This window comes from Zonotrichia leucophrys, chromosome 29, assembly GCF_028769735.1.
Source record: "Zonotrichia leucophrys gambelii isolate GWCS_2022_RI chromosome 29, RI_Zleu_2.0, whole genome shotgun sequence".
NCBI lineage: Eukaryota > Metazoa > Chordata > Aves > Passeriformes > Passerellidae > Zonotrichia > Zonotrichia leucophrys.
Window position 1 is genome coordinate 1,174,547 of NC_088198.1, and position 544,744 is coordinate 1,719,290.

A 544,744-nucleotide genomic window follows, 5' to 3' on the forward strand; every position below is an offset into this window, starting at 1 on the left:
ATCCCATGATTCCATGATTAATACCATGATTGATTCCATGATTAATACCATGATTAACTCCATGATTCCATGATTAATTCCATTATTAATTCTATTACTAATTCCATTATTCCATGACTAATCCCATGATTAATTCCATTATTAATTCCATGATTCCATGATTAATTCCATGATTAATACCATGATTAATTCCATTATTAATTCCATGATTAATTCCATGATTAATTCCATGATTAATCCCATGATTAATTCCATTATTAATTCCATGATTCCATGATTAATTCCACGATTATTCCCATCATAAATTCCATTATTAGCTCCACTCTTCCCTGCCCAGGTGCTGCCGCACGCACTCCTGGTGGGGGTGGTGGCTCAGCCCGGCCGTTGTCACCTCCAGGCCAGGTCACCGGGTGCCACATTCACCCTGACGGCCAGGGGGTCAGAGAACCCGGGAGCCGCGTGTGCACCTGGTGCTGGGCCCGGGGGGACCTTGGCGGTATTTTGGTCAGGTCAGTGCCTGGGCTTTGCTTTCTGGGAACCGCTTAATCAACAACACAATTATGCAACGGGTGCAAGAGCTCCGCGCTCACCCCTGCCCCAGATCCGGGGCTGCAGCGTGCCGGGGGGCACGAGATGAGAGGGGAGGGGATGGGATGCTCTTGGCGAGCTGGAGGTGCTCTGGGGTTCGTGAGGTGCTGCCCCGTGCACAAAAATCCAGGCAGGCTCAACAGGATTAATCCCATTGGGGAGACTCCACTCACAGCCTGGGTGGGTGTTCTGGAGAGTTTTATTCCATTTTTCCACACTTTGTCTCCTGTTTTCTGTCTGTTCCACAGTCCTAAAAGTGGTTCTGGGAGCTGGCAGGGATGGGGGAACACAGAACAGCTGCTCTTGCTGAGCTGGAGGTGCTCTGGGGTTCGTGGGGTGCTGCCCCGTGCACGGGAATCCAGGCAGCTCCAACAGGATTAATCCCATTGGGATTAATGTCACAGCCATGGTGGGTGTTCTGGAGAGTGTTCATCTGACAGATGAGAGAGTTCTCACCCATTTTTCCACGCTTTGTCTCCTGTTTTCTGTCTGTTCCACAGTCCTAAAAGTGGTTTTGGGAGCTGGCAGGGATGGGGGAACACAGAACAGCTGCTCTTGCTGAGCTGGAGGTGCTCTGGGGGTTCATGAGGTGCTGCCCCGTGCACGGGGATCCAGGCAGGCTCAACAGGATTAATCCCATTGGGGAGACTCCACTCACACCCTGGGTGGGTGTTCTGGAGAGTTCTATTCCATTTTTCCACACTTTGTCTCCTGTTTTCTGTCTGTTCCACAGTCCTAAAAGTGGTTCTGGGAGCTGGCAGGGATGGGGGAACACAGCACAGCAGGGATGGGATGCTCTTGGTGAGCTGGAGGTGCTCTGGGGTCCATGGGGTGCTGCTCCATGCAGAGGGATCCAGGCAGGTTCAATGGGGTTAATCCCTTTGGGGAGACCCCACTCACAGCCTGGAATGGAGGGTGAATGTTCTGGAAAGTGCCTCTTCTGTTTTGTCACATTTTGTCTCCTGTTTCTGCTGTGTCTCCTGTCTCCTGTGTGTTCCACAGCACCAAAACTTGTTCTGGGAGCTGGCAAGGCTGGGGAACTGCAGCCCAGCTGAGGATTGGGTGCTCTTAGCAAGCTGGAGGTGCTCTGGGGGTTCATGAGGTGCTGCCCCGTGCACGGGGATCCAGGCAGGCTCAACGGGATTAATCCCGTTGGGGAGACTCCACTCACAGCCAGGGTGGGTGCTCTGGAGAGTTCTATTCCATTTTTCCACACTTTGTCTCCTGTTTTCTGTGTGTTCCACAGTCCTAAAAGTGGTTCTGGGAGCTGGCAGGGATGGGGGAACACAGCACAGAAGGGATGGGATGCTCTTGCTGAGCTGGAGGTGCTCTGGGGTTCATGGGGTGCTGCTTTATGCACAGGGATCCAGGCAGGTTCAATGGGGTTAATCCCTTTGGGGAGACCCCGCTCACAGCCATGGTGGGTATTCTGGAGAGTGCTCATATGAGAGATGAAAGAGTTCTATTCCATTTTGCCACATTTTGTCTCCTGTTTTCTGTGTGTTCCACAGTCCTAAAAGTGGTTCTGGGAGCTGGCAGGGATGGGGGAACACAGAACAGCTGCTCTTGCTGAGCTGGAGGTGCTCTGGGGTTCGTGGGGTGCTGCCCCGTGCATGGGAATCCAGGCAGGTTCAACAGGATTAATCCCATTGGGGAGACCCAGCTCACAGCCAGGGTGGGTGTTCTGGAGAGTTCTATTCCATTTTTCCACACTTTGTCTCCTGTTTTCTGTCTGTTCCACAGCCTCAGTCCTGGTTCTGGGAGCTGGCAGAGATGGGGGAACACAGAACAGCTGCTCTTAGCAAGCTGGAGGTGCTCTGGGGTTCGTGAGGTGCTGCCCCATGCACGGGAATCCAGGCAGGCTCAAGGAATTAATCCCATTGGGGAGACTCCACTCACAGCCAGGGTGGGTGTTCTGGAGAGTGTTCATATGAGAGATGAGAGAGTTCTATTCCATTTTGCCACATTTTGTCTCCTGTTTTCTGTCTGTTCCACAGCCCCAGTCCTGGTTCTGGGAGCTGGCAGGGATGGGGGAACACAGCACAGCAGGGATGGGATGCTCTTGGTGAGCTGGAGGTGCTCTGGGGTTCGTGGGGTGCTGCCCCGTGCACGGGGATCCAGGCAGGCTCAACACAGTGAATCTCTCTGGGGAGACCCCACTCACAGCCAGGGTAGGTGTTCTGGACAGCGCCTCATCTGATTTCTCATACTTTGTCTCCTGTTTTCTGTGAGTTCCATAGCCCTAAAAATGGTTCTGGGAGCTGGCAGGGTTGGGGGAATACAGCACAGCAGGGAATGGGTTCTCTTACCAAGCTGGATGCGCTCTGGGGTTCATGGGATGCTGCTCCATGCACAGGGATCCAGGCAGGTTCAACAGGATCAATCCCATTGGGAATAATGTCACAGCCATGGTGGGTGTTCTGGAGAGTGTTCATCTGAGAGATGAGAGAGTTCTTATCCATTTTTCCACGCTTTGTCTCCTGTTTTCTGTCTGTTCCACAGTCCTAAAACTGGTTCTGGGAGCTGGCAGGGATGAGGGAACACAGCACAGCTGCTCTTGGTGAGCTGGAGGTGCTCTGGGGGTTCATGGGGTGCTGCCCCGTGCACAGGGATCCAGGCAGGTTCAACGGGATTAATCCCATTGGGGAGACCCAGCTCACAGCCAGGGTGGGTGCTCTGGAGAGTTCTATTCCATTTTTCCACACTTTGTCTCCTGTTTTCTGTCTGTTCCACAGTCCTAAAAGTGGTTCTGGGAGCTGGCAGAGATGGGGGAACACAGAACAGCAGGGATGGGATGCTCTTGGTGAGCTGGAGGTGCTCTGGGGTTCGTGGGGTGCTGCCCCGTGCACGGGGATCCAGGCAGGCTCAACAGGATTAATCCCTTTGGGGAGACCCCACTCACAGCCAGGGTGGGTGTTCTGGACAGCGCCTCATCTGATTTCTCATACTTTGTCTCCTGTTTTCTGTGAGTTCCATAGCCCTAAAAATGGTTCTGGGAGCTGGCAGGGTTGGGGGAATACAGCACAGCTGGGGATGGGTTCTCTTACCAAGCTGGAGGCGCTCTGGGGGTTCATGGGATGCTGCTCCATGCACAGGGATCCAGGCAGCTCCAACAGGATTAATCCCATTGGGGAGACCGAGCTCACAGCCAGGGTGGGTGCTCTGGAGAGTGTTCATATGAGAGATGAGAGAGTTCTATTCCATTTTTCCACACTTTGTCTCCTGTTTTCTGTCTGTTCCACAGCCCCAGTCCTGGTTCTGGGAGCTGGCAGAGATGGGGGAGTACAGAACAGCAGGGATGGGATGCTCTTGCTGAGCTGGAGGTGCTCTGGGGTTCGTGGGGTGCTGCCCCGTGCACGGGGATCCAGGCAGGTTCAACAGGATTAATCCCATTGGGGAGACCGAGCTCACAGCCTGGGTGGGTGTTCTGGAGAGTTCTCACCCATTTTTCCTCACTTTGTCTCCTGTTTCTGCTGCGCTGAGCCCCAGCCCTGGCTCTGGGGGCTGGCAGGGGTGAGGGAGCACAGCACGGCAGGGATGGGTGTGAGGGCACAAGGAGCCAACACGGATCAGGTGTGCAGACATCTGAGAGGAGGCCCAGACATTGGTGAGCATGCATCACAGAATCCTGAATGGTTTGGGTTGGAAGGGACCTTAAAACTCGTCCAGTTCCACCCCGGCCATGGACAAGGACACTTTCCACCATCCCAGCTTGCTCCAAGCACTGTCCAACGTGGCCTTGAGCACTTCAGGGGTGGGGGATCTTCTCTGAGCCCCCTCACCAACATCTCAATGGGGAGCTGCTCCCTCATATCCCAACTCCATCCCCTGTCAGTGGGCAGCCACCACCCCTGCTCCTGCCACTGCAGCTGCTTCAGGAGCTCTCTCTGCATGTGGCAGCACCTGTGTGCCCTGGAGATGCCACCTGCCCCATCACCCAGAGCTCCCAGGCCCTGTGGGATCTGTGCTCCAGGCCACCCTGTGCCCCCTGGCTCCTCTCTGTTGACATTCCTGGGCTATTCTGGGAGCTGCCAGCCAGCTGAGCCCTTTGCCCCTTGCTCTGGGCTTGCATCACCTCCTGTGGGTGCTTTTTCCCAGACTCTGTTTACATGGCACCTCTGGCTCGCCCATCCCAGGGGCTCTGTGTGGTCAGGACCTTGGAGCTGGTGCAGTGGGCACAGGACATGCTGGAGCCCTGGCCTGGCAGGGCTTCAAGTTCCCTGGCTTCTCTGCCAACACCCTGGTGGCACCTTGCATCACTTTGGTCAGGTTTCTGCCAGCCCCTGTCCTGCACATCCTGCTCCAGTGAGTCTGAGGAACATCTTCAGCTTGGTGTGAGGAACATCTTCAGCTTGGTGTGAGGAACATCTTCAGCTTGATGTGACACTGGCTGAGTCCTCAGGACACACAAATCCCCTTTTTTAGTTTATTTTATTTGGCTTCAAGTTCCCTGGCTTCTCTGCCAATCCCACCCTGGTGGCACCTTGCATCACTTTGGTCAGGTTTTCTGCCAGCCCCTGTCCTGCACATCCCGCTCCAAAGAGTCTGAGGAACATCTTCAGCTTGGTGTGAGGAACATCTTCAGCTTGATGTGACACTGGCTGAGTCCTCAGGACACACAAATCCCTATTTTATTTTATTTTATTTTATTTTATTTTATTTTATTTTATTTTATTTTATTTTATTTTATTTTATTTGGCTTCAAGTTCCCTGGCTTCTCTGCCAATCCCACCCTGGTGGCACCTCGCATCACTTTGGTCAGGATTCATCCAGCCCCTGCCCTGCCTCAGCCTGCACATCCCGCTCCAAAGAGTCTGAGGAACATCTTCAGCTTGATGTGAGGAACATCTTCAGCTTGATGTGACACTGGCTGAGTCCTCAGGTCCTCCTGAGTCCTCAGGACACACAAATCCCCTGTTTAATTTTATTTCATAAGGAGGAGGAGGAAACACGCCGCACACATTCACTGACCCTTCCCAGCTCTGCCCCGGGCTGAGGACGGACCAGGTGGTCCCAGGGGTGGGCTCAGACCCCCAAAACCTGCTGGGAGTGACCAAAGCCCAGAGATGTGACAGTGCCCTGATCCCTGCTGGGTCCTATAATGGGATTGTCACCTCCAGGGTGCCCGGGGGGCAGTGCCCAGGCTGGGGCAGCTCTGTGGCTTCCCTGCTCCATCTGGGGGCTCTGCCAATCCCCCTAAACCCTGGTGGCACCTTGCATCACTTTGGTCAGGATTTCTGCCAGCCCCTGCCCTGCACATCCCGCTCCAAAGAGTCTGAGGAACATCTTCAGCTTGGTGTGAGGAACATCTTCAGCTTGGTGTGAGGAACACCTTCAGCTTGGTGTGAGGAACATCTTCAGCTTGGTGTGACACTGGTTGAGCCCTCAGGTCCTCCTGAGTCCTCTGTCACAGAAATCCCCTTTTTTAGTTTATTTTATGAGGCTTCAAGTCCCCTGGCTTCTCTGCCAATCCCCCAACACCCTGGTGGCACCTTGCATCACTTTGGTCAGGATTTCTGCCAGCCCCTGCCCTGCACATCCCGCTCCAAAGAGTCTGAGGAACATCTTCAGCTTGGTGTGAGGAACATCTTCAGCTTGGTGTGACACTGGGTGGCTCGGGGGTGCCCAGGGGGCAGTGCCCAGGCTGGGGCAGCCCTGTGGCACCCACGGTTGGGCAGCCGAGCTGGGATGCCTCCGGCTGCCTCTGCTGGCCAGGATGTTCCCCAGCCCTCACTCCCGGAGGGTTTGGAGGATCCCGGTGCCCGTTGTGGGGCTGGTCAAGGTTTCTCTTCCCCTCGCCCACAGCCCTGCCCATCCCGCTGCGTGCCCACCCCCGTGTCCGATCCCACTCGTGTCCAACCCACCGGTGCCCCCGTGGGACCCCTCCCGCCGTTCCCGCCGCTCGGCGAGGCCCGGGAGCGGGCGGGGAGGCGGGGTTGGGGTGCTAATCCCGGTAATCCCCGACTTCGGGACGGGACGGGCAGGTGCGGCGGCCAATGGCGGGGGGCGGGGGGGCGGCGGCACCGCCCCCGGCCGCAGGTGCCCAAAGCCGGGCCCGCCGCACCGCTCCCGGTGCCGGTGCCGCTCCCGGTGCTGCTCCCGTCCCGTGAGCGCCGCTCCCGGTGCCCTTCCCGTTCCCGTCCCATCCACCCCGGACCCGTGAGGTCCGTGCCGCTCCCTCGGGTGCCGGTGCCGGTCCCGCCCCGTCGGTGCCGCTGCCGCTGCTCCTCCCGTGCCGTCCGGTGGGCGCGGATGGCTCCGCCGGGCCCGTGGCTGCTGCTGGCCGCGGTTCTGTGCGCGGCGGCGGCGGCGGTGCCCGAGCCCCGGTGCCCGTCGTGCCCGGCGGGCCCGGAGCGGTGGCTGCTGGAGGAGGTGGCCAAGAAGCAGCTGCTGGAGAAGCTGCGGCTCCGCGATCGCCCGCGGCTCGCCCACGCCGTGCCCCGCGCCGCCGTGACCCGCGCCCTGCGGCGGCTGCAGGCGGGAGGCGCCCGCCGGGGCCCCGGGGCTACCGGGAGCGAGGAGGAGGAGGAGGAGCAGAGCTACGAGATCATCAGCTTCGCGGAGACAGGTGGGTGCGCGGGCCCCGAGAGCCCGGTGGGCACCGGGGTGTGGGGTCCGTACCCTGGGGACCCCCGGGGACCCGCGGGCTGTGCGTGACTCGGGAGTCCCCAAACCCATCACGCACCGGTGACATCCCGGGAAGGAGACAGGGGGTGGTTCCTCTCCTGCTCCTGCTTCTCGGGATTTGTTTTGTCCCCCAAAAACATGAGGGGTGCCTGAGACTCTTGGGTTGGGAGCTGCAGGGTTAATTTGGGGGGCTGGAAGCGCTTTCCAGCCTCACCCCGTGCGGAGAAGGGCCGGGAGAGAGCAGGATCCCTCTCTGCACCCCTTCTGCCTGGGATTGGGGTGCAGGGAAGGGTGGAGGACAGACGAAACTGGAAGTTTTGACTCTCTGCATGGCCGGGGAGCATCCCTCAGCGCTCACCTCCTCCTCCCTTTCTCCCCCCAGATCTCACATCTCCCCCCAGTGTGGGGCTGCAATTCCAGTTCAGCCAAGCGCAGGAGCAGGACCTTCTCCTCCTGCAGGCTCAGCTCTGGCTCTACCTGCGAGTTCCCCGCTCCGGCCTCACCCTGAGGATCTTCCTGGCCTCCAAAGCCGCGGCTGGGGCTGGGGGCAACCGCACTCTGCTGGCGGAGAGGCGGCTGAGCACGGCGGGCAGCGCCTGGAGCTCCTTCCCCCTCCTGCCGGGGCTCCAGAGCTTCTTCTCCGCGCACAGCCGGACCCTGCGGCTGGAGCTGGACGGCAGCGATGGCACGGCCCAGCTCAACGCCAGCTGGTCCCACCAGCCCTTCCTGGTGGCCAAGGTGAAGGTGAGGGAGCCCGGGCACCGCGTGGCCAAGCGCAGCCTCCGCTGCAGCCAGAATTCCAACCTGTGCTGCCGCAAGGATTTCTACGTGGATTTCCGCGACATCGGTTGGAACGATTGGATCATCAAGCCCGAGGGCTACCAGATCAATTACTGCGTGGGCCAGTGCCCTCTGCACGTGGCTGGCAGCCCTGGCATGGCCTCTTCCTTCCACACAGCCGTCTTCAACCTGGTCAAAGCCAACAATGTCCAGGCCTCGGGGCATTCCTGCTGCGTGCCCACGCGGCGCCGCCCGCTCTCCGTGCTCTACTTCGACCGCAACAGCAACATCGTCAAGACTGACATCCCCGACATGATCGTGGATGCTTGTGGCTGTAGTTAGGGCTGGGGGAGATGTGGTGGGACCCCCCTTTTCTCCAGGATTGTGCTGCTGCTGGTGGGGAGGGAGCTGGAGAGCTCTGTGAGCCCTCGGTGGATCCCTTTGGAGAGGTTGGGAGGGTGAGGGGGAGCAGGGGGCTTTGGGGACGTGTGGGACAGAGCCAAGGCCACATCAGAGTGCCCAAAGCTGGGCTGTGGGTGCTGGTGACTCTGGACATCCCTGCTGCACTGTTCCCGAGCTGATCCCACATTCCTGGTGCTCACATTCCCCACCTGGGCCACGTTCAGTGTCCCACCAGGGGTTGGGACGTGGCTGCCTTGGGGGCAGAGGTGAGAGGCAGAAACTGGAGCTGCTTCCTCCACGTGGCAGGACCAGGCAGTCCTGGAACAAACCTTCCTGCACCCACTTCAGGCCTGGCCTTGGGGACAAACAGAACAGAGCACAAACAACAGGCCTGGGAGAGGAGGATGAAGGGCACGGCTTCATCAAGAACCCCAAAGCAGCAGTGACAGGACCAAGTTCTCTGATCCCTGGAGGGCACAGAGCTGTGAGGACCAAGCTTCCAGGCCCTGGGTGCTTCCCCTTTCCCTGCGTTTGTGCTTCCCTCCCCTGCTCCCTCCTCCATTCTGGTGCCTCCATCGAGGGAGGTTCAAACTTTGTGGCTCAAACTTGACCTTCAAGACCACACCCAAGGCACAGATTTGGTTTGTGCCACTGGTTTTGCAGCTATCCCTACTTTTCCAGTTCCCTGGTGCTCCATCCTCTCTGCTGAAGATCCCACTCTGCCTTCCCCTTCCTCACTTGGCCTCTGCTTTAATTTATTACACAACGTTTTGGTGCAGCTTCCCAAATAAACGGGTGGAAATGCGAGATCCAGGCTCTGGCTGCTTTTTCCTGGCACCCCCTGCGAGGATGGGGTGAGGGAGAGGCCAGAAGGGCCCAGATCCCTCAGGCACCGGGGCTGGGGTGGCACAGGAGCTGCCATGGCACTGCCATGTGGGGCTTGGAGGGTTCCTGGCGTGCTCACGAGGTTCTGCCTGCAAACGGGCAGGAATTTGATGCCCAGGAATCAAACAGAGGTGACCCCATCACAGCCAGAGAGAGCCCATCACAGCCAGAAGCTCTGGTGGGTGATGAGGAGTCTCCTGCAGGATTTGGGGTGGGATGTTCTGGAGCAGGAGATGCTCCTGACCATGTCCCACCTCCCCATAAACACCACCCAGGAACCCCAGACTCAGCCAGAGAGACCCGAGTCTCAGACAGAAGCTCTGGTGGGTGATGAGGAGTCTCCTGCAGAATTTGGGGTGGGATGCACTTGGAGCAGATACCTCTGACCATGTCCCACCACCCCAATCCCCCTAAACATCTCCCAGTGACCCCAGACTCAGCCAGAGAGACCCCAGTCTCAGATAGAAGCTCTGGTGGGTGATGAGGAGTCTCCTGCAGAATTTGGGGTGAGATGTTCCTGACCATGTCCCACCTCCCTAATCCCCCTGAACATCTCCCAGTGACCCCAGTCTCAGACAGAAGCTCTGGTGGGTTATGAGGAGTCTCCTGCAGGATTTGGGGTGGGATGCTCTTGGAGCAGATACCCCTGACCGTGTCTCACCTCCCCATAAACACCTTTCAGTGATCCCAGTCTCAGAAGATCTGGTGGATGATCAGGAATCTCCTGCAGGATTTGGGGTGGGATGCTCCTGACCATGTCCCACCTCCCATAAACCCCACCCAGTGACCCCAGACCCAGCCAGAAGCTGTGGTGGGTGATGGGGGGATCTCCTGCAGGATTTGGGGTGGGATGCTCCTGACCATGTCCCACCTCCTCAATCCCCCTAAACACCACCCAGTGACCCCAGTCCCAGCCAGAAGCTCTGGTGGATAATGAGGAGGATCTCCTGCAGGATTTGGGGTGGGATGCTCCTGACCATGTCCCACCACCCCAATCCCCCTAAACACCACCCAGAGACCCCAGACTCAGCCAGAAGCTCTGGTAGATGATTGGGGGATCTCCTGCAGGATTTGGGGTGGGATGCTCCTGGAGCACGAGATGCCCCTGACCATGTCCCACCACTCCAGTCCCCATAAACACCACCCAGTGACCCCGTCTCAGAAGCTCTGGTACATGGTGAGGACTCTCCTGCAGGATTTGGGATAAGATGCTCCTGACCATGTCCCACCTCCCCATAAACCCCACCCAGTGACCCCAGTCCCAGCCAGAAGCTCTGGTGGATAATGAGGAGGATCTCCTGCAGGATTTGGGGTGGGATGCTCCTGACCATGTCCCACCTCCCCATAAACACCTCTCAGTGATCCCAGTCTCAGAAGATCTGGTGGATGATCAGGAATCTCCTGTAGGATTTGGGGTGGGATGCTCCTGACCATGTCCCACCACCCCAATCCCCCATAACACCACCCAGTGACCCCAGTCCCAGCCAGAAGCTCTGGTAGATGATTGGGGGATCTCCTGCAGGATTTGGGGTGGGATGATCCTGACCATGTCCCACCTCCCCATAAACACCTCTCAGTGATCCCAGTCTCAGAAGATCTGGTGGATGATCAGGAATCTCCTGCAGGATTTGGGGTGGGATGCCCCTGACCATGTCCCACCTCCCCATAACACCTCCCAGTGACCCCAGTCCCAGCCAGAAGCTGTGGTGGGTGATGGGGGGATCTCCTGCAGGATTTGGGCTGGGATGCTGTGGAGCAGCAGGCAGTGCCCCCTTCCCACCCCTCTGCCATCCCACAGCCACGTCCCTGTTGTGCAAGCCCCGCTCAAAGCTCACTCTGGGGCTCTTTTATCTGAGGACAAACCTCCTCGATTTCCCAGCGCGGCCCTGCCAGCGAGCAAAGGGCGCCTTTCATCAGCCAGGGCATCCCTCTGACACCGGGGTCACTGCAGCCACCGCCGCGCTCCCAAAATATCCACAAATATCCCGGCAAAGGGGAAAAACCGCAGCAGCCGAGCCTGCAGTGCGTGTGCTGGGGGCACGTGCTGCCCTGCACACCTGGGCGCCGCCAGGGATGCGTGGGGTGGGGGAAAAATGCGGAATTTATGATTGGAAATATTAAAATTAGTGTTATATGTGTTGTGTTAGAAAGCGATGCTGTATTGATTCTCTTAAGGAGTGTGGTAAATATATTTTTAGGTTATAAAAAATGTTAAAATAGAAATTGTGCTGTGAAAAAATGTGTATTTTATGATTGGCTTTCGGCAAATATTCAGATTAGTATTATATGTGTTGTGTTAGAAACGTATGTTGTATTAATTCTCTTAAGTACTGTGTTAAATATTGTGAAAAATGTGTATTTTATGATTGGCTTTTTGCAGATATTCAGATGAATATTGTATGTGTTGTTTTAGAAACGTATGCTGCATTAATTCTCTTAAGTAGCATGTTAAATAGAGTTTTAGGTTATAAAAATGTTAAGAATGTGTATTTTATGATTGGCTTTTTGCAAATATTCAGATGAATATTGTATGTGTTGTGTTAGAAACGTATGTTGTACTAATTCTCTTAAGCACTGTGTTAAATATTGTGAAAAATGTGTATTTTATGATTGGCTTTTTGGAAATATTCAAATGAATATTATATGTGTTGTGTTAGAAACGTATGTTGTATTAATTCTCTTAAGTACTGTGTTAAATATTGTGAAAAATGTGTATTTTATGATTGGCTTTTTGGAAATGTTCAGATGAATATTGTATGTGTTGTTTTAGAAAGTTATGCTGTATTAATTCTCTTAAGTAATGTGTTAAATATTGTGAAAAATGTGTATTTTATGATTGGCTTTTCACAAATATTCAAATAAATATATATGTTGTGTTAGAAGGTGATGCTGTATTAATTCTCTTAAGTACTGTGTTAAATATATAATATGTTCATATATATAAATATAAACCCTATAGTTTTAGGTTATAAAAAATGTTAAAATAGAAACTATGCTGTGAAAAATGCATGTATTTTATGATTGGAAATATTCAGATTAATATTGTATGTGTTGTGTTAAAAACGTATTCTGTATTAATTCTCTTAAGTACTGTGTTAAATATAGTTTTAGGTTAAAAAAAATGTTAAAATAGAAACTATGCTGTGAAAAATGCATGTATTTTATGATTGAAATATTCAGATGAATACTGCATGTGTTGTGTTAGAAAGCGATGCTGTATTAATTCTCTTAAGCACTGTGTTAAACACAGTTTTAGGTTATAAAAAAATGTTCAAATAGAAACGATACAGTGAAAAATGCGTTTTATGATTGTAAAAATGTATTTTGTGATTGGAAATATTCAATTCAGCTGACTCACTGACACACTGACACGCTGTCCCCACGCCGAGCTGGCCACGGTGACAGCGGCAAATCCACGGTGACAGCGGCAAATCCACGGTGACAACGGCAAATCCCTCACCTGGGGATGATCTGGGTGCTCTGAGCTGATTTCACTTTCCCCACAGCAGAGGGGATTATTCCCGATGTGGGGGACGCGGCAGGGTCGGGGGGTGGTGGTGGCAGCGCTGCCCAGGTGCCGGTGGCACCCAGGGGTGGCACCCAAGGGTGGCAGAGGGGACCGGGGCGGTGTCACCGTGAGGGGAACGGGGCGGGCTCGGGGAGAGGCCCCGGGCCCCGAGCGGATTATCCGGGGTGACAGCGCCCCGGGTGAAGGTGCTGAGCGGATTATGGGGGTTACGGAACGGGCAGGGAGGCGGGGCCTCGGCTGCTCCACCCCAAACCTGTGCCCACCCTCACCTGTGCCCATCCAAACCTGTGCCCACCCTCACCTGTGCCCTCCACCCCTCTCACCTGTGCCCATCCAAACCTGTGCCCATTCCTCACCTGTGCCCACCCTCACCTGTGCCCACCCCTCACCTGTGCCCACCCCCACCTGTGCCCACCCCCACCTGTGCCCACTCCTTCACCTGTGCCCACCCTCAGCTGTGCCCACCCTCACCTGTGCCCACCCCTCACCTGTGCCCATCCAAACCTGTGCCCACCCTCACCTGTGCCCAGCCCTCACCTGTGCCCATCCAAACCTGTGCCCACCGCTTACCTGTGCCCAGCTCTCACCTGTGCCCATTCCTCATCTGTGCCCACCCCTCACCTGTGTCCACCCCTCACCTGCTCCACCCCTCACCTGTGCCCATCCTCACCTGTGCCCATTCCTCATCTGTGCCCACCCCTCACCTGTGCCCACCCTCACCTGTGCCCCCCACCCTTTCACCTGTGCCCAGCCCTCACCTGTGCCCTCCATCCCCTCACCTGTGCCCAGCTCTCATCTGTGCCCCCTCTCACCTGTGCCCATCCCTCACCTGTGCCCAGCCCTCATCTGTGCCCTCCACCCTTCACCTCCTCCACCCTCTCACCTGTGCCCCCCTCACCTGTGCCCTCCATCCCCTCACCTGTGCCCACCCCCACCTGTGCCCACCTGTGCCCCTCTCTCACCTGTGCCCCTGTCTCACCTGTGCCCAGCCCTCACCTGCTCCACCCCCTCAGCTGTGTCCACCCCTCACCTGTGCCCTCCACCCTCTCACCTGTGCTCACCACTTACCTGTGCCCAGCTCTCATCTGTGCCCCCTCTCACCTGTGCCCATTCCTCACCTGTGCCCATTCCTCATCTGTGCCCAGCCCTCACCTGCTCCACCCCCTCAGCTGTGCCCACCCCTCAGCTGTGCCCCCCACCCTTTCACCGGTGCCCAGCCCTCACCTGTGCCCTCCCTCACCTGTGCCCAGCTCTCACCTGTGCCCCCCCTCACCTGTGCCCACCCCTCACCTGTGCCCACCTGTGCCCCTCTCTCACCTGTGCCCCTCTCTCACCTGTGCCCAGCCCTCACCTGCTCCACCCCGTCAGCTGTGCCCACCCTCACCTGTGCCCTCCACCCCCTCACCTGTGCCTACCACTTACCTGTGCCCAGCCCTCACCTGTGCCCCCTCTCATCTGTGCCCATTCCTCACCTGTGCCCACCCTCACCTGTGCCCACCCTCCCCCGTCACGGCCCCGCCACCCCCGGCTCTCTCCCCGCTCACCGGCGGCCCCGGCTCGGGCAGCGCCTCCCGCCGCCACCAGGGGGCGCCGCCCTCCCGTGGCTGCCGCCGGTCCCGACCCCGACCCCGGCCCGGCACCGGCCGCGACCCCCGGGGCTGTGGGAGGGTCCCACGAACGCGCGTGGGGTGTGATCCCCCCTCCCCGCGTGTGCGGAACAGAGCGGGCGATGTTTATTTCAAATATTTATAATTTTTATAAATTAAAAATTATTTTATAACCTAATAGGGTTAGGGGATGGGAGGGTCCCACAAACGCGCGTGGGCTGCAGGGTGCGACCCTCCCAGCCAGGTGCGTGTGCGGAACACAGCGGGGGATGTTTATTTCATAGAAATATTTATCATTTTTATAAACTATAAATTATTTTATAACAGGGTTAGGAGATGGGAGGGGTCCCACGAGCGCGCGTGGGCTGCAGGGTGTGACACCCCCCCCCTTGCCGCGTGTGCAGAACAGAGTGGGCGATGTTTTATTTCATATAAATATTTATCATTTTATAAATGATAAATTATTTCATAACCGGGTCAGGGTCAGGGTTAGGGGATGGGAGGGTCCCACGAGCACGCGTGGGCCGCAGAGTCTGACGCCCCCCACGCGGGTGCGTTCCCCGCGTGTGCGGAACAGAGCGGGCGATGTTTATTTCAAATAAATATTTATCATCTTTATAAATTATAAATTATTTTATAATCGGGTCAGGGTCACGGTTAGGGGATGGGAAGGTGGCCACGCGTGGGTTGCGCCCACGCTCGCACACGCGTGTGTTCACGCTTACACTTTCACGCGTGATCCCTGACGCGAGCGGGCACTGCTGTGTGCTCACAGGGGTGCGCCCCCACGCGCGATCCTGCTGCCTGAACCCCGCGTGTGCCCCACGGACACGCGTGTCCCCCCCTCTGTGTGCCTGTGGGCCCCCGTGTGCGGGCGGACACGCGTGGGTGGGAGCGTGCGGGACCCGCTGCTCTCCCTATGGGCACGTGTGGGTGAGAATGTGCGGGACACTCTGATCGCCCCACGGACACGCGTGGGGTTCTGCCGGCCGGGAGCGTGCGGGATCCGCTGCCTCTCCCCACGGACACGTTATGGGTGAGAACGTGCGGGACCCACGGCTCGCCCCACGGACACGCGTGGGTGAGAACCTGCGGGTCCCTTCGCTCGCCCCGCGGACACGCGTGGGGTTCTGCCGGCCGTGGCCGTGCAGGACCCGCTGCTCTCCCTACGGACACGCGTGGGTGAGAACGTGCAGGACACGCTGCTCGCCCCACGGACACGCGTGGGGTTCCGGCGGCCGGCAGCGAGCGCGGGCCGGGCCCGTGCGTGTCCCGGATCCATCCCGGGTTTTCGGCGCCGCCGCTCCCGGCCGGGGTCTCCGTCCCGAGCGCGATCGGCGCCGCCGCCGCCGCCGGGATCCGCCGCACTTGGCGGAGCGGGACCCGCCGGGATCCGCCGCCCCCGCGGCGCTCCGGGACCTCACTGCGGGCGGGCGGGCCGGGGGAGCGCGGGGGGCGCCGTCCCGACCCGTCCCGTCCCGTCCCGCCCCATCCCGGCCGCCGCCGTTCCCCCCTGGATGCGCCGCTTCTCTCCCGGAGCGAACCGGGACAACGGAGGACGCGGAGCCCACGGAGCCTCCCCGGAGGTGAGAACCGTCGGGCGGCTCCGGGCCGCGGGATTCTCCCTGGATCCCTTTTCGGGCCGTCCCGTGGGTTCCGCATGGGGGAACCGGGAACTTTCAGCGGCGTGGGGGGCCCGGCCACGCGGGGCGGGCGGAGGGGATCGGCCCCACGCGTGCCCCGTCACGTCCCCGCGTGCTCCCGCCCACGTCCGCACGCTCCCGCCGCGCTGGGAGCGCTCCCGGTGGGTGGGAGAGATGGGCTCGGAGTGTGTGGGTGGGCTGGGAGCGGGGCAGCCGCGGAAAGCGAGAGGAACTGGGTCCTACTGGGTGTTACTGGGTCTTACTGGGAGTTACTGGGGGCTACTGGGTGTTACTGGGGGCTGCTGGGTGTTACTGGGTCCTACTGGGTGTTACTGGGTCTTACTGGGAGTTACTGGGGGCTACTGGGTGTTACTGGGGGCTGCTGGGTGTTACTGGATCCTACTGGGTGTTACTGGGGGCTACTGGGTCTTACTGGTTGTTACTGGGTGTTACTAGATCTTACTGGGGGCTACTGGGTGTTACTGGGTCCTACTGGATCTTACTGGGGGTTACTGGTTGTTACTGGTGTTACTGGGGGCTACCGGGTCTTACGAGGTCCTACTGGGTGTTACTGGGTCCTACTGGGGGCTACTGGGTGTTACTGGATCTTACTGGGGGCTGCTGGGTGTTACTGGTTGTTACTGGTTTTTACTGGGTCTTACTGGGAGCTACTGGGTCTTACTGGGGGCCACTGAGTCCTACTGGGTGTTACTGGGTGTTACTGGGGGCAGCTGGTTGTTACTGGTGTGTTACTGGGTGTTACTGGGTGTTACTGGTGTTACTGGGTCCTACTGGATCTTACTGGGTCTTACTGGGTGTTAATGGTTATCACTGGTTGTTACTGGGTGTCACTGGTTGTTACTGGTTGTTACTGGTGTTACTGGGTGTCAGTGGTTGTTACTGGTTGTTACTGGTCGTTACTGGTTGTTACTGGTGTCAGTGGTTGTTACTGGTTGTTACTGGTCGTTACTGGTTGTTACTGGTTGTTACTGGTGTTACTGGGTGTCAGTGGTTGTTACTGGTTGTTACTGGTGTTACTGGTGTCAATGGTTGTTACTGGTTGTTACTGGTTGTTACTGGTCGTTACTGGTGTTACTGGGTGTCAGTGGTTGTTACTGGGTGTCAGTGGTTGTTACTGGTTGTTACTGGTCGTTACTGGTTGTTACTGGTCGTTACTGGTGTCAATGGTTGTTACTGGTTGTTACTGGTGTTACTGGGTGTCAGTGGTTGTTACTGGTTGTTACTGGTCGTTACTGGTTGTTACTGGTGTCAGTGGTTGTTACTGGTTGTTACTGGTCGTTACTGGTTGTTACTGGTGTCAGTGGTTGTTACTGGGTGTCACTGGTTGTTACTGGTTGTCACTGGTTGTTACTGGGTGTCACTGGTTGTTACTGGTTGTTACTGGTCGTTACTGGTGTTACTGGGCTCTGCCCGGATTGGGGATGTTGAACTGCGAGCAGCGACCAAGTGAAAGTTTCTGTCCCGGCCGCGGTGACGCAGCAGCCTCAGGAGTGGCCTGAGGGGGCTGTGCCAGCTGTGCCAGCTGTGCCAGCTGTGCCACCCACCCTGGCAGCCCCCGGGCACCCTGAGCCTCACCTGGCATCGCCCGCGGTGCCCGCGGTGCCCCCGCAGCCGCCTCCTCGCGGGCCTGGAGCTGTGGCAGGGCCAGAGCGGTCCCGGTGGCCCTGGCACGGCTCCGGGGGGTTGGCACAGCCACAATGGGTGCTGCCAGGCCCCCTGGTGTCCTGCCAGGCCATACGGTGGCACTGGGCACTGCTGCCATCACCCCTGGTGTCCTGCCAGGCCGTGTGGTGGCATTCGGCGCTGCGGGGCCGTGCCTGTCCCCGGAGGATGGCGATGGAGAGGATGGGGAGGAAGGAGCTGAGCGATGGAATTTGGGGGACACCCAGCGCGGTGCTGGCAGTCCCTGGGAGGATGAGGAGGAAGGAGCCGAGGGATGGAATTTGGGGGACACCCAGCACAGCTCTGGGTGCAGCCTCTCCCGGGAGGATGAGGAGGATGGAGCCGAGCGATTCCTGTGGAATTTGGGGGACACCCAGCGCGGTGCTGGCAGTCCCTGGGAGGATGAGGAGGAAGGAGCTGAGCGATTCCTGTGGAATTTGGGGGACACCCAGCGTGGCTTTGGCAGCCGGAGTGCTGCAGCCTGTCCTGGGAGGATGAGGAGGATGGAGCCGAGCGATTCTTGTAGAATTTTGGGGACACCCAGCACAGCTCTGGGTGCAGCCTCTCCCGGGAGGATGAGGAGGAAGGAGCCGAGGGATGGAATTTGGGGGACACCCAGCGCGGTGCTGGCAGTCCCCGGGAGGATGAGGAGGATGGATCTGAGCGATTCCTGTGGAATTTGGGGACACCCAGAGCGGCTCTGGCAGTTCCAAGCGCTGCAGCCTCTCCCGGGAGGATGGTGAGGACAGAGAGAAGGCGGCTGAGGAATGGCTGTGACATTCCAGCGCTGACTTTGGGCACCGGGAAACTCCTGGACACTCCAGCCACATCTGCGGTCCTGCTCCCAGCCCTGGGAGCGATTTGGGGAGCTGGATTTTTGGATTTTGTGGGATCCCAAGCGATTGCAGCAGTTTCCTGCTGCTCTCCTGCCTGTGCCAAACCTGAGCCGATGGATGCGGGTGGGCACTGGGGTTTGGGGGAAGGGAGGAGGAAGCAGCTGGATGAAGTTTCTTCTGAAATTCAGACCTAGCAAAGCTTTCCAGTTTTCCTGCTGCGTCCAGCTGAGGCAGAGGCTGCCTCTGTGCAGCACAGGGGGGGAATCCTCATCTCCCCCATTCTCCAGAGTTTTTCCCATCACAAAACCAAGGGGTTTGGGGAGCCGGGCCCTCAGGGCTGGTGTGGTGGGAGGTGGTGGAATAAACTCCGTGCTGGAGCTGGCTGAGGCTGCGAGGATCTCCCTGGAGTTGGAGGAGAAGTTTCCATCCCGGAGTGAGTCAGCACGGACACCTTGTGACGCTCCAGCCGGGCGGGACAGGCTCGGGAGAGGCGGGCGGGGAGCTCCGGGTGGGACCCGCGCCTCGCTCTGCAGAACCTGCAGCGCTTTTAGGCAGGTTTAGATCGGATTTTAGGGGAAATTCCTTCGCTGGGAGGGTGATCGGGCACTGGCAGTGGTGGATTGGCCATCCCTGGAATGGTTCAAAGCTCGTGTGGATGTGGCACTTGGGGACATGGGTTGGTGGTTGCCGTGTCAGCGCTGGCTTTGGGTTGGGTTTGACAATCTGGGGGGGCTTTTCCAACCTTAATGACCCCGTGGTTCCAAGGGCAAGGGGGTGGAAGAGATGAGGGCTCTTCATCCAGTGCACCTGAGATAGTGTTGGGAACATCTTGTGCACCTGGGACACTGCTGGGGACACCTGGGACAATGTTGGGGACACCCTGTCCTTCACCTAGTGCTCCTGGGACACTGCTGGGGACACCTGGGACAATGTTGGGGACACCCTGTCCTTCACCCAGTGCTCCTGGGACAATGTTGGGAACATCCTGTGCACCTGGGATAATGTTGGGGACACCTGGGATAATGTTGGGGACACCCTGTCCTTCACCCAGTGCTCATGGGACACTTTTGGGGACCTGGGATAACGTTGGGGACATGCTGGGGACATCCTGTCCTTCACCCAGTGCTCATGGGACACTCTTGGGACACCCACTCCTTCACCCAGTGCTCTTGAGACAATGTTGGGGACATCCTGTGCACCTGGGACACTGCTGAGGACACCTGGGATAATGTTGGGGACACCTGGGATAATGTTGGGGACACCTGGGACAATGTTGGTGACACCTGGGACACTGCTGGGGACATCCTGCCCTTCACCCAGGGCACCTGGAATAATGTTGGGGGCCTGGGATAATGTTGGGGACACCCAGTGCTCCTGGACACTGTTGGGAACATCCTGTGCACCTGGGATAAGGTTGGGGAGACCCTGCCCTTCACCTGGAATAATGTTGGGGACCCCTGGGATAATATTTGGGGGCATCCTGTCCTTCACCCAGTGCACCTGGGACAATGTTGGGGACATTGGAATAATGCTGGGGACCTGGGATAATGTTGGGGACATGTTGGGGACATCCTGTCCATCACTCAATGCACCTGGGACAATGTTGGGAACATCCTGTGCTCCTGGGACACTGTTGGGAACACCTGGGATACTGTTGGGGACACCTGGGATAATGTTGGGGACACCCTGCCCTTCACCCAGTGCACCTGGGACACTGTTGAGAACATCCTGTGCACCTGGGACAATGCTGGGGACACCTGGGATAATGTTGGGGACACCTGGGATAATGCTGGGGACATCCTGTCCTTCACCCAGGGCACCTGGGACACTCTTGGGACACCCAGTCCTTCACCCAGTGCTCTTGAGACAATGTTGGGGACATCCTGTGCACCTGGGACACTGCTGAGGACACCTGGGACAATGCTGGGGACACCTGGGACACTGCTGGGGACATCCTGCCCTTCACCCAGGGCACTTGGAATAATGTTGGGGCCTGGGATAATGTTGGGGACACTCTGCCCTTCACCCAGTGCTCATGGGACACTGTTGGGAACATCCTGTGCACCTGGGATAAGGTTGGGGAGACCCTGCCCTTCACCTGGAATAATGTTGGGGACCCCTGGGATAATACTGGGGACATCCTGTCCTTCACCCAGTGCACCTGGGATAATGTTTGGGACATTGGAATAATGTTGGGGACATCTGGGATAACGTTGGGGACATGTTGGGGACATCTTGTCCTTCACCCAGTGCACCTGGGATAAGGCTGGGGACATCCAGTGCACCTGGGACACTGCTGAGGACACCTGGGATAATGTTGGGGACACCTGGGACAATGTTGGGGACACCCTGTCCTTCACCCAGTGCTCATGGGACACTGCTGGGGACACCTGGGACAATGTTGGGGACACCCCATCCTTCACCCAGTGCTCCTGGGACACTCTTGGGAACATCCTGTGCACCTGGGATAATGCTGGGGACATCCTGTCCTTCACCCAGGGCACCTGGGACACTCTTGGGACACCCAGTCCTTCACCCAGTGCTCTTGAGACAATGTTGGGGACACCCCATCCTTCACCCAGTGCTCTTGAGACAATGTTGGGGACATCCTGTGCACCTGGGACACTGCTGAGGACACCTGGGACAATGTTGGGGACATGGGGACACTGCTGGGGACACCCTGCCCTTCACCCAGTGCACCTGTGCACACTTCAGGAAGTGTTTGATGCCACTCCCAGGCAGATTTTTGGATTTTCTGGGATCCCCACCAAAATCCAGGTGGGATTTTTGTTGTCCCCTGTTCAGGGCCTGGGGTTGGGACATCCTGGCCCATCATGAGACCGAGGGTTCCCACAGGAACATCCCAATCCTTATGGTGCATCCAAACCCTTGGGAAGCTGCAGGACAAGGCAAGGTGAACAGCTGATTAAAATAAAATAAAATAAAATAAAATAAAATAAAATAAAATATAAAACAAAATTAAATTAAATTAAAATAACAAAATAAAAAATAAAAAATTAAATTAAATTAAATTTTAAAAATTAAAAATAGCATAACATCATGTAACATAAATTAAATTAAAATAACAAAATAAAAATAATAATTAAAATAAAATAAAATAAAATAAAATAAAATAAAATAAAATAAAATAAAATAAAATAACGGCCTCAGAGTGGGAACAGGTCACAAAATAGAGTCAGGTTTCAGCTCTGTTCCATCCAGAGTGAAGTTTGGGAGATGTTTCCAGGTGTTAGAACCCCGCTGTCCAACTCCTGGCCAGGATTTATGGAAGCAGAGCTCTGGCTGGTGGCCCTGGGGTGGCACAGGACATCCTGGAGGGGATGGAGTTGATGTGTGGGGACAGAGCAAATGTCCAGCCAAGGAACCAGAGAGACAAATGGATTCCAGCAGGCAAATCATGGCTGGGGATTTCGGGAACAGCCTGAGGACCCTCCCAGCAGGCAGAGGGGTCTCCTGCCCCAATAAAGTCCCCAAATCCCCCAGGGGTGCTCCGTGTCAAAGGTAATCCCACAGAATAACGGGATTCCTGTTGTGTATCCCATCCTTTGGCTGGTGCCAGAGCCCTTCTGGGGCCTGAGGATCCCCCTGCTCCATCCTTGGGGGAATCCTGCAGGATGGGGTTGTGGGGTTGTGGGGTAGGAACAGGCTCAGGGTCCTGCACATCCCCCTGATCCATCCTTGGGGGAATCCTGCAGGATGGGGTTGTGGGGTAGGAACAGGCTCTGCGTCCTGCACATCCCTCTGCTCTTGCAGGATGGGATTTTATTTTTGGGGTAGGAACAGACTCAGTGTTAGGTTCATCCTCCTGATCCCATCCTTGGGGAATCCTGCAGGATGGGGTAGGAACAGGTTCAGTGTGTCAGGCCCCTGCCCGCAGTGAGAGGATGGATTTTGCTCTTTGTCACCTCTGACCTTCCACCCCTCAGGATGTCCCCAGCCTGCCCAGCTGGGATGGGGACAATTCCTGATGCCACAGGGTGGGATTTTTGGGGCAGGAACAGGCTCAGTGTCCTGCAAATCCTCCTGCTCCCATCCTTGAAGGAATCCTGCAGGATGGGGCAGGAACAGGCTCAGTGTCAGGCTCATTCCCTGCTCCCATCCCTGAAGGAATCCTGCAGGATGGAATTTTTGGGCAAGGAACAGGCTCAGTGTCCTGCACATCCCCCTGATCCCATCCTTGAGGGAATCCTGCAGGATGGGGTTGTGGGGTTGTGGGGTAGGAACAGGCTCGGTGTCAGGCTCATCCCTGCCTGCAGTGAGAGGATGGATTTTGCTCTTTGTCACCTCTGACATTCCACCCCTCAGGATGTCCCCAACCTGCCTGGGATGGGGACAGTTCTTGATGCCACAGGATGGGATTTTTGGGGCAGGAACAGGTTCAGTGTCCTGCAAATCCTCCTGCTCCCATCCTTAGAGGAATCCTGCAGGATGGGGTTGTGGTGTAGGAACAGGCTCAGTGTCCTGCACATCCTCCTGCTCCTGCAGGATGGGATTTTTGGGGTAGGAGCAGGTTCAGTGTCAGGCCCCTGCCCGCAGTGAGAGGATGGATTTTGCTCTTTGTCACCTCTGACCTTCCACCCCTCAGGATGTCCAGGATGTCCCCAACCTGCCTGGGATGGGGACAGTTCTTGATGCCACAGGATGGGATTTTGGGGGCAGGAACAGGCTCAGTGTCCTGCAAATCCTCCTGCTCCCATCCTTGAGGGAATCCTGCAGGATGGGGCAGGAACAGGCTCAGTGTCAGGCTCCTTCTCTGCTCCCATCCTTGAGGGAATCCTGCAGGATGGGGTTGTGGGGTTGTGGGGTAGGAACAGGCTCAGTGTCCTGCAAATCCTCCTGCTCCATCCTTGGGGGAATCCTGCAGGATGAGGTTTTGGTGTAGGAACAGGCTCTGGATCCTCCTGCTCCTGCAGGATGGGATTTTTGGAGTAGGTACAGGCTCAGGGTCAGGCCCCTGCCTGCAGTGAGAGGATGGATTTTGCTCTTTGTCACCTCTGACCTTCCACCCCTCAGGATGTCCCCAACCTGCCTGGGATGGGGACAGTTCTTGATGCCACAGGATGGGATTTTGGGGGCAGGAACAGGCTCAGTGTCCTGCAAATCCTCCTGCTCCCATCCTTGAGGGAATTCTGAACAATGGGGCAGGAACAGGCTCAGTGTCCTGCAAATCCTCCTGCTCCCATCCTTGAGGGAATTCTGAACAATGGGGCAGGAACAGGCTCAGTGTCAGGCTCATTCCGTGCTCCCATCCCTGAAGGAATCCTGCAGGATGGAATTTTGGGGAAGGAACAGGCTGAGTGTCCTGCACATCCCCCTGATCCCATCCTTGAGGGAATCCTGCAGGATGGGGTTGTGGGGTTGTGGGGTAGGAACAGGCTCGGTGTCAGGCTCATCCCTGCCTGCAGTGACAGGATGGATTTTGCTGTTTGTCACCTCCGACCTTCCACCCCTCAGGATGTCCCCAGCCTGCCCAGCTGGGATGGGGACAATTCCTGATGCCACAGGGTGGGATTTTTGGGGAAGGAACAGGCTGTGTGTCCTGCACATCCCCCTGATCCCATCCTTGAGGGAATCCTGCAGGATGGGGTTGTGGGGTTATGGGGTTGTGGGGCAGGAACAGGCTCGGTGTCAGGCTCATCCCTGCCTGCAGTGAGAGGATGGATTTTGCTGTTTGTCACCTCTGACCTTCCACCCCTCAGGATGTCCAGGATATCCCCAGCTGGGATGGGGACAATTCTTGCTGCCACAGGAGGGGCTGTGGGGTAGGAACAGGCTCAGTGTCAGGCTCATTCCCTGCTCTCATCCTCAGGGGAATCCTGCAGGATGGGGTTGTGGGGTTGTGGGGTAGGAACAGGCTCGGTGTCCTGCACATCCTCTTGCTCCCGTCCTTGAAGGAATCCTGCAGGATGAGGTTGTGGAGTTGTGGGCAGGAACAAGCTCGGTGTCAGGCTCATCCCTGCCTGCAGTGAGAGGATGGATTTTGCTGTTTGTCACCTCTGACCTTCCACCCCTCAGGATGTCCCCAGCCTGCCCAGCTGGGATGGGGACAATTCCTGATGCCACAGGAGGGAGTGGAGCCTGCCAGGGGCTCCCACAGCCGGGAGTGACTCAGAGCTGGGCTTTTATGGGTCCCACATGTTCCCTGTTGCTGCTTCCCCTCCAGCGCCGGCGAGGAGGAGGAGGAAGAGGGGGAAGCATAAAAATTCCTTCCAGCAGCTGCTGCCATGTGTGCCCCCCCTCACCTCCACCCCAAAACCTTGCCCCCCACCCAGCCAGGCTTTAGGGGAGTGATTTTTTGGGGGGGTAGCAAGTGCTGGGGGCCAAAACAAACAACGAGGGTCTCCTGTTGGACCACCTATGGAGCCCCCCCAGCCCTGCCACGGCTTCCTGAGCAGCTCTGCTGTGCTGCAGGGATGGCAATCCCATTTTTCCAAGCTCTCCTCATGGGTTATCCCCGGCCTGGGTGTGCAGGACCAGTCTGGGGTCGGCTGTTGATGTTCTCTGCCCTGAGATGTGCAGGATGGTTCTGCTTCAGCAACAGAAGAACCAGCGTGGACTCTTCACTTTTTGGTCTTGAGGTTGTTTATTAATTCTTATCTATAAAATTTTCTTTCTGGCCAGCCGAGGTCTGCTCAGCAGGGCAGCCACAGGCACTCTGACCACCCTTAGGGTGGTGTTGTGTTTTTATACTACAAACTACATATATCATATTTACTTTTCATTCCCAATACCTATCACCTGTGTTAGACAGTGCACTTCTACTCTAAACCAATCCCAAAGTGCCACCATCGCCCAGAAAATGGAGAACAAGAAGAAGAAAGAAGAAGGACAGGACATGCCCACATTCCTCCATCTTGTCCCCATAACCCCCATACCAAAAACCCTAAAATCTACATTTTCACCCCATGATTATTTTGCTATTACACCATTCAAAGCTGTGTGAATTTCACATCCTCATGCCAAGCTGGCAATTCGTTAGAAGGATGAAAATCAGGCCACCAGGTGTTTGGGGCAGCGTGCCAGGGTCTCTGAGCCCCCCAACAGGGTCCTTGGCAGCTCTGGGCATCCAAAGGGATGTGCTGGGTTCCCACAGAGCAGCTCCTGCTCCTCTGAGCACACACGTGTGTGTGTGTGTGTGTGTGTGTGTTTGCACGCCCAGGGATGTGTCAGAGCGCGTGCCAGGCAGGGCTGGGTGGGTTTTGCCCCCCTGAGGTGGCACCGGGAGGGGTGGGTGGCACAAGGAGGGGTTTGTGGTGCTCCCCAAGGGAGGTGGAAACGGCAAAAAGCAATTTGGGGCTGGGTGGGGATGGGGATGGACAGGGCTGGGAGAGGGAGGATGGAGGGTGGGGTGTGCTAAATGTGTCCTGGCTGTGTGTCTGTCCTGGCAGCGCTGTGTCTGTGTGTCTGTCCGGGCTGTGTCTGTGTCTGTGTGTCTGTCCTGCCAGTGCTGTGTCTGTGTGTCTGTCCTGGCTGTGCTGTGTCTGTGTCTGTGTGTCTGTCCTGGCAGTGCTGTGTCTGTCCTTCTGTCCTGGCAGTGCTGGGTCTGTGTGTCTGTCCGGGCTGTGTCTGTGTGTCTGTCCTGGCTGTGCTGGGTCTGTGTGTCTGTCCTGGCTGTGCTGTGTCTGTCCGGGCTGTGCTGTGTCTGTGTGTCTGTCCTGGCTGTGTCTGTGTGTCTGTCCTGCCAGTCCCGTGTCTGTGTGTCTGTCCTGGCAGCGCTGTGTCTGTGTGTCTGTCCTGGCAGTGCTGTGTCTGTCCTTCTGTCCTGGCTGTGCTGTGTCTGTCCGGGCTGTGTCTGTGTCTGTGTGTCTGTCCTGGCTGTGCTGTGTCTGTCCTGGCTGTGCTGTGTGTCTGTGTGTCTGTCCTTCTGTCCTGGCTGTGTCTGTGTCTGTGTGTCTGTCCTGGCAGTGCTGTGTCTGTCCTTCTGTCCTGGCTGTGTCTGTGTCTGTCCTGACAGTGCTGTGTGTGCTCTTTTCCCTCCAGAGCAACACAGACATCCCCAGGGTGGAGTTTGGGATGTCCCAAGTCTGTCCTGCCAGTCCCGTGTCTGTGTGTCTGTCCTGGCTGTGTCTGTGTGTCTGTCCTGCCAGTCCCGTGTCTGTGTGTCTGTCCTGGCTGTGTCTGTGTGTCTGTGTCCACTCCTCTCCCCCCACACCAGCACTCTTCTCCCCTTTCCCCACCATCCAGCTCACCCTTCCTTTCCTCAGCTGATTTTTCCTTCCCGGAGCTTTTCGCGGCCCGGGACCACCTTGGCTGGAGCGCGGCAGCCCCGCCCGCCCGGGATCGTGACCCTGCGCCGCTCCCTTTGCGAGCCCCTGAACCCGAAGCGATTCCCTTTGTGGAGCCCTGCCCAGATTAGCTGAGCCTGCCCCACACTGAGGGGCTGGGCCGCTCCTAAAGCCCGGCCTAACTCTGGGGACAGCACAGGGGGGTCCCACACATCCCCTCTGCGCCCAGAAATTTGTGGGGTCACGGTGGGAGGTGGGAGGTGGGAGCAAAGAAACCCAAAATTTGAGGGGTGATGGGAGCAGAGAAACCCCAAAATCGCATTTGTGAGGTTTGGTCCCAGCCCAAGCTGAGCTCTTAAGGCTCAAAATTTGTTTTTTCCATGAGGGATCTGCAGCTCTGTGCAGCCCCATGGAGCCGGAGATCCCTTCTGAGCCCAGAAATTTGTGGGGTCAGGGTGGGAGGTGGGAGCAAAGAAACCCAAAAATTGAGGGGTGACGGCAGCAGAGAAATCCCAAAATCGCATTTTGAGGGGTTTGGAAGAAGCCGTTCCCAGCCCAACCTGAGCTTTTAGGGCTCAAAATTGGTATTTTCCATGAGGGATCTGCAGCTCAGTGCAGGTCCAGAGAGCTGGAGATCCCTTCTGAGCCTAGAAATTTGTGAGGTATGGGGAAGAAGCATTTCTCAGCCCAAGCTGAGCTTTCAGGGCTCAAAATTTGTATTTTTTAATGGGGATCTCCAGCTCTGAGCAGCTGCAAGGAGGATGGGAGGGGTTTAGGGTTGGGTTGGGTGGGTTTGGGGCTTTTGGGGTTTGCCCACACCAGCACAGACCCCAATTCTCCTGATAAAAGGCGCCCAGGGGTCTCCTGGGGTGTGGCCCTGTCCCACCACCCCACCCGTCCGTCTGTCTGTCTGTCTGTCTGCTCTCTCTGCTCTGTCTGTCCCTCACTCCCCCCTCCTCATTTTGGGGTGTCTCTGCTCCCACCTCCCATCGGTTTCTGGGTCTCTCTGCTCCCATTTCCCATCACTTTTGGGGTTTCTCTGCTCCCACCAAACCTCAATTTTTGGGTGTTTCTGCTCCCCCCCCAATGCTCAATTCTGGGGTTTCTCTGCTCCCATCACTCCAACTCTCGATTTTGGGGTCTCTCTGCTCCCATCTCCATCAGTTTTGGGGTTTCTCTGCTCCTACCTCCCCTCGGTTTTGGGGTTTCTCTCATCACCCCTCAATTTTGGGTTTCTCTTCTACCATCACTCCTCATTTTGGGGTTTCTCTGCTCCCACCAACCCTCAGTTTTAGGGTTTCTCTGCTCCCACCTCACATCAGTTTTGGGGTTTCTCTGTTCCCATCACCCCTTGATTTTTGGTGTCTCTGCTCCCACCAACCCTCAGTTTTAGGGTTTCTCTGCTCCCCACCTCACATCAGTTTTGGGGTCTCTCTGCTCTCACTTCCCTCAATTTTTGGATTTCTCTGCTCCCACCACTCCAACTGTGGATTTTGGGGTTTCTCTACTCCCATCACCCCTCAATTTTGGGTTTCTCTTCTACCATCACTCCTCATTTTGGGGTGTCTCTGCTCTCACCACCCCTCAATTCTGGGGTTTCTCTGCTCCCATCACTCCAACGCTCGATTTTGGGGTGTTTCTGCTCCAGTTTTGGGGTTTCTCTACTGCCACCACCCCTCAATTTTTCTATTTCTCTCCTCCCACCCCCCTTTGATTTTTGGGTTTCTCTGCTCCTACCTCCCATCACTTTTGGGGTGTCTCTGCTCCCACCACCCCTCGATTCTGGGGTTTCTCTGCTCTCACCAATGCTCAATTTTTGGGTTTCTCTGCTCCCACCTCCTGTCGGTTTTTGGATCTCTCTGCTCCCACCACCCCTCAATTTTGGGTTTCTCTACTCCCATCACTCCTCAATTTTTCTGTTTCTCTGCTCCCCCACCCCTTGATTCTGGGGTGTCTCTGCTCCAGTTTTGGGGTCTCTCTGCTCCCAGCACCCCTCAATTTTTCTGTTCCTCTGCTCCCACCCCCTCCCCTCAATTTTGGATTTCTCTCCTCCCACCTCTCTCAATTTTTGGGTTTCTCTGCTCCCACCTCCTATCACTTTTGGGGTGTCTCTGCTTTCACCACCCCTCGATTCTGGGGTGTCTCTGCTCCAGTTTGGGGGTTTCTCTCCTCCCATTCACCCTGAATTTTGGATTTCTCTCCTCCCACCCGCTTCGATTTTTGGGTTTCTCTCCTCCTAACCCCCCATCAATTATGTGTTTCTCTGTTCCCCCACTCCTGAATTCTAGGGTATGTCTGCTCCAGTTTTGGGGTCTCTTTGCTCCCACCACCCCTCGATTTTGGGGTGTCTCTGCTCCAGTTTTGGGGTCTCTCTGCTCCCTCAATTTTTCTGTTTCTCTCCTCCCCCCCCCTCCCCTCAATTTTGGATTTCTCTCCTCCCACCCCCCCATACCCACCCTCCCCTCACCCCAAACCCCCTCCCCTCACCCCAAATCCCCTCTCCCGCACTCAGCCCCACTCAACCACGTGTGTGTTCACCGAGCCCCCTCCCCGAGCCCCCCCGAGCCCCCCAGGCCCCCCACGCCGGGGGCTGTGCCTGTTCCTGATGGATCGTGCCACACACAGCTCGGCCTGGGGGGGCTAATCCAGCGCTGCCGCCGCATTCCTGCAGCTGGGGCTGTTAACCCTGCCGGGCCCGGGGGGCTCGGGGGGCTCGGGGGGCTCGGGGAGCCCCCCTGGGGGTGGGAGGGGTGGGAGAGGGGGGATGCACCCATTGGGGGGGTGGGAGAGGGGGGGGGCTGTAGGGTTGGGGGGTGGTCGAGGGGGCGTCTGTGCTGTACAGGGAGCTGTGGTGGGGGTCTGCAGTGTTGGGGAGTGCTTGAGTGGGGGTCTGCAGTGTTGGGGGGTGCCCCATCCTGGGGTGCTGGAGGGGGCGTCTGTCCTGTCCAGGGTGTGGTGGGGGTCTGTCCCATCTTGGGGTGCTCAAGGTGGGGGTCTGCACTATCATGGGGTGCTCTGGTGAGGGTCTGCCCCATTTTGGGGTGCTCGAGGAGGGGGTCTGTGCCGTCCAGGGTGCTGTGGTGGGGGTCTGCCCCATTGTGGGGTGCTCGAGGAAGGGTCTGTAGGAGCGGGGGATGCTCAAGGGGGGGGTCTGTGCCGTCCAGGGTGCTGTGGTGGGGGTCTGCCTCATCCTGGGGTGTTCAAGGTGGGGGTCTGCCCCATTTTGGGGTGCTCGAAGAGGGGTCTGTGCCATCCAGGATGTGGTGGGGGTCTGCAGGCTTTGGGGGTGCTCAAGGGGAGGGTCTGTCCCCTCCAGAGTGCTGCGATGGGGGTCTGCCCCATTTTGGGGTGCTGTGGTGGGGGTTTGTGCCATCCAGGGTGCTGTGGTGGGGGTCTGCCCCATTTTGGGGTGTTCAAGGCGGCGGTCTGTGCCATCTTGGGGTGCTGGGGAGGCAATTTCAGCCTCCTCCCTTTCCGGTGTCCCCGGTCTGTCCGTGCCCATGTCCGTCTGTCCCCCCCACCCCTCGCTGTCACCACCCCACAAACCCCCTCATTCCTATCCCCTTTTTCCCCTCTCCATCCCCTCCTCTCTCCCGGGTGTCCCGAGGAGGAGGAAACCGGAGCCAGATGCCAAAATCTCGCTGCGTTTGCAGGAAATCAAAGCCGAGGAGCCGTGAGGGGAATGGGGGGGGCGGCCATGCCTGACCCCCCCCCCCCCCCCGCCCCGTCCCGCTCCCAATTCCGCGTCTGGAGCCGTCCCCGCTCCTCTGGCCGCGCTCCTGGGTTGTTTTTGGCAGGGAAGCAGCAGGAATGTGTTTCGGTTTGAGTTTCTTGGCAAGGAGGAGGGAGGAGAGCGAGGGGAAGATTCATCCCCCCCCGCCTTTCCATCCCCGCCTGCGCCTGGCTCTCAAATTTATGCCCGAAGGCCTCGACTTGGGTGGGCCGAGGCGGTGTGAGGCCGGCGGGGGAGGCCGCGCCGCGGTGGGCGAGGCTCGGGATGGTTCCCAGCGCTTCCCGAAGGCTCCCAGAGCTTCCCAAAGGATCCCAGAGAGCCCCAAAGAGCTCCCAAAGAGCTCCCAAGCTCCCAAGAGCCCAAAGGATCCGAGACCAAAGAGCTCCCAAAGAGCTCCCAGCGCTTCCCGAAGGCTCCCAGAGCTTCCCAAAGGATCCCAGAGAGCTCCCAAAGAGCTCCCAGAGAGCCCCAAAGGATCCCATAGAGCCCCAAAGGATCCCGGAGAGCCCCAAAGAGCTCCCAGAGAGCTTCAAATGCTCCCAGAGAGGCCCGAAGGATCCCAAAGGCTCCCAGAGAGCCCCAAAGGCTTCCAGAGACCCCCAAAGGCTCCCAGAGAGCCCCAAAGGCTCCCAGAGAGCCCCAAAGAGCTCCCAGAGAGCCCCAAAGAGCTCCCAAAAGCTTCCCAAAGGCTTCCAGAGACCCCCAAAGGCTCCCAGAGAGCCCCAGCCCCATCCAGACCCGTCAAATTGGGTGGGGGGGGCACCGAGTTTTGGGGAGCCCCCGTGGAGCCCTGTGGGTCTGAGTGGGGGTTTTGGGGTGGGTTTGGGGTGATTTTGGGCCTTCCAAGAGCCCCAAAGGCTCCCAGAGAGCCCCAAAGAGCTCCCAGAGAGCCCCAGCCCCATCCAGACCCCTCAGATCAGGGGGGCACCGAGTTTTGGGGAGCCCCCGTGGAGCCCTGTGGGTCTGAGTGGGGGTTTTGGGGTGGGTTTGGGGTGATTTTGGGCCTTCCAGAGCTTCCCAAAGGCTCCCAGAGAGCCCCAGCCCCATCCAGACCCCTCCAATCAGGGGGACAAAGTGCTTTGGGGAGCCCCCATTGAGCCCTGTGGGTCTGAGAGGGGGTTTTGGGGTGGTTTTGGGGCTCCCAGAGAGCCCCAGACCCTCGGCTCTGGGGGGGCAATGGGTTTTAGGGAGCCCCCGTGGACCCTGTGGGGTTGGGGGGAGCATCCCGTGGGTCGGAGTGGGGGTTTTAGGGTGGTTTGGGGTGGTTTTAGGGTGGTTTGGGGTGGTTTGGGGGCTCCCACAGAGCCCCAGCCCCATCCAGACCCCTCAAATCAGGGGGGGCAAGGGGTTTTGGGGAGCCCCTGTGGACCCCTGTGGATATGAGTGGGGGTTTTGGGGTGGTTTTGGGGTGTGCTGGTGCTCTGGGGATGTGGGGGATTGGGGAAATGGCACCTGGCACCCACCTGGCACACTGGAAGTGGGGGCAGAGCCCCCCAGGGCTGGCACAGGAGGTGCTGGAAGGGATAAAAAAGGGGAGACACAGCCCTGGGGAGGGAAGTGGGGTGAAAATCCAGGCATGGTGTGAGCTGTGCTGTACCTGGGCACACCTGAGTGGGAGCCTGGAAATGTCCCAGCCCAGTTTGGAGCACCCTGGGCTGGAACAGGATGAGCTCTGAGCTCTCTCCTGTCCCAAGCTGTGATTTTTGTGTGAGCTCTGGGTGTGTTCTCTCACCTTTACCTGTCACACAGGTGTGTGAATCTCTGCTCCAGGGCTGATGCTCCCCAGGTGTCTCAGGTGATGCTTGTGAGGAGGAGGAGGAGGTGGAAATTTGCCCCCCTCACCTCCCAGGTGCACATTTGTTGGATTTTGCTCTTTTCTGACCCATAAATGAGGCAGCTGAGAGGTGTTTTGAAAGCTTTTATTCCATTTTCAGTTCCATGTGAAGGGTGAGGCAATACGGGTGTTATAATTCACACCATCACAATCAGAATCTATATCTTAATTACAATGTAATAATTATAAACTTTTAATTATTATTAAAGGTTTATCATGAATTAATTACAAACCTTTCTTGGCTTATAATGCATTTTCAAGCATTTGAAACTTATTTCTAGTTTTATTTCTCTTTTAGCAACGTTTGTCTCGTTCTGTGCCGTTTCAAAGTCAGGGTTTTTTTACCTTAAAATTTGTATATAAATGCAGATGACGTGAGGTTTTTGTCAGATTTTGAGAATTTTTCACCTAAACACGTGCACCTCTCTGCTGAGCTGGGTCAGTGTGGGTTTGTGTGTGAACACACACCTGAGCTGGGGGGCTGGGGTCACCCCAAAACCCCAAAAACTTTAGTGGAAGGATTTGCAAACCTCTTTAACCCAGGTGGGAGCTTTTCCCAGGGTTAATCTTCAAATTCTCCTGCCAGGCTCAATCCCAGGGGACAGATGAGAGGCCCTTTCTGTGCCCTCTGTGCCCTGTTTCCTCCTCATCTCTTTTTTCCCCTTTTCCCCCCATTTCCACCCCAAAACCCCAAAAACTTTAGTGGAAGGATTTGCAAACCTCTTTAACCCAGGTGGGAGCTTTTCCCAGGGTTAATCCTCAGATTCTCCTGCCAGGCTCAATCCCAGGTGAGATCCCCCTTCTCTACTCCCTGTTTCCTCCTCATCCCTTTTTCCCCCTTTTCCCCCCCATTTCCACCCCAAAACCCCACAAACTTTAGGAGAAGGGTTTGCAAACCTCTTTAACCCTGGCAGATGAGGAAAATTGGGAACTTTCCCTGAGGTTAATCCCCAAATTCTCCTGCCAGGCTCAATCCCAGGTGAGATCCCCTTCTCTCCTCCCTGTTTCCTCGTCATCCCTTTTTTTGTCTTTTTTCCCCCCATTTCCATCACCTTCCTGGGCTGAGGTCACCCAAAACCCCACAAACTTTAGGAGAAGGGTTTGCAAACCTCTTTAACCCAGGTGGGAGCTTTTCCCAGGGTTAATCCCCAAATTCTCCTGCCAGGCTCAATCCCAGGTGAGATCCCCTTTCTCCCTGTTTCCTCCTTATCTCTTTTTTCCCTTTTTCCCCCTATTTCCCCCACCTTCTTTGGCTGAGGTCAGCCCACAAACTTTAGGAGAAGGGTTTGCAAACCTCTTTAACCCTGGCAGGTGAGGGAAAGTGGGAGATTTTCCCGGGTTAATCCCCAAATTCCCCTTCATGTTTCCAGCCCAGGGGACAGGTGAGAGCCCCTTTCTCTGCCCCGTTTCCTCCTCATCCCTTTTTCCCCCTTTTCCCCCCCATTTCCCCCCACCCTCCCGGGCAGCCCCCTCCCCTGTGCGTGTCCCTCTGTCCCCCCCTGTCCATTCTTCCTGCCTGACACGCTCACAAAGCCCCTGGACGAGCTTTCAAAGGGGGAGCTCATGCGGAAGAATCGCTGCCCCCCGAGCCCCTCCCGGCTCCAAAGCCGACCCAGCGCTGTTCCCAGCGGGGTGAGGGGCTCCCCCTCCCCCAGACCCCCTTGTTTGGGGCGATTCCCCGCCGTTCTAAGGGGGAAGGAGCCCCTTGTTCCCAGCGCCACCCACCCAGTGTGGTGGCATCTCCTGTGAGGTGTCCGTGTCACCCTCGGGGGTTTGGGGACCAGGGGGGTGGGAGTAGATGGTCCAGGATGGTGGAAATGGGGTTGGGGGGCAAGAAAAGCACCAGGAGTGGGAATGGAGTGGGGGGACAGGATGGTTGAGGTGGATTTGGGGACAGCATGGTGGCCCCAGGTGGTGGCTTCTCCTGCAAGGTGTCCGTGTCACCCTCGGGGTTTTGGGGACCTGGGGAGTGGGAATGGATGGGCTCAGGATGGAAATGGAGTTGGGGAGCAGGACAAGGATAAGGGGGGTGGGAATGGAGTGGGGGGACAGGATGGTTGAGGTGAATTTGGGGACAGGATGGTGACCAGGGCGTTGGGGACAGAATGGTGGTCCTGGGTGAGGGCGGGACTGGCTTCTGTCCGTGTCACCCTCGGGGTTTTGGGGACCAGGGGGGTGGGAATGGACGGGCTCAGGATGGTGGAGATGGAAATGGGGTTGGGTGACAGAACTAGGACTGTGGGGGGGGGGCAGAATGGTGGCCCCAGGTGATGGCTTCTCCTGCATGGTGTCCCCATCACCCTCGGGGTTTTGGGGACCAGGGGGTGGGAGTGGATGGGCTCAGGATGGTGGAAATGGAGTTGGGGGGCAAGAAAAGCATCAGGAGTGGGAATGGAGTGGGGGGACAGGATGGTTGAGGTGGATTTGGGGACAAGATGGTGACTAGGGGGACCATTTGGGGACAAGATGGGGACAGAATGGTGGCCCTGAGTGAGGGCAGGACTCCTCCAGCGGTGGCTTCTGTCCGTGTCACCCTCATGATTTTGGGGACCAGGGGAGTGGGAACGGATGGGCTCAGGATGGTGGAAATGGATGGAAATGGAGTTGGAGGGCAGGAAAAGCACCAGGAGTGGGAATGGAGTAGGGGGACAGGATGGTTGAGGTGGTTTTTGGGACAGCGTGGTGGCCCCAAGGGGGACCATTTGGGGACAAGATGGGGACAGAATGGTGGCCCTGAGTGAGGGCAGGACTCCTCCAGCGGTGGCTTCTGTCCGTGTCACCCTCATGATTTTGGGGACCAGGGGACTGGGAACGGATGGGCTCAGGATGGTGGAAATGGATGGAAATGGAGTTGGAGGGCAGGAAAGCACCAGGAGTGGGAATGGAGTAGGGGGACAGGATGGTTGAGGTGGTTTTTGGGACAGCGATGGTGGCCCCAGGTGGTGGCTCCTCCTGCAAGGTGTCCGTGTCACCCTCGGGGATTTGGGGACCGGGGGGGGGAGTGGATGGGCTCAGGATGGTGGAAATGAAGTTGGGGGCCAAGAAAAGCATCAGGAGTGGGGGGACAGGATGGTTGAGGTGGATTGGGACAAAGGTGGCCTGGACTGCTATGTCATGTGACCTCAGTTGGACCAGGGGTGAGAATGAGGCTCAGTGGAATGGTGGGGGGACAAAGACAGAGTGGGGACAGGAGTTGAGGTGATTTGGGGACAGATGGTGGCCCCAGACTGGCTCCTGTCCGTGTCACCTCAGGGTTTTGGGGACCAGGGGGGTGGGAATAGGACGGGCTCAGGATGGTGGAGATGGATGGAAATGGGGTTGGGGGACAGGACTAGGACTGTGGTGGGGGCAGTGGGCCACGGGTTGGGGACAGAATGGTGGCCCCAGGTCACCAGGTGACCAGCCCCAGTGTCTCCTGCAAGGTGTCCCGTCACCCTTGGGGTTTTGGGGACCAGGGGAGTGGGAATGGATGGGCTCAGGATGGAAATGGAGTTGGGGGCAGGTACAAGGAAAGGGGTGGGAATGGAGTGGGGGGACAGGATGGTTTAGGTGGATTTGGACAGGATGGTGACCAGGTGATTGGGGACAGAATGGTGGCCCTGGGGGCGGACTGGCTCCTGTCCGTGTCACCCTCGGGGTTTTGGGGACCAGGGGGGTGGGAATGGACGGGCTCAGGATGGTGGAAATGGAGTTGGGGGGAAAAAAGCATCAGTGGATGGAGTGGGGGGACAGGATGGTTGAGGTGGATTTGGGGACAAGAATGGTGACTAGGGGACCATTTGGACAAGATGGGGACAGAATGGTGGCCCTGAGTGAGGGCAGGACTCCTCCAGCGGTGGCTCCTGTCCGTGTCACCCTCATGATTTTGGGGACCAGGGGACTGGGAACGGATGGGCTCAGGATGGTGGAAATGGATGGAAATTGAGTTGGGGGGCAGGAAAAGCACCAGGAGTGGGAATGGAGTAGGGGGACGGGATGGTTGAGGTGGATTTGGGGACAGCATGGTGGCCCCAGGTGGTGGCTCCTCCTGCAAGGTGTCCGTGTCACCCTCGGGGATTTGGGGACCAGGGGGGTGGGAGTAGATGGTCCAGGATGGTGGAAATAGAGTTGGGGGGCAAGAAAAGCACCAGGAGTGGGGGGACAGGATGGTTGGTGTGGATTTGGGGACAGCATGGTTGGTGTGGATTTGGGGACAGGATGGTTGGTGTGGATTTGGGGACACAAGGGTGGCCCTGGACTGGCTCCTGTCTGTGTGACCCTCAGGGTTTTGGGGACCAGGGGGGTGGGAATGGATGGGCTCAGGATGGTGGAGATGGAAATGGGGTTGGGTGACAGAACTAGGACTGTGGGGGGGGGACAGAATGGTGGCCCCAGGTGGTGGCTTCTCCTGCATGGTGTCCCCGTCACCCTCGGGGTTTTGGGACCAGGGGTGTGGGAATGGATGGGCTCAGGATGGTGGAAATGGAGTTGGGGGGTAAGAAAAGCATCAGGAGTGGGAATGGAGTGGGGGGACAGGATGGTTGAGGTGGATTTGGGGACACAAGGGTGGCCCTGGACTGGCTCCTGTCCGTGTCACCCTCGGGGTTTTGGGGACCAGGGGGTGGGAATGGATGGGCTCAGGATGGTGGAGATGGAGCTGGGGGGCAGGACAAAGACCAGGAGTGGGGGGACAGGATGGTTGAGGTGGATTTGGGGACACAATGGTGGCCCCAGACTGGCTCCTGTCCGTGTCACCCTCGGGTTTTGGGGACCGGGGGTGAGAATGGACGGGCTCAGGATGGTGGAGATGGATGGAAATGGGGTTGGGGGACAGAACTAGGACTGTGGGGGGGGGACAGAATGGTGGCCCCAGGTGGTGGCTTCTCCTGCATGGTGTCCCCGTCACCCTCGGGGTTTTGGGGACCAGGGGAGTGGGAACGGATGGGCTCAGGATGGTGGAAATGGATGGAAATTGAGTTGGGGGGCAGGAAAAGCACCAGGAGTGGGAATGGAGTAGGGGGACAGGATGGTTGAGGTGGATTTGGGGACAGCGTGGTGGCCCCAGGTGGTGGCTCCTCCTGCAAGGTGTCCGTGTCACCCTCGGGGATTTGGGGACCAGGGGGGTGGGAGTAGATGGTCCAGGATGGTGGAAATGAAGTTGGGGGGCAAGAAAAGCACCAGGAGTGGGGGGACAGGATGGTTGGGGTGGATTTGGGGACAGCATGGTTGGTGTGGATTTGGGGACAGGATGGGTGAGGTGGATTTGGGGACAGGATGGTTGGTGTGGATTTGGGGACAGGATGGTCGAGGTGGATTTGGGGACAGGATGGTTGGTGTGGATTTGGGGACAGGATGGTTGGTGTGGATTTGGGGACAGCATGGTTGGGGTGGATTTGGGGACAGGATGGTCGGGGTGGATTTGGGGACAGGATGGTCGAGGTGGATTTGGGGACAGCATGGTTGGTGTGGATTTGGGGACAGGATGGTTGAGGTGGATTTGGGGACAGCATGGTTGAGGTGGATTTGGGGACAGCGTGGCGGCCCCAGGTGGGGGCGGGACCCCACACGCAGCGATCGGGGCTGGGCTGGGCTCCCCCCGTGGCTGCGTGGGTGGGACAGGGCAGGGTGGGGACCCGCGGGCAGGGCAGGGCTGGGTGGGACCTGCGAATGCTGGGGAATCCCTGGGAAGGGAGGAGGGAGGGAGCCAGATCTTGTCCTTGGCCTGGGAATGGTTCTGGCTGTGCCTCACTTTTCCAATTCATGGAATCCCAGAATTCCAGAATTTGGGCTGGAAGGAACCTTAAAGTCACGTTCTGACCCCTCACCATAGGCAGGGACATCTTCCACTATCCCAGGTTGCTCCAAGCCCTTGGACACTTCCAGAATTCCAGGGGCACCCTGTGCCAGGCCATCCCCACCCTCACAGGGAGGAATTTCTTCCAAATATCCCCAAATCTCGCCGATTTTTTGTTTAAATCCAGGTCCCAGAAGGAACCTTAATGTCACTTGCCAACTCCTCAACACAGGCAGGGACACTCTCCACTATCCCAGGTTCCTCCAACCTGGCCTTGGACACTTCCAGGATTCCAGGGGCACCCTGTGCCAGGGCATCCCCACCCTCAGGGTAGGAATTTATCCTCCAAATATCCCCAAATCTCGCCGATTTTTGTTTAAATCCAAGTTCCAAAGGAACCTTAAAGTTGCATTCTGACATCTCGCCATAAGCAAGGACACCTTCCACTACCCCAGGTTGCTCCAGGCCCCTTCCAACCTGGCCTTGGACACTTCCAGGATTCCAGGGGCACCCTGTGCCACCCTCACAGAGAGGAATTTCTTCCAAATATCCCCAAATCTCGCCGATTTCAGTTCAAATCCAGGTTCCAAAGGAGCCTTAAAGGTCTCATTTTGACACCTTTCACTACCCCAGGTTGCTCTGAGCCCTGGCCTTGGGCACTTCCAGGACTCCAGGGACAGCCACAGCTTCTGAGGGCACCCTGTGCCAGGGCATCCCCACCCTCACAGGGAGGAATTTCTTCCCAAAATCTCCAAATTTCACTGATTTTTGTTTAAATCCAGTTCCAGAAGGAACCTGAAAGTGACATTCTGACCCCTCACCATAGGCAGGAGCACCTTGCACTTCCCCAGGTTGCTCCAAGCCCTGTTCAGCCTGGCCTTGGACACCTCCACAATTCCAGGGGCAGACACAGCTTCTGTGGGCATCCTTTTCCAGGGCATCCCCACCCTCCCAGGCAGGAATTTCCTCCCAAAATCCCCAAATCTCCCCAATTTAGTTTCAAATCCAGTTCCAAAGGAGCCTTAAAGTCACATTCCCACCCCTCACCATAAGCAGGGACACCTTGCACTGTCCCAGGTTGCTCCAAGCCCTGTCCAGCCTGGCCTTGGACACTTCCATCATTCCAGGGGCACCCTGTGCCAGGGCATGCCCAACCTCACAGAGAGGAATTTCTTCCCAAAATCTCCAAATTTCGCCGATTTTTGTTTAAATCCATTCCCGGCCATGGGGGTCCCGCGTACTCTGGCGCCCCCTGGCGGCCGAACCCAACCTCTCCCTCTCCCCCCCCCTCCAGGTCCCGGTGTCCCCCCCAGATCCCGGTGTCGCCCCCCGGGCCTCGCCACCCCCTCGATGTCCCCCTGAGCCATCCCCGGGCCCTATCGCGACATGTTCGACCCCTCGGGACCCCCGGCCGCCGGCTACAGCGAGCACTGCTGCCTGCACGCCCCGCACGGAACAGCCCCCGCACCCCCGGGACCACCAGGTGGGTCATGGGGGGGCTTCAGGATCCTCATAAACCCCCCCTGAGGTCAGGGGGGCTCCGGGGGTCTCTGTCCCACACCCCGCTCAGCTCTGTTCCCTCCTCCAGGGCTGGATTTCCCCGTGTGCCACCAGCCCGGGCACCGCGGGTATGGGCTGGCACCGGGAGCTGAACACGCCGGGGATGGTGAGTCTGGGGGTTTGGGGGGCTGTGGGGCAGGGGGGGTTCCCTAGAGGGGGTTGAACATCTCTGTGTTCCAAATCCAAAGTGAACTGGCGCTCCTGCAGCACCCCAACACCAGGTTTGTGTCCCTGAGGTGCCTCCAGCCCCCCTGGATCATATTGAGAGCTGTGCCCCCTGCTCTGCCCCCGGATTTGGGGCACCATGGGGCAGCGGGGATTCCCTGGAGGGGTTAAACATCTCTCAGTCCCAAATTTAAGGCGCACTCTGAGCATTCCTGCACCCTCCAAACACCGGGTTTGTGTCTTTGGGGTGCCTCCAGCCCCGCAGGATCACACTGAGGGCATTTCCCCCGCTCTGCCCCCTCAGGCTCCCGTTTCTCCACGCCCCGAGGCGCAGGGAAGCTGGGCAAGAAGCGAGCCCTGTCCATCTCCCCCCTGTCCGACTCCAGCATCGACCTGCAGACCGTGATCCGCACCTCGCCCAACTCCCTGGTGGCTTTCATCAACTCCCGCTGCGCCTCCTCCGGCGGCTCCTACGGTCACCTGTCCATCAGCACCATCAGGTGGGCACTGCCCTGGCACCCCTGGCACCCCCTGGGCTGGGAATCCACAAAATCAGAGGGTTTTGGGAAAGCTGCAGGATGTAGGCATCAGATACAGCAGAACTGGGAGTAGAGCTAAAGCAGCAGCCATGAGATTGGTCAGCAGGAAAAGTATTTAAACTATAGAAAAACAAAGGTAAATAGAATAATAGGGGAGGCATCCTCTGTTATTCTGTTTTTATATATATTATAGGAATAGATAAAATATATATATTATATTTATATATATATTATATTATATTTATATGTATTCTATATTATATATTATATTTATATATATATTATATTTATATGTATTCTATGTTATATATTATATATTTATATACTATAAATATAGATAAATATATAATTATATCTATATTTATGTATAGATATTCTAGATATTATATATATAAAATATATATTACACATATATATTATATCTATTATATGTATAATATATATATTATATATAATATGTAGGTAAATATATAATTATATATATTTATATAAAGATATTCTAGATATTATATTTATATAAAGTATATATTACATATTACATATATTATATATATTACATATATTATATATAATATATATTATATATATTACATATATAATATATATAGTATATATTATTTGTAATATATATTTTTATACATAGATAAATATATAATTATATATATTTATGTGTAGATATTCTAGATATTATATATATAAAATATATATTACACATATAATACATATCTATTATATATATAATAGATATTTTATATATATATAACATATAGGTAAATATATCATTATATCTATATTTAGGAGCAGGGTGGGGAAGGGATGGTTGGGATTCCAGATCTCCGTTCTTATCTCCTGATGGTGTCACCTGCTCTCCACAGCCCGTCCCTGGGGTACCAGAGCCCACCTGGGCAGCAGAAGGGCCAAGGGCACCTGTACCCGACACCCCCAGCGTGCAGCTCCCACGAGGTGCCCACACGTGGGGGGCTGCTGCAGCACCCACCTGCTCGAGGGGCACTGAAACACTGCCAGGTATGGGGGATCTGTGAGAGGAACCCTAAAACACTGCCAGGTATGGGGGATTTGTGAAATGGGGCACAGAAACACTTCCTGGTGTGGGGGAAATGTGAGAGAGGGGATCCCTGTGAGTAGGGTTCCATTTAATTTGGGATCCTTGTTATTGGGGTTCCATGTGAAAGGGGATCCCTGTGGGAGGGATCAGTGTGATTTGGGTTCCATGTAACTGGGGATCCGTGCAATTGAGAATCTCTGTGAGTGGGGTTCCATGGAATTGGGGTTCCATGGAATTGGGGATCTGTATGAGTGGGGTCCCATGTGAAAAGGGGATCCCTGTGAGTGGGGTTCCATGTAATTGGGGTTCCATGTAAGTGAGGATCTGTGAGTGGGGTTCCATGTGAAAGGGGATCCCTTTGATTGGGGTTCCATGTAATTGAGGATCTCTGTGAGTGGGGGTCTCTGTGAGTGAGTTTCCATGTGAAAAGGGGATCCCTGTGGGTGGGGTTCCATGTAATTGGGGTTCCATGTAATTGAGGATCCCTGTGAGTGGGGTTCCATGTGAAAGGGTTTCCATGGAATTGGGGTTCCATGTAAGTGGGGATCTGTGAGTGGGGCTCCATGTGAAAGGATGTTCCTGCGAGTGGGGTTCCATGTGAAAGGGGGTCCCTGTGATTGGGGCTCCATGTAATTGGGGTTCCATGTAATTAGGGATCTCTGTGAGTGGGGTTCCATGTGAAAGGGGATCCCTGTGAGTGGTGTTCCATGGAATTGGGAATCTGTATGAGTGGGGTCCCATGTGAAAAGGGGATCCCTGTGAGTGGGGCTCCATGTAATTGGGGTTCCATGTAATTGAGGATCTCTGTGAGTGGGGTTCCATGTGAAAGGGCATCCCCATGAGTGGGGTTCCCTGTGAGTGGGGATCCCTGTGATTTGGGTTCCATGTAAGTGAGCTGCATCCATGTGAGCTGTGCATCCCTGTCGTTCCTGTTCCCGTGCCCATCTCCTGCTGACTCCCTCCCTCTTCCCTGCCCTGGCAGCAGCTGAAGCTGGAGTGGAGCCTGAGCAGCCCCCTGAGTGCCAAATTCCCAGAGGAGCGATCTGAGGGTGACGTCTCCAGCCCAGCATCCACGGGCACCCAGGTACACCCCTGCCCATCAGATCCCCCCAAACTGCCGTGGGGTCACACCTGGGAGCGCTCACCTGCCCGTGCCCCCCAGGACCCCTTGCTGGGCATGCTGGATGTCCGGGAGGAGCTGGAGAAGGAGGATGGCAAAGCCGAGTGTGAGGCTGTGTATGAGACCAACTGCTACTGGGACGGCTGTGCCAAGGAGTTCGACACGCAGGAGCAGCTGGTGCACGTGAGTCAGGGGCTGCCAAGGTGTTGCCACCCCAAAATCTGCCCTCAGGCTGCTGGGCAGCATCCCCTGGATCAGCCTGGGATTCCTGCTCCCGGGTCCCAGCCACCCCTGGGGACTCACCATGGTGCTGGAGTTCCCTCCTGGTTCTCCTCAGTTCTCCTCAGCCATTGGTGCTTCCAGATCCCTCCTTTGCTGCAGCTTTCCTTCCTCCAACCCTCCCATATCCCCTGACCATCCTTTGGGCCACTTGGACCTCTCTTGGTCCTCCCAGAGTATCCCTCAAGCATCCCCTGCATTCTCTGCCTCCTCCAAACACCACCGGGGCTGTTCTCCCCCAAGCTCTGGTGTCTGCACCTGCCATCCCAGTCCCTCTATGTCCCTTTCTCCCACACCAGTCTGTCCATGCCCCTTTCTCCCATCCCATTCCTCTCTCAATCCCTCCAACCCCTTTTTCCCACCCCAGTCTTTCCTGTATCTCTTTCTCCCATCCCAATCCCTCCATCCCCTTTCTCCCATCCCAGTTTCTCCTGTATCCCTTTTCCCCATCCCAGTCTGTCCATCCCCTTTCTCCCATCTCAGTCTCTCCTCTGTCCGTTTCTCCCTCCCCAGTCTTTCCTGTATCTCTTTCTCCTCTCCCAGTCCCTCCATCTCCCTTTCCCCATCCCAATCTCTCCTGGATCCCTTTCTCCCATCCCAGTTTATCCTGTATTCCTTTCTCCTACCCCACTCTTCTCCCAATCCCTTCATCCCCTTTCTCCCATCCCAGTCTGTCCATATCCCTTTCCCACCCCAGTCTTTCCTGTATCTCTTTCTCCTCCCATCCCAGCATCCCTTCTCCCATCCAGTTCATGTCCTTTCTCCCATCCCAATCTCTCCTGTATCCCTTTCTCCTAGCTCCCAGTTTCTCCTTTCCCTTTCTCTCCCACTCCATTCCTCTCTCATCCCTTCAACCCTCTTTCTCCTCCCACCCAGTCTTTCCTGTATCTCTTTCTCCTCTCCCAGTCCCTCCATCTCCCTTTCCCCATCCCAGTCTTCCTGTCCTTTTCCTCTTCTCATCCCATCTCTCCATCCTGTCATCCCCTTTCTCCCATCTCAGTCTGCCCATGTCCCTTTCTCCCATCCCAGTCCCTCCATCCCCTTTCCCCCATCCCAGTTTGTGCATCCTTTCCCCCGTCCCTTTCTTTCCTCATCCTCATCCCTCCCCACCATTTCCTGTATCCCTTTCTCCCTATCCTATCCCATTTCTCCCATCTTCCCCTCTTCTCCCATCCCATTCATCCTTTTCTCCCAATCCCAAAGTCTTCCATATCCCTTTTCCCACTCCCAGTCTTCTCCTGTATCTCTTTCCTCTCTCCAATCCCCCCATCCTCTTTCCATCCCATCCCTATTCCCCCCATCCCAATCTCTCCTGTATCCCTTTCTCCCATCCCAGTTTATCCTGTATTCCTTTCTCCTACCCCACTCTTCTCCCAATCCCTTCATCCCCTTTCTCCCATCCCAGTCTGTCCATGTCCCTTTCCCACCCCAGTCTTTCCTGTATCCCTTTCTCCTCTCCCAATCCCTCCATCCCCTTTCTCCCATCCCAGTCTGTCAATGTCCCTTTCTCCCATCCCAGTCTCTCCTGTATCCCTTTCTCCCATCCCTATCCCAGTTTCTCCTCTGTCCCTTTCTCCCACCCCATTCCTCTCTCAATCCCTCCAACCCCTTTTTCCCACTCCAGTCTTTCCTGTATCTCTTTCTCCCATCCCAATCCCTCCATCCCCCTTCTCCCATCCCAGTCTCTCTTGTGTCCCTTTCTCCCACCCCACTCCTTTCCCAGTCCTTCCATCTCCTTTTTCCCGTCCCTGTCTCTCCTGTATCCCTTTCTCCCATCCCAATCCCCCATCCCCTTTCCCTCCTTCGTCCCCCATCCCTTGCCCACTTCCCCAGTGCCCCCAGTGACGCTGCCCTCCCTCCCCAGCACATCAACAACGAGCACATCCACGGCGAGAAGAAGGAGTTCGTGTGCCACTGGGCGGCGTGCTCGCGGGAGCAGAGGCCCTTCAAGGCTCAGTACATGCTGGTGGTGCACATGAGGCGCCACACGGGAGAGAAGCCTCACAAGTGCACGGTGAGAGGCCAAAAAACTGCCCCCAAAATCCTGGCTGGGCTGGGGGAGTGAGGGGTGTGTCAGTTTGGAAAGAGAGGTGGGTGATAAAGAAGGCAGGAGCATCCCCTGAAATAGAAAACAGAAACCCTCTTCCTCCAAATTATTATAAATTTTAAATTAAGGGGCTCTCAGGCAAAAAATATGGGAGCAGGAATAACAGTTTGTCTTGGTTTGAAAGTCAGGTGTCTGGTAATGAGAGCAGGAGCCTCCCCTGAAATGGAAAATATAAACCCCCTCCCTCCAAATTATTATAAATTTTAAATGAAGGGGCTTTCAGGCAAAAAATTTGGGAGCTGGAGCCTGGGTGGCAGAAGGGGGTGGCAGAAGGTGGGTACAGGTGTGGTGCTCATGGAATCCTGGAATGTTTTGAGTTAGAGGCACCTCAAAGTTCATCCCATCCCACCTTCCACTATCCCAGGCTGCTCCAAGCCCTGTCCAACCTGTCCTTGGACACTTCCAGGGATGGGGCAGCCTCAGCTTCTCTATGCCAGGGCCTGCCCACCCTCACAGGGAGAAATTTCTTCCCAAAATCCCATCTAAACCCACATGGCCCTAGAGTTATCCCATGCTTTGGAGTATGTTCCTGAATTGAATCAGGATGGGGAGCTGGGTGCTGCCGTCAATCCCAGTTTGGGGACCCTCTGAGGGGCTGCCATGGGGCAGAAGGAGGTGGCACAACCCCAGGGTGAAGGTGTGAGGGTGGCAGGTGTGTTGGGAGGTGAGATGTGTCACATGTGGGACGTGTCACCACTGCTCCCAGTCCTGGTGACGGCGTGTGACACGTCCCACCCTGCTCTGCTGCAGTTTGAGGGCTGCAACAAGGCCTATTCCCGCCTGGAGAACCTCAAGACCCACCTGCGCTCGCACACGGGGGAGAAACCCTACGTGTGTGAGCACGAGGGGTGCAACAAAGCCTTCTCCAACGCCTCCGACCGCGCCAAGCACCAGAACCGCACCCACTCCAACGAGGTACGGCCCCACCGTGTGCTCCTGGATCGTTGCTGCCCTCTGAGAGCTCCTCACACCCCTGGGCATTGCCCCAACTCCCTCTTTTCCTGCTTTAAATGTCTCCTTCGTCACCCTGGAATCCCTTTATCCTGCTCACTCCTTCCTCTGCTATCCTGAGCTCACCCCAGCGCCCACCGTGTGCCCTCCATGGGGACTCACCTGCTTTGATGCCAACCCCAGCTCTCTGCAGAGGTACGGCCCCACCGTGTGCTCCTGGGTCATTGCTGCCCTCTGAGAGCTCCTCACACCCCTGGGCATCACCCCAACTCCATCTTTTCCTGCTTTAAACATCTTCTTTGTCACCCTGGAACCCTTTATCCTGCTCCCTCCTTCCTCTGCCATCCTGAGCCCACCATGCACCCTCCAAGGTGGCTCAACCACTTTGATGCCAACCCCAGCTCTCTGCAGAGGTACGGCCCCACCGTGTGCTCCTGGGTCATTGCTGCCCTCTGAGAGCTCCTCACACCCCTGGGCATCGCCCCAACTCCCTCTTTTCCTGCTTTAAACATCTCCTTCGTCACCCTGGAATCCCTTTATCCTGCTCTCTCCTTCCTCTGCCATTCTGAGCTCACCCCAGTGCCCACTGTGTGCCCTCCAAGGTAACTCAACCACTTTGATGCCAACCCCAGCTCTCTGCAGAGGTACGGCCCCACCGTGTGCTCCCGGGTCATTGCTGCCCTCTGAGAGCTCCTCACACCCCTGGGCATCACCCCAACTCCCTCTTTTCCTGCTTTAAATGTCTCCTTAACCACCTGGGATCCCTTTATCCTGCTCCCTCCTTCCTCTGCCATCCTGAGCTCACCCCAGTGCCCACCGTGTGCCCTCCATGGGGACTCACCTGCTTTGATGCCATTCTCAGCTCTCTGCAGAGGGTGCCAAGGGGAGTTTGTTTTTGGGGAGGGGCCTCCTTCATCACCAGCATTCCCCCTGGGATCCCTTTACCCCACTCCTGGGGAGTTCCCTCTTTCCTCTGCCATCCTGAGCTCACCATGCGCCCTTCAAGATGGCTCAAATGCTTTGGTGCCACCCTCAGCTCTCTCCAGAGGGTGGCAGGGGGGGTTTATTTCTGGGGAAGGGGCTGCAGTTGGAGCTGACACCTCCCTTCTCCATGCCTGTCAGGTCCCTCTGGCATCCCTTTACCCCACTCCTGGGCAGTTCCTCCTTCCTGAGCTCATCCCAGTGCGCACCATGTGCCCTCCATAGGGCTTTGATGCCACCCTCAGCTCTCTCCAGAGGGTGCCAAGGGGGGTTTATTTTTGGGTTGGGGGCTGCAGTTGGAGCTGTCTCCCCCCCTCCTCCCTGCAGAAGCCCTACGTGTGCAAGATTCCCGGCTGCACCAAGCGCTACACCGACCCCAGCTCCCTGCGCAAACACGTCAAGACCGTGCACGGCCCCGACGCCCACGTCACCAAAAAGCACCGGGGGGACGTGGGGCCGGGCCGGGCACTGCCCACCCCCGGTGCCCCCCCAGACATGAAGCAGGAGAAGGAGGCAAACGGCCCCAGCGAGGCTCGGAAGGACGATGGGAAACTCCTGGTGCCCGAGCTGGCCTTGGTGAGTGAGGAGCTGCGGGGGTGGTGGAGGATGGAGGGAGGGTTTGGTGGTGGGGGACAGGAAAAACCAGCCCAAAGGTGTTCCTGGGGAGGCTTAGATATTGGGATATATAATATTAGGATATCTAATATTAGGATATTAGATATTGGATAATAGGGAAAATTTCTTTGTTGTCAGGCACTGGAATGGGCTGCCCTATGAAATCACCATCCCTTTTCGGTGCAGTGTCCAAAAATCTCTGGGATGTGGCATTTGGGGATGTGGTTTATTGCTGACCATGGCAGCGTTGGGTTAATAGTTGGACTCAGTGATCTCAGAGCCTTTTCCAACCTTCTTGGTGATGCCAAGTGTGTCCAAGTGTGTCCTAACCCAACATGGCAGCGTGTGGTGGTGTTTGCAGGGGTGCCAGGATGAGGGAAGAGATGAGAATCTTGACTCCATGTTTCAGAAGGCTGATTTATTATTTTATTTTATATCTATATTAAAAGAAAATTATATATTAAAACTTACTAAAGAATAGAAGAAAGGATTTCATCAGAAGGCTTGAAAGGAATAGAAATGAATGGTAATAAAATATTGTGACTGATCAGAGAGTCCGAGACAGCTGGACTGTGATTGGCCATTAATTAAAAACAACCACATGAGACCAATCACAGATGCACCTGTTGCATTCCACAGCAGCAGATAATCAATGTTTACATTTCGTTCCTGCGGCCTCTCAGCTTCTCAGGAGGAAAAATCCTAACGAAAAGATTTTTCATAAAATGTGTCTGTGACATTGGTGTTGGGTTTAGTTGGACTCAGTGATCTCAGAGGCTTTTCCAGCCTTCATGGTGATTCCAAGTGTGTCCTGGTGTTGGGATCTCCAGCTTATCAGAGTGACCCCAAGGAAAATTCCTAAGTCTCTTTTCCCAGCCCAGCACTTGAAGAAGGAGTCAGAACTCTTCATTTCTCAATCTCAAGGTTGTTTATTTTATCTTATCTTAAAATTCTTTCTCCTGCCCTGCTGAGGTCCATCCAGCAGGACAGTTCCAAGCACTCTGCCTGCCCCAGGGGCTGTGTTATCTCTTTATGCTAAAAACTACGTGTACAATATTTACACTTAATTCCCAATACCTATCAACCTATGTTAGACAGTGAGTTTCTACTCTAAACCAATCCCAAAGTGCCAACATCACTACAGAAAATGAATGGCAAGAAGAAGAAGAAGAAGGAGAAAGACTGGACACACCCAGTTCCCTCCATCTTGCTTCCTGAGCCCCCATTCTAAATCCCCAAAATTCTACATTTCCACCCTGTGATTAATTCACTGTCATTCTATTCAAACTCTTGTGGCTTGTAACTCCTCACACAAACTTGATAAATGTTTCCAGCCCTTGGGGTGGTGTTAGTTTTTTATACTAAAAACTACATGTACTTTATTTACATTTAATTTCCAATAACTATCACCTGTGTTAGACACTCTGTTTCTATTCTAAACCAACCCAAAAGTGCCACCATCACAGCAGGAGATGGAGGCCAAGAAGAAGAAGGAGAAAGGCTGGAGAGGCCCAAATTCCTCTATCTTGCCTCTTGAACCCCCATACCAAAAACCCCAAAATCTACTTTTCCCACCCCGTGATAACTTCACTATTATTCTACCTGAACTCTTGTGGCTTGCTGATCTTCACACAAGGTTGGTAATTTGCTCCATGGGTCATAATCAAACCCACAGGTGTTCTGGGCTTCTCAGCCCCCTGGCAGGGTCTTGGCCATCCTGGACAGCCCAAGGGATGTTCTGGGTTCCCACATCCTGGGTGTTTGACCCCCTTGCCATGCTCTGGTTCTCCCCAGAAGCCCCAGCCCAGCCCAGGCGGGCAATCCTCGTGCAGCAGCGACCACTCACCCCTGGGCAGCACCACCAACAACGACAGCGGCGTGGAGATGGCCGGGAACGCCGGCGGCAGCTACGAGGACCTGTCCACGCTGGAGGACGTGGTGCCCGGGGAGCCCATGGGCACCTCGGGGCTCATGGCCCTGCACAAACTGGAGAACCTTCGCATCGACAAGCTGAAGCAGCTGAGGAAACCGACGGCTTCCAAGGGGCTGAGCCTGCCCCCCATCCCTGGAGCCGGTGAGATTGGGGCGCCTCTCCCCCTGGGATGTGGGGCTGGCCCGTGGGAGGGGTGTGAGGACACCTGGGTGGCAGCCAGAGGTTGCCACACCTTGCTGGTGTTAGAATGTCTTGGTTTGGAAAGCCAGGTGCCTGCTAAGGAAGGCAGGAGCCTCCCCTAAAATGGAGAATGCAAACCCTCCCCACCCCTCTGAATTGCTGTAAATTTTAAATTAAGGGGCTCTCAGGCAACAAATATGGGAGTAGGGAATAACAGTTCTTTAATAGGGAAGAAAATAAAAGGATAAGATAAACAATGCAGTAACTAAAAACAGCACTGACAGAGTCAGAACCCAACCTGACACCCTGTGGGTCAGGGTGTTGGCAGCAGTCCCATTGGAATTGTGGCTCAGCCCTCCTGCAGTGTCAGGGGTGGTTCTGCTGGAGCAGGGATCCTGTAGAGAAGGATTTATTCTTCCTCTGAAGATCCAGGGGAAGAGGCAGCTGCTGCTCCTCTGGGGAATCCAGTGGAGAAGCCGTGCTGGTGTCTCAAAACCTCTGGATTATATCTGGGTAGGAATGTTTGAAACCTCAGATTGTATCCAGGTAGGAATGTTTGAAATCCCAGATTATATCCAGGTAGGAATGTTTGAAATCTCTAATTCTATCCAGGTAGGAATGTTTGAAATCTCAGATTATATCCAGGTAGGAATGTTAAAGATAATAATGAAAAACTCGTGACTCTTTCCAGAGCCTCAACAGCTTGGCCCTGGTTGGCTAATAAGTCAAAACAATTTACATGAAACCACATAAATTTCATGGCTTATGAAATGAACCAATGAAACAACCATTGATAATTGTTGGTAAACAATACCCAAACACATCCCAAAGCAGCAAAACACAGGAGAAGCAAATCAGAAAATTATTGTTTCCTTTCTTCTCTGAGCCTTCTCAGCTTCCCAGGAGAGGAATCCTGGGCAAAGAGGATTTTTCATAAAACATGATCGTGACAGAGAATTTTTCAGAAAACATGACTGTGAGGGAAAATTTTTCAGAAAACATGAGCGTGACAGAAAATTTTTCAGAGAACATGAGTGTGACGGAAATTTTTTCAGAAAACATGACCGTGACGGAAAATTTTTCAGAAAACACGGGTGTGATGGAAAATTTTTCAGAAAACATGAGCGTGACAGAAAATCTTTCAGAAAACATGGGTGTGATGGAAAATTTTTCAGAAAACATGAACGTGACAGACAATTTTTCAGAAAACATGACCGTGACAGAGAATTTTTCAGAAAACATGACTGTGACACTTCTCTCCCGCAGGCCTGCCCGGGGAGGTGCCACCGCCGGCCTCCCACCGCCGCATCGCCGAGCTGTCGGCGGCCGAGCTGGGCCTGGCGGCGCCGGGCGAGCGCCGCAGCAGCGGCACCAGCACCGTCAGCTCAGCCTACACCGTCAGCCGCCGCTCCTCGCTGGTGTCCCCGTACCTGTGCCCGGCCGGTGACGCCGCGGCCGTGCCCGTGCCCGCTGACGGTTACGGTGCCGCCTCTCCGGATGAGCCGCGGCGCTCCGGTGATACCGGGGGGCTGCCGGGGGTGGGTGACCTCACCCCGGCGCAGCGTTACCGCCTCAAGGCCAAGTACGCGGCGGCCACGGGCGGCCCCCCGCCCACCCCGCTGCCCAGCGTGGAGCAGGGGGCACCAGGTGGGCACGGTGGCACGCCCGGGGGTTACCCCGCGCACGCCGGGCCTCGCTGTGTCACCAATGGCTTGGTGAGGAGGAACAGCTCCAACGAGAACCCCGGCTACCCAGGCAGCGTGCCCGCTCAGCTGGTGCCCCGGCACGGCGTGCGACGGGCGAGTGACCCTGCCCGGACGGTGGCCAAGCCTCCGGCCATGCCCAGGGTGCAGAGGTTTAAGAGTGTGGGCAATGTGAGCGTGCCAGGCGCGGGCAGGACGGTGCTGCAGCCCTTGGGTGGGTCTGAGGCCAACCTGCAGCGCCATGGCTTCTCCCCACGCCCCCCCAGCATCACTGAGAACGTCTTCATGGAGAGCATGGGGGGCCCTGGCCCCGAATCCGGCCTGCTGGACATGGAGCAGTACCTGGGTTATCCTGAGGAAAGCTTCCCGTGCCAGGGCACCGGCGTGGAGCTCCAGGGTGGCATCTACGGCGCTCACCGGACCATGGTGGGGACACATGGGGACATGGAGGAGGCGCTGCTGCAGCAGCCTGAGTTCTCCCTCCCGCCGTGCCAGATGAACCAGCGCTTCCCCAATTTGCCTGCTGGGAACAACAGGGCTGTGCCAGAGCCCTGGGATGGACCCACCCAGGGCACACTGGGCATGAGCTCCAGGCAAGGTGTGGGTGCTCCCACCATGTCTGGGCCACACTGTGCCCATCAAAACATCGAGTACCCCCACCCCGGCGCCTGTGGGCAGCATCCCAAACTGGTGAGCTCATGCCAGGACCAAGAATTTTCGGGGGGGCATCGTTTTAACCGGCTCCAGATCAAATCCGAGCAGCGATACCCAGCGCCGAGCCCGGCACTGGCTCCCTGCCCCAGCACCAAGCTGGCCGGGCCCTCGGCCTCCCCCGCTGCCTTTGGGCACAGCATGGACATGGGGCACGGTGGGTACCCCCCTGTGGGACCCACACCGGGCGGGTACATGGGCATGGCCAGCCCGGGTGCCCGCCGAGCCCAGACCCCCACCCTGCAGAGCAAAGAGGTGATGGTCAGGAACTACGTGGAGGCACAGCAGGCGCTGATGTGGGGGGAGCAGCCGCCCCCCTGCAAGGGCAGCGTGGCTGGCGTGGGGCTGGGCAGCGAGCCCGGGCAGTGCCAGGCCGTGCCAGCCCCGCCGCCGTACCTCAGCCCCAGGTACTGCAGCTACCAACCCAAAGGGGATCACCTGCAGAGCCTGGCGGAGCCCCAGCACCTCCTGAGCCCGCCCTGCTTCAACCCCGAGATGATCCCACACCCTCCAGCTGGCCCCAAACCACCGGCGCACCAGCCTGCCCTGAGCTACCCGAGCAGCCTGGCACAGCCTGGGCATGGCTACGACGGGGTGGACGCCGGTGCCCGGCGCCTGCCACGCTTGCCCCCGGCCCGTGCCGTGCCCGAGGGAGCCGGGACCCTCCCCCTGTACTACCCAGGGCAGGGGGGCAAAGGTGGGCACAAGCTGCTGGGGCAGGGGGCAGCGAGCTGCGGGCACTACGGCCCCGAGGGACTCAAGGGCACCTCCTGTTACTACCTGGACTCTGGGGAGCAGGTGGCCAACAGCCTGGACTCGCTGGACCTGGAGAACACGCACCTTGACTTTGCTGCCATTGTGGAGGACGTGGAGACCCCCCCGGCGCTGCCCGGACCCCCCAGCCCGGCCGGGGGGCTCCTGATGCCCTCGCATGGGGGTGCCAACATGGCAGTGGGGGACATGAGCTCCATGCTGAGCACGCTGGCAGGGGAGAGCCACTTCCTCAACTCGCTGTCCTAACGGGGGGCACCTGCCCTCAGGTGGGGCCGGGGCTGGGGGTCCTTCTCACAGCCACGTTTGTGCCTGGGGGGAAACCGGGACCACCCCCCTTGGAGTCACCCTGGTTCAGGAGGGGTCCAGGACACAGCCCCGACCCTCCAGGAGACCTCTGGAGTGGGGAACTGGTTTTACTGGGCCCTTACTGGGGTGAGCCCCCCCCTCACCCACGCAGCCTTAACGCCGAAACCAAAGAGCCCCCACCCCATGGGCCGTCCCAGTGCCCCCCGCCCCAAATCCCAGTCTGGCAGGACTGCAAGCGCCCCCAGCCCCGCTCCAGAGGGGCAATTCCCCAAAGGTGGGGCGGGGGGTGCCTGTACATAGTGTCCATACCTGTCTGTCTGTCCGTCCGTCCCCCTGAACCTCCTTTCTGTGCGAGCACCAGCAGTGCCACCCCCTCCCCTCATTAAACCCTTTCTCAGGGGACTGTGACTGTGTGTTTGTCACCTCTGCCAGGTGTTTGTCACCCGTGCCAGGTGTTTGTCACCCCTGCCAGGGGCTCCCTGATCTCGTCCTTGGTCCCCTGTAGCCAAAACCGCTTCGCCACCCTCGGGCAGGGATCCCGAGTTGGTGTTGCCGTGACCCAGATTGCAATTAAGCGCTTCAAATAATGCAAACGGCTTAAAATGATGCTGTTAATGATGCACAAAAAAAAAAAAAAAGGGTTAAAATAATTCAGTTTTCGTGCGAAAAAATTGGCTAACATGACGTGATTAATAGTGGGGAAAAAAGGGTTAAAATAATGCGATTTTATATTGTTGTGTAATTAATGGTGCAAAGATTGCATGAAGTAGTGCAATGAATTGCGCCAAAATTTCATGAAATTATGCAAATTTGTATGATTTGCTATAACACAATAATGCAAAAAAAGTACTTAACGCAATTGACAATGCAAAAAATATTTTAAATGCAATAATGCTGCATTTGCTTAAAATACGGCAATTATGTGTGCAAGATTTGTTTAAATAACGCAGTTGTGCACAAATTGCTTAAAGTAATTCAATCAGTGGTGCAAAAAAATGCTGATAGTAATGAAATAGTGCAAAAATTTGCTTAAAATAACAAAACGAACAAGCAAATCTTTCATTAAAGCAATTTTGCATAATTTCGTTGAACTCAATTAATCATGCAAAAAAAAAAAAAGCCCTGAACGCAATTATAGAAATCAGGGTGTTTCCCCGCGCACCCAGAGCCTTGTCACGCTGTAATTAACCCGTAATTAACACGCAATTAACGCGGAATTAACCCGCGGCAGCGATGGGGCCGCGCCGGTGGCGCCCCCTGGTGGTGCCGGTAGGGAACGAGCGCGGCCGTGCCCGGCCCGGTCCTGCGATGCTCCGGGAGCACCGGGCGGAGATTCCGTGGGTCTGGAGCGGGTACCGGGCGTGTCCTTTGGTCCTCTGGAAATCGAGGGGTCCTGGGAAGCAGCGGGACCCCCGGGGATTCAGAGTTCAGGGATTGAGGCTCCTTCACCGAGGCGGTGACACCACAGGGGACAGCGCAGCCACCAACCCCGGTGTAACCGGTGCTTGTTGCAGTGATGGGAGGGAAGGTGAGACCCCCAGAGTGGCAGTTGTGACATGGAGAGGGGCTCTGGGGACGCAGATCCTCCCTCAGCCGGGTTCTGGTTCCTTTTGTGTCCCACTCCCCATGGCAGTGACACCACAGGGGACAGCGGAGCCGCCAATCCCGGTGTAACCGGTGCTTGTTGCAGTGATGGGAGGGAAGGTGAGACCCCCAGAGTGGCAGTTGTGGCATGGAGAGGGGCCCTGGGGACACAGATCCCCCCTCAGCTGGGCGCTGCTTTCTTTGTGTCCCACTCCCCGTGGCAGTGACACCACAGGGGACAGCGCTTGGGTGCCACCACCAACCCTGGTGTAACCGGTGCTTGTTGCAGTTGTGGGAGGGAAGGTGAGACCCCCAGAGTGGCAGCTGAGGCATGGAGAGGGGTCCTGGGACAAAACAGGACCCAGGGCACACACATCCCTCCTCAACCGGGCACTGCGTCCCTTTCTGTCCCCATGACAGTGACACCACAGGGGACAGCGGAGCCACCAACCCAGTGGCAGCCGGTGCTTGTTGCAGTGACAGGAGGGAAGGTGAGACCCCCAGAGTGGCAGCTGTGACATGGAGAGGGGCCCTGGGGACGCAGATCCCCCCTCAGCCGGGCTCTGCTTCCTTTGTGTCCCACTCCCCATGGCAGTGACACCACAGGGGACAGCGCTTCAATGTCACTGGAGCCGCCAACCCCGGTGTAACCGGTGCTTGTTGCAGTGACAGGAGGGAAGGTGAGACCCCCAGAGTGGCAGCTGAGGCATGGAGAGGGGTCCTGGGACAAAACAGGACCCAGGGCACACACATCCCTCCTCAACCGGGCACTGCGTCCCTTTCTGTCCCCATGACAGTGACACCACAGGGGACAGCGGAGCCACCAACCCCGGTGTAACCGGTGCTTGTTGCAGTGATGGGAGGGAAGGTGAGACCCCCAGAGTGGCAGTCGTGGCATGGAGAGGGGCTCTGGGACAGAATGAACCCAGGAGACACAGATCCCTCCTCAACCGGGCACTGCGTCCCTTTCTGTCCCCATGACAGTGACACCACAGGGGACAGCGCTTGGGTGCCACCACCAATCCCAGTGTAACCGGTGCTTGTTGCGGTGACAGGAGGGGAGGTGAGACCCCCAGAGTGGCAGTCGAGGCATGGAGAGGGGCCCTGGGGGCGCAGATTTCCTTTCTGTCCCACTCCCCATGACAATGACACCACAAGTGACAGTGCTCGGATGTCACCAGACCGCCAGCCCCGGGGACAGCAGTGCCAGCTGTGGTGGCAGGAGGGAGAAGCCGGGACCCCCTCGGCCTCAGGGCAGCGTGGGGAACGCTCGATATTGAATACAGCTGGGGGTGTGGTTGGGAGATCAATAAATAGGCAATAAATAGCGATAAATAGTGGGGGGACAAGGCACAGGGACACACTGCAAGGCACAGGGACACACCACGGCCCTGTCCCGTGGTGCTGACAGCAGGAACAGCAATTGGGGCGCTCGCAGCCCCCCCTGCTCTGCTCCTGCCCCCTCAGGACGCAGCAGGGTCTGACAAACCCCCCCGTGGGGTCGGGGCCAGCGCAGCCGCTCCTCTGTCACTTCCCCGCTCGCTCCTTGTGCGACTCCGTCACCACTTGCTGCAGGAGGAGAATTTGGGGTCAGCCCCAAGGCAGGGTTGGGGCTCCCAGGCAGGGCACCCCCGATTCTCACCTGCCCATCCCGGGTCTCGATGGTTTTGATGAGCACCATCCTCCGGGCCGGGCTCTCCGCAGGCTGCGGCTCCAGCACTGGGCACAGAGGGGGCATCAGCACCCTGTGCCCTCCCAGATGGCACAGGGACCCACCCAGGGGCTTTACCCCCAAGGAAAGACCCCCAGACATCGTGGGGGACCCCCAGCTTGTGGCTCACCTGAGCTCCTCATGCTGAAGGAGGTGGTGGGGTGCAGTGGGATGGTGATCCTGGGGGGGAGAGGAGGATGAGGAGGGGCTGGGACCCCTGGGCATTGCCAGGGACCCTTCCACACCCTCGAGTCTGTGACCCACACCCCAGATCAGCTGTGCCCAAGGGCTGGGGGCTGTGCCCATGGTCTGGGGGCTGTGCCCGTGGTTTGCCAGGCTGGGAGTTGTGCCCATGGGCTGCCAGGCTGGGGGCTGTGCCCATGGGCTGGGGGCTGTGCCCGTAGTTTGCCAGGCTGGGGGCTGTGCCCATGGGCTGGGGCTGTGCCCCTGGTTTGCCAGGCTGGGGGCTGTGCCCATGGGCTGGGGGCTGTGCCCATGGTCTGGCGGCTGTGCCCGTGGTTTGCCGGGCTGGGGGCTGTGCCCATGGGCTGGGGGCTGTGCCCGTGGTTTGCCAGGCTGGGGGCTGTGCCCATGGGCTGGGGGCTGTGCCCCTGGTTTGCCAGGCTGGGGGCTGTGCCAGTGGTTTGCCAGGCTGGGGGCTGTGCCCATGGGCAGCCAGGCTGGCACCCAGAGCAGAGCCTGAGGCAGCTCCCCCACCATCCCCTGGCCTTGCTTTTATCTCAGCTCCCATGGGAACCTCTTGTTTTCCTGTGGGAACGAGGCCTGGAGCTGCTGCCTCCCGGTAAAATCCCACAATAACCACGATGACTCAACACAGGGGACATGCCCCGGGGCAGCGGGCACAATCTGCTGCCCTCACCGGCTCTCCTCGCCCTCCAGCAGCTTTCTGTAGGTGGCAATCTCGATGTCCAGGGCCATCTTGACGTTCAGCAGGTCCTGGTACTCGCGCAGGTGCCGCGCCATCTCCTCCTTCATCTGCTGGATCTCCTGCTCCAGCCTCCCCACCACGTCCTGGTAGTTCCCGATCTCCTCGCCGAACTCATCCTCCATCTCCCGCATCTGCCGCTGCAGCGCCTCGTTCTGCAGGGACACAAAGGGCTGCAAAGGGCTCCAAGGGCCGGGCTCCGCTTTTTGCACGCCCCCCGAACCCTCCCCGGGCTCTCACCACGCCCTTCAGCCCGTCCACCTCGCAGGTCAGGCTCTGGATCTGCCGCCGGGACTCGTTCATCTCCTGCTTGGCCAAACGCAGCGCCTCGTGGTTGCGGTTTGCTGCATCCGAGAGATCGGCAAACTGCCCGGGCAGGGCGAGTCAGGGCTCTGCGAGGGCTCAGCCGCTCCTAAATCCCTCCGCAGCCCCGGGTACCTTTGATTTGTACCATTCCTCGGCTTCCTGCAGGTTTTTGACAGCGATGCTCTCGTACTGGGTGCGGATCTCCCGCAGCGCCGCCGTCAGCTCCGGTTTGCACATCTCCACCTCGGACAGCCCCGCCGGGCTCGGGCCGCTCACCTCCAGGTCCCGCAGCTCCTGCGGGGGCTCGGGGGCATCACAAGGACCTGATCTGTGCCCCCCTGCCCGCCCCATCCCGCCCCGGCCCCACCTCCTCGTGCAGCTTCTTGAGGAAGCCGATCTCGTCCATCAGCAGCTCCACCTTGCGCTCCAGCTCCAGGCGGGACAGCGTGGCGTGGTCCACGTCCTGCGGGAGAGGCGGGGGTGGATGAGCTGCAGGGCAGCGTGGAGGGGGTGAAACCATCCCAGAGCCCCAGCCCGGGGTGGTGGTGGGCACAGACTCAGCCCCCCAAACCCTGGTTTTGTACAGGGCTCATCCAGCATCACCCCAAACTCCAGCTGGAGACACCCAGGAGCTGTGGAGGGACCAGGCTGGGGTTACCGGTGTGCTCAGCCCTGGGGGTCCCATCCTGCCCAAACCCACTTTGGGGCTGAGCAGTGACACGGTGGGCACAGGCTCAGCCCCCCAAACCCCAGTTGTGCCCTGGCTCACACGGGGGTGACCCAGCATCACCCAGGAGCTGAGGATGGAGGTGTGGAGGGACCAGATTGGGGTTACCGGTGTGCTCAGCCCTGGGGGTACCACAAATACAGAGGATGCTCAGCCCTGGGGGTCCCATCCTGGCCCCCCTGCGCTGCTCGGTGCCATTCATGCACCTGCACCTCCCACGAGCCCAGAATTGGGATTATTCCCAGTGCCCACCATTCCCAGTGCCCTCCAGGCACGGATCACGGGTACTGCGGGGGGACACGGGCCCCTCACCCCCCTGACCTTGCGGAATAGCACCAGGCTCTTCTCGGCATCCTCACGCTTCTGCGTCTCGTCCTCCAGCCTGGGGACAGCAAGGGATGAGAGGGAGGCGGGGGCGGGGGTGCAGACCCCTCCTCCTGTTGCGCACACAGCGGGGGCGAACGGGGATGGAGCGGCCCCAGCGCTCGCAGCGATCCCGTCCCAGTGTCCCCACCCTTGTCCTGCCCCTCCCAGTGCCCCGCCCTTCCGCAGAGCCCGCATCTCCCAGTGCGTCCCAGTGCCCTCCGTGCACCCCGGGTGCCTGTCCCAGTATCCCTTCCCAGGGGTCGCCTTCCCCGGACATTCACCAGTCCCTCCCCCGACTTCCCCGGGGCTCCCCCATCCCCATCCCGCTGCATCCCCCTCTCCCCGTCCTGGTGCAAAATCTCATCCCATCACATTCCTCATGCCAGTCCGTCCCTGGCACATTCCCCAGTCTCCATCCCATAACTCACCCTGCCACACCCCCGGTTCCCATTGCGGTTCATCCCTCATCCCAGTTCATCCCTCATCCCAGTCCATCCCAGTTTATCCCTCTTGCAAATTCATCCCAGTCCATCCCTCATCCCGATTCATCCCTCATCCCAGTCCATCCCAGTTCATCTCTCTTGCAAATTCATCCCCCATCCCAGCCCATCCCTCATCCCAGTACATCTCTCATCCCAGTTCCTGCCCCATCCTAGTCCATCCCAGTTCCTCCCCTGGTCCCCGGCACATCCTCCCCTCCCCATCCCCTATCCCAGTCCCTCCCAGTAGATCCCTCATCCCAGTTTATCCCCCTCCATCCCAGTCCATCCCAGTCCATCCCCTGCTACCCACACACCCTCCCATCCCCATCCCTCATCCCCACCCATCCTCTCTCCCCATCCCGCTGCCTCCCCCGGTCCCTCCGCCGTCCCACCGCTGCCTCAGCGCCGCCAGGTCGGTGGCGAGCCCGTCCCGCTCGGCCTGGAGCCGGTCCCGGTCGCGGCCGAGGCGCTGCAGCCGCTCCCGCAGCCCCCGCAGCTCCCCCTGCACCAGCCCGGTGCGGGGCCCGCTGGCGGCGGTGGCGCGGCCCAGCGCGGCTCGGAGGGTCCCGTTCTGCCGTTCCAGCGCCCGCACCCGCTCCAGGAAAGCGGCGAAACGATCGTTCAGCGCCGCCAGCTCCTCCCGCTCCGCTCCCCGCGCTGCCGCCGCCGCCGCCAGCCGCTCCGGGGCCACGGGGAGCGGCGCTGACATCCCGGGGTCGCGGGCACGGCGGCTCATGGTGGCACCGGGAGGGCGCTGGCTGCCGGTAGCGGCCGTTTATAGCGGGCAGCGGCTCCGCCCCGCCCGGGGGGACCCGGGGGTACCGGACACAGAGAGAGGGGAGGGGTCTCCCGGCCGGAGGGAGGATCGGGGGCTGCGGATGTGCCCTCAAAGGGGCGGGGAAAGGGGCTGGGGGTGGTCGGGGACCCCCAGGGGATGAGGGGCAGGGGCTGCAGAATGTGGGGCTGCAGGAATTCCCATTCAGGGGGCTCGGGATGCCCAGAATCGGGATGAGGGGGGGGCGGGGCCTGGCAGGATGTGGGGACCTTCAGGGGTAATTCCCATCGGGGAGGCGCTCAGGTGGGACGCGAATCCATCGGGATGTTGGGTGGGCTGGCGGCATTCCCCTTCAGGGGGGCTCGGGGATGCCCCTCGGGATGAGGGACGGGGGCTGCAGGAGCAGGAATCCCCTTCAGGGGGCTCGGGGACCCCCAAGGGATGAGGGGTGGGGGCTGCAGAATGTGGGGCTGCAGGAATTCCCTTCACGGGGGCTCGGGAATCCCTCGGGATGAGGGGCGGGGGCTGCAGAAATTCCCATTCAGGGGGGCTCGGGAATCCCATCGGGATGAGGGGCGGGGGCTGCAGGAGCAGGAATCCCCTTCAGGGGGGCTCGTGAAGCCCCTCGGGATGAGGGCAGGGGCTGCAGGATGTGGGGCTGCAGGAATTCCCCTTCAGGGGGGCTCAGGGACCCCCAAAGGATGCAAGGTGAGGGGCTGGGGGCTGCGGGCAGAGGAACCAGCAGCACCAGGAGAAAGAGGACCCGAGGGTGCCCGGGAGACACAGGAACCCCCCCACGCTGGGTCAGAAGGAGAGAGACCCTTATGGGGTCCCCCCACAGGTAACATGGGGGTACAAACCCCGCAGCTGGCATGCAGAGCACCCCTTGAGCTGGGTTCCATTCTGCTCAGCATCCGGGGAGGGGGTGCCCCTCTCACCCACCGCCCTCCCTCTGTGTCGGGGCCGCCGTGACTCGGCGCTGCGGGAGCTGCCATGCGCGGGGCAGCGCTGGACAGCGAGCCCTGAAACCCCCCCGGAACCCCCCCGGAACCCCCCCGGAACGCCCCCTTTCCGGGCAGCCAGGGCGGCACTTACGGGAAGGAGTCGCTGCCCTGCCCAGCGGCTCCTCCAGGGGAGGGTCCCCCCCGCCCAGGACCCCTCCCCGCTCTGCAGAGCCGCACCGAGAGTGGCCCCGTGCCAGCAGCAGCAGCGTGACACCACATCCAGCCCGTCTGCAGCAGGCTCTGGGCAGGACTGGGGGCTCTCAGGGGTCACTTGGAGGGCCCCAGGACCAGCAGAAAGCTGAGGAGGACATGAGCCCCCCACCAGTGCCAGCTCATAGCACAAGGACCCCAACCCCACAGAACCCCCCAGGCTCTCCCCTGTGCCAGCTGGCAGCGGGGCCTGGCAGCCAGCCCAGCTGAGGCCCCCCCTCCCCTGGGATGTCCCCCCAGGTCACCACGAGGCGGATTGTCCCAGCACAATGAAGAGGCAGCACTGGGGAGAGGCATTTTAATGAACAGCACCACGGCGTTGAGACAAGGCGCTTCTATTCCTCTCCTTCGTCGTCGCCCTCCATGCTGTCGGCTCCCACCTCCTCATAATCCTTCTCCAGGGCTGCCATATCCTCACGGGCCTCCGAGAACTCGCCCTCCTCCATGCCCTCCCCCACGTACCAGTGCACAAAGGCCCTCTTGGCGTACATCAGGTCAAACTTGTGGTCCAGGCGGGCCCAGGCCTCGGCGATGGCCGTGGTGTTGCTCAGCATGCACACAGCCCTCTGCACCTTGGCCAGGTCGCCGCCGGGCACCACCGTGGGTGGCTGGTAGTTGATGCCAACCTTGAAACCAGTGGGACACCAGTCCACAAACTGGATGGTGCGCTTGGTCTTGATGGTGGCGATGGCGGCGTTGACATCCTTGGGCACCACGTCCCCGCGGTACAGCAGGCAGCACGCCATGTACTTGCCGTGCCGAGGGTCACACTTGACCATCTGGTTGGCCGGCTCAAAGCAGGCGTTGGTGATCTCAGCCACCGTCAGCTGCTCGTGATAAGCCTTCTCAGCAGAGATAACCGGGGCGTAGGTGGCCAGAGGGAAGTGGATGCGGGGGTAGGGCACCAGGTTGGTCTGGAATTCTGTCAGGTCGACGTTCAGGGCTCCGTCAAAGCGCAGAGAGGCTGTGATGGAGGACACAATCTGGCTGATGAGGCGGTTCAGGTTGGTGTAGGTCGGGCGCTCGATGTCCAGGTTGCGGCGGCAGATGTCGTAGATGGCCTCGTTGTCCACCATGAAGGCGCAGTCGGAGTGCTCCAGGGTGGTGTGGGTGGTCAGGATGGAGTTGTAGGGCTCCACCACGGCTGTGGACACTTGCGGGGCTGGGTAGATGGAGAACTCCAGCTTGGACTTCTTGCCGTAGTCGACAGAGAGGCGCTCCATGAGCAGGGAGGTGAAGCCAGAGCCGGTGCCACCGCCAAAGCTGTGGAACACCAGGAAGCCCTGCAGCCCTGTGCACTGGTCAGCCTGAGAGGTGGGAAGGAGAAAACAAGGCCAAACTGTCAGGAATTCTGAACTTCAGCTGCTACTGACTTGCCCTGGAAGGAAAATTTTCCTCCCAGGATCTCAGGACCTTCCCAGCAGGTCCAGGTGAAGGAACCCCGTCCTGCAGGGAGTTGGGGACACTCTGCAGAGACAAGGAGGGCCATGTGTGTTCCAGGCAACAGAAGCTGTTCCTCTCTTTGGCCTCATAAGGACATTGTTAGGGTGTCCCAGCACCACGGCGTGGTGGACAGGGCGTCCCTGACCTTCCATGTTGGACACTGACTCATGGTGGATCCCCCAGCTTTTGGGAGACACCCCAGCAGGTTCTGGAAGTCAACCACGGCTTCACCCCCTCTCTTTTTTTCCAAGAGGGTGCAGCAGGAGCAGGCTGTGATCCCACAAGAGCCCAGGGGCAGCCAGCTCAGCCTTTGATGTGCCAGGAGCTCCCCGAGCGGAGCCGCTGGCGCAGCAGGTCCGGCCGCCCCGGCGCCAGCCCCAGCGTGGGAACCAGGGGTTCAAAGAGCCTGGGCAGCCACACCAGTCAAACCAGTGCTGCACCAGCACCCAAAGCATCTCACCTGCCCCCCTGCCCTGGCCATGGGGCTTCCCACCCTTCTCCTCCTCTTGGCAAGGCTAGGATAGGTCCAGCAGGCCCCTCCTGGGACAACCCCACCCTCTGTCCCAAAGTGCTGGGAAGAACCTGCCCAGGGACACCTGGAGCTCCCCCCTGTCCCCACATCCACCACAGGGATGGACCAAGCTCAAGGTGCACATCTTGTCCTGGTGGGGTTGCAGAGCCCTGAATAAAGGGATTCAGGTCAAGGGGAAGGCAAGGGGCTGATCCTGATCACTGAGAGCATCCAGACCCCATAGGGAGCCAGGATGTGCTGCAGGCTGACACAACAAATCCATCCAGATCCTGGAGGCACAACAGGTCCCACCAGGAAGGTTTGAAGTCTCTCCTGGCACAACCCCACTCTCTGCCCCAAAGTGCTGATGGGCTGAGAAGGAGCTGCCCAGGCACACCCCAAGCTTCCCTTTGTCCCCACATCCCCCGCAGGGACAAACCCACCCCACGGGACCCCCCAGCGCCCCTACCAGCTTGCGGATGCGGTCGAGCACCAGGTCGATGATCTCCTTGCCGATGGTGTAGTGCCCGCGGGCGTAGTTGTTGGCCGCATCCTCCTTGCCCGTGATCAGCTGCTCGGGGTGGAAGAGCTGCCGGTACGTGCCCGTGCGCACCTCGTCTGCGGGGACAGCCCCGGGCCCCGTTAGCAGCCAGCGCCCGCCGCCAGCGCCCGCCCCGCCCCGCCCGCCCGCCGGCCGCCCCCCGCGCGCTCACCGATCACCGTGGGCTCCAGGTCCACGAACACGGCCCGGGGCACGTGCTTGCCGGCGCCCGTCTCGCTGAAGAAGGTGTTGAACGAGTCGTCCCCCCCGCCGATGGTCTTGTCGCTGGGCATCTGCCCGTCGGGCTGGATGCCGTGCTCCAGGCAGTACAGCTCCCAGCACGCATTGCCGATCTGCACGCCCGCTTGGCCCACGTGGATGGAGATGCACTCGCGCTGCGGGGGCACACGAATCCGGGTCACCCCTTCTGTCCCCCCTCAGCACCCACCGGGCTGGGAAGGGTCTCTCCTCAAGGCTGGATGGGGGCAGATCCTGCCCCAGTTGCTCCCGTTGTGCTCAGCTTTGGCGGTGCCATCCTGCTGCCCCTTCCCCAGGAGCTGAGACCCTGCACCAGTTGGTGCCCTTCACCCTACACACCCCACAGAGCCGCGAATTGGGGTTCCTCAGGGTTAATGCTGCTCCCCACTATTCCCAGTCTCCTATTGAGGACAGGGACACTGAACCCCCCTCTGCAGTGACAGGGACACCCCCACATCCCAGGGAACATCTCAGTGTGCTCAGCTCCGGGGATCCCATCCTGCCCAAACCCACTGAGGGACTGAGCAATAACGAGGTGGGCACAAGCTCAACCCCTCAAACCCTGGTTTGTGCAGGGCTGACCCAGCATCACCCCGAATTCCAGCTGGAGACACCCAGGAGCTGAGGAGGGACCAGACTGGGGTTATCAGTGTGCTCAGCTCTGGGGGTACCACGGACACAGAGGGTGCTCAGTTCTGGGGGTCCCATCCTGGCCCCCTGCACTGCTCGGTGCCATTCATGCACCAGCACCTCCCACGAGCCCAGAATTGGGATTATTCCCAGTGCCCACCATTCCCAGTGCCCTCCAGCCATGGATCACACACAGGGACAGTGACACTTCAGCCCCTTCCCCAGGGGGCTGCTCATCACTTCGGGGCGTTTTGGACCCCACGGAACGTGGAGCCGCTCCCTTCTCCAGCAGCCCTTGCACAACCCCGGCCTGTCCCGGTTCCTGAGCTCCCAGCTCCACCCGGGCCAGAGCAAACTCCGCTGACCGCGAGGACTTTCCCCGTGCCAGCCGCTCCCGGTTGCGTCCGGGCCACGCTGGAATCTGCCCCCCCCACGCCGTGACTCACACCCACGCGTGTCCCGGCCAGCACAGCCACGAGAGGGGGGCACAGGGGGTGCCCCCAACCCCCTCTCGGCCTGTTCCTCTCCTGTCGGGACAAGTTGAGTCCCCAGTGGGAGCCCAGGACTCGCAGTGCCACTCGGCGTGTCCCCACTCATTTAGCAGGGAATTGGGGTGAGTGGAACCCCCCCCGGGGCAGCGACCCCCGGTTTTGGGGGATAAACGCACCCCCAGCACGAGCCCGAGCTCGGCAGCCCCACGAGGCGTCCGGAACACGCGCGGGGCTCCCAACGCCTCCAGAGCTCGGCCCCACGTCCTGCAGGGGACTTGGGGGGCCCGGCACGCCCCCACCCCTCAGCCCCCCTTACTGCTCAGAGGGGTCCCGAACTCTCGGGGGTCTCACCCCGCACGGAGCCCCCCAGGACCCCCGAAGGCCCCCAACCCTCACCATGGCCGCTCGCTGCCCGAACCGTTACGGAGCCGTCGAGGAGGGAGGCGGGGGTTGCCCCGTAGGGCCCCCGAGTTTAACCCCAGGGGGCGTGGCCTGTGAGGGGGCGGGGACAGGGGGAGGAGCCAATGGGAGTTCGCCCCGCCCCTCCGAGCACGCGGCGCTCTGGACACGCCCCCTCCGCCCCGCCTCGATTCTGATTGGCCGGTTCGAATGTGGGTGGTGACGTCAGCTGAGCGGAATGCGGTGGGCGGGAGCCGCGGAGGGGGCGTGGCCTAATGTGGAAGTGGGCGTGGCTGTGGGCGGGGAGGAGGATTGGGGTCCCGAGGATTGGGGGGGCTGGGCGGGCAGACAGGGGGGAATTGGGGGGGTCAGAGGGGTCGGAAGGCGTTAGGGACGGCGGAATATTGGGGTGGGGGCATTACGAGGGCTTTAGAGGCGGGGCCTTTAGGGGGTGCTTTAGGGGCGGGGGCTTTAAGGGCAGCTTTAGGGGCGGGGGGCTTTAGGGCACTTTAGGGCGGGGCTTTGCGGTATTGGGGCAGGGCGCTTTAGAGGTGCCTAGGGTGGGGCTTTAGGGGACTTTAGGGTCGGGGGCTTTAGGGGCGGGTTTAGGGATGCTTTAGGTCGGGGGCTTTGCGGTATTGGGGCAGGGGGCTTTAGGGGCAGCTTTAGGGGCGGGGTCTTTAGGCAGTGCTTTAGAGGCGGGGGCTTTGCGGTATTGGGGCAGGGGGCTTTAGGAGGTGCCCTAGGGGCGGGGGACTTTAGGGTCGGGGGGCTTTGCGGTATTGGGGCGGGGGGCTCAGACGGCGGCACGATGGGTCCCTGAACCCCCCGCAGCGCCCCAGCCCCGCTGGGTTGGAGATCTCGGGGCTCCCAAATCCCTCCCCGCGGCCCCGTCCCCATCGCGGTGCCGTTCCCGTGGGAAGCCCCGCGGGCTCCCGGCGCGCCGGCTCCTGTGCCCGCCGCCGCCGCCGCCCTGCCCCGTGCCAGCCCCGGGGCTGCTCCCGGGGGAAGCCACGCGGGGCAGGTCCGGTGGGGCAGGACGGACGGGGCCGGGGGAACATCTCACACCCACCCCCGGGGGGCAGAGCCCTGTCCCGCCCTGCCTCCCCCGCTCCGGGGTGGTTTGGAGCGGGTTAGGAGTGGCCACAGAGGGGTTTGGGACAGCATAGGGACATTGGGGTTGGCACCGAGACGGAATTACAGAGCCCACGCTGCCCGGTGTCCTGCCAAACCCTGGGCGCCCCTCACAGCCTGGGCACCTCAGTGTCCCTGAGCACCCTCAGTGTCCCCCCCGAGTCACTCCCAGTGTCCCCTCACAGCCTGGGCACTTCAGTGTCCCCCCCACTCACTGAGCACCCTCAGTGTCCCCCCCGAGTCACTCCCAGTGTCCCCTCACAGCCTGGGCACCCTCAGTGTCTGTCCCCCCCACGCACTGAGCACCCTCAGTGTCCCTCTCGAGTCACTCCCAGTGCCCCCCCGCCCCCCAGTCCTCCATGTCCCCCCCAGTCACTCCCAGTGTCCCCCGTTCACTCCCAGTGCCCCCCCCAGTCACTCCCAGTGTCCCCCCTCCAGTCACTCCCAGTGTCCCCTCCCAGTCTGGGCACTTCAGTGTCCCCCCCCACTCACTGAGCACTCTCAGTGTCCCCTCCGGTCACTCCCAGTGTCCTCCCAGTGTCCCCCCAGTCACTTCCAGTGTCCCCTCCCAGCCTCAATGTCCCCCCCAGTCACTCCCAGTGTCCCCCCCCCGTCACTCCCAGTGTCCCCTCCCACTCTCAGTGCCCCCCCCCCAGTCACTCCCAGTGTCCCCTCCCAGCCTGGGCACCTCAGTGTCCCTCCCCTCCCCGAGCCCCGGTGTCCCCCCGCTCCCTGGGCACATCCCCGCAGCTGGCACACGCCCAGAGCCGGGGTGCCCCTTGTGTCCCCCCACTCGTGATCCTCCGGTGCCCTCCGAGCCCCCCCCACGCCGGTCCCGGTGCCCTGCTGGGGGTCAGGGGGTGCTTTGGGGGGACCCTTCCCAGAGCGGGGTCTGTCCCAGCTCACCCCCACCCCTCCGCCGCCCCGCTCCTTTCTTCGCGGCTTTGCCGCATTGCGGAACCGCCCCGCACGCAGGCGGTGCCGCAGCCCCCTCCCCACGGGCAGCGCGCCCGCAGCCCCCCGCACCCTACGGCTGATCCCTGCACCCCACAGCTGTTCCCTGCACCCCACGGCTGCTCCCTGCACCCCACGGCTGCTCCTCACCCCACGGCTGCTTCATCGCACCCCACGGCTGTCCCTCGCACCCCACGGCTGCTCCCTGCACCCCACAGCTGTCCACCACCCCACGGCTGCTCCCTGCACCCCACGGCTGCTCCCCTGCACCCCACGGCTGCTCCATCACACCCCACGGCTGCTCCCCGCACCCCACGGCTGCTCCCTCGCACCCCACGGCTGCTCCATCCACCTCCACGGAGCTCCATTGCACCCCACGGCTGCTCCCTGCACCCCACGGCTGCTCCTCTGCACCCCACGCTGCTCATCCACCCCACGGCTGTCTCCCCTGCACCCACGGCTGCTCCATTGCACCCCACGGCTGCTCCATCGCACCCCACGGCTGATCCCTGCACCCCACGGCTGCTCCCTGCACCCCACGGCTGCTCCATGCACCCCACGGCTGCTCCCTGCACCCCACGGCTGCTCCATCACACCCCACGGCTGCTCCATCACACCCCACGGATGCTCCCTGCACCCCACGGCTGTCCCTGCACCCCACGGCTGCTCCATCCACCCACGGCATGCTCCATTGCACCCCACGGCTGCTCCCTGCACCCCACGGCTGCTCCCCTCACCCCACGGCTGCTCCACCACTCCCAGCGCTGCCCTGCACCCACGGCTGCTCCATTGCACCCCCGCTGCTCCATCACACCCCAGGGCTGATCCCTGCACCCAGGCCGCTCCCCTGCACCCCACGCACTCCATGCACCCACGCTGCTCCTCGCACCCCACGGCATGATCGACACCCCACGGCTGCTCCCTGCACCCCACGGCTGCTCCTGCACCCCGGCTGCTCCCTGCACCCCACGGCTGCATCTGCCACCCCACGGCAGCTCCATCACACCCCACGGCTGATCCCCGCACCCCACAGCTGCTCCATCACACCCCACGGATGCTCCCCCTGCCCCTGGCAGTGCCCATCCCCGTCGGGACCGATTGTCCCTTTTGTTGTGGCTCCGGGAGGGGGCACCGGGACACGCAGGCTGCGAGAACATCGGTGCCACCTCCCTGCCTCCTCCCACAGGCAATGAATGCCCTGCTGCCCCCCAAGACCGCGGCTGGAGCGGTTTTCCCTGTGCCCTCCGGGTGGGGCAGGGGTGGGTGCCACCCCTCCGAGGGTTTCCAGCCCCTCTGTGCCACCCTGGGCCAGCCGGGGGGCAGAGGGACCCCTCCACCACAGCACCCCCCTCCTCCCCGAACTGCGCTGTCTCTCCATGTGAATGAATCTGTCACATCGATGGACGGACAGACAGACAGAGCTGGGTTCTGCGGGGAAAACAGGCTAAAAATAGCGGCAGCTTGTGTCTGGGTTGTCAGCCCCGAGCCACACAGCTCCTGATGGGGCTGAGACCCTTCGATCCCCGGGGACAGCCGTGTCCCAGCCGTGTGGGGTTCGAGGTCACCGATTTGGGATCCTCGGGAAGGGCCCAGACTGGGGGAGGGTGGGAATCTCAGCCGTGCCAAGGGCAGGAGTCCAGCAGTGGGAAATCAGCCCACACACGGTGAGATGCCAGCTCTGGGAGCCCCCGAGCCTCCCAGCCCCAGTGGGGACAGCCATGGGGACACTGTGCACACAGCGGTGGCCCCGGGGGGGTTCAGGGTCCGTCCCACCCAGTGGCACCACGGGGGTGGCCATGGAAGGGGGAGGACAGCAACCGTCACCAGGAGCCACCACGTTGCTACCAACAGTCAACAGAGCACGGAGAATGGAAGCACAGGAGGGGGGGGGATGGGAGCTGTGCCAGACCCCCCCCATGCTGGCACTCAGCAGGGCTGGGTACTGGGGGGGCACAGGGATGGTGACATCCATGGCAGGGTGGGCACTGAGGGACCCCAGGGCCTGGGGACCCCCACTTGGCAAGGCAGAGCGGTGGGGGTCCTGAGGATGGTGCCCCATCCTCAGGGTCAGGAACTGGGGGTCCCAAGATTGTGCCCCACCCTCAGGGTCAGGCCGTGGGGGTCCCAGGCACGGTGCCCCACCCTCAGAGTCAGGCACTGGGGGGTCCCAAAGATGGTGCCCCATGCTCAGGGTCAGGTCCTGTGGGTCCCAAGGATGGTGGGGTGAGGTACTGGGGGTTCCAAGGATGGTGCCCCACCCTTAGGGGGTCCCAAAGATGGTGGGGTCAGGAACTGGGGGTCCCAAAGATGGTGCCTCATGCTCAGGGTCAGGAACTGGGGGTCCCAAGATTGTGCCCCACCCTCAGGGTCAGGAACTGGGGGTCCCAAGGATGGTGCCTCATGCTCAGGGTCAGGAACTGGGGGTCCCAAGGATGGTGGGGTCAGGAACTGGGGGTCCCAAAGATGGTGCCCCATCCTCAGGGTCAGGAACTGGGGGTCCCAAGATTGTGCCCCACCCTCAGGGTCAGGAACTGGGGGTCCCAAGGATGGTGGGGTGAGGTACTGGGGGTTCCAGGGATGGTGCCCCACCCTCAGATTCAAGCTCTGAGGGTCCCAAGATTGTGCCCCAACCTCAGGGTCAGGCACTGGGAGTCCCAGGGACAGTGGGGTGAGGCAGTGGGGGTCCCAAAGACGGTACCCCACCCTTAGGATCGGGCACTGGGGGTCCCAAGGATGGTGCCCCATATTCAGGGTGAGGCACTGGGGGTCCCAGGGATGGTTCCCCACCCTTAGGGTCAGGCATTGGTGGTCTCAAGATTGTGTCCCACCCTTAGGATCAGGCTCTGGGGGTCCCAAGGACAGTGGGGGTCCCAGGAATGGTTTCCTCACCATGGTGATGAGGCCAGGGAGTGAGTGGTGAGAGTGGTGAGAACTCGGCCTTGTCTCCTGCCTGCAACCCCCCGCCCACCAGGCCCTAGGATGGATGTTGGGGAAGGGGGATGCGAGGGGGGGTCCCCACCCTGTCTCCTAGCAACCGGTCTCCTAGCAACCGCACCGGTTGCCTGGCAGCAGTCGGTGCAGGACATGTGGCCGTCCATACCCAAGGAGATGGGGGGGGGGGCTGGGGGGCACCAGGGGGGCTGCAGCACCCGGTGCCCCTCACCCTACACCCCACATCACCCACAGGGCTGAGCCACCCCTGCCCCATGGGGCACATCCCGCCCTCAGCCCGGGGCAACGGGGTGGGTGGGGTTTAGAGAGTGGTCCCCGAGGCAGGGGGGTGCTGTGAGCCCCCCAAAACCCCCGTTTGGGGACACGATGGGGACACCCTGACAGGCGCCACACTGGTGTTGAGCACTTGGGACTGTAAGAGAACAAAGGCAGGAGGCATTTCCCATGCAGGGATGGACCTACAGCGGGGTCAGGGCTGGGGGCTGAGCTGCTTTGGGGTCAGGGTGCCCCAAACCAGCCCCAAACCAGCCATTTGCAATGGGGACCAGCCTGGTGGCAGGCAAATCTCCTGGTTTTTGTCTACTCAGCAAAGCCGGGGCCATCCGCTCCTTTGTTCTGGTGGGCGATGCCCAAATCCCATCCCCTCTTTGTTTGTTTGCAGCTCTGCAGCCCCAGCAGAACCCCAAAACCAGGGTGCCCCAGGGGCATGGGGCTGGCACTGGGGACACTGGGCTGGCACTGGGGACACTGGGCTGGCTGTGGGGACACGAGGATGGTGGTGGGGACAACAGGGACATGGCAACTTTGGATCTGCCCAGAAATCTGCATAATTTGGGAAACACCAGGAAAAAAAAACAACAGGGATTTCTCAGCCTGGGGGGCATCCTGGCAGCTCCACCTGCAGCAGCTGAGGATGTGGGGATGGTGTGGGGTCACCCCTCTGCAGGGACCGAGCCCCCCAGCTCCCCCTGGTTTGGGGAACAAACCCCCCCAGCCTCTGTGGGCTTTGCAAGAACAAACTGGGGAGGGGGGGAACGCCCCCCCAGGAGTGGGAAACCGCAGGGCTGTGGGGCTGGTGGCTCGGGGGGGCTGCAGCAGATGGAAGGGTGGCCAAGGGACGCGTGTCCCGGTGTCCCAGCTGTGTCCCCAGCACCAGCTGCCGCACAGCAGCTGCTGCTCTTCCCGAGCCCCCCAGCCCTAAACTGCCCTGGGGGCTTTTGTCGCCTGTGTCCTCCCGCTGTCCCTCACCCCCTCCCGGCCCTGCTCGTCCCCAGCTGCCCGGGGGACGGCTCTTTGTCCCCCGGCTGGGCCCCGCGGCGCTGGTTCCCACTGCCCGAACAGACAAAGAGGCGCTGGGAGGGCTGGGCACGGCGCGGGGCCATGGCAGGGACACGGCTGAGAACCAGGGCACTGTGGCACGGCCAGGGATGGGGACAGTGCCCCTGGGCATGGGCACTGGGATGGGGACAGTGGCACTGAGGATGGGGACCAGGGCGTGGTTGGCTGGGAATGGGGGCCAGAGCGTGACAAGGAAGGGGAACAACGGGGACAGGGACCGGGGTGTGGCCGGGGATAACCGGGAGCTCGGCGGAGGGCTGCATCCCCGGGGATGGGGACCAGGGCGTGGTTCTACCCCGTGTCCCGGGAGCCCCGGCACCAAGAGACCCATTCCGGGCAGTGGGAGAGAACGGGAAAAATGGGAAGAACGGGGGCAAAAAGGGGCCGTGGGGGGATGGGGGACCGTGGGATGGGGACCCGAGCGTGACCGCTGGCTCAGCCAAGCCCGGGCACCGGGGCGTGGCAGGGACGGTGCCAAGGACACAGCCGGGGCCCCTCCGGCGGCGGGGCCGGGCCGTGGCCGCCGCAGCCCCCGGGCCCCCCCTCCCGCACCGCCCGGCCTTTGTCTGCGGCTGCGGGGGGGCATTACCTCATTGCGGGCCGCCAATGGGCGCCGCTGCCGCCCGCGCCGCCGCCCCCCCGGCCCCGCCGCCCGCCCCGCCCCGCCGCCGCTATAAAGCCCCGCAGCGAGCCCCGCGCTCCGCCGCGCCTCTTACATCGACCGCCTCAGCGTCGGGCTGTGAGACCGCCCCGGACCGACCGCCGCCATGGTGAGGGGGTGCGGGGAGGGGGGGTCGGGATTTTTGTCTCTAATGCCACGATCCCTGTTCCCTTGTCCCCCCGTTCCCGCCGGCCCCGTGGTTTTCCTTTCCCCGGTGCCAATCCCCACCCTCCCATCGTAGTCTCCGGTTTTCATCCCCCACCCCGGCCGGCCCCCGTCTTGCCGTTTTCTCTGGTTCCCAACCCCCTCCTGATCTCCATTCCCAAGGGCTTCTCGTCCGCCCTTCCTGGGATGAGCCCTCGGCGCCGGGACTCCCCCCGCACCGGGCGTGGCTCCCGTTACACCGAGTAAAATGTGTCGCCCGCCCGGGACCCAGCCCCGAGTGTAGCTCCTGTTAAACGGGCCTGGAAGGGTCTTCCTGCCTCCCCGGGACCCCCGAACCCGCAGCGGGCGTGGCTCCCGTTAAACCGGGCAGGATGAGACCTCCGGGACTTAGGACTAAGCTTCCATAGGGCGTGGCTCCCGTCAAACCGGGCAGGATGAGACCCCCGGGACTCGGCACTGAGCTTCCATAGGGCGTGGCTCCCGTTAAACCGGGCAGGATGAGACCCCCGGGACTCGGCACTGAGCTTCCATAGGGCGTGGCTCCCGTTAAACCGGGCTCGATGGATCCGTGGCGCTGATCCACGGTACCGCACCGGGCGTGGTTCTCATTAAACCGGGCAAGATGAGACCCCCGGGACCGAGCCCTGAGCCTGCACCGGGCGTGGCTCCCGTTAAACCGGGCAGGGTGAAACCCCGAGACGCGGTTAAACCCGACAGGATGGCTGCCGGTACCGAGCCCCGAGCCCGAAGCAGACGTGGCTCCCGTTAAACCGGGCAGGATGGGTCCCCGGAGCTAAGCCCGTACTGGGCGTGGCGCCGCATGAAAGGGGCAGAATCGGGACCCCATCTTTCGGTACCGAGCCACCGTCCGTCCCTGGGCGTGGCTCCCGTTAAACCGGGCAGGACCGACCCCCTTCCCCCCCCAGCCCCGGTGCTGAGCCCTCAGCCTGCGCTGGGCGTGGCCCCGATATAAAGAGGGAAAAAGCGTCCCTGGTGAGGGGTGGGCAGGGCGGAATGGGCCCCCCCAGTACTGAGCACCCCATCCCGCACCAGGAATCGAAGCACGGCAGGATGGGACCCCCCAGTCCCGCACTGGGCGTGGCATTGCTTCGATCGGGACCCGCGTGGGCAGGAGGAGCCCACGGTGCTGAGCCACGCTGGGGCTTTGCTGGGTCTCATCGGGGCAGGTTCTGAGCCACCCTCGAGCTTTGCTGGGTCCCATCAGGGCAGGGTGGGGCAGGATGGCAACCCCGGGGCTCCTGTCTCACCCTGGGCGCAGCCCCAGTCCCTCCGGGCAGGATGAGCCACAAGTGCTGAGCTCGCCATCCCCCACAGGCGGGGTGCCAGCAGTGATGGGCACAGGACAGGATGGCACCCCTGCACAGGGGGCACCCCCAGACCCAGAACAATGGGTGTGTCCGGGCAGGATCTGACCCCATCCAGCCATGGGAAGGGACCCCTCCCAGCGCAGTGAAAGCGCTGGGCTGGTGCCACAGCTGGGGAGGGGGACAAAAGGGGTGACCCGGATTCGTGTGCCCCCGCAGCGCGAGTGCATCTCCATCCACGTGGGCCAAGCGGGCGTGCAGATCGGCAATGCGTGCTGGGAGCTGTACTGCCTGGAGCACGGCATCCAGCCCGACGGGCAGATGCCCAGCGACAAGACCATCGGCGGGGGGGACGACTCGTTCAACACCTTCTTCAGCGAGACGGGCGCCGGCAAGCACGTGCCCCGGGCCGTGTTCGTGGACCTGGAGCCCACGGTGATCGGTGAGCGCGCGGGGGGCGGCCGGCGGGCGGGCGGGGCGGGGCGGGCGCTGGCGGCGGGCGCTGGCTGCTAACGGGGCCCGGGGCTGTCCCCGCAGACGAGGTGCGCACGGGCACGTACCGGCAGCTCTTCCACCCCGAGCAGCTGATCACGGGCAAGGAGGATGCGGCCAACAACTACGCCCGCGGGCACTACACCATCGGCAAGGAGATCATCGACCTGGTGCTCGACCGCATCCGCAAGCTGGTAGGGGCGCTGGGGGATGCAGGTGGCGGGCGAGGACAAAGCCTCCATTCTGTCTCGCTCTCCCTTGCAGACTCGCTGGGCTGGGTTTAGATTTAATTTATTAATTAATGTTAATCCTGTTGTGCAGTGGCTGCCATTGGCCGGCAGCGGGACGCGGCGCAGCTGGAGCTGGAGCGGCTCCACAGCGCCGCAGCCCCCGGGCGCTGCCGGTGCTGAGCTCGGCAATTCCCTCTTTGTTCCCACTTGGCTCCTGACGTGGCCCAGTCCAGCTGCGTGTGCTGGGGACGGGCAGCCCCAAACCGGTCCCTTCCAGAGTCATGTGGCCGTGACAGTTCACAGTCAAACTTGTCTCCTTTCTGCTGCTGAGCCCGTGGCAGTTCTGCCCTTTGAGGTGCCCCTGGGCACTGCCTCATCCCAGAGGCCAAGCAGCTTCCCTGGGTGATTCACCGTGAGTCAGTGGGTAACACATGGAGTCAGTGTGACCCTGTCCCTCATCCTGCTGACTCTGGCTCTGCTGCTGGAAAGCCCCCAAATGTCCTGGTGAGGCCACGGAGAGGAAGGAGTAAACATGGCCCTCTTTGTCTCTACAGAGTGTCCCCAACTCCCTGCAGGACAGGGTCCCTTTCCGTGGACCTGCTGGGAAGGTCCTGAGATCCTGGGAGGAAAATTTTCCTTCCAGGGCAAGTCAGTAGCAGCTGAAGTTCAGAATTCCTGACAGTCTGGCCTTGTTTTCCTCTTCCCACCTCTCAGGCTGACCAGTGCACAGGGCTGCAGGGCTTCCTGGTGTTCCACAGCTTTGGTGGTGGCACCGGCTCTGGCTTCACCTCCCTGCTCATGGAGCGCCTCTCTGTCGACTACGGCAAGAAGTCCAAGCTGGAGTTCTCCATCTACCCAGCCCCGCAAGTGTCCACAGCCGTGGTGGAGCCCTACAACTCCATCCTGACCACCCACACCACCCTGGAGCACTCCGACTGCGCCTTCATGGTGGACAACGAGGCCATCTACGACATCTGCCGCCGCAACCTGGACATCGAGCGCCCCACCTACACCAACCTCAACAGGTTGATAGGCCAGATTGTGTCCTCCATCACGGCCTCTCTGCGCTTTGATGGTGCCCTGAACGTCGACCTGACAGAATTCCAGACCAACCTGGTGCCCTACCCCCGCATCCACTTCCCTCTGGCCACCTACGCCCCGGTTATCTCTGCTGAGAAGGCTTATCACGAGCAGCTCTCGGTGGCTGAGATCACCAACGCCTGCTTTGAGCCGGCCAACCAGATGGTCAAGTGTGACCCTCGGCACGGCAAGTACATGGCGTGCTGCCTGCTGTACCGCGGGGACGTGGTGCCCAAGGATGTCAACGCCGCCATCGCCACCATCAAGACCAAGCGCACCATCCAGTTTGTGGACTGGTGCCCTACTGGTTTCAAGGTTGGCATCAACTACCAGCCACCCACGGTGGTGCCCGGGGGCGACCTGGCCAAGGTGCAGAGGGCTGTGTGCATGCTGAGCAACACCACGGCCATCGCCGAGGCCTGGGCCCGCCTGGACCACAAGTTTGACCTGATGTACGCCAAGAGGGCCTTTGTGCACTGGTACGTGGGGGAGGGCATGGAGGAGGGCGAGTTCTCGGAGGCCCGTGAGGATATGGCAGCCCTGGAGAAGGATTATGAGGAGGTGGGGGTGGATTCTGTGGAAGGGGAGGGAGAGGAGGAAGGGGAGGAATACTAAAGTCACGAGGGTGCTGCTGGAACAGGGAACATAAATTAGTTGAAGACCCCGCGGGGTCTGTAGCAGTGTGTGCGCCGCGCTCTGTCCTGTCAATGGTCTGTGCTTCAATGGAAAAAAAGTCTGTGATGGACCCACCCGTCCTCTCCTGTGGGTCTGAATAAAAAGCATTCCCTGTCTTACCCTGCCTCTGGTGTCTTCACTCCCTGTGGCAACGTCCCTGCCTGGCTTTGACGCTGTCCCCACCAGCACATGACACGGCCCTGCAGTCCCTGTCCTCACCCAGGGTCTCCACCCTGTCCCTGAGCGTGTGCTGGGGGTTTTGGGGTGCTGAGTCCTCCCAAACCCATGCTCCTTCCTCATCCTGGTGGGCTCAGTGTTGTGCCCCCACCCCAAAGGCTGGGGAAGGGGAGAGGGTTGGATATTTTAGTACCAGGAATCAAGTGAGTACATTGGGGGTCTTAACTCCTCAGGGTGGGCTGGAGATGCCTGAAGCTCCCCGCTGTTTAACAGAAGTCTTTGGTATCTCTGTTACCTCCTCATCCTGGGCAGGGGAGGGGCTGCATTGCCCTGGGGATGGGGAGGGGAAGCTCTGCCCACCATGGGTGGGAGTGCTGGGGATGAGGGTTCCTTTCATCCAGCCAATGTGTTTTTAGTTCCTCTGGCTCTTTCAGGGATGAGGAATTGGCCCTGTTGGTCCCAGCCACTGGGGGGGAGGGGAAAATGTCATTTCAGCCCCCTGGAATGGGGGGAACCTTTTCACCCTCCCTCTCTTTTTACCTCTTGAATGGGGGGAGCCTCTTCACCCTCCCTTTCCTCTCCTTTCACCCTGACCCTCACGGCTCCGCGCAGGGATAAATAATGAAGGGGAAGCTGAATGCAAGAGTGAAACTTGAGAGGGTGATGCAGCTGGGGAGGACCCCAGGGACCCTCATTTGTGTTCTGGGACCCTCATTTGTGTCCTGCAGCCCTCCCTCCTCTGCACTCTGAGCTCAGGCTAAGCCTTGATGAGCAGCACCACGGCCAAGCTCCTGAGTCCAGCAGCTCCCAGGAATTTGTGTTGTCAAACCAATTCCTTGATTCTAAGGACAGGCCTTGGGAAGTAATTTTTTTTCTGAAGGACAACCCAAGTGTGACAACGTGTTTGTTGTCGAGCTTTCAGAGGAAGATACAAATTGTAGCCTGGATACAAAAGACTAAAAAGCCAACATTTACAGTGTTAAAACCAGTGTTAAAATAGTGAGACCCCCGGGTTCAGCAGGAGAACTCTCAGGGATGGTGAACTCACAAATTTGGGATTCCTGGAGGGTGAACAGAGCTTGGGCTGATTCCCCAGGATTGGGAGCCCGACCCTTGGCCTGTTGAGAAGACACAAAGGCACTGATGTCAACACAACTCAAGGTGGATTTTTTACAGTTATTTACATCTGCACACGCTCTTCAAGTATGTGTGTGTGCAAGGGTGAATATTCTATAGCAATTGTCCCAGGAATGTAGATCTCAGATTCCTTCTTAAGTGCTTTAGATTCATAAATAAAATAGGCCTGTAAGAGTGTTACTGTTGTGCCTATAGTAAATTTTATATGAATATGTTGGTAAATTATTTAAATTAAGCTCTGGATTAAGTGCTCTTAAACCTTTAGGCTTAAACTGTTGGTCAAGCCCAGGGCTCAGTTTGGCAATGGGGCAGGGGGTCCACTCTTTCCCTTCTGACTCAGTGGGAAGATCTCAATTATTATTCCATTGTATCATTATTTTCCTATCTCCAGCCTCCCTTTAATTAATTTTTGGCCAAATGTAGTTTTACGCAGATCAATTTTAAATTTCAGCCCCATTTTCCTCTGTCGGCTTTCACTTCTGAGTCACAGAGGGAAGTCACCGGTGAATTTTGTGCACTTTCACTTTAACACTAAACCTGCTTTTGCTCGTTTTTTCAGCGACCCAAGACACTTCCTAACACCATTCCAGAGCTGACGTGATGCACGGGGAATTCGGGGGGGGTGGATGTGTGTGTGTAACAAACCCCCCCTCCACAGCACACCCATTCCACAAACAGAACCGGCACCAGCACTTCCAGCACCAAATCCCACCCGGGACCCCCAAACTGACACCGGGATGGGAGCGGCTTAAAGGGGGGGTGGGGGGGCAACCGGTTCTTTCCCGGTGGGACCGGAGCGGCCATGCGGACACGCGGGCAGCGAGGCAAATGGCGGGGAAGCCACGTCAGCGCTGCAATGCAGCTGCGGCGGATGCTGCAACCGAGCCAGCGCCGGTTGTTGGGCTCGGCTGCCCCGGTGACCCCGGGGAGGGGAGGGGATGCGGAGCCCCCTTTTCTCCCCCCCCCCGCAATCCAGCAGCGTGTGCTGCCGAAGTGGCCGCTGGGTTTTCCACAAAGCTCTTGGCAAAACAGGAAGGGGATTATTGGGTGCAAATAGCTCCGCGGATTAAGTGAGGGCTGGGGATGGCGCCCCCCCCATCCCATCCCATCCCCCCGGTGCTCTCCGTGGCACGGAGCTGCTCCATGTTGGGGGGGCACGGTGGGACGCCCCCCGTTTTATGGCACTCACGGTGGTGCCGCCGACATGGCCGAGACAAACCCCACCCTGAAAAACGGGGTCCATCCTCCCCCTCACCCCAAAATGTGCGAACCCTGCGGGGGGGCCCGGACCCCCCCAGGGGTACAGATGGGCCGGGGGGTGCTGAGTGGGGGGGCTGCTCAGGCTGCAGATGGTCTGGGAGGGACCCCCGGGGTGCAAATAATCCTGTGGGGGGTGGGGGGGACGGGGGGCGAGCGGTGCAGATGGGGCAGGGATAGGATGGGGGGGGGAGGGTCCGCCCGGAGAAGCCGATTAACAACGCGGGGACGGCGGGGAACGACACCGGGCGCGGCAGCACGTGCGGCCGCCGCTCCCCCCCACCCCCGCTCCATGTCGCAGTTTTCCTCCGCAGCGGAGCCGCACCGGGCGGGAGGGGCGGCGGAAGAGGGGGGGGGGGACGGGCGGGAACGGCTGTGCCCCCCCCATCCTACGCCCCAAACGCGTTATCGGGGGAGCAGAGCACCATAGGCGGGTCAGACCCCCCCGTACCCCGCTCTCCAAGCTGTGGGGGGGTGGAGGGGGCTGCACCCCACGGCGGGAGGGTCCCCATTGCTCCCCCCCCCAAAAAGCCCCGCAGCGCGGAGGGCGGAGGAGGCGGAGCGCGCCACTCGTCTCAGCCAATCAGCGATGTGATGGCATTGATAGATGGGTTTTGCGGCCAATAGGAGCGCGGGGCGGGGGCGCTCGGCCCGCCCCCCGGGCCGGTATATAGGGGGGCGCCCGGGGGCGGCGGTAGCTGGTACTTGCGTCGATTCCTTGCTTGTCGGGACGAGTAACCGAGCTGCAGCCATGGTGAGGGGAAGGGGCTGCAGAAACACGGGAGATGGGCCCGGGGAATGCAGGGGGAGAGGAGGAGCGTGGATGGGTCTGGGGGTGCGGGGGATTGGGGGAATGGGTGCGGAGGGGAGATGAGGAGAGGAGGGGGAAGGAGTGGCGCGGGGGAGGAGATTTCGGGGCAGGGGAATAAAGCAAAGGGGTAAAAGGGTGGGGGGCACCGTGTCGGGAAGTTGGGAGGGGATGGGGTGTACGGATGGGGACGTGGGTGGGTAGAGGAGGGGATGGGGGTGTTGAGCAGGGATGGAGAATGAGGTCCTTTATGGAGGGAGTATCTCTTGGGGGGGGTCACGGCGCTCTTGCGGTGGTCGCACGTGGTCTCCGGTAGCCCACCGCTGGGGGCGGGGCCAGCCCGACCGTTACCGTTCCCGCGCGCGGGAAGGCGCGCGGCGGGGGCACAGCCCCGCCCCTCGCCCTGGGCACAGCCCCGCCCCCCCCATACCCACCCTTCCCCCCTAAATCCATCCCAAACCCACCCCCCCACACAACCTCACTCTGCCCCGAAACACGAAATTCCATTTTTCCCCCCCACCCGAGCCGGTGATCCCCATCCCCCTCCATGGCTAATGGGGGTCACCCTCCGCTCCAGACCCCCCCAAACCACGGGCTCGCCCCGGCCCGGGCGGGAGGAACGCGGGGAGCAGGTGGGGAATGTGCAGGGAGCGGCCGGGAATGTGCGCGACCCTCCGGGGGTGACGCCACCGGCCCATCCCCGCCGATTCGGGTCAGCTGCTGCAGTCCCTGCCCCACTGCTGCTGCTGCGCTCAGCTTCCTCTTCCTCCTCCTCCTCCTCCCGACCTCGCCCTGCCCGGCTGGAAAATGTCCTCCCCGGGCGCCATTTGGGAGCAGATGGTGGCAGCTGCGGGGTGGTGGCATCCCCACAGGTGGCTGCGGTCTGTTCCCAAGCACGGATGTCACCCCACAGATCGTCCTCGGATCCTGGGTGGCCCCAGCAGAGCTCAGCCACTCGTTGGGGTGTCACTAGGGCACAAGTGGGGTTTGGGGGTGCTGAGCTTGAGGCCCTGTGAGATCTCTTCATCCCACCGAAGGCAGGGTCGTAGCTGCCGGAAGGGGCAAGATGGGATCCCCGGAGCTGAGCACACTGAGATGTTCCCTGAGATGTGGGGGTGTCCCTGTCCTCAATAGGAGACTGGGAATAGGGGGGAGCAGCATTAACCCTGAGGAACCCCAGTTCCCGGCTCTGTGGGGTGTGTAGGGTGAAGGGCACCAACTGGTGCAGGGTCTCAGCTCCTGGGGAAGGGGCAGCAGGATGGCACCGCCAAAGCTGAGCACAACGGGAGCAACTGGGGCAGGATCTGCCCCCATCCAGCCTTGAGGAGAGACCCTTCCCAGCCCGGTGGGTGCTGAGGGGGGACAGAAGGGGTGACCCGGATTCGTGTGCCCCCGCAGCGCGAGTGCATCTCCATCCACGTGGGCCAAGCGGGCGTGCAGATCGGCAATGCGTGCTGGGAGCTGTACTGCCTGGAGCACGGCATCCAGCCCGACGGGCAGATGCCCAGCGACAAGACCATCGGCGGGGGGGACGACTCGTTCAACACCTTCTTCAGCGAGACGGGCGCCGGCAAGCACGTGCCCCGGGCCGTGTTCGTGGACCTGGAGCCCACGGTGATCGGTGAGCGCGCGGGGGGCGGCCGGCGGGCGGGCGGGGCGGGGCGGGCGCTGGCGGCGGGCGCTGGCTGCTAACGGGGCCCGGGGCTGTCCCCGCAGACGAGGTGCGCACGGGCACGTACCGGCAGCTCTTCCACCCCGAGCAGCTGATCACGGGCAAGGAGGATGCGGCCAACAACTACGCCCGCGGGCACTACACCATCGGCAAGGAGATCATCGACCTGGTGCTCGACCGCATCCGCAAGCTGGTAGGGGCGCTGGGGGGTCCCGTGGGGTGGGTTTGTCCCTGCGGGGGATGTGGGGACAAAGGGAAGCTTGGGGTGCGCCTGGGCAGCTCCTTCTCAGCCCATCTGCACTTTGGGGCAGAGAGTGGGGTTGTGGCAGGAGAGACTTCAAACCTTCCTGGTGGGACCTGTTGTGCCTCCAGGATCTGGATGGATTTGTTGTGTCAGCCTGCAGCACATCCTGGCTCCCTATGGGGTCTGGATCTTCTAAGTGATCAGGATCAGCCCCTTGCCTTCCCCTTGACCTGAATCCCTTTATTCAAGGCTCTGCAACCCCACCAGCACAGGTTGTTCGCCTTGAGCTTGGCATGTTCCAGGGGTGTGATGGGGCTTGTGGGATTCTGTGTCATTTCAATCCCTGGAAAAACCTTATTTTACCCCTTTTTAAGGTCATGTGAGGTTTCTCCTTGATCTGGATGCTGATCCTGCTTGACCAACTGCTTATGAGCAGCTGTGCCGAGTATTTAACTCTTGCTGGGGCAGCTCTCGTGGATTGCCCCTTCCCCCAAGCAGATTGCCAGGGTCATAGGAGGCAGCAGCTGAAGGGAGGGGGCTGGAAGGGGGGGTCCCTTCTCCTGAGGGCAGGTCATGCTGGATCACAGGGTGCTGTGGCTGGAAGTGGAATGGACAGCGGTGCCCCAAAATTCTGAGATCCTTGTGGGAAATAATGTGTCTGCCTGGGCAAGTCAGCAACTTAAGCAACAGCTGAAGTTCAGAATTCCTGACAGTTTGGCCTTGTTTTCTTCTTCCCAACCTCTCAGGCTGACCAGTGCACAGGGCTGCAGGGCTTCCTGGTGTTCCACAGCTTTGGCGGTGGCACCGGCTCTGGCTTCACCTCCCTGCTCATGGAGCGCCTCTCTGTCGACTACGGCAAGAAGTCCAAGCTGGAGTTCTCCATCTACCCAGCCCCGCAGGTGTCCACAGCCGTGGTGGAGCCCTACAACTCCATCCTGACCACCCACACCACCCTGGAGCACTCCGACTGCGCCTTCATGGTGGACAACGAGGCCATCTACGACATCTGCCGCCGCAACCTGGACATCGAGCGCCCGACCTACACCAACCTGAACCGCCTCATCAGCCAGATCGTGTCCTCCATCACGGCCTCTCTGCGCTTTGATGGTGCCCTGAACGTCGACCTGACAGAATTCCAGACCAACCTGGTGCCCTACCCCCGCATCCACTTCCCTCTGGCCACCTACGCCCCGGTTATCTCTGCTGAGAAGGCTTATCACGAGCAGCTCTCGGTGGCTGAGATCACCAACGCCTGCTTTGAGCCGGCCAACCAGATGGTCAAGTGTGACCCTCGGCACGGCAAGTACATGGCGTGCTGCCTGCTGTACCGCGGGGACGTGGTGCCCAAGGATGTCAACGCCGCCATTGCCACCATCAAAACCAAGCGTAGCATCCAGTTTGTGGACTGGTGCCCTACTGGTTTCAAGGTTGGCATCAACTACCAGCCACCCACGGTGGTGCCCGGGGGCGACCTGGCCAAGGTGCAGAGGGCTGTGTGCATGCTGAGCAACACCACGGCCATCGCCGAGGCCTGGGCCCGCCTGGACCACAAGTTTGACCTGATGTACGCCAAGAGGGCCTTTGTGCACTGGTACGTGGGGGAGGGCATGGAGGAGGGCGAGTTCTCGGAGGCCCGTGAGGATATGGCAGCCCTGGAGAAGGATTATGAGGAGGTGGGGGTGGATTCTGTGGAAGGGGAGGGAGAGGAGGAAGGGGAGGAATACTAAATGCTGGGTTCCTTCTGTCGCTGTCGCATGTCCACGAAATGTCTGCTTCAAACACTTGAGCTTCCTTGTGCACTGCGTGGGGTTCGGCTCCGTGGGCTCAGCCCGGGATGTGCTGCCCTCTCGGATGTGATCATGCAGATTTTCCATGTGTCTGTGATTTTACCGTGTCTGTGAATAAAAGGCTTTAAGAGAAGCTACGCTGTGTCGGATACAAACCCTCTGTGTCAGTGCCCGCTCTCACCCGGGCCGGCTGGCCCCGTCCCATGGGAACAGACTGTCCCCATTGTCTGTGCCCAGTCAGGCAGCTGGCATGGTCCCGCTGTTACCCGAGCTGCCCAGCAGGGCTGGGGGGGTGATGCCCCCACATCGCTGGGTTCCACAGGGTGGGGCCTCACCCTGAGTGCTGCTGCGCTCCTTCACGTGCTGTTTATGAGCGGGGCCGTGCCCTTCCTGGTGCCCCCAGCGCTCGGCAGCCCAGCCCTGCCCCCCTCCGTGATTAACACACCCGGGATTATCCCCGGCCCGGGATTAACTCCATCCCTGCTCCTAATTCCGGTGGCTGCACAGGGGCCGCCGGCCCGTGGGAGCGGCGGCGGGCGGGCTCAGCCAATCAGCGCGCGGCGCGCCGCTCTTCAGCCAATGAGCTCCGCCTCATTCAGGCTCTTAGCTAATAGGCGGCAGGGGGCGGGGCCTGCCTGGCCGTTTATCCCGTGAGGGAGCGGATACTTTGTAGCGCGTAGGGGGCGTGGCCACGGGAGGGGCGGGGCCTCAACGGCGGCGCTGGGCTGGACCCGGCGGGCTCCGAGCGGCGTTACCGGAACGGTACCGGAGCGGCTGGAGCGGCGTGGCGGTACCGGCCTTGCCGCCCTGCCTCTGCCCGGCCCTGCCATGCTGGCCGCAGAATGGCCCCTGTGGAGCAGGACGCGCTGGCCGTGCGGGAGCAGCTCTTCCACGAGAGGGTCCGCGAGTGCCTCGTGAGTGCCCGGGGGCGGCGGGGAAAGGGATCGGTGTGGCGGGGAGAGATGGGAGGGTGGCTGGGAGCTCGCAGCTCTCCATGGGACCGTCGGGATCGCACGGCTGTGGCAGGGCTCCACACCCCGTGCTTATCGGGGCCAGAGCCGCCGCGGCCGCGTGTGCCCAGCAGATATCGAGGTGCCGGGGCTGGACCCTCCTGGGCTCCTGCCGCGACCCCTCTGCCGGTTCCAGCAGTCCCAGCCGCGCTCCCGTCGTGCTGGGAGGGCTGGGAGTGCTGTGGTGGTGTCAGAGCCGGGCCAGCCCCGTGCCAGGCTCCTGGCTCTGTCCTTGTCCCCAGGCCAGCAGGACCCTACAGAGCCCCTAAACCTCGGGCACAGCTGGGTTTGCTCCTCTGCTCCTCTGCTCAGGGATGGGGGTGACCTGGATGTCCCGGTCCTGGCATCTCCCAGGGGCCTTGGGGGTGCTGTGGACACTGCAGCCAAGGGGGCTGTGACCAGCAGTGCCAAGGCCACCTTGGCACAGCCACATTTGGTGCCTACAGGGCAGAGCTGGTGGCCCTGGAGCCCGCAGACCTCCATCTTGGGGTGCTACATCTCAGCCAGGAGCTCCTGGTTTGGCAGACAAAACTTACTCAGCCCAACTTCACTGAGTAGAGGAGGAGTTGGGGGTCCCCCCAGCAGGCAGGGCATTGGTTTGTGGGGTACAGCCCATGGCAGGAGGGAATCTGTGGCCTGAGACCCTTCACTGGGTGGGAGCAGGAGCAGAAGGACCTGCTGGGTGCTGCCCTTCTGGGAGCGCAGAGCTGGGCCAGCTTTGGGGGCTCCCTGGCACCCCACTGGCACATCCTGGGCACCCCCAGGCGGGCAGGAGGGAGGTGCCACAGCTGCTTCCCGCTGCACCTGTGCCAAGGTGGAGGATTCAGGCGACCTTTCCTCATCCTGCCGCGTTCCCAGAGGGATGAAAGGTCGCCGTGTTCCCTGAACATCGCCTGCGCTGGCCTGACCTCGGCGTTCCAGCGGGGGCAGCAGGGACACCGCAGATGTCCTTGGCTCCTGACTCAAGGCTGTCCTCGTGGCTCTGCCAGCAAGGCCAGGGCTGTGGGATCCAGCAGATCAGGGATGTCCCACGGGGTCACAGATCTGCCAGCACAGGCTGATCTTGGGCAGGTTTTCAGCTCCCTCACCCCGGTCTGGGTGCTGTGCCAGCTTGTGGGCACCCATGTGTGAGCCCTGGGTGCAGTGCCCATTGAACAGAGAGGTCTGAGCACACCAGTGGGGTGGAACCAGGAGTGGAAAAACAAATAGGGTGGAGCTGACAAGCCCCAGGGCTGGCAGCATCCCCTCAGGGCATGCCCACACTCCTGTGCCCACAGATCTGTGCCCTGCTCTTTGCCAGCCTCTACATCCTCTGCCACTTCATCATAACCCACTTTAAGAAGCACACGGATTTCACAGCAGGTAAGGGAGTGGGAGCTGCCAGAGCCAGGCAGCCCTTGACAGCCAAATTCATCCTCTGAGGGTTCTTCCTCTTCCTCATTGCTTTTGGCCTCTCCCAGCACCCCCAGTCCCGCCATTAATGTGACACCAATTGCTGCCCTAGGTGGGAGCAAAGCCAGAATTCCCAGGGAGGATTTCTGCAGCATTTGGAGAGGGGAGAACTTGGGCAGGGGGAGGCAGTGATGCTTTGGGCAGCCCTGCCTCTCCCCCAGCCCTTTGGTTTGGGATTTTGTCCCCACAGTTCACGATGACGAGGACGCTGCTGTCAACAGGATTGCGTGAGTTCCTTCTTGTCCCCTTCCTCATCCTCTTCCTCAGCCAGGACACCACGTCCTGTGTGCTGGGGGGTAAAAGTGGGCTGTGACAGCCAGAGGGACCCTGACCCAGAGGGATTCTTGTCCCTGTGGCAGGTTGGGGCTCTGTACCTTCACCCTGGCTGTGGCACTGGGTGCTGTCCTGCTCCTGCCCTTCTCCATCATCAGCAACGAGGTGCTGCTCTCCTTCCCCCAGAATTATTACATCCAGTGGCTGAACGGCTCCCTCATCCATGGTGGGTGACCCTGGGGTGTCCCCAAAATCTGTGGGCTTAGCATTGTCCTGCCTGGGAGCTCACCCCATGCTGTCCCCCCTCTTCCAGGCCTCTGGAATTTGGTTTTCCTCTTCTCCAACATGTCCCTGGTCTTCCTCATGCCCTTTGCCTACTTCTTCACCGAGTCAGAGGGGTTTGCAGGATCCAAGAAGGTGGGTGATCCTGCACTGGTCCCCCTCCCTGTCCCCCCTTTTGTGACTCCCTGCTAACCCAGCTCCTGCAGGGCATCATGGCCAGGGTGTACGAGACCTCGGTGGTGCTGCTGCTGCTGACCCTGCTGGTGCTGGGCATGGTCTGGGTGGCCTCTGCCATCGTGGGCAACGACGCTGCCAGTCGCCAGTCACTCTACGGTGGGTGAGCTGGGCTCTAGACCCTGGCACTGAGTGGAACAAGGGGTTTCTGGTGCCACTGGCCTGATCCTGCTGTCTCTGCAGATCTCTGGGAATATTACCTGCCCTACCTCTACTCCTGCATCTCGCTTTTTGGTGTCCTGCTGCTGCTGTGTAAGTTGTGTCCTCACGAGGCTCTGCTCCATCCAAATGGGGTCTGGAGGGGTCATGGCTCATGGCTGAAGCCTCCAGGATCCTTCTGAGGGTGTGGGGAGGGGTAGGATGGCGGGACACCTCCTGTTCAGCCTCTCCTCCCACCACAGTGTGCACCCCCTTTGGCCTCTCCACCATGTTCACGGTCACTGGGAAGCTGCTGGTGAAACCCCGGGTAAGGTGTCACCCCACCATCCCTCTGCCCCAGATTTGGGGGTGACTGCCCCCAGGGCTGCCATCCACACAGCCCAGCAGCCGCTCACAGGCTCCTCACCCACCCTTGCAGCTCCTGGAGGACCTGGATGAGCAGCTGAGCTGCACAAGGTTTGAGGAAGCCGCTGTGTCCCACAGGATCCGCTCTGGTGGGTGCTGCTGCTTGGCAAAGGGGGGCATGGGGTGCATTGGGGGACCCTCTACCCCATCTCACCCCCCCTGAGCCCCTTGGGTCTCTCCCCAGCAGGCAAAGCTTCCTGCTGGTTGAATCTGGACATGCAGATGCTGCGGGAGCAATTCTTTGCCATCCGGAGCAAGAGGAGGAAGTTGGGTGAGGAGCATGGCTGGGGTTAAGGGACACTGGGTGCCCTCCAGCCTGGCACTGGGAGAACTGGGCACTGGAAATACGTGGAGGGAGATGGGCTGGGGGCTGGCACCCCCCATCCTGCCCCCTCAATCTCCTGCTCTGTGCCCCTCTCTCACGTGGGCACCTCCTCCCCACAGAGCTGCGGCACCGGGCATCACCCTGGCAGAGGAACCTGGGCTACCCCCTGGCCATGCTGGGCCTCCTGGCACTCACAGTGAGTTCAGGGCTCTCAGGGCAGCTGGGGGTGTTGTCCCCATCCTCAGCACCACCCTCACTCCCTCCCTGCTCCTCCCAGGGCATCTCTGTGCTCATTGTCTGCTTCCACGTCCTGGAGCTGCTGCTGGACGATGCCGCCATGCCAAGGGGCATCCAGGTACCCACCTACAAGGAGCATCCCCCTACCCACCTGGGGGCATGGCACAGCTCAGGGCGGTGTCCCTGGCAGCTCTGGGGACCATTCCTCCCCAACCTGCTCCCTCCTCTTCCTGCAGGATGCGTCCTTGGGCCAGGTTTCCTTCTCCATCTTTGGTTCCTTTGGAGCTGCGCTGCAGGTCGTGCTCATTTTGTATCCTTCAGGCGGGCACTTGTGTCCCCAGCCATGTCCCCTGTGTCCCCAACATTATTGCCAGTGCCAGCCCATCCCCTGTTTTCCTCCTTAACACTCCTTGCAGCTACCTAATGCTCTCCTCTGTCGTGGGCTTCTACAGCTCCCCCCTGTTCACTCGGCTGCTGCCAGAGAGGCAGGACACCCCCCTCACCAAGGTGGGAGCAGCAGGGTGGGGCTGGGGGGCTCCTGTGAGGGTGCAAGACCCTTTCCCTACTCTGTGTGTCCCTCCCACATGGCAGGACAGTGCCAGGACCCCTCTGTGGGTCCCTGGCATCTGGAAAGTTCCTTCCCCAAACCTCTTCCTTCTCCCCAGATCATTGGGAACTGTGTCTCCTTGCTGGTGCTCAGCTCAGCCCTGCCTGTCTTCTCCAGGACACTGGGTGAGTTCCCAGAGGGATCAGGGTGATGCCTGCATGGGGGTGACCCCAAAATCGGGGTGCCCTGACCAATGTACCCTCACCTTGTGCAGGCATCACCCGTTTTGACCTCCTGGGGGATTTTGGCCGCTTCAACTGGTTGGGGAACTTCTACATTGTCTTCCTGTACAACATGGGCTTTGCTGGGCTCACCACGCTGTGCCTGGTCAAAAGGGTCTCCTGGGCAGTGCAGGCCGAGCTCATCCGTGCCTTTGGTGAGGACATGGGGACACAGGGGTGGCTGCTGGGGTGTCCCCTGTGCCCCAGCCTGGCTCTCACACTCTCCCCGTGTCCAGGTCTGCACAAGCTGCCGCTGCCCGTGACGCGCTGCAGGAGCCGCAGCAAGCCCTGCTAGGGCTGGGGGACAGCGGGGGACAGGGACGTGTCCCCCTCCTCTCTCCTCACTGTGGTGGCCACCAGGGTGGCTGCCAGCCCCAGAGCTGGCCCTGACAGCGCCTGGAGCCTCAGGGACATCAGAGCCCCTCAGGGAAAGCTGAGACACCTTTAGGGTTGCCCCCCCTGCTCTGTCTCAGCTCTTGTGCTGCTGAGCCTTGGCCTTGAGCCACGTCCCCAAGGGGTGTGGGGTCCCCCATGAGGGGCTGTGCTGGCTGCAGCCCCCCCACCCCACCCCCCATTTACATACCTCGTGCAACAATGGCTGGGACCCCCCCAGCCACCCCGACCTCCCCTGGCTGCTCCCTGGGGTCTGGTTGAGTTTGAAATGCTGCCCCACCTGTCCTGTGCCCAGAGCCACTCCACACCCCACCCCTGTGTCACTCTGGGGCTGCAGGGGGACACTGGTTGTCCCCTGCCCACCCTGAGGCCTTTGGGGGTCCCTAAGGGGGAGGCCTGGGGTGCAGGGGACAATCCCCCCTTCTCCAGCTCCTCACGTGTATGTTGGGTCTGTTACAACAGAAATTGTTTGGAGAAATAAATAGTGACTGTTTTTTATATAAAAATATTGGGGTTTTATTCCTCCCAAGGGCAGGGCTGAGTAGGAAAGGGGCAGGGGTGGGGTGTCCCTGCCTTAGGGGGGGGTCACAGTCCTGCCCCTCCTTATGGGCCCTGTGGGGACATAATTAACCCTCTTCCTGCTTGGGGTTAACGAGCTTCTTCCAGGCAGGGCTGCAAGCGAGGGCAACTCCTTGCCTGCTGACCTCGGGGGTGTTGGGGGGCTCCGGGAGGCTTTGGGGTACGGGCTGAGCTCCCCCACATGAGGGGCAAAGCAGAGGCTTCACCTCCTGGCACCGAGGGTCGTGCAGCCGGAACGGAAACTGCCCCGGGAACCGGGGGAACCGGGGGAACCGGCCCCCCACCCATCCTGCCCCGCCTGGGGCCGAGCCAGGCCGCCCCCCGCCCCTCCATGGCAGGGCTGGGGGGCCCAGGCCCCCCCTGGCCGCCCCCCCCGGGCTGGGGCCGAGCAGGAAGCGCAGGAAACCTGGTTTATATTGCAGGAAATGAGGCCATCGGTGCCCGCGATTTCCCCGCGACCTGCTCCCCTCCCAGTCACCCCGGGCTGGCACCGGGGCTGCGGGGGAGCTGGGAGGGGACCGGGACCCCCCCTCCGAGCCATTCCCGACCTTTCGCGACCCCGCTGCTGCCTCCTGTCCTCCCCGAGGCCCGCAGTGCCCTTGGGTGCTCCGCCGGTAGCGCTGGGGGCGCGGTCCCGGTGCCGGTCCGGGGGTGCCCATGGCACTGTCGGAGCCCGGTGCCAGTCCCGGAGCAGCCCAGCCCCGTTCTCGGCGGTACCCGGACCCCTGGCACAGCCCCGGTGCCGTTCCGGCGGTGTCCCGGTCCCGTTCCGGGAGTGCCCCGGTGCCGCTCCGGGGGTGCCCCGGTGCCGGGGCGCGGCGGGGCCGGCCGGGGCAGGGCAGCCCGGTGGGGGCGGCCCCGGGGGATGTGGCCGCCGCAGCCGCCGCTCCCGGGGGCCGGCTCCGAGGCGGGGCCCGACGGGGCTGCCCAGCGGCGGAGCCGAGCGGCCGCGGTGGGGGCAGCCCGGCCGGGGCGGCGCACGGTGCCGATCAGCACCCAAGGCAGCCGGTACCGGGGGCTGGGCCAGGAACGGGGACCGGGACCGTGGGTCGGACAGAACAGAGGGGACCGGGGTAGTGCCAGGGAGCGGGTCCCGGGAGCGGGGCTGTGCCAAGGGGACGGAGCAGGTGCGGACACCGGCGGCACTGCCTTAGAATAAGGAGGATCCTCGGTGCAAGGGAGAGCGGGAGGAGGGGAAGGACCGGGACGGGGAGTGAGGGGTCCCCGGTCCCAGCAGGCGGTGACAGGAGAGGTGCCAGCACCAGAATCGCAGCGTTCGGATGGGATAAGAGAGGGTTCCGGTACCGGAGAGCAGCGCAGGGACCGCGGAGAGGAGGCGGCACCAGAGCGCGGGATTTAGACGGGAACGGGGAGCAAGACCGGTGCCGGTCCCGGGGCAGCCTTAGGAACCGGTGCCAGTGCCAGGGCCGTGCCCGGAGCTGGATGCCCGTGCCCGGTACTGGGACTCCGTTCCGCGAGGGTTTTCCCTAAGGCTGGGGCTGTGTCGGGAACTTCCCGGGACCGGGGTGCAGGCGAGGGGGTGCTGACACCGTGGGCGCGCAACCGGCGGCGCTCCCAGTGGGTGGCGGCACCGGCGGGGGGGGTACGGGGGGGGTGGTCATTCGTCCCGAGCGGCCACGGATCCCGCAGCAGCGCCGGGACCGTGGGTGTGAGAAGGAAACGGCGCCGACCCGCCCCTGGCACCGCGACCAACTAAAAGCCCCGGGGCCACCGCACCGGGACCATGCCCGCCCCGGCCGCCCGTGCCCCCGGTGATTGAGCGGGAGCCGCGGAGGCAGCGGGGCCCGGCGGGCGGGATGCCCCGGTGGAGGCCGCTCGCCCTCGTCCTGCTCGGGCTCGCCGCCTCCCTGCTGGCCGCGCCGGTGCTGGGCTGCGGCCCCGGTCGGGGCCCGGTGGGGCGGCGGCGGCTGGGGCGGCGGCAGCTCTCGCCTCTGCTCTACAAGCAGTTCGTGCCCAACGTGCCCGAGCAGACGCTGGGGGCGAGCGGGAAGGCGGAGGGCAAAGTGCTGCGGGGCTCGGAGCGCTTCAGGGAGCTGGTGCCCAACTACAACCCCGACATCATCTTCAAGGACGAGGAGAACACGGGGGCGGACCGGCTCATGACCGAGGTGGGGGCTGCGCCCGGCCCGGCCCGGTCCGGCCTCGCTCCCGGGGGCGCGGGGGCGTGGGGGGCGGCGGGGGGGATGGGCGGGATCACAGCGAGCCTCGACGGGGCCCATGGACCTTTCTCAGCCGGCACCGACGCGCTCAGGGGCTCACGGAGCTTTCCCGGTCGCCGCCGATGCTCTCCAAGGCGCACCGATCATGCGGGGGCTCACGGATCCTCCCGGGCGGCACCGACACTCCCAGGGCGCAGGGTCTCTCCCGGTGCCGTACCCCGGTACCTCGCCCCGGTGCCCCGCTCCCTTCCATGGCAGCGGCGCGGCAGCACCGGAGCCCCGGGAGGAGGCGGGACCGTCGGGGATTAACGGGACGGGGCGGCACCGGGGGCACCGGCGGTACCGGCGGCTCCGCTCCCCCAGCGTCGCAAGGACAGCGCGGAGGGGGAGGCCCCGGTACCCCTCTCTCTGCTCGGGGGGGAACCGGGGCGGCGGGAGCCCGGGACGCGCCGCGAGCCCGCCGGGATGCTCACGGTTGCCATGGCGAGGGGCGGCCCCGCGGTCGCCATGGCGACGGGGGATGCTGAGAGTGGTCCAGGCGGCGCCGGCAGCTCCCGCGAGCCGGGACGGCGGAGGCGGCGGGGCCGGGGCGGCGGAGCCGCGGGCACGGAGCCGGCCCGGGCTGCGGGTGGCTGAAAGGGCCCTTTGTGGCCGCGGCGGCATTCCCGGGGCCTGAGGTCAGCTCCGGGCTGGAAGGCGCCTATTGTGGCCGGGCCGGGCCGGGCCGGGCCGAGCGCATTCCTGCCCCCCCTCCCGGCACGGCCGGGCCCGCGCCCCGCACTCCGCCCCCGCGGCCCCGCGCTCCCGGGAGCCGCTTTGTTGAACGGGGGAGGCGGGGGGGACACTGGGGCACTGAGGGACGCTGTGACATCAGCAAATGCGGGGGGGGACAGGGGCGGCTCCGACCCCTGCACCCCAATGCTGATGGGGAGAGGCACCCCGGAACCGCCCTGCTCTCCGTCAGCCCAGACTTGGGGCTGGTTCAGGGTCAGCTGCCCCCATCTCTGCCTCACAGCCCCCCCAGCAGGTTAATCAGTCACAGCGGTGGCCGCGGGGAAGGTGACACCGTCGCGGTGCCCGTCCCGCTCCCGTGCCCGTTGTGCCCGGCTGAGCAGAGCAGCTCCATCACGGGACCCCGTTAAAGTTCAACCCGCACCCAGCCACGGGGGCAGCTTGGCCGTGACCCTCTGTGCACCCCGGGTGGGGGCAGCCCCTTTGGGGACAGCCCTGGTGTCTGTCTGTCTGTCTGTCTGTCACGCCGAGGGTGACACCGGTGTCCCCACAGCGCTGCAAGGAGCGCGTGAACTCGCTGGCCATCGCCGTGATGAACATGTGGCCGGGGGTGAAGCTGAGGGTGACGGAGGGCTGGGATGAAGATGGGCACCACCTCCCCGACTCGCTGCACTACGAGGGCAGAGCTCTGGACATCACCACGTCCGACCGCGACCGCCACAAGTACGGCATGCTGGCACGGCTGGCCGTGGAGGCCGGCTTCGACTGGGTCTACTACGAGTCCAAGGCGCACATCCACGTCTCTGTCAAAGCAGGTACCAGCAGAAGGGGCTGCCAGCAGGGCAGGGGGCTGTGATTCCCATAAACATCCCAGCCCACAGCCCCTGCTGCTCCCCCTGGATGTCCTGGATCCGTGTGGGATTATTGCTCTGGTTGGTGTCAGCCCAAACTCAGCTCCTTCTGGCCCCCGAATTGGCAAAAACTTCATTTTCCCCTCCAAATTTTGGCCAGATGGAGACAAAATTGTGGTTCAGCTCCTGGTGAGGGGAACAGCAATGCAGCCCCACAGTCCCACAGTTGCTCCCACAGCCCCACAGCTGCTCCAGCCAGCAGTTGCCATCCAGCCCAGAAGTGCCAATTGACAGAAAGTGAAAATGGCCATAAATGTCACCGTTGGAGCCCGGAACAAAGGGCGTCAGTGCAGGGTGGACAAAGGGGCCCTGCAGCATTCAGGAGCTGCACGCAGGAAAAATCAAAATACCCCCTTTGTTCCTGGGGGAGCTTTGGGGGTCCGGCGCTCGCCGTTTCCCCTCTGGAGGTGGAGGTGACACCAAGAACTCTCTCCATCCTCCCAGATAACTCGCTGGCCGTCCGCACCGGTGGCTGCTTCCCCGGCCACGCCACGGTGACGCTGCAGAGCGGGGAGCACCGGGGCCTGGCCGAGCTGCGCCGCGGTGACCGGGTGCTGGGCGCCGAGCCGGGCGGGCGCCTGGTGCCCACCGAGGTGCTGCTCTTCCTGCACCGGGACCTGGGCCAGCGGGCCTCCTTCGTGGCCATCGAGACAGCCAGCCCAGCTCAGCGGCTGCTCCTCACCCCGTCCCACCTGGTGTTCACAGCTCGGGGAGAGGGGAACGGCTCCAGCGCCTTCCTGCCCATCTTCGCCCGCCGCGTGCGCCCGGGCGACGCCGTGCTGGCCCACGGGGCCGGCGGGCAGGGGCTGCGCCCCACCAGGGTGCTGAGGGTCTCTCGGGAGGATGGAGTGGGGGTTTTTGCCCCCCTCACCTCTCAGGGCACTTTGCTGGTTAACGGGGTGCTGGCATCCTGCTATGCGGTGCTGGAGAGCCACCGCTGGGCACACAGAGCTTTCGCCCCTCTGCGCCTCTTCCACGGGCTCCTCTCGCTGCTGCCTGCCCACCCCGAGGTGGGCAACGGGACCGTGCCCGAGGTGGGCATGCACTGGTACTCCCGCCTGCTCTACCGGCTGGCCGGGGGCGTGCTGGGCCACGAGGCTCTGCAGCTTTAGGGGTGCCTGCCCCCCATTTCTGGCAGGTGATGCCACACACACTGGATGCCACAGCCCTGGGCATGGGGAGGAGGGATAGGGGCACCCCCAGTGCTGTGGGGAGGGTGGGGTTCAGCACTGCCTGGGGTATGGGGTGGCCCCTGTGCTGTGTCCTAGAGCCCCCCATGGCTGGGGCTCCATGCCCAGACCCCGCTGGTATTTATTGCTTTATTAACCACTGCACTGGGGTGGGCTTGGTGCCACAGCCAGGCAGCACCAGACCCTGCCCAGGAGAGTCAAACCCAGCTGGGAGGATGCCAAAAACACCCCAAAACTTTATTAACCACTGGGGTGGGCTTGGTGCCTGTCCAACCCCAGCCAGGCAGCACCAGACCCTGCCCTGGGGGCCAAATCGAGCCAAAAACACCCCAAGACTGAGCAGTTGGCAGCAGTTCCTGCCTGTCCCCCTGCTCTGGGTCTGGCCCTGCCACCCACAGTGGGCACTGGGTGTCTGCCATGGGCACCCCGTGCCAGGTCCAACTCTAACCATGCTAACTGCTAACCCACCCTGCTTGAGAGTTTTATTTTTCTATTTATAAATGGTAATATAAATGTCCCCCATGCCTGCCTGCCCTGGCAGGGGGCAGCCTGCTTTTAACCTCTTCAGTTAAAAAAAAAAAAAAAAAAAAAAAAAAAAAATCAAAAGAAATACTACTATTTAATTGTTTGGGAAAATAAAGAAAGTTTATGGCCCTATTTCCTGTTGGAGCTGTGGTTGGGGTGTCTGGAGGGGCTGGAATTGATCATTCCAGGGGGTTGGGGGTCCCTGGGTCTGGGCTGGGGGTTTGAGATCCTGGGGCTCTGGGGGTCCCTGGTTCCTCTTGGACTTTCTGGCCCAACAGAAACAAAGAGTTATGGACAGTCCAGATACCTTTTTCTGGGCAAAATAAACCCGAAAAAGGACCCACATTAACAGAGGATTAACCCTTAAAAGCAACAGCCTGTTGCATATTCATACACCTCATACATGATGCACAAATTCCATCCAAACACAGGATTCTGTCTGGTCAGCATCAACTTCTTTCTCACAATCTTAACAGCATCTTCCTGCCTAAGCAAGGTGGGAAGAAGTTCTTCTCCTGATAATGGAGCAATAAATTCTCTTTCTCTGAAAGATTTCGGTGTCCTCTAGCTACTATCTCACTGCGAGTCTTTTCTTTAGAAAAAAATATACTACATAGCATAGTTTCTATTTTAACATTATAACCTAAAACTATATATAACGCACTACTTAAGAGAATTAATACAGCACAACTTTCTGACACAACACATATAATATTCATTTGAATATTTGCGAGAAGCCAAGGATAAAATCCGCATTTTTCACAAAACCTAACACTATATTTAATGCACTACTTAAGAGAATTAATATAGCAAAACTTTCTGACACAACACATATAATATTCATTTGAATATTTGCGAGAAGCCAATCATAAAATCTGCATTTTTCACATCCTATATAGCATAGTTTCTGTTTTAACATTATAACCTAAAACTATATATAACACACTACGTAAGAGAATTAATACAGCACAACTTTCTGACACAACATATATAATATTCATTTGAATATTGGCGAGAAGCCAAGGATAAAATCCGCATTTTTCACATAACCCAACACTATATTTAATGCACTACTTAAGAGAATTAATATAGCAAAACTTTCTGACACAACACATATAATATTCACTTGAATATTTGCGAGAAGCCAATCATAAAATCTGCATTTTTCACATCCTATATAGCATAGTTTCTATTTTAACATTATAACCTAAAACTATATATAACGCACTACGTAAGAGAATTAATACAGCACAACTTTCTGACACAACACATATAATATTCATTTGAATATTCGCGAGAAGCCAAGGATAAAATCCGCATTTTTCACACCCCCCTCCCCATTCCCGCTCAATTTCGCGACCACCACGTGGCCACGGCCCTTCCCTCCGTTTTTCATGAATGGAGAGCCCCTCCAGCTAAAGCGCATGCGCGGCCTCTTAGCCCCGCCCCTATCCGCTCTGCGCAGCCAATGGGAGCGGGCGGGCGGTGTTGTGGTCACGTGCGGCCGCCGGTGTAGTGGCGGTGGCCCCGCCCCCCCGCACGTTTATTGCGCTGTTTGCCGCGCCCGCCCGCGCTCTCCCGCCAAATTCTCATCCCCGGTTACCGAGCACCGGCTGGGTCCGTGCAGGGCGACTCGGCCTGGGGGTGTCCCGGGCTCCGGGAATCCGTTCCCGGAGTGTACGTGAGAGCGGGGATGCTCCACTGGGGATTACCGGCAACGGCGGGTGCACCGGAGGGGCTCAGCACGGCGGGAGCCCACCCCGGGTGGGGGTTTGGGGCTGTGTTCAGCCTCCCCGGGACCCCCTGGAGCCCCAACGGGAGGGGTTCCCGGTTCTCCATCCCCTCCCTCGGGTGATACCGGGAGCACCGAGCCCAGTGTTGTGTCCCCCCCCATCCGGTAAAACCTCCCTGGGCTGTGAGCCCACGGTGCAGAGCAGTAAATCCCGGCTGGATGAGGAGGGGGCTCTCTTCCTGATCCCCCTGTGGGACCCCGGGTGATGAGGGCAGACGTGTCCCCATTTTTGTGGGGGTGTCTTGTACCCCAAAACCTTGTGCTGGGGGCTGAGGTGCCCCTGGAGTGAAATGGAAGCTGGTCTGAGCCTTGAGGGGAGGATTTGGGGGGTCCCAGGCAGCCCCCCCTGAGCTGGTGCCCCCCTTGCAGCCTCCAAGGTGGTGGTGATGGGCGAGGAGGAGTTCTGTCTGCTGCTGGGGCAGTTTGGGGGCTCTGGGGTTGTTGTGGGGCAGTTTGGGGGTGTTGTGGGGCAGTTTGAGGGGTCTGGGGGGTGTTTTGGGGCTGCTGGGGCAGTTTGGGGGGTGTTGTGGGTCTGCTGGGGCAGTTTGGGGGGTGTTGTGGGGCAGTTTGGGGGCTCTGGGGTTGTTGTGGGGCAGTTTGGGGGGTCTGGGGGGTGTTGTGGGGCAGTTTGGGGGTGTTGTGGGGCAGTTTGGGGGGTCTGGGGGGTGTTGTGGGGCTGCTGGTCTCCCATCACTCCATCATCATCATCATCATCATCATGGCTCCATCCTGATCCACTTGGTGACATTCCCTGAGGGACCCCCGAGATTGGGGGACAGGGGGGACCCCTCTGGGTCACCTGGGACAGGGGGGACACCTCGGTGGTTTGAAGCCTCGATGTCCCTTTGTCCCCACGGCTTCCAGGTGAGCTGAGAGCTGGGGAGGGGGGGGGGGACACGGCCGGTGCTGCCCCTCCTGGGGAGGGGGTCCCAGGGTTTTCTGGGCCCTGCAGAGCTGAGGGGGCGTCTGGGTGGGTCTGGGGTCCCACCTGTGTGTCTGTGTGTCCCACTGGCACATCCTGTCTGTCCTGCCGTGTCCCCAGCTGGGAGGTGAGGACGGTGAAAGGAAGAAGCTGGTGGAGGTGTGAGGGGCACAGAGCCCACCTGGAGCCCCGATGCGATGCCACCGATGTCCCCTCACCTTCAGGTGACCACGGGGACCTTCATGAAGCTCGTGGGGAGCTGGATAAATCCTGTGGCAGATCCACCAGCGTGCTGTGACCCCTGGGGTGGGGACAGACCCCTCCCCAGGACCCTCCTTGTGGGGAGCCCCTCACTTTGCGCAGCCTGTGGGGCTCCCAGCGGGCTGGGGGCTCTCTGCTGTCCCCCCCACAGCCACAAGGACAGGTCGGGGCCGTTCCTGCTCGGGCAGCCAGGGCTCAATGCGGGTGTTGTTCCCCCGGACCCGTGGGAGTCGGGGCTGGAACAATTCAACTTTGTTTTGTCTCTAAACCCCTGAATTGGGGGGGTTGTTCCTTGCTGGGGGGGGGGGGGAAGGCTCCCTCCAACCCTGGATGCGCCCCCTCCTCATGGCACTGAGCACCCCAAGAGCCTCACTGGGATTTTGGGGGTTTTCCAGCCCTGTCCCCCCTCATTTCTATCCCTGAGAACTTTGTGAGTGTGTGGGGGGGCTCTGGCTGCGGTTCCCCTTGAGGCTTATCTCCACCCAGCCGGGCTAATTGGTGCTAATTACACAATTGTGGTGGTGAAGAGGAACGGGAGCTGCTTGGGGGGGGGCATGAAGTGTTTTTGGGGTGCTGGGACCAGGGTGGGGCTGCACCCCCTCAATTTTCCTCCCAGATCGCTGGGTCTGGGGTTTGGGCACGGGGAGGTCCTGGGTCTGACCCCCCCTACCCCTCCCCGGGGGGGTTCAGGGTCCAAACGGGCGGTACCGGCCCCGTGCACCCCTTGGGGTGGGGGAGAGCAGGACCGGCTGCTCCGGGGATACCGGAACCGGGCGTGCATGGTGCTGCAGGACCGGGGCTCAGCAGCAGCAGCACGTGGTGCCGGTGAGCGGGGACCGGGACCGGGCTCGGCGGCTGCTACCGGGGATTCCCGGACCGGTACAGGGATACCGGCAGTGGACACAACAGCTCTTCCGGATACACCGGGACCTGTCCCGTGGGCTCCTACGGGGAACCCTGATACCGGACACTGATAACGGAGACACCGGCCCGGGACACCGTGGGCGATCCCGAATGCCACCCTCCCTTCGCGATCCGGGAGTCCTCCCTCTATCCATCCACCCATCCATCCATCCATCCCCGGTGCCGGTGCCGGTGCGGTGGGCGGAGCCTGGCTCCTCTAGCCCCGCCCCCTCGGTGCCCACGTGCGCTCCCGCCCCGGCGCCGCCGGGGTTAAGCTCGGCGGAGGGATCTCCCCCCCCGCCCCGCCCGGCAGCGTGCGCTGCGGCCGCGCGCGCGCCGTCACACCCCCCGCGCCCCCCCCCGCCGCGGCCGCAGCGCCCGCCCGCCGCGCACCGTCTCCCTCCGCCCGCAGCCCCCGCCGCCCAAAGTAGTGCGGGAGCGGCGGCGCCCCCCGCTCCGCGGCTCCCCCTTAGGACCCAGCGCGGCGGCGGCCCCGGCGGGGCGGGCGGGGCGGGGCGGGGGCGGGCGGCGGGACCTACTTTCCTCTGGAAATGGCCGCGCCGGGGAGCACCGAACGCCCCGCGCCCCGAGGCCCGTCGGCGTAGGGCGGCCGCGGGGGTGAGCACCGGGCGGGGGGCGCGGGGGTGCAAACGGCCCCGCCGTGGGGCCCGCGCGGGCGGGACGGGCCCCGGCGGCCCCGGAAGGAGCGGCCCCGCGGTCGTGCGGGCTCCGGGCCGCGCCGCCTCCGCCGTGCCGCCGCTCCCGGTAAGGCCTGACCGGGGCCGGGCCCAGAGCGCGGCTCCCACGCCTTTGTGTCCGGTACCGGCGGGGCCCGGGCGGGTGTAGCGCAGCTACGGCCGGGCCCGTCGCTCGGGGCCCGGTGCCGGTGCCAGCGTAGGCCGCGGTGGGCCGGGGATCGGGGCCTGGCCGGTTCGACCCCCCGGTTGCACCGGGGAGCGGGGGAAGCGTGGCCCGGGAGCACCGGGGAGGGTGTGGGGGGGGTGGTGTCCCCGCGTGGTGTTTCGGCTCACCGGGGGGTGCGGGCCGGGCCTCCCCCCGGCCCCGGCGCCTTTCCCGGGAGGGCCCGAATCCCCCCGGCCCCGGAGACTTTCCGGGGAGGGCTCGAACAGCCCCGGGCCCACCGGGAACCGGGGCCAGGGAGGTGCTGGGTGGGACACGGCGCTTTCTACCCCGCGGCCGGGACCCTCCCGGGTTTTTGGGGGGTTGGCGCTGCCCCGGTGCGTCCCTCCCTCCCCGGTGCCCCGGACTCTGCGTTGGGCCCCCCCCGGTGCCCGCGGGTCCCCCCGTGCGTGCCCCGTGCTCCGGTTTGGGGTCCCCCTCGCTGCCCCCGCCGTGCTGGAGCCCTCCGGGGTTTTTGGGGTGCGCTTGAGGCAGCGGTGGGAGGGGGCGGCTGCGGGACCCCATCCCCGGTTTGTGGGTCGTGTTTTGGGGTGAGTCTCCCCCCGTTCCCATCCCGGGACTCTCTGTGCTGTGCGGGGTCGGTGCTGGGCCTGAGGAAATGGGGGCACAGGCAGGTGCTGGTGGTGGGGACCCCGTTTTTTGCTGCATCCCGAATTGCCATGAATATTCCCCACGTGGGGGTCCCAGCTTTGCTGGGAGGGTCCTGAGGGCTCCTCAGGGGTCTCGGTGACTCCATGGGGTGCTGGTGTGTGGTAGAGTCGGGGTCACTGCACCCCCTTAATCCAGGTCACTCAGGGGTTTGGTTGCCCCAGATCTGTTGGGGTGGCACTGGCTGGATTTGGGGAGGACCTGGTGGGCAGAGGGTGATGGGGGAGGCCAGGGGGTCTCCTGGACCCCTGTGGGGCAGGTGCCACCCTCTGCTCCTGGGGGACATTCCCAATGCCAGAGCCTATAAATTGTGTTTGGGGTCGCAGTGGGAAGATGCTGCCCTGTCCCTTGGCTAGAGGGAGGCTGCAGGGTGCCAGGGAAGGTGCCACCATCCCTGGTGCTGACGGGTGTCCCCCCCCACAGCTGTGGCCCCCCAGGAACGCCGGAGGCAGGATGGACGAACAGAAGGTGCCCAGCGAGGAGAAGGACGCAGCCGCGCCAGGTGAGCCGGGGACAGAGACCCTGCCAGGGTGGGCAGACTTTGGGCACCTGGCCCTGTTTGCCCTGTGGTGGTGACACCCCTGTCCCCACAGCCGATGGGGTCATGGCCTCGGAGGAGATGGGCAGCGCCGAGGGGGACCCCCTGAAACCCCCCGAAGGAGCCTCTGCAGGGCCAGAGCCGGACACCGCGGGCACGGAGGGACCTCCCGAGGCTGCCAGGTGAGGGTGGAGGGCTCAGGGGTGGTGTGGAGCTATGGATGGTGTCCTAAATGTCCCTGACACCCCCTGTTGTCCCCTCCCAGCCCGCTGGGCCGCCGCTGTGCCCTCTGCAACTGTGGGGACTGGAGCCTACACGGGCAGCGGGAGCTGCAGCGCTTCGAGCCAGTGCCCGACTGGCCCGAGCGGCTGGCGGGGCACGAACCCCCTGATGGGCCCGGCCCAGGGGCTCCCCCAGGGCCCAGCCAGCTCCCCCCAGAGCCAGAGCTGGCGGGTGACAGCCTGGCACAGATTGGCTTCTCCGAGGGGGTGACGCCAGCGCAGCTCTTTGAGCCAACGGGTGAGTGTGATCACGGCACGAGGGTCCTCACTCTGCCACCTGAGTGTGTCCATTCCGCCACCTGAGCGTCCCCATCCTGCCACCTGAGTGTCCCCAAGCTGTCCCTGACTCCCCCTCCCCACAGGGCACTGCTGGGTGCACCACTGGTGTGCGGCCTGGGCGGCCGGTGCGGGGCCGGACGTGGCCGGCGTGGCCAGAGCTGTTTTCTCAGGGATCTCACAGGTGAGCAGATCCCAAAGTGGGTTCAGGGGGATGGCAGGGTTTGCTGCACACTTGCTGACCCCCTGAACTCCTCTGCTCGCAGAAATGTGAACGCTGCGGGCGGGCAGGCGCCACCATCCCCTGCCGGGCGGCCGCCGGCTGCTCCCGCCTCTACCACTTCCCCTGCGCCGCCGCCAGCGGCTGCTTCCAGTCCATGAAGACCCTGCGGCTGCTCTGCCCCGAGCACGTGGCTGAGGCCGTGGATATGGGTGCGTGGGGCTGGGGACACCACCCTTGGGTGCTGGGAGCCTCCTGCCCTGCTCCCAGCAGGGTGGAACCCCACGAGCAGGTGGCCCTGACCCCCTTTTCTCGTGGCTGACAGAGGACGCGCGGTGCTCGGTGTGCAGCGGGCCGGGCGAGCTGCAGGACCTGGTGTTCTGCACCAGCTGCGGGCAGCACTTCCACGGGGCCTGCCTGAACATCTCCCTGACGCCTCGCAAGCGCTCGGGCTGGCAGTGCCCCCAGTGCAAAGTGTGCCAAACCTGCAGGTGAGCCCCCAGACCCGCGCTGGGGATAGGGGTGTGCACTCAAGGAGGGGTCCCGGCCTTCACTTGCTGCTGTGCCCTACAGGCAGCCCGGCCAGGACTCTGCCATGCTGGTGTGCGAGGCGTGTGACAAGGGCTACCACAGCTCCTGCACGGAGCCAGCCACCCAGGGCCTCCCCACCGGCCCCTGGAAGTGCAAGGTATGTCCTGCTCTCACTTGGGGTGCGCTGTGCCTGCCCCCCCTGCACCCCTGACACATCTCTGCTTCCCCTCAGAACTGCTGGGTCTGCTCAGACTGTGGCCAGCACCCCAGCTCCAGCTGCCAGTGGTCCCCGGGCTCGGAGGTGTGTGGGGACTGCCAGCAGCGCCGTGCCACGGCCGATGTCCCCACGGCGCCAGAACCTTCACCACAGCCTGACCCACCTGCCCAGATGTGAGTGGGGATGGGGGTGCTGCTTTGGAGGGGGCTCAGGCCCTCTGTGGGTGGGGGACAGGGTGGCCTGAGTGCTGTCCCCTCACCCAGGTCCCCCCATCCCAGGTCAGAGTCCCCTGTCCCCAGCGACTCGACGGATGCGCCCATGCCCCCGCCTGAGCTGGAGCCTGTGGGGTGTGATGAGGAGACACAGCCCCTCGTGGACCCCAAGGAGACACCCCCAGACCCCCAAGAGGCACCCCCAGACCCCAAGGAGGCTCCCCCAGGCAATGCTGAGTGTCCTCCTGGCGAGCTGGCCTCTGTGGAGGTGCCCCCCAGTGAAGAACCCCCCGAAGAACTTCCCTCAGATGAGCTGCCCCTCGATCAGCCGCCCCCCGACACGCAGCCCTCTGACATTCAGCCTCCTGAAGTGCAGCCCCCTGAGGAGCCCCTTCCTCTCCTGCTGCCCCCCGAGGAGCCCCCCTGTGAGGAGCTGCCCCTTGAGACCCCATCCCTTGCTGAGCTGCCCCCTGACAGACCCTCCCTCGAGGAGTTGCCCCCCAGTGAACCCCCCCACAACGAGCTGCCCCTCGATGTCCCTCCCCTTGCTGAGCTGCCCCCTGAGAAACCAGCGTTTGAAAAGTCGCCCCCCCATGAGCTGCCCCCCCCTGAAGTACTGCCCGTTGACAAATCACCCCCTGACGAGCTGCCCCCCAACGAGTCACCCCCCAAACCTCCTCCCCTTGAAGAGCCACCCCTCAGTGAGCCATCCCTGGATGAGCTGCCCCTCAACAAGCCACCCCCTGAGGAGCTGCCCCCCGAGGAGCTGCCCCCCAGTGAACCTCCCCCCATCGAGCTGCTCCCCAAGGACCCCCTTCCTGAAGCGCTGCCCCCCGAGAAGCTGAGCCCTGAAGAGCCCCCCCTTGTTGAGTTGGCCCCTGAAGAGCCGATCCCCAGCGAGCTGCCCCCCGAGGAGGACCTGAAACCACCAGGTAATCTGGGCACTTCTCACTGTCCTCTTTTCCCTCCTCTGGATATTTTTTGTGGCTTCTCCCAGCCCTGGCTTTGCCTGATTCCTCTATTCCTTCTCTTTTCATATGTTGATGCCCTGTTTGGGGTACTTTGGGACCTCTCAATGCCAGGCTGGGTGGCACAGGGGGGATGGAGGGGACCCCCACACTCCCTCACCTCATCCTTGTCCCCCAGGTCTCCTCCCCGAGGTGACAGTGGCAGAGGAGGCACCAGCCCTGGCTCCAGAGGTGCTCCCTGAGGAGGAGATGGAGCTGGAGCCAGAGCCCTCGCTGCCCCCTGAGATGACACCCCCACCCTCAGCTCCCCCAGGTGGGTCTGGGGAAACACCAGGGTTGGGACTGGGGAGGTGGGTGTCTCTGGGGGGCTGTGATATCTCACACTTCCTCCCCTCTCTACCCCCAGCTCTCCGTGCCATCTCGCCTGCACGGACCCCAGTGCCCTCCCCTGATGCCAAGGAGGACGAGGTGCTCGAGCCCCCCACGCCAGCCCTGCCTGAGCCCCCTGGCAGCCCTGGCATCGCCATGGACACCGACCCCCCTGGCTCCCCACCGCCACCCCTGGGCTCCCCTGCTGTCACCCTGGCCCCTGCCGAGCCCCCTGAGGATGAGGAGATGGAGATGGCCGGTGCTGAGGGGGAGTCCCCAGCCAGCCCCCCTGCCGATGCCCCCCAGGGCAGCCCAGCCCCCGAGCTGGGGCCCTTCCCAAGCCTGCCTGAGGAGGAGGAAGAGGAGGAAGAAGAAGCACCGAGGCTGGAGAGGGAGGGCACCAGTGGAAGCTCCCCACCACTCAGCGAGGAGGATGCCCTGGAAGAAGGCCGGGCTGGGGGGGAACCTGAAGTCAAGGGGTCTCCTTCGGGGTCCCCCCTGCTCCTGGAACCGGAGGAGCTGGGCCCTGAGACCCCCATGGAGGTGTGCCCCACCAACGAGAAGCTGCTGAGCCACGGGGACGAGGGGTGCCCCGAGCCCCCCGCGCTGCGCCCACGGCCCGACATCCTCAACGAGATCTCCAACCTGAGCCAGGGGGACACGAGCAGCAGCTTCCCCGGCTCGGAGCCGCTGCTGGGGTCCCCAGACCCTGAGGGTGGGGGGTCTCTGTCCCCTGAGCTGGGCCCAGCCTCGGCTGATGCCAGCCTGCAGAAGGAGGACGCCGGGTCACTGCCAATGGGCGCTGAGACCGATGACTCGCTGCTCTTTGAGCCAGCAGCCAAAGGGGACGGGGACAAGAGCCGGCGCCGCAGCTCCCCGGGGCGCTCCCGTGTCAAGCAGGTATAGGAGGATCCCCTCACCACAATTTTGGGGGGACCCCTCACCCTGAGCCCCCTCACTGGGCAGCAAGTAGGCGAGGGCTGAGTGTGTGGTGGGGTGGGATGGGGGCAGTGCCCCTCTGCTGCCCTGGCATGGGGGGTCCCACTGCTCCCAGTGCTGTAACTCCCCTCTCCCCTTGGCCACAGGGGCGCAGCAGCAGCTTCCCAGGGCGGAGACGCCCCCGAGGTGGCTCCCACGGGGGCCGGGGCCGAGGCCGGGCACGCCTGAAGTCGACAACCTCGTCTGTGGACACCTTAGCAGTAAGGCTGGGCTGGGGCAGGGAGGGTCCAGGGAATCCTTGAGCTGTTGAGAGTCTCCCCCATCCCCTTCTCTATCATCTCTCCCATGGAAAGACTTGAGGCCTTTATGTGGGGTGGGTTGGGTCTTATGGGGTCTCATGCCTGTGCCTTTGCTGAGTCTGGGGGCTTCACCACAAAAAATAGAGCAGATACAGAGCTTCCCCCTGGGGAGGGGTTCTGCTGGCCCTGCATCTTCCTGATGCCCTCACACTGCACAGAGAGGGTGTCCTCAGTGCTGAGTCTCCCTCTCTGTCCTCAGCTCGCCGACGTGGAGAGCTCGCCCAGCAAGGAGGAGGATGAGGACGATGATGACACCATGCAGAACACAGTCGTCCTCTTCTCCAACACTGACAAGTTTGTGCTCATGCAGGTAACCAGGGCATGGCAGGACGGACAGATGGACAGGGTGGGACAGACTCTGTCTCTCCTCTGCCAGCTGTGTCTCCTCACTCACAACCTCTACCCCCACTCAGGACATGTGCGTGGTGTGTGGCAGCTTCGGGCGTGGGGCCGAGGGGCACCTGCTCGCCTGCTCCCAGTGCTCCCAGTGCTACCACCCCTACTGTGTCAACAGCAAGGTGAGGAGGGGGCCCAGCACCCCCAGCCCCACCCCAGAACTGTGCTGTGCCCCCCAAGGACACACAAGGTCGTGCCTGGCACGTCTTGTGTGTTGAGCTGTGCTCTGGCCTGTCCGTGCCAAGCCCTGGGGTGTGGATGGGGGGTAGCCTGGGGACCCCCATGGCCATGCCCAGGGCTCACGTGGGTGCCCTCCCGTGTCCCCAGATCACCAAGGTGATGCTGCTGAAGGGCTGGCGCTGCGTGGAGTGCATCGTGTGCGAGGTGTGCGGCAAAGCCTCGGACCCCTCGCGCCTGCTGCTCTGCGACGACTGCGACATCAGCTACCACACCTACTGCCTGGACCCCCCGCTGCAGACCGTGCCCAAGGGCGGCTGGAAGTGCAAGTGGTGCGTGGGGGACACACAGGGCTGAAATTTGGGGGCTAAATTTGGGGTGCTGACCCTTTGGGCGCCTCTCTGCAGGTGCGTGTGCTGTGTGCAGTGTGGGGCTGCGTCTCCTGGCTTCCACTGCGAGTGGCAGAACAACTACACCCACTGTGCACCCTGTGCCAGCCTGGTTGTGTGCCCCTTCTGCCGTGAGAAATACGTGGAGGACGATCTGCTCATCCAGTGCCGGCACTGTGATCGGTGAGCACCGTGCCCTGGGCTCCAGGGGCTCGAATTTGGGGTCCTGCCAGAGAGGCTGTGGTGTGTTATGGTCCCCCATGCTCCCCACAGGTGGCTGCACGCCGCGTGTGACAGCCTCTTCACTGAGGAGGAGGTGGAGCAAGCTGCAGATGAAGGTTTTGACTGCAGTGCCTGCCAGCCCTACGTGGTCAAACCCGGTGAGTTCATGGGGTATTGGGGAACTCTGGGGGATCTGGGGGGCATTTGAGGGGTGTGGGGACTCACCTGCTCCTCTGCTTTCCTGCCACAGTGCCCGCTCCTTCTGCAGAGATGATCAAAGCCAAGGATCCAGGTATGTGCTGGGCTTCCCAGGGCTGTGCCATCCTCTGGCCACACACCCAGCGCTGCCATTTGTCCCCAACGCTGGCATTTGTCCCCTCAGAGCCCCAGTATTTCCGCTTCGAGGGCGTGTGGCTGACAGAGACGGGGATGGCCGTGCTGCGCAACCTGACCCTGTCACCCCTGCACAAGCGGCGGCAGCGCAAGGGCCGCCCGGGCACCCTCAACGGGGACGGGGGGCTGGAGGGGGGCGACCCCCTGGGCCCTGAGGACAAGAAGGACGGTGACCTGGACACCGATGAGCTGCTCAAAGCTGACGGTGGGTGTTCCTGCTGGCAGAGCTGGGGCACTGCAGCGTGGGTGCTCCTGCTGGGAGAGCCGGGGCGTTGCAGTGTTGGGGTGTCAGGGGGTCCCACTCATGTGCACCCCCCTGCAGTGGGTGTGGAGCACATGGAGTGTGAGATCAAGCTGGAGGCTCCGGCCAGCCCTGACCGCGACGTTGGAGCTGATGGGGACTCAGGGAAGGGGCTGGAGGACCCTGAGGAGTGCAAGAAGAGGAAGCGCAAACCATACCGGCCTGGTGAGTGTCCTGCAGTGTCCTGCAGGCTCTGAACCCTTCTGGGGTCTTCCATGACCCCACTGTGATCCCCACTGCTCCTCTGCCCCCCAGGCATCGGTGGGTTCATGGTGAGGCAGCGCAAGTCCCACACGCGGCTCAAGAAGGTCTCAGCAGTGCTGCCAGACGTGGGGCGTGAGGGGCTGAGCACCGAGGGACACCCTGAGGATGGTAGGGCCCAATGATTCCTTTTTCCCCCCTATTTTTCCCTCTCTTTTTTTTCCCCTGCCCCTTTTCCCCCCTCTTTCCCCCCCTTTTCCCTTTTTTCTTTTTCCCCCTTTTCTCCCCCCTTTTCCCCCCCTTTCCCTTTTTCTCCCCCCCTTTTCTCCCCCTTTTCTCCCTCCCCCTTTTCTCCCCCCTTTTCTCCCCCCTTTTCTCCCACCTTTTCCTCCCCCCCTTTTCCCCCCTTTCTTCTTCCCCCCTTTTCCCCTTTTCCCCCCTTTCCCTTTCCCTTTTCCCTTTCTCCCTTTCCCCCTTCCCTTCCCTTCCCTTCCCAAACCTTCCCTTCCCTTCCCTTCCCAAACCTTCCCTTCCCAAACCTTCCCAAACCTTCCCAAACCTTCCCTTCCCAAACCTTCCCAAACCTTCCCCTTTATTTCCCTTCCCTTTATTTCCCTTCCCCTTTATTTCCCATTCCCTTCTCACCCCCAGGGATGTGCAGTGCCCCTCCAGTGGCACAGGACCATCCCCAGACCCTTTTTGGGGGTGGTTTTCATTGCTGGGGGGCTCTTGCAGGGGCTCCTGGTGATGTCCCAGCCGAGGCTGGCCTGGATCCTGGCTCAGGAGAGGGGGACGAGAAGAAGAAGCGCCGGGGACGGAAGAAGAGCAAGTTGGAGGACATGTTCCCCCCGTACCTGCAGGTGGGATGGATGGAGGGGCTTGGAATAGATGAGGAGATGGATGGGGAGACCCCCACATGCTGACAGAACCCCCTCCCCAATTGCAGGAGGCGTTTTTTGGGAAGGCACTGATGGACCTGAGCCGCAAGGCGCTGCTGGCAGCAGGCGGGGTTGGGGACGGGGCCGCCCGCCCCGCCTTGGGCCAGGGTGCCCCAAGGCCCAAGGGGGACCCCAACCTCGCTGGGGCACTGCAGGGGGGCACCCCGGACAGGAGGGAGACCCCCACCCACCCCCGAGGTGAGTGTGGCCACGAGTGGGTCTGCAGCTTAGGATGGGGGGAGTTACAGGGGTTAGCGAGGGGTTGTTGTGGGTCCCTACTGGGGTTGGGGGATCCCTGGGCTTGTTGGGGCTTGTGGGAGTTGTCCCTGGGGTTATTGGAACTTGTTGGGGTCCCCAGGATGGATGAGGGGGTTGTTCAGGGTCCCTGGGCTTGTTGGGGGTTGTCCCTGAGGTTGTTGGGGGTCCCTGGGTTTGTTGGGGCTTGTTGGAGTCCTCAGGATGGCTGAGGGGGTTGTTCAGGGTCGCTGGGCTTGTTGGGGGTCTTGAGGGGATATCAGAGGTTGCTGGGGTTGTTTGGGCGTTGTTCCTGGGGTTGTTGTGGATCCCTGAGTTTTTTGGACCTTGTTGGGGTCCCCCAGGATGGCTTGAGGGTCCCTGGGGATATCAGATGTCTCTGGGGTTGTTGGGGTTTCTTGGGGGTTGTCCCTGAGGTTGCTGTGGGACCCCTGGCCTTGTTGGAAGTTGTTGGGGTCCCCAGGATGGCTGGGAATGGCTGAGGGGGTTGTTCAGGGTCCCTGGGGTTATTGGGGGTCTTGGGGGGATATCGGAGGTCGCTGGGATTGTTGGGGACCCCCACTGTGAGCAGTGCTGGGGGCTCTGAGGCTCGTTGGACAAGGCCGAGGGCTGTGAGGGGCGGCCATCACCGCTGAGGGAAGGCACTGGGGCTCGGGGGGGGATCCTGACCCTGCTCACTGAATCCTGGGCTACCCTGCAGGCGACGACAGCACTGACGGCAGCGCCGCCGCTCCCGATGACGATGGCAAGGACGACGCCAAGGCCGAGGAGCTGGGTGAGACCCCTGTGGGACCCTCAGAGCCGAGTCCTCCACGGGGCACAGGGCGCCCACAGCCACCGAGACCAAACTCTATGGTTGAGGGCTCCGCTCTAGGCGGGGCTGAGCTCTATGGTCAATCCCATGATGCCCGTGACCATAGAGTGGTGCTTAGAGCGCCCCCTTGTGGCGCGGCGCCGCTGGAGAACCGATGGACTCGTGTCCCTTGTTGGGTGGCAGGGGCTGCCCCATGGGGGTCCCCAAAACCCTGAGCCGGGGTTCCCCAGGGGGCTGAGGGCATTTCTTGATTCTTCCTCAGGAGCTGACGAGCCCAAGGATTCCCCAGACCGCGGGGACACCGAAAAACCGGCCACCCCAGGCGAGGGAGCACTGAGTTCTGACCTCGACAAGATCCCCACGGAAGGTGAGACCATCCTGTGCTCCCTCTTCTGCTGAAGGGGTCCCAGGACCGTGACCCCGAGGTTTCTCTGCTTCCCATCAGTGTGGTATTTGCACCCAGCTCTTCCTGCGTTTGTCTCTGCAGAGCTGCCCAAGATGGAGAGCAAGGACGTGCAGCAGCTCTTCAAGGACGTGCTGGGCTCAGCGGAGCGTGGGGAGCAGCCCCTCAACTGCGTGGCCGCGGGGATGGAGGCCGGGCAGGACCCCAGCCGAGCACAGCGGCCCTTCCTGCAAGGAGACCTGCAGCTCTCGGGGCAGGGTGGGTGGAATTGGCAGAGCCTTCATCATCCAGGAGGTCCCTGGAGTTGTGTGGTGAAGGGCAGGGATTGTTTCCAGCCTCAGGAAAACCAAACTCACTCACTCAATGGTGCCTGTGGTGTCTGAGAGCCCATGCTCCTGGGTATTCCCTGTTGCTCTGGGGGTGAATCTAGGGAAGAATTTGGGGGTTGTGCTGTCTGGGAGTTGTTTGGACCCCCAGGGTAGGCGCAGGTTTGTTCCCCAACTTGGTTTTCCCTGCAACCCCTCTTGTTTCCCTCACAGGGAGCGTTTCCCTGGGCTCACTCTCCGGATCTGTCTCCTTGGACTCGTACTCGGGGGTCTGCCAGTCCCCATTCCTCGATAACAGGTACTCAGAGGAGCTGGGGGTCCCCTCCTTGGAGGAACTGAACTGCAGGGTGCTCTGTGACCCACACTTCCTTACAACCTGACAACCTGTGATGCTTGTCTTCACTCAGGGAGCGGAGCGGCTTCTTCAGCCCAGACCACTGCGAGCCCGAGAGCCCCTGGGCCAGCAGCTCGGCCGCCACCACCCCCTCGACCCCCACGACACCCACGACGGAGGGCGAGGGCGACGGGCTGTCCTACAACCAGCGCAGTTTGCAGCGCTGGGAGAAGGACGAGGAGCTGGGTGAGCTCTCCACCATCTCCCCTGTCCTCTACGCCAACATGAACTTCCCCAACCTCAAGCAGGATTATCCAGGTAGGGCTCTGGGGGGGCTGCAGCCGCCCCGTTGGGGTGAGGGTTGGGGGGTATGGGAGGAGTGTGACTCCCCTGGTTCCTTTTTTGAGGGGAGATCCCAGCTGTTCTGCCACTGAAGTGTTCTTTAAAGTGGGTAGGGGGTCTTAACTCTGTCTCCTGGGTTGTCCCTTCACATGAGGGTGGGACAGTGGCCCACCAAGGATAGGAGTGAGCTCCTCAGGTCCGGGCTAACGTTGCTTTCCTCCCCTGTATCTGCTCGTACTGGACTCCCAGACTGGTCGAGCCGCTGCAAACAGATCATGAAGCTCTGGAGGAAAGTCCCTGCCACGGACAAAGCCCCATATTTGGTGAGTGCCAGGAGGTCAGTGGGGTGGTGGGGCCGGGGCACCCGGGGGGCTGCAAGTCAGCTGGCTTCGTGTCTTTGTTAGCAAAAGGCCAAAGATAACCGGGCGGCTCATCGCATCAACAAGGTGCAGAAGGTACGTGAGGCGCGGGGAGGTGCCCGGCGGCCCCGGCCCAGCTTTGGGGGACATTGCTGTGCCCACCCCAGCCCGTGCCCACCCCGTGGGGAGGGCTCCCACAGCGCTGACAGCCCGGCTCTCTCTGCAGCAGGCCGAGAGCCAGATCAACAAGCAGACCAAAGGGGAGGGACTGCGCAAGCCCGAGAGGCCCTCGCTGCACCTGCGGATCCCGGTGCCGCCGGGGGCACAGCCCGTCTACATCAGCAGCCCCCCAGCCACCGGCGAGGGCTTCCTGAAGCCCCCAGCGGGTGCTGGAGGGGGACCTGAGTCTCCCAGCGAGCTCTTCCTCAAGCTCCCGCCCCAGTCCCCTGCCCAAGTGCCTTCGCACGATCCCTACGGCGCGGCGCCCGCCTACGCGCTGGAGCCTCGCTTCCCCTCGCCCCTGGGCCAGAGCCCCACGTCGGGGGCTGCCTTCCAGCCCTTCCCTAGCCAGCCCCAGCCCCTCACAGCCCCCCGTGCTCCCCCTGACTTCCACCCCACCCCGCCTGGCACCCCTCGGCACCAACCTGGCACCCCTGACCCCTTCCTGAAGCCCCGGTGCCCCTCCTTGGACAACCTGTCGGTGCCAGGGAGTCCTGGGGCACGGCCCCCTGAGGCCCTGCTCTCTCCCCTGCCTTTTGGGGAGCAGAAGAAGGGTCTGGAGGTGAAGAAGGAGGATGGGGGAAGCCTGGGGGTCTGCTCACCTGGCTATGCTTCTGCCATGGGCTACGGGGACTCCCCAGGCGGCGCCCACCTCTCGGCTGCGGAGCTGAAGGCGGCCGACGTCTTCAAAGCCCCCATGACCCCTCGGGTCTCTCAGGTAGAGCCGCAGAGCCCGGGGCTGGGGCACCGGCCCCCCGACCCCCATCCCCTGGCCCCCTCGCCCCCAGGCCACCCTGATTTGTACCGTCAGTCTCCCTACCTGGACCCCTACTCGCAGCCCCCGCTGACGCCCCGGCTGCAGCCCCCCGAGGCCTGCTGCGCCCTCCCGCCCCGCTCCCTGCCCTCTGAGCCCTTCTCCCGCATCCCCGCCAGCCCCCAGTCCCAATCCAGCTCCCAGTCCCCCCTGACCCCCCGCCCTCTCTCCAACGAAGCCTTCTGCCAGTCCCCAGTCACCCCTCGCTTCCAATCGCCGGATCCCTACTCCCAGCCGCCCTCCCGGCCGCAGTCCCGGGATCCCTTCACCCCTCTGCACAAACCCCCCCGCCCACAGCTGCCGGAGCCGGGGTTCAAATCAGTGGGGGCAGCTGGCGGAGGTTTTGGGGGCACCCCAGCAGGTGACCCCCACGCCAAGGCAGCAGCAGGGCCACAGCCGCCCTTTGCCCGCTCGCCCGGCGCCAGCGTTTTCCCGGGCAGCCAGCCCCCCATGCGCTTCACCTTCCCCCCGGCCGTCTCAGAGCCACTCAAGGGCTCCCCATCCCACCAGCCCCACGGGATCAACAGCCATTACGGCTCTGGGAAGCCCCAGAGCTCGGCCTACGCCTCGTCCCCCAGCTTCCACCAGGCCAGCAGCCCGCTGGGCCCTGGCACCGCCGCCCCCGACTCCTACAGCCTCTCGCCCCTGCGGCCGCCATCGGTGCTGCCACCGCAGCCCCCGGCTCCCCCGCAGCAGCAGGACCCTTCTGGAACCTTCCTGCCCCGCGCTGCGCTGGGACTGACGGCCGACAAGAGGGAGGAGGTGGCTGCAGGGCTCTCAGCACCCCCAAACCGGGAGCTGGCGGAGCTGCCTGGTGCCCAGGATGGGGCGCTGGGCACCATGAGCCAGTCGGAGCTGGAGAAGCAGCGGCAGGTGAGGTCTCTCCTGGGATCTGGTTGAATCCATTTGGGTTTGGGAGAGAATGAAAGGGAAAAACTTGGGCTGTGAAGGCATCAGTGGGCACTCTCTGTGGTTTGTTTTGCTGGTTTTGGTTCTCTTGCCACTCTGGGCTCTAACACTGAGTTCTCAGCGTCAGCGGCTCTAGGAGCTGCTCATCCAGTTGCATCCATTTGGGTTTGGGAGAGAATGGAAGGGAAAAACTGGGGCTGTGAAGGCATCAATGGGCACTCTCTGTGTGGTTTGTTTTTGGTTTTGGTCGTGTTGCGACTCTGGGCTCTAAATCTGAATTCTTCTCAGCACCAGGGCTCGGGAGTGCTCATCCCAGAGTTAGCAGCCTTCGGTTGGGAGAGACATTGGAAGGGAAAAACCTGGGGATGGCCGAAGGCCGTTAATGGGCACTCTGTGTAGGGGTTGTGTGCTGAGTTGGAGCGGGTTTCAGCTCTGGGTCTAAATCGGGAATTGCTTCTAGCGCAGCGGACCCGGGAGTTGCTGATAAGGGGCCAGCAGGGGTCTGCAGAGGAACAGGATTGGCAGGAGGAAGGAGAGCGCGGTGCGCAGGCATGGGCTCATGTGCCTGGGCACCCGAGAGGGGCAGAGCTTTGGGGCATGGAGCCGGGGCATGGCCCCGTACCAGCCAGCAAGTGGTGTGGAGGGCTGTGGGCATGGCAGGGTGTGGCTGATGAGGGATGGGGGGAGCAAGAGGGGATGCAGCTGATGGAGGGGCAAAGCGGGGAATGTGGCTGATGGGGGGCACATGGGTGGGATGTGGCTGATGAGGGGCAGGGAGGATGCAGCTGGTGGAAGGGCATGGGGGTATGTGCCTGATGGAGGAGCACAGCAGAGAGATGTGGCTGATGGAGGGACACGGGAACAATGCAGCTGATGGAGGGGCATGGGAGGATGAAGCTGGTGGAGGGGCATGGCAGGGGAATATGGCTGAGAGGGGCATGGGGGATAATGTGGCTGATGGAGGGGCATGGTGGGCACTGGGTGGGGAAATGTGGCGATGGGATGGAGGGACTGGGAAGGCATGGCATGCTGATGGAGGGGCACAGGAGAGGGTGATGGGGCACAGGAAAATGCAGCTGATGAGGGGCATTGGGGATGTGGCTGATAGAGGGGCTTGGGGGGATGCAGTTGATGGAGGGGGTTGGCAGGGGGATGTGACTGATAGAGGGGCATGGAGGGATGCAGCTGAGGGAGGGGCATGGAGATGTGGCTGATGGAGGTGTAAAGAGGGATGACGTGGCTGATGGATGGGTGACTCTTTTCCTTCCTTTTTCCAGGACAAGGCTCTCCTCGGGACTCTGGCCACGGCAGCAGGCGCAGGGAAGCTGCCCGGCTCCGTCATGGTGCAGGCAGCCTTCACGCAGGACGAGCGGCTCTCCCGGCCCCCGCCGGCGGCCACGCCGGCCATGCTGGACATCAGCGGGCGGTGGGTGCCCCCTGGCAGTGCCACGGGCTCAGCATGCACGGGTGGGAGCCGGCAGACATCACCCACAGACCCCCAGCTCGTGGGGATCACTCTGGAGGGAGGGGATGGCTGTGGGATTTTGGGTGCTTGGCACAGTCTCAGAGGGATGGGACGTGGCGTGTCGGGGCTGTACCAAGCTGGTGCCAACACCACGGTGTCTTGCAGGGCGGCGGTGGGGCCCCCCCAGGCCTTCTACCCCCGTGGGGTGTTCCCATCACCATCCCCACAGCAGCAGCAGCAGCACCTGTGGCAGCAGCAGCAACAGCAACAAGCAGCAGTGGCGGCCTTGAGGCTCCCTGTCACCTCCCGCTTCGCCCCCCCGGCCGCTGGCACCCCCATGGGCACCCTGGGCACCCGCCTGCCCACCCCTGCCGAGGCCGTGCCCCCCTCGCCAGCTGCTCTGGGCGCTCCCTTCATCGAGCTCCGACACAACGTGCAGAAAGGACCTGGGGGTGTCGTGGGATCTCCCTTTGCCCCCCAGGCGCCCCGGCCTCGATTCTTCCTGCCCGGGGAGGAGGGCACCCCCCAGGCCCTGTGCACCCCAGTGATGCCCATGCAGGCGCTGCCATCCCAGAAGGTTCCAGCACCGCTGCCACCCGCGTCCCCACAGGGAGCCGAGATGGGCAACAGCCACCAGCAGCCCCACGCCAAGGTGGCACCTCCACTGCCAGCGCCCACCCTGGAGCTGCAGCAGCACATCCCTCCACGCCCCCTGTCCTCCGGTGCCAGCCTGCGCCCCGAGGGTGCCAAGGATGGCCCCGCTCCAGAGCCTGCGCCCACCCCTGGGAAAAGCCACCTGAGCCTGGAGGGGGCACGGCTGCCCTGCGAGGTGCCCGTGGAGCCTGACCTGGATGACGACTTTGGCTCCCACAAGGACTTGGAAGATGATGATGATTTGGCCAACCTTAGCCTGGATCCAGATGTGGCCAAAGGGGACGATGACCTGGACAACTTGGACAGCCTGGAGACAGCAGACCCCCACCTGGATGACCTGCTGAACGGGGATGAGTTCGACCTGCTGGCCTACACCGACCCCGAGCTGGACACTGGGGACAAGAAGGACATCTTCAACGAGCACCTGCGCCTCGTGGAGTCGGCCAACGAGAAGGCAGAGCGGGAGGCCCAGCTCAAGACAGAACCACCAGCGCCCACCTTGAAGCTCCCTGACACTGGGGACAGCAAAGATGTGACCCCATCTGCGGAGGATCAGGAGGTGCCCAAGGAAGGATTGGTGTCTGGGATGGGCTTGGGACTCTCTGCCTGCCCCACGGGCACTGTGCTGGCCCCTGACCCGACTTTCAAGGCGCAGGGTGCAGAGGCAAAGCCCGGCTCGCTGCCCACTGATGTCAAGCCCAAGCTGGAGGAAGGCTGCCTGAAGACCTCGCCCTGCCAGTTCACCACCGCTGGTCCCCCCATCAAGTCAGAAGCACTGCAGGGCACAGATAAAATCTCTGCCTCGCTGGGGCTGAGTGTCAAACCTGGCCAGACCCTCCTGAGCTCCAGCACCGGCCCCACTCGCCTTGGCATGACTCAGTTCTCCAACAGTGGCCACGCCGGTGTCCCCGTGCTGGAGAAGGACCCCTACACCGGCCCTGGCCGTGGGCTGGCAACTGCCCAGCTGGGTGGCCAGAGCAACCCCTTGCTGGAGAAGTTCGAGCTGGACAGTGGAGCTTTGGGGCTGGGCAGTGCCCGACACTCGCCAGCAGATGACCTGGACAAGATGGAGAGCTCGTTGGTGGCCAGCGAGCTGCCCCTGCTCATCGAGGACCTCCTGGAGCACGAGAAGAAGGAGCTGCAGAAGAAGCAGCAGATGTCAGCCCACCTGCCCCGTGGCACCCCGCACCTCCAAGCCCCGGGGCACCCCATGCTGCACACAGGGGCATCTGGGCAGCCTCCCGAGGGGCAGCCACCCCGTCTGGGCACCCCTCAGACTCCCCTCCAGCTGGGGCTGGTGGCCCGGCCACCTCTGCTGCCACCGCAGCCCCCCCGGCTCAACGCACCCCAGCAGGGCCCGGCTCTGGCCCCCCACATGGGCATGGGCTCTGGGCAGCCCCACGTGCTGTCGTCCCCCCACGGGGTGCAGGTGGCCCTGGGGCAGCCCCAGCAGAGCCAGCAGCAGGTGCTGGTGCAGAAGCCGATGGGCGGGGTGCAGCCCCCCAGCCTGGGCCTGAAGCCCCCCCAGCTCGTCATGCAGCAGCAGTTGGCCAACAGCTTCTTCCCAGACACAGGTAGGGGCTGGGGGGGATTTTTTTGTGGGAGCACGAGGCCCTTTTGGGTGTTGGGGCATAGGGCTGAACGTGCTGTGATCTCTGTCCCAGCAGACCTGGACAAGTTTGCAGCTGAGGACATCATGGACCCCATTGCCAAGGCCAAGATGGTGGCACTGAAGGGCATCAAGAAGGTGATGGCTCAGGGCAGCATTGGGGTGGCCCCAGGCATGAACAGGTAACAGACACGGGGATCTGGGGGGCACAGGGTGGGGCAGACAGGTTGCTTTGGCTCTGGCTCACAGCTCATCTCTGTGTGTGTCCCCCCCAAAGGCAACAGGTTTCCCTGCTGGCCCAGCGGCTCTCGGGGGGCCCGGCTGTCTCTGAGATGCAGAACCACTTACTGGCAGGGACTGGCCAGGTGAGTGGGGTCTACAGGTGTCTCTTGGGGCTGGCAGGCCAGAGCTGTTGGTTTTATATCTCTCTGAGGGGATGGAGTCTGTGGGGAGAGGGCAGAAATCCACAGCATCCAAACACTCCCTTTTCTTGCAGGAGCGGAGTGGCACAGACCCGACCCAGGCTCGCCCCAACCCACCCACCTTTGCACAGGGTGTCATCAGTGAGTACTGACATGGCAGGGCTGGTGTGGGACAGGGCTCACCCTGCCTTGGGGCTGGGGTCTCCAGTGACCTGGGGGTCCCCACTGACCTGGGGGTCCCCACTGACCCAGCGTCTCTGCTTACCCGGGGTCCCCACTGATCTGAGCCCTGTCCCCATCCCACAGACGAGGCTGACCAGCGCCAGTACGAGGAGTGGCTGTTCCACACGCAGCAGCTGCTGCAGATGCAGCTGAAGGTGCTGGAGGAGCAGATCGGGGCGCACCGCAAGTCCCGCAAGGCGCTCTGTGCCAAGCAGCGCACGGCCAAGAAAGCCGGCAGGGAGTTCCCCGAGGCCGATGCTGAGAAGCTGAAGCTGGTGACAGAGCAGCAGAGCAAGATCCAGAAGCAGCTGGACCAGGTAGGACCCTGCGTGTGGGTGGGCACCTTGTCCCTGGTGCAAATGGGATGTTCCCAGTGTTCCCAGTGCCAGCCTCGTTATTCCCAATTTTAACACTGTGCCATCCCCAGTGCAAACTGAGTGATGTCCTCAGAGTCAGTGTGCCATTTCTGGCTCTGCTGCCCTGCTGTCCCCAGCACTGATGCTGTGCCAGTCCTGGTATTAATTCCCTGCTGTTCCTGGAACTGACACTCTGCCATTCCTGGCATTGATGTCCCACTATTCCTGGGGCTAATGCCCTGCTGTTCTGGCACTAATGAACTGCCATTCCCAGCACTAATGCCCCACTGTCTGCAGCCCTGATGCCCCACTGTCCCCAGCATTTATCCTGTGCCATTCCTAGTGCTGATGCCCCACTGTCCCCAGCATTTATCCTGTGCCATTCCTAGTGCTGATGCCCCACTGTCCCCAGCATTTATCCTGTGCCATTCCTAGTGCTGATGCCTCACTATCCCTGGCAGTAAAGCTGTGCCATTTGTGGTGGTGGTCGTGGTGTGCCATTTCTAGCACTGTTTTTGTGCCATTCCTGATGCTATTGCTCCCCTATCCTGGGCATTAAATCTGTGCCATTCCTGCTGCTGATGCCCCACCATCCCCAGTGCTAAGGCTGTGTTGTTTGCCTGCCCTTGGCACTAATTCCATGCCATTCCTGGCACTGACACCCTGCCATTCCTGACACTGACACCCTGCCATCCCCACCAGGTGCGAAAGCAGCAGAAGGAGCACACCAACCTCATGGCTGAATACCGCAACAAGCAGCAGCAGCACCAGCACCAGGCCTCAGCAGTGATGGCCCTGAGCCCCTCGCAGAGCCCTCGCCTCATGTCCAAGCTCCCAGGACAGCTCCTGTCAGCCCACGGCGTGCAGCAGCCCGGGGGAGCCCTGGTGGGAGCACAGGGCCTGGGGCAGCAGCCAGGGCAGCCTGGGGGGCTGCGCCTGCCCCAGGGCGGCGTGTCCATGGCCGTGCAGCAGGGTCTGTCCTTCATGGGGCAGCAGCCTGTAGGGAATGCCCCCGGACCTGGATCCTCTGGCGCGTTTTTCAGCGGGAACCCGGCGCTGCGCGGGCTGGCGGCTGACAGCCGGCTGATGCAGGAGCGGCAGCTGCAGAGGATGCAGCTGGCACAGAAGCTGCAGCAGCAGAACATGCTGGGCCAGGTGTCGCTGCAGCAGCAGGCAGGTGTGATGGGACAGACGTCAATGCAACAGCCGGGTGTGATGGGACAGGTGTCGCTGCAGCAGCCGGGTGTGATGGGACAGGCGGCCATGCAGCAGCAGGGCGTGATGGGACAAGCATCAATGCAGCAGCCGGGTGTGATGGGACAGGCAGCCATGCAGCAATCAGGTGTGATGGGACAGGCAGCCATGCAGCAATCAGGTGTGATGGGACAGACGTCGCTGCAGCCATCAGGTGTCATGGCACAAGCGTCGATGCAGCAGCAGGGCGTGATGGGTCAAAGCTCCATGCAGCAGCCAGGTGTGATGGGACAGGCATCGCTGCAGCAGCCAGGTGTGATGGCACAGGCGTCCATGCAGCAGCCCGGCGTGATGGGACAGACATCGATGCAGCAACAGGGTGTGATGGGTCAGGCGTCCATGCAACAGCCAGGTTTGATAGGACAGGGCTCGATGCAGCCACAGAGCATCATGGCACAGACGTCCATGCAGCAATCAGGTGTGATGGGACAAACTTCAATGCAACAGGCAGGTGTGCTGGCCCAGACATCGCTGCAGCAGCCAGGCATGATGGGCCAGGCATCCATGCAGCAGCCAGGTGTGCTGGGCCAGGCCCCAGTGCAGCCAACAGCCGTGCCGGGCCAGCCTGGCCTGCTGGGCCAGCAGCAGCAGCAGCCCCCAGCCCCACAGCCCGGCGCAGGGGCTCAGCCCATGGTGCCGAAGCAGCCGGGGCTGTTGGGCAGCCAGCAGAGCCTCCTGGTGCAGCAGCTCTCACCCCAGCAGCAGCCAGGCGTGCTGGGCCACGGGCCAGGGCTGCAGCACCAGCCTGGCGTGCTGGGCCACCCCCCAGCCCAGCGCCAGGTCGTCCTGGCCCCCCACCAGCAGCGGGTGCTGGGCTCGCCCCAGCTGGCGCCGCAGACTCCGGGGATGCTGAGCCACCGGCTCGTGCTATCCCAGCAGCTGGGGCAGTCTCGGGCACTGCTGGCTCCACAGCAGCAGCAGCAGCAGAACTCAGCAGCGGCTGCCCAGCCAGCTCTCCTGGGGCTGGGCCAGGGGCAGCCCTCCTCCATGCAGCACTTTCCGCAGCACGGGGCGGGGGGCCAGGCCCCCTCTGTGCTGCACCTGAGTCAGGGAATGCAGCCGGCCCCGGCGGTCCTGGCTGCCAAGGAGCAGCCCGCGGGCATGGACGGCAGCGCCCTGCACGCTGAGGGCGGGGAGAGCGGGGGGCAGCTGCACGGGGAGCAGCAGGGAGCCCTGAACCCCCCGGGGCTGGGGGAGCCCCAGGCCCCCAAGCACCAGGCTGAGCTAGGGCAGGGCCAGCAGCTCCTCTTGAGCTCCCCACAGCCGGGTGTTATGCGGGCAGCCCCCGGGCAGCCAGGGGCCCTGCTGGCCCCATCGCTGCAGAGCCCTGGGGCCGTGCACCCCGAGCTGTCCCAGCAGCACGGGGACACGGCTGGGGTGGCAGAACAAGCCCTGGGCTGTGGGACAGGCCCAGCACAGGCCATGGTGCCGGCACCGCGGCCCCCAGAGCAGCCAGGCAAGGGGGTGGCAGGGGCCCTGCCAGGGCAGCCACAGCCCCCGCGGCTCCAGAGCCCCGTTCAGCACAAAGTAGGGCCAGCGTCGGGCACTGCCACTCTCCCCCCAGGTCTCCTGGGGCAGGTGCCAGGGCCGGTGATGGGGCAGATCCGGGCGCAGCTCCAGGGTGTCCTGGCCAAGAACCCGCAGCTGCGGCACCTGACGCCGCAGCAGCAGCAGCAGCTCCAGGCCCTCCTGGTGCAGCGGCACCAGCAGAGCCTGCTGCAGCAGAACCAGGCGCTACGGACCCCCGGCCCCTTCCCCGGGCAGGCCCCGGATTACAGCTTGCAGGCTACCCGCCAGCCCCCTCGTCCCATGGGGTCCCTTTTCCAGCCCCGGGCAGATGCCCCAGCGGAGGCACAGAGCGGCTCTGCCAGCGAGGCGGGGCGGGCACTGCCAGGGCAGCCTCCCCAGCAGCCCCTGGCTGAGCTGGTTCAGGCAGCTCTGGCTGCCCGTGGCCCCCAGCCCGGCCTCATCCGCCTCCCCACGCCACCAGCCCCCTCACCCCTGGGCTGTGCCCCCCAGCACCTGGCCAGCCCCGAGCAGAGCCCCCAAGAGCCAAAGAAGACATCACCGGGGGTCCCGGCCTTGGCCCCCAGCCCTGCAGCACCCACGGAGCCAGGGCTGGCTCCCACGCCAAGCGGGGCCCTCCCTGACCCAGCACACGGCCCCTGGGATGCCGAGGCACCTGGGGCGGACCCAGCTGACCCTGCTGAGACCCGCATCAACGGGGCTGTGCCAGAGGGGGCTCCTGCGGCAGGTGAAGCCCCCCAGGTGTTGGTGAAGCAGGAGCCCAAGGAAGAGGCGGCGGCAGTGGCACAGTGTGAGGTGGATGGAGATGAGACAGCAAAACCAGAGGCCAATGGGGACCCTGGGGACAGCCAAGCCAACAGCCTGCTGGCCCAGGGTGGGCGCTCCGAGGCTGGGCACCTGCTGCTGCAGAAGCTGCTGCGCGCCAAGAACGTGCAGCTCTCAGCTCAGAGCCCAGGCGAGCTCAACGGGCACATGGAGAACCGGAGCGCTGGGACAGAAGCACGGCCACAGTCGCTGCTGCTGGGCCGGGAGGTGAGCAGCAGAGGCTGGGCTGGGGGTGAGGTGGGTGAGGGGCTGCGCTGGCACTGCTCATGCCCCATTTTTCCTCCTCAGGACCCCTCCATTGCCAGGAAGCCAGCGCCCACCAAGCCGAAGCGGGTGCAGAAAGGCAACGAGCGGATGCCGGCGTCCCGCAAGAAGCTGCGCAAGGATGAGGGGCTGCGTCCTGGCGAGGCCCTCATGAAGCAGCTGAAGCAGGTACGGCCGTGTGTGACAGTGTTTGCAGGGGGTCTTGGACTGGGGAAGAGATGAGGATCTGGCTCCACGTTTTAGAAGGCTTGATGTATTATTTTGTGATATATATTACATTAAAACAATACCAAAAGAATAGAAGGTTTCATCAGAAGGCTAGCTAAGAATAGAATAGCAAAGAATGACAACAAAAGTTTGTGGCTCGGGCTCTGTGTCTGAGCCAGCTGGGCTGTGATTGGCCATTAATCACAAACATTTAACATGGACTAATCACAGATCCACCTGTTGCATTCTCCAGCAGCAGATAATCAACGTTTACATTTTGTCCTTGAGGCCTCTCTGCTTCTCAGGAGGAAAATTCCTAAGGAAACGATTTTTCATGAAAGATGTCTGTGACAGCTGTGGGCCAGGGTGTGGCAGGGGGCTTCCTTTGCCCTTGTCCCCTCCACTCACAGCTCTGTCCCCAGGAGCTGTCGCTGCTGCCCCTGACCGAGCCGACCATCATGGCCAACTTCAGCCTCTTCGCGCCCTTCGGCAGCAGCCCCATCAACGGGAAGAGCCAGCTGAGGGGCGCCTTCGGCAGCGCTGTGCTGGACAGCGTCCCTGACTACTACTCCCAGCTGCTCACCAAGGTGAGAGGGGGGTTGTCCCCCTTTTCTGGGGGTCCTGGACCATCCTGCTGTTCTCACCCCACCGTCTCCCCCCAGAACAACCTCAGCAACCCACCCACGCCACCCTCCTCGCTGCCCCCCACACCCCCTCCCTCCGTGCAGCAGAAGATGGTGAACGGTGTCACGGCCCCTGAAGAGCTGGGGGAGCAGCCCAAGGATGCCGACCCAGCCCGTGAGCCCCACGGCCAGAAAGGTGAGCCTGGCTGGCACAGGGGTGGCACGGAATCCGTGCTGCTGCCACCTGTCACTCCCCCTGGTGACACCCATGTCTTCTCTGCAGATGCACCAGCTGTGGAGGTGAAGAGCCTGGACCTGCTGGCAGCACTGCCCACCCCTCCACACAACCAGACCGAGGATGTCAGGTGAGAGACCCCACCACAAGTGCCATCAGCCCCTCCATGGGTGACACCAGGCCCTGTGGCCCCTGACACCTCCCTCCCCACAGGATGGAGAGCGACGACGAGAGCGACTCCCCCGACAGCATCGTCCCTGCTTCATCCCCCGAGAGTGTCCTGGGCGAGGAGCTGCTCCGCTTCCCCCTGCTCAGCGAGGCCAAGCCAGAGCTGGAGGAGCGTGTGCTGTCCCCCATCATCCCCATCATCCCCCGGGCCAGCATCCCAGGTGGGGTGGGCTGCAGGGGTGTGTGGATCAGGGCAGGAGGGGTCTGTGGTCTGTATGGACTGGGCAGGAGGGAGTTTGTGGGATGTGCAGCACAAGGAGGGAGTTTGGAGAAGGGATATGGATGGGGTAGGACAGAGTTCCTGGTCTACGGGGGATTAAGGGAGCTAGGGGAAGGGTCTTTGGGAAGTGTGGGATGTGAGGGAAAAGGATTTTCAGGGTGGTGGATTCCCTGCAGGGATCTGGGGCAGCTGGGTGGGCTCATGGGTGGCTGTTGGTCTGCACAGTTCTGACCCTGGCTCTGCTCCCCATGGCTCTGACCCCCCTCTCCCCACACCAGTGTTCCCCGACACAAAACCCTACGAGGTCGCAGAGCCCTTTGGGGCTCCTCCAGGCAAGGTGGGGGCAGCAGGCCCTGGAGCCCCATGGGAGAAGGGCAAGAGCAGCGAGGTGTCCGTCATGCTGACGGTGTCTGCAGCGGCTGCCAAGGTGAGTGAGGGGATTGGGGGATTCACAGACCTTTGGGGTCCCAGCAGTGACCTAACACAGTGACACCTGTGTCACCCCGGACCCATCCCGCCTTCCTCTCACCTAGAACCTCAATGGGGTGATGGTGGCCATGGCTGAGCTGCTGAGCATGAAGATCCCCAGCTCCTACGAGGTGCTGTTCCCCGACGGCCCTGTGCGAGCAGCTGTGGTGGAGGCCAAGAAGGTGGAGACTGATATGGCCGGTGAGTGTTCCCCTTGTCTCCATGGCCCCCCGTGTCCCCGGGCTGGGACCCCCATGATGGGCAGTCCATCCCTCTCGCAGGAATGCTCGGAGGGAAGGAGAAGGCTCTGGCTGGGAAGGTGCCGGACAGCAGCTCGGAGTGGCTGAAGCAGTTTGATGCAGTGCTGCCAGGGTACAGCCTCAAGGGCGAGCTGGACCTCCTGACGCTGCTCAGACAGGTCAGTGGCGTGCAGGGGTCCCCGCAGAGCTGGGAGAGGGGTTTTGGGGTACCCATGGGCTGTGGCAGGCTACAGGAGCAGGGACTCTTTGGTAGAGGTGCATGGTGGTCCCTGTAGGTCACTCCATGATTGCAGGGAGTTTCCTGGGGGGCCAGGTGGCCATGGGCTGGTGCTGGGTGTCCCAGGAAGGAGTCCGGGAGGTCCTTGCAGGACTGGGGGCATGTGGGACACTGTGGGGTCTGGGACCCCTCCCTGCAATGTTCAGAGACGTTGGGGGTCTCCATCCCTGCAATGCTCAGGGAGGTTGGGGGTCTCCATCCCTACAATGTTCAGGGAGGTTGAGGGTCTCCATCCTTGCAATGTTCAGGGAGGTTGGGGGTCTCCATCCCTGCAATGTTCAGGGAGGTTGGGGGTCTCCATCCCTGCAATGTTCAGGGAGGTTGGGGGTCTCCATGCCTGCAATGTTCAGGGAGGTTGGGGGTCTCCATCCCTGCAATGTTCAGGGAGGTTGGGGGTCTCCATGCCTACAATGTTCAGGGAGGTTGGGGGTCTCCATCTTTGCAATGTTCAGGGAGGTTGGGGGTCTCCATCCTTGCAATGCTCAGGGAGGTTGGGGGTCTCCATGCCTACAATGTTCAGAGAGGTTGAGGGTCTCCATGCCTACAATGCTCAGGGAGGTTGGGGGTCTCCATCCCTGCAATGTTCAGGGAGGTTGGGGGTCTCCATGCCTACAATGTTCAGGGAGGTTGGGGGTCTCCATCCCTAAAATGCTCAGGGAGGTTGGGGGTCTCCATCCCTGCAATGTTCAGGGAGGTTGGGGGTCTCCATGCCTACAATGTTCAGGGAGGTTGGGGGTCTCCATGCCTGCAACTCTCTGACCTATGCCCCCCTCCCCACACCACAGGAGAGCCCTGCTCCTGAGAAGACCCTTCACCACTGCTACGTCAACAACGTCTCCAACCTGGACGTGCGGCAGCTCTCTGTCCTGCCCCAGGAACCCTCGCCCCCGCTGTCCCCCTCCGTCCCCTCCCCATCCAGCCCCGCTGAGCCCACCAGGGTCCCCGACCCCGAGGCGTCCCACGAGGCAGCCCCAGCCCCGTTGTCACCACTGCCAGCGGCCCCCTCGCCAGCCCCCCAGGAGGAAGGAGCCACGGCCGTCCACTCCCCTCCCCGTTTCAAGCCGCGCTCGCGGCCTCTGGAGGACGGGGACGAGGCGAGGCCGCGGCTGAAGAAGTGGAAGGGGGTGCGCTGGAAACGGCTGCGCTTCCTCGTCACCATTCAGAAAGGGGGAGCCAAGCGCGACGGGGACAAGGAGATCGCCGAGTTCATCGACAAGCTGGGCACCACGCTGCGCCCCGAGAAGGTGCCGCAGGACATGCGCAAGTGCTGCTTCTGTCACGAGGAGGGCGACGGCGCCACGGACGGGCCGGCCCGCCTGCTCAACCTTGACCTCGACCTCTGGGTCCACCTGAACTGCGCCCTGTGGTCCACGGAGGTGTACGAGACTCAGGGAGGGGCCCTGATCAACGTGGAGGTGGCTCTGCACCGCGGGCTGCTCACCAAGTGCTCCCTGTGCCAGAAAACCGGCGCCACCAACAGCTGCAACCGCATCCGCTGCCCCAGCGTGTACCACTTCGCCTGCGCCATCCGCGCCAAGTGCATGTTCTTCAAGGACAAGACCATGCTGTGCCCCCTGCACAAGCTGAAGGGGCCCTGCGAGCAGGAGCTCAGCAGCTTCACCGTGTTCCGCCGCGTCTACATCGAGCGGGACGAGGTGAAGCAGATCGCCAGCATCATCCAGCGCGGCGAGCGGCTCCACATGTTCCGCGTGGGCGGCTTGGTCTTCCACGCCATCGGGCAGCTGCTGCCCCACCAGATGGCCGATTTCCACAGCGTCACAGCGCTCTACCCCGTGGGCTACGAGGCCACGCGCATCTACTGGAGCCTGCGGACCAACAACCGCCGCTGCTGCTACCGCTGCACCATCTGCGAGAACAACGGGCGCCCCGAGTTCGTTGTGCAGGTCATCGAGCAGGGCTTGGAGGATCTTGTCTTCTCTGACTCCTCGCCACAAGGTAAGGAGTTGGGATGTGCCGGTGTCCGACCTTTGTGCCAGTGGCTGAGCCACACCAGAGGGTGGGGTGGTGGGAAATGGCTTGAGGTGCCCATATTCAACCTGTGGCACTCTGTGCTATGCTCTGGTGACAACGTGGTGATTGGTTACTCGATGATCTTGGAGATCTTTCCCAGCCTCATTAATTTTGTGGTTCTCCCTTCCCTGAGTGCTTTGCTCTGGTGACAATGTGGTGATTGGTCACTTGGACTCAATGATTTGGAGATCTTTTCCAGCTTAATTAATTCTGTGGTTCTCCATTCCCTGAGTGCTCTGCTCTGGTGATGAGGTGGTGATTGGTCACTTGGACTCGATGATCTTGGAGATCTTTCCCAGCCTCATTAATTTTGTGGTTCTCCCTTCCCTGAGTGCTTTGCTGTGGTGGTGATTCGTCACTTGGACTCAATGATCTTGGAGATCTTTTCCAGCCTCATTAATTTTGTGGTTCTCCCTTCCCTGAGTGCTTTGCTCTGGTGGTGATTGGTCAGTTGGACTCAATGATCTTGGAGGTCTTTTCCAGCCTCATTAATTTTGTGGTTCTCCCTTCCCTGAGTGCTTTGCTCTGGTGGTGATTGGTCACTTGGACTCAATGATCTTGGAGATCTTTTCCAGCCTCATTAATTTTGTGGTTCTCCCTTCCCTGAGTGCTTTGCTCTGGTGGTGATTGGTCACTTGGACTCAATGATCTTGGAGATCTTTTCCAGCCTCATTAATTCTGTGGCTCTCCCTTCCCTTGGCAGCTGTGTGGAACCGGATCATCGAGCCAGTGGCGATGATGAGGAAGGAGGCCGACATGCTGCGACTCTTCCCCGAGTACCTGAAGGGCGAGGAGCTCTTCGGCCTCACGGTGCACGCGGTGCTGCGCATCGCCGAGTCGGTGGGTCCCGGGGTGGGCATGGAGCTCTCCCCTCCACACTGGGGGTCCATCCTGCTGCTGCCTCTTGACCCCCTCTCCATCTCCCCCTCTGCAGCTGCCGGGTGTGGAGAGCTGCCAGAATTACCTGTTCCGCTATGGGCGCCATCCTCTGATGGAGCTGCCCTTGATGATCAATCCCACTGGCTGTGCCCGCTCCGAGCCCAAGATCCTCACCCACTACAAGCGGTAAGTGAGGCTGGGAACCACCAGGAGAACTGGGATCCACCAACAGAGCTGGGATCTCTCATCTCTAACCCTTCTCATCCCCCTCTCCTCAAAGGCCCCACACCCTGAACAGCACAAGCATGTCCAAGGCCTACCAGAGCACGTTCACGGGCGAGACCAACACGCCCTACAGCAAACAGTTTGTGCACTCCAAGTCCTCCCAGTACCGGCGCCTGAAGACGGAGTGGAAGAACAACGTGTACCTGGCACGGTCCCGCATCCAGGGGCTGGGGCTCTACGCGGCCAAGGACATCGAGAAGCACACGATGGTCATCGAGTACATCGGCACCATCATCCGCAACGAGGTGGCCAACAGGCGGGAGAAGATCTATGAGGAGCAGGTGGGGCTCTGCTGGGGGTGCTGGGGGCTTGGGCGAGATGTGGAGGGACTTGGGTGGGACATTGTGGGCTCTGGTGGAACATGGAGAAGGACATGGGAGGAGTCAGATGGGATGTTTGGGCTCAGGTGGGATGAGAGTGGGAAATTGTGGTCTCTGGTAGAACATGGAGGGGCTCTGAGAAGGACATGGAGGAGTCGATGGAGTTAGCTCAGTGGGATAGAGAGGACTGGTGGACTTGTGAGGCTCTGGTGGAACATAGTAGAAGGACATGGGAGGAGTCAGATGGAATGTTGGGGGCTTGTGTGGGATGAGAGTGGACTTGGGTGGGACATTGTAGGCTCTGGTGGAACATGGAGGGGCTCTGAGAAGGACATGGGAGGAGTTGTGGTGGTGGGGGCTCATGGGGGGATGGGGGTTGGGCAGGGGGAGTGGGTGGGATGTTGAAGGGACATGGTGGGGATGGAGGGATGTGGGGGGATGTGGTGGAACATGGAGGGACGCTGAGGACATGGGAGGAGTCAGATGGGATTTGAGAGGACTTGAGTGAGACGTTGTGGGCTCTGTGGAAATGGAGGGCTCTGAGAATGACATGGAGGAGTTAGATGGTTGGGCAGGGGATGGGGAGGGTGGTGTTGAAGGACTGGTGGGATGGATTGTGGACTGGAGGAGTAGGACTGGAGATCGATGGATGAGGGGACTTGTGGACATGTGGGCTCTGGTGGAACATGGAGAAGGACATGGGAGGAGTCAGATGGGATGAGATTGGTGGGACTTGTGGCTCTGGGACATGGAGGATAGAGGGGATGGGTCGGGATAACTTGGGTGGGATGTTGTGAGCTCTGGTGGAACATGGAGGGACTGAGAAGGACATGGGAGGAGTCAGATGGGATGTGAGAGGACTTAGGTGAGATGTGGGCTCTGGTGGAACATGAAGAAGGGCATGGGAGGAGTCAGATGGGATGTTGGGGACTTGTGTGGGATGTGAGTGAATTTGGGGGCGATGTTGAAGGCTCTGGCAGGACATGTGGGGACTCAGGCCGTGGAGGGACTTGAGAGGGTTATCAAGGGTTCTGGTAGGGTCTGAGGTGAGATTTTGGGAGCTCTGGTAGGACATGAAGCCACTCGGGGGGGGTGTGGAGAACTCATATGGAATTTGAGGGTCTCCAGTGGAACATGGGATGGTGGAAATCAACTCAGGTGGGATGTGGGGACCTCAGTGCACCCCTGAACCCCCTCTTCTCCTCCACGGCAGAACCGCGGCATTTACATGTTCCGCATCAACAACGAGCACGTCATTGACGCCACGCTGACGGGGGGCCCGGCCAGGTGAGCACAGGGGGGGCTTTGGGGTGCTGGGATACCCCCAGAGGGAGCCACGACGTCCGTCTGTCCTGCCCCTGGCTCCGTGCTGACCATGATCATCCCCCAGGTACATCAACCACTCGTGTGCCCCGAACTGCGTGGCCGAAGTCGTGACCTTCGACAAGGAGGACAAGATCATCATCATCTCCAGCCGGCGCATCCCCAAGGGGGAGGAGGTCAGTGAGGGGCTCAGGGGGTCCTGGGGGACTCTGATGGTGTTCACAGGGGTGCTCGGATGAGGGAAGAGACGAGGATCTGACTCCATGTTTCAGAAGGCTTGATTTTTATTATTTATTATTTTATCATATATATTACATTAGAACTATACTGAAAGAATAGTATATTATTTTATCATATATATTACATTAGAACTATACTAAAAGATTTATTCTTTTATTTTTATCATATATATTACATTAAAACTATATTAAAAGAATAGAAGGAAGAGTTTGATCAGAAGGCTGGCTAAGAATAGAATAGCAAAGAGTGATAACAAAGGTTTGTGGCTCGGCTGTCTGTCCGAGCCAGCTCACTGTGATTGGCCATTAATTAAAAACAACCAACATGGGCCAATCACAGATCCACCTGTTGCATTCCACAGCAGCAGATAATCAATGTTTACAGAATCACAGAATTTCTAGGTTGGAAGAGACCTTTAAGATCATCGAGTCCAACCCATGTTCTAACACCTCAACTAGATCATGGCACCAAGGGCCACATCCAGTCTTTTTTTAAACACATCGAGGGATGGTGACTCCACCACCTCCCTGGGTAGATGATTCCAGTATTTCATCACTCTTTCTGTGAAAAACTTCCTCCTTAATTCTAGCCTGTATCTCCCTTGGTGCAGCTTGAGACTGTGTCCTCTTGTTCTGTCTGTTGTTTACATATTGTTCCTGAGGCTTCTCAGGAGAAAAAAATCTTAAAGAAAAGATTTTTTCATAAAAGATATCTGCCTCAGGGGACCCAGGGAGGGGGGCTGGACGTGGCAGGGCTGAGCTCTGTGCTTTGGCTGACTCCCCTCTCCCTCCCAGCTCACCTACGACTACCAGTTCGACTTCGAGGACGATCAGCACAAGATCCCCTGCCACTGTGGAGCTTGGAATTGCAGGAAGTGGATGAACTAACTGGGAAAAAAGGGGGCTGGGGGCTGCCACCCCCGCCTCAGAGACCTGGCCGAGCCCCCCAGGGCTGCAGGAGGTGCCAGGGGCGGCCGGGCACGGAGGGAGAGCGGCGGCTGCAGCGCTGCCGGCCCTGCCCGAGCGGGACGGACGGACAGACAGATGAACTGGCAACTCAGGGTTTTCTTTGCTTCGTCCTGCGAGGAGGAAAAAAAAGGAGTGGGGGGGCTCAGAAACGCCCCCTTCACCACCACCCCCTGCCTGCCTCCCTCATGGGAGAGCCGCGGATGGGGAAACAGCGCCGGGCCCAGCGTGGCCGGAGCGATTGTGCGGAGCCGGTCTGGATATAACGATTATTTTATTTTATTTTATTTTATTTTTTTGATTTTTCTTTTTTTTGTTTTTGTCCTTTTTTTTTTTTTTTAGAAACTAATAATATTTGCTCGCTAATTACCAAGGTAACACAGACTCCTTGAGCTCGACAATCCGGGCTCTGCCCTGCCCAGCGTGGTGGCGGCCAGAGCTCGCTCTCGGTTCCTTTTTGATCTCTTTTTTTTTGTTTTGTTTTGTTTTGTTTTTGTTTGTGCGTGTGGACGAGAACCCCGGAGCGGCGGCGGGATGCAGCCAAGACCCCGACAGACACAAGGAGCTTCTGCACCCAAACCTACCTCATTTTAAGTGTTAGATTTGTTTCTTTTTATTTGTTGTTGTTTTTAAATGTGAGCCCCCTCCCCTCCATCCCAACCTGCCTCCCAAAGTTTTGGGGGGGGGGGTGTCTTTCCCTCTCCCTCAGTGATTGTGGCTTCCTCGTGTCCCCCTCCTCCAGGACACCTTGAAGGGGGGACATGGGGACACCCCCTCCTTGTCCCCCCCCCTTAAGGAGGTCCCAGCCGTGTGACGTGCCAAGGTGTGAGGTGGGGATGGGGGAGAGGGTGAGGGGGGGGTCAAACCCACTCCCCCAGCTCTGGTGGGGGGGCTGGAGGGGCTGGGTGGGGACCCCTCCTCCCCACACGTGGCTGGGAGGGGTTGGATGGAGCCCCCCCCCCCCCTTGCTCACCCTTGGCCCTCCCAGCTGGGGCTGCACTGGGGAGGGGGGGGAAGGTTATTTATCTATTTATACCTTATATTGTATATACTAGACGGGGCTGGGAGGGGGGGGCTCTTTGTGCTCTGCTGGGCTGAGATTTGGGGTGCAGGGGCAAAAAAAAAAAAAAATTTAAAAAAGGTGTGGGGAGGGTTTTTTTTAAAACCCAAATCTCCGAGGTGTGAGGGTGGGGATGGATGGGGGGGGTCTCTCTCTGGAACCTCCTGCCAGGCAGGGGAGAGTGAAGCAGCGAGTGGGCATTAACACCCCCGACCCCCCCCCCTCAACCCCACCCACCACCCCGGGGGTCTCTGCCCGCCCCCTCCCCACTCCCGGGGGGCGCCGGGATCTCTTAACGCACAAACACGGCGCGGGGAAGGAAGGGGAGGGACCCCCCTGCTCCTCCTGCAAAATGGGGAGGGGGCGTCGGGTCTGATGATGGGGGTGGTGCCCCCCTCTCACCCCCCCACCCCCCCCCCCCACCCCCGGTGCAGTGTTGGGGGGGGGCCGGGGCCCGATTTTGAAAAGCTGCTTCCGCAAACTCGTCAAAGCTGCAAAAAAAAAAAAAAAAAAAATCAAAAAAAAAAAAAATCTGAAACAAAAAAAGTTTAAGGTAAAAATCTTTAAAAAAAAGAAAATTTTAAAAAAGTAAAAAAAAAAAAAATACCAGAGGAAAAGCGCGAGTGGGGGGGGATGAGAAAGTTTTAACAGAAAATATACGAGAAATTTAACTTTCAGAGCTGTACATAGGCCGGGGCGTGTAGAAATCCCGTTTTTACCAATACCGGAACCACTGGATGTTATTTTAAATAAAGCGCGTGAGAAGCCGAGGCCGCCTCATCCCTCGGGGGGGTCTGGGAGGGGACAGTGGTGACACCGGGGTCCATCGAGGGGACAGTGGTGACACCGGGGTCCATCGAGGGCAGCTCGGTCCTGCTCGGTCCTTGCTGTCCCCACGTGTCCCCCCAGCCGAGGTGTCTGTCCCAAAATCGGTGGCCCTGCCCTGGCTCACCCCGAGCTGTGTCCCCACCCTTGGGACCCTCGTGTGTGTCCCCCTCCCCCAGCCCCGGGGACCCCATGTCCGTGTGTCCCATCCCTTCCATGTCCGTGTGTCCCCACCCTCGGGGACCCCATGTCCGTGTGTCCGCACCCTCGGGGACCCCATGTCCGTGTGTCCCCACCCTCGGGGACCCCATGTCCGTGTGTCCCACCCCTTCCATGTCCGTGTGTCCCGGATACCCTATGTCTGTGTGTCCCACCGCCCTCCTGTCCCCGGGGACCCCATGTCCGTGTGTCCGCACCCTTAGGGACCCCATGTCCGTGTGTCCCCACCCTCGGGGACCCATGTCCGTGTGTCCCGGATCCCCCTATGTCTGTGTGTCCCACCGCCCTCCTGTCCCAGGGACCCCATGTCCGTGTGTCCGCACCCTCGGGGACCCCATGTCCGTGTGTCCCACCGCCCCGGGCCATCCCCGGTGTGTCCCGCCGTGTCCCCGAACCCCCGGGGGTCCCCAGAGGTGTGACCCGAATCCCCCCAAAACCATCCCCGCGACCCGGTGGCCGGGAGCCAGTGGGCGGCACCGGGACCAGGAACGGGGCGGGAGTGGTACCGGGAACCGGGCAGAAGCGGGACCGGGAATGGGGTGGAACCGGGACCGAGGGTGGTTCCAAGAACCGGGCGGAACCGGGAACCGAGCGGATCCGGGAATGGCAACGGGGCGGGAACAGGAACGGGGCCCGAGTGGTTCAGGGAACGGCGGTAGCGGGGCACGAACCGAGCAGAAATTGGGGCAGGAACCGGGCGGAAGCGGGACAGGGACCGTGACAGGAACCGGGCGGAAGCGGGACGGGGACCGGACGGAAGCGGGGCACGAACCGGACGGAAGTGGGACCGGGGACCGGACGGAAGCGGAGCAGGAACCGGGCGGAAGCGGGACAGCGAGCTGGCGGAAGCGGGGCACGAACCGTGACAGGAACCGGGCGGAAGCGGGACCGGGAACCGGCCGGAAGAGGGACCAGGACCGGACGGAAGCGGGACCGGGGACCGGGCGAGCGCGGGGCCGGAGCCGGGCGGCAGCGGGGCAGCGGCGCCTCGGGACCGAGCGGGACCCATGGAGGTTGTGGGGGGGACAGCGGGGCTGGGGGGGACACCGGGGTCGGGCACCGGCACCGCGGCCGCTCTGACCGACCCCGCCTGTCCGCAGGATCCCGGCCCCGAGCCTGACCCCGGCCCCGGCCCGGGCCCGGCCGCCGAGAGCCCGGCGGAGCTGGAAGGTGAAACCGGGGGGGTCCAGGCACCGGAGGGGACGCGGTGATTTGGGTGTCCCGGGGGCCGTTCCTGTCCTGGGGTCTGGGGGAGCCCCGAGCTGGAGGGTCGGGATTGGGACACCGGGGATATCCCGGAGTTTGGGGTGTCCCGGAGCCCTGAGCTGGGTGCTGTGGGATTTGGGGTGCCCCATGACCGGGGATATCCCGGAGTTTGGGGTGTCCCGGAACTGGGGGTCCGGGATTGGGACACCGGGAATATCCCGGAGTTCGGGGTGTCCCAGAGCTGGGTGTCCCGGATTTGGGGTGCTCCGTGACTGGGGATATCCCGGAGTTTGGGGTGTCCCGGAGCTGGGGGGCCGGGATTTGGGGTGACCGGGGATATCCCGGAGTTTGGGGTGTCCCGGATTTGGGGTGCTCCGTGACTGGGGGTATCCCGGAGTTTGGGGTGTCCCGGAACTGGGTGTCCGGGATTTGGGGTGACCGGGGATATCCCGGAGTTTGGGGTGTCCCGGAGCTGGGTGTCCCGGATTTGGGGTGCTCCGTGACTGGGGGTATCCCGGAGTTTGGGATGTCCCGGAGCTGGGGGTCCGGGATTGGGACACCGGGGATATCCCGGAGTTTGGGATGTCCCGGAGCTGGGTGTCCCGGATTTGGGGTGACCGGGGATATCCCGGAGTTCGGGGTGTCCCCGAGCTGGGTGTCTGGGATTTGGGGTGCCCCATGACCGGGGATATCCCGAAGTTTGGGGTGTCCCGGAGCCCTGAGCTGGTTGTCCCAGAAGTGGGAGTGAAATGGGATTTGGGGCATTCGAAGGTTTGGGGTGTCCTGGGACTTGAGGTGTCAGAGGATTTTGGGGTGTCCCGGAATTGGGAGTGAAACGGGACTTGGGGCACTGGAGGATTTGGGCTGTCAAAGGATTTTGGGGTACCCCGGAGCCCTCAGCTGGGTGTTGTGGGATTTGGGGTGCCCCATGACTGGAGTTAAGGGTGTCCCGGGATTGGGTGTCCGAAATTGGGAGTGAAACGGGATTTGGGGCATTTGAGGGTTTGGTGTGTCCCGGGATTTGGGGTTCCACAGGATTTGGGGTGTCTGGGGTTGGGGGTGTCCTGGGAATGGGGATGTCTCGGGATTTGGGGTGTCCCAGGATATTGGGGTGTCCCGAGATTTGGGGTTTCACAGGATTTTGGAGTGTCCTGGGAATGGGGGTGTCCCAGGTTTTGGGGTGTCCCAGGATTGGGGTGTCCTGGGATTGGGATGTCCCGGGTTTTGGGGTTCTCCAGGTTTTAGGGTGTCCCAGGATTTGGGGTGCCATAGGATTCGGGGTGTCTGGGATTGGGGCTGTCACAAGATTTGGGGTGTCCCGGGTTTTGGGGTTCCACAGAATTTGGGGTATCTGGGATTGGGGTGTCGCAGGATTTGGGGTGCCACAGGATTTTGGGGTGCCCCGGGATTGGGGTGTCAGAGGATTTTGGGTGTCCCAGAATTGTGTGTGTCACAGGATTCAAGTGTCTGGGGTTGGGGGTGTCCCAGGTTTTGGGGTGTCCTGGGATTTGGGGTGTCAGAGGATTTTGGGGTGTCTGGGATTGGGGATGTCCCGGGTTTTGGGGTTCTCCAGGTTTTGGGGTGTCCCGGGATTGGGGGTACCTTAAGATTCGGGGTGTCTGGGGTTGGGGGTGTCCCGGGACTGGGAATGTCCTGGATTTTGGGGTTCTCCAGGTTTTGGGGTGTCCAGGGTTTGGGGTGCCCCAGGTTTTGGGGTGTCTGGAATTGGGGTGTCCGGGGTTTTGGGGTGCCCCAGGTTTTGGGGTGTCTGGGATTGGGGTGTCCCGGGTTTTGGGATGTTCCAGGATTTGGGGTGTCAGAAGATTTTGGTGTGTCCTGGGATTGGGAGTGTCTGGGACTGGGGATGTCCCGGGTTTTGGGGTTCTCCAGGTGTTGGGGTGTCTGGGATTGGGGTGTTGGGGTTTTGGGGTGCCCCCGGTTTCGGGGTGCCCCCTGACGCTGCCCCCCCAGGGGACGCTCACCGCGGTGCCTACACCGCCTTCATGAAATCCCATCGCTGCTACGACCTCATCCCCACCAGCTCCAAACTCGTCGTCTTCGACACCTCCCTGCAGGTGTGCCAGGGCCGGGGGGCACTTTTGGGGCAAAGGGGGCACTTTTGGGACAGGGGGGCACTTTTAGCATCTGGGGGGGGACTTTTGGCATCGGGGGGAGGCACTTTTGGGGTTGGAGGGGCACTTTTGGGGCAAAGGGAGGCGCTCTTGGGGTCAGGGGGGCACTTTTGGTGTTGGAGAGGCACTTTTGGGGTTGTGGGGGCACATTTGGGGTCAGGGTGGCACTTTTGGGGTTGTGAGGGCACTTTTGGGGTTGTGAGGGCACTTTTGGGGTCAGGGGGGCACTTTTGGGGCAAAGGGAGGCGCTCTTGGGGTCAGGGGGGCACTTTTGGGGTTGTGAGGGCACTTTTGGGGCCAGGGGGGCATTTTTGGGGCCAAGAGGGCATTTTTGGGGTCAGGGGGGCACTTTTGGGGTTGTGAGGGCACTTTTGGGGCCAGGGGGGCATTTTTGGGGCCAAGGGGGCACTTTTGGGGACGAGAGGGCACTTTTGGGGCCAGGGAGGCAATTTTGGGGCCAAGGGGGAACTTTTGGGGCCGGGGGGGCACTTTTGGGGTGGGGGGGGCACTTATGGGGTCGGGGGAGCACTTTTGGGTTGGAGAGGCACTTTTGGGGCCAGGGAGGCAATTTTAGGGCCAAGGGGAGCACTTTTGTGGACGAGGGGGCACTTTTGGGGTCGGGGGGCACTTTTGGGGCCAAGAGGGCACTTTTGGGGTCAGGGGGGCACTTTTGGGGTTGTGGGGGCACTTTTGGGGCCAGGGAGGCAATTTTGGGGCCAAGGGGGCACTTTTGGGGCCAGGAGGGCACTTTTGGGTCCAGGGAGGCAATTTTGGGGTCAAGGGGGAAGTTTTGGGGCAAAGGGGGGCATTTTTGGGGCCGAGGGGGCACTTTTGGGGCAAAGGGAGGCAATTTTGGGGCCAAGGGGGCACTTTCGGGGCTCCCTGACCCCCGTGCCTGCAGGTGAAGAAAGCGTTCTTCGCGCTGGTCACCAACGGCGTCCGGGCGGCCCCGCTGTGGGACAGCAAAAAGCAAAGTTTTGTAGGTGAGCAAAGGGGTCTGGGGGGGTCTCTGGGGGTTTTGGGGGGCTGGCAGGACCCTGCTCACCCTGCCTGCCCCCCAGGAATGCTGACCATCACCGACTTCATCAACATCCTGCACCGCTACTACAAATCCCCCATGGTGAGGGCTGGGGGCTGTGGGGGGCTCGGGTTGGGTTTTGGCCGTCCCACCTGAGCTTCCTCCTCCTCCTCCTCACAGGTGCAGATCTACGAGCTGGAGGAACATAAAATAGAGACGTGGAGAGGTGAGGGGGGGTCACTGCTGCCCTTCCTGGGGTGTCCCACCCCCCCATGCCCTCACCCACCCCTCTCCCCACAGAGGTTTATCTGCAAGACTCCTTCAAGCCACTGGTGTGCATTTCCCCCAATGCCAGGTAGCCCGGGGGGCAGGGAGAGGGGCACAGGCGGCGGTGGCAGTGCCAGGGACACCCCAAATCCCCCCTGCCTTGCCCCCCACAGCCTGTTTGACGCCGTCTCCTCCCTGATCCGGAACAAGATCCACCGGCTGCCCGTCATCGACCCCGACTCGGGGAACACGCTCTACATCCTCACCCACAAACGCATCCTCAAGTTCCTCAAGCTCTTTGTGAGTCTCTGCCCCTTGGGGAGGGTGGGGGCACAGCAGGACCCTCGGTTTGGGATGTGCCAGGGTCGCACTGGGACCCCCAGGCCAGGCTGTGCCCGGTGCCCATGCCAGAATTACCCCAGGATGTTCATCCTGGGCTGTACCAGGGGCTGTGCCCTGAGCCTTCCAGCCCAGGCTGTGCCAGGGGCTGCCCTGAGACCCCCATCCTGGGCTGTGCCAGGCCCAGGTGCTGCCCTGAGACCCCCAGTCCAGGTGGTACAAAATGCCAGCCCAGGCTGTGCCAGGGACTGCCCTGAGACCCCCATCCTGGGCTGTGCCAGGCCTAGATACTACCCTGAGACTCCCAATCCAGGTGGTGCAAAATGCCAGCCCAGGCTGTGCCAGCTCCCTGTGCCAGGGCCACACTGGGACCCCCATCCTGGGCTGTGCCCGGTCCAGGTGCTACCCTGAGACCCCCATCCAGGTGGTACAAAGTGCCAACCCAGGCTGTGCCAGGCTCAGGTGCTGCCCTGAGACCCCCAGTCCAGGTGGTACAAAGTGCCAGCCCAGGCTGTGCCAGCTCCCTGTGCCAGGGGCTGCTCTGAGACCTCCATCCTGGGCTGTACCAAGTGCCAACTCAGGATGTGCCAGCTCCAGGTGCTACTCTGGGACTCCCAGTCCAGGTGGTACCAAGCTGAGCTGTGCCAGGGGGTGCCCTGAGACCCCCATCCTGCAATGTGCCAGGCTCAGGTGCTGCCCTGAGACTCCCAGTCCAGGTGGTACAAAATGCCAACCCAGGATGTGCCAGGGGCTGCTCTGAGACCTCCATCCTGGGCTGTGCCAGGTCCAGGTACTACTCTGGAACTCCCAGTCCAGGCTGTACCAAGTGCCAGTCCAGGCTGTGCCAGCTCCCTGTGCCAGGGTCACACTGGGACTTCCAGCACGGGCTGTGCTCAGTGCCCGTTCCAGGATTACCCAGGATGTTCACCCTGGGTTGTGCCAGGGGCTGCTCTGAGACCCCCATCCTGGGCTGTGCCAGGCTCAGGTGCTGCCCCGAGACCCCCAGTTCAGGTGGTACAAAATGCCAGCCCAGGCTGTGCCAGCTCCCTGTGCCAGGGCCACACTGGGACCCCCATCCTGGGCTGTGCCAGGCCCAGGTGCTGCCCTGAGACCCCCAGTCCAGGCTGTACCAAGTGCCAGCCCAGGCTGTGCCAGCTCCCTGTGCCAGGGGCTGCTCTGAGACCTCCATCCTGGGCTGTACCAAGTGCCAACTCAGGATGTGCCAGCTCCAGGTGCTACTCTGGGACTCCCAGTCCAGGTGGTACCAAGTGCCAAGCTGAGCTGTGCCAGGGGCTGCCCTGAGACCCCCATCCTGGGCTGTGCCAGGTTCAGGTGCTGCCCTGAGACCCCCAGTCCAGGTGGTACAAAGTGCCAACCCAGGCTGTGCCAGGGGCTGCTCTGAGACCCCCATCCTGGGCTGTGCCAGGTCCAGGTACTACTCTGGAACTCCCAGTCCAGGCTGTACCAAGTGCCAGCCCAGGCTGTGCCAGCTCCCTGTGCCAGGGTCACACTGGGACTTCCAGCCCGGGCTGTGCCCGGTGCCCATTCCAGGATTACTCCAGGATGTTCACCCTGGGTTGTGCCAGGGGCTGTGCCCTGAGACCTGAAGCCTGGGCTGTGCCAGGCTCAGGTGCTACCCTGAGACCCCCAGTTCAGGTGGTACAAAATGCCAACCCAGGATGTGCCAGGGGCTGCCTTGAGACTCCCATCCTGGGCTGTGCCAGGCCTAGATACTACCCTGAGACTCCCAATCCAGGTGGTGCAAAATGCCAGCCCAGGCTGTGCCAGCTCCCTGTGCCAGGGGCTGCCCTGAGACCCCCATCCTGCACTGTGCCAGGCCCAGGTGCTACCCTGAGACCCCCAGTCCAAGCAGTACCAAGTGCCAACCCAGGCTGTGCCAGGCTCAGGTGCTGCCCTGAGACTCCCAGTCCAGGTGGTACAAAATGCCAACCCAGGATGTGCCAGGTCCAGGTGCTGCCCTGAGACTCCCAGTCCAGGTGGTACAAAATGCCAACCCACGCTGTGCCAGCTCCCTGTGCCAGAGGCTGCCCTGAGCCCCCCATCCTGCACTGTGCCAGGCCCAGGTGCTACCCTGAGATTCCCAAGTGCCAGCCCAGGCTGTGCCAGCTCCCTGTGCCAGCGGCTGCCCTGACCCCCCCATCTAAGCCGTGCCAAAATCTGCCCCAGAACCTTTGGGGTTTCACTCTGAACCCCCCAGCCTGGGCTGTGCCAGGTCCCTGCACACCAGGTACCACCAGCCGTGGGTGGGCACAGCCCTGGCACCTCACCACACCCCTGCCTGGAGATCCCACAACCCCCCCATGCTCTGCCCCCCATTTTTTTGTCCTTTCCCCATCAATCCTGTGCTCAGCCCTGTCCCCTCCCTGTCCCCTCAGATCTCAGAGGTGCCCAAGCCCGAGTTCATGGCACGGACCCTGGAGGAGCTGCAGATTGGCACCTACAGGAACATCGCCGTGGTTGGCACCAGCACTCCCATCTACGTTGCCCTGGGCATCTTCGTGCAGCACCGAGTGTCTGCCCTGCCCGTGGTGGATGAGTCGGGTGAGGGTGGCCTGGCCTGGCCTGGTGTCCCCAAGTGTCCCCTCCTGGGCACCCTGGGCTTGGCTGAGCTGCTCCTCTTCCTCCCCAGGGCGTGTGGTGGATATCTACTCCAAATTCGATGTTATTGTGAGTGCTGGAAAATTCTGGAATGGGGGGAATTCTGGGTTGGGGGGAAAATCCTGGGCTGGATAGAAATCCTGGGCTGGAGGGAAATCCTGGGTTGGGGATAAAATTCTGGGGTGGGGGGGAAAATCCTGGAATGGGGGGAAATCCTGGAATGGGGGAAAATCCTGGAATGGGGAGAAATCCTGGGTAGGGGGAAAATTCTGGAATGGGGGGAAATCCTGGAATGGGGGGAAATCCTGGAATGGGGGGAAGGTCCTGGAATGGGGGGGCAAATCCTGGAATGGGAGGAAATTCTGGGCTGGGGGGAAAATCCTGGATTGGGGGGAAAATCCTGGAGTGGAAGGAAATTCTGGGCTGGGGGGAAAATTCTGGAATGGGGGGGAGGAAATCCTGGAATGGGGGAAAATCCTGGAATGGGGGGAAATCCTGGAATGGGGGGAAATCCTGAACTGGATGGAAAATCGTGGGCTGGGGGGGAAATTCTGTGCTGGGAGGAAATTATGGAATGGGGGAAAATCCTGGAATGGGGGGAAATCCTGGAATGGGGGGAAATCCTGGAATGGAAGGAAATTCTGGGCTGGGGGGAAAATCCTGAGCTGGGGAAAATCTTGGAATGGGGGGAAATCCTGGAATGGGGGGAAATCCTGAACTGGATGGAAAATCGTGGGCTGGGGTGGAAATTCTGTGCTGGGAGGAAATTCTGGAATGGGGGAAAATCCTGGAATGGGAGGAAATTCTGGGCTGGGGAGAAAATCCTGGGCTGGGGGAAAGGGGAGAAAATCCTGGAATGGGGGAAAATTCTGGAATGGGGGGAAATCCTGGATTTGGGGGGAAAATCCTGAGCTGGGGAAATCCTGGAATGGGGGGAAATTCTGGAATGGGGGAAATCCTGGAATGGGGGGAAATCCTGAGCTGGGGAAAATCTTGAAATAGGGGGAAATCCTCGGTAGGGGGAAAATTCTGGAATGGGGGGGAGGAAATCCTGGAATGAGGGGAAATCCTGGGTTTGGGGGGACACTGTGGGATGTTGGGGGCCTCCTAATGTGTCCCCAATGTTTGTCCCTGCCCCAGAACCTGGCAGCTGAGAAAACCTACAACAACCTGGACGTGACGGTGACGCGGGCGCTGCAGCACCGCTCCCACTACTTCGAGGGCGTCCTCAAGTGCTACAAGCACGAAACGCTGGAAACCATCATCAACCGCCTGGTGGAGGCTGAGGTAACAATCCCGGCCTGCTGGGGGGGTCTCTGAGGGAACACTGGGGGTCCCTGCACCCCCTCAGCCCCTCGCTGTGTCCCCGCTTTGCCCAGGTCCACCGGCTGGTGGTGGTGGATGAGAGCGATGTGGTGAAAGGGATCGTCTCCCTGTCGGACATCCTGCAAGCCCTGGTGCTGCCCCAGGGCCCCTGAGGCAGTTTTGGGGTGGGATTGGGGTTCAGTCCTCTCAATCCCCCCCAGATCTCTTCTCCTGTATCACTGTGCCCCCCCCCCCGGGCTGGTGGGGACCCCCGGGGGATGCCCCCACTCACCAGCAGCACCCAGCAATAACCCCCAGCCCTGGGGCAGCCCTTTCCCTGGGTGGGGGGCACCCCACAGCCCCCCCCATGCCGTGCCCTGCACCCCAAAGCCGTGTGGGGTGATGGGGGCAGCCCTTGGCCCCCCTTGGGGTCACCCTTAGCCATGCCAGGGCTGTTCTGTGTGGCCTCTGGTCCCTGTCACCCTGCACCCTCTCCCTGGGTTTGGTGACACCCACCCGGCCCAGGGACCCCCCCCACACCCTCGGGGGTCTCCCCCAGTGTCCCCCCACCTTCTCCCTGGGTTTGGTGACACCCACCCAACCCAGGGACCCCCAAAAAACCCCCGGGGGTCTCTCCCAGGTCCCCCCACACCTGCCACCTTCTCCCTGGGTTTGGTGAGACCCAGGGACCCCCCCACAAACCCTCGGGGGTCTCCCCCAATGTCCCCCCACCTTCTCCCTGGGTTTGGTGACACCCACCCGACCCAGGGACCCCCCCAAGCCCCCCGGGGGTCTCCCCAAGGTTCCCCCACACCCCGCACCCTCTCCCTGGGTTTGGTGAAGCCCACCCAACCCAGGGACCCCCAAAAAACCCCGGAGGTCTCCCCAAGGTCCCCCCACACCCGGCACCGCTTCGTGTGTGAGGACAAACCACGAATAAACACAGACCTGGCACCAGCCTGGCTCCGTGCAGGGCACGGGGGGCATTGACCCGGGCACGGGGGGTGTGTGGGGAGGGGGTGTGACCCCCCCCCTGTGGGAAGGGGGAATCTGCTGAGCTCACCCAGACCCTAAATCCCTGTTTGTTACGCCTGTGGCTTTTCTAAAAGGCCGGGATTGGGGATGGGACAGAGACGGGGACCCGGCAGGACATGGGGACCCTCTGGTGGGCACCGCGGTGAGCAGGGGGAGTCAGGCAGGGGCTGGGGGAGGTTGAGGGGGCTGAGCGGGATGTTGGGGTGCCCTGGGGGGGTCTCGGGCAGCCGGGACAGCGCCGTTCGCAGCCGGTGTCCGCAGGGGAGGTGCGAGGCCCGGCCGTGCTGAGCGAGGCACATTCCTGGCGGGGAGGGGACGGCCGGCCCGGGGAGCGCGTCCGTGCCAGTGCCGGGCTCCGGCAGAGCCAGGGGAGCGCCGGGCAGGTACCGGGGGGCCCGGGGGACTCGGGAGGGGGGCCGTGCCGGTTGCCATGCCGCCGCCGGAGGGTTGCTAAGCTCCGCTCGGAGCCCGCGTGGGCTGCAGCGCTCGGTGCCAAACCCGCCATCGCCTGCTTGTCGCAGGGGGGGAAGGGATCCCGCGGGGCGAGGGAAAGGGGGGGGGACACAAACACACACACGCGACACACCGACACCCCTGGGACGGCCGGTGGGGTCCCCGCCGTGCGCCGCTCCCCCCGGGGTCAGCGTGGCCCGAGGTGGCACCGGGCGGGACACGGGGGCACCGGGGGCACACGTGCGGCAGGTGGGTGCGTGCGGGCGGGCTGGTGGCACCGCCGAGGCTCCGCTGAGCGTCCCCCCGCCACCGTGGGGACCCCCCTGTCGGCCGGGGCAATGCTGGGGGGTCCGGAGCGGGGTGGTGCGGGGCGCCTGCGGATCTGCGAGCGGACCAAGCTGGTGCTGGTGGAGATCGACACGGTGGCGTGTTGCAGCCCGGGTGGTGCCGGCATGGCCGCGGGCTGCTGGCCCGAGCCGCCCTGGACCTACCGCCGCATCGCCGGGGAGTACGCGTGAGTGGGGACCGCCATTTGGGGCTGGGGGGGTCCGCCCTGCTCCCCTCCCCTGCTCCCCTCCCTCGCTGCCCTCACTCCCCTCTCTGTCTTGCAGGTACCTGGAGAAACGCTTTGTGGCCGAGCTGGCCCCCCCTTGGCCCCCAGTGCCCTCCAACCCCCCTTGTCGCCTGCAGGACTTCACAGCCCGGCCCCGGGTCCCCCCCACCCCCTGCCCCCCACCGCAGCTTGAGGGGCTGGGGGGCAGCAGCGGACCCTGGGGGGGTCACGCCGTGCCCACCCCTCGGCCCGCGGTGTCGGGGGACAAGCAGGGCCCCCCCACGTACGAGGTGCACATGCAGCGGGTGCAGGCGGCCCACGGCCGCCGAGGGGGACCCCCCCCTTACATCGCACCCCCCGCCTATGACGGTCCCCACCGCACCCTCCAGCTGCGACCCCCGCGGGGACCCCGCAGCCCCCCGGCGGCTCCTCCTCGGGCCCGGGGGGCTGTGCCGGGCGCCTGGAGCCACACTCTGCCCCGGGCGGCCACCGAGGCCAAGCACCGGTGGCCCCGTGCGACGCTGCCGTCCCCAGCAGGGCCTGGCACCGGCCCCCGGCACTGCCAGACGCTGCCACGGGCAGCAGCCGGCCGGGAGCGGGCACCGGGGCGCGGGAGGGGCCAGCGGGGAACGGGGGGCCACGTCCTCATCGATGCCACCCGCGTGGTGGTCCGTGCCCAGTACGTGCCACCCCCGCAGCGCCAGCAGGTCCGCTATGCCAGGGCATCCCCTCCTCGCAGCCCTTCGGTGCCCGCCGGGGTTGGCAGCGCTTCGGCAGCGCCCTCGCCGCCCCGGGAGCCCCCCGGCAGCCCCCGCAGCCCGTGGCACAGCCCGGGGGGCTGCAGGGGTGCCCGGGGGCGGCCCCCGCCGCGGCGGCCGGTGCTGTACGCGCAGGCATTGCGGGAAGCCGTGTCCCGCATCCGCCGGCACACGGCGCCCGACTCGGACTCGGATGCCGAGAGCAGCGTGGGGGGGTCCCGGCAGCGCCTCTGCCGAGACCCCCGAGCCTACAGCAGCAGCAGCAGCAGCCTGGAGAGCGCCGGAGCCCCCCCGGGCCCCGCCAGCCCCACCCCGGCCTGAGGGGCGGGGCTTGCCGGGGTGTGGCACCTTTAGGGCGGGGCTTGCCGGGGTGTGGTTCTCAGGCGCTCAGGGCTGGAGTTCCCACGGGCTGACCCCAATAAAAGCTCCGGGATCCCCTGCGCTGCCTCTGTCCCTGTTTGTGGGAGGTCGGGGTGGGGGGAGGGTGTCACCCCTTCAGGTCACTCCGTGCCCCCCAACAAGCACTCAGGTGTCCGGGCACGCCCCCGTGACATCCCCGGTGTCCCGTTACGGTGCCGGGGTCAGCCGAAGGTCCCGGGTGTCCCTGCGGCCACCACGGTGCGTCACAACACGGGCAGGACGTGCCAGCCCCCCCCGTGCCCCCCATAATGAGCAGGTGACACAGCAGGGCTGGCCCTGCGCCACCAGCAGCCCCACGTCACGGCCGGGGGGGGACCCCCCGTGAGTCACTGTCCCCCCCAAACAGCCGCCACCTCTCTTAGTCACGCTGCAGGAGGGGAGGGCAGCGAGGGAGGAGGATCCCCAGGAAACCGCACAAATATCGTGGCCAATTTGCGCGTTATTTAAAACCGGCTCCTCCCCCGCCCCCCCGGCGCGACCCTGTCATTATCGCGGTGACACCGGCGCGGAGGTCACGGCACGGGGCAGCCGCGGCGGCCGGGCCACCCCGGGAGGCTGGGGGGGCACCCCAAGGCCACGTCACCCCCCCCAGTGTGTCCCCCTGTGCTGGCACGTGGCCAGGGTGGCATCCAAGTGCCACACCTGGCTCTGGCCACAACGGCAATTGCAGCGCCCCGCGGTACAGGGGTGGTTCTACAGCCGGTATGGTGGCACCTGGCACGGCTTGGCATGGCCTGGCACGGAATAGGATGGTTGGCAAGGTGTGTGTGAGCCGCGGATTGTCACGGCACGATGCAGCCTGGCACAGCCTGGCATGGTTTGGAATGTGGCTTGGTATGACCCAGAACATCTTGGCATAGCTTGGTATAGCCTGGCACAGCAGCCTGGCACGGCTTGGCAAAGCCCAGAACAGAGCTCAACTCAGCAGCCTTGGCACGGCGTGGCATGGCCTGGCACGGAATAGGATGGTTGGCAAGGTGTGTGTGAGCCACGGATTGTCACGGCACGATGCAGTCTGGCACAGCCTGGCATGGTTTGGAACGTGGCTTGGTATGACCCAGAACACCTTGGCACAGCCTGGTATAGCCTGGCACAGTTTGGCATGGCCTGGCACAGCTTGGTATAGCCTGGCACAGCTTGGCACAGCAGCCTGGCATGGCTTGGCAAAGCCCAGAAGAGCCAAGCTCAGCTCAGCAACCTTGGCACAGCTTGGCATGGAGAGGAACAGCTCGGAACAGCTCAGTGCAGCCTGGCAGAGCCTGGCACAGCCTGATGCCACCTGGCATGGCTCAGCACAGCTCAGCACTGCTCGGCAAAGCCCAGAACGCTTGGCACAGCTGTGGCTCATCACAGCTGGGCACGACTTGGCACACCTTAGCACAGCCTGGCATGGCTCAGTTTGGCACAGCACAGCACGGCATGGCCAGCACCAGAACAGCTCTTTGCGACTTGGCACGGCTTGGCACAGGCTGGTACAGCCTGGCACGGCTCAACACAAACTACCACAGCTTGGCACGGCCCAGCACAGGCTGGCACAGCTTGGCACAGGCTGGTACAGCCTGCTACGGCTCAGCACAGCCTGGCACAGCCCAACACAGCCTGGTATAACCTGGCACGGCCCAGCACAGCCCGTCACGGCCCGGCGCGGTGCCCGGCGGGGTGCCCCAGACGCGGGGGCAGCGGCGCTGCCCTTCCCGTGGGATCAGCTCCTGCCCAAAGCCGCTCCCGCCGGGAAATTCACCTTCTAATTCGGGCTGCGCCGGCGCCAGCGCCTTCCCCCGGCACCCCCGGGGCACCGGAACGCGCCGCAGCCTCGGGGGTCCCCCCGGGGCCACCGGGGGCTCAGCCCGTGCGGGTGACAACGCCCGGGACCGGGGGGTCTCGCCCGGTACCGGAGCCCCCGGAGAGGGACGCGTGTGGCCGCCAGATGTCGCCGCGCAGCCGGTGAGCGATGGCACCGGGGGGCACCGGGGGGCACCGGGGGGCACGGGGGTCCTGCCTGCCCCCGGAGCGGTGCTGTGTCCCCAAAGAACCGTCAGCCACGTGTGACATCCGTGCCGGGCAGTGCGGTGTCACCGGGGCTGGCGATGTCCCCGCAGGGAGCTGTGACCCTCGTGTGTCACCGGTGACGGCGGTGTCCCCAGAGCGCTGTGCCAGCTCTGGCTGCGCTCCCAGAGAGCCGTGAGTGTCGTGGGTGCTGGTGGTGTCTGAGAGCTTTGTGTGTCACTTGTGACAGCGATGTCACCACAGGACTGTCCCCATGTGTGTGTCTGTGCTGCTGCTGCTGTCCCCAGACAGCCACAAGCCCTGTGTGTCACTGGTGGTGGCTGGCGTCCCCAGAGAGCCGTGTCTCATGTGTCACTGGTGTTGGCAATGTCCCAAAGGAGCCTTGTCCATGTATGTGCCAGTGCCGGCGGTGTCCCCAGCCAGCTGTGACCTTCGTGTGACAGCAGTGTCCCCAGAGATCTGTGTCCATGTGTGGCAGTGTCCCTGCAGAGCCGTGACCCTCATGTGAAACTGGCACTGGCCGTGCCATGTCCCAAAGGAGCCCTGTCCACGTATGTGCCAGTGCAGCAAGCTGTGACCCTCCTGTGTCACTCGCGACAATGGTGTCCTCAAAGATCTGTGTCCATGTGTGCTCTGCTGTTGGCAGTGTCCCCGCAGAGCTGTGACCCTCACGTGCAGCTGGCACCGGCCATGCCATGTCCCAAAGGAGCCCTGTCCACGTATGTGCCAGTGCAGCGAGCTGTGACCCTCCTGTGTCACTGGTGACACTCTGATGACAACGATGTCCCCAGAGATCTGTGTCCATGTGTGCTCTGCTGTTGGCACTGTCCCCACAGAGCCGTGACCCTCACATGCAGCTGGCACCGGCCATGCCATGTCCCAAAGGAGCCCTGTCATGTGTCACTGGTGTTGGCAATGTCCCAAAGGAGCCCTGTCCATGTATGTGCCAGTAATGGCGGAGTCCTCAGTGAGCTGTGACATTCGTGTGTCACTGGTGTCCCCAAAGATCCGTGTCCGTGTGTGCTGCTGTTGGCAGTGTCCCCACAGAACCATGACCCTCACGGGCAGCTGGCAATGTCCCAAAGGAGCCCTGCCCATGCATGTGCCAGTGCTGGTGGTGTCCCCAGCCAGCTGTGACATTTGTCACTGGTGACACTCTGGGACAATGGTGTCCCCAGAGATCTGTGTCCATGTGTGCTCTGCTGTTGGCAGTGTCCCCGCAGAGCTGTGACCCTCACGGGCAGCTGGCACCGGCCATGCCATGTCCCAAAGGAACCATGTCCACGTATGTGCCAGTGCAGCGAGCTGTGACATTTGTGTGTCACTGGTGACACTCTGGTGATAACGATGTCCCCAGAGATCCGTGTCCATGTGTGTGCTGCTGTTGGCACTGTCCCCACAGAACCATGACCCTCATGGGCAGCTGGCAATGTCTCAAAGGAGCCCTGCCCGTGTATGTGCCAGCGCTGGCGGTGTCCCCAGTGAGCTGTGATATTTATGTGTCACTGGTGACACTCTGGTGACAACGATGTCCCCAAAGATCCGTGTCCATGTGTGCACTGCTGTTGGCAGTGTCCCCACAGAGCCGTGACCCTCACATGCAGCTGGCACCGGCCGTGCCATGTCCCAAAGGAGCCCTGTCCACGTATGTGCCAGTGCAGCAAGCTGTGACCCTCCTGTGTCACTCGTGACAATGGTGTCCCCAGAGATCTGCGTCCATGTGTGCTTGCAGCTGGCACCGGCCATGCCATGTCCCAAAGGAGCCCTGTCATGTGTCACTGGTGTTGGCAATGTCCCAAAGGAGCCCTGTCCATGTATGTGCCAGTGCTGGCAGTGCCCCCAGCCAGCTGTGACATTTGTGTGTCACTGGTGGCAACGATGTCCCCAAAGATCCGTGTCCATGTGTGCACTGCTGTTGGCAGTGTCCCCACAGAGCCGTGACCCTCACGTGCAGCTGGCACCGGCCGTGCCACATCCCACGCGTGCCAGCAGCGCTGTCCGTGTCCCCGCAGCGCGGTGTCACCTGCTGACACCCTGACCGTCCCCACCCCACCGTCCCCGCCGCGTCCCCGTGTCCCTGCCCGCGGTGCCGCCTCTCCCAGGCCGCGCGAGGAGCCGGTGGGAAGGGTCCGCTGAATGCGGCATTGTTGCGCGGGGTTGGAGTCACAGATAATTACCTCAATTAGTTACAATGGCAGAGTAATAAATACAGGCTTAGCGGCTCCTTCCCCACTGCGGCTTCTCAGATTAATCCAGCCCGGGCGAGCGGAGCTGAAAGGATTGATGGACAATTCATTAAACCCGCCGAATGCCGCACAAGGCACCCGTGAAGGCCGGCGTTAGCCCCCGGCGGCTCCGCTTTGTCCCTAATTGTTCGTCTCGGGCATTGGTCACCTATCAGGGAGTGGGTGACGGCGACGGTCCCCCCGGGGCTGGCATGCCCGGGGATTAGAGGCCAGCGCTGCCACCGTTGCTGGGCGCGTTGGCCCCGCGCCGGAGGAATGCGGCGGATGGGAGGGGGCGGCCGGACAAGCCGGGAGCTGGCGGGACGTGGGTCCGCATCGACCGGAGGCGAGGGGAGCCGGGACGGGGCTGTGCCGCTGGTGATGGTGACAGGGGATGCGATGGGATGCGATGGGATGGGAGGGGATGGGGATGGTCCTGCAGGTGGGATGGGGCCAGGTGGGCACAGCTCTGTGTGTCTGTCCTGCACCTCTGGATGCTGTTCTGTCCTTCTGTCGTGCATTTCTGGAAATGGCAGACTCCTCCTGCCCCACACTTCTGGGCACTGTCCTGTCCTGTACCTCTGGGAATGCCACAATTCCTCTGTCCTGCACCTCTGGGCACTGTCCTGTCCTGTCCTGCACCTCTGGGAGTGACACAATTCCTCTGTCCTGCACCTCTGGGCACTGTCCTGTCCCTCTGTCTGGATTCTGGGAATGACACCGTCCCTCTGTCCCACACCTCTAGGCACAGCTCTGTTCTGCATCTCTCTGTGTCATCCTGTCCCTCTGCCCAGAAACTTTGGGCATTGTCCTGTCTTTCTGTCCTGCACGTTGGGGAATGTCACCACCCCACTGTCCTGCACCCCTGGGCATGGCTGTGTCCCTCTGTCCTGCACTCCTGGGCATGGCTGTGTCCCTCTGTCCTGCACCCCTGGGCATTGTCCTATCCCAGTGCCCCATATTTCTGGGAATGACACCTTTGTCCTGGCAGCCCTCCTGTCCCTCTGTCCTGCATTTCTGTGTGTCTCTCTGTCCCATGCCCCCAGCCAGAGCCCCCCTGCACCCCATCCCTGAACGGGGCTGTCCCATCCCTCAGCAGGCCCAGCTTGTGGCCACCATCCAGCTGTTACCCGGCTTCCCAGATGTGACAGCCTGCTGCAGGATGGCACCGCCCTCTCCCTGGCCCTCAGCTGGCCCACAGCAGCTATTTCCAGCACCCAGGAATATTTGTCCACGCCAGGGGAGGTCTGTGCCCCGTGCCCAGGGTGCCCCTGCCCACCTGAGGGTCGCGGCTGCCCGAGGTGCCCAGCAGGACACGCAGGAAAAGCTGAGTAACAGAGGTGACTTATAAGAATGTCATTATCTATATTCCTGACTCCTACCGCAGGAAAACAGGCTATTTTCATGCTGAAGCAGGAGCAGAATTTAGCAGGCAGATAACCCGGCAGGCGGGAGATGCTCGGAGGGTTATTTCGGGCTGTGTTCCTTTCCAGGCGTTTTCCTCGCCTTTTGGTATTTTATTCTCCACGCTGGGCTGTGTTTTGACCTTGGCGCGGGCAGCGGGGGCCCCCAGGGTGTTTTTCCCCCCCCTCCTTTGAGTCTCGAAACATCAACTTTTCCACTATCGGCTCCGCGGGATATTTCGGGTGGTGGCAGCGCCATCCCGCAGCCTTTGATGCGGTGCAGCCTCAGGGGCCCCGAGAGGTTCCCGGCTCTGGGGGGAGCCCGGGCTCTGGGGACCCCCGGGACACCGGGATGGGGGTCCCCCAAACACAGAGAAGGAGGTTTTGATGTCCCCAAGTGTGAAATAATGGTGCAAGGGGGATGTGTGGAGCCTGTGCCCGTCCCCGTGGGATGCCTGTCCCAAAAGGATGCCCTTCCCAAGGGTGCCCGCTCTGGGGATGTGCCCACCCCTTTGGGACTTATCCCAGAAAAAATCCCAGCTCAGGGCACGTCCTGAGAGCTGAATTCCCATCCTGGTTGGGTGCCCACTCCTGGACTGTCCCAAGAGGATGCCCATTCCAAAGGGATGCCCATTCTGATGGGATGCCCATTCCAAAGGGATGCCCATTCTGATGGGATGCCCATTCCAGAGGGATGCCCTTCCCAAGGATGCCCATTCTGGAGATGTGCCCACCCCTTTGGGATGCTTATCCCAGGGAAAAACCCATCTCAGGGCACGTCCTGAGTGCTGAATTCCCCATCCTGGTGTGGTGCCCACTCCAGTGGGAGGACTGTGCCAAGAGGATGCCCATTCCAAAGGGATGCCCATTCCAGAGGGATGCCTTTCCCAAGGGTGCCCATTTTGGGGATGTGCCCACCCCTTTGGGATGCTTATCAGGGAAAAATCCCATCTCAGGGCACGTCCTGAGTGCTGAATTCCCATCCTGGTGGGGTGCCCACTCCAGTGGGAGGATTGTCCCAAGAAGATGCCCATTCCAGAGGGATGCCCATTCCAGAGGGATGCCCATCCTGAGGGAAGCCTGCCCCGCAGAAATGCCCATCCCATGCCAGCAGAACACCTGCCAACCACGGAGCTGCACCCCCCCGCTTCGCCACATCATTTCTCTTGTGGTCACACACGGACGTAGGGCTGTTTGTGGGGCCAGTGGCCATCTCTGTCCCCTCTGGCCCCTGCCCCGGTAACCCCGGTGCCCTCCCCCGGCCCTGCTTTTCCCCCGGAGCCGAGGGGAGCCGTCAGCCCCGGCCGGTAGCGGTGATGGACGATGCTCATTCCCTGTCTGTCGTCTTGTACCTCCCGGGGCCGCTCCCAACTCCCGGCCTCGGCGGCACCAGCCCGACCGCCCCGGCAAATTCCAGCATCGGAGATGCTGCAGTCAAGGTGCCATGGTGATGGGCGCCGCAGCCCTGGGGATTGCACGGTCCCGGCCGGGAGCGGCGGCGGCGGCGGGAATGGCTGCGATGGAGACGGGCACAGCGGGAGAAGGAACGGGGTCTGCGGGGAGGGGATGGCAGAGAGTGGAGGGAAGGAGGAGAGAGATGGACAGACAGCAGCCAGACAGGCTGATGGACGTGGAATGGGGATGGAGAAGTGATGGATGGACAGATGGACAGCTCATCGCACAGTTTGGGATGCATTGGTGTCCCCCCTCCTTCCCCCAGCTCTCCCCAGACACAAATCAGGGCAGGACTGATAAAAATATATTCTTTATTCTTCTCTAAAGGCTATCAATGACACCTGTAACAAAGCATCATCATTATTAATTATTATTATCTTTCATTATAAAAAACAGGGCCTGGGGCCAGCGAAGCAGGGTGGGGGGGGCGGCAGCACCAAACCGTCCACAATAAATATTTTATTTACAGCAAGAAGTGACCCCGTGGAGCCGGGGAGTGGCCGGCAAGGTGCTTGACACTGAGCCCACCCATGGCAGGACGGGGGTCCCTAGGACACATCCACACCCCGCACCCATAGGTGCCTTCAATCCAGCCGGGCACCCGTCATGGGGGGTGGGTGGCGCTGACCCCCTCCGGGGCCGGGCCGGGCAGCTCACAGGCACTCGTGCAGCACCTGGGTGTTGGTGCAGTTGAGGCAGCTGACGTGGCAGCACCAGTGGAAGGTGCAGTTGCAGCGCTCGGTGACGCGCTGGGTGCGCGTGCGGTACCCGCGCCCGCAGCACAGCAGCTCGCACCCGTCCAGCCCTGGCGAGGAGCTGTTGCAGAACCTGCCAGCCGTGCCCGCCGTGCCCATCTTCCCGCTGTAGGTGCAGAAATTGGGCGATTTCTCGAAGTACACGAGGTCGTGGGGCGAGGGGGGTTTGTGGGCCGGGTTCTCGGGCTCCAGGTGATGCAGCTCCACCCGCGACGCGCGGTTGCTGCCCTTGTTGCCGTAGATGACGCGGGAAGCGCCGTCGAAGCGATCCTTCAGGACATCACCCACGGCACGGAAGGTGGGCAGCCGCATCCAGCAGGTGCGGACGGTGCAGGAGCCCGACATGCCGTGGCACTTGCACTCCTGGCGCATCTCCGAGAAGACAGTCTGGAAGGAAAGGGGAATTTGGGGCTTTGTGAGCAGCCTGGGACCCCCCTAGGGACCACCGTGCTCCTACACCCCTCATTTCTGCAGGGTCACATCACTCAGACATCACTTGTTCCCAAAGACAAGCACAAAACCCATCTCCAACTGTTCCTGACACACACATGGGAACAGGCAGAAGGTTTTGGTGGCCGTGCTCATCTCTGTGCCCACCCCAGTGCCCTCAGCAAGCCCCCGGTGCCCTCACCATGCGCCCGGCCTCGTTGTTGTGCAGGTTCATGAGGAAACGCAGGTCCCGGCCCTTCTCGCTGGAGTCCACAAACTCCCTCCCGAAGAGGCGGCCAAAGTCGATGTTGTCACTGCAGCCCCCCCAGTGCCAGTCGGGACCCCCGGGCCCACGGCGCCGGTAGTCACAGGTGCAGGACTCGATGGACCCCTCCGAGCACGACCGGGCCACCGAGTGTGTGACGCCAGCGCTGGTGATGGCAAAGATGAACGCTGTCTCCCGGCAGCCTGTGGAGGGAGCGGGGCCTCAGGGTGCTGCCAGGATGGGGAGGGGGCACCCACTGGCACCCCCAACCCTCCATCACAATGAGCTGGAGATGCCCCATAGACACCAGGGGTGCTTTGATGAGCATCCCAACTCGGGGGTGCATGGAGGAGGTCTGGGGGACCCCCGTGCTTCCCCTCCCACCAGCCTCACCCCTGTTGACGATTTTGCCGAAGATGTTGGGGCCCTGCGAGGTGGGGCAGTTCCAGCGGCGGTTGCGGAACTGCCACTTGCACTCCTTGATGGCGGTCTGGAGGCCGGAGCTGACGCTGTGCAGGATGCCGGGGTTCTGCCGGATCAGCTTGCGCTGCTTTCGGCTCAGCAGCTGCAGGCTGGGGTCCAGCACCAGCTGCACGTTCTTGGAGTCGGTCAGCAGGTTGGTGGACGAGGCCACGTTGATGATGCCCCTGTGGCACAGGTGGGCATGGTGACCCCAGCGCCTCCCTCCTCACCTCAGCCGCCCTGCAGGTTCCTCGCTGCCACCGCAGCATCCCCTGTAGGGATCCCAAAGGCGGCTCGCAGCCCCGTGTCCCCCCACACGCCCCATTCCTGCTGTTCCTGTCCCAGCCCCGCCCTCCCGCCTCACCACCCCGGTGCCGGTACCGGTGCCGGTGCCGGTGCTGTCCGACTCACCACCACCGCCCGCTGTTGTTCACTGCCAGCGTGTTGGAGAGGGAGGAGAGGGCCAGAGCCCAGAGTGCCCGGAGCGCCAGCCCCAGCGCGGCGGCGCGCATGGCTCCGGCCCCGGGAGCCCCGGCAGAGTGCGCGGGCGAGCGGCCGTCCCGGTATTTATGGTGCCGCAGAGCCCCCGGCCCGGCCGCTACATCCACGCGTGTTTCCGGACGCGCGGGGCGGCTCCGAGATCAGGACGGCCGCGGGGGGACGCGGGGAGCGCCGGGCGGGCGGGCCGGGCCGGCACCGCCGCCGCCACCGGGCTGCAGCCGGTGGCCGGGGCGCGGCGTCGGGGGTGCGGTGCCCAGCGCGCACCGACCGGGCCCCGGAGCGCGGCGTCGGGCGCTCCGTTCGCGGTGCCGCTTCTGGGGAGCCGGTGCTCGGCACTCTGTGCGTCGGTACCGCTGCTGTTTCTCGGCGGTCCGTGCGCGGTAGCCGGTGCCGGTGGTCGGTACCGGCAGCTCCCCGGGGAGCCGGCACGGCTGGACTCGGCTCGGCGCGGCGGGTGCACAGCGCTCAGCACCCGGGAGCATCTTCCAGCCCCTTCCCTCTTATAGGGGCGGCGCGGAGGGTCCCCGTGGGCCGGTCCCGCCGCGCGGGGCCTCCCCGCGTCCTCGCCCTAACAATGGGGAGCGGCGGAGCTGCGGCATCTCTTACGGGGCGGCGGGAGCGGCGGCGCCGGGGCTGTCCGTCACGGCCCGGATTAGCCCGGCGGGGTGGCTGCGCCCCGGCCCCGTGCCCAGAGCTCCCGGCTGCCGCCCCCCGCCTTCCCCGCCGTCCCGCGCACACGTTCTGCAGGCACCGGCACCGGCCCGCGACAGCTCCCGGTGCGAGGAAATGCCCACCCGGGATGGCCCCGGACGGCTCCGGGCGCACGGAGGGAGCGGGGAACGGGGATAGCCCGGGATGTCCCGGCACAGCCCGGGGTGCACAGGGACAGCAGTGACGGGATCTCCCGGGACAGTCCCGGGCGCACGGGGGAGGCAGAGCTCCGTGACAACCCAGAGCGCACGGGAAAGGCCGGGGACACCGTCCTGGGGCTTTCCGGGGACGCGACGTGCCGTGCCCAGGGACGGGGACCGTCGAGGCTGCCGGGCGCCCCTCCGGAGCCCCCGGAGCCCTGTCCCGTCCTACTCCGTGCCCGGTGGAACGGGGGCTACAGCCTCTTCCAGCCGCTGGAGCCCGGCTTGTCCCGGGCTGTCTCGGGCTGTCCCGGACCCCCGTGAACGGTGTGTACAACCCGCGTGGGCGCGGCACGGCCCCGCACGGCTCCCGCTGCCCCGGAGAGCCCGGTCTGGGCCGGTACCGGGTGTCGGAGGTAGGGATGGACCGGAGGGATTGAGGGAGGGCGGACAGAAGGAAGGGCAGGGGGTGCTCGGATGGCGGCGGCCGGACGTGCCCATGGCCAGAACCAGCCCCACGGGCACGCAGGGCCGGTGCTGGCCCGGTCTCGGTTGGGACACGACTGTCCCCGTCACTCCCCGCCCGGGCCGGTTGTGGGCGGGTGTGAAGTCCCCAGTGCGGGGCCCGACGGGCCGGGGGCCCTGAGCTGAGTCCCCCGTTGGGGCGGGAACCGGGGGGGGTAATCCCCCGGCCGCGGTTTCCCCGGACCAGTCATGCGGGGCCGGATTAGCCCCGCTGGCCCGTCACGGCCCGGGGCCGCCGCTCTCCAGTTTAATTCAAGGACGGACAAAGCCCCGGGACGGCGGCGGGGGTGGGGGGCTCGCACCGGCACCCACCCGCACCCCTTCCCCGGCCCGGGAGGAACCCAGGGCCGAGCCGGGGTCTGCTCCAGCGCGGCGCTCCCGCCTCCCCCGCCCCGGTTCCCGGCCGGGCCGGGCCGTGTCCACGCCCTCGGGCCTCCGCCCCGTCGGGGCTCCCGGGGCTGAGGTCAGCGGCCGCGGGGAGGCCCCGGGGCGCGGCTGGGAGGGCCCTGCCCGGGGCTGTGCCACCAGCGGCGCGGCGCAACCGCGGCCCTCGCCTCCCCCGCTCCATCCCGGGACTCTCCGGTCCTCGCACTCGCTGCCCGCTGCCCCGAGCCCCCGTTCCCCCCATCCCCTCTGTGCTGCAGCCCATGGCGGCCCGGTGCTCGGGATCCCCCCCAGTTCTGGGGTGCTGCTGGAACAGTTCCCGCAGCCGTCGGGGCGCCGGGTGCTGCTCGGCGCCCCCGGTACCTGCCTGGGAGCGGGGGGCATCCGTTCTGTCCCGTGGCGCCGAGCAGGGACGGACAAGCGGACAACGGGGACAGACGGACGTGGGAAGCACCGGCGGGTTCCCCGCGCCCCGTCCCGTCCCCTGCCCAGCCTGCGAACACCGGGGCAGCCTCGGTACCGACCATACCGGCACGGTGCGGGGGTGCTCAGCCTGTCCCCCCGTTACGGTGCGGGGGTCCCCGTCCCCCGTGAAGCACAGGGACCCCCCCAAACCGGGACGCTGCGTCCCCGGTGCTCACGGCGGGGGCGGAAGAGCCGGGACCCCGCTCTCCCCGTACCCCCTTCGGACTCGTCTCAGCCCCGCCGGTGCGGGTCCCGGTGCCGCCAGGACCGGGCTGATGGCGGGGTGGGGGGGGGGGACACACGGGGACCCCCCCTCAGTGTCCCCCCCCTCAGTGTCCCCCCCTCACTGCTGCAGCCGTTGCCATGGTAACGCCCGGTGCCTCTCGCCATTGCACCCCCCGCTCCCCCCCCCCTCTCCGCCGCTCCCCGCGCGCGCCCCCGGTCCCGGTGTGTTGGGGGGGAGGTTGCGGGAAGCGGAGCGGGGCGGCGGGAGGGGGGGCGGGGGGGGTTAACCGGGCGCTCTCGCGAGATCGGCGCGCTCGGGGCCTCCGCTTCCGGCGGCGGGAGCGGTGCAGAGTCAGCGGCGGCGGGGGCGGAACCGGCACCGGCACCGGCACCAGGTGCGGGGGGCCGCACGCCGCTCGGGGGTGCGGGGCGCGGGCATCGCCGGGGGGTGCGCGGGGATAACCGGGGGGGGGGGTCAGCACCGCACCGGCGCGGGGGGGCTGCAGCGAGTACCGGGGTGCCCGGTGCGGCGGGGGCGCGGAGCCCCGGTGGGTTGGGGTCGTACCGGGCGGCGCGGGGGGATGCGGTGCGGTGCGGCGGGGGCGGGGGGCGATGCGCAAGGGGGGGCGGCGCAGTGCGGGATGGAGAGGAGGGGGTTTGGGGGCGCGTTGTGATGGGGGGGTGGTGAAGAGGGGGAGCGGGGAATTGGGGGGTCCCGGGGGCGCGGGGGATGCGCACGGTGCGGGGGAAGGGGCGCGCTGCGGTTCGGGCTGGGGAGGGGGGGTGATGGGGCCTCCCCCTCCGGCGAGGTTGCGGTGATGGGGGCATCGTGCGGAGGCTGGGTCGGGTCCGGGGGGGCTCTGCTCTTCTCGAGGGGGGGACAGCTCTGCCTCAGTTTCCCTCAGTGCAGCGCCCTGGGCTGTCCTTCTGCAGGGTGCAGCGGGGGCCGGCTCAGCATCCCCCGAGCTGCACACACAGACACCCCCATACAGTCCACAACCCCCTCCCCACCCCCCTTCATGGGGTCCCCCAAACCCTGCCTCCCCCCAGGACACGAGGATCCCCGATTCCCCCCCTACTCCGAGCACCGGGGACCCCTCAGCTCCACCCCTGCAGATTTCAGGGCCTCCCCCAGCCTGCCCCATGCCCCCGCAGGATCCGGCCTCGGAGCCAGCGCCGCCGTCACCATGGGCAACATCTTCGGGAACCTGCTGAAGAGCCTGATCGGCAAGAAGGAGATGCGGATCCTCATGGTGGGGCTGGACGCTGCTGGCAAGACCACCATCCTCTACAAGCTCAAACTGGGCGAGATCGTCACCACCATCCCCACCATCGGTGGGTGGGCTTGAGGGGGGGGACGCCGAGCAGAGACCTCTCCCAATCTGGGCTCCTTTGAAGGGGCTGCCCCGTGCCTCAGTTTCCCTGCGCTGTTGCTCCTCGCAGGGTTCAGTGTGGAGACTGTGGAGTACAAGAACATCAGCTTCACCCTGTGGGATGTGGGTGGGCAGCACCAGAGGCCAGAATGGGGTGACCAGGGCATAGCACCCTGGAATTGGGTGACCAGAGCCAGCATCCTAGAATGGGGTGACCCAAGCCAGGGCCCAGAATGGGGTGACCAGAGCCAGCACCCCAGAATGGGGTGACCAGGGCTCCTTTGAAGGGGCTGGTGGCTGTCCCGTGCCTCAGTTTCCCTCCAGTGTCGCTCCCCACAGGGTTCAGGGTGGAGACAGTGGAGTACAAGAACATCAGCTTCACTGTGTGGGATGGGTGTGCAGGACCAGGACCCAGAATGGGGTGACCAGAGCCAGCACCCCAGAATGGGGTGACCAGAACCAGGGCCCAGAATGGGGTGACCAGAACCAGCACCCCAGAATGGGGTGACCAGAACCAGCACCATGGCCCAGAATGGGGGTGACCAGGGCTCCTTTGAAGGGGCTGGTGGCTGCCCCGTGCCTCAGTTTCCCTGCACTGTCTCTCCCCGCAGGGTTCAACGTGGAGACAGTGGAGTACAAGAACATCAGCTTCACCGTGTGGGATGTGGGTGGGCAGGACAAGATCCGGCCCCTCTGGAGGCATTACTTCCAGAACACCCAGGGTAGGTGGCTCAGGGGACAGCGTGGTGGGGACTCGGGGAGCAGCACAGGCAGCCCTGATGGTGCCCCCTGCTCTGGCCAGGGCTGATCTTCGTGGTGGACAGCAACGACCGGGAGCGGGTGAACGAGGCGCGGGAGGAGCTGATGCGGATGCTGGCGGAGGATGAGCTCAGGGACGCCGTCCTCCTCGTCTTCGCCAACAAGCAGGTGGGGCTGGGGGTGGGGAGAGCCTTGTGGTGGGGGGAGACGTCCCTGGGGTGTCAGGGCAGCTGGCTGGTGTGGGACGTGCTGTGGCATCAGGGCTGGTGTCAAAGAGGTGGTGGGACAGAGGCACGGCCATGCCTGTGGCACCAGGGATGGTGGTGGCCCTTGGAGTCATCCCTGTGGCACCAGGGATGGTGGTGATCCCCAGGGAATTCCAGTGGCATCACGGATTGTGGTGGCTCTTGGAGCCATCCCCATTGCACCAGGGAAGGTGGTGGCCTCAGGGGTCATTCCCATGACGCAGGGATGGTGGTGGCCCCCAGACCCATTCCTGTGGCACCAGGGATGGTGGTGGCTTTTGGAGCCATCCCCTGGCACCAGGGATGATGGTGGCCCTCCCTATGGCACCAGGGATGGTGGTGACCCCCAGGGAATTCCAGTGGCATCAGGGATGGTGATGGCCCTTGGAGCCATCCCTGTGACACCAGGGCTGGTGTTTAACCCAGCTCTGTCCATCCCTGCGGTGCCAGGGCTGGTGTTTAACCCAGCTCTGTCCATCCCTGGGTGCCAGGGCTTGTGTTTAACCCAGCTCTGTCCATCCCTGTGGTGCCAGGGCTGGTGTTTAACCCAGCTCTGTCCATCCCTGGGTGCCAGGGCTTGTGTTTAACCCAGCTCTGTCCATCCCTGCAGTGCCAGGGCTGGTGCCTCACATCCCCCTGGCACATTCCCCCTCCTCCCTGCAGCATCAGGGCTGCTGATGCTCCCCTGTGGCAGAGCTGTGCCCACTCCCATGGCATCAGAGCTGGTGCCAGCCCCCGTGGAGGGGCATGGAGGGCTGGCATCCATTCCTGTGACATCCCTTGTGCGCTGCAGGACCTGCCCAACGCCATGAACGCAGCGGAGATCACGGACAAGCTGGGGCTGCACTCCCTGCGCCACCGTAACTGGTACATCCAGGCCACCTGTGCCACCAGCGGCGACGGGCTCTACGAGGGCCTCGACTGGCTCGCCAACCAGCTCAAGAACAAGAAATGAGGGGGGGGTCCCCTCTGTGCCCCCCCCCCGGGCCATGCCAGGGCCCCCCCCGGCCGCCCCCTCCCCGCCCCGGTTGGGTTTTGCTTTCTTCTGGCACCGGTTGCTGTGGGGTTTTTTCGCCTTTTTTTGGGGTTCCCCTGGTTCCCCTCGGATCTCGTGTGTGCGTGCGTGGAATTAGAGCTCTATATAACGCCCGGGGGGGCAGGGGCAGAGCCCTGGCAGGGTGGGATGGGGGCTGGGGGAGGGTGGGGGCAGCCTCCTCAGCACTGCCCTGCCTTGGGGGGACCAGGGACACCCCGTCCCCATGCATGTCCCTCCTGCACCCCTCGCCTTCCTCTGGACCAAATGTGGGGGCAGCAGGGCCATGGGGAGGGGGGGATTTGGGATTCTACACCTCCCCCACCCTCCCAGCACCCCCTCCCAGCCCTGTTTGCCCCCCCTGGGCATTCCACACGTCCCCCCCATGTCACTTCGAGGCAGGTCTCCTTCCCGCAGCGTGGCCCTCGCAGAGGTGGCGGTGACACACAGAGCTGCCAGGACCTCTGTGGTCCCTTTTGGCCGTGCCCCCCACCTCACCCTGGCCACCTGCCCCCATCCTGTCCCCCCCCCCATGCCAGCATAGTGATTGTATGTCCCTGCCCCTCACGGACGGACAGTGTCCCCCCCCCAAACCCGTTCTGTGCCCCCCAGCCCTTCCCCAGCACCGTATTTATACCCCTGGTCTGTGCTTGGTGTGACGTGTCGCTGCGGCTCTGCCCTGTCCAGGGACGTGTGTTCTCAGCCCCCCAGCCCCCCCCCGAGCCTGAGACGGTGGGTGACCTCCCCTGACCCCCCCTGACCCCCCCCTTGGATATTAAACATGTTTTATGTAGCTCTGCCCCTCGGCTCTTCTTCCGTGGGGGTCCCGCCGAGGGGACGGTGATGGACAGCCCTGGGCTGGCTTTAATTAGAAAGAGCTTAACGGGGACCGGGGGGGGGTGGGGTGGGGCTGGCAGGGGGTGAGGGGGGGTGAGGGGGGCTCCCCCCCCTTCCCAGGCTCATCTTTAGGGGAATATTGGATGAAATGGTAAATCCCATTAGTGCTAATCCCAGCTGGGGCGTGGGGACGGTGCCAGCGCTGGGATGGGCGCGAGTGGGGCTTGGCCCCCCCTTCTCCTTGTTGTCACCCCCCCTGCGTGGGTTTAGGGGGGCTGAGTGGCATTTGGGGCCAGCACTGCCGTGCCATGCCCGTGTCCCCTCTGGATGGTGGCTGGGGGGGGAGTTTGGCCACGTCTGTGTCATTGGGGGGCTGTGGTGGGGGGTCCCTGGTGGCTGAGAGCTGCAGAGACAGGACTGGGGACCAGAATGGGGTGACCAGAACCAGAACTAGGGACCAGAATGGGGTGACCAGAACCAGAACTAGGGACCGGAATGGGGTGACCAGAGCCACAACCAGGGACCAGAATGGGGTGACCAGAACCAGGGACCAGAATGGGGTGACCAGAGCCAGGGACCAGAATGGGGTGACAAGAACCAGAACTAGGGACCAGAATGGGGTGACCAGGGCCCAGCACCCCAGAATGGGGTGACCAGAGCCACCACCAGGGACCAGAATGGGGTGACCAGAACCAGGGACCAGAATGGGGTGACCAGAACCAGAACCAGGGACCAGAATGAGGTGACAAGAACCAACACCAGGGCCTGGAATGGGGTGACTAGGGCCAGCACCCCAGAATGGGGTGACCAGAGCCACCACCAGGGACCAGAATGGGGTGACCAGAACCAGGGACCAGAATGGGGTGACCAGAATCAGAACTAGGGACTGGAATGGGGTGACAAGAAACAGCACCAGGGACCAGAATGGGGTGACCAGAACCAGCACCCCAGAATGGGGTGACCAGAGCCAGAACCAGGGACCAGAATGAGGTGACAAGAACCAACATCAGAGCCTGGAATGGGGTGACCAGAGCCAGCACCAGGTAGCAGAATGGGGGTGACCAGGGCTCCCCAGTGGGTTGGGGGCTGTGGAGGTGACATGGGCAGGTGACCTGAACCCCACAGTGGGTTGGGGACCATGGAGATGATCCCGGGGAGCCACACTGGGGCTCACCGGGGCTCTGGGAGCTGCACCGGGGGCTCAGTGCGGATCACCGGGGCTCCCCGGTGGGCGGGAGCAGCGGAGCCGGCCCCGATGCGTTCCCACCGGCTGCACCGAGGGCTTTGTGTGCCGAGGGCTGACCCGGCGGCCCTAATCCCATTAACGGCCCGGGCCCCGCCGCCAGCCCGGCTTCCCCACCTCTCGGCAACCGAGCCTGGTATGTGGGTGCGCCGGTGGGGCCGGCGTGCCGATGCCGTCGTCCGGGAGCTGCACCGGGCGTCAGCATCGCCACCGTCCCGGAGCGCCACCGGGGCCGGTGACAGCAATGAGGTGCCACCATCCCCGCGGGCACGGGGCGGGGGATCCCGGCTGCCCACCGTGTGCCCCACGGAGCGGGGGAATGTCCTGGGTGTCCCCACGGACGGGTTTGCTGGGGCCGGTTCCGTTCCACCGGGCTCCGGCCGGCCCGCGGGCTCGGTTTCCCTTGGAAGAGCGGCAGAGGTACCGGGAGAAGGAGAAGGAATGACCCGGAGCCGTGGGGCGCTGGAGAAGGGGTCGGGACCCGGGGAGCGGTCCTGGGCCCCGGTGGGTGCCGGTTCCCCGGGCTGTGCTGCCGCCTGCTGGCACCGGGGATGTTACCGGGGTGGGCTGCACCCAACCGGTGCTCGGGACGCGTTCCCCGGCCCGGACCCTCCGGTTGGACCCCTCGGTCTCTGACCCTCACCCGGAGCCGCCGCTGGGACGGTCCCGGGCTGGGGCGGACTCCGGGATCCCCACGGAGCACCGGGCACCGGAGCAGCGGCCGGTCCTGAGCATTCTTCCCCGCCGGGGAGGCGCCGGTGCCCGTCCCGGGGCCGGTCTCGGTGTGGGGGCGGTCCCGGGGGCGGGGCCCGAGGTGAGGGGGCGGTCCCGGTGCCGGTGTCCGTTCCTCCGCCGCCAGCCCGGCCATGCCGTTCCCCGCCGCTCTGCTCCTCTTGGCTCTGCTGCTGCCGCCGCCGCCGCTCTGCCGCGCCGCCGAGAGCGAAACCGAAAGCGGCGCCCGGGAGCTACGGCTGGAAACGATCGTGAGCCCCGGGGAAACGGGGGAACCGGGGGAACCGGGCACCGGGGAGCCACGCGGCCCCCTTGGGCAGGCTGAGACCGGGGCGGACCGGCAGGGACCGAGAGGGACCGGCGGGACACCGAGCACCGGCGGGAGGCTCGGGGGGCACCGGGGAGCCCGGCCTGGGCACGGGGCGGGGGAGGAGGCACCGGGAGGCCCGGGCTGCGGCGGGAGGAAGCCACGGGGCACCGGGAGGACCGGGCTGGCACGAGAGGGCACCGGGAGGACCGGGCTGGCACGGGAGGGCACCGGGAGGACCGGGCTGTGGCGGAGGAAGGCGGCGCACCCAGAACCGGGGGCCCGGTTGGGAGTTCGGCTCTCGGGGGGCTGCGGGGACCCCGAGGGGAGGGGGCTCGGTCCCGGTTCTCCGTGCCGGTTCTCCGTGAGCTCCCCGTTGCAGGTGGCCCCTCCCGAGGGCTGCACGGAGCTGTCGGCGCCGGGGGACACGGTGCACATCCACTACACGGTGAGCACGGGCGGCAGGAACACGTCAGCACTGCGCTCCCGGTGGGCGGGGCGGGGGGCACCGGCACCGGCAACGGCAACGGCATCGGGGCGGTACCGGGGTGGGAAATGGGGCAGTACCGGGGTGGTACCGGGGTGGTACCGGGGGTGGTACCGGGGAGGGAAATGGGGCAGTACCGGGGATGGTACCGGGGTGGTACCGGGGTGGTACCGGGGTGGGAAATGGGGCAGTACCGGGGTGGTACCGGGGATGGTACCGGGGCGGTACCGGGGCAGTACCGGGGTGGTACCGCGGTGGTACCGCGGTGGAACCGGAGTGAGCGGAGGGGTGGTACCGGGGTGGGTATGGGGGCTGGAGAAGTTGGAAGGTGCCATGGTGTCACTGAAAATGCCATGGGGACAGTGCCAGGATGGGCTCTGGGTGGCACCTGGGGTGGCACGGGGATGACATGGGCTGGGACAGGCCCAGGATGGGGTCTGGGTGGCACCCGGAGTGGCACGGGGATGACACTGGGGCTTGTATGGGCATGGCTGGCACTGGGATCAGCCCGAGGATTACCTTGGCATGGCCCTGGGACCAGAGTGACCTGGAGTGTACCAGGACTGGCATCAGCACAAGAGTGGCACAGGGATGGCACAGGGACTGGGATCAGCACAGGGATGGCACAGGGACTGGCGTCAGCACAGAGATGTTACAGGGGTGGCACAGGGATGGCACAGGGACTGGGATCAGCACAGGGATGGCACAGGGACTGGGATCAGCACAGGGATGGCACAGGGACTGGCGTCAGCACAGAGATGTTACAGGGGTGGCACAGGGATGGCACAGGGACTGGGATCAGCACAGGGATGGCACAGGGATGGCACAGGGACTGGGATCAGCCCCAGAGCAGCACTGGGACCACGCTGGCAGCCACACAGACCAAGTGCCAGCATGGCAGGGGTGCCCATGGCAGTGACCGTGGCCGTGTCCCCACAGGGCACCCTGGAGGATGGCCGCATCATCGACTCCTCCCTCGGCCGGGATCCCCTGCAGGTGGAGCTGGGCAAGCACCAGGTGATCCCTGGTGAGTGAGGGGCTCAGGGGCAGCGGGGCTGGGGGGCACCAGGGTCACCCCAAGCAGCCCCACTCACCCTCAGCCCGCTGTGCCACAGGTCTGGAGCAGAGCCTGCTGGACATGTGTGTGGGGTAAGTGCGGACGGGGGACACGGGGGTGGCAGTGTCCCCTCCCCAGTGTCCCCTCCCCAGTGTCCCCAGCACAGTTTGTGGCACCAGCACTGTTCCCGTGGCAGGGAGAAGCGCAGAGCCATCATCCCCCCTCACTTAGCCTATGGCAAACGGGGCTCCCCCCCAACCATCCCAGGTGAGTGCAGCCCTCAGGGGGGGTCTCTGTGGGGTCTCTGCGGGGTCTTTTTGGGGTCCCTGCTCAGGCTGTGTCCCCCTTGCAGGTGACGCCGTGCTGCGCTTCGAGGTGGAGCTGGTGGGGCTGTCCCGTGCCAGTTACTGGCAGAAGGTGCTGAACGAGGTGGTGCCACTGCTGTGCCTGGCACTGGTGCCAGCGCTGCTGGGGCTCATTGGCTTCCACCTCTACCGCAAGGCCAGCAGCCCCAGGCTGTCCAAGAAGAAGCAGAAGGAGGAGAAGAGGAACAAAGCCAAAAAGAAATAAAACCTTCCCCCCTTTTGGCATCTGTGGCTGCTCTTCCTGACACAGGGATGGGCATAGGGCAGTGGGAAGGGGCTGTGATGGGAAATGGGAATGGGCTGTGATGGGCACAGGGCAGTGGGAAGGGGCTGGGATGGGCACAGGGCAGTGGGAAGGGGCTGGGATGGGCACAGGGCAGTGGGAAGGGGCTGTGATAGGAAATGGGAAGGGGCTGTGATGGGCACAGGGCAGTGGGAAGGGGCTGGGATGGGCACAGGGCAGTGGGAAGGGGCTGTGATGGGCACAGGGCAGTGGGAAGGGGCTGGGATGGGCACAGGGCAGTGGGAAGGGGCTGGGATGGGAAATGGGAATGGGCTGGGATGGGCACAGGGCAGTGGGCAGGGGCTGTGATGGGCACAGGGCAGTGAGGAGGGGCTGGGATGGGCACAGGGCAGTGGGCAGGGGCTGGGATGGGCACAGGGCATGGGAATGGCTGGGATGGGAGCAGGCAGTGGGAAGGGGCTGGGATGGGCAGTGGGAAGGGGCTGGGATGGGCACAGGGCAGTGGGAAGGGGCTGGGATGGGCACAGGGCAGTGGGCAGGGGCTGTGCACCCCTCAGCTCCCTGCCTGCCCCAGGGCCTGGATGGGTCCTGTCAGGTTACAGACTCAATGAATCCCAAAAAATAACACCCTGGAGCACATTTTCAGGCAGTTTTGCTCTTTTAAGGCATATCCAGGAAATCCCTAAATCCTCAAACACCAGGCAGGGCTGCCAGGGAGCCTCAGCTGGGAAAGGGATCCTGGTGGTTGGTTGACCCCTCCCCAGAACCTCTTGGGGTGCACCATGCCCAAGAGCTTCCCCAAGTGTCCCTGAGGTGGCTCCCCCTGTCATTTCTGAGGCTTTTGCTTGGTGGCAAGGAGGGCCCAGGGCTTTGATGGGTCCTGTCAGGTTACAGACTCAATGAATCCCAAAAAATAACACCCTGGAGCACATTTTCAGGCAGTTTTGCTCTTTTAAGGCATATCCAGGAAATCCCTAAATCCCCAAACACCAGGCAGGGCTGCCAGGGAGCCTCAGCTGGGAAAGGGATCCTGGTGGTTGGTTGACCCCTCCCCAGAAGCTCTTGGGGTGCACCATGTCCAGTGTCCCAGAAATAACACCCTGGGGCACATTTTCAGGCAGTTTTGCTCTTTTAAGGCATATCCAAGAAGTGACAGTCCCTGAGTCCCCGAACACCAGGCAGCTCTGCCAGGGAGCCTCACCTGGAGCTGGTGGAGCCAAGAGAAGGGGTCCTGGTGGTTGAGCCCTCACCATGCCCAGTGTCCCTGAGCGTGGCTCCCCCCCTCATTTCTGGGGATGAGGTTTTTGCTCGGTGGCAAGGAGGGGATGGGGATCTTTGGGCACCTTCTGGTGGATTGTAGCCCCCGCCAGGTACTGCTGGAGGAGCCTCCTGAGCTCCTGGTTCCTGGCTGCCAAGGCTGCCCGTGCCTTCTCCAGCCCCTTCTCCTCCAGCTTGGCCTTGTTGAACCTCTGCCAGAACCTCTCCAGCCCAATGTAGTCCTTCATCACCTGTGGGGAGGCAGCAGGGTGATTTTGGGGTCTCCATCCTGCCCCAGGCACCAGCTGGGGGATCCCCAGAGCCGAATCACAGCCTGAGGATGGCGGTGGTGCCTCCTCACCCGTGCCAGGGGCTCGCTGGCCGTCTCCTCCAGGACCAGGCGGGCTTTTTGCTGCTCCAGCTCGCCCAGCGAGGAGGGGTAGAAGGGCAGCACCTTCTCCTCTTCTGTCTCCAGCCTTCGGCACAGCTCAGCCAGGCGCAGGAGGCGCTGAGCCTGGTGGGGACATCAGGATGGGCAGGTGGGGACGGACAGCAGGACACAGCGGGGACATCAGCGGTGCCCAACTCACCTTCTCCACCAGCTGCTGCAGCACCTTGAGGGTGGCAGCGCACTGGGAGCAGAGTGTCACCAGGTGGGTGTGAGCCGTGGCGCCGGCGCCGCTGATCTGAGAGCGGAGCTTCTGCAGTTTCTGCTGGGCGTCCTCCCGGTCGCCGCGGATGCGCTGGGTTTGCTCCTCGCTCCTGCGCAGGTGAGCCGCGATCTGGGCCCGGGTGGCCGTGACCATGTCCTGGGGAGAAACGGCGGGGAAATGTTCCCGGGGGAAATTCCTGCTTGGAAAGGGTGGCCCAGCTTTGGGATGGGCGAAAATTCCTTCTTGGAATGGGGGAAAATTCCTTCTTGGAATGGGGGAAAATTCCTTCTTGGAAGAGGTGGCCCAGCTTTGGGATGGGGGAAAATTCCTTCTTGGAATGGAGGAAAATTCTTCTGATGGAATTCTTCTTGAAGAGAGTGGGGCCCAGCTTTGATGGGGATTTTGGGGGAAAATTTCCTTTCTTCTTGGAATTCAGGGAAAATTCCTTCTTGGAATGAGGGAAAACTCCTTCTGGGAAAGTGGCCCAGCTTTGGGATGGCGGGGAAAATTCTTTCTTGGAATGGGGAAAATTCCTTCTTGGAAAGGTGCAGTTTGGAGGAATTCCTTCTTGGAAAGGAGGAATTCCTTCTTGGAATGGGGGAAAATTCCTTCTTGGAATGGGGGAAAATTCCTTCTTGGAATGGGGGAAAATTCTTCTTGGAATGGGGGAAAATTCCTTCTTGGAATGGGAAGTTCTTCTTGAAAGGAGAATTTTTTGGAACCCCAGCTTTGGAATGGGGGAAAATTTCTTCTTGGGAAAAAATTTTGAGGAGAAAACTATCCTTCTTGGGAAAGATGGCCCAGCTTTGGGATGGTGGAAATTCCTTCTTGGAAAGGAGGAATTCCTTCTTGGAATAGGGGAAAATTCCTTCTTGGAAAAGGTGGCCCAGCTTTGGGATGGGGGAAAATTCCTTCTTGGAAAGGAGGAATTCCTTCTTGGAATGGGGGAAAGTTCCTTCTTGGAAAGGAGAATTCCTTTTTGGAAAAGGTGGCCCAGCTTTGGGATGGGCTGTTCAGGGCACTGGTGGAGGCACCATCCCTGGAAGTGCTCAAACACCACGTGGATGTGGTTCAGCAGTGGCCCTGGCAGTGCTCAGAGAACAGTCGGACTTGATGGTCTCAGAGACTTTTCCAACCTCAATAATTCCACGACCCCATGGAAAAACGAGTGGGGAATGAGGGGTGACCCCACTCCCACAACCACCCAGCAGCCCTGCCAAAACCTGCAGCTTCTCCAGCTTCTTCGCCTGCGTGTTGATCTCGCTGGAAGTCCTCTCACACTTCTTCTTGAGCTCCTCCAGCTCCACCTTCTTCTTCTCGGTGGCCTGGGCGTAGTTCCTGCGTGCTGTCTGGATCTGGTCCCACAGCCCCTCGAGCCTGGCCCCCAGCTGCAGGCGGCTGTACTGCTGATCCTGCCAGCACTGGGGACACACGTGGTGAAAATTGCAATGCAAGGTGTTTTCAGTTACATCTGTATGGCAGATTATCTTTGTCAAGTGGGCAGTTTGCCTTCTCTCTCTCTTTGAGTGACCACATTCACACCTCCCTCTAGGGGGACATCTGATAACAGCTATGGGATGTCACTGCATGGCTGATAAGAACTGCAGCATCCCATTGGGAGATGTGAGCCCAGAGGGGGAGAAAATGTCGCAAACAAATTGCTTTCCTGGATTACAATCTGAAAAGATTTCAAACATTCCTGCCTGGATACAATCTGAGGTTTCAAACATTCCTACCCCAGATAATTATAAATCTGAGGTTTCAAACATTCCTACCTGGATACAATCTGAGGTTTCAAACATTCTCCTGGATACAATCTGAGATTTAAATTCATAAATCTGAGGTTTCAAACATTCTACCCAGATATAATCCAGAGGTTTTTGAGACACCAGCAGGCTTCTCCACTGGATTTCCCAGAGGAACAGCAGCTGCCTCTCTCCCCTGGATCTTCCATTTAGGAAGATCCATCCTTCTCTACAGGATCCCTGCTCCAGCAGAACCACCCCTGACACTGCAGGAGGGCTGAGCCACAATTCCAATGGGACTGCTGCCAACACCCTGACCCACAGGGTGTCAGGTTGGGTTCTGACTCTGTCAGTGTTGGTTTTAGTTCACTGCATTGTTTATGTTATCCTTTTATTTTCTTCCCTATTTAAAGACTGTTATTTCCTGCTCCCATATTTTTGGCCTGAGAGCCCCTTAATTTCAAATTTATAACAATTCAGAGGGGTGGGGAAGGTTTACATTCTCCATTTCAGGGGAGGCTCCTGCCTTCCTTAGCAGACTCCTGTCCTTCCAAACCAACAGGTTATCCCCAAAACCTCCTCTGCCATCCCTGCCAGCCCCTCCATGCCCCCTTGCCTTGTTTTTGATGTCGTCCCGGGCGCTCTGGAAGTTCAGCAAGGCCGCCTGCTCGCTCTTGGCGTGCTCCTCCTCCGTGGCCAGCTCCATCTGCTCCAGGACCCAGCTTTCCCAGTCCCGCTGCTCCAGCATGGCCTTCCTGTGGGGACACAAGGCAGGGCAAAAGGGGTTTCTTCCATTGTTGGGGAGGATGAAACAGGAAAGCCTTATAAATATGATTGATTTTGAGAATATGGAAATTATAAGCGAGATTGAAGTGAAAGCAAGTTTAGGTGAGCTGGGGGGTCACAGACAGACAGACAGACAGACACACAGAGAGCCAGGTGGAGTGCTGGGGGAGATGAAACAGGAAATATGATTGATTTTGAGAATATGGAAACTACAAGCAAGATTGAAATGAAAGCAAGCTTTGAGATCCCTCAGTTACTGAACAACTGGAAAACAATGGTGTGGCTGGCTGAAGGTGATCCCCTTTTGATGGAACAACACCCTCTGCTCGCAGACAGCTCCAGAGCAGACCCTGCCAGCTTGGCAGAAGGGGCACAAAGAGGAGTTTTTAGGGTTTAAAACTACTCCAAAGAGGAGTTTTTAGGGTTTCCAAAGAGTAGTTTTAAGGCCTGGCAGAAGGGGCCCAAGGAGGAGTTTTTAGGGTTTAAAATGTAGCACAGTATGGTGATGTAATGATTCTTATAGGCTGTATGGAAATGCTATAGGATTTGTATATTGTACTAGATTGGTTAGTGAGAATCAGAATATTCAACACAAAAGAAGATTTATTGTATTTGTAATGGGAACCTCGCTCTCTCATCCTCTTACTCTCTCACCCTCTCATCCTCTCTACCCCTCTCTCCTCTCAGTCCTGCTCCAGCTGTCCCTGGCAGCTCCCAGCAGCTCCCATTTGTCCCTTTGCAATAAACCCCAAATTTCACAACAAAAAGATTTTTAATGGGAACATCACTCTCTCATCCTCTTTACCTCTCTCCCCCTCTTTGAGCCAGTTCTGAGCTGTCCCTGGCAGCTCCCAGCAGCTCCCTGCACTTGGCCCTTTGCAATAAACCCCAAATTCCAAGCCCTGGCTTCAGAGATCTCTCGTGTCCGTCTGTCCTGACCTTCCTGCCTCCCTGACACTCTTACACTCCATGACAAAGACACTGCAGGCTTCCCCATGGCACCATTTCAGGACAGCCCATGGGTGCCACTGCTGCTCCATTCCCCTTCTCCTCCTGTGTTTTGTTGTGATTTCAGGGTTTACCTCAGAACCTCGGGTCCCTCCCTGATCATTCCCTGCCAGGTGTGTCAGACACCTCTCCTTTCCCCTCCCAGCACTGTCTGTCAGTCCTGGAATTCCAGAAGGGATTGGCAAAATTCCAAAGATGCTTTCCAACCCTGGGGGACATTGGGCCATCCAGGTGTCCTTTGTCCCTTTGTCCCTCCCCTCCTGTACCTGGTTGGTGGCTCCCTACCCCTTCCCTGCCCCTCTCCCCGGGGTTAAAAGGAACAGCAACCACAGGATTGGGGAGTTCTGTTGGAGCTGGTGCTGCATTCAGAGTGGGCCAGAACAAAGCTCTGGATCCAAACCCTCCATCAGAACCGACTCCTTTCCTTCACCATCACCTTAAAGCTTCTCTGCCAGAGGTAAACCTGAGGTAAACTCCATGAGAGGAAGCTCCATCCTGAGCTGCTGCAGGCCTGGACTTGTCTCCACGTGCCCAGCTGTCACAGATATATTTTATGAAAAATCCTTTCCTTAGAATTTTTTTCTCCTGAGAAGCTGAGAGGCCTCAGAAATGAAATATAAACAATAATTATCTGCTGCTGTGGAATGCAACAGGTGCATCTGTGATTGGTCTCATGTGGTTGTTTTTAATTAATGGCCAATCACAGCCCAGCTGTCTCAGACTCTCTGGTCAGTCACAAGATTTTATTCTCATTCCTTTCCTTTTCAAGCCTTGTGATGAATCCTTTCTCTATTTTTTTAGTATAGTTTCAACACATCATTCTCTTTTAACATCATATATATCATAAAATAATAAACCAGCCCTTCTGAAACATGGAGTCAAGATTCTCATCTCTTCTCTCATCCTGGGACCCCTGTGAGCCACCACCACACCCAGCTGCAACATCCAGCTGGCCAAAAGTGTCTGTGGGGTGAAAACACCAATACAATACCAGCTGTGGCCCGTAAAGTGTCTGTGGGGTGAAACACCACACATCCAGAGAGCCAAAAGTGTCTGTGGGGTGAAAACACCAAACATCCAGAGAGCCAAAAGTGTCTGTGGGGTGAAACACCACACATCCAGCTGGCCAAAAGTGTCTGTGGGGTATCCAGATAGCCAAAAGTGTCTGTGGGGTATCCAGGTAGCCAAAAGCGTCTGTGGGGTAACACCACATAATGCCAAAGTGTCTGTGGGGTATCCAGATAGCCAAAAGTGTCTGTGGGGTGAAAACACCAAACATCCAGCTGGCCAAAAGTGTCTGTGGGGTGAAAACACCAAACATCCAGATAGCCAAAAGTGTCTGTGGGGTGAAAACACCACATATCCAGATAGCCAAAAGTGTCTGTGGGGTATCCAGGTAGCCAAAAGTGTCTGTGGGGTGAAAACACCAATCAGTGCCAAACTGCCATCAAAGTGTCTGTGGGGTATCCAGATAGCCAAAAGTGTCTGTGGGGTGAAAACACCACACATCCAGATAGCCAAAAGTGTCTGTGGGGTGAAAACACCACATATCCAGAGAGCCAAAAGTGTCTGTGGGGTGAAAACACCACACATCCAGAGAGCCAAAAGTGTCTGTGGGGTGAAAACACCAACACAGCTGCTAATGTCGTGATCTAGAAGCCAAAAGTGTCTGTGGGGTGAAAACACCAACACAGGCCAAAAGGTTCACCCATAGCCAAAATGCTCTGGTGAACACCACAGTTGCTGCTATTTGGTTCAGCACCAAGGGCCAGACAAGCTCAGGCACGGCAATATTGATAATTATTCCAACACCCCTCGAATTTCCACACCTCTCAGCCTCAAACTCGGCCTTCAGGGCGCCCACCTGGGCACTAAAGCCCTGCTCCAGGTACTGCAGGCGGCGGCGCTGCAGGTTCAGCAGTTGGTCTGTGAGGTCCAGGTGGCTGCTCAGGGCTCGGTTCTGCTGCTCCTCCGCTTGCTTCAGCTCCGTCACCAGCGCCTGGGGAGGTTTGTGGGGAGACATTTTTTTGGGGGGGGGTCATTTGTGGCACCTGGCACCCCCCCTCTGTCACAGATATATTTTATGGAAAATTTTTTCCTTTGGGTTTTTCCTCCTGAGAAGCTGAGAGGTCTCAGAAATTAAATGTAAACAATGATTATCTGCTGCTGTGGAATGCAACAGGGGAATCTGTGATTGGTCTCATGTAGATTGTTTTTAATTAATGGCCAATCACAGTGAGCTGGCTCGGACTCTCTGGTCAGTCACAAGATTTTATTATCATTCCATTTTTTTCCTTTCCTTTCAAGCCTTCTGATGAAATCCTTTCTTCTATTTTTTTAGTAGAATATATATAATATATTTTCATACATATCTTATATTTATAATATATTTTTATATATATCTTATGGAAAAATATATGATAAATATAAGATATATTTATCTCATAATATATATATCATATATTTTAATATATATCTTATATTTTAATATATAATATCTATAATACTAATATAATATATAATAAAATAATAAATCAGCTATCCTTCTGATGAAATCCTTTTTTCTATTCTTTCAGTATAATATATACCATATATTTAAATAAATACCTTGTATTTATAATGTATTTATATATATTATATATATAAACATATTACAATATTTTATGATATTATGATATGATATTTTTATCATATATAAAATATATGATAAATATAACATATTTATCTCATAATATGTATCTCATATGGTTTTTTATATATCTTTTATTTTCAATATATGTGATATATATTATACTAAAAGAAAAACAATAATATAATATAATATAATATAATATAATATAATATAATATAATATAATAATATATAATATAATAATATATAATAATATATATATATATTAGCCTTCTGAAAATGGAGCCAAGATTTTCATCTCTTCCCTCGTCCTGGGACCCCTGTGAACACCCCCACACCCCTCCCCACCCTGCCAGCCCCAGAGCTGTGGGATTCATCTGCCCTCTGAACAGAGAGAAGCTGTGAGAAAAGCAAAGGATGTTCGTCGTTTCAAGTAAAAAAATCTGAGTTTCAGGAGAAGATAAAGAGCTTGGTGGATTTCTAAATAGTTATTAATTATTTTCTGTAATAGTTCTCTGTTTCAGGATTCTGCAAGTCTGTTTCAGAACCAGGAAGGATCACGAGTGCTCCAGATTGCAAGGCGAGTTGTATTTATTACCATCTCTATGGCAGCTGTCTTTTGTCAGTGGGCAGTTTTTCCTTATCTCTTCCACAATCACTCCTCCCTCAGGAGGGGACATCTGATAACAGCTATTGGATGTCACTGCATGGCTGATAAGAACTGCAGCATCCCATTGGGAGATGTGAGCCCAGAGGGAGGAGCCAAACATTCCTGTCTGGATACAATCTGAGATTTCAAACATTCCTACCTGGATACAATCTGAGATTTCAAACATCCTACCGAACAATCTGGATTTCAAACATTCTGACCGGATACAATCTGAGATTTCAAACATTCCTGCCTGGATAGAATCTGAGATTTCAAACATTCCTGCCTGGATATAATCTGAGATTTCAAACATTCCTGTCTGGATACAATCTGAGATTTCAAACATTCCTACCCAGATACAATCTGAGGTTTCAAACATTCCTACCCAGATATAATCCAGAGGTTTTGAGACACCAGCACGGCTTCTCCACTGGATTCCCCAGAGGAGCAGCAGCTGCCTCTTCCACTGGATCTTCAGAGGAAGAATAAATCCTTCTCTACAGGATCCCTGCTCCAGCAGAACCACCCCTGACACTGCAGGAGGGCTGAGCCACAATTCCAATGGGACTGCTGCCAACACCCTGACCCACAGGGTGTCAGGTTGGGTTCTGACTCTGTCAGTGTTGTTCTAGTTCATTGCATTGTTTATTTTATCCTTTTATTTTTATTCCCTATTAAAGAACTGTTATTTCCTGCTCCCATATTTTTGGCCTGAGAGCCCCTTAATTTCAAATTTATAACAATTCAGAGGGAGGGGGTTCCCATTTTCCATTTAGGGGAGGCTCCTGCCTTCCTTAGCACCCACTTGTCTTTCCAAACCAAGACAAACTGTTATTTCTGCTCCCATATTTTTTGCCTGACAGCCTCTTAATTTCAAATTTATAACAATTCAGAGGGAGAGGGTTTACATTCTCCATTTAGGGGAGGCTCCTGCCTTCTTTAGCACACACCTGTCTTTCCAAACCAAGACAACCAGGAATGTCACAGACCAACATCTCCAGGGACTGGACCTTCTCCTGAAACTCAGCTGTTTGGATTGAAACCATGAACATTCTTACAGCTTCTCCCCGTTCAGAGGGCCCGTGAAGAGCACCCAGAGTCACCTCAATGGTGCCATCCTTGCAGTCCATGACCCTGGAGAAGGTCTGGCTGAGGATCTCGATGTCCTGGCGCAGCTCTTTGTCCTTGGCCTTGCGTTGGGCTGAGCGCCAGAGCGTGCGGACCTTGTGGAGACCCCAGAGGCTGCTCTGCTCCTCCCGGCTCAGCTTCTCCTGTGGAGGGGGAATGGGAGGTGGGAAAGAGGCAGGAGTGGGTTTGGGGTGCCTCTGCTATCTGGGGGTGCAGCAGAACGGGCACAGCCCCAGCCCTGGTGGGGATGATGGGGAAATTTGCTGGGGAAAAGAGTTTGGGGGGCTTAAAGGGTGGAGTTTGGAGGGGATCAGGGGAGGCTGCAGTGGGGTCCCAGACCTGCATGAAGCGGGTGAGCAGCGCCCTCTTGACTTTGGCCTGCTCCTCCTCAACCAGCGCTTGTCTCTGCAGCAGCAGCAGCTCGGCCTCGGCCGACGTGGGGGCGCTGAGCTGGGACCTCGCCATGGCTGGAGGAGGGGACAGGCAGGAGGGGTTGGGGTGTGCGTGGTGACCCCTCCAGGGCCCCCACCACGGCCTGTTCCCCCTGCCCAGCCCCCTGCACTATAGGGTACCCCACACCCCATAACATTCTGCCTCCCTCCCCAGGCTCCCCCAGACCCATTTCCTTGCCCCTCCACTTCGGAGCATCCCCAGACCCCACCAACCCCTTCTGGCCCCCTCTCCCCTCCCAGGGACCGCCCAGACCTGTCCCCACCTCCCTCCCCAGGCCCCAGGGCCCATTTCCCTCTGCCCATCCCCACCTCCAGAGCCCTCCTAGCTCATCCCTATCTCCCTCCCACGCTCCCCCAGCACCCACCACCCCTTCCAATGGGGTCTCCCCCCCTTCCCAGTTTGGGGTCCCCCCGGTACCGGCCCCGGTCCCGGCCCGTCCCGCGCGTCCCTCCGGTCTCCCGGCAACGGCCGCTGAGGGGGCGGGGCTTCCGCGGCACTTCCGCCCTGACCCGCGCGGGCGCCCCCTGGCGGCCAAGAGCGCGCTCGCGCCCCCTCCTCACGGGGCGTGTCCCGCCCGTTCTGCCTCTCCGCTATTGGCCGGCCCTCCGGGATTCCCCGCGCTGATTGGCGGGCGGCAGCCGCCGTGGGCGGGCCCTGCAGGCGGCGGGGTATATAAGGGCGCTGCGGCGGCGGGGCGCAGGGCGGTGGGTGGGTGCGAGCACGGGGGAGGCGTGCGCGCCGCCGCCATGCGGGAGCGGAGGCCGGCACCGGCCGCCCCGGCCCGGTGCAAGCTGGTGCTGGTGGGTGACGTGCAGTGCGGCAAGACGGCCATGCTGCAGGTGCTGGCCAAGGATTGCTACCCTGAGGTGAGCCCGGAACGGCACCGGGGAACCGGCAGCGGGCGCCGGTAAAGCGGGACCGAGCGGGGCGCTGACGCTCTCGGTGCCGTTGCAGACGTACGTGCCCACCGTGTTTGAGAACTACACGGCGTGTCTGGCCAGCGAGGAGCAGCGGGTGGAACTGAGCCTCTGGGACACCTCCGGTACCGGGGGGAGACACGCACGGTGCATGTTTGGGGGGCTGGCGGGGGCTCCTCTACCGAGGGAGTGCGGCGGGGGCTGCCCCGGCCCTGATCGGGGAAGGTGCTTGGGGCTTTTGGGGGATCGCGGCTGGGATGCTGCAGTGAGCGGGGGGTCCCTGCAGTGGGGGTGTTTTGGCATCCCGAGGGTGTTTTGGGGACCTGCAGCACGGGAGGGGAGGGACTTTGGTGGCCTTGTTGGGGTCTCGGGGGTGTTTTGGGGGGCCGGGGGTGTTTTGGGGTCCCTGCGGCTGCGGAGGGCGCTTGGTGCCCGCACTTGGCGGGGGTTCAGTTTAGGGTCATACCCGTGGGTGTGGGGGCGCAGGCACTCCCCAGGGACCCACCCCACGGTCACAGGGGGGTCAGGGATTGGGGGAGTCCCAGGAAGCTGAACCCCTTCTTTGGGGGGGTCCGCAAACCGCTGAGCCCCCCCGAGTGGGTCCTGCCTGTGAATGGGGCGGATTTATGGGGACACCCCGCTGTTCCCCTTCCCTGGGCACCCCCAATTTTTGGCGGGGGGGTCGGGGCAGCCCTGCCCGGTGCTGCAGTGTCCCCCCCGGTGTGGAGGGGGGGGTCCCCGCCGGTCCCCGGTTGCCATGGCGATGCGCTGGCGCAGCCTCTTTGCTATTCCGTGCACGGAGCGTCTGGGCTGCCAAACCCCTCCGAGGCCTTTTGGGGGGGCCGGGGGGGTGTGGGGGGGACATCCCAGAGCCCCCCACCCCATTAACTCCCCCCCTCCCATTCCCGCACCCCCTCCCCGCACCGCGATCCCCGCAGTCCCCGGTGCGGTGCTGGCGGCTCCGTGTCCCCGGGGATCCCGGGGGGGGTGACAGCGTGTGACACCCCCTCCTCTGGCTCCCCCCCGACCCCGAGACCCCCTCGGTGCTCCCCAAAATGGGAGGGGGGGCGGAGGGGTTGTTACATAAACAGCGCGGGCTCCATTTCCCGCTGCCTGGCCAAGGCGCGATGCGACGCGGATGGGGCTGCGGGCACGGAGGTGGCGATTTGGGGGGGTTCCGGAGCTGCGCCCCTTTTGGGGAGCTCTGTCCCTTTTGGGGGGCTCCGGAGCCGTGTCCCTGTGTCCTTCTTGGGGTTCTCTAGAGCTGCGAGCCACCACCCTGAGCAGGAGGCGAGCTGTGTTTGTTTTGGGGGGCTCTGTGCCTTTTGGGGGTCTCTAGAGCTGTGTCCTCACCGTGGGCAGATTGGGTCTGTCCCTCTTGGGGGACCTAGAGCTGTGTGTCGTCTGTCCTTTTGGGGAGCTGTGTCTTTCTTGGGGGCTGTGTCCGTTTTGGGGGGCTCTGTGCCTTTTGGGGTCTCTAGAGCTGTGTCCCCACGCTGGGCAGGAATGGGGCTGTGTCTGTTTGGGGATCTCTAGAGCTTTGTGTCCGTCTGTCCCTTTTGAGGAGCTGGGTCCGTTTTGGGGATCTCTAGAGCGGTGTCCTCACCGTGGGTAGGAATCAGGCTGCGTCTGTTTTGGGGGGATCTGTCCCTTTTGGGGGGCTCCGGAGCCGTGTCCCTGTGTCCTTCTTGGGGTTCTCTAGAGCTGCGAGCCACCACCCTGAGCAGGAGGGGAGCTGTGTTTGTTTTGGGGGGCTCTGTGCCTTTTGGGGGTCTCTAGAGCTGTGTCCCCACCGTGGGCAGGATTGGGGTCTGTCCGTCTTGAGGGGCTCTAGAGCTGTGTGTCCATCTGTCCCTTTTGGGGAGCTGTGTCTTTTCTTGGGGGCTCTGTGCCTTTTGGGGAGCTGTGTCCGTTTTGGGGGGCTCTGTGCCTTTTGGGGTCTCTAGAGCTGTGTCCCCACCCCGGGCAGGAATGGGGCTGTGTCTGTTTGGGGATCTCTAGAGCTTTGTGTCCGTCTGTCCCTTTTGGGGAGCTGTGTCCGTTTTGGGGATCTCTAGAGCTGTGACCTCACCGTGGGTAGGAATCAGGCTGCGTCTGTTTTGGGGGATCTGTCCCTTTTGGGGGGCTCTGGAGCCGTGTCCCTGTGTCCTTCTTGGGGTTCTCTAGAGCTGCGAACCTCCACCCTGAGCAGGAGGGGAGCTGTGTTTGTTTTGGGGGGCTCTGTGCCTTTTGGGGGTCTCTATGCCTTTTGGGGGTCTCTAGAGCTGTGTCCCCACCGTGGGCAGGATTGGGGTCTGTCCGTCTTGAGGGGCTCTAGAGCTGTGTGTCCGTCTGTCCCTTTTGGGGAGCTGTGTCTTTTCTTGGGGGCTCTCTGCCTTTTGGGGAGCTGTGTCCGTTTTGGGGGTATCTAGAGCTGTGTCCCCACGCTGGGCAGGAATGGGGCTGTGTCTGTTTGGGGATCTCTAGTGCTGTGTATCCGTCTGTCCCTTTTGGGGAGCTGTGTCCGTTTTGGGGATCTCTAGAGCTGTGTCCTCACTGTGGGTAGGAATCAGGCTGTTTTGGGGGGGGCTCTGTCCCTTTTGGGGGGCTCTGGAGCTGTGTGTCCGTTTGTCCCTTTTGGGGAGCTGTGTCTTTTCTTGGGGGCTCTGTGCCTTTTGGGGAGCTGTGTCCGTTTTGGGGGACTTTGTCCTTCTTGGGGGACTCTAGAGCTGTGTGTCCATCTGTCCCTTTTCGGGAACTGTGTCTCTTTCAGGGGCTGTGTCCCTTTTGGGGGTCTCTAGAGCTGTGTGTCCGTCTGTCCCTTTTGGGGAGCTATCTCTTTTTTAGGGGGTTCTGTGCCTTTTGGGGAGCTGTGTCCGTTTTGTGGGGCCTTGTCCATTTTGGGGGTCTCTAGACCTGTGTCCCCACCCCAAGCAGGAATGGGGCTCTGTCCCTTTTGGGGGGCTCTGTCCCTTTAAGGGTCTCTAGAGCTGTTCCCTCACTTGGGACAGGAATGGGCCTGAGTCTGCTTTAGGGGCTCTGTCCCTTTTTGGGGGGCTCTATCCCTTCTGGGGGTCTCCAGAGCCATGCCCCCACCCCAAGCAGGAATGGGGCTGTGTCTCTTTTGGGGGGCTGTGTCTCTTTTGGGGGGCTGTGTCCCTTTTGGGCGTCTCTACAGCCGTGTCCCCAGCCCGAGCAGGAATGGGGCTCTGTCCCTTTTGGGGGGCTCTGTCCCTTTTGGGTCTCTAGAGCTGTGCCCCCACCCCAAGCAGGAATGGGGCTGTGTCCATTTTTGGGGCTGTGTCTCTTTTGGGGGTCTCTGTCCCTTTTGGGGTCTCTAGAGCTGTGCCCCCACCCTGGGCAGGAATGGGGCTGTGTCCATTTTGGGGGGGTCTCTGTCTTTTTGGGGGGCTCTGTCCCTTTTGGGGTCTCTAGAGTCATGCCCCCACCCCAAGCAGGAATGGGGCTGAGTCCATTTTAGGGTCTCTGTCTCTTTTGGGGGGGTCTCTGTCTCTTTTGGGGGGCTCTGTCCCTTTTGGGGTCTCTAGAGCTGTGCCCCCACCCTGGGCAGGAGTGGTGCTCTGTCCCTTTTGGGTGTGCTGTGTCTCTTTTGGGGGGCTCTGTCCCTCTCTATACCCTTACCCCCACCCCATTTCGGAAGGGGGGGGGCTCTGTCCCTTTCCCAGCCCCCCTTTCCCGTGTCCCGGGGCTGGGGGGGCTGATCGGTGTCCCCCCCTTTTCCCCAGGCTCCCCCTACTATGACAACGTGCGGCCCCTGTGCTACAGCGACTCGGACGCCGTCCTGCTCTGCTTCGATGTCAGCCGGCCCGAGACCCTCGACAGCGCCACCAAGAAGGTGGGGAGGGGGCTCAGACCCCGGGACCGTGTCCTCGGGAGGGTTGGGGGGCTCTGAGATGTGAGGACACCAGCCTGGGGAGTCCCTGTGGGGGTTTGGGGGGCTCAGAGATGTAGGGGCGCTGATGCTGAGGGGTTTGGGGGCTCACAAATGTGAGGACACTCACTCTGTGGGGTTTGGGGGCTCACAAATGTGGGGGCCCCGGCCTGAGAGCTCCCTGTGGCGTTTGGGGGGCTCAGAGATGCAGGGGCACTAGCCTGAAGGGTTCTCGGGGGGTTTAGGGGGCTCAGAGATGTGGGGACACCCATGCAGGGGGGTCCCTGTAGGGTTTGGGGGGGCTCAGAGATGCAGGGGCACTGATGCTGTGGGATTTAGGGGGCTCAGAGAGGCAGGGGCATCAGTCTGAAGGGTTCTCAGGGGGTTTAGGGGGCTCAGAGATGTGGGGACACCAGCCTGGAGGGTCCCTGTGAGGTCTGGGGGCTCAGGGATGTGGGGACACTGATTCTGAGGGGTTAGGGGGCTCTGAGATGTGGGGACACCAGCCTGGGGGTATCTCTGTGGGGTCTGAGGGGTTCCTGGTGGTATCTCTGTGGGGTTTTGTGGCTCAGGGACATGGGGACACTGTCCTGGGGTATCTCTGTAGGTTTTGGGGGGTTCCTGTCGATCTGGGGGTTCAGAGTTGTGAGGACACTGTCCTGGGGTATCTCTGTGGGGTTTGAGGGGTTTCTGGGGGTATCTCTGTGGGATTTGGGGGTTCCTGAGGGTGTGTCTGTGGGGTTTGGGGGCTCCTATGGGGTCTGGGGGGGTCCGAGATGTGAGGACACTGTCCTGAGGATATTTCTGTGGGGTTTGGGGGGTTCCTGAGGGTGTGTCTGTGTGTTTTGGGGGCTTCTGTGGGTTTGGGAGGTTCAGGGATGTAGGGACACTGTCCTGGGGTTCCTCTATGGGGTCTGGGGCGTTCCTGGGGGTATTTCTGTGGGTTTCCTGAGGGTATCTCTGTGGGATTTGGGGTTTTGGGGGCTCAGGGATGCATGGACACTGTTCTGGGGGTATTTCTGTGGGTTTGAGGGGTTCCTGGGGTATCTCTGTGGGATTTTGGAGGTTCCTGTGGGTATCTCTGTGGGGTTTGGGGGGCTCTTATGGGTCTGGGGGGTTCAGAGATGTGAGGACACTGTCCTGGGGGTATCTCTGTGGGTTTTGGGGGGTTCAGAGATGTGAGGACACTGTCCTGAGGATATTTCTGTGGGGTTTGGAGGCCTCCTGAGGGTATCTCTGTGGGGTTTGGGGGGCTCTTATGGGTCTGGGGGGTTCAGAGATGTGAGGACACTGTCCTGGGAGTATCTCTGTGGGGTTTGAGGGGTTTCTGGGGGTATCTCTGTGGGATTTGGGGGCTCAGGGATGCATGGACACTGTCCTGGAGGTATCTCTGTGGGGTCTGAGGGGTTCCTGGGGGTATCTCTGTGGGTTTTGGGGGGTTCCTATGGGGTCTGGGGGGTTCAGAGATGTGAGGACACTGTCCTGAGGATAATTCTGTGGGGTTTGGAGGCCTCCTGAGGGTATCTCTGCTGGATTTGGGGGGCTCCTGTGGGATTTGGGGGGCTCAGGGATGTAGGGACACTGTCCTGGGGGTTCCTCTATGGGGTCTGGGGCGTTCCTGGGGGTATTTCTGTGGGTTTCCTGAGGGTATCTCTGTGGGATTTGGGGGGGTTCCTGGGGGTATCTCTGTGGGGTTTGGGGGGCTCTTATGGGTCTGGGGGGTTCAGAGATGTGAGGACACTGTCCTGGGAGTATCTCTGTGGGGTTTGGGGGGTTCCTGTGGGTATCTCTGTGGGATTTGGGGGCTCAGGGATGCATGGACACTGTCCTGGGGGTATCTCTGTGGGTTTTGGGAGTTCCTATGGGGTCTGGGAGGTTCTGAGATGTGAGGACACTGTCCTGAGGATATTTCTGTGGGGTTTGGAGGCCTCCTGAGGTATCCCTGCTGGATTTGGGGGGCTCCTGTGGTGTTTGGGGGACTCAGAGATGTGAGGACACTGTCCTGGGGATATCTTTGTGGGGTTTGAGGGGTTCCTGGGGTATCTCTGTGGGGTTTTGGAGGTTCCTGTGGGTATCTCTGTGGAATTTGGTGGGCTCCTGTGGGTCTGGGGGGTTCCGAGATGTGAGGACACTGTCCTGAGGATATTTCTGTGGGGTTTGGAGGCCTCCTGAGGGTATTTCTGTGGGGTTTGGGGGCTCAGTGATGCATGCACACTGTCCTGAGGATAATTCTGTGGGGTTTGGGGGTTCCTGGGGGTATCTCTGTGGATTTGGGGGTTCCTGGGGGTATCTCTGTGGGGTTTGGGGGGTTCCTGAGGGTGTGTCTGTGGGGTTTGGGGGGCTTTTGTGGGGTTTGGGGGGTTCAGGGATGTGAGGACAATGTCCTGTGGGTACCTCTATGGGGTCTGAGGGGTTCCTGGGGGTATCTCTGTGGGGTTTGGGGGGTTCCTGGGGGTATCTCTGTGGGATTTGGGGGTTCCTGAGGGTATCTCTGTGGGTTTGGGGATTTCTGGGGGTATCTCTGTAGGATTTGGGGGTTCCTGGGGGTATCTCTGTGGGGTCTGGGGGGTTCCTGGGGGTATCTCTGTGGGGTTTGGGGGGTTCCTGGGGGTATCTCTGTGGGGTTTGGGGGTTCCTGGGGGTATCTCTGTGGGGTTTTGGGGTTCCTGGGGGTATCTCTGTGGGGTTTGGGGGGTTCCTGGGGGTATCTCTGTGGGGTTTGGGGGTTCCTGGGGGTATCTCTGTGGGGTTTGGGGGTTCCTGGGGGTATCTCTGTGGGCTCAGGGCTGGCACATGGAGACACCACCCCCATGGGGGTGACAGGGAGAGGCTTTTGGGGTGTCCCCTGTCCCTGAGAGGTGCCCTGCCCCCTCAGTGGAAGACAGAAATCCTGGATTATTGCCCCAACACCCGCGTGCTGCTCATCGGCTGCAAGACGGACCTGAGGACAGACCTGAGCACGCTGCTGGAGCTCTCGCACCAGAAACAGGCGCCCATCTCCTACGAGCAGGTCTGGGGGGGCCCCGAGGGTTTGGGGGGACCCCGATGGCTGTGGGGGGTGGGATTGGGGTGTCCCAGTGGTCAGGTTTTGGGGGGATCCTGGTGTTTGCACAGGGCTCAGTTTGGGGTGGTCCTGGTGGTTTTGGGGATGATTTTTGGGGTGTCCCAGTGGTCTGATATGGTTTTGGGGGATCCTGTTGTTTTTGGGGATGATTTTTGGGGTGTCCTGGTGGTCTGACATGGGGGTGGGTTTGGGGAGGTGCTGGTGTTTGCACAGGGCTCAGTTTGGGGTGTCCCAGTATGTCCCTGGTGTGCTTGTTGTGCCCCCATGGCTTTGGGGCTCACTTTGGGATACCCCAATGTGTTTTGGGGCTCAGTTTGGGCTGTCCCAGTGTGTTTGGGATAACCCAGTGGGTTTGGGGCTCAGTTTGAGTTTTCCCAATGACTTTGGGCTGTCCTGGTGGGTTTGAGTTGTCCCCATGGGTTTGTGGGGCTCACTTTGGGATATCCCAGTGGGTTTGGGGCTCAGTTTAGGATATCCAGGTGTGTTTGGGGCTATCCCAATGGATTTGGGATATCCCAATGATTTTGGGGTGCCCTGGTGTTTGTAGGGCTCACTTTGGGATATCCCAATGACTTTGGGCTGTCCTGATGGGTTTGGGGCTCAGTTTAGGATATCTCAATGACTTCAATCTATCCCGATTTTTGGGATATCCCAATGACTTTGATCTGTCCTGACTTTTGGGATACCCCAATGACTTTGATCTGTCCCGATTTTTGGGATATCCCAATGACTTTGATCTGTCCTGATTTTTGGGATACCCCAATGACTTTGATCTATCCCGATTTTTGGGATATCCCAATGACTTTGGGGCTGTCCCGATGAATTTGGGATATCTCGGTGCATTTGGGATATCCCAATGACTTTGATCTGTCCCGATTTTTGGGATATCCCAATGACTTCGATCTGTCCCGATTTTTGGGATATCCCAATGACTTCGATCTGTCCCGATTTTTGGGATATCCCAATGACTTTGATCTGTCCCCATGGGTTTGTGGGGCTCACTTTGGGATATCCCAATGACTTTGGACTGTCCCGGTGGGTTTGGGGCTCAGTTTAGGATATCCCAATGACTTTGATCTGTCCCAATTTTTGGGATATCCCAATGACTTTGGGGCTGTCCCGATGGATTTGGGATATCACAATGACTTAGGGCTGTCCTGGTGGGTTTGGGGCTCAGTTTAGGATATCTCAATTACTTTGATCTGTCCCGATTTTTGGGATATCCCAATGACTTTGATCTGTCCCGATTTTTGGGATATCCCAATGACTTTGGGCTGTCTCAATGGGTTTGGGGCTCAGTTTAGGATATCCCAATGACTTTGATCTATCCCGATTTTTGGGATATCCCAATGACTTTGATCTGCCCCAATTTTTGGGATATCCCAATGACTTTGGGGCTGTCCCAATGGATTTGGGATATCCCAATGACTTTGATCTGTCCCGATTTTTGGGATATCCCAATGACTTTGATCTGTCCCGATTTTTGGGATATCCCAATGACTTTGATCTGTCCCAGTGGATTTGGGATATCCCAATGACTTTGATCTGTCCCGATTTTTGGGATATCCCAATGACTTTGGGCTGTCTCAATGGGTTTGGGGCTCAGTTTGGGATATCCCAATGGGTTTGGGGCTCAGTTTGGGATATCCCAATGACTTTGGGGCTCAGTTTAGGATACCCCAATGACTTTGCCCTACCCCCCTGCCTGACTCCCCGCTCTTAGGGCTGCGCGGCCGCCCGGCAGTTGGGAGCCGAGGGTTACCTGGAGTGCTCGGCCTTCACCTCGGAGAAGAGCGTGCACAGCATCTTCCGCGCCGCGTCCGGGCTGTGCCTGAGCAGCGCCGCCCCGCAGCCTCCCCGCAGCCCCGGGCGCGGCCTCTCCAAGCGCCTCCTGCACCTCCCCAGCCGCTCCGAGCTCATCTCCTCCACCTTCAAGAAGGAAAAAGCGAAAAGCTGCTCCGTCATGTGAAGGGGGGAAGGGATTCCCACACACACACACACACACACACAAACACACACAGAGCCCCCTTTCCCGCTCCCACCCCAAATTTGGGAAGCCCCCCATGCCCCCCCCAAGTGCACGGAATGGGGTCTGGGGGGGGCTGGGGAGGGGTTGGGGTGCTGCCCTTGCCCTGAGAGGGGAGGGATTCACCCGGTTCCCAACCCTGAGGGGGTCCCTGGGGGGTTTGGGGTGCTCAGACCCTCAGAAACATCAGCTGGGATGATCCTGGTGGGGTTTGGGATGCACAGGATCCTGGGGACACCAACCCAGAGGGGTTTGGGGTGCTCAGACCCTCAGAAACATCAGCTGGGATGGTCCTGGTGGGGTTTGGGGTGCACAGGATCCTGGGGACACCAACCCAGGGGGGTCCCTGTGGGGTTTGGGGTGCTCAGAACCTCAAGGACATCAACCCTGAGGGGTTTGGGGTGCACAGGACCCTGAGGAAACCAACCCAGAGGGGTCCCTGGGGAGTTTGGGGCACACAGGACCCTGGGGACATCAGTCCTGGTGGTTTTGGGGCGCTCAGACCTTCAAGGGCATCACCCCAGTGGGGTTTGGGGTGCACAGACCTTCAGGGACATCACCTGGGATGGTCCTTGTGGGGTTTGGGGTGCACAGGACCCTATGGACACCCACCCAGAGGGGTCTCTGGGGGATTTGGGATGTTCAGGACCCTGGGGACACCAATCCAGGAGGGTTCCTGGGGCTGGGTGGGGTTTGGGAGGTCCCCCCCCAGCTCTAAAGGAGAGTTTGGGGTGCTGCCCTTGCCCTGGGAGGGGAGTTTGGGGAGGGCTTCACCCGGTTCCCAACCCTGAGGGGGTCCCTGGGGTGTTTGGGGTGCTCAGACCCTCAGGGACATCAATCCTGGGGGGTTTGGGGTGCTCAGGATCCTGAGGAAACCAACCCAGAAGGGTCCCTGTGGGGTTTGGGGTGCTCAGAACCTCAGGAACATCACCTGGGATGGTTCTTGTGGGGTTTGGAGTGTGCAGGATCCTGGGGACACCAACCCAGAAGGGTCCCTGTAGGGTTTGGGGTGCTCAGACCTTCAAGGACAGCAATCCAGAGAGGTCCCTGTGGGATTTGGGGTGCACAGACCCTCAGGGACAGCAATCCAGGGGGGGTCCCTGTGGGGCTGGGTAGGGTTTGGGAGGTCCCCCCCCAGCTCTAAAGGAGGGTTTGGGGTGCTGCCCTTGCCTGGCATTGTTGTCCTGGAGAGGGCATCACCCAGTTCCCAACCCTGAGGGGGTTCCTGGGGAGTTTGGGGTGCTCAGACCCTCGGGGACATCAACCTTGGGGGGTTTGGGGTGCTCAGGATCCTGAGGAAACCAAACCCAGAGGGTTTTGGGATGCTCAGACCTTCAAGGACATCAACCCAATTGGGTTTGGGGTGCACAGGATCCTGAGTAAACCAATCCAGAGAGGTCCCTGTGGGATTTGGGGTGCTCAGGAGCCTGGGGACATCAACCCTGGGGGTTTTGGGGTGCATAGGACCCTGGGGACATCACCTGGGATGGTCTTTGTGGTGTTTGGGGTGCACAGCACCCTGAGGACACCAATCCTGGAGGGTTTGGGGTGCTCAGACCCTCCGGGACATCACCTGGGATGGTCCCTGTGGGTTTTGGGGGACACAGGGACACCGTCCCGGGGATCCCTGGGGGGTTTGGGGTGCACATCATGGGACTCATCCATGGCCTCATCCTGTTCTCTCCCCCTTCCCCCCATCCCTCATCTGCTGCTTGGCCCTGGGGGACCCTGTGGGTTGGGGAGGGGGGAGGAGGGGCTGTTTTATGGACTATATTTTGGGGAGGGGGGATTTGGGGGGGTGTCTCTGTTCCATGTCAGTGTTATTAAAAAAAGCTTATTTATTATCAGAAATATAACACCTACCTATGTGCAGCCCTGCCTGGCCCTGTGCTTTGGGGCGGGATTTTGGGTTTTGGAGGCTTTTGGGATGTTTTGGTGTCACCGCTGATGGTGACATTGATGTGATCGGGGCGTCTTTTGGGGAGGGGGGGTGCCAAAAGAGTCCCCCCACTTATTCTGCCCCCACGTTCTGCCTGGGACCCCCCGATCTTGTGAATAGGAGGGTGAGGCTCCTGCAGGGACACTGATCTGGGGGTCCCTGGTGAGTTTGGGGTGCTTGAAGCTGCTGATCTGGAGGGGTCCCCGCGAGATTTGGGGTGTGCAGGGACATGGGGGACACTGACTCGGGAGGGTCTCTCCAGGCTTTGAGGTGCTCTAGGCCGTGGGGACCTCATTTGGGTGAGCAGGAGGTGCCTGCGGGCTGTGGGGGACTCAGGGACACGGGGACACCGTGCCGAGGGACTCTTTGCCGTGGGGAGGGGGGAGTTGCCGCGCGGCGGAAGGATCGCGGGGCGCGGCGGTACTGCGACCGCGCAGGGGCGCCGGGGGCGCGCGGGGGATGCCGGGAACTGTAGTCCAATGCCGCGAGGGCTGCCGGGAGCTGTAGTCCCGCGCCGTCCCGGTAAACCCCGCGGGCCCGGCAGACATGGCGGCGGAGCGGCGGCGCTGAACGCGGGGCTGCGGTGGTGAGCGGGAACCGGCGGCAGCGAGCCGGGGGCACTGCAGGGAGCGAGCGAGGGGCCTGGGGGCTGCACAGCCGTGGTGCCGCGGCACCGGGCAGAGCCCCGGTACTGGGTACCAGCGGCAGGGCCTGGCGCGCCGTTGCGCCGCGTCCCCCGGGCCTCACGGAGCCTTTCCGGGGTCCCTCAGGGCTCCCTGCATTCACTCCCGGGGGCTCCCTGTGCCCTCTCGGGGTCCCCCTTCCCTCTTCCTTCTCTCCTCGGGGCCTTCCAGCTCTTCCCGCGCTTTGCTGGGGTCCCTCTGTGCCCTTTCGGGGGTCCCCCAGTTCCCTCCCTCACTCCTGAGGGTTCCTTTGCGCTCTCTCTGGGTTCCCCACTCCTTCCTGAGGGTCCCTTTTCTCTCTCCCCCGTCCTGAGGGTCCCTTTTCTCTCTCCATCCTCCTGAGGGTCCCTTTGCGCTCTCCCCGGGTCCCCACTGCCTCCTGAGGGTCCCTTTTCTCTCTCCATCCTCCTGAGGGTTCCTTTTCTCTCTTCCCCCTCCTGAGGGTGTCTTTGTGCTCTCCCCGGGTCCCGCTCTCCCTCCTGAGGGTCCCTTTTCTCTCTCCATCCTCCTGAGGGTCCCTTTTCTCTCTCCCCCTTCCCTCCTGAGGGTCCCTTTTCTCTCTCCATCCTCCTGAGGGTCCCTTTTCTCTCCCCCTTCCCTCCTGAGGGTTCCTTTTCTCTCTCCATCCTCCTGAAGATCCCCTTTCCCTCATCCCGGTGTCCCCCAGCTCTCCCTGCTTCTTTTCGGCGTTTTTCCCTCCCCGGCTCCTTTGACATCTCCCCGTTCCCTCCTGATGCTCTCTCAGCCCTCCCCGCTCCTTCTTGGGGTCCCTGTGAATCTCACACCCCCTCTCTCTCCCTCCCTGCACCCCAATTTCCCTCCCGGTACCCCCCTGACCGTCCCGGTGTTTCGCTCCCCACAGATGGCCGGAGAAGTGGCGGACAAGAAGGATCGGGACGCATCCCCGGTGAAGGAGGAGAGGAAACGTTCCCGCTCTCCGGAACGGGACCGGGAACGGGACCGGGAGCGCAAGGGCTCCCCCCCGGCCAAGGAACGGAAGCGCCACCGATCCCGGGAGCGCCGGAGGAGCCGATCCCGATCCCGGTCCCGCTCCAAGTCCACAGAGAGGTGAGGCAGCTGTGATTTGAGAAGAGCTTTGATGCTTTGTCAGTGGGAAATAAAAAGTTGTGAGGGGAGGAGAAGTGCTGTGAAGGTTTTTTATTGATAATAAGTGTATATTTTTATATCAATAAATATAATTATATAAATTATAAAATTATTATATTAATAAATATATTGCTATTAATATATTTTTCTTTATACTCTTTTAAATGTGTGTAAAAATTGATAAGTATTTATTTGCTTTAAAGAGGGTATAAAGAAAAAATTATTAACAGTATTTATTTATTATAAAGATTTATTAACAGTATTTATTTAATTTAAAGAGAGTGTAAAGAAAAAATTATTAACAGTATTTATTTATTTTAAATTTTAAAATTTTGAACTTGCTCTGCCTTCTTCCTCACCCTGCCCCACAGCAGGATTGAGTGCCCTGGGGATTGGGCAGCACTGAGCCCACCACACTCACTGCTGCATTGGCCAGGAAATCTCAAAATAACCAAATCTCAGATTTATCCCTGTGGTTTGGAAGAGCTTTGATGGCTTTGTCAGTGGGAAATAAAAAGTTGTGAGAGGAGAAGAAATATTGTAAAGATTTTGTTGTGATTCTTAATACTCTTTCTTTTAGTTACTAAATTTTTCTTTATACCCTCTTTAAAAGGATATAAAGAAAAAATGATTAACCGTGTTTATTTATTATAAAGAGGGCATAAAGAAAAATTTATTAGCTGTATTTATTTGTTTTAAAGAGGATATAAAGAGGCTCCTTTTTAAAATTTTGAGTCTGCTCTCCCACAGGGATCGGCGGCACAAGGAGCGGGACCGGGAGCGCAGCAAGAAGGAGCGGGACAGGGACAAGGATGGGCACCGGAGGGACAAGGACCGTAAGCGGTCCAGGTGGGTCCTGTCACTTCTTTGGGGGGTTCCTGCTCTCCCCTAAATCCCCTGGAGGTTTGGGATCCCCCAGGGCTGTGCTTGGTGTCTTATTCCTGGTGCTGTTTCCCTTGGAAGTTTGTCCCCGGGCAGGGGGAAGGACTCCAAGTCTCGGAAGGATCGGGAGGCACGGAAAGCAGAGGAAGAGGAGGAAAATGCCCTGAAAAAGGAGAAGGTGAGGAGGGGGCGGATGGGGCTTGGATGGAAGGGGCTCCAGATCCTTGGGGAGGAGTTCCAGGGGATTCAAGTCCCCAGGAGTGATTCCAAGGGATCCAGGTTGCTGGGGAGTGGTTCCAGGGGATTCAGGACCCCAGGAGTGGTTCCAGGGGATCCAGGTCCCCAGGAGTGATTCCAAGGGAATCCAGGTCCCCAAGAGTTGGTTGCAGGGGGATCCAGGTCCCCAGGAGCGATTCCAAGGGGATTCAGGATCCCAGTAGTGGCTCCAGGGGGATCCAGGTCCCTGGGGACGGGATCCAGGGGATTCAAGTCCCCACAAGTGGTTCCAGGGGCATCTGCATCCCTGGGGTGTGGCTCCAGGTCCCTGGGGAGTGGCTCCAGGGGGGTCCAGGTACCTGGGGAGTGGTTCCAAAGGATTCAGGTCCCCAGGAGTGGCTCCAGGGGGATCCAGATCCCCAGGAGTAGCTCATGGGGGATTCAGGACCCAAGGAGTGGCTCCAAGGGATCTCAGTCTCTGAGGAGTGATTCCAAGGGATCCAGGTCCCCAGGAGTGATTCCAGGGGGATTCAGGACCCCAGGAGGGGCTCCAGAGGGGTCCAGGTCCCTGGGGAGGGGATCCAGGGGATTCAGGTCCCCAGGAGTGCCTCCAGGGGGGATCCAGGTTCCCAAGAATGGCTCCAGGGGGATTGAGGTACCTGGCGAGTGATTCCAAGGGATCCAGGTCCCCAGGAGTGGCTCCAGGACATTCAGGTCCCCAGGAGTGGTGCTGACATCTGACCTCACTTGCAGGCCCAGCCGCTGTCCTTGGAGGAGCTGCTGGCCAAGAAGAAGGCAGAAGAGGAGGCAGAAGCCAAGGTGGGAGAAGGAGCAGGAGCCTCTTCCCTCTGCTGGGGGTGTGGATGTTTGTGGGGACCCCAGGAGGGGACAGGGAGGGCTGAGAAACTTGGGGATGCAGAGGGAGCCCAGAAGGAAGCAGGGAGTGCCAGGGGACACCGGGAGGGATCGTGGGATGGAGCAGGGAGGGCTGGGGGACTTGGGAGGGCACATGGGGGGCCTGGTGGACCCCCAGGAGGGAGCAGAAGGGCCTTGGGAGGGAAGAGGGAAAGATGAGGGGCACAGAGGGGAGGGGACACAGGGAGGGAGCAGAGAGAGCCCTGGCAGGGAGTGGAGAGGTCTCAGGGATCCAGAGAGGGACAGGAGGGAAAGGGGAGGCCTGGGGGCCCCAGGAAGGATCAGAGAAGGCTGAGGGGACCCCCAGCAGCCCAGGGGGTGGCAGGCAGGCCCAATGTGACATTTCCTCTCTCCCATCCCAGCCCAAGTTCCTGTCCAAGGCAGAGAGGGAGGCCGAGGCCCTGCGGCGGCGGCAGCAGGAGGTGGAGGAGCGGCAGCGGCTGCTGGAGGAGGAGAGGAAGAAGAGGAAACAATTCCAGGAGATGGGCAGGAAGATGCTGGGTAAGGACTCATCCCTGGAGCCCCTCACCCAGCCCTGGGGGTGGGTGCTGGCTCTGAGCCCCTTCCCCTGCTCCCCAGAAGACCCCCAGGAGCGCGAGCGCCGGGAGCGCCGCGAGCGCATGGAGCGGGAAACCAACGGCACCGAGGATGAGGAGGGCAGGCAGAAGATCCGGGAGGAGAAGGACAAGAGCAAAGAGCTCCACGCCATCAAGGTGGGGTTGGGGGATGATCCAGGGGGGCTGGGGGGAAGGTGGAGGGGTCCCACTGAGCCTGGGGTCCTGCAGGAGCGGTACCTGGGCGGGGTGAAGAAGCGGCGGCGCACGCGGCACCTCAACGACCGCAAGTTCGTGTTCGAGTGGGATGCATCAGAGGACACCTCCATTGACTACAACCCCCTGTGAGTTCTGGGGTGCCCCGAGGGCTGGGGGTGTCCCTGTGGGGGGCAGGGCCTGCTCCTGATGCTCCCACCCTGCTCCAGGTACAAGGAGAGGCACCAGGTGCAGCTGCTGGGCCGTGGCTTCATCGCCGGCATCGACCTGAAGCAGCAGAAACGAGAGCAGTCGCGCTTCTACGGGGACCTGATGGAGAAGAGGAGGACGCTGGAGGAGAAGGAGCAGGAGGAGTGAGGTTTTGGGGAAGCTGGGAGGGTGCTGAGGGGTGTGTGGGGTCATGGCTGGCTTAGCTTGGTTGGGATGTGGAGCTGGGCTGCAGCAGGTCCTGCAGGTAATTGGCAGGAGGGTTCTAGAGGCACAGGATGAGCCTTATCCACTTTCTCCTTCCCCTTCCTCACTCCCTTTTGTTGTTCCTTTCCTTTCCCTGCCTTCATTCCCTTCCTTCGTCCCCCTCCCTCATCTGTCTGTCCTCATCCCCATTTCTCCTGTCACGTTTCCCTCTCCCATTTCCTTTATTCTCCTTTTCCTATCCTACTTTCCCCATTCCCTTTTCCCTCATCTCCTGTTTCCTATTACTTTCTCCCCATAATGCTTTCCTCTTTCCCCGTTCCCTTTTCTCTATCCCCTTTTCCCTTTCCCCTTTTCCCCATTCCCTTTTCCCCATTCCCTTTTCCCTCTCCCTTTCCTCATCCCCCTTTCCCTATCCCCTTTTCCTCATCCCTTTCCCCCATTCCCTTTTCCCTCTCCCCATCCCTCTCCGTTTCTCCATCCCTTTCCTTATCCCCTTTTCCCCATTCTCCTTTCCCGTTCCCTTTTCCTCATCCCCCTTTCCCCATCCCTCCCCTTTTCCTCATCCCTTTCCCTATCTTCCCCCCCTTTTCCCATCCCCTCCCTTTCCCTTCCCCTTTCCCTCTCCCTTTTCCCATCCCCTTCCTTTCCCCATCCCTCTTCCTTTCCCCATCCTCCCTTTTCCCTTCCATTCCATTCCCTTTTCCCTTCCATTCCCTTTCCCCCTCCCTTTCCCCCTCCTCCTTCTTCCCCCCATTCTCCCTTTCTCCCTCTCCCTTTCCCCATTCCCTTTCCCATCCCTTCCCCATTCCTATCCCCTTTTCCCTCTCATTCCCTTTCCCCATTCCCTTTCCCCTCCCTCATCTCCTTCCCCACCTCCCCTTTCCCACACCCCCTTCCCCCCGCAGCCGCTCACCTCGCAAGAAGCGGGCCAAGCTCGCGTGCCGACCGGCACTGCGCACTTCCCAGAAGAACTGGACAGATCACCGACCAGGGACTGCGCATCTTCCTAGATTACACATCACCACCAAGGGGGGCAAGATCCCAAATCCCATCCGCTCCTGGAAGGATTCCTCCCTGCCCCCCCACATCCTGGAGGTCATTGACAAGTGTGGATACAAGGTGAGGGGGAGCTGGGGAGGGGGGAAAAAGGGGCGGGCAGGGGGGTTTGGAGAGGGGGAACAGGGGAAGTTCTGCTGCCAACCTGCTCCCCCCTGCAGGAGCCCACCCCGATCCAGCGCCAGGCCATCCCCATCGGGCTGCAGAACCGCGACATCATCGGCGTGGCCGAGACCGGCAGCGGCAAAACGGCGGCGTTCCTGATCCCCCTGCTCGTGTGGATCACCACCCTGCCCAAAATCGACCGGTGGGGACAGGGACACTGCCCCTGGGACAGGGGGACTGGCAGGGGGACACTGCCCGTGGGACAGGGGGACACTGCCCCTGGGACAGGGGGACTGGCAGGGTGACACTGCCCATTGCATGGTGGGGAGTGGCAGAGTGGCACTGCCCATGGGACATGGGGACACTGCCCCTGGGACAGGGGGACTGGCAGGGTGACACTGCCTGTGGGACAGGGGGACTGGCAGGGTGACACTGCCCATTGCATGGTGGGGAGTGGCAGAGTGGCACTGCCCATGGGATATGGGGACACTGCCTGTGGGACAGGGAGAGTGGCAGGGTGACACTGCCCTGGGACAGGGGGACTGGCAGGGTGACACTGCCCGTGGGACAGGGGGAGTGGCAGGGTGACACTGCCTGTGGGACAGGGGGACTGGCAGGGGGACACTGCCTGTGGGACAGGGGGAGTGGCAGGGTGGCACTGCCCGTGGGACACAGGGAGTGGCAGGGTGGCACTGCCCATTGCATGGTGGGGAGTGGCAGAGTGGCACTGCCCATGGGACAAGGGGAGTGGCAGGGGGACACTGCACAGGGGTCAGGATAGGATGACACTGTGGAGGTGACAGGATGGGGTGACAGGGTGACACTGTCAGGGGATTGAGGCACGGTTACAGGGTGACATGGTGGATGGCATGGGGTGACACTGGAGGGCACACACATGGCACTGTGAGTGACACAACCATCTCCTGCCATCCTGCAGCATCGAGGAATCAGACCAGGGACCCTACGCCATCATCCTGGCCCCCACCCGTGAGCTGGCCCAGCAGATTGAGGAGGAAACCATCAAATTTGGGAAACCCCTGGGCATCCGCACCGTGGCCGTGATCGGCGGCATCTCCCGCGAGGACCAGGGCTTCCGGCTCCGCATGGGCTGCGAGGTCAGTGCTCAGGGGTCTCTGGTGTTTTGATGACCCCCAGGTGTTGGAAAATCTCTTTTTCCCAGCCCTGAGAGTGAAGAAGAAGCCAGTGTTCCTTGGCTTTCTTTCTCGAGGTTGTTTATTTTTTGTGATCTTGAACATTCTTTCTCCGACCTGCTGAGATCTGTCCAGCACGTTGGTTCATGGCTGGCTTGGCTTGGAAAGACAGGTGGGTGCTAAGGAAGGCAGGAGCTGGCCCTGGAATGGAAAATGTAAACTCCCTCCCCTCTGAATTGTTGTAAATTTGAAATTAAGGACTCTCAGGCAAAAAATATGGGAGCAGGAATAACAGTTTGTCTTGGTTTGGAAAGACAGGTGTGTGCTAAGGAAGGCAGGAGCCCCCTCTGAAATGGAAAATGTAAACCCCCTCCTTCTAAATTACTATAAATTTTAAATTAAGGGGCTCTCAGGCAAAAAATATGGGAGCAGGGAATAACAGTTCTTTAATAGGGAAGAAAATAAAAGGATAAAATAAACAATGCAGTAAACTAGAATAACACTGAGAGTCAGAACCCAACCTGACACCCTGTGGGTCAGGGTGTTGGCAGCAGTCCCATTGGAATTGTGGCTCAGCCCTCCTGCAGTGTCAGGGGTGGTTCTGCTGGAGCAGGGATCTGTAGAGAAGGGTGGAGTCTTCCTCAGAATGGAAGAAGAAGAATGGGGAAGAAGAGGCAGCTGCTGCTCCTCTGGGAAATCCAGTGGAGAAGCCGTGCTGGTATTCCAGAACCTCCAGATTATATCCAGGTAGGAATGTTTGAAATCCCAGACTGTGTCCAGGTAGGAATGTTTGAAATCTCAGATTATATCTGGGTAGGAATGTTTGAAATCTCAGATTATATCCAGGTAGGAATGTTTGAAATCTCAGATTATATCTGGGTAGGAATGTTTGAAATCTCAGATTATATCCAGGTCAGAATGTTTGAAATCTCAGATTATATCCAGGCAGGAATGTTTGAAATCCCAGATTGTATCCAGGTAGGAATGTTTGAAATCTCAGATTGTATCCAGGTAGGAATGTTTGAAATCTCAGATTGTATCCAGGTAGGAATGTTTGAAATCCCAGATTATATCCAGGTAGGAATGTTTGAAATCTCAGATTATATCTGGGTAGGAATGTTTGAAATCTCAGATTGTATCCAGGTAGGAATGTTTGAAATCTCAGATTATATCTGGGTAGGAATGTTGAAATCCAGATTGTATCCGGGTAGGAATGTTTGAAATCCCAGATTATATCTGGGTAGGAATGTTTGAAATCCCAGATTATATCCAGGTAGGAATGTTTGAAATCTCAGATTGTATCCAGGTAGGAATGTTTGAAATCTCAGATTATATCTGGGTAGGAATGTTTGAAATCTCAGATTGTATCTGGGTAGGAATGTTTGAAATCTCAGATTGTATCCAGGTAGGAATGTTTGAAATCCCAGATTATATCCAGGTAGGAATGTTTGAAATCTCAGATTATATCTGGGTAGGAATGTTTGAAATCTCAGATTCTATCCGGGCAGGAATGTTTGAAATCACAGATTATATCCGGTAGGAATGCTTGAAATCTCAGATTATTCCAGGTAGAAATGCTTGAAATCTCAGATTGTATCCGGGTAGGAATGTTTGAAATCCCAGATTATATCCAGGTAGGAATGTTTGAAATCTCAGATTATATCCAGGTAGGAATGTTTGAAATCTCAGATTGTATCCAGGTAGGAATGTTTGAAATCTCAGATTGTATCCAGGTAGGAATGTTTGAAATCTCAGATTATATCCGGGTAGGAATGTTTGAAATCTCAGATTATATCCGGGTAGGAATGTTTGAAATCTCAGATTATATCCGGGTAGGAATGTTTGAAATCTCAGATTATATCCGGGTAGGAATGTTTGAAATCCCAGATTATATCCAGGTAGGAATGTTTGAAATCTCAGATTATATCCAGGTAGGAATGTTTGAAATCTCAGATTATATCCAGGTAGGAATGTTTGGCTCCTCCCCCTGGGCTCACATCTCCCAATGGGATGCTGCAGTTCTTATCAGCCATGCAGTGACATCCAATAGCTGTTATCAGATGTCCCCTCCTGAGGGAGGAGTGATTGTGGAAGAGATAAGGAAAAACTGCCCACTGACAAAAGACAGATGGCAATAGAACACATCTTGCCTTGCAGTCTGGAACAATGGCACACTGAACACCTTGGGGTGGTGTTATCTTTTTATACTAAAACCATTATTTACAATAATTTTCCAATCCTATCACCTGTGTTAGACAGTTTGTCTCTACTCTAAACCAACCCAAAAGTGCCACCATCACAGCAGAAGATGGAGGCCAAGGAGAAGGAGAAGGAGAAAGACTGGACAAGCCTCCATCTTGCCTCCTGAACCCCCATTCTAAAAACCCCAAAATTCAACATTTTCAACCTGTGACAAATTCACTACCATTCTATTCAAACTCTTGTAGTTTGTAACTCCTCACACAAAATTGATAATTGTTTCCATGGGTGCTTGTCTGCCTTTATGATGGGATAATTAATGGAGCTGAATGACAGGAAAATCATCCTAATCCCATCTCCCGCTCCCAGTTTACTTTTCAAAATTGTTTTTTTAAAAAAATAAAATTGTTAAAACCAATTTTTTAACCCGTGGAAAAGACACACAGAGGTGTCTTTGTGGGTTCATTCTGACTTTATGGTGGGATGTTCCTGCTCCATGGGATCACCTTCCTGCCCCACTGGGGTTGTCAAAGACACACAGAGGTGTCTTTGTGGGTTCACTCCTATTTCATTGAGGGATGTTCCTGCTCCATGGTTCCTTGTCAGACACACAGAGGTGTCTTTGTGGGTTCACTCCTATTTCATTGAGGGATGTTCCTTCTCCATGGGATCATGTTCCTTGTCAAAAATGCACAGAGGTGTCTTTGTGGGTTCATTCTGACTTTATTGTGGGATGTTCCTGCTCCATGGGATCATGTTCCTTGTCACAGACACACAGAGGTGTCTTTGTGGGTTCACTCCTATTTCATTGAGGGATGTTCCTGCTCCATGGGATCATGTTCCTTGTCAAGGATGCACAGAGGTGTCTTTGTGGGTTCATTCCTATTTCATTGAGGGATGTTCCTTCTCCATGGGATCATGTTCCTTGTCAAAGATGCACAGAGTTGTGGGTTCATTCCTATTTCATTGTGGGATTTTCCTTCTCCATGGGATCACGTTCCTTGTCAAAGACACACAGAGGTGTCTTTGTGGGTTCACTCCTATTTCACTGAGGGATGTTCCTGCTCCATGGTTCCTTGTCACAGACACACAGAGGTGTCTTTGTGGGTTCATTCTGGCTTTATTGAGGGATGTTCCTTCTCCATGGGATCACGTTCCTTGTGAAAGACACCCAGAGGTGTCTTTGTGGGTTCATTCCTATTTCATTGTGGGATGTTCCTGCTCCATGGGATCATGTTCCCTGTCACAGACACACAGAGGTGTCTTTGTGGGTTCATTCTGACTTTACTGAGGGATGTTCCTTCTCCATGGGATCATGTTCCTTGTCACAGACACACAGAGGTGTCTTTGTGGGTTCATTCTGACTTTATTGTGGGATGTTCCTTCTCCATGGGATCATGTTCCTTGTCAAAGATGCACAGAGGTGTCTTTGTGGGTTCATTCCTATTTCATTGAGGGATGTTCCTTCTCCATGGGATCATGTTCCTTGTCAAAAATGCACAGAGGTGTCTTTGTGGGTTCATTCTGACTTTATTGTGGGATGTTCCTTCTCCATGGGATCATGTTCCTTGTCAAAGATGCACAGAGTTGTGGGTTCATTCCTATTTCATTGAGGGATTTTCCTTCTCCATGGGATCATGTTCCTTGTCAAAGACACACAGAGGTGTCTTTGTGGGTTCACTCCTATTTCATTGAGGGATGTTCCTGCTCCATGGGATCATGTTCCTTGTCAAGGATGCACAGAGGTGTCTTTGTGGGTTCATTCTGACTTTATTATATATCTGACTTCATCCCACATTATTGTGGGATGTTCCTGCTCCATGGGATCACGTTCCTGCCCCACTGGGGTTGTCAAAGATGCACAGAGGTGTCACTGTGGGTTCATTCCTCTTTCATTGAGGGATGTTCCTGCTCCATGGGATCACGTTCCTTGTCAAAGACACACAGAGGTGTCTTTGTGGGTTCACTCCTATTTCATTGAGGGATGTTCCTTCTCCATGGGATCACGTTCCTTGTCAAAGATGCACAGAGTTGTGGGTTCATTCCTATTTCATTGTGGGATGTTCCTTCTCCATGGGATCATGTTCCTTGTCAAAGACACACAGAGGTGTCTTTGTGGGTTCACTCCTATTTCATTGAGGGATGTTCCTTCTCCATGGGATCACGTTCCTTGTCAAAGATGCACAGAGTTGTGGGTTCACTCCTATTTCATTGAGGGATGTTCCTTCTCCATGGGATCACGTTCCTTGTCACAGACACACAGAGGTGTCCGATTCTGAGCCCAGGTCTTCTGAGACCTTGAAGCTCTCTGCTTCTAGGGCAGTCAGAGGAACTTCCTGACAAGTTGAGGGGTCTCAAGGGGGTCATCTCAGCCTTGAGCTGTTGCCACCAACCCTCCTGTGCCCCCAGATTGTCATTGCCACCCCTGGCCGGCTCATTGACGTGCTGGAGAACCGGTACCTGGTGCTGAGCCGCTGCACCTACGTGGTGCTGGACGAGGCCGACCGCATGATCGACATGGGCTTCGAGCCTGACGTGCAGAAGATCCTGGAGCACATGCCTGTCACCAACCAGAAACCCGACACCGACGAGGCCGAGGACCCTGAGAAGATGTTGGCCAACTTTGAGTCCGGGAAGCACAAGTACAGACAGGTGGGTGTGGGTAAAGGGGGTCTAGGAGGGTTCCTGTGGGGTGGGAGGGAGAATTTGGGGTTTTGGGGAAGGGGTTGAGGGGATGGGAGTCACGTTTCTGCTCTGTGGAGGAACGTTCTTGCCTCACAGAGGATGTTCCTGCCCCATGAGGGGTCATTCCTGCCCCACAAAGGGACATTTTTGCCTTGTGGGGGCAGTTCTGCTCCATGAGGGACAATCCTGCCCCACTGGGGTCATTCCTGCTCCATGGGGATGTTCCTGCTCCATAGGAGCACATTCCTGCCCCACTGGGGTCATTCCTCTTCACTGGGAGATGTTCCTGCCCCTCTGGGGTCATTCCTGCTCCATGGGGATGTTCCTGCTCCATATGGGGACATTCCTGCGCCATCAGAGGCATTCCTACCTCACTGCAGGATCATCCTGCTCCATGGGTGATGTTCCTCCTCCATAGGATCACACTCCTGCCCCACTGGGGTCATTCCTGTTTCACTGGGTGATGTTCCTGCTCGATGGGTGATGTTCCTGCTCCATGGGGTTGTTCCTACTTCATTGAGGGATGTTCCTGCTCCTTGAGATGTTCCCTGCCCCACCAGGATCATTCCTTCCTCTCTGGAGATGTTCCCTGCCCCACCAGGATCTTTCCTTCCTCACTGGGGATGTTCCTGCTCCTTAGGAGATGTTCCCTGCCCCACCAGGATCATTCCTTCCTCACTGGGGATGTTCCTGCTCCTTTGGGGATGTTCCCTGCCCCACCAGGATCATTCCTTCCTCACTGGGGATGTTCCTGCTCCTTTGGGGATGTTCCTGCTCCTTGAGGAGATGTTCCCTGCCCCACCAGGATCATTCCTTCCTCACTGGGGATGTTCCTGCTCCTTGGGGGATGTTCCCTGCCCCACCAGGATCATTCCTTCCTCTCTGGGGATGTTCCTGCTCCTTGAGGGGATGTTCCCTGCCCCACCAGGATCATTCCTTCCTCTCTGGGGATGTTCCCTGCCCCACCAGGACCATTCCTTCCTCATGGGAATGTTTCTGCTCCTTAGGAGATGTTCTCTGCCCCACCAGGATTCATTCCTTCCTCTCTGGAGATGTTCTTGCTCCTTGAGGAGACGTTCCCTGCCCCACCAGGATCATTCGTTCCTCTCTGGAGATGTTCCTGCTCCTTGAGGAGATGTTCCTGCTCCTTAGGAGATGTTCCCTGCCCCACCAGGATCATTCCTTCCTCTCTGGGGATGTTCCTGCTCCTTGAGGGGATGTTCTCTGCCCCACCAGGATCATTCCTTCCTCACTGGGGATGTTCCTGCTCCTTGAGGAGATGTTCCCTGCCCCACCAGGATCATTCCTTCCTCTCTGGAGATGTTCCCTGCCCCACCAGGATCATTCCTTCCTCTCTGGGGATGTTCCCTGCCCCATCAGGACCATTCCTTCCTCACTGGGGATGTTCCCTGCCCCACCAGGATCTTTCCTTCCTCTCTGGGGGCACGCTGCCCCCTGACAGGCTGTCCCTGTGCCCTTGCCTTGCAGACTGTCATGTTCACAGCCACCATGCCCCCGGCCGTGGAGCGCCTGGCCCGCAGTTACCTGCGGCGCCCGGCCGTGGTTTACATCGGCTCTGCTGGCAAACCCCACGAGAGGGTGGAGCAGAAGGTGTTCCTCATGTCTGAATCCGAGAAAAGGTGAGCAGCACGGATTTAGGGGTGGCCTGAGCCTTCAGCATCTCTTTGCCCAACTGTCTCCTCCTCCTCCTCCTTCTCTTTGTGCTCTTACAGGAAGAAGCTGTTGGCCATCCTGGAGCAAGGCTTCGACCCGCCCATCATCATCTTCGTCAACCAGAAGAAGGGCTGTGATGTGCTGGCCAAGTCCCTGGAGAAGATGGGGGTGAGGCTGGGCTGGGAAGGGGTCACCCTGAGCCCCGTCCCCTTCATCCCCACCTGGGGATGTGTGGGATTTTTCATCCCTCGGGGTCACCAAACGTGGTGGTGTTCAGAGGGGCCCCAGGATGAGGGAAGAGACAAGGATCTGACTCCATGTTTCAGAAGGCTGATTTATTATTTTATGATATATATTATATTAAAACTATGCTAAAGGAATAGAAGAAATTATTTCATCAGAAAGCTAGCTAAGAATAGAAAAAGAAGGAATGATAACAAAGGTCTGTGTCTCAGACAGAGAGTCCAAGCCAGCTGACTGTGGTTGGCCATTAATTAGAAACAACCACATGAGACCAATCACAGATTCCCCTGTTGCATCCCACAGCAGCAGATAATCAATGTTTGCATTTTGTTCCTGAGGCCTCTCAGCTTCTCAGGAGGAGAAATTCTAAGGAAAGGATTTTTCATCAAATATATCCATGACAGGGGGTCACCCTGAGCCCCGTCCCCTTCATCCCCACGTGGGGATGTGTGGAATTTTTCATCACTTGGGGTCACCAAATGTGGTGGTGTTTGGAGGGGTCTGAACAGCAGCAGATAATCATTGACTGTGATTGGCCATTAATTAGAAACAGCTAACATAGGCCAATCACAGATTCCCCTGTTGCATCCCACAGCAGCAGATAATCAATGTTGACATTTTGTTCCTGAGGCCTCTCAGCTTCTCAGGAGGAGAAATCCCAAGCAAAGGATTTTTCTCAAATACATCTGTGCCCCCATTGACTGCCCTGTTCCCACAGTACAATGCCTGCACCCTGCACGGTGGCAAGGGCCAGGAGCAGAGAGAATTCGCCCTCTCCAACCTCAAGGCTGGAGCCAAGGACATCCTGGTGGCCACGGACGTGGCCGGGCGTGGCATCGACATCCACGACGTCTCCATGGTGGTCAACTACGACATGGCCAAGAACATCGAGGGTGAGGCTTGGGGGGCACTCAGGGGGGCACTGGGGGCTCTGTGCCCATGCTGGGGGGCTTGGTCCTGGTGTTCCCTGCCCTGCAGGGGCTTTGGGGGTTGCTCAGCCCTGGTGCTGCCACACTGAAGAGGCTGTGACGTTGCCCAGCTTTGGTACTGGGTGTGCAGGGGGTGCCAGGCCCTGCTACTGCCCTCACCAAAGGGGGTGCAGAGGTGCCCAGGCCTGGTTCTTGGCATGGAGGGGGTGCCCAGGCCTGGTTCTTGGCATGGAGGGGCTGCCCAGGCCTGGTTCTTGGCATGGAGGGCGTGCCCAGGCCTGGTTCTTGGCATGGAGGGGGTGCCCAGGCCTGGTTCTTGGGATGGAAGGGGTGCCCAGCCCCAGTGCTGAGGTTATGGGGGATGCCCAGCTCCAGTGCTGAGGGTGTGGGGGTGCCAGCCCCAATGCTGTGGGTGTGGGGGATGCCCACCCCAGTGCTGAGAGTGTGGGGGTGCCCAGCCCTGGTGCTGAGGGTGTGGGGGATGCCCAGCCCCAGTGCTGAGGGTGTGGGGGATGCCCAGCCCTGGTGCTGAGGGTGTGGGGGATGCCCAGCCCCAATGCTGAGGGTGTGGGGGATGCCCACTCCTGGTGCTGAGGGTGTGGGGGGTGCCCAGCCCCAGTGCTGAGGGTGTAGGGGATGCCCAGCCCTGGTGCTGAGGGTGTGGGGGGTGCCCAGCCCCAGTGCTGAGGGTGTGGGGGATGCCCAGCCCCAGTGCTGAGGGTGTAGGGGATGCCCAGCTCCAGTGCTGAGGGTGTGGGGGTGCCCACCCCTGGTGCTGAGGGTGTGGGGGATGCCCAGCCCCAATGCTGAGGTTATGGGGGTGCCCAGCCCCAGTGCTGAGGGTGTGGGGGATGCCCAGCCCCAATGCTGAGGTTATGGGGGATGCCCACCCCTGGTGCTGAGGGTGTGGGGGATGCCCAGTGCTGAGGTTATGGGGGATGCCCAGCTCCAATGCTGAGGGTGTGGGGGATGCCCAGCTCCAGTGCTGACGTTATGGGGGGTGCCCAGCCCTGGTGATGAGGGTGTGGGGGGTGCCCACCCTTGGTGCTGAGGGTGTGGGGGGTGCCCACCCCTGGTGCTGAGGGTGTAGGGGATGCCCAGCTCCAATGCTGAGGGTGTGGGCGATGCCCAGCCCCAGTGCTGAGGTTATGGGGGTGCCCAGCCCTGTTTTTGGGATGGAGGGGGTGCCCAGCCCTGGTACTGGGAGTCCAGGGGGTGCCTGGTCCTGGTACTGGGGGGCACTGTAGGTGCCCAGCCTGGGTACTGGTGGTGTGTGGGGTGCCCAGCCCCAGTGCTGCCACACTGAGGGGTCTGTGGGGTGCCCAGCCCTGGCACTGGGAGTGCAGGGCATGCTGCAGGGAGTGCCCAGCCCTGGTGCTGGGAGGGCAGGAGGTGCCTGGCCCTGTTACTGGGGGCACTGTTGGTGCCCAGCATGGGTACTGGTGGTGTGGGTGGTACTTGGCCCTGGTTCTGGCACTTGTGGGGTGCCCATCCCCAGTGCTGCCACACTGAGGGGTCTGTGGGGTGCCCAGCCCGGGCACTGGGAGTGCAGGGAATGCCCAGCCCGGGCACTGGGAGTGCAGGGAATGCCCAGCCCTGGCACTGCCCGCACTTAACCCTTCATTTCCCATCTCCCAGATTACATCCACCGCATCGGGCGGACGGGCCGAGCGGGGAAGAGCGGCGTGGCCATCACCTTCCTCACCAAGGAGGACTCCACGGTGTTCTACGACCTCAAACAGGCCATCCTGGAGAGCCCCGTGTCCTCGTGCCCACCAGAGCTGGCAAACCACCCCGATGCCCAGCACAAGCCTGGCACCATCCTCACCAAGAAGCGGCGGGAGGAAACCATCTTTGCCTGAGGGTCCCTTTGTCACCCGTCTGGGCACAGCAGGGCCAGCAGGGCTGCCAGGACTGCTCTGGCTGTTGTTTTTGCCAGCTCCTTGTGCAACCCCGGGACTGCCCACCAGCAGAGATTGGGGTTGGCATTATCCCAAATTGTCCCCCCTGTTCTCCCAGTCCCCTTCCCAGTTTCCCCACGGATCGGAGGAGCTGCTGGAGGCTGTTTGGGGGCCGGTCCCTCCCTGCTGCCAGGGTGGGGCTGGGTTTTTCTGGCTGTCCTGGGAGCTGTCTGCACCTCATCCTTTGGGTTTTTGGGGTTTCTTTTTTTTTTGTAGCTGAAGCTCCAGGCTGCAGGAATAAACCGGCAGCGGCGTTACCGGTGTCACCTCCTCATCCTCTCCCTTCCCTGGGTGGCATTGCCAGCCCCTGGGTGCCACCTCCCATGGGGACAGAAGCCAGCAGTGCCCTAAAGGAGCATTTGGAGGTGCTCAGAGCCCCCCTCCCCAAATCAGCTTCCCCCACATTCCCCTCCGCAGACACGGACACCAGGCAGCTCTGAGCACTCGTGTGTGTTTCTGAAACCAATTACAGGGAAATCAGTGCTTTCTACAAAAGAAATTATAACAAATCTGTGGCCCCCACCCCATTGCCCCCCCCTTTTCCCACCAATAATGGCCGCGGGGGGGGCTCAGCCCACGCCAGGACCCCCATTGGAGGGCGGTGGGCGCCGTATTTACAGGACTGTGGTGACGTGCGGTGACAGCATGGGGACAATGGGGACAGGGCAGTGGGTGGTGCAAGCGTGGTGGAGCAGCCCCCAGAGCCCGGGCAGCCCCCGTGGGACCCTCCCCGTGCCGGGGGCGGGGCCGGGGTGACCGGGGGCGGGGGGGAATCGGTGCAGAGCGGTGAGAGCCGCTCCTCCCGGGGGTCCCATGCAGGGGTGGGCAGGGGGCAGGCCAGGTCCCGGGGGGGGGGGGGGGGGGGTGAGCAGGCACCTTCCCTTCCTTCCTCGGCTCTGTGCGGGCTGGGGGATGCTGCTACAAGCGCCCCCCCCTCTCCTTACCTCCCCTTTTTATCGGGGGGGGGCACCCACTGTCCGTGGCAGCTGCCCTGCGGAGAATGAGCCGACCTGTGATGGGTGGGGGGGACACTGAGGCACGGCCAAGGCGTGTGTCTGTCCCCAGGCTCCCCAAAACTTCCTCGGGGACTCCCAGGGCATCCTGACCCCCCCAACCTCGCTGTGCTTATGGCTGAAATCACGCCCGGGGTGGGGCCGGGCCAGAGGAAGCTGCCGGTGCTGAGTTCGATTGTCTGAGCACCCCCAGCGCGGGGCTGGGGCGAGGCGGGGAGCGCCCGGGGTTTGGTTCCCAGCCGTGCCCCCCACCCTTATGCCAGCCCTAATAGCTGTCCTTGGCCCAGGGCCGGCTGCGCTGCCAGTTCCTGTCGTGGTTGCGCTCGCCCGCGCGCTCCGGCGTGCCGGGGCCGCTGCCGTGGTGGTGCCGGTGGGGCTGGTACAGGTCGGGGTAGGGGTCCCCGTACTCCTCTTCCTCCTCCAGGTGCCGGGAGCTGCGCTGGGATGTGGCCCCCCAAGGCTGGGGCGAGGTGTCCCCCGCCTCGTCCGATGGCATCAGGCTGTCGTGCTCCAGCGGAGAGTGCTCGCCCCGCTCGCCCAGCAGCTGCTGGCTCTGCGGGCAGGGGGTGCACAGGTGGGGGCTGTGTGTGCCCCCCTGCCCTGGCACCCTGGGCTGGGTCCCCCCCCGACCCTGGCACCCTGGGCTGGGTCCCCATAGGAAGCAGGGAATGGGCTCTGTGCCCCCCCAGGCCCTGGCACCCTGGGCTGTGTGTCCATGGGAAGCAGGGAATGGGCTCTGTGCCCCCCTGCCCTGGCACCCTGGGCTGGGTGTCCATGTGGAACAGAGAGAGGGCTCTGTGTGCCCCCCAACCCTGGCATCCTGTGCTGGGTCCCCATAGGAAGCAGGGAATGGGCTCTGTGCTCCCCACCCGACCCTGGCACCCTGGGCTGGGTCCCCCCTCCTGACCCTGGCACCGTGGGCAGGATCCCCATGGGAAGCAGGGAATGGATTCTGTGCCCCCTCTGCCCTGGCACTCTGGGCTGGGTCCCCATGGGAAGGAGGGAATGGGCTCTGTGGCCCCCAAGGCCCTGGCACCCTGGGCTGGGTCCCCATAGGAAGCACGGAGGGGGCTGTGTGTGCCCCCCTGCCCTGGCACCCTGGGCTGGGTCCCCCCCCCGACCCTGGCACCCTGGGCTGGGTCCCCATCGGAAGCAGGGAATGGGCTCTGTGCCCCCCACCCGACCCTGGCACCCTGGGCTGGGTCCCCCCCCGACCCTGGCACCATGGGCAGGATCCCCATGGGAAGCAGGGAGGGCGCTGCGTGTGCCCCCCAGGCCCTGGCACCCTGTGCTGGGTGTCCATGGGAAGCAGGGAGAGGGCTCTGTGCCCCCACCCGACCCTGGCACCATGGGCAGGATCCCTGTGGGAAGCAGGGAGGGGGCTCGGTGCCCCCCAGGCCCTGGCACCCTGTGCTGGCTGTCCATGTGGAACAGAGGAGGGCTCTGTGTGCCCCCCACCCGACCCTGGCACCCTGGGCTGGGTCGTCCCCCCCCGACCCTGGCACCGTGGGCAGGATCCCCGTGGGAAGGAGGGAATGGGCTCTGTGCCCCCCCCAGGCCCTGGCACCGTGGGCTGGGTGTCCATAGGAAGCAGGGAGGGGGCTCTGTGCCCTCTGCCCTGGCACTCTGTGCTGGGTGTCCATGGGAAGCAGGGAGGGGGCTGTGTGTGCCCCCCAGGCCCTGGCACCCTGTGCTGGGTGTCCATGTGGAACAGAGAGAGGGCTCTGTGTGCCCCCCACCCCATCTTTGGAGCCCTGTGCCAACTGCCCGTAGGGAGCAGTGTGGGGGGGGCTGTGTGCCCCCAGTTCCAGTGGGGAGCAGGGAGGGGGGCATGGGGACAGTGTGGGGGCTCTGTGTCCCCCCAGCTGCCAGGGCGGTGCCATGGCGTTACCTGCAGGCCTGGCAGGCCGGTGGGCGAGGGCACAGCGTGGGGGGCGTGTGGTGGGTGATGCGTGGCACGCCAATAAACCTCCAGGTACTCAGCCAGGTGCTCACAGGCGTCCTCCAGCTGGTTCTCATCCAGGATCACATCAAAGAGCTCCTGGGGGGGCGGTGAGAGGGCTCAGGGAGGGTTTGGGGGTCCCCCCTGGCATCCCCAGGGTTGGGGGACAGTGGCTCACCGGGGGGCACTGCACCAGCTTGTCGGCTGCCATCATCTGCACGTTCAGGTGCTTCACCTGCGACTTCCCCCTGGACTTGATGAGCCTCTGCAGGACCTGGGGAGGGGACAGGGGGGTGACAGCACCGCGGGGGGGCAGCCAGGACCCCCCCAGAGCCGTGGTGCCCCCTCACCTTGGGGGAGGACACCTTGACGTAGACGATGATGGGTGCCAGGGAGGTCTTGGCCAGCTGGGCTGGGTGGTTGATGGTGTCAGCGTCCAGCACCACCAGCTGCAGGGACTTGGCCAGCTCGAAGATTCGCTCGATCTCGCTCTGCACCTCGGCTGGGGGGACACGGGGGGGGCGTGTGAGGCTGGGCTGGCCCTGGGAGGGGGTCCCTGCACCCCAAAGGGGGAGCCTGAACCCTCACCGATGCTGGAGCGGGTGGTGGAGCGCTCCAGGATGGCCTGCTTGCCCAGGTTGTTGAGGATGGAGCGCTTGGCCAGGGACAGGTCGGCTGTGATGTGGGTGATGGAGATCCTGAGGGGACACAGGGACACCGTGGGCACCTGGGGGGGGCCCGCAGGCCGGGCGAGGAGGGGGTTCAGGGCGGGGTGATGCTCTCACCTGCCATCGAATCTGTGCTTGAGGAAGTCGAAGAGCGCTTTCTGCATCATGTCGGTGACCTGCCGAGGGGCCGCCAGCGCGGTGAGCCGCGGCAGATGGCACCGGCGGGGAGGTGGCAGCCGCTCAGCACCGTGCCACCACCCCGGGCCGCGCCATCTGCCCTCTGCCGGCACACCGTGGCCAGGGAGGGGACAAGGGACACAGGCCACCACCCCGCATCCCCCCATCCGTACCTCATATCCCTTCAGCGAGGGCCCCACCAGCACCACGGGCCGCATGGAGGGGACCACGTCGTAGGGTGGGATGTGCTGCGTCTGCAGGGGGACACGGGCGGGTGTCAGTGCCCTGCGTCCCCACCCCCAGCCCGGGAGGGGGCATCGAGCCCATTCACAGCACCCCAGAGCCCTCCCAGCCCCACGGGCAGGGAAAAGAGGGGGGGTCTCTGCTCACAGCCACAGCCCCCTCCCCACCTGGGACTCACCTGCTTCTGCTTCTGCTTGGCTTGGGGAGAGAAGAGACAGAGGTTGGTGACAGTAAAGTGGGGACCCCCTCAGGACCCCCGCGATTCCCCTGGGCCGAGATTTGCCCTTACCTAAGGAGGGGGGAGGCGATCGCCGGCTCCCGCTGTCGCCGAGGCCCGAGGCATTGCCAGCTCTCCTGGGGAACGAGGCGGTGTGAGCGGGTGTTGGGGGTCCCAGAGCGGGGCCGGGGGTCCCGTCCCTACCTGGCTTTCTGCTCCTGCTTCAGCCTCATGGCTTCCAGGCGCTGGGGGCTGGGGATGAAGGCGATGTCCCCCCCCTCCTTCACTAGGCGCCCGATCCACCAATCATTGCTGTATTTCTGGGCGAGGACAGGGCAGAGGTGAGGGCAGGGGAGGTGCCTGGCGCCGAGCAGACCCCTCTGCACCCCAGCTGACCTCCTTGATGTGCAGGAAATCTTTGGCTTCGAAGTTGATGGCGGCTCCCTGCACCGGGCACTCCTCATCCAGCGCCCCGCAGTAGCTGACATTGGTGCGCACAGCGAAGGCGACCGGCTTGTGCTGGGGGATTTTGGGGGGGATCAGCACCCCTGGGCCCCGGCGGCAGCCCCGAGCCGTGCCCTGGGCGTCTCCCCATCCGTACCTTGGCCCTCTCGAGCTGCTGCTGAGCCTGGCTCTCCACCTCGCGCCGGGCGCCCTCACGGTCCTCTTCCAGGGACACGTCGGAGTCCAGGGAAGGGCGGCTGGTGTAGGAGTCCGCCGAGCCCTGGGGGAGCGGGGTCAGTGCCGGGGGGCTGCCAGGGGACCCCCACAACGAGGGACCAACCTCGGCAGGGGACCCTGCCGCCCCCCTCCAGCGCTGGCATCACCTCTGTGTCAGGTGGCATCACCCAGCACAGCTGCCCTGGGGTGAAGCCCCCATGTGCTGGGGGGGTCGCAGGGGAGACCCCCGCAGGTTCAGGGATGGGGAGAGGCCCCTTGTCAGGCTGAGATGTGAATCTTACCCCTGTCCCCTCCCAAACCGCCACCCTGGGGTGCTCAGCCCAGCACCCCCGGCTCCCCCTCCCCGCCGCTCCGGTATTTACCCACCGCCCGCTGCGCCGGGAACAGGCGCAGAAGCTGCGGTGAAATATTTATAGGTCCCTGAATGTGGCTGAGCCCCCCCCGAGGCCCCCGGGCCCTGCCGAGCTGAGCTCAGCGCCCCCCCCCCCCCCCTTAACCTGCACATCCCACCCCGCTCACACCGGGGGGAGCCCGGACCCCCCCTGCACCTCCCCCCCCCGGGCAAAATGGATCCCATCAGAGCCCCCCCCAACATGGCCTCCCCAGCACGGCCCCCCCAGCATCGTCACCGCGCCCCGAGCATCCCCCACCCACCCCCAGCATGCCCAGGGTGGCTCCGCAGCGTTCCGGGGCTGCCCCCCCAGCGCGACCCCCCCGTTATCCCCAGGGAATCCCCCGGTACAGCATCCCCAGCCCCCCCCTCACGCACGCCCCCCCCCCCCTCCAACGCAGCCCCCCCGGCCGTGGGGATCGGGGTTCTCTCCCCGCCCAGTCCCGGTCCCGGTGGTTGGGGGGGGACGGGAGCGATGGCGGCGGCGAGGAACAAAGGGCCGGGGGGCGGCACAGCCCCCCCCGCACCGGGCATGAGCCCCGCACCGGGCACGGCCCCCCCCCCGCGAGGCGCAGCCCCCTCGTGCGCCATCACCACCCCGGGGGGCGCAGAGCTCCCCCCCGGACCCACCGCGACCCCCCGCGCACGCTCCCCCCGGTACCGGAGCCGGTACCGGAGCCGGTACCTCGTTGAGCAGGAAGGTAGCGCTGGAGTCAGAAAACGACATAGACGGGGCGAGCCGAGCCGAGCCCCCCCCGCCCGCCCCGCTCCACCGGCACCGGCTCCGGTTCCGGCTGCGGCTCGGGCTCCGGCTGGCCCTGCCCGCTCCGCCGCCGCCGCCCCTCCCCGCCCCTCCCCGCCCCCGCCTCCCACCGCCCCCCCGGGGCTCACGGAGCCGCCCCCGCCGCTCAGCCCGGTGGGGGGAGTGGGTGGGTGGGTGCTGTTGGGGGTCGCCGTTCCCCCTTCCCGGTGCTGGCGGGAGGTTCCAGCCCCTCTCCGGTGGGGACAGCGAGGGGGGCTGCGCTGGCAACCGGGAGACCGGAGCGGTCCCGGTGAGGTGCACCCGGACCGGTCACCGGAGCAGCTCCCGGTGCCCCGGGAGGGGGGGGATAGTTTGCTAAGAGAGCTCCGGGTGAGAGCAGAGTCCCGGGGCAGCGGCGGAGGGGCTGTGCAGCCTGCTCGGGGTTCCGGGGCGGCGGCGGGGGGGTCCCGGTGGGTACCTCCATGCTCCGGTGCAGCGGCTCCGGTCCTGCCCCGAGCCGGCAGCAGCCCCGTCTGCAGGGCGAGCCCTGCGGCGGGGCCGGAGCCGCTCCCGCCCCCCCCGCCGCGCCCCCCCCCCCCCTCCCGCCCCCGTGAGGGGGGCAGCCACGGGTCCCGGGGGACCGGGCCGGCCCGCCCCGTTACCGAGCGGCGGGACCGGCCCGGGACAGCTCCCGGCCGGCCCGGGGATATGGGGGATACAGCGCTCGGCGGGGTGGGGGCTTCGGCCAGCGGCGGCACCGCCCGCGGACACCGGCGCCGGGCACCAGAATGGAGAACCGGCCCCGGTACCGGGCACATGGCGGGGCCCAGCCGGGCCCTCTCCGAGGTGCTGAAGGGGCCGCGCCGGGCGCTGGGCCGGGTCGCGGGGTCCCCGGGGGTACCGGGAGTACCGGAACAGCGGGCGCTGCCCCACCAGGGACTCGGGATGCTCCGGCCGCTCTGCGCCCCCGGGGCCGCCCCGACCGGAACCCCCCGCCCTCCGCGGAGCCTCCCCGGTACCCGCTCACCGCCGGCGGCCGGGGAGGGGGCGCAGCTCGGGGCCGGAGGACACCGAAGCACCGGCGGAGGGGCGGCGGGGAGCTCCGTGCCTCTCCCGGGCAGCGCGGGGAGCCGGCCCGGTGCCGCCGGTTGAGGGAGCGGCAGGGGAGCCCCGCGGCCGCTTCTCCAGCCCCGCCTGGCCCGGTCCCCTTCCGCTGCCTCAGTTTCCCGGGGCCGCCCCCCGCGCCGCAGTGCCGGTGCCCGCCGCCGGCCCGGCCCTGACGCAGCACTCGCTATTTTTAGCCGCGGGGAGCGGCTGTTGCGATGCTACCGGTGCCCGGTGCCGGCGCCCAGCCCCGGTCCCGGGGGAGCGGCGGGGCGGAGGCGGCCCCCGAGCTCCCTCCAGTGCGGAGGTTGGGGTGGGAGACGCTCGGCCGCTCCCCGCTCCCCACCCCGGCTCCGCGCGTTAATGCGGAGCCGCAGCAGCGGCGGACCCGGGGCTGCCGAGGCTGCCCCGCCCCGGTGCCGGTGCCGGTCTCGGTGCCCGTGTAGGTACCGGTGCCGGCCCGCTCACCTGCCTGCGGAGGATGCTGGAGGTGGTGTCGGACGAGGTGCTGCCGTCCGAGCGCTTGAAGCGGCTCTTGCGCTTCGGGAGCCTCCGGGGGCTCTGCGGCGAGAGCGGGCGGTGAGCACCGGGCTGCTCCGGGCGGCTCGGCCCCGCCGCGGAGCCATCACCGGCGGCCCCCGGCTCTGCGGGCGGAACCGAACCGGGCCGCACGGGGCCCGCCACGGCCGGGAAGGCTCCGGTGCGCTCACCTGGAAGGAGCCGGAAGCGTCAGGCTGCGCCGGGGCGGACATCCCCGGCGGCGCCCACCGGAGGAGCCGCGGGGATCCCGGCGGGGCAGCCCCACACCGGACCGCGGCGCTCGGCGGGGAAGGGCCGCGCCGCCGCCGCCACCGCCGCGCTCCGCATCACACGGGGCCGCCGGGGCGTCCCGGCCGTCCCCGCCCCCGCCCGCCCGCCCCCGCGCCCATCCCCGCGGCGGCCGCTCCGCGCCCCCGCAGCTGGGCAGCCACCGGGAGGCACCGGCAGCGGAGCCTGCCCACAACCCGCAGTGCTGCGGGCGCCGGCGGCGCCGTACCGGGCAACGGGAGCCCCCCGGGGGCCGCCGCAGCCCTGCCCACGCGTGTGCGGGGATGCGGGAGCCCCTCCGCCCGCATCCCACCGGGACGGCTCCCGCTGTCACCGTGCCCGTTCCACGGTTCTGTCTGCCGCCCCCACACCGGGGCATCCCCCCCGCTATGGGGTTACGCCCCCGGGGACTCCCGCGTGGGGCGGGCGGGGCCGTGGGGGGCTCGCAGCCCACGGGGGTTGGCCGGTCCCGGTGCTGCGGCATCTGGAGGGGCTGAACGGGACCGCGGGTGCACCGGGAGCCCCACGGAGCCCCGCACCCCCTCCCGCGCGTCGGGACTTCCGCGTGGGGCCGCAGGGACACGGCCCCGCCGGCGGCTCCTAATTAATGATTAATCAGCGCTCCCCGGGGCCCGGCGCCGCCGCCGCTGCGGGGGAGGGAAGGGAAGGGAAGGGAAGGGGAAAGGGAAGGGAAGGGAAGGGAAGGGAAGGGAAGGGGAAGGGAAGGGGAAGGGGGGATACGGGAGGTGCTGCCATGGGGGTGGGGGCAGGGCCGGTGCCACGGACACGAGTGGGGTACCGGGGATGGGGGGCCCCGTGCCAGGGTGGGCTTGAGGATGTGAGGAAATGGGGGGGGGGGCTGCAAGGAGGGTGTGTGTGCAAATAAGGGGGCTATGAGTGTGTAAGGGGTGTGTCAGGGTGTGTGCAAACAAGAGGGGCTGTGAGTGTGTAAAGAGGTGTGTCAGGGTGTGTGTGCAAACAAGGGGGGCTGTGAGTGTGTAAAGAGTGGGTCAGGGTGAGGGTGCGTGTAAGAGGGGCTGTGAGTGTGTAAAGGGGCTATAACGGGGGGCGTGCAAGGGCTGTGTGTGTGAAGGTGGGGCGGTGTGTGTAAGGGCTGTGTATGTGTAAAGGTGAGTGTGCAAGGGGTGGGTGTACGTGTGTGTGCAAGGCAGAGTGTGTGAAGTGTGTGGGGTGTGGGTGAGGGAGGTGCGTGTCCCTGTGTCTGTGTGTGTGCAAGGGATGCGTGTGCAAACTGCGTGTGTAAGGGCTGTGTGTGCGCACCCACACCTGCGTGCACACCTGCTGTGCCTAAGGGGTTGCACAGGTGTGTGAACACGGGGATTCGTGTGTTTGCACACACAAATCTCTATGTCTATATGGGAGTGCATAACGGGGCTGCCTGAGTGTGCAAGGGCGTGTAAATGTGCAAGGGCGTGTAAATGTGCAAGGGTGTGTAAATGCACAAGGAGGGCGTGTATGTGCAAAATCTGTGTGTGTAAGGGTTTGTGTGTGTGCGTGTGCAAGGGGATGCGTGCGTGTAGGTGTGTGCGCTGGCCGCGGGTGTGCAAAGAGATTCGTGTGCGTGAGCGTGCAACACGCGTGTGCCAGGGTGTGCAGTGCGTGTGCAAGGGGGCACCGGGATGTGTGCACGGGGAAGGCGCTGGGGGCACTGGGGTGGGTGTGTAAGGGACACACTCGGGGGGTTGTGCGGACCCCCGGCCCCGCTGTCCCCGCCGTGTCGGTGCGTGTGTCCGTGTCCGTGTCCGTGTGTCCGTGTGTCCGTGTCCGTGTGTCCGTGCGCGTGTGCGCAGCCCCGGGGGTGCGCGTCCGCCCCCGCCGCTCCGGGCCGTACCGGGCCGTTCCCGCCGCCGCCGCTGCGCCTTTAAGGCCGCCCGGCCGGGAGCGCCCGGGAGCGGATCCGGGCGGGGGGGGGGGGAGGGGGGGCGGGCACCGGCCGGGGCGGGCCGGGGCTGCGCGGCCGCGACCGGGACCGGGGCCGCCACCGCCGCCACCGGGGGCCCGGCCTGGGCGCGAGATGGGGCGGCGGGAACGCGGCGCGGCCGCCGTGTAGGAGCGGGCGGCGGCGGCGGGGCCGTGGCGGGGCGCGGGGCCCCGCGGCCGGCGGCGCCGGAGGCGGAGGTGAGCGGGGCCGCCCGGGCGCACCGGGAGCGGCGGGAGGGGCTGGGGGGGGTGGATCGGGGCGGCGGCGGCGGCGGGGATCGGCACCGGGACCGCGATCGGGACTGGGAACTGGAACTGGGATTAGGGCGGGGGGGCGACACCGGGCTGGGCCCCCGGGCGGCGGGAGCGGTGCGGCCCCCGGGGGGGTCCGGTGCGGCGGGAGCGGCCGGTGCGGCGGCCGGAGGGCGCTGGTGGGTCCCGGTGAACGGGCCGGGCTCGGCGGGGCTCCCGTGCCCGGAGCGGGGAGGGAGGGAGGGAGGGAGGGGAGGAGGGAGGCGGCCGCCGCCGCCGCCGCCACCGGGGCCGGCCCTTCCCGGTAGCCGTTCTCCGCCGCCGCTCGCCCGGAGCAGGGACCGGCTGCCACGTCCCGGCTGGTTCCCGGTGCCCCGGGGCGGCCGTGCCCGGTAAAACCCGTTGGCCGCCGTTCAAGACAAACAGGGCCGGGACGGCCGGGTCGGTCCCAGCTTTGTCGCAGGTCGCTGCACCGGGAAGGGCGGGCTCGGGGCGGCCTCGGCAGGGCCACGCACCGGGCACCGGGACAACGGGAACCCGACACCGGGAACCCAGCGCTGTGCACCGGGCACCCAGCACCGGGACATTGGGGCACCGGGAACCCAGCACGGGGCCCATGGGAGAGCTGGGATTTGGGCTCTGCATCCCCAGGATGGTGGTGGGGACATCAGAGCGCTCCACTCCTCGCACGGCTTTGCACCCCCGCGCACACCGGGGCTCCTGTTGGGGTGTCGGGGTGGGAGGACCAGGCCCTGACCCCTCCTCGGTGCCCACAGCATGTCGTGGTTCAGCGGCATCCTGGTGCCCAAGGTGGACGAGCGGAAGACGGCATGGGGGGAGCGCAACGGCAAGAAGGGCCCGCGGCCCCGGGGCGGCCTCTGCGGCCCCCGCTACATGAGCTGCCTGCAGGACCCTGAGATGGAGCGGGGCGCGGGACCCCCCCGGGGGCTGCGCTGCACTTGGCAGGAGGATCACTACGGCAAGAAGGGGCCCTCGGGCGAGCTGGGACTCAAATCCGTGGATGCGGGCTTGGAGGACGGCGAGGCCAAGGCGCCCAAGGCGGCGGCGGGACACGGCGGGCGGCCGTCGGCGGGCGAGTGCTGGCGGCGCCTGCTCCAGGTTTTCCGCTCCAAACGCTTCCAGTCGGCCAAACTGGAGCGGCTTTACCAGCGCTACTTCTTCCAGATGAACCAGAGCAGCCTGACGGTGCTGATGGGAGTGCTGGTGCTGGTTTGCGGGGTGATGCTGCTCTTCCTCTGCCTGCCCGGTGCCCCCCACGTGCCGGCGGCCGCCGCGCTGGCCGGGGCCACGGCGCTGTTCCTGCTCCTCATGGTGCTGTGCAGCCGCAGCGCTTTCCCCCAGGACTACATGTGGGTGGTGAGCTACGTGGTGCTGGGGCTGCTGGCCGGGGTGCAGGCGCTGGGCACGGTGGCCGTGGCTCCCCGAAGCGCTGCCGAGGGGGTTTGGTGGAGCGTTTTCTTCATCTACATCACCTACACGCTGCTGCCCGTGCGGATGAGGGCGGCGGTGCTGGCCGGGGTCCTGCTGTCCGCCCTGCACCTCGCCATCGCCTGGCACCGCAATGCCAGCGACCCTTTCCTCTGGAAACAGGTGAGGGACACCCCTGGCAGGGGCTGAGCCCCGCGGGGTCCCGCCCTGCTGCCATCCCTGAGTCCCGCTCTGCAAATCTGGGATTTTTTTATTTTATTTTATTTTTTTTTTTGCTGGAAAGTTCTAGATGTGGAGGGGCCTCTTGGGGGAGGTTCCATGCTGGGGTCTCGTTGTGGGGCGGGATGGGCTCCTCATGCCGGCACAGAGCCACCATTGTGGGCTGCACCCACAAAGCCCCCGTTGTGGGGCTGGCGGAAAGCCCCGAGGAGGGACGCGGCTCCGGGGCACCGGGGCAGGGGAGTGGCCGTCACCCGGAGGGGCTGGGACACTGCCAATGTCCCCAATGTCCCCAATGTCCCCTGTCCTGCCCCTCTGAGGGCTCCCGGAGGGGCGCTGCTCACACAGGGGGTGCAGAGGGGTCCCCCATCCCTGGGGGTGTGTGTTCTGCGTGGGGGAGAAATGGGGGAAAAACCCCAAAAATGGGCAAAAACGGAAATGTGGGAATGGAGGAGAGAGACTGCGGGGGATGGAGCGGGAGAAATGGGAAAAAACCCCAAAAATGGGCAAAAAATGGGGGAAAATTGGAAATATGGGAGATATGGGAATGGGGGAGAGAGACTGCGAGGGATAGAGGGGGAGAAATGAGGTGGAAAACTCAAAAAATGGGCAAAAATGGAAATATGGGAATGGGAGAGAGAGACTGCGAGGGATAGAGGGGGAGAAATGGGGTGAAAAAAACCCAAAATGGGCAAAAATGGAAATATGGGAATGGGAGAGAGAGACTGCGAGGGATAGAGGGGGAGAAATGGGTGAAAAAACCCCAAAATGGGCGAAAGTGGAAATATGGGAATGGGAGAGAGAGACTGCGAGGGATAGAGGGGGAGAAATGGGGTGAAAAAACCCCAAAAATGGGCAAAATTTGAAATATGGGAATGGGAGAGAGAGACTGTGAGGGATAGAGGGGGAGAAATGGGGTGAAAAAACCCCAAAATGGGCAAAAATGGAAATATGGGAATGGGAGAGAGAGACTGCGAGGGATAGAGGGGGAGAAATGGGGTGAAAAAAACCCAAAATGGGCAAAAGTGGAACTATGGGAATGGGAGAGAGAGACTGCGAAGGATAGAGGGGGAGAAATGGGGTGAAAAACCCCAAAAATGGGCAAAAATGGAAATATGGGAATGGGAGAGAGAGACTGCGAGGGATAGAGGGGGAGAAATGGGGTGGAAAACCCAAAAAATGGGCAAAAATGGAAATATGGGAATGAGAGAGAGAGACTGCGAGGGATAGAGGGAGAGAAATGGGGTAAAAAAAACCCAAAAATGGGCAACAATGGAAATATGGCAATGGGAGAGAGAGACTGCGAGGGATACAGGGGGAGAAATGGGGTGAAAAAACCCCAAAATGGGCAAAAATGGAAATATGGCAATGGGAGAGAGAGACTGCGAGGGATGGGGGGGGAGAAATGGGGTGGAAAACCCAAAAAAATGGGCAAAAATGGAAATATGGGAATGGGAGAGAGAGACTGCGAGGGATAGAGGGGGAGAAATGGGGTGAAAAAACCCCAAAATGGGCAAAAGTGGAACTATGGGAATGGGAGAGAGAGACTGCGAGGGATAGAGGGGGAGAAATGGGGTGGAAAACCCAAAAAATAGGCAAAAATGGAACTATGGGAATGGGAGAGAGAGCCGCAGCAGCTCCCCCTCCTTGAGCAGCGCCGCTCGTCCCCGTCACCCTCGCCCTGCCTGGCCGGGGCCGGGGCCTCGTGCTGTCCCCGCGGGGCACAGGGCGAGGAGCGCAGTGACACCCGAGGCCGGCGGGGTCACGGGAAGCGCCCCCGGGGAGGGTTCGCCCTTTCGGGGCAGGAGCGCTGCGGCTCCGGGGGGTGCGATGGGGCCGGGCAGGGGATGTGAGGCCTCTGCTCCTCGGTGTCCCAGTGTGCTGGAGCGCTATAAATAGCCCTGGCCCCGCTCCCGGGGGATGGGGACGGGGGGAAACCGCAGCTCCCTCCGCAGCCATCGCCGCTTTCTGGCTTCCTCTGCTTCCCGAGGGCGTCCCCATGACCCCCCTGCTCCAGGCTCCCATGCACCCCCGGCTCCTGTATCCTCAGATCCCCCCTGCTCTGCTTTTAACATCCCCACCTCCCCCTGCCCTGGCTTTCCAGGCCTTCCACATTCACCCTTTGCATGTCCTCTGTGTCCCCAAGTCCCCTCTGCCACCCTAACCTGTGTCCTCAGGCCCCTGTGATCCCCCTACCATGTGTCCCCTTTGCTCCACCTACCCTGTGTCCCCGTGTCCCCTTTGCCCCTCATCCTGTGTCCCCGGGGCCCTGCATCCTCTTTTCCCTGGTTTCTCACAGCCCCAAGTTCTTCATGTCCCTGCAGCCCCCCTGCCTTGTTTTCCCTTGTCCTTTGGTGCCCCACATCCCCCTGACCCTGTCCCCTGTGTCCCAAAACCCCCCTGTCCCCCTGCCTGGAGTCCCCATGCCCCCACACCCACTCCCTCCTCTTTGCAGCACTCCCAATACCAATGCCAAGGTTCTGTGCTGCAGAGGAGGGTGCCAGAGCTGCCTGGGGGTCCCTGAGTGGTCTCTGGCTGGCTGGGGGTCCCTGGGTGGTCTCACCGAGCCCATCTCCCCTCCCAGCTCAGCGCCAATGCCCTGATCTTCCTCTGCACCAACCCTTTGCCCCCATCCTGTGTCCCCAGGGCCCTGCATCCTCTTTTCCCTGGTTTCTCACAGCCCCCAGTCCTTCATGTCCCTGCAGCCCCCCTGCCTTGTTTTCCCTTGTCCTTTGGTGCCCCACACCCCCCTGACCCTGTCCCCTGTGTCCCAAAACCCCCCTGTCCCCCTGCCCTGAGTCCCCATGTTCCCATACCCACCCTTCCTCTCTTTGCAGCCCCCTCTCCTCCCCTTAGCAGCACCCCCAAACCAAAGCAGAGGAGGGTTCCAGAGCTGCCTGGGGGTCCTTGGGTGGTCTCACGGAGCCCACCTCCCCTTCCAGCTCAGTGCCAATGCCCTGATCTTCCTCTGCACCAACCCTTTGCCCCCATCCTGTGTCCCCAAGTCCCTCATGTCCCTGCAGCCCCCTTGCCTTGTTTTCCCTTGTCCTTTGGTGCCCCATATCCTCCTGACCCTGTCCCCTGTGTCCCAAAACCCCCCTGTCCCCCTGCCCTGAGTCCCCATGTTCCCATCCCCACCCTCCCTCTCTTTGCAGCCCCCTCTCCTCCCCTTAGCAGCACCCCCAAACCGAAGCAGAGGAGGGTTCCAGAGCTGCCTGGGGGTCCCTGGGTGGTCTCACCGAGCCCATCTCCCCCCCAGTTCAGCGTCAATGCCCTGATCTTCCTCTGCACCAACTGTGTCCCTTTGCCCCCCATCCTGTGTCCCCAAGTCCCTCATGTCCCTGCAGCCCCCTTGCCTTGTTTTCCCATGTCCTTTGGTGCCCCACATCCCCCTGACCCTGTCCCCTGTCTCCCCTATCCCTGTGCCCCAGGACCTCCCTGCTCTCTGCATCCCCCTGACCCTGTCCCCTGTGTCCCCCTGTCCCTGTCCTCTGTGTCCCCCTATCCCTGTGTCCCAGGACCCCCCTGTCCCCCTGCCCGGAGTCCCCATGTTCCCATACCCACTCCCTCCTCTGGTTCTGTGCTCCAGGGGAGGGTGGCACAGCTGGCTGGGGGTCTTGGGTGGTCTCTGGCTGGGGGTCCCTGGGTGGTCTCTGGCTGCCTGGGGGTCCCTCGGTGGTCTCACCAAGCCCACCTCCCCCCCCAGCTCAGTGCCAATGCCCTGATCTTCCTGTGCACCAACGTGGTGGGGGTCTGCACCCACTACCCGGCCGAGGTGTCGCAGCGCCAGGCCTTCCAGGAGACCCGAGGCTACATCCAGGCACGGCTGCACCTCCAGAGGGAGAACCGGCAGCAGGTGGGATGGATGGGGGGTCCCGGGGGTCCCCCGTGCTGAGCTGGGGGTGCAGCAGCACCCCCTGACCCTGCTGGTGGCATTGCTGTGGCTGCAGGAGCGGCTGCTGCTGTCGGTGCTGCCGCAGCACGTGGCCATGGAGATGAAGGAGGACATCAACACCAAGAAGGAGGACATGATGTTCCACAAGATCTACATCCAGAAGCACGACAACGTCAGGTACTGTGGGGACAGGGTGTGGGACAGCTTTGGGGGAGGCATCACCAGGGTGCCGTGGGGTGCTCGAGGGTGTCCTAGGGTGCTTGGAGGTGCCATGGGGTGCTTGAGGGTGCCGTGGGGTGCTCGAGGGTGTCCTAGGGTGCTTGGGGTGCCATGGGGTGCTTGAGGATGTCATAGGGTACTTGGAGGTGCCATGGAGGGTGGCATAGAGGGTGCCATGGGGTGCTTGAGGGTGTCATAGGGTACTTGGGGATGCCATGGAGGGTGGCATAAAGGGTGCCATGGGGTGCTTGAGGGTCGTAGGGTGCTCAAGGATCCATGGAGGGTGGCATAGAGGGTGCCATGGGGTGCTTGAGGGTGTCATAGGGTGCTCAGGGATGCCATGGAGGGTGGCATAAAGGGTGCCATGGGGTGCTTGAGGGTGTTGTGGGGTACTTGGGGATGCCATAGAGGGTGCCATGGGGTGCTTGGGGATGCCATGGGGTGCTTGGGGATGCCATGCAGGGTGCCATAGAGGGTGCCATGGGGTGCTTGAGGGTATCATAGTGTGCTTGGAGATGCCATGGGGTGCTTGAGGGTGCCATGGGGTGCTTGAGGGTGTCATAAGGTACTTGGGGGTGCCATGGAGGTGCCATAGAGGGTGCCATGGGGTGCTTGAGGGTGTCATAGTGTGCTTGGGGATGCCATGGGGTGCTTGGGGATGCCATGGGGTGCTTGAGGGTGTCGTAGGGTGCTTGGGGATGCCATGGAGGGTGCATAAAGGTGCCATGGGTGCTTGAGGGTGTCATAGTGTGCTTGGAAGTGCCATGGGGTGCTTGGGTGTCATAGGTACTGTGCATGGGTGCCAGGTGTTGAGGTGTCATAGTGTGGGATGCCATGGGGTGCTTGAGGGTGTCTGGGGCAGTGTGTGGGCCGTCCCCAGCCCGTGCTCTTCCTCCTGGCAGCATCCTCTTCGCGGACATTGAGGGTTTCACCAGCCTGGCCTCGCAGTGCACGGCGCAGGAGCTGGTGATGACGCTCAACGAGCTCTTTGCCCGCTTTGACAAGCTGGCTGCGGTGAGTGGAGGGGCTGGGGGACTTTGGGGGGCTCCTGGAGCCCTCCTAACGTGCTGGTGCCCCCCAGGAGAACCACTGCCTGCGCATCAAGATCCTGGGGGACTGCTACTACTGCGTGTCGGGGCTGCCCGAGGCGCGCGGGGACCACGCTCACTGCTGCGTGGAGATGGGCGTGGACATGATCGAGGCCATCTCGTGAGTGGGGCAGTGCCGGGGGCTGTGCCCGTGCCCTGGGCTGGCACAGCTCGGGGGGCTGCACCTGACCCTGCTGTGCCCATCCCCTGAGCTGGCATGTCCCCAGTGCCACCACAGCTTGGGGGGCTGCTCCTGACCCTGCTGTGCCCATCCCCTGAGCTGGCATGTCCCCAGTGCCACCACAGCTTGGGGGGCTGCACCTGACCCTGCTGTGCCCATCCCATAGGGTGCTTGGGGGTGCTATAGAGGGTGCCATGGAGTGCTTGAGGGTGCCATAGGGTGCTTGGGGGTGCTATAGAGGGTGCCATGGCTGCTTGAGGGTGCCATAGGGTGCTTCGGGGTGCCATAGAGGGTACCATGGGGTGCTTGAGGGGGGAATGGGCTGTTTGAGGGTGCCATGGGGTGTTTGAGGGTGCCATAGGGTGCTTGGGGTGCCACAGAGGGTGCCATGGAGGATGCCATAGGGTGCTTGGAGGTGCCATAGGGCACCCTGGGGTGTTTGAGGGCGCCATTGGCTGCTTGGGGTGCCATGGAGGGTGCCATGGGGTGCTTGGGAGTGCGATGGGGTGCTTGAGGATGCCATGGAAGATGCCATAGAGGGTGCTTGGCGGGGCCATGGAGGGTGCCATGCAGGGTGCCATGTGGTGCTTGAGGGTGCCATAGGGTGCCATGGGGTGTTTGAGGGTGCCATGGGGTGCTTGGGTGCACCATGAGGTGTCTGGTGCCAATGGGTGCTGTGGTGCCTGGCAATCCTGAAAAGCCAAAGGCTGCTTGGGGATGCCCCAAGGCACCTGGGGGTGCCACGCAGTGCCCAGGGGGTGACACGGTGCCGGTGCCATCCCCAGGCTGGTGCGAGAGGTGACGGGGGTGAACGTGAACATGCGCGTGGGCATCCACAGCGGGCGGGTTCACTGCGGCGTGCTGGGGCTGCGCAAGTGGCAGTTCGACGTCTGGTCCAACGATGTCACCCTGGCCAACCACATGGAAGCGGGCGGCAAAGCCGGGTGAGCCGGGCACGGGGGGCTGGGCTGGGGGCTGGGCAGGGGGTGCTGGGCAGGGAGGGCTCAGCATCTTCATCCTCCTCACCCCCAGGCGGATCCACATCACCTGGGCCACGCTGCAGTACCTGAACGGGGACTATGAGGTGGAGCCGGGCCACGGGGGCGAGCGCAACGCTTACCTCAAGGAGCACAACATCGAGACCTTCCTCATCGTGGGCTGCAGCCAGAAACGCGTCAGTTGGGGTGCTCTGAGGGGGCAGCGGGGGTTGGGAAAGCTGGGGTCACCCCCTCATGGCCGTGTCACCCTGCAGAAGGAGGAGAAAGCCATCCTGGCCAAGCTGCAGCGCACTCGCGCCAACTCCACCGAGGGGCTGGTGCCACGCTGGGTGCCCGAGCGCTCCTTCTCCCGCACCAAGGACTCCAAGGCCTTCCGGCAGATGGTGAGCAGCCCCGGGCAGGGCGTTGGCATGGGGGACCCTCAGCACGGTGCTATCAGCCCCTCGCTGCCCTTCCGGGGCTGTCGGTGGCTTCCCCAGCCCTGCCCGCAGCCCTCGTGGCTTCCTCTGCTGCCTGCAGGCCTCAGGGAGTTCCTGGGTGGCCCCTGGTGCTCAGCAGACCTTGGAGATCCTCCTTGTTCTCACCAGTCCTGGGCATCCTCAGGGGTGTTAGACATCCCCTCCTTCCTCCCTTTGCAGAGCCCTGGGACCCTCTTGTCCTTGCCAAAAACCACTGGGGACTTCTCCTGCCCCATTTACCCCTGGAACTCTGTCCCCCATCCTGGGTGACCCTGGGGGATGTCCCATGTCCTTGTCACTCGTGAGGGTTGCCCCCATCCGTGCCAGTGTCTCTGACACCTCCCTTGTGTCTCCCAGGGCATCGATGACTCCAGCAAGGACAAGTGAGTGTTCCCATGCTGGGCTGCTGGGGGGGTTGTGCCCAGCCCCTCCCTGGGGCAGAGCTGGGAGGGTCCTGACCCCGCCATTTCCCAGCCGTGGTGCCCAGGAGGCGCTGAACCCTGAGGATGAGGTGGACGAGTTCCTGAGCCGGGCCATCGACGCCCGCAGCATCGACCAGCTCCGCAAGGACCACGTCAAGAAGTTCCTGCTCACCTTCCAGACCCCCGAGCTGGAGAAGAAGGTTGGGGGGCCCTCTCTGTTCCCTTTGTTCTGGACCCACTGTTCTGTCTGTGTCTTGAAGTCCCCTCTGCCCTGATCCCATCAGCATCTTTGTCCTCCCTTCTCTCCTCCATCCCTTGGGGTCTTCTCTGTGCTGGTTTCGTGGTTCCTCCTCCACCTTCTCAGCCTCATTCCCTCCATTCCATCCCCTGGGGTCCCCCCTGTCCCCTCCCATCCTCTGGGGTCCTCTCATCCCCCACCATTCCATCTTCTGGGGTTCCTCCCTGTCCCCTCCCATCCTCTGGGGTCCCCTCCCTACATCCCATTCCCTGCATCCCTGGAGTCCCCATCCATCCCATGCCCCAGGGTGTCCTTGTCCCCCTTTTCTCCACCCTCTGGGGTCCCCCCATTTCCCTCCATCCCATTTCTTGCATCCCCTGGGGTTCCCCATTCCCCTCTATCCCATCCTTTGGGGTTGCCCCTGTCCCCCTCTATCCCAGTCCCCCTTCATCTGTATCCCTTGGGGTCCCCCCATTTCCCTCCATCCTGTCCCCCAGGTTCCCCCCATTCCCTGGTGTCCCCTCAGTCCCACCTCCACTCTTCTCCTGGGGTCCCCCGGAGGTTCTGGGGGGCTCAGCCGTGCCTGACAGGCCCCTTGGTGCCCCCCCAGCTCTTCCCCACCGCCCTGCAGCAGCTCTCCCGTGGCATCGTCCAGTCCCGTGCCCGCAGCACCGGCATCGCCGTCTTCACCATCCTCCTCGTCTTCATCGCTGCCTTCGTCAACATGGTAGGGTCCCGGGGGTCTGGGGGGGTTTTGGGGGGCTGTGGGGCACCAGCTCACCCTTCTGCCCCCCCAGTTCTCCTGCAGCCGCGTGGCCCTGCGGGACTGTGCTGCCCGTGAGCTCAACGTCACCCCCGGCTCCGTGGGGCCGTGCCAGCTCCGTGCCCTCAACTTCTCCCTGGGCACTGCCATGGGCTCCTGCCACGGGGATGGGCTGGCCTGTGACTTCCCCGAGGTGAGTGGGCACTGCCTGGCACAGGGCATGGCTCCCACAGGGGGCCCTGCTGGTGCCAAGTCCTCCCTGGGTGCTGGCAGAGGGTCCCCATGTGTGCAGTGTCCCCAAGGGTGCTGGCACAGGGTCCCAGAGGGTTCCGTGTCCCCCAGAGTGCTGGCACTGGGTGCCCATGGGTGCAGTGTCCTCAAACATGCTGGCACGGGGTCCCTGAGAACTCGGGGTGCTGGAATGGGGTCCCTGCAGGCACTGTGTCCCCAAGGGTGCTCGTGTGGGGTCCCCATGGGTGTAGTGTCCCCAAAAGCGCTGGTACAGGGTCTCTAACGATGCAGGATGCTGGCACAGGGTCTCTGTAGGCACTGTGTCCCCAAGGATGTTGGCACAGGGTCCCGGAGGGTTCCGTGTCCCCCAGAGCGCTGGCACTGGGTCCCCATGGGTGCAGTGTCCCCAAAAACGCTGGCACAGGGTCCTTGAGGACGCAGGGTGCTGGAATGGGGTCCCTGCAGGCACTGTGTCCCCAAGGGTGCTGGTGTGGGGTCCCCATGGGTGCAGTGCCACCAAACATGCTGGCACAGGGTCCCTGAGAACGCAGGGTGCTGGAACGGGGTCCCTGCAGGCACTGTGTCCCCAAGGATGCTGGCACAGGGTCCCAGAGGGTTCAGTGTCCCCCAGGGTGGTGGCACTGGGTCTCCATGGGTGCAGGGTGCCAGCACAGGGTGCCCACACACACGGGGTGCTGGGACAGGTTGCTCAGGTCCAAGGTCCTCAGTGGGTGCTGGCACTGAGCCCTTGAGGTTGCTGGGTGCTGGCACAGTGTCCCCAGGGGTGCAAGGTCCCTGTGGGCGTGGGGAGGTGCTGGCATTCCTGGGGTGCTGCAGGAGTTCAGGGGTGCTGCAGGGTTCCCAAGGGTGCCATCCAGTGTCCCCAGGGTGCTTCAGGGGTTCCTGGGATGCTGCCTGGGGTCCCTGGGGTGCTGCAGGAGTTCCTGGGGTCCCCAAGGTGCCATTCAGGGTTCCTGGGGTACCATCCATGGTTTCTGGGTGCCATCTGGGGTTCTTGGGGTGTTTCAGGAGTTCTGTGGTGCTGGCTGGTGTTTCCAGGGATGCCATGTGGGGTTCCCAGTGTGCTGCAAGGGTTACTGGGGTGCTGCAGAGTTCCCATGGGTCCGAGGTTCCCCATCCTGGGGTGCCATCTGGGGTTCCTGGGGTGCCATCTGGGGTTCCTGGGGTGCCACGTGGGGCTCCCAGTGTGCTGCAGAGGTTACTGGGGTGCCATCAGGGATTCCCAGGAATACCTGGAGTATTCTCAGGGGTGTCTGCCAGTTATTCCCAGGGTGCTGCCGGGGTTCCCAGGGTGCCATCCAGCATTCCAGAGGTGCTCCAGGGGTTCCTGGAATGCCAGTCTTGGTTCCTGGGGTGCCATCTGGGGCTCCCAGTGTGCTGTAGAGGTTTCTGGGGTGCCATCAGGGATTTCCAGAAGTGCCTGCCAGTATTCCCAGGGTGCTCCAGGGGTTGCCAGGGTGCCATCCAGCATTCCAGGGGTGCTCTCCAGAGTTCCTAGGGTTTTCCTGGAATGCCAGTCTTTGTTCCTGTGAACCAACCTTGGTTCCTGGGTGCTGCAAAGATCCCAGGGTACCATCTGGTGTTCCTGGGTACCATCTGGTGTTCCTGGGTGCCATGTGGTGGTTTTGGGGTGCTGCTGCATCCCACCATGTGCCCCCCAGTACTTCAGCTACAGCGTGGTGCTCAGCCTGCTGGCCTGCTCCGTCTTCCTGCACATCAGCAGCATCGGGAAGCTGCTGCTCATGGTGGCCATCGAGGCCACGTTCCTGCTGCTGGTGGAGGGGCCTCACGCAGCTCTCTTTGACAATGCCGACCTGCTGGTCCTGGCCAACGCCCTGTGAGTGTCCCCAGTCCCCCAGGGGTCCCCACACTGGGGCTGTGTCCCCACCCCACTGACACCTGGCTCCTGTCCCCACAGGCCGCCCTTCAACATGACCCAGGGAGAGTGGTGAGTGGGAAACTGGAGCCAGTGGGGTGGGCAGAAGCAGGAGGGTCCCTTGGGGGTCTGGGTACAGCCTTGGGGTCTCTGGTGTGGGTTCAGCTTTGGGGTCTGGGTGCAAATCTGGGGCTCCTTTGGGTGGGTGAGTGGGTCTTTGGGGTCTACCATGCAGATTTAGGGTCCATGAGATGGGAAGGTGAATGTTTGGGATCTTGGATGCAGCCTTGGGGTGCCTGAAGGGGGTGGTCTGGGTGCTGGTTTGGGGTTGGGTGAGTGGGAACTTTGGGGTCTGAGCACAGATTTGGTGTCCATGGAGTGGGTGGGTGGATCTTTGGGGTCAGGTGCATGTTTGGGGTTGGGTGAGTGGGAACTTTGGGCTCTGAATGCAGATTTGGCATCCCTGGAAGGGGTGGGTGGATCTTTGGGGTCTGAGTACATGTTTGGGGTCTCTTGGATGAGTGGGTGAATCTTTGGGGTTCTCCTGTGTGGGTGAGTGGGAACTTGGGGATCTGAGTGCAGATTTGTTGTCCATGGAATGGGTGGGTGGGCACGTTTGGGGTCTGGGTGCAGTTTGGGATCTCTGGGTGGGCAGGGACAGACCCCCCAGCCCACCTCAGGGCTCCTGGGGGTCCTGCAGCCCGGCAGAGGGGAAGGTGGCCCTGCGCTACGTGACCCCCGTGGTCCTGGCCGTGTTTGCCCTCGCGCTGTACCTGCACGCGCAGCAGGTCGAGTCCACCGCCCGCCTCGACTTCCTCTGGAAGCTCCAGGTAGGAGCAAGGTGTGGGGGGCTGGCAATGACCCTTTTCCTGCATCCTGAGACTGGGACTGACCCCCTCCCTGCACCCCAGGGCTGGGGTGACCATGGGGCTGGGAGCAACCCCTGGACTGGGGTGACCATGGGGCTGGGACCAAACCCAGCACTGCACCCCAAGAGTGGAGTGACCATGGGGCTGGTACCAACCCTTTTCCTGCACCCCACACTGGGGTGACCATGGGGCTGGGATCAACCCCCTTTCCACACCCCAGAATTGGGGTGACCATGGGGCTGGGACCAGCTCTTTCCCTGCACCCCAGGACTGGGGTGACCATGGGGCTGGGACCAACCCCAGAATTGGGGTGACCATGGGGCTGGGACCAACCCTTTCCCTGCACCCCAGGACTGGGGTGACCATGGGGCTGGGAGCAACCCCAAGAGTGGAGTGACCATAGGGCTGGTACCAACCCTTTTCCTGCACCCCACACTGGGGTGACCATGGGGCTGGGATCAACCCTTTTCCTGTAGCACCCCAGGAGTGGAGTGACCATGGGGCTGGAACCAACCCCCTCTCCACACCCTGATGCCAGGGGGGCTGTGGGGCTCCTGTGGCAGCTCCCACCTGGCTCTGTGCCCACAGGCAACGGGTGAGAAGGAGGAGATGGAGGAGCTCCAGGCCTACAACCGGCGGCTGCTGCACAACATCCTGCCCAAGGACGTGGCCGCGCACTTTCTGGCCCGGGAGCGGCGCAACGACGAGCTCTACTACCAGTCCTGCGAGTGCGTGGCCGTCATGTTCGCCTCCATCAGCAACTTCTCCGAGTTCTACGTGGAGCTGGAGGCCAACAACGAGGGGGTGGAGTGTCTGCGGCTGCTCAACGAGATCATCGCCGACTTCGATGAGGTGCTGGGGCGAGGGGGTGCATGGGGGTGAAGGGCACAGGGATGGGGTGCAAAATGGGGTTCATGGGGTGCTGGAGAGGCTGTGGAGCAGTGAGGATGAGGTACAGGATGTACTTCATCCCTGGAGAAGCCATGGAGCAGCTTTCATGGAGCCACAGGAGTGGGTGCAGGGTGTGCTGGAGAAGCTGTGGAGCAGCGTGGATGGAGTGCACAAGGATGAGGTGCAGGAAGATGGGGTGGTGGAGAGGCTGTGGAACACCAGGTTTGGGGACAGGGTGCAGGAGATGGTGGGCACAGGGTGCTGGAGAAGCTGTGGAGCACCATGGATGAGGTTGGGGTGCAGGAGTTTTAACAGCCACAGATTGCAGAAGAGGCTGTGGAGCACCATGGATGAGGTGCAAGATGGGATGCACAAGATATGGAGAGCCTGCAGAACACCATATTTGAGACAGGATGCAGGGGGTAGTGGAGAGGTTGTGGAGAACCATGGAGGAGGTTGGGGTGCAGGGGATGTGGTCATGGGGTGCTGGAGAAGCTGTGGAGCACCATGAATGAGGTGCAAGATGGGATGCACAAGATATGGAGAGCCTGCAGAGCACCATGTTTGTGACAGGGTGCAGGAGATGGTGTGTAGGGGGTGGGGGAGAGATTGTGGAGCACCATGGAGAAGGTTGGGGTGCAGGGGATGTGGTCATGGGGTGCTGGAGGGGTTGTGGAATGCCATGGAGGAGGTTGGGGTGCAGGGGATGTGGTCATGGGGTGCTGGAGAGGCTGTGGAGCAGCTTTGCTGGAGCCACAGTGCAGGAGGTGCTGGAAAAGCCATGAACAGCACTCACAGAGCCACAGGAGGGCGTGCAGGATTTGGGGTACCCATCACCCTGTCGAGGTGCTGTGGGGGTGAGCCCAGCCCGTCCCCCCAGATCATCAGCGAGCAGAAGTACCGGCAGCTGGAGAAGATCAAGACCATTGGCAGCACCTACATGGCGGCCTCGGGGCTCAACGCGGCCACGTACGACCGCGAGGGCCGGAGCCACATCGCGGCGCTGGCCGACTACGCCATGCACCTCATGGAGCAGATGAAGTACATCAACGAGCACTCCTTCAACAACTTCCAGATGAAGATTGGTGAGCCCTTGCACGCCCCTTGCACGCCCCTCTGCACCTCCAGCCATCCCACACTGTTGTTTATGGCTTTGTGCTGGTGGCTTTTGCACCCCTTTTTCCTCTCTCATCCCCTCCCTTTCCCAATCACCTTTTCTTTTTCCCTTTCATACCCCATTTTCCTCACACCCCTTTTCCTTTTATACCCCATTTTCTCCCCCTTCCTTTTTCACCCCTTTTTCCCACTCCCCCCTTTTCTCTTCTCCTGTCTTTATTTTACCTCTCTTCCCTTTCACCCCTTTCCCCACTCCACTTTCCTCACCCTTTCTTTCCCACCTTCCCTTTCCCCTCACCCCTTCTTTACCAATCTCGCTTTCCCCCTTTCCCCACCCAATTTTCCCCTCTCCCCCTCACATCCCCTTTTTCCCCTCCACATTCCTCTTCTCCCTGTCACTCTCTCCTTTTCCAATCTCACCCCCTACCCCTTCTTTTCGTCCCTCACTCCTTTTTTCCCCTCTCTTCCCCGAGTATTTGGGTTTTCCCTGACTCTCAACCCTGTCTCCCCCCAGGCCTGAACATGGGCCCAGTGGTCGCAGGGGTCATCGGGGCTCGCAAACCCCAATATGACATTTGGGGCAACACCGTCAACGTCTCGAGCCGCATGGACAGCACCGGGGTCCCCGACCGTATCCAGGTCAGTCAGGGCTGGGAGGGACACAGGACACCTGCCCAGAGACCCCCAAATCCCCCCCCTTACCCCTGTGTCCCCCTCTCCAGGTGACAACAGACCTGTACCAGGTGCTGGCGGCCAAGGGCTACGTGTTGGAGTGCCGGGGGCTGGTCAAGGTCAAGGGCAAGGGGGAGATGACCACCTACTTCCTCAATGCGGGCCCTGGGGGCAGTTAGGGGGGGGTCCCCGTGGTGTCCCCTCATGCTGGGGACTCCCCCAGGCAAAAAAAAAACAAAAAAAGGAAAAAAAATCCCCAAATATATTAAAAAAAAAAAAAAGGGAGAAATGGACACAAGGAGGTGGTTGGGGGGTGTGGGGAGGTAACCCTGTGCCCTCCCTCCGCGGGTGTTTTAGGGGGTGTTTCCCAGCCCTGCACCGGGGTGTTTTTTGTGGGTGGGGGTCATGGTAACCCCCCCAATCTCTTTGCTGAACCCCCCCATGTGCCAAAGAGGGGAGATGGGCCCCCCTCCCCCCCCAGAAAAGGGACTGCAGGGGGTTTTGGGGGTCCCCAGCCCCCTCCATGTGCCAAATTGAAGTGCCGCCTGCGGGGGTGGGGAGGCGCAGGCCCAGCATCTCCGCAGCCCCCTCACCCCCCGGGGGTCCCAGCTCCTTCTGGGGGGCTGTGGCGGGGAGGGGAGGGGGGAAAGACCCTCCCCCTTTTAAATGCAAAAAAAAAAAAACCCTAATGAAGTGACTTTTTTTTTTTTCTTTCTTTTATTTTTTTTTGGAAGCAGTTTTGGGGCGGGGAGGGGGGGAGTGGGGGAGCACTGGCCCCCTCATCCCAGCGCAGACCTGAGGTACTTTGTCCTTCGTGTGTACAGATAAATTATATATAAAACACTTTGGATACGAGCTGTGGCCTGGCCTGTGGGGCGTATGGAGGGGGGCTCGGGATCCCAGGGGGGGAAAACACCGGGAACCGGTGAGGAGGGGTCCCGGAGGGAGACACAGCCGAGTCCCGGTGTGAGGAGAGGCGGTGTCCCAGTAAAGGAACTTGTCTCACTGGGTAAAGGAAAGGGGGTGAAAAGTTGGTTGGGGGGGTACAGGCAACGTCTTGAGGCTGCGGGACCCCGGTAAAACCGGATCTTGGAGGAGTGTGGGGCTCCCGGTGCTCCCGGGAGTAGGGAGGGGAACATACCGGAGGGGTACACTGAGGGGGGGTTCGGGTTGGAGTGCCACACCGGGTGTCAGTGCGTGGAACGGGGAGGTGAGAAGCCGCTGGTGGGGCCACGGGGACCGCCCCGAGGTGCGGGAGTGTTGCGGGACCGCCCGAAACCGGAGCCCCTCACGGCGTGAGGGGAAGCGCGGGCGTCCCGGTAAGGGAAAGGGGGTGGAAAGTCGGTTGGGGGAGCAAAGGCAACGTGTTGGGGCTGCGGGAACCCGGTAAAACCGGATCTTGGAGGGGTGTGGGGCTCCCGGTGCTCCCGGGAGTAGGGGGGAAACATACCGGAGGGGTACACTGAGGTCCCGGTGAGGCGGGGGTCTCGGGTTGGATACACCGGTATCCCGGCAGTCCTCGGGTGTCAGTGCGTAGAAGGGGGAGGTGAGAAGCCGCTGGTGGAACCGCCTCGTGGTGCGTGACCGGCCGAAACCGGAGCCCCTCACGGCGTGAGGGGAGAGCGCGGGCGCCCCCTCAGCGGGCGGGGCGTGGCCTGTCCACGAGGAAGGCGTGTCCTCTCTTAGCCCCGCCCCCTTAACGTCCCTCCCTGCTTTGGAACGCTCGCGCCACCAACGGCTCCCCCCGCGGCCGCCCACCCGACGCTTGACGTCATCGCGCCGCCGCGCTGCGTGCGCACGCCGCGTCCCCCGCGCGGGCGCAGAGCCGCCATGGAGGCCTCGGCGGGCGGCGGCGGCGCCGGGCCCGGGCGGCGCTGGTATTTCAGCCGCGAGCAGCTGGAGCGGAGCCCATCCCGCCGCGCCGGCCTGGACCCCGACAAGGAGCTCTCGTACCGGCAGCAGGCGGCTAACCTGCTGCAGGACATGGGGCAGCGCCTCAACGTGTATCCGGCCGCGCTAGGCCGCGCTAGGCCGCGGGTGGGAGCGGGGCGGGGCGGGGAGAGCCGGGACGGGGGGAGAACCGGGAGGGAGTGAAGGGAGAGCCGGGACTCGGTACCGGGAGAGGCGGGAGGGCGTGCGGGGAGAGCTGAGTGTTATGGGGATCGAGGGGAGCCCGGTTCCAGCTCGGTGCTGCGGTGTTGGGAAGGCCCCGGCCGCTCTTGGGGCAGGGGGAGCCGGGACCGGGGAGAGACGGGAGGGAGTGAGGTGAGACCCGTGAGTCGGTACCGGGAGAGCGTGCAGGGAGAGCTGACTGTTGTGGGGATCGAGGGAAGGCCGGTTCCAGCTCGGTGCTGGGTGTCGGGAAGGCCCCGGCCGCTCTCGGGGCGGGGGGAGCCGGGACCGGGGAGAGCCGGGAGGGAGTGAGGGGAGAGCGGGGAGTCGGTACCGGGAGAGCGGGGAGGGCATGCAGGGAGAGCTGAGTGCTGTGGGGATCGGGGAGAGCCCTGTCAGGCTCGGTGTTGAGAAGGCCCGACGGCTCTCGGGGCGGGCAAAGCCGAGACGGGGAGAGCCGGGAGGGAGTGAGGGGAGAGCGGGGAGTCGGTACCGGGAGAGGCGGGAGAGCGTGCGGGGAGAGCTGAGTGTTGTTGGGATGGAGGAGAGCCCGGTCCCGGCTCGGTACTAGGATATCGGGAAGGCCCCGGCGGCTCTCGGGGCGGGGAGAGCCGGGATCGGGATGAACCGAGAGGGAGTGAGGGGAGAGCCGGGAGTCGGTACCGGAAGAGCGGGGAGGGCATGCAGGGAGAGCTGAGTGCTGTGGGGATCGGGGAGAGCCCTGTCCAGGCTCGGTGCTGCGGTGTTGAGAAGGCCCCGGCGGCTCTCGGGGCGGGCAAAGCCGAGACCGGGGAGAGCTGGGAGGGAGTGAGGGGAGAGCCGGGAGTCGGTACCGGGAGAGCGTGAGGGGAGAGCTGAGTGTTGTTGGGATGGAGGGGAGCCCGGTCCCGGCTCGGTGCTAGGATATCGGGAAGGCCCCGGCCGCTCTCGGGGCGGGGAGAGCCGGGATCGGGATGAACCGAGAGAGAGTGAGGGGAGAGCCGGGAGTCGGTACCGGGAGAGCTGAGTGTTGTGGGGATCGAGGGGAGCCCGGTCCCGGCTCGGTGCTGCGGTGTCGGGAAGGCCCCGGGCGGCTCTCGGGGCGGGCAAAGCCGCTTTTCCCGTTTTTGGCTCGGGAGATCGCGTTTGGGGCGCGGGGAAAGCTGTGCTGGAGAGGTTTGGGAAGGCTCAGGAAGAGGGAAGAGCTTGGAAAGGGAGCTCGGGTGCGCCGAGCCCAGTTTGGGATCCAGGAGGTTTTGGGAAGGGAAAACACAACCGGAGAGGGAGCAGGGACAGCCGAGCCCCTTTGGAGACCGCGGAAATTCCGTTCCAGGAGCAGGGAAAGCTGCGCTGGTGACTCGGGAAGGGCCGGCCCGGGAGTGGGGAGAGCCGAGCCCGTTTTGGGATTGAGGAAATCCGGTTGGAGGAGTGGGAAAAGCTGTACTGGGATGTTGGGAAAGCTCAGCCCATGAGTGCCTGGGAAAGCTGAGCTTGTTTGAGGACCAAGAAGATCCCAAAAGGGATTTTGGGAGCAGGGAGAGCTCTCCTGGGGTTTTGGGAGCTGGGATTGAGGAAATCTGGTTAGAGGAGTGGGAAAAGCTGTACTGGGGTGTTGGGAAAGGCAGCCCATGAGTGCCTGGGAAAGCTGAGCTTGTTTGAGGACCAAGTAATTCCTAAAAAGGATTTTGGGAGCAGGGAGAGCTCTCTTGGGGTTTTGGGAGCTGGGATTGAGGAAATCTGGTTAGAGGAGTGGGAAAAGCTGTACTGGGGTGTTGGGAAAGCTCAGCCCATGAGTGCCTGGGAAAGCTGAACTTATTTTAGGACAAAGTAATTCCTAAAAAGGATTTTGGGAGCAGGGAGAGCTCTCTTGGGGTTTTGAGAGCTGGGAGAGCTCTCTTGGGGTTTTGGGAAGGCTCAGTTTGGTTATGGGGAGCACTGAACCCGTTTTGGGATTGAGGAAATCTGGTTAGAGGAGTGGGAAAAGCTGTACTGGGATGTTGTGAAAGCTCAGCCCATGAGTGCCTGGGAAAGCTGAGCTTGTTTGAGGACCAAGAAGATCCTAAAAAGGATTTTGGGAGCAGGGAGAGCTCTCCTGGGGTTTTGGGAAGGCTCAGTTTGGTTATGGGGAGCACTGAGCCCGTTTTGGGGCTCAGGAGGATGTGTTAGGATGCAGGGAAGTGCCCTAGGAATGAGGGGAGGCTGTCCCATCTTGCTGTTGGTGTGTGGGGTCTGTTCCAGGGGCTCCCCCTGGGTGTTTTGGGGGGGTCTCTGTGCTTTTCCTTAACCCCATTTTCAGCTCCCAGCTCACCATCAACACAGCCATCGTGTACATGCATCGCTTCTACATGGTGCAATCCTTCACCCAGTTCCACAGGAATGTGAGTGAAAGCTGGGCTTTGGGGGGTGCTGGGAACCCCCAAATCCACTCCTGGCCAGGGGAACCCACCTTGGGAGGAGTTTTGGGAAGGCAGAGGGGACCCTTTTGTCCCTCCTGTTGGTGGCCAGATCCGAACAGCCTTAATTCCCCGCAGGAATATTGAGAATCCACCTGATTTATTTCTTTTCATCTTGAATTTCGTGACTTTTTAAGCAAACAGAGCATTTTCCTCCACAGTCTGTGGTGCCAGCAGCTCTTTTCCTGGCAGCCAAGGTGGAGGAGCAGCCAAGGAAGCTGGAGCACGTCATCAAGGTGGCACATGCCTGTCTGCACCCCCAGGAGCCTCTGCTGGACACCAAGAGTGAGGTGAGGATGGGGAGGAAGGCTTGGGATGTGCTGGGAGAGCTGCAGGAGTGGGGATGGCATTGGAATCTTGGGGTTCCTCCACCTTGCTGAGGTGCTCAGGGGCAGCTTCTCCATCCAAGAGAGATTTGGGTTTTCCCCCATCTGTGCACATCTGGATCCAGATGTGCTGTGTTCCAATGTCCCTGGAGTGCTGCAGAGGAGCTTCACTGGGGGAGAATGTCCCAGCACTTGTTTAATGTAAAAAACATAAAATATTCAAATATTAAAAATATTTTAATATTTTAAATATTTTTAAAGTATTTAAAAATTAAATTAAAAATTTAAAATTTTAAATAATAATTTAAAAATTTAAAAATATTGAAAATATTGCTGGTCCCTCATCTCTCCTGGAGCTGAGCAGTGAGTCCTGCTGGAAGGGGCAGCTTTTTCCATGGAAATTGCCAGAAAATTAAAAAAAAATAAGCAGGAAAAGCTGATTCCTGCACTGCTCCTGTGGGGGATCAGCACCCAAACTCTCTGATCCCTCTTTCTTAGAATCTTTCTTAGAATCTTTCTTAGAATCTCCAGATATTTTGGGTTGCAAGGACCTTAAATCCCATCCCATTCCACCCACCTGCCATGATCAGGGACATTTTCCAATATTTCATTTTGCTCTGAGCTCCATCCAGCCTTGCCCTGAACACTTTCAGTGAATCTCTTCCAGTCTCCCCATGCAGGGAAATTCCAATTTTTGCCTTGCAGAGAAAGGTGTTGGGAATGTGCAGGTTTGATCAGGAAATTCTCATTTTTCTCTTGGAGAGAAATGTGGGAATCTCTTAGGAATGTGCAGGGATAAAGAACATTTTTAACCTTGTGCAGGTTAAAAACCTTCCTGATCCCTCATTTTTCCACACAGCCCCTTTTAGCTGGAGCTGAGCAGTGAATCCTGCTGGAAGGGGCAGCTTTTTCCATGGAAATTGCCAGAAAATTTCAAACAAAAAAGCAGGAAAAACTGATTTTTTTCATTTTCCATCTTGCTCTGAGCTCCATCCAGCCTGCAGGGAATCTCTTCCAGTCTGCCCATGCAGGGAAATCCCAATTTTTGCCTTGCAGAGAAAGGTGTTGGGAATGTGCAGGTTTGATCAGGAAATTCTCATTTTTCTCTTGCAGAGAAGGGTGTTGGGAATGTGCAGGTTTGATCAGGAAATTCCCATTTTTCTCTTGGAGAGAAAGGTGTTGGGAATGTGCAGGTTTGATCAGGAAATTCCCATTTTTCTCTTGGAGAGAAATGTGGGAATCTCCTGATCCCTCATTTTTCCACACAGCCCCTTTTAGCTGGAGCTGAGCAGTGACTCCTGCTGGAAGGGGCAGCTTTTTCCATGGAAATTGCCAGAAAATTTCAAACAAAAACGCAGAAAAAACTGATTTTTTTCATTTTCCATCTTGCTCTGAGCTCCATCCAGCCTGCAGGGAATCTCTTCCAGTCTGCCCATGCAGGGAAATTCCAATTTTTGCCTTGCAGAGAAAGGTGTTGGGAATGTGCAGCTTGATCAGGAAATTCCCATTTTTCTCTTGGAGAGAAAGGTGTTGGGAATGTGCAGGTTTGATCAGGAAATTCTCATTTTTCTCTTGGAGAGAAATGTGGGAATCTCTTAGGAATGTGCAGGGATAAGGAACATTTTTAACCTTGTGCAGGTTAAAAACCTTCCTGATCCCTCATTTTTCCACACAGCCCCTTTTAGCTGGAGCTGAGCAGTGAGTCCTGCTGGAAGGGGCAGCTTTTTCCATGGAAATTGCCAGAAAATTTCAAACAAATAAGCAGGAAAAGCTGATTCCTGCACTGCTCATGTGGGGCATCAGCACCCAAACTCTCTGATCCCTCTTTCTTAGAATCTTTCTTAGAATCTCCAGATATTTTGGGTTGCAAGGACCTTAAATCCCATCCCATTCCACCCACCTGCCATGATCAGGGACATTTTCCAATATTTCATTTTGCTCTGAGCTCCATCCAGCCTTGCTCTGAATGCTTCCAGGGAATCTCTTCCAGTCTGCCCATGCAGGGAAATCCCAATTTTTGCCTTGCAGAGAAGGGTGTTGGGAATGTGCAGCTTGATCAGGAAATTCCCATTTTTCTCTTGGAGAGAAATGTGGGAATCTCTTAGGAATGTGCAGGGATAAGGAACATTTTTAACCTTGTGCAGGATAAAAACATTGGTTATCCCTTTTTTTCACACAGCCCCTTTTAGCTGGAGCTGAGCAGTGAGTCCTGCTGGAAGGGGCAGCTTTTTCCATGGAAATTGCCAGAAAATTTCAAACAAAAAAGCAGGAAAAACTGATTTTTTTCATTTTCCATCTTGCTCTGAGCTCCATCCAGCCTGCAGGGAATCTCTTCCAGTCTCCCCATGCAGGGAAATTCCAATTTTTGCCTTGCAGAGAAAGGTGTTAGGAATGTGCAGCTTGATCAGGAAATTCTCATTTTTCTCTTGGAGAGAAGAGTGTTGGGAATGTGCAGGGATAAGGAACATTTTTAACCTTGTGCAGGTTAAAAACCTTCCTGATCCCTCATTTTTCCACACAGCCCCTTTTAGCTGGAGCTGAGCAGTGAGTCCTGCTGGAAGGGGCAGCTTTTTCCATGGAAATTGCCAGAAAATTTCAAACAAAAAAAGCAGGAAAAACTGATTTTTTTTCATTTTCCATCTTGCTCTGAGCTCCATCCAGCCTGCAGGGAATCTCTTCCAGTCTGCCCATGCAGGGAAATCCCAATTTTTGCCTTGCAGAGAAGGGTGTTGGGAATGTGCAGGTTTGTTCAGTGCCTCTCCATGAGTAACCTGCCTGTCCTCTCAACCCCAGGCTTACCTGCAGCAAGCCCAGGACCTGGTCATTCTAGAGAGCATAATCCTACAGACCCTGGGTAAGTTCCTCTGAGCCAGGAGAATTCCACCACAAAACCTCTTTTTAATATCAATTTTTTACTGGAACCCGTGCCAGGCTCGTTGCTGAGAGATTTAAGTGTGGTTTGTCACTTTGTTGGGGTTTTTTTCCCTAAAAAAATCAGGATTTGTGCTGTTTGGACACTGGTTTTTTGTCCTGGGTTGTGCTTTCCTGTTTAATTATAGAATGATGGAATGGTTTGGGTTTGAGGGGATTTTGAAGTTTAAACATCCAATTCCAGGCCATAATACTCCAGTTCTATTGCAGGAAGCAGTTTGTACTGAGAAATGTCTTAAAAAATGGGTTAAAACTGAATATTTTGATCAAAGAATTACATGAGGGGAAAATCCCAGGAGTTGTTTCTGGGTGTAGGATTGTGACTGCTGGAGCTGCTGCCCTGTTTCTTTATCAAATGTACTGTTCAGAGTGGTGTTCACTAACAAATATTCTGTTTCAGGGGCAGTTTTTAGGTAGATTTTCCCTCCAAAAAACCAGAATTTGTTATTCCTGACTGGACTCAGTGTCCAACCTGTGGCTAAACCCAGCCCAATTCTGCAGCCTCTCAATTCTCCAGGGACCTTTTAAAAACCCCCAAATTCTCCCAGAACATTCTGCAGATCTGCTGTGCACATGCACCAGTTGGAATTCTATTTTTTTTTTTTTTTCCCCCTTTTTCAAACAGAATTCCCAAAGTGAGGAGGAAGCAGGAGCCAGGATTAAACTCAGTTGTCCTCAATGCTTTAGGCCCATTCAAAAGGAAAATAAATCTGCTTCCTCTCAGCTTTTTGGGTGAGAGAAATCCCTTGGAGCAGATGCCATTGTCTTTGCCTTCCTCCCAGCTGCTTCCAGAGGCTTTTTGTCTTGCTATTTTTAAAATTCTTTAATAATTGTTTTGTTTCCTGGGAGGTCTGGCAGCAGCAGAAACTTTCTGAGTTTGTAGCTGGATAAATTTAAAGCTTCTGGATAGAGGAAAAAATGGATTCCTGTATTCCTGCAGGGCTGTGGGAGGGAAGGGATGCAGGAAAAAAAACAAACCACAAATCCAGGTTCTGATGGATCTTTGTGTCCTTGCAGGCTTTGAGATCACCATTGACCATCCTCACACCCATGTGGTGAAGTGCACCCAGCTTGTCCGAGGTGAGAGGGAATTGGGAGGGAAATTTGGGGAAATTTCCGCTGAAAATTCCCAATTTTCCCAGATTTTCTTCTCAGGAGAGCTGATCCATCCCTCTGATTCTCAAAAAAATCCTTCACAGGGAGGGATTTCTTCACAATTTCTCATTTTATTCTCCATTTTCCAAGTGAAAAACCATTCCTGCCACTCCAGAGTCCCATTTCAGCTCTATTGGAACATGAAAAGCCACAACAGGGTCACCCCAGAGCTGAAAATTCCCAATTTTCCAGGCTGAAAATTCCCAATTTTCCCAGATTTTCTTCCCAGGAGAGCTGATCCATCCCTCTGATTCTCAAAGGGATCCCTCACAGGGAGGGATTTCTTCCCAATTTCCCATTTTATTCTCACATTTTCCAAGTGAAAAACCATTCCTGCCATTCAGCTCTCTTGGAACCTGAAAGCCACAACAGGGTCACCCCAGAGCCTTTTCCAGGCTGAAAATTCCCAATTTTCCCAGGAAAACTGATCCATCCCTCTGATTCTCAAAGGGATCCCTCACAGAGAGGGATTTCTTCCCAAATTCCCATTTTAATTTTATCTTTTCCAAGTGAAAAACCATTCCTGCCATTCAGCTCTATTGGAACCTGAAAGCCACAACAGGGTCACCCCAGAGCTGAAAATTCCCAATTTTCCAGGCTGAAAATTCCCAATTTTCCCATCTTTTCTCCCAGGAGAGCTGATCCATCCCTCTGATTCTAAAGGGATCCTTCAGAGGGAGGGATTTCTTCCCTTTTTCCCATTTTATTTTCCATTTTCCAAGTGAAAATCAATTCCTGCCATTCAGCTCTCTTGGAACCTGAAAAGCCACAACAGGGTCACCTCAGAGCTGAAAATTCCCAATTTTCCCAGGAAAACTGATCCATCCCTCTGATTCTCAATGGGATCCTTCAGAAGGAGGGATTTATTTCCAATTTCCCATTTTATTCTTATTTTTTCTAAGTGAAAAACCATTCCTGCCATTCAGAGTCCCACTTCAGCTCTATTGGAAACTGAAAAGCCACAACAGGGTCACCCCAGGCTGAAAATTCCCAATTCTCCAGGCTGAAAATTCCCAATTTTCCCAGATTTTCTTCTCAAGAGAGCTGATCCATCCCTCTGATTCTCAAAAAAATCCTTCACAGGGAGGGATTTCTTCCCAATTTCCCATTTTATTTTCCATTTTCCAAGTGAAAAACAATTCCTGCCATTCCAGAATCCCATTTCAGCTCTCTTGGAACCTGAAAGCCACAACAGGGTCACCTCAGAGCTGAAAATTCCCAATTTTCCCAGCTTTTCTTCCCAGGAGAGCTGATCCATTTTTCAAATGGAGGATTCTCAAAGGGATCCCTCACAGGGAGGGATTTCTTCCCAATTTCCCATTTTATTCTCACATTTTCCAAGTGAAAAACAATTCCTGCCACTCCATAGTCCCATTTCAGCTCTCTTGGAACCTGAAAAGCCACAACAGGGTCACCCCAGAGCTGAAAATTCCCAATTTTCCCAGGAAAACTGATCCATTCCTCTGATTCTCAAAGGGATCCCTCACAGGGAGGGATTTCTTCCCAATTTCCCATTTTAATTTTATCTTTTCCAAGTGAAAAACAATTCCTGCCACTCCAGAATCCCACTTCAGCTCTATTGGAAACTGAAAGCCACAACAGGGTCACCCCAGAGCTGAAAATTCCCAATTTTCCAGGCTGAAAATTCCCAATTCTCCAGGCTGAAAATTCCCAATTTTCCCATCTTTTCCTCCCAGGAGAGCTGCTCCATCCCTCTGATTCTCAAAATAAAGGCATTTTTAGATGATTCAGACATTTTTATTTGGTTTTTAGGCTCTTCTGAACCACACCAAGCTCTCAGTGAGCAGCAATTCCCCAAATCCTGCTCAATCTGTGGGTGGCCTTTGGTTCTTACACTAAAAAAACCATAAAAAATATTCAAATAACACCCTGATTGTTCTTATTTTTATTTTTTTTTTCTTGCAGCCAGCAAGGACTTGGCACAAACTTCCTATTTCATGGCTACAAACAGGTTATTATTTTATTATTTTATAATTTTATAATTGGTTGATCATTTTATCTTGCTGCTCCCAAGGCATTGCTCAGCTGGGAATCCCACAGGAAGAACCTTAAGGAAAAATTCCAACCATTTTTCCTGCCAGCTGCTGGGTAAAATGAGCTGGAAAATGAGGCAGATGGGATAATCAGGAGCTTCACTGCTTATTTAATAGGAAATTAGATGTGAAAGTTTGCAAAAAAAACCCCAAACAAATCAAAAAGATGGAGGGGGAAATGAGTATATAAATTTTTTCTTGCTTTTTTCTGGGTGTTGGAGAGTTTTCACTCAAGAAAGTGCTGTGGAAATTGGCCACAAATATGGTTTGTACCCCAAAAAAAAGCTGATCTGGGGCATAAATTAGGAAAAAAAATCAAGCACAGATTTTTTGTATGGGTTGTTTTAACCCTGAGTTTTCTCTGGAAAGAAAAATCTCTCCTAAGTTCTTAATTTAGGTTGTTTTGTCCCCTAAATTTTCCCTAGAAAGGAAAATCAGCCTTAAGTTCTTCTTGTTTTATCCTTCAATTTTCCCTGGAAATGAAAATCAGCCCCAGATTCTTTCTCTGCTTTGTTTTGTCCCTAAATTTTCACTGCCAGCTTGATTGCCAGGATTTTATTAGCATTATTACTAAATTTAATTATGAATTAAATTTTAATTTAATTAATTTAATTCCTAATTGAATTAATAAATAAAATTATTACTTTTATTAGGATTATTTCTAAATTGAATTTCCTGGATTATCATCTTCAGACAAATCATGGAGTTTGTGTTTGGAACAAACATGAAAAACACTGAATTTTTAGGAAATTCAGGGAAAAGTGATTTAGGTGCCAACACTCCCTGAATTTTCATTGCCAGCCTGATGCCATCACTTTAATTGGGATTATTTCTAAATTTCCTGGATTATCATCTTCAGACAAATCATGGAGTTTTTGTTTGGGACAAACATGAAAAACACTGAATTTTTAGGAAATTCAGGGAAAAGTGATTTAGGTGCCAACACTCCCTGAATTTTCATTGCCAGCCTGATGGCTTTACTTTAATTAGGATTATTTCCAAATTGAATTTATCATCTTCAGAAAAATGGAATTTATGTTTGGAACATGAAAAACACTGAATTTTATAGGAAATTACTCAGGGAAAAGTGATTTAGGTGCCAACACTCCCTGAATTTTCATTGCCAGCCTGATGGCATCACTTTAATTAGGATTATTTCTAAATTGAATTTATCATCTTCAGACAAATGGAATTTATGTTTGGAACATGAAAAACACTGAATTTTATAGGAAATTACTCAGGGAAAAGTGATTTAGGTGCCAACACTCCCTGAATTTTCATTGCCAGCCTGATGCCATCACTTTAATTGGGATTATTTCTAAATTTCCTGGATTATCATCTTCAGACAAATCATGGAGTTTATGTTTGGGACAAACATGAAAAACACTGAATTTTATAGGAAATTACTCAGGGAAAAGTGATTTAGGTGCCAGCATAGGTGAAACTGCAGGGCTGGAGATTCCTCCATAAATTTTCATTGCCAGCCTGATGCCATCACTTTAATTCGGATTATTTCTAAATTTAATTTCCTGGATTATCATCTTCAGACAAATCATGGAGTTTATGTTTGGAACAAACATGAAAAACACTGAATTTTATAGGAAATTCAGGGAAAAGTGATTTAGGTGCCAACACTCCCTGAATTTTCATTGCCAGCCTGATGCCATAACTTTAATTGGGATTATTTCCAAATTGAATTTATCATCTTCAGAAAAATGGAATTTATGTTTGGAACATGAAAAACACTGAATTTTATAGGAAATTACTCAGGGAAAAGTGATTTAGGTGCCAACACTCCCTGAATTTTCATTGCCAGCCTGATGCCATCACTTTAATTGGGATTATTTCTAAATTGAATTTATCATCTTCAGACAAATGGAATTTATGTTTGGAACAGACATGAAAAACACTGAATTTTTAGGAAATTCAGGGAAAAGTGATTTAGGTGCCAACACAGGTGAAACTGCAGGGCTGGAGATTCCTCCCTGAATTTTCATTGCCAGCCTGATGCCATCACTTTAATTGGGATTATTTCTAAATTTAATTTCCTGGATTATCATTTTCAGACAAATCATGGAGTTTATGTTTGGAGCAAACATGAAAAACACTGAATTTTATAGTAAATTATTCAGGGAAAAGTGATTTCAGTGCCAGCACTCCCTAAATTTTCATTGCCAGCCTGATGCCATCACTTTTAGAATTATTTCTAAATTTCCTGGATTATCATCTTCAGACAAATCATGGAGTTTATATTTGGGACAAACTGAAAAACACTGAATTTTATAGGAAATATCTCAGGGAAAGTGATTAGTGCAACACAGGTGAAACGCAGGGTGGAATTCCTCCATGAATTTTCATTGCCAGCCTGATGGCTTTACTTTAATTAGGATTATTTCCAAATTGAATTTATCATCTTCAGACAAATGGAATTTATGTTTGGAACATGAAAAACACTGAATTTTATAGGAAATTACTCAGGGAAAAGTGATTTAGGTGCCAACACTCCCTGAATTTTCACTGCCAGCCTGATGCCATCACTTTAATTAGGATTATTTCTAAATTTAATTCCTTGGATTATCATCTTCAGACAAATCATGGAGTTTATATTTGGGACAAACAGGAAAAACACTGAATTTTATAGGAAATTACTCAGGGAAAAGTGATTTAGGTGCCAACACTCCCTGAATTTTCATTGCCAGCCTGATGGCATCACTTTAATTGGGATTATTTCCAAATTGAATTTATCATCTTCAGAAAATGGAATTTATGTTGGAACAAATTGAAAAAACATGAATTTTTAGGAAATTCAGGAAAGTGATTTATGGTGCCAATCACCTCCTGAATTTTCATTGCCAGCCTGATGCCATCACTTTAATTGGGATTATTTCTAAATTGAATTTCCTGGATTATCATTTTCAGACAAATGGAGTTTATATTTGGGACAAACAGGAAAAACACTGAATTTTATAGGAAATTACTCAGGGAAAAGTGATTTAGGTGCCAACACTCGCTGAATTTTCATTGCCAGCCTGATGCCATCACTTTAATTAGGATTATTTCTAAATTTAATTTCCTGGATTATCAGCTCCAGACAAATCATGGAGTTTATATTTGGGACAAACATGAAAAACACTGAATTTTTGGGAAATTACTCAGGGAAAAGTGGTTTAGGTGCCAACACAGGTGAAACTGCAGGGTTGGAGATTCCTCCCTAAATTTTCATTGCCAGCCTGATGGCTTTACTTTAATTAGGATTATTTCTAAATTGAATTTATCATCTTCAGACAAATGGAGTTTATGTTTGGGACAAACAGGAAAAACACTGAATTTTATAGGAAATTACTCAGGGAAAAGTGATTTAGGTGCCAACACTCCCTGAATTTTCATTGCCAGCCTGATGGCTTTACTTTAATTAGGATTATTTCTAAATTGAATTATCATCTTCAGACAAATGGAATTTATGTTTGGAACATGAAAAACACTGAATTTTATAGGAAATTACTCAGGGAAAAGTGATTTAGGTGCCAACACAGGTGAAACTGCAGGCTGAATTCTCTCTGAATTTTCATTGCCAGCCTGATGCCATCACTTTTAGGATTATTTCTAGATTAATTCTGGATTATCATCTAAGAATAAATCATGGAGTTTATATTGGAACAAACATGAAAAACACTGAATTTTATAGGAAATTACTCAGGGAAAAGTGATTTCAGTGCCAACACTCCCTGAATTTTCATTGCCAGCCTGATGCCATCACTTTAATTGGGATTATTTCTAAATTTCCTGGATTATCATCTTCAGACAAATCATGGAGTTTGTGTTTGGAACAAACATGAAAAACACTGAATTTTTAGGAAATTCAGGGAAAAGTGATTTAGGTGCCAACACTCCCTGAATTTTCACTGCCAGCCTGATGGCATCACTTTAATTAGGATTATTTCTAAATTTAATTTCCTGGATTATCAGCTCCAGACAAATCATGGAGTTTATATTTGGGACAAACATGAAAAACACTGAATTTTTGGGAAATTCAGGGAAAAGTGATTTCACTGCCAGCCTGATGCCATCACTTTAATTGGGATTATTTCTAAATTGAATTTATCATCTTCAGACAAATGGAGTTTGTGTTTGGAACATGAAAAACTCTGAATTTTATAGGAAATTCAGGGAAAACTGATTTCATTGCCAGCCTGATGCCATCACTTTAATTAGGATTATTTCTAAATTTCCTGGATTATCATCTTCAGACAAATCATGGAGTTTATGTTTGGAACAAATGTGAAAAACACTGAATTTTTAGGAAATTCAGGGAAAAGTGATTTCGGTGCCAACACTCCCTGAATTTTCATTGCCAGCCTGATGGCATCACTTTAATTGGGATTATTTCTAAATTTCCTGGATTATCATCTTCAGACAAATCATGGAGTTTATGTTTGGGACAAACAGGAAAAACACTGAATTTTATAGGAAATTACTCAGGGAAAAGTGATTTAGGTGCCAACACTCCCTGAATTTTCATTGCCAGCCTGATGGCTTTACTTTAATTAGAATTATTTCTGAATTGAATTTATCATCTGCAGACAAATGGAATTTATGTTTGGAACATGAAAAACACTGAATTTTTAGGAAATTCAGGGAAAAGTGATTTAGGTGCCAACATAGGTGAAACTGCAGGGTTGGAGATTCCTCCCTAAATTTTCATTGCCAGCCTGATGCCATCACTTTAATTGGGATTATTTCTAAATTTAATTGGTTTCTGTGTTTTCTTAAGCTCTGTTGTCCTCATAATCCCTCAGTTCTTCTCCTGGTGCTGCCCAGCACTCATGGCCATGTGGAAAATCAATTTATTAATGAAAATATTTCATAGATCACCTGGTTCAGGTTGTTTTGACCATAAATTGTATTCCTAAAATTCCTTTGGGAAGGAACAAACCCTTCCTAAAGCTGCTCCTTGGGTGCCATCTGGGAGCTGGGCTTGGAATTTTTCTCCCCAAAGCAGAGGTGGGGCTGGCAAGGGTGACTTTTGTCCTTGGAGATGCCAAATTTCCTGTAGCAAAACAGGGATCAACAAGGAATGAGCAGAGATGGAGAAAATTCCAAATTTCCTGTAGCAAAACAGGGATCAACAAGGAAACCAATGGAGGAGATGCCAGATTTTTTTCTGTTGCAAACCAAGAATGAAAAGAGATGGAGAAAATTCCAAATTTCCTGTAGCAAAACGGGGATGAGCAAAAAATCAGGCAAATTTCTCTTCATGAGCAGAGGTGGGGCTGGTCCTCAGTGATTTTTCCCCCTTGGAGGAGATCCCAAATTTCCTGCATCAAAAGAGGGAAATTGGTGGAGGAGATCCCAAATTTCCTGTACTAAAACAGGGAAATTGGTGGAGGAGATCCCAAATTTCCTGTATCAAAAGAGGGAAACTGGTGGAGGAGATTCCAAATTTCCTGTAGTAAAACAAGGATGAGTTTCTCTGCAGAGCAGAGTTGGTGGGGTGGCCTCAGAGGTTGGTTGGGGTGACTGATTTTCTTTCTTTTGGAGGAGACCCCAAATTTCCTGTAGTAAAACAGGGAAATTGGTGGAGGAGATCCCAAATTTCCTGTATCAAAACAGGGAAATTGGTGGAGGAGATCCCAAATTTCCTGCATCAAAAGAGGGATAAACAGGGAAACTGGTGGAGGAGATCCCGAATTTCCTGTAACAAAACAGGGATGAGTTTCTCCTCAGAGCAGAGGTTGGTGGGGTGACCTCAGCATTGACTTACTTTCTTCCTGTAGTAAAACAGGGAAATTGGTGGAGGAGATCCCAAATTTCCTGCATCAAAAGAGGGAAATTGGTGGAGGAGATCCCAAATTTCCTGTACTAAAACAAGGAAATTGGTGGAGGAGATCCCAAATTTCCTGCAGTAAAACAAGGATGAGTTTCTCCTCAGAGCAGAGGTTGGTTGGGGTGACCTCAGCACTGATTTTCTTTTGGAGGAGATCTCAAATTTCCTGCATCAAAAGAGGGATAAAGAGGGAAATTGGTGGAGGAGATCCCAAATTTCCTGTAGTAAAACAAGGATGAGTTTCTCTGCAGATCCCCTCTCAGAAAATCTCCCAAATTACCTCTACACAAAACCTGGTGGAGAGAAGCAAAACCCAAACTCCCTGTTTGAAAACAGGGATGAGCAAAAAAAACAGACAAATTTCTCTTCATGAGCAGAGGTGGGGCTGGTCCCCAGTGACTTTTCCCCCTTGGAGGGGAATCCCAAATTTCCTGTATCAAAAGAGGGAAATTGGTGGAGGAGATCCCAAATTTCCTGCAGTAAAACAAGGATGAGTTTCTCCTCAGAGCAGAGGTTGGTTGGGGTGACCTCAGCACTGATTTTCTTTCTTTTGGAGGAGATGCCAAATTTCTTTCATGAAAAGAGAGATGAACAGGGAAATTTGGTGGAGGAGACCCCAAATTTCCTGCAGTAAAACAAGGATGAGTTTCTCTGCAGATCCCCTCAGAAAACCTCCCAAATTACCTCTACACAAAACCTGTTGGAGAGAAGCAAAACCCAAACTCCCTGTTTGAGCAAAAAAATCAGACAAATTTCTCTTCATGAGCAGAGGTGGGGCTGGATGCCAGTGATTTTTCCCCCTTGGAGGAGATCCCAAATTTCCTGCAGTAAAACAAGGATGAGTTTCTCCTCAGAGCAGAGTTGGTGGGGTGACCTCAGAGGTTGGTGGGGTGACTGATTTTCTTTCTTTTGGAGGAGATCCCAAATTTCCTGCAGTAAAACAAGGATGAGTTTCTCTGCAGATCCCCTCAGAAAACCTCCCAAATTACCTCTACACAAATCCTATTGGAGAGAAGCAAAACCCAAACTCCCTGTTTGCAAACAAGCCCCACCAAGCCGTGCTGGAGCAGGATGGAGCTCCCTGTCCCCCAGAGCTCCATCCCCCCAAAACCCCCGCGTGGCTCTGCAGCTCAGGCGTGTGGGAGTTGATGGATTTTTGTTTTCTCTCCCGGGGATGTCAGCCTGCACCTGACCACCTTCAGCCTGCAGTACACCCCTCCCGTTGTGGCCTGCGTCTGCATCCACCTGGCCTGTAAATGGTCCAACTGGGAGATCCCAGTCTCCACGGACGGCAAGCACTGGTGGGAGTACGTTGATGGCACTGTAACTCTGGAGCTCTTAGATGGTAAGTTTGGGAGAGAGGTGTTGGTTTTGGTTTTTTTTGGTTTTTTTGCCTCCCCCTATTACAGCGACCTTAGACGGTCACTGTGGTGAGAGAAGGACGAGAATCTTGTTTATTATATATGTTATATATATATTATATATATATAATATATATAATTATATATATATATATAATAATTATATATATATGAGTAAATCAGAAGGCTGATTTATTCATATAAGATATATAATACATTACAACTATACTAAAAGGAAGAAAAAGAGAGGTTACAGAGAGCAGCTATGAATAGAATAGAAGGCTGATTTATATGAATAGAAGGCTGATTTATTCATATAAGATATATAATACATTATAACTATACTAAAAGGAAGAAAAAGAGAGGTTACAGAGAGCAGCTATGCTAAGAATAGAATAGAAAGAATGAATAACAAAGTTCTTTGCCCAGGGAATCTGTCTCTGAGCTGCTCCTGTGATTGGCCTTTAATGGTACACAAGGAAGATGAGCCAATCACAGGGACACCTGCTACATTTCACAACAGCTGATAACAATTGTTTACATTCTTCTTCTGGGGCCCTTTGCTTCCCAGAAGAAGGAGAAATCTTAAAGAAAGGATTTCTATGAAGAAATGTCTGTGACATCCCCCCTCCATTTTCTTAAAAAAAAAATGATTTTGGCATCGTTGGTGCTGGGTCTGATGGTTGCAGCATCACCTCAGGGGCTCTGCAGGAGTTTCAGGGCTTGGTGAGGTTTTCCAGCAGCACAGAGGAAGGAGTTTGAAGGGGTCAGATTGTCAGGATGTCCCTCCTGGCGCAGCTCCATCCCACCAATAGCTCTGTCCGATTTTCGGCTGTTTGGATGGCCTGGAAAGGCCCGGGGTGGCCTTGGGGCAGCCGCGTTTCAAAGGAACAGAAGAGGCTTCAGTTCTTTTCTCGGTCTCTGTGTTTATTAATTGTTTATCTAAAAGATTTTCTCTCGGCCCGACAGAGCTCTGCTCAGCAGCCAGCCATGAGCACACTCACCTATCTTTATACCCATTGTTACGTGTACAATATTTATCATTTTTCCCCAATACCATTTATTCTTATTGCCCGGTGCACTTTTAGTAATGACCAATCCCAAAGTGCCACCATCACCAAAGAAGATGGAGGAGAAGAAGAAGAAGGACAGAAGAAGAAGAAGGACCAGAAGAAGAAGAAGAAGGACAGGACACGCCCCAATTCCTCCATCTTACTTCTCTAAGCCCCCCTGTACAGAAATCCTAAACCCTGTGTCTCACCCTCTAATTAACCAATCCCTTCACCATTCACCCCGGTGAAACCCTCCTGTCCTCATACAGGTGTCGTCTCCTGTGTGGGATCAAAGCCCAGCCACCAGACACTTCTGGAACATTCCAGGACTCCCGAGCCCCCCAAGGGTGGTCTCGGTGGCACCTCAGTCCTGAGGTGCTGAGGTCCCACACAGCTCCATGTGGCTGATGAGGGGGTTTGTCCTGCTGGACTGGGGCTGTTCTGAGCCTCCTGCTTGGTTTTGTGTCTCCTCTGCAGAACTGACTCATGAATTCCTGCAGATCCTTGAGAAAACTCCCAGCCGGCTGAAACGGATCCGCAACTGGCGGGTAAGAATTCCCACAGGCTGGGATTCCTTTGGGAATCAGCGTGCAGGACAGCAAGGGAGGGAGCTGGGTGTGGGATTGGGACACTGTGGGTGATGCTTGTGGAGCTCGAGTTCATCTGTTGTGAATTAACTTGTACAGAAATTGTACAGAAATTGTGTGTGGAATTGGGACACTGTGTGTGATGCTCGTGGTGCTCGAGTTCATCTGTTGTGATTTAACTTGTACAGAAATTGTGTGTGGAATTTGGATACTGTGTGTGATGCTCGTGGTGCTGAAGTTCATCTGTTGTGATTTAACTTGTACAGAAATTGTGTGTGGAATTTGTATACTGGGTGATGCTTGTGGTGCTCGAGTTCATCTGTTGTGAATTGTACAGAAATTGTGTGTGGAATTGGGATACTGTGTGTGATGCTCGTGGTGCTCAAGTTCATCTGTTGTGATTTAACTTGTACAGAAATTGTGTGTGGAATTGGGATATTGTGTGTGGTACTGAAGTTCATCAGTTGTGATTTAACTTATACAGAAATTGTACAGAAATTGTGTGTGGAATTGGGACACTGTGTGTGATGCTCGTGGTGCTCGAGTTCATCTGTTGTGAATTGTACAGAAATTGTGTGTGGAATTGGGATATTGTGTGTGGTGCTCAAGTTCATCTGTTGTGATAGAACTTGTACAGAAATTGTGTGTGGAATTTGGACACTGTGTGTGATGCTCATGGTGCTCAAGTTCATCTGTTTTGAATTAACCTGTACAGAAATAGTGTGTGAATTGGGATATTGTGTGTGGTGCTCGAGTTCATCTGTTGTGATTTAACTTGTACAGAAATTGTGTGTGGAATTGGGATACTGTGTGTGATGCTCGAGTTCATCTGTTGTGATTTAACTTGTACAGAATTTTGGTTTTCCAGCTGCATTAGCAGCCCTGCTCCCAGGGGTTGGGAATTTTTCCACAAGGAGGGATGGGAGCAGAGTGGATCTTGTAAAGAAGACCTTGCACTGTCCTGCTGAGCTGCTTGGATTACCCCAACCCCATCAACACCCCTGAGTAAACACCCACTGATCTGTTTCATTCCAGGCCTCTCAAGCAGCCAGGAAATCCAAAACCGACGAGCACGGCGATGACGAGAACCTGTCGGAGCAGACAATCCTCAACATGATCTCCAGGAACAACAGCTCGGACATGAACATCGCCGGCCTCATGAGCATGTCCACGTCCTCCACGGCCGCCGCGGGGCCGCCTCTCCCGGCCTCCACCGATTCCCCCGGCGAGCCGAGCGCCGCCGACCCATCCCAGGCCGATCATTGGCACCCCCCGGCCAAGCTGGACATCCACAGGACTAACGAGGCCACGTCAGGCTCTGAGCACCAGCAGCAGGATGGTGCTGCTGCTTCCTACCCCAAGCAGAGCACCAAGAACGCGCCCTCGGCCAAGGTGTCCCTCAAGGAGTACCGGGCCAAGCACGCCGAGGAATTGGCGGCGCAGAAGCGGCAGCTGGAGAATATGGAGGCAAACGTGCGCTCCCAATACGCCTACGCCGCTCAAAACCTCCTGGTGCAGCAGCAGAGGGAGAGGGAAGGGCAGCAGGACAGCAACCCCTCCCCAATCGTGCTGAAAATCCCCAGCGCGGGGCAGGAGAACCCAGGCGGCGCCGACAAGGCTGACAAAGCTCTCAAGATGAGGATCCCGGCGGTGGCGGGAGGCGGGGACAGGGACAGGCCCGTCCCCTCCAAGCAGGAGGACATCAAGATGCGGCTCAAGGTGCCGGCTCCCGGAGACAGACACAGCTCTGCCGATGAGAGCAGCAGCAGCAGCAGCGGCAAGAGCAGGGAGTACAAAGAGAAGCACAAGGGCCACTCATCCAACCACCACCACCACCACCACAACCACCACTCGCACAAACACTTGCACGCCCAGCTCGGCGCCGGCCCCAGCACCGCGCCCAAACGCCCGGGGGACTCCAAACACGGCGCCCAAGCCGGCGCTGCCGCCGCCCCCCACAAGGGCTACGGGCCCCTGGCACCCACCCGCAAAAGACCCCTGCCCGAGGAGCCCCCGGCCATGCCCCACGAGCACCAGCCCAAGGTGGGCAAAGTCTCCAAAGGGCCCGGAGTGCCGTTCCCGTACGCCCACCTGGCCGGGGCTGCCCACCTGGCCGGGCACAGCTCGGATTTAGCGCAGCCCAGCAAAGCTCGGGGCGCTCACAAATCGGACAAGGGGCCCTCGGGGGCCAACGGGCACAACGTCAGCCAGGCCAGTGACTATCAGGACACGGTGAACATGCTGCACTCGCTGCTGAGCGCTCAGGGCATGCAGCCCACGCAGCCCCCAGCCTTCGAGTTCCACTCGTACGAGCTCCTGAACCCCCGGGCTTCCAGCGGCTCCAGAGCTGCCAGCAACACGGACAAGCCCCGACCGCCCCCTCTGCCCTCGGAACCGCCCCCTCCGCTGCCTCCCCTCCCCAAATAACCCCTCCCCCTTTTTACTACTGAGTCCAGAGCCCGAGCCCGAACCCTGCGGGGCTTTTCTAAGGGCTTTTTGATCTCCACTGCCTCACGAAGAACTTATTTTATTATAATATAACTTTTATTATTGATATTTAGTTGTTAAAAGCTGTGAAAGGATAAGGAACCCTTTCTCTATTCCCCCCTTTTTTCCCCCATAGGCTCCCAGTTAGTGTTGGGCTTTGACCCCCCCATCTGGGGAACATGGGGGATATTTAAAATATGTCACAGAAAATTTAAGATGTTTTACAAATAATTTAAGCATTAACTTATATCTCAGTGGTTTGGTTCCTTTTAATTTCGAGGGGCTGTGGCAGAGCCTGGGGGGGACTTTTGGGGGAGGTTCCATTTGAGGCATTGGTGTTGAGTTTTTGGGGTGATGGAGGGATGGGAGCTGGGTTGTGTTTCCTTGCCCCTGCACCTGTTCTGCTTTGAGATTCTGTCTCCATCCCTTGCTCCCTTCCTGCAGATCCCTGGATTTCCTCTGGAAAAATCCAGGATTCCCACTGAGATGAGAAAGTGCCAGGCTGGTCCTGTAGGCACCATGCCCGGGGCAGCCCTTCAGGGAGTCAATTGGCACATGGCTGTGCCCAGCTGAGCTGGAAGCAGCTCCTGAAACCTCAGCCCAGGGCCAGGGGACCTGCCAGGGTTTGGGTTGAGTATTTGAGGAAAAAAGCCCTATTTCCTTTCTTTTTTAGACTTGACTTTTCTGACCTTCAATAAATGGGTGGTCTCTGGATGCTTTTGGGAAACTCTTGTTCCACGTCGAGCTTGATTTTAGGAGGAATTGCTGCTACCAAACCCCTTCAAGGATCTGGGCACCGATTTGGTCCAGTTTTGGGACCAATTCTTGGATTTCAGGCCCATCCCTTGCTTCCCTTCCCTCTTTTGGAGCCCCTCTTGGAGGCGGCTCTGTCGGTTCATGGCGGGCTCGGGAAACCGGGAGGGCACCGAGTGATGCCGGGGGTGCCCAGGGTGGTGCTGTGGGACCGAGCCCTGAGCATCTCCTGACCCGGAGCCAGAACACACACCCGGTCCCGCCTCGCTCCCCCTCCACCCCTGGTTTTGGGGCCGGTGTCCTGGCCCGGGATCTGCCCCGGGACCCCCTCCCTCCGGTTCCTGGCCCTAGATTCGCCCTGGTTCTATCCAGGGACCCCCCATCTCCCCCGGTGTCCTGGCTCGGGATCTGCCCCGGTCCTGTCCCTGGACCCCCTCTCCCCCAGGACCCGCCCAGCCCTGTCCCGGGATCCCCGGCCCGGTGTCCTGGCTCGGGACCCCTGCCCCTGTGATCTCCTCCCCCCCGTCCTGTCCCGGGACCCCCTCTCTCCCCTGGGTCCTGTCCCGGTCCCGTCCCGGTTCCCCCGCCCCGCTCCCGCCGCCCCCACGTGTCGCGTTCCCGCCGCGCCGCCCCCACGTGACCCTAGGAAGGCGTGGTCTCTCCCAGCGTGAGTGACGGTGAGCTGAGCCAATCACGCGCGAGAACGCCCCCGTGCTCGCCGCTGATTGGCGGACTGGCGGGCCAGTGAGGAGGCGGGGCGGGCGCACGGTGCGGCAGCGCGGAGGCCGCGGCGGCAGAGAGGTAAGATGGCGGCGGCGCCTCCTGCTCACAATGGGGCCCGGTGTGCCCCTCAGCGCGGCCCCTGAGTTCTCCTCCAGGGCTCGTCTGCCCTGCACCGTCCCGGGGGCGGCTTTCCTGTCGCTCTCCGCTCCGGTAGCGCTTCCTGGGCTCCCCTCAGGGGTGCCCCTCACGCTCGCCGCCCGCGGACAAAATGGCGGCGCTTGGGCGGCGGGAGCGCGCATGCGCGGGAGCGGGGCGGCAGAGCACGTGCGCGGGCGGGAGAGCGCCGGGACAGACCGGGACAGGCACCGGGAGAGAGACTGGGATGGACCGGGATATACCGGGATGGGCACCGGCAGAGAGACTGAGATGGACCGGGATAGATCACGAGGGGCACCGGGAGAGGGGCTGGGATGGACCGGGATAGATCAGGAGGGGCACCGGGAGAGGGGCTTGGATGGACCTGAACAGGCACCGGGATAGATCAGCTACCACCATCCTGGTGGTAGCTCAGGATGGGCAGCGGGAAAGAGGCTGAGATGGACCGGGATAGACACGGGGATAGATCCAGATTGGCACCGAAATACACCCGAGGACAGACCGGGATGCGCACTGGGGGATACCGGTACGGAGGCGGGAATAGAGCGGGGTGAGCACCGGAAAGGACCGGGATAGAGCGTGCTTGGGGCTGGGTGGGCAGCGGGGATGCCCCGGTACGGAGCCGTGCACGGCCAGGGGAATCGGAGCGGGACGAATCACCGGGACACGTCGGGATAGAGGCACTGGGAGCACCCAGGACATGCATTGGGGGTTCACTGGGAGAAGAGGATCCCCCAAGATCCATGCAGGGCTCAGAGCTCCCTCCAGCATTTTTGGGAGTTACCTCCATACCAGCAGCCTTATCTTCTGCTGAAGGGCTCAGATTGGATTGAAATTCTTCCCCGCTGGTACTTTTCATTGTATCAGCGTTTCATTCCCCTCCCTCCCCTTGCTCTGCAGCATGAACAGGATCCGCATTCACGTGTTACCGACCAGCCGGGGCCGCCTGACCCCGGTGCCGCGGCCTCAGGAGCCCCTGGCCTGCTCCTTCAGCCCCCGGCCCTGCTCGCAGCCCCGCCTGGAGGGGCAGGAGTTCTGCATCAAGCACATCCTCGAGGACAGGAACGCTCCCTTCAAACAGTGCAGCTACGTGTCCACCAAGAACGGGAAGCGTTGTCCCAATGCTGCTCCCAAACCTGAGAAGAAGGATGGGTGAGTGGCTTTTCCTCCTGCTTTTCCAGTCCCAAACTCTGCAGAATTAAAACAGGCAGGGGGAGGTTTTTTTTCTTTGCCTTCTCTTTTGAAGGAATGGCTGGAGTTGTGTTAGGGGAGATTTAGGCTGGATTTTGGGGAATCTTTCCCCCAGTTGAGCACTTGAGCAGCTCCTGAGGGCAGTGGTGACATTCACAGCCCTGCCAGAGCCCAAGGAGTGTTTGGGTAATGCACCCAGGAACGTGGAGGCATTTTGGGATGTCCCAGCAGTTGGACTTGGTGATCCTCGTGTGTCCCTTTCAGGATATTCCACGATTCTTCTCTTTCACCTGCTGCATTTGGATTACCTCTGAGAAGCATCTCTCTTTTTCCAAAATTAAAAAGCTGGAGAAAGCTTTTAATAATCCATGGAGTTATCTGGGGACTGTGGGCTGTGCCCTGAGCCAGCAGAAGGTGGCTGCAGTGCTCCAGGCCCTGCACTGCATCTGTGTGTGCAGAACCTCCCTCATGCCAGCACATCCCCAGATAATCCCCAGAGCAGCCACTCACATCCCTCTGGAGCTTTGGTTGTGCTGCTGCTGCTTCCCTTAGGCCTTTAAAATGCTCAAGGGGTGGAACAGTTATGAAATGATAGAGCACAGATTCCTGCCAAGAGCATTGCTTCAGGGATTTACTGGGATGTGGGCAGTGGGTGTCTCCACCCTCGTCCCTGTGCCATAAAATGTGAGAACATTTGGAAGCAGAAGAGCTCAAAAACTCCCTCACCTCCCTGGTTTTAACCAAAAGCTGGTTTTACTCCCTGCTGCTGGTGGCAGGGGTGATGTTCCCACAGTGGTGGGTGGCATCTCAGCATTCCCAGACTGGATCTGCAGCTCCCTGTGAGAGATTCCAGGTGCCAGGGCTGTTCCTTGCACTTCTGCCCTGCCCAGGTGAAACCCTGCATCCAGAGCTGCCTCCAGAGCTCAGGAAGCTTTTCCTGAACCCCCAGCTCAGGGAAAAACATGGAGCAATTGGAATGAGTTCAGAGATGAGCATGGAGCAACTCTCTTAGAAATAAAGGCTGAGAGAATTTAAATTGTTGTGGAGAAGAGAAGCTCAGAGATGACTAAAGAGCTGCAGGAAAGATGGAGAGATTATTTTCAAGGGATGGAATGCCAGGACAAAGGGGAATGGCTTCACACTGCCAGAGGGCAGGGCTAGGTGGGATATTTGGAACAAATTTCTCCCTGTGAGGCTGGGGAGGCCCTGGAATGGATTTCCCAGAGAAGCTGGGGCTGTCCCTGGATCCCTGAAAGTGTCCAAGGCCAGGTTGGACAGGGCTTGGAGCCACCTGGGATAGTGGAGGGTGTCCATGTCCCTGTCCATGGATGATCTTTACCTTCTAAAGCATCCTTTAGTCTGAAAATGCAGGAATGGGAAAGGTTTAGGAGCTATTCCAGCCTCGGTGGCTGCTCCTTTGGAATGGTTGTGCTCATTTAAATGCCTTAAAAAGAGGATTTTTTTTATCCCCCACCCCCATTTTCTGTGGCACGAGGAAAACAGGAAGATTTTAATCCCCAGATTATTGTGGCATCGTGGTGCATTTAAAGCAACAGAGCTCAGATCCTCAGGAGTGCCCTGAGGGCAGAGCAGAGCAGCAGATCCAGGGGAGCTGCTCCTGTGAGGGTCCCCTCAGTTTTGTCCCCCCCTTAGGGGGCTCATCCCTGAGGAAACCCCAAACTTTTCAGTGAAAAAATCCATGGAATCCCCACAGCATTTGGGGATTGATCCTGTGGAGGCTCCTGAGGCTGCTGAGCTCTGCTCTTGGAGGCAAACCTGCGCTGTGATTTGGTGTTTTGTAGCCACATTTCTCTCCACAGAGAAAAGCAAGGCACAATAATTCTTCCCAAGAATATTTCTGGGATTGACATTCTCTGAACCTCAGAGGAAGGAAACACAATTCTTAGCGTTTGCTGTGCCTGTGTTTGTGCAAATATGAATGCAATGGGGAGATTGTTTACCCAAAGTGATGGGGTTTTGTTTCCTTGGCCTGTCAGAGCCGTGTGTTTGTGTGGTGACAGTCACGAGTTTCAGAATGTTGAGATCTTGGCAGATTCAGTTTAGATGTGATGTAATATATTATAAAATATTATAGTGTAGAATATTAATATATAATATATATAGTGTACTATATATAGAATAACCTTATATATGTACTATATATAGTAAAATTATAGTATAGAATATTAATATATACCATATATAGTATACTATATAAAGTATAACCTTATATATAATATATATAGTATAGTATAATATATAGTATATACAGTGCTATATATAGTATATAGAATATATAGTATAGAATATTATAGTATACTATATATAGTATAACCCTATATATATTATAATAGTAGATTACAAAGTGATAGGTTTGTTATACTTGCTTAGTGTGTTATTGTACATAATATAGAATTTAGGATTATTATTAGTATAGAAATATTATAGTATATGTGTGTATATATAATATTTATATATAGTATACAGTTATAGATAATATATAGTATATAGTATATATAGTAAATTATAGAATATATATATAGTATATTATAATATGGTATATAATAACTATAATAATTATAATATAGTATAATAAAGTATATAATTAATTCGCTTCTGATATTATGAGTCCTATAATTCCTCCTTTGTTTAGATGTAATCAATATAGTAATAGAATATTTATAGTATACTAAATATTAATATATACTATATATAGTATGCTATATATAGTAGAACCCTATATATATAATATATAGTATAATTATAGTATAGTATAATATATAGTATATATAGTACTATATATATACACTGTATAGACTATAATAGTATAGAATATTATAGTATATGTATATATGTTATATATAGTATATATAGCATATATAGTATAGTATAATATAGTTTATACTATACTATAATATTATAATATAGTATAATAAAGTAATTAATTAATTAGCCTTCTGATAGCAATGGAGTCCTCATCATTCCTCCTTTGTTTAGATGTAATGCAATATAGTATAGAATATTATAGTATACTAAATATAATATATACTATATATAGTATGCTATATATAGTAGAACCCTATATATATAATATATAGTATAATTATAGTATAGTATAATGTATCTAGTACTATATATATACTATATAGAATATATATAGTATAGATTATTATAGTATATGTGTATATATACATTATATATAGTATATATAGCATATATTATAGTATATTATAATATAATATATTATATAGTATATCCTATACTAGAATATTATAATATAGTATAGTAATTAATTAGCCTTCTGATATCAATGGAGTTCTCCTCCATCATTCCCCATCATTCCTCCTTCGGGGCCTCCTCATTGCAGCTGTAGTGGTTGCTGATGGAGGAGGGATTCCAGCAGGCAGGGTCAGGCTGGGGAGCAGGGGAGGCTCAAATCAGCTTTTGGCTTCTTCCTACCCAAACTCCCCCACACAATCCTGCGCTGCTCTGTCCCACAGCACCTCGTTCTGCGCCGAGCACGCCCGGCGCAACGCGCTGGCACTGCAGGCTCAGGTGAAGAAATCCAACCCCGGGCCCGTGGGTGAGACCCTGCTGTGCCAGCTGAGCTCCTATGCCCGGGCAGAGCTGGGCAGCCAGAGCGCCGAGAGCAGCCGCAGCGAGGCCAGCCGCATCCTGGGTGAGCACCGAGCCCCTTGCCTTGGGATTTGGGCTTTTTGTTTTTTACACATCCTCTGGGGGTACCACTCGTTGGTTTCTCTGGGTCTGGATTGAAGGAATTTAAGCCAGTAATTCATGTTCCAGCTCAGGTGGTTTTTATTTCTTATCAGAAAAACAGTCTCACTACTGTGAGTTCAGCCACAAGGCACAAAACAGCCAACAGTCTCTTGTTCCAAGGTCTTTGAAGACTAAACTATCCAATTAAGAACTGACACCTGGATTATTTTCCCTTTTAATCCAATAACTGACCCCAAAGAACTGATCCCCTTTTGGCACCTGGATTATTTTCCCTTTTAACCCAATAACTGACCCCAAAGAACTGATCCCCTTTTGGCACCTGGATTATTTTCGCTTTTAACCTAAGAACTGATCCCCTTTTGACACCTAGATTATTTTCACTTTTAACCCAATAACTGACCACAAAGAACTGATCCCCTTTTGACACCTAGATTATTTTCACTTTTAACCTAATAACTGACCACAAAGAACTGATCCCCTTTTGGCACCTGGATTATTTTCTCTTTTAACCCAATAACTGGTCCCAAAGAACTGATCCCCTTTTGATACCTAGATTATTTTCCCTTTTAACCCAATAACTGACCCCAAAGAACTGATCCCCTTTTGGCACCTAGATTATTTTCACATTTAACCTAAGAACTGACCCCAAAGAACTGATCCCCTTTTGCCACCTGGATTATTTTCTCTTTTAACCTAAGAACTGATCCCCTTTTGGCACCTGGATTATTTTCCCTTTTAACCCAATAACTGATCCCAAAGAGCCCCCAGTGCTGACTGGAATTCTCTGGTTCCTGGGAGGGCTGAAGGATCATTCCCAGTGTGTTTTGCTTGTTCTGGTTGTTCCAAACTGTGATGTTTTCTGTAATTTCCTGCTCCATATCCCTCACTCAGAGTTTTGAGGTGGAGAATTCCCTCTTGGCATGAGGCAGAGCCTGCTGAGCTCCATGGGGCTGAGCTCCAGGGTGTCCCTGGCCATGCTGGGATGTGGGGCAGTCCTGTCACTCTGCTCTTGCAGACGAGGACAGCTGGAGTGACTGCGAGCAGGACCCTGTCACTGTGGAGCAGACGTGGCGTGGGGACCCCGACAGTGAAGCCGACAGCATCGACAGTGACCAGGAGGATCCCCTCAAGTAGGTTTGGGAATAGTTAAATTTATATTTTGGGAGGGCTCAGCCTGGAACCCAGACTCTTCAGAAAAAACCCCATGGGATCCCCAGATCCTTCAGGCATCGACCCTGAGGGACCCCCACACCCTTTGGGGGTTCATCCCTGAAGGATTCTCAGACTCTTCAGCAGAAAAAACCCAATAAATCCCCAGATCCTTGAGGGACCAACCCTGAGGGACCCTCACGCCCTCTGGGGGCTCATTCTTGAGGGTCCCCCAGACCCTTCAGGGATCAACCCTGAGGGACCCCCACACCCTTTGGGGGCTCATCCCTGAGGAAACCCCAAACTTTTCAGCAGAAAAAAACCATAGAATTCCCCACACCATTTGGGGATTTATCCTTGTGGGACCCTCAAACTTTAGAGCAGAAAAAAACCATGGAATCCCCAGACCTTTCGGGGATCAGTCTCCAAGATACCTTTGCAGCTTTTGGAGGTTCATCCCTGAGGAACCCCCAGACTCTTCAGCAGAAAAAAGCCCTGGGATCCCCAGACCCTTCAGGGATCAACCCTGAGGGACCCCCACACCCTTTGGGGGTTCATTCCTGAAGGATTCTCAGACTCTTCAGCAGAAAAAACCCAATAAATCCCCAGATCCTTGAGGGACCAACCCTGAGGGACCCTCACGCCCTCTGGGGGCTCATTCTTGAGGGTCCCCCAGACCCTTCAGGGATCAACCCTTAGGGACCCCACAGTCTTTGGGGGCTCATCCCTGAGGAAACCCCAAACTTTTCAGCAGAAAAAAAACATAGAATTCCCCACACCATTTGGGGATTTATCCTTGTGGGACCCTCAAACTTTAGAGCAGAAAAAAACCATGGAATCCCCAGACCTTAAGGGGATCAGTCTCCAAGATACCTTTGCAGCTTTTGGAGGTTCATCCCTGAGGAACCCCCAGACTCTTCTGCAGAAAAAAGCCCTGGGATCCCCAGACCCTTCAGGGATCAACCCTGAGGGACCCCCACACCCTTTGGGGGTTCGTTCCTGAAGGATTCTGAGACTCTTCAGCAGAAAAAACCCAATAAATCCCCAGATCCTTGAGGGACCAACCCTGAGGGACCCTCACGCCCTCTGGGGGCTCATTCTTGAGGGTCCCCCAGACCCTTCAGCAGCCCCAGACCCTTCAGGGATCAACCCTTAGGGACCCCCACACTCTTTGGGGGTTCATTCCTGAAGGATTCTCAGACTCTTCAGCAGAAAAAACCCAATAAATCCCCAGACCCTTCTGGGGTCAACCCTGAGGGACCCTCACGCCCTCTGGGGGCTCATTCTTGAGGGTCCCCCAGACCCTTCAGGGATCAACCCTTAGGGACCCCCACACTCTTTGGGGGCTCATCCCTGAGGAAACCTCAAACTTTTCAGCAGAAAAAAACCATAGAATTCCCCACACCATTTGGGGATTTATCCTTGTGGGACCCTCAAACTTTAGAGCAGAAAAAAACCATGGAATCCCCAGACCTTTCGGGGATCAGTCTCCAAGATACCTTTGCAGCTTTTGGGGGTTCATCCCTGAGGAACCCCCAGACTCTTCAGCAGAAAAAACCCCTGGGATCCCCAGACCCTTCAGGCATCAACCCTGAGGGACCCCCACACCCTTTGGGGGTTCATCCCTGAAGGATTCTCAGACTCCTCAGCAGAAAAAACCCAATAAATCCCCAGACCCTTCAGGGATCAACCCTGAGGGACCCTAACGCACTCTGGGGGCTGATTCTTGAGGGTCCCCCAGACCCTTCAGGGATCAACCCTTAGGGACCCCCACACTCTTTGGGGGCTCATTCTTGAGGAAACCTGAAACTTTTCAACAGAAAAAAACCATAGAATTCCCCACACCATTTGGGGATTTATCCTTGTGGGACCCTCAAACTTTAGAGCAGAAAAAAACCATGGAATCCCCAGACCTTTCGGGGATCAGTCTCCAAGATACCCTCGCAGCTTTTGGGGGTTCATCCCTGAGGAACCCCCAGACTCTTCAGCAGAAAAAGCCCCAGACCCTTCAGGGATCAGCCCCAAAGGACTCACACACCCTTTGGAGACTCTTCCATGAAGAACCCTCAGACTCTTCTGCAGAAAAAACCCCTGGGATCCCCAGACCCTTCAGGGATCAGCCCTGAGGGACCCCCACACCCTTTGGGGGGATCAGTCTCCAGGAAACCCCCAAACAGAGCCTGTTTCCCTGGGTTTTCCAGGCATGCTGGTGTGTACACAGCCGAGGAGGTGGCTCTGATCATGAGGGAGAAGCTGATCCGCCTCCAGTCCCTCTACATTGACCAGTTCAAGCGGCTCCAGCACCTCCTGAAGGAGAAGAAACGGCGCTTCCTGCACAGCAGGAAGGGAGAGCACGAGGCCATCGGTGAGCCCAGACCGCCTGCCTGGGGGTGGGCACAGAAATCTGCTAAAAATGGGGGATTTGGGCCTTTCTAGAGGCTGATTTCAGAGCAGGGTAAGGAGAGGGTTCCACACTCAGTGTTTTGTTGAGGAGATGGGGAAGTGGCTGGAGCACAAGGAGAAGGATCTGGAGAGCTGGGGAGGGGCTGAGCCTGGAGAAAAGGAGGCTCAGGTGGGACCATCTCAGTCTGTGACTCCCTGAGTCCTCCTCATCATTCCTCCTTTGTTGAGATGTAGTGTAATATAGTATAGAGTATATAGTATATATACTATATACTCTAGTATATAGTAGTAATGTAATATAGTATAGAATATATAGTAATGTAATTACTCTATATAGTAATAATATAGTATATATATACTATATATACACTATATATAGTGTATATATATACTATATATATAGTATATATATAATATAGTGTGTATATCTATAATATAGTAATGTAATATAGTATAGAATATATAGCATAGTGTATATATAGTACTGTATATAGAATATATATAGTATAGAATATTATATGGGATACTGTATATAGTGTACACTATATATAGGATACTATATATAGTATAACCCTATACATATATAATTATAGTATAATTATAGTACAGTATACTATAATTATATATAGTATATATAGTATATAGAATATATATAGTATAGAGTATCAGAATATATGTATATATTATATATATAGTATACTATATATAGTATAACCCTATACATATATAATTATAGTATAGTACCATATATATAGTATATAGAATAGTATAGAATATCTTAGTATATGTACATATATGTAATATATATACTATAATATAGAATATTGTAGTATATATAGTATACATATAATACTTGTATATTATAGTGTAATATAGTATGTGCTGTGATATCTGTACATACTATATATACTATACAATATATATAGTATAGATATACTATATATAGTATATCTATAGTATATATAGTACCATATATATAGTATAGAATAATAGTATATGTATATAATATAATATCATAATCTGTACTATATATAATATACATATACTATTATATTCTATACTATATATAATATATAGTATTGAATATCATAGTATATGTATATATATTATATATATGGTATAGAATATGATAGTAAATGTATATATATAGTATTTATATAGTATTTATATGGTATATAGTATACAGTATATAGTATAGTATATTATAGTATAATGTAGTGTATGCTATACTATAATACTATAATATATTGTAATATATCTGCTCCCACAGAACAATGCGACAAAAGGAAATGGCCTCAAACCGTGCCAGGGGAGGTTTGGGGTGGGCATCAAGAGGATTTCTGTATGGAAAAGGTGGTCAGGCCTTGGCAATGCCCAGGAAGGAGCTCAGTGCACAGCTGGACACTGCACTCAGCGCTCCGGTCTGGTGGGCAGGGTGGGGATCGGTCACAGGTTGGACTCTGATCCTGGAGAGCTCTTCCAGCCTGAGTGATTCCATGATTCTGAGCTGGTCCTGTGCCCAGAGATCCCTATCACTGCAGCTCCCAAGCTTGTGCATTTCTTTGCTCTTCAGAGCTTGCAGCGTTGGCAGGAAATGAGCTATAATGTTAATTCTGAGACAAAAGTGCTTATTTTGTACTGGGATTTCCTGTTTTTTCCTTTTACGAACAAAAAAATATTCATCCGTAAGGCCCTTGGTGTGTGGACAGGAGCTGGTTCCAGTAACACCAGTGCTGCTGTGCTGCCTCATTCCTCCTTAGCAGCTTTCCCTCTGCCTCTGCTGGCATTCTCTGTATGCAGAACGTGCTTTTGAAAGCAGGAATTCCCAGTTCAACAGAAGCAAAACCGAGTTGTGTAACTCATCCCAAGTATTGCAGAGCAAAGGACTCTTTTTCCAGCATCATCCTTTAATAGCTCATCCTGGAAAACGCCATAATTCAGCTCAGGCTCGAGTAAAAATAACCAGGAGTTTGGTACATACCAATTTTGCAGAACTCTTTTTAGCAAAGCAGGCAGAGAAAAGCAGATCCTGTAATTACACCAGGAATGCTGGCAGGAAGCTTCCAGAACTCACCCAGGAGTGACCTGGAATTTGACAAGTTTTTTATTCTGCTGAAATCACAATGCACAGGAGTGGCTTGAATTATTTTTAAAGGAGCTTTTAAAAATACTCTGTGGGTTCCTGGTGTTTCAGCAGAGGTCAGGATAAATTTTGGGATGGAACCTGCACTGCCAGGCTGTTGAAGATGGAGGGAGAGACCCACCTTTCTTGATCAGCATCTGACTCCGTTTATTCACTCCATCAATCACTTTTTATAACCTTGTTAATTAAGTTCATGCATATTGCAAACCCGAGCTCACAATAGGTCAGAGATAACACACCAACTCCTCCTTATGTTTCCAATACCAAGATTTGGGTTCTCAAAATTATTTTTGCTTTCCCAAAACAGCCAAAGATTGAATATCTACTTGTTATGAGAAAGCTGCCTGAGAACTCTGGTATGCAAGGTTCTCAAGGTCTTCATGTTTGTCACTTTTACTTGTAATTAAAAACAACCTGAGAACTTCTGCTGTTTACAGAAACAGGCTGTGAGAGTTTTAGGGTTTTTACTCCTCACAGCTGCCTTCTAAGCCATTTCTGAAAAAATCTCCAACACCAGGCGTCACCCAAAGCCGGTGGGTGAGGGATGGAGCCCTCAAACCCCACAAATCCAGGCCAGATTCCTGACTCTTCTTTGTCGACGGAAGGAGACCAGGACATCCAGTTGATCATCACAGGCCCAATTTTATTGATCAGCACAGCGGGTTAAATACAGTTCGTAATTAACTTCATGCATATTGCAAAAGTTGAGCTCAGGATTGGTTAGTTACATATCAGCAGTTACACCTACTTTTACATTCCTATGGTCCTACTTTTGATACTTTCTACATATTCTTGGGAGATATTCAGGACTAATCTCTACTCCCTTTCTCCATGTTGCAGCAAGGCCACTGATTGCAAGCTGCTGACATCTCCTTTCAGCTTGCTGACTGCTGATTTCTCAGCTTGACCAGTGGCAATATGTCAGCATGGCCTTTCTCAGCTAACCAACTATTAATAAAGCTCTCCACATTAAAGCTCTCCACACTTCCTTTATCCCTGCAGGCAGCAGCCTCCTGACGGGGCCAGAGGGGCTGATGGCCAAGGAGAGGGAGAACCTGAAGAGGCTCAAGTGCCTGCGGCGCTACCGGCAGCGCTACGGCGTGGAGGCGCTGCTGCACCGGCAGCTCCGCGAGCGCCGCGTCCTGGCCACCGACGGCGCCGCCCAGCAGGTCCGTGGGGACGCCCTGGAGGGGGCTCTGTGTTCTCCTGTCACCCCGGGAGTGACGCCAGATATTGCCCCATGGAACGGCCTTCCTGCCAGGGGGCTGCCCTGCTGGGGTTGGAGAAGCTCCTGGGGTTGGTAAGGGAGGTTCTGGGGTTGGAGAAGCTCCTGGGGTTGTTGTGGGAGCTCTTGGGTTTGGAGAAGCTCCTGGGGTTGTTAAGGGAGGTTCTGGGGTTGGAGAAGCTCCTGGGGTTGTTGTGGGAGCTTCTGGGTTTGTAGGAGCTCCTGGGGTTGTTGTAGGAGCTGTTGGGTTTGGAGAAGCTTTTGGGGTTGTTGAGGGGGCTCCTGGGTTTGTTGCAGGAGCTCTTGGGTTTGGAGAAGCTCCTGGGGTTGTTAAGGGAGGTTCTGGGGTTGGAGAAGCACCTGGGGTTGTTGTAGGAACTCCTGGGGTCGTTGCAGGACCTTCTGGATTTGTAGGAGCTCCTGGAGTTGTTGTGAGAGTTCCTGGGGTTGTTGTGGTAGTTCTTGGGTTTGGAGAAGCCCTTGGGGATGTTGTGGGAGCTCCTGGGGTTGTTGCAGGAGCTGTTGGGTTTGGAGAAGCACCTGGGATTGTTAAGGGAGGTCCTGGGGTTGTTGTGGGAGCTCCTGGGGTTGTTGTGGGAGCTATTGGGTTTGGAGAAGCTCCTGGATTTGGAAAAGCTCCTGGGGTTGTTGTAGGAGCTCTTGGGTTTGTAGGAACTCCTGGGGTTGTTGTAGGAGCTGTTGGGTTTGGAGAAGCTCCTGGGGTTGTTGTGGGAGCTCCTGGGGTTGTTGTAGGAGCTGTTGGGTTTGGAGAAGCTCCTGGGGATGTTGAGGGAGCTCCTGGGGTTGTTGAGGGAGCTCCTGGGTTTGTTGCAGGAGCTGTTGGGTTTGGAGAAGCTCCTGGGGTTGTTAAGGGAGGTCCTGGGGTTGTTGTGGGAGCTCCTGGGGATGTTGGGGAGCTGTTGGGTTTGGAGAAGCTCCTGGGGTTGTTAAGGGAGGTTCTGGGGTTGGAGAAGCTCCTGGGGTTGTTGTGGGAGCTCTCGGGTTTGGAGAAGCTCCTGGGGTTGTTGTAGGAGCTCTCGGGTTTGGAGAAGGATTGTTGAGGGAGCTCTTGGGTTTGTAGGAGCTCCTGGGGTTGGAGAAGCTCCTGGGGTTGTTAAGGGAGGTTCTGGGGTTGGAGAAGCTTTTGGGGTTGTTGTAGGAGCTCCTGGGGTTGTTGAGGGAGCTCCTGGGTTTGTAGGAGCTTTCCCCCAGGATCTGTGGGAGCTCCTGTCCTTCCTGCAAGGACAGCTCTCCTGCTGGGTTTGGAGAAGCTCCTGGGGTTGTTGAGGTTTGTGGGAGCCTCTGGATCTGTGGTAGCTCCTGTGTGTGCAGGAGCCCTCAGGTCTGTGGGAGCTCTTGGTGTCCAGCCTTGAACGCTGGGCTCAGCTTTGGGTCCTCACAGCAAGACAGACAGGGAGGGTCAAATCCAGAGAAGGGAAAGAGTCTGGAGACCAAGAAAGGTCTGGAAAACTCCTGAGGAGATGAAGGAGCTCATCTTGGAGAAAAGAGGGCTCAGGGTATTGGGAGGTTTGAGGATTTTTAGGAGCTCATGGGTTTGTTTGTCAAGGCTCTCAGGTTTTTGGGAGCTCCTGGCTCTGAGTGAGTCCATTCCAATGCCTAAAAGAGGCTTAAAAAAAAAAGGAGTGGGAGTTTTAAATAGACATCCAGCGACAGGACAAGAGGAAATGGTTTGAAACCAAGACATGAGAGGTTTAGATGGGATATTGGGAACAAATCCCTCCCTGTGAGGGAGGGGAGGCCCTGCAATGGATTTCCCAGACCAGCTCTGGCTGCCCCATCCCTCAGATGCTCAAGACCAGCTTGGAAATGACTTAAAGCAGCGTGGGACAGTGCAAAATGTCCTTGCTGTGGGAAAAGCAGCTTTAGGATCTGTCCCAACCCAAACCCTTGCACGGTTTCAGGCTCACACCACCCGCTCCAGCCAGCGCTGCTTGGCCTTTGTGGACGATGTCAGATGCTCCAACCCCTCCCTGCCGCTGACCAGGCACTGCCTCACACGTATCCTTTGATCCCAGCCTCTCCCTCAGGCTTTTCCAGCAGTTTTCCCCCTGGTTGTGCCTCTTTTCTGCCTCCCTGGCCCTGAATCAAGGCCCTCGGTTTGCTGTAGCCGTTGGTTTCAAGCAGGAGCCCACAGGAAATGTCTCCCCTGTCTGTTGGTGCTCCCCTGCCGTGCAGCAGCCAGTTCGTGTGGGAGAAACAATGTCTGAGCTTGTTCTGTATGGAAAATTCCTCCTGATGAGCTCAGAAATTCCTCCTGATGAATTCAGAAAATCCTCCTGGTGAGCTCAGAAATTCCTGATGAATTCAGAAATTCCTCCTGATGAATTCAGAAATTCCTGATGAATTCAGAATTCTCTCTCCCCTGTCTGTTGGTGCTCCCCTGCCGTGGATCAGCCAGTTCGTGTGGGAGAAACAATGTCTGAGCTTATTTTCTATGGAAGAAATTGCTCCTGATGAATTCAGAAATCCCTAATGAGCTCAGAAATTCCTCCTAATGAGCTCAGAAATCCCTGATAAATTCAGAATTCTGTCTCCCCTGTCTGTTGGTGCTCCCCTGCCGTGCAGCAGCCAGTTCGTGTGGGAGAAACAATGTCTGAGCTTGTTCTGTATGGAAAATTCCTCCTGATGAGCTCAGAAATCCCTGATGAGCTCAGAAATTCCTAATGAATTCAGAAATTCCTCCTGATGAATTCAGAAATCCCTGATGAATTCAGAAATTCCTCCTGATTAGCTCAGAAATCCCTGATGAGCTCAGAAATCTCTGAATTCAGAAATTCCTGATAAATTCAGAATTCTCTCTCCCCAGTCTGTTGGTGCTCCCCTGCCGTGGATCAGCCAGTTCGTGTGGGAGAAACAATGTCTGAGCTTGTTCTGTATGGAAAATTCCTCCTGATGAGCTCAGAAATCCCTGATGAATTCAGAAATCCCTAATGAGCTCAGAAATTCCTGATGAATTCAGAAATTCCTCCTGATGAATTCAGAAATCTCTAATGAGCTCAGAAATTCCTCCTAATGAGCTCAGAAATCTCTGAATTCAGAAATTCCTGATGAATTCAGAAATCCCTCCTGATGAATTCAGAAATTCCTGAACCTCCCCTGGCAAAGCTTGAGGCTCTTCCCTCTTGTCCTGTCCCTTGTTCCTTGGAAGCAGAGCCCCAATGTGGGATCAGGGATCCTCAATATGGGATCAAGGATCCCCCAGCTCAGGGATTTGTGGGAGCTGCTGGGTTTGTGTGAGCTCTTGGGGTTATCAGAGTTCTGGGTCTTTGGCAACTCTGGGTTTGTAGGAACTGCTGGGTCTGCAGGAGCTCCTGCTTTTTTGGGACCTATTGGGTCTTGAGGAGCTTTCAGATTTCTTGGGAAATTCTGGATTTTTGAGAGCCCTTGGGCTTTTTATTTCCCTGGAGTTCTCCTACTCCCCCAGCCCTGTGCAGGGAGTTGGAAGCTGCTTTTGTTTCTCTTTAACCACCCCAGACCTCAAAATAAAGCCAGGAGAAATCCCACAAAACAGCCAGAGAAGCTGCTGTGGGCAGCTGGTGCTCCTGGGAGGGAGAGAAGGGTTGGGTTTGTGAGAGCTCCTCAGTTTTTGGGATCCTTGGGTCTTGAGGAGCTTTCAGAATTCTTGGGAAATTCTGGATTTGTTTCTCTTTAACCATCCCAGACCTCAAAATAAAGCCAGGAGAAATCCCCCAAAACAGCCAGAGAAGCTGCTGCTGCTCCTGACAGGGAGGGAATTGCTGGGTTTGTGGGAACTCCTGGATCTGCAGGAGCTCCTGAGTTTTTGGGACCTTTTGGGTCTTGAGGAGCTTTCAGATTTCTTGGCAAATTCTGGATTTTTTAGAGCCCTTGGGTGTTTTTATTTTGTTGTTGTTTTTTTTTCCCTGGAGTTCTACTCCCCCAGCCCTGTGCAGGGAGCTGGAAGCTGCTTTTGTTTCTCTCTAACCACCCCAGACTTCAAAATAAAGCCAGGAGAAATCCCATAAAAAACCAGAGAAGCTGCTGTGGGCAGCTGGTGCTCCTGGGAGGGAGGAAGGGTTGGGTTTGTGAGAGCTCCTGAGTTTTTGGGACCTCTTGGGTCTTGAGGAGCTTTCAGATTTCTTGGGAAATTCTTCATTTTTTAGAGCCCTTGGGTGTTTTTATTTTTTTGTTGCTTTTTTTCCCCTGGAGTTCTCCTACTCCCCCAGCCCTGTGCAGGGAGCTGGAAGCTGCTTTTATTTCTCTCTAACCACCACAGACCTCAAAATAAAGCCAGGAGAAATCCCATAAAAAAACCAGAGAAGCTGCTGTGGGCAGCTGGTGCTCCTGGGAGGGAGGGAAGAGCTGGCTCTGACTCTCAGTGACACAAACAAGCTTTTCCTGATAACATCTGATAACATCTGGGGCTTTTCTGGAGCTCTGTTTGCTTCCAGGAGCTGGATTGTTGGTGCCAGGGCACTCAAGGGATGGGGGAAAGCTGGGAGGTTCCAGATGGAGCTTGGGATTTTTGTCCTCTTGGCAATCTGTGCTTTTGGCTACCATTAAAGCCAGTGCTGGAGCTGAAAATCTGCTTTTCCCACTCCCTGTTCCCTCACCACAGCTTCCCTTGGGTGTCCCAGGTCCTTTTCTCTTGGGCTGGGCTCTGATTTTGCTGCCAGCCCAAATTCTGGCTCCCCACAGCCTGGCAGGAAATGAATTCCTGAGAAATCCTTGGAGCAGGGAGGAGAGGAGGGAAGGGTGAATCTCAAACCCAGCCAGCTTTAAGAAACTGCCTTAAATTTGGTGTATTTTCCCCATTTTTTGTGGATTTGGGGGAATTTTTTTTCCCCCCTCCCACACTGGTGTGTGTGTGAGGAAATTGCAATTGGGATGATCCTGGTTGGAAGGGGATGGAAGAGGAAAAAGATGGGAGGAGGAGGAGGAAGGGGTTGGAATAAAAGGAAGGGGATGGAAGAGGAGGAAAAGGTTGGAAGAAAAGGGTGGGGATAAGAAAATGAGAAAAAGAAATGAAAGAATGGGAAAGGATGGGAAGAAAAGGTTGGAAGAAGTGAATGGGGATTGAAAAATAGGAAGGAGTTGGAAGAAAGGGATGGGGATCAGAAGAGGAGAAAGATGTGAGGAGGAGGAGGAAGGGATTGGAATAAAAGGATGAGGATCAGAAGGGGAGAAAGGGATGACAGAGAAGGAAAAGGTTGGAAGATAAGGGTGGGGATCAGAAAATGAGAAAAAGAAATGAAAGAAAAGGAAAGGATGGGAAGAAAAGGTTGGAAGAAGTGAATGGGGATTGAAAAAAAAGAGGAAGGGATTGGAAGAAAAGGATGGGGATCAGAAGAGGAGAAAGAGAAATGGAAGAGGAGGAAAGGGTTGGGAAGAAAAGGATGGGGATCAGAACAGGAGAAAAGAATGGAAAAAGAGGAAGGGATGGGAAGAAAAGATTGGAAGAACTGAATTTGGGTTGAAAACAGGAAGGGGTTGGAAGAAAATTATGAGGATCAGAAAAGGAGAAAGAAAGAGGGATGGAAGAGGAGGAAAGGGTTGGAAGAAGTGAATGGAGATTGAAAAAAAAGAGGAAGGGATTGGAAGAAAGGGATGGGGATCAGAAGAGGAGAAAGAGAAATGAAAGAAAAGGAAAGGATGGGAAGAAAAGGTTGGAAGAAGTGAATTTGGGTTGAAAAATAGGAAGGAGTTGGAAGAAAGGGATGGGGATGAGAAGAGGAGAAAGATGTGAGGAGGAGGAGGAGGAAGGGGTTGGAAGAAAAGGTTGGAAGAAGTGAATGGGGGTTGAAAAAAAATGAAAAGAGAAGGATGGGGATCAGAAAAGGAGAAAGGAAAGGGTTGGAAGAAAAGGATGGGGATCAGAAGAGAAGAAAGAGAAATGAGAGAAGGGGAAAGGATGGGAAGAAAAGGTTGGAAGAAGTGAATTTGGGTTGAAAAAGAGGAAGGGGTGGGAAGAAGAGAAATATTAAAAGAGGAGGAAAAGGAGGAGGGGAGTCAGAAGAGGAGGATGGGATCAGAATAGGGCTTGGAAGAGGAAGAAGAGGGTGGGTGTGGGAAGAGGAGGAAGGGTTGGGAGGTGATGGCTTTGATCTGTAGCTCCTTTGCTCTGGATCACTCTGCACGTGTGATGCAATTGAAGAGGAGTTTCTGTTTGCGATTAAAGGCAGGAAATCCCATTGACACCTCTGGCAGGAACAGCTTTTCCACTGGGAAGGAAAATGCAGTGAGAAAATAGAAATAACAGAACCCAAATGCTGGCTGGGGGAGAGGCTTTGTGTGTGCTGGGATCTCCCTGCCCGTGGGGCTGCAAACAAAAATTAATCCTCAGCCTTTGTGCCATCCAGCTGAGAATCCCTGAGTGCTTTCTGGGATCCAGCCCCCACAGAGGGGGATTATGGCTGTTGTCCCAGATTTCCATGGTGGAAATGATGTCACCCAAACCCTGAGCATTGGGGTGCAGCTCTGCATTCTTGATCTGGGTGAAATGAGGGTGGGTTTGGCAACATTTGTGGGGGAATTTCTGATCTGGGATAAATTGGGGTGGGTTTGGCAACATTTGTGGGGGAATTGGGAGCATTTCTCAGCATTTATCCCTCTGGATCCTCCAGTATGGGATCAAAAATTCCCCAGCTCAGGGACGAGCCCAAATATGGGATCAAGGATTCCCCAATAGGGGATCACCCCCAATAAGGATCAAGGATTCCCATTATGGAATACCCCCAAATACAGGATCAGGATTCCCAATATGGAATCACTCCCAGATATGGGATCAAGGATTCCCCAATATGAAATCAAGGATTCCCCAGTATGGGATCACCCCAGTATAGATAGGATCCTCAGCTCAGGGATGACCCCCAAATACAGGATCAAGGATTCCCAATTATGGAATCACTCCCAAATATGGGATCAAGGATTCCCCAATATGAAATCAAGGATTCCCCAGTATGGGATCAAAAATTCCCCAGCTCAGGGATGACCCCAAATATGGGATCAAGGATTCCCAATATGGGATCACCCCCAAATACAGATCAAGGCTTCCCAATTATGGAATCACTCCCAAATATGGGATCAAGGATCCCCAGCTCAGGGATGACTCCCAGTATGACACCAAGGATTTCCCAATAATGGGACCAAGGATTCCCCAATATAAGATGACCCCCAAATACAGGATCAAGGCTTCCCAATTATGGGATCGCCCCCAATATGGGATCAAAAATTCCCCAGCTCAGGGATGACCCCAAATATGGGATCAAGGACTCCCAATATGGGATCCTCATTTCCCAGGGATGTCTGCAAGCAAAAGTTAATCCTCAGCCTTTGTGCCATCCAGCTGAGAAACTGAGGCTTTATGGGATCCACCCCACAGATGGGGTTATGGTGATTGCCCAATTTCCAATGTGGAATGATGTCCCCAAACCCTAGCATTGGGGTAAGGTTTAACCTCTGCAATCCTGATCTAGGGATAAATTGGGTGGGTTTGGCACCATATGGGGAATTGGGGCATTTCTCAGCATTATCCTCGGATCCTCCAGTATGGGATTCAAGAATTCCCCAGTCGGGATGACCTCAAATATGGATCAAGGATTCCCCAATATGGGATCACCCCATGTAGGGATTAAGGATCCCTCAGCTCAGAATGACCCCCAAATACAGGATCAAGGATTCCCAATTATGGATCGCCCCCAATATGGGATCAAGGATTCCCCAATATGGGATCACCCCCAAATACAGGATCAAGGATTCCCAGTTATGGATCGCCCCCAATATGGGATCAAGGATTCCCCAATGTGAAATCAAGGATTCTCCAGTATGGGATCACCCCCAGTATGGGATTAAGGATCCCTCAGCTCAGAGATGACCCCCAAATACAGGATCAAAAATTCCCAATTATGGAATCACTCCCAAATATGGAATCAAGGATTCCCCAATATAAGATGACCCCCAAATACAGGATCAAAACTTCCCAATTATGGGATCACTCCCAAATATGGGATCAAAAATTCCCCAGCTCAGGGATGAGCCCAAATATGGGATCAAGGATTCCCCAATATGGGATCACCCCCAGTATGGGATTAAGGATCCCTCAGCTCAGGGATGACCCCCAAATACAGGATCAAGGATTCCCAATTATGGAATCACTCCCAAATATGGGATCAAGGATCCCCCAGCTCAGGGATGACTCCCAGTATGGGACCAAGGATTCCCCAGTATGGGATCAAAAATTCCCCAGCTCAGGGATGACCCCAAATATGGGATCAAGGATTCCCCAATAGGGGATCACCCCCAAATACAGGATCAAGGCTTCCCAATTATGGGATCGCCCCCAGTATGGGATCAAAAATTCCCCAGCTCAGGGATGACCCCAAATATGGGATCAAGGATTTCCAAGTTTGTGATTACCTCCAATAAGGTATCAAGGATCCCCCAGCTCAGGGATGAACTCCAATATGGGATCAAGGATTTCCCAATATGGGATGGCTTCTAATATGGGATCAAAAAATTCCCCAGCTCAGGGATGACCCCAAATATGGGATGAAAGATTTCCCAGCTCAGGGATGACCTCTAATATGGGATTAAGGATTCCCCAATATAGGATGAAGGATCCCCCAGCTCAGGGATGAGCTCTAATATGGGATTAGGGATTCCCCAATATTGGATCACCCCAATATGGGATTAGGGATTCCCCAATATGGGACCACCCCAGTATGGGATTAGGGATTCCCCAATATTGGACCACCCCAATATGTGATCAAGGATCCCCCAGCTCAAGGATGACACCTGATATGAGATTAAGAATTCCTTATATGGGATCAAGGATCCTCAAAGCTCAAGGATGACACCTGATATGAGATTAGGGATTCCCCAATATGGGACCACCCCAATATGAGATTAGGGATTCCCCAATATGGGATCACCCCAATATGGGATTAGGGATTCCCCAATATGGGATTAGGGATTCCCCAATATGGGATTAGGGATTCCCCAATATTGGATCACCCCAATATGGGATTAGGGATTCCCCAATGTGGGACCACCCCTGATATGGAATTAGGGATTCCCCAATATGGGACCATTCTCTGCTGTACCTCTGCTGCTTTCCTTGACCTCCTGTGCCCAGATATCTGCCAGGACACCAACCAGAGCCTGTTCAAGCCTTGCCAGGGCTCTGAGGAGGTTCCCTGCAACAAGCCGGTGCCCGTGAGCCTGTCGGAGGAGCCCTGCTGCCCCCTGCACCTGCGGCTGCCCCCCCAGATGTACGTGCCCGAGCAGGGGCTGGCAGTGCCCCAGGAGCTGGGGGCAGCGCCCTCGGAGCTGTACCTGAGTGCGGCCGAGCTGCAGCCCAGCGAGAGCCTGCCCCTGGAGTTCAGTGATGTGAGTGCACAGCTGGGAGGGCTCTCCTGGGCTGGGAGAGGAGCTTCTTGCAGCCTTTGCTTCCCATCCCTTCCTCCCCTTCTGTTTATCTTCCTCCTTTTCTGATCCCTGTCCTTTTCTTTCCATCCCTTCGTCCCCTTCCATTTCTCTTTCTCCTTTTCTGATCCCTGTCCTTTTCCTCCCATCCCTTCCTCTTCTTCCATTTCTCTTCCTCCTTTTCAATCCCAATTCTCTTCTTCCAACCTTTTCTTCCCATCCCTTCCTCCTCTAACATTTATCTTCCTCCTTTTCTGATCTCTGTCCTTTTCTTCCTCTTTTCCAACCCCCATTCACTTCTTCCAACCTTTTCTTCCCATCCCTTTGTCCTCTTCCATTTCTCTTCCTCCTTTTCTGATCCCTGTCCTTTTCTTCCCATCCCTTCCTCCTCTTCCATTTCTCTTTCTCCTTTTCTTCCCATCCCTTCCTGCTCTTCCATTTCTCTTTCTCCTCCTCTGATCCCCATCCTTTTCTTCCTCTTTTCCAACCCCCATTCACTTCTTCCAACTTTTTCCTCCCATCCCCTCCTCCTCTTCCACCTGAGAGCCCACCTGGGATGGGAGAGGAGCTTTTTCCAACCTTTTCTTCCCATCCCTTCCTCCTCTTCCATTTCTCTTTCTCCTTTTCTGATCCCCATCCTTTTCTTCCTCTTTTCCAACCCCCATTCACTTCTCCCAGCCTTTTCTTCCAACTTTTTCCTCCTCTTCCATTTCTCTCTCTCCTTTTCTTCCCACCCCTTCCTCTTTTTCAACCCCCATTCACTTCCAATCTTTTCTTCCCATCCCTTCCTCTTTTTCCATTTCTCTTCCTCCTTTTCTGATCCCTGTCCTTTTCTTCCCATCTTTTCATCCTCTTCCATTTATCTTTCTCCTTTTCTGATCCCTGTCCTTTTCTTCCACCCCTTCCTCCTTTTCAATCCCAATTCTCTTCTTCCAGCCTTTTCTTCCCAACCCTTTCCTCCTCTTCCATTCCTCTTTCTCCTCCTCTGATCCCCATCCTTTTCTTCCTCTTTTCCAACCCCCATTCACTTCTTCCAACCTTTTCCTCCTCTTCCATTTCTCTTCCTCCTTTTCTGATCCCTGTCCTTTTCTTCCCACCCCTTCCTCCTTTTCATTCCCAATTCTCTTCTTCCATCCTTTTCTTCTCATCCCTTCCTCTTTTTCAACCCCCATTCACTTCTTCCAACCTTTTCTTCCCAACCCTTTCCTCCTCTTCCATTCCTCTTTCTCCTCCTCTGATCCCCATCCTTTTCTTCCACTTTTTCAGCCTCCATTCACTTCTTCCAACCTTTTCTTCCAACCCTTTCTTCTTCCATTTTTTTTTCTCCTTTCCTGATCCCCATCCTTTTTTCCAACCCCTTCCTCTTTTTGAAGCCCCATTCACTTCTTCCAACTTTTTCCTCCCATCCCTTCCTCCTCTTCCACCTGAGAGCCCACCTGGGATGGGAGAGGAGCTTTTTCCAACCTTTTTTTCCCATCCCTTTGTCCTCTTCCATTTCTCTTTCTCCTCCTCTGATCCCCATCCTTTTCTTCCTCTTTTCCAACCCCCATTCACTTCTCCCAACCTTTTCTTCCAACCTTTTCCTCCTCTTCCATTTCTCTTTCTCCTTTTCTTCCCATCCCTTCCTCCTTTTCAACCCCCATTCACTTCCAATCTTTTCTTCCCATCCCTTCCTCTTCTTCCATTTCTCTTCCTCCTTTTCTGCTCCCCATCCTTTTCTTCCCACCCCTTCCTCTTTCCCAACTCCCATTCACTTCTTCCAACCTTTTCTTCCAACCTTTTCTTCCCATCCCTTTGTCCTCTTCCATTTCTCTTCCTCCTTTTCTGATCCCTGTCCTTTTCTTCCCACCCCTTCCTCCTTTTCAATCCCAATTCTCTTCTTCCAACCTTTTCTTCCCAACCCTTTCCTCCCCTTCCATTTCTCTTTCCTTCCCATCCCTTCCTGCTCTTCCATTTCTCTTTCTCCTTTTCTGATCCCCATCCTCTTCTTCCTGTTTTTCAACCCCCATTCACTTCTTCCAACCTTTTCTTCCAACCTTTTCCTCCTCTTCCACCTGAGATCCCACCTGGGATGGGAGAGGAGCTTTTTCCAACCTTTTCTTCCCATCCTTTCCTCCCTTTCCATTTCTCTTTCTCCTCCTCTGATCCCCATCCTTTTCTTCCTCTTTTCCAACCCCCATTCACTTCTTCCAACCTTTTTTTCCCATCCCTTCCTCCTCTTCCATTTCTCTTCCTCCTTTTCTGCTCCCCATCCTTTTCTTCCCACCCCTTCCTCTTTCCCAACTCCCATTCACTTCTTGCAACCTTTTCCTCCTCTTCCACCTGAGATCCCACCTGGGATGCTGCAGATCTGGGGTTCTGAGCCCAGGAGGAGCTGCTGGAGTGGGGCTGGGACAGCTCTGGGATCAGGCTGGGGATGTCCAGGCTGGAGAGGAGAAGGATCCAGGGACACCTCAGAGCCCCTTTGGGAACAAAGGATGGGGTGCCAGGATAAAGGGGAATGGATTCCAGTGCCAGAGGCAGGGTTAGATGGGATATTTTAAACAAATTTCTCCCTAGGGAGGCTCTGGAATGGATTTCCCAGAGAAGCTGGGGCTGCCCCTGGATCCCTGAAAATGTCCAAGATGAGGTTGGACAGGGCTTGGAGCCACCTGGGATAGTGGAAAATGTCCCTGTCCCTGTCCATGGATGATCTTTACATTCTAAATCCATCCTTTACTCAGCAAATGGAGAAATGGGAAAGGTTTAGGAGCTATTCCAGCCTTGGTGGCTGCTCCTTTGGAATGGTTGTGCTCATTTAAATGCCTTAAAAAGAGGATTTTTTTTTTTATCCCCCACCCCCATTTTCTGTGGCACGAGGAAAACAGGAAGATTTTAATCCCCAGATTATTGTGGCATCGTGGTGCATTTAAAGCAGCAGAGCTCAGATCCTCAGGAGTGCCCTGAGGGCAGAGCAGAGCAGCAGATCCAGGGGAGCTGCTCCTGTGAGGGTCCCCTCAGTGCTGTCCCCCCTTTAGGGGGCTCATCCCTGAGGAAACCCCAAACTTTTCAGTGAAAAAATCCATGGAATCCCCACAGCATTTGGGGATTTATCCTGTGGAGGCTCCTGAGGCTGCTGAGCTCTGCTCTTGGAGGCAAACCTTGGATCTCTGGTGGTGGAGGAGAGATTCCAGTGCCAGGAGAACAAGCAGGGTCAGGCTTGGGGCGGGCTCAGATCAGCCCCCAGCCCCTTTCTGTGCAGACAGGAGGTGAATTTTTGGGTTAGAAAGGAAAAGCAGGGCTGGTTTTGTCCCTTGGGAGGGTTCTGAGCTCTCTCTGGAGCTGCAGATCCATGGGAGCTGCCTGGGGGTGTCTGTGTTGTGTCTCAGCAGGCTGGGGAGGTGCCACTCCTGAGGCACGGGAATGTCACTGGGAATGTCACCGGGAATGTCACCGGGAATGTCACTGGGAATGTCACCGGGAATGTCACCGGGAATGTCACCCTGGTGTCAAAGCCCCTCTGGAGCGAAAACAAATCCCAGATTGTGCTGAATCCCAGCCTGTGCTGAATCCCAGCTTCTCACAAATCCCAGCTTCTCACAGATCCCAGGCTCTGCTGAATCCCAGCTCCTCCTGAATCCCAGTCTCTCCTAAATCCCAGCTTCTGCTGAATCCCAGCTTCTCCTGAATCCCAGCTCCTCCTGAATTCCAGCCTCTCACAAATCCCAGTTTCTCACAGATCCCAGCTTCTCCCAAATCCCAGGCTCTGCTGAATCCCAGTCTGTGCTGAATCCCAGTTCCTCCCAAATCCCAGCCTCTCTTGAATCCCAGCTCCTCCTGAATCCCAGCCTTTCCAAATCCCAGCTTCTCCCAAATCCCAGCCTCTGCTGAATCCCAGCCTGTGCTGAATCTCAGCTTCTGCCAAATCCCAGCTCCTCCTGAATTCCAGCCTCTCACAAATCCCAGCTTCTCCCAAATCCCAGGCTCTGCTGAATCCCAGTCTGTCCCAAATCCCAGCCTTTCCAATTCCTGGCTTCTCCCACATCCCAGCCTCTCCCAAATCCCAGTCTGTGCTGAATCCCAGCCTCTGCTGAATCCCGGTCTGTCCCAAATCCCAGCTTCTCCTGAATCCCAGCCTCTCTTGAATCCCAGTTCCTCCCGAATCCCAGTCTCTCCTGAATCCCAGCTTCTACCAAATCCCAGCTCCTCCTGAATCCCAGCTCCTCCTGAATTTCAGCCTCTTACAAATCCCAGCCTCTCTCAAATCCCAGCTTCTCCTGAATCCCAGCTCCTCCTGAATTTCCTCCTGGATGTCCCCAGGAGTGTGTGTGTGACATCCTGGAGAGCAGGGACTGGTGTGGGGATCCTCTGGAATGTGTGTGTGACATCCTAGGAGAGGGTGGGCATGTTCCAGGTGTCCCCAGGAATGTGTGTGACATCCTGGATATGGGGGATTGATCTGGGGGTCCCCAGGAATGTGTGTGACATCCTGGAGAGTGTGGGGGTGTCCCCAGTGTCCCCAGCAATGTGTGTGACATCCTGGAGAGCAGGGATGGCTCTGGGGGTCCCCAGAAAGGTGGGATTGGACCCTGCCAAAGCCATTCCAGGTGCTGGAGGGACACTTTGGGGACAGTAAAATCACGCTGGCCACCAGCTGGTGTGTGCCACAGCTTGTCCTCAGCAGTGCCAGCTGGGATCGTGGCATTGCAGGAGGAGGAGGAGGAGGAGGAGGAGAAGGAGGAGGAAGAGGAGGAGGAGGAGGAGGAGGAGGAGGAGGAGGAGAGGAGGAGGAGGAGGAGGAGGAGGAGGAGGAGGAGGAGGAGGAGAAGAAGGAGGAGAAGAGGAGAGAGGAGGAGAAGGAGAAGGAGAAGGAGAAGGAGAGAGGAGAAGAAGGAGGAGGAGGAGGAGGAGGAGGAGGAGGAGGAGGAGGAGGAGGAGGAGAAGGAGAAGGAGAAGGAGAAGGAGAAGGAGGTTTTTGGGGTGTGTTCCCGTCTGGGGCCCCCCTGGCATGGTGCCCACTCCTCCTCCTCCTCCTCCCTGCCTTCCTCCTCCCTTCCCTGCTGCTCCAGCCCCTCCTCAGCCCTGATGAGCTCTGTTTTCCCTGCAGGACCTGGACGTGGTGGGTGATGGGATGCAGTGCCCGCCTTCCCCTCTGCTCTTTGACCCCTCTGTGAGCCTGGACCCAGCCCTGAGGGACATGGCCGAGGCTCCCATCGACATCCTGGCCCTGGAGGAGCCTGACAGGGGCAGCTCCTGCTCCCCCCTCATCCCCACAGCCCAGGGGCCTGCCCAGGTATGCACTGACAGCGCTCTGGTGGTTAAAAAGGGAAAAAATCCAGAATTTCCCAAGAAATCTGAAAGCTCCTCAAGACCCAAGGATCCCCAAAACTCAGGAGCTCCCACAGACCCAACTCCTCTCTCCCTCCCAGGAGCACCAGCAGCTTCTCTGGTTTTTTTATGGGATTTCTCCTGGCTTTATTTTGAGGTCTGTGGTGGTTAGAGAGAAATAAAAGCAGCTTCCAGCTCCCTGCACAGGGCTGGGGGAGTAGGAGAACTCCAGGAAAAAAAAAAAAAAACAAAAACACCCAAGGGCTCTTAAAAATCCAGAATTTCCCAAGAAATCTGAAAGCTCCTCAAGACCCAAGAGGTCCCAAAAACTCAGGAGCTCCTGCAGATCCAGGAGTTCCCACAAACCCAGCGATTCCCTCCCTGTCAGGAGCACCAGCAGCTTCTCTGGCTGTTTTGGGGGATTTCTCCTGGCTTTATTTTGAGGTCTCTGGTGGTTAAAGAGAAACAAATCCAGAATTTGCCAAGAAATCTGAAAACTCCTCAAGACCCAAGAGGTCCCAAAAACTCAGGAGCTCCCACAGACCCAACCCTTCTCTCCCTCCCAGGAGCACCAGCTGCCCACAGCAGCTTCTCTGGCTGTTTTATGGGATTTCTCCTGGCTTTATTTTGAGGTCTGTGGTGGTTAAAGAGAAACAAAAGCAGCTTCCAGCTCCCTGCACAGGGCTGGGGGAGTAGGAGAACTCCAGGGAAATAAAAAGCCCAAGGGCTCTCAAAAATTCCGAATTTCCCAAGAAATCTGAAAGCTCCTCAAGACCCAAGAGGTCCCAAAAACTCAGGAGCTCCCACAGACCCAGGAGTTCCCACAAACCCAGAGTTGCCAAAGACCCAGAACTCTGATAACCCCAAGAGCTCACACAAACCCAGCAGCTCCCACAAATCCCTGAGCTGGGGGATCCTTGATCCCATATTGGGGGTCCTTGATCCCATATTGAGGGTCCTTGATCCCATATTGGGGGTCCTTGATCCCATATTGGGGGTCCTTGATCCCATATTGGGGATCATCCCTGAGCTGAGGAATCCTTAATCCCATATTTGAGGGTGATCCCATACTGGGGGATCCTTAATCCCATATTTGGGGGTGATCCCTGAGCTGGGGGGATCCTTGATTTCATATTTGAGGAATCCTTGATCCCATATTTGGGGTGATCCCATACTGGGGGATCCTTGATCCCATATTGGGGGTCCTTGATCCCATATTTGGGGTGATCCCATATTGGGGAATCCTTAATCCCATATTTAGGGGTTATCCCCAAGCTGGGGATCCTTGATCCCATATTGGGGGCCTTGTTCCCATATAGGGGAATCCTTAATCCCATATTTGGGGGTGATCCCTGAGCTGGGAGATCCTTGATTTCATATTTGGGGTTGTCCCCAAGCTGGGGGATCCTTGATTACATATTGGGGGTCCTTGATCCCATATTGGGGGTCATCCCTGAGCTGAGGAATCCTTAATCCCATATTAGAGGGTGATCCCATATTGGGGGGATCCTTAATCCCATATTTGGGGGTGATCCCTGAGCTGAGGGATCCTTGATTTCATATTGGGGGTCCTTGATCCCATATTTGAGGGTGATCCCATACTGGGAGTTCCTTGATCCCATATTGGGGGTCTTTGATCCCATATTTGGGGGTGATCCCTGAGGTGGGAGATCCTTGATCAGATATTTTGGGGTGATCCCATATTGGGGAATCCTTGATCCCCTACTGGGAGTTCCTTGATCCCATACTGGGAGCTCCTTCATCCCATATTGGGGAATCCTTGATCCCATATTTAGGGGTTATCCCCAAGCTGGGGGATCCTTGATCCCATATTGAGGGCTTGTTCCCATATAGGGGAATCCTTAATCCCATATTTGGGGGTGATCCCATACTGGGGGATCCTTGATTTCATATTTGGGGGTGATCCCTGAGCTGGGGGATCCTTGATTTCATATTTGGGGTTGTCCCCAAGCTGGGGGATCCTTGATCCCATATTGGGGGTCCTTGATCCCATATTAGGGATCATCCCTGAGCTGAGGAATCCTTAATCCCATATTTGAGGGTGATCCCATACTGGGGGATCCTTAATCCCATATTTGGGGGTGATCCCTGAGCTGGGGGATCCTTGATTTCATATTTGAGGAATCGTTGATCCCATATTTGAGGGTGATCCCATACTGGGAGCTCCTTCATCCCATATTGGGGGGTCTTTGATCCCATATTTGGGGGTGATCCCTGAGGTGGGAGATCCTTGATCAGATATTTTGGGGTGATCCCATATTGGGGAATCCTTGATCCCCTACTGGGAGTTCCTTGATCCCATATTGGGGGTCCTTTATCTCATATTGGGAAATCCTTGATCCCATATTGGGGAATCCTTAATCCCATATTTAGGGGTTATCCCCAAGCTGGGGGATCCTTGATCCCATATTGGGGGCCTTGTTCCCATATAGGGGAATCCTTAATCCCATATTTGAGGGTGATCCCATAATTGGGGGTCCTTGATCCTATATTTTGGGGTGATCCCATATTGGGGAATCCTTGATCCCATATTGGGGGGTCCTTGATCCCATATTGGGAAATCCTTGATCCCATATTGGGGAATCCTTGATCCTATATTTTGGGGTGATCCCATATTGGGGAATCCTTGATCCCATATTGGGGGGTCCTTGATCCCATATTTGGGGGTCCTTGATCCCATATTTGGGGGTGATCCCATAATTGGGAATCCTTGATCCCATATTTAGGGGTCATTCCTGAGCTGGGGGATCCTTGATCCCTTATTGAGGAATCCTTAATCCCATATTTGGGGGTGATCCCTGAGCTGGGAGATCCTTGATCCCATATTGGGGAATCCTTGATCCCATATTGGGGGGTCCTTGATCCCATATTGGGGAACCCTTAATCCCGTATTTGGGGGTGATCCCATATTAGGGAATCCTTTATCCCGTATTTGGGGGTGATCCCATAATGGTGGATCCTTAATCCCATATTTAGGGGTCATCCCTGAGCTGTGGATCCTTGATTTAATAAATTTTATGGGGTTTTTTCCTTCCCTCCTCTTCCTCCCACACAGCAGCTGGGTGTGCCCATGGTCTGGGTGGCATTAGGAGTGCCAGGCTGGGAGTGCCACCCTTGTCCTGGGCATGTCTGGGATGCTCTTGGAACCTCTTAATCCCAGTTGAGGGTTTTTGGGGGAGTTGTTTCCCAGCCCAGGGGTTCTCCTTTCTTCCTTGGAGTCTTAATTTTCACTGGGATAACTGAAATTTATTGACTGAAATTTGTTCCTCTCATCCTTTCTGGAGCCTGGGCCTTTTTTGGGGTGTCCCCACAGTGACAGGCGATGTCACCCAGTGTCCTGTCACGGTGTGAAGGCCAAGTTTTGGGGTGGGGAGGGGGTGTCACACCCCAGGCTCTGACTGAAGACCCCCAGTTTTTTCTGTAACTGTTGGTTTCAAACAAGAGCCCAGAGCAAAAACCCTCCCGGTCTGTTGGTGCTCCCACCCCGTGGAGTTCCCAATTCGTGTGGGAGTGACAGTGCCAGCCCCAGGCGTGTCCCAGCAGCCCCTGCCGTGTCCCTGAGCTGTCCCAGCAGTGTCCCCTTCCCTTGCAGCCCCAGCAGGAGCAGCAGCCGCAGGGAACGGCCTCGAGCAGCCCAGCCCGAGGAGCCAACGGGAGCCTGGAGCCGGGAGCTGTGGGCTGAGCCTGGTGTGGGACCCTCAGCGTGGGACCTGGGGGGCTGCAGAGCCTCCAGGAGGAGCTGCAGCTCCAGCTCTGCTGATTCTGCAGCCACAGAAACCCCAAAAACCCAGAAACCCCATCCAGACCTTCCCGTCCTCCATAGGGATGGAGCGGCCACAGGAGGGAAATCACCAAATTCTGGGGGACACCTGCAGGACCTGGGGTGTCACCGTGGGACTTGGGGGGGCTGGAGAGCTTCTCCAGTGCCAGGAGGAGCTGCAGCTCCAGTTCTGCTGATTCTGCAACCCCAGAAACCCCATCCAGACCTTCATGGCCTCCATGGAGATGGGGCGGCTAAAGGAGGGAAATCACCAAATTCTGGGGGACAGAAATCCCCAAATTCTGGGGGACCCTCATTGTGGGACTTGGTGGGGGGGGCTATAGACCTTCTCCAGTGCCAGGATGAGCTGCTCTGCTGATTCTGCAGCCACAGAAACCCCAAAAATCCCATCCAGACCTTCCTGTCCTCCGTGGGGATGGAGCGGCCACAGGAGGGAAATCACCAAATTCTGGGGGACACCTGCAGGACCTGGGGTGTCACCGTGGGACTTGGGGGGGCTTTGAGTCCTTCTCCAGTGCCAGGAGGAGCTGCAGCTCCAGCTCTGCTGATTCTGCAGCCACAGAAACCCCAAAAACCCCATCCAGACCTTCATGGCCTCCATGGAGATGGGGCGGCTACAGGAGGGAAATCCCCAAATTCTGGGGGACAGAAATCCCCAAATTCTGGGGGACCCTCACCGTGGGACTTGGGGGTCCTTGAGTCCTTCTCCAGTGCCAGGAGGAGCTGCAGCTCCAGCTCTGCTGATTCTGCAACCCCAGAAACCCCAAAAAACCCAGAAACCTCATCCAGACCTTCATGTCCTTGGTGGGGATGGAGCGGCCACAGGAGGGAAATCACCAAATGCTGGGGGACAGAAATCCCCAAATTCTGGAGTACCCTCACTGTGGGACTTGGGGGTCCTTCTCCAGTGCCAGGAGGAGCTGCAGCTCCAGCTCTGCTGATTCTGCAGCCACAGAAACCCCAAAAAGCCCAGAAACTTCATCCAGACCTTCCCGTCCTCCATGGGGATGGAGCGGCCACAGGAGGGAAATCACCAAATTCTGGGGCACAGAAATTCCCAAATTCTGGGGTACCCTCACCGTGGGACTTGGGGGTCCTTGAGTCCTTCTCCAGTGCCAGGAGGAGCTGCAGCTCCAGCTCTGCTGATTCTGCAACCCCAGAAACCCCAAAAAACCCAGAAACCTCATCCAGACCTTCATGTCCTTGGTGGGGATGGAGCGGCCACAGGAGGGAAATCACCAAATGCTGGGGGACAGAAATCACCAAATTCTGGGGGACCCTCTTGTGGGACTTCGGTGGGGCTATAGACCTTCTCCAATGCCAGGATGAGCTGCAGCTCCAGCTCTGCTGATTCTGCAGCCACAGAAACCCCAAAAATCCCATCCAGACCTTCCTGTCCTCCTTGGGGATGGAGCAGCCACAGGAGGGAAATCACCAAATTCTGGGGGACTTTGGAGGACCTAGGGTGTCACTGTGGGACTTGGGGGGGCTGGAGAGCTTCTCCAGTGCCAGGGAGAGCTCCAGCTCCAGCTCTGCTGATTCTGCAACCCCAGAAACCCCATGCAGACCTTCCCATCCTCCATAGGGATGGAGCGGCCACAGGAGGCTGGGGAGGGAAATCACCAAATTCTGGGGAACATAGGAGGACCTGGGGTGTCACCGTGGGACTTGGGGGTGCTGGAGAGCTTCTCCAGTGCCAGGAGGAGCTGCAGCTCCAGCTCTGCTGATTCTGCAACCCCAGAAACCCCAAAAAGCCCAGAAACTTCATCCAGACCTTCCTGTCCTTGGTGGGGATGGAGTGGCCACCACAGGAGGGAAATCACCAAATTCTGGGGGACAGAAATCACCAAATTCTGGGGGAACACCAGGGGAACCTGGGGGTCCTTGAGTCCTTCTCCAGTGCCAGGATGAGCTGTTCTGCTGATTCTGCAGCACCCCAGAAACCCCATCCAGACCTTCATGGCCTCCATGGAGATGGGGCGGCTACAGGAGGGAAATCACCAAATTCTGGGGGACAGAAATCCCCAAATTCTGGGGGTCTCTTCCACACCCCGAGGGGTTTTGCGGGAACAGAGGTTCTGTTCTGTAGGTGCCCCCCAACAATAAAGTGATGGAGGTGGGTGCTTGGTGTCCCTGTGTTGTGTGATGAGTCGGGGATTTGGGGTGCACTGAGGTGTGTTTGGGGTACCCTGGGGGGTGTTTTGGGGTGCCCTGGGGGGTATTTGGGGTGCCCTGGGGTGTTTAAGGTGCCCTGGGGGTGTTTGGGGTTCCCTGGGATTCTTTTGGGGTCCCCTGAGAGGTGTTTGGGGTGCCTTGGGGTGTTTTATGTTTGGGGTTCTCTGGAGTGTTTGGGGGTGTCCTGGGGGGTGGTTGGGATGCTCTGGGGGTGGTTGGGGATATTTGGGGTGTTTAGGGTGCCCTCGGGGCTATTTGGGGTGTCCTGGGAGGTGTTTGGGATGCTGTGGAGGATGTTTGGGGGTGCCCTGGGATGTTTGGGGTGCCATGGGGGATGTTTGGGGGTGCCCTGGGGCGTGTTTGGGGTGTTTGAGATTCCCTGGGGGGTGTTTGGGGTGTCCTGGGGGGTGTTTGGGATGCTCTGGGGGTGGTTGGGGATATTTGGGGTGTTTGGGGGTGTTTAGGGTGCCCTCGGCGGTATTTGGGGTGTCCTGGGGGGTGTTTGGGGGTGCCCTGGGATGTGAGTTTTGGGGTGCCCTGGCGGTGTTTGGGGTGCCATGGGGGATTTTTGGGGGTGTCCTGGGGATGTTTGGGGCTTTTGGAATGCCCTGGGCTCTCGGTGTGCCCGGTCCCGGTTCCAGCTGCCGCTCTGTCGGATCCCTTTGGGGTCCCCGTTTATTCCGATTCCGTTCGCTCGGGGGGGTTCGGGCCGGTCCGGTCCCATCCCGGTGCAGCCTCACGGGGGCGGGGGGGGCTCGGTACCGATTCCCACCGGGAGGGCTCCTTTCGGGGCGGCGGTACCGGCTCCGTTTCCGGCGGTCCCGGCTCCGTGTGGGGCGGTTCCGGTGATCACGGGAACGGGGGAGGGGGGCGATGCCCGGTGCGCGCGGATTGGCGGCGGCGGGGGCGCAGGGCGGGGCCGGCCCGGTGCAGCCATGACGTCACCGCCGCCGCCGCCGGTCCCGCCCCGGTGCCGGTGCCGGTGCCAGCCCCGGCCATGGCGCCCCGGCCCCGCCGGAGCCCCCGGTGAGTCTCCGGACCGGGGGGGGGATTCGGGGCCGCTCCTCGGTGGTACCGGAGCCGGAAGGGGTTGGGGAGGGGGGCATCCGTGGCCTCCGGTTACCGGGAGGGCGGGGGTGGATCCCGGGGGAGCGGCGGGGGTGGCCCGGTGGGTGGGTGGCGTTCCGCGTGTCCCCGGTGTGTCCTCGGCTGTCCCCGCTGTCCCCGGAGCATCCCGGCTGTCCCTGAGGTGTCCCCAGTGAATCCTGAGCGTCCCTGAGGTGTCCTCAGTGTCCCCACTGCACCTCGGCTGTCCCTGTGGTGTCCCCAGAGCATTCCGGTTGTCCCCAGGGTGTCCCCAGTGTCCCCACTGCACCCTGACTCTCCCTAGGGTGTCCCCACTGCACCCCGGCTGTCCCTGGGGTGTCCCCAGGGTGTCCCCAGTGTCCCCACTGCACCCTGACTCTCCCTAGGGTGTCCCCACTGCACCCCGGCTGTCCCTGGGGTGTCCCCGGAGCATCCTGACTGAGGTGTCTCCGGTGTCCCCAGTGAATCCTGACTGTCCCTGGGGTGTCCCCGAGCATTCCAGATGTGTCCAGGGTGTCCCCAGTGTCCCCAGTGCACCCCTGCTGTCCCTGCAGTGTCCCCAGTGTCCCCATGCATCCACACTGTCCCTGAGGTGTCCCCAGAGGATTCCCGTTGTCCCTAGGGTGTCCCCAGTGCTTCCTGAGTGTCCCTATGGTGTCCTCAAGGTCCCCGTAGCACCCTGACTCTCCCTGGGGCATTCCTGGTGTCCCTGCTGCACCCCGGCGGTCCCCAGGGTGTCCCCACTGTCCCCACTGTCCCCATTGCACCCTGGCTCTGCCTGGGGCATCCCTGGTGTCCCCAGTGCATCCTGGCTGTCCCTGCAGTGTCCCCAGTGTCCCCACTGCACCCTCACTGTCCCTGGGGTGTCCCCAGAGCATTCTGGCTGTCCCCAGGCTGTCCCCAGTGTCCCCACTGCACCCCGGCTGTCCCTGGGGCATTCCTGGTGTCCCCATTGCACCCCAGCTGTCCCTGAGGTGTCCTCATTGCACCCTGACTGGACCTGGGACATTCCTGGTGTCCCCAATGCATCCTGACTGTCCCTGAGGTGTCCCCAGTGCACCCTGACTCTCCCTGGGGCATTCCTGGTGTCCCTGCTGCACCCCGGCTGTCCCTGGGGTGTCCCCAGAGCATTCCGGCTGTTCTCAGGGTCACCAGTGAATCCTGACTGTCCCTGGGGTGTCCCCAGAACATTCCAGCTGTCCTCAGGTCCCAGTGCATCCTGACTGTCCCTGGGGTGTCCCCAGAACATTCCAGCTGTCCTCAGGTCCCCAGAGCATCCCGGCTGTCCCTGGGGTGTCCCCAGAGCATTCCGGATGTCCCCAGGGTGTCCTCAGTGTCCCCACTGCACCTTGGCTGTCCCTGGGGTGTCCCCAGAGCATTCCGGCTGTTCTCAGGGTCACCAGTGCATCCTGACTGTCCCTGGGGTGTCCTCACTGTCCCCAGTGCACCCCGGCTGTCCCTGGAGTGTCCCCACTGCATCCTGACTCTCCCTGGGGCATTCCTGACTGTCCCTGACATGTCCTCAGTGTCCCCATTGCACCCGGACTGTCCCTGGGGCATTCCTGGTGTCCCCAGTGCATCCTGACTGTCCCTGGGGTGTCCCCAGAACATTCCAGCTGTCCTCAGGGTCCCTAGTGGATCCTGACTGTCCCTGAGGTGTCCCTGGTGTCCCCAGAGCATCCCGGCTGTCCCTGGGGTGTCCCCAGAGCATTCTGGTTGTCCTCAGGGTCACCAGTGAATCCTGACTGTCCCTGGGGTGTCCCCAGTGTCCCCAGTGCACCCCGGCTGTCCCTGCAGTGTCCCCACTGCATCCTGACTCTCCCTGGGGCATTCCTGACTGTCCCTGCAGTGTCCCCAGTGTCCCCACTGCACCCAGACTGTCCCTGGGTGTCCCTCACTGCCTTTCATCCCACCCACCCGTCCCCACTGTCCCCAGTGCACCCCGGCTGTCCCAGCAGTGTCCCCAGTGCACCCCGGCTGTCCCCTGCGTGTCTCTGCTGTCCCCACCACATCCTGGCTGTTCCGTGCCGTGTCCCCACCGCATCCCCGGCTGTCCCCGCGTGTCCCTGCCCAGCTGTCCTCGATGTGTCCCCGCAGCCCGAGGCCATTTCTGTGCCACATCCCACTTGTCCCCGGTGTGTCCCGGCTGTCCCCAGGGTGTCCTTGCTGTCCCTGCTGCATCCTGGCTGGCCCTGGACTGTCCTCAGTGTGTCCTGGCTGTCCCCAGAACGGCTCAGTGGGGTTGGGGACACTCGGGGCTGTCACCTCATGTCCCTGGGTTGTCCCCAATGTGTCCTGGCTGTCCCCAGAACGGCTCAGTGGGGTTGGGGACACTCGGGGCTGTCACCTTATGTCCCTGGGTTGTCCCCAATGTGTCCTGGCTGCCCCCAAAACAGCTCAGTGGGGTTGGGGACACCTGGGGCTGTCACCCCCTGTCCCTGGGCTGTCCCTGGTGCATCCTGGCTGTCCCTGCACTGTCCCCAGTGTGTCCTGGCTGTCCCCAGAACGGCTCAGCAGGCTTGGGGACACTCGGAGCTGTCACCCTACCCCATCCTGGCTGCCCCTAGAAGAGCTTAGCGGGGTTGGGGACACTCGAGGCTGTCACCCCATGTCCCTGCACTGTCCCTGGTGCATCCTGGCTGTCCCTGGACTGTCCCCAGTGCGTCCTGGCTGTCCCCAGAATGGCTCAGCAGGGTTGGGGACACTCAGGGCTGTCACCTCTGTCCCTGCACTGTCCCTGGCGCATCCTGGCTGTCCCTGCACTGTCTGCAGTGTGTCCTCGCTGTCCCCAGGGTGTTCTGGCTGCCCCCAGAAGGGTTGGGGACACTCGAGGCTGTCACCCCATGTCCCTGGGCTGTCCCCAGTGTGTCCTGGCTGTCCCCAGAACGGCTTAGTGGGGTTGGGGACACTCGGGGCTGTCACCCCATGTCCCTGGGTTGTCCCCAGTGTGTCCTGGCTGTCCCCAGAACGGCTTAGTGGGGTTGGGGACACCTGGGGCTGTCACCCCCTGTCCCTGGGCTGTCCCTGGTGCATCCTGGCTGTCCCTGCACTGTCTGCAGTGTGTCCTGGCTGTCCCCAGAAGGGTTGGGGACACTCGAGGCTGTCACCTCTGTCCCTGGACTGTCCCCAGTGTGTCCTGGCTGTCCCCAGAACGGCTCAGCAGGGTTGGGGACACTCAGGGCTGTCACCTCTGTCCCTGCACTTTCTGCAGTGTGTCCTGGCTGTCCCCAGAAGGGTTGGGGACACTCGGGGCTGTCACCCCATGTCCCTGTGCTGTCCCCAGTGTGTCCTGGCTGTCCCCAGAAGGGTTGGGGACACTCGAGGCTGTCACCTCTGTCCCTGGACTGTCCCCAGTGTGTCCTGGCTGTCCCCAGAACGGCTCAGCAGGGTTGGGGACACTCAGGGCTGTCACCTCTGTCCCTGTGTTGTCCCCAGTGTGTCCTGGCTGTCCCCAGAAGGGTTGGGGACACTCGAGGCTGTCACCTCTGTCCCTGGACTGTCCCCAGTGTGTCCTGGCTGTCCCCAGAACGGCTCAGCAGGGTTGGGGACACTCAGGGCTGTCACCTCTGTCCCTGGCTCGCCATGGGGACCCTGGTGTGGGCCAGCCCAGGGCCAGCCCGCCACAGCCACGCTGGCACCGCCAGGGCTGCGCTTTGTCCCCACGGGGACGGAGTCACTGGCGAGGGGACACTGGGGAGGGGACCCGGGCTCGGGGTGGCCCTGGCAGTGCCCCAGCCGTGTCCCAGCCGTGTCCCCCTCCCCACAGGGACCCTCCCGCGCTGGGGGAGGGGCCGGCCTCGCTGTCCATCTGTCGGGGCCCCCCCGTCTGTCCCCGCCGGGGGCCTGGGGGGGCCGCGGGCTCCTCTTCCCCTGCAGACGGAGCCTCACTTCCCCCGTGACGCAGCCGGAGCCGCCGGCACCGGGGCCGCTTCCTGCTCGGGGGTGGCGGCCGAGGGGCCCTCGGGCACCTCGGGGACAATGGGGACCGCGGGGACCCGCGTGGGTTCGCGCCATGGGGACGGGGACAGCGCGGGCGCGGTGTGGCCGTGCCCCCCCAGACCTTCCCCTTGTCCCCCCATCACCCCCAGACGCTTTTCTTGTCCTTCCATCACCCCCAAATTCTCCTCTGGTCCCCTCCGCTCTCCCCCGTCCCGGGGAGCCCCCGTGGGGTCGGGGTGAAGCGGGGACGCGCGGCCCCGTGTGAACCCCAAAACCCCAAAAATCACCCTCGGGGGAGCGGGGGGCGGCGGCCACGACCGGGGGGTCCCGGCTCGGCTCCGCTCCCGCAGCCCCGGGGGGATTCCGAGGGGTCCCGGTGCACCGGGCAGTCCCTCCGGTGGGTGCGGGATGCCCGGTGGGGATCCCTCCGGTGATGCCCGGTACCGCGGGGGGCTTCCCGGTACCGCGGGGGGCTTCCCGGTGCTTCCCCTCCCGGGATGGTTCCCGCTGTGCCGGTGCCGTCACTGCCGGGGGGCTCCCCGAGGGGTCCCGGTGCACCGGGCAGTCCCTCGGTGGGTGCGGGATGCCCGGTGGGGATCCCTCCGTGCTCTGCCCGGTGTCACGGGGGGCTTCCCGGTGTTTCCCCTCCCGGGATCATTCCCGGTGCCGCCAATCCCGGGGTCTCATTGCCGGTTGCCCGGGGCCGGCGCTGGCAGAGCCGCGCACCGGGGGAGGCGGCGGCTCCATCCCGGCTCCTCCCCGGCCGCGGCCGGGAAGGCGGAGCCGCCGCCGCCGCCTCCCAACAATAGCGCGGCCGGGCCGGGCCGGGATGGAAGCGCCGCCGTCGCCGGGACCGGCCCCGGGGCCGCTCTGAGCCGCCGCTACCGGCGCTACCGGGAGCCCCGGGCGTGAGTACGGAGCGGGACCGGCGCTCAGCGGAGGGACGGGGGAAGCCCGGGTGGAACGGGGGGTGTGCGGCGCTGGCGGGGGGGGGGGGGGCCGTTTGAACGCCCCGGGTCCTGTGCACACCGGGGCCGCGCATCCCGGTGCTCCGGAACCGGGGGTGCTGCCTATCCCGGTAGCCCGGGGGTGCTGCACGTCCCGGTGCCCCGGGGCTTGTGTTGATTCCGGTCCCGGTGGTGCTGCACATCCTCGTGACTCGATCCCGGTCCTTGGGGCACAGCGGTGCCCCGGGGGTGATACCGGGGCCGGTGCTGCTGCACATCCCGGTGCCCCAGGGCTGCTCCCGGTGCCGGTACCGGGCGTGCCGTGCATCCCGGGGCCGATCATTCCCCCGTAGCAGCGGGAAGGAGGAGGGGGCAGCAGGAGGGGAGGGGAGGGGTCAGCACTCGGCCCTGGAGGCTCCATCCTCTTCCTCAGCCCGGTTCTCCCTGGCAGGTGACACCGCACCGCTTCGGGGCTGGGGACACCCAAAGCCAGGTAAGACCGGGCTGTACCGGGCCGGGCCGGGCCTGGGGGCGCCTCAGGCCGGGTGCCACCAGCCAGGGGCCAGCAGAGGGCCCGCGGTGATTCGTGTCCCCCGCAGCAGCAGCGATGTCGGAGAGCGTGGCCGAGGCGCCGGGAGAGACGGGCCCCAGCCATGAGCTGCTGCAGCGCCTGCGGGAGCTGGAGGTAGGCACGGATGGCACCAGCGGGACGTGGCACCGCTGGGCAGCCGTGCCAAGAGCCAGGCCAGTGCCACGGAGCCACCACAGCATGGACACCGTGGTCATGGGTGGCACTTGCCAGTTTTTGTGGCCCTCTGGGGCAGCCCCATCCTGCTGTGTGTGGCAGCAGGAGACAGAGAATCTGCTTGGTGGCACGGGGATGTGCCCTGAGTGTGCCCTGAGTGTGCCCTGAGCTGTGCCCTGAGTGTGCCCTGAGTGTGCCCTGAGTGTACCCTGAGTGTGCCCTGAGCTGTGCCCTGAGTGTGCCCTGAGTGTGCCCTGAGTGTGCCCCGAGCTGTGCCCTGAGTGTGCCCTGAGTGTTCCCTGAGTGTGCCCTGAGCTGTGCCCTGAGTGTGCCCTGAGTGTGCCCTGAGTGAGCCTTGAGTATGCCCTGAGTGTGCCCTGAGTGTGCCCTGAGTGTGCCCTGAGTGTGCCCTGAGTGTGCCCTGAGTGTGCCCTGAGTGTGCCCTGAGTGTACCCTGAGTGTGCCCTGAGTGTGCCCTGAGTGTGCCCTGAGTGTGCCCTGAGTGTGCCCGAGCTGTCCTCGCTCTGTTCTAGGCAGAGAACTCAGCCCTGGCCCAGGCCAATGAGAACCAGAGGGAGACGTACGAGCGCTGCCTGGATGAGGTACTGGAGAGCTCCCACACACTCAGGGCACCTGTGCCCACCTGTGCCCACCTGTGTGCTGGGCAGGACCCTCCCTGTGCCCTGTGCCCCCACCCAGACCTCCCCTCTCCTCCCCAGGTTGCCAACCATGTGGTGCAGGCGCTGCTCAACCAAAAGGTGGGTGCCAGGAGGGTGCCGGGATGGTGCAAGGATGGTGCCAGGATGGTGCCAGGAGGGTGCCAGGAGGGTGCCAGGGGGCTGGGAGGACACTGAGGGGTCCCGGGGGTCCTGGCTGACCCCCCGCCCCTGCCAGGACCTGCGTGAGGAGTGCATCAAGCTGAAGAAGCGCGTGTTCGAGCTGGAGCGGCAGAACCAGGTGCTGAGCGAGCTCTTCCAGCAGAAGCTGCAGCTCTCCACCGGCTCCCTCCCTCAGGTGTGCCTGGGGCTCTGTCAGGGCTGGGAGGGGGTGGGAATGGGGCAGAGCCCCCCCAAAGCTTAACCCAGCTTAACCCTCTCCTGTCCAGCTGCCGCTGCACCCGGTGCCAGCGCCCCCCGATGTGCCAGTGACCCCCCAGCCCAGCTCTGCTGAGCAAGAGCCCCCCCAGCTGCTCCCTGGCCTCTGTCTGTCCCTGCCTGAGGTGGGTACTGGTGTTCCCAGCCCCTTCCTGTCCCCGTGTCCCCCTCTCTGGGCAGTGTCACCCTTTTCTCTATTGGCTTTTCTCAGTGTGTGGTGTCACCAGGCCTGTGGCACACTGTGGCTTCCCAGGCCCAGTGTCCTGTCCCTGGATCTGTGGTGTCCCCATCCATGTGCCCATGGCACTTCCAACAGGGTCCCTGTCCCCGTGGTGTCACCTCTCCAGGTCCAGGGTGTCCACTTCCCCAAGCCCCTCCATCTGTGATGTCTCTGCCTCCAAAACCCATTGCCCCAGATGTCCCTGTCCCCATTATGTCCCCATAATGTCCTGTCCTGTCCCCCCACCTGGATCTGTGGTGTCCCCATCCATGTGCCTGTGACACTTCCAACAGGGTCCCTGTGGTCCCTGTGGTGTCACCTCTTCAGGTCCAGGGTGTCCACCTCCATCTGTGATGTCTCTGCCTCCAAGCCCCATTGCCCCACATGTCCCTGTCCCCATCAGGTCCCCATCCCAAAGCCTTCTGTGTCCCTCTCTGTGTTCCCAGAGCGTCCCCCTCTGGTACCAGGGCGCTCAGATGCCCACAGGGTGACGTTGCCCTGTCCCCACAGGTGCTGCCCCCAGTGCCATCGGCCAGCCCTGGCCTCAGCCCCGGTGCCCCTCCCCTGGACGCCCTGTCCCCATTCTTCAAAAAGAAAGCCCAAATCCTGGAGGTGCTGCGCAAGCTGGAGGAGTCAGACCCTCTGCTGGGACCCCCGCCCGCCTCCCCCGGCTCCCCCGAGCCCTGCTCAGCCCTGGCCTGGCCCCCCTGCCCTCTGCGGGCCCCGGGGGCTGCGGGGGGCTGGCGGGGCACCGAGGGCAGCCCCTGCTCCTCCCCCGAGGAAGCGGGGCCGCCTCGGGGCGCTCTGCTCAGCGCTTTGGCCGAGCGGCTGCTGCGGGGCGAGGGCGGCGGCTGCTGCCGGCGCAATAACGGGGAAGCGCCCGGGGGTCCCCCCCGGCAGCGGCGCGGGGAGCACCCCGCGTTCCTGGGACTCTACGCGGCGGGTGAGGAGAGCCCCGAGGGCGCCTTCACCCCGCTCTCCCCCGTCCCCAACCCGCTGCCCTCCCCCTCCAAGGTGCTCAAGGTGCCGCCCCCCCCCGCGGGGCTGCGCCTCAGCCCCCAGCTCGCCCACCCCTCCAAGATCCCGTGTCGCGGCGCCCACCCCGAGGCGTCGCCGGTGCTCAGCCGCCGCCCGTCCCCCGATGCCGCCCCAGAGCCCGCTCCCACCGAGCCCCCCGCCTTCCCCCGCACCTTCGAGGCGGTGGAGCAGCCCCCGGGACCCCCGGTACCGGCGGGGAGCGGGGAGCGAGCGGCGGCGTCCCCGCCCAGCTCCCGCCGTGGCACGGGGGGCTCGGCCCCCTGCCGCCGGCCCGGTAAGAAGCCCCCCGAGCCGGGTTACCTGCCCTTCAAGGAGCGCCTGGCAGCGCTGGGCAAGCTGCGAGGGGCTGAGGGCCGAGAAACGCCCGGTCCGGGCCGGCCCGAACGGGGCCATGGGGGCGAACTGCGCCCCCCACCCCGGGCGGGTTTGGGGGGCAGCCTGAAGCACCCCGAGCCAGCGCACGGCGCGGAGCCCCTGGCCCGCTGCTACTCCTCCGGTTCCATGGGAGACCCCGGTAAAGCGGGGGGCAAAACCCGCCCTGGAACCGGCAGGACCCCGTCCCGGACCCCCCCCGCGCCCCCCGCCAAAAGCTCCCGCAGCCCCCACGGCAGCCCCACCAAGCTGCCCACCAAGGCGGGCAAAGGCGCGGGGGCACCGCGGGGCGAGGAGCCCCCCGCGGGTGCCAAGGCGGGCGGGGGTCCCCACAAAACCCCCGCGGAGCCCGCGGAGCCCCCGGGGCCGGCGGCGAGCGGCGCGGGGCACTCGGCCATCGAGGAGAAGGTGATGAAGGGCATCGAGGAGAACGTGCTGAGGCTGCAGGGGCAGGAGAGGGCGCCGGGAGCGGAGGCCAAGGGCAAAGCAGCGGGGCTGGCGAGCTGGTTCGGGCTGCGGAGGAGCAAATTGCCCGCGCTGAGCCGGAGAGGGGACGGTGGGCGCGGGCGTGACTGGGCTGGGACCCCCGCACCCCTTCGCCGAGAGGTCAAGCTGGCCGCCCGCAAGCTGGAAGCCGAGAGTCTCAACATCTCGAAGCTGATGGAGAAGGCGGAGGATCTGCGCAAGGCGCTGCGGGAGGAGCACGCGTTCCTGCAGGGACTGGCGCTGGAGAAGGGGCGTCCCCGTGGGCCCCCTCGAGGCCCCGGTCCCCTCCCGGTCATGTACCAGGAGGTGACGGCCGAGACCTTCATGCAGCAGCTGCTGGACAGGTGAGCTCCCACCTGGGTGCCCTGGGGGTGGCATTAGGGTGGCAGGATCCCTCTGATCGCTGCCTCCCCGCAGGGTGGACGGCAAGGACGTCCCCTACGAGACCCGCCTGGAGCACAAACGGGAGCTTTGTGACCTCCGGAGGGTCCCCCCCGACGCCAAAGAAGCGCGGCTGTGCCGCCCGCCCCGCAACGGCATCGTGGGACACCTGCGGGAGCCCTCGGACAAGGTGAGGGGTCTCCCCGCCGCTCTGCTCCGCTCCGGGGGGACCCCGCAGCCCTTCAGCCTCTGCATCCCCGCAGGTGCCCGACGTGGCGCTCCGGGACGAGCTGCCGTCCGACGAGAGCCTGTCCGAGTCGGGGACCGGGCAGCATTTCGCCGGTGAGTGAGGGGGTGATGGGGGGCTCCGGGTGCAGTGGGAGCACCAGAATGGGTTCCTCGACTCCTCCATCCCTTTCTGTCACAGCCTGCGGGTCTCTGACGCGGACGCTGGACAGCGGGATCGGCACATTCCCACCCCCCGATTATGGGGGGGTCCCCGCTAAGAGCACCCCCAAACCGCGGGGCCGCCCCGAGCCGCTGCCCGGGGCCGTGCCGGCCGCTGTCACCAAAGTGCCGCGCAAGGCCCGGACGCTGGAACGGGAGGTCCCGAGCGCCGAGGAGCTGCTGGTACCGGGAAAGCACCGGAGCGCTCCGGGCTGCCGCCTCCCGGCGCCCCCCAACCCGCACGGGCACCGCGCCGCGCCCCAAGGTGGGTGAACCCCCCTGTGCCGGGGTGTGTGCCCACCCTCGGGGGGTCGTGGGGACCCCCGCAGGTCAGCGCTGTCCCCGTTGTCCCCGCAGACACCGGGGATGACGCCAGGAAACCGCGGCGGGTCCAGCAGAGCAAGAACTGGACCTTCCCCAACGCCAAAGGCTGCGGTGCTGCCGACCCCTTCGTGTGCCCACCCGGGGGGCTGGAGGGGCTGCATCGGCCTGGGCAGGTACGGGCAGCTTAGGGGACCCTGGGGTGCCCCAAAACCTTGGGGTGGGGTCCCCAGAACTCCAGAGTAAGGACAATGAAACTGTGGAGCAGGACCCCAAAACTTTGGGGTGGGATCCCCAAAACTCCGGAGTAAGGACAGTGAAACTGGAGCAGGACCCCAAAACTTTGGGTTGGGATCCCCAAAACTCCAGGGTAAGGACACTGAAACTGTGGAGCAGGACCCCAAAGCTTTGGGTTGGGATCCCCAAAACTCCACAGTAAGGACACTGAAACTGTGGAGCAGGACCCCAAAACCTTGGAGTAGGGTCCCTAAAACTCCAGGGTAAGGACACTGAAACTGTGGAGCAGGACCCCAAAACTTTGGGGTAGGGTTCCCAAAACTCCAGAGTAAGGACAGTGAAACTGGAGCAGGACCCCAAAACCTCGGCAGAGAGACCCCAGACCTTCCTGCCTTTGCTGTGGGGATGAAGCCACAGGGAGAGGATGTGGGGGGAACACTCCCCAGAATTCTGTGATCATGTTGCCCATGGTGGGGAGGATTTAAAGTGGCCCTGGATGTGGTGCAGAGTTCACTCCCCAGAATTCTGTGATCATGTTGCCCATGGTGGGGAGGATTTAAAGTGGCCCTGGATGTGGTGCAGAGTTCACTCCCCAGAATTCTGTGATCATGTTGCCCATGGTGGGGAGGATTTAAAGTGGCCCTGGGTGGGTGCAGAGTCCCGCACCACGGGGCAGTGACAGATGTGCTGCCATAACCAACCCCTCCTGCCCACGCTGTCCCTCCCCAGGCCCCCGTGTGCAGCCCGGGGGGACACCGAGGGGCATCCCCGGAGGTTCCCCCACCTCTGCCCCCCGCTCTGAGCGCCAGCAGCAGCCGGACCCCCAGCGCCTCGGACGTGGGGGACGAGGGCAGCACGGAGGCGCGGTCCCGGGATGGCGGGCACGGCCCCGCCGGGCTGGAACACTCCGAGTCCCTCAGCGATTCTCTCTACGACAGCCTCTCGTCCTGCGGCAGCCAGGGCTGAGCCTCCCCGGCCCCGCTGCCGCCTCTTGCAGCCCCATCCCCGCCGCTCCTGCTCCTGCCCCGAGGGTGCTGCCCGGGCTGGGAGTGTCCGGTGTCTGTCCGCTCCCTCTCCCGGCTCTGTCCGATGGTGCTATGGCCCTGTACAGCCCCTGCCGATGGGTTTTTAACTCAATAAAGCCACCCCTCCTAGCCCGGGTTATTTATACACGTGGTGGTGGTGCTGCTGTTGTGTCAGCGTTGTGATCCAGGGATGGATGGAAAGAGAGGGACAAGAGTTTGGAGTCTGAGCGATTTATTGAATCATCCCGGTGTACAAAGAGCGGAGGTGGCGGGACTGGGAGCGCTGGCAATGCCCCGTCCCCACGGCCCCCTCCCAGCACACCTTCATTTCTTGGCACTGGTGCTCAAGGGGAGGCTCCACCAATGAGTTTGGCTGGGGGGGGTCCCACCAAAGACCCCCCCCAAGGGCTGGTTTGGTCACCGGGGAAAGGTGACACCCCCAGGTGGGGCTGGGGACAAACCTCGGAGGAAAAAGGACACAATGGTGACCACTCCAAGGGTCACAAGGCTGGGGGAAAACCAAGGGGGAGCCAAACTCCAGCAGGATCCACAAATTGGCTGGTTTTTAATCAAAAAAAAAAAAAAAAAAAGCTGAACAAGAGAAAAAAACCCACGAGGGTGCAAAAGCTTCTGGCTGCTTCCTCGGCAGCAAAGCGCAGCCCCTTTAATGACAGAGAGGGACGGGAGGGGACATGGGGACACAGGGGTGGCTCTGCCTCGGCCCAGAGCCTCTTCACTTCTTCTCCTTCTTCTTGTTCTGCAAGAGGAGAGTGGCCACGGTCACCATGAGCTCTGTCCTTCTGTCCCTCTGTCCTGCCCTGCCCAGGGCCCCTCACCCACCTCGTTCATGCCCAGGATGATCAGGAGCTCCCGGAAGATGTTGACAAAATCCAGGAAGAGATCAACGCAGTGCCTGGCAAAGAGAGGGAGGGAGGGATGGGTGCTCAGGGAAGGCCACCCTGTCCCCTGTGTCACCCCCTGTGTCCCCAGCTGTACCCACCAGATGTAATCCTTGTCCCCGCTCTCCGCCTTCTCGATGATGAGCTGCGTGTCGAAGAGCACGAAGCCACACATGATCATCAGGGCCACGTACAGGTGGGCCTGTGAGGGGGTAAATTGGCATCACTTGGGGACTGTCCCCTCCTTGCTGGTGTCACCTGTCCGTCTGTCCGTCCTCAGCAGGCTGCACTCACCGTGAAGAGCCAGGTGGATCTCACAAAGGCGTTAATCACAGAGGAGAGAAGCAGCAGGGTGAGGCCGGAGAGCAGGAAACCTGGAAGGGTCAGGGAGTCAGGGACAAGTCTGGGGACACCCCCTCCCCAAAAAAGGGGGTCCCCAGCCCTCCCAGAGCCCCTCCAAAGCCCCTCTCACCTCCTAGGTACAGGTAGCTGCGGCGCCGGGCGTACAGGGCGCTCAGAGAGAAGCAGGCAAAGATGGTGGCAGTGCCCAGGAAGGCAGTGGGGATGATGCTGGGGGTGAAGAGAAGGGCTCAGAGGGTTTTGGGGGGCACCAAGGGGGTAAACAGGATCTGTGTGACAGCTGCAGGTGAGGGATGGGGGTTTTTTGGGGGGGTTCTTGTACCTGGGGTTGACAGAGATGCACATTTGCAGGAGGGGTCCCAGATTGATGCCTGGAAGGACAGAACTGGGTGGCACCAGAGCCATTCTGGGGGGCTTCATGCAGCCCCTCTGAAGGATTTGGGGGTCCTGTGGGATGTGGGGGGAGTCCCCAGTGCCCACCTACCTGTGAGGAAGGCGAAGCCAACCAGCATCCCCAGCCTCTTCTGCTCGGTCTCACGGTTGTGAGGGGTGGCTATGAGCCAAATCATCAGCCCCAGTGCCCCCAGGCCGGTCAGGAAGCCAAACTGGGACAGGGAGAGACAGGTGAGGGCTGGGCATTGCCTCACCTGGGTGCTGCAGGGCTGGGGGTGCCACTCTGAGCCCTGCAAAGCTCCCTCACCTGGAACAGGTGGGTCACCACGTTGATGTAGGCGCCCGCAGCTGCCACGAACATGCAGATGGCAAAGCTGCCATAGACCCTCTTCAGGTGCTCCTGGGTGGAGGCCGAGCTGTGGGTGAGGAGGAGGAGGGTGGTGAGGTGGGCAGGGAGGGCTGGCACAGCCCCCTGAGCCCCCTGCCCTGCCCCTGTGTCGCTCACATGTGGGAGAACTTGAAGAGGGCATCGAAGTTGATGCTGCGGTCAAAGACGTTCATGGTGCCAGGCTGGGATGGGCCCAGGGCCGCTCCACAGGGCTGCAAAACTGCCAGGGGGAGCAAAGGGGGGTCAGAAAGGAGCTGGAGCCCACCCAAAGCTCCCAAACCCCCCAAAGGAGCTGAGTGAGAGCCCAAAGCTCCCAAACCCCCCAAAGGAGCTGGAGCCCACCCAAAGCTCCCAAACCTCCTACACGAGCTGAGTGAGAGCCCACCAAGAGCTCCCAAACCTCCCCCAGGATCTGGAGCACACCCAGAGCTCCCAAAGCCCCCAAAGGAGCTGAGAGCCCACCCAAAGATCCCAAACTCCCTCAGGATCTGGAGCCCACCCAGAGCTCCCAAATCCCCCAAAGGAGCTGAGAGCCCACCCAAAGATCCCAAACCTCCCCCAGGATCTGGAGCCCACCCAGAGCTCCCAAATCCCCCAAAGGAGCTGAGAGCCCACCCAAAGATCCCAAACCTCCTCTAGGAACTGAGTGAGAGTCCATCCAAAGCTCCCAAACACCCCAAAGGAGCCGAGTGAGAGCCCAAAGATCCCAAACCTCCCTCAGGATCTGGAGGCCACACAGAGCTCCCAAAGCCCCCAAAAGGAGCTGAGAACTCACCCAAAGCTCCCAAATCCCTCAAAGGAGCTGAAAGCCCACCCAGAGCTCCCAAACCTTCCCCAGGATCTGGAGCTCAACCAAAGCTCCCAAACCCCCAAAAGGAGCTGAGTGAGAGCCCAGGAGCTGCTCTGGAGCCTTTTCTGTCCGGCTGGTGCAAGCCCAGCCGGCTGTTGCAGGACCAGGGCAGCCTCTGGGTTGTTGCAGGGCTGTTGCAGGGCCAGAGGAGCCCCTGGGTTGTTGCAGGGCTGTTGCAAGGCCAGCACAGCCCCGAGGGATTCGCAGCCGAGCTGCTCCGGGGCCAGGGGAGCTCCTGGAGGTGCCGCGGGAGCGCTGCCGGCAGCTGGAAACGCCTTTGTGCCAGGTGACATTAGTGCCCGTAATGACGTCCCCAGAGGTGGCTCCGGCAGCGGGAGGATCCCAGCAGGGCCTCCTCCTCCTCCTCCTCTTCCTCGCCCTCCTCCTCCTCGTCCCGGTCCGGCCGGCTGGGCCGGCTCTGTGCCCTGTGGCACCTGCCCGGCCGGTGGCACCGGCCAGGAGTCCCCAAGGGATGGAGGGGACAGAACAGAGCCCCAGGGGGAGCGGGGTGGGCGCTTCAAGGAGGCACCGAGGCGGAGAGGAGGCTCCGGGAGAGGAGGAGCCCATGGTGCCACAGCAGGGCACGGTGGCACCGGATGGCACCGGGTGGCACCGGGACAGTGGCACCGGAGCGCTGCCACCGCCGGGCGGGGGAAGCCCCAGGTCAAAGGGCGAGGAGCCGTGGGGACACTGTGTGTGTGAGAAAGCTGTGACAAAGCTGTGACACCCCCCCGGTGCCGGTGACCGCCGGTTCCACCGGGCAGGCCCCGAGCCGCCCTCCCCCCCCGCCCCCCCCAGCGCCGCTTTCGCTTTCGCTGCTGCCGCCCCTGGCCGGCTCCAAGCGACCTTTACCCCCCGCCCCGCCCCGCCCGGTGCTGCCCGTTCCTTCCCCCGCTCCCCCCCCGCTCCTCCCGTTACAACCGGGCCGAGACCCCCGGGGGGGCCCAACCCGTGCGCCCCCCCCCCCCCCGCAAACGGGGCCTGGTGGGGGCGGGACCACCCGGGCCGCTCGGGGCGGGCTCTGAGGGGGCTCTGAGGCTCGCTCGGGGTCTGCAGTCGCTCCGGGACCCCCGGGGATCCCCCGGGGCCGCCCCGGGCCCGCCCCGCCCGCGCCCCCCGCCCGCACCTGCGCCGCGTCCGCCGTCCGTGCCAGGCCGCGAGCTCTGCGCCACGCCCCTGCCGCTCATTGGCTGAACCCCCGCGGAGTCCCGCCTTCCGCCTCATTCTATTGGTTGTCGTCAACCCTAGGGGCGGGGCTCCCTCGAGCCGCCGTCACGGTCCGGGCCGCGCCCGAGCGCCGCCGTTGGAGGGGCAGGACCCTCCCCCGCGCGAGAGCGCGGCGCTGATTGGTCAGCGTGGGCGCGGCTCGACCAATGGGAGCGCGGCGCTCGCTGCCGGCCTTCGGGCGCCCCCTGGTGGCGGCGCCGCTCTGGAGGGCGCCCCCTGGTGGCGCTGCCGAGCACCGGCAGCGCTGGGGCGGGACCGGGCGGGGCGGGCGGGGCGGGAGCGGGAGCGGGAGGCGGCGGCAGCGCCGGACACGACGGGCTGAACCTCCCCCACCGCCCCCCGGTGCCTGGGCCGGGGATGGGGAACGTGGAGAGCGCGGACGGGGAGGCGCTGCCCCGGGGCCCGGGAACACCGGCGGCCCCGGGGGGAGCCGGACTGTTTGCCCCGGGAAAGATGCCGATGCCGGAGCCCTGCGAGCTGGAGGAGCGCTTCGCCCTGGTGCTGGTGAGAGGCCGACCCCCGCCGCGCTCCCCCAGTTCCCGGTGCTCACCCTCCGTTCCCGGTGTGCCCCCGGTGGTGCGCTTCGCCCGTTCGCTCCGTCGGTGTTCCCGCTGAGCCCCGTCCCGGTTCATCCCTCCCCGGGACTCCTCCCGATGCGCTCTCCCGGAGCAGTTGGCGGGCACCGGGCACCGCCGGGACGGCAGCGCCGCCCGGAGCCGCCAGGGGCGGGCGGGGAGCGCCGGTGCCCCCGGGGATGGGCAGCGACCGCGGGGAACTCCCCAGCCGGGACAGCCCCGGGGGTGACGCCACTCCCGGTGCCACCGCGGGGGCCCCTGAGGCCCGGGGACTTTGCAAACCGGGAAAGTCCGGTCGGGGCAGCGCGCGGGGCTGGCATTCCCCGCTGGCTGCGGGGGTTCCCGGTTTCCCGGTGCGTGAAGTGGTTCCCGGTGGGCGCGGGTGCCCTGCGCGGTCCCCGGTGCGCTGTCACAGCCGGGGCGGTGCCCACCCCGGTGCCACCGGGACCACCAACACTGCCGAGGGGTCCTACCGGCGCTTGGGTGGCCCCGGAGCCGTCCCGGTGGCCCCTCGGCGGCGCCGGCTTTGTTTGGGTGGCGGGGGGGACACCGGGGATTGGTGACACCGGTGCCCCCCCGGCTCCGCCATCCCGGTGGGAGCCGCCGCCAGCGGAAGCCGCAGCCGGGCAGGAAATGCCGAGTGTGGTCCCACGGGGCTCTGGAAGGCGAAATCGGGGGCACCGGGGGCACCGGGGGCACCGGCGTGGGCGCGTCCCGCCGGTAACGAGCGGCTCCCGCCCGTCCCGCATCCCACGCGGGGCCTGTGGCGGGGGGGACACGTCCCGGTGGGCGACACCGGTACCGGGAGGGGGTCACTTAGCGGGGTGGTGGCACCTGCCTCCCCCAGAATGCCCCCGCGGCCATCGGTGCCGTCCCGGCTGCTACCGGGGGCGGAAAATATTCATTCCATCATGTGATGGGAGCCCGGCGGTTCCCGGAGGCGAGGATCCGCCCCGGAGCCCCCCCAACCTCCGGTGCCGCCGTTTCCCGGTGGGATTCAAGGCATGGGGGGCTCCCGGTGGGGCGGACGGCGGAGGGGAAGCGCCCGGCCGGGAGCGGCCGCGTTCCCACCACAAAGGCAGGAAACGGAGCGGCGGGAACGGCGGCACGGGCGGGCGGCGGCGCTTCAGAGCCCCCCGCGGGCGCCCCTCGCCCCCCGGCGGGGTCTCCGGGCGTCCCTTCCGCCGCCGGTCCCGGCCCGGACCGGGAATAACCGCGGAGCTGTGCGGAGGGCACGGTGCCCCTCGGGGGGCAGTTTGGGGGGCACCGTGCTGGTGGTCAGTCTGTCCTGCTGGCAAGTGTGTCCTAGTGGTCAGTCTGTCCTGGTGGTGGTCAGTCTGTCCTGGTGGTGGTCAGTGTGTCCTGGTGGTCAGTCCCTTCTGGTGGTGGTCAGTCTGTCCTGCTGGCAAGTGTGTCCTGGTGGTCAGTCTGTCCTGGTGGTGGTCAGTGTGTCCTGGTGGTCAGTCTGTGCTGGTGGTCAGTCTGTGCTGGTGGTCAGTCCATGCTGCTGGTTAGCCTGTCCTGCTGGCCAGTCTGTCCTGGTGGTGGTCAGTGTGTCCTGGTGGTCAGTCTGTCCTGGTGGTCAGTCCCTTCTGATGGTCAGTCCCTTCTGGTGGTCAGTCTGTCCTGGTGGTCACTGTCCTGCTGGTCAGTCCCTGCTGATGGTCAGTCCTTTCTGGTGGTCAGTCTGTCCTGGTGGTCAGTCCCTGCTGGTTGTCAGTCTGTCCTGCTGGTCAGCCTGTGCTGTGGTCGGTCAGTCCCGTGGGACCCTTGCCCAGCGCTCCCGTGGCCTCCCCCGGGCTCGGTCCCGGTTTCCCGTGGGATCGGGATGAGCGGGGCAGGGCTGGCACGGACGGGAGGAGCAGCTCCTGATAACGGGGCTGCCCCGAGCGGCGTCACCGCCAGGGTGGCATCTCCCACCAGGGTGGCACCACCCAGAGCAATGCCATCTCCCACCAGGGTGGCATTTCCCACCAAAGTGGCATCTCCCACCAGGGTGACATCACCCACATGGGCTGGCATCTCTCCCTGCAGTGGCATTGCCCACCACGGCACTCCCAGGCTCTCTGGCATCCCTGGTGCCCACTGTGGCACCCCGTTTGTCCTGTGCCACGTCCCACTGGGGTCTTCCCAGTGACCCAGTGCCAGGCCTTGTGCCCAGTGTCCTGGGGAGCTGGCACCGGTGCCTGGCCCCATGTCTGGTGTCCTGGAGTGTTGGCACCGGTGCCAGGCTTTGTGTCCAGTGTCCTGGGGAGCTGGCACCGGTGCCTGGCCCCGTGCCCGGTCGGGAGCGGAGGCTGCGGTTGTGGCACGGAAGCAGCTGCAGACAGGAAGGATGCGTCAGGGATGGAGAGATTTGGTGCCGCTGGTGCTTGGCACGTGGCCCTGGTGGCACTGCTGTGCCCATGCCACATCTGTGCCCATGCCACATCTGTGCCCGCTGGTGCACCCTGGTGCCAGCCACTCTGGCTATGCCACAGCTCCGGGTGCCCTTAGAGGGGACCCTGTGGGTGCTTTTTGGGGCTGTGCCATGGGTCTTGGTGCCCCTTGGAGGGCACTGTGGGTGCTTTTTGGGGCTGTGCCATGGGTCCTGGTGCCCCTTGGAGGGCACTGTGGGTGCTTTTTGGGGCTGTGCCATGGGTCTTGGTGCCCCTTGGAGGGCACTGTGGGTGCTTTTTGGGGCCACCCAAGCTGTGCCATGGGTCTCGGTGCCCCTTGGGGGGCACTGTGGGTGCTGTGGGTGCTTTTTGTGGCTGTGCCATGGGTCTCGGTGCCCCTTGGTGGCTCTGTCCCCGTGTCCCTCAGGGTGACACCCACCTTGGTGCCAGCCACTCTGGCAATGCCACAGCTCAGGGTGCCCTTAGAGGGGACCCTGCTGAGCTGTGGGTGCTTTTTGTGGCTGTGCCATGGGTCTCGGTGCCCCTTGGAGGGCACTGTGGGTGCTGTGGGTGCTTTTTGTGGCTGTGCCATGGGTCTCGGTGCCCCTTGGGGGCACTGTCCCCGTGTCCCTCAGGGTGACACCCCCTCTGTGTCCCCAGAGCTCCATGAACCTGCCCCCGGACAAAGCCCGGCTGCTGCGCCAGTACGACAACGAGAAGAAATGGGACCTCATCTGTGACCAGGTGGGGCTGGGTGGCCCGTGGAGGGTCGGGGGAAGGGACAACGCCGCTGTCCCAATGTCACCAATGTCACCAACACCCTCCTGTCCCCTCCCAGGAGCGGTTCCAGGTGAAGAGCCCACCCCATGCCTACATCCAGAAGCTGCGCAGCTTCCTGGAGCCGGGTGTCACACGCAAGGTGAGGGGGCTTTGGGGGGCTTTGGGGGGCTTTGGGGGGCCTTGGGGGGTTTGGGGAATCTGGGGGGACACAGCTCAGCCTTGCTGTGCCCCCCAGAAGTTCAGGAGGAGGGTGCAGGAATCCACCAAGGTGCTGCGGGAGCTGGAGATCAGCCTGAGGACCAACCACATTGGGTGAGTGGGGGGTCCCGGGGAGGGGCTGGGGGATCCCGGGGAGGGTTTGTGGGGTCCCAGGGAGGGTTTGGGGGGTCCAGACTTTGCGGTTTGTGGGGTGCAGAGTTCCGGATGGCTTTGGAGCCCCGGGGGGACCGCGGGGTGCTGTCCCCAGCCCCGCACAGCTGCAGGGGAAGCCGGAGGCGCTGCAGGAACTGGGGCCGGTTCCTGCCCCGGCCCGCGGGCCGCTCCCGGGGGCGGATGCCGGGGCGGATGGGCCGGTGCTGACGCCCTGAACGAGGCAGCGCGGCCAAATCCCCGTCCGGCTCCTCCCGACAGACCGGAGGGGCTCGGTCCGTTCCATCCCCGACCGGCCCTGGGATGATGCGCAGGGACCGGGGGGGTTTTGGGGACATCACCGGAGGGTTCCCGGTGGCACCGGCGTGCCCGGGGCTGCTCGTGCACGTGCGGGCTGCTCCCCGCCGCCGGCCCCGCTCGTCCCTGCCCACGGAACCCAAAATAGCAGCAGCCGGAGACAGGAAACGGGCTGGGGCTCGGGGGCTGGAGCGGCGGCAGGAAAGGGGCGGCCCCGGCGGGCCCCGGGGCTCCGTGACGCGCGGAGCTGGGCTGGGCTGGGCTGGGGACCCCCGGTAATCCCACCCCCTGTACCCCCATCCCCTCCTTGTACCTCACAATTGCACCCCAAGACCCTCCCAAGGGTCGGGGTGAATCCCCCACCCCCTGTACTTCCACCCCTGTACCCCCACCCACTCCTTTTCCGCGGGCACAGCCCCTCACAAGAGCACCCCAACACCTTCCCAAAGATCGGGGTGAATCCCCCAGCCCGTGTACCCCCAATCCCTTCTTGGCGCCTCACAATTGCACCCCAAAACCCTCCCAAAGGTCAGGGCACCCCGAATCCCTCCTTTCCCGTGGGCACAGCACCTCACAAGTGCACCCCAACACCTTCCCAAGGGTCCAGATGAATCCCCCACCTCCTGTACCCCCACCTCCTTCTTGGCACCTCACAATTGCACCCCAAGACCCTCCCAAGGGTCGGGGTGAACGCCCACCCCGTGTACCCCCATCCTCTCCTTGCCCCTGGGCACAGCAATTCAAGAGTGCACCCCAAGACCCTCCCAAAGATCGGGGTGAATCCCCCATCCCGTGTACCCCCACTCCCTTCTTGGCACCTCACAATTGCACCCCAAAACCCTCCCAAAGATCGGGGTGAATCCCCACCCCCTGTACCCCCACTCCCTTCTTGGCACCTCACAATGCACCCCAACACCCTCCCAAGGGTCAGGGCACCCCGAATTCCCTCCTTTCCCCTCAGGGGTGGGTTTGGGGGTGCAGCCCCATCACCGAGCCCCGTTTCCCGCCCGCGCCGAGCCCTCCCTGCCCTGCGCTCCTCTGATAACGCCGGCACTGCTGATAACGGGGGGGCTGCGCCCACCAGGGCAGTGCCCGCAGCGTGCCCGTGCCAGGGCGGGGGTGCCCGTGGTGCCGGGGGTGTTCTGGGGGGGTCCCCGTGTTCTGGGGGGGTCCCCGTGTTGGAGAGGGTGTTCTGGGGTGGGTCTCTGTGTTCTGGGGGGTCTTTATGTTGGAGGGGGTTGTTCTGGGGGGTCCCCGTGTTCTGGGGGGTCTCCGTGTTCTGTGGGCTCCCCGTGTTTAAGGGGGCTGTTCTGGGGGTGTCCCCGTGTTGGAGAGGGTGTTCTGGGGTGGGTCTCTGTGTTCTGAGGGGTCTTTATGTTGGAGGGGGTTGTTCTGGGGGGGTCTCCGTGTGTTCTGGGGGGGTCCCCGTGATGGAGGGGGTTCTGCTGGGAGGAGGTCCCCGTGTTGGAGTTCTGGGGGGGGGTTCCCGTGTTGGAGGGAGTTGTGCTGGGGGGTCTCCGTGTTCTGGGGGGTTCCCGTGTTTACTGGGGGTGTTCTGGGGGGGTCCCCCTGTTGGAGGGAGTTGTGCTGGGGGGGGTCTCCGTGTTCTGGGGGGGTTCCCGTGTTTAAGGGGTTGTTCTGGGGGGGTCCCCATGTTGGAGGGGGATGTCCTGGGGGGGGTCTCCGTGTTCTGGGGGGGTCTCCGTGTTTATGTGGGTTGTTCTGGGGGGGATCCCCGTTTCCCGCGGGCTCTGATGGGTTCCTGGTGCCGCAGGTGGGTGCGGGAGTTCCTCAATGATGAGAACAAAGGGCTGGACGTGCTGGTGAATTACCTGTCCTTCGCCCAGTGCGCCGTCATGTGAGTGGGGTCGGGGGTCTCTGGGTGAGGGGAGGGGGGTCCAGGGAGTCCTTGGGGAGTCCTTGGGGGTCCAGGGAGTCCTTGGGGAGCCTGTGGCAGCTCCCTGATAGCGCTGGGTCCGTTATCAGCGCCGAGGCAGGGAGGGAGCCGCGGTTTGTGAGGGATGCGGGAATGTCAGACCCTGCCCGGCTGCTCTGGGAATTGCTGAGCCACCCTCGTGCCTCTGCCCACCCCGCAGTGCCCACCTGGCACCTACTGCAGTGCTTGCATCTGTGCTGGAGCCCTGTGCCTGCTGCCAGAGCTGTGTGCCCGCTGATAGTGCCCTGTGCCCCCTGCCAGAGCCCTGTGCCCCCTGCCAGGGCCATGTGCCCGCTGCCAGAGCTGCCAGAGCCCTGTGCCCCCCTTCAAAGCCCTGTGTCCACTGCCATATCCCTGTGCCCCCTGCCAGAGCTCTGTGCCCCCTGATAGAGCTGTGTGCCCCCCACCACAGCCCTGTGTCCCCTGCCAGAGCTGCCCGAGCCCTGTGCCCCCATTTAAAGCCCTGTGCCCCCCTCCAGAACTGTGTGCCCGCTGCCAGAGCCTTGTGCCCCCCTGCCAGAGCCTTGTGCCCGCTGCCAAAACACTGTGCCTGCTGTCAGAGCCATGAACTCCCTGCTGTAGCCCTGTGCCCGCTGCCAAAGCACTGTGCCCGCTGCCAGAGCCCTGTGCCCCTCACCACAGCCCTGTGCCACCCACCAGAGTCCTGTGCCCCCTGCCAGAGCCGTGTGCCCCCTACCAGGGCGCTGTGCCCCTCACCACAGCCCTGTGCCCCCCTCCAGAGCCGTGTGCCCCCCTTCAAAGCCCTGTGCCACCCACCAGAGCCCTGTGCCACCCTCGCTCCACGCGTGTGCCCCCTCCAGGTTGGATTTTGAGGGCCTGGAAGGAGGTGAGGACGGTGCCCTGGAGAAGCTGCGCTCCTGGAGCAGGTCCATCGAGGATCTGCAGCACCCCAGCGCCCTGCCCGCCCCCTTCAGCAGCAGCCTGGCACGCTCTGCCCGCCAGACCGCCCTACGGTACGTGCCCGGGGGCATGGCCCACTCTGGGGGCACGTCCTGCCATGGGGGTACGGCCTGTGCAGGGCTCTGGCTGCTTGCTGAGTGCTGTGCCAGTGTGCCATGCTGTGTGCCATGGTGTGTGCCAGTGTGCCATGGTGTGTGCCATGTCTGTGCCATGCTGTGTGCCATGGTGTGTGCCATGCTGTGTGCCATGTGCCATGGTGTGTGCCATGTCTGTGCCATGCTGTGTGCCATGGTGTGTGCCATGCTGTGTGCCTGTGTGCCATGCTGTGTGCCATGCTGTGTGCCAGTGTGCCATGCTGTGTGCCATGCTGTGTGCCATGTGCCATGCTGTGTGCCATGGTGCATGCCATGTCTGTGCCATGGTGTGTGCCATGGTGTGTGCCATGGTGTCTGCCATGGTGTGTGCCATGTGCCATGGTGTGTGCCATGTCTGTGCCATGGTGCGTGCGTGCCATGTCTGTGCCCTGCCATGGTGTCACTCCTCGCCCTGTCCCGTGCCAACTGCATGGCACAAACGCAGCGCTGTGCCTCGCCCTTGGTGTGGCACTCATGCCACAACCTATTCTGCCTCTCTGCCCGCGCAGCCCTGGCACTGCCATCTCCCCATCCCGCCTGCCCTGTGCCCCCGCGGCTCCGCTCCCCCTGCTCTGGCTGTGCCCCCGTGCCCCGGGGTAATGCGCCCCGTTTCTGCTTCCAGGGCCGGGGTGCCCCTCTCTGGCTGTGCTCTCTCTCTGTCCCCTCCGTGCCCACCTCGCTGCTCGGTAAGTACCAGGGCCAGCCCCGTGCCCGCCTCTGCTCCGGGTGTCCGGTGCCAGCCCCGTGCCCGCCTCTGCTCCCCGTGCCCGCCTCTGCTCTGCCTCTGCTCGCTCTGTCCCTGTCGCCCTCTGGCTGCCTTTGTCCCTCCCAAATCCCATCTGGCTGTCCCCACGCTGTCCCCACGCTGTCCCCACGCTGTCCCCCCCGTCGGAGGTGCCACCCCGCTCACCGTGTGCCCTGTCCCGCAGCTATGGCACGCTGCCCAGCCGCAGGGCGCTGAAGAACTCACGCCTGGTGAGCCAGAAGGATGATGTTCACCTGTGCATCATGTGTCTCCGGGCCATCATGAACTACCAGGTAGTGTCACCCCACGGTGGGGACACCGCTGTCACCGCTGCCACCACGGCTGACGCTGGTTTTGTGCTCTCCGTGCCCACAGTACGGCTTCAACCTGGTCATGTCTCACCCCCACGCCGTCAACGAGATCGCCCTGAGCCTCAACAACAAGAACCCCAGGTGAGGGAGGGTCTGGCAGGGTGGGACGGGGGTCCTGGAGCTGGCAGGGGGTGGCACTGATGGTGATGTGGCACTGATGGTGATGATGGTGACGCTGTGGCCAGGATGAAGGCGCTGGTGCTGGAGCTGTTGGCTGCTGTGTGCCTGGTGAGGGGCGGCCACGAGATCATCCTGGCGGCCTTTGACAACTTCAAGGAGGTAAAAGGGGAGTGGGAGCAGGGATGGGATGGGGGAAATGGAGGAAAAAGGACCAGGATGGGATGGGGGAATGGAGGAAGAAGGACCAGGTTGGGATGGGGGAATGGAGGAAGAAGGACCAGGATGGGATGGAGGGAATGGAGGAAAAAGGACCAGGTTGGGATGGGGGAATGGAGGAAAAAGGATCAGGTTGGGATGGGGGGAATGGAGGCACCAGAATCAGGCTGGGTCTGAGGAGCAGGACCTCAGGAATGGAGGAACTGGGGACTCCAGGAGCAATCTGGGATGAGGAAAACCCCAAGAGAAGGTTGGGATGGGGGCACCAGGGTCCCCAGGAGCAATCTGGGATGAGGGACACCCCAAGAGAAGGTTGGGGTGGGGACACCAGGGACCCAGAAGCAATCTGGGTCCCAAGAGAAGGTTGGGATGGGGCCACCAGGGACCCCAGGATCAGGCTGGGAAGGGGAATCTGGAGTGCAGGTGATGAAGGGATCATTCATGAGGAATGGGGGAGTCTGGGAGCACCAGGACCAGACTGGGATTAGGGAAGTGGAGCCCAGGAGATGAGGGGAGGGTCAGTGGCTGGGGGGGCCACGCCAGGTGAACCCCATTTCTGCCTGCCCAGGTGTGCAAGGAGAAACACCGATTCGAGCGGCTGATGGAATACTTCCGCAACGAGGACAGCAGCATCGACTTCATGGTGGGACACCCCGTCCTGGGCGAGGGGGAGGCTCTCTGGGGGGCCAGGAGGACTCCTGGTTATTGGAATTAAATACCAATAGAGCTGGATGGAACGTGCCTGGGTTTGTCCAGCCCTTGCTGCTTGACCAAAGGTGGCAGCTGTGGTGTTTCACCTCAGAGACACTTTTGGCTGGCTGGATATGGCAGCACAAGTGAGGGTGCCACCTCAGGGGTCTCTTCCTTGACTGATCCATCCCCAGGATGGAGCTGCCCCACGTTGGGCGCCAAATATTGGAATTAAATAATCCCAGTATAGCTGGATGGAACATGCCTGGGCTCATCTGGCCCTTGCTGCTTGACCAAGGGTGGCATCTGTGGTGGTTTCACCCCAGAGACACCTTTGGCTGGCTGGATATTGCAGCTGGGTGCTTGGGGCAAATCCAGGCTTGCAGGAGCTCAGGTTTACCTTGGTGGAGAAGCTTTAAGGCGATGGTGAAGGAAAGGAGTTGGTTCTGCTGGAGGGTTTGGATCCAGAGCTTTATTCTGGCCCACAGGCCTCTGAATGCAGCACCAGCTCCAACAGAACTCCCTGAACCCGTGGTTGCTGTTCCTTTTAACCCCAGGGAGAGGGGGAGGGAAGGGGTAGGGAGCCACCAACCAGGTACAGGAGGGGAAAGTCTCAAGGGACAAATGACACCTGGACAGCCCAATGTCCCCCAGGGCTGAGAGGCATCTTTTGAACTTCACCAATCACACAACACCCTTTCTGGAATGCCAAGATTGATGGACAGCACTCAGCAAGGGACAGGGGAGGGGAAGGGAGAGGTTGTTGGCACACCTGGGGAAAGAACCAGGATGGACAGGCTGTTCCATCACGCCACAACACCTGGTGACACCAGCCCTGCCTGCAGGTGGCCTGCATGCAGTTCATCAACATCGTGGTGCACTCGGTGGAGGACATGAACTTCCGCGTCCATCTCCAGTATGAGTTCACCAAACTGGGGCTGGAGGAGTTCCTGCAGGTATGGGGGGGGTCGAGGGTCAGGGGAACTGTGTTGGGGGGCCCCCCCATCCTTGATGGCGCCTTTGTGCCCATAGAAGTCGAGGCACACGGAGAGTGAGAAGCTGCAGGTGCAGATCCAGGCGTACCTGGACAACGTCTTCGATGTGGGGGGGCTGCTGGAGGATGCTGAGACCAAAAATGTGGCCCTGGAGAAGGTGGAGGAGCTGGAGGAGCACCTGTCCCATGTATGTGAGCACGGGGGGATGTGGGGCTGTTCCTTGCTGGGTCCCAGGGAGGTCAGAGGTGACAGCGGGGGTGTCCCCGAGCTGCTGTCACAGCCGTGTCCCTCTCCTCAGCTAACGGAGAAGCTGCTGGACCTGGAGAACGAGAACATGATGCGGGTGGCAGAGCTGGAGAAGCAGCTGCTGCAGCGAGAGAAGGAGCTGGAGGTGGTCAAGGTGTGCTGAGGGGGGCTGTAGGGGCTGTGGGGAGTGGGGAAGGGTCCCAATCCCCCCAGTCTGACCCTCGCCGTCCCCAGGAGACCTACGAGCACACGAGCCACCAGGTGCACACGCTGCGCAGGATGATCAAGGAGAAGGACGAGGCTTTCCGGCGGCACTACGGCTCCGAGCCGCCCCCGGTGCCCGGCGGGGCCGATCCGCCCCCTCCGCTGCCCGAGCCCTCGGAGGAGACCCTGCGACCCCCGGTCCTGCCCCCCGTGGAAGCCGCGCCCCCCCCGCCGCCCCCTCCGCCTCCCCCGCTGCCGCCCCCCGCGCCCCCGCTCCCAGGTGAGGATGAGGAGGAGAAGGAAGAGGAAGACCCCGGGGTACCCAAAGCTGGGGCAGCTCGGAGCTGGGTGTGCCCAGGGCTGGGAGGGGTCCCAGAAAGGGATGTCCGTGGTGCTGGTCTGGGTGGTCCCCAGAATTGGGGTCTCACCTCCCCTCCTCTGATGGCTCCACAGGGAAGTGTCCCCCGGCCCCGCCGCTGCCCGGGGCTGCACCGTCCATCGCCCTCACCGTGGGGCTCTCAGGTACGTGGGGATGAGGGGGAACACGGGGTGGGGACAGGGACAGGGGATGGGGACAGGGGACGGGGGACGGGGGACAGTGCAGGGACCGTGGGGACAGTGGGGACAGGGGACAGTGCAGGGGCAGTGGGTACAGGGACAGGGGACAGTGAGGGTGTGGGGAGCGGGACAGTGTGAGGACAATAGGGACAGGAGGATGTGGGAACCATGGGGACAGGGATGGTATAGGGACTGTGGGGACAGGGACAAGGGACAGGGATGGTGTTGGGACCATGGGGACAGGGATGGTGTAGAGATTTTGTGGACAGGGAGGACAGAGGAACTGTGGGGACAGGGACAAGGGACAGGGAGAATGGGGGGACCATGGGGACAGGGATGGTATAGGGACTGTGGGGACAGGGACAAGGGACAGGGAAAGGGTTGCAAACACCAGAGTGCTGGGCTTGCAATCCTCAAGGAACACCTGCTCAGAGACCCCAGCATGGGGTGGCCCAGGGGTTGATGACACCAGGCTGAGGTGGCTCAGGGTGGGCACAGGACATGTGGGTGGCCCAGGGGTTGATGACACCAGGCTCAGGTGGCTCAGGGTGGGCACAGGACATGTCCCCATGCCCAGGGGTTGATGACACCAGGCTCAGGTGGCTCAGGGCGGGCACAGGACATGTCCCCATGCCCTGGGGTTGATGACAGCAGGCTCAGGTGGCTCAGGGCGGGCGCAGGACATGTCCCCATGCCCAGGGGTTGATGACACCAGGCTCAGGTGGCTCAGGGTGGGCACAGGACATGTGGGTGGCCCTGGGGTTGATGACAGCAGGCTCAGGTGGCTCAGGGTGGGCACAGGACATGTCCCCATGCCCTGGGGTTGATGACACCAGGCTCAGGTGGCTCAGGGTGGGCACAGGACATGTCCCCATGCCCAGGGGTTGATGACAGCAGGCTCAGGTGGCTCAGGGCGGGCACAGGACATGTGGGTGGCCCTGGGGTTGATGACACCAGGCTCAGGGTGGGCACAGGACATGTCCCCATGCCCTGGGGTTGATGACACCAGGCTCAGGGTGGGCACAAGACATGTCCCCATGCCCAGGGGTTGATGACACCAGGCTCAGGTGGCTCAGGGCGGGCACAGGACATGTCCCCATGCCCTGGGGGTGCTGAGCTGGCTCCCACCCCGCTGGCAGCCATCCGGATCAAGAAGCCCATCAAGACCAAGTTCCGGCTGCCTGTGTTCAACTGGACGGCGCTGAAGCCCAGCCAGATCAGCGGGACGGTGTTCAGCGAGCTGGATGACGAGAGGGTGCTGGAGGTGAGCCCAGGACCCCTCTGTGGCCACATTTCTCTTCACAGAATAAAAACAAGGCACAGCTTCCCTAGGATATTTCTGGGATTCACATTCTCTGAAGCTCAGAGAAAGGAAAAAAAACCAGTTCTTATCTCAATTGCTGCTCCTCTTGTTGTTCACGAGTGGGGTGCGTTGTGGAAGATTGTTTACCTGGAGGGAATTGGTAATTGGATTCTGGTTATTTGGTCAATTATTCTGGTCAATTTGATTAATTGATCAATTGAATCCAGGTATGTGTGTCGGGACTGCTGACGGTCACAAGATTCTGTGCAGTGGAGTTGAGTGTTTGGCACATTTGGTTTAGATTAAGTAATATAGTATAGAATAATATACTGTAATATAGTAGAGAATATGCCATAATATAGTATATTACAATATGTAATATAGTATAGTAATGTAGTATATAATATACTAATATATATAGTATATAGCAATATACTATAGAATAATATAGAATAGAATAATAGAATATAGTATAATAGTAATATAGTATAGAATAATATACTGTAATATAGTATTGTAATATAGTATAGAATATACTAACATATATAGTGTCTATATAGTGGCATAATACAGAATTATATAGTATAGAATAATAGAATACAGTATAATAGTAATATAGTATAGAATAATATACTGTAATATAGTATAGTAATGTAGTATAGAATATACTAATATATAGTATAGAATAATATAGTAATATAGTATAGAATAATATCCTGTAATATAGCATACAATATACTATAATATAGTATATTACAAGATTTAATATAGTATAGTAATATAGTATGTAATATACTAAAATATATAGTATATAATTTAGTAATATAGTATAGAATATACTATAATAGTAATATAGTATAACCGTATAGAATAATATAGTATAGAATACACTATAATATAATATATTATAATATGTATTATAGTAATATAGTATATAATATAGTAATATAGTAGAGAATAATACAGTATAGTATATAATATAATATAATATAATATAATATAACAATAGTAATATAGTATAGAATACAGTAAAAATATAGTATAATAGTAATATAGTATAGAATAATACAGTATAATAAAGTAATTAATTAGGCTTCTGACATTATGGAGTCCTCCTCTCCACGTGGGCACCCCCAGCCCCAATTCTGACCCCCCTCACCCCCCAGGACCTGGACCTGGAGCGCTTCGAGGAGCTGTTCAAGACCAAGGCGCAGGGCCCGGCGCTGGACCTGGTGTGTGCCAAGAGCAAGGCGGCGCAGAAAGTGGCCACCAAGGTGACCCTGCTGGAGGCCAACCGTGCCAAGAACTTGGCCATCACCCTGCGCAAGGCCGGCCGCAGCGCCGACGAGATCTGCCGGGCCATCCACACGTATGGGCTGCGCTGGGGGGGCAGAAACGGGGCAGGGAGGGTCAAAAATGGGGTGCAGGGGGTAAACAGGGGCCAAAGGGGCTGGTTGGGGTGCAAGGGGTTTGTTTGGGGTGGCCTCCACTGCTGGAGGACAATGGTGCTGAGGTTCTAGTGGCTCAGAGGGCAGGGAGGGTCCGGAATGGGGTGCAGGGGGGAGACAGGGGTGCAAGAGGGTTGGTCGGGATGCAAAGGGGTTGGTTGGGGTGCAAGGGGGTTGGTTGGGGTGCAGATGGTTTGGCTGGGGGGCAGTGTGGCTGCTTGGGGCTCAGGGGACCTAGGCAGAGTTCAGGGGGTCTTGGCGAAGGAGCAGCGGGAATTTTTTGGGGTTCAGAGGTGCCAGGCGGGGTGCAGAGAGGCTGTCTGGAATGCAGAGGAGCTTTTTGGGATGCAGGGGTCTGGCTGGGAGTAGAGGGATCAACAGAAGAGCCAGGCAAGGTGCAGAAGGACTTGGCTGGGGTGCACATGGTTTGATTGGGGTTCAGAAGGTCCAGGTGGGGTACAGAGGCCCAGGCAGGGTGCAGGGGCTCTGCCTGTGGTTCAGGGTGCCCAAACAGGGATCCAGGCTCCCCAAACTGGGCACCTCTGGGGATCTGCTCCCCAACACTGCGGTGCGGGGGCAGGTTCGACCTGGCGACGCTGCCGGTGGATTTCGTGGAGTGCCTGATGCGGTTCCTGCCCACGGAGGCGGAGGCCAAGGCGCTGAGGCAGTACGAGCGCGAGCGGAAGCCGCTGGAGGAGCTGGCGGACGAGGATCGCTTCATGCTGCAGTTCAGCAAGGTGGAGAGGCTGCCCCAGCGCATGGCCATCATGGCCTTCCTCGGCAACTTCGCCGAGAATATCCAGATGCTGACGCCGGTATGGAGCTGGGGAGGGGGAGAACTGGACCCGCTCCACCTTGAACCCCAGCTGAGCCCCCCTGTGCTGTCCCCCTGCAGCAGCTCAACGCCATCATTGCGGCCTCAGCCTCGGTTAAGTCGTCGCAGAAGCTGAAGCACATGTTGGAGGTGGGCTGGGTGGGGATCCTTCATCCAGCCTCACTGTAGCTGGGTGAGGGGGTTCCTGTGGGGGTTTCACTCCCTCCTGACCCTCCAACTCTGCTGCTTTGCCCCTGCAGATCATCTTGGCACTCGGCAACTACATGAACAGCAGCAAACGCGGCGCAGTCTACGGCTTCAAACTGCAGAGCCTGGACCTGGTGGGCAGCCCCTCCCCGGCTCCCTGGGACCCTGAGGGTCCCATCCCACAGCCCTGACCCCCTCCCCAAATCCTCCTGCAGCTCCTGGACACCAAGTCAACCGACAGGAAGATGACATTGCTGCACTTCATTGCGTTGACGGTGCGGGAGAAGTACCCAGAGCTGGCGACCTTCTGGCAGGAGCTGCACTTTGTGGAGAAAGCTGCAGCAGGTGCCCTTCAACCTGTGATTATGGCTCCACCTTGCTGTCCCGACTTCCCATAGCCACTGACGTGTTGTCATTATAGTGCAAGAGTTCTATTGTCATTACATTGCAAGGGTTCCATATTGCCAGAGTTTTGTACCTCCTTGATGTTTCTCTTGTAGGCAGCTTCTCTAGGCACTCTCTTCCCTATTCTTACAGTAGCCAACTGACTCCGGTTCCCACCAATCCACTCTTTTATAACACTCTTCTTATTGGCTACAGGTGTGGCCTGTTAACATCAGGCCTGCTCCTAATCTTTACTAATTGGTTCAGCTGCAATTCTTTAGGGGCTAAGATTACATTCTATACCCCCTTCATTTACCCATACTGTATCCTCCTGCACTGACCCATCCCGTGTCCCTGCAGTGTCCCTGGAGAACGTGCTGCTGGATGTGAAGGAGCTGGGCCGGGGCATGGAGCTGCTGCGGCGGGAGTGCGGGCAGCACGAGAGCGCGGTGCTGCGCGGCTTCCTGGGCGGCAGCGAGGGGCAGCTGGAGCGGCTGCAGCGCGATGCGCGCACGGCCGAGGTGAGGGCGGCTCACACCCGGCCTGGCACCGGCCACGGGCACGGCTGGTCAGCCACAGCTGGCTCTGCGTGGTCCTTGTGCACATCTGGTCAGCCACAGCTGGCTCTGCGTGGTCCTTGTGCACGTCTGGTCATTGAAACCTTGCTCTGCAAACTCCTCGTGCACAGCTGGTCAGCCACACCTTGCTCTGCATGCTCTTCTTGCACCCCTGCTTTCCTCTGCATGTTCTGTGTCTTTCTTCGTCATCCACACCTTGCTCTATGCAGCCTTTGTGCAAACATCTTGCTTTGCACACTCCTTGTGCACATCTGCTCATCCAAACCTTGTCTTGCATGGTCCTTGTGCACAGCTGGTCACCCACACACCTTGCTCTGCATGCTCTTCTTGCACTCCTGCTTTCCTTTGCATGCTCCATGTCATTCTTTGTCATCCACACCTTGCTCTGCGTGGTCCTTGTGCACATCTGCTTATCCACACTTTGTCTTGCATGGTCCATGGGCACACCTGGTCATTGAAACCTTGCTCTGCATGGTCCTTGTGCACACCTGGTCACCCACACCTTGTCTTGCATGGTCCTTCTGCACAGCTGGTCGTCCACACCTTGTCTTGCATGGACCTTGTGCACATCTGGTCACCCACACTTTGTCTTGCATGGTCTTTGTGCACATCTGGTCACCCACACCTTGCTCTGCATGCTCCTCTTGCACTCCTGCTTTCCTTTGCATGTTCCGTGTCTTTCTTCATCATCCACACCTTGCTTTGCGCACTCTTCTTGCACCCCTGCTTTTTCTCTGCATGTTCCGTGTCCTTCTTTGTCATCCACACCTTGTCTTGCATGGTCCTTGTGCACGTCTGGTTCTGCTCCTGGCTCTGCAAACTTCTCGTGCACATCTGGTCACCCACACCTTGCTCTGCACACTCCTTGTGCACTCCTGCCTTCCTTTGCATTCTCTGTGTGCATTCCTTGTCACCCACGCCTTGCTCTGCACACTCCCTGTGCTCTCCTGCCCTGCTTTGCCCACACGTGGTGCCCACCATGCCTTGCCCTCCCCCTGTGCCGGGCACTGCCCGTGCCTGACCCCGCTCCTGTGCCAGGACGCCTACAACACCGTGGTGCGGTATTTCGGCGAGAGCCCCAAGACCACCCCGCCGTCTGTCTTCTTCCCGGTCTTTGTCCGCTTCATCCACTCCTACAAGGTGAGCTGGGGCCAGGAGAGGGTGCCCTGCAGGTGAGTGGCACCATGGTGGGGGAAATCTGACCCCTGCCCACCTGTGTGCCCCGGCAGGACGCGGAGCAGGAGAACGAGACGCGCAAGAAGCAGGAGGAGGTGATGCGGGAGAAGCTGCTGGCACAGGAGGCTAAAAAGCAGGAGAAGGTTGGTGGAGGCAGCCACGGGGTGGGCTGGGGGGTGGGGGGCACGGGGGGGACCCCTGTGTCCCTCACCTGGCCCCCTGTGCCTCCCTCACAGCGGAACAAGTGGCAGCAGCAGGAGCTGATCGCGGAGCTGCGGCGGCGCCAGGCCAAGGACCACCGGCCCATGTACGAGGGCAAGGATGGCACCATCGAGGACATCATCACAGGTATGGCCCCCTCGGCCCCCCTGGCCCCCTGCCCTGGCCCTGCCAGCCACGGGGGCTGACGTGTCCCTGTCCCCCCCGTCCCCTGCCCGTCCCCCCGCAGCGCTGAAGAGCGTCCCCTTCACTGCCCGCACGGCCAAGCGGGGCTCCCGCTTCTTCTGCGACCCGTCCCACCACGACGAGTCCAGCTGTTAAGAGCCCAGGTACCACCTGCATGCCTGGATCCCCTTGGATCCCACCTGGATCCCCCTGGGTTCCCCCTGAGCCCCGCATGCCCCCTTCTGCACGCCCCCTTCCCTGCATGTTGCCACCCCAGGGTGTCTGGTGTGCCCCAGGCCTTTGGATTGGGGCAGGATCTTAATGCAAGGCTGGATCCCAGTGCTGGATCCCAACTCAGAGCTGGATCCCAGCACAGGATCCTGGTGCAAGGCTGGATCCCAGCACAGGATCCCAACACAGAGCTGGATCCCAACACAGGATCCCAGCACAGAGCTGGATCCCAGCACAGGATCCCAGCAGAGGATCTCAGCACAGGATCCCAGTGCTAGGCTGGATCCCAGCATAGAGCTGAATCCCAGTACAGGATCCTGGTGCAAAGCTGGATCCCAACACAGAGCTGGATCCCAGTACAGGTTCCCAGTGCTAGGCTGGATCCCAGCATAGAGCCGGATCCCAGCACAGGATCCTGGTGCAAGGCTGGATCCCAGCACAGGATCCCAACACAGAGCTGGATCCCAACACAGGATCGTGGTGCAAGGCTGAGTTTCAACACTGGATCCCAGTTCAAGGCTGGATCCCAGCACAGGATCCCAACTCAGAGCTGGATCCCAGCAAAGAATCCCAGCACAGAATCCCAGTGCAAAGCTGGATCCCAGCACAGGATCCCAACACAGAGCTGGATCCCAGTTCAGGATCCCAGTGCAAGGCTGGATCCCAGCACAGGATCCCAGCACTGGATCCTGCTGCAAGGCTGGGCCCTGGCACAGGATCCCAACACACAATCCCAGTGTAAGGCTGGATTCCAGCACAGATCCTTCTGCAATATTGGATCCCAGAGTGGGGTCACTGGGTCCCGGGGCAGGATCCCAGTGCACTACTGGGTCTCAAGATGGGATCCCAGTACAGTACTGGATCCCACACTGGTATCCCAGTGCACTACTGGGTCTCAAGATGGGATCCCAGTAAGGACAAGGTCCCAGTGCAAGACTGGATGCCAGGGTATGGTCCCAGTGCAAGACTGGATGCCAGGGTATGGTCCCAGTGCAAGACTGGACGCCAGGGTATGGTGCCAGTGCAAGACTGGATGCCAGGGTATGGTGCCAGTGCCCTGCTCGAGCCCAGAGTGGGGATCCCAGTGCATTGCTGGGTCCTAGGCCAGTGCCTGGAGGACTCAGCCTGTGGTGCCTGTACTCTGGGGGGGTCACCTGGGCACCCCCAGGTGTCCCTGGCTCTGTCCCTGACTGTCCCTTCCATCCCACAGCCCGAAGGTGGATCCGCCTGTAGCCCAGCAAGGCAAAGGAGCCCGACCGGGGGGCAGGGGAGGACCTGGGGCTGCCTCAGCCCCTCCTCACCCCCCTCTGCCCCCCAAGTGCCCCGTGAGGCTCCGTCCTGCCCTGACACCGCGTGGGACAGGGCCAAAATGTGCCACCATTCCCACAGGTGACATCCCTGTGCCCGGGGAGACCCTGCAGCCCCTGCCCACCCAAGGCAGAGGCCAAATCCATCTCTGGTGGAGCCCCAGCATCAGGAGCTGATTCATGGGGTGCTCCCCTCCCCGTCAGGGTCCCCCTGTTCACTGGGGGGGCTCAGAGCCCCCAGCCCCACTGCAGGGACCAGAGGGACCCCTCCACCCCGCGCTCGACACTTTGACCACTGATGTGAACACTAAGTGCCAAAAAAAAAGGGACCAAAGCCAGGCTGGGGGGGCACTGGAGAGGGGCAGGATGGTGCCCCTCACCCTAGGACCCCCCTGACCATTCCCCCCACCACGGTGACTTTTTGTACATGTGAAATATATGGAGTCTTTTACATGGCCAGTGCCTGATTTGGGGGAACGTGGTGGGGGCACAGAGGCAGCCCAGGAGGTTTGGGGGCCTCCCCAGGCTGTGGTTCTGTGTTTGGGGGGGACAGGGAGGGGGCACAGAGATGTGCAGACATTCGGCAGAGCTTTGCAGTGCTGTTATTAAAGCTGTGGAGTTAAGGAGAGGGGGGACCTGGTTTGGGGAGGAATTGGGAGCCCCCCACACCCCCAGCCCCATTCCAGTGTGGGGTGGTCCCAGTTCTCCCCACTTTTGGTGGCTGTGGGGGACTGGGAACAGATTGGAGGCTGGGAGGGGCTGCAGGGGGAGCAGGGGGAGGTCCCAAAGGACTGGAGGGGCAGGGTGGCAAAAAGGGCTTGTGGGGGTGGCCATGGGGTGCTGGGAGGGGCAGGATGTGACCCCAAACCCCCAGCAGTGGCACAAAGTCCTGGCCTCCCTCGCTGAGCCCCAGCAGGCCAGGGATTAGCCCTGAAACAGGGAATAAAAGTTTTCTCTAATCCTCTTGGGGGGATTACCAGCACTGCCACACCCAGGGTGGGATCTGGCCCGGCCTCAGCCCCCCCAGCGCCGCCGCTGACCTGGGACCTTTTAATCCACCCACACAAACCCCCTGCTCCAGCCTGGGGATCCTCGGAGATGCTGTGGGCAAAGATGCTGCTGTCTGGCCGTGTCCATCCGTCTGTCCATCCATCCGTCTGCCAGGTTTAGGCAGGTCCCACCTGCCCTCAGTGACATCCAGGCACCCGAGTCCCCAGTGCTCAGGGCGGGATCCCAGTGCACATCCCACTCCATCCTCGAGGGTCACTGGAGATGCTGCAGCCAAGGGCACTGCTGTCCGGCCATGTCCATCCATGTTGATCTGTGTCCATCCGTCCATCCATCCATCCATCCATCCGCTGCTCAGGGCAGGATCCCAGTGCACATCCTGTTCCCAAGGGTCACTGGAGTTGCTGCAGCCAAGGATGCTTCTGTCCAGCCATGTCCATCTGTCCATCCACTGGGCTCACTGCCCATTCCCTACATCCACCCACACAAGCCTCCAGCATCGTCCCACACCTTCAGGTGCTACAGGCAAGGACACAGCTGTCCATCCACACCCAGCCGTCCATCTGTCCATCTGCCACTCAGGGCAGGATCCCAGTGCACATCCTGTTCCATTCCCAAGGGTCACTGGAGATGCTGCAGCCAAGGACGCTCCTGCCCGGCCACGTCCATCTGTGCTGGTCCTTGTCCATCTGTCCATCTGCACCCAGCCGTCCATCTGTCCATCTGTGAGGCTCCGGCCGGTCCCTACGTGCCCTCGGCGGCAGGGTCAGGCTCGGACAGGCGCCGCTCGCCCTGCGCCGCGGGCGCTGCCAGGCTCTCGGCCTGCAGGAGCAGGTTGCAGCCGAGGAAGAGGATGGCGAAGGTGACGGCGAGGCAGAGCACCAGGACCACGGCGATCTGGGCGGCCTCGCTCAGCCCCGTGTCCTCACGGGTGGCGTTCATGTCCCCCTCCTCCTCCTCCTCCTCCTCCTCGTCGTCTTCCTCCCGGGAGCGGAGTGTGGCGGTGACAGACGCGAGGGTTTAAGTGATGTCAGGAACTCTCTGATCCTCCCTCCACGGCCCCCCTCACGCTCACTGGTGCTGGGTGCCCCCCCGGCAAGGGGCAGCAGCTTTGCCCCGCCCTGGAGCCCCCCTGGAGGGGTGCAGAGTCCTGCAGGGAAGGGGGAGTCACCCCAGCCCCCTCCTGAGGTGCCCTGGGGGGCAGTTGGGGCTCCCCATTCTGGCTGTCCCCACTGCAGGCACTTGGCCCCACAGCACTGGGGTGCAGTGGGGAGCCCATGGCTCAGGGGACTCCCAGCTCAACCCCATGGTGTGAGTGTGCCATGGGGACCCCCAGCTCAGCCCCATGGTGTGAGTGTGCCATGGTGCCCCCAGTTCAGCTCCATAGCACTCAATCCCCCATGGGGACCCCCAGCTCAGGCCCACAGCACTGGAGTCCCCCAGCTCAGCCCCACTACACTGGGGACCCCCAGCTCAGCCCCACAGCATTGGAGTCCCCCAGCTCAGCCCCATTACACTGGGGACCCCCAGCTCAGCCCCACAGCAATGGGGGATCCCCCAGCTCAGCCCCTTGGTTTTGGATGTGATAGGGACCACCAGCTCAGCCTCAGCATCCATTCCCCCCTCCCATGGCTCCCACAGCCAGGACATGACCAGGCTCTGTGTGAAAGCAGAAACTCTTTATTTTTGGGGCAGCTCTGGCCCCCCAGGGACAGGAGTGACACTGGGGACAGGTGGTGATAAGGGACACGGCCAGCACTGGCTGTGTGGCACCAAGTGTGCTGCAGAGGGGTGGGTGGGGTGTCACCCTGACCCCCAGCACCCTCTGCCAGGCCCCAGCACCGCTCAGGGCTGGTGCCACCCTTGCCCTGAGGACTCACCCCGGTCATCAGCCAGGCCGGAGCCACTGAGCCAGTTCTCCAGGATGGACAAAACCAAGGAGCAGCAACCCCCAAATTACAGGCTAGGCCAAGCCAAGCTCCTCCCAGAAGCTTTCTGGAGGTGAAGGAGGGGATCCAAGCAGAGTCACTGCCCCAAAAGTGCCACGGTGACCCTGCCTGGGTGCCACCAGCCCTACAGCGCCAGCGTGTCCTTGATGAGCCGGCGCATGGTGGTGGTGACCGAGGTGCCCAGGGAGTCCGTGATCTGGTAGGAGATCTTGTACAGGTAGGGCTGCACGTCCTTCAGGCTGGTGTCAAAGACATTGTCCACCTCGGACTGGGTGGGCATCTTGGGCAGGTACTCGTGGCGGTTCATCACCTCCACGATGTTGATGATCTTCTCGCAGAGCTTCTCCCCCACCTTCTCGCGGCAGATCTGCCGCTCCTGCTCGTTGGCCAGGTTCACCACGTTCACCTTGATGGTCCACAGCTCCCAGGGAATGCACTCATCCGAGAAAGGCCACCGGGATTTCTTCTTCTGGTAGAACTCCAGGGAGATCTGCCCCATGCCGTCGGAGCCGGAGCTGCGCAGCGCGTCCTGCGGGGCAGCACGGGGGTCACGGGGGAGCAGGGACTGACCAACCCTCCCCAGGCACATCCCACTGGGGTTTACAGAATATCCTGAGCTGGAAGAGACCCCCAAGGATCATCCAGACCCACCCCTGTGCCTGAGAGCAGTGTCCAAACACTCCCTGAGCTCTGGCAGCCTTGGGGCCATGACCACATCCTGGGGAGCTGTTCCAGCCCCCAATCACCCTGTGGGGGAAGGAGCTTTTTCCCAATATCCATCCAACCCCTTCCCTGCCACAGCTCTGTCCATTCTCTCAGTGCTGTCACTGTCCCACGGAGCAGAGACCAGAGCTGCCCTGGGGATGAAGCTGAGGAGTCTCCTCTCAGTCTCCTTCAGCCCTCAGCTGTTATCTTTTATATCAAGAGTTCTGTTATCATTATAGCGCAAGGATTCCATACCCTCAGAGTTTTGTGCTTCCTCGATGTTTTCTGTAAGCAGTTCCTCTACACACTGACTCTTCTTGGTCCTTGCAGTCATCATCTGAGTCCAGATCCCACCAATCCACTCTTTTATACCCTTGCTCTTATTGGCTACAGGTGTAGCTCCTAATCTTTTACTAATTAGTCCAGCTACAACTCGTTGGGGGATAAGATTACATTCTACACCACCTTAATTTACCCATATGTATCCCCCTACACTGCTCATTTTAATCCACCCACACGAGCCCCCTGCTCCATCCTGGGGCACCCTTGCAGATGTGTGGCTTCCCTTTAACCCCTTTCACGCTCCCCATTTCCCTCCTCTCACCTTAAACTCCCCCACAGCCTTGCGGAGGGCGCGGTCGAGCTCCTCGGAGGAGACGCGCACGTAGGCGAAGTCGATGAAGTCGCAATCCACGTCCTGGGTGCCCACGGTGCCAATGGAGTAGGTGCCCTCCTTCTTGTAGTGGAACTTGCCGGTGCTGCGGTGCAGCAGGACGGTGTGGAGCACGGCCAGCATGGCCTCCTCCACCTGCCTGCCCTCCACCGACACCTCCAGCACCTCGGCGCGGCAGTTCATGGCGGGGCCGGCGCTGGAGGGGCCACAGCAGCGGCTGCTGAGGGGACACGAGGGTGGCACGGGGGGGTTGGGTGCTGCCAGGCTTGGGTGACAGCCCCTCTGCCACCCCCCTGTGTGCTGGTGTCCTGGTAGCCCACAGGGAGCCACCCAGGTGTCCTGATTTAAATCCCCCACATGTCAAAAACATCCAGGCACCCTCGGTACAGACTCCCACCATAGCCCCAGATGTCCTGATTTGGGTCCCCCACATGCCACAAGCATCCAGATATCCTCGGTACAGACCCCCTGTAGCTCCTCACAGCCTCAGATGTCCTGATTTGAGTCCCCACATGCCAAAAAAATCCAGGCACCCTTGGTACAGACCCCACCGAGACCCAGATGTCCTGATTTGAATCCCCCACATGCCAAAAAAGTCCAGGCACCCTTGGTACAGCCCCCACCGAGACCCAGATGTCCTGATTTGAATCCCCCACATGCCAAAAGCATCCAGACACCCTTGGTACAGACCCCCTGTAGCCCCAGATGTCCTCATTTGGGTCCCCCACATGCCACAAGGATCCAGGCACCCTCGGTACAGGCCCCTCATAGCCCCACAGAGATGGGGTTGATTGAAATCTCTCACATCCCACAGATATGGGCCCTCGCAGAAGCTCAGGGGGGTCCAGACTGGGTGTCCCAAAGGGATCCAGGTGTCCCAGGATGGGACCCAAATGTCCTGGTCGGGTCCCCTGAGGGACCGAAATGTCCTGGTCGGGTCCCCTCATGGATCCAACACCCCAGAAGGGACCCAAATATCCTGATCGGATCCTCTCAGGGATCTAATACTCTGAGGGACACAAATGTCCTGCTCAGGTCCCCTCAGGGACCCAAATGTCCTGCTCAGGTCCACTCATGGATCCAAAACCCCTGAGGGACCCGGGTGTCCCCATACGGGCCCACCTCCACCTCACAGGAGCCCGGGGGATCCCGGCTGGGTCCCCCAAAACACCACACAGGCCCAGACGTCGCGGCCCGAGCCCACCTCAGTCTCCCACGGAGCGCCTCAGGCTCCCTCCAGGCTGGAGATCCCGGTCTCCCCTCAGTCCCTGCGCCCCCTCAGCCCCGGCCAGGCCCCGGTCCCCGCTCGGTCCCCGGGCCCGGCCCCGGACCCCACTCACCGCCCCGGCCCGACCATCTGACGGCACGGAGGAGGGAAGTGGATCATCCCATCTGCGCGGGGGGGTGCAGAACACACCACCGGCATCGTAGCCACCCTTCCGGCCATGACCACCGTGTTTCATCACTCCGAACTTGATTCCTTTAATATTTTTCCCTTTCGGTGCTGTTCCCGCCCGCGGGATGTCACTGGAGGTGGACAGGCCGTTCCGAGTCCGCGGAGACCCCTCTTCGCTGCTTGGTTCGTTCCAAAAGGGACATAGAGCTGGAATGCCGCAGCCCAGAGCGTCTCACCTGCTCCATGGCGCCCCCTCTGCTGGAGGCTCCTCGGAGGTACTGCAGCGGGGCCGGTGTCCCCCGCTGACCCCTGCGGGGACAAGGCGACAGCGGGGGCGACACGCGTGGGGACAACGGACACAGGGGCACGGGGGACACTTGGGTATGAATGGACACAAGGATATGGGACCGCAAGGGAAATAAAGAAAGGGGGGACACAGGGACAGATGGACACAAGGGACAGCGTGACACAGGGGGACGCGGGATAAAGGGACATGAAGACTAGAGGGACAAAGGGACAGTGGGATGGCTGGGTATGGGGATAGGATGGACACGGGGACACGTGGATATGGGGTGCAGTGGGAGCAGGGACATGGGGACTTGGGGGACACAGGAACAGGGGATGGATGGACATGGGGACACAGGGAAAGGGGACATTTGGGGCACTGATCTGCCATCCTGCCATGGGGACACACGGCTCGGTGTCAGTCGCAGCAGGAATGTGGCCGTGTCACCGTGCAGGCACACACCGACATAGCCGCGTCTGTGCCGAGCAGCCCCGGGCCCGCCCGCCGGTTCCACGGAGCTGCTTTCACTCGGCCCTGCCGGTACCGTCCCCGTCCCTCCCGCAGCAGCCCGTGCCGAGGGAACGGGGACAGCGATGGGGACAAGGTGGCAGAGGGCAGCTCTGAGCTGTGGGGAGGGGACAGAGCAATCGCGCCGGTGCCAACCCGGTGCCCACCGTGCCCCGGTTCCCGTTCGGGGCCCCGCCGTGCGTCAGCGCTGTCCCCAGGCGGGGGCGGCGGCGGGGGGGACAGAGGGACCCTTGTTTTGTGGCACTGCTGGCGCCCCCGGCCCCGTGACTCAATGTGGCCCTTGTTCCGAGTGTCCCCGTTCAGTTTGCTCCGGGGCCAGGCTGTCCCCAGCAGCAGGAAGGCGACAAGCCGGGGGACACATCAGCCACGCGTGTCACCCTCCTGCTTTGGTGTCCCCGGCTCTGTCCCCAACTCCTGGGCTGGGGACCCCAAACGCTGCCACCACCCCCCCGCCAGGGCTGGCCCTGCCAGCGGCCGCGTCCCCAGGAACACGAGCGGGGATCACGGTCACGCTTCCCGGTTATTTTGGGGAGGATAAATCAGGCGGGCGACAGGTGCGGGGCAGCGGCAGCCGGGGGTGAGTGACGGTTCAAGGGCAGCGCCGTGGGCAACGTGAGGCTCCGGAGCCCCGGCTGTCCCCGGCTGTCCCCGCTCCGGAGCCCCGGCTGTCCCCTACTGTCCCCGGCTCCGGAGCCCCGGCTGTCCCCGGCTTGACATCCTGGCTGTCCCCGGTTTTGGCATCCCGGCTGTCCCCGGCTCTGGCGCCCCGGCTGTCCCGGCTCCGGAGCCCCGGCTGTCCCCAGCTGTCCCTGGCTCTGGAGCCCCGGCTGTCCCCAGATCCACCGGTCCGGCTGTCGCCGGTTTGGCATCCCGGCTGTCGCCGTCTCCGGTGCCCCAGCTGTCCCCAGATGCCCCGGCCTGGCTGTCCCCAGCTCTGGCATCCCGACTCCAGCTGTCCCCGGCTCCATCACCCCGGCTGTCCCAGCTCCAGTTCTCTGTTTTTTCTACGGCTCCAGCGTCTTGTTTTTATCCAGCCCAAGTGTCCCAGCTGCCCCCAGCTCTGACATCTACACTGTCCCCGAGCTCCGGCTGTCCCCAGCTCCTGTCCCCAGCTCTGATTGTCCCCAGCCCGGCTGTCACCAGCTCCTGTGTCCTCTTTGTTCCCTCCGGCTCTCCCTCTCCTCGATGTTCTGGCTGTCCCCAGCTCCTACATCCCATTTTTCCCCCCCTCCAGCTGTCCCCAACCCCGCTGCTCTGTCCCCCCTTCCCAACCCCCGAATTTTAACTAAAAGGGAACACAAGGGACAAAGGTCCCGCCCAGTGGCTCTCACTGTACGGACAAGTTTATATACAGAAAATGGCCAAAAAGAGGGAAAATCAGAAAAATATATATAAAGGGGGGTTGAGGGGGCCGGAGCCACCCCTCGCTCACGCCCCCCGCTCTGTACAGGACCCGGCCGGAGCTATTTACATCAGGGGCGTTTTTACAGGGGAGGAGGGCACCGCGCCGGCGATGCCCCCGGGGAAGACGGCACCGGGGCTGCTGGGAGGCAGCGCCCTGGGCCGTGAAGGCACGTGGGGCACCCCTAAAAGTGCCCCCAAGAAGACTCAGGCATCTGAGGGGGGACCCGGATATCCTGGGAGTGATCCCGGGCATCCCTGGAGTGATGCAGGGGTGGTCCCAGGCATCCCAGGAGCGATCTAGGGGTGCCCAGGGGGTCCCAGGCATCCTATGGATAACCCAGGAGGGGGTTCCAGGGGTTCTGGGGGTGATCCAGGGGATCCCGGGCATCCCTGGAGTGATGCAGGGGTGGTCCCAGGCATCCCAGGAGCGATCTAGGGGTGCCCAGGGGGTCCCAGGCATCCTATGGATAACCCAGGAGGGGGCTCCAGGCATCCTAGGAGTGATCCAGGGATGCCCAGGTGGTTTTGGGGCATTCTGAGGGTCACCCAGGGGGCATCCCAAACATCCCAGGGCTGATCTAGGGGTACCCAGGGGATGTTCCAGATATCCTGGGAGCGATCCCAGGCATCCCTGGAGTGATGCAGGGGTGGTCCCAGGCATCCCAGGAGCGATTTGGGGTGCCCAGGGGGTGCCAGACATCCTGTGGATGACCCAGGAGGGGGTTCCAGGTGGTCTGGGGGTGATCCAGGGGTATGCATGGAGTCTTGGGAATGGCCTGGGGGGGTCCCAGGTGTCCCAGAGGTCGTTCAGGAGTCCACAGGGGTGTCCTGGGCATCCCAGAACTGATCCAGGAATGACCAGGGCAGGTTCTAGGTGTCCTGGGAGTGATCCAGGGATACCCCAGGTGGTTTTTGGGCATTCTGGGGGTCACCCAGGGAGGGTCCCAAACATCCCAGGGCTGATCTAGGGGTACCCAGGGGATGTTCCAGGCATCCCAGGGATGCCCAGAGGGTTCCCAGGCATCCTTGGACTGAACCAGGGTTGCCCAGGGCGGGTCCCAGACATCCCAGGGCTGATCTAGGGGTACCCAGGGGATGTTCCAGGCATCCCAGGGGTGACCCAGGGGTGCCCAGAGGGTTCCCAGGCATCCTTGGACTGAACCAGGGTTGCCCAGGGCGGGTCCCAGATGTCCCCAGGCAGGTCAGGGGCTCATGGCAGCCCCTTGCCGGGGACTCAGAAAGGCAGAGTGTCCATGAAGATCTTGTCCACGATGGGTGGTGGCGGCACCAGATCCTCCAGCTTGAGGTAGAAGATGCGCTGGAGGCCCTGGGTGCAGAGGCTGCGCAGCTCGGGCAGCTTGCCCAGCAGCTTGGAGAGGCAGCTGGAGCGGCCGGGCTCGGGCCCTGCTGCCGCCACGTGGTCCTTGAGGCAGCCCACGATGCGGTTCTGCAGCTCCTCCACCCGCTTGGGCTCCTTCAAGCCGTGCCGGTCTGCGGGGACAGACAGCGTGTGGGACGGCGGGGACAGACAGCAGGTGGCGATGGGGACAGCGACAAGCCTGGAGCTGGGAGGATCTCACCTGTGATGATGACGAGGGCGGCGAGGCAGGAGAAGGAGGGGACATCGACGCTCATGCGGTGCAGGCTCTGGGAGAACTCGAGGATGGCGTCGATCCACTCGCCGAAGCCACGCACGCACTGCTGCCGGTGCAGCACCACGCCGTTGCAGAAGATGAGTTTGCCTTCCTCTGGCTTGGAGCTGCCAGGAGAAATCCAGGTGTCACCCCTGGGCACAGCTTGGGCTCCCCCAGCAGAAACCCAGGTGTCACTCCCAGTGGAAATCCAGGTGTTGCCACTCCAGCTCAGGCTCCCCCAGCAGAAATCCAGGTGTCACCCCCAGGCACAGCTCAGGTCCTCCAGCACAAATCCAGGTGTCACCCCCAGCAGAAATCCTTGTGTCACCCTCCCCAGCTTGGGCTCCCCCAGCAGAAATCCAGGTGCCACCCCCAGTAGAAATCCAGGTGTCACCCTGGGCACAGCTTGGGCTCCCCCAGCAGAAGCCCAGGTGTCACCCCCAGTGGAAATCCAGGTGTCACCTCCAGCAGAAACCCAGGTGTCACCCCCTGCTCTGGGCTGCCCCGGGGCTCACCGGTATGCCAGGCGAAGGATGAAGAGCTCCAGGAAGGCTGACTCCAGCAGGAGGTCCTGGTCCTCCTTGGGCAGCTCGCTGAAGCCCTGGATCTTCTCGGCCCACTTGCGGATGACGTCCATGGAGCCGGTGAGGAGGTCGTAGAACTGCTGCACGTCCACGGAGTCCTCCTTCTCAAACGGGCACGGGGCTGACTCCTGGAACTGCCGTGGGCACGGGTCAGGAGTGGGGTGGGCACAGGTCAGGACTGGGATGGGGATGGGTCAGGATCTGGGATGGGATGGGTGAAGATTGGGATGGGCATGGGTAAAGAACTGGGATGGGAATGAGTCAGGACTAAGATGGGTCAGGACTGGGATGGGGATGGGTCAGGAGTGAGGTGGGCACAGGTCAGGATTGGGATGGGTCAGGATTGGGATGGGGATGATCCAGGACTGGGATGGGGATGGGTCAGGACTGGGATGGGGATGGGTGAAGAACTGGGATGGGCCAGGATTGGGATGAGTCAGGATTGGGATGGGGATGGGTCAAGATTGAGATGGGGATGGGTCAGGAACTGGAATGAGTAAGGACCTAGGACAGGGGTGGATTGGGAATTGGGGTGGGAATGGGATCAGGAGCTGGGATGAAGATGGGTGAGGAACTGGCTGGGAATGGGATCAAGATTTGGGATGGGGACAGGTCAGGAACTGTTGGGTTAGCAACAGGGATGAGTTTGGATCAGGAACAGGATGAGGACAGCATCAGGAACTGGGATGGGGATGGGTGAGGAACTGGGACAGGGATGGGTCAGGATTGGGATGGGAATGGGTCAGGATCCAACCGCAGCCCCAGCACGGCCCTGGGCAGGGCGTGGAGTGGCACCAGCCCTACCTTGGAGTAGTCCAGCTTGGTGGCACTGGGGATGGAGTCGATGTGAGCCCGCACCAGCGAGGTGATGAGGCTGACCGGGGACGCATCCGGCGGCTGCTTGGGCTTGGAGGGGAGCCGGCCTCGCCTCCCCTTCAGGCTGTCGGTCCGGACCACTGTGTGGGGATTGCAGTGAGTGCCTGTCCTCAGAGCAGCCACAGAGGCTGCAGAGAGGGGACTGCGGAGGGTTCTGGTACCTTCTTTGACCATGCCCACGGCCAGGCACTTCTGGAAGCGGCAGAACTGGCAGCGGTTCCTGCGCCGCTTGTCCACAGGGCAGTCCTTGTTGGCCAGGCAGATGTACTTGGCATTCTTCTGCACTGTGCGCTGCGGGTGGGGAAGGAGCGGCCGAGCTGAGCCCGGGGCGCTCAGCTCCGAACAAAAACCCTTCTGTCCTCCCGTGCCTCCCTCTCCAGCCCAGCATCCGGCTCCGTGTCCCTGCCCGGGCCACCCCTCAGCATCCTCCCGCCGCCGCAGAGCACTGTGGGAGTATCCTCACCTTGAAGAATCCCTTGCAGCCCTCGCAGGTGCGCACGCCGTAGTGCTGGCACGACGCGTTGTCCCCGCAGACGGCGCAGCGCCCCTCGCCCGCCCCGGGGCTGCGCACCTTGCTGGGCCCCTCCAGCAGCGGCGAGCTGGGAGCCAAGGGCAGCCCCCCGAACCCCCTGGGACCCCCCTGGCTCGGGGGAAACGCGTCCGTGTCCAGCAGCCGCGGGTCCACACGGGGCGAGGGGCCCAGCTGCCCCTTGAGGGTCGCCGGGGAGCCAGCAGGGCTGGGGGCCGGGGGGCTGAAGGCGAAAAAAGGAGGCTGAGACCCCCCACTCTTGGCTGGCTCAGCCCAGGGCTGCCCAGCCTCATAGTTCGGCAGCGGCGAGTACGGCCCGAAGGAGCCCTCCCATGCCGCGGCCTGCGGGGGCTGGAAGCCGGGCGTGGCGGGCGAGGGGATGGAGCAGGGGCTCCCGTAGCAGTCCGAGCCGCTGGAGGACAGGGTCTCGTCCGGCTGCCCCCCAAAAGCGCTGGGGTAGCAGCCGTACACCTGGAAATCCTCCAGCTTGAAGGCGGTGGCGGCGCTGGGCTGGCCGCTGGCGGGCAGCTGGTAGAGGAAGGCGTCGAACTCGCCGGCGTAGCCGTCCATGAAGGTGCTGAAGCTGGGCAGGGCTGGAGCGGCGGCCGCCAGATCGGCTCCGGCCACTTCCATGGGGAATCGGCCGCCCTCGGGGCTGAGCAGCTCGGCCGGGCAGCGCTCGCAGGGGCCGGCGCCCGTGGTGCTGCACTGGGCCTGGATGCAGGGCATCTCTGTGGGGAGAGAGGTGTCAGAGATCCGGGTGTCACCCCAGCAGAAATCCAGGTGTCACCTCCCACCAGCTGGGGCTCCCCCAGCAGAAATCCAGGTGTCACCCCCAGCAGAAATCCAGGTGTCACCCCAGGACAAATCCAGGTGTCACCCTGGGGACAGCTCAGGCTCCCCAGCAGAACCCCAGGGGACCTGGTACAGCCCCTCTGGCATCCAGACAGAGGATGGGGACAGGGTGGGAACGGTGAGAACCTCCCCAGGGTTCTCCTCGTGCTGGAGCTGCACCTCCATGGCCACTGGCAGCGTGGTGGTGGCCACCGGTGTCCCCAGGAAAGGTCACGGCACAGCCAATGGGTGCAAAGGACATTGCCCAAAACGCTGGCTTAGCAAAAGGCCCCGAAAGGAAAGGAGGGAGGAATGTGGCCAGCAGATTCCCAAGCCCTCGGGCTGGCCAAGGGAAGCCAGAGTTAGGGCCGAGCTGGATTTTGAGGACTCCACTTCCCCCATAATCCCTTTTAGGGCTTTTTGGGAACATCAGCGCAGGTGAGGGGGAGAGGAGCCCACCCTCTGTCCCTGGAGCCCCCCAGGGCTGTGTGCACGGATCTGGTGGGACATAAGACAAGCAGAGCCCTGTGTCCAGCTGAAAGCCAAGCCAGAAGTGACCCCCATGGCAAGACGATAATGTAATTCATCTCGCAGACCTTTAAAGGTCACGCTGCGCTGGCCCCCGGCCACGTCCTGGCACGGCCCCCGCTGCCAGAGCCCCCGGATTCCCCCAGCCAAATCTGGGCAGCTCTCTGGGGCACCAGGAAAGCCGACACCCCGCCAGGAGCCGCGGTTAAAAATACCCAGCGTGGCTCCAGCGCTGGCACCCGCGGGATGGCACCGGCCCCCAGCCCCCTGCTGGCGGTCCCGGTGGGGTTTGTGCGTGTCCAGCCGGGGGCAGCGGGAACAGCGACCCCACAGCTGCCTCCTGTCCCCGAATGAAGCCCAGGGGACCTCAGGCCGAGCTGGGTACACACCTCAGGGCTCACTGTCTGTGCCAGCGGGAGTTTTCCTTGCCTGCATGAAAAGCTCGGCAGATGCAACTCCTCGACCCTTCCCGTGCTCCCAGTTCGGACATTTTTCCTCCCACCCACTCGCTGACAGAATTTGGGGTCCCCTCTGCGCTGTCCCCCCGAGGAGCGGGCACAGATTCCCGCAGCAGCCTCTGCTCTGCCCACGGCCGGGCTCTGTTTGCAGATTCCTGCTTTGGGAGGGAGGGAGGGAGGGCAGCTGCCCGTCCGTGCCCAGCCCCGACGCTGCCGCCTGCACGGGCGGGTGGCAGCCGCTGGCACCGGGCCCCGAGCCGCGGGAGGGCGAGAGCAGCCGGTGGCACCGGGGGTGGCTCCCGCTGCCCACGTCCCTGCCGGCACCTGCTGAGCCCGGTAATGCCGCAGCAGCGGTGGGCACGGGGGGTTTGCCCGCACGGGGCTGGCTGCCCGCACATCCCGGTGCTCTCCGCTGCCAGCTCCCGGTGCTGCCCGCGCGCTCCTGCCCGCCCTCTCCGGTTCCGTGCCCGCTCCGCTCGGGGATCCCGGGGTGATGCCCGCTGTGGGGCGGCTCTGCCCGCTGCCAACCCCAGGGACGGGGATTCCCTGCGTCCCGGTTGCGGTGCCGGGATGGGGGAACCAAGGAGCCGCTCCCGGTGCTGCGCAGCTCCTCACAGAGGAGAGGGGGGTGTCGGGCTCGTCCCGGGACCCCCGGGGCCGGGGGTCGCTCTGCCAATTCCCGCCGGGTGCGCGACCCCCGGTGCTACCGGCACTCCTGACCCAGCTCCTCCCGGTGTCACCGGGACGTCCCATCCCGTGCACCTCCCGTGCACACTCGGTTCCTCCCGGCGCCACCGGGAGGGGCAACCCCACACAGCGCGCACTGCCCGGTGCCTTCCACCGGCACCCCCGACTCTCCCCGGTGACACCGGGAGTTCCTTCCACAGCGCCCTTCGGACACGCCAGCCCCGGCTCCACCGGGACGCGCCACCCGGTTGCCCGTGGTGCTACCGGGACACCCTCCCACATCCATCCACCTTGCAGGACGCCCCCCGCCCTGAGCCCCCGGTGCCACCGGGATGCCCCACCCGGGATCCCCTCGGTGCCACCTGACACGCCCGATCTGAATCAAACGGCTCCTGCTCCCCCGGTGCCACCGGGACACCACCGGGACACCGTGCACCTCCCACTGCCAGCACGACCCCCGGTGCCCCCCGCATCCCGGTGCCGCCCGTACCCGGGTGCCGGCGCGGCGGCGCTCCGGTTCGTGCTCCTGCCACGGCCGCTCCGCGGGCTCCGCCGGGCTCCGGCCCCGCCACTACTTTCTCTTAAGCGCTCGGTGACGCGCGGGGCGGCGCGGGGCCGGTGACGCACGGGGGGGGCGGCCCCGGCGGGGGCGCGGCCGTGACGCACGCGGGGTTCCATTGACGCACCCGCGGCCCCGGCTAAAAATACCCCCGCGGCCCCGGCTAAAAATAGCTCGGGCGCCCCTCGCTTCCCCTCTGATCCCCCCGGGGGCCGCCGGAGGGGGGAGGGAGGCCCCGGTGGCCGGGGTATCCCCGGTGTCCCCGGGGGCCCATCGGTGTCTCCTCGCTGCCGGTACACCGTGCCCCGGTGCCTCCATGGTCGGCGCTCTCTTGCTGCCGGTGTTTCCGGTGTCCCCTCGTTGCGCCCACCCCCGAGGCCCCCTCGGTGCTGGCATCACTTCAGTCCCCACCTCCGGTAACCTCTCGGGGTCGGTAGCCCCCGTGTCCCCTCGTTGTCTTATACCCCGGTGCCCCCATTCTCGGTGCCGGTATCTCCGGTACCATTATCCCCGCTGTCCCCTCAGTGCTGGCATCCTCGGAGCCCCCTCGGTGCCGGTGTCTTCATTGCCCCATTCCCGGTGTGCCCCCGGTGCCCCCGGTACCGCTATGCCCAGTGCCCATCTCTCTCTCGGTGTCGGTATCCCCGGTGTCCCTTCGTTGCCGGTACCGCTATGCCCCCATTCCCGGTGCCGGTATCTCCGGTACCATTATCCCCGGAGCCCTCTCGGTGCCGGTATCTCTGTTGCCCCATTCCCGGTGTGCCCCCGGTGCCTCCCGTACCCCCGGTACCGCTATGCCCGGTGCCCATCTGGGTCTCTCCGGTGCTCAGCGGCACCGGTATCCCCGGGCTCCTCCCGCCCGGTGCCAGTGCGGGGGGGATGACGCGGGGTCCCGCCCCCGCCCGGTCCCCGCGGGGAGCCCCTGGCCGGCCCGATGGAAACAGCGGCGGCTGCTGGCGGGCGGCGGCGCCGGGAACAGCGCCCGGGGGCTGGAAAATGAGCTCAGCCCGGCCCGGGCCCGCGGGAGGCCGAACGGCGAACGGAAGAGACCCAGAACCCCGCAGTGCCCTCCGGTGCCACGCCGGTACCCCCTCAATACCCGCCGGTACCACCCGGTACCCCCTCAGTACCCTCCGGTACCATCCCGGTGCCCCCTCAATACCCGGTACAATCCCGGTACCACTCCAGCACCTCCCGTGATACCCCCCCGGTACCGCCCCGTTACTCCATCGGTATCTCCCGGTACACGTCGGTACCGGCTCGGTACCGTCCCAGGGACAAACCGGGGGGTCTGGGGGGACCCGGCCCGCTGTGCCCGGTTTGGCAGCGCCCCCGGGGCTGACAGCGCCGTTAGTGCTCCCCCGTTAGCGCCCCTACAGCGGCACCGTCCCACCGGGGGGGCTGGAGCCGGTGCCCGGTGCCCCGGGAGCCGCAGCCGGTACCGGGACCCTGCCTGGCCTCACGAAACCCCGTGAGCAGCAGCGGGGACAGCCCTGCGGAGGGGTCCGGAGGCCGCACGGTGGTACCGGAGGAGGCGGCCCGGGGGTACCCGAGGAGGCGTCCCAGGACCGGGCGCTCTCCCCCGTTCCCTCGCTCCTGCCCCGTTTCTCGCTGTCGCCCGCCCCCGACGGGGTTCCGTGACGTCACATCTGCCCGCTGACGTCACGCCGGTCACTGACGTCTTGGGGATCCCGCGGCAGCACCGGCGACGCCCCCGGAGGGATCCCCGGCGGGACCCAATGAAGTCACGGCCGGTGCCAGCCCGGGGATGCGGCCCCGAACCCTGGGGACAGGGCAGACAGGAGGGTCCCGGGGCTGCCGGGGGTCCCAACGCCACCGGGGGCCCGGATCGGGGGGATTGCAGCCCCCCGCATCCCTCGCTCGGTTACCGGACGGTGACAGCGGCGGCCCCCGCATGCCGGGATTAGCTGTACCCCGGGAGAGGCCGCGGCGGCGTCGGGGGAGGAAACCCGAGCCCAACGAGCCCCGCAAGGCCACGGGGGCGCGGGGGGACCCGGGCATCCCCCCCGACACCCGGTGGGGACACGATGGTCACACCAGGGTGCCCGTGCCCGCCCGGTGCCCACGGCTGGCTCCGTGCCCCCGCTCTATATTTATCGGTAATGACAGGCTGCTCCGGGGCGTGCCCGGTGCCCCGGCCGTGCCCAGGCGGTGCCACGCGTGACTCCAGCTGTCCCACGGCCACCTGCCCCTCTCCGGGCACACGCAGCCCCAGGTCGCGGCTATAAAAAGCTGAGCGTGGGGTGGCAGCTGCCACCAAGGGGGGGTCCCGTGGTGGCTCTGGCAGGAACGGGATGCTCCGGGGCCGGCAGCACGCGGGAGGGACGCCGAGAGCAGCCGGGGCTGCGGGAACCGGACCATAAATGTCCAGCACGGAGCTGTCCTGGAACGGGGACAAGGCAGGGGAGTGTGGGGGGGCCGGCTGAGCCCCCCATCTGCCTCCATGGAACGCACAGAAACCTGCAGTTGGCACCCCCAGATCTCCACAGGGTCCCCTGGGGGGGGGGACAGGGAGAGTTGGGGTCCCCAAACAGCGCAGTCAGAGGGGAAACTGAGGCACAGCAAAGGGGAAACTGAGGCACAGCAAAGGGGAAACTGAGGCACAAACAGAGGGGAAACTGAGGCACAGCAGAGGGTTGGGGGGCTCTCGGTGCTCCATCTGTGCACACGCCAATGTTGTAGCAGTCCCGCAGCTCTGGGGGTGCTTTGTGCCCCCCAACTCCTTCAGCGGCTCTGGGGGTGCTTTGTGACCCCCGACTCGTTCAGCGGCTCTGGGGGCGCTTTGTGCCCCCCAACTCCTTCAGCGGCTCTGGGGGCGCTTTGTGTCCCCCCAACTCCCTCAGCGGCTCTGGGGGACACCGAGGCAGTTTTGGGGGGTCCCCAGTGCCCGTCCTGCGCGGGCACCGCGTCCCCTGCCGGAGGAAGGGCTCGGGGTGGGACGCGCTTCCCGCCGGCTGCCGCAGGAAACGGGGCAGGAAGGGCCGGGCCGGGGCCCCGCAGCGCCGGGACGTGGCCGAAGGCACCGGGGGGGACACGGGGGGACCCCGGCAGCTCAGTCACGTCCGAGGTGACATCAGTGCGTCACCCCAAAGGGACAGAATTGGGGCTCTGTCCCCCCTCACTCACAGCCACGCATCGCTGCAAATCCTCTCTGTATTAGCGAGGTACAACAGCAGAGCAGGGTGAGACCCCCAGGGCCCCCCCAGCCTGGGCAATTCGGGGCTCCCCCGGTGCTCCCCCTCCCCAGAGCTCCGTGAGCCGCTCCAGGAGTGTCCTCACGTCTGTCTGTCCCTTGCTGCTGCGTCCGTCCCTCAGCATCACGATCCCCAAACCTGCTCCGTGCAGCCCCCAGGGATTGGGGGGTGGGCAGAGCGAATGAAGCCCCTCGCAATAAATAAATAAATAGTCCTGGGGAGGCTTAGAGGTGACTCTCCTCCTCCTCCAGCGCCCGGTTGAGCCCCGGGATGAACTTGAGCAGCCGCTGGCGGAAGCTGCTGTGCCGGTTCTTGCGGGAGGCGGCGGCGGCGGCTCCGTCCCCGGGATCCCCGGCCCGGGCCCAAAACTTCCCCGCAGCCGCCGGTGCTCCCGGACACCTGAGGCTGGAGCTGCGACCCAGAGCGGGCCGGGGGCGCGGGGGAGGGGGCGCGGGACCCCCGATGTCCTCATCCTTGTCCTTGTCACCATCATTGTCGCCGTTCAGGGAGCTGGAGGAGGCGAAGACGCAGGTCTGGTACAGGGAATCGTCGCTGCCGCTGGCTCGGGAGGAGCCCCCCGGCAATGCCTCCCCCTGCAGGCACCAGCGGATGGACTCGAGCGTGTCGTAGATGCTGGGGTCCTTGGCCACCACGCCTGATGGGGGACACGGGGGTGTCAGGGGAGGCGGGTGGTGCCCCAAAACCCTCCCACAACCCCCTGAGACCCCCACTCACCCCGCACCAGCCGCTGCTCCTGCACCATCAGCGAGCGAAACTCGCCCCATTTCTCGTAGAGGGTTTGCTGTGAGGAGGGTGAGGGGGTCAGGACCCTGCTGAGGGGTCCCCAGGACCCTGCTGAGGGGGTCGAGACCCTGCTGATGGCATCAGGACCCTCCTGAGGGGGTCAGGACTCCCTGAGGGGTCCCAGGACCCTGCTGAGGGGGGGCAGGACCCTGATGAGGGGTCCCAGGACCCTGATGAGGAAGTCCCCAGGACCCTGCTAAGGGGGTCAGGACCCTGCTAAGGGGGTCAGGACCCTGCTGAGGGTCCCAGACCTGCTGATGGCATCAGGACCCTCCTGAGGGGGTCAGGCCTCCGTGAGGGGTCCCAGGACCCTGCTGAGGGGGTCAGGACCCTGCTGAGGGGTCCCCAGGACCCTGCTGAGGGTGGTCAGGACCCTGCTGAGGGCGGTCAGGACCCTCTGAGGGGTCCCAGGACCCTGCTAAGGGGTCTCCAGCCCCCCTGGCAGCCCCTGCTCACCTTCAGGTACTGCAGCCGTGCCTCCAGCTCAGCCCTCCTGATGGATGTGCCATAGAGAGTGTCGAGCCTGTGGGTCAGCAGCTGTCAGCATTCGCGGGCTGCAGCCCCCCCAGCCCCCCCCTGAGCCCCCCACTCACCGGAGAACATTCCCTGAGCTCTTGATGATCTCCACGATCTCCCGGTGCCGGATTCCCTCCACGTTGAGCCCGTTGACGCCCGTGATGGTGTCCCCTGGAGCACAGGGTGAGCAGGGCGGGTTCAGGGGGGCTGCTCCCCGCTGCTGGGGCTCCCCTGGGTCCCCCCAGGTTGTGCTCACCAGCCTTGAGCCCCGCGGCCTCGGCCGGGCTCCCGCCGTGCACGCGGCACACGAAGGTGAACATCTCCACGCTGTTGCTGTCCTGGTGGTGCAGCCCGTAGGTCTGCAATGAGGGGGCTGCAGTGAGGGGCACCCCGACCCCCAGGGACCCCCCCCCGAGGGCAGCAGTGCAGTGTTGGGTTGCTGCTGGGGGGGGGTTTGCCCAAGCAGCACAGCATGGGGAGGTTTGGTGACTTGGTCACCTCTAAAAATAACCCCGGGATCAGAGACAAATTAAAAATACCCTGATGCAAAGCAAGGTGTGGGGAGGGAGGGTGGGGAGCAGGGCCAGGCTCGGCTCAGCTCAGCTCAGCTCAGCACCCACCTGGATCTCGAAGCCAAAGGACTCCTCTGCCTTCTTCTGCAGCGTCACCACCTTCCTGGGGGACACAGGGGTCAGAGCACCAGGCATACCCAAAAATGCCTGTGCAAACCTCAAAAATGCTGCTTTGGGCTCCCCAAAATCCCTGCACACCCAAAACTGCCTGTGCGAACCTCAAAAATGCTGCTTTGGGCTCCCCAAAATCCCTGCACACCCAAAATTGCCTGTGGGAACCTCAAAAATGCTGCTTTGGGCTCCCCAAAATGCCTGCACACCCAAAACTGCCTGTGCAAACCTCAAAAATGCTGCTTTGGGCTCCCCAAAATCCCTGCACACCCAAAATTGCCTGTGGGAACCTCAAAATGCTGCTTTGGGCTCCCCAAAATCCCTGCACACCCAAAATTGCCTGTGGGAACCTCAAAAATGCTGCTTTGGGCTCCCCAAAATCCCTGCACACCCAAAATTGCCTGTGGGAACCTCAAAATGCTGCTTTGGGCTCCCCAAAATCCCTGCACACCCAAAAATGCCTGTGGGAACCTCAAAAATGCTGCTTTGGGCTCCCCAAAAGCCCTGCACACCCAAAATTGCCTGTGGGAACCTCAAAAATGTTGCTTTGGGCTCCCCAAAATCCCTGCACATCCAAAATTGCCTGTGGGAACCTCAAAAATGCTGCTTTGGGCTCCCCAAAATCCCTGCACACCCAAAAATGCCTGTGGGAACCTCAAAAATGCTGCTTTGGGGTTGCCAAAATGCCTGAGATGGGATACACCCAACTCTGCCCGCCAGTATGTGCCCACAGGGTCTGGGGGTGTCTGAGTGGGACCCCATCTTTGCTCTCACCTCCCCCATAAAATCCCCCTCATTTCCAGCCCTCCCAGGGTATCCAGAGTGGAACAACGTCCCCAAGGCCAAGCTCCAGCCCCTGGGACAGGGACAGGGCACCAGGCATGGCCAAAGCTGCCTGTGCAAACCTCAAAATGCTGCTTTGGGCTCCCCAAAATGCCTCAGATGGGATTCACACCGCCCAGTTTGCCTTTGTCAGAATCCTTTGGGTGCCAGGCAGGGTCTGGGGGTGTCTGAGCTGTGACCCCATGGCTGCTCTCACTTCCCCATAAAATCCCCCTCATTTCCAGCCCTCCCAGGGTATCCAGAGTGGAACCACATCCCCAAGGCCAAGCTCCAGCCCCTGGGACAGGGACCCCAGCCCCACTCGTGTGCCCCCTGCCCCTACCTGTGCTCCTCCGGGGACTGGCTGGGCGATGCCCACTTGAACCCAGTGTCCTGTGACAAAGGAAGAGCCATGAGGGGACACCCGAGGGGACATCCCCCACCAGGACAGCACCAAACCGTGCCAAGGCAGCACCCGGGTGTCCCCTGGGCATAACAGGGCTTTGATCAGGGCTCAAAGCACCCTCAGAGCGCCCGGGGCTCGCCCCACGCTTTGACGTCAGCCCCACCCCACGCTCTGAGGGGCCCCGGCACAGAGGGGCCCTGTTGTGGCCACAAAATCGGGGTTTTTGTGCAAAATCCACCCCTCCCTCCCTCCCAGCCCAGACAATGTCGCTGTTGTGGCAGGAGCAGAGGCGTGGGCGGGTGGAGGAACAGGCAGGACCCTCAGGAGGGGACAGGGCTGTCCCCAAATGCCCCTCTGGGGGTGTAGCCCCAGTGCAGCACAGGCAGTGCCACCAAAATCTGTCCCGTGAGGGTGGCACATGGCACGGTTTGGTGGCAGCAGGGTGCTGGGCTCCGGCAGTGCAGCACAGCGTCACCAAAAGCTGTCCCTTGAGGGTGGCACATGCCACGGTTTGGTGGCAGCGGGGTGCCAGCGGTTCTCTCTGTGCTCTGCCTGCCACATGGGTGTCACCAGCTCTGCCACATGGGTGTCACCGGCCCTGCTGGTGTCACCAGATAACGACAGACCTCCCCAAATGCACCCACAGGCACAAAACCACCAGAAACGGGAACGTTGTCGCCTGTCACGCTGGGCCCCACGTCACCACAGGGACAGGAAGGGACGCTCTGGAGCCCTCGGGGACACGGCTGCTGCTGCTGGTGGCCCTGCTGGCCAGGCCACCGTGCGTGTCTGGGCTGTGGCAGAGCAGCCACTTCTGCTCCGGATGTCGGCTCCGCTCTCGCTTCCCACCGCGCTCAGGAAGCGCCGCGGGGCCGGGGGAGCCTCAGGGCGGGGTCGGGCCCAGCGTGAGCACGGAGGAGCTTTGCCAGGGCCCTGTGCTGCTCCAAACCAGAGCTGGGGAGCGCTGGGACCTGTCCCTTACTGTCCCCAAACCAGAGCTGGGGAGCGCTGGGACCTGTCCCTTACTGTCCCCAAACCAGAGCTGGGGAGCTCTGGGACCTGTCCCTTACTGTCCCCAAACCAGCCCTGGGGAGCTCTGGGACCTGTCCTTAAACCAGACCCAGGGTACTCTGGGATCTGTCCCTTACTGTCCCCAAATCAGAGCTGGGGAGCTCTGGGACGTGTCCCTTACTGTCCCTAAACCAGACCCAGGTTACTCTGCCCTTTACTGTCCCTAAATCAGACCCAGGGCACTCTGGGACCTGTCCCTTACTGTCCCTAAATCAGACCCGGGGAACTCTGTCCCTTACTGTCCCCAAACCAGCCCTGGGGAGCTCTGGGACCTGTCCTTAAACCAGACCCAGGGTACTCTGGGATCTGTCCCTTACTGTCCCCAAACCAGAGCTGGGGAGCGCTGGGACCTGTCCCCTGCTGTCCCCAAACCAGACCCTGTGATCTGTCCCTTATCCTCCCTAAATCAGACCCAGGGCACTCTGGGAAATGTCCCTTACTGTCCCTAAAACAGACCCAGGGTACTCTGTCCTCTGCCGTCCCTGAACCAGACGCTGTGATCTGTCCCTAAATCAGACCCTGCTCCTGGGGTACCCTGTGGCCGATCCCTCGCCCTTCTCACAGGACAGAGTCCAGGGGGGTTTTGGGGTCACTCCTGTCCCACTGACAGAGCCACAAACAGTGGGGTGGGGTCTGGTCCTGCACCCTAAAAGCTGCAGGGCAGGACAGGGAGAAGGACCAGGACAGGATGTGGGGCTTGGGGACACCGGGAAGGAGCACAGGGACGATTCCTGAGGGAAGGTGAGGGGGGACCTCGATGTGGGGACCCGGGGGGAAACCAGGGTGGGGGTACCGGGACAACCCCGGGGCAGGACGTGAGCAGGATCCGGGACAGGATGTGACGCTTGGGGGGACAACACGGAGCGAGAGGGGACGGGGACAGCGGGAAGAGGCTGCGGGATGATGGGACAGGGGCGAGGAGATGCTGGGGCAGCACAAGAGGCTGGGGGCGGCCATGGGGACACGGGAGCGGGATGGGGACACGAGGGAAGCTCGGGCGGGATGGGGACACGAGGGAACCGGAGCGGGATGAGGACACGAGGGAAGCTTGGGCGGGATGGGGACACGAGGGAACCGGAGCGGGAGGGGGACACGAGGGAACCGGAGCGGGATGGGGACATGAGGGAACCGGAGCGGGATGGGGACATGAGGAAACCGGGGCGGGATGGGGACACGAGGGAAGCTCGGGCGGGAGGGGAACACGAGGGAAGCTCGGGCGGCGCTCGGGGCACGATAAGAGCCCCGGAGGAGACACCGGAGCGGACCCGCAGCCACCGGCGGCCGGGCGGGACGGGGACACGGCGCAGCCCCGCTCCCCCCGTTACCGGTCCCGGTGCACAGCCGGGGGCACCGGCGCGGTTACCCCCGCAGCCCTACCTTGCGCACACGGGGCAGGGTCCCGCCGGCCGCCGCCAGCGCTCGGTACAGCTCGGCGGGCCCGGGGCTCTCCGGGGCCGCCGCCGGTACCGCATCGTCCTTCGGCCGGAGCCGCCGCCGCCGCCGCCGCCGCAGGGTCATGGCCGGGCCGGGCCGTGCCGGGAGCCGCTATATGGACCCTGGGGGTGGGGACACCAAGGGACGCGCCCCTTTTGGGGCCGGACACGCCCGCTTGGGCGTTAGAGCGCGGCTTTGGGGATAAACCACGCCCAGGGGCCGGCTGGGACCGGCGGCTCCCCGGGCACGGGGCGGGACCGAGCGGAGTTCGGGGGGTCCGGGGTGAGGGGACCCCGGGGGGGGGACAGTGGGGGGGTCCGGTGTGAGGGTCCTGCTTGGGGTCCCTGTGGGGGGGGTCCTGCTCAGAGACCCCATGGAGGAACAGTGGAGGGTCCAAGTGGGGGTGGGGTCCTGCTTGGGGACCTCATGAAGGTCCAGTGAGGGTCTGGTGTGAGGGTCCTGCTCAGGGACCCTCAGGGGGTCCAGAGTGGGGTCTGGTGTGAGGGTCCTGCTCAGTGACCCTCAGGGGATCCAGAGGGGGGTCTGGTGTGAGGGTCCTGCTCAGGAACCCCGTGGGGGTCATAGGGGGGTCCCTTCATGAAGTTCTGCACGGAGATCCCCCAGAACTCCAGCGTGGGGGTCTGCAGGGAGGGTCCTGTGTGGGCACATCCTCAGGGACACCTCGGGGTCCAGAGTGGGGTCCGGGTGAGGCGGTGCCCTGAGGAGGGTGCAGGGTGCGATGCTGCTGCGGGAATATCACGGGAAGCACCAAGGAGGGATCCAGGGATCACCCCAGGGATGATTTGGGGAGAAACCAGAGCAAAACCAACCCGGGCTCTGCTGCTCCCCGCCAGCTGCCAGCACATTCACACCCCCAAATCCGCATTTGGGGTTTAACGGGAGGCAGGGCTGGGGCAGGGGCGGCCCCAAGGCCGGGATTTGAGCTGCTCCTGCTCGATCCGAGCTGAGCTGGACACGGAGGGAAGAACAATTCCCGGAGGCTCCGGCAGCTCCCGGGCAGCGGGAATTTTCCAGCTGCAGTCCAGAGCTTTGCCCAAATGTTTGTTTAAAATTTGCCAAAAAAAATTGAAGATCGTAACAATCCCCGCTTGGCGTTCCACCCAAACCTCCCGCCCACAGCCCGGCCTGGGGTTACCAGGAGACAAATCTGCTGCAGGAGCTGAGCTGCTCTGGGCTGGAATTCGGGGGAAGGATGGGATTGAGGCCATCACCCATCCTGAGTCACCAAACCACCGGGAATGACCCCATCTTGTTCCCAAAATTTGGCCATGGCTTGGCCTCTGGGCTGCAGCCACCCTAGATTGTTTTCCCTGGAGGAGGAGACAGATATTGCTTTAAAACTCCCCAAAATTTTGCTTTAAAATTCCCCAAAATTTTGCTTTAAAATTCCCAAAAATTTTTGCTTTAAAATTCCCAAAGATTTTTGCTTTAAAATTCCCCAAAATTTTGCTTTAAAATCCCCAAAATTTTGCTTTAAAATCCCCAAAATTTTGCTTTAAAATTCCCAAAGATTTTTGCTTTAAAATTCCCAAAATTTTGCTTTAAAATTCCCAAAAAATTCTTGCTTTAAAATTCCCCATATTCTGATCTCAGTGCTGCAGGATGGGGCTGGATTTTCCTGGGGAGCTTCAGACAAAGCCCAGATGGTGCCTCCCCCTCCCCACCTTGTCTGAGCCCGGGGGGACCCCAGGCCTCGGCAGATTTTCCCCTTGATCCTCTCACAACTCATTTGCAGGAGGTTCTAATTAAGGAATTAACGCTGCAGTTCATGCAGCACCGCTAACCCTGGGAGCAAACAGGATTTTGGAGTTTGCTGTGGGATTTCTCTTTCCTTGGAGCTGTGAGGAGCTCCAGGGAGGTGCCCACTGTACCCAGGGATGCTCTGAGGGGATCTCCAGGTATAAATCTCCAAATTTATTTATTCTCTGTGAATAAATAAATTATTTATTTATTCTTCCTGCTGTCTTTCCCTGAGTGGGAGCTCCAAGTGGAAAATCCCACCTGTCACCTCTTTGTGTCACCTCCACTCTGCTGGTGGCTGTTGGAAGCTTCATATTCACTAAAAATGAGAATATTCAACATTAAAATGTTTTAACCAGGATTCCTAAAGAGATTATGTGAGGGACTGCAATTCCCACCCCTTCCCAGTGAACTGAGATTGCAACACCTCACATGAATAAAACAAACTTTTAATAATGTACAGCAGAAATCGACAGCCTGTTTTTTTTTTTTTTTATATTAAACAAAAGATTTCCTATCTTACACCGTATGTACATTTTGCATACTGAAGAGGTAAAGTGGCTAAGTGGCTATTTTCTTACAGTCCTTTGCTAAAAAAAAAATAAAATGTACAAAACCAAACAAATCAAAAAAGGGGCAGAGAAGTACCAAGAGTTCTGTCCTGCAGCCACGTACCGCTGATGGACCCCCCTTTCCTTATCCTACATAAAATGCAGATTTTGCTCCTTTATTTTTCCTCCCCCCCCAGAGCTGCTGCAGCTTTTTGGGAGGCAAAGCAGCAAATCCCGACAGCTCTGCGAGCACTGGCGCCCCCGGGCACCGATTTGCATGAGAAAAGTGCTGTGTAAATGCTACATGGTCAGCGTTAGCTCCTTCCCGCTGGCTTTTCCCCATCTCTCCTCAAGATTCCAGCCCTAAAATCCTGCTGCGAGGGACGTTTCCCTCCTCGCCTCGTCCTTTCCCTGCTGGCTGTGGAGCTGAGGCAGGTGCAGTGTGGCTACAGTTGGAGGGGGCGAGTTCAGTGCGAGTTTCAGAGCTGTGGGAGCGCGATGGGGGAGCCAAGGGGGGCCCGAGCTGTGCCCCGGCCCCTCCTGTCCCAGCCCCGGGCCTGCTCCAGCGGCCTGCGAGTCCTCACGGCCCCCTCGGCTTCTGAATCCAGCTATGAACGGGTTAAACTGAGGTTTAACTGAGGTAAACCTGCATTTGGGGCTTGCAAGGGATTCCCTTGGCTTCTAAGTCCAGGTTTAGATGGGTTAAACTGACTTTTAGGGCTTCCAGTTCAGGTTTAACTGGGCTAAACCTGCACTGAGGGCTTGCAAGTGATCCCCTCAGCTTCTAAGTCCAGCTTTAGGGCTTACATTTTAGGGCTTCCAATGCAGGTTTAAATGAGTTAAACTTGCATTTGGGGCTTGCAAGTGACCCCCTTGGTTTCTAAGTCCAGGTTTAGATGGGTTAAACTGACATTTAGGGCTTCCAATGCAGGTTTAACTGAGTTAAACCTGCATTGAGGGCTTGCAAGTGATCCCCTCAGCTTCTAAATCCAGCTTTAGATGGGTTAAACTGACATTTAGGACTTGCAAGTGCAGGTTTAAATGAGTTAAACCTCCATTGAGGGCTTGCAAGTGATCCCCTCAGCTTCCAAGTCCAGGTTTAATAGGGGTAAACTGACATTTAGGTCTTCCAATGCAGGTTTAATGGGGCTAAACCTGCATTTAGAGCTTCCAATTGTCCCCCTCAGCTTCTAAGTGCAGGTTTAACTGGGCTAACCCTGCATTTGGGGCTTGCAAGCACCCCCCTGGCTTCTGAGTCCAAATTTAGATGGGTTAAACTGACATTTAGGGCTTGCAAGGGATTCCCTTGGCTTCTAAGTCCAGGTTTAACTGGGCTGAACTGACAATTTAGGGCTTGCAAGCACCGCCTTGGCTTCTAAATCCAGGTTTAGATGGGTTAAACTGACATTTAGGGCTTCCAAGTGCAGGTTTAACTGAGTTAAACCTGCATTGAGGGCTTGCAAGTGACCCCCTTGGCTTCTAAGTCCAGGTTTAACTGGGTTAAACTGACATCTAGGGCTTGCAAGGGATTCCCTTGGCTTCTAAGTCCAGCTTTAGATGGGTTAAACTGACTTTTAGGGCTTCCAATGCAGGTTTAAGTGAGTTAAACCTGCACTGAGGGCTTGCAAGCACCCTCCTTGGCTTCTAAGTCCAGCTTTAGATGGGTTAAACTGACTTTTAGGGCTTCCAAGTGCAGGTTTAACTGAGTTAAACCTGCATTGAGGGCTTGCAAGTGATCCCCTCAGCTTCCAAGTCCAGGTTTAATAGGGGTAAACTGACATTTAGGTCTTCCAATGCAGGTTTAACCAGGCTAAACCTGCATTTGGGGCTTGCCAGCACCCCCTTGGCTTCTAAATCCAGGTTTAACTGGGTTAAACTGACATTTAGGTTTTGCAAGTGCCCCCCTGGTCCTAAATGCAGGTTTGGGTTTGAGGGATGTGCATGGGAAGCTCTGGACAAGCTGGGGGGACACAGGGGAACCCCAGCCCTGCTCCCAGGGCAGATCCACGCTGCCAAAAACTCCTCTGGGGGGTTCAAACCAGCTCCTAAAATGATCCCAAACCCACCCAACCCACACTCCTCACTCTGTACAAGGTCATGGACACACAGGGAATCGGGGAGAGGGACACACGGACAGGGACAGACAGCAAGAACACAGGGACTGAAATAAAGACAACCCTGGCAGCCAGAGCAGAGATGAAACCTCACCTTTGAGAGCAGGAGCAAGGTCAGAGTAGAAACAGTTCCAGTGTAAATCGAGCTGTGCATTTGGTTTTTTTCCTTTTTTTTTTTGTTTTTTTTTTTTGCAGTGATTTCTTTACAAACCAACAGGTCAAGAGGTAATAATTAGAGATTGTTTTTCTGCTCTTAGAAAGAATTAACAAGATTCAAAAAAGTTAAAATCCAGACCCTCCCAGAAAACAACAACAACAACAATAATAATAATAATAACAACAATAATAATTAAAAAAATAATAATCAAAACCACTCCAGTTAAAAGTTATGGCTTCAGAGTTCTCTACTGCAGACCTGACCTCCACACCACAGATCTTCCTGGCTGCCAAAACCATCAGGGCAGCCACAATTCTCACTTCCAGAGTCTCTGTAGTCACCCCACCTCTCCCCCACCTGGATTCGGCCTTGAATCAAAAGAAAACCCATGCAGATCCCCCCACCCCACACTGAGACACAGCCACTTCCACATTAGGAGATATTTATACACCTAGATTAAAAAGATGGATGTTGATTTCCCAACCCACACCTGCTGGGAGGAACCCCCAGAACTCAGAATCAGCCAGGCTGGAAAAGACCTTTGAGATCATCGAGTCCAACCTATGCCCTAACCCAACTCCTCCTCATCAGCTGAACCACGAGTGCCATTTTTAAACACATCCAGGGACTCCTGCACCTCCCTGGGCAGATGATTCCAGCACCCAATCACTCTTTCAGTGAAGGATTTTTTTCAAAACTTCCCCTGGAGCAGTTGAAGGCTGAGCCCTGTTCTGTGTGGGAGCAGAGCCCAACCCCACCTGAGCTTTAGCCCAATCCCACAGCCACCTTTAGGGATAAAATCACCCCTGAGCCTCCTTTCCTCCAGGCTGAGCACCCCAAACTCCCTCAGGGCTCCTCACAGGGGTTGTTCAAGCCCCTCTCCAGCCTCTTTGTCCTCCTCTTTGCATCCTTCCCAAACTGAGGGGCCAGAGCTGGACACAGCACTCGAGGTGTGACCTCAGCAGTGCCAAGTGCAGGGACAGAATGATGTCCCTGCTCCTGCTGCCACACCATTCCTGCTCCAGGGCCACCTGGGCATGGTGCTGGCTCATGTTCAGCCAGGCCACTGTCCTGCTGCACTATCAGGTCCCCAGAAATCTGTCTGGGTGCTGGAACTGGGAATTGTGTTCCCAGGAGAACTGAGTGCCTGCTCCCCCTCTGACACAACTCACTCCCCTCTACCCAGAATTACAAACCCCAGGGGCTCAAGACAAAAAAACCTGGATTCCAGGAGTGATTCTCAGTTCCTTATTTGTTTCATTGTAAAAAAAGGGAAAGGTGCAGCCTCACCAGTGCCAAGTAGAGAAGAAGAATGGTCTCCCTGCTCCTGCTGGCCACACCATTCCTGATCCAGGGCCACCTGGGCTCAAGTTCTGGCTCATGTTCAGCCAGGCCACTGTGCAGCCACTCTGTCCTGCTGCACTATCAGATCCCCAGAAATCTCCCTGGGTGTTGGGAATTGTGTTCCCAGGAGAACTGAGTCCCCACAGCACCCGCTCCCCCTCTGACACAACTCACTCCCCTCTACCCAGAATTACAAACCCCAGGGGCTCAAGACCAAAAAACCTGGATTCTAGGAGTGATTCTCAGTTCCTTAATTGTTTCATCTTAAAAAAAGGGAAGGGTGCAGCCTCACTAATGTAAAGTACAGAGGAAGCTCTCCCTGCTCCTGCTGGCCACACCATTCCTGATCCAGGCCAGGAGCCATTGGCCTGTTTGGCCACCTGGGCATGTTCTTGGCCACCTGCTGGCTCATGTTCAGCCACTCTGTCCTGCTGCATCATCAAGTCCCCAGAAATCTGCCTGGGTGCTGGAACTGGGAACTGTGTTCCCAGGAGAACTGAGTCCCCACAGCACCCGCTGCCCCTCTGACACAACTCACTCCCCTCTACCAAGAATTACAAACCCCAGGGGCTCAAGACAAAAAAAAAAAAAAACCTGGATTCCAGGAGTGATTCTCAGTTCCTTATTTGTTTCATCTTAAAAAAAAGGGAAGGGGTGGCAGTGAGGCAACCTGATGGGCCGTTGTGGCGGCGCCCATCGGGGAGCCGGGGATCCGCTCTGCAGCAGCCTGTCCAAGCTCCACGAGGCTCACGACTCAGCACGGAGAGCACCAGCAAACAGCTCACAAACGGGACACTCGAGATTTGCACATGCACAGGAAGCACGGACAGAGATGAGCCACCCACAGGCAGAGACACCGCACGGCTATGGAGGAGATGAGCGGGCACGGGGACACGCGCGCCTCGCGCATGCACACACCGGGGCGGCCCCGGCACCGAGCCCACTTGGATTTTTTCAAGCTTAAGAAAAGGAGGGAGAACGGTTGTTGTGAAGCTGATCAACTGTTCCGGCTCAGCCTCTTGGAAGAGAGCACCATTTGTTTTGCTTTTTCTGCATCAACGTGCCAGTCCCTGGAAAAATCCTCGAGAGTACGGCAAGAAAAACCTTCCCTTTCCCTTCCCGCTCCCGCACCGAGCACAGCAACGGGTGCTCAACGCACGCTCAGCTTTACAGGGATTTCCTTTACAGGAACAAAGAGTCAGGATCATGGCTGAGATCCCTCGGGTGAAGTCCCTTTCAAGTCTCCACGCTCTCAGGAGGTGATCACAAAAAGGTTTTGGATTGTTTCATACCCAAGCAGGGAAGGGAGCGGTTCCGTAGGCTCCGTCCCCCTGCCTAGCAGCCTGCAGGTCCCGCTGTCTGGTTGTAGCAGTAGGTTGGGCTGAAACACGAGGTAGGCCTCCATCACATGTCTACTCTAGCACAGCAGCTCCTGTGCAGTTTCCTCCTGTTGAGGCTCAGAGCCTAAATTTTCACATCTTCCTGGACACTGAGCTGGGACAGGGTTTTCTTGATGCGGAGGGCAGTGAGCCGAGCGGCTCCGTTGGCGTACCAGCACTCCCGCATCATCTTGCCCATCACCCGGAGTGCCTGGCCAAGAAACCACAGCAAATGTCAGAGCTCTGCTCTTCCCCTGAGCCCACGTGGGTCTGCCAGGCTGCTGCTCTGCCTGGGCACTGGCACAGCCAACACATCCCCCAAAATCAGAGCACACCTTACAAAATTTGTTATCTTATCCTGGGGGAATCGTGGGATGGTTTGAGTTGGAAGAGATCCTAAAGCTCATCTTCCACTATCCCAGGTTGTCCAAGCCCCATCCAACCTTGGACTCTTTCAGGGAAGAGGCAGCCCCAGCTTCTCTGGGCAGCCCCACTTTCTCTGGGCATCCTGTGCCAGGGCCTCACCACCCTCACAGGAAGGAATTTCTTCCCAAAATCCCACCTAGCCCTGCCCTCTGGCACTGGGAAGCCATTCCCTCTTGTCCTGGAACTCCTTGGAAAGATTCTCCCCTCCTTTTTCTTGCAGACTTCCTCAAATACTGCAGGGCCACAATCAGGTCACCCCAAAGCTTCTGCTCTCCAGGCTGGACAATCTCAGATCTCTCAGCCTTTCCTCACAGGAGAGGAATGGAGATGAAAGGAGACCTCACCTCATAGCTCTGCCACCAGTTTGGGATGTTTGGCCGCAATTTCTGGTCACACACAACCTTCCTCATCTCCTCAATGGAAGGATCAGAGGGTACAAGGTCATAGTAGGGAAGCTGATACTCCTCATGGATACCTGAAAGGCAGAGCAGGGAAAAATCAAATTCCTGGCAACAGGAACCACAGACACTGTGCTTGCTAAAGACAGACGGACGGAGGTTTGGGCTCCATGACTCACTGCTGAGATGCGTCAACACTTTGCAGTTATTTAGAACAGAAATGAAGAATCTGGAATTGGAGTGAACAAGAAAAATTCAGGGAAATAAAATGCAGCTGCCTAAACTGGAACAGAGTCAGCAGGCTGGGATCAACACCTCCCAGCAAGGCGCCAGGGTCGCTGTGGGGCTGCCACACGTGGGATGAGGCTGCAGCTGCATTGAAGTTGGAGGGAGATGACCCACCTTGCATTGGTCAGCATCGACTCCACTTTATTGATCAATCAATCAATCACCTTTTATAACAGTGTTAATCAAGTTCATGCATATTGCAAAATCTGAGCTCACAATAGGCCAGAGATTACACACCAACTCCTCCTTATGTTTCCAATACCAAGATTTGGGTTCTCAAAATTATTCTTGCTTTCCCAAAACAGCCAAAGATAGAACATCCACTTGTTATGAGAACGTTGTCTGAGAACTCTGATGTGCAAGGCTCTCAAGGCCTTCATGTTTGTCACTTTTACCTGTAGTTAAAAATAACCTGAGAACCTCTGCTGTTCACAGAAGCAGGCTGTGAGAACCTGCTCCTTCTAGGCCATCTCTGAAAAAATCTCCAACACAGCTGCACGTGCCAAGACATTGATACTGATCTGGGGGAGTCCCCCAGCAATCAGCACCAGCATTTCCTGAAAATCCATCCAAAGGAACAGCAGCCACCCCTGGGAGCACCAACAGCCTTGACCCAACACTGGCTGGGCTTAGCAGCACTCATGAGTCACTTCTTGGTGACAACACACACAGGGACGTGTCCTCCCACAGCCCTGCTCTCCCCCAAACCTCCCAAATCTGATCAAATCTCCTCAGCAATGGAACCCCAAGGCTGAGGGGAGACCCAGGAGCAAGCATGGCCAGTGCTCCAGGCACACAAAAACCAGGACTTTTTTACCTCCTGCATTGCACCTTCGGGCAATCTCCCAGTAGACCAAGCCCAAGGCGTAGATATCAGCACATTTAAATGAATCAAAATGTTTCATGTTGATGGTTTCATCCAAGACTTCTGGGGCCATGTAGCTGCACAGAGAAAGGAAAAAATATTTTCATTCTGAGAGAGAATTTTCTGGAATACAGTAAATGATTGGTTTTCCCACACAGCTCTTCCCAGCAGAAAAAGCTCTGCTGGCATCAGAACAGAACTGGGCCCTGTGATCTAAGAGAGTGAAAAAAATAATAACACCAAGCTGGGAAAAGAGGTAGAAATGTCCCAAAACTACATCAGGCTCCCACCAGAAAGTCCCAAAGGCTTTAGTGAGGCCAAGCTTGTTGTATTAAATGAGCTCCTGGTGCCAGGTTTACATGGCTGGCCCACACCTCCCAGCGTGGTGACACCTGGAACATTCTTTGGCATCAATTTGGGCACAAAACTGACACTGCAAGGCACTGAAAAATGCTAAATTCAGAGAATTCCCCCAGTGCTCAACCCAGAGTTCAGGCAATCAATTTGGGCACAAAACTGATGCTGCAGGACACCAGAAAATGCTAAATTCAGAGAATTCCCCCAGTGCTCAACCCAGAGCTCAGAAATTTCCAGCCACCCAAATGCCTTCACCTGCAACATCCCTTTGGCATCAATTTGGGCACAAAACTGACACTGTAGGACACCAGGAAATGCCAAATTCAGAGAATTCTCCAAGTGCTCAACTCATAGTTCAAGCATTTCCAGTTACCCAAATGCCTTCACCAGCAACATCCCTTTGCCATCAATTTGGGCACAAAACACACTGCAAGGACCAGAAAATGCTAAATTCAGAATTCCCCCAGTGCTCAACCTACAGCTCAGGCATTTCCAGCCACCCAAATGCCTTCACCTGGAACATGTGAACATCAACTCAGGTACAAAACTGACACTGTAGGACACCAGGAAATGCCAAATTCAGAGAATTTCCCCAATACTCAACCTACAGCTCAGGCATTTCCAGGCACCCAAATGCCTTCACCTGCAACACCCCTTTGGCATCAATTTGGACACAAAACACGCTGCAAGGACCAGAAAATGCTAAATTCAAAATTCTCCCAGTGCTCAACTCATAGCTCAGGCATTTCCAGGCACCCAAATGCCTTCACCTGCAACATCCCTTTGGCATCAACTCAGGCACAAAACTGATGCTGTAGGACACCAGGAAATGCTAAATTCAGAGAATTTCCCCAATACTCAACCTACAGCTCTGGCATTTCCAGGCACCCAAATGCCTTCACCTGGAACATCCCTTTGGCATCAATTTGGGCACAAAACACACTGCAAGGACCAGAAAATGCTAAATTCAGAATTCTCCCAGTGCTCAACCTACAGCTCAGGAATTTCCAGCCACCCAAATGCCTTCACCTGCAACATCCCTTTGGCATCAATTTGGGCACAAAACACACTGCAAGGACCAGAAAATGCTAAATTCAGAATTCTCCCAGTGCTCAACCTACAGCTCAGGAATTTCCAGCCACCCAAATGCCTTCACCTGGAACATGTGAACATTCAACTCAGGCACAAAACTGATGCTGCAGGAAATGCTAAATTCAGAGAATTCCCCCAGTGCTCAACCTACAGCTCAGGCATTTCCAGGCACCCAAATGCCTTCACCTGCAACATCCCTTTGCCATCAATTTGGGCACAAAACACACTGCAAGGACCAGAAAATGCTAAATTCAGAGAGTTCCCCCAGAGCTCAACCATTTCCAGGCACCCCAATGCATTTTCTCACCGTTTGGTTCCAACCCTCTGGTTGGGGGCGATGTCGATGGTGTCGGTGACGGAGTCGTGGCGCACGGCCAGGCCGAGGTCAGCGATGGCGCACGTGCCGTTCTTCTTCACCAAAATATTCTTGGATTTCAGGTCTCTGTGAGCAATCCCAGGTTTTCCTAGCAGAGCAAAATAAAAAGCAGCAAGGGTGTGTCACAGACATCTTTTATGAAAAATGTTTTTCTTAGGATTTCTCCTCCTGAGAAGCTGAGAGGCCTCAGGAACAAAATGGAAACATTGATTATCTGCTGCTGTGGGATGCAACAGGGGAATCTGTGATTGGTCTCATGTGGTTGTTTCTAATTAATGGCCAATCACAGTCAGCTGGCTTGGACTCTGTCTGAGACACAGACCTTTGTTATCATTCCTTCTTTTTCTATTCTTAGCTAGCTTTCTGATGAAATAATTTCTTCTATTCTTTTAGCATAGTTTTAATATAATATATATCATAAAATAATAAATCAGCCTTCTGAAACATGGAGTCAGATCCTTGTCTGTTCCCTCATCCTGGGACCCCTCTGAACACCACCACGTTTGGTGACCCCGAGGGATGAAAAATCCCACACATCCCCACGTGGGCATGAAGGGGACGGGGCTCAGGGTGACCCCCTGTCATGGATATATTTGATGAAAAATCCTTTCCTTAGGATTTTTTCTCCTAAGAAGCCAAGAGGCCTCAAGAATAAAATGTAAGCATTGATTATCTGCTGCTGTGGAATGCAACAGGGGAATCTGTGATTGGTCTCATGTGGTTGTTTCTAATTAATGGCCAATCCCAGTGAGCTGGCTCAGACTTGAATAACTCTCTTGTTATTCATTCTTTTTTTTTTTTTCCTTAGCTAACCTTCTGATGAAATCCTTTCTTCTATTATTTTAGTATAGTTTTAATACAATATATATCATAAAATAATAAATCAGCTTCTGAAACATGGAGTCAGATCCTCATCTCTTCCCTCATCCTCAGACCCCTGTGAGCACCATCACAAGCGTCACGCTGGGGAAATCCATTTGTTGAACTGGCCCAGAGGCAGAACTGGATTTCAGGGCATTAAAGCCGCTGTTGCAACACTTTTTTCTGTTTGGATTCATAAGGAACAGAGCAGGGAAAAGCTCAAATTGTACTGGAATGCTCTTCCCAGGGAGGTGGTACAATCACCAGCTCTGGATGTGTTTAAAAAAAGACTGGACATGGTGCTACAGTCCAGTTGAGGTGTTAGGGCATAAGTTGGACTTTATGATCTTAGAGATCTCTTCCAATCTCATGATTCTGTGATTGATTCTGTGATTCTCTAATTCTGTGACTGATTCTGTGATTCTGTGATTGATTCTGTGATTCTGTGATTGATTCTGTGATTCTCTAATTCTGTGATTCTGTAATTCTATGATTCTGTGATTGATTCTGTAATTCTGTGATTGATTCTGTGATTGATTCTGTGATTGTGTAATTCTGTGATTGATTCTGTGATTCTGTGATTGATTCTGCGATAATTCTGTGATTCTGTGATTGATTCTGTGATTGTGATTGATTCTGTGATTCTGTAATTCTGTGATTGATTCTGTGATTGATTCTGTGATTCTGTGATTCTGTGATTGATTCTGTAATTCTGTGATTGATTCTGTAATTCTGTAATTCTGTGATTGATTCTGTGATTGATTCTGTGATCAATTCTGTAATTCTGTGATTGATTCTGTAATTCTGTGATTGATTGTGATTGATTCTGTAATTCTGTGATTGATTCTGTAATTCTGTGATTGATTCTGATTGATTCTGTGATTGATTCTGTGATTGATTCTGTAATTCTGTGATTGATTCTGATTGATTCTGTGATTGATTCTGTAATTCTGTGATTGATTCTGTAATTCTGTGATTGATTCTGATTGATTCTGTGATTCTGTGATTGATTCTGTAATTCTGTGATTGATTCTGTGATTGATTCTGTGATTCTGTGATTGATTCTGATTGATTCTGTGATTGATTCTGTGATAATTCTGTGATTGATTCTGTGATTGATTCTGTGCTAATTCTGTGATTCTGTGTTTTGGAGGCGCCACTGATGCAGTGGCACGCAGAGGCCTCAAGAGGGATGTGAACTCCACATCCCAGCATAGGTGCAGACGTCAGAAGTTTGTGATTCTGCTTCTGCCTGTGCTCACATCCCACCCAGGCAGCGCCAATTTTAGGATGGGATGTGAGATGGTGATATAACTCCTGGGTTAACCCACTTACAGCCAAAGCACTCGCTCTATTTCTGCTCCATAAGCACCAGATGAAGCTGGGCTGACTCAGGCAGGGTTTGCTGCACAGAACATCAGCTCCTGTCACAGACATCTTTCATGGAAAATCCTTTCCTTAGGATTTTTCCTCCTGAGAAGCTGAGAGGCCTCAGGAACAAAATGTAAACATTGATTATCTGCTGCTGTGGAATGCAACAGGTGGATCTGTGATTGGCCCATCTTGGATGTTTGTAATTAATGGCCAATTACAGCCCAGCTGGCTGAGACAGAGAGCTGAGCCACAAACCTTTGTTATCATTCTTGCTATTCTATTCTATTCTATTCTTCTGATGAAATCCTTTCTTCTATTCTTTAGTGTAGTTTTAATGTAATACATATAATAAAATAATAAATCAAGCCTTCTGAAACATGGAGTCAGATCCTCATCTCTTCCCTCATCCTAAGACCCTTGTGAACACGGTCACAGGGATGTGCTGAGGGTCTGCAGTGCCCCATCCCAAAATTTTCCCACTTCCCTCATCCAAGAACCCCTGTGAACCATCACAAGCTCCTTTCAGCAATCCTGCTTTACCCTCCCCTCAAGAATTCCCAATTTAGTTTTTTACCCTGAGTGCCCACAACCTCCATGTGCAGGTGGGCACATTCTTCTATTCTTCTGATGAAACCCTTTATTCTATTCTTTTAGTATAGTTTTAATGCAATATATATCATAAAATAATAAATGAGCCTTCTGAAACATGGAGTCAGATCCTCATCCAAAACCCCTATCAACACCATCACAAGCTCCTTTCAGCAATCCTGCTTTACCCTCCTCAGAACTCCATTCCAATTAGTTTTTACCCTGAGTGCCCACAATCTCCATGTGCAGTGGCACATTCTTCTATTCTTCTATTCTTCTGATGAAACCCCTTCTTCTATTCTTTAGTATAGTTTTATGTAATATATATCATAAAATCAGCCTTCTGAAACATGAAGTCAGATCCTCATCTCTTCCCTCATCCAAAACCCCTATCAACACCATCACAAGCTCCTTTCAGCAATCCTGCTTTACCCTCCCCTCAAGAACTCCCAATTTAGTTTTTACCCTGAGTGCCCACAATCTCCATGTGCAGGTGGGCACATTCTTTTATTCTTCTGATGAAACCCTTTATTCTATTCTTTTAGTATAGTTTTAATGCAATTTATATCATAAAATCAGCCTTCTGAAACATAGAGTCAGATCCTCATCTCTTCCCTCATCCCAAAACCCCTATCAACACCATCACAAGCTCCTTTCAGCAATCCTGCTTTACCCTCCTCTCCAGAATTCCCAGTTTCCCAATGTAGTTTTTACCCTGAGTGCCCACAACCTCCATGTGCAGGTGGGCACATTCTTTTATTCTTCTATTCTTCTGATGAAACCCTTTATTCTATTCTTTTAGTATAGTTTCAATGCAATATATATCATAAAATCAGCCTTCTGAAACATGGAGTCAGATCCTCATCTCTTCCCTCATCCAAAAACCCCTATCAACACCTGTTGGGAATTTAGCTGCTAAGGACTGGAAAAGTACAAAACCGTGGCTAATTCCAAGTCCTGCACCTGTAAGATGGCGTGTCCTTGGGCCTAGCTGTGGTAGAATAACAAACAGTGAAAGAGACATGAAAAAAGAGAGATGTAACCCCCAAGGAATGAGGAAGAGTTCATGGTATAGTTTAACCAATAGATTGCTTGGTTTACAGAATATTCATAAGCTTATTATTTGCTGTATAAGTGTTTGATACTTTCTTTAATAAACTGGACCTGAAGGACCTCAGGGACTGGACTGGACCTGAGGGCCTGGGATGAACCAACTGGTGTCCTGGTCCCCTTCCTTTGACAAACACCATCACAAGCTCCTTTCAGCAATCCTGCTTTACCCTCCCCTCAAGAACTCCCAATTTCTCAATGTAGTTTTTTACCCTGAGTGTCCACAACCTCCATGTGCAGGTGGGCACATTCTTTTATTCTTCTATTCTTCTGATGAAACCCCTTCTTCTATTCTTTTAGTATAGTTTTAATGTAATATATATCATAAAATAATAAATCAGCCTTCTGAAACATGGAGTCAGATCCTCGTCTCTTCCCTCATCCAAAACCCCTATCAACACCATCACAAGCTCCTTTCAGCAATCCTGCTTTACCCTCCCCTCAAGAATTCCAGTTTCCCAATGTAGTTTTTTTACCCTGAGTGCCCACAATCTCCGTGTGCACATTCTTCTATTCTTCTGATGAAACTCCTTCTTTCTATTCTTTTAGTATAGTTTTAATGCAATTTATATCATAAAATCAGCCTTCTGAAACATAGAGTCAGATCCTCATCTCTTCCCTCATCCAAAACCCCTATCAACACCATCACAAGCTCCTTTCAGCAATCCTGCTTTACCCTCCCCTCAAGAATTCCCAATTTCCCAATGCAGTTTTTACCCTGAGTGCCCACAATCTCCATGTGCAGGTGGGCCAGCCCGCTGGCAGCAGACAGGGCCAGCTTGATCATGCCCTCGATGGTGACGGTGTAGCGGTTCAGGTAATCGAAGAGAGAGCCGTGCTCGTGGTAGTCAGACACCAGCCACAGCTGAGTCCATGTCCCGTTATCTGCAACAGGAATAGAAGCAGCTCAGGCAGATCCAGAGTAGAAAGGGCCACTGAGCATCCCACAGGTTTTTGGGACAGGGTGAGGTTGCAGCTTGAGTTAAGCAGGGGTGAGTTAAGAAATGGCTCAGATCAGCCAGAGTGTGGCCAGCAGGACCAGGGCAGTGACTTTCTGTTGGGTTTTCGGCTGTTTGAAGGGCCTGGAAAGGCCCGGGGTGGCTTTGGGACAGCCCGCATATCGAAGGACGAGAAGAGGCTTCAGTTCTTCTTTCGGTTTTTATGTTTATTAATTGTTTATCTAAAAGATTTTCTTTCGGCCCGACAGAGCTCTGCTCAGCAGCCAGCCATGAGCACACTGTGCCGCTCTCCGTAAAGCCACCTATCTTTATACCCATTGTTACGTGTACAATATTTATCATTTTTCCCCAATACCTTTCACCCTTATTGCCCAGTGCACTTTTAGTAATGACCAATCTCAAAGTGCCACCATCACCACAGAAGATGGAGGAGAAGAAGAAGAAGGACAGGACACGCCCCAATTCCTCCATCTTACTTCTCTAACCCCCCCTGTACAGAAATCCTAAACCCTGTGTCTCACCCTCTAATTAACTGATCCCTTCACCATTCACCCCGGTGAAACCCTCATCCTTGTCGTCTCCCGTGTAGGATCAAAGTCCAGCCACCAGACACTTCTGGAACACTCCCGAGCCCCCCAAGGGTGCTCTCGGTGGCTCGGCACCTCAGGACTGAGATCCTGAGATCCGACAACTTTCCTCCTGTGCCAGGCACTGGGGAGACCAACAGCTCGAATCCTGGAGGAGCTCTGGGCAGTGCAGAGGCCCAGAGAAGCTGAATGAATCAGCTTTAATCCCCCACGACAGGAAAGGTGTGCAGGTGCTGGAGTGTGACCAGAGATGCACAATGGAGCTGGGGAAGGGTGTGGATATCTTAGGGGGGCTGGAGGGCTCAACCTAAAGACAAGGAGGCTCAGGGGTGACCTTCTCACTCTGATCAAGTTCTTGACAGGAGGATGGAGGAGCAGGAATGTGACCAGAGATGGGCAATGGAGCTGGGGAAGGGTGTGGATAACTTCTAAAGGGCAGCTGAGGGAGCTGGAGGGCTCAATCTGAGGAAAAGGAGGTTCAGGGGTGACCTTCTCACTCTGATCAACTTCTGACAGGAGGATGGAGGTGCGGGAACGTGACCAGAGATGGGCAATGGAGGTGTGGAATGGTGTGGATAACTTCTGAAGGGCAGCTGAGGGAGCTGGAGGGCTCAATCGGAAGAAAAGGAGGATCAGAGTGGACCTTCTCACTCTGACAGGAGGATGGAGGTGCGGGAACGTGACCAGAGATGGGCAATGGAGGTGTGGAATGGTGTGGATAACTTCTGAAGGGCAGCTGAGGGAGCTGGAGGGCTCAATCTGAAGAAGGCTCAGGGGTGACCTTCTCACTCTGATCAACTCCTGACAGGAGGATGGAGGTGTGGAATGTGACCAGAGATGGATAATGGAGCTGGGGAAGGGTGTGGATAACTTCTGAAGGGCAGCTGGGGGGGCTGGAGGGCTCCATCTGAAGAAAAGGAGGATCAGAGTGGACCTTCTCACTCTGACAGGAGGATGGAGGTGTGGAATGTGACCAGAGATGGACAATGAAGCTGGGGAATGGAATGGATAATTCTGAAGAGCAGCTGAGGAAGCTGAGGGCTCCACCTGAAGGAGGCTCAGGAGTGACCTTCTCACTCTGCCAGGAGGATGGAGCCAGGTGAGGTAACAAGAAACAGGACCAGAGGAAATGGCCTAAAGTCACACCAGGGAAGGTTTAGCTTGGAAATTAGAGAAAACTTCTTGGAAAGGGTTGTGGTGAAGCCTCTGCTCTAGGCTTGAGGCACCTCTTACCTTTGTTATCTGCAGCAATGAATCCCAGGATGTTCTCGTGCCTCAGCATCACTGTTTGGTAGATCTCAGCCTCCCTGAACCAGGAACGTTCCTCACGTGACGAGAAGATCTTCACAGCCACGTCACCCCCACGCCACCTGCCCCTCCACACCTCCCCAAAGCGGCCTTTGCCAATGATCTCCTGCAGGACAATGGTCCGAGCCACCGTGCGCTGCACGAACAGAGGCAAGCCTGGGGACAAGGAAAGGAAGGAATCAATCCCTGCCGTGATAGAGCCAGGTCTCACAGGCTCTTGGGGAATTATTTCACACCCAAGATAGCTCAGCTACCTCAGAAAGCATAAAATCAGCAGGATGGCTTCTGTGGTGGTGTTGGAAACAGAAAGGTTTTAATAAAAGGCAAAATAGCAAAGCTCCGAGCCACGTGCAAGAGGAGGAAAAAATAAACTCCACTGATGTAAGGGTTTCTTCGAGCTAGGTCTTGTGAGCTTTTGGAGATTAACACCCATTTAAGATAGCTCAGCTACCTCAGAAGGCATAAAATCAGCAGGATGGCTTCTGTGGTAGTGCTGGAAACAGAAAAGTTTTAATGAAAGGCAAAATAACAAAACTGTTTATAGAGAAAAACTGAGCCATGTGCGAGAGGGGGAAAAAACCCAACTCCACTGATATAAGGATCTCCTTGAGCCAGGTCTCACAAGCTCTTGGAGATCTATTTCACACCCAAGATAGCTCAGCTACCTCAGAAAGCATAAAATCAGCAGGATGGCTTCTGTGGTGGTGTTGGAAACAGAAAAGTTTTAATAAAAGGCAAAATAGCAAAGCTCCGAGCCACGTGCAAGAGGGGGAAAAAACCCAACTCCACTGATATAAGGATCTCCTTGAGCCAGGTCTCAGAAGCTCCTGGGGAATTATTTCACACCCAAGATAGCTCAGCTACCTCAGAAGGCACAAAATCACCAGGATGGCTTCTGTGGTGGTGCTGGAAACAGAAAAGTTTTATTAAAAACCAAAATAACAAAGCTCCTTATAGAGAAAACCTGAGCTAGATGGAAGAGGAGGAAAAAACAAACTCCACTGATATAAGGGTCTGTTCGAGCTAGGTCTTGTAAGCTTTTGGAGATTTATACACATTTAAGATAGCTCAGCTACCTTAGAAGGCATAAAATCAGCAGGATGGCTTCTGTGGTAGTGCTGGAAACAAAAAGGTTTTAATAAAAGGCAAAATAACAAAGCTCCTTATAGAGAAAACCTGAGCTAGATGGAAGAGGGGAAAAAAACCAAACTCCACTGATAGAATGGTCTCTCTGAGCTAGGTCTTAGTAAACTCTTAGAGATTTATACACATTTAAGATAGCTCAGCTACCTCAGAAGGCATAAAATCAGCAGGATGGCTTCTGTGGTAGTGTTGGAAACAAAAAGGTTTTAATAAAAGGCAAAATAGCAAAGCTCCGAGCCACATGCAAGAGGGGGAAAAAAACAAACTCCACTGATACAAGGATCTCCTTGAGCCAGGTCTCAGAAGCTCTTGGGGAATTATTTCACACCAAAGATGGCTCAGCCACCTTAGAAGGCATAAAATCACCAGGATGGCTTCTGTGGTGGTGTTGGAAACAGAAAGGTTTTAATAAAAGGCAAAATAACAAAGCTCCGAGCCACGTGCAAGAGGGGGAAAAAACCAAATTCCACTGATAGAATGGTCTCTCTGAGCTAGGTCTTAGTAAACTCTTGGAGATTGATACACATTTAAGATAGCTCAGCCACCTTAGAAGGCACAAAATCAGCAGGATGGCTTCTGTGGTAGTGCTGGAAACAGAAAGGTTTTAATGAAAGGCAAAATAACAAATCTCTTTATACAGAAAAACTGAGCCACGTGCAAGAGGGGGAAAAAACCAAACTCCACTGATACAAGGATCTCCTTGAGCCAGGTCTCATAAGCTCTTGGAGATCTATTTCACACCCAAGATAGCTCAGCCACCTCAGAAGGCATAAAATCAGCAGGATGGCTTCTAGGGTGGTCTTGGAAACAGAAAAGTTTTAATAAAAGGCAAAATAGCAAAGCTCCGAGCCACGTGCAAGAGGGGGAAAAAACCCAACTCCACTGATATAAGGATCTCCTTGAGCCAGGTCTCACAAGCTCTTGGAGATCTATTTCACACCCAAGATAGCTCAGCCACCTTAGAAAGCATAAAATCAGCAGGATGGCTTCTGTGGTAGTGTTGGGAAAAAAAGGTTTTAATAAAAGGCAAAATAACAAAGCTCCTTAAAGAGAAAACCTGAGCTAGATGGAAGAGGAGGAAAAAACAAACTCCACTGATATAAGGGTTTCTTCGAGCTAGGTCTTGTGAGCTTTTGGAGATTTATACACATTTAAGATAGCTCAGCTACCTTAGAAGGCACAAAATCAGCTGGGTGGCTTCTGTGATAGTGTTGGAAACAGAAAAGTTTTAATAAAAGGCAAAATAACAAATCTCTTTATACAGAAAACTCGAGGTTCTTGCTCCTGGTAAAACACCTCACAAAAGCAATCAGTTCCTTTGCTCTCTTCTTTTTCTAGTGAATTGCTCAGGTGGGATTTTTGGCTCCTGTCCCATTGGCTATCCTGAAGTTTGAGGTGAAGTCCCTCAGGTCCTATGAGGCGTCTTTTTGGTCTTTTCACCTCATTGAGGAGAGAAACTTCTGGGCTTTTTTCCTTTTTAAGGAGACAAAGGACAGTTTGGTCACTCTGTCAACAGGGGGCACATTCCTACACTGTGCTACCAAAAACCCTCCTGGAAACACCAGAGGCTGAAAAATGTCCTGAAACCCAGCAGATTTTACATTTGATAACAACTGGGAGCCTGAGCAAGACCCAAAGCAGGGAATGGTGGCAGCTCCTGTGTGGGATGTGCCACTGCTTGGGCAGCATCTGAATTTTGCTTTGAAGCAGAGATTCAGCAAGGAGCAGTTGGGGAAATTCTGCTCCATGACACACGAAACTGCAGCCTCAATATGCAAAGAATGGAACTTGAAGTCACTTTCTGCCAAAAAGCAGAAATCTCCCCAAATTTCTCTTAAGAAAGGAGCCCCAACATTGCTGCCATTGCTCACAGAATGCACTGAACTCACCTGCCCACAGCATACACAGAAAATATCCCAAATATTTTATATCTAGCAGCAGATGTGCTGCTGAAGGTTTATTCCCTGGTCAAATACCAAGTTGTGACATTCTCTGCCTCTGTGGATTTTCCTACAGCTGTAGAATTCCTTATATTCTTTAACCCAACCACCATCCTAGTTCAAAGGCACCACTAAACTGTGACTTTCCATGGGGAAAAAAGCAAACATGGGGAATTTGAAGTAGGAGTCATATTTAAGTGTGAATAAAGGGAAATTATTCCAGTAATAAAGGATAGAAGCATCAAGAACTAATACAAAATATGGACACTTCTTTTCTGCAGTGTTTGGAAAGGCAGTGAAACAAATGAGGCCTATTGTCATTTAAATGTGGATTAAATAATATTTGGCTTTGCTGTGTGGTATTACTATAATGGTAATTAGTAGATCAAAGAACTTGAACAAAATATTCTGTTAAAAGTGAGCAAGCTTGGGGTCCTGAAAAGAGAATTTCATTTCATAAAATCTGCTTGAGAGGACTGGTATCATTTTTTTCTTGCACTTGTATCGTGAGCAAAGATATAATCATTAAATCTAGCCTGAACCTCACTGTGAATTTATAGTGTAAAACAGCATGTTTGTGTTGTTTTAGCATTTGAAATGTCATATGGAAACACAAAGAAGCTACAAATTCCAGAAGCTACAAATCCGGCTCTTCTGGGGATTCCTTTCACGTGCTACAGAAGCAAACACTGCACATCACCCACCTGGGAAGACCCAAGGGTTCTTTGGGATGAAATGAGCTGTGCAAATGCACTATTGGCACTGTAAAATGTTGATCTGCTGGGATCTTCCCCAGTTTCCTGCAGCTTTGATGCAGGTGACATCCAACAACACACAGGTTAGAAGTTCATGGCTGTTTTCAAGGCAAACCCTGCTCCAAGGCTAAACTGGGAACAGATGCAGCTCTTTGCTCTTGCAGTTAAGGTGGAATTTAACTATTGTTCCTACCTGAACATGAGACTCAATTTAAACATCCCTTCCAAGTTCCTCATGCCAGAGCCCCTGAACAGGCTCTGAGGCAGCAAAGCTGTGGCAACCACCAGCCCAAAGAGACAACAGCAACTTCTCACCGCTCACGTCCCATCATCTCGCAATACCTGAGCCCGAGCCGGAGGTGGAGAGATCATAGACCAGATCTTGCAAGGTCTTGTCCTTGGAAAGGCACATTTCACAAGAAGGATCCTCCATGTCCAGCCTCTGGCGGTTGTGATAGACCCGCTGGTGGTGGTGGAACACGAAGACCACGATGATCATGACGACGAACACGAGGAACACGGGCCCGGCGATCACCGCCACCAGCTCCACCGGGCCCCAGCTCGACGGGGGCTCGTTGTCCTTCAGGTGGCCTTGGGAAGAGAAAAACAAACAGAGATTTTGAGGAAATTATCATTGTTTTGAGGAGTTTTGAGTGTTTTACTGCTCTCTCAAAGCCTGGGCAATTTTAGCCTGGGGATATGTTAATTAAAGTGTTAAGGTGGGGCTGATTGTCAAGCAGGCAAAATGCAGCTGAAACCTCAAAAAGAAGTTTTGTGGGATCAGGGATTGTGGGCTGTTCATTCACTCTCTTAGACAGGAGTTCTGGGCTGATTTTCCAGAACACTCTGCAGTTCACCTTCTATTTGAACTCAACCAGCTGGCCAGGGCTCCCTGCTCCCTTTTTCCCCTGCAACAGTGAACTGAACCTGCTCAAATATCAGGTTGTGACATTCTTTTCCTCTCTGGATTTTCCTACAGTTTCCATTAGAATTCCTTATACTCTTTAACCCAACCACCTTCCTAGTTCAAAGGCACCACTAAACTGTGCCTTTCCATCTATTCTGGGGATTCCTTTCAAGTGCTACAGAAGCAAACCTGAAGACAATAATTTGTTGTTTTGAGCACAGATGAGACCTCCCCACTGCTCCCAAGGAAAATGACTCTGCAGTCTTCCCAGCACCCACTAAAAACCAGCCCAAAACACAAAGTAGGAGGTGTGAGGAAGCACCACATGCCCTCTGTGTCCCAGGGATGAGAAGCAGAAGTTTCCCACAGCCTCACTCAGAGGCAGGGCTGCTTCCCCTGCATGGTTCTGAACACAGGCACCTTCCTCCCCACACACTTTGCTCTGAAGCTGCTGCAACGTTTCTTTACTTGTGCTCAGCACTGAAAAGATTTGGAGTCTTGGAAGGGAAGCAACACCAGCTGATAAAGGCAGGGCCAGCTCAGTGACAAAGGGAACACACACATTCCCATTTGAATTTGAAGTAGTTTGTTATTTCCACTTTACAGATGAAGGAAATAAACCCAGAGCTCAAGTTCATGCAGCAACTGAAGGGAAGAAGTGAAAACAAGGCTGAGAACTCCAAATTCCCAATCCCAAACAGACAGCTCCTCTCCTCCCACTTCAAACACATGATTTATCTCACTCTCCACTTACCACTGGGAACCATTAAATCAATTTTGTTACAAAAATCAGAGTAGCAGCAGTGAGTGTTACGCAGATCCTCTGAACTCAGGCAGTAGAAGGGTTTCCCAGCAGGAATCAGTTTGGCCTCAGGAATGCAGGTCCGGACGTGGTGTTTGACACCGTCCAGGTTGAACACTGAGACCATGCAGGCGCCGTCCGTCTCACACGTGGAGTTGGCTTGTTTGCAGTCAGAGCACAGACATGTCAAAGCTGAAATCAAAACAACATCAACCCCTTAAAACCACAGAGAGTTAAAGCTTGAACCAAAGGAAACCTTCTTTAAATTCTCCATTTCAAGTGCTGCTCTCAAGCTCTGGAAGAACCGGCTCTGCAAACAGCACAAGTCATACTCAGTATTCCAGACCTGCAAGAATCCAATTTCAGCATGAACCAGACTGTGGAGGCAGAGGAGCCTTTCCAGGAGGTGCCTGTCCAGGCAGCCCTTTGCCTGCCCCTGTTGCAATCACCACCAGCCATGACCCAAGTCAGGCCTGCAAACCGGGCGAGATCCGGGTGAGATCTGAGATCCTCTCCCAGCCCAACCTCGGGTCAGACTCAACACAAAAATCAACAATTCCTCCAACTGACTCAATCCAAACCCAACTGACTGACCTGACTGCACCTGGGCTGTGTCCAGGCTCCCTGGAGCTGCTTAATCTGGGCTGGCCAGGGACCACCAGCCATGACCCAAGTCATGCCTGCAAACTGGGTGAGATCCGAGTGAGATCTGACCGAGATCCTCTCCCAGCCCAACCTCGGGTCAGACCCAACCCAAACCCAACAATTCCTCCAACCTGATTCCAGCTGTGCTGAGTGTCCAGGCTCCCTGCTGGCCAGGGATGAGCACCCCAGCCCAGGGAGACAGGGAGCAGCTGGCAGAGGCCAAAGCCAACCCAATCCCCAGTGACTGCACGAGCCCAGCGTGCACACCCAGCTAGATCAGCCACTTATTTCATAACTGCTTCCCTGATCCGAGACACCACCTTGGGTCAAATAAATTCCTGGCTTTTTGCCTGCTCTCCACAAAGATGATTTGGATAAAGAGAAGGAGAAAACTCTGAGGCAGATTCCCACATTTTTTCCACCTCCCAGCTGTCATTGTACTTTTCTCAAGCTGCCTGAAAAACTGTAAGCAAATCCTCAGGCCTTGCCATCCTTGGGAACAAAGAGGAATCCAACAATGTCAAGAAGAAGGGTGGGGCTTGTTTAGCAGCATGCTGGGTTTTTCAGCAGCTTTCATCAGCTCTCCCAGCCTTCCCAGAGGGAATCCAAAACATGTCCTTACCTGCTGCAGAAATGGGCTCTCAGGTAGGGAGGGTGTGAAGAAGGGTTTTAAAAGATACAAGTGGCCACAGTTAACTCTGCCCAAGCTGATCTAAATCCTCTCAGTGTAAAGTCACACACAGAATCATCCTCAGTGTTTGTGTGTGGGGCCATGTTACCCTAAGCTTCATGAAAAACAAGCTGCTCCTGATTTACTCAGGGTTCCTTTAGGAGGAAGACACCCATTAGCCCTTATCCCAGAGCCCTGGGTAAATCAATCAGCCTAATTGCATTACTATTCACTTAATTCTCTCTGGATTCTGCTCCTCCTTTTCCAGCTGCTGTTTTGAGCTGGTTCAGACATGGGTGCTGCTTAGTTTGGAATCAACAGACTGAAAACAGCAGTGAGAAGAGCCAAGGGAAGGGCTGGAGCTGTGGCAGGAGGGGTTTAGGATGGCTACAGGGAAAGGTTCTGTGTTCTGAGTGTTTGGACACTGCTCTCCAAAAGGTTGGATTGTGGGATGTCTCCACAAGACCAGGAGTTGGACTGGATGATGCTGGTGGATCCAATTCAGGATATTTCATGGTTCTGTAACTCTGGGATCAAAAGCTGAGACACCTTTAAAAAGCATCATGAGCAAATGGAGGTGCTCAGCACAGGCCAGAGAAATGGGACCCAGGACAGAAAACGGACAGGACAGACTGATCAGTGTTGAGAAGGGTGGAAAACATCCACAGATTCTGAAGATTTTGAGAGGAAATGTTGTACTGAAAGGAAAAAACCCATCCACTAACACGCACTTCAAACAGCTCCAAGATCAGGGTTTTCCCCATGGTCAGCAGAGTGCAGAAAAGACAATTCTGAAAAATCCATACACAGGTTGGTGATAAAGGAGATTTTATGAAAATCTGAGATGGCAAAGAGCACCCAGGGCACATTCCTGCCTTCATGTCTACTTAAAAGGAAATGGTCTTTTAAAGCATCTCCCTTATTACTTATCAAAAGCTCGAGGTACAAATTAAAAACATTTAACCCACACACATTTCACTGTGTAGGTTCTTTTCAGTTTGATTTAGATACAACAAAACTGAACTTTGTTCCTCTTAGACTCATTTTTGAGGTCTCAATTCCAAGATTTAGGCTGTGGCAAGTTTTGCTTCCAGAAGCTACAAAGCAAACAAAACACTTCAAAATGCACTAATAAAACTGGTTTTGTAAACTTCTGAGTGAATTATCTGGCCTGAAACTGAGCATGCCTTTGAGAGGGAAAGCAGAGAAGCAGGTTGTGTCTGCTCAGTCTCATTTTGTAGGATTAAAAAAACAACAACAACAACAAAAAAAATCAGTTTACCTGCAAGGTATGATACCAGAGCCCCAGCTTGGAGACAGAGGGAGATCCTTATCTGTTCTGTGCAGAAAACCAAAATTTCCTGCTAAAGGAGGGGGATGCCCCACGGCTTCACCTCACCCTGAGACAACTTCACCCCTCTCTGCTCTGTTTTAACTTTAATTCTGATGTTTGCACCTCAAAAATCCCCACGGTTAGAGAGCAGCTGGAACAAAGAGAATGGAGCCTTCAGCACATGCTGTCCTTCCTCCACCTCTCAGCACAGACCCTGCAGGGGCTTTCCAGGTATTGTTGGCCAGAACCTTCCAGCTGCAGGCAGGAACTCTCCAATGTTCTGTGTGTGCCAGGGAGGAAAGGCCTGTGTGCTCCTGGCAGAGAGGAGAATTACAGAGCAACCCATGTGGGCCCAGGAACTCCAGTTTGCTTCATTCTTCTATCAGAAACTTAGCAGAAGCCAGGAAAAAGCAAATTGTTGTTTGTCCTTGGGTGGGGGGACAGAAGGTGGGCAAGAAGCAGAGCTGGTGTCTCCTGAGTGCTCTGAGAGCAGCCAGGGCAAAGCAGGAGACAGGAGTGGATAAAAGGATTTTTCATGCCAACAGCATTCTTTTCTCCTTGGGGAAGAAAAGCTCCTATTGAGCCAAACATATAATCTACTTAATAAAAAACCAGCCTGGGCTGAAGGAAATAGTGAAGGGAAACAAAGAGCAGTTCCCAGAGCTGGGCTGGTGCATTCCCCCCGTGCTGGGCTGTGTGCAAGGAGCTGGAGCTGCAGCTGAGCCCTCCTGATCTGCTCCCCACCCAACAGGCAGAGCCCAGCCCTGCACAGACACTGCCTCAACAAGCCCAAGGCTCAGCTGCACATCCTGGGCAGGAAAAGCTTTGTTCTCACTGGAGGGATGGAGCAGGTTGGAGCAAACCTTGCTGTGATTCCATCTGAGGCTGGGCCTCGCTGCTGTTCACCAAAATATCCCCCTGCATCAACCAGAAAAGAGGAAAAAAACAAAGGCCGGCTCTGTCCCTCCAAACCCCCTGCTAAAAGAACCTCTATTCCCAAAATGGATCCAAACAAACATGAAAAGCTTTGTTCTCACTGGAGGAATGGAGCAAACCTTGCTGTGATTCCATCCAAGGCTGGGCCTCACTGCTGTTCACCAAAACCTGAGAGATCCCTCAGCACTGACAATAATAAAAATAAAATTTATTTATTTGCAGTGTTGAGTGAGCTCTCCTCAATCCTTGACTATCCCAGGGTTTGACTCCTTCTGCTCCCCATGAGGTTCCTGGATTACAGCCCTGAAAGGATCCTGGGGCACAGAGGTGTCCATATCCCCCTGCACCAACCACAGAAAAAATGGAAAAAAACCCACTGGGATTGCTCTGTCCCTCCAAACCCCCTCATTAAAACAACCTGCATTCCCAAAATGGATCCAAACAAACATGAAAAGCTTTGTTCTCACTGGAGAAATGGAGCAGGTTGGAACAAACCTTGCTGTGATTCCATCTGAGGCTGGGCCTCGCTGCTGTTCACCAAAACCTGAGAGATCCCTCAGCACTGACAATAAACAAAATAAAATTTATTTATTTGCAGTGCTGAGTGACCTCTCCTCAATCCTTGACTATCCCAGCCCAGGGTTTGATTCCTGCTCCCCACGAGGTTCCCAGGCTATAAACCCAGCTCTGAAAGGATCCTGGGGCACAGAGGTGTCCATACCCCCCTGCACCAACCACAGAAAAAATGGAAAAAACCACTGGGATGGCTCTGTTCCTCCAAACCCCCCATTAAAACAACCTGTATTCCCAAAATGGATCCAAACAAACATGAAAAGCTTTGTTCTCACTGGAGGATGGAGCAAACCTTGCTGTGATTCCATCTGAGGCTGGGCCTCACTGCTGTTCACCAAAACCTGAGAGATCCCTCAGCACTGACAATAAACAAAATAAAATTTATTTATTTGCAGTGCTGAGTGACCTCTCCTCAATCCTTGACCAGCCCAGGGTTTGACTCCTTCTGCTCCCCATGAGAAAGCCCTGAAAGGATCCTGGGGCACAGACGTGTCCATATCCCCCTGCACCAACCACAGAAAAAAGGAAAAAACCACTGAGATGGCTCTGTCCCTCCAAACCCCCTCATTTAAACAACCTGTATTCCCAAAATGGATCCAAACAAACATGAAAAGCTTTGTTCTCACTGGAGAAATGGAGCAGGTTGGAACAAACCTTGCTGTGATTCCATCTGAGGCTGGGCCTCACTGCTGTTCACCAAAATCTGAGAGATCCCTCAGCACTGACAATAATAAAAATAAATTATTTATCTGCAGTGTTGAGAGACCTCTCCTCAATCCTTGACCAGCCCAGGGTTTGACTCCTTCTGCTCCCCATGAGGTTCCCAGGTTACAGCCCCAGCTCTGAAAGGATCCTGGGGCACAGAGGTGTCCATATCCCCCTGCACCAACCACAGAAAAAATGGAAAAAAACCCACTGGGATGGCTCTGTCCCTCCAATCCCCCCATTAAAAGAACCTGGATTCCCAAAATGGATCCAAACAAACAGGTGGGGGGCTGCAGATTCCAGCTCTGTGCTCCAGGGAGATTCACACCCGGAGCTCTGACAGGCAAAGAACATTTCTCCTCCTCTCCCAGCTCATTTTGCACGGATTTATTCTCACATGTGTCAAGATGTCTCTGCAGCCAGACAGGGGAAAGTTTCACAGCAGAATCTCCTGCAATGGTGTTAAAGCACCTTTAGGAATACATTTTCCAGCATCTCCCTAAGAAAGATGCCATTTTCTCAAGGCTGAAAACTCCACCTGATCAATATGGATGAGGATAATTAACCTGAAGGTGATCATTGGTAAAATTGCCAATAACCACCCACGTTATTTACCAGATAAACAGATTTTTTTTTTGCAGGGATTTTTTGCTGTTCTTTTTCAACAGTTTGAATTGAGGCTGGAAGAATGATTCCCCTGACTTTGAGGGCACAGGAGCTGCAGTTGATTTTTGTTTTTTGTACCCCACTCTGGGAGCACCAGTTTCAGAATAACATCAGCAGCAGAAATGGGGAACAATTGGCTTTGTAGCTCTGCAGCTTCTCTGGATGCTTTAATGAAGAGGGACGTGTGTAAACATGCTTGGAAGAAAGAAATCCCTGTCAGTGTCTGGCTCTGTGCTGTGCCAAAATAAAGAGCAAACCTGGATCAGCAGGGTTAGGAATTCATGGCCAGGAATCCTCAGGTGTGTCCAGGAGTCCCTGTGTGCTCCTGGTTCAGCTGGGTAAAGGAACAGGAAAAAATCAGCTCCATTTTCCCAGAGGCAATGATGAGGGGACACTGAGCCATCTGATGGAGGCTTTAAAAAATCGAGATTTACTTTCCATTCTATTATCATGGAATATTCTTATTCCATTCTATTATCATGGAATATTCTTATTCCATTATATTATCATAGAATATTCTTATTCCATTCTATTACCATGGAATATTATTAATACATTCTATTATCATGGAATATTGTTATTCCATTCTATTGCCATGGAATATTATTAATACATTCTATTATATGGAATATTATTATTCCATTATATTATAATGGAAAATTATTATTCCATTCTATTACCATGGAATATTATTAACACATTCTATTATCATGGAAAATTATTATTCCATTCTATTATCATGCAATATTATTATTATCATGGAATATTCTTATTCCATTATATTATCACAGAATATTATTATTCCATTCTATTACCATGGAATATTATTAATACATTCTATTATCATGGAATATTATTATTATAATGGAATTTTATTATTCCATTCTATTATCACAGAATATTATTATTCCATTATATTACCATGGAATATTATTATTCCATTCTATTATCATGGAATATTATTATTATAATGGAATTGTATTATTCCATTCTATTATCACAGAATATTATTATTCCATTCTATTACCATGGAATATCCCTTGCTGGCCCTTCACACTCACATTCACTCTGCTGGTGGGGATCCCTCCAGCCCTTGCTGGGTTAATTGGAGTCCAAGGTGGCTCCCCAGGTGTTGTGGTGTGTTGCAATGTCCTGTTGTACCTTCTCCCTTCCCCCTCGCCCCTCGCTGAGTGTGCCCTGTCAATCAGGCTGACACACCAGCAAGGCGTCGTGTGATCGGTGTCCCCAGTCCCTTGAGACCCTGCCCCTTCACCTGCTTGGTGGCTCACCTGTCCCCTCCCCTTCCCCTGCCCTGAGCTTAAAATGTGAATGAGACCATGTGGCCTCTATTCTGTTAGCAGCAGTGGCCCGGTGCAGACATCTCTGTACCCATGGAATAAACATCTGGCTACCTTCTAGCAGAATCCACTCCCTTTCTCTCCACCATCGCCAGAAGCTCTCTCCTGAGGAACTGCGAGTCCGTTTTCGGGCTGCAGAGTCGAGCCCACCCACAGGGACGCCAATATATTGGAATATGAATCCCAATATAACCAGTTAGATGGTGCCCAGGCCAGTTCTGACCTTCGCTGCTGGGCCAAAGGCAGCACTGCGGTGTTTTACCCCAGAGATACCTTGGCTGGCGGCAGAGTGCAGCGGGGCACAAGACAGGACTCCGTTCTCCTCAGGAGAGAGAGCTTCTGGTGATGGTAGAGAGAAAGGGAGTGGATTCTGCTAGAAGGTTGCCAGATGTTTATTCCGTGGGTACAGAGATGTCTGCACTGGGCCACTGCTGCTATAACAGAATAGAGGCCGCATGGTCTCATTCATTTTAAGCTCAGGACAGGGGAAGGGGAGGGGACAGGTGAGCCACCAAGCAGGTGAAGGGGCAGGGTCTCAAGGGACGAGGGACACCGATCACCCGACGCCTTGCTGGTGTGTCAGCCTGATTGACAGGGCACACTCAGCGAGGGGCGAGGGGGAAGGGAGAAGGTACAACAGGACATTGCAACACACCACAACACCCAGGGGTCACCTGCACCCACTGCCCCCAAAATCCAATGTCAGGCCAGCTCTGGGTGCTGTCAGTGCCCATTTCCTCACTCAGGAGCTGCAGAAATCAACCCTTCCCCACATCTCATTTCCCCTCCTGTTGTGGATCAAAACATTTCTCTTTTTTGCTTCTTGCTGGTGCTTCTGGTATCTACTGACCCACTGCTGCTACATGAAATGGAGTTAAAATTAACTGCAAAGCACACTATGGAAAACAAAGCACTTTAAAGCAAGTCATCCAGAAACTAAACATTATCCTGGCATATTTCAAGTTGGAAGTAAAAGTCTCAACTTCTCTGAGCTGGCTGCAGTCCCCTGGCACAGGCTGGGCCTGACGTGAAGGCAGCAGGGCTGACTAGAAAACACACGAAATGGAAACAACAAAAAAATAAAAGAGGCAGGAAGAATGTGGCTTTAAAGTGCAGAACTTTCCCTGCATCCACTCCAGGAACACAAACCAGCTTCTGAATAAACTGTAAATAAGGAATTGACAGGAGTCTCATCATTAAGAGGTTAATTAGAAGAAGCCTTGATGTTTCTGTGCTGCTCTTTTACCCAGACCATGGACACAGAGCTCCTGGTCTGACACTATTTTGTGTTTTAACTGACACCAATTTTGTGTTTTAACTGACACTATTTTGTGTTTTAACTGACACTATTTTGTGTTTTAACTGACACCAATTTTGTGTTTTAACTGACACCAATTTTGTGTTTAAAGTGCAGAACTTTCCCTGCATCCACTCCAGGAACACAAACCAGCTCCTGAATGAATTGTAAATAAGGAATTGACAGGAGTCTCATCATTAAGAGGTTAATTAGAGGAACCCTTGATGTTTCTGCTTTTGCTCTTCCACCCTGAACACGGACACACATCTCACCATTCCCTCTCTGGGCTCTGGTCTGACACCAATTTTGTGTTTTAACTGACACCAATTTTGTGTTTAAAGTGCAGAACTTTCCCTGCATCCACTCCAGGAACACAAACCAGCTCCTGAATAAATTGTAAATAAGGAATTGACAGGAGTCTCATCATTAAGAGGTTAATTAGGAGAAGCCTTGATGTTTCTGTGCTGCTCTTTTACCCAGACCATGGACATAGGGCTCCTCATTCCCTCTCTGGGCTCTGGTTTGACACCAATTTTGTGTTTAAAGTGCAGAACTTTCCCTGCATCTACCCCAGGAACACAAACCAGCTCCTGAATAAAATTGTAAATAAGGAATTGACAGGAGTCTCATCATTAAGAGGTTAATTAGAGGAACCCTTGATGTTTCTGCTGTTGCTCTTCCACCCTGAACACGGACACAGAGCTCCTGGTCTGACACTATTTTGTGTTTTAACTGACACCAATTTTGTGTTTTAACTGACACCAATTTTGTGTTTTAACTGACACCAATTTTGTGTTTAAAGTGCAGAACTTTCCCTGCATCTACCCCAGGAACACAAACCAGCTTCTGAATAAATTGTAAATAAGGAATTGACAGGAGTTTCATCATTAAGAGGTTAATTAGAGGAACCCTTGATGTTTCTGCTTTTGCTCTTCCACCCTGAACACGGACACAGAGCTCCTGGTCTGACACTATTTTGTGTTTTACCTGACACCAATTTTGTGTTTTAACTGACACTATTTTGTGTTTAAAGTGCAGAACTTTCCCTGCATCCACTCCAGGAACACAAACCAGCTTCTGAATAAACTGTAAATAAGGAATTGACAGGAGTTTCATCATTAAGAAGTTAATTAGGAGAAGCCTTGATGTTTCTGTGCTGCTCTTTTACCCAGACCATGGACATAGGGCTCCTCATTCCCTCTCTGGGCTCTGGTCTGACACTATTTTGTGTTTAAAGTGCAGAACTTTCCCTGCATCTACCCCAGGAACACAAACCAGCTCCTGAATAAAATTGTAAATAAGGAATTGACTGGAGTTTCATCACTAAGAGGTTAATTAGGAGAAGCCTTGATGTTTCTGTGCTGCTCTTTTACCCAGACCATGGACACAGAGCTCCTGGTCTGACACTATTTTGTGTTTTAACTGACACCAATTTTGTGTTTTAACTGACACCTATTTTGTGTTTAAAGTGCAGAACTTTCCCTGCATCCACTCCAGAAACACAAACCAGCTTCTGAATAAAATTGTAAATAAGGAATTGATAGGAGTCTCATCATTAAGAGGTTAATTAGAAGAAGTCTTGATGTTTCTGCTGTTGCTCTTCCACCCTGAACACGGACACAGAGCTCCTGGTCTGACACTATTTTGTGTTTTACCTGACACCAATTTTGTGTTTTACCTGACACCAATTCTGTGTTTTACCTGACCCCTATTTTGTGTTTTACCTGACACCAATTTTGTGTTTTACCTGACACCAATTCTGTGTTTTACCTGACCCCTATTCTGTGTTTTACCTGACCCCTATTCTGTGTTTTACCTGACCCCTATTTTATGTTTTAACTCGCCAGCAAACCAGTTTAGGAGGCAAGAGCCCCCACACCCACCCTGCACACCTGATGCTGCCCAGGTTTATCACCAACACTTCAGAGCCCTCCTGGCTTCTCTCAGGCTTTTCCAGAGTGGAAATTGTTTAACATGTGGCCAACATTGCCACATCCAGCAACCCACACTTGCAAGAAGGCCACAAAAAGCAGCAAGGATTTAAAGTGTAGGGAAGGCTCTTTTTTTATTTTCTGCTGAAAAGAAAGAAATAAACAGCGGTGCACAAGAGAAGCGCAAACCAGCTGAAAACCAGGGGTTTAAAGGAGGAGTTCCCACCCAGAATTTCATGTCTATAAAAGAGAGAAGCAATTCCTGCCTGCTCTGCCCCTGTCACCACCCAGTGAACTTTGCTTGCTGCTATGAGAGCTGACGTTTGACTGGGCTCCTTTCGCAGGAGCCATTTCCGGAGCATCCACTGCTGGCAGGGAATTCAGGGGAAAGAAAAAATCAAAAACAACCCAAGTGTCTGGCCAAGGAGCTGGAGGAGTTCAAGAATGTTTGTTGGACACTGTTTTTAATTTCCAGTTAGAGAAAGGCTTTCTTGGAAAGTTGTAAGATATAACTTACAAACCACGCAGGGTTCGCCTGATTTAACTGGGGAAATATTTGAAGCAGGTGGTGTTAATAATAAAATCTGCTGCCCCAAAATTATTCCCTCAAGGTGGGTTTTTGATTTATTTCAAGCAAAGCTGAGCTGCAACACCCCTTTGCAAAGGAGCCTTGATTATTTTCCTTTTTTCGTTTCTAAAGATTGATGATTTTTCTTGATTACTTTTCTTTTTTGTTTCTAAAGATTGATGATTTTTCTTGATTATTTTCCTTTTTTTTTTTTAATTGATGATTTTTCTTGATTCTTTTATTATTCCCAGGGTGATCCCTGCCATCCTGCACCTCATTCCACGAGTGCAGCTCCCTCCAGCCCAGGCTGAGCTCACACCTTGCACTGAATAAAAGCAGAAACAATAATCACTCCTAGAGCCCAAAATCAAAGGCACCGGGAGTTGCCAAGTTTCCAGGGGATTTGTACACTCAATTGGTCTTTTCCTGTTTATTAATTATGATTTTTTTTTAATAAACATCAGGTTTTAGCTAAGTGAAAGCCTGAGAACAGCCGTGCCATGAGTCTCATCTGATCCTGCTCTGCCATTTATCACAGAGGAGCTGAAATACCCTTGTAAGGCTGGGGTTGCACCAAAACACAGCTCCTCTCCTCCCAAAAGCCCATTTGTACCCCCAAATTCTCAGGAATCCCAGGTAAACCCTCATCTGCTGCCCAGGTGAGGTTTGAAGGCATTTTGTGTGCTCTAAAACAAGCCCAGATCTGCACACACACACACACACACAGAGTTATTACCCTCTGTCTGTCAGGTGGGAATGCAGAGCACGAACGGGGAGAGGTTGGGGAGGAGAAAAATATTAAAAATATTCCCCAGAGGAACCTGTCAGGACAGGTACCCGAGTTACACAACAGCATCACCCCCATGGGCACAGAGCTGGACTGCTCTGGGAAGCCCTGAGTGGCCACCAGCCCGTCCTCTGGCCCCAAAAATGTTCAGTCAGGTCTTTCCTTTGGGAAAATCGTTCCTTCAGTTCATCCCAAATCAATTTCCTTCCTAAAAATGGATCTCGGATCTTCTGTTTGCCCCAAACCTGCAGCAGAAACCTCCTGTTCCTCTCTAAGCCAGAGCTGAGAGCTCTCACTCTTCCCCCATGGGCAGCAGAAGCAGGGAAAGGAAAAGGAACAACACAGAGTTCTTCCCCCCTCACCTCCCTCCAAACAAATATTTACAGCTGCTCCAGAAGCTCAGGGTATGAAAAGTTTCCTTAAAAGCCCAAATTGCAGGTTGGAGGGGGGTGGGTGCTGCAGACACACCTCTGGGGCATGGGGAAAATCGTTCCTTCAGTTCATCCCAAATCAATTTCCTTCCTAAAAATGGATCTCGGATCTTCTGTTTGCCCCAAACCTGCAGCAGAAACCTCCTGCTCCTCTCAAACACAGAGCTGAGAGCTCTCACTCTTCCCCCATGAGCAGCAGAAGCAGGGAAAGGAAAAGGAACAACACAGAACAAACAAGAGACACAAAGAGTTCTTCCCCCCTCCAAACAAATATTTACAGCTGCTCCAGAAGCTCAGGGTATGAAAGGTTTCCTTAAAAGCCCAAATTGCAGGTTGGAGGGGGGTGGGTGGTACAGACACACCTCTAGGGCATGGGGGTGCCCAGTTCACCCCAGCACGAGCCACAGGATAACGGGAAGAGGCCACAACCCCAGAAATTCCACGACAACACGGTGGCACTTCCCACCTTGGGCTCATCCACACCTCTGTGACAAACCCAGAAAGCTCTGAGACCTCCAAGCCCATCCTCTGTGAAAGCCAGAAATCCCAATTCCATCGTTATCTCCCAAAACCTGAGGCTGAAGGCTCCCAGATCTCCTCCCAAGGTGAGCACAGGGGGCTTCAGAGCCACCCCCAGCCCCAATTGCTGCTGCCTCTTCCTGACACATCCTCATCCCACAAAGCCCCAAAGCAGCTCTGGTTCACACAAACCACACATCCCTGTGAGCCCCCAAACATCGAGCACACATCCCTGATGCCATCAGAGTCCCCCCTGATTTCAGAACCCCAAACCTCATAGATCCCACCCCCAAATCCTTCTTTTCACCCCGAAACACCCACACCTACCCATGCCCCTCAAATATTCAACACACATCCTTGATGCCATCAGTCTCCCCGATTCCAGAACCCTTAACCCCATAGATCTCACCCCCAAATCCTTCACCCCAAAACACCCACACCTATCCATGCCCCCCAAAACATCCAACACACATCCTTGATGCCTTCAGAGTTGCCCTTTCTTCCAGACCCCCTAACCCCATAGATCTTACCCCCAAATCCTTCACCCCAAAACACCCACACCTATCCATGCCCCCCAAAACATCCAACACACATCCTTGATGCCTTCAGAGTCCCCCCAGATTTCAGAACCCTTAACCCCATGGATCCCAAATCCTTCTTTTCACCCCGAAACACCCACACCTATCCGCACCCCCCAAACATCCAGTACACATCCTTGATGCCTTCAGAGTTCCCCTTTCTTCCAGACCCCCTAACCCCATAGATCTTACCCCAAATTCCTTCTTTTCACCCCAAAACACCCACAGCTACCCACGCCCCTCTCTGAGCCCCCCAAACATCCAACACACATCCCTGATGCCTTCAGAGTCCTCCCTGATTTAAGAACCCCTAAATCCATAGATTCCACCCCAAATCCTTCCCTTCACCCTGAAACGCCCACACTATCCAAGCCCCCCAAACACGTCCTTGATGCTTTCAGAGTCCCCCCTGATTTCAGAACGCCTAAATCCATCCTGATTTCAGATCCCACTCCAAATCCTTCTTTTCACCCTGCAACACCCACACCTATCCACGCCCCAAACCCCTCAGGGTGTTCCTCGCAGCCTTAGGGGCACCTCCAGGCCCCTCCAACCCTTTTGCCTCCCCCACCCCACGATCCACCCCTCCCCTCAGTTCAGCCCTTCTCACCACCCTGGAACACCCACCCCTGTCTCTCCCCGCCCCCAAACCCCTCAGGGCCTCCTCACTCCCCCAGCCCTCCCTCACCCCTTTTCCCTCACCCTAAAACCTCCCCAGGGCCTCACCCCACACCCGCCCGCCCCACAGCCGCCCCCAGGCCCGGGCAGGCCCCGGCTCATCCCCCCGCGCTGCCCTCAGCTCCCCGCATCGCCTCCCTCTCGCTTCCCTCCATCATCCCTCGCTCCCCCTCACGACCCCTCCCCGGTCCTCCCCGTTCCCCTCACGGCGGGGGCGGGGGCGCCGCCATGTTGTGCCCGGTGCGGGCCGGGCTCACTCACCGCGGGCCCCGCCGAGCGGGCCGGCCAGGAGCAGGAGCAGGACGGGCAGGAGGGCGGCGGGGGACGGCGGGGAGCGGCGGGCGGATGGAAGGGCCGGAGGGAAGCGGGGGGCCGGGGCGGCCATGGCGGGGACGCGCCGCGGCCTCGGAGCGGAGCGGCCGCAGCGCCGGCGGGAGGGGGAGCGGGGGCGGGGCTGGGGCGGGGCTAAAGGGGAGGGGCGGGGCGAACCCGCGCATGCGCACTCGGGAAGGGAGGGGGGACAGCGGGAGGGGACCCCGGGCTGGAGAGGGGAGATAAGGGAGAGATAAGGGGAGATAAATGTGAGATATGGGTGTAAGATATGGGTGAGATATGTGTAAGATATGTGTATGATGTGGGTGGGATAAGTGTGCAAGGTATGGGTGAGGTAATTGTATTATATGGGTGTAAGATACGTGTGTGATAAGTGTGTAAGATATGTGAGATATATGTGTGTGATAAGTGTGATATATGGGTGAGATACATGTGTGATACAGGTGTGATAAGTGTGTATAATATGTGAGATATATGTGTGAGGTGTGAGATACGGGTGACATATGGGTGTGATAAGTGTGAGATGTGTGTGATAAGTGTGTAAGATATGCATGAGATAAGTGTGTGATATATGGGTGTGATATGGGTGAGATACATGTGTGATACAGGTGTGACAAGTGTGTAAGATATGTGAGATATATGTGATGTGTGAGGTATGTGTGAGATATGGGTGTGATAAGTGTGAGATATGGGTGTGATATGGGTGAGATACATGTGTGATACAGGTGTGATAAGTGTGTGATATGAGTGTGATTTTTGTGTATAATGTGTGTGCACACATGTGATTGGTGTGTTCAGGCATTGTTCATGTGTGCAGTCATGTCTGATGTGTGTGCACATGTGTGATGTGTTTGTTCAAACATGACGTGTGTGCACAGTGTGATGTGTGTGTTCAGGTGTTGTTTGTGTCTGGTGTGTGTGCACACGTGTGATTGGTGTATTCACGTGTTGTTTGTGTCTGACGGGTGTGCAAATGTGTGATGTGTTTGTTCAGGTGTTGTTTATGCCTGATGTGTGTGCACTGTGTGTGTGCAGGTGTGTGTATGATGTGTGTGTAGGTGTGCAGTGTGTGTGCAGGAATGCAGGGTGTGTGTGCAAGCATGATGTGTGTGTGCAAGCATGATGTGTGTGTGCAAGCATGGGGTGTGTGTGTGTGTGTGCAAGCATGATGTGTGCGTGTGCTTGATGTGTGTGTGCGTGTGTGCCATGTTGGGGCAGGTGGGCACTGAGGCTGGGCATCCCAAACCCGGGCAGGGCACTGCAGACCCTGAACAGGGCACCCCAAACCATCTGAGCACCCCAAACCCTGAGTTGAACACCCCAAACCACAGACTGACACCCCAAATCACCATCTGAGCACCCCAAACTCTAGTTAGGGCACCCCAAACCACAGGCTGAGCACCCCAAACTACAGGGTGAGCACTCCAAACCCTGGTAGGGCACCCCAGACCACAGACTGGCACCCCAAACCCTGGTTAGGGCACACCAAACCAACATCTGAGCACCCCAAATCATGGTTAGGGCACCCCAGATCACCATCTGAGCACCCCAAACCCTGGGTAGAACACCCCAAATTATGGGCTGAGCGCCCCAAACACTGGTAGGGCACCCCAAACCACCATCTGAGCACCCCAAACCCTGGTAGGGCACCCCAAACCACAGGCTGAGCACCCCAAACTCTGGGTAAGCACCCCAAACCACCATCTGAACACCCTAACCCTGGGTAGAACACCCCAAACCACCATCTGAACACCCCAAACATTGGTAGGGCACCCCAAACCACCATCTGAACACCCAAACCCCTGGTAGGGCACCCCAAACCATGGGCTGAGCATCCCAAACTCTGGTAGAACACCCCAGACCACAGACTGACACCCCAAACTCTGGTTAGGGCACACCAAACCACCATCTGAGTGCCCCAAACCCCAGTGGGGCACTCCAAACCACAGGCTGACACCCCAAACCATCATCTGAGCACCCAAATCCTGGTTAGGGCACCCCAAACCACCATCTGAGCACTCCAAACCCTCATTAGGGCACCCCAAACCCTGGTTAGGGCACCCCAAACTCTGGTAGAACACCCCAAACCACCATCTGAGCACCCCAAACCCTGGTTAGGGCACCCCAAACCCCAAGCTGAACACTCCAAGCCCAGATTAAGATGCCCAAACCCCTCCATAACCTCATGCCGTGCCCAAAACCAGCAGCTGCCCAGTTCCTCCCAGTCTCTAGCTGGGCCAGACCAAGGTGGCAGCTGTGATGTGCTGAGAACATTTTGGAGCTGAAGCCCTAAATTGAGCCAGGAGTGCCCATGCCCATCTTGCCCCCCATGCCCATGGTGCCCCCGTGCCCAGCGTGGGAGCTTGGGCAGCTCTTAGGTGATAAAATAGCTTTACACTTTATTAAATATATTAAATCTTAATCATTAAATAGTTATGTGGCAAAGCTGGTTCTGCTCAACGTCCCATCCTGGTCATGTCCAAACATCTCCAAGCATGGGGTGGATTTTGGGATGGCGAGGAGCGATGGGGGATGAAGCTGGCTGAGCCAAAACACCTCAGAAAATACCAAAATATTGGAAAAGAGCCAAGAGGGCACTGCTTTGGCAAGGGGGATGCCAGCTGCTGGAATGGATGACCTTAAAAATCATCCTAAATCACTTTGTGATCATCCTGACGCTCAGACCGCTCTGGATGCCGGCAGCTCCTCAGTTTTTGGGCTCCCCACAATCCAGGGTGCAGATCCAGGGAGGTGCCAACCTTTGGCAGGGAAACCCATCCCTCCTTTAGCGGGCACCGCGGCTCTGCCGGGAATTCCTGCCAGCGCCGGGCGGGTCCGGGCAGCTCCGCCGGGATGGAGCCGGCGCTGGGTGGGTGCCCCTCGGGCTGGGGGTGGTTCTGCCATCGGTGCCCATCGGGGTGCCCCTCGGGCTGGGGGTGGTTCTGCCTCGTGCCCATCGATGGTGGGGGTGGTTCTGCCATCGGTGCCCCTCAGGTGCCCCTCGGGTTGGGCGGTGGTCTGTGGGTGGTTCTGAGGCTGAGGTGTCCCTGGGCATGGTGCTCGAGGGCTGGGGGTGGTTCTGCCATCGGTGCCCATCGGGGTGGGTGCTCCGAGGGCTGGGGTGGTTCTGCCATCGGTGCCCCTCAGGTGCCCCTGGGGCTGGTTCTGTGGGTGGTTCTGCCATCCGTGCCCCTCAGGGTTGGTGGGAGGTTCTGTCCTCCGTGCCCCAGTCAGGGCTGGGGTTTGGTGCCCCGAGGGCTGGGGGGGTTCTGTCCATCCGTGCCCCCAGTGCCCTGGGGTGGTTGCTCACGATGGCCATGGGGTGGGTGCTGAGGGCTGGGGTGGTTCTGCCATCGGTGCCCCCTGTGCTGGGTGGGGGTTGGCCTCACTGCCCCTCGGTGCCCCTCGGGCTGGGGGTGGTTCTGCCATCGGTGCCCCCAGTGCTGGGGGTGTGGTGGTTCTGCCTCCGTGCCCCTCAGTGCCCCTCAGGGTTGGTGCTCCCAGGGCTGGGGGTGGTTCTGAGGGCTGGGGGTGGTTCTGCCATCGTTGCCCCTCGAGGGCTGGGGGTGGTTCTGTCATCCGTGTCCCCAGTGCTGGGGGTGGTTCTGCCATCCGTGCCCCTCAGATGCCCCTCGGGCTGGGGGTGGTTCTGAGGGCCGGGGTGGTTCTGAGGGCCAGGGTTGTTTCTGCCATCGGTGCCCTCAGGGTGGGTGACCAGCTGCCATCCCCGCCGGGCACAGCCAGACGCTCCGGGATCGGATATCGGATCCAGGGATATTTTTAAGACCGGGTGATTTTTCAGATTCCTCCTTTGGCGTTGGTTTTTTTTTTTCCTATTTTTTTTTTTTTTTCATGTTTGCAAATTCACCCGGCTGGAAGGAGGAGCGGGAGAGGCGGGAGCTGCGAGCGAATCCCCTCCCGTGACCGGAGCCATCCCGTGCCCGGTGCCGCCCGGCCGTTGGCTCCGGTGTCCGGTTCCCGGCGCTCACTGCTCCGGTTTTGGCTTCTCGGCGGAATTGCTGAGCTTCTTCAAGGTCTTTTTAATGCGCAGGGCGGTGAGACGGGCGGAGGGGCTCTGGTACCAGCACTCCTTCATGATCCTCGCCAGCGCCGACAGAACCTGAGCGGGAGGCGCAAAAAGAGGGATAAACGCTGTGGTCGGTTTGATGGATAGCGTGAAAAATGCCAATCGCTTGCTTTTAAAAATTTAAAATTTTATTAGTAATAAAATGGTTATTAAGATTGTTATATAAATATATAAAGTTATAAATATAACTATAGTTGTATAAAATTTTAAAAGTTTAATAGTAATCGAATGGTTATAAAAATAGTTATATAAATATATATATAGTTGTATTTATAAACATATAGTTATAAATATAACTATGATAATTATAAATAAATATATATTATAAATATATATAGTTATAAATATAACTATGTATTTAAATAGGTATCGTTTATATGTAAATATAAATAAATATATATAGTTATATTTAAACATAACTCTATGTAAAACTATATACATAGTTAATATATATTACTATACTATATATAAATAAATATATAAAACTATATATAGTTAATATATATTAATCAATAAAATATATAAAAATATAAAAATATATTTCGTTTTGATATATATTTTTATATATTTAAATATAAATATAACTATATAAATAAAAATATACTCTTAGTTTTTATTGTCTCATATTGTTTATAGTAATAAAATATTACTATACAATATTACTATAAAATATTACTATAAATATTACTATACAATATTACTGTAAAATATTACTATATTTTATACTAATATTTTATAGTAATATTGTATGACTATAAAATAGTAATAGAATTAGAGTAATAATAATTTGAACAATTTAGATTTTTGGACCCATTTTATTACTATTAAACTTTTAAAATTTTAAAACCAAGTGATTGGCATTTTCCAGTTTCTATTTCAACATTTTCTTATAAACTAAAACTATATTTAACGCAATAATTAAGAAAATTAATACAGGGACAACTTTCTAACATAACATATATAATATTAATTTGAATATTTGCGAAAAGCCGAGCTTAAAATGCACATTTTTCACAGGGGTGGGACTCACTGGGTCGGAGAAGAGGCGGTTGGGGATCACGGGGGTCTGCTGGTCCACACACACGACCTTCCTCATGTCCTCGAAGCTGGGGTCGCTGGGCACGGCGTCGAAGAAGGGCGGCCGGTACTCCTCCACAATGCCTGAGGGACGGGGACGGAGAGGGGTTAAACCCATCCTCATCCTCATCCTCATCCTCATCTCCATCCTCATCCTCATCCTCACCTCCATCTTCATCATCACCCTTCATCCTCATCCTCATCTCCATCCTCATCCTCATCTCCATGCTCATCCTCATCCTCATCCTCATCCTCACCTCCATCCTCATCCTCATCCTCACCTCATCCTCATCCTCACCTCATCCTCATCCTCATCTCCATCCTCATCCTCATCTCCATCCCCATCCTCATCCTCACCTCATCCCCCACCTCATCCTCATCCTCATCCTCACCTCCATCTTCATCCTCACCCTTATCCTCATCCTCCCCTCCATCTTCATCATCACCCTTCATCCTCATCCTCACCTCATTCTCATCCTCGTCTCCATGCTCATCCTCATCCTCCATCCTCATCTTCATCATCCTCATCTTCATCATCCTCATCCTCCTCATCCTCATCCTCATCCTCATCCTCATCCTCATCCTCATCCTCATCTTCATCCTCATCCTCATCCTCACCTCATCCTCATCCTCATCTCCATGCTCATCCTCACCTCCATCTTCATCATCACCCTTCATCCTCATCCTCACCTCATTCTCATCCTCGTCTCCATCCATCCTCACCTTCACCTCATGCTCACCCCATCCTCATCCTCACCCATCTCATCCTCACCCCTTCCTCACCTTCATCCTCACCCCCATGCCCATCCTCACCCTCATCCTCACCCTCATCCTCACCCTCCATTCACCCCATCCTCACCCTCCATCTCACCCCATCCTCACCCTCTCATCCTCACCCCCATCCTCACCCCTGTCCTCACCTTCATCCTCACCCCCATGCCCATCCTCACCCTCATCCTCACCCCGATCCCCACCCTCACCCTCCATCCTCATCCTCACCCCCATCCTCATCCTCACCTCCTCACCTCCTCATCCTCGTCCTCATCCTCCATTCTCATCCTCACCCTCGTCCTCATCTTCACCCTCACCCCGATCCCCACCCCCATTCTTATCCTCACACCTTATCTTCCTTCTACCTCACCCCGATCCCACCTCACCCCCCTCATCCTCACCTCATCTTCACCCTCACCCTCATCCTCACCTTCATCCTCACCCCGATCCCCACCCTCACCCTCATCTTCACCCTCACCCTCATCCTCACCCCTGTCCTCATCCTCATCCTCACCCGCACCCCACACATCCCCTATAGCAATGCGCCCCCTGTTGGCAGAGTGACCAAATTATCCTTTGTTCCCTTAAAAAGGAAAAAAGCCCAGGAATTTCTCTCCTCAATGAGGTGAAAAGACCCCACAGGACCTGAGGGATTTCACCTCAAATTTAAGGAGAGCCAATGGGACAGGAGCCAAAAATCCCACCTGAGCAAGAAAAGGAAGAGAACAACGGAACTGATTGCTTTTGTGGGGTGTTTTACCAGGAGCAAGAACATTTTGCCCTAACTCAGTTTTTCTCTGTAAAAAGCTTTGTTATTTTGGCTTTTCTTAAAACTTTTCTGTTTCCAGCACTAGCACAGAAGCCATCCTGCTGATTTTATGCCCTCTAAGGTGGCTGAGCTATCTTGGGTGTGTAGATCTCCAGGAGCTTGTGAGACCTGGCTTGAGGAGACCCTTACCATAGTGGAGTTTGGTTTTTTCCCCTCTTGCACGTGGCTCAGTTTTTCTCTATAAAGACTTTCGTTATTTTGCCTTTTATGTAAACATTTTTGTTTCCACCACCACCACAGAAGCCATCCTGGTGATTTTATGCCTTCTGAGGTAGCTGAGCTATCTTGGGTGTGAAATAGATCTCCAAGAGCTTGTGAGACCTGACTCAAGCAGACCCTTACATCAGTGGAGTTTCTTTTTTCCCCTCTTGCTCTAACTCAGTTTTTCTCTATAAGGAGCTTTGTTATTTTGGCTTTTCTTAAAACTTTCCTGTTTCCAGCACTACCACAGAAGCCATCCTGCTGATTTTATGCCTTCTAAGGTAGCTGAGCTATCTTAAATGTGTATAAACCTCCAGAAGCTCACAAGACCTAGCTCGAACAGACCCTTATATCAGTGGAGTTTGTTTTTTCCCCCTCTTGCATCTAGCTCAGGTTTTCTCTATAAGGAGCTTTGTTATTTTGCCTTTTATTAAAACCTTTTTGCTTCCAGCACTACCACAGAAGCCATCCCGCTGATTTTGTGCCTTCTAAGGTAGCTGAGCCATCTTGGATGTGTTGATCTCCAAGAGTTTATGAGACCTGTCTGGAGGAGACCCAGATTTCAATCATGGGCTGCTGGAACTTCTCCCTGCACCCCCTCACCCCCTCCTGGGCACAGGGGGTGGTGGCACCAGCGGTGGCTCCAGCGCCAGCCCCACCACGAGGATCATCACCCATAACAGCCCTTGGTGGCTGTTATCAGTCAGCCCTGCCAGCTGGCCCAGCTAATCTCGCTTTAATTCTTGCACATGTCCGTGTCCCCCGTGGGATTTAATGTTTCTGGGGAGCCTCGAGCCCCCAGCAGCTCCCTGCACCCCAAAACCTCATTGAGCCCTGGAGTTCTCCCCCATCCCCGATCCCCTGAAGAGCGAGGGGTCCTGGAAGGGTTAAACCCAGCGGGCTGAAGGTCATTGCTACGCAAGGTTGGGGTAATTCGGAGTAAATGTGTCACCTGAGGGAGCCCTGGGGACATAAATGAGATTATCCCGGCCAGACTGACCCTCCCACCCCATCCGCCAGCGCCCACCATTTAATTAACATTTAAATGGACTTTGCCGCGATGAGCAGCGCTGGCCAGGCTGCCCCAATTCCCTTCATCCCCAGCTCGGGGGGATCCTTCCCCTTGTCCCAGTCGCGATTTCCAGAGCCAAACCCAGCGGCCGGAGGTCCCGGCCGTGGCCGCTTTCCAGGCAGCGCTTTGAAGCCGCTTGTTTTCTAATCAGCGCTGAACAAACAAAGCGCTGATTGAGCCTAATGGGCCCTTTAATCAGGGAGCCGGGTGCTGACACTAGATTACAGTGTTTATAATTTACAGCTAATCTTCTGGGCGAAGGAACAAAAAAAAAAAAAAAAAAAAGGAATAAGAAAAGCAGGGGAAGGAGGGATCGGAGGAACTTGGAGAACAGGGAGCTGCTCACCGTTCACCACCGTTCTCCGGGTGATCTCCCAGAGCACCAGCCCGTAGGCCCAGATATCTGTTTTCTTGTAGGACTCGAAGCAGTCGGTGCGGATCTGCTCGCTCAGCACCTCGGGGGCCATGTAGCGCTTGGTGCCCACGCGGGGGTTGTTGCCGATGTCCAGGTAATCGCTGCCCTGGGAGTGCATCACGGCCAGCCCTGCGGGGACAGGGCACCGAGGCGTTTAGGGTGATTTTTAAGGTCATTAATTCAGCTGTAAAATGCTGGGATAACGGCCCTGAGCAGTCCATGGGGCTCAACATCCCTCAGGTCCCAAAACCCCAGGATGCCACATCCTTGTGGCACCATCACCCTGGGGCATCTCATCCCTGGAGTGTTACATCTCCGGGGTTCCACGTTCCTGGAGCATCACATCCCTGGAGTGTTACATCTCCGGGGTTCCACATTCCTGGAGCATCACATCCCTGGAGTGTTACATCTCAGCAGTTCCACATTCCTGGAGCATCACATCTGTGGGGTTCCACAGCCCCAGAGCTCCATGTCCCTGGGGTTCTGCATCTCTGGAGTACCACATCCCCGGGGTATCTCATCCCCAGGGTACCTCATCAGTGGGGTACCTCATCCCTGGGGGTAGTTCATCCTTGGATTCCTCATCCCCAGGGTACCTCATCCCCGGGGTATTTAATCCCTGGGGTACCACATCCCCAGAGCACCTCATCCCTGGGGTACCTCATTCTTGGGGTATCACATCCCTGGGGTATCACATCACTGGAGTATCACATCCCTGGGGTACCCCATCTCTGGGGTACCCCTGAATACCTTATCCCTGGGGTACCACACTCCTGTATTCCTCATCCCTGGGGTACCTCATTCCTGGGGTACCTCATTCCTGGGGTATCACACCCCTGGGCTACCACACTCCTGGATTCCTCATTCATCCCTGGGGTACCTCATTTTTGGGGGTACCACACCCCTGGATACCTCATCCCTGGGATACCCCATCCTTAGGGCACCTCATTCTTGGGATTTCACACCCCTCTGGATTCCTCATCCTTGGGGTACCCCATCACTGGGGTACCTCATTTCTGGGGTACCACACCCCTGGGTACCCTTGGGTGCTGCAGCCCTGGGTGTCACATCCCTGGGGTTTCACATCCCTGGAGTACCTCCTCCCTGGGGTACCTCATTCCTGGGGTACCTCATTCCTGGAGTATCACACCCCTGGGGTTCCACATCCCTGGATACCTCATCCCTGGGATACCCCATCCTTAGGGCACCTCATTCTTGGGGTACCACACCCCTGGATTCCTCATCCCTGGGGTACCTCTTTGGGGTACCACATCCTGGTACTCATCTGGATACCTCCTTAGGGCACCCTCTTGGGGTACCACACCCCTGGATTCCTCATCCCTGGGGTACCTCATTTTTGGGGGTACCACCCCGCACCCCTCCACCTCACCCAGGTCTGCTATGCAGCACTGCCGGTTGCTCTTCACCAGGATGTTCCTGCTCTTCAGGTCCCGGTGGGCGATGGCAGGCTTGCCCTGAGTGCCGAAAATCTCCACGTGGAGGTGGACGAGGCCACAGATGATGGAGGAGGCCAGGCCCAGGCAGGTGTCCACGTCCAGGGCTGTCCTCTGCAGGAAGTCGTAGAGGGAGCCGTTCTCGTGGTAGTGCGTGATGAGCCAGAGCTGCGTGCTGGAGTTCCTGGAGGTCATGTCAGAGGCGATGAAACCTGGCCAGGGACAAACAGCTGGGGTCAGGGAACAGCTGGGAAACAGCTGGGGATCACCTGGGGAACAAACACCTGGGAAACAGATGGGGAACAGCTGGGAAACAACTGGGAAACACCTGGGGTACAACTGGGGTACAGCTGGGGAACAGCTGGGATCAGGGAACCTGGGGAACAGCTGGGAAAAGCTGGGAAACAGCTGGGATCAGGGAACCTGGGAAACACCTGGGAAACAACTGGGGAACAGCTGGGAAACAGCTGGGAAACAGCTGGGATCAGAGAACCTGGGGAACAGCTGGGAAACAACTGGGGAACAGCTGGGAAACAACTGGGAAACAGTTGGGATCAAGGAACCTGGGAAACACCTGGGAAACAACTGGGGCCACAGACCCTGGGAAACACCTGGGGTCATGGGAAACACCTGGGATTAGGGACAGGGAGAAACACCTGGAATCAGAGATCCCTGGAATACCTGGGACCCTGGGAAACACCTGGGATTAGGGACAGGGAGAAACACCTGGAATCACAGACCCTGAGAAACACCTGGGATTGGGGAACCTGGGAAACACCTTGGATCCTGTGAAACCTCTAGGATCAGGGAACCTGGAAAACACCTGGGAAACACCCAGGATCAGGGACAGGGAGAAACACCTGGGATTAGAGACCCCTTGAAACACCTGGGATCGGGGAACCTAGAGAACACCTGGAAACACCCAGGATCAGGGACAGGAGAAACACCTGGGATCAGAGACCCCCTGAAACACCTGGGGCCCCGTGAAACAGCTGGGATCAGGGATCCACCCTGCTGTCCCCAGCCCTCGTGGCTCACCCAGGATGTTGTCGTGCCGCAGCAGGACGGTGTTGTAGATCTCCGTCTCGCGGAACCACGACTGCTCGTCCCGCGAGGAGAAGATCTTGACGGCCACGCTCTCGCCGTGCCACACGCCCCGCCACACCTCGCCGTAGCGCCCTTTACCTGCCACAGCCGTGCCACCGCGTCACCCAGTGTCCCCAGGACCCGCTGGAGCACCTGGATCCCGTGTGGGAGCACCTGGATCCCATGTGGGAGCACCTGGATCCCGTGTGGGAGAGCCCTGGAGCAGCACGGGCGTCCTTTTGGGTATTCAATACTTGTATTGAATTGATATCTATGGATATCAAAATCCATATATTTTGGATATCAAAATCCATAGATCAATATCCATGCTGGGAATGGGATGTACCAAAGTTATGAATATGGATTTGTATTTTGGGTATTCAATACTTGTATTGAATTGATATCTATGGATATCAAAATCCATATATTTTGGATATCAAAATCCATAGATCAATATCCATGCTGGGAATGGGATGTACCAAAGTTATGAATATGGATTTGTATTTTGGGTACTCAATACTTGTATTGAATTGATATCTATGGATATCAAAATCCATATATCAATATCCATATTGGAAATGGGATGTACCAAAGTTATGAATATGGATTTGTATTTTGGGTATTCAATACTTGTATTGAATTGATATCTATGGATATCAAAATCCATATATTTTGGATATCAAAATCCATAGATCAATATCCATATTGGAAATGGGATGTACCAAAGTTATGAACATGTATTTGTATTTTGGATATTCAGTACTTGTATTGAATTGATATCTATGGATATCAGAATCCATAGATCAATATCCATATTGGGAATGGGATGTACCAAAGTTATCAATATGCTTTTGTATTTTGGGTATTCAATACTTGTATTGAATTGATATCTATGGATATCAAAATCCATATATTTTGGATATCAAAATCCATAGATCAATATCCATGCTGGGAATGGGATGTACCAAAGTTATGAATATGGATTTGTATTTTGGGTATTCAATACTTGTATTGAATTGATATCTATGGATATCAAAATCCATGTATTTTGGATATCAAAATCCATAGATCAATATCCATGCTGGGAATGGGATGTACCAAAGTTATGAATATGGATTTGTATTTTGGGTACTCAATACTTGTATTGAATTGATATCTATGGATATCAAAATCCATATATTTTGGATATCAAAATCCATAGATCAATATCCATGCTGGGAATGGGATGTACCAAAGTTATGAATATGGATTTGTATTTTGGGTATTCAATACTTGTATTGAATTGATATCTATGGATATCAAAATCCATATATTTTGGATATCAAAATCCATAGATCAATATCCATGCTGGGAATGGGATGTACCAAAGTTATGAATATGGATTTGTATTTTGGGTATTCAATACTTGTATTGAATTGATATCTATGGATATCAAAATCCATAGATCAATATCCAGGTTGGGAATGGGATGTACCAAAGTTATGAATGTGTATTTGTATTTTGGGTATTCCATACTTGTATAGATAAAAGGACTCTGTAATCACCTGTAAATTGCAGTGTGTATTTGGGAATTACCCCACAAAAAGCATTCTAACTCTAAACTGTTAGAGAGTTTCTGGATATTGGTACTAGATCAATATCCATATTGGGAATGGGATGTACCAAAGTTATGAATATGTATTTGTATTTTGGGTATTCAATACTTGTATAGATAAAATGGCTCTGTAATCACCTGTAAATTGTGCTGTATATTTGGGAGCTATCCCACAATAAACATTAATTTTCTAACTTTAGACTATTAAGAGAGTTTTTGTCCATCACAGTTGGATATGGGTACCAGATCAATACCCTTATTAGGAATGGGATGTACCAAAGTTATGAATATGCATTTGTATTTTGGGTATTCAATACTTGTATAGATAAAAGGACTCTGTAATCACCTGTAAATTGCGGTGTGTTTTTGGGAATTATCCCACAATAAACATTCACTTTCAAACTCTAAACTGTTAGAGTTTTTGTCCTTCACAGTTGGATATCGGCACTAGATCAATATCCATATTTTTTAGCGATCCACGTTTTTTAATATCCATATTTTTTAATAAACCACAGCCTCCTCTGCTTACCCACACACTCCATGAGGGTGATCTGCCGAGCCACCGTCCTCTGGACAAGGAAAGGCAGCCCAGACCCGCTGCCCGTGGTGCAGTCGTCGTTCAGCAGGTCCTGCACAAACAGGGCGGCCACGGGGTCAGCGTGGTGGCCATCCCCACACACCCACGTGTTGGGAATTTAGCTGACTAGAGAGACTGGAAAAGTACAAAACCGTGGCTAATTCCAAGTCCTGCACCTGCATAGATAGCGTGTCCTTGAGCCTAGCTGTAGTATAATAACAAACAGTGAAAGAGACATGAGAAAAGAGAGATGTAACCCCTAAGGAATGAGGAAGAGTTCATGGTATAGTTTAACCAATAGATTGCTTGGCTTACAGAATATTCATAACCTTATTATTTGCTGTATAAGTGTTTGATACTTCAATAAACTGGACTGGACCTGTGCTGAACCATCTGGTGTCCTGGTCCCCTTCCTACGACACCCACACACACCTTGGGGACATCTGGGGTCCCTCACGGGGCTCACCCACCTCGAGAGTGCTGTCTCCCATCATGGATGCCTTCAGCATGAGGTCGGTGTCACCAAAGTCGCTGTGCTTGTGGCGCTGCTGGGCCACCTTCCAGCAGAAGAGCGCCGTGAGCGCCGCGAGGACGAGGAGGGACAGCAGGGGGACGAAGATCATCAGGAGGAGGTTGGGTAGGGAAGGTGCCTTTACCAGGGCGTCTTCTCCTGGGTGGGGGAAACGAGGGTGTGGCGTTCACATGCTCTGAAAAAAATCCCTTTGCCCGGGATTTTTCTCCTGGAAAGATGAGAGGCCTCAGAGAGGAATGAGAACAATGTTTATCTGATTGCTTCTCCCTGTTTTGCTGCTTTGGAATGTGATCTGGAGATTGTTTATCCAACAGGTGATTGTTTGATTGTTTTCGTGTGAATTGTTTTGACTTTATGACCAACCACTGTCCAGCTGTGTCAGGACTCTGGACGCAGTCACGAGTTCTCATTGTAATTCTTTGTAACCTTCTGTCTGTGTCCTTTCTCTATTATTTAGTGTAGTTTTAGTGTAGCATTCTATAATATAATGTAATGATAATATAATGTAATGATAATATAATATAATATAATATAATATAATATAATATAATATAATATAATATAATATAATATAATATAATATAATATAATATAATATAATATAATATAATATAATATATCTATAAAAGAAAATATATAATAATAAAATAAATAATAAATAATACATAAAGAAAATATATCAATAATATCATATCATACCATATCATATTATTATGTCATAATATAATAATAAATTAACCTTCTAAGAACAAGGAGTCACATTCATCAATTCTTCCTTCGTCCTGGGGACCCAACCACATCCCCAGCCACGTGGGCAGCTTGTCCCCTGTCCCCTGTACCTTGCAGGAAGATCTCCAGCTCGGCGTTGCACATGTGGAAGTTGCAGCACCTCATGCCGTACTGCTCCGTGATGGGAGTGTGGCAGTGTTCCAGAATGTTCTGGGAGAAGCAGCCCCGGTGCTGGGTGATGGTGCCCTCCTCCTTCCTCTTGCTGACGAAGCACACCTGGCCCGTGCAGTTGGGCTGTCTGCAGTGGGGCACATCACAGGCACACAGCAGCTCCTCTGCGGGCACCAGGAAGGGACACAGGGTCACCCCACTGCCCACCCGGGAGCTTTGGTGGCTTTGGGGACAGGGACATTCTCCTAAAGGCTCCAAATTTGGAGAATGAGCAGCTTGGGACCATCACAGAAGGAGGGGAAGGCAGTTGGGCTGTCTGCAGTGGGGCACATCACAGGCACACAGCAGCTCCTCTGCGGGCACCAGGAAGGGACACTTTGTTCCATGGGGTCACCTCACTGCCCACCCGGGAGCTTTGGTGGCTTTGGGGACATGGACATTCTCCTAAAGGCTCCAAATTTGGAGAATGAGCAGCTTGGGACCATCACAGAAGGAGGGGAAGGCTGCTGTGGGTGCTCAGCCCATCCTGGAACCCCCCAGAAAATCTCCTGCTCCCACCTGGGCTCCAAATCCCAGCCCTGAACCTGGGGGTCCCCTGTTCCCACAGCCCCAAGAGGCTCCATGGGATGGGCTGTGCCGGCCTGGGATAAATCCAGCCCAGCAGCTGGGATTAACTGGGATGCACTGGTTTACCACCCACAGGGTCACATCCTGCCCACAAAATCCCAGGGCACATGGCACCTATGGGAGCCTGGGGTGAGATCAAAAACCCCAAACTCAGCCAGTGCCTTCCCAGAGGGTGTTTTGGGAGCTGGGTGCCAAACCCAGGGTCCTTCCTGGAGTTTTTCCTGACTTCCCTGAAGTTGCTTTCCTGTGCCATGGTGGCTCAGATGGCAGCCACGCTCCCAAATTCCTAATTTAGCTCTGCCCTTTTGCACAGAAAATATCCCTCCTGGAATCAGGGAGTTCAGCCTGAGGGCAGCCAGACATCCAGTGGTGAGGGGACAGCGAGGGGACAGCACGGGGGTGGCTCTGGTGGCCATCCTGCACTCCCTGTCCCCCTCCCCATGTGCTGTGGGGTGCTGCTGGGGCTGGTTTGGGGTTGGTGGCTGTTGGGAAGGATGAAAGTTTGACAAGAAAGTCTCACAGATATGTGTGCTTAGCAGAAAGATTTTAAAATGTAGAGCATGATGAAGGAATAGAGATGGAAGCAGATTTTGATATAGAAGAAAAGAATTGCTGAAATTACTGGATAACCAAGAAGGCAAAAGGTTTGTTAGTTAGAAGGGATTTTTATGGCTTAGAGGAAAAGATAAACCCACCTCAAACGAGAAGATGTTTTTACCAGGAATACAGCAGGAATAAGCAGGAATACAGCACAGGCAAACAAGGCAGCAAAGTTGCAAGTAGAAAAAAGATCTCAGAATTTTCCACTGCAAGAAAACTGAAAAACAACCTCTAGCTTTAACTGTAATGTACTGACTTGTAGTGACTGGAGAACAGTAACATGATATATGGTAATTACAGTAGTTATGATAGGCTATAGAAAATAGTTAAGGTGTAGATTGGTTCTGCTGCATTAAGATGCTCAGCAAAGAAAAGTATAAAATGCATTGTAACCAAATGAAAAGTATAAAATGCATTGGAACCAAAAGAAAAGTATAAAATGTGTTGCAACCAAAAGAAAAGTATAAAATGCAATGTAACCAAAACCAAAGGGTCTCCAGGCCTGCCTGCAGCTGGAGCTGACAGCTGTGGGCACAGGCCCTGTTACCCACAACCCTGGAGTGCTGTAACCTCTTGGATGGAATAATCTGCATTTTGGAGAGCCCCTGGAGCCCCACATCTCCCATTTCGGCTCTTACAGTGGCGCCCAACGTGGGGCACCATCAGTAAGAGCCTGAATGAGGGGTGTGGGTCTCCAGGCCTGTCTGCAGCTGGAGCTGACAGCTGTAGGCACACCATCATCATCATCATCATCACCACCACCACCCCTGGGAAAACCCAGATTTTTGTATGTGGTACCAGCCTTTCCCTGTGGAAGGGGCTAACAGCAGGCCTGCTAGCTAAAGGAGAGAGAAGAAGCTGAGAAGCAAGAAGCTGATAAGGAGCTCTCTCTAAGGCTGTAACCAAGAAGACCAAAAGAAATGAAGAACTGAAGGAAGATAAGAGAACTTTTCAGCCAGACGAAGTATTTTTAGAAAGTTAGTTGAAGTCACTGTAACTTTTCACCAATAGTGTTATGTTGATTTATTGTAGCCAATATTTAAAGCAGAAAAAGCATAAACCATTGAAAAGTGTATAAAAAGTCAGCATGTTCAATAATAAAGAGTTGCCGTCTGAGACTGCTTGTGGTCTCTGCTTTGTGTCATGACCGCTTCGACAGCGACATTTCCCCCACGTCCCCTCTGGTGACAGCAACACACTTTATCAACCACAATTGATATAATTGATATATCAATTATATAATTATAATAATATAATATATTATATAATTATATAATATAGATATAATTATAAAATATAATATATATAAAATAATAATTATATATAATAACCCTGATATAATAATACCACAATTAATATAATAATAAAATAAAATAAAATAAAATAAAATAAAATAAAATAAAATAAAATAAAATATTAATAATGACAACAACAATATATAATACAAAATAATGTAATCATAAAATTAAGCTGAGATCCTCTCTGGGGGATGGCTCACCATTCCACAGTCCCTGAGGAGCCCAGCTTCCTCCCTGGCTTTTATTTTGGGCTGAACTGCTCCCAAAAAAAGGGTTTATTTTAACCTGCTGTCACCCCATTGGCACTCACCGGCTGCAAAGCTGAAGGACAAGGTCATCAGCGCCAGCACCACCCGGCCACCAGCCCCACACGGCATCATCCTGGGGAGAGAGAGGGGGGTCAGAGCAGCCCCTGCACCCCCAGAGCCCATCCCCAGCCCTGGGGGCTTGGGGAAGGGAGGGGAATTGCAGAATTCAGGCACAACAGAGTGAGGTAAGATGTGTTTGGCTCCGGACATCCTGGGCACGGCCCTTCCTGAGAACAGATCCCGGGACATCCCGAGATCAGGAGAGCTCCCTGGCATGGTGTGGGTGCCACTCGTGGCCCCACAGAGCTCAGGAATGTTCAGGAACCAGGTCCTTGCCACGTCCATGCAGCCCCAGCTCCTTCCTTTCTCCTGGTGATCCCCACACCAGCACTGCCTGCTAAATTCACATTCTCTGGAAAAATCCCTTCACCCAGGATTTTTCTCCTGGGAAGCTGAGAAGCCTCACGGAAAAAGGAAAACAATTCTCATCTCATTTGCTTCTCCTGTGTTTTGCTCCTTTGGAATCAGTTTGGAGATTGTTTACCCTCAGGGGATTGTTTCATTGGGATTCTGATGTGAATTGTTTTGACTCTTTGGCCAACCAGTGTCAGGACTCTGGACTCACAAATTTTCATTATTATCTTTTTAGCCTTCTGTAAGTATCCTTTCTGTATTCTTTAGTATAGTATAGTTTAATATTCTTTAATATAATATAGTATTATAAAGTAATAAATTAGTTTTCTGAGAACATGAGTCAAATCCATCATTTCTCTGTGCCAAATACGCTTCCAAGGATGCTTCACATCCTTTGGAATGTGTTTGGAGATTGTTTCATTGGGTTTCTGATGTGAATTGTATTGATTTATTGGCCAATTACAGCCAAGCTGTGTCGAGACTCACAAGTTTTCATTATTGTCTTTTTAGCCTGCTGTAAACATCCTGTCCGTATTCTTTACTATACAGTTTAGTATTCTTTAATATTCTTTAATATAATATAATATAATATAATGTAATGTAATGTAATATAATAATAATGTAATTAATGTAAATGTAATTAATGTAATAGTAAATTATATGTAATATAATATATATTATATAATTTATAATATAATATATATATATATTATAATAAATTAGCCATCTGAGAACATGGAGTCAGATTGATCATTCCTTCCTTCATCGAGGCACTACACAAATACAGAGACCCCTGAGAATTCTTTAATATAATATTGTATTATTATTAGTAGTATTAGTATTAGTATTAGTATTAAAATTATTATTAATAATAGTATTAATAATAAATTAGCCTTCTGAGAAGATGGAGTCAGATTCCTCATTCCTCCCAACATCGAGGCACCCCACAAATGCAATAACTCCCCGCTGTTCCCAGGGCTCCTGCCCCATAAAACCACAGCCCTGTTGCTGCCACAGCACTGCTGGGGATCCCAAATTTGGGAAATCCTTCCCAGGGCTCCTGCTCCATAAAACCACAGCCCTGTTGCTGCCACAGCACTGCTGGGGATCCCAAATTTGGGAAATCCTGCCCTTGGGATGGAGCCCAAATCCCCCACGCCACGAGCAGCAGGGTCTCCCTCCTGGGGCTGCTTTTATGTGCAGAGCTTATCAATGACACAAACAGAGGTGCTGGGACAGCCAAAAATTCCTTGCTGAGCCTTTGGGGGGAAGTTTGGCTATTTTTAATCTTCCTTTTTATTTTTTTTTTTTAATTTTTTTTTTCTCTTTGTGAAAGAACCATTTGTGCCAAGGCAAACACATCCATCCCCCCCAGCCTCACAACCCCGGCCCCTCCTGGGCTCATTCTTCGTGTTCCCGACATAAACATGCCAAAAGGCTCCGTTTCCTGCAATTGAAGAGCCCAGCCCAGGGCTGCTGGGACAGGAATCAAGATTGTTTAGATCCTGCCCTTGATGGGGAAGCTCAGTCACGCAAGGACGTGGCTGACCCAGGGCAGGCCCCAGCCCTGCTCAGATCGGGCTTTTCCTCCCCAAAATAACTCACTGGGTTGTGGCTCGAGGGGAGGCAACAGCGAGAGGATCAGTGAGCAGATCCTGGGTCCTGGCGATGGAGGGCAGGGCCTTGGTGGAGGAGTGATGCCAGGCTGATCCATCCTTGGCTGGGCCAGGCTCAGCTTTGTTTTAAAATCCCAACCCCTCTGGAGCTGGGCTAGGATTGGGTTTATTTTAAATTCCTAACTGCCCCAAGAACTGGGCTAGGATCAGTTTTATTTTAAAATCCCACATTCCTCAAAGCTGGGCTAGGATCAGCTTTGTTTTAAAACTCAATCCCTCCGGAGCTGGGCTAGAATCTGCTTTATTTTAAAATCCCAACTCTCCCAGAGCTGGGCTAGATCAGCTTTATCTTAAAATCTCACATTCCTCAGAGTTGGGCTAAGATCTGCTTTATTTTAAAATCCCAACTCTCCCAAAGCTGGGCTAGATCAGCTTTATCTTAAAATTTTAAGTTCCCCAGAGCTGGGCTAAGATCAGCATTATTGTAAAACTCAGTCCCTCTGGAGCTGGGCTAGATCAGCTTTATTTTAAAATCCCACATTCCTCAGAGTTGGACTAAGATCTGCTTTATTTTAAAATCCCAACTCCCCCAGAGTTGGGCAAAGATCTGCTTGATTCTAAAACTCAATCCCTCTGGAGCTGGGCTAGGATCAGCTTTATTTTAAATTCCCAACTCCCCCAGAGCTGGGTTAGGATCAGCTTTGTTTTAAAATCTTAACTCCTTCAGAGCTGGGCTAGGATCAGCTTTGTTTTAAAATCTCAGCTCCCCAAGAGCTGGGTTAGGATCAGTTTTATTTTAAAACTCAACCCCTCTGGAGCTGGGTTAGGATCAGTTTTATTTTAAAATCCCAACTTCCTCAGAGCTGGGCTAAGATCTGCTTTATTTTAAAACTCAATCCCTTGAGTTTTAGTTTTAGCTGGGCTAGGATCAGCTTTATTTTAAAACTCAGCCTCGGAGCTAGCGCAAAACCAAATTCTCAGAGGGCAGATTGTTATTTTAAAACTCAGCCCCTCCGATTCCTCACCCCCAGCCCCACATTTCTGCAGCCCCGAGAGCTGCAGGATGTGTGATTTAAAAGGGAAGCTGAGCCTCCCAGGTGGTGAATTCCCTCCCTGGAGCCACTTCCCCAAAATCCTGAAGCATGAGACAGCTGCAGGATATTTGCCATGGAACACAAAGCAGCCAGGGCCTCACCCAAACTCTGCTGTGCACCAAACATCCCATGGATTGTTGTTGTTATTGAGAGCAAAACTTAATCCAGAGTGGCATCCCACAGGAAAAACAGCCCAGGAAAGGCACAAATCAATCCTGGTATTCCCATCCCTGTCCTTTCCTTCCTCTTTTCTCATCAGGAGCTGCAGCTCATGGGCATCCAGAGCATCTTACCCTGCCTGCCTGGGGGCTGGTTCATATTCTCTGGGATTTGTAGCATCAGGAGAAGGGAAAAAAAAAACAGGAAAATAATCTGGGATGGGACATGGGTGCTGGAAGGGAGCTGTGAGGCAGCTCCAGGGTCTGGAGCAAACCCTGGGCAAGGAGAATTTCCCAGTTTGAGGGTCTGCATCAAACCCCAGGGAAGGAGAATTTCCCAGTTTGAGGGTCTGAAGAAGGAGAATTTTCCAGCTCCAGGGTATGGAATAAACCCTGGGGAAGGAGAATTTCCCAGTTTGAGGGTCTGGAGCAAAACTCAGGGAAGGAGAATTTCCCAGTTTGAGGGTCGGGAGAAGGAGAATTTCCCAGTTTGAGGGTCTGGAGAAGGAGAATTTCCCAGTTTGAGGGTCTGGAGAAGGAGAATTTCCCAGTTTGAGGGTCTGGAGCAAACCCTGGAGAAGGAGAATTTCCCATCTCTAGAATCTGGAGCAAACCCTAGGAAGGAGAATTTCCAGTTTGAGGGTTGGGAAAGGAGAAATTTCCCAGTTTGAGGGTCTGGAGCAAACCCTGGAGAAGGAGAATTTCCCATCTCCAGAATCTGGAGCAAACCCTGGGGAAGGAGAATTTCCCAGTTTGAGGGTCTGGAGCAAACCCTGGGGAAGGAGTTTCCACTCCATGAACGTGAACCACACAAAGAGAGCAGCAAAATCCACTCAAGAAAGCAACAAAACCCACTCAAAAGAGCAAAATCCACTCAAGACAGCAGCCAAACCCTCTCAGGGTCACCTTGGTGCAGGGATTCCATGGCCTGTGGCTGCCCCAGCCTCTCAGAGGGCTCCAGTGGGAAGGAGCTCCATGGTTGGGGCTCTCCCCAGCTTGGTTTGTGGAGATGGAGCCTCTTTAAGTGACCATTTGGGTCTTTCTTGCCCTTTTTTCCCCGTTCTGCCACTTTCAGGGCCAGCCCAATCTCAGCCCCTCACTCCTCCCTCCATCCCTGCCCTTTCTGCCTGCTGGTTTTTGGCAGAAAAGTGATTTTTACACCTTAATAATTCTAATGAGAGACCTGGGATTTGGTGTGGAACAGGGGAGCCCTGAGGTGGCAAATTCATGCAGCCCCTGCTAGCAGTGCTGTCAACTTTCTCTCCTTTTTCCCCACATCTTTTCAAAATACACCCAAATTCCCCATTTCCCACACCAATCCCAGTCTTCCTGCTGCAGTTTTTTATTATTCTTATTATTCTTATTATTCTTATTGTTCTTATTATTCTTATTGTTCTTATTATTCTTATTATTCTAATTTCTTAATTCTTATTATTCTTATTTCTTATTATTTCAGCTCTTTAGCAAGAGCTAAATAATAAGGCACAGATCCTGCTGCCACCACACTGATGTGAGCCCTGATTTGTGCTCCTAACCTCAATTCCAGCCTCTCTAACCCTGATTTCAACACCACAACCCCACAGAACACCAAGGAAACGGGGCCAAATCCTGATTTCCCTCCTTGTTCCCCACATCTTTTCAAAATACACCCAAATTCCCCATTTCCCATGTCGATCTCAGCCTTCCTGCTGCAGTTTTTTATTATTTCAGCTCTTTAGCAAGGACCTGCTGCCACCACACTGGTGTGAGCCCTGATTTGTGCTCCTAGCCCCAATTGCATCCTTTTTAACCCTGATATCAACACCACAACCCCACAAAACACAAAGAAAACAGGGCCAAATCCTGATTTTGGGGTTCAGCCAGGAGGGAATCCCCAACCCCATGAGTGGCTTTTCCCCACTCACCTCCAGCATCCAGGTCCTGTGGGACCCCCTGGCACTGCCCAACCCATGTTGATGCCAGCCTTTCTGCTGCAGTTTCTTATTATTTCAGTAAATTATTTCAATAAATTATTTTTATTATCTCTTTAGCAAGGACCTGGGCACAGATCCTGCTGCCACCACACTGGTGTGAGCCCCTGGCCCCATTTCCAGCCTCTCTAACCCTGATGTCAGCGCCACAACCCCACAGAGCACAAAGGAAATGGGGCCAAATCCTGATTTTGGGGGTGCAGCCCTGAGCTAGGTGCAGCCTGAGCTTGGTGCAGGCCCAACCCCATGAGGAACCCAGTTCAAGCCTCTCTAACCCTGGTGTCAGCACCACAACCCCACAGAACACAAAGGAAATGGGGCTAAATCCTGATTTTGGGGGTCATCCAGGAGGGAATCCCCAACCCCATGAGTGGCTTTTCCCCACTCACCTCCAGCATCCAGGTCCTGTGGGACCCCCTGGCACTGCCCAACCCATGTTGATGCCAGCCTTTCTGCTGCAGTTTTTTATTATTTCAGCTCTTTAGCGAGGGCCTGGGCACAGATCCTGCTGCCACCACACTGGTGTGAGCCCCTGGCCCCATTTCCAGCCTCTCTAACCCTGATGTCAACATCCCAACCCCACAGAACATAAAGGAAACAGGGCCAAATCCTGATTTGGGGGTGAGGCCTTGAGCTTGGTGCAGTCCCAACCCCATGAGGAACCCAGTTCCAGCCTCTCTAACCCCAATGTCAACACCACAGTCCCACAGAACACCAAGCAAACGGGGCCAAATCCTAATTTTGGGGGTGAAGCCCTGATCTTGGTGCAGCCCCAACCCCATGAGTGGTTTTTTCTCCACTCACCTCCAGCATCCAGGTCCTGTGGGCTCCCCTGGCACTGCCCAGCCTTGGAGGCCTCTCCCAGCCACGATCCCGCTCCTGGATCCGCCTCAGCTTCGCTCCTGAGCCCCAACTCCGAGGATCTTCATGGATCTTCTCCCTTCCCACCACCCATGCTGCCACCCACGACCGTGCCTGTCCCCCTTGGGCAGGGATTGTCACGATTGTCACGATTGTCACCCTTCCCCTGCTCTGCCCGGCTAGGCCACCCCGCTCTGTCCAACGCAGCCGTTTGGCAGCTGCTCTGCGGTCTGGATGTGGGAGAAGTCAAAAAAAAAAAAAAAAAGTTTCTTATTACTGCCTCTTCCTGCCTGGCTTGTCTCCACCACTCCCAGCTAATAAAGCATTTCCTATTGCTGAGCACACAGCCACCAGCAGCCTCCCTTCCTCCCCGCTCACCGGGCCCCAGCTCCATCCTGGTTCCTTTGAGTCCCTCCTCGTCTGTCGCAGACATTTTTTTGCACTAAAAATCCTTTCTTTAGGATTTTCCCTTTTTCCCAGAAAAAAAAATAATGTAAACAATAGTTATCTGCTGCTGTGGAATGCAACAGGTAGAATTTTGATTGGGCCGTCTTGGATGTTTGTAATTAATGGCCAATCAAACAGAGTCCGAGCGAGCTTTGTTATAATTCTCTTCTTTTTCTATTCTTAGCTAAGCCTTCTGACAAAACCTTTTCTTCCTTTTCCTTTCAGTATAAATACGTGGAATGCAACAGGTAGAATTTTGATTGGGCCATCTTGAATGTTTGTAATTAATGGCCAATCAAAACCAGAGCAATCTCAAACAGAGTCCAAGAGAGCTAGCTTTGTTATAATTCTCTTTTTTTTGTATTCTTAGCTTAGCCTTCTGAAAAAACCTTTTCCTTCCTTTTGTTTTTAGTATAAATATAATGTTATATATATATATATATATATACATATAAAATAAAATAATAAATCAAGCCTTCTGATCATGGAGTCAACATTCTCCATGAGCAGAAGTCTTGATTTATTATTTATTATTCATTTATTATTCGTCTCTTGCCTCATCCAAGAACCCCTGTGAACACAGTCACACTCGTCCTTCCCTGAGTGTTTTTCCCACCCCAATTTTCCAATTTTTATGGGAAATTCCATCCCATGGCTGTCAGCAATTCACCCTGAGCATCCCCGAGGTGCTCAGCTTGCTTGGGTGGGGATGGAATGTTCTAGATCTGGGAATGGCCTTGGGCTGCTTGGATGCCCCTCCCTGGTTATTCCAGGCTGGTTATTCCCAGAAATTCCAGGCTGCTGTGCTGAATGAGGCCTTTCTTTCTTGGGCTGCCTAAAAAGCAGAGGCCCGACAAAATCAAGATAATAAAAAGCAGTTATTTATTTATTTAGTTATGAATTTATTTATTTATTTAGTTATGCATTTATTTATTTATTATTTACATATATATGTTATTTATTTATTTGTTTATTTATTTGGTTATTTGTTTATTTATTTATTGACGGCCTTCAGGTACATTTCAGCCAGACTAAGCCCCCCCTCAGGGACTACATCTAAAAACTGAGGCCAGACAAAATAAAGGGAATAAAAAGCATTTATTTATTTATTTATTTATTTGCTTGTTTGTTTATTTATCTATTTATTTATTATCTATATATATAAATAATATATATAAATTAAAGGGAATAAAAATTTATTTATTTATTTATTTATTTACAGATATTTATTTATTATTTACTTATTTGTTAACATATTATTTATTTATTTAGTTGTTTATTTATTTATTTATTGAAGGCCTTCAGGTACATTTCACTGAGAGACTTGTGCTGGCACATCCCCGCTGTGCCCAGGGCCCGTCCCCGATGTCCCCGCTGTCCCCAGCACTGGGACACCGCCGCCGGTGCCGTTCCCACGGCCGGGCCGGGCACTTCCCGCTCCCCCGGAGCACACGGGACCGCGGGCAGAGGAAGCTCCGCTTCCCGTTTTGCCACTTTCGGGGCTGCTCACCCCAATCTCAGCCCCCCACTTCTCCCTCCAGCTCCATCCCTGTCTTTCTGCCGGCTGGGTTTTGGCAGAAAAGTGATTTTACACACATTCTAATCACAGCCATAATATCAGTGCTTCCAAAATCACTGCAGTGGTTCTAAAATCAATCAATTTTGGAAGTCTTTTCCACAGCCTCAGGTCAAAATGCAGTGTTCTCCTCGAGTCAGAATGTGTCAGCGCAGAAATTCTAAAATCCTTCAGCGTCCAGAGCTCCAACATCTGCTCTTTGGGACACCCCAATCTCAGCCCCACACTTCTCCCTCCAACCCCATCCCTGCCTTTCTGCCTGCTGGGTTTTGGCAGAAAAGTGATATTGCACACTTCTAATCAAGTGCACAGCTGTAATCTCAGTGTTATCAACCAATTTTGGAAGCCTTTTCCACAGCCTCAGGTCAAAATGCAGCGCTCTCCTGGGAGTCAGAGTGTGTCACAGGATCACAGAATCAATCACAGAATCAATCACAGAATCAATCAAGACCTCACAGAGTAGAGTCACAGATCTCAGAATCACAGGAATCAATCACAGAATCACGAATCACAGAATCACAGTCACAGATCAATCACAAATACAGATAATGAGGTTGGAAGAGACCTCCAAAATCGTCAAGTCCAACCTATGCCCAAACACCTCAACTATAGCACCAAGTGCCATGTCCAGCCTTTTTTTAAACACATGTGCCAGCACAGAAAGTCTAAAATCCTCAACATCCAGAGCTCCAACATCTGCCAGCTGTTTCCCTGGCACGGTGCCCTCTCCAGCATTTCCAAAGAAGTGACAGGACCTGATTTACCTCCCTGTTTCACCACCAGCCCTGATTTCATCCCGGATCCTCCCGGAGCACCGGGGGCACCGCGGCGGCGGAGCTTTGAGTCTGGCCAGCTCTATCAGCCCAGATCTCAGAAGTTTAAACAAACAAAAGCACAAAACCAGGATAAAACAGGCAGGACCTTCAGCGGTGACTTTGCCCGTGCTGGAGCCCGGGGGGAAACGAGCAGTTTCCATCTGATAGGAGGAAAACGATGCCTGCAGACTCCTTATCTCCGTGACCATCTTTGCTCAGCAGAGATCCGGCCGGATTTTGGCCCCTCCCGGGGTTGTTCCTGGGTGGAATAACCTGGATGGAATTCCTGTTCTTGCAGCCCTTCCATGGGAGCAGACACAGGGCATCCTGCTTGCAGGCAGCGCTCCAGCAAGGTTGGACATGAGCCAGCAACGTTCCTTGGTGGCCAAGAAGGTCAGGGGCGTCCTGGCCTGGATCAGGAATGGTGTGGCCAGCAGGAGCAGGGAGGTCATTCTTCCCATGAGGAATGGTGTGGCCATCAGGGAGGTCATTCTGGCCCTGGAGAATGGTGTGGCCATCAGGGAGGTCATTCTGGCCCTGGAGAATGGTGTGGCCATCAGGGAGGTCATTCTGGCCCTGGAGAATGGTGTGGCCATCAGGGAGGTCATTCTGGCCCTGGAGAATGGTGTGGCCATCAGGGAGGTCATTCTGGCCCTGGAGAATGGTGTGGCCATCAGGGAGGTCATTCTGCCCCTGGAGAATGGTGTGGCCATCAGGGAGGTCATTCTGTCCCTGGAGAATGGTGTGGCCATCGGAGTCATTCTGGCCCTGGAGAAGGTGGGCATCAGGGATCATTCTGCCCTGAAGGTGGCACAGGAGGTCATTTGCCTGGAGAATGTTCATCAGCATAGATTCTGTAATTCTGTGACTCTGATTTTGTTATTTTGTGGTTCTGTGATTCTGTGATACACTCTTATTCCTGCATTTTGACCTGAGGCTGCGGAAAAGGCTTCCAAAACTGGTTGATACCACTGAGATCATGGCTGTGCAGTTGATTAGAAGGGTGCAATATCACTTTTCTGCCAAAAACCGGCAGGCAGAAAGGCAGGGATGGGGCTGGAGGGAGAAGTGTGGGGCTGAGATTGGGGTGTCCCAAAGAGCAGATGTTGGAGTTCCGCATCTGAAGGATTTTAGACTTTTCTGTGCCGACACGTGTTTTGAAAAAGACTGGACATGGTGCTATAGTCTAGTTGAGGTGTTAGGGCATAGCTTGGACTTGGTGATCTTGGAGGTCTCTTCCAAACTCATGATTCTGCGATTTTGTGGTTCTGTAATTCTGTGATTCTGTGATTCTGTGATTTTGTGATTGATTCTGTGATTCTGTGATTGATTCTGTGACTGTGATTCTGTGATTCTGTGACTCTGTGATTTTGTGGTTCTGTGATTGATTCTGTGATTCTGTGATACCCTCTGACTCAAGGAGAGCACTGCATTTTGACCTGATGCCTCAGAGGTGGTTTTGTCTTTTTTACTAAAAACTACCTGTACATTATTTACCCTAATTCCAATACCTATCACCTATGTCAGACAGTGAGCTTCTACTCTAAACCAATCTAAAAACACCAACATCTCCCAGAAGATGGGGGTTAAGAAGAAGAAGGAAAAAGGACATGGGAATTGCCCAGATTCCTCCATCTTTGTACCCTGAGCCCCATTCTAAAACCACCAAAAATCGATTTTTCACCCCATGACAAACTAACTATTATTCTACTTAAACTCTTTTGACTTGTAACTCTTCATGTAAAGGTGGGGTAGGAGCAGCTCAGCCTCACGTTCCTGCACCCTGGGGTGGAGCTGGGTTTGGGGTGATCTTGAAATATCTTGAAAAATCTGGGAACACCAGTGTTGGGGAAGATGAAACAGGAAAGCCTTATAAATATGATTGTCTGGCAAAAGATTGTGAGAATATGTAAACTATAAGCGAGATGGAAATGAAAACAAGCTTTGAGATCCTATAGTTACTGAACAATGGGAAAACAATGATGTGGCTGGCTGAAGGTAAAATCCCCTTTTGATGGAACAACACCCTCTGCTTGCAGACAGCTCCAAGGGTCAGAGCAGACCCTGCCAGCTTGGCAGAAGTGGCCCAAAGAGGAGTTTTTAGGGTCTAAAACTACTCCAAAGAGGAGTTTTTAGGGTTTCCAAAGAGTAGTTTTCAGGCTTAGCAGAAGGGGCCCAAAGAGCAGATTTTAGGGTTGTAACACAGTATGGGAATGTAGTGATTTTTATAGGCTGTATGGAAATGCTATAGGACTTGTGCATTGTACTAGATTGGTTAATGAGAATCAGAATATTCAACACAGAACATTTATTGTATTGAAACAGGAACTTCACACTCTTGCCTTTTACTCTTTTATACTTTTACTCTCTGACCCTCTCATCCTCTCTACCCCTCTCTCCTCTTGGGCCTGCTGAGCTCTGCCTGGCAGCTCCCAGCAGCTCCCTGCACTTGGCCCTTTGCAATAAACCCCAAGTTCCACAACCAGAAGAAGATTTATTGTATTGTAACAGGAACCTCGCTCTCTTATCCTCTTTACCTCTCCTTTTAACTCTCTTTACCTCTCTCTCTACCCCTCTCTTCTCTTGGGCCTGCTCTGAGCTGTGGCTGGCAGCTCCAAGCAGGGCCCTGCACCCAGGCCCTTTTCAATAAACCCCAAATTCCACAACCAGAAGAAGATTTATTATATTGTAATGCGAACCTCACTCTCTTATCCTCTCTTTTACTCTCTCATCCTCTCATCCTCTCTCTCATCCTCTTTATCTCTCTCTTCTCTTGGACCTGCTCCAGCTGTGCCTGGCAGCTCCAGGCAGGTCCCTGCACTTGGCCCTTTGCAATAAACCCCAAATGCCACAACCAGAAGATTTATTGTATTGTAACGAGAACCTCACTCTCTTATCCTCTCTTTTACTCTCTCTCTTATCCTCTCATCCTCTCTCTCATCCTCTCCATCCCTCTCTCCTCTCGGGCCTGCTCTGAGCTGTGCCTGGCAGCTCCCAGCAGGGCCCTGCACTTGGCCCTTTGCAATAAACCCCAAATTCCACGCCCTGGCTTCAGAGATCTCTCGTCTCCATCCGTCCCGACCGTGCTAACCCCCGTTGCTCCTACACACCAGCACCCTGCTGCTGCTTCTTGGTGATGTTGGAGCTCTGGGGGCAGCTGGGATGGAGCCCATGAGCATCCCAAGCTTCATTTCCAGCCTGTGCCTGCAGCTGGTGCTCCTTCCACAGCACGGAGCTGCTCCCCGTGCTGAGCCTTGGTGTGTCCATCCACCACCCAGGGGCACACAGGAGTGGGGAATGTCACTGAGGAGGTGACAGGGCAGCCAGGGGGACACCGACAGCAAAAGGGGAGCACTCCTGCCAGCCCCAGAGCAACCCTGAGCTTTATTCATGGAATCAATCCTGTTAACATGGCAACCACCACTTCCATTTTAATTTGCTCAGCCACATTCCAATGCATGGAGAGCTTGGGAAAATCAAAGAGACAAAAAAGAGAAAAAAATAAAAGGAAAAGAAGAAAAAAAAAGGAAGAATAGGAGGGACTTGGGCCACAGTCCTGCTCCCTCCTGGCATTCCTGGAGCTTCAGGGTCTCTGGACATCAGTGCCCAGCACGTGTCCCATGCTAGGGTGGCCACCCTTGGGGTGGAGAGGACGAGAGGCCAGGCAGGAGCCTGTGAGCCTTTGGGGATATTCCATTCCCATCCACTGGGAACAAAACCCCCACGGCCCAGAAAAATCAGCAAACCCAAGGGGACTGCAAGAACCTTGTCCCCACCCCACCACCTCCCTCCTTAGCCTTTCTTTTTCGGAACTCGGACACAACCTGGCCATTACAGGAGGATCCCCCTGTGCTGGGCCTTGAGGAGGGTTCTGATTCTTCTGATTCCTCATCTGGACCCACCACGTGCTGCTCGAGGATCTCCTGCAATCAGAGGCTTAGCCTTTCTTTTTCTTCTTCTTCTTCTTTTTCTCCTTCTCCTTGTCCCCCTTCTTGGCCTCCTCGGCCGCTTTCTTCTCCTCCTTCAGCACCTTGTACCTCCACTGGGGTGGCTGCAGCAGGTGCTTGTCCTTCACACGTGGTTTCCTCTCCCCGCTGGCTGACCCAGAGGCTTTGCTGACTTTGATTTTGGGCACGGGCTCCCAGGGGAAGACGCTGTTCCCCCGGCGCAGCCACCGCGGCAGGAAGCTCAGGAACCGCCTTGGGGGCGGCGGCGGCGGTCGGAACTCGGACACAACCTGGCCATTACAGGAGGATCCCCCCGTGCTGGGCCTTGAGGATGGCTCTGATTCCTCACCTGGACCCACCACGTGCTGCCCCAGGATCTCCTGCACCGAGAGGCGGCGCTTGCCCACCTCGGGCGGGCTGTCAGGGCACACGGTTTGGCAGGCGGTGGCCACGAAGGGGCTGCCCATGGCCGTGGTCATCCTCACCATGTGGTCCAGCACGCCGTCCTCCTCGGGGTTCCGCGGGATGTTGAAGGTGAAGATGGATCTGATCTTCTCCGAGAGCCTCTTGCTCCTGGATTTGGGGCTCAGGGCTTTGGCCACCAGCTCGGCCAGCGCTGGCCACTCGGGTTGGTATTGGGCTGCGAACTGCTCGGCGCGCGGGCGCCGCAGGAGGCTCCGGATGCGCACGGTGGTCTCGAAGCGGCCGGTGAAGGTCGCCCATTCCCTGGCTGTCTTCCCTTTGACGGCATCCACGGCCTGCAGGTCAGCTCCTGGGGACAGCAGAGAGCACGCTCAGCGTCCCAGAGGAGGTGGGATTGCCACCCCCAGGGTCCCAGAGATGTGATTAGCACACCCAGGGTCCCAGAGGAGATGTGATCCCATAGGAGATGTGATTGCCACACCCAGGGTCCCAGAGATGTGATTGGCACCCCCAAGGTCCCAGAGATGTGATTGCCACACCCAGGGTCTCTGGGGGATGTGATTGGCACACCCAGTGGTCCCAGAGGAGATGTGATCCCATAGGAGATGTGATTGGCACACCAAAGGTCCCAGAGGAGACGTGATTGGCATGCCAAGGGTCCCAGAGATGTGATCGGCACACCAGAATCCTATGGGGGATGTGATTGGCATACCAAAGGTCCCACAGGAGATGTGATTGGCATGCCAAGGGTCCCAGAGATGTGATTGGCACACCCAAGGTCTCTGGGGGATGTGATTGGCACACCAGAATCCCATGGGGGATGTGATTGGCATACCCAGGGTCCCAGAGGAGATGTGATCCCAGAGGAGATGTGATTGGCACACCAAGGGTCCCAGAGATGTGATTGGCACTCCCAGGGTCCCAGAGGGTGTGATCGGCACACCCAGGGTCTCTGGGGGATGTGATTGGCATACCAAGGGTCCCAGAGGAGATGTGATCCCATAGGAGAGGTGATTGCCACACCCAGGGTCCCAGAGCAGATGTGATTAGCACACCAGGTCCCAGAGGAGATGTGATCCCAGAGCAGATGTGATCGCTGTCCCCCTCTGGGGACACTCACCTGCCAGCAGCAGGGCGGTGACGCAGTCCTGCCGCCCCTGCACCGCCGCCTTCATCAGCGCCGTCAGCCCCCGCGGGTCCCTCTGGTCCACCTCCAGGGCAGGGTAGTAGTTCAGGAGGTAGTTGACAATGGTGATGTGTCCTTGAGAGCCAGAGAGAAGCTGTGTTAGAGCTCCCACAGTTACCAGAGGCCATGGCTGGACAGAGAATTCAGCAGCTGCATTCCGTGGGGGATCGGAGGGGTCAGGATTGGAAGGGTTTGGGTCCATTTTGGTTTGGGTCCATTTTGGTTTGGCTCCATTTTGATTTAGGTCCATTTTGGTTTGGGTCTACTTTGGTTTGGGTCTATTTTGGTTTGGCTCCATTTCAGTTTGGGGCCATTTTGGTTTGGGTCCATTTTGGTTTGGGTCCATTTTGATTTAGGTCCATTTTGGTTTGGGTCTACTTTGGTTTGGGTCTATTTTGGTTTGGCTCCATTTTGGTTTGGCTCCATTTTGGTTTGGGTCTATTTTGGTTTGGGTCCATTTTGGTTTGGGTCTATTTTGGTTTGGCTCCATTTTGGTTTGGGTCCATTTTGGTTTGGGTCCATTTCGGTTTGGCTCCATTTCGGTTTGGGGCCATTTTGGTTTGGGGCCATTTCAGTTTGTGGCCAATTTTGGTTTGGGTCCATTTTGGTTTGGGTTTATTTTGGTTTCAGTCCATTTTGGTTTGGGTTTATTTGTGTTTGGGTCCATTTTGGTTTGGCTCTACTTTGGTTTGGCTCCATTGTGGTTTGGGTGACTCGGGTACACCGAGTCATCAGAGAAGATGTTCCATTTTGGTTTGGGTCCATTTGGGTTTGGGTCCATTTGGGTTTGGGTCCATTTTGGGTTTATTTTGAGCTGAGCATGGAGGGAACACCAATGCTGAACCAGCTGCTTTAGTGAAGAACACAGGAAAGACTCCAAAAATGCAAAAAAAACCCCATAAAATGATGAATTCTAGCAAGGATACAATGGAGATCGAGGCTGATCCCCTCTTTGGGACCCTTCTCCTTCCCCTCCTGCAAAATCAAGGGGAGGGAGCCAGGCTGGAGGTTTGGGCAGGTAAATGAATCCCTGTGACTCCTGGGGCAGCCCAGCTCTGCCACTCAACCCATCTCCACCGCAGCAATCTCCATTTTCTCATCATTTTGAAAGCAGACCTGAACCCCAAGTGTAGCTGATGTCACACATCCCATGGGAGCACGGCTTTCATGACAGAAAAAAATTCCTTTTGGGGTTTTTGGGGGGAGCACAGGGGGTCCCATCCCTTCCTGAGGGTGCTGACCTGCCTGGGCTGCCATCATGAGGGCCGTGTTGCCATCGTTGTCCTGCTGGTTGATGTTGATGTAGGGACACTTCTGCAGCAGGGGCACGATGTCCACGAAGCCCTTGGAGCAGGCGACCATCAGCGCGTTCTGGAGAGGGGACAGCAACAACTCAGCACCACGGTCCCACCACGGGGATCCCACGGCCATTCCAAACTGTTCCCCCACCCAAACCAGGCTGGAGCAGGATGGGAGGGCAGACAAGGTTCTGCTCCAAGGATTGGATCAATCCCAGGAGATCCTCCTGCCCCACTTGATTTAGCCTTCAGGATTTGCCTGCTCCTGGAAAATCCTCGTTCTGCTCCAAGGATTGGATCAATCCAGAAGATCCATCCCACCCAGGTCCTCTCCCACCTGCTCCAGCAGCCCCAAGCCTTCAGGATTTGCCTTCTCCAGGTAAATCCTCATTCTGCTCCAAGGATTGGATCAATCCAGGAGATCCATCCCACCCATCCCACCTTCCTGCCCCACCTGCTCTAGCAACACTCAACCTTCAGGATTTGCCTGTTCGTGGAAAATCCTCATTCAGCTCCAAGGTTTGGATCAATCCCAGGAGATCCATCCCACCCATCCCACCTTCCTGCCCCACCTGCTCTAGCGGCCTTCAGGATTTGCCTTCTCCAGGAAAATCCTTGTTCTGTCCCAAGGATTGGATCAATCCCAGAAGATCCATCCCGCCCTCCTGCCCACCTGCAGCCCCCAGCCTCCAGGATTTCCCTGAGAGCCCCGGTTCAGCCCTGCAGGGTCCCTCCCCAGGAGCTCACCCTCCCGTTGATGTCCAGCTCCGTGGCCTCGCTGCGGCTCACCCCGCGCTCCAGCCTCTCCCACACCAGCTTGGCATCATTCCTGGCACAGCACTGGTACAGGCTGAGGAACCCATCCCCGCCAGCCTCGGGGGACACCTCGTAGCAGGGGTACACCGAGTCGTCAGAGAAGATGCTGCTGCTGTCCGAGGGCTCCGGGGATCCTGAGGATGTTTCCTCCTCTTCCTCCTCCTCCTCCTCATAGTGCAGCTCCGGGTCAGAGGCATCCAGGCTGGCGCTGGGAGACGCAGCAGGTTCTGCTCCTCTGCAGGCATCTGTCATCCGGCCCAGCCCTGCCCGGGTGGCCGAGGGGGCACTCGGCGCTGTCACTGCCCTGTGCCGGCACAGAGGGGTGGCACCAGCTGGGGTGGCACGGTTTGCCTCGGGTACCTCGGGTCTCTCCCTATAGATTTCTTCCCCAGGTGTGTCAGCCACCTCTCCCTCCCCGCCCCCCTCCATTTGGTTTGGGCTTATTTTGGTTTGGCTCCATTTTGGGTTTGAGTCTATTTGGGTTTGGAGCCATTTTAGTTTGGGTCTGTTTTGGTTTGGATCCATTTTGGTTTGGGTTTATTTTGGTTTTACTCCATTTTGGGTTTGGATCTATTTTGGTTCAGGTCTATTTGGGTCTGGGGCCGTTTTGGTTTGGGTCCATTTTGGGTTTGGGTCCATTTTGGTTTGGGTCCATTTTGGATTTGGGGCCATTTTGGTTTGGGCTTATTTTGGTTTAGATCCATTTTGGGTTTGGGTCCATTTTGGGTTTGGGTCCATTTTGGGTTTGGGGCCATTTTGTTTTGGGCTTATTTTGGTTTGGGTCCATTTTGGGTTTGGGTTTATTTCGGTTTGGATCCAATTTGGTTTGGATGCAATTTGGTTTGGATCCAATTTGGTTTGGATCCATTTTGGTTCGGGTCCATTTTGGGTTTGGGTCCATTTTGGTTTGGGTCCGTTTCAGTTTGGGCCTATTTCGGTTTGGATCCAATTTGGTTTGGATCCATTTTGGGTTTGGGGCCATTTTGGGTTTGGGCTCCATTTTGGTTTGGCTCCATTTTGGTTTGGCTCCATTTTGGTTTGGCTCCATTTTGATTTGGATCCATTTTGGTTTGGCTCCATTTTTGGTTTAGCTCCATTTTAGTTTGGGCTTATTTTTGTTTGGGTCCGTTTCAGTTTGGGCCTATTTTGGTTTGGATCCATTTTGGTTTGGCTCCATTTTGGGTTTGGGGCCTATCAGCTTTTGCCACACCACACTGTAGATGCTTTAAATCTAATTATCTAAAGTTCCCCCTCGTGGCTCCCACTACACTGCATCTTTCATAGTTCTTTCTCCAAAATATCCAATATTATTTGCCTCCACACCCTTACTCCAGTGTTTTCATCCTCTGTGAGGATTTATTCCTCCACTACGGTTTGTAATTTCCAGTCTCTGAATTCTATTAATGAGGAATTTAATTTAATTTTTAATCTCTGAATTCCATTAATGAGGAATTCATTCCTCTACTACAGTTTGTAATTTCCAATCTCTGAATTCCACGAATGAGGAATTTATTCCTCTACTACAGTTTTGTAATTTTCAATCTCTGAATTCCATGAATGAGGAATTTATTCTTCTACTACAGTTTGTAATTCTTAATCTCTGAATTTCGTTAATGAGGAATTTAATTTAATTTAATTTTCAATCTCTGAATTCCATGAATGAGGAATTCATTCTTCTACTACAGTTTGTAATTTCCAGTCTCTGAATTCCATGAATGAGGAACTTAATTTAATTTGATTTCCAATCTGTGAATTCCATGAATGAGGAATTTATTCCTCTACCACAGGTTTGTCATTTCCAGTCTCTGAATTCGATTAATGAGGAATTCATTCTTCTACCACAGGTTTATAATTTTCAATATCTGAATGCCGTTAATGAGGAACTTAATTTAATTTCATTTTTAATCTCTGAATTCCGTTTACTTTAATTTCTAATCTCTGAATACAGCAGCTCCTGGCTCCCCCAGGACACAGGATCAGGGCAGCAGGGATCAAACCCTCTCACCACCAATTAATTAATTAATTAGGAGGAAAACACCAAATTCCACGAAACTCTCCCACCCCTCAGGTGTTCCCAAGCACGGAGGGAAATTCCTCTCACCTGGGGCTGCTCAGATCTTCCCCGTGGCTTCCTCTTCACCTGGGCAGCATCCTGGCCACAACCAGGAGGAAAAACTCACCGAGCATCCCCGGAATGTCCCTCTGTCCCCTCTGCGGGGAAAAAACACCTTTGTGCCCCGAGCCTGAGGTGGCTTTTTGGCACCAAAGCTGTGACAACCCGCACGTTGACGTGGGGCTCAGCTCCCCGAGAGATCTTAAATTAAATTGCTGCTTAAAATGGCTGAGCAGGATCAGGGCAGGATTTAGTGTCTTTAGCTGAGGAGCTGCTGGGAGCACTGGGCTGTGGTTTTTATATTTTTATACAACCTGAGCAGCCCCACAGGCTCAGCTGAAAGCCCCCTAAAAAAACTCATTTCCACCTGAGTTTCTAGCCAGGTGAATTGGCTGGGCAGGTAATTCCGGGAATTGGCTGAGCAGATAAATCTGGGAATTCTCTGAATTGGCTGAATTTAGATTCTCTAAATCTGCTTGTGAAAAACAAAGCTGTGTTTGGTGTCAGGTACACACAGGGTGTATTTGTGATTGTGGTATGTGTGGAGACCAACACTGGGACAGTTATAAAGATGAATTTTAATAATAACTAAGGAAAATAAAGCATGGAAGAAGGCCTTTGAACTTGTCTTTTGTTTGCAATTAACCTTAGTTGATTTGGGAGCATTGGAATTAAAGCATTAAGGATGTTGCTCTTTGCTTGTAGTTAAGCCTTAAAGAGTTCTGCAATAAAAACCTTTTGAAGTATAATTTTAGAATATTGATTGCATCCTTGAAACTATATATATTTATATTTATATTTATATGTATAAACTATATATTTATATAAACTATTTATATTTATATTTATATTATATAGAAACTATATATATGTATAGAAACTATATATATATTTATTTTATATGGATAAACGATATATTTTATAGAAACTATATATTTATATTTATATTTATATTTATATTTATACTATATATTCATAGCAACTATATATTTATATTTATTTTCTATATAAACTATATATTTATAGAAATGATATATATTTATATTTATTATATATATTTGCAATGTATATAATTATATATAAATATATAAATATATAAAATAAAAATATCTGTTTGGCGTATATATATTTGGAATATATATAAAGGAAACATACTTATCTCACACCTTAACAAAACAGAGAAAAACAGCTTGAGAAAGGAAGATGAACATCAACTCAGGGATTTATAGTTTTGACCAAGGGAAGCTGGACATCACTGTTATGAGATTTAGAGTCTCTGCAATTAAAAGTTGGACCCACATCTGGGGAGCTGGACTTCACCAGATGGGATTTGTCTTTCTTCTTTTGGAAACTGGACCAGCACCACCTGGGGATGCTCCTTTTGGGATACATCCTGAGAAAAACTAAATCACAACAGTGTATAGAATTGTGATGTAAAAATTGGAATAGAAACTGCTGAGAAAGCTGATGAGTACCCCTATAAATACCTGTGAGCCTCAACTATGGGAGTGCAGTGTGTATTACTCATATTTTACCATATTAATTAATAAATAGATTGCTGCTTGAATATTGGCCTAATCAAGCTTCTCATTTATAACAAACTGGACTTCACCAGATGGGATTTGTCTTTCTTCTTTCGGAAACTGGACCACCACCTGGGATACTCCTTTTGGGATACATCTTGAGAAAGACTAAATCAAAATAATGTACAGAATTGTGAAATAAAACTTGGGAATAGAAACTGCTGAGAAAGCTGATGAGTACCCCTATAAATACCTGTGAGCCTCAACTATGGGTGTGCAGTTGGAGGGAAAACTTCTCCCACTGTACCCAGCATGTATTGATCATCATTTATTAATTAATAAATTTGTTGCTGCTTGAATATTGGCCTAATCAAGCTTCTCATTTATAACAAACTGGACTTCACCAGATGGGATTTGTCTTTCTTCTTTTGGAAACCAGACCACTACCTGGGATACTCCTTTTGGGATACATCCTGAGAAAAACAAAATCACAATAGTGCGTAGAAGTGTGAAATAAAAATTGGGACTAGAAACTGCTGATGAGTAAAAATTGGAATAAAACTGCTGAGAAAGCTGATGAGTACCCCTACAAATACCTGTAAGCCCCAACTATGGGTGTGCAGTTGGAGGGAAAACTTCTCCCACTGTACCCAGCACTATACTGATCATCATTTATTAATTAATAAATTGATTGCTGCTTGAATATTGGCCTAATCAAGCTTCTCATTTATAACAAACTGGACTTCACCAGATGGGATTTGTCTTTCTTCTTTTGGAAACCAGACCACTACCTGGGATGCTCCTTTTGGGATACATCCTGAGAAAAACTAAATCACAACAGTGTATAGAATTGTGAAATAAAAATTGGGACTAGAAACTGCTGATGAGTAAAAATTTGAATAAAACTGCTGAGAAAGCTGATGAGTACCCCTATAAATACCTGTAAGCCCCAACTATGGGTGTGCAGTTGGAGGGAAAACTTCTCCCACTGTACCCAGAGCTGTGTTGCTCATCATTCATTAATTAATAAATTTGTTGCTGCTTGAATATTGGCCTAATCAAGCTTCTCATTTACACCATGCTGCAGTCAAAGGCTTGGACATCTGAAATGTCCACGTGCATTCAACAAACTCTGTGAAATCCCCTTGGAGTTTCCATCCCTGGGAATGGATCCCAAAGCTCTCAGCCCAAGAGCTGCAAAAATCGTTTTTCCTGAATTCCACGTGAAGCCTGACTGTTCTCTTCAGCTTTAAAGGGTTTTTTTGTGGTTGTTGTTTGTGTGTTGTGGAGGTTTTTATGTTTTTCCTGAAGTTCAAGGGCCAGCTGGACTCTGAGAGGGCATTCCCAGCCCCTGGGAATTTGAGATTTTCTTGCCAAAAAGGCAGGAATTTGGTGCCAAGGCAAATCGTGGGAGAGGGCAGAGGGCACTTTGCTGCACACATGAAAATATGTGAAATATATGAAAAATATGGATCAGAGGAAGGATCCCAGCTGTTCCCTCTGTGCTGGGAAGCACAAGCTGGGAATTTTGGGGCTGAATATCAAAATCCTGGTACTAAATATAAAGATTCTGGTGCTGAATATGAATATGAATATTCTGGCACAGAATATGAAGACCCTGGTGCTGAATATAAAGATTCTAGTGTTGAACATATGCTGGTGCTGAATATGAATATTCTGGTGCTGAATATAAAGATACTGGTGCTGAATATAAAAATTCTGGTGCTGAATATGAATATTCTGGCACAGAATATGAAGATCCTGGTGCTGAATATAAAAATTCTGGTGCTGAATATGAATATTCTGGCACTGACTATGAAGATCCTGGTGCTGAACATAAAGACCCTGATGCTGAATATGAAGATTATGTTGCTGAATATAAAGATTCTGGTGCTGAATATAAAGATTTGGTATTAAATGTAAAGATATTGGTGCTGAATATAAAGATACTGGTGCTAAATATAAAGATTCTGGTGCTGAATATAAAAATTCTGGTGCTGAATATAAAGATGCTGGTGCTGAATATTAAGATGCTGGCACTGAATATAAATATTTTGGTGCTGAATGTAACGATCCTGGGGCTGAATATGAAGATTCTGGTGCTGAATATGAAGATTTTGGTGCTGAATATAAAGATTTTGATATTAAATGTAAAGATACTGGTGGTAAATATAAAGATTCTGGTGCTGAATATAAAAATTCTGGTGGTGAATATAAAAATCCTGATACTGAATATAAAGATGCTGGCACTGAATATAAAGATTTTGGTGCTGAATATGAATATTCTGACACAGAATATGAAGACCCTGGTGCTGAATATAAAAATTCTGGTGCTGAATATAAAGATTTTGGTATTAAATGTAAAGATACTGGTGCTGAACATAAAGATTTTGGTGGTGAATATAAAAATCCTGATACTGAATATAAAGACCCTGTTGCTGAATATGAATATTCTGGTGCTGAATATAAAGATGCTGGTGCTGAATATAAAGATGCTGGCATTGAATATAAAGATTTTGGTGCTGAATGTAAAAATCCTGGGGCTGAACATGAGGATTCTGGTGCTGAATATAAAAATTCTGGTGGTGAATATAAAAATCCTGATACTGAATATAAAGATCCTGTTGCTGAATATGAATATTCAGGTCGTGAATATAAAGATGGTGGTGCTGAATATAAAGATTTTGGTGCTGAATGTAAAAATCCTGGGGCTGAACATGAGGATTCTGGTGCTGAACATGAAGATTTTGGTGCTGAATATAAAGATTCTGGTGCTGAATATGAATATTCTGGCACTGACTATGAAGATCCTGGTGCTGAATATAAAGATTTTGATATTAAATGTAAAGATACTGGTGGTAAATATAAAGATTCTGGTGCTGAATATAAAAATTCTGGTGGTGAATATTAAGATGCTGGCACTGAATATAAAGATTTTGGTGCTGAATATGAATATTCTGGCACAGAATATGAAGACCGTGGTGGTGAATATAAAAATTCTGGTGCTGAATATGAATATTTTGGCACTGACTATGAAGATCCTGGTGCTGAATATAAAGACCCTGATGCTGAATATGAAGATTATGTTGCTGAATATAAAGATTTTGGTGCTGAATATAAAGATTTTGGTATTAAATGTAAAGATACTGGTGCTGAATATAAAGATACTGGTGCTAAATATAAAGATTCTGGTGCTGAATATAAAAATTCTGGTGGTGAATATAAAAATCCTGATACTGAATATAAAGACCCTGTTGCTGAATATGAATATTCTGGTGCTGAATATAAAGATGCTGGTGCTGAATATTAAGATGCTGGCACTAAATATAAAGATTCTGGTGCTGAATATGAATATTCAGGTGCTGAATATAAAAATGCTGGTGCTGAATATGAATGTTCTGGCACTGACTATGAAGATCCTGGTGCTGAATATAAAAATGCTGGTGGTGAATATAAAGATTTTGGTGCTAAATGTAAAGATCCTGGTGCCGAATATAAAGACCCTGGTGCTGAATATAAAAATGCTGGTGGCTGAATATAAATTTCCTGGTGCTGACTATAAAGATGCTGGTGCTGAATATGAATATTCTGGCATTGAATATGAATATTCTGGCACTGAATATGAATATCCTGGTGCTAAATATAAAAATTCTGGTGCTGAATATAAAGATTTTGGTGCTGAATATAAAGATTTTGGTGCTGAATATAAAGATTTTGGTGCTGAATATAAAAATGCTGGTGCTGAATATAAAGATACTAGTGCTGAATATAAAGATTCTGGTGCTGAATATAAAAATTCTGGCACTGAATATAAAGATTTTGGTGCTGAATGTAACGATCCTGGGGCTGAACATGAAGATTTTGGTGCTGAATATAAAGATTCTAGTGCTGAATATGAATGTTCTGGCACTGACTATGAAGATCCTGGTGCTGAATATGAAAATGCTGGTGCTGAATATAAAGATTTTGGTGCTAAATGTAAAGATCCTGGTGCTGAATATAAAAATGCTGGTGGCTGAATATAAATTTACTGGTGCTGACTATAAAGATGCTGGTGCTGAATATGAATATTCTGGCATTGAAAATGAATATTCTGGCACTGAAGGCGCAGATCCTGGCGCTGACCATGAGGATCCCCAAGGCTGAACAGCAGAATCCTGATGCTGAACGTGCAGCTCCCAGGCAGGCACAGCAGGGTCACCACGGCGTCGCCCTGCTGTGACACCTCCTGCCAGCCTCATGCTCTGCCTTACCTCAGGGAGCAGATTTAGGGCTTAAGGAGTCACCCTGGCAGCCATGTGCTGTAATCTGCTGCTGGAAAAGGCAGCAGGCACTCAGGCAGTTATGTAAGGACAGGGCTGGGCGCTGGAGTGGGTGCCCAGGTGGTGCCAGGGCTGGTGGCAGCACAGAAAGGTCTTGGTGTGGTTGTTATGTACAACAGGCAGCCCCAAATCTGCACCTGAAACATTGAGGTTAAGTGCTTCCATTATATGGAAAATATCAGTAATTCTCCTGCAGGAGCTCATGATAAAAATTGAAATGTCGGCTCCAAAATTCAATGCATCCAAGGGTTACTCCAAGAAAAAGCTGTCAGGACAAACAGGACCTGAATACCCTATAAATAATACCTTAACCCTAAGCCCCTAACCTTAACCAAACCCAATAACATATAAGCAGAAATCAAACAAAAACCATAACTCTAAAGCTAAAAACTGCTCTGAGGCAGTTATGTAAGGACAGGGCTGGGCGCTGGAGTGGGTGCCCAGGTGGTGCCAGGGCTGGTGGCAGCACAGAAGGGTCTTGGTGTGGTTGTTATGTACAACAGGCAGCCCCAAATCTGCACCTGAAACACTGAGGCTAAATGATTTTGTTATATGGAAAATATCAGGAATTCTCCTGCAGGAGCTCATGATAAAAATTGAAATGTCGGCTCCAAAATTCAATACATCCAAGGGTTACTCCAAGAAAAAGCTGTCAGGACAAACAGGACCTGAATACCCTAAAATAATACCTTAACCCTAAGCCCCTAACCTTAACCAAACCCAATAATAACATATAAGCAGAAATCAAACAAAAACCATAACTCTAAAGCTAAAAACTGCTCTGAGGCAGTTATGTAAGGACAGCGCTGGGTGCTGGAGTGGGTGCCCAGGTGGTGCCAGGGCTGGTGGCAGCACAGAAAGGTCTTGGTGTGGTTGTTATGTACAATAGGTAGCCCTAAATGTGCACCTGAAACACTGAGGCTAAATGATTTCAATATATGGAAAATATCAGGAATTCTCCTGCAGGAGCTCATGATAAAAATTGAAATGTCGGCTCCAAAATTCAATACGTCCAAGGGTTACTCCAAGAAAAAGCTGTCAGGACAAACAGGACCTGAATACCCTAAAATAATACCTTAATCAAACCCAATAATAACATATAAGCAGAAATCAAACAAAAACCATAACTCTAAAGCTAAAAACTGCTCTGAGGCAGTTATGTAAGGACAGGGCTGGGCGCTGGAGTGGGTGCCCAGGTGGTGCCAGGGCTGGTGGCAGCACAGAAAGGTCTTGGTGTGGTTGTTATGTACAATAGGTAGCCCTAAATGTGCACCAGAAACACTGAGGCTAAGTGATTTTGTTATATGGAAAATATCAGGAATTCTCCTGCAGGAGCTCATGGCAGAAATTGAAATGTCAGCTCCAAAATTCAAGGATTGCTCCAAGAAAAAGCTGTCAGGACAAACAGGACCTGAATCCCCTAAAAATAATACCTTAACCCTAAGACCCTAACCTTAACTGAATATAAGCAGAAATCAAACAAAAAACATAACTCTAAAGTTTTAAAAAAACCCCCCTAATTAAAAAAACTCCTAAGTCTTCCACAAAATCTAATCCTAAACACAATGCTAAAAATAATCATACCAAAATCACTAAACCGGAATCCTATTCCAAACCCAAAGCAATAACACTAAAGCTAAAACAAAAGCCCAAATCAAGAGCAAACCCAGATCCTAACCAGAACCCTGACCAACACTGAACCCTAACAATAACCCTAACCCCTATTCCTAACCCAAACCCTAACCCAACACTAACCTATAAGCAGAAACCAAACCCAAAATATCACTATAAAGCTAAAAAAAAACCTAATCAAAAAAATCCCAGTTTTTCCCAAAATCTAACCCTAAAGACAATGCTAACAGTAATCCTAACAAAATCCCTAAACCTGAGTATTAACCAAACCCAAATAACACTAAAGGTAAAACAAAAGCCCAAACCAAGAGCAAACCCAAGTCCTAACCAAAAGCATAGCCAAACACTGAACCTAACCCTAACATAACACCAACCCCAACCCCTATTCCTAACCCAACACTAACCTATAAGCAGAAACCAAACCAAAAAACAGAACTCTAAAGCTAAAAAAAAAATTTAATCCAAAAAACCCCCCAAGTCTTACCCCAAATCTAACCCTAAAGACAATGCTAACAATAATCCTAACAAAATCCCGAAACCTGAATATTAACCAAACCCAAATAACACTAAAGGTAAAACAAAAGCCCAAACCAAGGGCAAAACCAATCTCGAACCATAACCCTGACCAAACACTGAACCCTAACAATAACAATAACCCTCACCCCTAGCCCTAACCCTTAGCCTAACACAATACTAGCCTATAAGCAAAAACCAAACCCAAAACGTAACTCTAAAGCTAAAAAAAACCCCCAAAACTAATCCAAAAGCCTCCAAGTTTTACCCAAAATCTAACCCTAAACACAATGCTAGCAATAGTCATACCAAAATCACTAAACGGGAATCCTATTCCAAACCCAAATAACACTAAAGCTAAAACAAAAGCCCAAACCAAGAGCAAAACCAATCCCGACCATAACCCTGACCCAACACTGAGCCCTATCCCTGATCAAACATTGAACCCCAACCCTGATCAAACATCGAACCCAACCCTGAGCCTGATCAATCATCGAACCCCAACCCTGATCAAACATCGAACCCCAACCCTGACCCTGATCAAACATCGAATCCTAACCCTGATCAAACATCGAACCCCAACCCTGATTCTGATCAAACATCGAACCCTAACCCTGACCTTGATCAATCATCGAACCCTAACCCTGATCAAACATCGAACCCTAACCCTGATCAAACATCGAACCCCAACCCTGACCCTGATCAATCATCGAACCCTAACCCTGATCAATCATCGAACCCCAACCCTGATCAAACATCGAACCCCAACCCTGATTCTGATCAAACATCGAACCCTAACCCTGACCCTGATCAATCATCGAACCCTAACCCTGATCAAACATTGAATCCTAACCCTGATCAAACATCGAACCCTAACCCTGATCAAACATCGAATCCTAACCCTGATCAGACATCGAACCACAACCCTGACCAAACATTGAACCCCAACCCTAACCCTGATCAAACATCGAACCCCAACCCTGAGCCTGATCAATCATCAAACCCCAACCCTAACCCTGATCAAACATCGAACCCCAACCCTGACCCTGATCAAACATCGAACCCTAACCCTGATCAAACATTGAACCCCAACCCTGATCAAACATCGAACCCCAACCCTGATCAATCATCGAACCACAACCCTGAGCCTGATCAATCATCAAACCCCAACCCTAACCCTGATCAAACATCGAACCCCAACCCTGATCAAACATTGAACCCCAACCCGAACCCCAACCCAGACCCCTCGGCCGCCCCTGTTGGCTGGTTCGGAGCCGGGCGAGGCGCGTTCGCCTCCTCTGCAGACGCGCAGCGGCCCCGCGTGGCTGCTCCGCTGAGCTCGGACCGGGCCGGGCTCGGGCTCAGCGCTGGCACGGCCCGGCCCGGCTCGTGTGGGAGAGGCGGCTGCGGGGCTCCCTTGGGGCTCCTCTCCTCTGCTGCCTTCCTCTTCCCTTTCCTTTCTCTTTTCCCTTTCCTTTCCCTTTTCCCTTTCCTTTCCCTTTTCCCTTTTCCCTTTTCCCTTTTCCCTTTTCCCTTTCCTTTCCCTTTCCTTTCCCTTTTTCTTTCCTTTCCTTTCCTTTCCTTTCCTTTCCTTTCCTTTCCTTTCCTTTCCTTTCCTTTCCTTTCCTTTCCTTTCCTTTCCTTTCCTTTCCTTTCCTTTCCTTTCCTTTCCTTTCCTTTCCTTCTTTCCTTTCCTTTCCTTCCTTTCCTTCCCCTTCCCTTCCCTTCCCTTCCTTCCCTTCCCTTCCCTTCCCTTCCCTTCCCTTCCCTTCCCCTTCCCCTTCCCGCCAGTGACCTCACGACACGCGTGACGTCAGCAGTAACCACGGCAATGGGTGGGCGGGGCTTAGCTGGGTGGGCGTGACCGAGCTTTACCCAGTTCCGCCGCCAGGAGGAGCTGTGGGCACGCGGAGCGGCAGAGCCGTATGCAAAAATATGCAAAAATATGCAAATTAAGAGGGGAAGGAGTGGCGCCTCCTGGCGGGCGGCTTTTGGGGCTACCGGGCATGGAGGGGAGGGGTCCCCGTGTTCTGCCCCCCAACTGAGGGCGTTGTGGGGGATACAGGGAACCCCGGGTTGGGAGGGCAAGATTGGGACCCCCACATCGGGGGTGTTCCCCCCATTCCCAGCACCCCAATAACGGGGGGAACCCTGTTCCCTCCTTTACTCCGTGATGCTGCTGAGGGGGTTGTGGGGGGTACAGGGAACCCGAGGGGGCCTGGAAGGAGGTGTGGGACCCCCACATTGGGGCGTCCCCCCATTCCCAGCACCCCCAATTAGAGGAGGGGGCCCTGTGAGGTGCTGAGGGGGTTGTGGGGGGTACAGGGGACCCCTGGGAGGGGGAAGGAGGTGTGGGACCCCCACATTGGGCACCCTAATAACGGAGGGGTCCCCGTGTTCCATCCCCCCCAGTCCATGGAGGGGTACAGCGAATCCCTGGAGGGGGGAAGGAGGTGTGGGACCCCCACACTGGGGTCTCCCCCATTTCCAACACCCCCAATTAGAGGAGGGGTCCCCGTGTTCGACTCCCCAACTCCATGGGGTGCTGAGGGGGTTGTGGGGGGTACAGGGAACCCCAAGATGTGGGACCCCCACATTGGGGGTTCCCCCCATTCCCAGCACCCCAATTAGAGGAGGGGTCCCTGTGTTCCCCCCCAGTCCGTGGAGGGGTACAGGGAACGCCAGGGGTGGGGGAATGAGGTTTGGCACCCCCACATCGCGATGTCCCCCCATTCCCAGCACCCCAATAACGGAGGGGTCCCCACGTTCTCTCCCCAGTCCATTGGGTGCTGAGGGGGGTACAGGGAACCCCAAGATGTGGGACCCCCACACTGAGGTCCCCCCCATTTCCAGCACCGTTCCCGGGACCCCAATTAGAGGAGGCAGCTCCGCTAATGATGTAAATGAGGGGGGGGGGGCGATCCTCAGTCCTGACCCCCCTCCCTTCCCCTCCTGTCGCAGCTTTAAATGCCGAACCATTAAAATTTTCCGCCTCATTTGCGGCTCCTCTCGGTTCATTTTCCCGGGATTCTCCGTTTATTTATTCCCGAGCCCCGCGGGAACGGGGGGGGAGCGGCGGATCCGCCGCGTCTGGGGGGGCTCCGGGTAATTGAGCAGCTGATGAGAACAACTTAATTAGAGTCAGCTGGAAAATTGGGGAAAACAGCCCCGATCAGCATCACACCCACCCCAGGCCCCTCCTGTGGGATGGCAGGGTGGGATGGGAATTTTGGGGTGAATTTTGGGGTTTTGAGGGGTCTCAGAGTGGGGTTTGGGGTCTCAGAATTCTGGGGTGTGAATTTTGGGATGAATTTTGGGATGAATTTTAAGGTTAAGTTTGGGATGTGAATTTTGGGATGAATTTTAAGGTTAATTTTGGGGTGAATTTTGGGGTTTTGAGGGGTCTCAGAATTCTGGGGTGTGAATTTTGGGATGAATTTTAAGGTTAAGTTTGGGATGTGAATTTTGGGATGAATGTTAAGGTTAATTTTGGGGTGAATTTTGGGATGACTTTGGGGGGGTTTGGGGTCACTTTGGGGTTTTGAGGGGTCCCAGTGTGGGTCTCAGAATTTTGGGATGTGAATTTTGGGGTTTTTGGGGTCACTTTGGGGGTTTGAGGGGTCTCAGAGTGAGGTTTGGGATCTCAGAATTTTGGGATGTGAATTTTGCGATTTATTTTGGGATGTGAATTTAGGGGTGAATTTTGGGATGAATTTTGGGGGTTTTGAGGGGTCCCAGTGTGGCGTTTGGGGTCTCAGAATTTTGGGTTTAATTTTGGGGTGTGCATTTTAGGATTAATTTTTGGGGTGAATCTTAGGGTGAATTTTGGGGTTTTGAGGGGTCTCAGAGTGGGGTTTGGGGTCTCAGAATTTTGGGTTTAATTTTGGGGTGTGAATTTTGGGGTGTGAATTTTAGGATTAACTTTTGGGGTGAATCTTGGGATGAATTTTGGGGTTTTGAGGGGGTCTCAGAGTGGGGTTTGGGGTCCCAGTGTGGGGTTCGGGATCAGTTTGGGCTCTCAGAATTTCGGGATGTGAATTTTGGGATGAATTTTAGGATGTGATTTTTGGGATGAATTTTGGGGATAATTTCGGGGTCACTTTGGGGTTTTGAGGGATCTCAGAGAGGAGTTCGGGGTCTCAGAACTTTGGGATGAATTTTGGGGTTAATTTTGGTGTTAAATTTGGGGTTGAATTTTGGGATGTGGATTTTGGGGTTAATTTTGCGATATGAATTTTTGGGGTTAATTTTGGGATGCGGATTTTGGGGCGTGCATTTTTGGGATAAATTTTGGGATTAATTTTGGGGTTAATTTTAGGATATATTTTGAGAAGGAGGGAGAGCTGCCCCCAGCCAAGCAGCTGCCCTTCATTCCAGCCAGCAGCTAATTGGCTTGATCAGCGGTTAATTGGGAATTAAGAGGAGCATCCCCTTCCTGCCATCCCACCCAGAGGACGCAGGGGGGCGCAATGAGATTTTCCATTTTTTCCCCCCATTTTATGGAGGCTGAGCACTATAGGGTTGGTTTTTTTCCTATTTTTCCCCGTGGTTTTTCCTATTTTCTCGTGTATTTTCCCCATTCCTTGTGCTCCCAGTCCCCTCCTCGGCTTCTCCCCACACCAGGGTTGGGAGCACCCCCTCCTGCACCCCAAAATTAATTCCAAAATTCGCGCCCCAAAATTAATCTCAAAACTCGCATCCCAAAAATTCACATCCCAAAAATTCATATCCCAAAATTAACCCCAAAAATTCACACCCCAAAATTAAGCCCAAAATTAACCCCCAAAACTCCCATCCCCAAATTCACGCCCCAAAATTCCCACCCCAATTTTTGCCCCAAATTTAACCCCAAAATTAACCCCAAAAATGATTCCAAAATTCACACCCCAAAATTATTCCTGAAATTCACACCCCAAAATTAATCCCAAAACTCCCATCCCAAATTCACGCCCCAAAATTCCCACCCCAAATTTAACCCCAAAATTAATCCCAAAATTATTCCTAAAATTCACATCCCAAAATTCACACCCCAAAATTAACCCCAAAACTCACATCCCAAATGCACGCCCCAAATTTAACCCAAAATTCGCATCCCAAATTTAACCCCAAAATTCCCACCCCAAATTACTGCCCCAAATTTAACCCCAAAATTCATCCTAAATCTCACATCCAAATTTAACCCCAAAATTCACATCCCAAATTCACGCCCCAAAATTCCCACCCCAAATTTAACCCCAAAATTCATCTCAAAATTCATGCTGAAATTGAAATCCCAAAATTCCCATTTTTGGGCCCGCAGGGAGCAGCAGCTGCGGCGCTCCGAGCTCGTTCTCCATCTCCAGGCAGGGAAATAAATGGATTAAAATCAACCAAAACCCGCCTGAGCTCCCCCCTGTGCCCCCCCGGCCGTAAATCAGCATAAACGCAATTTCCATATTCATGGATTTATCCAATAACTGCCCCGGCCCCGATTAAACGCGCCCTGGGGAGCGCCGGGGGGTCCCGGAGGGGGGGTCTGATCTTCATCGCCTTCCTGAGGGGGTGGGGAGGGGTCAGAGCCTCTCCTCATCCTCATCCTCATCCTCATCCTCATCCTCATCCTCATCCTCATCCTCATCCTCATCCTGAAGGAATGGGGGGTTTCTGCTCTTCATCACCTTCCTGAGGGGTCTGGACAGGGAATGGGGGGGTCTGATCTTCATCACCTTCCTGAGGGGGTGTGGGGGGGTCAGAGCCTCTCCTCATCCTCATCCTGAGGGGCTGGAGAGGGGTCAGATCCTCTCTTCATCCTCATCCTCATCCTGAGGGGCTGGTGAGGGAATGGGGGGTTCTGCTCTTCATCCCCTTCCTGAGGGGATGGGATCCCCTCCTCATCCTCATCCTGAGGAGGTAGGGGGGGTTCAGCTCTTCATCCCCTTCCTGAGGGGGTGGAGAGGGGATGGATCCTCTCCTCATCCTCTTTTTGAGGGAATGGGGGGGTTTCTGCTCTTCATCGCCTTCCTCATGGGGTGGGGAGGGGTCAGAGCCTCTCCTCATCTTCCTCCTCAGGGAATGTGGAGGGATGGGATTCTCTCCTCTTCCTCTTTTTGAGGGATTGGGGGGTTCTGCTCTTCATTGCCTTCCTGAGGGGGTGTGGGGGAGTCAGAGCCTCTCCTCATCCTCCTCCTGTGGGGCTGGAGGGGAATGGAGGGGTCTGCTCTTCATCCCCTTCCTGAGGGGGTGGAGAGGGGATGGATCCTCTCCTCATCCTCATCCTGAAGGAATGGGGGGGTTCTGCTCTTCATCACCTTCCTGAGGGGTCTGGAGAGGGAATGGGGGGGTTCTGATCTTCATCGCCTTCACGAGGGGGTGTGAGAGGGTCAGAGCCTCTCCTCATCCTCATCCTGAGGGGCTGAAGAGAGAGTGGGGGGATTCTGCTCCTTATCACCTTCCTGAGGGGATGAGGAGGGGTAGGATTCTCTCCTCATCCTCCTCCTGTGGGGCTGGAGAGGGAATGGGGGGTTCTGATCTTCATCGCCTTCCTGAGGGGATGGGATCCCCTCCTCATCCTCATCCTGAGGGGGTGTGGGGGGGTTCAGCTCTTCATCACCTTCCTCAGGGGGTGGGGAGGGGTCAGAGCCTCTCCTCATCCTCCTCCTGTGGGGCTGGAGGGGAATGGAGGGGTCTGCTCTTCATCCCCTTCCTGAGGGGGTGGAGAGGGGATGGATCCTCTCCTCATCCTCTTTTTGAGGGAATGGGGGGGTTCTGATCTTCATCACCTTCCTGAGGGGGTGGGGAGGGGTCAGAGCCTCTCCTCATCCTCATCCTGAGGGGCTGGAGAGGGGTCAGATCCTCTCTTCATCCTGAGGGGGTGTGGGGGGGGTTCAGCTCTTCATCCCCTTCCTGAGGGCATGGAGAAGGGTGGGATCCTCTCCTCATCCTCTTCCTGAGGGAATAGGAGGGTTTCTGCTCTTCATCCCCTTATCTGAAGGGCTAGAGAAGAGTGGGATCCTCTCCTCGTCCTCTTTTTGAGGGGCTGAGACTGGGGGATTCTGCTCCTCATCCTCTTCCTGGAGGTCTGGAGAGAGAGTGGGGGTTTCTGCTCTTCATCCCCTTCCTGAGGGGATGGGGAGGGGTGGGATTCTCTCCTCATCCTCTTCCTGGGGATCTGGAGAGGGAATGTGGGGAGGGGGTCTGCTCTTCATCCTGCTCCTGAGGGGCTGGAGAGGGAATGGGGGGGGTTCTGCTCCTCATCTTCTTCTTGAGGGGCTGGGGTGGGATCTTCTCTTCATCCCCTTCCTGAGGGGCTGGGCCAGGGGGGTTCTGCTCCTCATCCTCTTCCCGCGGTCCTGGAGAGGGAATGGGGGGGTTCCGCTCCTCATCCTCCTCCCCCGCTCCTGCCCGAGGGTCTCCGAGCTGGGTCCGAGCCTCGGCCGCGCTCCTGCCCCCCGCCCTCTCCATTTCCCCCCTTTCCCTTCAGTTCCTCCCTTCCTCTCCTTCCTCTTCCTCCTCTCCAGCGCTGCCGGGACCCCCCCAGACCCCTCCCCAGCCCCCATCGCGACCCTCGGGGGTGCTGCTGGGGGGGATGTGGGGGGACCCAGCCGTGCCCCCGCCGTGCCTGGGGACACCGCTGTCCCTCCTGTCGCCGTGACAGGTCCCTGTCAGCCCTAACGACCCCGCGCCTGCCGGGCCCCGCGGCTCCGAGCTCGTTAAGGGCGATTTAATGAGGGAGCAGCAGCAGCAGCCGCGGGCGGATCGGCACCGCCGGGGGGGCCGGAGGGACAGCGAGTGAGGGAGAGACCCCCGAGAATGGTCAGACCAGGATCTCATCCATGATGCTCAGAGACCCCCGAAAATCCCCACAGCCCCCCAAAATGGGTCAGAGACCCCGAGAATGGTCAGAGACCCCAAGATGGTCAGAGACCCGAGAATGCTCAGAGACCTCCCGAGAATCTCCAAGCCCCCGATCCTCAGAGCCGAGAATGTCAGACCCGAGATGTCAGACCCCGAAATGCTCAGAGACCCCCCGAGAATGGTCAGAGACCCCCGGATCCCCAAGCCCCCGAAATGCTCAGAGCTCCCCGAGAATCTCAGAGCACCCCGAGATCCTCAGAACCCCCGAAATCCCAAGCCCCCCGAGAATGTCCAGAGTCCTCCGAGAATGGTCAGAGACCCTCGAAAATGCTCAGAGACCCCCCGAGAATGGTCAGAGACCCCACGGATCCTCAGAGACCCCCGAGAATCCCCACAGCCCGAGAATCCCACAGCCCCCCGAGAACCCAGAGCCTCAAGCCCCAATTCCCCCCCAGCTCCTCAGAAGCACCCCAAACCCCACAAGACCCCCCACAATCCCCCCGCACTCAAAGCCCTCCAAATTCCCCCCGCCCTCAGCTCCAGAGCCCCCACAGCACTCAATGACCCCCAAGACCCCTGCGGCATCCTCAGAGCCCCCAGAATCCCCTCACAACCCCCCAGCCTCCTCACTCTCCAGCCTCCCAGTCCCCTCAAACCTCAAGACCCTCCCAATTCCTCTCCAGCTCCTCAGAGCCCCCCACAATTCCCTCACAGATCCCCCCAAGCCCCCCTCCGGCTCCTCAGAGCCCCCCTCAGCTCCTCAAAGACCTCCCCAGTTCCTCCTTAGCTCCTCAGAGCCCCCCAATGCCCTCCCAGATGCCCCCAATCTCCCTCAGCTCCTCAGAGTCCCCCACAATCCCCTCACAAATCCTGGGGACACCTGGGGTTTGGGGTCTCAGAGTGCGGTTTTGGGGTCCATGTGTGGGGTTTTGGGGGGTCCCAGTGTGGGGTTTGGGGTCAGTTTAGGGTTTTTGGGAGTCACTGTGTAGTTTGGTGTTGCTTTGGGGTCCCAGTGTGGGGTTTGGGGTCGGTTTGGGGGTTTGGGTTTGCTGTTTTGGGGTCACTTTAGGGGTTTTGGTGTCACTGTGTAGTTTGGGATTGGTTTAGGGTCCCAGTGTGGGGTTTTGGGGTCACTTTGTAGTTTGGTGTTGGTTTGAGGTCTATGTGTGGAGTTTTGGGGTCACTTTAGGGGTTTTGAGGTCACTGTGGGGTTTGGGGTCAGTTTGGGGGTTTGAGTTTGCTGTTTTGGGGTCACTTTGCGGTTTTGGGGTTTTGAGGGCAGCCCCTCTGTCCTTGGGGGTGCACAGAGCCCCTGGATCCGTCCCTGCTGTCCCCCCAAAGACTCTTGGGGACACCTGGGGGGTCCTGGGGGTGCCCAAAGCACCTGAACCCTCCCCCCCCCCTCCTGTCCCCCCCATCCGCGGGATCCACGCCCCCAAATCCTTTAGGAAGCCCCCAAAGCCCCAAGGCCCGGCTGGGGCAGCGCCCGTGTCCCCGCAGCCCCCGCGAGGTGAACTCAATCCATCCTAATTAGCGCTCATTTGCATAGGGAAATGCAAATGAACCCGGCTCGGCTTCGTTGGAATTGAAGATTCGGGCACGGCAGGAACGGGCAGAGTTTGGGGTCACTTGGGGGGTTTGGGGTCAGTTTGGGGTCCCTGTGTGGGGTTTGGGGTCCCTGTGTGGGGTTTGGGGGATCCCAGTGTGGGGTTTGGGGTCTCTGTGTGGGGTATTGGGGGATCCCAGTTTGGGATCACTTTGGGGTTTTGAGGGGTCCCAGTTTGGGGTTTTTGGGGTCACTTTGGTGTTTTGGGGAGTCTCATAGTGGGGTTTGGGGGATCCCAGTTTGGGGTCACTTTGGGGGTTTTGGGGGTCCCAGTGTGGGGGTTTGGGGGCCTATTTTGGGGTTACTTTTTGGGGTGTGGGGTTCCTATGTGGGGTTTTGGGGGTCCTACTTTGGGGTTTTTGGGGTCACTTTGGGGTTTTTAAGGGTCCCAGTTTGGGGTCCCTGTGTGTGGTTTGGAATCTCTGTGTGGGGTTTGCAGGCAGTTTGTGGGTCCTAATTTGGGCGTTTTGGGGTCAGTTTGGGGTTTGGGTTTGCGGTTTTGGGGTTACTTTAGGGGTTTTGGGGTCACTGTGTAGTTTGGGGTTGCTTTGGGGTCCCTGTGTGGGGTCAGTTTGGGGGCTCCCACTTCAGGGTTTGGGGTCACTTTGCCCCATCATCACCTCTGGTCACATCTGTCCGTGTCCCCTCGTCCCATTCCCATCTCGGGGCACTGGCTGCTCCGGTCACATCTGTCCGTGTCCCCCCGCTGCCCCATCCCCACCGGGGGCCGCCCCTGCCCTGTCTTTTCCTTTTCCTTTTCCTTTTCCTTTTCCTTTTCCTTTTCCTTTTCCTTTTCCTTTTCCTTTTCCTTTTCCTTTTCCCTTTCCCTTTCCCTTTCCCTTTCCCTTTCCCTTTCCCTTCCCGTGACCCCCAGGTGAGCTCTGTGAGGATGAGGAGGGGGATGAAGCTGTTTTTCCCTGTCTGAGGGGGGGGGGTTTGCCTGTTTGGGGGCTGTTTCCAGGCTGTAAACACTCAATTAAGCGGGAGCCGCTCCCGCCTCGCCTGTCGCTGCTGCCGGGTAATTATTTCGGATTTTCGGTGTCAGGCGCGGCGGGGAAGCGCGATTGCGGCTAATTGGAGCAGCGATCCCAGCCCGGAGCGTCCGCAGCTGCTGCTGCCGCCTGACAGCGGCCCCGGGGCTCCCCCCGCCCGCAACGGAGCCTGCGGGATGCCTGGGGACACCTGGCCTTGGATGCAACCTCCTCCATGGAGACACCTGGTCCTGGATCCAAACCTCTCCATGGAGACACCTGGCCTTGGGTCCAAACCTCTCCATGGAGACACCTGGCCTTGGATCCAAACCTCCTCCATGGAGACACCTGGTCCTGGATCCAAACCTCTCCATGGAGACACCTGGCCTTGGGTCCAAACCTCTCCATGGAGACACCTGGTCCTGGATCCAAACCATCCCCTGGAGACACCTGTCCAAACCCAACCCTCTCCATGGATCCCACCTGCTCTCTGGATCCTGCTCACCTCTTGGATCCATCTTTCCCCCTGGATTCCACCCGTCCCCTGGGTCCAACCCATCTCCTGGTTCCCACCCGAACTCCTGGATTCCACTCACCCCTTGGATCCAGCTCTTCCTGAATCCCACTGCTGTACCCCAGATCCGAACCATCTCCAGGAGCCCACCTGTACCCCAAATTCAACCCTCTCTATGGGTTCCACCTGGCCCTGGATCCAACCCATCCCCTGGAGACACCTGGCCTTGGATCCAACCCTCTCCATGGAGACACCTGGCCTTGGGTCCAAACCTCTCCATGGAGACACCTGGTCCTGGGTCCAAACCTCTCCATGGAGACACCTGTACCCCAAACCCAACCCTCTCCATGGATCCCACCTGTTCTCTGGATCCTGCTCACCTCTTGGATCCATCTTTCCCCCTGTGTCCAACCCATCTCCTGGTTCCCACCCGAACTCCTGGATTCCACTCACCCCTTGGATCCAGCTCTTCCTGAATCCCACCTGTACCCCAGATCCAAATAATCTCCTGGAGCCCACCTGTACCCCAAATCCAACCCTCTCTATGGGTTCCACCTGGCCCTGGGTCCAAACCTCTCCATGGAGACACCTGGTCCTGGATCCAAACCTCTCCATGGAGACACCTGGTCCTGGATCCAAACCATCCCCTGGAGACACCTGGTCCTGGATCCAAACCTCCTCCATGGAGACACCTGGCCTTGGATCCAAACCTCTCCATGGAGACACCTGGTCCTGGATCCAAACCTCTCCATGGAGACACCTGGTCCTGGATCCAAACCATCCCCTGGAGACACCTGTACCCCAAATCCAACCCTCTCTATGGGTTCCACCTGGCCTTGGGTCCAAACCTCTCCATGAAGACACCTGGCTTTGGGTCCAAACCTCTCCATGGAGACACCTGGTCCTGGATCCAAACCATCCCCTGGAGACACCTGTACCCCAAACCCAACCCTCTCCATGGATCCCACCTGCTCTCTGGATCCTGCTCACCTCTTGGATCCATCTTTCCCCCTGTGTCCAACCCATCTCCTGGTTCCCACCCGAACTCCTGGATTCCACTCACCCCTTGGATCCAGCTCTTCCTGAATCCCACCTGTACCCCAGATCCAAAACATCTCCTGGAGCCCACCTGTACCCCAAATCCAACCCTCTCTATGGGTTCCACCTGGCCCTGGATCCAACCCATCCCCTGGAGACACCTGGACTTGGATCCAACCCTCTCTGTGGGTTCCATTGTCCCTGGATCCCACCTGTACCCTAAATTCAAGCCTCTCCATGGATTCCACCTGCCCCTGAATTCCATCTTCCCTGGAGCCACGTGGCCCCCAGATCCAGCCCTCTCCATGGATCCCACCTGGTCCTGGATCCAACCCATCCCCCGGAGACACCTGGCCTTGGATTCAGCCTTCTCCAGGGGTTCCATCTTTCCTATGGAACTCGGGATTTTGGATTGGGAGTCTGGAATTTGAGGGTGGGAGAATCTGGAATTTGGGGATGGGAGAACCAGGATTTGAGAATGAGGGAATTTGACGTTTGGGGGTGGTTGAACCAGGAATTTGGGGCTGGGGAAAACCTGGGATTTGGGGGTGGGGGAATCCGGGATTTGGGGCTGAGGGAATCCGAAATTTGGGGATGGGGAATCCGAGATTTGGGGGTGGGAGAATCCGGGATTTGAGGCTAGGGGAATCTGGAATTTGGAGGTGGAAGAATTCGGAATTTGGGGGTGATTGAAAGCGGGATTTGGGGCTGGGAGAACGCTAGATTTGGGGTTGGGAGAATTCAGGAATTTGGGGCTGGGGGAAGCTGGGATTTGGGGGTGGTTGAACCCGGGATTTGGGGCTGGGAAAATTCAGAATTTGAGGCTGGGGGAACCCGGGATTTGGGGGTGGGGAATCCGGAATTTGGGGCTGGGGAAATCCAGGATTTGAGGCTGGTGGAGGACACGGTGCTGCCCATCCCGAGGGAGCTGCACCGGGAGCTCAGCGTCTGCCATTGATTTCTTATTATGGAGTTCAGGAAGAAAAATGAGGCGCTGGGGCTGCGGAGCCGCCGCCGCCGCCGTGATTTGTGATTTGTGATTTGTTGCCTTCTCGGCGTGTCCTGGCGGGGATGGGAATTGATTTTGGAGGCTCTGGAATCAGTCAGCGGGGCTGGGCACGGCGAAACGGGGGGGCTGCAGAGGATGTGGGAGGTGGGAACCCCCCAAATCTGCTCGTGGTGTCCCCAGGATGCGATGGGGGTGACATGGGGACAGGGGGGGACACTTTGGTTTTGGGGTCCCTGCCCTGGTGCTGGGGGTCTGAGTGGGATCAGAGTGGTCGTGGAGGGAGGGCTGTGGCTGCTGGAAGTTCCTCGTTCCTGTGCCAGGAGGAGAATAAAGAGATGGATTGAAGGAGAAGGAGCAGAAGGAAAAGGAGGAGAAAGAAGGAAGGGAAGGAGAAGGAGGAAGGAGAAAGGGGAAGGAGGAAAAGGAGGAGAAGGAAAATGAGCGGAAGGAGAAGGGGGAGAAGGAGAAGAAGCAGAAGGAAAAGGAAGAGAAAGGAGAAGGAGGAAAGGAAGGAGAAGGAGAATGAGGAAAGAGAGGAAAAGAAGGAGAAGGAGAATGGAAGGAGATGGAGAAGCAGATGGAGAAGGAGAAGGTGAAGAAGAAGGGGAGGAGGAGGAGAAGGAGAAAGAGGAAAAGGAGGAGGAGGAGAGGGGGAAGGAAAAGGAGAAGGAAGAGAAAGGAGAAGGAGAAAAGGGAGGACAAGGAGGAACATGAGAAAGGAGGACAAAGGAAACGAGAAGGGGAAGAGGAGGAGAAGGAGAAAGGAAGGAGAAGAAGAAGAGGAAGGAGGAAAAGAAGGAGAAGGAGAAGAGAAGGGGAGAAGAAAAGGAGAAGAAGGGGAAGAGAAGGAGGAAAAGGAGAAGAAGGAGAAGGAATGGGGAAAGAGGGAAAGGAGAGGGAAGGAGGAGAAAAGGAGAAGGAGAAGGAGGAAAGAAGGAGAAGAAGGGAAGGATTCGGGTTCTGCGGAGTGCAGGGCCCAGCCGTGCCCCCTCTGCCCCTTCCCGGTGCCCGCACGGTGCCCCCGGGCCGAGCCCCTCCGCCGCCACCAGAGGGCACCGCAGGCCTCCCGCTGGCCCGGGAGGGACCGGGAGGAACCGGGCCAGGACCCCGCGGGAGCGGCCCCGCCCTGCACAAGGGGTGTCCGTGCGTCCCTCCCGTCCGTGTGTCTGACGCAGGTGTGCGTGTGCACGCGTGTCTGAACGCGGGCAGGTGTCTCACCTTGTGCGGGTGTGTCTGATGTGTTCGTGCATGTCCCAGGTGTGTGTGCGTGTCCCAGAGAGGGGTGTGTGTCCCTGCCACGTCCCAGCCACGTGTGTGTCTGTGTCCCAGGTGTGTGTGTGCGTGTGTCCATGTCCCTGCCATGTCCCAGCTGTGTGCCCCTGCCATGTCCCTGCCATGTGTATCCATGTCCCAGCTGTGTCCCAGCTCTGTGTATCCCTGTCCCAGCCATGTGTCTGTGTCTCCCATGTCCCAGCCGTGTGTCCCTGCCATGTGTATCCCTGTCCCTCCCATGTCCCTGCCATGTTTATCCATGTCCCAGCCGTGTGTATTTGTGTCCCTGCCATGTGTATTTGTGTGCCATGCGTATCCCTGTCCCAGCCGTGTGTGTCCCTGTCCCTGCCATGTGCCAGCTCTGTGTTGCCGTGTCCCAGCCGTGTGCTCTCAGAGCCCGGTGTGTCTGGCAGAGGAAGGAAAGGACGGGGCCGTTGTGTTGATGAAATCGCGGCTCAGCCCCTGCCCCGGTACTGCCCCGCTTACTGCCCGGTACTGCCCGGTACGCCGCTATGCCCCGGTTACTGCCCCGATTACAGCCCGGTACTGCCCCGGTTACAGCCCCGGTACTGCCCCGGTACTGCCTCGGTACTGCCCCGGTACTGCCCCGGGTTACTGCCCCGGTACTGCCCCGGTTACTGCCCCGGTTACAGCCCGGTACTGCCCCGGTACTGCCGTTACTGCCCGGTTACTGCCCCGGTGACAGCCCGTACGCCAGTTATGCCCCGGTACTGCCCCGGTTACTGCCCCGGTTACTGCCCCGGTTACTGCCCCGGTTACTGCCCCGGTACTGCCCCGGTACTGCCCCGGTTACTGCCCCGGTTACAGCCCCGGTACTGCCCCGGTACTGCCCCGGTTACTGCCCCGGTTACAGCCCGGTACTGCCCGGTTACTGCCTCGGTTACAGCTCCGGTACTGCCCGGTTACTGCCCCGGTTACTGCCCCGGTACAGCCCCGGTACTGCCCCGGTACTGCCCCGGTACTGCCCCGCTTACTGCCCCGGTTACTGCCCCGGTTACTGCCCCGGTTACTGCCCCGGTACTGCCCCGGTTACTGCCCCGGTACTGCCCCGGTTACAGCCCCGGTACTGCCCCGGTACTGCCCCGGTTACAGCCCGGTACTGCCCGTACTGCGTTTACAGCCCCGGTACTGCCCGACTGCCCCGGTACTGCCCGGTTACAGCCCCGGTACTGCCCCGGTTACTGCCCCGGTTACAGCCCGGTACTGCCCGGTACTGCCCCGTTACATGCCCCGGTACTGCCCCGGTACTGCCCCGGTACTGCCCGGTTACGCCCCGTACTGCCCCGGTACTGCCCCGGTTACAGCCCCGGTACTGCCCGTTCAGCCCGTACTGCCAGTTTACAGCCCCGGTACTGCCCCGGTACTGCCCGGTTACTGCCCCGGTTACGCCCCGGTACTACCCGGTTATGCGCGGTTCAGCCCCGGTACTGCCCCGTACAGCCGCGTACTGCCGGTACTGCCGGTACTGCCCCGGTTACTGCCGGTTACAGCCCCGGTACTGCCCCGGTTACAGCCCGTACTTCCGGTTACAGCCCCGGTACTGCCCGGTTACTGCCCCGGTTACTGCCCCGGTACTGCCCCGGTTATTGATGGCGCGGGCGGGGAACCCGCGGCCCCGGCGGGGACACGGCTGAGGATGATGATGGGGAAGAGAATCGATAGCGCGGGCTGGGGCATTGTGGGGTCAGCGCCAGGAATGGCTTCACTGCCGCGGCTGAGCTGAACCCCTCGGTTCCCCAGGAGCGCCCCCAGATCCCCAAGAGCACCCCCAATTCCTCAGGAGCACCCCCAGATCCCCAGGATCATCCCAAAATCCTCAGGATCACCCACAACTGCCCAAGACCACCCCCAGCTCTCCAGGACCACCCCCAGCTCCCCAGGATTGCCCACAACTCCCCAGAATCACCCCAAATTCGTCAGGATCAACCCCAGCTCCCCAGGATCCTCCCTGGCTCCCCAGGAGCACCCCAAGCTCCCCAAGAGCACCCCCAGCTCCCCAAAACCCCCTCGGCAGCTGGGGGAGGCTTTTGCAGCAACACTGGGGGTGTCTGGGGTTTGGGGGTGTCAGGGTTTGGGGGAACAATGGTCTGGACGTGCCAGGGTTTGGGGGTGTCAAAGTTTGGGGGTATCAGGGTCTGGGGGTGTCCGGATCCGGGGGTTTTAGGGTTTGGGGGTATCAAAGTCCAGGGTTTCAGGATTTGGGGGTGTCAGGGTTTGGGGTATCAAGGTTCGTGGGTTTCAGGGTCCAGGGGTGTCAAGGTCCGGGGATTTTGGGGTCTGGGGGTGTCCGGATCTGGGGGTGTCAGGGTTTGGGGGTGTCAGTGTTTGGGGCTGTCCAGGTCTGGGGGTTTCGGGGTCCGGGGGTGTCCGGATCTGGGGGTGTCCGAGTTTATCTGACAGGGGTTATCAAGGTCCGGGGTTGTCTGGATCCACGGATGTCGATGTTTGGGGGTGTCCGGATCTGGGGGTGTCAGGGTTTGGGGGTGTCAATGTTTGGGGTAGTCAGGGTTTGGGGGTGTCAATGTTTGGGGTAGTCAGGGTTTGGGGGTATCAAGGTCCGGGGGTGTCAATGTTTGGGGGTGTCAGGGTTTGGGGGTATCAAGGTCCGGGGGTGTCAGTGTTTGGGGGTGTCAGGGTTTGGGGCTGTCCGGATCCGGGGTCCCCCCGCGGCCGTGCCTCGGCTCGGGGCTCTCCCGGTGCCGCTCTCTCTCTCGGTGATTAATGAGCGCAATTAGGCCGTTAATGACTCCTCAGTGCCGCTGCCAGCCCGATGGTGATGGATGCTGCCGGGCCTGGCTGGGCGCCATCGGGGCCCTGTCGCGATAGGGGCCTTGTCGCGACAGGGACAGGTGCGAGGAGGAGGGCGTGACGTCACTGGTATCGATGACGTCGCTGGGAAAGCTGTGACATCACGCTAGCAGGGCCGCGGCTGTTCCCCGTGCCAATCTCGACATGTCGCGATAGTGCCGCGGTGTGACGCCCATCGGTGTCCCTCGGGATCGCTCCAGGGCTCATCCCGAAGCGCATCCAGTGAGGTTACACAATTAACCCATCCCGTTAATTACCCGTTAATTCCCTGTTAATTCTCCATTTAATTCCCGGCTCTTCATTTCTTGTTTGTTTGTTTGTTTTCCTCGGGATGAATTTTTTATGGGGTTTCCATCGTGCCAAACCAAAATCCCCCGGGAATTCCGGCTCTGGAGGGAGCTGGATCCAGGGGAAGGGGCCAAAATCAGCGAGGGTCCCCCAAAATTTGGGGGGCACAGCTGGGAGGGGCTGGAGGGGTTGTAGGATTCCATGGGGTTGTAGAATTCCCTACAATTGTAGGATTCCCTGGGATTGTAGGGTTCCCTGGGTTGCAGGATTGCCTGGGATTTTAGGGTTCCCTACAATGGTAGGATTCCATGGCATTGTAGGATTTCCTACAGTTGTAGGATTCCCTGGGGTTGTTGGATTCCCTACAATTGTAGGGTTGGGAGGGCTCTGGGGGGGTTATGGCCTCGTCCCATGGGATGTGTGGGGCTGGGATGGGGACAGAGGGGACTTGGAGTCGTTCCATGGGGATCCAGAAGGGTTTGGAAGAGCTGGAATTCCACCCAAAGGTTTTGTGGATTGAAAAAATGTCTGGAGGAGCTGGAGCTTCACCCAAGGGTTTTACGGATCTGGAAGATCTGGAGCAGCTCTGAACTTCCACCTTGTCCCATGGGATGGGGACAGAGGGGACTTGGAGTCGTTCCATGGGGATCAGGAGGGATTTGGAAGGGCAGGACCTTGTCCCAAGGGTTGTGTGGATCCGGAGGGCTCTGTGAACTTTTCCCGCTGGATTTGTGGATCTGGGGGGATCCAGGGGGGCTCTGTGATTTTTTTTTTCCCATTGGATTTATGGATCTGGGATGGCTCTGTGGAATTGATCCATTGGATTTGTGAATCTGGAGAGATCTGGGGGGGGGGGGCTCTGTGAATTTTTCCTCTTGGATTTGTGAATCAGGAGGGATTTCTGGGTTCTGTAGATTTAATCCATTCTCTGTGTGGATCAGAATGGAATCCATTGGGAGGCTCTGTGAATTTTTCCCATTGAATTTATGGATCCAGGGGGGCTCTGTGGATTTAATCCCTTCTCTGTGTGGATCAGAATGGAATCCGGGGTGGGAGGGCTCTGTACATTTTTCCCATTGGATTTGTGAATCAGGAGGGATTTTTCCTGTTGGATTTATGGATCTGTAGGGACCTGAGGGGGCTCTGTGGGTTTTCCCTGACGGATTTATGGATCCAGGGGAGCTCTGTGGATCCAGGGGGGACTCTTTGGATTTTCCCCTTGGATTTGTGACTCAGAAGTGATCCAGGGGGGCTCTGTGGATTTAATCCATTTTCTGTATGGATCAGAATGGAATCCAGGTGGGGGGCTCTGTGGATCTTTCCAGTTGGATTTATGGATCCAGGGGGACATTGAGGATTTTTCCCATTGGATTTGTGGACCTCGATGAATCCAGGGGGTGCTCTGTGAATTTTTTCCCATTGGATTTGTGGATCCAGGGGGGGGGCTCTGTGGATCCAGGGGGGCTCTGGGATTTTTCCCCTTGGGTTTGTGAATCAAGAGGGATCCAGGGGGGCTCTGGGATTTTTCCCATTGGATTTATGGATCTAGGAAGGGGCTCTGTGGATCCAGGGGGGCTCTGGGATTTTTCCCATTGGATTTATGGATCCGGGGAGGCTCTGTGGATGCAGGGGGGGCTCTGTGAATTTTTCCCATTGGATTTATGGATCTGGAGGGATCCAGGGAGGGGCTCTGTGGATGCAGGGGGGGCTCTGCAAATTTTTCCACATTTTCCACATTCCAAATTTTTCTGCGGATCTTTCTGTGGAAAGATCCACAGAACCCCCCTTGATCCATAAATCAACCATTGGATTTATGGATCAAGGGGGGTTCTGTGGATCTTTCCCATTTGATTTATGGATCTGGGGGGTTCTGTGGATTTTTCCCATTGGATTTATGGATCCAGGGGTGCTCTATGGATTTTTCCTGATGGATTTATGGATCTAGGATGGGGCTCTGTGGATCCGGGGGGGCTCTGTGGACTTTTCCCATTGGATTTATGAATCAAGAGGGATGCAGGGGGGGCTCTGTGAATTTTTCCCATTGGATTTATGGATCAAGGGGGGTTCTGTGGATCTTTCCCATTTGATTTATGGATCTGGGGGGGCTCTGTGGATTTTTCCTGATGGATTTATGGATCTAGGATGGGGCTCTGTGGATCCGGGGGGGCTCTGTGGATTTTTCCCCTTGGATTTATGGATCCAGGGGTGCTCTATGGATTTTTCCTGATGGATTTATGGATCTAGGATGGGGCTCTGTGGATCCGGGGGGGGCTCTGTGGATTTTTCCCCTTGGATTTATGGATCTGGAGGGATCCAGGGAGGGGCTCTGTGGATCCGGGGGGGGCTCTATGAATCCCCCCCTGTATTTATGACTCAGGCGCGATCCTGCAGCCCCGCACAGCCGCGGGGAGGGGAGGCCGAACCCCTCGCAGGCAGCAGCGAGCGCTCAGGTGCGGGCACGTCCGTGCCGAGGCGCAGCATCTCCCATTAATGAAGCACTTCATCACGGCTCCGTGCCGCGGGGGGAGCGCGGGGGGGCCCCCAATTCCCGGTGATAAATTCCCAGCGACGGCCCCGGCTCGCTGCCGGCAGCGGCAGCCGTGATTCTCCTTCATCTTGAATAATATTTGCGGAGCGCTTGTGAAATAACCCGGCGGTGCTGCGGCTGCCAAAGCAAAATCCCCCCTCATTCCCGACCCCCTCATTCCCCAACCCCCTTTATTCCCGAACCCCCTCATTCCCGAACCCCCTCATTCCCGAACCCCCTCATTCCCGACCCCCCTCATTCCCGACCCCCTCATTCCCGAACCCCCTCATTCCCGAACCCCCCTCATTCCCGAACCCCCTCATTCCCGACTACCCTCATTCCCGAACCTCCCCTCATTCCCGAGCCCCCTTTATTCCCGACCCCTCTTTATTCCCGACCCCCTCATTCCCGAGCCCCCTTTATTCCCGAACCCCTCATTCCCGAACCCCCTTTATTCCCGAGCCTCCTTTATTCCCGACCCCCCTTTATTCCCGACCCCCCTCATTCCCGAACCCCCTCATTCCTGACACTCCCCGGCTCCCCCAGACCCCCTGATCCATGAATTTTGTAGTCAAGGTCTATCCAGACCCTTCCCATAACTCCTGAATTTTGGGGTGAGGGTCCCCCCATACCTTGGGGTGCCCCCTTAAATCTCTGAATTTTGTATTCAAGATCTACGCAGACCCCCAGCTCGTCCCTTAAAATCCTGGATTTTGGGGTGAGGGTCCCCCCAGACCCCTGGGTACCCCCCTGCATCCCTAAATTTTGTAGTCAAGTTCTACCCAGGACTCTCCCCATAACTCCTGGATTTTGGGGTGAGGGTCCCCCTATACCTTGGGGTGCCCCCTTGAATTTCTGAATTTTGTAGTCAAGATCTACCCAGACCCCCAGACCCTCCCCATTTGGGGTGAGGGTCCCCCCAGACCATGGAGGTGCCCCCTGGATCCCTGAATTTTGTGAAGGTCTATCCAGACCCTTCCCATAAATCCTGAATTTTGGGGTGAGGGTCCCCCCAGACCCTTAGATTCCCTCCAGACCCCTGAATTTTACAGTGAAGATCTACCCAGACCATCCCCATAACTCCTGGATTTTGGGGTGAGGGTCCCCCCAGACCTTTGGGTGCCCCCCTGATCCCTAAATTTTGTAGTCAAGGTCTACCCAGACCCCTACACCCTCCCAATTTGGGGTGAGGGTCCCACCCAGACCCTTGTGTGTCCCCTTGGATCCCTAAATTTTGGAGTGAAAGTCTGTCGAGACCCCCAGACCCTCCCCATAACTCCTGGATTTTGGGGTGAGGGTCCCCCCCAGACCCTTCCCAGACATCTGGGTTCCCCTGGACCCCTGAATTTTGGGATGAGGGTCCCCCCCAAACCCTTAGAATGCCCCCAGACCCCTAAATTTTGGAATGAAGTTCTACCCAGACCCTCCCCATAACTGCTGGATTTTGGGGTGGGGGTCCCCCCTGTCCCCCTCCCATGGGTGGGCACATCGGGGGTCGCTCCCCGACCCCCCCAGACATCGGGATTGAGGCCGGAAGGATCGGTGGGAGCAGAATTTGGTGTCCAGCCTTCCTCATCCTCCCCTCCCGGCCCTGTCCCCGGGGTCTCATGCTTTAAATAAGCTACAAAAACGTAAAATTTAATTTGGTGGGTGGATGGTTGATGATTTATGATCATGGTTTGTATTTTTGTATTTTTGTTTGGTTTTTTGGGGAGTAGTTCTGGGGTTAATTCCATGTTTGGTGTTGGTTATGGAGTGATGATGATGGTTGGTTATTGTTATTGATATTAGGAAATATAGAGGAAGGTTAATTGAAAGTGTATTGATGACAAGTGATTTGGATAATGTGGGGTTTTTTTGTTCAAATAATTTAATTATTTTAAATCAAATTAATGATTTGATTAAAAAATAATTTAATTATTCGATAAAAAAAATAAAAATGTCAAGATTTAAAAAAAATGCTTAAAATGAAATTTAAATATTAGTTCGTAGTAAATGGTAAAATAATTAATATTTTGTCTGGCATGAATGGGTTCCAAGTGCATCAGAACCGAGTTTGCCACGGCTTTATCCGTCAAACGGTGACATTGTGGGTGTCCCCTCCTGTCCCTCCCCTGTCCCCTGGGTGTCCCCTGGGTGTCCCCTCCCGTCCCTCCCGTCCTGCCCAGCCCGGCCCAGCCTCGCTCTGAGCTCGGCAGCGGCCGCAGCGATCCCAGCGCGGCCATGAAGGGTCCCCTGCGCGAGGGGATCTTCTCCCGCCACGTCAAACGGCACCCCGGGGTGAGTCAGCCTTCCTCCTCATCCTCCTCATCCTCCTCATCCTCCTCATCCTCCCATCCTCCTCCTCATCCTCCTCATCCTCCTCATCCTCCTCATCCTCCTCATCCTCCCCATCCTCCTCATCCTCCTCATCCTCCTCCCAGGGACCCCCTCATCATCATCATCCTCCTCAGCCTTCCTCCAGGGCCCCCTCATCCTCCTCATCCTCCCCATCCTCCTCATCCTCCTCATCCTCCTCATCCTCCTCCCCATCCTCCTCATCCTCCCCATCCTCCTCATCCTCATCATCCTCCTCATCCTTCTCCCAGGGACCCCTCATCCTCCTCATCCTCCTCAGCCTTCCTCCAGGGCCCCCTCATCATCCTCATCCTCCTCATCCTCCTCATCCTCCCCATCCTCCTCATCCTCCTCATCCTCCCCATCCTCCTCATCATCCTCATCCTCCTCATCCTCCTCCCAGGGACCCCCTCATCATCCTCATCCTCCTCATCCTTCTCCCAGGGACCCCCTCATCATCATCATCCTCCTCCCAGGGAACCCCTCATCCTCCTCAGCCTTCCTCCAGGGTCCCCTCATCATCCTCATCCCAGGGACCCCCTTATCATCCTCATCTTCCTCAGCCTTCCTCCCGGGCCCCCTCATCCTCCCCATCCTCCTCATCCTCCTCATCCTCCTCATCCTCCCCATCCTCCTCATCCTCCTCCCAGGGAACCCCTCATCCTCCTCAGCCTTCCTCCAGGGCCCCCTCATCCTCCTCATCCTCCTCCTCCCAGGGACCCCCTCCAGCCCCATTCCTGCTGCTCTGGGACCTTCCTCAGCCTCTTCTTCCTCCCCATTTTCCTCCTCCCAGGGAGCCCCCAGCCCTCTGGAACACGCTGGGAGCTTCTGGATCTTTTACTGGGATGGACTGGGAGACTGTTCCTTTTACTGGGATGGACTGGGACACACTGGGAGCTTCTGGATCTTTTACTGGGATGGACTGGGAACTTCTGTTCCTTTTACTGGGATGGACTGGGAGCTTCTATTCCTTATACTGGGAGCTTCTATTCCTATTACTGGGAAGGACTGGGGTACTGTTCCTTTTACTGGGATGGACTGGGACACACTGGCAGCTTCTGTTCCTTTTACTGGGATGGACTGGGAGCTTCTGTTCCTTTTACTGGGATGGACTGGGACACACTGGGAGCTTCTGGTTCTTTACTGGGATGGACTGGAGCTTCTGTTCCTTTTACTGGATGGACTGGGAGCTTCTATTCCTTATACTGGAGCTTCTGTTCCTTTTACTGGGATGGACTGGGAGACTGTTCCTTTTACTGGGATGGACTGGGACACACTGGGAGCTTCTGGATCTTTTACTGGGATGGACTGGGACACGCTGGGAGCTTCTGATCCTTTTACTGGGATGGACTGGGAGCTTCTATTCCTTATACTGGGAGCTTCTATTCCTATTACTGGGAAGGACTGGGACACTTTTCCCGTTTACTGGGATGGATTGGGACATGCTTGGAACTTCTGGGTCTTTTACTGGGATGGACTGGGAGCTTCTGTTCCTTTTACTGGGATGGACTGGGAGCTTCTGATCCTTTTACTGGGATGGACTGGGACACGCTGGGAGCTTCTGTTCCTTTTACTGGGATGGACTCTATCCCCTCCTCTCCCCCTCTCCATCCCCTCCCCGTGCCCCCTCGCTCCTCGTCTCCATCCCTTCCCTCCTTCAGGGAAGAACCACAAACCGAGGTTTGCTCTGACTGGGGTCACTGGGAGCACTGGGAATGCTGGAAATGGGGGGTTCAGCACTGAATCCTCTGCCCCTGCTCCATCCCCTCCATCCCCGCTCCATCCCCTCCTCTCCTCGGCTCCATCCCCTCCATCCCCTCCATCCCCTCCTCTCCCCGCTCTCCGCCGCTCCCCGGTGTCCCGCCCTCAATCGCGGCCGATCCGAGGAGGTTTTGACCTCCCCGAAATCAGCGCGGGGGGAGCGGAACGAGAGCGGAGCCAGCGCGGGGCCCCGGGGAGGAGCCGCGAATTGCCGGGAACGGCGGCGCTGCCGCTGCAGCTGCGGCCTCGGATGGCGGAAAATGCCCCCGGAATGCTCCGTGCCTCAGTTTCCCCAAGGGGATCACACCGGGAGGGGAACGGCAGCTCCCGGTTTGGGGCTCTTCCCTAAAGGATTTGGGGCTGGGGTCCCGATTTCCAGCATTTCCAGTGCTCCCAGTCAGAGTAAACCCAGTTTATGGTTTTTCCCTGAAGCATTTGGGGCGGAACACTCAATTTCCAGCATTCCCAGTGCTCCCAGTACCCCTGGTCAGAGTGAACTCTTATTTATGGTTCTTCCCCAAAGGATTTGGGGCTGAGAACTCAGTTTCCATTCCCAGTGCTCCCAGTGACTCCAGTCAGGGCTGAACCCCAATTTATGGCTCCTTCCTAAAGGATTTGGGGCTGAACACCCCATTCCCAGTGCTCCCAGTAAGAGCAAACCCAGTTTATGGTTCTTCCACAAAGGATTTGAGGCTGAACCCCCCCATTTCCAGCGTTCCCAGTGCTCCCAGTCCGAGCAAACCCCTAATTATGGTTCTTCCCTGAAGGATTTGCTCCTGGGGTCCCCATTTTGAGCATTTCCAGTGCTCCCAGTGTTCCCAGTCAGAGCAAACCCCAGTTTATGGTTTTTATGGTTCTTCCCTGAAAGATTTGGGGCTGAACACCCCATTCCCAGTGCTCCCAGTGCTCCCAGTGACTCTGCTCAGAGCAAACCTCAGTTTATGATTTTTCCCTGAAGGATTTGGGGCTGAACACCCCATTCCCAGTGCTCCCAGTGCTCCCAGTATGGCCCTGCTCAGGGCTGAGCCTCGGTTTGTGGTTCCTCCCTGTAAGATTTGGTCTTGGGGACCCCATTCCCAGCATTCCCAGTGCTCCCAGTATGGGCCAGTTCCCGTCCAGCAGTGCCCAAACTAGGCTGGAATGCTGGATGCTGGCACCATCCTTGGCACCACACCTGCACCGGCCACAGGGCGCCCCTCACCATCCTGGCACCATCCCTGGCACAATGGCACCACCCCTGGCACCATCCCTGCACCACCCCTGGCACCATCCCTGCACCACCCCTGGCACCATCCCTGGCACCATCCTGGCACAATAGCACCACCCCTGGCACTGTCCCTGGCACCACACCTGGACCACCCCTGGCACCATCCCTGGCCCCATCCCTGGCACCGGGAGTTGCCGCAGCTCCCGGAGCCGATCCGGGGCTCTCTCGCCATCTGCTGCCGCCGCCGTCTGGGTAATTAACGCCTGGCAGTAATTAGCGGCAGGACAATTAGAGGCTGCCAAGGCGCAGGTGCCAGCGGTGGAGCCCGAGCGGGGGGAGATGCGGACAGACAGACGGACGGACTGACTGATGGCACCACAAAAACTGACCCTGGTCAATTTGGGGTCTACTTTGTGACCCCTAAGTCCCTCATCGGGACTGGCAGATGCACCCAGACCCCCCCCAGTTCCTCCCAGATCCCCCCAAATCCTCACAGATCACCCCAGATTCCCCTCAGCCCCAATTCCTTCAGGGAGGAGTCACAAACTGGGGTTTGCTCTGACTGGGGGCACTGGGAGCACTGGGAATGCTGGAAATGGGGTCCCCAGGACCAAATCCTTTAGGGAGGAGCCACAAACCAAGGTTTGCTCTGACTGGGAGCACTGGGAACACTGGGAGCACTGGGAATGCTGGAAATGGGGTGCTCAGCCCCAAATCCCTCAGGGAAGAACCATAAACTGGGGTTTGCTCTGACGAGGGGCACTGGGAGGACTGGGAATGCTGGAAATGAGGTGTTCAACCCCAAATCCCTCAGGGAAGAACCATAAATAGGAGTTCACTCTGACTGGGAGGACTGGGAGCACTGGGAATGCTGGAAACGGGACCCCCAGCCCCAAATCCTTCAGGGAGGAGCCACAAACCGAGGTTTTCTCTGACCAGAGGCACTGGGAGTGCTGGAAATGGGGTGTTCAGCACTGAATCCTTCAGGGAAGAAGGATAAGTCGGGGTTCACTCTGACTGGGAACACTGGGAGCATTGGGAGCACTGGAAATGGAGTGCCCAGGACCAAATAATTCGTGCAAGAACCATAAACCGAGGTTTGCTCTGACTGGAAGCACTGGGAATGCTGAGAATGGGATCTCTAGCCCCAAATCCTCTAAGGAGCAGCCACAAACAGTGGCTGGAAGCACTGGGAACACTGGGAACTGACTGGGAGCACTGGGAACGCTGGAAATGGGGTTCCCAGAACTAAATCCTTCAGGGAAGAACCATAAACTGGGGTTTGCTCTGTCGAGGGGCACTGGGAACACTGGGACCACTGGAAATGGGGGGTTCAGCACCAAATCCTTTAGGAAGGAACCATAAAGTGACATTCAACCCTGACTGGGAGCACTGGGAATGTGGTGTTGAGCCCCAAATCCTTCAGGGAGAAACCCCAAACCGCAGCTGAGCCCTGACTGGGAGCACTGGGATTCACTGGGAACACTGGGAATGCTGGAAACGGGGGTTCCCAACACCATATCCTTCAGGGAAAAACCTTAAATAGGATTTCACTCTGACCGGGGGCGCTGGGAACGCTGCAAATGGAGTGTTCAGCCCCAAATCCTCTAGGGATGAGCCCCAAACTACTGCTCAGCCCGACTGGGAGCACTGGGAGCACTGGGAATGATGGAAATGGGGTGCCCAGAACTAAATCCTTCAGGGAGAAACCATAAACTGGTGTTTTCTCTGACCAGGAGAACTGGGAATGCTTGAAATGGGGTGTTGAGCCCCAAATCCTTTAGGGAGGAGCCACAAACCAAGGTTTGCTCTGACTGGGAGCACTGGGAGCACTGGGAGCACTGGGAATGGGATCCCCAACCCCAAATCCTTCAGGGAGGAACCATAAACTGGGGTTTGCTCTGACTGGGGGCACTGGGAGCACTGGGAATGCTGGAAATGGGGTGTTCAACTCCAAATCCCTCAGGGAAGAACCATAAATAGGAGTTCACTCTGACCAGGGGCACTGGGAGCACTGGGAATGCTGGAAATGGGGTGCTCAGCCCCAAATCCCTCAGGGAGGAGCCACAAACCGAGGTTTTTTCTGACCAGAGGCACTGGGAGTGCTGGAAATGGGGTGTTCAGCACTGAATCCTTCAGGGAAGAAGGATAAGTCGGGGTTCACTCTGACTGGGAACACTGGGAGCATTGGGAGCACTGGAAATGGAGTGCCCAGGACCAAATAATTCGTGCAAGAACCATAAACCGAGGTTTGCTCTGACTGGAAGCACTGGGAATGCTGAGAATGGGATCTCTAGCCCCAAATCCTCTAAGGAGCAGCCACAAACAGTGGCTGGAAGCACTGGGAACTGACTGGGAGCGCTGGGAACACTGGAAATGGGGTTCCCAGAACTAAATCCTCTTCAGCAAAGAACCATAAACTGGGGTTTGCTCTGTCGAGGGGCACTGGGAACACTGGGACCACTGGAAATGGGGGGTTCAGCGCCAAATCCTTTAGGAAGGAGCCATAAAGTGACATTCAACCCTGACTGGGAGCACTGGGAATGCTGGAAATAGTGTTCCCAACACCATATCCTTCAGGGAAAAACCATAAACTGGGGTTTGCTCTGACCAGGGGCACTGGGAGCACTGGAAATGGGATCCCCAGCCCCAAATCTTTCAGGGAGGAGCCACAAACTGCGGCTCAGCCCCGACTGGGAGCACTGGGAATGCTGGAAGTGGGGTGCCCAGGACCAAATCCTTCAGGGAGGATCTATAAAGTGACATTCAACCCTGAGCAGAGTGACTGGGAGCACTGGGAATGCTGGAAATGGGGTGTTCAGCAGTGAATCCTTCAGGGAAGAGCCATAAACCAATGTTTGCTCTGACTGGGAGCACTGGGAGCACTGGGAATGGGGTGCTCAGCCCCAAATCCTCCACAATCCGCGGCTCAGCCCTGACTGGGAGCACTGGGATTCACTGGGATTCACTGGGATCACCAGGAATTCCTCCCCCACCTCCCCAGCAGCCCAGCCCCGGGCAGCCCGAGGCTGAGGGAGCCAATTTCTCATTCCGAGCCCAATTCCTCTCCACACGAGGCGATTTTTCCTCTCGCCGCTTCCATTCCGTCACTCGGGCTGACAGCTCCAGCTGGAGCTCGGCACTCCTGGGCCACCTCTCCCCTGTAAATCTCGCGGGTGTCAGCTCTGCCTTCGCTCTGCCTGATAAATATTCATTTCATTGGGGCATTTTTCAATTCTCTTTCTCTCTCTTTTTTTTTTATTTTTTTTTTCTCTTTTTTTTTAATTTTTTTCTCCTTTTTTTTGCAGCTGGTTCCTCTCATTGGCTTCATCAGCGTGGGGCTGGGCAGTGCGGTGCTGTACCTGGTGAGGTTGGCATTGTACAGCCCTGATGTCAGGTATGGGTTGGCACAGCTGGGGCACACCTGGGCACACCTGGGGGTCACCTGGGGTACATCTGGGCACACCTGGGCATCCCTGGGCACACCTGGGGGTCACCCCACACTGCCAGAGTGGGGAAATTTGGGGCCAGAGGTGCCCAGAATGAACCTGGTGAGGAGGGCACTGCACAGCCCCAACGTCAGGTACAGCTTGGCACACCTTGGGCATATCTGGGGCACATCTGGGGGTCACCAGAGCGAGGAAATGTGGGGGCAGAGGTGCCCAGTGTGGCTGGCACTGCACAGCCCTGATGTCAGGCACACCTGGGGCACACCTGGGGGTCACCCCACACTCCCAGAATGGGGGCCAGAGGTGCCCAGTGTGGCTGCCACTACACAGCCCAAACGCCAGGTACACTTTGAGGTGCCCTGGGCACACCTGGGGCACATCTGGGGGTCACCCCACACTCCCAGAGTGGGGAAATGTGGGGCCAGATGTGCCCAGGATGAACGTGGTGAGGTTGGCACTGTACAGCCAGGATGTCAGGCACACCTTGGCACCCTTGGGGCACACCTGGGGCACACCTGGGAGTCACCTGGGCACACCTGGGGCTCACCCCACACCCCCAGAGTGGGGAAATTTGGGGCCAGAGATGCCCAGTGTGTACAGCCCAGATGGCAGGTACAGCTTGAGGTGCCCTGGGGACACCTGGGGCTCACCCCACACCCCGAGAGTGGGGAAATTTGGGGCCAGATGTGCCCAGGATGAAGCTGGTGAGGTTGGCACTGTACAGCCAGGCACACCTTGGCACCCTTGGGGCACACCTGGGGGTCCCCCCACACCCCCAGAGTGAGAAAATGTGGGGCCAGAGGTGCCCAGTGTGTACAGCCCCAATGCCAGGTACAGCTTGAGGTGCCCTGGGCACACCTGGGGCACCCCTGGGTGTCACCCCACACCCCCAGAGCACATGGTGGGGCTCAGCCCATGGCCAGACCCAGTTCCAGGATGGGAAATCCACACACAAAAAATTCCCAGATGGAAAATTCTGCTCTTGGCAGCACCAGCAGAACAGGAAGGGGATGGAGAGATGGAAAAAAGGGGGTGGGAAATGGAAAAAAGGGGGGGCAACAGGAGCTGCTGTCCCCCGGGACCCCTCCCACGGCCCTGCCGGCCTCCCCCAGCCCCTCAGGGACAGCACAGCACGGGACCAGTTTGGCTCCAAGGCGAACTGGAATGGGACTGGGGGCGCTTTTGGGGGGGTCCCATGGGGTGGGGGGGCGGTGCTGGTGGGGCTGGGGGCGTTTTGGGGGGGTCTCTCCCCCCAATCCATCCAGGTGTTGATGTCCCCCCTCGCAGCTGGGACAGGAAGAACAATCCAGAACCCTGGAACAAGCTGAGCCCCACAGACCAGTACAAAGTGAGCACTGGGCGGACTGGGAAGGCTGGGAGTGTTGGGGGGAGGAATTTTTAGGGCGCTTTTAGGGTAAAACACTGAGTTTTCCTCATGTTTGTGCTGAAATTTGGGGAGGGGGCACTGGGTGACACCAAGGCCAGGCTGCAGTGACACTATGGAGACACTTTAGGGTTTCCCAGAGGCAATTTGGGGGGGATTCAGCCACTTTTAGGGCACTTTTAGGGTAAAACTGCATTTTCTTCAGGAAAGGGAAAGGGGGAACAGCCCTGGAGTAGAACCCCCCAAATATTTGTGCTTAAATTTGGGGAGGGGGCACTGGATAACACTGGGGGGACTGCAGTGACACTATGGGGACGCTTTAGGGTTTCCCAGGTGGCAATGTGGGGGAAGGAGCCACTTTTAGGGTAAAATATTCAGGAAAGGGAAAGGGGGATCATCCCTGGAGCAGAGATCCCCCAAACACTCAAATTTGGGGAGGGGGCACTGGGTGACACCAAGGCTGCAGTGACACAATGGGGACACTTTAGGGTTTCACAGATGCAGTTTTGGGGGGGATTCAGCCACTTTTAGGGCACATTTAGGGTAAAATATTTAGGAAAGGGAAAGGGGGATCAGTCCTGGAGCAGAGATTCCCAAAATGTTTGTGCTCGAATTTGGGGAGGGGGCATCAAGACCACCAAGGCCCCAAGGCTGCAGTGACACTGGGGGGGACACTTTAGGGTTTCCTAGAGGCAATTTTGGGGTAAGGGAGCAATTTTTAGGGCACTTTTAGGGTAAAACACCGAGTTTTCTTCAGGAAATCCCACTGAAAGGGGGATCAAGTGTGGAGCAGAGCCCCCCAAATGTTTGTGCTTAAATTTGAGGAGGGGGCACCAAGGTCAGGCTGCAGCGACATTGGGGGGACACTTTAGGGTTTCCCTGAGGCAATTTTAGGGGGGGATTCAGCCCCAAATTTCAGCCATTCACTTTTATGGCACTTTTAGAGTAAAATATTCAGGAAAGGGAAAGGGGGATCAGCCCTGGAGCAGAATCCCCCCAAATGTTTCAGCTTAAATATGGGGAGGAGGCACCAAGGCCAGGCTGCGGTGACACTGAGGGGACACTTTAGGGTTTCCCAGGAAGTTGGCAGTGTGTGGGGTGAGGGGGATTCAGCCACTTTTAGGGCACTTTTAGGGTAAAACATGGAGTTTTCCTCATGTGTGTGCTCGAATTTGGGGAGGGGGCACTGGGTGACACCAAGGCCAGGCTGCGGTGACACTATGGAGACACTTTAGGGTTTTTCTGAGGCAATTTTGGGGGGATTCAGCCCCAAATTTCAGCCATTCACTTTTATGGCACTTTTAGGGTAAAATATTCAGGAAAGGGAAAGGGGGATCGGCCCTGGAGCAGAATCCCCCAAATGTTTCAGCTTAAATATGGGGAGGAGGCACCAAGGCCAGGCTGCGGTGACACTGAGGGGTCTGTGTGACACTGGGGGTCTGTGTGACACTGAGGGGTCTGTGTGACACTGGGGGGTCTGTGTGACATTGGGGTGCTGCACTGACGCCCCCTGACCTCTCTCCCGCAGTTTCTGGCAGTTTCCACCGACTACAAGAACCTCAAGAAGGAGCGGCCGAGCTTCTGAATCAGCCCTGGGACCGGCTGGGCTGCAGGAGGAGCCCCCCAAAGACCCCCACAAAGAACCCCAAAGACCCCCCAAGCTCCCAAAGCCCCCTAGAGCCCCCCAAAGCTCCCTCAGCCCCCCCAAACCCCGTGGTCCTGTCCCCCACCCCCAATAAAGCCCAGCCCTGGGGGTGCCCCCCTCACCCTCAGCTCCTGCACTGGGGATGAATTGTGGGGTGGGGGCAGCAAAGGGGGTCCTTTGGGGTTTCCAGAGCCTGGGAGCAGCAAATTGGATCCTTTAGGGTTTCCCAGAGTTTGGGGGCAGCAAACTGGATCTTTTATGGTTTTGCAGGACCTGAGAGGGGATAGCACCGGGTCCTTTGCGTTTTCCCAGAATTTAGGAGCAGCAAACTGGATCCTTTGGGCTTTCCCAAAGTGGGGGCAGTAAACGGAATCCTTTATGGTTTCTCAGAGCCCAGGGGCACCAAACTGGATCCTTTAGGGTTTCCCAAAACTTGGGGGGACAGCACTGGATCCTTTATGGAAGTTAGGGGCAGCAGACTTGATTTTTTTATGGTTTTCCAGAGCCTGGGGTGGATGGGGGGACATCACTGGATCCTTTATGGTTTCCCAGAGTTTGGGGGCAGCAAATTGGATCCTTTGGGGTTTCTCAGAGCCTGGGAAGGGACAGCAAACTGGATTCTTTAGGGTTTCCCAGAACTTAGGGACAGCACTGGATCCTTTGGGGTTTCCCAAAGCCTGAGAGCAGCAAACTGCATCATTTAGGGTTTCCCAAAATCTTGAAGTGCGGACAGCACTGGATCTTTTAGGGTTTCCCAGAACCTGGAGGGACAGAACTGGTTCCTTTATGGTTTCCCAAAGTTTTGGGGCAGCAAACTGAATCCTTTGGGGTTTCTCAGAGCCTGGGAAGGGACAGCAAACTGGATTCTTTAGGGTTTCCCAAAACCTGGAAGGGAGCAGTAAACTGGATCCTTTAGGGTTTCCCAGAACTTAGGGACAGCACTGGATCCTTTGGGGTTTCCCAAAGCCTGAGAGCAGCAAACTGCATCATTTAGGATTTCCCAAAATCTTGAAGCGGGGACAGCACTGGATCCTTTATGGAATCCCAGAGCTTGGGGGGGGGGGACAGCACTGGATCTTTTAGGGTTTCCCAGAACCTGGGGGGACAGAACTGGTTCCTTTATGGAAGTTAGGGGCAGCAGACTTTGATTTTTTATGGTTTTCCAGAGCCTGGGGTGGATGGGGGGACATCACTGGATCCTTTATGGTTTCCCAGAGTTTGGAGGCAGCAAATTGGATCCTTTGGGGTTTCTCAGAGCCTGGGAAGGGACAGCAAACTGGATTCTTTAGGGTTTCCCAAAACCTGGAAGGGAGCAGCACATTGGATCCTTTATGGTTTTCCAGACTTTGGGGGCAGCAAACTGGATCCTTTAGGGTTTCCCAGAACTTAGGGACAGCACTGGATCCTTTGGGGTTTCCCAAAGCCTGAGAGCAGCAAACTGCATCATTTAGGGTTTCCCAAAATCTTGAAGTGCGGACAGCACTGGATCTTTTAGGGTTTCCCAGAACCTGGAGGGACAGAACTGGTTCCTTTATGGTTTCCCAAAGTTTTGGGGCAGCAAACTGAATCCTTTAGGGTTTCCCAAAGCTTGGGGGGACAGCACTGAATCCTTTAGGGTTTCCCAGTTCCTAGGAGCAGCAAATTGAATCTTTTACGGTTTCCCAGAACTGAGAGGGGATAGCACCGGCTCCTTTGGGGTTTCCCAGAACCTGGGAGCAGCAAACTGGATCCTTTGAGGTTTTCCAGAGCTTGGGGTCAGCAAATAGGATCATTTAGGGTTTTCCAGAGGGGGGAAGCAGAAAATGGGATCCTTCATGGAATCACGGAGCCCTGGAGAACCTGGGAGCAGCAAATTGGATCCTTTATGGTTTCCCAGAACTTGGGGACAGCTTTGGATCCTTGGGGTTTCCCAAAACCTGGGGGGAAGCAAACGGAATCCTTTATGATTTTCCAGAGCCTGGGGTGGGAAGGGGCAGCAAACTGGACCCTTTAGGGTTTTCCAGTTCCTAGGAGCAGCAAATTGAATCTTTTATGGTTTCCCAGACTTTGGGGGCAGCAAACTGGATCCTTTAGGGTTTCCCAGTTCCTAGGAGCAGCAAATTGAATCTTTCATGGTTTCCCAGAACTTGGAGGCAGCAAACTGGATCTTTTAGGTTTTCCCAGCGCCTTGGGGAGGGGACGACATCTCCGGATGTTTTCTGTTTTCCCAGAGCCTGAGCACGGGGGTGTTTGTGTGACCCCCCCGGGGACGCTCGCAGCCCTGGCAGCAGCACAAACCCCGCAAACCCCTCGAGCCCCCGGGGCCGGTTCCGCTCCCACGGCCCGGGGTCCCCTCGGGCCCCTCTGGGGAGGGAAAGGGATGGGAAGGGAGGGGAGGGGTCAGAGAGACACGGGGGGGGCGGGCGGGACCCGCGGGGGGACGTGACACGGGACAGACACGGGATGGAGACGGCAGAGAGCCTGGGACACGGGACAGAACCGGGATAGAGCCCGGGACACGGGACAGAGCCGGGATAGAGCCCGGGACACGGGACAGAACCGGGGGGGACAGGCGGGACCCGCGGGGGGACGGGACACGGGACAGACACGGGATGGAGACGGGATAGAGCCCGGGACACGGGACAGAGCTGGGACAGAACCGGGACAGAGCCCGGGACACGGGACAGAGCCCGGATAGAACGGGGACAGAACCCGGGACACAGCCGGGACACGGGATGGAGCCTGGGACACGGGACAGAGCCGGGACACGGGATAGAGCCGTGACAGAACCCGGGACAGAGCCAGGATAGAACCCGGGACACAGGACAGACACGGGACAGAGCCGGCACAGAGCCCGGGACACGGGACAGAGCCGGGATAGAGCCGGGACATAGCCCGGGACAGGGGCAGAGCCCGGGACAGAGCCGGGACAGGGGACATAGCCCGGCTGGACACCAGGAAAAGGGGAGGGGATGGTCCCTAGGCTGTCCCCCCATTGTACCCCAAATGTCCCAGGGCTCAGCATCACCCCCTGCCCTCAGGATGGGGAAACTGAGGCACCAGAGCCTCGCTGAGGGGTTCTATGGACCCCTCCCCAACATCCCCCTGCCCTCAGAGCCCACGGGGGCAGCACCAGCATGAGGAAACTGAGGCACGAGAGCCTGAGGGACCCCTGCCCAACATCCAGCACGGCCCAAACACCTCCAAATCTCTGCCCCAAATTTATTAGCGACCCCTCCCCACAGAAAAGTGCAAGATGAGGCTGCAGCAAGCCCAGGAAGATTCTAGGGGGTCTCTGTACCCCAATACTGAGAGCAGGATGCGCGCACAAAGACGCAGCACCCAAGGGTGACAACGGGGGACAAGAGGAGGAAGAGGACAGGCAGGGGTGGCTCTGAGGGTCTCAGTGCCCCCTCCCCAGCGCCCCCAGGCTGGCAGCAGCGCCGTGCCCCCCTCAGTGGTCGCTGAAGCCGGGCATGGGGATGGCACAGGCCAAGGTCTCAGCAAGAACCTTGTGGCTCCTGGCACCTGAGGGACCCCTCCCCAACATCCAGCACGGCCCAAACACCTCCAAATCTCTGCCCCAAATTTATTAGCGACCCCTCCCCATAGAAAAGTGCAAGATGAGGCTGCAGCAAGCAGTGCCCCCCACCCAAATGCTGGATTTGGGGGGTCTCTGTACTCTAACACTGACAGAAGGATGCGTCCCCATCCCAGGGATGCAGCACCCAAGGGTGACAATGAGGGACAAGAGGACAGGCAGGGGTGGCTCTGAGGGTGTCGGTGCCCCCTCCCCAGCGCCCCCAGGCTGGCAGCAGGGCCGTGCCCCCTCAGTGGTCGCTGAAGCCGGGCATGGGGAAGGCACGGGCGAAGCTCTCCACGCGCTGGCGCAGCTCCTGCAGGCGCTGCTGCGTCCCCGCGTCCTGGAGCAGGAAATTCCTGAAATCCTGGAGCTTACCTGGCGTGGGGAGGGCACAGGTGAGCACCGGGGCAGATCCAGACATGCCATAGGTACCCACAGCACGGCTGGCATCGGGGTGGGGAGAAGGGATGGGGGGAAATGGGGGGAAAGAAACGGGGGGGAATAAATGGGAGAAAGAAACGGGGGGGAATAAATGGGAGAAAGAAATGGGGGGAAAGAAATAGGGGGAAATGGGGAGAAATAGGGGGAAAATGGGGAGAAAATGGGGGGAAAGAAATAGGGGAAATGGGGAGAAATGGGGGGAAATAAATGGGGGGAAATGGAGGGAGAAAAGAGAGGAAATGGGGGGAAAGAAATGGGAAAAGAAATGGGAGAAATAAATGGGGGGAAAAATGGGGGGAAATTGGGAGAAACTGGGGGAAATTGGGGGGAAATGGGGGTGAAATGGAGGGGAATAGGAAGGAATGGAGATAAATGGGGAGAAATTAGAGGGAAATTGGGGGGAAATGGGGAGAAATTGGGGGGAAATAAATGGGTAAAATAAATGGGGAGAAAGAAATGGGGGGAAGGAATGGGGAGAAATGGGGAGAAATAGGAGAGAAATGGGGGGAAATAGGGGGAAAATGGGAGGAAATTGAGGGAAATGGGGAGAAATGGAGGGAAATAAATGGGGGGAAATGGAGGGAGAAAAGAGAGGAAATGGGGGAAAAGAAATGGGAGAAATAAATGGGGGGGAAAATGGGGGGAAGGAAATGGGGGAAATTGGGAGAAACTGGGGGAAATGGGGGTGAAATGGGGGGGAATAGGAAGGAATGGAGATAAATGGGGAGAAATGAGAGGGAAACTGGGGGGAAATGGGGAGAAATTGGGGGGAAATTGGGGGGAAATAAATGGGTAAAATAAATGGGGGGAAAGAAATGGGGGGAATGGGGAGGGATTGTGGGAAATTGGGGGAAATGGGGAGAAAAGGGGGGAAATATGAGGGGAATTAGGGGGGATAGAGGGGGAAATAGGGGAAATTGGGGGGAAATTGGGAGAAATTGGGGTGAAATAAATGGGGGGAAATAAATAAATGGGGGGAAATTGTGGGAAAGAAATGGGGGCAAATTGGGAGAATTGGAGGGAAATGGGGAGGAATAGGAAGGAATGGGGATAAATGGGGAGAAGTGGGGGGGGAATTGGGGAGAAATTGGGGGAAATAAATGGGGGGAAATAAATGGGGGTAAACAGGGGCTCCCCATGGCTCACTGGTTTTGCTCTTGACATCCAAGGCCAGGGCGATGCCCTCATCAATGAACTCCACGACCTTCTGGAAATCCTCCTCACGGAACTGGCGGGAGGTCAGGGCAGGGGCACCTGGGGACAGCAGGGACATCAGGGACAGTGGGGACAGCAGCACTGCAGGGGCACCAGCCCCACAAGGGGCTCCCTCAGACCCAGACCCCCATGGAGGTCCCTCAGTCACAGATCCTCATGGAGGTCACTGAATCCCAGACCCCCAAGAATCTCCCTCATTCCCAGCCCCACAAGGGGCTCAGGGAGTCCCAGACCCCCAAGAATCTCCCTCATTCCCAGCCCCACAAGAAGCTCCCTGCCCCAAAACCCCTCACTGGGGGGCTCCCCAAATTTAGGGACCAAGATGTCCCCAAATTCTCCCCCTGAGTCCCTGCCCCCTTTTCCACCAAACCCACCCCCAAATTCCCACTCAGAGAGGGGTGAGGCATCAGGGGTGAGGCCCCCCAAGCCCACCAAGAAGTTCCCAGGCCCCAAACATCTCACTGTTTTTCCCCAAATTTGGCGACCAAGAGGTTCAAGAGGTCCCCAAATTCTCCTCCCCCTGAATCCCTGCCCCTTTTCCACCCAAACCCACCCCCAAATTCCCACTCAGAGAGGGCAGAACCACCTGGGCAGGGTGGGGCTCCTTCATTCCCAGCCCCACAAGAGGATCCCTCATTCCCAGCCCCACAAGAAGCTCCCTGGCCCCAAACCCCTCACTGCACCTCCCCAAGGGCTCCCCAAATTCTCCCCCTGAAGACCAGCCCCTTCCCCACCCAAACCCACCCCCAAATTCCCACTCAGAGAGGGCAGAACCAGCAGGGATTAAGCCCCCCAAGGGGTTTCCTTATTCCCAGCTCCCCAGGCAGCTCCCTGCCCCCAAACCCCTCACTGTACCTCCCCAAGAGGTCCCCAAATTCTCCCCACAAGATCCTGCCCCCTTCCCCAGCCAAACCCACCCCCAAATTCCCCCTCAGAGAGGGCAGAAGCAGCGGGGCAGGGTCTGTCCCTCACCCAGGCGCAGCCCCCCGGGGGTCAGGGCACTCCTGTCCCCTGGGCACGTGTTCTTGTTGGCCGTGATGGACACGAGCTCCAGCACCCGCTCTGCCCGCGCCCCGTCCATGCCCTTGGGCCGCAGGTCCACCAGCACCAGGTGGTTGTCGGTGCCCCCTGGGGAGGGAAGAGAGGGGTGAGGGGTCACACAAGTCTTTTTATGGAAATCCTTTCTTAGGATTTATTTCTTCCTGAGAAGCTGAGAGGCCTCAGGAACAAAATGTAAGCAATGGTTATCTGCTGCTGTGGGATGCAACAGGTGGATCCGTGATTGGTCTCGTGTGGATGTTTGGAATTAGTGACCAGTCACAGCAGAGCTGCTTTTCTCTCTCTGTCAGAGCCACAGACCTTTATTTTCATTGCTTTCTATTCTCAGCTTAGCTAAGCCTTCTGAGATGAAACTTTTCCTTCTATTCTTTTTCTATAGTTTTAATGTAACATAATATATATCATAAAATAATAGATCAAGCCTTCTGAAACGTGGTCAGATCTACGTCTCTTCCCTCATCCAGAGACTCCTGTGACCACAGTGAGGGGTCCCTGAGCGCCCCCAGACCCCTCTGCAGGGCCTGGTGTGCGCTGGTGGTTCTGGCTCAGCCTCACTTCTCTGCCCGCCAATCCTCCTGCTGTGCTGAGATTGGGCAGAGCCACTCGGCCCCACCACGGCTCAGCCTTGTCCCCAACCATGGCTCAGCCTTGTCCCCACCCATGGGTCACTCTTGTCCCCAACCATGGCTCAGCCTTGTCCCCAACCATGGGTCACTCTTGTCCCCAACCATGGCTCAGCCTTGTCCCCAACCATGGGTCACTCTTGTCCCCAACCATGGCTCGGCCTTGTCCCCACCCATGGGTCACTCTTGTCCCCAACCATGGCTCGGCCTTGTCCCCAACCATGGCTCGGCCTTGTCCCCACCACGGCTCAGCCTTGTCCCCAACCATGGCTCAGCCTTGTCCCCAACCATGGGTCAGCCTTGTCCCCAACCATGGGTCAGCCTTGTCCCCAACCATGGGTCACTCTTGTCCCCACCCATGGCTCGGCCTTGTCCCCACCCATGGCTCGGCCTTGTCCCCACCCATGGCTCGGCCTTGTCCCCAACCATGGCTCGGCCTTGTCCCCACCCATGGCTCGGCCTTGTCCCCACCCATGGGTCACTCTTGTCCCCACCCATGGCTCAGCCTTGTCCCCACCCATGGGTCACTCTTGTCCCAACCATGGGTCACCCTTCCTTAACCCCAAAAACAGCAGGACTGGAGCACCAGGGTGTACCTGGTCCCCAAAACTGTGGGGTCAGAGCCTCACCTGACACCAGGGTGTACCAGCAGGACGGACAGACAGACAGACAGACAGACTCACCTGACACCAGGGTGTACCAGCAGGACGGACAGACAGACAGACAGACAGACTCACCTGACACCAGGGTGTAGCCTCTCTGCAGCAGTGCCTGTGCCATGGCCTTGGCGTTCCTCAGCACCTGCTGGCAGTACTGCCTGAAGGCCGGGGAGCTGGCCTGGGGACAGGGACACCGTCACCATGGGGACACCCCACAGACACCCCAACACCCCATCAGCATGGGGACACCCCATAGCACAGGGGGACAGGGACACCATCGGCATGGGGGGACCTCAACAGGACAGGGGACACCATTGGCGTGGGGACATGCCATCAGGGCAGGGGACACCCCATCAGAGCAGGGGACACCCCAACACCCCATAGACAGGGGGGACAGGACACTCCATCAGCCCGGGGACACCCCATAGCACAGGGGACACCCCACCAGGACAGGGGACACCCCACCAGGACAGGGGACACCCCAGTAGCACAGGGGGACACCCCTACAGGACAGCGGGGACACCCCAATACCCCATAGGACAGGAGACATCCCATCAGCATGGGGACACCCAATAGCAAAGGGGGACACAGGGAGGACACCCCATAGCACAGGGGACACCCATCAGTATGGGACACCCCACCAGGACAGGGGACACCCAATAGCAAAGGGGGACACAGGGAGGACACCCCATAGCACAGGGGACACCCCATTAGCACGGGGGACACTCCAACAGCACAGGGAACACCCCATAGCACAGGGGGGACAGGGGGGGACATCCCATAGCATGAGGACACCCCAACACCCAATAGCACAGGGAGGACAGGGCACCCCATCAGCATGGGGGACACCCCTTAGCACAGGACAAACCCCATAGCACAGGGGGACACCCCACAGTACCGGGGGACACCCCAACACCCCCATAAGTACAGGGGGGACACCCCATAAGTACCGGGGACACAGGGGACACCCCAAACACAGGGGGCACACAGGACACCCCCTCCCCAGCCCAGACCTGTTTTAGGGCCACGGCCACGGCAGCGATGGCGTGGTTGTGGGGTCCCCCCTGCAGCGAGGGGAACACGGAGAAGTTGATCCTGTCCTCCAGGTCGTAGAGCGTCTCCTTGCCCGTCTTCTTATCCACAGAGCGCACGCCCTTGCGGTAGAAGATCAGCCCTGACCTGGTGGCAAGGGGACACTGTCACCTCTGCTGCCTGGGGGGGACATTCAGGGGGCTCCCAGACCCACAAGGAGCTCACAGGGTCACAGATCCCCAAGGAGTTCCTTCAGTCTCAGCCCCACAAGGAGCTCATGGGGTCCCAGCCCCACAAAGGGCTCCCTGAGCCCCAGACCCCCATGGTGGTCCCTGAATCCCAGCCCCCCAAGGGGGTCACAGGGTCCCAGCCCCCCAAGGGGGTCACAGGGTCCCAGCCTGGGGCACTTTGGGGTCCCCTTGGGGTGCACCCGGGGCTCCCTGGGGCTCTTTGGGGTCCCAGTCCCCCAAGAAGGTCCCTCATTCCCAGTCCCCAAAGAGGGTCCCTCATTCCCAGCCCCTCACTGGGGCTCTTTCATTCCCAGCCCCCCAAGGGGGTCCCTCATTCCCAGCCCCACAAGGGGCTCACAAGGTCCCAGCCTGAGGCACTTTGGGGTTCCCTTGGGGTCCCAGATCCCCAAGGGGCTCCCTCATTCCCAACCCCTCAAGAAGCTCCTGGGGTCCCAACCCTTCAAGGGGCTCACAGGGTCCCAGACCCCCAAAAAGCTCCCAGAGTCCCAGCCCCACAAGGGGCTCCTTCAGTCCCAGCCCCCCAGGGGCTCACAGGTCCCAGACCCCCAAGGATCTCCCTCATTCCCAGCCCCTCAAATGGCTCCTTCAGTCCCAGCCCCACAAGGAGCTCACAGGGTCCCACCCTGGGGCACCTTGGGATCCCCTTGGGGTGCACCTGGGGCTCCCTGGGTCCCAGCCCCACAAGAAGCTCCTTCAGTCCCAACCTCCCAAGGGGGTCCCTGAATCCCTCATTCCCAGCTCCCCAAGGGGCTCACAGCCCCACAAGGGGGTCCCTCATTCCCAGCCCCCCAAATGGCTCCTTCAGTCCCAGCCCCCCAAGAAGCTCCCTGATTCCCAGGCCCCCATGGTGGTCCCTCATTCCCAGCCCCCCGAGGATCTCCCTGATTCCCAGCCCCAAGGGGCTCACAGGGTCCCAGCCCCCCATGGGGGTCCCACCTGGCCCCCCTCAGTGTCTTGTGCGTGGTGCTGGTGACGACGTCCGCGTGCTCAAAGGGGGACGGGATCACCTTGGCGGCCACCAGCCCGCTGATGTGGGCCATGTCTGCCAGCAGGTAGGCCTTGACCTCGTCACACACCTGGGGGGGACACCCACGGGGGTCACCTGCTGTCCCCAGAGACCCCCAGGACCCCTCCTCACCCTCCTGATGTGAGTGTAGTCGATGAGGCAGGGGACACCCACTGGGGTCCCCACCTGGTACACCCACCTGTGACATCCACCTGGGGACACTGACCAGGGATACCCACCGGGGTCACCCATCTGGGGACACCCATTGGGGTCACCTGCTGTCCCCAGAACCCCCCAGAGCCCCCAGGACCCCTCCTCACCCTCCTGATGTGAGTGTAGTTGATGAGGTGGGGGACACCCACCTGTGACACCCACCAGGGACATACACTGGGGACACCCAACTGGGGTCACCCACCTGGGGTCACCCACTGGGGTCACCCACTGGGGTCACCTGCTGTCCCCAGAGTCCCCCAGGACCCCCAGAGCCCCCCAGGACCCCCCTTATCCTCCTGATGTGGGCATAGTCGATGAGGTGGGGGACCTACCTGGGGACACTGACCAGGGACACCCACCGGGGTCACCCACCTGGGGACACCCACGGGGGTCACCTGCTGTCCCCAGAGCCCCCCAGAGCCCCCCAGGACCCCTCCTCACCCTCCTGATGCGGTGCAGTCGATGAGGTGGGAGACACCACCAGGGACACCCATTGGGGACACTCACCTGGGACACCCACCTGGGGACACCCATGGGGGTCACCTGCTGTCCCCTGACCCCCAGGACCCCCAGAGCCCCCAGGACTCCTCAGACCCCCCTATCCTCCTGATGTGGGCATAGTCGATGAGGTGGGGGACCTACCTGGGGACACCCACCTGGGGACACTGACCAGGGACACCCACCGGGGTCACCCACCTGGGGACACCCACTGGGGTCACCTGCTGTCCCCAGAGCCCCCCAGGACCCCTCCTCACCCTCCTGATGCGGGCGTAGTCGATGAGGCGGGCGTAGGCGCTGGTGCCCGCGATGATCAGGCGGGGACGGAACAGACGCGCCGTCACCTCCAGCTGGGCGTAGTCAATGAGGCCTGTGGCGGGCTGGGACGGACAGACGGACAGGTCAGACAGACCAGGGAGGGACAGACAGACAGACAGACAGACTGAGTGGTCAGTGAGCCCAGGGACAGATAGACAGATGGGTCAGTCCAGGGATAGCCGTGCGGTCACCTCCAGCTGGGTGTAATCAATGAGGCCTGTGGCGGGCTGGGACGGACAGACGGACGGACGGACAGGTCAGACAGACCAGGGAGGGACAGACAGGTCAGAGAGACCACGGAGGGACAGATGGATAGACAGGCAGACAGGCAGGTCAGTCAACCCAAGGATGGACAGGTCAGTCAGACCAGGGGCAAGCAGACTGGTCAGTCCAGGGATGGACAGACAGACAGATTGGTCAGTCCAGCGACAGACAGGTCGGTCAGTCCAAGGACAGACAGACAGATTAGTCAGTCCAAGGAGGGACAGACAGGTCAGTCAGTCCAGGGACAGGCAGGTCAGTCAGCCCAGGATGGATGGACAGACAGACAGACTCAGAGCCCAAGGACAGACAGACACATTGGTCAGTTCTGGGATACACAGACAGACTGACAGACGGGTCAGTCAGCCCAGGGACAGACAGACAGGTTAGTCGGTCCAAGGAGGGACAGACAGGTCAGTCAGCCCGGGATGGATGGACAGACAGACAGACGGGTCAGTCAGAGCCCAAGGACAGACAGACACATTGGTCAGTCAGTTCTGGGATACACAGATAGACAGACAGACAGGCAGGTCAGTCAGTCCAGAGACAGACAGACACACACATTGGTCAGTCAAGGAACAGGCAAACAGGTCAGTCAGTGAAGGGATGGACAGACAGACAGATTGGTCAGTCCAAGGACAGAGAGAGAGGTCAGTCAGTCCATGGACAGACAGACAGACCAGTCAGCCCAAGGACAGACAGACAGGTCAATCAGCCCAGGGAGAGACAGACAGGTTAGTCACTCCGGGGATGGACAGACATACAGACAGGTCAGTCAGCCCAGGGACAGACAGACAGACAGGTCACCCTGGGAGCACCTTGGGGACACCTCAGGCTCCCCCCAGCCCCTCCCTGCCCCCAGCTCACATCCAGCTTGTAGGGCATGGACTCGAAGAAGATGGAGGTGGCCGAGATCCGCTTGGTGTCCGTCATGTAACCGTGGGTGAGGCTGGGAAGGGAACGGGGATAAAATAAATAGGGGAAAAATGGGGATAAAATTGGGGATAAAATCATGGGATAAAATGGGGATAGCATGGGGAAAAATGGGGATGAAATGGGGATAATATGGGGAAAAAATGGGGGGAAAATGCAGAAAAATGGGGGGAAAATAATGGGATATTCAGGGCAGTTGGAAAGAAAGGCTGGGCCTGGGAAAATATTAGGGTAGGCCCTGGGAAGATGTTCCTCCAGTCTCTCCAGATCCCAGCTCCCCACATACTGGCCCCCGTCGGGCAGGTCCAATTCCCCAGTTCCCAATCCCTCAATTCCCCATTCCCCCTCCCAATTCCCCGCGTACTGGCCCTACATCCCAATCCCCAAATCCCCAAATCCCCAACCCCCAATACCCCAATACCCAATCCCCAAGTACTGGCCCTACATCCCAATCCCCAATCCCCACACACTGGCCCTCATCAGGCAGGTCTAATCCCCCAATTCCTAATTCCCCCAATTCCCAATCCCCAACCCCGTTCCCCACAGAGAACCCCTGTTCCCCAAACCCCCAAATCCCCAAATCTCCAGCCCCAATTCCCCCCTTTGTCCCCCGTCAGGCAGGTCCGGCCCCATCAGGCGCTCGTGGGGCTGCAGCAGGGGCGTGTAGGTGGCCAGGTCCAATTCCCCAATTCCCAATCCCCCAGCCCCCAATTCCCCAATCCCAAACCCCCCAATCCTCAATCCCTAATTCCCCCAATCCCCAACTCCCAATCTCCAATCCTCAATCCTTAATCTCCCAATTCCCCACGTCCTAGCCCTATTTCCCAATTCCCAATCCTCAATTCCCCAATCCCCAATCCCCCAATTCCCAATTCCCCAGTTCCCAATCCCCCAATTCCCCATGTACAGGCCCTACATCCCATTTCCCCAGTTCCCAATTCCCAAACACCCCAATCCCCAAATCCTCAATCCCCCATGTACTAGTCCTACATCCCAATCCCCAACTCCCAATCCCCAACCCCAAATCCCCCAATCCCCACGTACTGGCCCCCATCAAGCAGGTCTAATCCCCCAATTCCCAATTTCCCCAATCCCAAACCTGTTCCCCACGCACTGGCCCCTGTTGGGCAGGTCTAACTCCCTGTTCCCCAAATCCCCCAAATCTCCCACCCCAAATCCCCCCTTACTGTCCCCTGTCGGGCAGGTCCAGCCCTATCAGGCGCTCATGGGGCTGCAGCAGGGCCGTGTAGGCCGCCAGGTTGGGCAGGTCCAATTCCCCAATTCCCAATCCCCAAATCCCAATCCCCAATTCACAATCCCCAAATCCCCATGTACTGGTCCTATATCCCAAATCCCCAAATTTCCTGCCCCAAATCCCCCCTTACTGTCCCCTGTCGGGCAAGTCCAGCCCCATCAGGCGCTCGTGGGCTGCAGCAGGGCCGTGTAGGCCCTAGGTTGGGCAGGTCCAATTCCCCAACTCCCAATCCCCAATTCCCCAATCCCAATTCCCCAATCCCCATTCCCCAATCCCCAATCCCCATCCCCAATCCCCAATTCCCAATTCCCCAATCCCAATCCCCAAATCTCCATGTACTGGTCCTATATCCCAAATCCCCAAATCTCCCGCCCCAAATCCCCCTTACTGTCCCCCGTCGGGCAGGTCCAGCCCCATCAGGCGCTTGTGGGGCTGCAGCAGGGCCGTGTAGGCCACCAGGTTGGGCAGGTCCAATTCCCCAATTCCTAATCCCCAATTCCCAATCCCCCATTCCCAAATCCCCAATCCCCAATTCCCCGTGTACTGGTCCTATATCCCAAATCCCCAAATCTCCCCCCCCAAATCCCCCCTTACTGTCCCCTGTCGGGCAGGTCCAGCCCCATCAGGCGCTCATGGGGCTGCAGCAGGGTCGTGTAGGCCGCCAGGTTGGGCAGGTCCAATTCCCCAATTCCCAATCCCCTATTCCCAATCCCCAAACCCCATGTACTGGTCCTATATCCCAAATCCCCAAATCTCCCACCCCAAATCCCCCCTTACTGTCCCCCGTCGGGCAGGTCCAGCCCCATCAGGCGCTCGTGGGGCTGCAGCAGGGCCGTGTAGGCCGCCAGGTTGGCCGGGGAGCCCGAGTAGGGCTGGACATTGACGCCCCAGCGTGCAGGGTCCAGGTCAAACGCCTCCAGAGCCCTCTGCTCGCACAGCAGCTCGATCTGGTCCACCACCTCGGCACCCCCGTAGTACCTGGGGACAGCACAGGGTCACCATTGCCACCCTGACCCCATGGGAGTGATCTGATCCACCACCTTGGCACCCCTGTAGTGCCTGGGGACAGCACAGGGACAGCACAGGGGTCACCAAGGGGTACCCAGTACCATTCTGACCCTATAGGAGTGACCTGATCCACCACCTTGGCACCCCCATAGTGCCTGGGGACAGCACAGGGACACCACAGGGGTCACCAAGGGGTACCCAGTACCATTCTGACCCTATAGGAGTCACCTGATCCATCACCTCGGCACCACCATAGTACCTGGGGACCGGACAGGGGACACCAGGGGGTCACCAGTGCCATCCTGACTCCATAGGAGTGATCTGATCCACCACCTCAGCACCCCCATGGTACCTGGGGACACCAGGGGGTCACCAGTGCCATTCTGACCCTATAGGAGTGACCTGATCCATCACCTTGGCACCCCCATAGTACCTGGGGACAGGACAGGGACACCAGGGGTCACCAGTGCCATCCTGACTCCATAGGAGTGATCGATCCATGGACCACTTGGCACCACATAGTACTGGGACACCAGGGCGTCACAAGGGGTCCCCAGTGCCATCCTGACTCCATAGGAGTGATCTGATCCACCACCTCAGCACCCCCATGGTACCTGGGGACAGGACAGGGGACACCAGGGGGTCACCAGTGCCATCCTGACTCCATAGGAGTGACCTGATCCATGGGACCACCTTGACACCAGGTGGTCGGGACACCAGGGCGTCACCAGTGTCATTTGACCCTATAGAGTGATCTGATCCACACTCAGCACCCCCATGGTACCTGGGGACACCAGGGGTCCCCAATGCCAGCCCCAGCCCCATAGGAGTGACCTGATCCATGGGACCACCTTGGCACCACCATAGTGCCTGGGGACAGCACAGGGACACCAGGGGTCACCAAGGGGTCACCAGTGCCATCCTGACTCCATAGGAGTGACCTGATCCATGGGACCACCTTGGCACCCCCATAGTACCTGGGGACAGGATGGGGTCACTGTGATATTTTCTGAAAAATCCTCTTTGCCCAGGATTTTCTCCTGGGAAGCTGAGAAGCCTCAGAGAGGAATGAAAGCAATAATTATCTGATTGCTGCCCCTGTGTTTGCTGCTTTGGACATTGTTTACCAACAGGTCACTGTTTGATTGGTTCCATGTGAATTGGTTATAATTAATGACCAATCACGATCCAGTTGTGTTGGACTCTCTGAGTCAGTCACGACTTTTTATTATTAATTCTTGTTAAGCCTTTTGATGTATCCTTTCTCTATAGTTTAGTATAGCTTTAGTATAATATAATATAATATAATATAATATAATATAATATAATATAATATAATATAATATAATATAATATAATATAATATAATATAATATAATATAATATAATATAATATAATATAATATAATATAATATAATATATGATATGATATGATATGATATAATGTGATATGGTGTGATATAATGTGACATAATGTGATATAATGTGATATAATGTGATACAGTAATAAATCAGCTTTCTGAGAACATGGAGTCAGATTCATCTCTTCCCTTGTCCTGGAGACCCTCACAAAGACCACAGATGGGGTCACCAGGGTGTCCCCAGTGCCAGCCTCACCCCATAGGAGTGACCTCATCCACCACCTCAGCACCGCCGTGGTACATGGGGACACCAGGGGGGACACCAGGGGGTCCCCACTTGTTGCACTGTGATTTCAGGGTTTACCTCAGAACCTCGGGTCCCTCCCCTGATCATTCCCTGCCAGGTGTGTCAGACACCTCTCCTTTCCCCTCCCAGCACTGTCTGTCAGTCCTGGAATTCCAGAAGGGATTGGCAAAATTTCCAACCCTGGGGGAACATTGGGCCATCCAGGTGTCCTTTGTCCCTTTGTCCCTCCCCTCCTGTACCTGGTTGGTGGCTCCCTACCCTTTCCCTGCCCCTTTCTCTGGGGTTAAAAGGAACAGCAACCACAGGATTGGGGAGTTCTGTTGGAGCTGGTGCTGCATTCAGAGTGGGCCAGAACAAAGCTCTGGATCCAAACCCTCCAGCAGAACCGACTCCTTTCCTTCACCATCACCTTAAAGCTTCTCCACCATAGTAAACCTGAGCTCCTGCACGCCTGGACTCGTCTCCAAGGGCTCAGCTGCAGCATCCAGCCAGCCAAAAGTGTTTTTGGGGTGAAATCACCACAGTTGCTGCCTTTTGGTTCAGCACCAAGGGCCAGACAAGCTCAGGCACGTCCTGTCCAGCAATATTGGTAATATTCCAATACCCACTGCCAGCCTGACCCCATAGGAGTGATCTGATCCATCACCTTGGCACCCCCATAGTTCCTGGGGACACCAGGGGGGTCACTGTGATATTTTCTGAAAACTCCTCTTTGCCCAAGGTGGATCTGTTGAGGCCTCTTAATAAATCTCCCTTTATTCCTTAGCTCTGTTCTAGGTCAGCCCTCACAAGGCATCACCCCTGGGGAGCCCCCAGCCCATCCCTGAACCCCAGTGCCCCCCAAGCCCACTCCCCACTTTACCTCTTCCCAGGATACCCCTCTGAGTATTTGTTGTTCAGGCAGGAGCCCAGGGCCTCCAGAGCTGCCCGGCTGCAGAAATTCTGAGGGTGGAAAAAAATGGATGGGAATTAGAGCAGGCAAACCCCCAAAACCAGGGGGTACCCCAAGCCTGACCCCACCTCTTCCTAAGCCCCCCAAGCACAACCCCACCCCTGCCCAAGGCCCCCAAGACCTCACAAAGTCCCACCCCAACCCTTCCAAACCCCTCCAAACCCAACCCCAACCCTTCCCAAGCCTCCCAAGCACAACCCACCCCTGCTCAACCCCGACCCCACCCTTCCCAACCCTTCCCAAGCCCCCCAAACCCAACCCCACCTTCCACTCCCCACCCCACCCCTCCCAACCCTTCCCAAGCCCCCCAAACCCAACCCCACCCCTGCCCAACCCCCCCAAACCCAACGCCCATCCTACCCCAAACCTTCCAAACCCCCCCAACTCCACCCTTCCCAACCCCCCCAAGCCTGACCCCACCCCTTCCCAAGCCCCCTAAATGTAACCCCATCCCTGCCCAAGCCCCCCAAATCCGACCCCACCCCTGCCCAACCCCCCCAAACCCAACCCCACCCCTGCCCAACCTCCCCAATCCTACCCAACCTTCCAAACCCCCCAACCCCACCCTTCCCAAGCCCCCCAAACCTGACCCCACCCCTTCCCAAGCCCCCTAAATCCAACCCCATCCCTGCCCAAGCCCCCCAAACCCGACCCCACCCCTCCCCACGCCCCCAGCCCCACCTCGGACGCAATGAGCTCCAGCCCCCGGCACTGCCGATCCTTCTCCTTCTGCAGGAGGCTCCAGAGCTCGGGGTCGCTCTGGGCCAGGCTCTCCTGGCCCGTCCAGCCCGGGCAGTGCCCGGGGGCAGCGGCGGCGGCGGCTCCGTGCTGTGCCCGCAGGGTGCCCGTGCCCAGCCGGGACCCCCAGCGCTGCAGGGTCTGCAAATGGGGAGGGGGACACGGGGTGAGACCCCCTGGGACCCTCAGAATGGAAATGGGGAGGGGGACAAGGTGTGAGACCCCCATGGAGTCCCCCAGAACGGAAATGGGGAGGGGGACATGGTGTGAGACCCCCCATGGAGTCCCCCAGAACGGAAAATGGGAGGGGGAAATGGTGTGAGATCCCCTGGGATCCCCCAGAATGGAAATGGGGAGGGGGACACTGTGTGAGACCCCCATGGAGTCCCCCAGAACGGAAATGGGGAGGGGGACACAAGGTATGAGACCCTCTGGGACCCCCAGCCCTGCACGGAAATGGGGAGGGGGACAAGGTTTGACCCACTCGGGCCCCCCAGTGCTGCAGGGTCTGCATGGGAATGGGGAGGGGGGACATGGGGCAGATGGGGACCCCAAGGAACCCACAGGGCACATGGGGACCCCAAGGAGCCCACGGGGGCATGGGGACCCCCCCAGGCTCCACATAAGGTGCATGGGGACCCCAAGGAGTCCACGAGGACCCCAAAGACCCTACAGGGACCCCAAGGACCCCACAGGGTGCATGGGGACCCCCCAATCTCCACACAGGGCACTTGGGGACCCCAGGGGGCACATGGAGACCCCAAGGACCCCACAAGGCACATGGGGAACCCCCCCTCGTTGTGCCGGTGGGGGGATCCCCCCCGGTGCCCCCATACCCATCCCCGGTGCCCCCGGTGCTCGGGACCCCCCCTTGTTGTGGATCCCCCCGTGCCCACCCCCGGTGCCCCCGGTTCCCGGGTGATGTAACCGCGGCTGCCCCATTGCATCACCCGCGGGGCCGCGGGCACCGGGCAGGGGCCAAGGCCGGGGGTGGCGGGGCCGGGACCGGCCCCGGGGACTTTGGGACCGACACAAAGTCCGTGAGGGAAGGGGGGGGACTGGGCCGGGGTGGGGGGGGCACACGGTACCGGGATGGGGGTCCCCGTACTGGGATGGGGGGGGTCCCGTTACCGGGATGGGGGTCCCGGTGCTCAGTGGGGAGGAAGAGGAGCGGGATGGAATTGAGACCCCTCCGGAACGAAGGGGGACACTGAGGGGGAACGGGGGGTACCGGGACAACCCCCGCCGGTAACGGGGACCGGGACCCCCCCACACCGGGGACCGGGACCCCTGTGAGCACCGGGAATGGGACCTGTTTGGGGTCTGGGGCTGCCCGTGCACCGGGAGCCCCCGGTGCGTGTTCCCCAACCGTGTACCGGATACCGGGACTGTCCCGCCGTGTACCGGGACCCCTGTGAGTACCGAGAGCCACTGGGAACGGGACCCAGGACCCGTTTGGGGTCCGGGACTCTTCCCCCGGTCACCGGGACTTTCTGTGCAGCGGGAGCCACCGGGGGATGCGGGAACCGGGGATCTTCACTGGGAACCGGGGATCCTATCCCGGGAATCCTTCCCGGGAACTGGGGTTCATTACTGGGGATCCTCACCCGGGATCCTTACCGGGAACCCTTAGAGGGAACCGGGGATCATTACCGGGAATCCTTACCGGGGATTATTACCGAGATCCCTACCAGGAACTGGGGATCCTTACCGGGAACTGGGGATCGTTACCGGGGTTCATTACCGTGAACCCTTACCGGCGATCTTTACCGGGAACCCTTAGCGGGAACCAGGGATCCTTACCGGGGATCATTACCGGGATCCATCCCGGTAACCGGCCCCCCCCCGCACCCCGGCCCGGTCCCGTTCCCGTTCTCACCGTGCTCAGCCGGAGCGGCCACATCTCGCCCAGCGCCGCACGTGGGTCCGGCCGGGTCCCGGTTCCCGGTGCCGGTCCCGGTGCCGGCCCCCGCCTGGCCCCGCCCCCACGCGCGCGCTGCCGGGAGGGCGGAGCCACCGGGGCCGCGGGGGCCGACGGGAAAGGGGAGGGGAGAGACCTCCCCCACTCCAGATTTTGGGGTCCCCATCCCCAATTTTGGGGTCCTTGCAAGCCCATCCCCAATTTTGGGGTTCCCCATCCCCAGTTTTGGGGTTCTCCTATCCCTGCACCCCCACCCAAAATTTTAGGGTCCTCCATCCCAAATGGATGGTCCTCCATCCCGAATTTTGGGCCCCAATCCCTGCATCCCCCATCCCAAATTTTGGCGTCCCCACCCTTAATTTTGGGGTCCTCCATCCCCAATTTTGGGGTCCCCCATCCTTGCACCCCCCATCCTTGCACCCCCCATCCTTAAATTTGGGGTCCCCCATTCTTAATTTTGATCCCCTATCTCTGCATCCCTATCCCTAATTTTGGGGTCCCCCGTCCTTCCACCTTCCCTATCCCAAATTTTGAGGTCCCCCATCCCGAATTTTGGCCCCCAATCTCTGGACCCCCATCCGTAATTTTGGGACTCCCCATCCCTGCACCCCCATCCCTAATTCTGGGGTCCCCCTTCTTTCCACCCCCCCATCCCTAATTTTGGGGTCCCTCATCATTCCATCCCTAATTTTGGGGTCCTTGCACCCCCATCCCTAATTTTGGGGTCCCCCATCTCTGCACTCCCCATCCCTAATTTTGGGGTCCCCCATTCTTGCACTCTCCGTCCCGAATTTTGGGGTCCCCCTTCCTTAATTTTGCGGTCCTTCCACCCCCATCCCCAATTTTAGGGTCCTCATCCTTGCACCCCCATCCCGAATTTTGGGGTCCCCATCCCGAATTTTGGGCCCCGATCCCCGCACTTCCCGAATTTTGGGGTCCTCGCACACCCCATCCTTAATTTTAGGGATGCCCCACCCCGAATTTTGGGGTCCCCCCTCCTCCCTCTCCCCCACCCCCATTCATGGCAGGACCAACAAACTCTTTTTTATTTTCCCAGCCTTTTTTTTCTTTATTTTCCGCTTTTTTTCCATTTTCATTTTCTTTACAAAAAAAACCCCCAAAAAGATGCAGAAGAAGCCCCCGAGAGGAGGGGGCACAAGGACTGAGACCCCCCCCCCAAAAAGCACCCACATGTTCCCCCCCTGTGCCCCCCCAAAAGTGGCATCGCCCCCCAGTGCCCCCCAAGCATGGGGGGTTCCCCGAAGCTGCTTTTGGGGGGGTCTCGATGGGTGGGGAGGGGTCTCAGTGGTTTGGGGGGGGGTCGGGACCCCCAGCACCAGTTGTACCCAATGAGGGGGGGCAGGAGTGGAGTTTTGGGGGGTTTTGGGGGGGTCTCAAGGGGTTTGGGGAGGGGTCTCAAGGGGTTTTGGGGGGTGAAGGGAGGGGTCTCAAGGGGTTTTGGGGGTCCGGGATTCCCAGTGTTGCAGTGATGGGGTGTCGGTGGGGGAAGGGGCTGGGACCCCCAAAAACAGGTGTACCCCAATGATGGGTCTCAATGGGGGACCCCAAAAATGGGGGTACCCCAGAATGAGGGGCTGCAGTGCTGGGGTCTCAATGGGTGACCCCCAGAACAGATGTACCCCAATGATGGGGTCTCAGGAGGTGGAGGCGTCTCAAGGGGGGACCCCCAAAATCAGATGTACCCCAATGATGGGGGGGTGCAGTGCTGGGGTCTCAATGAGGACCCCCAGACCTGGCTGTACACTAGTTATGGGTCTCAGGGGATGGAGGGGACCCCCAAAAAGAGGTGTACCCCAGAATGGGGGGGCTGCACTGATGGGGTCTCAGTGAGTGGGTGGGACCCCCAGGACAGGCGTACCCCAATTAAGGGGTTTAAGGGGGTGGAAGGGACCCCCCCAAAAAAAGGTGTACCCCAGAATGGGGGGCTGCAGTGATGGGTCTCAGGAAGTGGAGGGGACCCCCAGAAGTGCCTGTACCCCAATTATGGGGTCTCAAGGGATGGAGAGGACCCCCAGAACAGGGGTACCCCAGGTATGTGGGGCTGCAGTGATGGGGTCTCAATGGGGGATCCCCAAAAACATCAACATTGTATCCCAATTATGGGATCTCTGGGCATAGAGGGGACCCCTAAACAGGTGTACCCCAATGATGGGGTCTCGGGGGATGGAGAGGACCCCCAGAACTGCCTGTACCCCAGTAATGGGGTCTCAGTGAGTGGAGGGGACCCCCAGAACTGGCTGGGTGGGTCAGACCCCCAGAACTGGCTGTACCCCAGAATGGGGGGCTGCAGGGATGGGGTCTCAGTGGATGGTGTACCCCAATGATGGGGTCCCAGTGGATGGGTGGGACCCCCAGAACTGCCTGTACCCCATTGTGCTGCAGGGCTGGGATGTCATTTCGGGGTGAAACCCTGGCCCCAACTGAACCCCAATGATGGAACAGCTTTGGGTGGGGTCCAGGACCCCCAGCACCCACAACCCAGCACGGAGTGATGAAGAGGAGGCTGCAGAGGGGGTGACAGGGACCCCCAAATGCCACCAAACCCCCCCTGCCCCACTGCCATCAGCCAAAATTGGGATTTTCTTGCTGGAAGTTGTAACCTTCTGCACCAGCTTGTAGTCAGTGCTGAGGAAGGAGATGAAGATGCAGATGCCCTTGAAGGGCTTGGAGTGATGAAGAGGAGGCTGCAGTGGGGGTGACAAGGTGCCAAGTGCCACCAAAGTGCCACCAACCCCCCGCTGTCCTCAGCCAAAATTGGGATTTTCTTGCTGAAAATGGGGATTTTCCTGCTGGAAGTTGTAGTCGGGACAGACCTTCTGCACCAGCTTGTAATCGATGCTGAGGAAGGAGATGAAGATGCAGAGGACCCTGAAGGTCACAGTGATGAAGAGGAGGAGAAAAGGCTCCTGTGGGTGCCACCAAAACCCTGCCCCACTGCCATCAGCCAAAATAAGGATTTTCCTGCTGGAAGTTGTAGGACAGACCTTCTGCACCAGCTTGTAATCGATTAATTGATGGTGAGGAAGGAGATGAAGATGCAGATGGCCTTGAAGGTCAGTGATGAAGAGGAGGCTCCTGTGACCTTGAAGGTCAGAGTGATGAAGAGGAGGCTGACAGGGACCCCAAGTACCACCAAATCCATTGCCCCACTGCCATCAGCCGAAATAAGGATTTTCCTGCTGGAAGTTTTAGGACAGACCTTCTGCACCAGCTTGTAATTGATGCTGAGGAAGGAGATGAAGATGCAGATGACCTTGAAGGTCACAGTGATGAAGAGGAGACCCCCAAGTGCCACCACATTCACTGCCCCACTGCCATCAACCAAAATAAGGATTTTCCTTCTGGAAGTTGTAGTCGGGACAGACCTTCTGCACCATGGATGCTGAGGAAGGAGATGAAGATGCAGATGACCTTGAAGGTCACAGTGATGAAGAGGAGGCTCTCATGGGGGTAACAAGGACCCCCAAATGCCCCTGTCCCACTGCCATCAACCAAAATAAGGATTTTCCTGCTGGAAGTTGTAGTCGGGACAGACCTTCTGCACCAGCTTGTAGTCAATGCTGAGGAAGGAGATGGAGATGAAGAGGACCCTGAAGGTCACAGTGATGAAGAGGAGGAGAGGAGGCTCCTGTGGGGGTGACAGGGAACCCCAAACCCCGTCTGTCCCGCTGCCATCAGCCAAAATAGGGGTTTTCCTGCTGGAAGTTGTAGTCGGGACAGACCTTCTGCACCAGCTTGTAGTCGATGCTGAGGAAGGAGATGAAGATGCAGATGACCTTGAAGGGCTTGGAGCAGAGCCAGGCCGCGTGGCTCTGCGTGTGCTCGGTGAAGCAAACCTTGGAGGGATCGTAGAGGCACGGCTTGTTCTTCCTGGCCCTGTTGGTTTTCTCGTACTCCACGTGGCAGTTGAGCGCCTTGGCCGGGCGCCCCTCGGGCAGGGTGCTCTGCTGGGCACGCAGAGCCGGCCCTGGCAGGGCTGGCACCACCACCTCAAAGCCCACGGCCTTGGAGGGCGGCACGATGCTGACGGAGACGTTGCCCAGGCTGGAGGAGTTGTGTCTGAAGTAAACGCTGAAGGTGCCGTTGATGTGGTCGACGATCTTGCCCGTCACCAGGAGGCTGAACTTGAGCGTTTTGATGTTGAAGTAGAAATCGCCCCAGCCGAAAATCTTCTTGGCGCGGCTGGATTTGAGGCTGGGCTTGCGGTGGGCGCGGGGGTTCGGGGCTTCCAGGGATGTTTGGTTCTTCTGCCAGTGCCAGGGGCTGTGGGAGGTGCCAGCCGGGACCCCCGTGCCCACCCTGGGGGGCTCTGCCGGGATCAGGTGCCCGGGATTGAGCGCCGGCGGGTTCAGGGCGCCGTAGGGGACGTCCTTGAGGAGGGCTGAGGTGCCCATCTCCAGGTAGCCCAGGGCTTTGGGGAGGTGGCCGCCGGCACACACGGTCTGGGGAGAGGGGAGAGGGGGTGAGATGTGCTGGTGGCCTTCCTCACTCTGCCTGTGCCCTCCTCATCCTCTCCCTGCTTCTCCCTCCTCATTCTCCTGCATGCACCCTGCTCTTCCTCCTACCTACAGCCCCCTCCTCATCCTCCTACCTACAGCCCCCTCCTCATCGTCCTTCCTGCACCCTCCTCATCCCTCTGCCTGCACCCTCCTCATCCTCCCACCCGAACCCTCCTCATCCTCCTGCACGCACCCTGCTCATCCCTCTGCCTGCGCCCTCCTCATTTTCTACCTGCTCCTCCTTCCTCATCTTCAGCCTACAGCCCCTTCCTCGTCCTTCTGTCTGCACCCTCCTCATCCTCCTACCTGCAGCGCCTTCCTCGTCACTCTGCCTCATCCTCCTCATCCTCTCCTGCACCCTCCTCATCCTCCTTCATACAGCACCTTCCTCTCCTCTACCTGCTCCTCCCTCCTCTACCTCCCACCTGAACCCTCCTGATCCTTCTGCCTGCACCTTCCTCATCCTCCTGCACGCACCCTGCTCATCCTCTACCTACAGCCCCTTCCTCATCCCTCTGTCTGCATCCTCCTCATCTCCTGCCTGCACCTTCCTCATCCTCCCACCTGAACCCTCCTCGTCACTCTGCCGCACCCTCCTCATCCTCTACCTGCTCCTCCCTCCTCATCCTCTTACCTGAACCCTCCTCATCCTCCTACCGACAGCCCTCTGCCTGCACCCTCCTCATCCTCTTACCTACTTCTCCATCCTCATCGTCTCACCTGAACCCTCCTCACCCCTCTGTCTGCACCCTCCTCATCCTCTCCCACCTCCTCCCTCCTCATCCCCTGCATCCTCTCCATCCTCTTACCTACTCCTCCCTCCTCTTCCTCCCACCTGAACCCTCCTCATCCTCCTGCCTGCACCCTCTTCATCCTCCTACCTACAGCCCTTTCCACATCCTCCTTCCTGCAGCCTCCTCATCCTCTCCTTCCTCCTCCCTCCTCATCCTCCCACCTGCACCAGCTGGGCTGGGACCAGAGGCTCCATCTCCGAGTTCCCCCCCTGTCCCTGGCACTGCCACCCGCGCTCAGATCCAGCTGCCAGCCCCACCCCGGGCCCCCACCCCTGTCCCTCACCCCCGTGCCCCCTCCTCATCCTCGCGGGGTGCCCGCCGTGCCCTCGTGCCCCGCCAGCTGCCGCGGCAGCCCCGGGCTCGTCAATCACTGTCACCCGGAGCTGCTCGGGGTCACCTGGAGCCCCGCAGGGGGAGCGGGGAGGGGGAGATGGGCACGGGCACCAGCTGGAGGGGCTGGAGGGGCTGGGGGGGCTGGAAAATCGAGGTATGATCACGGAATGGCTCCTGACATTGCTGGGGGTGATGCTGGCATCATGGCTCTAAATTTTTTTAATTTTATAAAATAAAGTATTAATTTTAATATTAATTTTAAAAATATCATCAAAATAAATATAATAAAATTATATAATAGAAATATAATTTTTATAAAATAAAATATTAATTTAACACAAATTTTAAATTATCATCAAAATAAATACAATAAAATTATATAATAAAACATCGATTTTATAAAATAAAATATTAATTTTAATATCCATTTAAAATATAATAAAAATATATAATACATAAAATATTAAAAATAGATAAAAATATAATTCAAAATATAATAAAATAAAATAAATATATTATTAATAAATAAATAAAAAATTATATAAAATATATTAAAATTATATAATAAAAATATTGATTTTATAAAATAAAAATATTAATTTATAAAAGAAATCCTTTGATTTTTTAAAGGAGGAGCAGGATGGCTCTAAAATAATTTTTAAATTTTATACAATGAAAGATTAATTTTGATATTAATTTTAAAAAATAGAATCAAAATAAATATAATAAAATAATATAATAAAATATTAATTTTATAAAATAAAATAATTTATAAAAAATTTATTTGATTCAAGATTATTTTATTTTTTAAAGGATCTACAATAAAGATTATTTTATTTTTAAAAGGAGGAGCAGGATGCCTCTAAAACAGAGATTATTTTATTTTTTAAAGGAGCTTGGACCTTTTTTCAATTGCCCTAAATTCCCTTTGTTAGAGTGGATTTTTCCTTGGAGAAGAATTAAGAGTGAAGAGTGAAGGGATGATCTGAGCCATCCCTGGGACCCTCCCAAGCTGTGCCAGGGTTCCTAAACCTGCTCTGGTTGTGCCAGGCTGGACCCCTAAACCTGCTCTGGTTGTGCCAGGCTGGGCTCCTAAACCTGCTCTGGCTGTGCCAGGCTGGGCCCCTAAACCTGCTCTGGTTGTGCCAGGCTGGGCCTCTAAATCTGCTCTGGCTGTGCCAGGATGGGCTCCTAAACCTGCTCTGGTTGTGCCAGGATGAGCCTCTAAATCTGCTCTGGCTGTGCCAGGCTGAGCCCTTAAATCTGCTCTGGTTGTGCCAGGCTGGGCTCCTAAACCTGCTCTGGTTGTGCCAGGATGAGCCTCTAAACCTGCTCTGGTTGTGCCAGGCTGAGCCTCTAAACCTGCTCTGGTTGTGCCAGGCTGGGCTTCTAAATCTGCTCTGGCTGTGCCAGGCTGGGCCCCTAAACCTGCTCTGGCTGTGCCAGGCTGGGCTCCTAAATCTGCTCTGGTTGTGCCAGGCTGGGCTCCTAAACCTGCTCTGAGAGAGGAACCCTGAGCAGGACATGCAGCCCCATTACGTCTTTGGGAAGGGGATTTGGGGTCTTTCAGCCCATTTGGGGTGGTGCAGAGCTGAAGCTCAGCCTCCATCGCTGCACCCCAGATCTGTGCCAGGCTGAGCTCCTAATTCTGCTCTGCCTGTGCCAGATTGGGCTCCTAAATCTGCTCTGGCAGTGCCGGGCTGGGCTCCTAAATCTGCTCTGGCTGTGCCAGGCTGAACCTCTAAATCTGCTCTGGTTGTGCCAGGCTGGCCTCTAAAATCTGCTCTGAGAGAGGAGCCCTGGGTAGGGAGTGCAGCCCCGCCACATCCGTGGGAAGGGGATTTGGGGTCTTTCAGCCCATTTGGGGTCCCTCAGCCCCTCGGGGGGTGTTGCAGAGCCGCAGCTCAGCTCCATCCCTGCACCCCCCGAGCTGTGCCAGGCTGAGCTCCTAAATCTGCTCTGCTTGTGCTGTACCAAAGAGAGGAACCCTGGGCAGGACATGCGGCCACACCACGTCCATGGGAAGGGGATTTGGGGTCTTTCAGCCCATTAAGGGGGCCGGGGGGAATGTAAAGCTGCATCTGATCCATCCCTGGGTCCCCCCCCCAAGCTGTGCCAGGCTGAGCTCCTAAATCTGCTCAGAGAGAGGAACCCTGGTCAGCCCCACCAACTCTGTGGGAAGGGGATTTGGGGTCTCTCAGCCCATTTGGGGTCTCTCAGCCCCTTTGGGGTGTCCCAGCCCCTCGGGGGGTGCTGCCGAGCAGCAGCTCAGCTCCATCCCCGCACCCCCATCCCGGCCATCCCCCCGCTCCCCCCGGCTCTCTCCCGGCTCGGCTCTGCCTCTCCCTTATCTATTTTTCAACGCAGCTTCAAAGCCGGGCGCCCTCAGTCAGCCGGAGAGGGAGGGGCAGCACCGCGATGGGGAGATGATAACGAGGGGAGAGGGAGAGGGGGAACCCCCCAAGCTGAGAGGGGTGGGGTCTGCACCCCATCTCTGCACCCATCGGGGCTGGGACCCCTCACACCCCGCTGCGAGCCCCCCAAATCTGGGGTTCCCAGCCCAGGGGGATCGGGCACAGCAGCTCATCCTGCCGAGCCCCCACCTCCGGGAAGGGTTTCTGGAAGTTTCTGAGCTCTGAATTTCCATCTCAGTCAGGGCTGGGAGCCAAGGCCGTGCCGCAGGTGCCTCTGCCCTTCCTCCCCTGCCTCAGTTTCCCTTTTCCAGGCCCCCTTGTGCGGCGTGATGGGGTTGGGTTGGAAGAGGCTGTGATGGGAATGGCAGGGAAGGGACAGAAGGGGACAGGGATGGGACAGGGAGGAACGGGAGGGATAGGGAGGGACAGGGAGGGGACGGGGATGGGACAGGCAGTGGAAGCAGAGAGGGACAGACAGACAGACACTTGGGGAAGGGACGAGGATGAGACGGGGGGACAGGGAAGGGACAGGGATGGGCAGGCAGTGGCAGCACAGCGGGACAGACAGACAGACACTCGGGGAAGGGACAGGGATGGGACAGGGGGGACAGGAGGGGACAGGGATGGGACAGGGATGGGCAGGCAGTGTAGCGCAGGGGGACAGACGGACAGACAGACACTCGTTGTGCGACAGATCCAGGGGCTGGGGAGGCACGGATAGAGCAACCCCCCCCCCCATCCCTGCAGGAACAGAGGTGCCCAAACCCCCGCGGTCTCGGGGCCAGCCTGGCACCCCCCCAATCCCCCCAACCCCTGCGCAGGAGCTGCCGGGGGATGAAAGGGAATTGCAGAGCAGCGCTGCAGCCCGGAGCGATCGATCGCGGCACCGGCAGCGCGGGGGGACCCCCGCAGCCCCCGCCGAGCCCTGCTGGGCCGGGGGGGCTCGGAGCGGGCGGGGGGAGCAGGGACGGGGAGGTTTGGGGGAGCCAAGGTCACCCCCCTGTCGGCATTCAGGGCAGGTGCGGAACACCTCGCGTTAAATATTCATGTTCGTGTTCCTGCTCGGTGCCTCCTGTCGGGGTGTGGACGTGCTCCTGAATCTCCTGGACACGCCTTGGAGGGATCTCAGTGCTCCTGAACCTCCTGGATATATCCCCTTTCCCATCCTGTCCCCACCCTTGTCCCGTCCCCATCCCCTGTCCCCGTCCCCTCTCCCACTCTTTCCCCATCCTGTCCCCATCCCTGTCCCCAGTGCTCCTGAACCTCCTGGATACCCTTTCCCATTGCCCCGTTATTAATCCCCTTTCCCATCCTGTCCCCTATTGCATCCCTGTCCCCATCCCTGTCCCCATCCTGTCCCCATCCCTGTCCCCATCCCTGTCCCCATCCCCTCTCCCACCCTGTCCCCAGTGCCCCAGAACTGCCTGGACACATCTTGGGGAGGGTCTCAGTTCCCCTGAACCTTCTGGACATGGCTTGGGGGGGGTCTCAGTGCCCTCCTGGACACATCCCCTTTCCCATCCTGTCCCCGTTATTACATCACTCATCCTGTCCCCCCCCATTTCCCCCCCTCTTCCCTCCCTGTCCCCAGTGTCCCTAAACCGCCTGGACACGCCTTGGGGGGTGGTCCCCGTCGGTGCTCGCCGCCCCCTCCCGCTCTGTTCTCAGCATTGGCCAGTGAGCGGCTCTGCTGCCGCACAGGTTACCTGAGATGTTGTTTTTCACTGTCACACGCACGGCTGCATTTACACAGCTCCCTTCCTCACCCCCCCTCCTCATCCTCACCCCCTGCTCATCCTCATCCTCATCCTCATCCTCACTCCACTCCTCATCCTCATCCCCTGCTCATCCTCGTCCTCAGCCCCCTCTTCACCCCCTCCTCCTCATCCTCCTCCTCATCCTCATCCTCATCCTCATCCTCATCCTCATCCCCCCTCCTCATCTTCATCCTCACCTTCCCTCCTCATTGCCATCCTCAACCTCATCTCCTCCTCACCCCCCTGCTCATCCTCACCCCATCCTCATCCTCATCCTCACCCCCTCCTCAACCTCATCCTCATCCTCACCCACCTCCTGGCCCCCTCCTCATTCTCACCCCCCTCTTCATCCTCGCCCGTCTCCTTGCCCCCCTCCTCATTCTCACTCTCAATTTCATTCTCACTCCCCTCCTCACCCCATCCTCATCCTCATCCTCATCCCCCAGCATCGTTCCCTGCTTTAGCTGCTCTCCACCCCCCGTGTGTCCGCAGGCCCCGCGTGGCGCCCCCGGAGCGGGCAGGGCTGCGGGAAGGGCCGGAGGCGGCTGCACAGGGACCGGGGAAGGCTCTCGGTGCCTTCGGCATCAATTTGGTTTGTCAGGCCCGGCGCTGATGGCCACTCACATCCCATTTGCTGCCGGGGCCAGGCGCCGTCAGCTGCTCCCCCGAGAGCCTCGGTCACCTTGGTGGAGGGAAGGGGGGGTTCAGGGGGCTTGGATGGGTTGGGATGAGCTCCAGCACCCCGAGAGAGGGGCTGGGAATGATGACAGCCCCAGCAAAGGCCTCATTGCCACCAACACCTGTCCCTGTGCCAGGCTTGTCCCCAGCTCTGCTGCCAACCTGTTTCCATTCCTAGAGCCAGCCTGTGCCTGTCCCCATGGCCAGTCTGTCTCCATGCCCACCGTCAGCCTCTTTCTGTTCCTAGCACCGCTCTGTCCCCATTATTAGCACCACACTGCCCCCATTAATACCACCAGCCTGTTTCTGTCCCTCCCCTGCCCCCATCCCCACCACCACCTTCTCCCCATTATTGCCACCAGCCTGTCCCCATTAATATCACATCCCTGTCCCCATCCCTCCCACCAGTCTGTCCCCATGATTGCCATCACTCTCTCCCCATCCCTCCTGCCATCCTGTCCCCATCCCCTTTCCCACCCTGTCCCCATTAATGTCACCACCCTGTCCCCACTAGTACCATCAACCTGTCCCTGTCCCACCACCATCCTGTCCCCATTAATACCATCATCCTATCCCTGTTCCTACTGCCAGCCTGTCCCCATCCCTGTCCCCATCCCCTTTCCCATCCTGTCCCCATTAATATCACCACCTTGCCCCCATTAGTACCACCAGCCTGCTCCTGTCCCTACCACCAGTCTGTCCCCATTAATGCCACCATCCTGTCCCCATCCCCTTTTCCATCCTACCCCCATTATTACCATCACCCTGTCCCCAACCCTACTGCCATCCTGTCCTCATTAATAACACCACGTTGCCCCCATTAATACCATCACCCTTTCCCCATTAATACCACCGTCCTGTCCCCATTATTGTCACCATCCTGTCCCCATCCCTACTGCCATCCTGTCCCTATCCTGTCCCCATCCTGTCCCCATCCCCTTTCCCACCCTGTCCCCATTAATACCTCCACCCTGCCCTCATTAATGCCACCACCGTCTCCACATTATTACCACCGCCCTGTCCCCACCCTGTCCTCATCCCTGTTGTCCTGGTTTAGGGTGAGGGACACCTGTCCTCACCCTGTCTCCATCCCCTTTCCCCTCCTGTCCCCATCTCCTTTCTCCCCCTGTCCCCATCCTTGTCCCCATCCTGTCCCTATCCCTGTCCCCATTATTACCACCATCATGGCCCCATTACCATCACCCTGTCCCATCCCCTTTCCCCTCCTGTCCCCACCCTATCCCATCCCCTTGCCCCTCCTGTCCCCACCCTGTCCCCATCCCCTTTCCCCTCCTGTCCCCACCCTGTCCCCATCCCCTTTCCCATCCTGTCCCATCCCCTTTCCCACTGTCCCATCCCTGTCCCCACCCTGTCCATGATTACCACCATCTGTCCCATTACCATCACCCTGTCCCATCCCCTTTCCCCCCCTGTCCCCACCCTGTCCCCTCCCTATCCCCATCCCCTTTCTCCTCCTGTCCCCACCCTGTCCCCATCCCCTTTCCCACCCTGTCCCCATCCCCTTTCCCATCCTGTCCCATCCCCTTTCCCACTGCCCCCATCCCTGTCCCCACCCTGTCCCATGATTACCACCATCATGTCCCCATTACCATCACCCTGTCCCATCCCCTTTCCCCCCCCGTCCCCATCCTGTCCCCATCCCTGTCCCCCCCTATCCCCACCCCCTGTCATCCTCCCCCTCTCCCTCCTCGTGGTTCCCCCTCTCTCCCCACGGCCTCGGGCTCATCCCCTCCCTGTCACCCGGCTCCTTCGTTAGCACCGGGAGATTAATTGGAGGCGCAGAGCGACAATCCCGGCGGGGCCGCTCCCCCCGGCAGCCTCGGCCCGGGGGCGCCGTGGCATTTCCAAAGGTTAGCGGCAAACAAGGTGCCTGTGACAGCTCCCATTCATCTCCCGGCGCTGCCGCTGCGGCTCCGCGGGGCTGCGGGAGCCGCCCGGAGAGCCCAGGCGTGGCCGGCAGGGTGAGGATGGTGCGGGAGATGGAACGGGAAGGACTTGTAAACAGGATTGTCTGGGAAAAGATTTGTGAGATTATGGAAATTGTAGAAGTGAGATTGAAATGACAGCAAGTTTAGGTGAGCCAGGGTGGTCACAGACGGACAGACACACAGACAGGTGAGGATGGTGCGGGAGATGGAACGGGAAGGACTTGTAAACATGATTGTCTGGGGAAAGATTTGTGAGATTATGGAAATTACATAAATGAGATTGAAAGGAAAGCAGCCAGGGGGGTCACAGACAGACAGACAGACACACAGACAGACACACAGACAGACAGGTGAGGATGGTGCGGGAGATGGAACGGAAAAGACTTGTAAACAGGATTGTCTGGGGAAAGATTTGTGAGATTATGGAAATTATATAAGTGAGATTGAAATGAAAGCAGCCAGGGAGGGTCACAGACAGACAGACAGACACACAGACAGACACACAGACAGGTGAGGATGATGGGGAAGATGGAATAGGAAAGTCTTATAAATATGACTGATTTTGAGAATATGGAAACTCTAAGCAAGATGGAAATGAAAGCAAGTTTAGGTGAGCCAGGATGGACAGACAGACACACAGACAGGTGAGGATGATGGGGGAGATGGAACAGGAAAGACTTATAAATATGATTGTCTGGCAAGAGATTTTGAGAATATGGAGTAGTTTTTAGGGTTTCCAAAGAGGAGTTTTTAGGGTTTAAAACTACTCCAAAGAGGAGTTTTTAGGGTTTCCAAAGAGGAGTTTTTAGGCTTGGCAGAAGGGGCCCAAAGAGGAGTTTTTAGGGTTTAAAATGTAGCACAGTATGGGAATGTAATGATTCTTATAGGCTGAATGGAAATGCTGTAGGATTTGTATCTTGTACTAGATTGGTCAGTGAGAATCAGAATATTCAACACAGAAAAGAAGATTTATTGTATTGGAACGGGAATCTTACGCTCTTACCCTTTCACTCTCTGACCTTTTTACTCCCTTCTGCTCTCACCCTCTCATCCTCTCTCCCCCTCTCTCCTCTCAGTCCTGCTCCAGCTGTGCCTGGCAGCTCCCAGCAGCTCCCTGCACTGGGCCCTTTGCAATAAACCCCACGTTCCACGCCCTGGCTCCAGAGATCTCTCGTGTCCGTCTGTCCTGACCATCCCACCCCTGACAGTCCAACAGCGGGAGCACCGAGGGCTGCGGGGTGGCTGCTCCCGAGGGTCTGGGTGTGTCTGTGCCCGTGGGTGGCACAGGGGTGTGCCCGGGCAATGCAGCGGATGGCAGCGGGTGCTGTGCAATGCATGCAGTGCTGCAAGAGCAGGTGGGGGCGCATGGGCACCTGTGCACGTCCTGCAGGGCCCTGAGAGCAGCTGTGTGTGCATAAGCGTGGTGACAACACACGGTGACATACGTGTGGTGACACACATATGGTGACACACGGTGACACGCACACAGTGACACACACGGTGACACACGCGTGGTGACACACAGAAAGGACACACATATGGTGACACACGGTGACACACATGGTGACACACACGTGGTGACATACACATGGTGACACACATACAGTGACATGCACGGTGACACACACATGCACAGTGACACACACGCAGTGACATGCGTGGTGACACACAAAATGGTGACACACATACAGTGACATGCACGTGGTGACACACACATGGTGACACACATACAGTGACATGCACACAGTGACACACACGGTGACACACACGTGGTGACACACACATGGTGACACACACATGGTGACACACAGAAGGGGACACACACAGTGACACACACACAGTGACACACACATGGTGACACACACATGGTGACACACATACAGTGACATGCACACAGTGACACACACGGTGACACACACGTGGTGACACACACATGCACAGTGACACACGCAGTGACATGCGTGGTGACACATATGGTGACACGCAGTGGCATGCACACACAGTGACACACATGGTGACACACACATGGTGACACACACAGTGACATGCACACAGTGACACACATGCAGTGACATGCGTGGTGACACACACATGGTGACACACATACAGTGACATGCACATGGTGACACGCATATGGTGACACACACAGAGAAGGGATATTCCAACATTGACCAGGGCACCCCAAACACCAGAATAGGCAACTTCAACATTGGGATGGGCACCCCAAACACCAAGATGGGCACCCCTAACACCAGGATGGGCACCCCACCATTGGGATGGGAACCCCAGAACCAGAATGGGCACACCAAATACCAGAATAGGCAACCCCAGCACCCCAATATTGACCAGGGCACCCCCAGCACTGGGAAGGGGCACCCCAACATTGAGATGGGCACCTCCAACACCAGGATGGGCACCCCAAACACTAGGATGGGCATCCCAGCACCGGAATGGGCACCCCCAGCACAAAGAAGGGGTACCCCAATATTGGGATGGGCATTCCCAACATTGGCCAGGCATCCCCAGCACTGACAAGGGCACCCCAGCACTGGTATGGGCGCTCCAGCATCAGGACAGGTGAACCTGGCACCAGCAGCTCCTCAGCCAGAGGAGAGTCTGTATGAGCTCAGCCAAATCCACCAAATTCATCAAAATCACCAGATCAAACTAAATCCGCCTCATCCATGATACCCAACCAAACCCACCAAGTCCAACCAAACCCACCAAATCCAACCAAACCCACAAAATTCACCAAATCCAACTAAATCCACCAAACCCACCAAATCCAACCAAACCCACCAAATCCAGCAAATACAACTAAACCCAACGAAACCCAACCAAATCCAACCCAACCCAACCAAAATCACCAAGTTCACCAAATCCACCAAACCCACTAAATCCACCAATTCATCAAATCCACCAAGTCCAACCAAACCCACCAAATCCAGCAAATACAACTAAACCCAACGAAACCCAACCAAATCCAACCCAACCCAACCAAAATCACCAAGTTCACCAAATCCACCAAACCCACTAAATCCACCAAATTCGTCAAATCCTCCAAACCCACCCAAATCCTCCAAACCCACCAAATTCACCAAATCCAACTAAAACCCAACCAAACCCACCAAATCCAGCAAATACAACTAAACCCAACGAAACCCAACCAAATCCAACCCAACCCAACCAAAATCACCAAGTTCACCAAATCCACCAAACCCACTAAATCCACCAAATTCGTCAAATCCTCCAAACCCACCCAAATCCTCCAAACCCACCAAATTCACCAAATCCAACTAAAACCCAACCAAACCCACTGAATCCACCAAATCCAACCTAATCCACCAAATCCACCCAAACCCACCAAATCCACCAAATCCAACCTAATCCACCAAATCCACCCAAATCCACCAAACTCACCAAATCCACCAAAAGCCACCCAAACCCACCGCAGGGTCCTTCCAGCCCCATGCTGGCATCCCACTCCTGGTGACACCAATGTTCCCAAGCCCTGGTGTCACCTGGAGCAGAACCAGAACCCTCAGGGTGCCAGGGGGCAATCAGCTCTGGATCAGCTGCGCCCTCACCCCCCAAATATTCACCTCTCTCCTCTCTGACAGAAATAAAAAAAAAATATGCAAATGTTGCAGCTTTATTAACGGGCTCGGCACGCGCTGGCTAATAAATATTTCATAGCCCGAGTAGGACTTTTTTTTTTTTTGCTCTCCCTCCTCCTCCTTCTTTCTTTTTTCGTTTTGGTTCCTTTTCCCTGTCACTCGTTTCCTGCCTTTTTCTTTTCCTCAGCCGTTGTTTTATTTATTTATTACTTTTAAGGGCTTCACGGTGAGGTAGGAGCTGGGAGGAAAAAAAAAAAAAAATAAATGTACAAGGCGAGTTTCTCCCCCCACGGGTGAAAAAAAGGGAAAGTGCTGTTAAGAGCAAAAGGAAAAAAATATAATAGAAGGGAGGAGACGGCGGCAGGCAAAGGATTCGGGGCTTGTGTGAGTCATTGGGCTGGAGGAGAAAAGGGAATGAATGGGAAAACAGGAGATAAACGGAGAGGGAGGGAGCAGAACCGGCAGAGAGGGGACACGGGGGTGGCAGGGATGGGGACGGCGGGTGTTTGTCACCCAGCAGCTCCCTGAGATGAACAACAGGCCTGGAACAGCCTTGGTTGGGTTTTGGGGGGACTCAGCTCCTTGTGGGGGTCAATGGGGTGGGGGGTCCTCACGGTCACCCCACTGAGGAGGTTGTGGGGACAGGGGACAGCTCACGGGGATGGTGTGGGGACAAACAGACAGCAGGGATGGGTTCCACATCTCCAGTGACAGGGATGGCCCCCAGGATGCTCCTGCCTCAGTTTCCCTCCAGCAGAACAAAATTCCTCTACCCCTCTTGCAGCAGATGAAGCAGCAGTTTCACCTGAGTCCACCCAAAATTGGGGGGACACAGGGAGCTCATGGGGATGGTGTGGGGACAAACAGACAGCAGGGATGGGTTCCACATCACTCTCACATCTCCTTGGGGTTTTATAAAAGAAAACTTGGGGTTTATTGCAAAAGGAAGCCCCCAGGATGCTCCGGCCTCAGTTTCCCTCCATCAGATTCAGCTTTTAAGCAGAGAGGCAGCGGCTTCACCTGAATTCCCCCAAAATCGGGGGGACAGGGGCACACTCCTTTGTGTGGGGACAAACAGCCAGCAGGGATGGGTTCCACATCTCCAGTGACAGGGATGGCCCCCAGGATGCTCCTGCCTCAGTTTCCCTCCAGCAGAACCACATCTTCAGCAGATGAGGCAGCAGCTTCACCTGATTTCCCCCAAAATCGGGGGGACACAGGGAGCTCACAGGGATGGTGTGTGGGGACAAGAGAGTACAGCCAGGTCCCACATCACTCCCAAGTCTCCAGCAGCAGGGATGACCCTCAGGATGCTCCTGCCTCAGTTTCCCTCCATCAGAACAAGATTTCTCTACCTTCTTCCAGCTCTTCAGCAGATGAAGCAGCAGCTTCACCCCAGGCACCCCAAAAATCGAGGGGACATGGGGATCTCACAGGGATGGTGTGTGGGGACAAACAGCCAGGTCCCACATCCCTCCCACATCTCCACCACCAGGGATGTTCCTGCCTCAGTTTCCCCGCAGCAGAACAAGATTCCTCTACCCCAACAGAGAAGCAGCAGCTTCACCTGAGTCCACCCAAAAGTGGGGGGACACAGGGAGCTCATGGGATGGTGTGTGGGACAAACAGCCAGCAGGGACACGTCCATGTCACTCCACACCTCCACACACGAGCCTCAGGATGTCCTGCCTCAGTTTCCCCTCAGCAGAACAAGATTCCTCTACCCCAACAGAGAAGCAGCAGCTTCACCTGAGTCCACCCAAAAGTGGGGGGACACAGGGAGCTCATGGGGATGGTGTGGGGACACACAGCCAGCAGGGACAGGTCCATGTCACTCTCACACCTCCAGCACCACGGATGCCCCTCAGGATGCTCCTGCCTCAGTTTCCCCGCAGCAGAACAAGATTCCTCTACCCCAGCAGAGAGGCAGCAGTTTCACCCCAGCCCCCCCAAAACTGGGGGGACAGGGGCGCACTCCTTTGTGTGGGGACAAACAGCCAGCAGGGATGGGTTCCATGTCACTCCCACACCTCCAGGATGTCCCTCAGGATGTTCCTGCCTCAGTTTCCCTCCATCAGAACAAGATCCCTGTACCCCAGCACATAGGCAGCAGCTTCACCTGAATCCCCCCAAATTTGGGGCACCCCAAACCCTCATCAGCTCATCCCCCACCTCCTGCTCCCCCCCAGGCACCCCCCAGCCCTTCCCTCCCCGTTTCACTTTATTATTGCAATAAATGCAGCCATAAAAGTGGCAGGTACTGGCGCTCGCCGCGATCGCTGCTCCCGAGCTATGGAAATGTAATTTCCAGTGTGCCCGGGAAATTTTATAAGATCGTATCAGGAGGGATCATAAATCCCAATCCCAGTCCCCCCACAACCTCCCTGCATGAGGCAGGGCCACTGAGAAGGTCACCAGAGAGGGGGGAAATGCCAGGTTGTCCCCTTGGTGTCACCCCATTCCCTCCTGGCATCCCCAGTGCCAGCTGGGATCTGTCACCCTCAGGAATTAGGGGGCACCAGCAAAGCCCCCAAAATAAATTTTGATTAAAACCCTCCAAGAGACCCACCAAGAGTAGGGGACAGAATGTCCCTGCACCCCTGGCACACCCTGGAACCCCCCTGGCACCCCCTGGGACCCTCCTGGTGCCCCCCAGGATTGGATTCAGCCCCATTTTCACCCCACAGTGGATTTTGGTTAAAACCCTCCAAGAGACCCCCCCAGAAATATTGGGGACCCTCTGGGGTCACAAGGAGTGACCAGGTGGTGGCTGCCACCAGGAGCAGGGCACAGAATGTCCCTAAAGCCCCTTGGGACCCCCCTGGCACCCCCTTGGTGCCCCCCTGGTGCCCCCCAGGGTTGGATTTTCAGCCCCATTTTCACCCCACGGTGGATTTTGATTAAAACCCTTCAAGAGACCCCCCCAGAAGTGCTGGGGGGTCACAAGGACCGTGACCCACCTCAGCCAGGGGGTCCCAGGACTCCCCTGGCACCCCCTGAGACCCCCCTGGGACCCTCCTGGTGCCCCCCAGGGTTGGATTCAGCCCCCTTTTCACCCCACAGTGGATTTTGATTAAAACCCTCCAAGAGACCCCCCCAGAAATATTGGGGACACTCTGGGGTCACAAGGAATGACCAGGTGCTGGCTGCCACCAGGAGCAGGGCACAGAATGTCCCTAAAGCCCCTTGGGACCCCCCTGGCACCCCCTTGATGCCCCCCTGGTGCCCCCCAGGGTTGGATTCAGCCCCATTTTCACCCCACGGTGGATTTTGATTAAAACCCTTCAAGAGACCCCCCCAGAATTGCTGGGGGGTCACAAGGACCGTGACCCACCTCAGCCCGGGGGTCCCAGGACTCCCCTGGCACCCCCTGGGACCCTCCTGGTGCCCCCCAGGATTGGATTCAGCCCCATTTTCACCCCGCAGTGGATTTTGGTTAAAACCCTCCAAGAGACCCCCCAGAAATATTGGGGACACTCTGGGGTCACAAGGAGTGACCAGGTGGTGGCTGCCACCAGGAGCAGGGCACAGAATGTCCCTAAAGCCCCTTGGGACCCCCCTGGCACCCCCTTGATGCCCCCCTGGTGCCCCCCAGGGTTGGATTTTCAGCCCCGTTTTCCTCTCGCAGGTGCCAGGTGAGGTTTTGCTGCAGACCCCGAGGGGACAATGGGACAATGAGAGGGTCACCCCCGGTGTGACACCAACCCTGGGTGGCACGGGGGATCGGGAATTGATTAGGGGTTGATTTGGGATGGATTTGGGATCGATTTGGGATTATTTGGGATTGATTTGGGGCTGATTTGGGATTGATTCGGGATGGATTTGGGGTTGATTTGGGATTATTTGGGATTGATTTGGAATTCATTTGGGATTGATTGGGGTTTGATTTGGAATTATTTGGAATTGATTTGGGATTGATTTGGGACTGATTTGGGACTGATTAGGAAGTGATTTGGGATTTTTTGGGGTTGATTTGGGATTGATTTGGAATTGGTTTGGGATTATTTGGGATGGATTTGGGATTGATTGGAATCTATTTAGGATTGATTTGGGATTGATTTGGCATCAATATGGGATTGATTCGGGGTTGATTTGGGGTTGATTTGGGATTCATTTGGAATTCATTTAGAATTCATTTGGAACTGATTTGGGATTATTTGGGATTGATTCGGGATTGATTTTGGATTATTTGGGATCGATTTGGGGTTGATTTGGGATCGATTTGGGATGGATTTGGGATTATTTGGGGCTGATTTGGGGTTGATTTGGGTTTGATTGGGGATCGATTTGGGATTGATTTGGCATTGATTTGGGATGGATTTGGGGTTGATTTGGGATTATTTGAGATTGATTTGGAATTCATTTGGGATTGATTAGGGTTTGATTTGGAATTATTTGGAATTGATTTGGGACTGATTTGGGACTGATTAGGAAGTGATTTGGGATTTTTTGGGGTTGATTTGGGATTGATTTGGAATTGGTTTGGAATTGGTTTGGGATTATTTGGGATGGATTTGGGATTGATTGGAATTTATTTAGGATTGATTTGGCATCAATATGAGATTGATTCGGGATGGATTTGGGATTGATTTGGGGTTGATTTGGGGTTGATTTGGGATTCATTTAGAATTCATTTGGAACTGATTTGGGATTATTTGGGATTGATTCGGGATTGATTTTGGATTATTTGGGATTGATTCGGGATGGATTTGGGATTGATTTGGGGTTGATTTGGGGTTGATTTGGGATGATTTGGGATTGGTTTGGAATTGGTTTGGGATTGATTCGGGATTGATCCAGGGTTGATTTGGGATTAACTTGGGATTGATTTGGGATCGATTCCCATCCCTGCTCTGTTCCTCCACAATGACTTTCCTTTTGCAACAGGGAACAAAAAAAAAGCAGGGAGGGAGGGAGGGGAGGGAATGGGGGGGCACGGGGCTGCGATTATTCCTCCAGCAGCAATCCAAGCGGCGGCAGAGGAAGCTTCATCTTTCCTGGGCCATTTCCCTCCAAAGCCGAGCCAGGCACCGCGGCGAGCCTGGAGCTGGGCCAGCCTGGGGGGGCTGGGGAGGGGGCTCAGCTCGGTGTCCCCCCCCCAATTTGGGGTCACCGGCGGCGGGGGGCTCCTTGAGAGGATGCAGAAAGAGCGGGCGAAGTCATTAACGCGGGAGTGTTAATTGGCAAGGGTGTGATTGGTGATTAGTGATTAGCGGTGGGGGCTCAGCTGTGCTGCCCCCCCCCCTCCCTCCCCATCCCGGCCACCTCTGCCAATCCCCAGGGGAAAAATCGCAATTAAAAATAGGAAAAAGCAATAAAAGCCAACCAGATCGGCACCGGGGAGGGCAGGGTGGGTGGGTTTGGCTGGGGGGCACCCAGGGGTGCCCCCCCCTTCCCCATTCTCTGCTCCCCCCCCTCGCCGAGGCTGCGCCAGCCACGCTCCAGGCTCCAGCCTTATTGAATCTCCCAGCTTGGGGTGCAAAGGGCACCAGAGGGAAGAGTTATTAAAAAAAGGGAAATGAGTCGCTTGGAAACCTTCTTTCGGAATAACACTGCGTGTTTGTTTGGCGATAGATTAGCTCAGCCATGCTGAGCACACACACAGCACCCGCCGCAACGGCGGCCACGGTACCGGGGGAGCTGCAGGGACGGTACCGGGGGTGGAGGGGGCTCATCCCGGTACCGGGGGGTGCACAGGGCCCATCCCGGTACCAGGGCATGCATTGAGCCCATCCCGGTACCAGGGAGCTGCGGGAACGGTACCAGGGGTGAAGGGGGCTCATCCCGGTACCGGGGCATGCACTGAGCCCATCCCGGTACCGGGCCATGCATTGAGCCCATCCCGGTACCGGGGGTGCAGGGGGCTCATCCCGGTACAGGGACATGCACAGGGCTCACCCCGGTACCGGGGAGCTGCAGGAACGGTACCGGGGGTGGAGCGGGCTCGTCCCGGTACCGGGATATGCACTGAGCCCATCCCGGCCCGGTGGGCACAGGAACGGTACCGGGAGCCCGTCCCGGTACCGGGACATGCACGGAGCCCATCTGACAATCGCGGTACTATGGGGAATCGCAGTGGAGTGCATCCCGGTACCGAGGGATGCACGGAGCCTATTCTGGTACCGGAGCATGAACAGAACCCCGTCCCAGTACCGGGAGATGCACTGGGCCCATCCCGGTACCGGGGGATGCACGGAGCCCATCCCGGCCCAGTGGGCACAGGAACGGTACCAGGGGTGCACGGGGCCCATCCCGGTACCGGGACATTTCCAGAGCCCATCCCGGTACCGGGGGATGCACCAAGCCCATCCCGGGCCGGTGGGCACCGGAAGGTACCGGGGGGTGCAGGGGGCTCATGCCGGTACGCGGGGATTCACGGAGCCCATCCCGGTACCGGTGGGCACAGGAACGGTACCGGGGAGCGCACAGAACCCATCCCGGCCCCGCAGGCCCCGGGGGCTCAGCCAGCACTCGGAGCTCAGCATCCCCAGGGACCCCCGACCCCACACAAACCCCACATCCTCTCTCCTCCGACCCCAAATATCCTGCACACCTCCAAGCCCCAATTTTGGGTGAATTCACCCCAAAAACAGGAGCTGGAGAGGCGGAATTGGGGTGCCCTTGTGTGGAAAGGGCTGGCAGCAGCTGCCGAGAGCAAAACCATCTGTCACAAACCCAGGTGGCACCTCCGGGGTGACAGCGAGGGACAAAGTGGATGAGTTTGGCATCGCGGGCCACCCGCACGGCAGGATTTGCCTGCAAAGGGTTAATCCGGGGAGGAAAAGCTGCAGAGGGTTAATTTGGGAAGGAAAAGCTGCCAGCGACACTCAGGTGTTCACAGACAGCCGGATTGGCCCGCAAAGGGTTAATTTGGGAAGGAAAAGCTGCCAGGAACGCTCAGGTGTTCACAGAACGTGCCAGCAAGGAGGGAAACTGAGGCACGGGGATGTGGCCAAGGCACGTCCTGGGATGGAGCGGGGTGAGGAAGGACGGACAGACAGACAGACAGACAGACATCGCTGCGTCCGTCGTGCTGTGGCACTCAGCCATCCCACCCGCGGCTCCGTCCTGCTGGTTTTGCCCAATCTTACCCAGTTTTGCCCAATTCCTCCTCTGCTGAGTCTTGCCCAGGCCTGGGTGCGGTCACCCCATGCCAGGGGCACCCAGGGGTGGCACCGGCCCGGCAGGAACCCCCGGGGATGCTCAGAGGGTCCTTGGGGGTCTCACATATTGGAGGTCCCCACATCTGGGGGGTCCCACATCTCAGGGGTCTCAGACCCTGGGGGTCCCACACCGTGGGGGTCCCCACAACTCGGGGGTTCCACACTTTGGGGGTCCCACAGCTCGAGGGTCCAACAACCTGGGGGTCTCATACACCTTGGGAGTCTCATACACCGGGGGTCTCACACCCTGAGGGTCCCCACAACTCGGAGGTCCCACATCCTGAGGGTCTCCACATGCTGGGGATGTCACACCTTGGGGGCTTGGGGGTCCCACACTTTGGGGTTCCTCACATCCTGAGGGTCCCCACATCTCGGGGGTCCCACCCACCGAGGGTCTCACACCGTGAGGGTCTCACACATCGGGGATCCCACACCTCGAGGGTCCTCACACCCGGGGGTCCCACACTTTGGAGGTCCCCAAAACTCGAGGGTCCCACACCGGGGCATCCCCATACCCTGGCGACCCACAGCTTGGGGGTCCCCACATCCTGGGGTCCCCCCCACGAATCCAGCCCCCTCCGGACCCCCAAAACACCCCGGGAAAGTTTCTCCCCGACAGTCCTGCAGAGCCGAGCGGCAGGAACGGCTCCGGTGCCCCCCCTGGCACCCGGTGGGCACCGGGCTGGGCAGAGCCCGAACTCCTCCGGACCCCTGGCAAACGGGGGGGAGTCCTGGACCCCCACCCCAAATGGGTGAGAGAGGTCCTGGACCCTCACCCCAAATGAATCAAGGGAGTTCTGGACCCCCACCCTAAATGGATCAGGAGGGTTCTGGACCCTCACTCCAAATGGGTCAGGGGGGTTCTGGACCCCCACCCTAAATGGATATGGGGGGTCCTGGACCCCCGCCCCAAATGGATCAGGGGGGTTCTAAACCCTTATCACAAATGGGTCAAGGGGGTGCTGGACCCTCACTCCAAATGGATCAGGGGGGTCCTGGACCCCCACCCCAAATGGATCAGGGGGGTCCTGGACCCTCACCCCAAATGGATCAGGGCATCTCCCTGGATGTTCCTGCCCCCCTCACGCCCACCCCATGCCCCAAACCACATCCGTGCCCCCTCCCCAGCTCGGAGCCCCCTCCCCATCCCCGCTGCCCGTGTGGGTGGGGCAGGGAGGGGATGGAGGGGGGGGCCAGGGCAGCGCCCCGCTCCGGATTCGATCAAAACAAACCCATTTATCTTGAACCAGCTCCAGCAGCGCCAGATGCTCCGCAATGGATGGACACGGGGAAAAGGAGGGAGGGGGGGTCACGCAGAGCCGCCCCCACACTCCACAGACAGACAGACGGACGGACGGACAAGTTACAGGAGCCTTTGCCTTGGGTGGCGCAGAGAGGAGGAGGAGGAGGGTGAAGGAAAGGGAGGGGGGTCCCTGATGTGCATCCAATTCCCGAGAGGGAATTGACTCGTTTGATTTTATTCATGAAACACAGAAAGTAAAAATGGAGTGTCAGGGAATCAGATCCGCTGGGTGATGAGCGCGACCCCCCCTCCCTCCGGGTAAACTGGGGGGGGGGCTCCATCCACCCCCCCATCCTGACCACCGAGGGGTTCCAATGGGGGGGACACGCTTTGGGGATTGGGGGGACATTATTGAGGGGGGGTCTCTGCGGCTGCAGCCCACCGAGCAGCAAAAGGGGGGTCCCCCAAACCCCCCAGGCCTGTCCAGACCCCCGTGTGTCCTCCCCATGCTTGGGGGGGGGCTCTGGGTGAGGTGGGAGAAGCCCCCCCCAAAATCCGTGCAGGAGTCGGGACAGGGATGAGGCGTCACCTCCGCAGGTGATTTTGGGGTTCAGGGCAGAGAGAACAGCTGGGGACCCCCCCAAAATCGTGTTTGAGGACCCCCCCCCCAAATCCTGTTTGGGGTCCCCCCCAAATCTTGCGTGGGGACCCCCCCAAATCCTGCATGGAGACCCCCCCTCACTCCCCAACACTATGGGGGGGTCCCCTTGTTCTCCCTCCCATTCCAGGTGTGCTGCAGGTGCGGGACAAGGGGGGTCCCCCAAGGCCCCCCGACCCCCCCCCCCCCCAATCCGTGGCCGTCCCCCCCCCCGGTTCCCTCTCGCTGCCCCCCCCCCGCACCTGCCAGACGGCGCCTCTGCAATGGGGGGGGGGGAAAGGAAAACAAATCTGGGGGGGCTTCACCAACCACGGGACCCCCCCCCAACACCACAACTCCGGGACAGCCCCAGCTTGGGCTGGGGGGGCAGGACCCCCCATAAAACTCTCACGTTCACCCCCCCATCAGCGCCTGCACGCCCCCCCCCCAAACTCACGTATGCCCCCCCCCCAAACCTTCGTTCTTTTCGTGATTGTCAGAGCCCCCCCAATGCACGAACCCCCCACACCGACCTAAATCGCAACCACGCCCCCCAAAAATCAGCACGACCCCCCCTCACCAGGACCCCCAATTTCTCCTGCACCCCCCAATAACTGCATGGCCCCCCCCCCAATTCATGACAGCCCCCAAACCTCCGTTCTTTACGTGACTGCCAGAGCCCCCCCAGACCACGAACCCCCCCCAAAACAGGACCCCGAAATCTGCACGACCCCCCCAATAATGCACGACCCCCCACCAATTCAGACACCCTAAAATCACACGACCCCCTGCACAGAACCAGATTTCTCCTGCACCCCCCAATAATGCACGACCTCCCCCAAATTTCCCGGTAACCGCGCACCCCCCCGGTGGTCCCGGTGGTCCCGGAGCCCCCCCGGTGGTCCCGAACCCCCCCGGTACCTGCAGCAGCAGCAGCCCGGGCCCGAGCAGGGGCAGGCGGCGGCGGAGCATCGCGGGGCTCCGGGAGAACCGGCGGCCCCGCTGGTGGTGATGATGATGATGGTGATGATGATGAGGGGCGGCTGGAAGAAAGTTGGAGACTTGCGGGGCCGGGCGGTGCCTCGGCGGCGCCGCCAATCCCGACCGGCGGCGGGGACGGGGGGGGAACCGGGAGGGGGGGGGGCGGCTCCGGGACCCCGAACCGGCCCCGTGAGCAGCGGAGGCTCCGGCGCGGAGCGGGGAGAGGGCGAGGGGAGAGCTCGGGGTGCTCACGACACCCCCCCGCATTTTGGGGTTCCCCTGGTGCGACCCCCACCCTCTTCTTCATCACCTCGGGGTGCTCCTGGTCCCCCCTGTTTTCCATCACTTTTCCATCACCTGGTCCACCCGCAGCTCTTCTCCATCACCTTGGGGTACCCCTGGTCCCCCCTTCTTCTTCATCACCTCGGGGTGCCCCCGGTCCTGCTCCCCCTTTTCTTCATCCCCTTGGGGTGCCCCCGGTGCTCCCCCCCCGCCTCCTTCAGCACCCCGGGGTGTCACCGATCTTCCCCCCACCTCTTCTTCATCACCTCGGGGTGCCCCTGGTCCTGCCCCCCCCCTTTTCTCCATCATCTCGTCGTATCACAAGCTGAGCCCCCCCCCCAGCTGTTCTCCAGCACCTCAGGGTGCCCCTGGTGCCCCCCCCAGCTCGTCTCCATCATTTTGGGGTGCCCCCGGTCCTGCTCCCCCTTTTCTTCATCCCCTTGGGGTGCCCCCGGTGCTCCCTCCCCGCTCCTTCAGCACCCCGGGGTGTCACCGATCTTCCCCCCACCTCTTCTTCATCACCTCGGGGTGCTCCTGGTCCTGCCCCCCCCCCCCCCGATTTCTCCTGTTCTGCTCTCCCCAATTTCTCCCCGGCACCCCCAGTTTTGCCCCCTCCTCTTTTCCATCATTTTGGGGTGTCCCCGGTCCTGCCCCCCCCCCCCCCGCCTCCTTCAGCATCCTGGGGTGCCCCTGGTTTCCCTCCCCCCCTCCTTTCTCCATCACCTCGGGGTACCCCCATCTGTGCCCCCCTTTGTTCTCCATCACCTTGGGGTGCCCCCGGTCCTGCTCCCCCTTTTCTCCATCACCTCGGGGTGCCTTTGATCCCCCTCCAGTTTTCTTCATCACTTTGGGGTACCGCTGATTCCCTCCCCCCCATTCTCCATCACCTCGGGGTGTCGCCGGTTCTGCCCCCCCCAGTTTCCCCCCCCTGCACCCCCAGTTTTGCCCCCCCCCTCCTTTTCTCCATCACTTTGGGGTGCCCCCGATCCTGCCCCCCCTTTCCCAGAGACCCCCAGGACCCCCCGCTCCTGCCCCTCTCTCCCGCATCCTCGGGACCCCATCCTGCCCCCCGATCCAGCACCTCGGGGTGCCCCCCCCGTTCTGTTCCCCCAAATGCTCCCCCGGGACCCTCCCGGTGCTGCGACCCCCGCCCCATTTCCCGGAGACCCCAAACCCCTCTGGGGACACCGGTGGTTCTTGACCCCCCCTAAACTTGCTCAGGAAGGGACGGGGACACCCTGGGGACCCCCCCAGACCCCGCCACACCCCGGGGAGGGGGGGTCGCTTATTCTGCACCCCCCACCCGCGTCACCTGCACGGACACGTGTGTGCACATGGACACGCGTGTGCACACGGACACGCGTACGCACACGGACACGCGTGTGCTCCTGCCCCGGCTCCGAGGGGTCCCAGGGGTCCTCACCCTCCCCCAAGAGGGGTTTTGGCCCCCCCCACGCCATTAATTGATGGTTAATTGATCGTTAATTGCTGTTATCGCTGTGATTATCGCGGGGATCGGCGGGGATCGGCGGGGCTGGGGACACTCGGGGGGTTTGGGGACATTCGGGGGGTTTGGGGACATTTGTGGGGTCTGGGGGCGCTCGGGGGTGGTGGGGGCACTGCAGAACCGCGTGGACGCGCGGAGATGGAATTATAAAAGGAAAAACGGGGAAAAGGAAAGGAGAGGGTGAGGAATGAGGGAGAAGGAGCCGGGGGAGAGAGAGAGGAGAACCACGAGGAGCGCGGGGTCCGGAGCTGCCGCTGCCATCACGGGGGTCCCAACCAGCCCCGGAGCACCCTCATGGGGGTCCTGGGTAGGTGGGGGTCAGAGGAGGGACCCCCAATTGAGGGGGAACCCCTCTAAGACTCCCATCCCTGCTGCTGCTGCCTCGGTGGGTGTGAGACCCCAGAGCTCCCGATCCTCCCTGAGCCCCAATTCCCGCCCTGTACCCCCCAATTCCCGCCCTGTACCCCCCAATTCCCGCCCTGTACCCCCCAATTCCCGCAGTTCAGGGGTCTCTGTATCCCCCTCCCATCCCCTACAATCCCACCCATGCCCAAGGTTGGGGTGACCAAAGCCTGGAGGGGCTCCGGGGGTACCCGAACCCCTCGGGACCCCCCCAAACTCCCCTCATGGGGGTCCTGGGCACGTGGGGGTCAGAGGAGCGACCCCTGATCCTCCCTGACCCCCAAATTCCCGCATTTCAGGGGTCTCTGTGCCCCCTCCCATCCCCTCCAATCCCACCCGTGCCCAAGGTTGGGGTGATCAAAGCCTGGAGGGGCTTTGGGGGTACCCGAACCCCTCGGGACACCCCCAAATCACCAGGAAAACTCCCCCTCATGGGGGTCCCGATGCCCCCCGATGTTCTCACCCACCCCGGGCTCTTCCAGAGCCCCCTCCCCACTTTAACATCCCACAGGAGGGGCAGAAACAGGCGTGGGGGGGGATGAATGGGGAAAAAGGGTGAAAAATAGAAAATATCGAAGGGAAAAGATAAAAAGGATTTGGTGAAGGATGGGGGGGTGTGGGGGGGGGAGAGGGGAAAGGGAGGAAAAACCTCGGGAGGAGATTTAAGGGCCGATAAATGAACAAAGAGCCGCGATTGAAATAGATCTGAGGCCGGCGGCACCCGGAGCGGGGCTGGGGGGGCTCAAAGGCGGCGGCTGCGGGGGGCCGGGGGGTGAGGAGGATGATGATGGTGATGATGATGATGGGGAGGGGGCGAGGAGAGACCCCCGGGGGGCACCAGGAGCTGCCGTGGCCATGGGGGTCCCTCACAGCGCCTGGAACGTGGGGAGGGTGCTGGAGATGCCCTGAGCCCCCCAATCCTGCAGGATGAGCCCCCCCCCCATGGGTGGGTAGGAGCCCCCCGGTCCCTGGGGGTAAAGGGGGGGTCCCAAGTGAGCCCCCCCACTCACTTGGTGCTGTTCTGGTCGCCCCTGTGGCTGTGGCAGGGCGGGAGGGTGCCGGGGGCACCCCCAGGTATCGGGGGCACAGGGAAGGGGAAAATGGGGGGACATGGGGGACAATGGGGGGATACTCTGGGGACATGGGAGACACAATGGGGGACATGGGGGACACAATGGGGGGACATGGAGGACAATGGGGGCATGGGGGATACAGAGAGGGGACACAATGGGGACATGGGGGACACTGGGTGGACATGGGGGATGCTCAGGGGACATGGGGGACACAGAGAAGGGACATGGGAGACGCAATGGAGGGACATGGGGGGACACTCAGGGGACATTGAGGATGCTCAGAGGACGTGGGAGACAATGGGGACATGGAGGACACAGAGAGGGGACGTGGGGGACAGTGGAGACATGGGGGACACTGAGGGGACACGGGGGACACAATGGGGGACATGGGGGATACTCAGGGATACGGAGGTCGATGGGGGACATTGGGGGCACAGAGGGGGGACATGGGAGACAGGGGACATGGGGGACACAGAGGGGACATGGGGGATGCTCAAGGGACATGGATACAGTGAGGGGGACACAGGGGACACTCAGGGGACGTGAGGGACAATGCGGGACATGGGGTCACACTGGGTGGACATGGGGGATGCTCAGCGTGGACTTATGGGAGGGATCCATGGGGGCGTACAGAGGGTGACACGGAAGGGAACACATGGGGGGACATGGGGGGGTCACACTGGGGGGGACACGGGGACGCGCGCGCTGCCCCCCCCAATCCGTTCTCGATGGCGGTGTCGCCACCTGGTGGCGGCTCCCGGGACCGCGCGCGCCGCCGGTTCCCCGTTCCCATTTCCCATTCCCAGTTCCCCATCCCCCATTCCCAGTTCCCCATTCCCCTTCCCATTCCCCATTCCCCATTCCCCCATTTCCCCACTCCCCATCCCCATTTCCCCATTCCCCATTCTCCCTCTCCATCCCCATTCCCATTCTTCCCCATCCCATTTCCCCATTCCCCATTCCCTTCTCTCAATTCCCCTTTCCCCTCTCGCCATCCCCATTTTCCCATTCCCCATCCCCAAAACTTCCTCCTCCACCCTCCCACCCCCTCTCCAACCATCAACCCGCACTTCACTTTTTAAAAATTTTATTTATAACAATATCTGTTTTGTTTAGTTGTAAAGTAATCCAGCAAAAATTATTAAAACATTTCCCCCCAATAAAAGGATGGGGTGTCCCCCCCCCCGCCCCCCCACATGCGTTTATTTCTTTATTTCTACTATAAAAGCTAGGTCATTTCCGGGGATTTTTTTTTGCATTTTTTGGGGTTTTTTATTATTTTTCCTGTTAAAAAATGTGCATGTTGGAGAGCAGGAGAGGAGGGGGGTGAGGGGTTGGGGACCCCCCCCATCCCACAGCTCAGTGGGGCTGGGGGCTTCATCCTGACCCCTGTAACAGTCGGGGAGGGAATGGGGGAAAGGGAGGCAGAGAGAGGGAGGAGAAATTGGGAAAATTGGGGAGGGAGGGGGGGAAGGAAAAATGGAAAATTGGGGAAGAAAAAGAGGGGAAAATTGGAAAATTGGGGAGGGGGGAAGGAAAAGAGGGGAGGGAGGGAAAAATTGGAAAATTGGAGAACGAAGAGGGAAGGAAAAGAGGGGAGGGAGGGGAAAATTAGGAAAGGAGGGAGGAAGGAAAAAAAGGGAAAATTGGAAAATTGGGGAAGAAAAAGAGGGGAAAATTGGAAAATTGGGAAAGGAAAAGGGGAAGAAGGGGAAAATTGGGGAGGGCGGAAGGAAAAAAGGGGAAGGGGAAAATGGGGAGAAAAGAGGGGATGGAGGGGGAAAATGGGGTGAAAAATGGGAGGGAGGAGAATGAGGGGCTGGGGAGGAGCTGCAGGACAAGGGAGCAGCAAATTGAGGCGGGGGAATCAAATGGGGGTCCCTGGGGAGGGGAGCTCTGCACTTAGGGGGGGTTTGGGAGCATGTGGGACCCTCCTGTGCCTCCCCCCAAGCTGTGCCCCCTCCCCAGCAATGACCCGCAAGTGTCCCCCCAACCCCCAGCCCCGATGTGTTTGAGGAGGGGAAAAATGGGGAGAGGGGGAAAAGGGGAATGTCAAGAGATTTCAAATAAACCAAATGTAAAGAAATTTCAAATAAACCAAAAAAAAAAAAAAACAAAAAAAAAACCAAAAGCTGGGTCTGGCCTGAAACCAGGGGTGGGGGAGAGGGGGGAAATATACAGGTAATAATACTGCTCACATAGAAAAGTAATAATCCTTCATTTGTACATTTATACAGCGGCTCGTGGCCCCCCCCCCGGCCCCCTCGTGCCCCCCCATCTATGCCAGGGGGTCTGCCAGGTCGTCGTCCCCCCCCCGGGCCAGCAGCTCCCGTTTCTCGTCCGTGCTGGCCAGGGAGTTGCGGCTGTTGTGGGCGCCCATGTAGAGCGTGGCGTACACGGGGTTGGTGAAGTTGGTGGGCTGCAAAAAAAGGGGGGAAAGGAAGGTGGGAGGGGGTAAGGACATCCAGATATCCCAGAAATGCTGTGCTCAGGGGTGTTGCCCACCCTGGGGTCACTCGGTGAGAGCCCCCCATAGATGGGAGCTACTCAAGGGACATGGGGCAGCTCTGCTGGCTCTGCCAGCCCCAAATGCTTTGTGGCCCCTCAGAGACCCCAGCCCTAAAATCTGAGACCCAAATCTGAGACCCCCCAGAGCCGCCCAGCTTAGAGACCCCTCAGAGCCCCCAGCCCAACACCTTTGTGACCCCTCAGAGCCTCCCAGCCCCAAAATCTGAGATTCCTGAGTCCCTCAGTCCCAAAGCCTTTGTAGCCCCTCAGAGACCCCAGCCCTAAAATCTGAAACCCCTCAGAGACCCCAAAACCTTTGAGACCCCTCAGAGCTCCAAGCCCAAAACCTTTCAGATCCCTCAGAACCCACAAACTCCAAAGCCTTTGTGACCCCTCAGAGCCCCCCAGCCCCAAAAACTTTGTGATCATTCAGAGCCTGCAACGCAAAACCTTTGTGGCCTTTCAGAGCTCCCCAGCCCCAAAATCTAAGATCCCTCAGAGACCCCAAAACCTTTGAGACCCCTCAGAGACCTCAAAACCTTTGAGATCCCTCAGAGCCCCCAACCCAAAACCTTTGTGATCCCTCACAGCCTCTGCAACCCCTCAGAGCTCCCAGTTGAGACCCTCAGAGACCCATCAGCCCCAAAACCTTTGAGACCCCTCAGAGCCCCCCAATCCAAAACCTTTGTGACCCCTCAGAGACCCCAAAACCTTTGAGACTCCTCAGAGCCCCCCAGCCCCAAAAGTTTGCAAACCCTTGGAGCCCACCCAGCTCCAAAGCCTTTGCAACCCCTCAGAGCTCCCAGTTAAGACCCTCAGAGCCCCAAAATCCCTCAGAACCCCCTCTGAGAGCCACACCAATGCTCCCCCCACCCCAACACGTGTCCCCCACTTCGGGCAGGACCCTGCAGAGCCCCCAGACCCAAAATCTGAGACCCCTCAGAGACCCCAAAACCTTTGAGACCAGTCAGAGCCCCCCAGCCCAAAGCCTTTGAGACCCCTATGAAGTCCCCAACCCCAAAATCTGAGACTCCTCAGAGCCCCTCAGCCCCAAAACCTTTGTGACCCTTCCCAGCTCTCCAGCCCCAAAGCCTTTGTGACCCCTCAGAGCCCCCAACCCAAAGCTTTTGTGAAGCTTCAGAATCCCCTCCAACCCCAAAACCTTCCAGACCCCTCAGAGCCCACCAGCCCCAAAATCTGAGACCCCTCAGAGCCCCCCAACTCCAAAACCTTTCAAACCCCTCAGAGACCCCAAAACCTTTGAGACCCCTCAGAGCCCCTCAGCCCCAAAACCTTTGTGATCCCTCAAAGCCTTTGCAACCTCTCAGAGACCCCAAAACCTTTGAGATCCTTCAGTGTTCCCAAAGACTTTGTGACCCCTCAAAGCCCCACCCCAGCACTTTGGGCAGGACCCTGCAGACCCCCCAGCCCCCCTCACCTTGTCGGGGTCCAGGGCAAAGTCAGCATCCAGCAGCTCCCCCACATCGTCGTCGGGCTCCCCCTCGTACATTTTGTACGTGGGGTTCCCAATCTCCACGTTCATGGCACCGTTGGTCATCCTCTGGTGCTGGAAGCCCTTGGCACTGATGGGGAGGGGGCACAGGGTCAGTGACACCCCCCAGAGTGTCCCCAAACCCTCGGGGAGCTCCTGTCCCTGTCCATGGCATCACTCACCCTTTAATTCTCCATTTGTACCACACGAAAGCCACCACGGTGAGGAGGATGAGGAGCAGCAGGATGGGGATGACGATGGAGGCGGTTCCTGAGGGAGGAAGGCACGGGACAGTCAGAGCCTGGGGACACGGGGGGCAGTTTGGGGTGGGACTGTCCCCCCTTTCACCACAGGATGGGGGGCAGGAGGTGCTCAGGGGTAAACAGGGATCAGCAATACACCCATGGGTGTGGTGTGGGGTGAAAGGGGGTCACACAGTGCCCCCAAATTAATCTATGCCCCAAAAAAGTGCCCAACAAACCCATGGGTGTGGTGTGGGGTGAAAGGGGGTCACACAGTGCCCCCAAATTAATCTATGCCCCAAAAAAGTGCCCAACAAACCCATGGGTGTGGTGTGGGGTGAAAGGGGGTCACACAATGCCCCAAATTAATCTACGCCCCAAAAAACCTATGGGTGTGGTATGGGATGGAAACAGGGGTTACCCACTGACCCCAAATTAACCTGTCCCCCAAAAAACTGCCCAAGAAACCCCCTTAGTGTGGTGTGGGATGGAAGGGGGGGGTCACCCACTCTCATTCATTGGGGGTCACCCCCAATTAATCTGACCCCCATTAAACCACCTGGGTGTGATGTGGGATGGAAGGGGAGGGGTCACACACTGCCCCCAGATGAACCTATCTCCCAAAAATATGCCCAAAAAAAAGCCTGGTTGTGGTTTGGGATGGAAACAGGGGTCACACACTGCCCCCAAATTAACCTGCCCCCCAAAAAAAACCCTCAGTGTGGTGTGAAAGAGGGGTCACACACTGTCCCCCACTTAACCTGCCCCCCAAAAACTTCCCCAAAAAACCGCTTGGGTGTGGTGTGGGATGGAACGGGGGGGGGGTCACACACTGCCCCCAAATTAACCTGCCCATCAACAAACTGCCCCCCAAAAACCAGCCCAAAAATCCCCCTGTGTGTGGCATAGCATGGAAAGGGGGTGCCCCCCATTGCCCCCCACTTAACCTATCCCCCATTAACCCCCTGTGTGTGGCACAGCATGGAAGGGAGTGCCCCCCATTGCCCCCCACTTAACCTATCCCCCATTAACCCCCCTGTGTGTGGCACAGCATGGAAGGGGGGTGTCCCCCATTGCCCCCCACTTAACCTGTCCCCCATTAACCCCCCTCAGCGCTGTGTGGCATGAAAGGGGGTGCCCCCCATTGCCCCCCACTCACGGCCGCTCTGCTGCTCGCCCAGCACCATCTCCTCGCAGCGCGGGCCCGTCCTGCCCGCCGGGCACCTGGGGGAGAGCAGCAGGGAGAGCAGCGGGGTTAGCGGGGCAGGGCCATGCAGGGCGGGAGGCAGGGACAGCTGGGGTGGGGCCGGGGCGGGGACACACATCGGGGGGTGTCAGTGACGTCCGGAGGGACACACAGCCCCTCTGAGCCCCCCTCAAAGCTCCCCCTCGTCTCTTACTGGCACTCTGGCAGCTGGCTCTTGTCGCTGATGGAGCAGGTGCCGCCGTGCAGGCAGAAATTGTCACAGGTCAGGCAGCTCGGGGCGATCTTGCCATCGGGGCAGCTGGGGGGGCAACAGGGGGTCAGCGCCATGGGTACCCCCAGATGCCCTGTGCCCCTCTTGGGGTGTCTGTGCCATCCTGGTGTTCTGTCATCTGGGTGTTCTGTGCCATGCCAGTCTGTGCCATCGGTGTTCTGTGCCCCCTCTGGGTGTTCTGTCACCCACCTGCCGTCCACCTGGTGTCTGTGCTACCCACCGTTTGTGCCCTCCCTGGAGTGTTTGTGGCTTCCTGGTGTCGGCCATCCCTGGGTGTTCTGTGCCATCCCTGGGGTGTTCTGTGCCACCCCCGGGGTGTTGTGTGCCATCCCTGGGTGTTGTGTGCCATCCCTGGGTGTTCTGTGCCCCCTTCAGGGTGTTCTGTGCCATCCCTGGGTGTTGTGTGCCATCCCTGGGTGTTGTGTGCCATCCCTGGGTGTTGTGTGCCCACCCTGGGGTGTTGTGTGCCATCCCTGGGTGTTCTGTGCCATCCCTGGGTGTTCTGTGCCATCCCTGGCGTGTTCTGTGCCATGCCCGAGTGTTCTGTGCCCTCCTCTGGGTGTTCTGTGCCATCCCTGGGTGTTCTGTGCCATCCCTGGGGTGTTTTGTGCCATCCCTGGCATGTTCTGTGCCCTCCTCTGGGTGTTCTGTGCCATCCCTGGGTGTTGTGTGCCATCCCTGGGTGTTGTGTGCACTCCCAGGGGTGTTGTGCCATCCCTGGGTGTTCTGTGCCATCCCTGGGTGTCTGTGCCTCGGTGTTCGTCCACGGTTCTGTGCCATCCTGGGTGTTCTGTGCCATCCCTGGGGTGTTCTGTGCCCTCCTCTGGGTGTTCTGTGCCATCCCTGGGGTGTTGTGTGCCATCCCTGGGTGTTGTGTGCCATCCCTGGGTGTTCTGTGCCATCCCTGGGTGTTCTGTGCCATCCTTGGGATGTTCTGTGCCCCCTCAGCCCCTCAGGACTCAGCTCTGGGCTCATCCCTCCCCTGGGACACCAGAATGGGCTCTGGGGGACACACTGAGACACATCCACCTCCTCCTCATCCTCGCAGATTTATCCACCCTGAGTTACCCACCCAGCTCTGGCCATCCCTACCAAGGTTTTTCTGCTTTTCCCTGTGCCCACCACCCCATTTTCCCCCCTCCAGGCCCACATTCCCAACACCTACATGCAGGAAACCTCTCCACTCTGCTTGTTGATGCTGCACTTGCCCTCCTGGCAGCGGGAGCACTTGTTCTCCTGGCACTGGGCACCCTCAAACTGAGGGGGGCAGCGGCACTGCTTGGCACCGCTGGCTGTCATCTGGCACACGCCGTCGTTCTCGCAGTAATCAAAGCATTGTCCTGGGGGGGACAAGGGGGTCAGGGTGGGCAGCACTTCCAGAGGAGCCCCCCACCCCACAGAGCATCCCAGCAAAGAGGGGGAGCTGGAAATCCAATCCCATGGGGGCTGCTCTCATGGATTGCCACAAATGAGGGGGAGATGGGACCCCAATCCTTGATGTTGTCACCAGAGAGGACATAGAGGGTGGGAAAAACACAAAAGAGGGTTGGCAGCTCAACAATCTGGCATTGTCCCCAGAGGTCTGACCCCAGGCATCTCCAGGTGAGGGACACCCATCCTTCTCATCCCACACTGATGCTCCCAGACATTCCCAAATGAGGGACACCCACTCTTTTTAACACCTAAATTGTCCCTAGACACCCTCAAATGAGTGACACCCATCCTCCCAACATCTCCACTGCTGTTCCCAGACAGGTGAGTGACTCCCATCCTTTTAATGTCCCCACTGATGTCCCCAGAGATCCCTAAATGAGTGACACCCATCCTCTTAACATCCCAATTGTTGTCCCCAGATGTCCCCAAATGAGGGACACCCATCCTTTTAACGTCCCCAACTGTTGTCCCCAGACATCCCAAATGAGTGACACCCATCCTTTTTATGGGTGTCACCCATTGTTGTACCCAGACATCCATAGATGAGTGACACCCATCTTTCCAACAGCCCTTCCAACACTGCTGTCCCCAGATGTCCTCAGGTGAGTGACAATCACCCTTTTAACACCCTGACTGTTGTCCCCAGATGTCCCCAAATGAGTGCCACCCACCCTTTTAACACCCAAATTGTCCCCACATGTCCCCAAATGAGTGTCCCCTCCCCACCTCCCAGCACCCCCGCGTGCTGTTCCAGATGTCCCCAAATGAGTGCCACCCACCCTTTTACACCCAATTGTCCCACATGTCCCCAACGGTGTCCCCCCACTCCCAGCCCCCGGTGCTGTCCCCCTAGACACACCCCCAAATGAGTGCCACCCACACCCTTTTTGACACCCCAAATTGTCCCCAACTGCTCACCCAAATGAGTGTCCCCATCCTCCCATGCGCCCCGGTGTCCTCTTTTCCCCAGAAGCCCCGCCAAATGAGTGCCACCCACCCTTTTAACACCCAAATTGTCCCCACATGTCCCCAAATGAGTGTCCCTCACCCTCCCAGCGCCCCGGTGCTGTCCCCAGATGTCCCCAAATGAGTGCCACCCACCCTTTTAACACCCAAATTGTCCCCAGACACCCCCAAGTTGAGATGCCCACCCACCCCCCTGACGTCCCCCCCGCTGTCCCAGCCGTGTCCCAGCAGTGCCACTCACGGTACTGGCAGCGGTCCCCGATGAAGGAGGGCGGGCAGCGGCAGCTGGGCTGGTTGCCCTGGTTGACGCTGCAGCTGCCGTTGTGCTGGCAGTAACCCGAGCACACCTGCTGGTTACACCTGGGGCCCGTGAAACCCGTGGGGCAGCGGCACGTCGGCATTCCTGGGGGGAAACAACACGTTGGTTCCTTCTGTAGGAGGGTCAGGACAGACGGACACGAGAGATCTCTGAAGCCAGGGTGTGGAATTTGGGGTTTATTGCAAAGGGACAAATGCAGAGAGCTGCTGGGAGCTGCCAGGCACAGCTCAGAACTGGCTCAAAGAGGGAGAGAGAGGTAAAGAGAGAGGTAAAGAGGATGAGAGAGTGATGTTCCCGTTAAAAATCTTTTTGTTGTGGAATTTGGGGTTTATTGCAAAGGGACAAGGGCAGGGAGCTGCTGGGAGCTGCCAGGGACAGCTGGAGCAGGACTGAGAGAGAAGATGGGTAGAGAGGATGAGAGGGTGAGAGTGTAAGAGAGCGAGGTTCCCATTCCAATACAATAAATCTTCTTCTGTGTTGAATATTCTGATTCTCACTAACCAATCTAGTACAAGATACAAATCCTATAGCATTTACATACAGCCTATAAGAATCACTACATTACCACACTGGGTTACATTTTAAACCCTAAAAACTCCTCTTTGGGCCCCTTCTGCTAAGCCTAAAAACTACTCTTTGGAAACCCTAAAAACTACTCCATATTCTCAAAATCTTTTTCAAAATCTTTTGCCAGGCAATCCTATTTATGAGGCTTTCCTGTTTCATCTCCCCAACACTCCACCTGTCTGTCTGTGTGTCTGTCTGTCCCGGCTCACCTAAACCTGCTTTCATTTCAACCTCGCTTATAGTTTCCATATTCTCAAAATCAATCATATTTATGAGGCTTTCCTGTTTCATCTTCCCCAACATCCTCACCTGTCTGTGTGTCTGTCCATCCATGATCCCCCCCTGGTTTCACCTAAACTTGCTTTCATTTCAATCTCACTTATAGTGTCCATATTCTCACAATCTTTTGCCAAGCAATCCTATTTATAAGGCTTTCTGTTTCATCTTCCCCAACATCCTCACCTGTCTGTGTGTGTGTGTCTGTCTGTCCGTGATCCAACCTGGCTCACCTACACTTGCTTTCACTTCAATCTCACTTATATTTTCCATATTCTCAAAATCTTTTGCCAGACAATCATATTTACAAGGCTTTCCTGTTTCATCTTCCCTGACTGTCTGTGTGTCTGTCCATCTGTGATCCCCCCTGGTTCACCTAAACTTGCTTTCATTTCCATCTCGCTTATAGTTTCCATATTCTCAAACTCAATCATATTTGCAAGGCTTTCCTGTTCCATCTTCCCCGACACTCCACCTGTCTGTCTGTGTGTCTGTCCGTGTGTCTGTCTGTGTGTCTGTCTATCTGTGATCCCCCCTGGCTCACCTAAACTTGCTTTCATTTCAATCTCGCTTATAATTTCCATACTCTCACAATCTTTTGCCAGACAATCATATTTACAAGGCCTTCCTGTTTCATCTCCCCCATCACCCCACCTGTCTGTCTGTGTGTCCGTCCATCCGTGACCCCCTGGCTCACCTGAGGGGGAGGCAGCGCAGGTGCCCCCGTTCTGGCAGAAGCCTGAGCACTGGTTGATCTGGCACCTGTCCCCGCTGTAGTGGGGTTGGCATCGACACTTTGCCTGCTTGCGGGCGTTCAGGAAGCAGCTGCCACCGTTCAGGCACTCCAGGTCACACGTGTCGGTGGTGGGCACTGCCAGGGAGGGGTGAAAAATGTGAAAAATATAAAAAATGTGTGTTTTATGCTTGGTTTTTGGTGAATATTCAGGTGAATGTTATATGTGTTGTGTTAAAAGTGATGGTGTATTAATTCTCTTAAGTAGTGTGCTGGTGCTAAAATAAAAATAAAAATAAAAATAAAAATAAAAATAAAAATAAGATATATTTATATTATATTTATATTATATTATATTTATATTTATATTTACATTTATATTTATAGTTCTATTTATAGTTCTATTTTATAATTTATATTTATATTTATAAATAGATATAGATAGAGATAGATATAGAGATAGATAGAGATATATAGATATATAGATATATAGATATATAGATATATAGATATAAATACAAATATGCATATAAATAAGATATATAGATATAGATATTGATATTTAGCTATAAAGATACATAAATAAATATAAATATAAATATAAATATAAATATAAATATAAATATAAATATAAATATAAATATAAATATAAATACTATATATAGATGCAGATATATAGATATAAATATAAATAAATATAAATATAAATATAAATATAAATATAGATTAAATATAGAGGCACAGAGGGGATGGAAGCGAGCAGGACTGTGCTGGCAGGACCCAACCTCCCTCCTCATCCTCATCCTCACCTCCTCTGGTGTCACCTACCTACAGGGGACACGGTGGGCGAGGGGACAACCACACAGGTGCCATTGTCCAGGCGTTTGCCATTGGGGCAGGTGCACACGGGGCCACTGGGGCTGAGCAGGCAGAGCCACTCGCACTTCTTACGGTCACAAGGGTTGGTCACTGCAGGAGGAGAGGGCACAGATGGTGAGGACAGCAAGGTGGTGACCCACAGCCCCTCTCGCTCCTCTAGGACATTCCTCTCCACAGCTCTGTGCTGCCCCATCCAGGCTCTGAGGTCACCACCTGGCCAGTTGGACTCCCCAAATCCACCTCAGCAACCCCCTGCTCTGCCCACCCAGACACCCCCACTTTGGGCAGGGACCTGGGGGTCTGAATTCCCTCAGACTAAATGCAGGAGGAGATGGCACAGATGGTGAGGACAGCAAGGTGGTGACAGTGTGGTGACCCACAGTTCTTCTTGCTCCTCTAGGACATTCCTCTCCACAGCTCTGTGCTGCCCCATCCATGTCCTGAGGTCACCACCTGGCCAGTTGGACTCCCCAAACCCACCTCAGCAACCCCCTGCTCTGCCCACCCAGACACCCCCACTTTGGGTAAGAACTTGGGGGTCTCTGAGTCTCCTCTTCCCAATCCCTGCCAACACCTCCCTCACCCTCCGGCACCTCACACCGGGTATCACCCCCTGGCACCTCCCCACCACCCCAGGAGCAGGGTGGGGGTCCCAGGCCCTCACCCACCCTCTGGCTGCTTGTACTGGTGGTAGAGCACCACGTCGGTGGCGTGGTTGAGGCCGGAGGTCAGGTTGGTGACGGGCTTGTGCCCAAATTTGTGGATCTTGAAGATGCGGTTGTTGATGTAGGTGACGCCGTAGATGTAGTCCTCAAAGATGTCGATGCTGAACGGGTGGCTCAGCCCTGGGGAAGCCAGCAGAAGACATGTGGAGGCACGAATTTGGGGATTTGGGGTGGGTTCTGAGGCCAGGGACCCCCATTGGACACCCCTTACCCTTCTTGTTGTCGATGGCCACCACGGGGTCGGTGCCGTTGAGGCGGATGCTGCCGATGACGGAGAGCTTGGCATCAGCCCAGTACAGCCTCTCATTGTGGTAGTCCACAGCCAGACCTGGGGGGACACAGCCCTCAGTGAGCCCTCAAGCCCCTCCTGAGCAGCTGACCCACAGAGCAGCACCCCCACTTGCCCCACACCCTTCTGCCATGGGGCTCTGAGCCCTCAGAACAACCCTCCCCAACAGAAATGGGTTGAACGTGTGCCCATCATGGCTTTTGTCCCCCTTCCTGTCACCTGTCTGCCTCACCTGTTGGCCACTGGATGTTGTCCTGCACCAGGGTCTCCCGCAGTGTCCCATCCATGGCAGCTGTCTCAATCTTGGGGTGATTGCCCCAGTCTGACCAGTACATGGTTCTGTAAGGACACAGGCAGGTCATTCCCAGGGGAATTGGAGAAACCCTCCCACACCATCCCCACAGCAACCTGGAGTCATCAGGCAACTGAAGAAGGCACAGAGAGTGACACTGGGACACATGGGTGGTGAGGGGAGTGCTGTGAGGGATGGACAGAGGGATGGGAAGTCCCGGGGGAACTTTCCATCCACAGCTGTCAATTCCGGACAGCCCAATGACCAAGGAGGAGAAACCCTCCCACACCATCCCCATGGCAACCTGGAGTCACCAGGCAACTCTGGGGCAACTCGAGAAGACACAGAGAGTGACACTGGGAGGGCCTGTGATGAGGGGAGTGTGGTGAGGGCAGGACAGAGGGATGGGAAGTCCCAGGACAGTCCACTGACCAGGGAGGAGAAACCCTCCCACATCATCCCCATGGCATCCTGGAGCCACCAGGCAACTCTGGGCAACTCGAGAAGACACAGAGAGTGACCCATGGGTGGGTTTGTGGTGAAGGGAGTGTGATGAGGGATGGACAGAGGGATGGGAAGTCCCAGAGGAAGAGGACAACCCAATGACCAGGGAGGAGAAACTCTCCCACACCATCCCCATAGCATCCTGGAGTCACCAGGCAACTTGAGAAGACACAAAGCGTGACACTGGGACACACGGGTGGGTGAGGGCTGGGCAGAGGGATGGGAAGTCCCAGGGGAACAGGACAGCCCAATGACCAGGGAGGAGAAACCCTCCCACACCATCCCCATGGCATCCTGGAGTCACCAGACAACTTGAGAAGACACAGAGAGTGACCCTGTGGCACATGGGTGGTGAGGGGAGCGCTGTGAGGGATGGGAAGTCCCTCACCCCCTCAGTGGATCCACCACGATGGCGTGGGGCTCGTCGATCATCCCCGAGATCAGCGTCTTGCGGTTCTCGCCCTTCATCTGCGCCACCTCGATCACGTCCCGCCCCGAGTCCGTCCAGTAGATGTTCCCGGCCACCCAATCGATGGCGATTCCCCTTGGCATCTTCAGCCCTGAGATCTGTGTGGGGCAGTGTTGCGGTGTGATGGAACAGCCTGTCTCAGTCATGCTGGTTCTTTCCCCAGGTGTGCCAACAACCTCTCCCTTCCCCTCCCTTGCCCCTTGCTGAGTGCTGTCCGTCAATCTTGGCATTCCAGAAAGGGCGTTGTGTGATTGGCAGAGTTCAAAAGATGCCTCTCAGCCCTGGTGGGAGGGCATTGGGCCATCCAGGTGTCATTTGTTCCCTGAGATTTACCCCCCTTACCTGGCTGGTGGCTCCCTACCCCTTCCCTGCCCCTCTCCCCAGGGTTAAAGGAACAGCAACCACGGGCTCAGGGAGTTCTGTTGGAGCTGGTGCTGCATTCAGAGGCCTGTGGGCCAGAATAAAGCTCTGGATCCAAACCCTCCATCAGAACCGACTCCTTTCCTTCACCATCGCCTTAAAGCTTCTCCAGCAGAGATAAACCTGAGCTCCTGCATGCCTGGATTTGCCCCAAGTGCCCAGCTGCAATATCCAGCCAGCCAAAGGTGTCTCTGGGGTGAAACCACCACAGCTGCCACCCTTGGTCAAGCTGCAAGGGCCAGACAAGCCCAGGCATGTTCCATCCAGCTATACTGGGATTTAATTCCAATATTTTGGCGCCCAGTGTGAGGCAGCTCAATCCTGGGGATGGATGAGTCAAGGAAGAGACCCCTGAGGTGAAACCACCACAGCTGCCACCCTTAATCAAGCTGCAAGGGCTGGACAAGCCCAGGCATGTTCCATCTGGCTATATTGGTATTTAATTCCAATATTTTGGTGCCCAACATGGGACAGATCGATCCTGGGGATGGATGAGTCAGGGAAGACACCTTTGAGGTGGCACCCTCACTTTTGCTGCAATATCCAGCCAGCCAAAGGTGTCTCTGAGGTGAAACCACCACAGTTGCTGCCCTTGGTCAAGCAGCAAGGGCCAGATGAGCCCAGGCACATCCCATCCGGCTCTATTGGTATTTAATTCCAATAGGGCAGAGTGGGGACAGTGAGAGGAGAGAGGAAACCACCAGCCCATCCCTCCGTGCCCCGGCAGAGCTCGCTCACGTTCAGGTGGGTGACGCCGCCGTCGATCTGGCGCCGGTTGCGGTTGGAGGCGGTGGAGGCGGACGAGGAGGCGGGCAGCTCCCGGTAGGAGATCCTGCCCGTGTGCCAGTTGGTCCAGTAGATCTTGTTGCCCTTGACGTAGATGTCCATGGCGTCGATGCGCACGTTCTCGTCGCCCTGGAAGGCCGGCTCGTAGGCGGAGTTGGGGTTGAAGGGGTACATGCTCCTGATCTTGTTGTCGTCTGCGATGTAGAGGATCTGGTGCTCAGAGCCTGAAGAGGAAGAGGAGGAGCAGGAGAGGTTGGCATGAGTTGGATGGAGAGGATCTGGTGCTCAGAGTCTCAAGAGGAAGAGGAGAGGTTGGCATGGGTTGGACTGGGAAGAGGGGCTCAGCCAGGAGTGGGGATCTCCTGATCTTGTTGTCATCTGCGATGTGGAGGAGGACGAGGATGAGGAGGAGGAGGATGAGGGGGACGAGGAGGACAAGGACGAGGAGGAGGACAAGGAGGAGGACAAGTAGAGGTTGGCATGGGTTGGACAGGGAAGAGGGGCTCAGCCAGGAGTGGGGATCTCCTGATCTTGTCATCTGCGATGTAGAGGATCGGTGCTTGGAGCATGAAGAGGAAGAGGAGGAGGAGGAGGATTGACAGAGCTGCATTTCATCTGGGTCTGTGGGGTCTCTGTGGGGTCTCTGGGATTCAATGGGATCTGTGGGGTCTCTGTGGGGTCCCTGTGGGTCTGTGGGGTTTCTGTGGGGTCCCTGTGGGTCTGTGGGGTCTCTGTCGGATCTCTGGGACTCAATGGGATCTGTGGAGTCTCTGTGGGGTCCCTGTGGGTCTGTGAGGTCTCTGTGGAGTCTCTCTGGGGTCTGTGGGACTCAGTGGATTGGAGGGAAGAGCAAAGGATTCCCACAGGAGCTCTGGGGGGCTCCTGGGCACACACAGAACCCACGTGAGTCCCTGTTCCCTCCTGACCTTCTGCCTTGCACATGTTGTCTGTCTTCATGAAGTTCTTGGCGCAGCTGCAGACATGGGAGCCCTTGGTGTTGTTGCAGAGCTGGGAGCAGGTCCCAAAGCGCAGGCACTCGTTGATGTCTGGGCAGGGGGAGGTGGAATCAGGGGAAGAACAAAAAACTGCCCCCACAGACCCCAAGGACACCATCCTTGCCACCCCACCCCATCCCAGCTGTGAAATCACATCTCAATGGTAAAAACCAGACCTCACAAACTGACTCTGACCCCTCTCCAGCAGCAGCAAGAAGTACCTTGGCAAAAATTCGTGTCTGGAACCTTCTGGAAGCCTCTACGGCAGGTGCAGTAGGAGGTGGACTGGGACTGGACACAGTGGGCCTCATCCCCACACATGGTGGTGTTGGACACAGTGGGCCTCGTCCCCAACATGGTGGTGTTGGACACAGTGGGCCTCGTCCCCAACATGGTGGTGTTGGTCATTCCCACACATGGTGGTGTTGGTCACAGTGGGCCTCATCCCCAAAATGGCGGTGTTGGACACAGTGGGCCTCATCACCACACATAGTGGTGTTAATCATCCCACACATGGTGGTGTTGGACACAGTGGGCCTCATCCCCAAAATGGCAGTGTTGGACACAGTGGGCCTCATCACCACACATAGTGGTGTTAATCATCCCACACATGGTGGTGTTGGACACAGTGGGCCTCATCCCCAAAATGGTGGTGTTGGACACAGTGGGCCTCGTCCCCAACACGGTGGTGTTGGACACAGTGGGCCTCATCTCCACACGTGGTGGTGTTGGACACAGTGGGCCTCATCCCCACACATGGTGGTGTTGGCCACCTCAGCCCCATCCCAGCTATGAAATCACTTCTCACTGGTAAAAACCAAACTCCACAGCCCAATCGTGAAGCCTCTCCAGCAACGCACCTTGGCAAAAATTCTTGTCTGGCACCTTCTGGAAGCCTCTACGGCAGGTGCAGTAGGAGGTGGACTGGTACTGGACACAGTGGGCCTCATCCCCACACATGGTGGTGTTGGTCTTGCAGTCGTATGACTTGTGCTCTGTGGTGGGGACACGTGTGTCACACGCGTGTCACAGTGAGTTCCCCCCAGTCCCCACCATGACCCCCAGCTCCCCTACCCACCGGGGGAGCAGAATTCCTCATCAGAGCCATCTCCACAGTCATCGAAGAAGTTGCAGCGGAGGTTGGCACTGATGCACTTCCTGTTCATACACAGGAACTCGTTCTTGTCCTGGCTGCAGCTCTTGGGCTTGGCCGTGGGGGACTCTGAGGGTAAGGGACAGCAGATGTGACCCCTATGTCCATGGGACCTTCTGGGGGCAGGCAGGGACTTGGGACCCTGCATCCACAACCCCGATTTTGGGAGGAAAGACCAAAAGCCAACCCCAATCCCTGATTTCGTGAGGAAAGACCAAAAGCCAACCCCAACACCTGACTTTGGGAGGTAAGACTGGGAAAAGCCAACCCCAACACCTGATTTTGGAAGAAAGACTGGGCAAAGCCAACCCCAAAACCTGATTTTGGGAAGAAAGACCAAAAGCCAACCCCAACAGCTGGGCTGAACTTTGGGCTCTGGGAGGGTCTTCCCAAAGGCCAACAGTGACTTCCAGGCAGCTTGGTCAGGCAGGCTCAGGGCTGTGAGGCTCAGAAAACCACAATGCCTGCCATGCTCCTGCTTCTCTCCCAGGCTGCCAGTTTCATGCCTTCTCCACGATTATGTCTCACAGTTTCCATGTCCTGATGTGCTGGGAAAGCCATGACACCTCCTGTGGCCAGGACAGCACACCAAGGAGAGCAAAGGGCAGCAGATGTCACCGGCATCCTGCCCCCATCTCCCCACTGCTCAAGCAGCACCCTTTGGAGACATTTCTGTCCCAGGCTTCCAGTTTCATGCCTTCTCCCTGAATATGCACCACAATTTCCATGTCCTGATGTGCTTGGAAAGCCATGACCCCTCCTGTGGCCATGAGAGCACACCAAGGAGTCGGGCAGCACAAAGGGCAGCAGATGTCACTGGTGTCCTGCCCCCATCTCCCCACTGCTCAAGCAGCACCCTTTGGACATGTTCTCTTCCAGGCTTCCAGCTTCATGCCTCCTCTCTGAATATATATTACAGTTTCCATGTGCTGTAAAAGCCATGACACCTCCTGTGGCCAGGAGAGCAACCAAGGAGCGCAAATGGCAGCAGATGTCACCAGAGCCAGCACTGGTGTCCTGTTCCCATCTCCCCACTGCTCAAGCAGCACCCTTTGGACATGTTCTCTCCCAGTTTCATGCCTTCTCTCTGAATATGTACCACCGTTTCCATCTCCTGATGTGCTGTGAAAGCCTCCTGTGGCCAGGAGAACACACTGAGGAGCACAAAGGGCAGTGCAAACAGCAGCAGATGTCACTGGTGTCCTGTCCCCATCTCCCCACTGCTCAAGCAGCACCCTTTGGACATGTTTCTCTCCCAGGCTGCCAGTTTCATGCCTTCTCCCTGAATATGTACCACAGTTTCCATCTCCTGACGTGCTGTGAAAGCCATGGAACCTCCTGTGGCCAGGAGAGCACACCAAGGAGTTGGGCAGCACAAAGGGCAGCAGATATCACCAGAGCCAGCACTGGTGTCCTGTCCCCATCTCCTCACTGCTCCAGCAGCACCCTTTGGACCTGAGCAGCATTTCAGAGCTGCAGTGGCAGAGCGGAGGGAGCAGGATCAGCCCCCCTCACTCACCGCAGTCCTTCTCATCCGTGTTGTCTCCACAGTTGTCGATCCCGTCGCACTGCCGACCGATCCACAGACACACGCGGTCGTTCTTGCAGCGGAACGGTCTGTTGGGGGGACACTGGAATTTCACTGCACCAGCAAACAGAAACAAACGGTGACGGTGAAAGGAGACGCCGGAGCCAGGCTGTCACACATGTCACACGAGCTGCCGCTCGGCCTCTGCCCCCGCTCAGCTCTCCGCTAAGGGCTGTCCCACGCGGCCCAGCGGGCTCCGGAGGCTGAAGCAAAGAGACTGAAGCAGAGATAATCTGGCTGCTGTGAGCCCTCTCCTCACCCAGCCCACTCCCCATCACCAGCCCTTCAATCAGAGTCACCTCCTGACACAGACATGGTTTATGAAAAATCCTTTCCTTAGGATTATTTCTCCTAAGAAACTGAGGGGACATGTCAGTCCTCCCTCCTTATCACCAGCCCCTCAATCAGAGTCACCCCCTGACACAGACATCTTTGATCAAAAATCCTTTACTTAGGATTTTTTCTCCTAAGAAGCCAAGAGGCCTCAAGAATAAAATGTGAGCATTGATTATCTGCTGCTGTGGAATGCAACAGGTGGATCTGTGATGGGTCTCAGAGTTGTTTCTAATTAATGGCCAATCACAGTGAGCTGGCTCAGACTCTATGTCCCAGACAGAAGCTTTTGTTATCATTCTTTCTTTTTCTATTCTTAGCTAACCTTCTGATGAAATCCTTTATTCTATTCTTTTAGTATAGTTTTAATATAATATAGTATATAATATATATATGTATATATATAATATAATAAAATATCATTCTAATAATATAATATAATATAATATAATATAATATAATATAATATAATATAATATAATATAATATAATATAATATAATATAATATAATATTATTAAATTTATTTTAAATAATATATTAAAATGTATTATGAATATGTTATATTAGAAATATATTATATATTATAAACAATATTATAATAGTATTAAAATTATTAATAATGATATATTAAAATATATATTCAAAATTTATATCATAAATATATTTTATATTATAAATAAAATTATAAATAATAATATTATTAAAATTATTGTTGATAATATTGAAATAATAAATCAAGCCTTCTGAAACATAGAGTCAAATCCTATCTCTTCCCTCATCTTCAGACCCCTGTGAACACAGTCACAACCTCCAAGCCCTCAGCTGCACCAGCCACCCCCCAGAGGTCCCCCCAGACCCTCTGGTCCCCCTCTGGTCCCCCTCTGGTCCCCCTCTGGTGCTCAGGCTCCAGGAGTGTCCCCCCATCCTGGGCTGTGGGGCTTGGGGACAGGGGCAGTGTCACTCACAGCACTCCTCAGGATTTTCGTCTGAGTTGTCCCCACAATCGTCCTCCCCGTCACACTTCCAGGCCAGGGGCTTGCACAGGGTGTTGTTGCACTGGAACTCGTCCAGGGGACACGTGCGGACTGTGACAGGGCAAGGGGGACATGTCAGTGCAGCAGGGGACATGGCAGGGCAAGGGGGGACAAGGCAGGGCAAGGGGGTGATGTGTCAGTGCAACAGGGGATGTGTCAGGGCAAGGGGGACACATCAGAGCAAGAGGGGACGTGTCAGTGCAAGGGGGGACATGGCAGAACAACAGGGGACACACCAGTGCAAGAGGGGACACGTCATCTCATGCTTCCCTCCTGCCAAACCCCCACCCTGGGGCTGCAATTCCAATTTCCCACATGCACAGGGGGTCTCCAGAGCTGAGGCATTTCCATGCCCGTGCACGCTCCAGATTGGGACACACACACAGAGCAGCACTCCCACCCATAGCAGGGACACAGTGACACCAGGGCAGGGATTGGGGGACACCAGCAGCCCCGGGGGACACCCAGCAGTGCCATTACCCCCTGTGCCACAGTTCTCCTCGTCGCTGCCATCCATGCAGTCGGCGTCGGCGTCGCAGCGCCAGCGCATGGGGATGCAGTGCCCGTTCTTGCACTTGAACTGGTCAAACTCGCAGCGAGGGGTGCAGTCTTTCTGCAGGGGACAAGCAAGGGACACAGTGGGCATGGCAGGCCCCTGTGCTGTTGCCACAGCCCCAGGGCAGGGGCAGAAGGGAGGTTTTGTGTCCCCATCCTGCTCGTACCTCGTCAGAGCCGTCGGCGCAGTCGTGGTCGCCGTCGCATTTCCACCTGCCCGCGATGCAGCGGCCGTTGGCACAGGAGAACTCGCTCTCAGAGCAGGGCCTGGGTGCTGGGGACAGAGCACAGAGGGTGCCCTGAGCGTGGGGACAGCCTGAGGGCTGGGGGTGTCCCTGGCCAGCAGCTGTGGGGGCACAGGGTGACAGGGACACTGGGGACAGGGGGTACAGGCAGAGCTGTGGGAGCTCACAGAGGGGCACAGCTGGTACCAACTCCCACCACTCCCTGTGGAGGTTTTGGGGGACACTGTGGCCACACAGCCTGGCTGTCAGGGTGCTGGGGACAGAGCACAGAGTGTGAGGACAGCCTGTGAGGGCAGGGGGTGTCCCTGGTCAGCAACTGGGGGGGCACAGGGTGACACGGACACATGGCCGGTAGCACTGGGGACAGGGGATACAGGCAGAGCTACCAGAGGAGCACAGCTGGTATCAACTCCCAAACCCTTCCTACACCATCCCTGTGGGGGTTTTGGGGGACACTGTGGTCACTGAGGTCACTCCTCTCCACAGGGCAGCACCAGCCCCACTGCTGCCCACCCCAGCTGCAGGAGGAACTGCAGCAGTGCCCTGGCAGTGCCCAGCCTCACCCCTGTGCCCCCTCACAGGGCATGGGCACAGCTCACAGCTCACTGGCACAGCCTGTGCCACATCCAGCAGGATGGCACCTGGCACAGCCGCCCACCTGGGATGGATTTGGGACCCTTCCCCTCCTTATAGCCCCCCTATAGGGGTATTGGGGCACAGGGGACCCCCCATTCATGGCACAGAACTGTGGGGAACAGGGGAGCAGGGAGAGGTGGGGATGGGGTTTGGAGCCAAATCGAAGCCATGCAGAGCCCTGCAGAGCAGCAGGGTCAGACCCTCCCCAGTTCCATGGATGGAGATGCTTGTGCTGATGCTCAATAAATCCACCTGGATTGTCCAGTCCCACCTAGAAATTATTGTCTTCATTGGGTTTTAGAGAGAGACTGTAACATGGAATTAAAAGATTTTGGCAGGAACCTACCTCTGAGCGCCCCATAACGACAGTGTGGAAATGGAGAAAAACATAAGATGAGGTGAAATGGCACAAAACTCAAAAAACACGACGGGAAATCAACAGAAAAGAAAAAACAAAAGCTGCACCCTGAAGAGCTGCAGGAAGATCAGAGGGACCCAGTGGGCACTGTGGGGTGGGAGAGGGTCTGGCAGCAGACCCTGGGCAGCCTGGTACCCCTTTGGGTGCCGTAGGGTGGGACAGGATCAAGCAGAGACCCTGGTGCCATCCCATGGGCAGCCTGGAACCCCTTTGGGTGCTGTGGAGTGGGCAGCAAACCCTGGTGCCATCCCATGGGCAGCTTGGGACCCTCTGTGTGTCCCCACTGCCATCCCAGGTGGCACTGCCAGGCAGGGGGTGACACAGGGGATGATGCTTGGTGGCAAAGCAGGACAAGGTGCCCTCAGGTGACTCTGCTGGGCCACCCATGCTCCTGCAGGGAGGGTGTTGGGTGTCACTTGTCACCTTTGGGGTGTCTCATTGGCACAGGGACAGGGTCAGTGGTGCTCCAAAGGAAGGCATGGATGGGACAGGGACAGGGACAGGGACAGGGACAGGGACAGGGACAGGGACAGGGTCAGCACTGCCCCAAAGGAGGGCATGGATGGCACAGGGACAGGACAGAACCTGTCCCAAGGGAGGGCATGGATGGCACAGGGACAGTGACAGGGGTCAGCATTGCCCCAAAGGAGGGCATGGATGGCACAGGAAAAGGGACAGGGACATTTTTGCCCCAAAGGAGGGCATGGATGGCACAGGGCCAGCCCTGTCCTGGCTGGGGTGGCCCAAACCTGTCCCCTGAGCAGTGCCCCACCCTGGGGACAGCAGGGACCGAGGGGTGGCACGTACTGCAGCTCTCCTCGTCGGAGTTGTCCCCGCAGTCGTTGTCGTAGTCGCACTGCCAGCGGCCCGGCACGCAGCGGTTGTTCTTGCAGCGGAACTGGTACGGCTCGCACGTGCGCTCGTCTGGGGACAGTGGGGACAATGGGGACAGGTCAGGGACAGGGTCACGGATAGGGACAGGGACAGGTCAGGGACACGTCAGGGACAGGGACAGGACAGGGACAGGTAAGAGAACTGGTACGGCTCGCACGTGCGCTCATCTGGGGACAGTGGGGACGGACACATCAGGGACAGGGTCACGGAGAGGGACAGGGACAGGTCAGAGACACGTCAGGGACAGGGACAGGACAGGGACAGGTCAGAGAACTGGTACGGCTCGCACGTGCACTCGTGTGGGGACAATGGGGACACGTCAGGGACAGGGTCACGGATAGGGGCAGGGACAGGTCAGGGACAGGTCAGAGAACTGGTACGGCTCGCACGTGCGTTCATCTGGGGACAATGGGGACAGGGACACGTCAGGGACAGGTCAGGGAAGGTCAGGGACAGGGACAGGGACAGGGACAGGGACAGGGACATGGACAGGGAATAGGTCAGAGAACTGATACGGCTCACAGGTGCACTTGTCTGGGGGGACAGGGACAGGTCAGGGCTGCTAGGGGGACAGCAGGGACAGGGACAGGCAGGGCTGCCCCAAAGGGGGGCATGGATGGGACAGGGACAGGTCAGAGCTGCTGGGGGGACAGCAAGGACAGGGACAGGGACAGGGTCAGCACTGCCCCAAAGGGAGGCATGGAGAGGGGTCAGCAGTGTCCCAAAGGAGGGCATGGACAGGGGTCAGTGCTGCCCCAAAGGAGGGCATGGATGGCACAGGGACATGGATGGCACGGGGACAAGGGTCAGCACTGCCCCGCACAATGGGACAGGGATGGGATCAGCACTGCTCCAAATGAGGGCAGAAATGGGACAAGGACAGGGGTCAGCACTGCCCTGTGACAGGAGGATGAGACAGGGACAGGAGTCAGCAGTGCCCTGAACATGGGGAGGGACAGGACAGGGACAGGGACAGGGACAGGGACAGGGACAGGGACAGGGACAGGGACCAGGACAGGGGTCAGCACTGCCCTGAACATGGGGAGGGACAGAAATCAGCAGTGCTCCACACGATGGAAGGGATGGGACAGGGGTCAGCACTGCCCCAAGGAGGGGATGGATGGGACAGGGACAGGGACAGGTGTCAGCAGTGCCGTGAACATGGGGAGGGACAGGACAGGGACAGGGACCAGGACAGGGGTCAGCACTACCCCTGCACCTCCCTCTGACCCAACCCTGCCCACACCACTCCAAAAAGGAGCAGCTGGAGCTCCTGGGCCACCCCAGAGGAGCCAGCCAGCTCCAGGCCAGCCTGTCCCTCAGGAAAAGGGACACAAATGCCACTGGCTTGTCCCCAAGGCCTCCACTCACCGCATTCCTCCTTGGGCTCATCAGATCCATCCCCACAGTCGTCCTCCCCGTCACATTTCCAGCGTGCAGGGATGCACCTGCCCGAGTCCTTGCAGCGGAACTCATCCACACCACAGGTCATCTGGGCTGCAGGGGACAAAGGGACACGGGGCAGGGTCAGCGCTGCTCAGGCCTGTGCTGCTCTCTGCAGGGATGGTGGACAGCCTGGAAATGGGGGGGATTCTCCTCCTTTTCAAGGAGTTCTCCAGGGAGATGTCAGGGGAGGAGGAACCCAGCGGGACAGACACAGCAACAGCATCAGCCACTGCACACGGGGACTGAGCAGGGACAGAGGAGGGACACAGGAGGAACTGGGGTAAAACTGAGCAGGGACTGAGGTAGAACTGACCAGGAATTGAGCAGATACTGAACAGGGACTAAGTAGGGACTGGGGTAGAACTGAGCAGAGACTGAGCAGGGACTGAAGAGGGACTGGGGTAGAATTGAGCAGGAATTGAGCAGGGATTGAGGAGGGACGAAGGTAGAACTGAGCAGGGACTGAGGAGGGACTGGGGTAGAGCCGAGCAGGAACTGAGCAGGAACTAAGCAGGGTTTGGGGTAGAACTGAGCAGGAATTGAGCAGGGACTGAGAAGGGACTGAGCAAGAACGCAGCAGGGAGCTGGGGTAGAACTGAGGTAGAACTGAGCAAGACCTGAGCAGGGACTGAGCAAGGACTGAGCAGGGACTAAGGAGGGACTGAGAAGGGAGTGGGGTAGAACTGAGCAGGGACTGAGCAGAGATCAAGGTAGAACTGAGCAGGAACTGATCAGGGACCAAGGAGGGACTGGGGTAGAACTGAGCAGGAACTGAGCTAGAACTGAGCAGGAACTGAGTTAGAACTGAGCAGGGACCGAGCAGGGACTGAGCAGGGACCGAACAGGGACTGAGCAGAAACTGGGGTAGAACTGAGCACAAACTGGGGTAGAACTGAGCAGGGACTGAGCAGAAACTGGGGTAGAACTGAGCACAAACTGGGGTAGAACTGAGCAGGAACTGAGCAGAGACAGAACAGGGACTGAGCAGGGATCAAGAAGGGACTGGAGCAGGGACTTGCCACCCCTGCAGCACACAGAGGTGCCCAGTGTGGGCATCTCACACCGGGCAGAGCCCCCTCCCCACACAGGTGCCTTACTGCAGTTAGCAGGTTCATCAGAGCCGTCCACGCAGTCGTTGTCACGGTCACACACCCAGACCCGCGGGATGCAGCGCTTGGTGATGGCACACTGGAACTGGTTGGGGGCACAGGTCACCTCGGCTGCAGCAGGGAGAAAGGGGGGTCAGGAAGGGCAGCAGGGCAGGCAGGGACAGCCATTCCCTTCCCCAAAAACCAGCTGTGGGGTTGGGAGGTGTGTGGGGGCTCCAGGGATCACAACAGGCTCAGGGGAGATGGAGCAGAGCCTTAAAATGGCTCCAGAAGACTCCAAGATATGATGGGACAGGGAAGAGGCCACCAGATCCCTCAGATGGGCAATGGGCTCAGCCCAAATCCACTTCGAAGGATTTAAGGATTTCATTCCCACTAGGAAACAGGGCAGAGGCCACCAGATCCAGGCTCAGCCCAAATTCCACATCAAGGGATTTAAAATATTTAATTCCCATTAGGAAACAGGGGAGAGGCCACCAGATCCCTCAGCTGGGCAACAGCCTCAGCCCAAATCCATTTCAAGGGATTTTAAATATTTCATTCCCACTAGGAAACAGGGCAGATCCCTCAGCTGGGCAACAGGCTCAGCCCAAATCCACTTCAAGGGATTTAAAACTTCATTCCCACTAGGAAACAGGGCAGAGGCCACCAGATCCACTTCAAGGGACTTAAGGATTTCATTCCCACTAGGAAACAGGCAAAAGGCCACCAGATCCCTCAGCTGGGCAACAGCCTCAGCCCAAATCCATTTCAAGGGATTTTAAATATTTCATTCCCACTAGGAAACAGGGCAGATCCCTCAGCTGGGCAACAGGCTCAGCCCAAATCCACTTCAAGGGACTTAAAGATTTAATTCATTTCATTCCCACTAGGAGATAGGGCAGAGATCACCAGACCCAGGTTCAGCCCAGATCCACTTTGGGGGATTTAAGGATTTCATTCCCACTAGGGAATAGGGCAGAGGCCCAGATCCCTCAGCTGGGCAACAGCCTCAGCCCAAATCCATTTCAAGGGATTTAAAACTTCATTCCCACTAGGAAACAGGGCAGAGGCCACCAGATCCAGGCTCAGCCCGAATTCCACATCAAGGGATTTAAAATATTTAATTCCCATTAGGAAAAAGGGGAGAGGCCACCAGATCCCTCAGCTGGGCAACAGCCTCAGCCCAAATCCATTTCAAGGGATTTTAAATATTTCATTCCCACTAGGAAACAGGGCAGATCCCTCAGCTGGGCAACAGGCTCGGCCCAAATCCATTTCAAGGGATTTAAAACTTCATTCCCACTAGGAAACAGGGCAGAGGCCACCAGATCCACTTCAAGGGACTTAAGGATTTCATTCCCACTAGGAAACAGGGCAGATCCCTCAGCTGGGCAACAGGCTCAGCCCAAATCCACTTCAAGGGACTTAAAGATTTAATTTATTTCATTCCCACTAGGAAATAGGGCAGAGATCACCAGATCCAGGCTCAGCCCAGATCCACTTTGGGGGATTTAAGGATTTCATTCCCACTAGGGAATAGGGCAGAGGCCCAGATCCCTCAGCTGGGCAACAGCCTCAGCCCAAATCCATTTCAAGGGATTTAAAACTTCATTCCCACTAGGAAACAGGGCAGAGGCCACCAGATCCAGGCTCAGCCCAAATTCCACATCAAGGGACTTTAAAGATTTCATTCCCACTAGGAAACAGGGCAGATCCCTCAGCTGGGCAACAGGCTCAGCCCAAATCCACTTCAAGGGACTTAAAGATTTAATTTATTTCATTCCCACTAGGAAACAGCAGTAGAGGTGATGGCAACAGAGGGTCTGCAGAGACCAGGGGTATGGAGAAAGCCCTGGCACAACCCAGGGAGCCAAACACCCCAAGACACAGACCTGAACCCCTCAATCTGACCCACAGCAGCCCCCAGCTGACCCCCAGAGCCCCCCACTCACGACAATCCTTCTCATCCTCTCCGTCCCCACAGTTGTCCTGCCCGTTGCAGCGGAAGATGCCGGGGATGCAGCGGTTGGTGTTGGTGCACTTGAACTGGCTGGGCAGGCAGACGTGGATGTCTGGGGACAAGGTGACAATCAGGGTGTCAGGAACACATAATCATGAGAATGATTCTATGCAGGGGCTTTTATTGAAGAGCTGGAGGCACCTCAGGGACCCAAACCTGGTGTTGGGAGGACGCAGGAGTGCCCAGAGTGTGCTTTAGATTTGGAAAAGAGAGCTCTGGGTGTCAGGGGTACAAACCCAAATCTGACCCCAACATGGGTTCGGGATGAACATGTTTTTATATTCTGTCGTTCTATAACTTTCATGTTAATGATTAAACTTATATTGTTCTATTGTATACATAGATTTCATCCAAGCACGGGCTCCTCGTAGTCCCCCTCAAACTTCTAACATAGTTTCTCATGATTCTTCTCACAATTAACAATAAATATATTTAATTACTAAACAATCATCACATCTAACAATTATATCATTTATCATATACTGCTTACACAGGTGCAATTTCACATCATCTGGCAAACACAAAGCCTAACATTTTCAGTGTCTCTTTTTAACATTTTTCCAGGGCCCCACTAAGTCCAGCTTCTTTCTAATTCCCCGAATTTTATGATTTTAAAACCTTTTACTATCAAGGGGGTGACAGGCAGCATCTCCACGCTGTGCAGGGTCACAGGGGGACACAGGGACCTACCACAGTTGGCCTCATCCGAGTTGTCCTGGCAGTCGTTGTCGCCGTCGCAGATGAAGGCAGGGTTGGTGCAGATCCCTGTGGAGCACTGGAACTGCCCTGGCCTGCACTTGAACTCAGCTGTGGGGCGACACAGAGCCACAGGTTTGCTCTGAGGAACATTTTGAGGGCACATCTCAACCTCAAACCCCTGCTCCATCCCTCTGGTGTCATCTGGACACTGCCTGGACTCAGCATCCAATTCTGGGCTCGGGCACTGCTCCATGGGACAGATGTGTCCCACTGCTCCCTGAACCCTGTTGTGAGTGACCCTCCCCTCCACGGGGCTGTCCCAACAGCCACCCTTGCTCATCCTGGGACACTTTGGGGCTGTGTCACCCCCTGGCACTCACGGCAATCCTCCGGCTCGTCCGACCGGTCCCCGCAATCGTCCTCGGTGTCGCATTTCCACCAGAAAGGGATGCACTTGTCGTTCTTGCAGACAAACTGATGGAGAGAGCAGCTCATGGATTTCAGGACAAACTGATGGAGTTCAGGATGGGGAGAGGGGACCCCAAAAGATTTCATCCCACTGAGCTCAGCCATGGGCACTGATCCCGTGCTGTCCCCTCTGGGCATTCCCAAATCCTGACCCAGAGCGAAGCCTTAACCCCACCCAGCCCTTGGGGTTTGAGGAGTGGGGTAAAAGAACATTCCAGAGCTGGAGGGTCTCTGGCTCCACTTCAAACATGAAGTGCCACAGGAGGGAGGTGCTGCCTGCACCCAAACAACACCCCATCACCACCAGGGAGATCATGGCACGAGGGAACCGGACATGGGGAACACCCAGACAGGCAGGGACAGGAAAGGACAGGCAGGGACAGGCACGCAGGAGCTTACCTGGCTGGCAGTGCAGTTGGACACGCAGGTTTTGCCATCACTGCCCAGGTAGAAGTTGGTGGGACAGGCACATTTGTGCCCCCCACCCGGGGAAAGCAGGCAGAGGTTGCTGCAGCCGCCGTTGTTGGTCTTGCAGGGGTGGTTGGGAACTGGGGAGAGCAGGGTGACAACAGCAAGTCAGACCAAGCTGGGGACCCTCAGGGTGGCAAGACCCTTGTCACCCTGCTCCTGCTCCCCCTGCCCAACCTGGCATCCCCCCACATCCCTTTCCTGGGGTGGTTCCCCAGGACTCCCAAGCTGTGCTCCGTGAGAAATTAAAATGAGAATTTAAACTTCTATTTCTCCAAAGTATCCAGTCTTATTTGCAAGAATTTGTACTTCTATTTCTCCAAAGTATCCAGTCTTATTTACAAGGCCACCCTTTGCAACTTGTTTCTACTTCCATTTCTCTCTCTCTGTCCCATTCCATGGCATTTCCAAGCCAGCATTTCTTATCTCAAGGTTTGCACACAGTGTGAGCTTTTTGTCAGGCTTGGAGAATTTTCTACAAATCCCTTTCCCACGTTGCTCACCATCAGGCTGGCGGTAGGGGTGGTAGATGTGGATGTCCATGGGCCTGTGCAAGGTGCTGATCAGCAGGGTCTTGTTGGCTCCTGTTGTTTTGTGGGCTCGGTTGATGGATTTGGTCTCCCAGTCAGTCCAGTAGATGAAATCCTCGAAGAGGGTGAGCGCGAAGATGTGAGGGATGTCCTGGCTCAGCACTGAGAGGGGAATGGGTGCTCAGAGAGGGGCTGTGCCATGTTCCCCTTCCAAAAGGAAGCAGCCTGGACACAGAGGGGTGGCCAGAGCTGGGGACTGTCCCCAACAGTGCTGGCTCCCAGTGCCTGGACCTTCCCAAGGTGTGCTGGCACCCATGGAGCTCAGGAGCAGGCACTCAAAGAAGGGCTGTGCCACGTTCCCCTTCCAAAAGGAAGCAGCCTGGACACAGAGGGGTGGCCAGAGCTGGGGACTGTCCCCAACAGTGCTGGCTCCCAGAGCCTGGACCTTCCCAAGGTGTGCTGGCACCCATGGAGCTCAGGAGCAGGCACTCAGAGAGAAGCTGTGCCACATTCCCCTCCCATAAAGAAGCAGCAAAGAGGACACAGAGGGGTCACCAGAGCTGGGGACTGTCCCCAACAGTGCTGGCTCCAACACCTGACCCAGAGCCTGGCTGTATTGGCACCCATGGAGCTCAGGAGCAGGCACTCAAAGAAGGGCTGTGCCACGTTCCCCTTCCAAAAGGAAGCAGCCTGGACACAGAGGGGTGGCCAGAGCTGGGGACTGTCCCCAACAGTGCTGGCTTCAACACCTGACCCAGAGCCTGGAGCCCCCCAAGGTGTGCTGGCACCCATGGAGCTGAGCACTGAGAGGGGAATGGGTGCTCAGAGAGGGGCTGTGCCATGCTCTCCTCCTACAAAGAAGCAGCATGGACACAGAGGAGTGGCCAGAGCTGGGGACTGTCCCCAACAGCTCCCAGTCCAACACCTGACCCAGAGCCTGGCTGTGCTGGCACCCATGGAGCTCAGGAGCAGGCACAGAGGGGCTGAGGCACATTCCCCTCCCACAAAGAAGCAGCAAAGAGGACACAGAGGGGTGACCAGAGCTGGGGACTGTCCCCAACAGTGCTGGCTCCAACACCTGACCCAGAGCCTGGCTGTGCTGGCACCCATGGAGCGCTCACCCGTGTGCCTGTTGGAGCCATCCAGGCTGGCAAACTCGATGTAGTCCTCGCGGGCATCAGCCCAGTAGATCCTGCTGTTGATGTAGTCCAGGGTGAGCCCGTTGGGCCAGGTGATCTTGGTGTCCACGATGACGCTGCGGTTGGTGCCGTCCATGCCGATCTTCCCAATCAGAGAGTGGTCACCCCAGTCTGTCCAGTAGAGGTAGCTGGGGGTGAAACACAAGAGATGGTGAGCTGGAAACCACAGAAATTCCTCACTGTGAGAATCCCTGGCACAGGATGTCCAGAGAAGCTGTGGCTGCCCTGTTCCTGGAAGTGTCCAAGGTTGGATGGGGCTTGAGCAACCTGGGATAATGGAAACCAGGAGCAACCTGGGATAGTGGGGTGGAACAGGATGGTCTTTAAGGTCCATTCCATCCATGACTCTGTGATAAACAGAGGTGCACAGGCACAGGGTAGGGAAAACCAACCCAGAGGCCAAAAGGGAAGGCTTGATGCCATCTTCCAACCTCTGGGACAGCAGCAAGATGATCACAGCCCCTTTCCCCAAACCCCAGGGCATGGAACAGGATGGTCCTTAAGGTCCCTTCCATCCATGACTCTGTGATAAACGGAGCTGCATGGCCATAGGGTGGGGAAAAGCAAAACATCCCAGTGTCCCAGTGGCCAAGAGGGAAGGTTTGATCCCATCTCCCAACCTCTGGGACTACAGCAAGATGACCACAGGGCATGGAGCAACCTGGCATAGTGGAAGGTGACTGCCCACAGCAATGAGGCGGAACAAGATGGTCTTTAAGGTCCCTTCCATCCCAAACCATTCCATGACTCTGTGATAAACAGGCACAGGGTAGGGAAAACCATCCAGGTGTCCCAGTGGCCAAGAGGGAAGGCTTCATCTCATCTCCCAACCTCTGGGACAGCAGCCAGATGCCCCCAGCCTCTTTCCCAGCCCAGCCCAGAGCTGCAGGTGCCCAGTCCCCCGGGCTCTCACCCGTTCTGCACGTCCACCACGAGCGCGCGCGGCTCGCGCAGCCCCGAGTTGACCAGCACGGTGCGGTAGGCCCCGTTGAGCTTGGACACCTCGATGGTGTCCCGGCCCTTGTCACACCAGTAGAGGTTTCCTCCCACCCAGTCCACGGCCAGCCCGTCAGGATTGCTGAGCCCAGTGCGGTGAAGGACCTGCCAGGAGGAGTCAGAGGTGATGGGGATGAGCAGAAAGAACCAAACTTTGTCTCAGGGGTGATAGCATCCCCACTCCCCAGCCCAGATCTTCTTCATCACTCCCTTCTAAGGTTTAGATGGGATATTGGGAAGAAATTTCTCCCTGTGAGAGTCCTGGCAGAGGTTGTCCAGAGAAGCTGTGGCTGCTCCAGATCCCTGGAAGTGTCCAAAACCAGGTTGGATGGGGCTTGGAGCAGCCTGGGATAGTGGAAGATGTCCTTGCCCACATCAGGGGAGTGAAACTGGATGAACTGAAGATCCCTTCTGTCCCAAATAATTCCATTTAAAAGCTGATCCTCTCTAATATCATCCTAATCATTAAGAAGCTATGAACCAGCATTTGCCTTTTAAGCTACAGAAAGAGGGCTCCTCCCCTCCTTAATGGTATTCCTCAACTAAACCCCAGCCCCTGATTTTTTATCATGCTCACTTCATGACTCACTTTGTCTTTAATTATCCAACCCAAACTTCTGTCATTTGTATCAATAAATCCCCCCTCTTTGACAACTCCATAACTCTTCCCCCAACCTTCCTTGTTATTTAAATTCTTAATTATTTAATGTTTTAATTTTTTATTTTTATTATTTAATTACTTTAATTATTTAAATTTATTTTAATTATTTAATGTTATAACTCACTTGATAAGCTTCTTGACCAATCACACAAAGCAAAAGCACATTGACAGTAGTTCTATTTAATTACCATAAGCACAGGTACCTTTGGTTAGAACAATGCTTGCTTACTTCCAATACAATACTTACTTGTAAGCCTTAAAACACAACGCACAGAGCTCCATTATTAAGCTTTAACTTTCCTAATATCTTCCTAGATAAACTTTCTGCAGCTTAGAGAGCTATTCAGACAAGCGTTAATACACATTGTTCTATTTGCCCTTGCTTTTTCTACAGTTTAAATAATTTTTCAGCTGACCTATCTCATGGCTGCTGCTTTAGCTCTGCTCACAGTTCTGCTGTATCTGAGGCCTGCCTTTTGCAGCTTTCCCCAAAAACCCTCTGATTTTCCCTGTAATTCTGTGGATTCCCCCAGTCCCCACCTGGACGTTGCTGCCGTTGATGTGCATGCGGCGGATCATGCTGCCCTGCGTGGTGACATCTGTCCAGTAGATCATCTGCTCCCTGTAGTCGAAATCCAGAGCCACAGCGTTGTTCAGCCCCTGGAGAGCAGGGAGGGAGAAGGGTTGCAGCAGCCTCAGTGGCTGCCGTGGGTTCTGGGGAGTTTTATAAAGCCCACAGCCTCGCTGCCTGCTCCTTGCTCACAGTGACATTTAGATGGATCTGCCATTCCCCTGAGAAGCCAGGAGCCAAAACTCCTCAGCTGGCAGCTCCTGTGTCCTTCAGGGCTTGCTCCATCCCCAGATCCCCTCCATATGGAGCTGCTGTGCCTCCTGCTCTCACCCATCCCTCACCTGTTTGAGCAGAGTGTAGTTGGAGCCATCCAGGTTGAGCTTCCTCAGATAATAGCGGTTGGCGAAGATGAGGAAAGGCTCTTCATCTGCACAGGAAAAAGGGGAGAAAAGTGGCACAAGGGGAGCACTGCTGGGACATGGGCAGAACCCTGCAGACCTGCCACCCCTCCCTCATGAGCTGGGGGCAGCCATTCACCCTCCAACTGCAGCACCATGAGCATCCCCACGGTCACCAGGAACACCCTGAGCTCTGCGCCCACACCTGGCTCTCACCTGTGACAGCCTTGCAGCTGGTGGGGTTGTCAGGTCTGAGCTTGTAGCCCTCGGTGCAGAGGCACTTGTAGCTGCCCAGGGTGTTGATGCACTTCTGGCTGCAGGGGTAGGTGGTGGAGCACTCGTCGATGTCGATGCACGTCTTCCCGTCGTCCTTCAGCCGGAATCCGGGACGGCATCTGCACTGCAGGAGCAACCAGGAGCTGTCAGACACCTCCAGGGGAGGAGGTGGCAGGTGCTGGGAGGTGACAAGTGTCACCATGGGACATGCAGAGTCAGCAAGGACAGCTGAGATGCACAAACAGTGCTTGAAGAGACCGTGTCACGTCCCTGGCCCAGCTGGCACAGGACAGACACAACCCGCACAGGAGGAGGAGGAGGAGGAGAGGGAACAGCAGGAGCTGTGCCAGGGGAGGTTTAGGCTGGATATCAGGAAAAGGTTCTTCCCCCAGAGGGTGGTCAGACAGAAAAGGTTCTTCACCCCAGAGGGTGGTCAGGCACTGCTGGCTGGAACAGCCCCAGGAGAATTTGGACAATTCTCAGGCACAGAGTGAGATTGCTGAAATCCTCTGGTACAGGACAGACACAACCCACCGAGGAGGAGGAGGAGGAGGAGGAGGAGAGGGAACAGCAGGAGCTGTGCCAGGGGAGGTTTAGGCTGGATATCAGGAAAAGGTTCTTCCCCCAGACACTGCTGGCTGGCACAACCCCAGGAGAATTTGGACAACTCTCAGGCACAGAATGAGATTGCTGAGATCTCCTGTGCAGGAGCAAGAGTTGGATTTGTGGGTCCCTTCCAATTCAGGGCATTCTGTAATTCCACAATCTCTGCAGCCAGCCCCCCCACCCTGTTGGGGAAGATGAAACAGGAAAGACTTATAAATATGATTGCCTGGCAAAAGATTTTTGAGATCATGGAAATTATAAGCGAGATTGAAACGAAAGCAAGCTCTGAGATACTTCAGTTACTGAACAATAGGAAAACAATGGTGTGGCAGGCTGAAGGTGATCCCCTTTTGATGGAACAACACCCTCTGCTTGCAGACAGCTCCAAGGGTCAGAGCAGACCCTACAGCTTGGCAAAAGGGGTCCAAAGAGGAGTTTTTAGGGTTTAAAATGTAACACAGTATGGTAATGTAGTGATTCTTATAGGCCGTATGGAAATGCTGTAGGATCTGTGTATTGGACTAGATTGGTTAGTGAGAATCGGAATATTCAACACAGAAGATGATTTATTGTATTTTAACAGGAACCTCGGTCTCTCATCCTCTTTACCACTCTCTTTACCTCTCTCTCCCTCTCTCAGGCCTGCTCTGAGCTGTGCCTGGCAGCTCCCAGCAGCTCCCTGCACTTGTCCCTTTGCAATAAACCCCAAATTCCACGCCCTGGCTGCAGAGATCTCTCGTCTCCATCCATCCCGACCATGCAACCCCCCTTGTTCCTACACCACCCCGTGTCCCCCTACCTTGTACCCAATCTTGAGGTCCTCACACTCCTGGGAGCAGCCACTCAGCTTCTTGTTGAGGCACTCGTTGATGAAGCAGTTGAGCTCGTCGGAGCCGTCGGCGCAGTCGTTGTTGTTGTCGCACAGCAGCGCCTCGGAGATGCAATTCCCGTTCTTGCACAGGAAGAAGGAGTCGTTGCACTTGTTTTCTGCAGAGAGGGGGTGGCAGTGATCAGTGCTGGGATTCCATTATCCCCCCCAGGACCCCAGCAGGTCCCCACAGGTACCTGGGCTGCTGCAGCGTGGGTTTTTGGGGGCCTCATCCGAGTGGTCGTGGCAGTCGAACTCGCCGTCGCACTCCCACTGCCGGTTGCTGAGGCAGCGGCCGTTCTGGCAGCGGAACTCGTGGGGGCCACAGGTGGGATATTCTGGGGGAGGGTGGGGGGCTCAGCCAGCAGCCCACCCTCCTGGGGCTGCCAGAGCCACCGTGGGGACACTCAGAGAGAGGAACCATAGAGCCAAACCTTCCTGAGCTGCTGGGAGTGATGGGGACAGCACAGAGCAGCTGGCGTGGGACAGGGCTGCCCTGCACGCACATGGAACTCTCTGTGGGTTTGGATCTCTCTGGGGTTTGAATCTCTGTCGTTTTGGATCTCTCAGGGTGGGTTTGGATCTCTCAGGGTGGGTTTGGATCTCTCAGGGTGGGTTTGGATCTCTCAGTCAATTTGGATTTCTCTGTGGGTTTGGATCCCTGTGTGCGTTTGGATCTCCCTGTGAGTTTGGATCCCTCTGGGGTTTGAATCTCTCTGTGGGTTTGGAACCCTCTGTGGGTTTGGTTTCTCTCTGTGGGTTTGAATCTCTGTGAGTTTGGATCCCTCTGGGGTTTGAATCTCTCTGTGGGTTTGGAACCCTCTGGGGTTTCAATCTCTGTGGGTTTGGATCTCTTTGTGGGTTTGGCTCTGTGTGTGTGTTTGGATCACTCTCTGTGGGTTTGGATCTCTCTAGGGTTTGAATCTCTGTGGGTTTGGATCTCTCAGTGGGTTTAAATTTCTGTGTGGGTTTGGATCTCTGTGTGGGCTTGGATTTCTTGGTGGGTTTGGATTTCTGTATGGGTCTAGATCTCTCTGTGTGGGTTTGGATCTCCCTCTCCCTGTGGGTCTGGATCCCTCTGTGGGTCTGGATATCCCTGTGGGTTTGGTTCTCTCTGTGGGTCTGGATGTCCCTGTGTGGTTTGGATCCCTCTGTTCGGGTTTGGATCCCTCTGGGTGGGGTTTGGATCTCTCCAGGGTTTAAATCTCTCAGTGGGTTTGGATCTCCCAGTGGGTCTGGATCTCTCTGGGTGGGTTTAAATCTCTCAGTGGGTTTGGATCTCTCAGTGGGTCTGGATCTCTCTGGGTGGGTTTGAATCTCTCGGTGGGTTTGGACCTCTCTGGGTTCCCTCTCATCACACTCACACCAAACCCCTCTGGGGTGATGAAACCCCTCCCAGGGCACTGTCCCAAAGCCCATGAGGACCCAGCAGGGCCAGTCCCCACCCAGGGTCCCACAAACACCCACCACATTCCGGGGACTCATCAGAGCCATCACCGCAGTCATCGTCATGGTCGCAGACGAAGTGCTTGGGGATGCACTGCCGGTTCCCACACATGAACTCCCTCTCATCGCAGGTGTTGTTGTACACTGCAAAGGGGCACTGTCACCACCAGCCCCTGGCAGCCCCCAGGCTCCCCCAGCCCCCAGGCACTCACAGCAGCCAGCAGCGAGGGTCTCATCAG

General features: G+C 57.2%; 34 protein-coding genes and 1 non-coding gene across 68 annotated transcripts in view; 20 read left to right on the plus strand and 15 right to left on the minus strand.

The window, feature by feature from the left end:
• Positions 1–4,270: 4,270 nt before the first annotated feature.
• Positions 4,271–8,401, plus strand: LOC135459046 (inhibin beta C chain-like). The gene is made up of 3 exons (XM_064734650.1): positions 4,271–4,342; positions 6,394–7,156; positions 7,598–8,401. Exons 1-3 carry the CDS (start codon positions 4,271–4,273, stop codon positions 8,335–8,337), a joined length of 1,575 nt encoding a protein of 524 aa, XP_064590720.1. The 3' UTR covers positions 8,338–8,401.
• A 31,125-nt stretch (positions 8,402–39,526) lies between these two features.
• Positions 39,527–53,833, plus strand: GLI1 (GLI family zinc finger 1). 2 transcript variants are annotated; one of them, XM_064734771.1, is made up of 11 exons: positions 39,527–39,649; positions 39,755–39,832; positions 40,196–40,391; positions 41,306–41,456; positions 42,479–42,580; positions 42,659–42,799; positions 44,760–44,909; positions 45,753–45,917; positions 47,262–47,510; positions 49,344–49,623; positions 50,929–53,833. In XM_064734771.1, the coding sequence occupies exons 1-11, from the start codon at positions 39,553–39,555 to the stop codon at positions 53,094–53,096; spliced, it is 3,777 nt and encodes a 1,258-aa protein (XP_064590841.1). In that variant the 5' UTR covers positions 39,527–39,552; the 3' UTR covers positions 53,097–53,833. The 2 variants fall into 2 exon arrangements, with proteins under 2 accessions (XP_064590841.1, XP_064590842.1); XM_064734772.1 differs by having other exon boundaries at positions 42,482–42,580.
• A 2,232-nt stretch (positions 53,834–56,065) lies between these two features.
• On the minus strand, positions 56,066–60,125 carry PRPH (peripherin). The gene is made up of 9 exons (XM_064734773.1): positions 59,671–60,125; positions 58,752–58,812; positions 58,071–58,166; positions 57,836–57,997; positions 57,638–57,763; positions 57,332–57,552; positions 56,582–56,631; positions 56,383–56,459; positions 56,066–56,309 (listed from the first exon to the last, which is right to left on the minus strand). The coding sequence occupies exons 1-9, from the start codon at positions 60,012–60,014 to the stop codon at positions 56,268–56,270; spliced, it is 1,179 nt and encodes a 392-aa protein (XP_064590843.1). The 5' UTR covers positions 60,015–60,125; the 3' UTR covers positions 56,066–56,267.
• Positions 60,126–61,556: 1,431 nt separating this feature from the next.
• LOC135459256 (tubulin alpha-1C chain) lies at positions 61,557–65,667 on the minus strand. Its single transcript, XM_064735033.1, has 4 exons — positions 65,538–65,667; positions 63,935–64,157; positions 63,691–63,839; positions 61,557–62,574 (listed from the first exon to the last, which is right to left on the minus strand). Exons 1-4 carry the CDS (start codon positions 65,538–65,540, stop codon positions 61,603–61,605), a joined length of 1,347 nt encoding a protein of 448 aa, XP_064591103.1. The 5' UTR covers positions 65,541–65,667; the 3' UTR covers positions 61,557–61,602.
• Positions 65,668–72,564: 6,897 nt separating this feature from the next.
• LOC135459199 (tubulin alpha-1A chain) lies at positions 72,565–76,665 on the plus strand. Its single transcript, XM_064734920.1, has 4 exons — positions 72,565–72,688; positions 74,289–74,511; positions 74,607–74,755; positions 75,506–76,665. Exons 1-4 carry the CDS (start codon positions 72,686–72,688, stop codon positions 76,484–76,486), a joined length of 1,356 nt encoding a protein of 451 aa, XP_064590990.1. The 5' UTR covers positions 72,565–72,685; the 3' UTR covers positions 76,487–76,665.
• Positions 76,666–79,741: 3,076 nt separating this feature from the next.
• Positions 79,742–83,761, plus strand: LOC135459184 (tubulin alpha-1B chain). Its single transcript, XM_064734899.1, has 4 exons — positions 79,742–79,871; positions 81,324–81,546; positions 81,642–81,790; positions 82,588–83,761. Exons 1-4 carry the CDS (start codon positions 79,869–79,871, stop codon positions 83,566–83,568), a joined length of 1,356 nt encoding a protein of 451 aa, XP_064590969.1. The 5' UTR covers positions 79,742–79,868; the 3' UTR covers positions 83,569–83,761.
• Positions 83,762–84,322: 561 nt separating this feature from the next.
• On the plus strand, positions 84,323–89,732 carry LMBR1L (limb development membrane protein 1 like). 3 transcript variants are annotated; one of them, XM_064734897.1, is made up of 17 exons: positions 84,323–84,542; positions 85,916–86,000; positions 86,281–86,317; positions 86,450–86,589; positions 86,677–86,780; positions 86,852–86,978; positions 87,063–87,131; positions 87,281–87,345; positions 87,457–87,532; positions 87,628–87,714; positions 87,888–87,964; positions 88,046–88,123; positions 88,242–88,315; positions 88,422–88,512; positions 88,671–88,737; positions 88,827–88,988; positions 89,070–89,732. In XM_064734897.1, the coding sequence occupies exons 1-17, from the start codon at positions 84,471–84,473 to the stop codon at positions 89,126–89,128; spliced, it is 1,470 nt and encodes a 489-aa protein (XP_064590967.1). In that variant the 5' UTR covers positions 84,323–84,470; the 3' UTR covers positions 89,129–89,732. The 3 variants fall into 3 exon arrangements, with proteins under 3 accessions (XP_064590967.1, XP_064590968.1, XP_064590966.1); XM_064734898.1 differs by having other exon boundaries at positions 87,631–87,714; XM_064734896.1 differs by having other exon boundaries at positions 87,631–87,714; positions 88,827–89,732.
• A 1,021-nt stretch (positions 89,733–90,753) lies between these two features.
• DHH (desert hedgehog signaling molecule) lies at positions 90,754–95,453 on the plus strand. Of its 2 annotated transcripts, none has more exons than XM_064734818.1 (3): positions 90,754–91,934; positions 93,271–93,532; positions 94,073–95,453. In XM_064734818.1, the coding sequence occupies exons 1-3, from the start codon at positions 91,623–91,625 to the stop codon at positions 94,738–94,740; spliced, it is 1,242 nt and encodes a 413-aa protein (XP_064590888.1). In that variant the 5' UTR covers positions 90,754–91,622; the 3' UTR covers positions 94,741–95,453. The 2 variants fall into 2 exon arrangements, with proteins under 2 accessions (XP_064590888.1, XP_064590889.1); XM_064734819.1 differs by lacking the exon at positions 90,754–91,934 and adding an exon at positions 92,032–92,206.
• Positions 95,454–97,957: 2,504 nt separating this feature from the next.
• Positions 97,958–131,671, plus strand: KMT2D (lysine methyltransferase 2D). The gene is made up of 54 exons (XM_064734651.1): positions 97,958–97,999; positions 101,214–101,292; positions 101,384–101,510; positions 101,594–101,847; positions 101,972–102,069; positions 102,152–102,317; positions 102,431–102,596; positions 102,679–102,793; positions 102,869–103,026; positions 103,132–103,997; positions 104,212–104,346; positions 104,440–105,302; positions 105,488–105,601; positions 105,900–106,010; positions 106,114–106,218; positions 106,424–106,605; positions 106,681–106,845; positions 106,936–107,042; positions 107,135–107,176; positions 107,267–107,482; positions 107,600–107,743; positions 107,834–107,950; positions 108,515–108,639; positions 108,726–108,915; positions 109,673–109,747; positions 110,049–110,153; positions 110,274–110,447; positions 110,729–110,813; positions 110,923–111,167; positions 111,441–111,514; positions 111,596–111,646; positions 111,777–113,456; positions 114,770–114,918; positions 115,123–117,185; positions 117,279–117,402; positions 117,498–117,585; positions 117,717–117,783; positions 117,949–118,181; positions 118,923–122,033; positions 122,115–122,258; positions 122,720–122,884; positions 122,960–123,116; positions 123,204–123,285; positions 123,369–123,544; positions 123,882–124,030; positions 124,137–124,272; positions 124,353–124,489; positions 125,394–126,564; positions 127,343–127,479; positions 127,574–127,704; positions 127,799–128,084; positions 129,337–129,410; positions 129,514–129,622; positions 130,481–131,671. The coding sequence occupies exons 1-54, from the start codon at positions 97,973–97,975 to the stop codon at positions 130,571–130,573; spliced, it is 16,143 nt and encodes a 5,380-aa protein (XP_064590721.1). The 5' UTR covers positions 97,958–97,972; the 3' UTR covers positions 130,574–131,671.
• Positions 131,672–133,425: 1,754 nt separating this feature from the next.
• On the plus strand, positions 133,426–142,174 carry PRKAG1 (protein kinase AMP-activated non-catalytic subunit gamma 1). Of its 4 annotated transcripts, XM_064734908.1 has the most exons (12): positions 133,441–133,768; positions 133,856–133,925; positions 135,933–136,036; positions 136,995–137,076; positions 137,155–137,213; positions 137,292–137,337; positions 137,412–137,466; positions 137,552–137,678; positions 140,114–140,279; positions 140,368–140,405; positions 141,477–141,623; positions 141,716–142,174. In XM_064734908.1, exons 1-12 carry the CDS (start codon positions 133,763–133,765, stop codon positions 141,812–141,814), a joined length of 999 nt encoding a protein of 332 aa, XP_064590978.1. In that variant the 5' UTR covers positions 133,441–133,762; the 3' UTR covers positions 141,815–142,174. The 4 variants fall into 4 exon arrangements, with proteins under 4 accessions (XP_064590980.1, XP_064590976.1, XP_064590977.1 ...); XM_064734906.1 differs by having other exon boundaries at positions 133,435–133,768; positions 136,995–137,213; XM_064734907.1 differs by lacking the exon at positions 137,412–137,466 and having other exon boundaries at positions 133,435–133,768; positions 137,467–137,678.
• A 589-nt stretch (positions 142,175–142,763) lies between these two features.
• DDN (dendrin) lies at positions 142,764–144,878 on the plus strand. The gene is made up of 3 exons (XM_064734652.1): positions 142,764–142,818; positions 142,938–143,643; positions 143,741–144,878. The coding sequence occupies exons 1-3, from the start codon at positions 142,764–142,766 to the stop codon at positions 144,759–144,761; spliced, it is 1,782 nt and encodes a 593-aa protein (XP_064590722.1). The 3' UTR covers positions 144,762–144,878.
• Positions 144,879–152,244: 7,366 nt separating this feature from the next.
• Positions 152,245–154,401, minus strand: WNT1 (Wnt family member 1). Its single transcript, XM_064734770.1, has 4 exons — positions 154,273–154,401; positions 153,793–154,046; positions 153,337–153,602; positions 152,245–153,092 (listed from the first exon to the last, which is right to left on the minus strand). The coding sequence occupies exons 1-4, from the start codon at positions 154,371–154,373 to the stop codon at positions 152,604–152,606; spliced, it is 1,110 nt and encodes a 369-aa protein (XP_064590840.1). The 5' UTR covers positions 154,374–154,401; the 3' UTR covers positions 152,245–152,603.
• A 2,689-nt stretch (positions 154,402–157,090) lies between these two features.
• On the plus strand, positions 157,091–161,015 carry ARF3 (ADP ribosylation factor 3). Its single transcript, XM_064734916.1, has 5 exons — positions 157,091–157,207; positions 157,968–158,147; positions 158,797–158,907; positions 158,988–159,112; positions 159,983–161,015. The coding sequence occupies exons 2-5, from the start codon at positions 158,000–158,002 to the stop codon at positions 160,142–160,144; spliced, it is 546 nt and encodes a 181-aa protein (XP_064590986.1). The 5' UTR covers positions 157,091–157,207; positions 157,968–157,999; the 3' UTR covers positions 160,145–161,015.
• A 2,112-nt stretch (positions 161,016–163,127) lies between these two features.
• Positions 163,128–165,475, plus strand: FKBP11 (FKBP prolyl isomerase 11). The gene is made up of 6 exons (XM_064734903.1): positions 163,128–163,285; positions 163,724–163,789; positions 164,768–164,855; positions 164,944–164,977; positions 165,082–165,152; positions 165,238–165,475. The coding sequence occupies exons 1-6, from the start codon at positions 163,169–163,171 to the stop codon at positions 165,453–165,455; spliced, it is 594 nt and encodes a 197-aa protein (XP_064590973.1). The 5' UTR covers positions 163,128–163,168; the 3' UTR covers positions 165,456–165,475.
• A 1,118-nt stretch (positions 165,476–166,593) lies between these two features.
• CCDC65 (coiled-coil domain containing 65) lies at positions 166,594–176,291 on the minus strand. Its single transcript, XM_064734848.1, has 9 exons — positions 176,222–176,291; positions 175,691–175,818; positions 175,327–175,494; positions 172,773–172,942; positions 169,766–169,904; positions 168,628–168,825; positions 167,342–167,560; positions 167,113–167,265; positions 166,594–167,002 (listed from the first exon to the last, which is right to left on the minus strand). Exons 2-9 carry the CDS (start codon positions 175,814–175,816, stop codon positions 166,778–166,780), a joined length of 1,398 nt encoding a protein of 465 aa, XP_064590918.1. The 5' UTR covers positions 175,817–175,818; positions 176,222–176,291; the 3' UTR covers positions 166,594–166,777.
• A 220-nt stretch (positions 176,292–176,511) lies between these two features.
• On the plus strand, positions 176,512–187,559 carry RND1 (Rho family GTPase 1). Its single transcript, XM_064734918.1, has 5 exons — positions 176,512–176,670; positions 176,759–176,846; positions 180,447–180,556; positions 183,468–183,602; positions 185,380–187,559. The coding sequence occupies exons 1-5, from the start codon at positions 176,551–176,553 to the stop codon at positions 185,623–185,625; spliced, it is 699 nt and encodes a 232-aa protein (XP_064590988.1). The 5' UTR covers positions 176,512–176,550; the 3' UTR covers positions 185,626–187,559.
• Positions 187,560–188,085: 526 nt separating this feature from the next.
• On the plus strand, positions 188,086–204,868 carry DDX23 (DEAD-box helicase 23). The gene is given in 18 exon segments (XM_064734878.1): positions 188,086–188,207; positions 189,167–189,372; positions 190,162–190,260; positions 190,375–190,471; positions 191,263–191,328; positions 191,787–191,925; positions 192,004–192,137; positions 192,210–192,322; positions 192,404–192,552; positions 193,514–193,621; positions 193,624–193,727; positions 193,826–193,971; positions 194,707–194,884; positions 199,529–199,771; positions 201,293–201,444; positions 201,538–201,646; positions 202,440–202,614; positions 204,289–204,868. Coding segments are annotated over 17 exon segments (2,442 nt in total). The 5' UTR covers positions 188,086–188,207; the 3' UTR covers positions 204,513–204,868.
• A 178-nt stretch (positions 204,869–205,046) lies between these two features.
• Positions 205,047–212,661, minus strand: CACNB3 (calcium voltage-gated channel auxiliary subunit beta 3). Of its 2 annotated transcripts, XM_064734879.1 has the most exons (14): positions 212,500–212,661; positions 212,258–212,350; positions 209,473–209,595; positions 209,268–209,390; positions 209,076–209,191; positions 208,944–209,008; positions 208,833–208,852; positions 208,585–208,665; positions 208,352–208,410; positions 208,155–208,264; positions 207,917–208,068; positions 207,745–207,840; positions 207,516–207,665; positions 205,047–206,177 (listed from the first exon to the last, which is right to left on the minus strand). In XM_064734879.1, exons 1-14 carry the CDS (start codon positions 212,539–212,541, stop codon positions 205,890–205,892), a joined length of 1,518 nt encoding a protein of 505 aa, XP_064590949.1. In that variant the 5' UTR covers positions 212,542–212,661; the 3' UTR covers positions 205,047–205,889. The 2 variants fall into 2 exon arrangements, with proteins under 2 accessions (XP_064590949.1, XP_064590950.1); XM_064734880.1 differs by lacking the exons at positions 212,258–212,350; positions 212,500–212,661 and adding an exon at positions 210,629–210,780.
• A 1,933-nt stretch (positions 212,662–214,594) lies between these two features.
• Positions 214,595–231,107, plus strand: ADCY6 (adenylate cyclase 6). Its single transcript, XM_064734881.1, is given in 20 exon segments — positions 214,595–214,735; positions 215,566–216,400; positions 220,164–220,313; positions 220,408–220,529; positions 221,474–221,585; positions 221,653–221,780; positions 222,626–222,784; positions 222,873–223,014; positions 223,093–223,221; positions 223,654–223,679; positions 223,771–224,110; positions 224,534–224,683; positions 224,754–224,912; positions 226,633–226,808; positions 226,890–226,919; positions 227,548–227,677; positions 228,305–228,568; positions 229,488–229,692; positions 230,238–230,362; positions 230,446–231,107. Coding segments are annotated over 19 exon segments (3,510 nt in total). The 5' UTR covers positions 214,595–214,735; position 215,566; the 3' UTR covers positions 230,575–231,107.
• Positions 231,108–232,205: 1,098 nt separating this feature from the next.
• On the plus strand, positions 232,206–253,430 carry CCNT1 (cyclin T1). Its single transcript, XM_064734913.1, has 9 exons — positions 232,206–232,398; positions 234,783–234,864; positions 235,101–235,229; positions 238,059–238,119; positions 239,214–239,276; positions 241,278–241,323; positions 248,411–248,574; positions 250,120–250,190; positions 251,265–253,430. The coding sequence occupies exons 1-9, from the start codon at positions 232,226–232,228 to the stop codon at positions 252,654–252,656; spliced, it is 2,181 nt and encodes a 726-aa protein (XP_064590983.1). The 5' UTR covers positions 232,206–232,225; the 3' UTR covers positions 252,657–253,430.
• A 747-nt stretch (positions 253,431–254,177) lies between these two features.
• On the plus strand, positions 254,178–286,160 carry KANSL2 (KAT8 regulatory NSL complex subunit 2). Of its 4 annotated transcripts, XM_064734786.1 has the most exons (11): positions 254,763–254,874; positions 255,249–255,500; positions 259,040–259,218; positions 260,293–260,407; positions 262,628–262,791; positions 265,975–266,141; positions 268,120–268,216; positions 275,310–275,563; positions 280,686–280,871; positions 284,520–284,656; positions 285,619–286,160. In XM_064734786.1, the coding sequence occupies exons 1-10, from the start codon at positions 254,765–254,767 to the stop codon at positions 284,607–284,609; spliced, it is 1,614 nt and encodes a 537-aa protein (XP_064590856.1). In that variant the 5' UTR covers positions 254,763–254,764; the 3' UTR covers positions 284,610–284,656; positions 285,619–286,160. The 4 variants fall into 4 exon arrangements, with proteins under 4 accessions (XP_064590857.1, XP_064590858.1, XP_064590856.1 ...); XM_064734787.1 differs by lacking the exons at positions 254,763–254,874; positions 285,619–286,160 and adding an exon at positions 254,178–254,270 and having other exon boundaries at positions 284,520–284,906; XM_064734788.1 differs by lacking the exons at positions 254,763–254,874; positions 285,619–286,160 and adding an exon at positions 254,298–254,402 and having other exon boundaries at positions 284,520–284,906.
• Positions 268,292–268,420, plus strand: LOC135459260 (small nucleolar RNA SNORA2/SNORA34 family). The gene has a single exon (XR_010442995.1). It is a non-coding gene; the product is annotated as a small nucleolar RNA SNORA2/SNORA34 family (small nucleolar RNA).
• Positions 286,161–287,806: 1,646 nt separating the features above from the next.
• Positions 287,807–299,368, plus strand: NCKAP5L (NCK associated protein 5 like). 6 transcript variants are annotated; one of them, XM_064734774.1, is made up of 13 exons: positions 287,807–287,909; positions 293,307–293,348; positions 293,455–293,540; positions 294,134–294,202; positions 294,320–294,358; positions 294,495–294,614; positions 294,706–294,819; positions 295,425–297,154; positions 297,228–297,381; positions 297,455–297,533; positions 297,619–297,903; positions 297,996–298,135; positions 298,926–299,368. In XM_064734774.1, exons 1-13 carry the CDS (start codon positions 287,819–287,821, stop codon positions 299,160–299,162), a joined length of 3,186 nt encoding a protein of 1,061 aa, XP_064590844.1. In that variant the 5' UTR covers positions 287,807–287,818; the 3' UTR covers positions 299,163–299,368. The 6 variants fall into 6 exon arrangements, with proteins under 6 accessions (XP_064590844.1, XP_064590845.1, XP_064590847.1 ...); XM_064734775.1 differs by having other exon boundaries at positions 293,458–293,540; XM_064734777.1 differs by lacking the exon at positions 287,807–287,909 and adding an exon at positions 292,685–292,820.
• Positions 299,369–299,436: 68 nt separating this feature from the next.
• On the minus strand, positions 299,437–303,377 carry TMBIM6 (transmembrane BAX inhibitor motif containing 6). The gene is made up of 10 exons (XM_064734789.1): positions 303,238–303,377; positions 301,379–301,481; positions 301,181–301,289; positions 300,965–301,085; positions 300,803–300,851; positions 300,593–300,690; positions 300,415–300,494; positions 300,222–300,322; positions 300,062–300,134; positions 299,437–299,978 (listed from the first exon to the last, which is right to left on the minus strand). Exons 1-10 carry the CDS (start codon positions 303,296–303,298, stop codon positions 299,955–299,957), a joined length of 819 nt encoding a protein of 272 aa, XP_064590859.1. The 5' UTR covers positions 303,299–303,377; the 3' UTR covers positions 299,437–299,954.
• A 253-nt stretch (positions 303,378–303,630) lies between these two features.
• FMNL3 (formin like 3) lies at positions 303,631–323,158 on the plus strand. 4 transcript variants are annotated; one of them, XM_064734781.1, is made up of 27 exons: positions 303,631–303,842; positions 306,952–307,035; positions 307,130–307,210; positions 307,307–307,383; positions 309,512–309,595; positions 310,495–310,647; positions 311,658–311,766; positions 311,849–311,925; positions 312,030–312,123; positions 312,749–312,823; positions 313,716–313,826; positions 313,903–314,052; positions 314,164–314,265; positions 314,346–314,595; positions 314,769–314,837; positions 316,013–316,137; positions 317,343–317,545; positions 318,205–318,439; positions 318,520–318,588; positions 318,699–318,779; positions 318,861–318,990; positions 319,390–319,550; positions 320,646–320,747; positions 320,837–320,926; positions 321,020–321,131; positions 321,232–321,331; positions 322,609–323,158. In XM_064734781.1, the coding sequence occupies exons 1-26, from the start codon at positions 303,696–303,698 to the stop codon at positions 321,321–321,323; spliced, it is 3,063 nt and encodes a 1,020-aa protein (XP_064590851.1). In that variant the 5' UTR covers positions 303,631–303,695; the 3' UTR covers positions 321,324–321,331; positions 322,609–323,158. The 4 variants fall into 4 exon arrangements, with proteins under 4 accessions (XP_064590851.1, XP_064590852.1, XP_064590853.1 ...); XM_064734782.1 differs by having other exon boundaries at positions 313,906–314,052; XM_064734783.1 differs by lacking the exon at positions 310,495–310,647.
• Positions 323,159–325,373: 2,215 nt separating this feature from the next.
• ATG101 (autophagy related 101) lies at positions 325,374–328,645 on the minus strand. 4 transcript variants are annotated; one of them, XM_064735019.1, is made up of 3 exons: positions 328,381–328,645; positions 326,972–327,260; positions 325,374–326,191 (listed from the first exon to the last, which is right to left on the minus strand). In XM_064735019.1, exons 1-3 carry the CDS (start codon positions 328,485–328,487, stop codon positions 325,787–325,789), a joined length of 801 nt encoding a protein of 266 aa, XP_064591089.1. In that variant the 5' UTR covers positions 328,488–328,645; the 3' UTR covers positions 325,374–325,786. The 4 variants fall into 4 exon arrangements, with proteins under 4 accessions (XP_064591089.1, XP_064591088.1, XP_064591091.1 ...); XM_064735018.1 differs by having other exon boundaries at positions 326,972–327,257; positions 328,381–328,505; XM_064735021.1 differs by lacking the exon at positions 328,381–328,645 and adding an exon at positions 328,245–328,374.
• Positions 328,646–330,599: 1,954 nt separating this feature from the next.
• Positions 330,600–337,325, minus strand: NR4A1 (nuclear receptor subfamily 4 group A member 1). The gene is made up of 7 exons (XM_064734926.1): positions 337,275–337,325; positions 334,212–335,008; positions 333,910–334,039; positions 333,677–333,828; positions 332,804–333,006; positions 332,235–332,413; positions 330,600–332,145 (listed from the first exon to the last, which is right to left on the minus strand). The coding sequence occupies exons 2-7, from the start codon at positions 335,004–335,006 to the stop codon at positions 331,889–331,891; spliced, it is 1,716 nt and encodes a 571-aa protein (XP_064590996.1). The 5' UTR covers positions 335,007–335,008; positions 337,275–337,325; the 3' UTR covers positions 330,600–331,888.
• A 1,903-nt stretch (positions 337,326–339,228) lies between these two features.
• TAMALIN (trafficking regulator and scaffold protein tamalin) lies at positions 339,229–346,378 on the minus strand. 5 transcript variants are annotated; one of them, XM_064734994.1, is made up of 8 exons: positions 346,238–346,378; positions 343,727–343,776; positions 342,499–342,553; positions 342,135–342,237; positions 341,956–342,049; positions 341,819–341,885; positions 341,294–341,360; positions 339,229–341,213 (listed from the first exon to the last, which is right to left on the minus strand). In XM_064734994.1, the coding sequence occupies exons 1-8, from the start codon at positions 346,376–346,378 to the stop codon at positions 340,783–340,785; spliced, it is 1,008 nt and encodes a 335-aa protein (XP_064591064.1). In that variant the 3' UTR covers positions 339,229–340,782. The 5 variants fall into 5 exon arrangements, with proteins under 5 accessions (XP_064591064.1, XP_064591067.1, XP_064591068.1 ...); XM_064734997.1 differs by having other exon boundaries at positions 342,135–342,216; positions 346,238–346,264; XM_064734998.1 differs by having other exon boundaries at positions 342,135–342,216; positions 342,499–342,549; positions 346,238–346,262.
• A 6,450-nt stretch (positions 346,379–352,828) lies between these two features.
• On the minus strand, positions 352,829–383,851 carry ACVR1B (activin A receptor type 1B). Its single transcript, XM_064734731.1, has 9 exons — positions 383,673–383,851; positions 369,689–369,928; positions 368,370–368,618; positions 364,115–364,345; positions 362,053–362,220; positions 357,334–357,490; positions 355,530–355,654; positions 354,371–354,501; positions 352,829–353,811 (listed from the first exon to the last, which is right to left on the minus strand). The coding sequence occupies exons 1-9, from the start codon at positions 383,794–383,796 to the stop codon at positions 353,686–353,688; spliced, it is 1,551 nt and encodes a 516-aa protein (XP_064590801.1). The 5' UTR covers positions 383,797–383,851; the 3' UTR covers positions 352,829–353,685.
• A 3,371-nt stretch (positions 383,852–387,222) lies between these two features.
• ACVRL1 (activin A receptor like type 1) lies at positions 387,223–410,091 on the minus strand. 2 transcript variants are annotated; one of them, XM_064734901.1, is made up of 11 exons: positions 410,073–410,091; positions 407,229–407,515; positions 401,175–401,245; positions 398,279–398,503; positions 397,378–397,577; positions 396,860–396,959; positions 394,689–394,835; positions 393,587–393,862; positions 392,128–392,325; positions 388,862–388,992; positions 387,223–387,864 (listed from the first exon to the last, which is right to left on the minus strand). In XM_064734901.1, the coding sequence occupies exons 3-11, from the start codon at positions 401,242–401,244 to the stop codon at positions 387,730–387,732; spliced, it is 1,482 nt and encodes a 493-aa protein (XP_064590971.1). In that variant the 5' UTR covers position 401,245; positions 407,229–407,515; positions 410,073–410,091; the 3' UTR covers positions 387,223–387,729. The 2 variants fall into 2 exon arrangements, with proteins under 2 accessions (XP_064590971.1, XP_064590972.1); XM_064734902.1 differs by lacking the exons at positions 407,229–407,515; positions 410,073–410,091 and adding an exon at positions 406,359–406,374.
• A 3,969-nt stretch (positions 410,092–414,060) lies between these two features.
• Positions 414,061–418,045, minus strand: ANKRD33 (ankyrin repeat domain 33). Its single transcript, XM_064735009.1, has 4 exons — positions 417,725–418,045; positions 416,921–417,050; positions 415,614–415,754; positions 414,061–414,842 (listed from the first exon to the last, which is right to left on the minus strand). Exons 1-4 carry the CDS (start codon positions 418,043–418,045, stop codon positions 414,061–414,063), a joined length of 1,374 nt encoding a protein of 457 aa, XP_064591079.1.
• A 31,901-nt stretch (positions 418,046–449,946) lies between these two features.
• On the plus strand, positions 449,947–459,693 carry NDUFA4L2 (NDUFA4 mitochondrial complex associated like 2). Its single transcript, XM_064734763.1, has 4 exons — positions 449,947–450,063; positions 456,397–456,485; positions 457,825–457,885; positions 459,450–459,693. Exons 1-4 carry the CDS (start codon positions 450,007–450,009, stop codon positions 459,504–459,506), a joined length of 264 nt encoding a protein of 87 aa, XP_064590833.1. The 5' UTR covers positions 449,947–450,006; the 3' UTR covers positions 459,507–459,693.
• Positions 459,694–463,120: 3,427 nt separating this feature from the next.
• SHMT2 (serine hydroxymethyltransferase 2) lies at positions 463,121–479,268 on the minus strand. 2 transcript variants are annotated; one of them, XM_064734749.1, is made up of 12 exons: positions 479,139–479,268; positions 477,203–477,400; positions 476,432–476,511; positions 473,670–473,870; positions 471,572–471,653; positions 470,383–470,505; positions 469,345–469,484; positions 468,139–468,304; positions 467,204–467,303; positions 465,757–465,912; positions 464,716–464,823; positions 463,121–463,503 (listed from the first exon to the last, which is right to left on the minus strand). In XM_064734749.1, exons 1-12 carry the CDS (start codon positions 479,160–479,162, stop codon positions 463,376–463,378), a joined length of 1,506 nt encoding a protein of 501 aa, XP_064590819.1. In that variant the 5' UTR covers positions 479,163–479,268; the 3' UTR covers positions 463,121–463,375. The 2 variants fall into 2 exon arrangements, with proteins under 2 accessions (XP_064590819.1, XP_064590821.1); XM_064734751.1 differs by lacking the exons at positions 473,670–473,870; positions 476,432–476,511; positions 477,203–477,400; positions 479,139–479,268 and adding an exon at positions 473,281–473,355.
• Positions 479,269–480,253: 985 nt separating this feature from the next.
• On the minus strand, positions 480,254–505,339 carry NXPH4 (neurexophilin 4). 3 transcript variants are annotated; one of them, XR_010442967.1, is made up of 3 exons: positions 505,207–505,339; positions 482,401–483,643; positions 480,254–482,185 (listed from the first exon to the last, which is right to left on the minus strand). XR_010442967.1 is itself a non-coding variant. In XM_064734760.1 (2 exons), exons 1-2 carry the CDS (start codon positions 505,255–505,257, stop codon positions 482,876–482,878), a joined length of 819 nt encoding a protein of 272 aa, XP_064590830.1. In that variant the 5' UTR covers positions 505,258–505,339; the 3' UTR covers positions 480,254–482,875. The 3 variants fall into 3 exon arrangements, 1 of the variants encoding a protein (XP_064590830.1); XR_010442968.1 differs by having other exon boundaries at positions 480,254–482,014; positions 482,186–483,643; XM_064734760.1 differs by having other exon boundaries at positions 480,254–483,643.
• Positions 505,340–509,600: 4,261 nt separating this feature from the next.
• Positions 509,601–544,744, minus strand: part of LRP1 (LDL receptor related protein 1) — a 142,524-nt gene continuing 107,380 nt past the window's right edge. For all 4 annotated transcript variants that reach the window (XM_064734737.1, XM_064734735.1, XM_064734736.1 and 1 more), the window contains exons 52-89: positions 544,718–544,744; positions 544,527–544,649; positions 543,257–543,397; positions 542,991–543,178; positions 541,526–541,709; positions 541,253–541,338; positions 540,881–541,000; positions 539,597–539,784; positions 538,606–538,811; positions 537,458–537,646; positions 536,886–537,034; positions 536,399–536,492; positions 536,010–536,126; positions 535,252–535,371; positions 533,306–533,428; positions 532,134–532,259; positions 530,676–530,792; positions 528,737–528,843; positions 528,495–528,627; positions 527,946–528,065; positions 526,577–526,699; positions 524,983–525,126; positions 524,765–524,899; positions 523,836–523,955; positions 522,862–523,133; positions 521,623–521,801; positions 520,671–520,777; positions 520,361–520,477; positions 520,093–520,269; positions 519,374–519,514; positions 518,510–518,683; positions 516,892–517,053; positions 515,416–515,590; positions 514,173–514,277; positions 513,932–513,996; positions 512,713–512,800; positions 512,477–512,621; positions 509,601–510,949 (exon numbers count right to left, since the gene is read on the minus strand). The exon at positions 544,718–544,744 is cut by the window's right edge and continues 102 nt beyond it. In XM_064734737.1, coding sequence (XP_064590807.1) covers positions 510,809–510,949; positions 512,477–512,621; positions 512,713–512,800; positions 513,932–513,996; positions 514,173–514,277; positions 515,416–515,590; positions 516,892–517,053; positions 518,510–518,683; positions 519,374–519,514; positions 520,093–520,269; positions 520,361–520,477; positions 520,671–520,777; positions 521,623–521,801; positions 522,862–523,133; positions 523,836–523,955; positions 524,765–524,899; positions 524,983–525,126; positions 526,577–526,699; positions 527,946–528,065; positions 528,495–528,627; positions 528,737–528,843; positions 530,676–530,792; positions 532,134–532,259; positions 533,306–533,428; positions 535,252–535,371; positions 536,010–536,126; positions 536,399–536,492; positions 536,886–537,034; positions 537,458–537,646; positions 538,606–538,811; positions 539,597–539,784; positions 540,881–541,000; positions 541,253–541,338; positions 541,526–541,709; positions 542,991–543,178; positions 543,257–543,397; positions 544,527–544,649; positions 544,718–544,744 — 5,228 coding nt within the window. In that variant the 3' untranslated portion in view covers positions 509,601–510,808. The remainder of the gene's footprint in view (positions 510,950–512,476; positions 512,622–512,712; positions 512,801–513,931; positions 513,997–514,172; positions 514,278–515,415; positions 515,591–516,891; positions 517,054–518,509; positions 518,684–519,373; positions 519,515–520,092; positions 520,270–520,360; positions 520,478–520,670; positions 520,778–521,622; positions 521,802–522,861; positions 523,134–523,835; positions 523,956–524,764; positions 524,900–524,982; positions 525,127–526,576; positions 526,700–527,945; positions 528,066–528,494; positions 528,628–528,736; positions 528,844–530,675; positions 530,793–532,133; positions 532,260–533,305; positions 533,429–535,251; positions 535,372–536,009; positions 536,127–536,398; positions 536,493–536,885; positions 537,035–537,457; positions 537,647–538,605; positions 538,812–539,596; positions 539,785–540,880; positions 541,001–541,252; positions 541,339–541,525; positions 541,710–542,990; positions 543,179–543,256; positions 543,398–544,526; positions 544,650–544,717) is intronic.

Bases quoted from the DNA above. Each gene is read 5' to 3' on its own strand.
- LOC135459046 (XM_064734650.1), top strand. From the start codon at position 4,271: ATGGACAAGGACACTTTCCACCATCCCAGCTTGCTCCAAGCACTGTCC. The intron at 4,343-6,393 runs GTGGGGGATCTT...CCTCGCCCACAG, and splicing joins TGGCCTTGAGCACTTCAGGG to CCCTGCCCATCCCGCTGCGT. The intron at 7,157-7,597 runs GTGGGTGCGCGG...TTCTCCCCCCAG, and splicing joins CATCAGCTTCGCGGAGACAG to ATCTCACATCTCCCCCCAGT.
- GLI1 (XM_064734771.1), top strand. From the start codon at position 39,553: ATGTTCGACCCCTCGGGACCCCCGGCCGCCGGCTACAGCGAGCACTGC. The intron at 39,833-40,195 runs GTGAGTCTGGGG...CTGCCCCCTCAG, and splicing joins AGCTGAACACGCCGGGGATG to GCTCCCGTTTCTCCACGCCC. The intron at 42,581-42,658 runs GTACACCCCTGC...CGTGCCCCCCAG, and splicing joins CAGCATCCACGGGCACCCAG to GACCCCTTGCTGGGCATGCT.
- PRPH (XM_064734773.1), bottom strand. From the start codon at position 60,014: ATGAGCCGCCGTGCCCGCGACCCCGGGATGTCAGCGCCGCTCCCCGTG. The intron at 58,813-59,670 runs GTGGGACGGCGG...TGCTGTCCCCAG, and splicing joins CTGGCGGCGCTGAGGCAGCG to GCTGGAGGACGAGACGCAGA. The intron at 57,553-57,637 runs GTGAGAGCCCGG...GTGTCCCTGCAG, and splicing joins TGGACGGGCTGAAGGGCGTG to AACGAGGCGCTGCAGCGGCA.
- LOC135459256 (XM_064735033.1), bottom strand. The intron at 63,840-63,934 runs GTGAGCGCGCGG...CTGTCCCCGCAG, and splicing joins CCTGGAGCCCACGGTGATCG to ACGAGGTGCGCACGGGCACG. The intron at 62,575-63,690 runs GTAGGGGCGCTG...CCCACCTCTCAG, and splicing joins TCGACCGCATCCGCAAGCTG to GCTGACCAGTGCACAGGGCT.
- LOC135459199 (XM_064734920.1), top strand. The intron at 74,512-74,606 runs GTGAGCGCGCGG...CTGTCCCCGCAG, and splicing joins CCTGGAGCCCACGGTGATCG to ACGAGGTGCGCACGGGCACG. The intron at 74,756-75,505 runs GTAGGGGCGCTG...CCCACCTCTCAG, and splicing joins TCGACCGCATCCGCAAGCTG to GCTGACCAGTGCACAGGGCT.
- LOC135459184 (XM_064734899.1), top strand. The intron at 81,547-81,641 runs GTGAGCGCGCGG...CTGTCCCCGCAG, and splicing joins CCTGGAGCCCACGGTGATCG to ACGAGGTGCGCACGGGCACG. The intron at 81,791-82,587 runs GTAGGGGCGCTG...CCAACCTCTCAG, and splicing joins TCGACCGCATCCGCAAGCTG to GCTGACCAGTGCACAGGGCT.
- LMBR1L (XM_064734896.1), top strand. From the start codon at position 84,471: ATGGCCCCTGTGGAGCAGGACGCGCTGGCCGTGCGGGAGCAGCTCTTC. The intron at 84,543-85,915 runs GTGAGTGCCCGG...CTGTGCCCACAG, and splicing joins AGAGGGTCCGCGAGTGCCTC to ATCTGTGCCCTGCTCTTTGC. The intron at 86,318-86,449 runs GTGAGTTCCTTC...TCCCTGTGGCAG, and splicing joins GCTGCTGTCAACAGGATTGC to GTTGGGGCTCTGTACCTTCA.
- DHH (XM_064734818.1), top strand. From the start codon at position 91,623: ATGCCCCGGTGGAGGCCGCTCGCCCTCGTCCTGCTCGGGCTCGCCGCC. The intron at 91,935-93,270 runs GTGGGGGCTGCG...GTGTCCCCACAG, and splicing joins CGGACCGGCTCATGACCGAG to CGCTGCAAGGAGCGCGTGAA. The intron at 93,533-94,072 runs GTACCAGCAGAA...CCATCCTCCCAG, and splicing joins CCACGTCTCTGTCAAAGCAG to ATAACTCGCTGGCCGTCCGC.
- KMT2D (XM_064734651.1), top strand. From the start codon at position 97,973: ATGTCCCTTTGTCCCCACGGCTTCCAG. The intron at 117,186-117,278 runs GTAGGGGCTGGG...CTGTCCCAGCAG, and splicing joins CAGCTTCTTCCCAGACACAG to ACCTGGACAAGTTTGCAGCT. The intron at 123,286-123,368 runs GTGAGAGACCCC...CCCTCCCCACAG, and splicing joins AACCAGACCGAGGATGTCAG to GATGGAGAGCGACGACGAGA.
- PRKAG1 (XM_064734906.1), top strand. The intron at 137,214-137,291 runs GTGAGGGCTGGG...TCCTCCTCACAG, and splicing joins GCTACTACAAATCCCCCATG to GTGCAGATCTACGAGCTGGA. The intron at 141,624-141,715 runs GTAACAATCCCG...CGCTTTGCCCAG, and splicing joins ACCGCCTGGTGGAGGCTGAG to GTCCACCGGCTGGTGGTGGT.
- DDN (XM_064734652.1), top strand. From the start codon at position 142,764: ATGGGACAGAGACGGGGACCCGGCAGGACATGGGGACCCTCTGGTGGG. The intron at 142,819-142,937 runs GTGAGCAGGGGG...CGGTGTCCGCAG, and splicing joins ACCCTCTGGTGGGCACCGCG to GGGAGGTGCGAGGCCCGGCC. The intron at 143,644-143,740 runs GTGAGTGGGGAC...TCTGTCTTGCAG, and splicing joins CGCATCGCCGGGGAGTACGC to GTACCTGGAGAAACGCTTTG.
- WNT1 (XM_064734770.1), bottom strand. From the start codon at position 154,373: ATGCGCGCCGCCGCGCTGGGGCTGGCGCTCCGGGCACTCTGGGCTCTG. The intron at 154,047-154,272 runs GTGAGTCGGACA...CCTGTGCCACAG, and splicing joins AACAACAGCGGGCGGTGGTG to GGGCATCATCAACGTGGCCT. The intron at 153,093-153,336 runs GTGAGGGCACCG...CTTTCCTTCCAG, and splicing joins ACAACGAGGCCGGGCGCATG to ACTGTCTTCTCGGAGATGCG.
- ARF3 (XM_064734916.1), top strand. From the start codon at position 158,000: ATGGGCAACATCTTCGGGAACCTGCTGAAGAGCCTGATCGGCAAGAAG. The intron at 158,908-158,987 runs GTAGGTGGCTCA...TGCTCTGGCCAG, and splicing joins TTACTTCCAGAACACCCAGG to GGCTGATCTTCGTGGTGGAC. The intron at 159,113-159,982 runs GTGGGGCTGGGG...TGTGCGCTGCAG, and splicing joins TCGTCTTCGCCAACAAGCAG to GACCTGCCCAACGCCATGAA.
- FKBP11 (XM_064734903.1), top strand. From the start codon at position 163,169: ATGCCGTTCCCCGCCGCTCTGCTCCTCTTGGCTCTGCTGCTGCCGCCG. The intron at 163,790-164,767 runs GTGAGCACGGGC...GTGTCCCCACAG, and splicing joins CGGTGCACATCCACTACACG to GGCACCCTGGAGGATGGCCG. The intron at 165,153-165,237 runs GTGAGTGCAGCC...TCCCCCTTGCAG, and splicing joins CTCCCCCCCAACCATCCCAG to GTGACGCCGTGCTGCGCTTC.
- CCDC65 (XM_064734848.1), bottom strand. From the start codon at position 175,816: ATGGCGAGGTCCCAGCTCAGCGCCCCCACGTCGGCCGAGGCCGAGCTG. The intron at 167,561-168,627 runs GTTTTGGCAGGG...GTTTCTCCCCAG, and splicing joins AGAAGCTGGAGAAGCTGCAG to GACATGGTCACGGCCACCCG. The intron at 167,003-167,112 runs GTGAGGAGGCAC...GCCTCCCCACAG, and splicing joins CCAGCGAGCCCCTGGCACGG to GTGATGAAGGACTACATTGG.
- RND1 (XM_064734918.1), top strand. From the start codon at position 176,551: ATGCGGGAGCGGAGGCCGGCACCGGCCGCCCCGGCCCGGTGCAAGCTG. The intron at 176,671-176,758 runs GTGAGCCCGGAA...GTGCCGTTGCAG, and splicing joins CCAAGGATTGCTACCCTGAG to ACGTACGTGCCCACCGTGTT. The intron at 180,557-183,467 runs GTGGGGAGGGGG...CTGCCCCCTCAG, and splicing joins TCGACAGCGCCACCAAGAAG to TGGAAGACAGAAATCCTGGA.
- CACNB3 (XM_064734879.1), bottom strand. From the start codon at position 212,541: ATGTCCGCCCCGGCGCAGCCTGACGCTTCCGGCTCCTTCCAG. The intron at 208,853-208,943 runs GTAAGGGCAAAT...TCTCTCCCCAAG, and splicing joins ATCGCCTCCCCCCTCCTTAG to CCAAGCAGAAGCAGAAGCAG. The intron at 208,666-208,832 runs GTGAGTCCCAGG...GTCCCCCTGCAG, and splicing joins CCAAGCAGAAGCAGAAGCAG to ACGCAGCACATCCCACCCTA.
- CCNT1 (XM_064734913.1), top strand. From the start codon at position 232,226: ATGGAGGCCTCGGCGGGCGGCGGCGGCGCCGGGCCCGGGCGGCGCTGG. The intron at 239,277-241,277 runs GTGAGAGGGAAT...TTTTTCTTGCAG, and splicing joins GTGCACCCAGCTTGTCCGAG to CCAGCAAGGACTTGGCACAA. The intron at 248,575-250,119 runs GTAAGTTTGGGA...TCTCCTCTGCAG, and splicing joins AACTCTGGAGCTCTTAGATG to AACTGACTCATGAATTCCTG.
- KANSL2 (XM_064734786.1), top strand. From the start codon at position 254,765: ATGGGCAGCGGGAAAGAGGCTGAGATGGACCGGGATAGACACGGGGAT. The intron at 275,564-280,685 runs GTGAGTGCACAG...TTTTCCCTGCAG, and splicing joins TGCCCCTGGAGTTCAGTGAT to GACCTGGACGTGGTGGGTGA. The intron at 280,872-284,519 runs GTATGCACTGAC...CTTCCCTTGCAG, and splicing joins CAGCCCAGGGGCCTGCCCAG to CCCCAGCAGGAGCAGCAGCC.
- NCKAP5L (XM_064734774.1), top strand. From the start codon at position 287,819: ATGACGTCACCGCCGCCGCCGCCGGTCCCGCCCCGGTGCCGGTGCCGG. The intron at 297,382-297,454 runs GTGAGGGGTCTC...GCATCCCCGCAG, and splicing joins TGCGGGAGCCCTCGGACAAG to GTGCCCGACGTGGCGCTCCG. The intron at 297,904-297,995 runs GTGGGTGAACCC...TTGTCCCCGCAG, and splicing joins GCACCGCGCCGCGCCCCAAG to ACACCGGGGATGACGCCAGG.
- TMBIM6 (XM_064734789.1), bottom strand. From the start codon at position 303,298: ATGAGCGGCAGGGGCGTGGCGCAGAGCTCGCGGCCTGGCACGGACGGC. The intron at 300,852-300,964 runs GTAGGTGGGCAC...CTGTCCTTCCAG, and splicing joins TGGCTTCGCCTTCCTCACAG to GCATCAATCTGGGACCCCTC. The intron at 300,495-300,592 runs GTGAGAGGGGCT...TGACCCTTCCAG, and splicing joins CAGCTACCTGTACCTAGGAG to GTTTCCTGCTCTCCGGCCTC.
- FMNL3 (XM_064734781.1), top strand. From the start codon at position 303,696: ATGGGGAACGTGGAGAGCGCGGACGGGGAGGCGCTGCCCCGGGGCCCG. The intron at 307,384-309,511 runs GTGAGTGGGGGG...CTGGTGCCGCAG, and splicing joins CTGAGGACCAACCACATTGG to GTGGGTGCGGGAGTTCCTCA. The intron at 320,748-320,836 runs GTGAGCTGGGGC...GTGCCCCGGCAG, and splicing joins GCTTCATCCACTCCTACAAG to GACGCGGAGCAGGAGAACGA.
- ATG101 (XM_064735019.1), bottom strand. From the start codon at position 328,487: ATGGCCGGAAGGGTGGCTACGATGCCGGTGGTGTGTTCTGCACCCCCC. The intron at 327,261-328,380 runs GTGAGTGGGGTC...GTGTCCCCTCAG, and splicing joins CAGATGGTCGGGCCGGGGCG to CAGCCGCTGCTGTGGCCCCT. The intron at 326,192-326,971 runs GTGAGAGGAGGG...GCTGCCCCGCAG, and splicing joins AGGCTGTGGGGGAGTTTAAG to GACGCGCTGCGCAGCTCCGG.
- NR4A1 (XM_064734926.1), bottom strand. From the start codon at position 335,006: ATGCCCTGCATCCAGGCCCAGTGCAGCACCACGGGCGCCGGCCCCTGC. The intron at 334,040-334,211 runs GTGAGGATACTC...CCCCACCCGCAG, and splicing joins GCTGCAAGGGATTCTTCAAG to CGCACAGTGCAGAAGAATGC. The intron at 333,007-333,676 runs GTAGGGCTGGTG...TGCCCACGGCAG, and splicing joins CCAAGCTGGACTACTCCAAG to TTCCAGGAGTCAGCCCCGTG.
- TAMALIN (XM_064734994.1), bottom strand. From the start codon at position 346,378: ATGACCCTGCGGCGGCGGCGGCGGCGGCGGCTCCGGCCGAAGGACGAT. The intron at 342,554-343,726 runs GTAGGGGCAGGG...TGTGTCCCCCAG, and splicing joins CAGTCCCCGGAGGAGCACAG to GAAGGTGGTGACGCTGCAGA. The intron at 341,214-341,293 runs GTGAGTGGGGGT...GTCCCCCATCAG, and splicing joins GGAGCAGCGGCTGGTGCGGG to GCGTGGTGGCCAAGGACCCC.
- ACVR1B (XM_064734731.1), bottom strand. From the start codon at position 383,796: ATGGCCGCCCCGGCCCCCCGCTTCCCTCCGGCCCTTCCATCCGCCCGC. The intron at 355,655-357,333 runs GTGAGAAAATGC...TTCTCTGTGCAG, and splicing joins CAGAGGGTTGGAACCAAACG to CTACATGGCCCCAGAAGTCT. The intron at 353,812-354,370 runs GTGAGGTCTCCT...TTTCTTGGCCAG, and splicing joins ACTGGTGGCAGAGCTATGAG to GCACTCCGGGTGATGGGCAA.
- ACVRL1 (XM_064734901.1), bottom strand. From the start codon at position 401,244: ATGATGCCGTGTGGGGCTGGTGGCCGGGTGGTGCTGGCGCTGATGACC. The intron at 397,578-398,278 runs GTACAGGGGACA...TCCCCCACCCAG, and splicing joins GCTGGAGATCTTCCTGCAAG to GAGAAGACGCCCTGGTAAAG. The intron at 387,865-388,861 runs GTGAGTCCCACC...CCTCCCGCTCAG, and splicing joins ACCGCCTCTTCTCCGACCCA to GTTCTGTCGGCGCTGGCGAG.
- ANKRD33 (XM_064735009.1), bottom strand. From the start codon at position 418,045: ATGACAGATGCCTGCAGAGGAGCAGAACCTGCTGCGTCTCCCAGCGCC. The intron at 417,051-417,724 runs GTGAGCTCCTGG...TCCCCTCTCCAG, and splicing joins AGCTGGACATCAACGGGAGG to AACGCGCTGATGGTCGCCTG. The intron at 415,755-416,920 runs GTCAGCACCCTC...CTGGCTCTCAAG, and splicing joins CATGATGGCAGCCCAGGCAG to GACACATCACCATTGTCAAC.
- NDUFA4L2 (XM_064734763.1), top strand. From the start codon at position 450,007: ATGAAGGGTCCCCTGCGCGAGGGGATCTTCTCCCGCCACGTCAAACGG. The intron at 456,486-457,824 runs GTATGGGTTGGC...CCCCCCTCGCAG, and splicing joins TTGTACAGCCCTGATGTCAG to CTGGGACAGGAAGAACAATC. The intron at 457,886-459,449 runs GTGAGCACTGGG...TCTCTCCCGCAG, and splicing joins GCCCCACAGACCAGTACAAA to TTTCTGGCAGTTTCCACCGA.
- SHMT2 (XM_064734749.1), bottom strand. From the start codon at position 479,162: ATGTGGCCGCTCCGGCTGAGCACG. The intron at 468,305-469,344 runs GTGGGACCCCCA...CCTTGCCACCAG, and splicing joins AAGACACTGAGGGGGGCCAG to GTCAGGGCTGATCTTCTACC. The intron at 467,304-468,138 runs GTCTGGGCTGGG...CCCTGTCCCCAG, and splicing joins TGGCCGTGGCCCTAAAACAG to GCCAGCTCCCCGGCCTTCAG.
- NXPH4 (XM_064734760.1), bottom strand. From the start codon at position 505,257: ATGCTCCGCCGCCGCCTGCCCCTGCTCGGGCCCGGGCTGCTGCTGCTG. The intron at 483,644-505,206 runs GTACCGGGGGGG...CCCTCTCCCCAG, and splicing joins CCGGGCTGCTGCTGCTGCAG to ACCGTGTGTGCCGGCGGCCA.